The 576,716-nt window shown below is 42.8% G+C and overlaps 2 protein-coding genes and 3 long non-coding RNA genes across 5 annotated transcripts; 3 read left to right on the forward strand and 2 right to left on the reverse strand.

Annotated features, from left to right (window-relative positions):
* Positions 1-105,701: 105,701 nt before the first annotated feature.
* LSAMP (limbic system associated membrane protein) lies at positions 105,702-455,239 on the forward strand (the record flags this gene model as incomplete). Its single annotated transcript, XM_082221195.1, has 8 exons — positions 105,702-105,823; positions 222,089-222,321; positions 298,221-298,346; positions 402,861-402,995; positions 411,200-411,320; positions 412,273-412,421; positions 420,329-420,364; positions 444,223-455,239. The coding sequence occupies 8 exons, from the start codon at positions 105,702-105,704 to the stop codon at positions 444,318-444,320; spliced, it is 1,020 nt and encodes a 339-aa protein (XP_082077321.1). The 3' UTR covers positions 444,321-455,239.
* On the reverse strand, positions 317,900-344,029 carry LOC309531866. The gene is made up of 3 exons (XR_014219496.1): positions 343,853-344,029; positions 319,735-320,199; positions 317,900-318,173 (listed from the first exon to the last, which is right to left on the reverse strand). It is a non-coding gene; the product is annotated as an uncharacterized lncRNA (long non-coding RNA).
* Positions 455,240-471,688: 16,449 nt separating the features above from the next.
* GAP43 (growth associated protein 43) lies at positions 471,689-529,606 on the reverse strand. The gene is made up of 3 exons (XM_082221613.1): positions 529,295-529,606; positions 498,087-498,699; positions 471,689-472,536 (listed from the first exon to the last, which is right to left on the reverse strand). The coding sequence occupies exons 1-3, from the start codon at positions 529,322-529,324 to the stop codon at positions 472,448-472,450; spliced, it is 732 nt and encodes a 243-aa protein (XP_082077739.1). The 5' UTR covers positions 529,325-529,606; the 3' UTR covers positions 471,689-472,447.
* On the forward strand, positions 508,757-511,788 carry LOC309531824. The gene is made up of 3 exons (XR_014219470.1): positions 508,757-508,928; positions 509,450-509,520; positions 510,906-511,788. It is a non-coding gene; the product is annotated as an uncharacterized lncRNA (long non-coding RNA).
* A 37,138-nt stretch (positions 529,607-566,744) lies between the features above and the next one.
* LOC309531857 lies at positions 566,745-570,627 on the forward strand. Its single transcript, XR_014219484.1, has 2 exons — positions 566,745-566,974; positions 570,424-570,627. It is a non-coding gene; the product is annotated as an uncharacterized lncRNA (long non-coding RNA).
* Positions 570,628-576,716: the final 6,089 nt, after the last annotated feature.

Genomic DNA, 576,716 nt, shown 5'->3' on the forward strand with positions numbered 1-576,716 from the left:
AAAGCATCACCTATCATAATGACAACTGGAACTGAAATAACTCTGCAAAGTATGTCTGATGTTCAATCTGTAGCTAAGCCCCAAGACCTGCTAGGCCTGTGCCCTGCATTAAAAATGACAGAGGGGCGTCACCTCGTCAGGTGTTGAGCCATCAGCTCCTTAATTCCAGCTGCTGGCTTTTAGCTACTGCTGTATAAATGCAGGATTGAATAGCAGTTAGAGAAAGGTGCAGAGGCAGCTGTCTTCTTCATGAGAGAAGGATAAAATCATCCAGAAAGATATGGTACAAATTGTGCGATGCAAGGAGCTTTTCTGAAAGCTGGTCTCTTCTGTTTTCACCACTAGGTGTAAAGGAGACATAATTCTTGTTATGTAAGCCCCCATTGGGATAAATGGCATCTGTGCAAACGTACCTGCATAACTATATCCAATTTCCATTCATTTTGTGAAAGTTAATATTCTGGGAAGGTTGTACTTAAAGATAAAAAGAAATCGTTAGTTGCTAGTGGTGGTTGTGTGCACAGAGTTACCTTGTTATCACAATATGTAGATAGTTTAGGGTTTTCCTGTTTATCAACCTGCCTTTTTGTCTATTTACTCAGATACTTTACAGACCTATGTGGCATCCAATAACGTGGCATTTGTATTCTCCCACTGCTCTTGAATTTAAGACCCATATGGAATCATGATTCATATGAATTCTCTGGCCTTTAATGACATTTCCTTCATTCCCCTCCTGCAGGTTGATCTCCTGTTCTGGCCTTAGGCAAAATAACACATGCAGGGGTCCCTCTTAGCTTCCTCTCCACTTCTGGCTGTTAGTGTTGGATACATCCATGAGACAGATGGGCTAACAAAAATGGGTGGGATGATAATAAAATTTTTTAACTTCTCTGTGTTGCTTTTCATCTGTGGTTTCCACATTGGTTATCAAAAGAGGGACCAGTGCACAACTTTGCAAAGAAAATGACATCACTTCTCATAAAGTTTGTGACATTCCAAATTTCTTGCAAGTTCTTTCATAGGCTATACTGCCCCCTGGTTATGAACACACACGTGCATGCAATATTTACTTTCCGGTATCATGGATACCATGTACAAATTAGTGTGCTGGTAGTATTTCAGATGAACTCTACAGCTTTAAGGCCAAGTACTCAGCACCAGCTGTTTCCCTTTCTAGGCTTTATCCATGGCATGCTCTAGGAAGGAGTGGGTGGTGAGGGCAATCAGCCAGGACTTCTGTGTCTGCATGGTAGTGCTGTTCCAGCAAACAGTAGCTATTTAAACATCCAGCAATTCATCAATCAACTTCTCCTCCTGTGATAGGGCATATTGTCATGAGAAAAGGACAAGACAAAGGAAGACTAGTTTTTGCAAGGAAAGTACAACTGTCTGTCTCCCCATAAGAATACCAGATCTAAAATATAATGTCCATTGTGTCCCTGAGCAAGGAAGCATCTTGTCCTCCTGAATGGTTTTAGTGCCCAAGAAAGAGAAATGTTGGCAGAAAGCTCAGAGGAAGTGAAACTAGGCAAATGCTATCTTAGGCCTATCACCTCAGAGATATTATCTGCAACATCTTTATCCCCTTAGGATTACAGAGAAGAAAACCACATGATGTCTGGCTAAGTATTTGGGCTTCATTGCATCTGTGACACCACTAGTGCAGTGTTTCACAATTAACTAATCACTGAGGAACCCCTATTTTTCAAACGCCAAGCCATGGACTTCTACTTATGAATATTTTGAAAACTCTGCAAAGCATTTTTTTTTAACAAAATGTAGGGTAAAGTAAAGGGACCCCTGACCATTAGGTCCAGCCGTGACCGACTCTGGGGTTGTGCGCTCATCTCGCTCTATAGGCCGAGGGAGCCGGCATTTGTCCGCAGACAGCTTCCGGGTCATGTGGCCAGCATGACTAAGCCGCTTCTGGCAAACCAGAGCAGCGCACGGAAACGCCGTTTACCTTCCCACCGAAGCGGTACCTATTTATCTACTTGCACTTTGACGTGCTTTCAAACTGCTATGTTGGCAGCAGCTGGGACTGAGCAATGGGAGCTCACCCCGTCGCGGGGATTCGAACCGCCGACCTTCTGATCGGCAAGTCCTAGGCTCTGTGGTTTAACCCACAGCACCACCCGCATCCCCAAAATGTAGGGTAGTCCCTAATAAATAAAGAATATTAGGTATATTTAAAAAGTCCATAAAATTTGTGATGTTGCCATGCAAAAATTACAAAAATTTAGTAGGGGGGAGGCAAGGGATGCGGCCGCGGACCCCCTGGGTGTGTTCCGTGGACCCCCAGGCATCACCAGACCCCTAACTGGGAACCATTGCACTAGTGCACCATTAGCACAGATCATTAACATGTCTATTAGCATGCCCCAGTTGAATTCACAGGTTGGTAAGCAAATGAACACTTTGAACATTTGTTCAACCATCTTGTATTTGCTAGACTTAAGACCAGTTCATCACAGTAAGAGGACTATTAAAAAGACATAAACAAAACAGGATGAGAAGTGGTCAAAGACCTGGGGGCTGGGGAGCTCAGACAGGACAAAACCTGGGGACTGAGAGAGGCTAAGAATAAGGAAAGGAAGTTGGGGCAGGTTTTGGCTGATGACCACATATTCCCATACATATTCCCATCATTTGGTGAAAGTACACTGGGCAGCCAGTGTCATTGAAAGGTTACAGCCCTCCAGTATGGGCAATGGCTAGATGGGACTTACCGTATTTTTCGCTCTATAACACGCACCCGACCATAACACGCATGTAGTTTTTAGAGGAGGAAAACAAGAAAAAAAATATTCTAAACGAAACAGTGGATGTATGATTTTTGTGGTTCATGCTGTGGCCACAGACATGTGATCTGACGGTGAGTTTGGGGTAGCCCAATGCAAAAATCCTGAGGATCCATGTGGATCCATGCTTTGTAACCACGTTTTTGCACCACTGCTGCCCCAGGCAACAGTGGGTGCATGATTTTTTTAGTGCAAGCTGTAGCCATGGACATGCTATGTGATCTGCTGGTGAATTTGGGGTGACCCGTGTAAGCGGCTCCTCTCCTCTCCCGCTTTGCTCCTTTAAAGCAAGCAGGCTCTCTGTCCCTCTCTCCTCCCCACTCAGCGGCTCTTCTCCCGCTTTGCTGTTTCAAAGCGAGCCACGGAGGAGGGAAGGAAGGGGAACCATGGATCCTCTGCTCACGACTGCTGCAGATCCTCACCACCACCCGTAGGCATTCGCTCCATAACACGCACAGACATTTCCCCTTACTTTCTAGGAGGAAAAAAGTGAGTGTTATGGTGCAAAAAATACGGTATATCCCATAACATCTGTGAGATCAAAGTTTCCCATCCCTGATTTATTGTCATGGTCTGGCTGGATGCAGAGAAGTGGTGGGAGGCACCAGCTGGGGAACCCTCAAGGGAGGAAGACTCAGAGCCAGGGTGGAATGACGTGAGTGGTCAGAGGTAGAAGAGGGAGCAGACTGGGAGGAGGAGGTGTCAGAAGCCGAAGAAGTAACAGGGCTTAGTGAGCAAGATGAGGCAAGCCGATAAAGAAGCCAAGGGGTTTCCTGCTGCAATGGACCCCCTGCAAGGGGTCTCCCAGAAACAGCAAAGCTATGAAGAGGACAGAGCAGAGATAGACAAGGCATCAGAATCTCAGATTGCTTGGGAAGGACCCAGGGGAAGAAGAAGCTTAGAGAACTGTGGGAAGATGAGGACCTTCAGTTCTTGCAATAGCCACATTAGGGGAAGATCTACTTGGAAGAGTTGCCTTAACTTCACTGACATCCTGTGAGTTACTGCTTACCTGCTCCAGACAACCACCCTGACATACTGTATGTAGGCTTAGCAATATCCTCACCATAAATGTTTGCCCCATGCTTTCAAAAGAGAAATGAAGTACTGTAGAAAGAAAAGTTTAGGTAATTTATTATTATTATTTTTTAAATCACTAACTCAGAAAACAGTCAATGTCATTTCTCAAGGGAGACTTTTTTTTTTTGAAAGAGACAAATTCTGGCCCTGAAAAAAATCCAGAACCACCTAGGAAAAATTGTACCATCCTGGACTCAGAACCAGCCTTGAAATTGCAGTGCTGATATCCAAGCAGCAGAGTTGTGGATGTAAACCAGGAAGGATGGGGGAAGTGTTGGAGAGATTGTTGCAGTGGGGGTAAACTGACAGAACCAAGCTGGTAACCAGGCTACCTCTCCCAGCAACCCTCAGTGACTGCACTGCCAAGAAGCTATTGTTGTGGTTCTGCCCTACTGGGTTAGCCGCTTCTGTCTGGGTCACTTCTGAAAATAAAGGAAGGTTTTTAATGCAGCAAGTGATTGATGCTTTCTTAAGGCTATAGAAGGTTTCTCTTCATGGGAAAGAATGAATTGTGGAATCCGTTCTGGATGCAACCCGTTTCTGCCTCTGTCAAATCTTTTCGTAATGTAACATTCCTAATTTCCTTCTACCAAAAGGCCTTGCAATACATGAAGAACTAATATAAACCTGACACCCAACAACATTAATAGAACTTATGTTTTACTATGCCTTTTTCCTTTTGTGCATTTTAATTTTATCTCTTCCTGATCTGACTTTTGCCTGAAGATGTAAGCAAAATAATATCTCTTTTCTCTCTACTGCAAGGATGTCCTCTAGGATGAGTTAGATTTAGAATCAGGAATAGCAGTGGAGTAGGCGTAATGTAAGTCCTGGGGGAACTGAGCAATGGGCAGAACTGTGATGTGCTGTTATAGACCACAGATATGCTGGGAGGGATGGCAGCTGATCCTTAGAGATCTAGAAAGTTGCAGTTTAGGCAGAAAAACAAGAGGCTTTCAGGAACAACAAAACACCTAAATGGATTCAAAGCCCTCACAATTAGATTTGACAACGACGAACAAGCATATCTAATGAGAGTGGCTTAGGGGATCAACATGTCCTGCAATCAGAAGGAAGCTTTTACATTGCAATGAGTCACTTTTCTTACAGTTGTAATGGCTCTTTGAACTTCAGTCATGTTGGCCTTGAGATGCCCCTTTTGGCTGACTGGAGTAATCAACTCACTGGACTAAAATATTGTGTGTGGGGGGGGGCTTTTAATTTATCTATTGTCTTTATGTGCCACTCTTCTCCCAAGAAAGCTGAAGGGTGTGACATGCATGTTCCCTTCTTTATCCTAACAATAATTCTATCAGATAGGATAGGCTAATATTCACCCAGTGGATTTCATAGTTTAGCAGGGATTTGAACTTGGGTCTCCCTGGTCATAGACTGGTACTCGGTAACAGCTACCTCAATGGTTCTCTATAAACTGCTTCCACTGGAGAGAGAGAAATGGATCCTTTTTAAACAGCACAATTTTCTTTTAATAAAAAAATAAATCTCCAGAGTAAGCAGCTTGCATTCAAGTGCTGGAGGTGGTGCTTTAAATCCAAACTGCTTTCTCCGCAGAGGGAGAAATCCTCCATTTTTAGAAGCATGTCCCCCTCTGCAGAGACTAAAAATGGGTTCCCTCTAACTGCCAATCTCAGCTGATTGGCGATTATTATTATTAATTAATTAATTAAACTTATTAGTTGTATCTCACCCAAAGAGATTCTAACTGAGCTACATAGAAAAACAAATATACATAACTAAATTATACCATAGAAAATGGGTGGGGAAAATTATAAAACACTTTAATATTCTATGCAACATAATAGGGGGAAGAAACCACTAGCCCCATAACAGGGATGGAAAACATTGACCACCATGCTAACAATTTAAATACCACCACCTACTAACCATCAGATAAAAATAAAAACTCAACATCAACAGCCCTTCCCTAGCCCAAAGGTTATTCATGTTAGGTAAAGGTAAAGGTACCCCTGCCCGAACGGGCCAGTCTTGACAGACTCTGGGGTTTGTGCGCCCATCTCACATCTATTGGCCGGGGGCCAGCGCTGTCCGCAGACACTTCCGGGTCACGTGGCCAGCGTGACAACACTGCTCTGGCGAGCCAGAGCCGCACACGGAACACCGTTTACCTTCCCGCTGGTAAGCGGTACCTATTTATCTACTTGCCCCCGGGGGTGCTTTCGAACTGCTAGGTGGGCAGGCGCTGGGACCGAGCAGCGGGAGCACACCCCGCCGCGGGGATTCGAACCACCGACCTTTCGATCGGCAAGCCCTAGGCGCTGAGGCTTTTACCCACAGCGCCACTCGCGTCCCTAACCATTAAAACAAAAATCTACCCACTACACCCAACTGTCCAGCATCAAGGTCAACTGCTGCATATCAGTGTGGGGCAGGTCCTCATGGGATGGTCTGGCTTCTCTCCTCTCCTTTCAGGGGAAACAACAGCAAAAGTGGAGCAAGGACATGGCAAAGAGGTTACAGTAAACCTCTTCAAAGTCACACTCCCAGCACCAATCAGCTAATTATCACTGAAAGTTCCTCTTCAAAAGGAGATTGCTACAACCACCCATCAGCAACAACATCAGACCCATCAATCACATTAAGACATCAGGTGACTGACAGATGTGTGGTCTTGCCTGCTCATCAACAACAGGTTGGGGGGGGGGAGATAAGTATACTGCCAGCCAATTGGATCCAGTTCCACTCCCCTGCTTTACATCTAGGCAGGTGCAAAGTGAAGTTGAGCTGAAGATGGGATTGGGACCATATTTGCCCTTATTCCATCTGTGTCCAAAAGAGACTTCAAGAGTCTGGCTGAAAACCTGAGTAAAAAGACTGCCAGGCCCCATCTCTCTCACTTGTCTTGTTGTCTGTTCTCATCCTGTTTCTGAGTTCTGTTTTCTTGTCAGCGTTTCACTCTGGCAGATCAATTCCTCCCTGGCTCATCCAAGAGATTTTTTTTTAAAGCACAGACAGAAACTTCATCTTGGCAAGGAAGAGATAATCAAGTTGAATATTACCCACTCTGAAGTGCAGTGAGACCATAGCCTGAACCAAAGTCAATTTCTTGTCACATGTTGCCTCATACTGATTTATCGCATTCCTTCCTGAAATGGGGTGACCTCCTGCATAGTGGGCAACCCAGCCAAGTTTCAAAGCATTTCCATGCTACTCAGATTCACTGAGCTCTTCTTGGAAGCAACAGAGCACACCGTCCCCACCAAGGAGGAGACAGGGGACTCCCCTGAGAAGGAGGCTTGTTCACCAACACAGGAGCCAGATATATGGAGAAACGTGACTCAAAGAAGTAGGAGGCCCAGGGTCCACTCTGATTGTCTAGAAATACACAATCGCTTTGAGGTCCTCTCCCCTAGCATGGAAGACGAAGAGCAGACTCCATTTGAGGATCTCTCCCCCATTACAGTCGATCAGGTATATGAAGACGAGCAGCAAAGTCAGTCCTCAGGGAATGTGCAGGTGACCTTGGAACGGACAGCTCACGGAAGAACCCCGACCAAACCCAAGAGGAGGCGTGTAGTGGTGATAGGGGATTCCCTACTGAGGGGAACAGAAGCAGTGATCTGTGGGCCTGACAAGATGTCTCGGGAAGTGTGCTGTCTCCCCGGGGCTAAGATCCAAGATGTAACTGAACGACTGCAAGGAATCATAAAACCCACTGACGAATACCCCTTCCTCTTGGTTCATGTGGGAACCAATGACACTGCAAGCAATAGCCTCCAGAAGATCAAAAGAGACTACGAGGCTCTCGGCAGGAAATTGAAGCAACTAAATGCACAAATTGTCATCTCGTCTGTCCTCCCAGTTGAACGACGTGGCCCAGGGAGAGAGGGGAAAATAGTGGAAGTGAACAGCTGGCTTCGCAAATGGTGTAAACAGGAACGGTTTGGATTCTTAGATCACGGACTGCAGTTTCTTGAAGATGGACTTCTGGCAAGCGATGGGCTGCACCTCACAACGGTTGGGAGAAATGTTTTTGCCAAAAATCTCAGAAACCTCATCAGGAGGGCTTTAAACTGACTAATGTGGGGGAGGGAGACAATGCTCCTGAAGGTAGGAGTCTATCAATTAATGAAGATGATCATCCAAATGTCATAGACCAAATGGAGCAAACAGCACACGGACCTAGTGGTGGGAGGAAAAAATCCTTAAATAAGAGACACGGGGGAATGATTAATGGACTTCAATGTCTGTACACTAATGCGCAAAGCATGGGAAATAAACAAGATGAGCTTGAGCTCTTGGTACAGCAAACTAAATATGACATAATAGGCATCACTGAAACCTGGTGGGATAAGTCCCACGATTGGAATGTAATAATGGGGGGATACAATCTATTTCAGAGAAACAGACCAGACAAGAAAGGAGGAGGAGTGGCGTTATATGTCAGGGATGTGTATACCTGTGAAGAGATCCAAGATTTAGAACCTCAAAGCCAAAGTGAGAGCATTTGGGTCAAAATTAAGGGAGAGAAGAATAACAGAGACCTCATTGTGGGAGTTTACTATAGATCCCCAAGCCAAACGGAGGACATAGATGATGCCTTCCTGGAACAGATGGCCAAGCATGCAAAAGGAAGGGAGATAGTAGTAATGGGGGACTTCAATTACCCGGATATTTGTTGGACGTCAAACTCAGCCAAGAGCATAAGGTCAAACAGATTCCTCACTGGCCTTGCAGACAACTTCATTGTCCAGAAAGTGGGAGAAGCAACAAGAGGAACAGCCATTTTAGACCTGGTCCTAACCAATGTTGATGACCTGGTTAGTGGGGTAGATGTGGAAGGATCATTAGGCGCGAGTGATCATGCTCTTCTGAAGTTTACTATACAGCGGACAGTAGCAGCCAAGCATACTAGGACTCAATTTCTTGACTTTAAGAAAGCCGACTTCATAAAACTTAGGGAAGTGCTGGGTGAGATCCCATGGACAGCAATACTTAAAGGAAAGGGAGTTCATGATGGCTGGGAGTTTGTTAAGAGGGAGATAGTAAAAGCACAACGACAGGCAATACCAATGAGACGGAAACATGGAAGGTGCCTAAAGAAGCCAGGGTGGCTATCTAAAGAACTTTTAACTGAATTAAGATTAAAAAAGGATGTGTACAAAAAATGGAAAAGGGGGAAACCACCAAAGAGGAATTCAAACAAATAGCCAGCACGTGTAGACACAAAGTCAGAAAAGCTAAAGCACAGAATGAACTCAGGCTTGCTAGAGTGGTTAAAAGCAACAAAAAAGGCTTTTATGGGTATGTTCGTAGCAAAAGGAAGAACAAAGAAACTGTGGGGTCACTCAGAGGAGAAGATGGTGAAATGCAAACAGGGGACACAGAAAGGGCTGAACTACTCAATGCCTTCTTTGCCTCAGTCTTCTCCGATAAAGAAAACAATGCCCGACCTGAAGAATTTGGAGCAAATGATTCAGCAAAGGAAACACAGCCCAGAATAACTAAGGAGATAGTACAAGAATATTTGGCTAGTTTAGATGTATTCAAGTCTCCAGGGCCAGATGAACTGCATCCAAGAGTATTAAAAGAACTGGCAGATGTGATCTCAGAACCACTGGCAGTCATCTTTGAGAATTCCTGGAGAACAGGCGAAGTCCCGGCAGACTGGAGGAGGGCAAATGTTGTCCCTATTTTCAAAAAGGGGAAAAGAGAGGACCCAAATAATTACCGCCCAGTCAGTCTGACATCAATACCAGGGAAGATTCTGGAGCAGATCATTAAGCAAACAGTCTGTGAGCACCTAGAAAGGAATGCTGTGATCACCAATAGTCAGCATGGATTTCTGAAAAATAAGTCATGTCAGACTAACCTGATCTCGTTTTTTGACAGAATTACAAGCCTGGTAGATGAAGGGAACGCAGTGGATGTAGCCTACCTTGATTTCAGCAAGGCATTTGACAAGGTGCCCCATGATATTCTTGTAAAGAAGCTGGTAAAATGCGGTCTTGACTATGCTACCACTCAGTGGATTTGTAACTGGCTGACTGACCGAACCCAAAGGGTACTCATCAATGGTTCCTCTTCATCCTGGAGAAGAGTGACTAGTGGGGTGCCACAGGGTTCTGTCTTGGGCCCGGTCTTATTCAACATCTTTATCAACGACTTGGATGATGGACTCAAGGGCATCCTGATCAAATTTGCAGATGACACCAACTGGGAGGGGTGGCTAACACCCCAGAGGACAGGATCACACTTCAAAACGTCCTTGACAGATTAGAGAACTGGGCAAAAACAAACAAGATGAATTTTAACAGGGAGAAATGTAAAGTATTGCACTTGGGCAAAAAAAATGAGAGGCACAAATACAAGATGGGTGACACCTGGCTTGAGAGCAGTACATGTGAAAAGGATCTAGGAGTCTTGGTTGACCACAAACTTGACATGAGCCAACAGTGTGACGCGGCAGCTAAAAAAGCCAATGCAATTCTGGGCTGCATCAATAGGAGTATAGCATCTAGATCAAGGGAAGTAATAGTGCCACTGTATTCTGCTCTGGTCAGACCACACCTGGAGTACTGTGTCCAGTTCTGGGCACCACAATTCAAGAGGGACACTGACAAACTGGAACGTGTCCAGAGGAGGGCAACCAAAATGGTCAAAGGCCTGGAAACGATGCCTTATGAGGAACGGCTAAGGGAGCTGGGCATGTTTAGCCTGCAGAAGAGGAGGTTAAGGGGTGATATGATAGCCATGTTCAAATATATAAAAGGATGTCACATAGAGGAGGGAGAAAGGTTGTTTTCTGCTGCTCCAGAGAAGCGGACACGGAGCAATGGATCCAAACTACAAGAAAGAAGATTCCACCTAAACATTAGGAAGAACTTCCTGACAGTAAGAGCTGTTCGACAGTGGAATTTGCTGCCAAGGAGTGTGGTGGAGTCTCCTACTTTAGAGGTCTTTAAGCAGAGGCTTGACAACCATATGTCAGGAGTGCTCTGATGGTGTTTCCTGCTTGGCAGGGGGTTGGACTCGATGGCCCTTGTGGTCTCTTCCAACTCTATGATTCTATGATTCTATGATTCTATGATTCTATGAGGGGAAGAAGAGAAACAGCTGCCCAGTTATAAATCTACAGACCTTGTATATTCTGCTCTGCATTTTATATGGCTCTGGTGGCATCCTCCTTAGGAGCGGAAGGAGAGCTGTGCTGCATCAGACCACAGGCCAACCCACTGTTTTCCACTGTGACCAACCAGATTCATAACATCATAATTGTAGAGTTGGAAGGTACCCCAAAAGGGTCATCTACTCCAACCACCTGCAATGCAGGAATTTCAACTAAAGCATCCATGACAGGTGGCCATCCAACCTCTGCTCAGAAACCTTCAAGAAAGGAGAGTCCACCACCTTCAGAGGAAGTGCACCTTCATTTGGGAAGCTCACAATTAAGACTTAAGGGTTTTCCTGTTTTTGTTCCCCTGTGACTGGTATTCAGAGGTGCCTCTGATCCTGGAGTGCACAGCTGGGCCATCATGGAAAGCTACAGTGCTCAAATTTACGGTAGCTGCTTACATACCTACTAAATATTTTGGAAAGTGCTTTGTCTCAGTGTTAGAAGCTGAGATATGAAAGCTGGGAGCTATATGGCACCTTAAACCCAGGTCAAGGGCACCACAATAGAATGTCTAGGTGCACTTTTTATAACAAGAATACAAAGCTTAAAATAAGTGAACTGCAGCTAAAATATTATGTTCCTTTTTCACATGGTCTAGTCCTCATCTGAAGACTGCAAAAAAAAAACAAAGCCATACGTCCCCTGCCTGCCCCCCTAATATTCTTATGAGGGTCCGTTCTCCAGTCCTCAGAGAGTGACTGGAAGTGGGGAGGCAGAAAAAGGTCCTCCTTTCCTTTCAGCAGTGGCAGTTTTAATCTAAAATCTTAGGTGTAGTACTGCTCCCAGAGCTCAAAAAGTGCTCACATTAATGAAATTCCCTGTCTCAAAACGCACCTAGAACAATGGGAGTTTCGAACACTGTTTTGTCTGTTTGCCAGTTTGTTTATTCTCTGTGCATTAGGATGCCTTTTGAGATAACCATCAAACAATCACCAAACATTGGGGTTCCTGATGTAGAGGTGGCAGATTTATCACCATTTGGACATCAGGCACCATTCTGAATCAAGATGGCAGACCAAAAAGTTACATTGGTATGACTTTGCACTTCTTTGGTGTTGGGTCAGTTGCCTCTCAAAGTATCATTGTCCAACTTGGCGCAGGGATTCCCAAGGTGGGGGTGGTAGACATCAATGCAATTTGGATGCTGGCTGCCATTTTAAATCAATACGACAAATCAAAACATGACTGTGGCATGATTTTACCCATTATTTGCATAGGTTCTGTCTTGGTATTGTCACCAAACTCAGCACGAGGATTCTCAAGTTGGGGTAGGCAGTCTTCATCAATGCTTGTATGCCAAGCACCATGTTGAAACAAGATAATGGACTGAAACATAACTTTGGCGTGATCACTTGATTTTTCGCGTCATGGGTCAAAACACAATAGTACACTATCCATTTAAAAATCGTGTGTGTGTGTGTGTGTGTGTGTGTGTGTATCTAAGATGCCCAGGCACTGCATGCTAGCAACACACACACACACACAAACAAACAAACAAACAAACAAAGAGAGGCTGTTCTTATATCCAAAACTGCATTACAAAAGCTGGAGAAGTCCATAATCCAAATGACAGTGGTGTTCCAATCCATGAGCAAGTTCAGGTATTTTTAATTGGATTGGTCTGCTGTGAAAAACAAACAAACCAGATTTTTAAGCCAGGAGGAGCTTGGGCTAGAATAGAGAATTCTCAGATGTCTCCAAGCGATGATCCTGGAAACTGGAAAGACTTCAAACATTTATACAGTAAGTCAGGCTGGGGCTTTGCCCAGGCAATAGCAGTGTTTCCTGGCAGTGACCCTCATACATAACATGATGGCTATGGTAATCTAAGAGCACACTCAATGGAAGTTTCAGCTCATACTTAGCATTTCTTCCAGTGGAGGTGATGGGGTGACTGTGGGGGAACAACGCTGGCTTCCCACATGTGGGCATGCTGGGGAAAAGTTGAACTCACTAAGCTCTGCCTATTGTGACTTGTGAACATACCAAAGTGTAAAATGTTGTTTCTAGATGAAAGTCAAGGTGGGAAATAGGTAAACAGAGATTGCTCAGAGAAATTAGGCTGAGATATTGCATTCTGCTCTCATGCCAGTACTAGGCAAAAGGAAGGCTGCTTGTGGAAATGAGGCCCTGTGTTTGTGTGTGTCCACGAATATGCACATACGCAATGTATTACCTGTATAGATTTCCTGTTTCCAGTATAATAGTCTCTCTGTTATGAACTCACTGAGGAATCCCCTGCTTCATCCTAAATATATGAGTTCCAGGCCTGATTCTGACAGGAGAGTGTCTCCAGAGGAATATGCAGTGGGATTTGCATGTGCTTTACAGACAAAAACAGAAATAAAGAGAAACCATCTGTGCAACTCAAAAAATGTTCATTATTGTTTTTTGAAAATTGTTTCCTCGTTGCCTCATACTTATGCTTTTCCTCTTTCCTCATCTCCTCTGATTCAATATGTTCTTGAAACAGCTCTTGCATTCCCTACTCCCTTCAACATCAACAATATTGCAACATGAAAAACGTTTCAAGCTTTATAAAGAGCTGTGGAAAATGCCCTTTAAAGCTCACTCTTAAACAGAAAGAAAATTTAATACTGTCTGCTTAATTTCTGCAGTTCCTCCCAGTCAAGTTCTTACTCTCCCCCCCCCCTCCTCTTCTTCATTCTCCAAGAAGGAGCGAAGTGCAGTTCTGAATTGCATAATGCAATTGCAGTGTTGGTATAAGATCTACATTAATGGCTACAAGGTAATCTGCCATTTCCTTTTCTTTAATCACATGAATACAAACACATGTGTGCGCATTGATCCTACACATTTCTACTTGTGAGAAAGTCTTACTGAGTACAGTAGCGCTTACTTCCATGCAAACATCTATGGAATTCCAAAAAAAGCCACTTTAGTCCTGTGAATCCCACACCCCAGATCAGCAGAATCTCTCTGACTTTTTAATCTCCTTGTTTTACTGGTGCGTGGGTATTTTCCTAATAAATGTATAAGCAAACAGGATCACTATAAACATAAATGTTTCTCAGCCAGTTCCTTGTTTTTAGTGCAAGGAGAAAAAGCCTTTTCAAAGATCACGTTCAACATCTAAGGGCTCACATTTCCAGTTGTAGTAGCACTGGATTTGGAGCATGGAAAGCAATGTGAGAACAGCTAATTGAAGTCCTCTTGACATATGCCAGAACTGGAGGACAGTGCAGGACGGTGAAGATAGAAGGTGTTAGCCACAGCCATGGTACACTGTCTTGAGTTGAAGGTACTTTGTACTGTTCTTGGCAGAGCTATCCAGGTGTGCATGAGTGTGCATGCAAGGGAACTGTTTCTACAGTCCTTTATATATACCTGCACATTACTACTCTCTCTCTCAACATCAATCTTAGTAGAGTCATAAAATTCACCTTAGAGAAAATAACTATACTTCAAAAAAGGAAGAATTTACCTTAAAGAATATATATATATCAAAAAATGCAAGCACCTGCTGTGGTTCAGCAACATAGGTTAAGATCTTGATGAAGGACTCATTCCTAAAAAAGAAAAATGTTCTTTCCCAGAGCCAGGTGCTAGCTTCTCCAGTATGGTTGATTTATTGGAAGAGGAGTGATACGTACAACACATTGAAGCAAATGTGAGCTCTGTGACAGGCCTAATCTCTGCTCAGTTCAGTTCTGTGCTGAGATTACCATGTGCATTCATGACTCTTAGAAGATGATGTTTCTTCTGCATCCCTGGCTCAAGCCAGGTGCCGGTTTGCTGGATCCATCCATGACTTGCCCTGCTTTAGTTCTTCTCAAATTCAGGGTTGTCGATGCTCCCGCTGAGTCTCCTTTCATGCATCAGTAAATGTTATCATATTTCAGAGTATAAGACTACAAGTCTTGCAATGAGCTCGCCAGCTAAAGAGCCTAGGGATTCAGATAGATATTTGAATTAGATTTGCTCGTGTGAGATTTGTAGAGGGCCATAGGATTTATTGAGGAGTTTGCATATTGATTGTCTGAATTGTGGCTGCCAGCTACTGCAGTTCAAAGCACTTAATTTAGCATGGGCTTGGACTCTCTGTTCTCCCAGTGCACCATGTCCACCTGTGCCTGCATTTTCTGGCCTGTACTCTCCTCTTGTTCTTAGGTTTCATATTTGCTTTTATTATTCTAATTTATTGAGTTAGTGAGAGCTTTTTGCCAGCATCTAAGCCTTTTACAGGAATTGCAGTTATTGTGTTCCACTGTGCTATATATTGAAGGTTTCTGGTTTAATTTAGTGGAACTTAAAATCCATTGAAAGGGAAATTAAAATATTAACATATTGTAGATGGCTAACTTGATTAAAATACTGGTGGTGCCTATGTTTATTAGAGTACATTGGTGGAAAGAATTATTGAATCAGCTTTTCAGCAGAGTGCTTTGCAAACATTTAGTGAATTAAGCTTCACAGAGCCACCTTGTTGGTTTGTCCACATTCACCTTTGTCATTTATGGATGCGAGAAGGAACTGAGGTATGGTTATTAGGCAACAGAACATTCCAGCCACAAGTGCCATTGCCCAAGCATGGTCACATGTTGCGTTACTAACGATAGTATTGGAGGGAGGCCCAGAGGCAGAGATGAGGCAGGCTGTTGAAGAAGCCAAGCCATGGGGTCTCCTGCTGTGACCAACTCCCCTCCCCCCGGTCTCCCAGAACCTACAGAGGTATGAAGAGGGTGGACCAGAGGTAGCCAAGGCATCAGAGGAAGCAAGATCTACCAGGAAGGGTTGCTGTCACTAGGCCTGGCATCCTGAGCTGTTTTGTTTCTTTGAATAGAGTTAGCTTCACTGGCACCATGCAAGTTATTGCTGACCTGCTCCTGGCACCCACCCTGACACTTGTCTGAACAAAAATGTATTGAGCAAGTATTGAAGGCCTTGCATTTTTGACGCTGCTCTGATACCAAAAGGGAAAGAGGTCCAGAGGGCTTTTGTTGCAGCACCAGAGGTCCTGTTCTGGGTGACCATGGAGTGGACCTCAGGAACATGTGGCAACACTAAAAAGGCCCCTCTGGTCATGAGGACCATAGACTCTCCACAGGGCTCGTCCACACTTCTGCTTGCCCCATTCCTAGAAAGCACAAGTCGGGGTGGTTTTCCCCTTGCCCTTCTCCTTTCCCAGGGAAAATATGCTCTTTAGTACTAAATTGGAGCCAACTTCCATCTGGAGAAAACCTGAATTGCTGTTTGCTCCAGAGCATTAAAGAGCAGCTTTCCATGGGACAAGAGAAAGTGTGAAAGATCCCTTAGTCATCAGTTGTTTAGGACAACTTCCTGTTTAGTAACAGGAAAAACCGTAAACCATGTCCAGGAGCATATTGACACTATTGCAGTTCCTTAGCAGTGGTGTGTTCTGCACCAACTGCAACTTCCAAACCAGTCATAAGGGCAGCAACACACTCCCATTTACTCTGCTTCCAGTGCACTCCCAACACTGCCTAGTAGGTTGGCTTATTCCCTTTTTAAAAACAGAAAACAAAAAACAAGAGCCTAGCCTTTGCCTCATTTGGCAACAATGCACTTTCAAATACGGAAAGGAGTCTTCAGTTGTTTTCTGTCTTCTTGGATCCATTCAGATAAGTTTGGCACAGGGAATACCACTCTGTGAAAGTGAAATTGGAACTACTTAATTTGGTTTTCCTTGTAATACATATTCTGGTTCAGATCTGCGATCTTGGCCTGTTCACAGATTCAGCTGTAGGGAAAGTGGCTCAGATAGTCTGCTTTGCATCAAGGTGGAGCATGCAGGTGAAGGCTGGAACTGGTATACAAATGGCATAGCAAGAAGTTTTAAAGTGTTGGCCCTAGCAAGGGTGTGTATGTTGAAGTGAGGGGTGCAAGTTGGAAGATTCTGGCAGCAAAATGTCTGGGCTGGAACTTAGGACAGCTCATTCCAACATGCTTTGAAAAATAATGTACTTAGAGATTTCTATCCCCTCCCATACTGAGGAATATTAGGGGTAGATGGGAATCAAGCATTCATAAAATATGCCACACATTTTCCAGGCTTCTGTTTATATTTTTCACTCTGCCTTCCCATGTTTTGGACTTCATCTATTTTAGGTGATCCCTGTTACTGCCATTGTCACAGCTTTGATATTGCTTCTCTCTTGATGTGAGAGATACTTTATGGACAAGTTATTATGAAGCAAAATACTGAAAACAGTTGTGAGATCTCCTTTTACATAGACTAAAAATATATCAAGAATTGTCTAGGATGCCCTGATACAAGATACATTAGATGACTTTTGATACACTTTTTCTATTTTCTATTTATGTTTTCTGAAAAACAACAATTCTAGTGCTTTGAAACAGATTTGTATAATAACAGTGTGTCCTTGGGGAAAAAATCTCATTCTTACAAAATCTATTGTTTTTCTGTAAACATGCCTCTTTTTCTCCCTTCCTTTCTCTCTGTGTCCTCAGCACTCCAAAATATTGTACAGGGCCCTTAATTAGACACGTTCCTACTATTTATTACCATTTTAAAGGGTAAGTGGTTAATGGCTTGCGATTGAAAATGCCTTGTAATTAATTATTAACTCAATAGGTCTGACTGCTTCTCTAACCTACCTTGTCTCCAGTACAATCGTACTGTATGTATACGCTAATTCTGAGTAGTTAGATGATAGAGGAAAGGGACCCTGGAGGTAGTTCAGCGAATTAAAACAGGTTGCCACAGAGAGTTGCCGAATGACCACCTTTTATTACAAGACAATGCTGCTTATTTCATATCGGACTTTTAAAAATAAAAACAACGATTAAGATTGGGATGTATCCTAGGTTGTACAAATGGAAGACTGGGACTTAGGGGGCAGGGGATATCACCCAGAATCGGGCAAAGGAATCTTTCAACAACAAAGTAAAATGACAAAAATATGGTGTCAGCGTCTGCAGCAACTGCCCAGTCCTGCACCAAAAATACAAGAACTAGCCCCGTCTTTTGCTTTCCCAGAACAAGTGCAGCAGGGCAGGATGAGTGTGTAGTGGGATATTGCATGAAGTGCTTTGGCAGAAACACCCAATGAAACAGCCTACCATATTTCCAAGCTTCTAGCTGCTATCACCTGTTAGTGAACAACAGGAAACAATTTTAAAATCAGCCCCTGCAGTAGGGGATGATGGGGTGGGGTTGCACCATTAACTTGTTCCACTCACTTCAGCTGTATCACTGCTGCCTACTGGGATAGAGAGGGTGTGAGTCAAGCAGCAGTGAGGTTGGTGTTGTTCAAACACACCAGCAGAGCTAATTCAGCACTCCTGCCAGCATGTTTGCACCTTGCCAACTTCACCACTGCCCTGCTACTCCCTGTTCTGGTATGCAGAAGTGACACAGCTGGAGGCAGGCCAGGTGAGCAGCATAGCTCCACCATGCTGTGAGCTACTGGGCTAGTGACTTTTGCCTGTAGCAGGTTATAATCTGGGGAAGTTTTGACTGTTATTGTAATTGAACTCCGGAGTTTTTGTGCTCATAAAGAGTAAATACAGCTTTGTCTTGAATAAGGAAATTGCACAATAAGTGAATAGAGTCCAACTTTCAGCCCAGAAAAGATGTTATGTTTCAGTAATTTAATCAACTGTTATTTAATTAATTTTAATGAAAAGTTTAAGACAACTACAAGTTTTTCCTCTGTGTTAGCTGTGTTTCCTGATTCATGAACACGGTTTTTCCAAAGCTAGAATCCCAACTTCGGAAATAAGCCTTGGGGACTTGAGACTGCTCTCCAGTTTCAGCCTGTTTAATTTAATTTTTTTTTTAAGGGAAAGCCCTTGTGAGTAATAAAACCTGAACCTGCAGTCTATAAATCAGTCACAAAACCCAGTCCCTTGAACACAATGGGATTACTGGGGAGTAAGCAGCTTCTGGGCTGTGACTCAAATGCCTTCTTTGCAGATGGTCAGCCCTTGATTCTCTCCAACTTGTCAGAACTGATGGATTAGGTTGCAAAGTCACTGGGCTATATAGTTACTGGCAGCCTGATCTAATACATCTAGTTTAGCTGCAGGGTTGCAAATAGTGAATTAAATAAATTAAAGCAGCATCCTATGACTGACAAGCAGAATAGTTCTAGCCAGCTCTGCTTGCTGCCAGTGTAATGTTCCTTCCCTGCTTCCAGAACTTTTAGGGAAGCTGAATGCAGGGCTTTTTTTCAGCCAGAACTCACCAGAATTGAGTTCCTGCACCTCTTTGGTGCATTCCAGCAACTCTGTAGCATTGCAGAACAGCGACACATTGCTAGGGTCTGCATGTCGGAGGCTGTGGGTGGCACGGCGATCAGTGCTGTGTACCCCTAAAAAAAGGTAAAGAAGATCTGGCACCTCTTTTTCTTTTCTTTTTTTAAAAAACCCCCCAGCTGCATGCCTAGGTTCTCTTCATCTCCACCTCAGCAATTTTAATTGTGCAGCAAGCCATAGTGCCATCAAAGTCTCATTTAGTGGGTATCTGAGAAAGCACCTTTTCTGTTGCTGCACTTAGGCATTACAACACTTTGCTCCAGGAGACTCATTTGGATCCCTTTCTGATGGCATTTAGACATTTAGTGAACGTTCTCATATTCAGGCTTTTTGGATTCTGGTCTATTTGGAGTCGTAGCCTGTTATTGACCAAGTCTCTACAGTTTTCAAGCTTGAGACGAAATGCTCATTAAGGAAAACACATCTTAGAGCAGCAGCAGGAGGATCACAGATACTATTTCTCATCAATGCACATTCATTTGAAGCCCACATGCATGCAATTTCATGTATGTAGGGCTCTCTCCACATGCAACTAGCAAAAGGCATGCGGAAGACATGCACACATACATATCTATCTATCGGGTCTATATAGAAGTTCAAAGACCTGCCTAGGACAGAAGGGGGGCTGCTGTTGTGATCTCATGTCCTCCCCTTTGCCCATGAGTGTCCAGTGTGCAGAGAACAGAAGTCTGAAAGTGGCTATGTTGTTACAGGACGACTTGAGAGTGGGAACGAAACGTTTCTTTTAGCTCAAAAGGAAAGCTTTGGTTTAATTAGCACCTTGTCCAACCAAGACAGTGGGCTTTTATTTATGTATGGTGAGATTTGTGCTATATTAACTTAGGCAGTGCGCAGGATTTAAGGGCAACGGGTCAGCTCATGCTGGTGCTACCTTGCAATAATAATTTGAAAAAAGCAAATGCCAATGAATAATTAAAAATGTACGGAGAAAGCTTTGTTCACGCACTGCCTCTACCTCTGGGCCCTGCCTCAATCCCCAGCAGTAATAATCTACTGATTGCAGGAGTTGAACATTTGATCTGATCTTACTGCTCTGTCCTTCCTGGTAGGACCCCATACATCCCTTATCCATGGCTTCTTGCCTCACCTCCTCTGGCTATTGGCTCAGCAGCACTACTTCCCTTTGTTTGGGACCTCTTCGCTGACCCGCAGCATCTGGGCATTCATTTATTGTTTTTGTTTATGACTTCTATTTCCTTCCTGCAAATGGCTGTCGTGAATCAGCATTGTGTCCCCCATGCCAGTCTGATGGATGTGTATGCATCTGGGTCTAGACCCTGGTACAGCAACCAAGTGACTCTTCCTTTGTGTGCTCCATGGCTGTGTGCAAATCATTTCATCCTTCTGTGCCTTAGTCGCTCTGCTCTTCAATGTGAAGGTAGAAATATATTTGCAAAGCTTTTGGGCTGCTAGAAAGTATTATTCCCTCCCCCCTCCCCAAAAAATGTTTCCTTTCTGTTTATTACTTTTTAATCACCCTATTCCGCCTTCTTTCATTTCTCCCCACTGGGGATTACAAGGCTTTGTTGTTTTTGAGGGGGAGAATGTGGTGAGTTGTTGTGTGTGTTTTCTTAAAATCCAAACAGGGGCTTGAAGAAAAGTAGGGAGCTGTGATAACTTGCTGACTGTAATCTTTATGGTAATACTTTAGTGAATTTCTTTTCTTTTCTTTTGCACTCGTCATTGTGGCAGGAGAAAGACTGGTGTGGTGCCGCGATGATCAGGGTGGAGAGAAAAAGAGGGAGTTGCAGAGAGGATTAGAAGGTTAAGATAGGATTAGAGGGTCAGAATTTTTAAAAAGGAGAAGCGTGAAAGAAAGAGGTAAAGAAAAGTGAGAAAATGAAGTGTGGTGTTTATGTCGGTAAATTGAAAATTCGACCGCAGAGTGCTCAAATACAGTAGATTGGGGAAAGCAGCTTTTATTTTCCTAAGACAGGCTGACGGTTTTTCAAGGGATAACCTGCTGGAGTTAACTTACCAGTCCTCTGGATGGTTTTCATGAATAAAATAACACCTGCTTTCTGACACCTCTTGGAAGGATACCTTTTTCTTTCCTTGGTAGGTTCACTTGGGCACAAGTCAAACTGGTTAGTGTGAGGGCTATTCACTGGAAGGTGCTAATTTGTATGGACGGCATGGTCAGATTGGCAGAAAGTACAAGGGATACATGACCAAATAAATCAACTTAATGAAAGCATCAGAATGAATGTAGGCAAGGACAGGAAATGTTGCTAGACTGATGGAGACAGGGAGTGGGACCAGCAATGGTTGGTCATGTGCCATAAGAGCATCTCAGGACACAATGGAGTGCTCTAGTTCATATCACCATATCTCCCACGTTCTGCATCCATAGTTTACTGTGAATAAGCAGTATACGCACCAGTAATCTGCTTCAAAGTTCTGAAGTCTGGCTTCTCGTGTTGTCAGAATCCAGGCTTGTGGTTTGTTCCCCCTTGAGCAAACCATGATTGCTGCTCATAGTTTATCTGGAGGAAAGCAAAGCATGAGCCAAGTTTCAGGTGACATAACAAGCTATATTGTGACTTGATTTGTCTGCAGTGCAGCAGGAGCAGAGGACAAGCATCACAGTTTTTTGTGTGCATGCCGTTCATTCACATTTAACCATTGTTTTTAACTATGGTTTCATGTGATATGTAAACCAGGCCTGCCTCTCCTCACACTTGTCTTTTCAACTCTCACTCCAATTGATTTTATGTTCCTTTTTTCACAGATTAATACTTATGGAGGGATACATATGAAAATTAATTCCCTTGTAGAAATGCAAAACCCATGCAGGATTTTCCAGGAAAAATGAATAAACAGGATACTATGCAACTCCTAGTGTTGCAAAATCTATGTGGGTACTTTGTTCCTGCATAAAGTATTTTAAACCATATTTCAATAGGGGGTGGGAGGTAATTGGCCCTCTGTTTCTAAAATGATTTATATGAATTGTCGGTCTTGGGAAATAAAATTGGTTAGAATCCATGGAAAACAAGAATTTGTGGCTACATGCAGCTTCCAGAGTATGTTCTGTCCAGTAGTTAAAATCTCTAGAGTGGCTTATGGGCTTTGTGTGATTTTCTGTCTGCACCCAGACAGCCAGACTTAATTTTGTTTTATTTGCATTTAATAATAAGCTGCTTTTCCTCCACTTTAAGTCACGAATTATCAGACTATCAAAACCTTCCAGCAAGCTAAATATGTCATTCTGATCAAATCCAGGCCAGCAAATCTGAATGGCTGTCGAGCGTGCCAGTCTCAGGGCAGGGCAAGAATAACTGGAATATACACATGGGTGGGAAACAGTTTGATATATTTCACCAGGGGCCACAGAAGACATTTCTGATATTATGTGAACATTCAGATGAATGCCCAAGCTGCCTTGGCTGTGTATTTGTCTTTAATTATTAAACCAGGACAGGTAATTCATAGCCCTTGAGGTCTTTATTTTATTTTCTGACAGCAAAATTAATGTACGCATGACTGTGTGGTAAGTTAGGTTCCAAGTGTGGAAGAACATAAACAGATGGAAACTGGGTGGAGGGAGATTAAAGCACAAGGGTAAAAGAAACCAGTTTTAAAGGCAGATAAACTGTAAGGGGAGGGGAAACTATTCATTTGGTGTTTGTTTGTAGAACGATATGTTGCAAGGGGAAAAAAATATCCAAAACACCACTAAGAAACCTGATTGATCCAATAGGAATCTTCAACTTTGTGGTCAATCACTTTGTCATTTTCATGGCACTCTGCCACATACGAATCTATATGAGAGTAGTTCCCAAAGAATATTTTTGCACCCTATTCTGAGACATAGAAGAAAGCACAGGAAGCCTTGTGCTGCTTCCCTTCCAGATTATCTTGACTAGGGCAGGAATCAGTGTTGGAGATCAATGGGCAACAATCTATTTTGCTTTTGCTTTTATTTATAGTGTACCTTTCCTCATTGGCTCAGGGCGTGTAACCTCATAGTAAAACACAAGCACCGATTTGTCATTGATCAAGTCTGCATCTTGCCCTGGCATTGCTTATTGATGGGCCCTAAAAGCCAGTTTTAATAAATGTATTTAACTGGTTTTGGAAGATGCCCAGACTTGGATTTTGGTGAGTCTCCAGTTGAAGGGAATTCCACAGTGGAGGGGCTTGTTTCCAAAGAGCACGTTTAAGAATGCATTGAGCAATGCAGCAACACTAAGCAGGGTGTGGTATGGTTTCAAATTGGATAGGGAACCACATGCTAAGATTCCTGCATTGCAGGGATTTGGACTAGATGACCCTTGGAGTCCCTTCCAACTCCACAGTTCTATGATTCTATGGAGTGGTATATCACACCATGGAAACCGTACAAAATCAGTTGCGTAAATATTAGCTATTGCTGGAATTGTAGCACAACTAATGGGTGAATTCTTATATATATATGGTAAATTTGCTATAAAGCAAATTCATTTTGAAAAATGATTGTTATGTCAGTTGAAGAGATACAACTAGGTGGACTATATCATTAGGTCCATTCCTGAAATGAGATACTGACCACACAAAAAGCGCAGTATCGTGATTTTACTATTGCTTGTATTAAGGATTTATTGAAGTATCTGGGAGGGTGGAGGCTTCTTTATGTTTGATCCTTTGTGTATTGTTTTTGATCACTTGCTGGTTTCTTGATGGATTTTGTTAATGTTTTTGTTAATGATTTTGTTATGTTTACATAAGCAAGCAAGCAGTTATATATGTTATGTTCCATGAGGCCCAGCTTTATATTTAAAAGGTGTTTAACCTGTGTGCTCCGTATGAGCTCAGTGTATTCATCCCCATGATAGATGTCCCAGATGGAATCTGCCCTTGTGTATTAATGTTCTATTTGAGAAGGTCCACTATGACATTTTTACAGTGAAAACCATCCTTGCATTTAACTGGCAATAAAATGAAGTGGGCAATGGTTATTCAATTATGTTGCAATTCTGCATGCTGTTTTAGTACACGACTCTGAAATACAGCAGTATTTTGTTGATTATGGGCAAAAATGAAATTACTTACACATTAAAGTCATCTTCCTAGGATGTCGTTTTCATTGTTTGTTGCTGTCATGATGGCATTTTTAAAGCTTTTTACACAGTTATATAACATGGCAAAATATGGAATTTCTTGGGTTTCAACTGAAATTTGCAACTTTTCAGAAATCAATTACGTTGGAAACCCTACAATTTCTGCTGCTCTTCCAATTTTTATCAGTATTTTCTCCTAAGACCCGAGAGTGGAAACATCCAAGTGACACCAAAGTTGTGAAAATTGAGTAATCTTGCACCTTGTTTTGGGGGATTCAGATTTCCAAAGTCCTAAAGGGAAGGAGAGGCACATCAGCCATAACTCAGTGTGTGGCTTAATCTTTCCTTGTTATTTGTGGGTACGTTGTCCACATTTGAGCCCCTGTTGTTTTATTTTCCTTTGAACTGTGTTTCTTTTTTCCTTGACATTCTGGAACTTTATTGACATATTCCTTGTACATATACACACTTCATCTACTCTAGGTTTTTAGATGGGTGTTAGGTCATGCTTTTAAGAAACGGTAAATGTGTGCAGTAGCCCTAGGCACTTAGCTGAAAAGTGAACCTGGATGGATAAGATTTCTAAAATTTGTTCTCATACTTGTTTGAGAGAGTGCAGGAAAAGCATCTATACCAGTAACAGGAAAGGAAGATGAAGTCCAAGTTGGTTATGTTATCAAATCCTAAATACATTTGAGTGCTGGGCATACAAACAGCAAACATTGGGTCTTCCTGCCATGAATAGGGGCTTAGAGGATTGTGTGCATTTTTCTTTTTTAAAAATCAGTGATATCACTGAGGTGGTGGAGGAGACTGTAGATATCAGGAAAGTTAACAAAGGAAATGCTGGAGTACAGATGTGTAGAAGCAGGGAATTAAGTTGGGCCAATTGGTAACGCAACGGGTTTGGGAGGCACATCCTGATATGTTTAGGTGTCCTAATTTTGGAAATGTCTCTATCTATTTACCTACAATCTACTGTTAAGACAACATAACTGCAGCAGCACATTCATAGCTGCAAACTTGGTGAAAGTGAGGGCTGGGGTAAGGGAACATTAGTATTAAAATTTATGTTGAATGTTTTAGTCCCCTTGCAAATTTTTTTTTTAAAGAAAACAGTTGTGAATAGACAGAACTAGTGGTGAAAAGAATAAAATGAAGCTTTCAGCACACTCAGTCCTTTGGTTGTGTCTGCATGGGGGATACAAGGATTGACTTGTATAAAGCTGCTAGGTTGTAATGCCATAGATTCTCTCTAAGGAACCCACAGTTTGAAAGATAAGGTTCTTTTGCTATGGTTAAGCTATGCATGATAGGGTCAGCAGAAGGAAACAGAAACTTTTGCAACTTCATCTACACCAGTGTATAATCAGTGGCTTGATGGTCTAAGCAGGAATGGAGGCATGCACCAAAGACAATGATATGTTATCAACCTCACTATTCACCCTGGTGAGTTCCAACAACTACATTTACATGTAACTAAGGGCAGAACTGATTAAATAGATTGGGCAGGTAAACAAGGGATCCTGCAGCTGCTTAGAGGGTGGCAAAAACAACTGGGTTCAAACTGTAGGTCAGATCATGGTGTTTGCAACTGCATTAGTAGGATTGCATAAGGTCAGAACAAAGTTAGGCTTTCCTTTTCCATAATTTCCCCCTACCCAATCAAGTTTGTGTAGCAATGGTCCCAGAGCTACCTTTGTTTCTAGACTGTTGGCAAGGGTCTTCTGCTACACCTCAGAGTTACACTTTCACAGGCCTGTTCCAATGGGCTGTAGTCCAGTTTCTGTTTCCCCTCATTTCCCTCAGTAAACAGGTTTTACTTTCAAGGAGAGCCACAGCTCAGAGCAAAAGTTTTTGGGAAATCTAGTTTAAAGACTCCACAGTCCTGTCACACATCTTTCTATTTCAGGAATCATGACCCTTCAGATGTTGCTGAAGCTCCCATCCACCCCAACCATTGGCCCCATTGGCTGGGGCTGTGGGAGCCGAGACCTGCAGCATCTGAAGGGATGCAGGTTCTTCGCCCTTGCTTACCTTTCTAGACTTCACTGGCATTCTTAAAGATCTGATTTCACAAAGGGCCATCAGCTCCACAGATTTGGAGAACCCCAATGTGGTCATAGGACAGAAAGAGAACTGACACAGTGTTCCTGTATCATTATACTTGGCAATTGCCAGGTGTGCCTAACCAAAAACAGCCTGTCCATCTGAACTTTGAGTTAAAATCTCTTTATACTGCAGCAACCTTGACATTCATTTTAAACAGGAAGCTTTGGAGGGATTTCAGTTTTAGTGTGTTGTCATTTTCAGAGAACTAGCCAATACTAAAATGAAGACGTTGCAGAGCTATGTTTAGAGTTTTAAAGTGACGGGGGAGGGAGTGTTGCTGTGAAAGGATGGGCAAGCATTTGACACAGTTGGTGGCAGGTAGATATTTAGAGCTGAAGCAGCACAGGGTGTAAGAGCTATCAGCAGAACTGTGAAAAAACAGCCTGTATATCAAATATGTTTATCAATTAGAAAATTGAAACAAAAGTAAAAACAAAAACACCCCATTACTGGCAGTCCATATTATTTAGTCTACTTTATGGAAAAACTGGTTTGTAGTACTCTTTAGAAATCATTCATGGCTTGGGAACACAACTCTCAGCCATGTGGGCCAGCATTCTGGTACTTTGTGTGGTTAGGAGTGAACCTTGGTTTTGGGATTCTGGATCTCCACCAGCCTTTGAATGATATAATGTATGCACTGGGCACAATTTGGTTGATATCCACTCTACTAATGTTCCTTTGAGAGTGGGGGGTGGGTAGGATATCCTAGATATCAGACAAATCATGCAGCACATGTCCCGTCTAGTTCACACATTCATTTATTTGCACTGTGGTAAGCAAGCACATTTTAGGCATGCACAGAATCTTAACATTAGGCCAAATCATCAGAGCCAGCCCTCAGCCATGGATAACAGCTTTGGAATATGCATTTTATTTAATATTTCTGTGTTGCATATTGTTAAAGGCCACCTCAATCTCTGCCGAGTGGTATGAGAACTTAACTAGGGTTTGTGTTTGGAATGAGGCACTGTGGAGACTCTAGTGCCTTTAGAAAATATGGTTTATTTACACATATTTACACCTGAGCTTTTATGGAGGGAGTGCAGAACATTACACTGCAAGAGTGTCTCTTGTTGCTTCTCTCATACCTTGGGTCAAGAGCAGATACCAGCCATACTCCCCAGTCTGTGTGCAGCCTCTCCCATCCAGCTCTGCATGGAGTTCTCCCCCCTTCCTCCAAACCTCTGTTTTCCGGTGTAACATCTCACCCACCATAACCCTGGCACCACCACCCTAAGTTTACATAAACACTGAAATACTAAACTTTGTCTTTGTCTCTGCTCATCATTCCCTCATGGGAGGAGGCGCTTCCTTTCCTTTGCTACCTGGGCAAAGGTAACTGACACAAAGTCACCCATTACTTTCCCTTGTACTACATGATGGTTCTTTTCTCAGGAGATTTCTGATGAAGGAACTGATTTAGCTTGCATTTTTACACTGCTAAGCTATCTAGCACCTGGGTGAAGACTTCAAGCATTTAGTAATCTACATTTACTAACTCTAGAAATTATGGGGGGATATGGTACTTAGGACTTTTAGGGGAATCTTCCCTCTCCGCCCAAAATCATTACATTATCCCCTGTAACAAAGTCACATCTGTTCCAGATGTGCAGAAGAAATACAGAACAGGTATTAAGGCATTTAAAACAAATAAACAAAGGCAAATCATGAAACACAATTACTTTTTTAAACCCAACCCAATATGATAAAAGCTTATTCTCAGTCCATCAAGGTTTCTTCGGGCTTTCTTTCTTTCTGGGTACATATTCCAGTCAAATCTGCATTTCAAAGACAACTTTCACACACAATGATCATCTGAGCAATTCTAACAAAAAGGGGAAAAAATCATTCAGCAGTCTTCACCACCAGAAACATGTAAAGAAGTGTGAATTAACATCATTTCAAGACCATTGCTAACTTGCAGGAAAGATCCTTGCAGAACAAAGTAAACAGTCTCAGAAAACAGATCCAAACCTCTGCCTACCAGGCAACTGCCTGCATGGCTTTTTGTCCTGGGGTTTGCAGGGTTCTTCATCTTGAGTGAATCACACGACCACACAGAGTTCCTTGTGACATTTTCACAAAGTTTTCAGTTCAAGCAAATTAAACAGCCACTTTGGTGCCAAACTCACAGGTTCAGCCTGTGAGAAAATGCAGCAGAAAGTGTGGACTAACACTTGCTTTGATGCTCATTAAATAGTCTCAATGTCATCTAGTCTCCCAGCAAACAAATCAGGACGAACTCTCAAAAAGCAGGTTGTGTGGAAGCACCCTCGGTTGAAAGCTGCACAAAAGCTGTTCTCTGCCATTTGATAGTAGGTTGAAACCCAAGGGCTGCTGCTCTAAAGCAAATTGTGGTAGCGGTAGGGGAGGAGAGCGCGGGAGCGGAGACACCTCTCAAGCTGTACTTGAAAGACTGGCTCCAAATTCACAGACAACCAGGGTTTTAAAGCTCACATCCTTTTAGGCTCCTGTTAGATTTTTTAAAAATGTGTGTGTTGTTTCTCTCCCACCAGAGAATCGACAGAGGGAGAAGAGCTTTCCTTGCTTCTTGTATCCAACTCTCCTCTGCTGGAAGTTTGGCAGTTTTTGGTACGACTACCAGAGAATGCTTGTTTGTAGTTCTCATATCTTCCTCTCTGTGCCATCTGTTCACAGAGCGGATTACAGGGTTGCCAGTTAAAAAGCAGATTGTCTTGGCCCATGGTTGGTATAGCAATGCTACTGGTGGATTTATGGTCTATGATTAGAACTCGCAGCAACTGAACTCTTCTCTGCCTCCTTTCCCCCCACAGCTCCATTTGTCTAGCCTCATGTTACATGCAGAGGTCCGTCTGTCCGCCGGCTTCCTTTATTCTCACTACCTTACTAAGTATTTTTTTTCCCCTTAAGCTCTCACTGTCAGCCTTGATTTACCTTCAAATGACACACTGTGTTCAGATACTTATCAGCATTGCAGCCCTAGCACTCATCTGTGCTGATGGGAAGAACAGCCCTGTCCAAGACACATTGGGGACCTCTTCCAACAGACACCCAGTATGTTTCAACTGTCCTCTTTTCCTAGGTATTACGTGTCAGATACTTGCAAGAAGAGATACATGGGGAGACAAGAAACGCTGCAAATTAAAAGCCTCCTCTACATTCTATCTGATTGGCTGAGCACAGGAGGAGAGAATGGGGAAATTGGCCTGATGCATTATTTCTGAATCCTGTTCTGTGAAGCATGCCTTTCCTTTGGCAAAAAGCTGGTGCTTGTTTTTAGTTAAAAGGGATCACGTAAAAGTTCAGGAGCACCTGCTTTTTCCCCTACCAGATGAGGGCAGATCAATAGTTATCAGAGTAACAAAGCATTTGTGAGACCCACATTTGGCTGTTAAGAAACTGGGTGGGTAGCTGATGTGTGATTATGTTCCTAGCTGCAGTCCTGCTGCCATGTTCACACTCCTTCTTCTAAGAATATATTGTTGTGGGACAGCCATCTGATGACTGTGGTTGTGACAGTGGCATAGCAAGGTCAGGTGGTACCCGGTGCAAAAAATAAATAAAATTGTCATCCCCCCCCCCACATTGAAATTGAAATCTGTCAAAGAGAGCCGTGCAGACGATCCTGATGCATATCCCCCCTTCCCCCTTCCTCCACCCCCCTCTGTCAAAGAGAGCTGTGCAGGTGATCACAATGCAGATCTCGCCTTCCCCCCTTCCTCCCTCCACCCCCCATGAAAGAAAGCCGCTCAGGCGATGCTGTTGCTGGTCCTGATCCCGCCTTGCCTTGTCAGAGACACAGCTCCTTCTCGCCTCCCTCCTCGCCTCTCCACTCCTAAACCAGCACGTGATCTTTCTCTGTCTCTCCCCTCAAACCAGCTGGGCTGCAAAATTCTCCTAGGCACCACTTCTCTCCCCCCCCCCCAAACCAGCGCACCTTAGCCCTTAAATGAAAGGCGAAAGCAGGCAACCGCAGACTCTCTCGCTCGGTTCCACTACACAGGCAGCATTGATTTCAGCCGGCATTTTGTCACCCGCCTCATGATGATACCTGGGGCGCACCACACACCCCACTTCCTATGCCCCTGCTATCTATCTAGCACTCAGGGTTTGTCTTTCAGCAATGTCTGATCACAGTCTGAGATCTGACAGAATAATGCACATATTTTCTTACGGTCCAGGATATCTAGCTGATCTCTCTATATAGGAGCTAATTGTTGGAAGATGGTTCTGGTGACTTTCTGATTCCAAACTTTTCTGTATCAAGAAAGTCATCAGAAGTTTGGCACACCTAAATGGGAGGGGGCAGAGATGTGTATAGGGGTATGTGCATGTGAATAAATAAGTTTGAAAGAGAAGCACAGCATTACGTGAAGGCTACAAACATTATGGAGGGCCAGGTGCCGCTCTCTGGAGATCTGAGGTGAGCCGGTGGATCAGCCTGGCATGAGCTCACATGCCATTTCCCTCCACCTGTGCTTGTGCATTTGTAAATAAATTAAATAGTACAAAAGTACCACAATTCTTCTGTATTTGCTCTTCCAAGGAAGCCCAGCCTAGTTCATTCTGTTCCATCACATAATGTACATAATGTAATTAGTTACTTCTGCATGTACAACTTCCAGTGTGAATCAGCAATTGGCTACTCACTCCTAGGAACCTGTGGGATTAAGTTTCACATAGAGGGTGGGTGGGGAATTCTATTCAGTCCACATTTAAAGGCGATCCTACCTAATTCACACTTTCCAAAATACTGTGTGAACCAAAACATCACCATCTTTCAAAATGCATACTTTCCCAATGTTTACAATGCAATTTTCCAGCCAGGCAATGTGTAGAAGAATGCATATACTAGTGTAATGTGCACAATAATGCATGTATTAGGGAAAGCAGCATACAAAACTGCATTGCATTGCTCTGCAAAAATGCTCATCCTAGGCAAAATTGCATATAGTTGTTAATATTAGGAGAAATGTGCACTGGTGAATTTTCATGAGAAACTTTTTTAAAAAGAAAATAAACTGAAGTGGAAATGTGGAGAACTAAAAAATGAGAGACAATGAAATTGACAGATTCACACATCCCTGTATTTCAAGAAGACCTAAGCTCTCTTCTTTGTAGTAACTAATTTAACAGGGCTTTTTTTACAATCTCAACTTCAGTCATCAGCATTCCAGTGTATAAACAGGGGCCTCTGTTGACCCTTTCTGCTCATTTATCCCTTCATCAAGGAACAGGTGAAGCTCTTAGAAGGAAATGAATCCACACCCTTCTTCATCTCCTTTTCTTTCCCTCTTTCTTTTTGTTCCCTTTGGTTGTACCTGAAGGCTGTTTGCTTTTTGACCCTGTTTCCTTTGCAGGACCTGCACCTCCAATTGTCCTATAATCTCACCATCCCGCCGAGTGCTCAGCTTGTGATGCCTCAATAATTTATCTCTTATATTCCAGCCTGCTTTGATGTGCAGCTTTAAAATGAGGGGGGAAAGAAAGAATAGAACCTCCTGATCACAGTAACTGTGCTGGGCCTTGCTGGATTTAGAAGGCACAATCAGTTGCATAATAAGGTTAAGAGGATTGCCTTACCTTCTCAAACATACGACTCAAATGAAATTCATTGTCTGCATAGGTGGACAGGTGGTGGTGATGTATAAGGAAGGGGGGGTGACTGAAAAATCCTCTGTCACAAGTCACCTTTTGTTGCTTAGCCTTGCTGTTGCTTCCAGAGGCACAATATGGTGATTGACTTCAGTAGGGGAAATAATCCTGCTGACCTGGACTACCCTACCCTTGTCTTGAACTTGGAATATATAAATTTCAAATCCAATTGTGTCTCCTGCTGAAAAGTTGATACCTGAACAACCATGAGAATAGAGAACATACAGTGGTGCCTCGCAAGACGAAATCAATTCGTTCCGTGAGTTTTTTCGTCTAGCGAATTTTTCGTCTTGCGAAGCATGAAATCCCATAGGAATGCATTGAAATCCAATTAATGCGTTCCTATGGTCAAAAAAAAAGTCCAAACAAAGCCAAATTTGGTACAACAAGAGTTTATTAAGTGCTCTTTAAAGTCACACATACTGTAAAGAGCATTTCAAAAATTGAAGGAACAATAAATTAAGTTTCTAAACATGACAGAAAAACATTTAAAAATCAACAAAGTGTACAGTACATTTTCTAAGACTCTGGGGGACAACTCGAAGAAGGTTCCTCTTCCACTCTTTGCTTCTTGCTGAAGAACCCCCTCCTCAACTGTTCCCCCAGCCACCCACCACACAGAAATTCAAATCCAGAATTTTTTAAAAAAAACAGCAGAGTGGCCCAATGGTCACAGAAAATCATAAAAATGCAGAAAAAAACCACACAAGCTTCCAGATTCTTGCAAACCCCTCCCCAACACCAAGTCCTTTAATTCCAAACACCCCCAACCCAAAATCCAAACCCCCCCAAAAAAGTTTTAAAAGTTTAAAAGAAGTTTTGGAAAAGCTTCAAAAATCACCAAAGTCTTCAAAAACCTCAAAAAAGGCTACCACACCGCGTTCTATGAGTTGCTCCTCGAAGTCAAGTCACAACTGTATTAACAGTGTTAAGAAAAAGGAAACAAACTTGCAAGACGTTTTCGTTTTTCGTCTTGCAAAGCAAGCCCAAAGGGAAATTCGTCTTGCGAAGCAGCTCAAAAAATGGAAAACCCTTTCGTCTAGCGAGTTTTCCGTCTTGCGAGGCATTCGTCTTGCGGGGCACCACTGTATGTGGAGCACAGCTGGAGATTGGTGTTCCTAAGGCCATGCAGACAACAACCTGAGTCAGTTTCCATTCTGGAAACAAGGATTGCATTAATTGGGTGAAGAGTTGAGGGAAGCTTTTGGAATTGATGTCGTTGGGAAGTTGTGGAGTGGGGAGTGGAGGTTGAGACAGAGATGGATTTGATAAGAGATAACAGGTACATCACAAAGTGTGTCCCCATTCCTCCATTTCTTGTTCTAATAAATATGCCCTCCAAACTCAGGAACTTCCCTGAAGTACATCCCAGTGTTGTATAGGGCAGTGTTTCCCAAACTTTTTTGGGCAACGGCACACCTGTTTACTGAAAAAAAATCTCGCGGCACACCACCATTAAAGCCCCGCCCCGTGACGTCAGCACGCAGCATCACGCCGGGAGGGACGCACGAAAGTGAAAGTTTTTTCCCTCCCCCTTGCCGGGGAACCTCCAAGCTTTGGGGGTGGGAGGAGGCAGCAGAGCGAGGGACTGAGGGACGGCGGCAACTGAGGCGGCGGCGGCTGTTGTGGTGGTGGCGGCGATAGCGGGCGGAGGAGGGGGCGGCGGCGGGGCTTGAGGAGCCGTCGCCGGGAGTTGCTGCTGCTGTTGTTGCTGCTGCTGCCCGGACATGCCGGCCTCCTCCTCCTCCGCTGTCTCGCGCTCCTCCCTTTTGCACGCGCTGCCCCGCCGCTCGGCACCACCACCGCGGAGCCGCCCCCGGCTCGACGCGGATCCTCGCCGCCGCCGCCTCTCACCGCCCGACTCGCCCGCCTCCCTCCCACGGCACACCAGCCAATGTCTCACGGCACAGTAGTGTGCCGCGGAACACCGGTTGGGAAACACTGGTATAGGGAAACCTGTGGCTCTCCAGATATTGTGGGACTTAATGCCCATCAGCCCCTGCCAGCACAGCATAGCCAATGATCAGGGATGATGGGAGCTGTGGTCCAGGAACATCTGAAGGGCCATATGTTCCCTATTCCTGATCTAGAGAATTGTGTTCCCTGGTGCTCTAAATCCCATACAATAACACTGAACCTTCATGCATCATATTTTAATCCGTGAATATAAGGCTGAGGGAAGCAGTGCCACTTTGAAACGTTGTTCTTCTCCAAATCTGAGCCTGGCTGGTCAAAGGAGGGAGGTGGAGCCCAGTGCTCTCAAATCCACTCCATGTTTTATTTTCTAAATTCTGAGGCTACAAGCCAGAGATGCACACTGTCAAATACAAATTCACTTTTGGATTTATCTGCTCATTTTCTGTTAAGACGCACTCCCTACCAAACCCCAGCTGCTTCTTAACACCCCACCACCCACATGCTAAATTATCTTATGGGATTGAAGCCTGTGATTCATGCTTCCATCCCGCTCCCACATCCATGGCCTCTGCAATAATTCACTCATGGTTGTGGCACTGGTGAGAGAGGCAGGCACACTGCAAAAGAATGGAACTTGTAGGACACATGCACAGCCTTTGCCTCACTTCACAACCGCTGGCAATAGATTAATGAGGTCCTTCCTGAATGAGGCAAATGCATCTGGGCACTTTCTTTGATTTAGGGAAGTGTGTGCTTGCTGCTTTCGCTGGGTTAAGTGGGTTTGGAAGGTAGCTTAAAGGAGGGAGCCCCTAGTTAGAACGGGGCTATTAAAAGCTGATAAGCTAATGAGCCAGCAATGGCATGTAATCAATGTGTGAAAAATGGGTAATTCTCTCTAATACCCTGCTAATGTTCTCATAATGATCTGTCAGGGAAGTCCAGGTAATTATTGTCAGGGCAAATTGGCACAGCAATGCCTGGGATAGCACTAGTTTGGCAGGAGGCGGAGCATGGTCTGAGGAGGCAGCCCCTCACAGCCCTCCCATTCCTTCTCTTCATTCACCCATGTAGGATGTTGCCCCCTCCTCTGTTTGTGTTAAATTAAGTTGATTGATTTGCAGCCTTCTCACACTCTACTTGTAAAGTGCTAATGATTCCTTCTTCTACTGCTTTCCCTCTCATTTCTTGTCAGGATTGGCTCAATGTTTGTTTTTGATGTGTCTTTGTGATAAGTGTTAGGGTGAAAAAGAACCCTTATGCAGATATGCCAAAACTATGTTGCAGTAGCAGAAGAATGTGGAATACATCCTAACATTTAAACCCGTTTTTGGCAGGTTTTTGTTGTTGTTAAGTGTTTCTTCACCTTCTCTGGATTTTCCTCCTTTTCCCTTTAATTTTCATAACAATGCTTTGTAACTCCATTTTGTGTTCCTCGAACACCAGGCTTCTCCTGACAGATTTTTAAATAATAATGTTTTGTAGCTATGGTACCCAGATTCTCAGAGCTTCAGAGATACTCAGGTACTCTTAGCCCCCTGGTTGTAAGGTGTGGGGTTTTTTGGAGGGTGGTGGGCTGCTACCTTGTGCTGGGTTTCACCGTGAACAATTGGTTGGCCAGATCTTATATGTGACTGTTAAGAGTTCAGGCTTGAGTGAACATCTGACAAGTGGGATCACTCAGAGCCCTCTCTGGAGTTGAGGCAATCACGTTTCATTAAAGCTCAGGCATGTGTGAATTTGAGGTTCATTTGAGGTGTAGGGCAAAGCTATGATGCAATGGTAGATCCTGTAGGACATACTTATAAAGAAGTGTGTTTAGGACAGCAGCCAAGCTGCTGATGGAGCTCAAGTACAGGGATTGTTGCTTGAGTGACTCCGGTCTCCGATATTTTCTGCAACCCATTGCCATTTTCAGCACATAAATCTACCGAGCCTTCTGCATTAAGCCAAGATTTCTGGCGCATAATTTTAAATTGTCACATGCAACAGGGGACTTTACCTTTATTTCCATAAATCACACATGTGTGCCTATGCTCATCTTGAAATTCTCCTCAAAATTAATTGGCCTTGCTGTGAGATCATTGCAATTTTTAAAAATCTTATTGTATCGGGCTGCCTTTATGGGTTTGATTTAATTTTCGAGTGCAGTTTTTGGGAGAGAGTGCAGAGCGCAGAGGAAAGAAGTAATATGTGGTGCTCTTGTCAGTGCTGTGCCTTGGAAAGCTTGCCTGCATTAAATCAAAAGCATCGGGCCTGTGTTGCATTTTTAACTCCTTGACAGAGCTCCTTGAAGCTGGGAAGCTGCTGTTATCATAGGGAAAGCAGAGTAGGGAATGATGAATCTGTGTGTAAAACATTCTGAATGCCCAGCTGTACCATATAAGATTCTGTTTGTCGCACAGGTTTATACAGTGTCCCAAGCATTGATGTATCCATTCTGGAAAACCCCAAGATGAAAATATAGCTGTAGAGTTGGTTCGTTTAAAGGCCAAAATATTAATAACAACTGATATTTATGTAGTGCTTCTCCTTCAAGAGGATCCCAAACCACTTTATTCACCATTGAAATACAGCCGCTTCTGGATGGGAATATGGCAGACTCTCTGTCCCTTCTACACAATATTTTTGAGGCAAAATGATGTATAGCTGTAGTGAGGGGAGATTTGGCAAGGCAGAAACGATCTAAACTTTAGGGCTAGGACTACAGCCTCACTGTAAACGCCCCCCCCGGCACACACCCACTCACCCACAAAAGCAACCCAGATTCCCATAAATACACAAACCAAGACATAGTGATGACCTCCAAGTAAAAAAGGTAAAGGACCCCTGACAGTTAAGTTCCGTCATGAACGACTCTGGGGTTGCGGTGCTCATCTTGCTTTACTGGCCAAAGGAGCTGGTGTTTGTCCGCAGACAGTTTTTTCCAGGTCATGTGGCCAGCATGACTAAGCCGCTTCTGGTGAAACCAGAGCAGTGCAAGGAAATGCCATTTACCTTCCCGCAAGAGTAGTACCTATTTATCTACTTGCACTTTGACGTGCTTTTGAACTGCTAGGTTGGCAGGAGCTGGGACAGAGCAACAGGAGCTCACCCCATCGTGGGGATTTGTACCGCTCGGAAAGTCCAAGGCTCAGTGGTTTAGACCACAGCACCACCCACGTCCCTAACCTCCAAGTAGGATAGCTTTAAGGACAAATTCATGTAAGATAATGGTTACTAGGCATGATGGCTGTGCATTCCAGCATCAGAGGCAGTCTGATACTGGCAACAGAGTCCATTCCACTGTTGGACAGCAATAGCTTTCTAATGGTAACTGCTGCTCAACAGTTCAATCTTTCATTTAAATATCTGAAGATGGCTATCATATCCTCTCTCAATCTCCACTTTGTTCAGTGCAGTCCCGTGACCTGATAAGCCAAGGAAAAGTGTGCTGGTAAAAAGTGGGGTGTAGGTCAAACTCTGTTTTAAAGGCTTGTTTTCCCTCTGCCAGGCTTAGGTTGGCTCAGCCAGCAGTTGCCATGCTCCTAAACTGACTTTGGATCTGCTGTACTTTAACCCAGGTTAACTTAAGCCAATGTAAATTATGATGGGTCCCTATACTTAAGTTTGCTCCTTTAATTTGCTCCAGTTTTCATGCAAAAACTATTTTGCTGTTTTATCTAAGACATCATAGAGACAGGACACTGCCTGGTCTTAAGCAGTAGTCAAGACCATGGTTTCCAATATCTTGGAAAAGGGGAGCATTCCAGAAGGCTTGTGAGGAAGACATGAAAGAGGAATGTGTCAAATGATAGTTATGTTCCAGGGCACAAAAATACTTTCATCTGGTACTGACAGAGGAATGCAAGAGTGATGTTCTGCCCTCACCTCCACCCTGCCAGCTCAAGTCCAGCAAGGTGTTGGATGTGGTAGATGTGCCTTTGTAGTTCATCTCCGCTCTCCTTTAGGATTGCAGCCTAAGTGTATCTAAGTGGACTAAAATCAATGCAAAAACCATTGTGTATGACCATAAGTGTGTAATAATAATAATAATAATAATAATAATAATTTATTATTTATACCCCGCCCATCTGGCTGGGCCTCCCCAGCCACTCTGGGCGGCTTCCATAGAAACCAAAAATACAGTAAAATATCACACGTTAAAAACTTCCCTGAACAGGGCTGCCTTAAGATGTCTTCTGAATGTCAGGTAGTTGTTTATCGCTTTGACATCTGCTGGAAGGGCGTTCCACAGGGCGGGCGCCACTACCGAGAAGGCCCTCTGCCTGGTTCCCTGTAGCTTTGCTTCTCGCAATGAGGGAACCTCCAGAAGGCCCTTGGCTCTGGACCTCAGCGTCCGGGCAGAACGATGGGGGTGGAGACGCTCCTTCAGGTATACTGGGCCGAGGCCGTGTACACATTTAAAATATCATTTTAATAGTTTGTGAATCTTGGATGTAGTAAGTATCCAACTAATGAATGGTTTGGTGAATTAGCTTTTGTGGCTTCTGTTCCTTTTTGCAATCCAGAAAGATAATAAAGAAAAATATATTGGGGATGTAAAATTTCCTTTTTTTTCCTCATCATCTAATTAGGTGCCAACTTATGCCTTAACCTGATCTTCAACAGAAGAGAGCACTGTCAAAAGTTCAATGTTTCTCTGTTGCAGTGTGGTGTCAATTTCAAATCTTTCCTTGTCTGTCATTCTCCTTCTCTTTAAGTAAATGGGAGGAAGGGTGCTTCCTTTACGTTTTGGAGTTCACTTCCCATTACATTTCTCACAAGAGAAGATACCAATACAGTGACTATTAACAACTGTAATTGTTTTCTGTGCTGACTCAGCCCAGCTTATGAAAACTACCTTCTTCCTTCAGGCTGCTATGTACTTTTTATTTGACTTTGTACAGCTTTTTTTTTTTTAAAAAAAAAAAGACTGCTGGCATCTGGAATGAAGTACAGATTTTAAGCATACTGCACGCTGGGTAAATTCATCTTAAATACAACTTGGCAATGACCAAAATGTCTGTTCCAGTTGCTGTTTCTTCAGTGAACAAACCAGAATGACAAAGATTCAAACGCATACATCTGTTCTCACTCAAATACATCTTCTCCCTGGACTCACTATGTGGAAATCGCTGGATTTGGGCCAGTGATCCACTTGGCCTCATTTCTTGGGGAAATGTTTTGTTGCAGAAGAAGATACGGTGTCAATCTCACCACTCTAAATGGCTTCCTTGTTATGTTCTGACCCTTTTAGATATTGTTAGTTCAGTGAGCTGTGTTCGTTTGCTGCTTCCAAAGCAAAGGAGAAGACATTATCAGCCTCCTTATGGTATGACTAGGCTGAATGCTGGCACAGAAGAAGGGTGGGGAGGAGGCTACATACAACCCTCACATGGTAAACATTTTACACTACAAGTCTAGCTGTAGTTTAATGACCCACAATGACACCTTCCACGTTTCTGTACCTACTTACATAAAAGGGAGCTTGCTTTGCCATTGCTGCTGAAAATCCACATTGAGCTGCTTTGGGTGACACAGTACTGTGAGCATCTTTATGTGTTCTTTTGCTCCACGGTATTAGCAGTTCATTGCAGAGAGGCAACCTGCCCACTATGTGATCTATAGCATCACACACACAATTTTACAGTGGGCAGGCTAAAATTTTTCTTGTTACTGATGGGAGATGAAATGGAGGAGGTGAGTCACTTATCTAACTAGTGGGTTAGTGGCTGAGCTGAGATTGGAATGTGGGACTTGCTTGCCCTATGACAAAGTCTCTGCAAGCCCTGGTTATCCCCTGGGTGTTCCCAGATTACTCGTTCTGCAGTTTTTTAAATCTTAAGAACACATCCTCCCAGTATTGACCTTAGCATTTCTTTCTTGATACGCAAAGGTTAAACCACCACCACAGTGATTCTTCCCTACCTTCCATCCCCATCGCAGCACACATTTAGCCTCCCGTTCCTTCCCATTAACAGCTGGGAAGTGTCTTCACTATGGCAACAGGCATGGACATTCTGTTTGTCTAGAAGCCCTACCTTGTCCAACATGATGTCACTCTAGGCTTCTTTAGGAAATCTATGCACTATGTGTATTTCTGATGCTGTTCTAGATCTGCTTCAGCCGCCGCCACCACTTGAAGAGGCTGCCTCTCGTGAAGTGAGGGGCCAGTGACATTTTGCTGCTCCTAAATTGCAATGTTAATTTGTCACCTGATAAGGTCAACTTTGCTCCTGATTAGCTTCCTCTATCCGTTTCTTTCTTCATATACCACACTACTGCCATTCTTTGTTCACCTTTCAGGTCCGGGAGCTCTTCTTGTTTCATTTATTGCACAAGTTTCTTGAAAGGTTAGAAAGAAAACATAGCATGCCCATTGGGCAGTCTGGGTAATGGTAGGTTGTGTACTATTGTGGCAAACCTTGTGAACATGCGTGACAAAAGGTCGTGTGATATAGCTCAGCTTAGTCCAAAGTTCAGTTTTGCTCAGTCTAAGCCAGCAGGCAAGCTATTTAAACAGTTGTGTGTATCATGACAATCAGCTGCTGTCAAACTAGAAGATCAGAGAACAAGTATAGTATTTCTGGTCAGGCAGAAACTCAGCTAAGTCACACATACGCAATATTAGGGAAGAGCACGCATGACAAACAGAATTGGAGGTGGAGTAAGGTCCAGAACATCAGTGATCCACATAATTGACAAAATTGCTCAGGACATTAACCTAACTGCAGTCTTGAGTTATGGGAGGCAGAATGTACAGATGGGTGCTGAACAAAAACAAAGTTTTAACAGGTGATCCACTCCCCCTTCCTTCCCTCTACCAGCCACTTAAACATCCAAGAACCACTGACCTGTGAATATGGATTATGTAACAGAATTTTAAAGGAATGGTTTGAAAGTTGTGCATTTGCAGACGAAGGGCTTGCAATATTTACCCTTTTTACATATCTTTAAGGACTATAGGAAACAAAACCAACAAGTTGGATAGCTTTTAAAAAGGATTATATAAATTAATATTAATGGCTGCTAGCCTTGATGGCTATGCTTCGCCACCACAGCTGGAGGCAGCAATGATTCTGAATACCAGTTGCTGGAAACGACAGGCGGCGAGAGTTTTCTTGTGCTGGAATCCTGCTTGCTGCTTTCCCACAGGCAACGTGTTTGGCCACTGTGAGAACAGGATGCTGGACTAGATGGGCAATTGGCCTGTTTTGGCTGTCTTTTCTTGTGTCCTCAACCTGATAAAGATTCTTTGGGTACCCAGCTGCTAACATATTGCTTCTTAAAAAGTGACATATTTTCCATCCTTTTCTGTACCATCCAGGCAGTATCAAATTCACAGCGGTATATTTTAACTCACCCCCCCAAGAACTGTTTGGTTTCATTATTTTAGTTTTGTGATTGATTTTGTCAAAGATACATTTGGAAAAGATAAAGCAGTCGATTAAAAGAAAAAAAATGAATATCTGCAGTTACCAAGTACATGCCCTGTGCAGCAGTTTCACAAATTAAAAGCACATGTATATCCATGTGCATGCATGATGCACACATCCATTCATTAATTTAAAAAGGCCTACCCACCAGTATACTACTAAGTCAGAAATCTTAACCCTTCCAATAACTTGGTATAAACTGTCTAGTTTTCCAAGCCTTTTCCTTTCCTGTCCTCCTTTCAATGGCCGGTTCAGTGAAATTAGACAGAATATGCTGCAGAGATGGATTTATAACTGAATGCTCAAATCTAAATAGAGGCAGTCAAATTAATATTTTTATTATGTCTATCACTGCTGTATTGAAATGATTTTCCATCTCACAATAAAGTTCAAACAGCCTGTAATTTGCTGCTAATACTTCTCCACCAGACGGCATGTTGGATTTGTAAAATGTCTGGTAAAAATCTGGGCTCCCTTCTTTCATCTTCTGCTCATTTCCCCTTCATTGTTGGAGTGAAGCTGATTGATGCTGCTGTTCATTTGGGGAGAATGAAGAAGGAAGTGGCAGGCTTCTTCCATTGTGAGATGAAGGAGAATCTCAAAACAGCCAACACTGGGATGCTCTTGAAGGACAGCAGTTCACTCTGGCCAAAAAGCTTTCCTCCTATCCTATTTCCTATCGCCCTTGAAAGCTCTACAAGAACAAACTCTTTGCCAGAAGCACATGGGAGCCCAATGGCTTTGAGAAGTCTATTGCCAAATCCTGCACAATCAATTGCTTCCTTTTCAGAATACAGAACACACAAACAGAAAATAGTCATTTTAAGGAATCCCCTATTTGTTTTTAATTCCTTTCTTATTTTTTTCCCTGTGTTGGAGGTTCATTTTGTGCTCTCCACAGGAACTTCAGCTAGCTTTTCAAAACACTGGTTTTAAAACATACAGGTCAAGCAGTTTTGAATATGTAAATGTTGGTGTATTTTGCCGTAGGACTTATAAGGCAAATCACAATCATGATCAGATCATGGGTCCTCTTCATAATCCTGAGACTTGCAGATTTCTTTCAAGCATTGTCTGAGGCCAGTAGCACTGCCTCTGTTCAGCTAAAAGAGATGTCCTTTAAACTTGTAAAAAAAATGTTAAATCTAGCCTGGAACAACCAGTGCATGGGGCCCTATACCACATGTTTTAAATACAGTAAAAGAATTATCCCTGGGAGCAACAGGACTTGAGGACTGTAGCCATGCTTCTTCCCTACAATTCCCCCTGAGAGCAATGGAAAGCTATGAAGTCCCATTGTCCCCAGTGGGGACTTGTTCTATTGAATTCAAACCATGCAAGCCCCATATACTACTCCAGGCTGCAGGTGGCTGGATTAACCATTTTTACAAGTTTAAAGGACAGAAACCTCTTTCACAAAACAACGACAGTGCTGCAGTTCTTGGACCACTTCATAATTACTTCTTTTTTTAAAAAAATGTTGCTTCTGCTTGGTTTTTAAATAATTGTTTCTTAAAAATCCACTCAGAAATATGACAGACTTGCTCCCATTCCCCATGCAGAACAAGGGATTCGCTGGACTTTAATGGGTCCTTTGTGTCCTTAAATGTGACCTCTCAAGTGAAGTCTGCAGTGGCAGAGCCTAGACACAGATTTTGCTAGCTCAGTGAAAACTAGACTATAGTCATCCTTCACCACTAGGAACCTCCAGTAGCTTTTTAATTATGTTAACATTCGTCTTAAACAAGAGCCAATTAAATGTGTTCCATTTTAAAATTCCCTCAGTTTAAGCAACAACATAATAAATGGTTATTGGTTTGGTTTGTGATGCCCTAGTGCCCAAATCTTTATAATGTAGTCCCATAACTGGATGGAATGTTTGACCTGTGGTCTATGCAGTTTAATTTCCCTGAATGACTAGGAAATGTTTAAGAAAGGGGGGGATTTAACAGTAAGCAGATAGGTGCTTTGTTTTAATCTGCAAGAGTATCATTAGAAACCACGAGCTCCACTGTACAAGTCCTCTGAAATTGTGATATTGAAGAACAGTGTTGAGCTCTTTCATAACTGTATCTATACATTGAGTCTTACAGAGGTGACGGTCCTGGTGGATTGACCCTAAAGCTTAAGAGTGAAGCTTTATATTTCTCCCCAATAGATGTCATAGCAGTAGTCATAAAAATCTGTGGGGTTCTTTGCATGGTTTCTGTCTCTGTCTATCTCTCTTTCTCTGTTTCTGTCTCTGTCTGTCTGTCTCTGTCTCTCTCTCTTCTGTTCCTGGTGGCTCTCATGAGGTTTCAGGTTCACAATGATTTCCATTTAACAGGCAGAGAATTGAGACTGCCATGATTTGAGCCTAGGTTTTGCAGTTCATCATTCTCTGCCATACAGACGGCAACCATAGATTTCACAAGGCACCAATTTTCCCATCACGTCCTACAAAGCTGTCTTAATGGTGTTAAGACTATTAGTCCATCTAACTGGGTTTGGATTATTCGGGGTGGCAGCCCCAAGAAGCACTATACCTACACTTTGTTATATTTTTCAAGTACTGCTGAGTGAAAAAGAGAGAACAGCATATATAGAATTCCCTCTTCCTCTTCTACATCAATTTCCCTTTAAGTCAGATTTCTTACTTTAGATGTTTCCCAGCACTACGGAAAACAAACTTGTCTGTGTAGAATACATTTAAAAGACAACAGTGAGTAAGAGTGAGAATGACAGAGAGAAGGCTGTCTTGTTACATAAAATCGAATCCCTCAACACCTAAATGACACCTCTCTCACCCACGCATACGAAAAAATATTCTATTAAGTTTGAGCTAAACTACGTTGGTGCTTGTAACCAGCAATGGAATGTTTATTTATTTAAGAAATAATTTCCCTAAGAATAGAGAAAGGTCAAACTATCTCACCTTTACTGAACTGTGGTAGTGGGAGCACAAACAGAAACCCCGAATGTTTAGTCTCACAGTCAAGCTCTTTATTATATCTGCTTGCCGCTTAGTAATTATGTTTGGCTTCTTTGTTTTATTACTGTGCTTACACCTCAAACGACTTATCACTCTCGAGATGGCTCCATCCTATGGGTCTTTCTGGTTGATGATGGCACAAATTTGCAGTTCCTGCTCATTTCCAGTACTGCATTCAGACATAGACCCAAAAGGGAGCCCTCCTTTTGTGTATGAGGGAGGAGAAGGGGGAAATCACATTTTCCCACCTCCCAAAAGCAGCATGTGGGGTATCTAGGGAGCTGTAAGCTTAGTTTCACTGGGTAGCCACTCACTACAGACTGGAATCCCATGTTGGTGCAGCTGCTACAAGGAGAAATTATGGTGAAGGGTGGGTAATCCATTAATAGTAGTAGTAATAGCATTATTATTATTATTATTATTATTATTATTATTATTATTATTATTTATTAGGGTTAGAGCTGCAGCACTGGAAGCTTAACCCATCCACCCAGCACAATTTCCTTGTATTAAATTTACCATGCACACTCCACACTACTACTGGAGGGGGGAAAGGGGTACAATACAGCTGCCTATCATATGTAGCCTTAAGGGTAATAGCAGTGTTGAAGAGTGTTCTAAATTGGAAAAATTGTGTAGGTACAGTAAGTGTTAAACTCGACCTAATTCAAGGAAGTGTGATGCAGTTTTGGACTTTAACTGTTTTTTATTGGGAGCCGCTCAGAGTGGCTGGGGCAACCCAATCAAATAGGCAACATACAAATAAATTATTATTATTATTATTATTATTATTATTAGCAGTAGTAGAAGAAGTAGTGCTACAACCCCAATGCACCTCATAACCACTCCCTCACAAACAGTGCTTTTTCAGAGCTAAAAGAGACATCAGCAAGGCTAGCCATGGATCTCCAATGGCAAATACAGTTTGAAGCTTAATTGAGGCTTGAATTTATTTGTCTAGTAGTGCACCTTTTAGAGGTATTTCTATGCTTCTGTTTTTTAAAAAACAAAACAAACAAAATCGTGTAATATGCCAGGATTTGTAAAGAAAGGACAGGATACAAATCCAGGTTATAAGTACATTTATTATGTGTATATGTTCAATATATTTTTACTCAGATCTGACTTGTGAACTTACTGGGGGTGGGGAAGAAGCCCTAAGGGATATTTAATGATAAGCTGACAAGTGGCTGTGCCCATGTGTTTAGAATTCGTCTGTAAGATGGATCACCATGTTTCCAGCTCTGTTAAGGAAGGTATTGATCTGGATAGATCCAACCCAAGGTTAATCCATCAGGTTTCCAGATAACAGTGTCAAGACAGACAAGTCCTAGATTCTTCAAACACTAACTGAAAGAAGCAGATAGTTAGTGACTTGTCAATGGCACCGCTACAACATCTGGGGCGGTACAAACTAACTTACTGGTGGGATACTGTGGCCATTATTACTTTCTGATATAGGACAGCATAACAACATCGGAGGGAGTGTTCCCCAGTTCACACCACATCTGTTGCTAGTAGTCAGTACAGTAGTTAAAACGGAAGAGGAATTCACAGGAATGACACAACTCAGTAACAGCAGAAAACATTTGATAACCTGAAGCTGAAGGAAAGTTACAATCAGTTGCCAGTTTGCAGGGTCACAACAGAAAGTTGTTTCTGATTGCTTCTGGTTGATTCAAGCAAATACCTCCAAGTGTGGAATGTCACTGTTACCAGAGGTTCACCAGAGATGAACTCTCAGGAGGTGATGGACTCTCCTCCATTGGAGGTTTATAAGCAGAGGTTGGATTTCCATCTGTCATGTATGATGTAGTTGATTTTCCTGCATTGCAGGGGATTGGACTAGATGACCCCTAGGGTCATTTCCAGCTTTACAGTTATGTCTCTGTGTAATCTACTGGCATGCTGGTTGTCTGTAACACATTCTCAAGTTATTACAGTGGTACATCAGGTTATAGACGCTTCAGGTTACAGACTCCGCTAACCCAGAAACAGTACCTTGGGTTAAGAACTTTGCTTCCGGATGAGAACAGAAATCGCACAGCGGCAGCAGGAGGCTCCGTTAGCTAAAGTGGTACCTCAGGTTAAGAACAGTTTCAGGTTAAGAATGGACCTCCAGAACAAATTAAGTTCTTAACCCGAGGTACCACTGTATTAGGACTTTGCCACTTGCTTGTCACCAACTCCTAAACAGGTGCTATTATAAAATTCACGGCATAACTTGGTAGAACTTTATAAATGACAAGCTTATGTAGTGGTCATGTGCACAGCTTGGTAAAATGCCACTTTCTAAATAGAGGTGTGTATTCACCATTCAGTTTCTTCCCAGTGTGCTTTCCCTTGATCAAACCACACTTTGACTGCAGTTTCCTTAAAATGAGTAACATTCAAAATGCATATATCCAAATGTGTGCTGTGAGAAGAGAGAGGTTATAAACATATTGGGTGAAATTCCCTTTTAGAACAAAAGAGAGCATGGACATGGCAAGGTAAAGCTGTGGAACTGAACAGTCATCCAATGGCTGTATGAACAGACTGGTGAAACAACTGATATATAGTGGCAGATCAACTCACCCCCACTGTGGCACATGAACCCAAGCCTAAGGGAAAGTGGTAGGCAATGAAATAACATTCTTCACCTCACTTAATACCTTGAGCTCCATCAGCATTGACAAAGCTGAAAAGGTGCACAGAATGGCAACAAATGGGTTGGAAGATGCTGTGAGTCTTCAGCAAAGAGAGCATGCTAAAAATAAAACATAAGCCTTGGTGGCCTATAGAGAGGGAGGAGATGGAAAGGCCATTAGGAGGGGATTTAATTGAGCATAAAATCCTAAATGGTATAGATAATGCCAGGGCAAGCTGCTACTCATGGGTCAACTCGAAGGAGAGGACAGGTTAGCAACAAGAAAGGAAACAGGTTCAGCTTGGTTTAGCTTCCAAAGCTCGTTCACACACAAATTGCAGGTGTGTGAGACAACTAGTTGGAAAGAAGGGCATAGAACAAAGTATGCAGAAGGGCATCTAGTGGAAGGAGAGAGTTCTACTGGGTGCAGGTTTTGGAAAGGTTTAAATTAATACTCTGATTCAGTGCCAGTGTGATGCCCTGTCAGGTTTGTGAACACATTGACTCAGACCGCTACAAAGAGCTGTCTCAACCACTACAGAAAGAATAATAAGTTGTCACAGTGCTATGACTCTAATGAGAATCCTCTTAACACTTCTTGCATTATTGCAAGAGGAGACTCTCAAATATGTTTAGCTATAGATAGATAGATAGATAGATAGATAGATAGATGCCGGGTGGCATAGTTTTTGTAAATTTGTAGGCCATTGCATTCTGAAAATTCTGCGGATGCTCACAAATGGATGGGAAACCTGAGGTTGCTTCAAAGCTTACAATGCCTGTGTGTTGGAAGTGGTGAGCCCCCTAAAATACAAAGCAGTGGTGTACATTTATAAAGTTGCAAGGGAATCAGGACCTGGTATCTGGAAGCTGTGACAAATTGCAGCTCCCAAGATGTGCTATACTATGACACCCCCATCAAAGTCACATTTGCAAACCTATTTTTATTTCATTTTCTGATATTTATTGTTCCAAAGAATGACATGCCTCAAATGTGGGGGAACCTTTGGCCCTCCAGATATTGAGAAATGTACCTGTGCTGTTTTATTTTTGAAATCAGTCACCAAACATATGCACCAACTCTAGAGGAATGGGGTCCCTCCCCCCCATAATTTTTTCTGGGGGTTTCTTCAGTATTTTTTCTCCCCCCCCCTCCACCTACCTTGGCTGCCTCCCCCCATGCAAGCGCTACCCTCTGTTTCTGGCTTGCCTTCAGGAGGAGCAGGGGGGCTCAGCAGTGGCAATGGGTGCTTGTGAGTGCATGGCTCATGCATGTCTGTTCCCCACCTTTCCTCACTTCTTCACTTGCTCCCTCCATGCCACCCCCCCAAACTACTGCAGTGGCAGCCCAAGCACCAACGAGCAAGCCTGGCATAGGAGAGGCATAGGAGAGATGAGTGCCTGGATAGGAGGAGGCAGCTGACTGAGGGGGGCAGAGCAAGAACCCTGGCCATGCTGCCGACTCCAATGCTGCCGTCAACTGCCTGTGCTTGCTGTACCTTTCTGGGCATGCACTGGCCCAAACCCTGGTTCAGAAGAAGTATGGTGTGGTGGGGGACCAGGCGAGAAGGGCTCACCCCACCCCCAGTGTTTTGTTCAAATTGGTGCCACTGTCACCAAGAAAAGACCATGGCTTAGTGGCAGAGTGTCTTATACGCAAATGTCTGCATTACTGTATAACAGGGGTCAGCAACCTAAGGCCCATAGGCCACAAGTGGCCCACGGGGGTTGTTTAACTGGCCCCCGAGCCACCCCCGAACCGAGCCACCTGCTCGGTGAGTCCCCACGCGTTGTGCTAAATCAGCACACCGCAGCACAGGGACTCACTTCTACGGCTCCGGAAATCACATCTGTGCAGACACAGACACCGGAAATCACTGGCACGCTCACACACATGCATGATCTGACCCATGGAGGGATCTCCAGCCCAGGCAAGGTAAACCTTGCTGACCCCTGGTGTGATATCTGCACCCAGCTCGACCACTCCTTGCTGAGAACTGACTCCTTAAATGAATCACATTTATATTTCCTTGAGCCCTCTCTGTTTGGCATCTCACACAAAGGGGACTAGGCGAACAAGGATTGTAAAACACTTGGCATGGTAGCTCCTCAGGTGTGTGTTTTTTTACTGTTTGCTTAGGACTAGGGCTGCTGATCTGATTCTGGGTCCTTTATGTTTTGTCTGATAGTTCTGCTTCTTCACTAATCTGCTCCTCTGTGGACAGGGCTGCTTGGTCATTAGGCAACATGGGTGCTCTCGGTTCATAACTTCAAGGTCATCACCAGAGTCTGCTGAAATCTATAAACAGTATTGCCTTGGTCTCTGAGACAATGTCTATCTCAATGGAGGAGGCCAGGACAGTCTATAATAGCAGTTAATGTTGTCATTTTATTTTTAGCTCCCCCCCCCCAAGTTTTAAACTAAATTTATTTGTTCAATTCATATACTATATATGATATTAATATCAAAATATCATAGGACAAAAAACATCATTTAAAATTTATAGTAAACAGAGTGGATAATCCACATGATGTCTCACTCAATATTTTTCTTCATTGGAACTCATCCCAACTGTTTATCCCAAATAGTATATATTGTACACAATATGTTTAGCAAATTGCTTTCATGAAAAAAGATGAATTATAAATATAACAATGCAATCGATTCCCTGGCCTGAGATTCTCGACTTCCCTGAGATTCCCAACTCTTTCTTTACATATCAGACTGCACTTTTTAAAAACATCTCTGAATCCCTTACTCTAAATCATAACATAGGATGGTCGACCATTTAAAATGAAACTTTCTCCAGTAAGACACAGATAATTTGAACTATCTAAATGAAACAAATATTGGATAGAAACTTAGGAAGAGGAGGTGATTCGAAAATGCTGAAAAGACACAAATATAAATATACAATGGTCTCTGGGTAAGAGAGCAACTGATGAGCCAGTGCTCTGCTTTGTAGTGCAACTATGCAACGAAGTTGCATTGCCTCATTACAGCTCCCTCTTAACCTGGAAGCAAGCATCATTGAACACAGTGGGACTTACTTCTGAGTAAACACGGATAAGACTTGGCTGCATAATGCATCTATGGCCCTTCTTCTGCATAATAGACCCCTTCCATGCTGCTTGTTTTGCATCCTGTTACGTTTGTCTTCCACTCTGGCACTGCCAAACTATTTCCATTTGAACACTCTGTCTCCCTCCTAGGCTCCAAACATCTGATTTGGCATTCCTTCTGCTCTTGTGAGAGTTTCTTCCACTTCAGAGCAGCTTATTTTATTGATTTATCTGAGTGAAGCAGAAGGCTGGGGTTGGTTTTTTTAATGCTTTACCTTTATGCAATGCTGTTGTAATGCAATAACTGCATATAAACTAATGAATAAAGTCACTCCTGGTTAATAAGAGTTCTTTTCAGTTCCTTCCATTTGATTTGTACTACCTTTGCAACCTGATAAGACTAACTCCATATTTTGAGAGGTGTTCTCCTATGTTGAATTGAAGGGTGGAGTGTGTCTGACAGGCTGGACTGTAGTCCAAGAGGTTTTCTTTCTGCCATTTTGAATGGATCTGTTGTTGGCTTATATATATTATACTGTATACAGTATATATTATACTGAATACAAAATGAAGCCGATTTGTACATTTATTCTTTACAGTACTGATCTTTCCTTCTTTTTGACAAGTTGTTAAATCCTCACTGGAACCAAAATTGAGCTGGTTCTTAACGCAAACTCATCAGCCTCCCTATATAGTTTCACACACACACACACACACACACACACACACACTTAAAACCCAGCAAAGAAAAGCAGTGGCGTAGAGTGGGTTGTCAGCACCCGGGGCAAGGCAAGTAATTTGCGCCCCCTAACCCGTGTATTTGCGCCCCCTAACCCTAACCCCCAGATGGTGCGGCCGGTGCGGCCGCCCCCCCCCTGCACTCCCCACGCTACGCCACTGAAGAAAAGGAATACGACATAAGAGTTAAAACTCTCACACACTCTTTCTCTCACACAAACACATGCAATTATTCCACTTCCTCTAGGAATCAGAAGCTGATTTCTCTCTCATTTTAGCAAGTATTGCTCTGAACTAAGCTTTCAATTTATATTAGAAGTCCAGAGTCAGGAGGATTACAAGCACCTCTTCTTTTGATCTTTAATAAAAAGTGAACATTTACTTCTGAACAGTAGCAGCAAGAAAGGAATTAAACCTGGAGAGAGCCAGCTGACCTTTGCAAAGTGTGGATCCAGAGGGAGCTGCATACTTCTGCACACACAAGAAACCTGTAGTTGTCAATCATAGCTTCCATTATATAAATATTCTAAATGAAAATATACAAATCAGATTGAATAATTATTTTTTTAGAATACGTTATAAAGATTCAATGCAGCATGTTCTGTATCAAGGCTGCAAGCATAAGCCAAAGTACACTCAGGGTTGGCCTGAGACATTTTGCTGTCTGAGTTGGGCAATATGGTGCACACTCCCAGTTCCACATGCAGATGTTGACTGGACTGGCATCTTACATCAACTCTGACGATGGGAGAACATGCTCCTATATGCTTGAAACAGGAGGTCTGGTTAGAGGGCCCAGAAAAGCCGATGAAAAGTCCACAAGGAAATAGCTGAGGACTCAGAAGGAATAGCCAGTGGCTGCTACTGCTGCCCCTGAGTATCTGCACCTTGATACAGTTGTCTCACTCTGCCTAACGGTAGGACTGGCCATAAGTTCATATTTGAAGAGTGATGGTTTCAGTCTAGGTAAAAGTAGAGAATATGATAGGATGCCTACTAACTAGACATCTAGTTAACTAACTAACTAGATTTTTATAACAACCACATTTACGATTACATGCAACTCAGACAACTGAGGAGAGGGAGGGAGGGAGGGAGACCCCGTCGAAGAAGGCAAAAAGCTGTCCTTCCTGTCTGTGCTTTTATTTGTCTCTTTTTATCTGTCTGTGTTTTTATCCCTTAAGTTAAGATCATTACCACCCCATATTCTATCTGTCTTTTTGTTTTAAGATCATCCTTCATATCTCTCTCTCTCTCTCTCTCTCTCTCTCTCTCTCTCTCTCTCTCTCTCTTTCTTGCTCCATCCCTCTTCTGAAGACAGAGAGAAGCAGTGTGGGGTTGTAATCATCTTAATACAATTTTAGAGTGAGAGACAATGTGGGGTGCCTCTGGCCTCATGCACAGCCAACTCTTGCCATACCCCTTACTGACATACATCCACTGAGTTTCTCCAAGAGAAGGCAGCTCTCAACCCTTCTAGGTTTCACCTTGTCCAGAATCCTGTTTTTAACAGTACCCCTCTTGATGCTTCTTGAAAGCCCACAAACAGAGCAGGAAAACAACAGCCCTTCCTTCACCAAGCATCTGGTACTCAGAGGCAGACTGCCCTCCAGAGTCTTACTTACTTCTGAGTAATCCCATGGAATCATGGTGTCCATTGCTCAGTTGTTGTTTTTTGAAGAACCTATGCGTAGGACAAAAAAAATCCCACCCTTCAAGTGTTCTTAAAGGAAAAGATAAAAGGTCCAGTCGTGGACGACTCTGGGGTTGCAGCGCTCATCTTGCTTTACTGGCCGAGGGAGCCAGTGTACAACTTCCGGGTCATGTGGCCAGCATGACTAAGCTGCTTCTGGAGAACCAGAGCAGTGCACGGAAATGCCATTTACCTTCCTGCCGGAGAGGTACCTATTTATCTACCTGCACTTTGACGTGCTTTCAAACTACTAGGTGAGCAGGAGCTCACCCTGTCAAGGGGATTTGAACTGCCAACCTTCTGATCGGCAAGCCCTAGGCTCTGTGGTTTAGACCACAGCACCACCTGCGTCCCTTCAAGTGTTCTTAGAACTGGCTAAACATTTTGAAAGACCTCAAGTGCTTTGAATATAATGTCCATCAATTCTGTCCATAGCATTTTTTATATTATATGGTAGCCAGAAATGACCAGTAACCAGCCTTGGGCAGTGCCCATATGGTGGATACTTCCAAGTATGTGGGGTAGACTTATTTGTAGAAATTTCACATATGTGCTCGCTTTTCATAACCTTCATGATATAATTCAAGCTGTTTTGTTTTGACGTGCAAAGACATCAAAATCTATGTATCTAAGAAAGGCACACTCTCCCCATAAATCCTGTATGCCCTAGCCTGTATGGTGCTCTTGTTTGCTACTTTTTACTATACCATGCCCACTCCAAAAGTTTTATAGGACATTCATCCAGGAAATTTTCAGTGTGTTCATACTACCTCAGCGGTCATTTCCTATTATTGCACTCTACTTAAACGTATGTCTGAATCCTGGCAATACAGCAGTTTCACTTTGTAAACATTGTATAGCCTTTAGTGCAGCCTTGGTCAAATCCTCATGTGCAGCAGGTAGACACAGATATCAATGATCTGACGCTTTCTGAATTTTGAAACACAACATCCCACACTGAAGTGAGACGGACAATGTGTGAAATAGGTTCCTGCAACAAATATGCAAGTGCAGTACAGTGGTACCTCGGGTTACAGACGCTTCAGGTTACAGACTCCACTAACCCAGTAATAGCACCTCAGGTTAAGAATTTTGCTTCAGGATGAGAACAGATGGTGGTGTGGCAGCAGCGGGAGGCCCCATTAGCTAAAGTGGTGCTTCAGGTTAAGAACAGTTTCAGGTTAAGAACGGACCTCTGGAACAAATTAAGTTCTTAACCCAAGGTACCACTGTAATCTAAGCCCCCACCCCCTGTTCTAGATAATGGATCTTGAAATGGATTCTGTGTGTTTGCATTTGAAACCTCCACACCAGTTTTACTTCAGCAAAATTATATTCTCTTAAGTTTACATACAAGTTTGGATGTGCAGGGCCAACCTGCCAGTTAGCTACACTGAGATCTTTGCATCAGATGGCAAATCAGGAAAGGTAGTGGATTTCCATGTTTCCCTTGCCTGCTAGGAGTGCTGCCACTGCAGTAAAGTGGTCAGCAGCATTCCCACAGTGATGTCAGGCATTCAGAGCTGGTGGCACTGGAGAACCCCTGCAATGCTGCTGCTTTACTGCAGCTGCTGTTTGGGACCATCTCACTCACAATGCCTCACTCTGAAGAACGACCCTACATTCCCTAGAGTCCTTTGCCAGAGTGTGGCATTGCCCTTGGGAACCTTGGTACACCCATGCCACAGCAGTAAAAACAGGAGGGGGAAGGAAGAAGTTGGTGTTAGTGGGTGGCATGTGTGGGCAGTGCAGGTGGAAGAAAACCTTGCACCAGCTCAGGGACAAAATAGTGCCTGTAATCAGTGAATTCCATAGTTCTTTGAGGTTTAAAACCTCTTCATTATTGGAGTCCACCACTGAATACAAACAGTGAAGAAAACTTGTTGAAAGGATTTACTTTGTTGATCCCTCTTCCCCAAAATCTAGGGCATATATAACTCAGGTATTTGTGCACATGCTTGGTTAACCTGACAAGGGAGGTGGATTTGAAAAGAGGCATAATTTATGTTGGACAAATGCATTTCTGGAAGTCTGTGTGATTTGATTCACAGTGGCATTTTGGGGAGTTGCGGAAACAAGTCCTTCCATGTATGACATAAGTGGCATTGTCTGCTTCTCCGCAGGGCTAGCTTCATGGGGACCCAAGGCAATAGCTGAGCACACTGACCATATGGAGCACTGGAGACATTATTTGGAGTGTACTTGTACAGACCTACTCAGTTTAACCATATCCGGCATTCAGATTATTCCAGCATTGCTCATGAAGAAGTGGCTGTCTGGGAAGCCGGAAGCCTCCCTTGGCCATTCTATTTGCACATTTTTTATTGATGAAAAGGAGTGGGGGGAGGATATCACACAGAAGAAATAAGAGTGTGGGCAATGGAATTAAGCATGCACTGTAGATCTTGGCACAAATAAGAGAACAGGTTTTGGAACGTTATAACACGTACATTCATTTTTATAAAAATTATTTATTTTTTCACAGAGCATCCAAGAAACAATATATTTCTTTTGCTTTTAGAGAACAACAACTGGGAGACCCAGTGTGTGCAGCCAATATCGCAGTTATAAATTCCAGCAATGGAGAGCGAATGCAAAGTATTTGCCTAGTGAACAGAATGCTTTGCTTAGACTGCAAAGATAGGCAGTGAGTTCAAGTCCCAGTGGGGGTTCTGCTTTTATTAGAAATACTTCATATCTTTTATTCACTGTGTCAAATGGATCGCCACACTTTCAGCACTTAATTATCTTTATCTTCCAAAAAAAATGCACTGTCTTTAATGAAAATAGTTAAATAACTCTCATTGTTCAAGGCAAAGCCATAATAAGAGGAGGCAATCCTGTCAAGAGCTGAGTGCCCTGCACTCCCAGTCAGATGCAAGGCAGCTTAAAACCACCAGCATCCCAGTGGTAAGGTTCAGGATATCCTAGCTATGTTGCAGTGCTGGACTTGGACACTGACAGTCAGCACTACAACCTCTATTTCCCATAGTATTTTCTGCAACTGTAGGCTGGCTGAAAAGGGAAGAGAAGCCAGAGTGTGACCAGAGAATCCTTCTCCCTTCCAGATCCAGATGTGAAAATATTTATCGCCTGGCACCTAAAGATATGAAACAAAGGCATCAAATGAGCCTCCCTGTTAAGTCCACTGCAGGAAGATCAGATTTGCATGAGAATCTGTTCCCTTTTGTACAGATGAAGTGAACCTTTATCCCTGTGTAACCTTTGGCACTTCACATATTGCTGAACTACAACTCCCATCAGAACCCTTGCTCTAAAAGAATGCACATGTAGTCTGGGCATGCTCCTAGATCTAAGCATTAGCATTGGAGGCACAAGTAGCTTCCTCAGTGAGGAGTTCCATTTACCAACTTTGCTCAATGCCCCAACTAAAGTGGAATAACCTGGTTCTCAAGACCCACTTATTTATCCAAGCGTTTGTATGGTTCCTGTTTATCAATCTGTTTTAATGTGTATTTACTGTTTTATCCCCCTCCCCACCCCAGAGTTTATTATGCGCCTGTTTATTTTATTTATTCATTTATTGGATTTTATAAACCAACCTATACTTGGAGTTCTAGTATTTATTTTATTTTTTTATGATTGCAAACCACTCCGGTTATGAGGAGGAGGCTATACATATTTTAAATAAGTTAATTAAAAGTATAGGACTTTTTCATTTGGGGGCATGATAGAGGTGTATAGAATTATGCATCGTGTGAAGAAAGTGTACAGAAATATGGTTTTCACCCCCTCTCAAAATAGCTGAATGGTAAGTGATTCAGAACAGACAAAAAGAGCAGCTTCCTCACAATTTGCTACATTAAGATGTATCCCTGTGCACCAGCTGTTGGGGAAACATGAGATTGACAGTGCTGCTGACCCCATGTCTTGCTTGTGGACTTCCCATAAGTGACTAATTGGCCACTGTGATAACAGAATGGTGGACCAGATGGGCCTTTGTTCTGATTTAGCAGAGGTCTTTCTATGTTCTTAAGATAGTGCTGTTAGTTGGCCTTAAATAGCATAAAGTCAAATAAGTGAGGGCATTTTATCTGAGGTTGGTTGTGTGTTCGAACCTTCACATCACAGCAATGCACATTCATGGAACTCCATCAACTTACTCTCATTCTAGGATGAAAAATATGGGACTCTCAGCAGTCAAAAGCCTATACATCTATTTGTTTCTACAAGTTAATGCCACTGTATTAAGGAAGGATTAATATACAGTTAGGTATAAATGGGTAAGCATATTTCTTAAACATTCTAAGGACTCTATGGAATATTCTATTCTGTTGCAAAGTGGGCATGAATGGAGGAGTAACCCAGTAATGAAAGGGTTTATTGGGTAAATAAAAGAAGAATTATACCTTTTACGCTCCATCTTAAGGATTTTTTATTCAGTCCTGCAATTTTTAGTGTTTCTCTTGCAATGATGGAACAATGGGGGAACCCTCCTGTGACTAATTTAACACCTGTAATTTATCCTAGACAGGAAGCAAAGATTGCATAGTCTAATGGGTGAAGCGTGTGTGCCCTAATCAGTAAGCACAATGAATTCAAATTCTGTTGGCGATCCTTGTCTTTCGCTGCAGTTTCTGCTAATTTGTTTCCATCTGTGAGGTGATAAATTAATTTCTACCAATTTTCTACAGCTAAGGTAGAGGTAAAGAAACTGTATAATTGAAATATTTCATGTCATCTCTAAACTATTACAGATCCAGAGGGGTTCTAGGGAGCTAGATAAGAGAGGCAGTATCCAAAAACTGTTAAAAATGGCCCCATGTAGATTTATGTAATGCATGTTCTTAAGAATCCTGTAGATTAATTTCATTATTAAAGTGACAGAACTTGAGGTTTGGAGCTGTTAGTCATCCACAATTTTTCATTCCACTCTCCATAAAGGTAACTGGGAGAGGCACAACTCTTGAAATTGCTTCACAAGTGCCAATTCTAAGGACAATGAGAGTGTTCTGACAGTCATGGGATAATAATCCTTAATGGTAGCCAATCCAAATATTTGGATGTAATTAACATTTATTTCTGCTAATGCTATTGGAAGAATTACCATTCATGTAAGGTTGATATGGGTAGAAATTAGTGTAGAATGTGACATGTATGACTTCACACACACACACACACACACACACACACACTTAGTATAACACGTCAGTGTTGCAAACATTTTCTAAAAAGAGTTCTTAATTAAGGCAGGATTTTTAATTTAAAAAATTGTGTAACTTCACTAAGTGGATGAGAGAGCTTATGGTAAGAGATAGAACATGTAACATGGAAGCAAAAGAATTGGTGGCTAATTTGAATGTCTAATGTAACCTCGTAGCAAGAAATACCAGTTAGTAGTTTGTTTCCATACTTGCATGAGGCAACAAATTGAACTTTGTCTGTAATGATTGTCGCTGTATTCATAATGTTCGTGACTTTCATCTGTAATTTGGATAAAAACTACTTGGATCTCAGGTTTTCAAATGCCAGAAGGCTGGGAAAGAATATTGACATTTCAGAAGGGGGAAGACTGGAATTCATAAATATCTTGATAAGTTGTAGCTAAGTGGGGTAAATTTTCACCAGAGACAAATGGAGTGTGCTGCATATAGTACAGGAAAGCCAAATTTACAAATATATAGCAGAGGAGCATAGCTGCTGAGAAAGATCAGTCAGTCAGCAGATACGTATAAAGGATCATAAGAAAATACAAGTCAATAGAGTATCTGGTTCAATACTGGAAGTCAGTTTAGAGGAGGAAAGACCGTGAACAGCATTTGAGTATATTAATGAATCAAATGCCTTAGAAATAGTGTATACCATTTGGGTCTCTCAGTCAAGGGCAGTATACTTAGGAAGTTATGATGTTGTCTTTTGTGCTCATTAAGGAGTTGTATAAAGGACTTAAAACACAGAAGAAAAGAATAACTGGAACTACAGGAATCATTATTTAAAAGTTGGGCAGTGGAGGACAAAAGCTATAGTATTCAAACTCTACCTTTATAGCCATGTTGAAAATGAACCTGTACCAGTTATGATTTAAAGTAAGGTGGAATAAAGGTGTTAGTCTAACTCTTGCAGTTTTGGAGGACCTTAAACCATTAGATGCATGTGTTTTCCTCAGTTGACAGGAATATACAGTTGTAAAGAAAAACTAAGGAGAAAGGAGTCGAGTGGCAATGAAATGCAAATGCACAGACTGTGAAAATTCAATTAAATCTGGATCTGAAAACCTATGGCCCATGGGAGGGTGTCTCAGGGGTCATAGGACACATTGACATTCCCTGTACATCACTGGAGAGAGGGTTGTGATGTCAGGGAGTAAGCTCCTTCCTGCCCCTATGGAAACACCCTGGCCCTAGTGATGTCAGTTCTGCAACAGTAGTGAGGTCAAGATTAGGGGGAGGGGTGTTACTGGGGATCTGTCAATGGAGGATCAGGAAACAGCTTGGATCTGAAGTATACAAAGCCATCTCAGCCACCTGACATGCTCCAAAACTGGGGGGAGATTTTGACTAGCTCAGAAGGCAATCTAAGATTCTCACTCTAATTTCCCTTTCATTGTTTGTCTTTAGTCCACTCTCCACCACTTGAGATTGCAAACCTAAATGTGTGCATGTAAAAGAAGTCCAATGACCATTCATAATAGCACCAATTGTTGGTAAAACAATCGCCCTCTTATTGCTAAGTTAGTTGACACATTTTGGCTCATAATTATCTTTCTAGAAAGCATGTCAGAAGAATGTTTTCAACCTGACATAAAATGTCATAAAGGATGATGACATGCTAGTCCTCTGAGACAAGGAATTCCATAATCAGGGCATAGTTAAGGAATATATCCTATTCTGAGCTCCTTCACAGCCAACAGGATTGGGGAACCTATAAAAGAGGCCTATAAATGCATGGAAGTCTGAAGTGGGAACAGTGGGCACAATTGCCTAACCAATGTGTTCAATTAATGTCTCAACAGGAGGGAGTCCAGTGTTTGCCACACAGTGAGAATGTGGCTGGATCCAGGGATAAACTCCTTGTCCTGGATAGATGGGGGAGGGGATGGCCATTTGATGTTGGCCTCCCCTGGCCATGCTGAACCCATTGTTTGGGTGGGCCTTGCCTGCAAGCCTATCAGGGCATGGGGGCTGTGCCCTGCCCACCCTTGGGGACCAATGCAGAATTTACCTCCCACTCACCCAGACTGTTAGGGGCCCCCTCAATGGGGGAGTGGGCAAGTTGATGTAAGAACCTTGCTGTGCTTAATCGGTTGCTGTATTTGGGGCTAGAGAGGAATTATCTCCTGCAAGCAAATTGACCAGTGTAAAGGTTTTTACCTACCTCATAGCAACTGTCACAACTTTGATGGATATTCATCATGCAGGTACCCAGTTAAAGGAATCCAAAAGGCGTGAATCGGTCTGGGAGTCCACACTTGCAGACCAATGGGCCAAAACAGCTCCAAATGGCAGGTCCATATGGGGTTGTGGCAGCTAATCCATTTTTTGGGTGACTCCCTAGCACACAGTTGATCCACTGGGTTCCTATCAGCCAGCATGTAGGCGTTCTGATGCCAGGTACAATTTGGCCAATGACTTAGCCAAACCTACTCTTAAAGTAAAGGTAAAGGTACCCCTGCCCGAACGGGCCAGTCTTGACAGACTCTGGGGTTTGTGCGCCCATCTCACTCTATAGGCCAGGGGCCAGCGCTGTCCGGAGACACTTCCGGGTCACGTGGCCAGCGTGACAAAGCTGCATCTGGCGAGCCAGCGCAGCACACGGAACGCCGTTTACCTTCCCGCTGGTAAGCGGTCCCTATTTATCTACTTGCACCCGGGGGTGCTTTCGAACTGCTAGGTTGGCAGGCGCTGGGACCGAGCAGCGGGAGCGCACCCCGCCGCGGGGATTCGAACCGCCGACCTTTCGATCGGCAAGCCCTAGGCGCTGAGGCTTTTACCCACAGCGCAAACCTACTCTTACATGTAATCAATAAAGGTGTGGCCTAATTCAACCCAATACTGATTCTTGTGTTCATTTCCTCAGTCTTACCCACATCAGCTGCAGACTTCATGCCTGAGGTGGCAAGGAATCACCTGCATGATGTTCTAAATGATTATGAACCAAAAATTCATGTCGCTATGCTTGTGAAATGAAATATCTTTCAGAAATCTGCAGGAAAATCCTTGTATTATTTTGATAAGTGAGTGTTTTAGTGAGTGAAAGTGAGTGAAAGTGTAGCCAGGATTTGTTTAACCAATACCTTTGAGGGTCCTGTATGTGACTCCCAACATTCCATTTTCCAAGACATGGAAACTTTTTCTTTAGCTTCTAATTTTGCATTACAGGAAGGAACAAATCATTGCATCCCAATGGAGGTGGGATGCTGTGTTCCAAAGCTGAAACGACTTAATGAGAACCTCATTAAAGAGAGCCAGTGATGACAGTGGCAGCAGGTTTATATGCACACTTAATAAGTTACCTGGATTTATTATTTCTAAAATGAAGACTATCAGGTGTGTCTGAGAGTCATGCTCAGTGACCTGTAACCCCTTCCCTTATTCTACATGTGATTGCACTTAAGCTACTTCTGTGCTCTGTTCAGCACTTTGTACAAGATGGGTCCTGGGTAAATGCTTTTGCACAAATGCAAACACAAGGTAGGACATTCTGTTATTTTTATTCCTGCTGTTAAATATGAGTGTTTGAAATGAAACCAAGATGTGCCTTGGATTTGCATATATGGAGGACAGAGTCATCAGGCCGGCTAGTACTATGGAAAAAAGGAAGCAGAAGACATTGAAGGGGGAAAGCCTATGAAAAAAGCAACAACCAAGAGCAGTCATGTGGTGGCTTTTTGCCTTATGAATACAGTTCTAGTAGTATACTCTTAAGATATGCTGGGTGACTGTGCTTGTCTGCACAGACAGTCATTTCAGACAACTAATCTGTAGGTAGGGATCTGGCACTAGGATGCTTGGCTTGATTCACAATATGTCCTTGCTGCTGTTATACTCCTGTCTTTCTTGGCCAAGTGTAAGAGAGGCCAAAAGCCATCCCCACTCATAAAACAGAGTTTCTGCTGTGTCTTCATTTCTCCCAGATAGATCAATCCACTCTGTCCTGACCAATTTGCTCTGCTGTCGGATTGCTGCCGCCCATGTCCTTGTTGCTGCTTTGCAGGATTAAAAATTAAACTGTGTTAGATGAGAGCAGCCGAGATTCTTGCTTTGGTTTATTGACAGAGTCTATTGACATCCCTCCTGTCCTTCTGCCTCCTCATCTGAGCCAAGGACAGAATGTAAAAGTAGGTCAGTTCAACGAGAGTCCTGGGCTGTCTTGTCCTTCAGTGACACAGATGTTCTTGGAAGGCTTATTTATCTCCTTGAAATGCACACATTTGTGAATATGTGTCACAATCCATGCATGACTTTATATGTGCAGTAAATGAAGACTTGCAGCCCTTTATGGTTTCCAAGATGCTGAGAACACATAAGCCCAACTAAGAAATACTCTCTATTTGCCTTTGAACAGTTTGACCACTGAACCAACCACAACCAATACAGCAAAGAAACATTGCCAGCAGTTAAGGGTGCTTTAGAAGCTGAATGGGATGGAGGTGATATGCTTAGCATAATCCATTGCACAGCCTTGGTGGCCATATATGTGCATGACGTTGCAATGGAATGTGTGTGGTTTGACAAAATATGGACATGCATCATAAAGCCAAATTGAGCACATCCAGATGTGTCATTAGCACATGTCAAGTGACAGAGCAAAATGATCCTGTGATCATTTCATTATTATAAAGCTATCTTGCTAAAAGTTGCAGCTGAACAGGATATGATGATATAAAATATAAAGCAAAGCTCTGGCACTTTTACAGTCATACCATGAAACCTTTTTAAAAAGTTGTTGGTCTCAAGCTGCTTCAGCAGATGTGAAGATCTATCACTGTGTATTATCACTGCTACAATATCTTTCCATATGTGGCTGGACACAAAGAGGCTGCAGCTTAAGTAAAAGCCACACAACTAATTTTCTGATTCTCATGAAGACATTTCCCTACTTCCTTTTTCAACATTTGGTAGTTTGAGGTGAAATAGGGTCTTGGAAAGGGCTTTGGGTTGGCAGCTACCATGCTTTAAACAAGCCTTGGGAAAACAACTCGTGTGCATTTTGAGTGGGGAACTGAATGCAGAATAGACCCTTTATACTTTTGATTTTTTATTTTAAAAAATTGTATACTGCCCTATACACATAGCTATCAGGGCAGTTCACATCATAAAATTACAGTATTAAAAAACCACACATCATGTGACCATGCTCCATGTAATCAGTGAATTATAGGAAAGTTAGACATGTAACCGACCCCATGGTAAGGAGTTGTTGAACAGCAGCCTAGTGGTGTTATAACAAGGAACATAGCAATGTTCTTATGCCTCAGATGAGTGGTGGGAGAATAGCTGCAACAACAATTGGCTTGGATTGGGCAGCTCAACACTCTGAATTATACACACAAACTCACCCTCACTTCCATGGACAGCTATTGTCTAATTCTTCCATCTGTAATGTGGCTGTTATCAAGCTTAACCAGCCAGTGAACCTCAAATCTGAGTCAAACCACCTGTGTTCTTGTTTTTACTTCGTTTGCCTGCTGTTTTGGCAGAGGTGACAGCAAGTCAGCAAAATGGAATATCAAAATATGCTTACAGGCAATGATGGATACAAATCAATAGAAGTAGGAAAATGAAGGTCACATGCCACTAGCACACATGGTCTTCTTTGGGGCCTGTGCCCCAACCTTTTAATGAATATGAGATGTGCATGTCAAGAACAGCAAGAGATCCAGAGGCATGAGTTTTGGCAGTTTCCAGTTTTGCAACATTTTGGTCCTTTGGCTGTCTTGCTTGTAGATCACCTAATCTGAATGTGTTGTGATGTGGCTATAAAAATACCCCCCTCTCCACCTTCCATGAGTGTTGGAATTTGATGATCTCAAAAAGTCCTTGGTGTGTGTGTGCATGTGTGGTGTGTGTAGGAATAAAGGAGCAGAACAGTTTTGAGTAGATAAAGATGTTTTACATGATTTACAGCCTGACCTTAAGATGTTCTTGGCTGTGCATCTGAAAGAAAGAGAAGCAGAAACTTCCACATGGGCTGAGGTTTTCTTTTTCTTATCAGAAGGGTTAAAATAAATGCTATTTTCCTGCTGCCCTTTTTTCCTCAGCCTCATTGCTGATAAAAGGAAGAAATATTTTTTTCCTATCAGATTGCGCAATAGGGAAGCCTGCAGAGACCAAGCATTCTCTCCTCCAATGCATGCCGTCACATAATAGAGGGCTGCACCTGACGGGGAGGGAAATAGATTGGGGAGCAGGATAGGGTCTGAGTGACCTCCATTGCTTTAATGTCCAAATTGCATTGTAATTGCCCTGGTCCAGCCATGTTGCAGGGTAAATAGGGGCTGGGCGGGGGAGCGTGGATTACATTGCATTCTGGGTGAAAGCTACAGATTTGACTTCCTTGTCCATAAATTATCTCAGGGACAGCCAACATAGTGTCCTTCAGTTGTTACTGGACTTCAACTCCCATCAATGCTATTATTCACAATACTGGCTGGGTCTGATAGGAGCTCAAGAACAACAATATCTGGGTGATCCCCCTAGGTTAGCTGGTGTGGACAAACCAAGTGGATCCTACACAGTTAGGAAAGAAGATTTACTAGGCTGTATGGCCAGTGGTATGTCAGCGCAGCCTATGCAATGTTGCCCCAGGCACTCACACACAGAATAGATGATATCTGTGGTGCTATGTGTGGTTGCCCAGCCCACACATTTACTGGGGGGGGGTTCACTGATCTTGGGACCCAGGCCATATATTTCATTCCTACTTCTGCTACTCCTTCCTTTGTTTTTCAGTAAAGGCATTTTCCCACTCAGGTGACATATCCCTATATAATGTTTAAATATGGAGGCACATATCAGAGCTGCCTGGTGAGTTTCTAAGTCAGGGCACAGAGACTCTGGGTAATAGCAAAAGAAATAAGAAACACAAAAACTGACTACTTTCTTAGTTTTACCTCTAGAGCAGGGGTCAGCAAACTTTTTCAGCAGGGGGCCGGTCCACTGTCCCTCAGACCTTGTGGGGGGCCGGACTATATTTTTTTTGGGGGGGTGAGGGGGATGAACAGATTCCTATGCCCCACAAATAACCCAGAGATGCATTTTAAATAAAAGGACACATTCTACTCATGTAAAAACACGCTGATTCCCAGACCATCCATGGGCCGAATCTAGAAGGCAATTGGTCCGGATCTGGGCCCCGGGCCTTAGTTTGCCTACCCATGCTCTAGAGCAGCGGTTCTCAACCTGTGGGTACCCAGATGTGGTTGGACTACAACTCCCATCATCCCTAGCTAGCAAGGCCAGAGCTCAGGGATGATGGGAGTTGTAGTTCAACCACATTTGGGGACCCACAGGTTGAGAACAGCTATCTAAAGCAAGGGGGGCCAATGTAGTGCCCTCCAGATGTTGCTGGATTTCAATTTCTATCAGCCTTAGCTGGCATGGCCAATGGTCATGAGAGTTGTAGTGCAACACTCTCTGAGGATGCATCATTCTGGTGACCCCTGCTGTTGAGTCTGATCCATATTTTTCATCATATTTTGACTCCAACATTACTGGATCAATTTGCAAGAAGATACAGCAGATCAAGTTTTAAACTTACCATGGTTACTGAAACCAAACATGGGATATGTAATTGGATTCTCCTTTTGTAAATACACATCATTCCTAACAGGCACAGAGAGTTCTAAACTTGATTTGAACAGTGAGACTGTTATGTGGGGCGCTGGATAACTTTTACTAATACAAATTTCACTACCAAATAGGAATTTGGTTCACTTTGCAATTAAAGGTGAACCTATCTGATCTGCACTTTCGAAAAGAATAACCAAACCAAACCACATTAAAATTCACACTGAATTTTGCAATGAAGTTCTCCTGCCATGTATGCAGAAAAATGCACAAGCTTAGATAAGGTGTACACAAAAGTAGCATTCCAAGGTGCATTGCATAAGAAGAAATTACTCTGCACATATGCATAGGCAATTTCACATAGGCAAAGTTGCATACAAATATATGCATATTAGGAGAAAGTCACACTAAAATCCTGCTGCATTTTCATGAATTATTATTATTATATTAATCACAAATGATTTGGAAATGTGGAGAACTGATGGAAGAGAGTAGGAAAATGAGAAACTGTAATTGACAGATTCACCCATCCCTACTCCCAAACTGTTGTTTCGCCAGGCTGGGCACACGTGCAAAGGTGCATCAACTTCAGCTTCATAAAGAGCTACTATAAGCTTCAAGTGATGGCTAAGCACTCCTCTCTAACCTACTATCATTGCTTTTGAGTCCCCACCCTTGTTTCAAAGTAAAATACAAATAGAGAGAGATTCCAAAACAGTGGGAGATCCAAGAACAGATCTCTTGCATTATGTATGGCTTGGCCCTAAGAGTCAAGCTGGGTTCCTTCCTACTTCTTGATCAATAACTAGAATTTAATTAACAATTCTGTAGTTAATTAATCAGGCAGTACAGCTCCAAATCCCTTTCTAGAGAACTGCTGATATATATTTTTTTCAGGGCTAACAAGAACAAAGGATTATGAAAACCAAATTTAGCTGGAAAAATGAGCCAGCTATAACTGGTGTACACAGTGGAGACAGATTGGATGGAGGGGAAAAACATTGTACGCATACACACTTCAACAGTTTGTAATAAAACTGCACTGCAAAGCTGTCGGCTTCCATCATTCTGTTATCTAGAGGGGAAATCAAGCTGAATTCTGCTGTTTGTGAGGCAAAAAACCCAAACCCTGCAGAACAGCTGCCTGGGTGCAAGGGGCAACACAGGAATATTGAAACAGCTTTTGGGTACCAGCACCCAGATGGAGATTGCACACTGTGGAAGGATGGTGGTGAAAGTGCCAGGGGCTGTTTGAAACAGTAAGCTGTGATAGTCTCAGAGTTCCATTTCATGCATTTCTGCCTAGCATTGTTTTCGACCAGTTTTGTAAGGCATTTGTTTCTCTTTGAATTATTTAGGAAGCTCCACCGGCATTTTGATCTTTTGTCTTTCCTACTTCAGTCATGTCCTCTGGGTTGATAACACATGGCCACAGTTCTCCGTCTCTGTCTTTCCCTGTCACCAGAGAATTTCAAATGTCGCCCTTGGGTTTGACACTGAGGAGAATGGCCAGACTTTAAAAATCCTCCACCTCCACACGCTAGTGCAGCCGATAAAAGGGATTTATCAGTCTGCACTTTCCTCAGCTTAGCTCACGTTGATATGTGAGGTAAATTTTTCCCCATCCTTCATGAGCACTGGTTCAATGCTTCCCTGGAGCATTGCGCCACACAACTTTATTTGACTTATAATCTTGGAAAATGTCTCTCAAATGCTTATACACTAAGTGTATAATTCAGTTAGAGTTGGAAAGTGAATAAATTAATTTCCAGTCACAGCCAAAAGCAAAGAGGAAACAAATAAAATGGTTATGAGAAAGAAAGTGTGGAGTAATGAGACTTAAAAGCTGGGTGGAGAACATCTGGCCCTCAGGCTGCATGTGGGACTTCCTCATTCAGCCCACAGCTCCCCCCCCACCCCGTTCTTATACCCTGCTCAGAAATTAGGCTTTTAATATATACCGTAAATATATTTCACTGGTACTAATGGAAGCATGTTTTCAAGTCTAATTGTGGCACAGGGATGATTTGGGGAGGGGGTGTTGCAGCTTCCTGCACACTGTGCTTACCATGAAAATCACAGTCACACAGAAATTTGGCTTAAAAAGCAGTACCATTGTATCAAGTTGTTGTTGTTGTTGTTGTTAGAAAGCCTAATTGCAGCACAAAGGGTCATTTTTGATTGGAGGAATTGCTATTGGGAAGGTAAGGGTTAAGCCTCCTCTCCTCACACATTGCAAACTCTTAACACACCTGCCTGCCCCTCTTTAATGTAGCAAGACTTTAAAAGAAAAACTTACATTGCTGCCAATTGTATGCCTTAAAGCAAAGACAATATTGGATAGTACATTTTAAGGTGAGTTTGTGCATGCTAGGTTGAGCTCTAGGGCAGCCTCTAAAATAGCTGAAACTCTGCCCTTCCACTCATCATGCTGCTGTTAGGCTACAAAGCTGGAGAAGAATTACAGCACTTGGGGGCGAGGATGCAAACAGCATGAACTAATTGTGCTTCTGCTTGCTACTGGGTGCCATATTTTTTGTTTGTTTTGCCCAAAATATATCAAGACAAAGCCAGAGTGAAGGCAGGAAGCATCAGATTGACTTGCTTACATGAACTTGGCATGTAACACCTGAAGCTAAATCAGACATAGGAATAGAGGAAGCTGCCTTATACTGACTCAGATCATTGGTCCATGTAGTTCAGTATTGCCTAAATTGACATGTAGCTCTCCACAGGGTTTCTGGCGGGTTCTTACACTGTCCCACCTGGAGATGCCAGAGGTTGAACTGCATACAAAGCGGATGCTCTTCCACTGAGCTACAGTCCCTTTCTTTATGTCTGAAGCTAAATGAGACTGAGACCAGTCTTTCCTGCCCTAATTCTTTTGATATCTTTATCAGAATACTTGTTCTAGGTGGACTCATCATCTGAGGTATGGTGGGTCTACTCAGTGGTGGTGTACTGGTTGTGAAATGCTCTCTCCAGGGAGCCTTGGGGGCTGGAACCAGGAAGATGGTTGTGATGGTGGGCCACAGCAGCACAGTCCTGCGTCCCTTTGGTCATATGGAACTGCTTCACGCAAGGGTTTTCTCTTCTTGTTCTGGGAGATATGAACAAAAACAGGCCTTGTGAATTGTAGACCTGAAAGCCAGGGTGCTCCAGTATCAGCAGGAGCAAAGGAAGAGAAGGAGGACATCTTCCCCCTGACCTTACCTGATGGACCTTAGGGTAGAATTGAGCTCTGAGAGAAAGAGTTGGCTTCACCCAACCTCTCCCCAGTTCCTAATATGAAAAAGCGGGGTTCCCCCAGCCTTCTACAGTTTTCTACCCTCCAGCTGTTTTAGCAGCCCAGCTTACATGGTGGGGGGCCTGGGATGATAGATGTAGTCCAAAGCATATAGAGAGCACTGAGAAGGCTTATCTAAATAACATGTGTCCTGCTTCTCTCTTTTTTAAAAAAATGCTTTTTATTAATTTTTAACATAAATATACAATTTTGATCCAAATTTTCATAAATTCCATACTTTTGGACTTCCTTCAACTTCTCTGACAATCATCCATATTTAACTCTTGCTTGTGCATTTCTTCTGTTCTCTATTGCCATAAGTCCCCCCTCCAATCATCCATTTTCATTTAACAATATACCTCAGTTTTTACAGTGCTTCTTTAAACCCCACTAGCTTGTTTGTACTTCACATGTACTTTTCAGATATTCCACAAATTTCCCCCAGTCCTCGATGAACTTTTGGTCTCGAAGATATCTAACTTTCCCTGTTACCGGTAACTTGTCCAGTTCTGCATAGTCTGTTAATTTCATCCTCCATTCCTCTTTCGTCGGTATTTCCTCTTGTTTCCACTTCTGGGCCAGTAGAATTCTTGCTGCTGTAACTGCGTATTTAAAAAGTTTATAATCCTTCCTTCTTATTTCCTTTCCTGTAATGCCTAAAAGTAGGGCTTCTGGTTTCTTAACAAATGTATACTTCAACATTTTTTAAATCTCATTATATATCATCTCCCAGAAGCTCTTCACTTTCTTACATTCCCACCACATATGATAAAACATTCCTTCTTTTTCTTTACATTTCCAACATTTATTACAGGTTTTATACATTTTTGCTAATTTTACCGGTGTAATATACCATCTATAAAACATTTTCATGATATTTTCTTTTAACGCCGTACATGCAGTAAATCTTAAGTTTTCCTTCCATAATTTTTCCCAGTCATCAAATTGTATATTATATCCAAAATCTCTGGCCCATTGTATCATTACCGTTTTAAATATATCCTGCTTCTCTAGCATGGGCATAAAGCTTTCTTCCATCTTGTTTATTCCCCACTCTCTCTCTCTCTTCTACTTTATTTAAAAAAAATAATCCCCTTTTTTTAAACAGGCTCTGAAATCAATAAGAGGACAATAACACAGTACAAACAAAACATTTAAATACTGCAAGATAATTAACAACAAAACATGACAAAATATTACCTAAATAAGAAAGCCTTTCTGAAAGGACCAGCCATGCAAAACGAGTAGGGAATTCAAAGGAGCACCACAGAGAAGCAGCCCTATTTTTGTTGAAAACCAATCTTTGGTCAGGCTGTGTGTCAGAGCTGGGCTGTGGGCCCAGAGCACAGAAGGGAAATCCAGAAGGCAGGCCAGTCAAACAAGCCAAGAGCCAGAAATGACAACACAAGTGGTCAGGTAGGTTTTGCTGTCTAATCAAAGCACCACCGAGACAGGAATCACCCTAATGCTCTTTACTGCTCAAGAAGGAGGAAGTTCCCTGAGTTTTTTCAGTGACACTGCTCACCTCATGGGACAATGGCCCCCAGTCCTTAACACTTTACTGAGAAGCTGCAACGGCAAGGCTCATATCATTAGACAGAGGCCAGCAGTTCTTGACACGGTGGAAGCATCTGCCAGAAGTCCTAGTTTCTTGATCTCAGAACCCAGGGAGTTACATATGAAAGAAGCCTCTACCATGACAACATAGATCTTTAATGGTCAAAATAGAACTTTGAGCCCCAAAACTAATTTTATTGAAGTTGTTTTAGCTAAAAATCAAACAGTTACATTTTGGACAGAGCACCTTCAAAGATAATTGCATATCCCTCAACTGTCCTGTCACGACATCCCATTTTGGGGAGCCGTGCTCTTGCACGGATAACGGGACTCACATGGGAGTGCATCCTGGAAAAGGTATCCCCCCCGTTTTCTCCTTGACCTGTTGGAGGGTATATGCAGTGGCACATGCAATAGTCAAACTGAGAAGTTACCAGAGCCAGCAAACAGTAGTTGTGTCCTTATTTTCCAAGAAGGGGTGCAGATGGAGCAACTGATGAAGCTGGTAAAAGGCACTCCTGAAGCGAGAGCGTGCACACACATGTATTCCAGCTACCAAGCCATTAGACAGCTCTTCCTGCTGGACTGGTGTGATCAAAACACACTGGGGACTTGGGTGTCTAAATAATGGTCTTATACACACTACACAGAGCTCAGTAATATATACCGAACCCAACGGCTTCATTTTCCTCTGTTCCTGCTGCATTAATGACTAGCTTGAGGGAGGGAGAGGAGGAATGAAGGATAGCTGAGAGGGGAGCAGCCGACACAACTAACGAATTGCCTTATTAGAGACACTTTCCTAGGGCCTAAGCGGAGCCTTTCTGTCTGAGTCTGCAAGAAGTGGGTCATTTTGTTGGACTGTCAGGCCTTAACATTCACTTGAGATGTGGCTGCAACAAACGCAAGATGCTAGCTTCTCTCTTGCATTTCTTTCAGTAGGAAATTAGACCCCAAAAGAATTTAGGACACATCATAACAGGGAAAGGACTTTAAATGAAGCAATTCTGCAAAGGATAGGTCTGCCTCCCAGCCTACTCCATACCCATTTAGGATTTGTGGCCACTGGCCAGTTCTGTAAAAAGGATTCCTGCACGCATGCCTTGGGCCAGAAACATCCCATGTGTCTGCTTCTGAGAGTGTGCATGGGCACTACAGAATTGTGTGGATACTGTAAACACAGCTGCTGCAATTTGCATAAATGTATCAGGCCTTTTACGCACACCCGCTGCCATATTGCAAATGGCACTAACCATTTGCAGCCTCATATTGAAGTCTTTTGTATTGAAGTCCTGGCTCAGATAAACTCAGCCTCCACCTGATCTTTGTTGCACTATGAACATACATCCCCAATCAGCACCCAAACTCAGAAGGGGTTATGCAGGGGCCACTGGCTGCTAAAGATGGCTTCCTCTGTTCAGTTTGAACTGTTTGAATAGAAGTGAAGAATTTAAAATGGCTAAAGAGGGCTCACCTAAAACTGCTGTCTGTCTGACATGTAATCTAGATTCAGAGACAATGTTAGGGTTGATGTCTCAAGGTAATAGCTCTTGCCTACAGAAACATGAATTCTAGGAGCAGCATAGGTAGCTAGCATAGGTCTGACTAGCATAGGTCGCTTACAGAAGACTGAGTTATACAGAGTATTAATAATACAGTCCCACAGTGGTTAGCTTCTTCTTGTCTATGGTTTTAATATAGTATAGAATACAGTGGTGCCCCGCAAGACGAATGCCTCGCAAGACAAAAAACTCGCTAGACGAAAGGATTTTTCGGTTTTGCGTTGCTTCGCTAGACGAATTTCCCTATGGGCTTGCTTCGCAAGACGAAAACGTGTTGCACTTTTTTTTAAAGCTGCTTGAAGAGGCGCAGTTGCGACGGACCGTGCTTCGCAAGACGAAAAACATCGCAAGACGAAAAGACTCACGGAACGAATTATTTTCGTCTTGCGAGGCACCACTGTACAACCAATGTTTGAAATTGTGGCACTGAAAGAGTTTTCAGCACATTTAACTTGTGGCTACTGATGCAAGCTAAAACCATAGAAGAAAGGTGCAGCCAGCATTTACTCATTGGTGTTTCAAATAGTTATAGTGAAAGAAAGCAGGTTAATTCAACTTTCATTTAAAAATTTGTTGAGTTTCTCCATTGTTTTTTTAATAAAAGCAAAGCCATAATGTTCAAATCTGAAATGTAATAAATGAAAGAAGGTAGTTAAAATTAACTCTGTGTGTTTCATATTAGAACACAATCAGTTATGCAATGCCTTCTATTTTACAAATACTTTACAGCATTCAAGAGTTGGAACATCTAGACCCAGGGCTTCATTTTCTTTTAGTATCTGTGTTGCCTCATATTTCTCTCAAATTTAACCACACCCCCTAATTATTGCTAATAATGTCTCATAGCCAGTTATTCATTAAAATACTAGTCATGTCCTACTGTATATTTTTTAAAAAATAGTGTTTCTCAAATCCTACCAGAGGGTCCTGCAAGACAGCCTCAATCCACTACTCAGTTTATGAGATCTAGTATTAGAGATAGAGGCGAGTACCCTAAACGCCAATCTTTACTTCAGAGCAGCCAGCAAAGTGACATAATATAAACCTCGTGGAAGATTGTGTGCCATAATCTGTCTGTACTGCAAAACTGATGGAAATGAATTCAACCTTCTCCCCCATCCCGAAAGAGCCGTTAAGCAGATTGTGGTCACTGGTAGCTGTTGATATAGCAGAGTCCATTTGCACAACGGAATGATGAATAGTACGTGCCACATGCTTTAAGTTGCTTTATTTACAGTTCATTGTAGAGAAATTACAAACATGCATCTTGCCTCTGCGGGAGCAGAGAAGCAACCGTCCTTCTCCTCGGACTAACGAACACCGAGAGAACTAAGAAAAACAGGAAGCCAGTGTACGTCACATCCAGCTTCCCATTCCCGTGGGAAAACCCAACAGTACTCTGACTGTGGAATGTAAACATTGTCTTGTGACAAGCACTTTGCTGCACAGTGAAGAGAGCAGAAACCAACATCCTCCCCCTTTCTGTGAACATCACTGGGCAGCGTGTTCGTACAATATCAGTACAAACCCAACTTCTGTACATAGGTACAGTGTTGATCCCTTGATACAATCTTGGACAATACATCAGCAGGAATTTCATTACCTGGCATATAGGACACCGTTACGAGTCCCTTCTGAATATGTTCCCTAGCATGTTGCAACTTCAACTGCAAGTGCTTCGTGCTTTGCTTACAACCTTCCGAATTCAGCAAAGCCAAACATGCTTTGTTGTCCTGGTAAACCTGGATTGGACATTTGACAGGAATTTTCATGTCTTTGCACAATTGTAACAACCATTCACAATCCTTAAGTGAATAAGACAGTGCATTCAGTTCAGCTTCACAAGTACTTAAACTAATTGTTGTTTGCTTCTTGCATGACCAATCAAAAAGACCCTGATTGTACATGTAGCAAACTCCAGACGTACTTTTCCTGTCTGTAGTGTCACTTCCAAAACTTGCATCTGCAAAGATCTCAAGACCACCAGACTTCTGATTGTTAAATCTCAGTCTGTAATGCATAGTGCCTTTCAAATAGCGTGCTATGCGTTTCAGAGCTTTCCAATCCTTAACAGTAGGATTGTTAACTTGTCTGCTTAGCAAATTACAGCTAACAGCAATGTCAGGTCTTGAACATCTGGCAATGAAGTTTAGCTTGCCTAGCACACTTCTGTACAGTGTAGTGTCTGAAAATGCTTCTTCAGTGTCTTCTACCTGATAACCTGTTGTCATCGGTGTGTCTACAGGGTTAGCATCCATCAGGTTTAGTTTGCTTAACACATCAGCAATTTTCCGTGACTGGTGTACTAGAATGTTACCACTTTGATCTTTCTCTATTTCCAGAGATAGGTAATTGTTTACCTCACCAAGATCTTTCATGTCAAAGTGCTCTTTCAGTTGAGCTAGGGCATTATTGTACATTGTGACATCTTTCCAAAAGAATAAAATATCATCAACATAAAACAAACAGTACAGTTTCTTTTGCCCCTCCTCTTTGACAAACACACATGGATCAGCTTTCCCTTGCTGAAAACCTAGAGAAAACAATGCTTCAGTGAGTTTTGTGTGCCAACACCGTGCACTTTGTTTGAGACCATAAAGGGACTTCTTTAGAGCACAAACAAATCCCTGTTTTACCTGTACGCCATCAGGTGGATGCATATAAAGTGATTCACCTAGAGATCCGTACAAAAACGCTGTATTCACATTGTGGTGACTAATGTGTAAATTCTCCTCTGCAGCTAGCTTGAGCATGAGTCTTATGCTCTCATACCTCACCGTGGGTGAGTAGGTCTCGTGATAGTCTTCACCTGGTACCTGTGCAAAACCTCTGGCTACCAATCTGGCTTTGTGTCTGACTATCTTGCCATTCTGATCAGTCTTCGCTTTGAAGACCCATTTGCTTCCAAGCAGTTTCATTCCTGGAACTACTGGAACAAGCTCCCAAGTTTTGTTCTTTTCTAAGGAATCAAGCTCAGCCTTCATTGCATTTAACCATGGCTCAGCTTCCTTAGAATCCAAATCCTGGATTTCTTGGAAACTTGAAGGTTCAAATACCTTCTTGGAGCTTTTAACAGCTGCTACTGCTGTCTTAGCATATTCATCAGCAAATCTCTTTGGAGGTCTGCCTTTTGTGGCTCTTTGTGACCTGCGAATCAGCCTTTGGTCTTCAACACTTTCCTCTTCCTTCTTAGGAGAAAAATGACCTATTGTGAACAATGGTTCTTCCAATTCCTGATCAGAGCTTTCAGAGGGTCGCATAGAGGCTTTCGCACTCTTGAAATCCTCTGAATCACCCGAATCAGTTTCAGACTCAGAATCAGAACCTTCATCAGTGGGTGTGGGTTGTTGTTGCTTATCCTCAGTCTCATCACTGTCATCAGGATAACATTGAAAAATTCCCACGTTCTCCCCCCACTTGGCATTGTACTCAACACTTCTTGTGAGCCTAATTGTCTTAGAGTCAGACATCATTATTCTGTAAGAACCTTTCTGATAACCTAGAAAGATACCATGCAAACCACGTTTGCCTAATTTGGAGCTTTGTGGAGAATGAATCCACATATCAGAACCAAAAATTCTCATGTGTTTGATGTATGGTTTCTTGCCAAACATCTTCTCATAGGGGGTACAACCAATCGCTGAAGATAACCTGCGATTGTAACTGTAAAGAAAACACGAGAGAGCTTCGGCCCAATAACTCTCTGGAAGATTGGCATCATGCAGCAAGGTTTTTAACCCTTGAAGCAATGTTTGATTTGCCCTTTCGCAAAGCCCATTCTGCCATGGCGAGCGAGGACTGGACAAATCGTGTTGAATTCCTTTCTCAGTCAGAAAAGCTTCAAACTGCTGAGAAGTGAATTCTCCCCCGCGATCTGTGAAAAGAATTTTTATCTTCTTACCATGCACATTTTCTAACCAAGCACAGAATTCCTTGAACCTTGGAAAAGCCTCTGATTTCTGCTTGAGATTATACACATAAATATACCTGGAAAATGCATCAATGAGAACCATGAAGAACCTATTTTCACCTAAAGAGGGCGATAGTGGACCAACTAAATCAGCATGAACAATCTGGTATGGTTCTGTAGCTTGCCTACTAGACACCTTACCTTTCACAGCCATTTTCACCTTGTTTGCTGCGCATGCCTTGCACTTCATGTGGTACCTGCAGGGTTTAATAGTCATACCTTCAACCAAGGTAGGCATTTTAGATACTGCCTCAAAATGCAAATGACCAAATTTCCTGTGAAAATCATGAATACATCCTGCATGCAAACTTTTGTTAGAACCTGCAATGCAACAAGTCTCATTCTGCACAACATCATCATAATACAAAACAAACAAACGATCAACACATTCAGCATGCAATACATAATCGTCTTTCTTTGTGATGGTGCATTTCTTGTTCTTGATGGAAACGTCAATGTTGCGTTCATTCAGCTGCATCACACTTAGAAGATTGTGTGTGGCATCTGGAACATACAGTACATCATGTATCTCTAAGTCCAAACTGTGAAGAACAACAGTTCCGTAGCCTTGACTGGGGATCGTGTGGTCATCCGCCTGGTGAATCGCACCTTCCTGCGGTGTAAAAGACACGAACAGTCTCTTATCGTTGCACATGTGGTGGGTAGCTGCTGAATCAACAACGAAGAAAGATCTAGACGTCTTCTGGACCTTTGCAACCTTTGGAGCGAAACGTGAGACCATCGCCTTGTGCTGCGTTGTCCTGGACACTGGACCTTTGCCTTTGCTTTGGCCTTTTCCACGCGATGAGCTTTCGCTGCGCTGCTCTGTCTTGGCCCTGGGAGATTTGCATTCCCTCTGCATATGGCCTAGACGTCCACACGAGTAGCATTTCACTGCCTTCAAAGCTTTGGCGCCCTCTGGTGGTTCCACTGCACTCTGGGATGACGTCTGTGAAGACTCCCCCTTACCCATGCAGCTAGCACCCCGGCGATCTGCTTCATTCTGGATCACGGCAGTAACATAGGCTACTGTGAGTTGAGCAGTTGGTTGAACAGCAATCTGAGTGGCAACGGACTCCCAACTTGGTCCCAAAGAATGTAATATCATGAAGGAATACACAGCCTCTGGAAAGTTGAGTCCTCTCTGTTGCAGCTCGTGTCTCAGATTCTGCATCTCCATCAGGTGTTTACGCACATCTCCACCTTCAGCAAGAGCCATACCATGCAGCTTGGCATAGTAATACATTGAGGAACCAGCTTCTGTCCTCAAGTGAGCTTCTCTTAAAGAGTCCCAAATTTCTCTGGCTGTGGTCTTTCCACGCAACAGACAGAGCTCTTCTGGGGATACTATCAATGTAAGCGTTCCCCGTGCTTTGGAATCCTTAGCATTCCATTCAGCTGTAACTGGAGCTGGGGGGTTGTCTGTAATAACATTAAACAGACCTTCTTTCCGCAGAATTGCCTCTGCATACTGCACCCACTCCGTGTAATTTTTCTTATTGAGCTTAGGAATCCCAAAAGCATCAACCAGCTTTGCATTATCCATTTTTTTTGCTTTAAACAAGCTGCGTCACAGTACTGCAGCTTCCAAAAGCACTTGTAAAAAGTACTTTCGCTTTCTCAGCCACCAAGCCTGTGAGCTTGTGCCTTAAACTGTATCGCGGCAAAACGGCTTTAAAAGTTCAAAGTCCAGCCATAAAGCATAAACAAGGAGCTGGCAGGCTGCTCCGGGAGCATGAGCACATACCTTCATCAATCAAACTTGACGCGCAGAGCAGATAACGCCGATCCGTTCCTCTGTTCCTCTGCCGGCATTCCTCAGTTTGATTTACGTCTTTCTGGGCCCGGAACCAAAATGTTGATATAGCAGAGTCCATTTGCACAACGGAATGATGAATAGTACGTGCCACATGCTTTAAGTTGCTTTATTTACAGTTCATTGTAGAGAAATTACAAACATGCATCTTGCCTCTGCGGGAGCAGAGAAGCAACCGTCCTTCTCCTCGGACTAACGAACACCGAGAGAACTAAGAAAAACAGGAAGCCAGTGTACGTCACATCCAGCTTCCCATTCCCGTGGGAAAACCCAACAGTACTCTGACTGTGGAATGTAAACATTGTCTTGTGACAAGCACTTTGCTGCACAGTGAAGAGAGCCCGCTTGTGGTTTTAAAGCCAAGCAGCCAATTGATGAAAATCACATTTAGAGACTTCATTCGGTTTTGCACAATCTGTTTCACTTGGGAGGGAGACTACTAAGGATTGTTAGGGGCCTTCACGCACTGCACCAGGGATGCATACCCACTGACTACCCCAAGATGAGTCATGGGAGCCAGTGGCGTCACAACAGGGGTGTGGGGGGCGGTACGCCCCGAGTTCCATGTCTGCAGGAGTGACAAGAAGTCACCCAACGGGGGCTCGCAGGGGCGTGAACAGCCATCGCACTGCCACAGCCACCTTCGGAGGATCCTCCGCGGCTGCAGCTGCAAACAGAGGATTCTGGCGCCAGCAGCAAACCGCTAAGTATGGTACATGTGCGGCGTCGCATGCATGTGCTGTACGTAGCAACACTGCACATGCTCTGTACAGCGGTTTGCTGCCAGTGCCAGTCCAACGCCATATGGACAGTGCTGGGATCCTTCGTTTGTGGCTGTAACGGCACCGGAGGGATCCCGGCACCATCCGTACGGCGCTGGAGCAGTGCTGGTGGCAAACTGCTATACAGCACATGTGCGGTGTCGCTACGTATGGAGCATGTGTCATACGTAGCAACGCCACACATGCGCCCTACATAGTGACGCCTGCCCTGGCTGTCATGTCGCCTTCCTTCGCCCCTAATGGGAGCAGCTGGAAGAGTCTGGACATCCAGTTCAAGGCAGTGTCACTTATTAATCTTCTACTTTCATGTTTGATGGCAGAGAAGGCTATATCTTCTTTATTTTTCATGTACACACAACATCCTGAAACCATTACTACCAGAAAGACTGCCACTTGTAAATGCATGTTACAGTGCTCACCTATTATTTGATCTGCTCAGTGGTAGATGAAGCATCTGAAGACAAGATCGGCATGCTAGCCTGATGTTTAGGGACGAATCCAGGCTTGAGGGAGTCCTAGGCAATGTGACCTCTGAGTGACACAAGATGGGGGCTTTATAGGAAAGTAAAAAGAAGCCGGATTCAGCTGCCTCAAGTTGCTGTGAGTGCCAGGCTGTAAAAAGTTAGAGGGGGTACAGCCAGGTATCAGCATGGGCCCTGGCAACTGCCCAAGGGTGCCAGGGGCTGACAACAGCCCTGTTGCTGTTACAGACCTGGAACACAAGCATATCATCAAAGGTTTCTACTTGGTATTTCTCATTCAGGTTCTGCATTGTCCAGATGTGTCTCAAAGTGAAACTTCAGCACTATTTTTGGACCTGTGCATACCCTGAAAAGGAAATGAGGTATTGAATTATGGTGTAATGACCTTAGGAGGATGCAGAGAGTGAGCTAAGACATGCATACATGAGAGCATGGGGTGGTTACTGGTAGGCTGTTTTACAGTAATGGGAACTTTGCCAGTAACATTCGTGCCTGAGTCAAGGACTTTCATTTCCCAAAGAAGGCCTGGGGATTAATACAGTATCTGAAGTCCAACCTGCAGAGAGACGTGTGCGCCAAGCAGCTGTGTTCTTTTGTTAGGTGCCCTGGAGTTGCACATCCTTGTACTGTCTGTGAAGATCAATGGAAGTGTGTGCGGTTGCATCCAAAATCTTGAGCAGAAGGCTGGGCACTGACATACCTATCAATATTCTGTAAACCCATGTGATTTGTAAAAGGATAAAGAGCCAGTTCACAAGGAAGTTAAAATTTGGAGACTCGTACATGCTTATAAAGGACTGCACAGACTCATCTGCTGTTGTCTTGTAAGCAACACTTCAAAACGTGGTGCTAGGCACCTCCATGTAAAACGTTTTCATGTAACAGAGCTGAAAAAGACTTTTGCCTGAGACTTTGGAGAGCTGCAGCTTGCTGAACTAGATAGTATAGGAGTGCATGGTCCAGTGGTCCGATTCAGTTTAAGGCTGTTCAATATGTAATATGCTTAATAAAGCTGTCACTTCTTTTTATTGTGTTGATTCGTGGGTGAAAATCCACAGAGTATTTTCACTGCTTAAGTCACAGCGAAGGGTTGCAAGGAAATTCTGACAAAAGTTGGAAAGATGATAGTGTATACAAATGCTGAATTTACAAAACAGCATATGAAGAACAGCACAATCATGTAAGAGGTGGCTGCCAAGTCACACAGTGGTTCCCAACTGCTCTGGCCACCATGATACAAGAAAATGGGTCAGTTCACATAGAACACTAAGCAGAACTATGGCTTAACATGAACAAATGAGTGCGCAGGTTCCTGAAGAGAGGTCATCATCATCATCATATTTTTATTTATAAAGGTAAAGGTAAAGGTACCCCTGCCCAAACGGGCCAGTCTTGCCAGACTCTGGGGTTTGTGCGCCCATCTCACATTTATTGGCCGGGGGCCAGCGCTGTCCGGAGACACTTCCGGGTCACGTGGCCAGCGTGACAACGCTGCTCTGGCGAGCCAGAGCCGCACACGGAACGCCGTTTACCTTCCCGCTGGTAAGCGGTACCTATTTATCTACTTGCCCCCGGGGGTGCTTTCGAACTGCTAGGTTGGCAGGCGCTGGGACCGAGCAGCGGGAGCGCACCCCGCCGCGGGGATTCGAACCGCCGACCTTTCGATCGGCAAGCCCTAGGCGCTGAGGCTTTAGCCCACAGCGCCACCCGCGTCCCCTATTTTTATTTATAGCCCGCCTTTATTAAGGTTGCTTTTGTATAAAAACAAGAATTGCTTAAAACAGGGAAAAAAATTAAATCGTTAAAAACAAATAAACATTAATGGAATTAAAATCTTATATGTATATAAAATATGTTTAAAACCCACAAATAATTGCAATAAAACAGTATAGCACTAGCCCTTTCATTAAAAGCAGTCAATTCTCAAAAGCCTGTTGGAACAAGGCCTTATCCTGTCAGAGGAAGAACAATAAGTAGGGAGCCAGTCTGGCTTCTCCAGGAGTTTGAAAACAGCCACTGAGAAGGCCCTCTCCTCATGTCCCCACCAAGTGTGCCTTTGAGGGTGCAAGGACTGAGAGAACACCTTCCCTGAAGATGTCAAACTTAGCCAGGTCCATATGTTGTGCTGATAAAATTTGCACACTTGAAGGTGCAATTTGCACTGGTACCAGTGAGGGGTTTTCTTCCAAGGCAGCAACCTGATTCAGACATTTGTCAGCATGTTAGAAATGGAGAAATGGAGAAAAGAGTTAAATCTCTCTCCCTGCCTGCTGGGATCCCAAATAGTTATGAGTACCCTCCCTTTAATGGGGTTTAAAAAAAATAAGGCTGTTACATGCTAAGCATGTGACATCACATCTAATTTGACCTTAAATCTTTTGTCAATGACCTTTCATTTCCACTAGCCATTAAACAAGTCTGTTTCTTTCTGAAACATGCAGTTCCCACAGACACAGCTGCTCCATATAACTGTGCCATTGCTCACTGCAAAAAAGCAGCTTTGAGAAACCACCTGGGTTTTACCTAATAACCTTCCATCATTAAGTCCCATGTCTTCCGAGTGACCCCAATGTGTTAATTTCTGGATAATTCAGTTAGTTTTATAGCCCTGTGGGCCTTTGGCCTTTGTACCTCTTGGCATCTTGACCTCATTGCATTTGTTTCCCACACAAGACTTGTTTCAAAACCCATTTTAAGCCTTCTCTGGTTTGATTTAGTGGTGTGCTTGCTGCTCTTTTTTCAAGATGTTTGAGAAGTAACCCAGCACTTTGAGCTATTATTAGGAGTGGACCGAAGCCCTTGGAACATCCATATAGCTTTTTGTCTTTTTTAACCCTGAGATCAATAGATAGTGCTGTCCCCAAGAGAACAACAGCTAAATGGCTGCTGGACTACCACTCTCATTGATATTCCTATGTTTGTCTGCAGCTTTTAGGACTCCTTAAGGCACAAGTAAAGTTTGACTTGAGAGTCAGCTAACCTTAGGGGAGCTCCCTTACAGAACCCCTGATCTTATCAGAACTACTGCTTTGTTGGCAATGTGTTGTCTATGATTTTCAGCATGGATTCATTGGGTCCAAAAAGTGGCCATGTAAAAATTCCACCAACAATTCAAATTGCAGCAGGATGTGCCACCACAAGTATCCTGAACCGGGGTTTTAATGACATTGCATAATAGGAACCTGATGTTACAGACAATATATGCATCCATTATAAGTAAGGAGATTACTACATTCAGAGTGAATGCTCACTAAATAGCTGATAGACGTTGTCTAAACTTGCAAACAAATCAGGATGAATGTTCAATAAACAGGTAATCTGGAAGCTCTCTTTGTTGCCATGGTTAAACAGTTGGGAGTTAAAAATCCTCGCTGACCTTCTTTAAATTACCCAAATATCTACAAGTAGATAATGCTCTACCTTTTGCCCACCTAAATTTACAGTTTCTAAAGATAGTCTGTCCATATTACAATGTTTACTATACCCAATTTCCCTTCCATTCTATAGAGTTTCTAGTGGTTTTCTATTTCCACCACAGATAATAATTAGTAGTACATTTCTTACATTAATTCTCTCTCTCTCTCCTTTTAGACTCAAATGATTCACTGTATGACTTTGGTATCTACTACTTGCTCCTCCGATTGCTGAAAAGTGCAGCAGTTCAGATTCAACCTTGTGGGCAGAGTGAACACATAAATCCCATAGCAATTTTTCTTTCACTGCATGTTGCCCAATTGGACATTTCTTTGAGCCATACCTAAATGCTTGTGCTTTTCAGCTTCCAAAGGCCCTTTGATGCAAATGTTATCTTAAAATTCACTCCGACAGACAATCTCCTTTTAAAACCACATTGATAGACTTGGCATGCACACAAGACCACCAGTAGAACAAGTGGTGGGAAAATCAGCTCTTATTAATTTCAGTGGTGGCTACACAGGAGGCTGTCTATAAGATACCTGTGTGCAAGTATAGGTAAAGGTAAAGGTACCCCTGCCCGAACGGGCCAGTCTTGACAGACTCTGGGGTTTGTGCGCCCATCTCACATCTATAGGCCGGGGGCCAGCGCTGTCCGGAGACACTTCCGGGTCACGTGGCCAGCGTGACAAAGCTGCATCTGGCGAGCCAGCGCAGCACACGGAACGCCGTTTACCTTCCCGCTGGTAAGCGGTACCTATTTATCTACTTGCACCCGGGGGTGCTTTCGAACTGCTAGGTTGGCAGGTATACTGTGCAAGTATACTGACCCATAAATGTTGCATTGTAAACTATACTTGGTGCACAGTAGCAGGACTAAGTGAGTATCCTAGAAAAACAGATGCCGACTTTGTAATTTCAAATCACATCCAATCACAGCAGTCTACAGTAGGAGTGGCCTGACCAGGCAGAAATGGTGATGGCTAACGACAATGTGATTTAGTGGTTACAGTGTCAGCTTAGGACCAGAAAGACCCGGGTTCAGATCCTTAGTTAGATATGAAGCTCATTTGAGCTGGTCACTATCTCCCAACATAACCTACTTGATAGAGTTGTGGTGAAGATAAAATGGGGGAAAGACCTCGGTATGCTGCCTTGAACTCCTTGGATGAAATTGAATATAAATAGATCATGATGATGACAATACCAACAAGGACTAGGCTAGCTGATACCTATGCTGACTACAAAGGCTGACTGTCTACTAATGTATATACATCCCTCTTAATTTCCACCACTCATTCTTTCTAATTTATAAATCTTATTTCCATTTGTTTACCCTATTCCAGTGTGCCTGACTTAGGGAGAAGATTCCTCATTTGGGGAGAGAGTGTGCTTAACAAAAACTCTTAATGTGCTTACCTTGGCTCCATATCCACAGTCACTATGTACCATTCCAGGCAAGAGGATTTAATAAGGAACACTCCTAATCATCAAGTATAGGCATTAAAGTTTTGGACTTCATGTTGTATGGAAACCCCAGCTCTTCTTTAGGAAGGATTGGCACATAATAGCATCCACAGAAGCCATGTCAAAGAGTTAATGCTGTACGAAATTTGCTATAATTTCACAGCTTTATTCTAAAGGGAACCAAGATGATCCCAAGCACTTGTTCTCTTCAGAGGACACACAAGGAGACATTATCTTCATTTATATCAGTCAGTTCAAACCAAAGAGGGATCCCAATTCTCAGAGCGTGTAAATAGACATTACTCTAGAACTGGGGCTGCTACAGAAAATGGAAGGCCCATATCTGGTTCTCCTACCCACAGCAAATTCTTAAGGCCACTTATCCATGTGATTTCTTTGGCCTCCTCCTCATGTGGCAGCCAATTACTTGAAGTGGAGAATAACCCTATGTGGTGACATCACTGCTATGTACAGCAGGTTAGTCCTAATTTTGAACAAAACTGCAGCCATTTTTAAAAACCTTGCTTGGATTGTGTGAACAATCACATGTTTGGGAGGGATTTGTCAAATGTAAATGAAAATTTGGTCCAAATAAAAGCAAAACTCCCCTACCCCTTTTGCAGGGGCAGCAGAGGTACTTGTAGTGAACTATCAGTCTCCCTTTTATCTTGATGGTTTGTCCATTTGTTACCTGGTTAGACTTTTCGGAGATGTTGGATGCTGTTTACCAGCATTTCTGTTCCTGATGAAATTAGACAGTGTGAAGAAGGTTCACTATGGTTCAGGCAGATGCACAGGTTGTAAGGTTGCCTCTTCCAAAGATGAACCATCTTTTGGTGACTTTGATGAGGAAACCCTAGAAGAAAGGAGGGTGAGAAGGAGTGTAATTATTCCAGCATTTTATTTTGCACTTTTTGTTATATGGTTGCTTTTTACTTTGCAGACTTGTTCTGATTAGAACATTCAAAAGTTTACAGAAGGGTAAAAAGTTCAGCCCAAGAAATGAAGAACTGCCAAGGATTGGCTTGGGTAGGGAAACAGTCCAGTTTATTTTAGCAGGGTGATTTTTTGCCCTATGTTACTTCCATTTGGTTCTTAATGGTTGACTTTTCAAACTGTTCAAGAATTTACTAAAACTAAAATAAAAAAATCTTTGCAATAACTTTAAGTGTCTGCCTTTCAAATGCCTTTAGTAAAAGCTAAAGTTGTTTTTTGGAGGGGGAAAAATCTTTAAGGCCTTGTTCTTCACCCCATGCTTAATTATCTGACCACCTTGCCCAGCACAGAGAGTCATCTGGGCCAAATTCCAGAGGTTAAAGGGTCCTTCAGTGGAGGCATCCAGGGAATAAAAATATCCACTTAGTAGTAGTGAGGAATATCAAAGGAGAAGCTGGGTTAGCTACTTCACTTGTCTCCCCTTCTTCCCACAGTGCAGTCTGCAACCTGTGCTGTCACAGAGGGTTCCAGTGTAAGTTTGGTGTTGTTGCTCTTTCAACTGTAATTTTTTGCTTTGTTTTCTTAGCTTTCTCTGTTGAAACACAGAATGTTTCCCCCCCCCCTTTAAGATGAGAGCAACTCCTGCAGGCAAGCTGCTGCCAAACATATTGCTCTTCTTTTCTTTGGACCATTTCAGTGAGGCAAGGAAGGGGGGGTCCTATCATCTGGGCAGCACAGGACCTCCATATACACTGCCCAAACTTGTGCCCCAGGCAGGTCACTTTGGTGCTGCTAACACAGCAGTGCACCCCTGGAGGGGCACTCCATTTTCTCCCAAGACAGACAAATGCCAACAACAACATAATGCTTGAGATAGAAAGCTGCTTGCTATATGACCTAAAACCTGAAGCTATAGAATACACATCTGTTTATAAAGTGAGAAGTTTGGTGAAGGCCTAAGAATCAATGAGATAATGTGTATGGACTTTCTTTTTGTTTATTTTTATGTGCTTGTCAAACTATGATTTATTCTTTATTTGATTTTTTTTCCCTCACACTAAAAGATTGCTGCACCTGTTATGTATATAATTCTTCATTCTCGGAAAGATGCTGTAGAAATCTTGCTTACTAAGTGGTCATGTGCATACTATAGTACTCCTACATGGTAAATAGTTCACTGTGTTCACATTCATTGTGGGAGAAGATAATTTTGTGAAGTTTACTTCCTGTCTTAATAAATTGTCATTGGACTTTCAGAGGCTTGGCTGTGCTCTGATTGTTTATAGTACTGGCAGCCTTATGTATACTCTTGACATGGCTTGCCTTAAGGAAAATAATGGAAATGCTACACTGCTGATGGAGCCGAATATGTTGCAAAAATACACATTCATTCAGAGATTAATAGACTTTATGGCCAGTGTAAGCTGGACCTCCTTGCTTTCGCTTGGGTACAGTACAGAGAATTGACAGGGGTGTGAAACTGAACTCTTGGTGTGATCTCTAGCGGCTGGACTATTGTTTAACAAGGTATTTGTGAGCAAACTAAATTAAGATGCATACTCTAGAATCAGAGGAGAGTCATTTTGGTTCACAGAGGTAGGAGAACACATCATGAGCAAAATACTAAGCAGGTCTATCCCTCATAAATGCACAGAAGACCAACACGCTCATCTGATAAGCCAGCCTCTAGATTGATTATCCTCCCTGGCTCTCCTCTAAATGTATTGCTTCATTCTAAGTATATTGCTACCTACAGAGTCACATCTACCATGAGTCCATCAAAAGTTTTCTAATGGAAACAGTTTTCTTTTTTCAAACAATCATTCCTCCAAATAAAAAATTATGAAAGATTTTCCACCCTGATAAAATTCTTTCTATTTTCTAAAAAAAAAAAAAAGGAAAGCAAGTTTTGATGAATGAAACCAGGGTTTGTTGGTAGCGGTGTGTGTATATCTATTTCTATTGGGAATCTAAAAATTTTGGTTATCAGTTTTTCCTAACCATTAAAAAGAAGAAAAATGAAACATTGAGAATGCAGGCACATTTGAAAGGAAATGAAAGGAAAACATTTATTGTGTTTCTAAAAATGTGCTTTCAAAACCCACTCCCATTTTCAGTTCGCACACTACCTGTTTTTATTAATAGTAGATCACAGATTTCAACATATAGTACATGTGACAGGGAGGGAAACTTCTTATGATCATAGCCCCAGGAAAAGCATGCAGAGAGAGCACATGTGATACACACGAAATAGACAGTACACATGAAAGGAAGCTGGGTGCATGGTAGAACTGAACTGCTTCCCCAAAGCTTCTTTGCAACCATGGAAAATGATTGTATCCACAAAACAATTTGGTTACAATCCTGACATTAGAAGAAGAGGGGTAGGCTATACTGAAATTTCTCCAGTTGAAACTGTTTAGTTTAGCTGATTGATCCCTGTTTTTTCAAAGCAAAAGATAGGGGAAAGAGTCAATGTCAATACAGCAAGAGTATTAAAGTGGGAGATTGGTAGGGTACTTTCTTAGCAACTGTACTATAGTTCAAAATTGAAGGGGGAACTCCCTTCAGCTCTATGGAATCAGTTTGATATTTATGAATTTCTAGGCATGTGTTTGAACAAAGCGCATTTGTTTACTAAGGATTATCTACCAGCTTGTAATGTTGAAGCACACACACTCATATGCTTTTCATTTTACCACTACCCTGCCCCTGGAATTTTAGTTTTAGAACCAGTGATGTTGGCGAGCTGCTTGGAAATCCAACCACCACTGAGGCCTCTCTCAGAAACACAAGAGGGTTTCAGTGCCTTAGAGGAAAACAGCATCCTTGTGTTTGCAGGGGGGAAAATGGAATTGACCCAAGTGGTATCACTGATTCATCTCAGTCATAGTAGTTTTGTTTTGTCTGTTGTTATTTTCAAAGTTTCTCCTTTTGCAGTGGTGGAGCAAATGCTTTGTATTCAGAAGGTCCAACATTTAGTATCTGGTGTCTTCGGGTAGGGAAAGTTCCTGCCTCAAATTCTGGAGTCACTGCCAGTCAGTGAGGCCAATAGCAAATTAGATGGACCAATCCTATAAGGATCCATGTTTCACACATGCATCACAACTAAGTCTTGCACACTTAGCTGGAAGTAAGTCCTATTGACTCAATGAAGCTTACTTATGGGCCCAGGCACAACGGATCTGTGGATAGGATGGGGCAGTCATGATGTTAGTTGTAACTAAAGACAACCATATCGGGATTTCATACAGACCACAACTTTTATTGATTATAGAAGTTAGCAGGTTTTGGCATCAGCATTGCATGCATATCCTGACATCAACCAGCTTGATCGCTGGTGGATGCTAGACATGGTTAAGGGTTGCCCTATGGAGAACATCAAATCAGGGCAACCCCCTCAAGGTCACCACTTGGTGTCCTATAGCCTGTCAGCTTCCATCTGGGCATCAGGATAAAACCACTTCCCCCAGGATCCCATTAAAGGGATATCTTGATCCCAAGGAGCAAGGGGCACCCCCTGTCTGGTTCAATTAAAGATCCAGCCCAATGGATTCACCATAAAGTTGTGACACTTGCCGTGAGGTAGGCAAAACCCCCAGAAAGGCCCAATTTCTCTGAAGGCACATGCCATTGGGTAGCCCACAAGCATAGAGGTATCTGGCTATTAGCAACTCAACAAATTCGTATTTCAAATCAGATAATTAAAACTCCAATGGCATTGCTACAATTTGTCCAAAGTATGATATAGCACCACTGCAGTGTGTGCTACAATGCATAGGTGCCCCCCTGACAACTGAGCAAGTAAAAAAAAAAATGAGGGACGCGGGTGGCGCTGTGAGTAAAAGCCTCAGTGCCTAGGGCTTGCCGATCGAAAGGTCGGCGGTTCGAATCCCCGCGGCGGGGTGCGCTCCCGCTGCTCGGTCCCAGCGCCTGCCAACCTAGCAGTTCGAAAGCACCCCTGGGTGCAAGTAGATAAATAGGTACCGCTTACCAGCGGGAAGGTAAACGGTGTTCCGTGTGCTGCGCTGGCTCGCCAGATGCAGCTTTGTCACGCTGGCCACGTGACCCGGAAGTGTCTCCGGACAGCGCTGGCCCCCGGCCTCTTGAGTGAGATGGGCGCACAAACCCCAGAGTCTGTCAAGACTGGCCCGTTCGGGCAGGGGTACCTTTACCTTTACCTTTATGATATAGCACCACTGCAGTGTGTGCTACAATGCATAGGTGCCCCCCTGACAACTGAGCAAGTAAAAAAAAAAAAAAGCACCAGTGCATGCCTGGTTCAATTTCATATCTAATCCACGAACAGTACTGATCCTGTTACCACGTTGCTGCCTATTCTACTTGTGGCACCCATGTTTCAGGTTTGTCATCTACAATTTATAGTTTTTTCTGGACCTCCTTTTCCAGTCATTTACTACCCTGCATAATGCATGTCTTTTAAAAGAAACCAGGGGGAAAGAAGGGTATTGGGAGGGTGAGATAAGCAACTGTTATAAAACGAATAAAAAATGTGTTTTGTATACTATGCTCAAAGATGCTACACACACCCTTTCTCCAAAAGGATAGACAGTAAAAATAGAAAGAACTAAGAGAAGGGCAATGGGGATGATTAGAGTCTTTAACAGGCTTCCTTATAAAGAGAGATTAAGAAGATTAGTCGTATTTACTTCAGCAGAGACAAATAAGAGGAGACGTGATAGAGGTGTGAAAATAATGAACAGAATCGTGAAGGTCAATCAACAGCTTCTATTTACTTTCCGAGCAGAACACAAAAGAGGAACATCAATTAAATTTAAATATTAAAAATGCAGCTTTGTAAAGGAAGTGTACTTGTACACAGTGCGTAAAGGTGCATCGGTGGAACTCACTGTCAAGAGATGTAATTGAGGCTAAGTGATTAATGAGATTCAAACAGGATTGGAGATTTATTTAGACAGTGATATATCCACTGGTACACCGGGTGAGATGAAAATAGGTACGAGTACTAAAGTTGGCATAAGCCAGGCACAAAATGCCCAAGGTACAGAGGAAGTCTTAACCAATGGACATGTTATTAAATCAGATTGTTATTGGGTGATAATCCATGTCAGGAGCCAGCTCCGCAGCTGCCAGCAGGATTGATGAGCCTTCCGGAAGGGAGGCATCCTCCCGGCACCACAGTCAGAACTGAGGAATGTGCACATGGCTGAAGAATAAAAAAGCAGCTGGCTGCACTTCCCAGGAGAGTCCCAAACTGTGAGAGACAAAGCAGGTAGGGTGATAGCTCTGGAGAGGCCGGAGTCAGAAAGGTGGAGGGTAGAGAAAGGAGATTTTGCAAGAGAAAGAGCCTGGAGGAGCACAGGGACAGAGGGATGAGCTGGAGAGAAGCTTTGCCTCAGAAGGGAAGGAACAAAAGTAGCAGGAGTTGGAAAGGAAGGTCACAGGGCCAAGAAACCCCCAATAGTGGGTTGCAGGGAGTGGAGAAGAAATTCCATAAGGCAGGGAATCTATGCTAAAGGAAGGCTGTGGGAGTGGAACAAGGAGTGCTTACCTGAGAAAATAAAACATGCAGAGGAGCTCAATGATGATAGGAGCACCCAATCCTCAACCCAGAAAGATGCCAAGCTTAATGGTGTCAAAAGCTCCTAAGAGAGCTAGAAGGATTAACAAGATCATACTCTCCCTGTCTTTATCCCAGCATCAGGGCAACCAAAGTGGTTTCAGTGCTGAACCAGATTTCAAAGCAGATTGTTTATAGATCATCAGTCTTATCCAAAAGCATATGATGCTGAATGGCAAATTCCAGCTGGAGCACTCAGTAAGGGGATATCTGTGATCGGACAATTATTGCCCTGGTCACTTTTGTCATATAGAAAAACTCAGGTCCTCCAGATGTTGCTGGACTCTCTTCATCATTGTTTATTTGTCTGCCACCTTTCCAAAGTTAAACCATGCTTGTTAGCTTACAATATCGAAAGATTTGCAGAATTACAAAAATAACATTTAAGTAGTCATAAACAGTAAATAAAAACATGACAATAAGTATGCAATGAAACTAAACAATCCTCACATAATAAGGTCTATAAAGAAAGGTATAAACACACAAAAACCAATAACACCAAAATTTAAATATTTCCAAAATTAAATCTTGATCCCAGCAAAAACTCCCAAACAATACCCCACCCCAACGGTCTCTAGACAGCTTGAGCAGCAGGTCTTGCAGGACTCAAAGCAAGGGTGGTCTCTGGTTCCTTTGGCAGAAGCAGAAGTTTTGCAGCCAGAGTGTACCAGGCCAGATAGGAAAAGGCCAGCCAAGCAGGGAGCAGGTCTTGCAGCAAAGACTATACCTCTCATCACCCCTAACATTTGCCCCATGCTTGCTGAGGCTGATGGGACCTGGAGTCCAACAGCATCTGAAGAGCCACAGTTTCCCTACCCCTGTCACATATGGATCTTAGTTTAATTTTGCTTCCATAGGGAAGGAATCCAATGCTGTGTTGGCATCGCCTGGTGGGTTAGATCATAAGGGATATGCACTTTCTGACACCTGTCAACATAGTAGGTTCCATTGCAGCCCCTGACATCTAAAACAGAACACCCATTTCCATAAAGCAGAACAGTGCTGATAGCTCCTCATTCCATCACTACACTATGAGGCTACCTGTCTACTGTGAAGATGACATTATATGTATTTGTAAATAGTTTTCTTTTCATGTGTAAAAGGTAACAGATGGAATGCAGAAATGTATCAGAAGTCTCTTCTTCCCCTCAGGAGTAGCAAGTTATTACCATTGCTAATTTCCCCCCTTCTGCCTTTTTACTAGTGACCTCTTAAGACCCCTGCCTTCCCTTCTGTTTTTCCTTCAAACTGCCCTATCTTCCACCTATGCCAGGGAGTCTTCACTCCTGGGCTCATATTTCATGCGTTACTGGACCCTGATGAAGTTGTCTGGCTGCCTTCTTTCCATGAGTTCTTTGAAGTCCTCGATATTCCTAAACTATCAGGGTCTGCACAGAATTAATAATTCAACTGCTTTCCCCACCCTCTTTTGTCTCCTCAAGTGTGCTCAAATCATGGAAGCAGCATTAAAGGAATAAAGTGCTTTTGGACAATTATAGACATGCTTCCTCTCTTTGCAACTGCAGCCGATCTCCTGATGTGATTTCCGTACATGATGACACACATGTTCATTTCTCTTTCAGTGTCCCATCTGGCAGGCTTTGTGGCTATTCTTGAGCAAGCTAATTTACAGTTCCCATTAGCCATGCTTCAGCTAAAACCAATTCATTTGTTTGAATAAATGGCTGTGGTTTAAAAGTGCCTCCGGTGATGGATTGGTATCTAGTCATCTTGGGAAATAAAAATAGTTAACCTTTGGGTGACATGTTATATATTTATGCTTTATATTTGGGTGGCTCAGGGCAACGTAGTGTAGAAATTTTGTTTTAAGTTGAATAATTAGATTAAAACACAATGTTCCACTTCCTTTTTCAATGACAGGTTGTAACTAACTAGTCTCTTACATCCCTCTCTAACCATCCCTTACACCTAAACCTTTAAACAGTATATTAAGATCAGTTTGTTTCCATTCTGTGTCACTCTTACATTTTTCTCTCATTTCCACATTAATCGGCTGACTTTTTTAAAAAAAAAACCTGCATGAAAATTTACATCTAAATATGTATTTAAATAAGAAATTTTGAATCCATTTTCTCAATATGTATTTATAAACATGTTTTTCTTTCAAAACACACGTTTTCTAAATGCATTTAATGTCAAAATACTCATTTTAAAAGACATCTTGCTATATAGAGGCAGGAGGTGCATAATAACATTCAGATAAATGCAAAATTTGATAGGCAGAGATATTCTGATTTGCCCATTAGCATGGATCAGATAAATTCATATCAGAATTTGATGGAATTCCTCAAGCATCCGAAAGCAAGTGAGGAAATGGAGAGGGATGTCTCCTTAAGGTGTGAAACATAATTGCCTGGATGTGTCTTTTCCTTATACCTCTGGAACAGATGATCTTTGCAGAAATAGGTAACTGTAGATGATGGCCATGTATGCACATAATGCTAAGTCACAAACCCTTGTTTATTGATCCATACTGTGCACAAGCAGAGTGCTAGTCGATGCAACTCAAGCACTGCCACTTCACTCCTTCCTTTGTACAAGTGGGTAAGCAACCGCAAATGGACTAGCTATGCATTATATCCAAACCTGGGATTGTGGATTGTTTTGCCAAAATGATAATCACTATTAGTTTGCTGGTTTGTTGGGGTAGAAATAAATCACAATCCTAGATTTGGGCATAACATTAAACTAGTCCCATTGTGGTTTGTTTACACACTCGTGCAAAATGAAAAAGTGGGAGTATCCAGGGTAGCTGTGCTATCAAACAATTCACAAACTGTATGGTTTCATAAACCAAGCTTAGTATGCATGTGAATGCAGCCAAATTAAAATTTTACAGAATCATTTAGAAATTTTCAGTAGTAAAAGTAACTTGTGTGACTTTTGAGTCTCTTGCCAATGGAAATGTATTCATGCTTACTGAAAGAAAAGTGTATTTGCTAATGCAGGTAAATTTATCCTGCCCACAAAGGGAGCCATTCAGTCATTCTCAATGAAGTTTCATTCATGGGAGAAATGGAAGTTGTGAAAAAACCCTTTTCCTCTATTAATTAATTTTTTTATTAGCTAACTTTTCTGACACTAACAGATAATGCATTTACAGTAGGATAATCATCCGCTAGAAATTGTAAGAAGGTGCAAATTTAAGTTAGGTAAAGGTAAAGGGACCCCTGACCATTAGGTCCAGTCGTGACCGACTCTAGGGTTGCAGTGCTCATCTTGCTTTATTGGCCGAGGGAGCCGGCGTCCAGCTTCTGGGTCATGTGGCCAGCATAACTAAGCCGCTTCTTAAATTTTGTTAGATATTTACACACACAAACCTGTCTCAGGGCCTTCTACAATTGATTCTGAAGAAAGGTTTGCCTGTTTAGGAATATTAAAGTTCATAGTTAGCCAAGTAGTCACGTAGACATACATGTTATTTACAGAAAAAGAAAAGATAATTGTCAAATCAGGATCCTGTTCTGGAAACAATAGTGTATGAACTTTGTAAAGCTGTGGCACTGCTGTGAATTTTTGACCTTTTGCATCTGAAGCAAGTTCTGTAATCCTATGAGATCATCACAATCTAATGAAAAGCTTCAATTGAACTTAAAGGAATCCAGAACAATATCAATGAACGATGTTTCACTTGGAAAATTCTGAAGACATTTGTGTAGTAAACACTTGATGAAATCAATGGCCTTTTGAGGGATTTTAGAAGCAGGACCTCGGGAAAGGGACAAAGGGGAGGAACTATCTTCCCCCTTTCAATCAGAATCTAGTGGAGCCCTACTGACTTACCAGAGAGAATGAACACTGGTGTATGTGTAAAGCTCATACCTGTTGACCCCACCCAAACCACTGAAAATTAATCTCATTGTCTGTGCAGAAGCTGAACACATATAGGATCTGCCTGCATGATTTGTACGCTGCAGCGAACAGATTCTGCATACAAAGCCTATGCACGTACAGCTTGTAAACACAACACTGTACAGAAAAAGTAGGTGAATACTCAGAAATTGGATTAGGGACAGCAGGCACGAATTTCCCAGGCATCTAGTCTCCCTGTATGTGGAGAGGTCTTGGGAGGAGGCATCGAGTTGGGAACTCTGGAGACATTTACAAAATGTTGAAATATGTAACGTTTGTTATATTGCATAATTCAAGAGATAGAGAGCACCCTATGAAATAAACATAACATAATTTTGAAAAAAAGAATAAAAAACAGCAGATACTAATCACCTTCACAATCAGATGCAACAATAGCACTAATCACCTTCACAATCAGATGCAGTAATAGCACAATCCCTTGCATGTCCACCCAGAGAAGTAAATTTCTTGGAGACATAGTTAACATCACATCTAGGTTTGCTGTTAGTAGAAAAGCTCCAACTGACTTCAGTTTCTCTTATTCATAGTCAAACTACACAAGGCACACTTTGCAGTGTGTCCTTCTCGCAAACTCTCACAACAACCCTGTGAGATGTGTTAGGCTGAGAGATACGTTAAACCCATCCAGTTTGAACTTCATGACCAAGCCAAGCCCAACAACCAAACTATTCTACCATCTTCTCATATAGTTAGTTTATGAGAGCCAGTCTACATCCAGTGGCAGATTTGGGGCTTTAGAATTTCAACAGTGCCTTGTGCGACACCAACATTTGGCACTCCTCACCCCCACCTCTCACTTTCTGTTGTTCGTCATTGTTGCCTCTTGGTGCCCAGTGTAGGTGAACAGGTGGCGTTCCCCTAAATCCACCTCTGCTATAGTGGAGGTGGGGAAGCTGTAGCTCTCTTGCTGGACTCCCATCATCCTTGACTATGCTGGGGTGGTCCTACAAAATCTGGGGAAGCACAGACTCCCAACCACTGTTCTACAGTTGCCATTTCACAGCCAAGTCCATCCTGCAATCTATGGAATGGGCCAAAATCAAAGGAGAGGGCTACATTTGAATGCAGGTGTGATCTTCAGTGCCCCAGCCCCATAGCTAAGTTGTTTTTCATTGGACTATTTGTCCAGCTTTGTAGGGTCTCAGGCAGAGGGAGCTCTTTCATACTACTACTTGATCCTTCCTACCACAGATGATACTGATTGAACTTGAGACCCTCTGCCTGCAGAACATGTGCTCTTCATGTTTTATCTTGCCTTGTCTTTTCAGGTCGCTTTGAGACTTTCCCCTTTGTCTAAAGTGACTTATAAATGTAAAAAATACTACTAACAATAAATATTTAACAATATTACCCTTGAGCTATGATTGGTGCATCTTTCCAAGGGAGCCTGGAATCTGAATCTTCACTTCCAATTATGTTTAATTTCTGCTGTCACATCTCATACAAGCTGTTCCACTGCATGAAAAGCCTGTGTGTTTGAACATAGAGATTTTAGTTTTCTATTGTACCCCACCCCAAATAAAATTTTCCTCTATGGTAACAAGCTTTTTTAAAAAATGTGTTATTCGTGGGGATTCAGTTTTTGCTTATTGCTTTCTGTTCTCTGAGGTCCTTTACATCTGTTTTTTTGTTGAAATTCAAACCTCACCACTCTCTTGGCCTCCCCATTTTTTAATGCTTTGGTAATAGGAAACGTATCAGAGCTTGGTCTTGGTTAGAGACTTGTTGGTTTGGTTTTTGCAAGGAGGAGAGATGACTGTTCATCACAAGCATGCATTAAAATGTGTGGTGGGGTTTTTTTTTTTCCTCGTTGGCAATTGCTTTGAGCGTCTTTCTTTTGCTGTAGCTCTCACCATTCAGTGTTTGCTGCAGGGGATAGAAAAAGCAGGGAGCACACAGAAAATGTCACAGCTGAAAGGTTTTCTGTAATCCTCCAACATATGTTAAACATTAAAGCTCCTTCAGCAAGTCTGATGTGCTCACCGTCATCGTGGGACCAGCAGTTAAAGCGCCCCAGCGCTGCCAGGAAAACGTTATCCCGGCCCTAATTGAGAGCGACTTAACTAATGTTTCATTTCCTAATTAGTCCTTGTCAGCCGCTGGAAGGCCATGGATGCTGCTGGTGGCATGGGGCCCATCGCTGCTGCAGCTGAAGTTGTTCTGACAGTCAGCAGCTCTGGGAAGACCTGCAAAGTAGGTCTGATGGTTTGGGGATGGAATAGACTGCAGAGGGAGGGGGGAGAAAAGGCTGTTCCATAAACAGTCTTGTCCTTAAGTGAGCAAAACTGAATATGAATGTCCAGCATCCATGTGTAACAATACTGTTGGTATGCATGTTATTACGGGATGCTGTTGAAGTTCTCCATTGGCTACCCATCTCTGGAAACTGACTGGAAAAAGCCAGCACAGTGCGACAAAAGATACGACTATGGCAAGCTCCATTCCCAAAGATTATTGGGGTGCTGGCACAGCACTTTAATAAAGTCTTAGATATGGATTGAATAAGAAGTCCAGTCCCAACATTTAGGAAGCAGGAAACCAAAGTTGAGGAATACAGGCAGATGATGTTCATAGCTTTGAATCCTCCTAATTCCTCCAGACTTGTCATACCTCTTCTTACCAATGTGTATCATCTCAGGGAAGATTCAGCAGCCAGGTTACTCACTGGGGCAAGATGGTTTGAGCATATTACACCGATCCTGGCCTGACTACACTGGCTACCAGTTAGTTCTCAGGCCAAATTCAAAGTACTGGATTTGACCTATAAAGCCTTAAATGGCTCCGGACGGCAATACCGCTTCTACGCATATAAGCCTACCAGAATCTGCCAGTGAGGAATATGCTCTGCCCTTGTTTAGAGGAGCCTCTTTTGCACACAGGGAACTTTGCAAGTTGTCTTGGGCAATGGGGTGGCAGAAATGCAGGGGGCAGGAATTGGGGTGAAAGTGAAAATTAGTCACTTTTTACCTAAGTAAATTGATAAAACAAATAAAATGGCAAGGTATTGCAAAATGAAAGGGAAAAAATACTTTTGGTATTGCTTCAGAGTAAGAGAAGCTGCTGGCCATAAATCCCACAAACTACAGCATCTAACAAAGAAAAGTGCTGCCTGTACTATGTTCTAAGGGAAATGACTGTTCCCCAGATTTATTTTCTGCACATTCGATTTCAGGCAAGGTGGCAAAATAAAAGTGGGTCCCGTGTTGCAGGTTGGGTGTTTGAGATGGGTGCTAAGATGAGTTGAAGACTGAGGAATTGTGTCTACCTTTTGTTCTTAGTTTCCACGATATTGTGTGGCACAAATGCTACATTATACTCACCAGCCTTCATGTGTTTCTGTATGCAGACCTCGCTAACTGACATCACACTTTGTATCATTACCCTCATCCTCACTGCAAGCATGGTGATAGGAATGGAACTGAAAGGCCACATTCTTGATGTACTCCTTATTCAGATAATTAATAAGACTTTATATGTACAGCCTAAACATTGTGAAGGTTGCCAGTATGTCACTGTCTTTTCTTGTGCAAGTGGAGTAGCATTTGACACTGTATTCAGAGACAAAACCCACACTTAGAGAGAGAGAAAACTTCCACTGCTGCCATCACCATCTTCATCACCATCTCACATTTGTATCTCAGAGGGTTTCTAAGTGCTTTGCAAAACTACCTCCACGTACACAGATGGTTACATTAATTACACAAATGTCTCCACCTCTGGGGTGAAATCCTGTTTAATTAATAACTGTGCAGCAAGGTTGGAATATTCATTTACCTTCCTTAATTGTGTAGCTAGCTACCCATGTCAGGTGGGCGCTAGCTATGCCACCTTAGTTGCTGCCTAAATTATCACTAGAGTCTTGCAGATACTCCAAAGTGTGTGTTAAGCCTCTCCATAATGTTTAAAGGATTGGGTTTAGAAAGACAGAAACATGGGTGCTCAGAGTGTACCTCTTCATGCAATATGTAGTGTGTTTTCTCCTTGGAAAGCTTGAAACTGAAGTTCTATTTCTTGTACAGTATCTGGCAATATCCTTGCCCAGAGCAAAATACAATAGTAAATCAGCTACCTTATTTCAGGGTGCCCTAAGGTGTTCAGCCTTCTCTTTAATGACTGCAGTATGCTCAAGCCCGCATGTACAGTGGATTATTTTGAATAGATGTCCCTTACATTCTATCCCTGCAACCCCACCTTGAAGGGAAAGGCTGATAGAAAGCAATAATGAAGATATATATTCACTTAAATAATGCAGCAGGAAGAGTAACAAAAGAGGTGTTGACATAGAGTGATGCATGGGAGTAAAAAAAGATTGGGCCAATGAGCAAAGCTGTTTGGTTTGCCTGTGGTTCCATAGGGGCATGAGGCACAGCAGGGCAGCTGCAGACCCTGGTGCATTACCCGCTGATGAGAAATCAGTTTAGCAACTGGCTGCGTGCAATTAATGTATGCCAGTTACAAAAGACTGTCCCATTACTAAGAGTAATTCAGGTCTCCTCCAGATGTCCTATTTATTGAGCATCCTGATTTGCTTACACAAAGCATATGTGCAGGTTAGTCTATATCAGGTCGTTACTGAACATTGGTTCTGATGTTTGCAAAGAGGTTATACAACAATGAGCATCCATCTGGATTTGCTTGCATGGTGTTTGCAGATCTTCCCAGTAATCAGTCATTCATCCTTCACTTTTCTGTGCATTTCTCCAGCACCTACCTAACTGCAAATAGTCCCTTTTTTAATTTGAAAAAGTGGATCTGGTGCACCACAGCGACAGAGCAATTTAATCAACTTTAATTATGCAAACCTACATTTCCTGGTACGTGCTTGAATGCCTCCTGCAAAATACCAACAGTCTGGAGATGGCCTCAGCAGAAGCAGGGATGGGAGGGTGATGGTGTGTTTCTTTCATAGCAGCCCCACACTATCAGCTCTGTGTGGCTCTGCTATGGCAGGCTGAAAAGAAAGACCCCCAAACTGTATCTTATCCTGCTGGGCTCCCACTCACACCTGAGAAAATCCCAATAGTGTCAGTCCTTCCCCTTCTGTGTCCGCCTGTCATGCCAGCGGTTCCGTAGCTTGTCATGTTGATAATTGTTCACTGAATTAAACAGAGTTACTCTCACCCAGAGGGTTCTAAGCAAACATCAGCCTGATTTGGAAGGATGTGGCCCTTATAAATAGTTTGCAGCGCTGTTTGGTTTCTTTTAAAATTTATATTTATATACAAGCAGATCTGTAACAAAATGTTGCAAATGTCTGCTTCTGCTCAAGGTTTCACCCACACCAACACCCTGTTTTTCATTCTCTGCAACAATTTTGAAAGACTTCTTTTCATCATTGGTTGTCCCCCACCCACCCAAATGATCCTCCAAACAGGAAATCTTCCTGTTATGTTTGTTTGTGGTAACATTGTGCCTGAATAAGGATCAGCATGTAGAGAATTAAGACCACTGCTACGTGAGCACACAGGCAGACTTGGATTAGCTAATGGTTGTTAGATACACTTCCAGTGTTATATTTCCCTTCACGTGCTCTGATACAAATTTGCACTGAGTATGCATGCAGGCTAGTTCAGTCATTACAACAATTTAGCCTATTATCCCGACAGAAATCATTTTTACTGGTGTGTTTGTATAAGCCATTTTCAAACACATATATCGGATGGCTTTCTAAGCCATTTCCACTTTACCTGAAAGTCCTCATTTTCAGAGTGGGGAAGAGGGGACTGGCAGGGTTTGGATCTGTGATTTACTTACTGATTCAGAAACAAACCTACCAAGAAGCAGAAACAGGGATTACTGCTGTGCTGGTCTTAGAGCATCCAGATTCTGGGTTTTCATTTGTTTTGTTTTGTTTTTATTAAAAAGTCTGTATCCAGCTCTTTCAAAAAGTGGGGTCTGAAGCAAAATGAGGAGTCAAAACAAAATATGCAGGCAGTAAGCAACTGCTTGGTGAGAAATGAGCTTGTCTATACCTTTCAATGTTCTTAGCTAATGGGTGAAGTCAGAGCTGTGATTGACGAGTGCTATAGAAAAATATTAGTCATACAGGCACCCAAGGAAGAATGCAAAACTGGCTTCATAAAGTCTTCAGGAAGTCTCTTTCCCAGATAATGGAGGACTTCCTGATTCATTTTGAAGCTGTTTTTAGCTCTTCCTCAGTGTGTAGGTGTGCGCCTCTGGATGTTTTTCTCTAGATTAAAGCAAAGAAGAAGAAAGATCTTGGTTCCGTTTGAGAAAATTGAGAAATCCAGGATTTTAGCGTAGCTGTGACTGGAAAAGTAGCATGTCTACCGCAAAACAAAAGATAGCCACAGAGACAGGATTTCATGCTCTTTCTAGTTCAGGTTTAATTGAATGCCCCATCCCTGTGTGTAAACACACCTTTAAAAATGCAAATTCAAATGATCCTCATCAATATGGGTCTTATTCTGAAATCCTACTCAGAGTACACCAGTTGGACATAGTCATGCCCACTGACTTCAACCATTCTCTTGGCATCTTAGGGTTCTTTATGGAAAATGCAGGGAAGGCTATTAAGCTGATATTAGGAGCAACATGGGGGGAGTGGTGATTCATTTTTTCCTCACCCATGGTGTGAAATAGGCAGATTATTGAGAGTTGCTGCTGCTGATATAAACACTTAAAAGGGTATATATTCATGTCAAAGACTCAAATCTCCCTCTTTTGCTAAAGCTGCTCCATCCCCAAAGGGCGACTTCTTGACCTGTGCTGATAACATTGCTATAATTATTACGAAGTATAAATAAATGTCCACAAGAAATGCTTTTAGAATGCACGGCTTGCTGTTTAAAAATTCAGTCTTGAATTTATCCAAGCATGGGCACCTGAACCGTGGTTGCTGTAAATATTAAATCTCTTTTAACACACACAACCTTCTGAAACACTTTGCCTTGTTTTGTACAGAATGTTGTATTGCTTCCTAAGAGCAATTAGTGAAAGTCTAATTAGTTTACAACTGATAATTCCTGAGCTCTTTGCAGGATATAGGATTGGCAATGGAAAAGAGCAAGACACCCTTGCATTTAACAGCTGTGTACAAGACAGACGTTCAACAAGTTAGTCTTCTCTACCATGGAAACATGGAAGAAGAAGAAAGCTTTACTTACTCACATACTATTGGTAAACCCCCTTTTGTTTCTTAGTTTCCAAATGCATGGATGTTGGGGTAGTGTCCTGGTATAAAAGAGAAGACCAACATAACCCTCTCTAAAACTTTGTGGCCTCTCACAAGTAAGGGAGCATCCAGAATATTCTCACACAGTACTCTAAACTGAAAAGAGAAGGGCTCAAGGTAATGTTCATTGCTTGCAATCCTCACATGTGCTTGTTTCTGCATTTTTAAAATTCTGTTTCCCCCTAAGAAATATTGTACAGACCTGTTATCTGAATCCACAGCGTTAAAGACCTTGTTATCTGAATCCAAATTGCTTCCCCTTTGTATCTATGAGTAAATATTATTGCTGTTTGTTCTGGTGTCTGATTAAGTTTAAAACGTCTCCCAAGGCGCTGGATTCAATGAGGCTATTTTGCACTATGTCTAAATATTAAGTCACTTATACTGCCAACTATTAGCTAAGTGCTAACAAGGCAGCAGTGGGAAACTTCCTGCCTGCAGTCCTAATCAAGCCTAGCATTTGATGCGCAAGGCTGTTTTGCCAGGCTGTTACATCCATCCGTCCTACACCTGGTGACGTCTATGTCAGATGTGGGACAGGTAAAGAGAGTGGGACCAGCCAATTAATAGCATATCCACCTGTGAATGGGTGGTGATTTCAAGGCTTATGGACCAGCTGCGCAACTGTTACCCCATGGGAAACTGGGTTGCGTAGCCAACTGCTGCAGAAAGCAGGCTTGAAGTCTCTGTCCATCAGCTGGCCTCAAGCCTGATGATCTGCAACACTTCAGAGCACCATGCAGGGCTCATTGCAAGCCCTCTGTGGTCCTTTGAAGTTCCAAGGATCATCACTTTTTCAGTGTGACATCAGGTGATTGAAAGCTAGACAGCTTTTGCCCTCTTGACAAATTTGCCTATGAGGACTAGGGGAGAAGGATCTGGCCTAGCAGTCAGATCAGGTTCCCCACTCCCCATCCCTGGTTTACACCAATAAAGTAAGCACTTAATAGCTGCCACTGTTAATAATGTCTTCTCTGTTGCAGCTTATTTTATATATTTGACTTTCTTTGACTGGGTGGAAAGCATGCCTTCACATCACTTGTTTGTCAGAAAACACCAGCCTAGGTGTGGCTTTATACCACATGCTGCTGATTCTACAGTCTTCCATCAGTCCCCTGGGTATACTTTCACAGTTGCAAGACTATGGGGTAATGACCTACATTTTTCCAAAAACACATTAAGGAGCTTGATAGACGAATAGGTGTGTTTGTGTGTGCACAAATATGCACACATACATATTTTGTTCTGACTAAATTGTGTGGATGGTACACCTAAAGTGTGCACACTTCTACTATACCATGTGTGGTATTAGAAGTAATGCAGGTATAACATAAATAGGAGAAAGCAAGAGAGATAGTAAGTCACTGTATTTTGTTTCAGTCACCAAACAGTGCATAATAATCTAGAAATATGTACAAAAGATTATAAGTGGAACTAAGGATGGAGGAGAATATTGTTTGATCTGCATTTTTTAGCAAATCGACCTAATTCACACCTCCCAACCAACTTACACGAATTGGAATAAAATTATCACTCAGATTTTGCACTTCCCTTAAATCTTGCAATATAGTTATTGGCTTAAAAATGTACTAAAATGCATAAAAGAATACATATTTTAGGGTAAAGTACATTTAGAAACGTGTACATTGCAATTGAATTGTATTTAAAATACAATTTTTGGACATACTTTTAAAAAAGAAAAAAAGTTTATGCAGAAATGGGATTGAACACATATGAAACTGACAGAAGCTAGAAATAGATTCATCCATTGCCACCTGGAACACACCAACAAACATATTTATGCCACATTACAGGCTCACCAAGGCTTCAGGGTTCTACCCAATGCTGAACACACGGAATTGCACTTGTGCAGCAGCACTGCACTCTCTCTCATCACCCCCCAAAATCTCATCCAGTGTCCTCCCAACCCTCTTGAACAAATTTGAGGATGTATGGAAGGCTGTAGAGAAGAAGAGAGGATGGGGACATTCCATGATGCAGGTGGATATCTACTGCCTAAGAGAAAGAGTAGCTTGGGATACAACCCTCAGTGCCTAGGCCAGGAATATAAATTAGCAATGCAGAAATGCTTTTAAATGTGTGCACAGTGTTTTTAAAGTGCCAGGTACACATGAGAGTATTGTTGTTAATGTTGCTATCTGGTCGTATCTAGTCATGTGGCAAATTTACATTAGAAGTTCTGATACCAATTTTATCTTCCTAAGTCCAATTAATGAACTACAGAGAACCATTCCTGATTCAACCACTCTCATATGTACTACCACACTTCATAGCTTTCTCAATTGTTTGATGTAATCTAGATCCAAAATGTCTCACAAAGAAAGACAGGAAGCTGTCTTAGATCATTGTTCCATGTAGCTTGGTACCGTCTGACACAACTCTGGATGGAGCATTTCCCAGCCCTCCCCGGAGTTTCTGGAGATGGAAGCTTGAACCTTGTGTACACGAAGTAGGCATTCTATCAATCATGGTTGGAGAAGATCATGGATTTTTGTAGTCTTAAATGGCATAGACAGTTTGATCCCGCTCACACATACTGCTCTGCCTTAAGATGTTAAACATTTGCAACCACTAAGCCATTCTCATGCACTGATATTTGGTAATACCACAGAAGGCCATATTGCAGGATTTGGGAAAGAGTTGGTTGCAGACAGTTTTAGACGTATCTCAGCCATTGAAATGGTTTTATGAAAAACAGTTAAAACACTGTGGGAAAGCTCAGTAGATGCATATGGCAACAATGAACATTTCCTGATCAGGATGACTACAGCTGGTGCATCAAAGCACTGCAATGATCTGCATGAATGAATGTAAGAATATTTGAAGCAGGATTTGTTCTAAACTACAATATTTGACCTTCATTCTGCTCCCCTTCTGTTGTTTCAATGACAACTCTATACACATCTGGAATTAGAAAGGTGGGGGGGGGAGTCCAAGTCGGAGGGCATGGTGAGCAGGCGGTTCTGAGACCTAGCAATTCTCAATCTAGAAATGAATAGCTGACCTTTATCCAGAGAGTTATATATTTCCCATCAGATATTTAAGGAAGAAAAGAACTAACCTTCCTTTATAGAGCACTAGGAAATAGCTGCTGCTCGTAACATTCTCCAGTAACGCATCCGTCCTCTTGGTTCCTGCCCAGGTGTTTTCTTCTCCCCCTGCGTCAATGAAGTTGCTTGACCTCCATGGCCTCTTGTAAAAGTTCTGAGAGGAAATGCAGCATAATAAATTCCCATCTCATCATGGTTGCCTGTCAGCTTGAAGCCCCTGCAGTGAGGTGAAGGGGAGAAGAGGGGGCCTGTGTCTCCTTACCAGAGTATGCTGGATCTCTAATGCCCCATTAGCATACCACACACTAGTGTTCTGCTTTTAATTAGTTACGTGGTGTGATAATTAAGTAGTGTTTCTCTACAATTTTCCTCTTGTTGCTGAGAGGAGGGGTGGGAGTTGTTCCGGGAGGGATGGTAGAAGTTGTTTTAACATTCTAAGTAATTGTGACCCTGGAGAGAACCAGCAAGCAAAATTTAAACTCTCTAAGGGAAGGGAGGAGAGCATTTTTGTTAGGCACTTTCCCCCCCACCAGCATGTATTTCAGATTTACTCCCTCCCCTTTGCAAATTCTCAAAGGGCAACAGAAGCCTCCTCTGAAATGGAATGCATACACATTCTTAAATCCTGGTGGGCCGCGGGTGAGGTTGAACTTTGCCTAGATTGACAGCTGACTGGAATAGGATAGAAGTGAGGAAAAGGCTGAAGGAAAGAGGTGTGCTGATAAATAGGCTTCAAGGCATCTCCTCAAAATGTGGTGATGTTAATGACAGAGAAAGAGATACAGGTAAGGAGAGAGAGATTTGGACACAGTTGCGGGTGGCACCATTGACCGGAATAATAGTGGCTGCTGTACTTCATGGTCCCGGGGTTTAGTGTTGGAAGCCTGGACTGCCAAATTCAGGGTAGAGGTGTATTGTTGGAGGTACCAAGCTTACGATAAGAATACTGGGATGGTGAGAAAGCACAAGAGGCTGGAGATGTACTGACAGGAGTATAGACAGAGACAGCATTGCGGGACACCTTCTAAGAACCAGACCTTTTAAAGCTTGCCCTGCCATTAGTGAAAGTGAAGTAAAGTTTTCTGTATGTGGAATTGGGGAGGACATTTTGTCTCTTATGTCAAGCATCAAAGCATCTTGGGCTGGCCTTGAGTCCTCTGCAGGGGGTCGACTGTCAAGAGTCTCCTGGCCCTTGATTCTCCCCACTGCTGTTCCCTGCTCATTTGCCACTTGCTTATTCAGCCATCCTTTCTCTCTGGCCCAGGGAAGGTGGAGAATGTTGACAAGAAGGAGAAGCAGCAGTAGTTGCTTCCTGCTTGCTCACTCATGCACTCACCAGGAAGTGAGCAGGCAACAGCAGTGAGGAGGAGAAGCAATGGCAGCACCTGGTGACAATGGAAGCAAGGAGGAGGGGGCCTCTGGAGAGTGTCTTATCCAAGGACCCTTCAGAACTCAAGAGCAGTCAATGAGTGCAGAAGATGTCTTAGAGAAAGGAAGGTACTTTCCCACCAAAGGCATGCATTACTTTCACTAGATGAAACCATGGATTGCTCTTCTGGATAGCTCAGTTGGTTAGATTGTGGTGCTGAAAACACTATGGTCACTGGTTCGATCCCCGTATGAGACAGCTGCATATTCTTGTATTGCGGGCAGTTGGACTAAATGATCCTCAGAGTCCCTCCCAACTCTGCAATTCTATGATTCTAAGGGTCATGGCTTAGTAGTGGAGCATTTGCTTTGCATACATAAGATTCCAGATTCAATCCCTGGCATCTCCAGCTACAGCAGGGAGAGAAATTCTGTCTGAAACCTTGAAGAGTTGTTGCCAGTCAAGGTAGGCAATACTGAGCTATAGATGGACCAATGATCTCACTCAGAATAAGGTAGCTTCCTATGTTTCTGTGTTCCAGAGGTGCAACCTGCATTTGTCCTGCAACTTGATCCCTAAAAGAAGAATAAGCTGGCAAAGTAGAGCACAGGCCAATAACCTAGCCAGATGTTCAGTAAATATTATGTTCCATGGACAGTTTCATTTATTTAAAGCATTTCTTGCCTGATTTTCATTCTAAACGCAATTCCAAAGTTGGTTACAATGAAAAGAGATAAAACCAGGTATAATGCAATACATTAAACAAAAGAGAGAATTACAGCCAATTTCCTCTACCCCTACATTTTCAGTTGCAAGCTCCCTGTTATTTTTTCCTATATTTATACCCTAATCAAAACCAGTTTATCAATTCAACTAGGTGAAAAGCTATTGCAAAAATAAATATAAATAAACTAAAAGCATGGTGGACTATTGTGCTTCAAAATGCAGACCAGGACTTGCATATTTGAAAAATTTTCCACATTAAAAACTACTCCCTGTGCAACATTTCTTGGCCTGTTGCAGCACCTAGGGAGGCCACCCACAAAAGGTGAAAAGGTGAAAGCATTCCAAGCAAGGCAGTGGTGGTCACACAGTGTAAACCTGCTATCAAATTATTGTGTTATGGCTCTACAGTGTGCAGATCATTGAGACTGGGAAACAGATGGTGATTCTGTCAGCCCTGCACATCCTTGGCACATGTGTGGATTTGAAGAGTTACAATATGGTGGAAGAGGCAGATGCAAGTTTGTTAGGATATAAAATCAAATGCAATTTCCTAATGAACTCGGCAACCACCACTTCCCTTAAATCTGTTCAAAACTGTTTCCATTTAATAGCTCCCCAATTACTGATCAGGAAATCAAGCCAAGAGGAGCCTTAAAATGCTGTGGGCAAATGCTCTGTTTTGGATATGAAGACACAGATGGCAGCCCTGGGAGACTCCTTTCAGAAAGCACCTTAAAGCCCAGGGGGAAATTGTCCATTTGCCAAGGATTTCTATAAATCATTAAATGTGTGCCTCAAACAAATCTGGCCCATTTCATTCTTTCATGTCAACATCAGATTTTCTAAGCTTTCCTACCTTTGTAAGTTTCATAATGGATAGAGAAATAGAGAGAATAATTAATGGATGAATTCCATGATGCACTGAGCTGTGCTAATTATTCTGACCTCAAAATTAAGTTGAGTCTACAACACATTTCCCACCACCATCCTTGTTTTTCTAAGCAGGTGTGCCCATGACAAGTGTAAACAGTTTTATGTTAGGTACTGACAGCCTGTACTTGTTTCGGTTAGGGGTGTCAGTGGTCAAAGTTTTATTCAACACAAAATCATGGAAACAGATCAGATTAGCCAGTAGATTCAAGAAACGAAGGATGTGAAAAGAGAAGAGAAAGAGATACTGGTGATTCTACTCTACCTCAAGCCTGGAAGCACTCAACAAAACTCCAAACCCTTTAATACTACCAAAGAAAGAGTTTTACCCTCAAGTCCTCAACCTGGTGGTCTCCAGAGTATCGTGATTACGATTCCCATCAACCCCTTCCTCCACGAGGCACAAGGTGGAATGGGTCTTCACCACCACCATTTCATCTTCACATGCATCCTGCCAGGGAGGTTAGACAACAGACAGTGACTGACCCACCTCAAAGTCTCAGAAGGGATTTTAATCTGGGTCTCCCTAGTCTTAATCCAACGCTCTAACCACCATACAACTCTGGGTGGCTCCATATTCATGAAACTACAGCAGGGAGGAAAACTACTCTGCTATCCTGTTACCTTTCCTCACTGTATTCCCAGTTTTAGTGACTGGTACAAGCAGTACTGCAAAAGCATATATATAGCTAAAGAGCACACCAAGATCTGAAAGCAGGCAACCCAGGTGACTGCTTCTCACAACCTAGAACTCTTAAAATAATAGGAGTGGTCAAAAAATTAATCAGTTTATCCCATCAATATTATATTATATTCTCATTTCAATTAGAAATAATAGTAGTTTCAAAAAGGCTGCATACACTGCATATATGAATATCCATTTCATGGTGGAACTGCTCCCCTGTATAACCAATTTAATAAATCCTAATGACAGAAATACACTGTCAGCTCCCTTGCTGGAGAATCTACTTACTATGCAAACAGGCTCAGTAAATGTTATGCATGATCCATGAAATGTTGAACTCTGCATTGACATACATGACCAACTACAAAGGTGTAGCAATAAAAGGTTACCTGGGCTTTCAGTGCACTGGTCCCGGGATGATGTTCTGTCAGCAAAGAAAGAGCATTAGGACTGAAATAAAAACCTGCGCAAGTTTCGAATGCGATGACATTTGAATGCTGGTGGCATATATTTACATCAAAATTAATTCTTGGGTGAAAATTGTCAAAATCCAGATTGAGGTAAAAAGTCTCTTAATTGAACTCTGAATGCCAAGAGTTTCAAGGGATGATAATCATTGGGTAATTGCATGTGAAAGCATCATAAAGGTAATTGGCAGCATGTGCTTATCAGTCTTCTGGTCGTTTGGTAATTCAGAGGTTCATGAAATGGCATTGCCCAGACTACAGTTGTAACTCCATTCCTACAAACATGCGACTCTTAATTTCTGCTCCTCTGTGCTTACTTTTGCTTAATGATGTGTATATGTCTTACAAAATTTGTTTCATCTTCAACCCAAAAATACATATCACCACCATGGCCCAAGTTGTTTATACAGTTCCTTCTGTTCTTACGCACTACAACAGCTTGCAGTTCACTCAGAGATTAGCATTTGGGGGCTGGGGGGGGATAAACCTGTGATTACTTTGCTTTCAGACTTTCAAGAGCATATGCTATAACTTGTCCCAAATGATCCTTTGTGAATCAGAACTCAAGAGAGCGTTTCACTGATTCTTCAGGGACACAGCCACAATATAGAAATTGTGAAGGAGATTTCATAATTACAGAAAACACAAAAGCTAGTTTTCTATTATGGGAAACACAAATAAAACCAGAAGGGCCTTCCAAACACTCCTTGTCCTTGCTTTGTGTGACACCTATCATAGAGTCAGAAGGGACCCTGAGGGTCATCTAGTCCAACCCCCCTGCAATGCAGGATTTGTTTTTGTTTTTCCCTTTGTGGGGCTTCAGCCCATGACCCTGAGATTAAGAGCCACATGGTCCACCAACTGAGCTATCCTATTACAGAGGTTTCACATTTTCTGAAGAAGCCTAAAGTGACCTGGTAATACTGCCCTCATTCGCTTTTATAAAGTACAGTGGTACCTTGGGTTAAGAACTTAATTCATTCTGGAGGTCCATTCTTAACCTGAAACTGTACTTAACCTGAGGTACCACTTTAGCTAATGGGGCCTCCTGCTGCTGGCACACAATTTCTGTTCTCATCCTGAAGCAAAGTTCTTAACCCAAGGTACTATTTCTGGGTTAGCGGAGTCTGTAACCTGAAGCATCTGTAACCTGAAGCGTCTGTAACCTGAGGTACCACTGTAACTTTTCCATTGTACACTTTGCACAGGTATTTCAACCTGAACAGAAAAGGAGGCAGAAAAGAAAGCTAGGTCATGCACATGTGTAAGTCAGATGACTGTTAACTACATATAAATTCATGGTGAAATATACACAACTATGTGGGAGGCACAACTGGTCACTGGTCACTGTAGTGACTGACTGGGGATATTTAGACACAACCTTCCTTCTCCATGCCATTGATTTATTACCCATCCTTTGCCCAAATGGCAGGCAACAACAATTTAAAACTTAACATTAGAAACACTTTTAAACAAATAATAGTCACATAAATAGGGTGAGCCTTAAAAATATGCATCTCAGGTGGCAAAGGCCAGGGCATAGAGGTGTGTCTTTAGCATTTGCTGCAAACTGAAATGTGAAGGTGCACCTCTGTGGGGAGGAAGTTTTACAACTTGGGGGCTGTCACAGAGAATGCCCTTTCCCAGGCCACCTCCACCCCAAATTTCTGAGGGAGCATTATCAGATTTACTGACTGGATGCTGTCCCAGCATTTAGTTGCAAGTGCCCGAGAGTTTCTTTACAACTGCCCACCTGAAGAGCAATTCCCCTGAGCATAGCACGTTTGCTGTATGATAAAACTGTTGTAATGTGAGAATCACACAGGTTCACCAGTGGATTCCAGTAGCAAGGTTGTCAGGTGGAGACTCAGCAAAAGCTCATGTCAGAGGAGAAGCATATATCACTAGGCAGCTTTAGCAAAACTAGAGTTATAATACTGTTTTTCCTTCTGGGTACCTTCACAGTGGACAGATGTAGATGAATTGGAGGGAATTCAGAGAACAGCAACAAGGATGATTAAAGGGCTCAAGGGATTGACTTATTAGGGAAGAAGATTAAAGGAACTAAATATGTCTAGGTTGGCTAAATGGTAACTTAAGACGGGACATGAATTATAACTACCTAGATGTGTTTGAAGGATGTAATCAGCAAGGAAAGAGAGATTTTCCAGGGTGGTTCAAAGGAGAAGACATAGCATCTTAGAGAAGCATTTAGCCTGAGCATTAGACAAAAGTGTGATGGAAAAAACTCCATGAGAAAAATGATGCAATTTTGTTGACTATATTTTAATACCTGTACATATTAGTTATGCTTAGGCAAAATATGTGATCATTTGTATATTCAGAGTTACAAGCAGGTCCAACTTTGTATCTGAACTTGCATGGCAAGTGCTGACAAAAACTAGAGCCAAAATTAGGATCACTGTGAAACAACAGAGAGATAGCAGCATCCCTGGGGGAAACCAAATGCACAGAATTTCCCAATGAGGACTGAACATGCTCACAAGTTTTGGAATGTTAGGAAAGTTCTTCCTCTTTGCATGTAGATTTTACTCATGAGCAGAATGCCTGAATAGTCTGAACATCTTGCAGCAATGTGCTTTGGGTGCACAACTGTACAATGGTTACAGTTAAGCAATTGCTGATACAGTTTTTAGGATTTGATTTGGTTTCCATCTGGATGTTTTAGTGATTGGAGTTCTTCAATGCCATTGCCTTCTTCAGAATGGGCCAGTAGACTTGGGCAGCGGAAACACACCTTTGGGCATTAAATTTGGTATTGCTTTAGCTCAGACATGTTGTTGATCTGTGCTGAAGAAAACAGGGATGACAGGAACGTGTCCACAATCAGAAAACCTGCAGAGATGGAGCTATCACTGCAGATAGCATTAGCTGAAGGGTAAGAAGAAGCCACACCAAGGGGCAACAGTTGTATGAAAGGGATGGGAACAGTCAGATTGCTGAGCCTTAGGAGGAAAGCAGAAGTGATTATGAGGCTTTTTGTGTTTTAATATTTTGTTGGAAGCCACCCTGAGTGGCTGGGGCGACCCAGTCAAATGAGAGGCATATAAATAATAAAATAATTATAATTTGGCTAGGCTACAGGGCAAATTATCCAAGCTACCCCTGGAGCAGGTAAGAACAAGCACAACAACATGAAGGCTGTATCAGGAAGTTTTTAATGTTTGACATTTTATTATGTTGTTCTATTTGTTGGAAGCCCCCAGAGTGGCTGGGGAAACCCAGCCAGATGTGTGTGGTATAGATATCATCATCATCCAAAAGGTACTGCGGTGCCAGGTGTGAGGCAGGGCCTGTTTTTATCCCATGGGGGTGGACTTGGGTAGAGTCCTCTGTGGACCCAGTCAGGCCCATCCTCCAGAGTGAGCCCAGAGTGAGTCATTGGCCCAATCTGGCAGGCAGGCTGAATTCAAAACTATCTTACCAGAGGGAGACCCAGGAGCATCTTCCTGTGGTTGCAATTCCCCGGCTGTTGTGGCTGTGAGCTAGCTCTGTCCTGCAAAGCTGCCCACTGCTAAGGTAAGCGGTATTCTGGGATGGGCTGATCTGAACATAACATTTTGCTGCTGCTGCTGCTGTTATTATTATTACTGTTATTACTACATCAGCACGAATACCTTCATGCTAATTTCTTCTTCAGAGTAGCATGCACAGGATTGTGTTTCAAATGGACAAAATCCAAGGACCAAACTCCTTTATGCATCCCACTGATTTCACTGAGAAAGGCTTAAAGTATGTGTTTAAATGCAACAAGCTGTGCTTTGCTGTTGCTGGGTCATGAACAAATAATTAGACTTTAAAAGATGTTGGTACCTATTGGAAGTGTATTTATTAAATATTATTCTTACTGTTGTTAGCGCTAAAATACTAGGTCTTACCTAGTATTAGGCTGCTGCAGTTAATATTGCTAGTGTAATCTTCAGAACTAAATAAACCACTGATTGCCCTGCTAGATCTGTTCTGCTATCCTCCTTAGCATGGCAGTGCAGTAGAGTGGAGATGAAGCTTCAGGAGAGAGCTTCTATTAAGCAATCGATTCCCATGAGCAATTCTCATTAGTGTTTCTTCCTCCCATAAAGAACAATGATCTAGAGCAACTTCCTCCAGGTATCCTGCTAATAAATGTATGATAACCTATGTAGTTTCATCTTGCTAATAGGATAAGCAGTCTTTGATTAAGGAGTGCTGTACTTTCATCCTTTCTTTCCCCGCTTGTAGGATAGTCATTAACAACAGATGCGGGGGTACAATCAATATTCTGGAAATTCGTGGAGCAAGTCCACAAATTACTTTGAGCCACTTTTTTCATTTAGGTGAGTGGTCGCCATGCATAAGCAGCATGATGTGTGAGAGTGAGCAGCTCACAGTTCTCAGTCATACTAACTTCCATTCTCTTTGAAGTTCAAAACTATAACTAAGAGAGGAGATCGCAAAACTGTCATGGCTGGTATCTGTGAAGTATAGGCTCATGTTACAGTGTCACACTCATCAAATGGGTAAGGCAATGGTCAGAGGAAAAGAGAGGAATTTACCCACATTGCGTCTCATTGGTTTGGCCAACACACACATGAATCCAAATGGAGGCTCGCCAACGATGTTATGGTAACACTGTGGAGTGATGGAGCAGACTGTTGGGATTGCCATTTCTTCTCTGGTTAGTGAGGGTGTTAGGTATTGAGCAAGAGCATTCAGTGGTAGTGTAGCAGAACTGGGGGGGAATGGACTAAGTGGACATGTTGCCTGGGTCTGATGTCCTCAAACAAATCTGGGAACCAGGTTGGAAAATGGAATTCACCTAATAACAGGGATGGACAAATCTGCCAGTTTCTCATTTGTCTAACCTTAAATTCAGTTCACCACATATCTGCATCAGTTTGTGATTATTTTTAAAAGCACTAACAAAATTTTATCAGCACTTTAGTGTGTTTTTCTTCTAACATACATGTTTTTACATGCAGTTTTGTGTATATACATATTTTTGCAAGCAATATGCATTTTTGTATGTCATTTTCCCCAATACAGTATATGGATTTCAATGCACATTTTCTTGCAATATATGTATTTGGTGTGGATGTGTAGAATTGCATTGCAATATTCAGGAAAGTGCAAATTTCCAAGGATAGCTGCACACATTGTTTTTGGAAGTAGTGAGTTAGATTAAAATGTGAACAAAACTGAATTTCTTCCACAGCCTTCCCTATTATGGAATAAGGTGTTTAGCTAAATAACCCAAACTAATTTTGTGAGCTTAGTGACACCTACCAGTCCATTTTTGTGAAGTCTTTTGTAAACACCTGTAGATGCTTAGTTTCAGTAAGCAGTATATAATCATTGCTAATTTCCCCTCTAGGTGTAAGTTTTTCCAGTCTGTTGATGTTCAGTCTTGTCTCTGACACCAATGCCTTTGTCTTCGCTTGTTTTTTTCCTTCTTGCCCCATTTCATAAGCACAAATATACTATCTATTTTGTCCAAAGTTTTGGTAATTTTCCAGTGAACCAGTATGACCCTTAAGTGTGACATCTGAAGTTATTTCTCTTTCGCATGAAAGCTGTTTCATCTTACGCAGACTAGGAGTTGCATTTTCAGCATCTAACTAGCATGTTAGCTTACATTTATCTTCCATTTTAGGTGTGGATCTTTCCTCACAGAAAAGCAATATACAACTGGTGGCACAGCTATTTTCAAAATGGCTGAAATATACATACTCTACTAGGAAGATAGTCCATACATTTTAAATACAGGGAAACTGCTATGTTCCAGTTATGTGGAAGAAGGCTGGGTCCAATTTGAACCAACTTGTACAAATGTTCAATTACTTATGCTACACCCATTGTGCATGTGTACAAAGATAGTTTTGAGAAATTACTGGGGTTGTGTGGGGGGGAGAGCGGATTTTGCTAAATGTTTTATAATGTGCCAAGGAACCTTTATCAAACATTTAATCCCAAACCTGGCTTTGAAGCAGGGAGGCATACAATTCTGTAATTAATTTTTTTACCTTCTTTTGCTAATCGCTGATAAAAAGCTTAATTCTATTACAACTCGACTTGACAAATTGCACTGCTCAACAGAAGCATTTAGAAATTAATTACGCATTTTATTGCATTAGATCGGATAAACAGGGGAGTGCCGAGTGAGCAGGCTGAACCAGCAAATGGCCCAGTGCAACCATTTTTGGAGGGTGACCATTTATTTACACATATACCACATTTGCAATTTCTACGGCTGGAGATTGCTGACACAGCTGGGGGTTTTGTTTGCTGGTTGGTTTGTTCTGTTCTTTTTCCTGATTGGAAACATTTCATGTAGGAGAGTTTAATTTTATAAGGGTGGATTGCAAAGCTACAGTGAAAACTAAGCTAAGCACAAATTTGTATGCCAAGCAGCCCTCATGAGGGATAACCAAGCTGTATTTGTGTGTGAAAGAGAAACTAATTAGGGTGTGGACTACATACATCACTTTTTGTATGCAAGCACCCATTCCTGAGAACAAACTGCACTTGAGCAGCACAATTTATGAATTGAATGCATGTGAATAAATTGCATGTTTTCACAGCAAAATACACAAGAGAAGTAGTTTGTAATCAGTTTCTGTTGTTATAAATGTGACCTATCAGTAAAGGTATTCTTTGGTTCAGAATGTTTCAGAGTTCGATCTGTGATGCTATTATTCTTTTCCCCCCTTTTCCTTATTTTTCCATTCTTCATTCTTTCTCTAAATCGCAGTGACATTTATGGTTCATGTGCTGGAAAGATAGCCAGGTTTTATTTAGAGATTTATTCACTTTTTCTTAGATTATAGTTTAGTGTATTTCTTTTTATCTGGTTTTTTTCAGTTATAGAATGAGTTTATTTCCTTTATGTAAAGGAAATTGTAAATATTAATTTATTTGGTTATGGTCAAACACTTAATAAAATTTCTGATGACACAAGTTGTGTGGCCTGGTAAGGTTTGGGTTTGTGTACTTGTATGTGAATTTATACATGTGTGCTGCATTCATAGCCTTCACTGTTTACATGTATTTTATACTCTGGAATATCTTCTGAAGTACAAAATATTCTGGATTAGGTGTCATATCTACATTGCTTAGTGTTCCACCTGAAAAATAAGCAGGGCGTGTGTAAGACAAATGTGTAAAAAATAAATATACCAGGGTTTCACATATACTCATCGGAGCCTTCGAGTAAAGAAGATAAATATATATGGAGGTTGTGGGTTATATTGTAGGCTAGAAAGCTTGTACTGAGATAGCTGTTTGCAATGGAGAGTGGAAGTAATTGTTTTGCCTTCCTCTTCTAAAGTTTTATATCCATGAGTCAAAGCCTATTGATTCACCATGTTTAGGGGTTTCTGGTGCTTTTATTAGGCCACTGATGAAGACTTTGTGTTTAAACACATTGAGCTCATATTGAAATGTAGTGTCGGGGTTTCTACTTATTAAAGATTTACTATTTGAGTGTTATATGATAATTAATTTATTACGAGAGAAAAAAATCTGAATTTTTTAGCACATATTTCCCCTTAATTCTGTTTTCCTTTGTAAAGTGTTATTGTTAAGGATCACTTGTGCCTTGATTGTTTGACTATCACCTCAGAAACAAACAGAGGAGTGGTGGCAGCATACCCCACATTTAAATAATGTGTTGAGACTCAGTTTTCCCTGACTCTTGGCCATTGTACTGTAAATGGACACAATGAGATGGTCCGAGCTTAAGCAAAGGACAGAGAAAAGGACAGGCATCACTGAAACCTGGTGGGATAAGTCCCACGATTGGAATGTAATAATGGAGGGATACAATCTATTTCAGAGAAACAGACCAGACAAGAAAGGAGGAGGAGTGGCGTTATATGTCAGGGGTGTGTATACCTGTGAAGAGATCCAAGATTTAGAACCTCAAAGCCAAAGTGAGAGCATTTGGGTCAAAATTAAGGGAGAGAAGAATAACAGAGACCTCATTGTGGGAGTTTACTATAGATCCCCAAGCCAAACGGAGGACATAGATGATGCCTTCCTGGAACAGATGGCCAAGCATGCAAAAGGAAGGGAGATAGTAGTAATGGGGGACTTCAATTACCCGGATATTTGTTGGACGTCAAACTCAGCCAAGAGCATAAGGTCAAACAGATTCCTCACTGGCCTTGCAGACAACTTCATTGTCCAGAAAGTGGGAGAAGCAACAAGAGGAACAGCCATTTTAGACCTGGTCCTAACCAATGTTGATGACCTGGTTAGTGGGGTAGATGTGGAAGGATCATTAGGCGCGAGTGATCATGCTCTTCTGAAGTTTACTATACAGCGGACAGTAGCAGCCAAGCATACTAGGACTCAATTTCTTGACTTTAAGAAAGCCGACTTCATAAAACTTAGGGAAGTGCTGGGTGAGATCCCATGGACAGCAATACTAAAAGGAAAGGGAGTTCATGATGGCTGGGAGTTTGTTAAGACGGAGATAGTAAAAGCACAACGTCAGGCAATACCAATGAGACGAAAACATGGAAGGTGCCTAAAGAAACCAGGGTGGCTATCTAAAGAACTTTTAACTGAATTAAGATTAAAAAAGGATGTGTACAAAAAATGGAAAAGGGGGGAAACCACCAAAGAGGAATTCAAACAAATAGCCAGCACGTGTAGACACAAAGTCAGAAAAGCTAAAGCACAGAATGAACTCAGGCTTGCTAGAGAGGTTAAAAGCAACAAAAAAGGCTTTTATGGGTATGTTCGTAGCAAAAGGAAGAACAAAGAAACAGTGGGGTCACTCAGAGGAGAAGATGGTGAAATGCAAACAGGGGACACAGAAAGGGCTGAACTCCTCAATGCCTTCTTTGCCTCAGTCTTCTCCGATAAAGAAGACAATGCCCGACCTGAAGAATTTGAAGCAAATGATTCAGCAAAGGAAACACAGCCCAGAATAACTAAGGAGATAGTACAAAAATATTTGGCTAGATTAGATGTATTCAAGTCTCCAGGGCCAGATGAACTGCATCCAAGAGTATTAAAAGAACTGGCAGATGTGATCTCAGAACCACTGGCAGTCATCTTTGAGAATTCCTGGAGAACAGGCGAAGTCCCGGCAGACTGGAGGAGGGCAAATGTTGTCCCTATTTTCAAAAAGGGGAAAAGAGAGGACCCAAATAATTACCGCCCAGTCAGTCTGACATCAATAGCAGGGAGGATTCTGGAGCAGATCATTAAGCAAACAGTCTGTGAGCACCTAGAAAGGAATGCTGTGATCACCAATAGTCAGCATGGATTTCTGAAAAATAAGTCATGTCAGACTAACCTGATCTCGTTTTTTGACAGAATTACAAGCCTGGTAGATGAAGGGAACGCAGTGGATGTAGCCTACCTTGATTTCAGCAAAGCATTTGACAAGGTGCCCCATGATATTCTTGTAAAGAAGCTGGTAAAATGCGGTCTTGACTATGCTACCACTCAGTGGATTTGTAACTGCCTGACTGACCGAACCCAAAGGGTGCTCATCAATGGTTCCTCTTCATCCTGGAGAAGAGTGACTAGTGGGGTGCCACAGGGTTCTGTCTTGGGCCCGGTCTTATTCAACATCTTTATCAACGACTTGGATGATGGACTCAAGGGCATCCTGATCAAATTTGCAGATGACACCAAACTGGGAGGGGTGGCTAACACCCCAGAGGACAGGATCACACTTCAAAACGACCTTGACAGATTAGAGAACTGGGCAAAAACAAACAAGATGAATTTTAACAGGGAGAAATGTAAAGTATTGCACTTGGGCAAAAAAAATGAGAGGCACAAATACAAGATGGGTGACACCTGGCTTGAGAGCAGTACATGTGAAAAGGATCTAGGAGTCTTGGTTGACCACAAACTTGACATGAGCCAACAGTGTGACGCGGCAGCTAAAAAAGCCAATGCAATTCTGGGCTGCATCAATAGGAGTATAGCATCTAGATCAAGGGAAGTAATAGTGCCACTGTATTCTGCTCTGGTCAGACCACACCTGGAGTACTGTGTCCAGTTCTGGGCACCACAATTCAAGAAGGACACTGACAAACTGGAACGTGTCCAGAGGAGGGCAACCAAAATGCTCAAAGGCCTGGAAACGATGCCTTATGAGGAACGGCTAAGGGAGCTGGGCATGTTTAGCTTGGAGAAGCGGAGGTTAAGGGGTGATATGATAGCCATGTTCAAATATATAAAAGGATGTCACATAGAGGAGGGAGAAAGGTTGTTTTCTGCTGCTCCAGAGAAGCGGACACGGAGCAATGGAGCCAAACTACAAGAAAGAAGATTCCACCTAAACATTCGGAAGAACTTCCTGACAGTAAGAGCTGTTCGACAGTGGAATTTGCTGCCAAGGAGTGTGGTGGAGTCTCCTACTTTGGAGGTCTTTAAGCAGAGGCTTGACAACCATATGTCAGGAGTGCTCTGATGGTGTTTCCTGCTTGGCAGGGGGTTGGACTCGATGGCCCTTGTGGTCTCTTCCAACTCTATGATTCTATGATTCTATGATTCTATGAAAACTCTAGAGAATCAGACTCACTTGCAAGTAGCAGCAGAAAGCTATATAAATCATAGCTGACTAGAATGCCCCTTTCAAAAACATTGTCCTCTATATCCCTCTGTGCTTGAAGTAAGTGTGGATTAATTCCACACCAGGAAATAAAGGAATCTAGTGTTTGCTGATACCCTTCTGATATTTAATAAGGTAGAAACTTGAAAGATGATTGTTCACTGAATCCTCTGAGGGTAGGGCAAGAAGCAAGAAGTATTAGAAAACACCTCATTTTATTGTGCTTCACTTTATTTCACTTCACAGATATTGCTCCTTACAAGGGTAGTTGCAGCGGCAGGCAGGTAGGCCACTTCCAGGGAAAGGAAGGACCTCACCACTGCTGCCCCACTTCTGGCCACATAAGTGGAGTTAGCTAGGATTGGAGCCAGGTTTTTCTTCTCCCACCCCTGCAGGCAGGGAGGCCTGGTATAATATAATAAAATACAGTATTGTGTGAGCATAATTTTTATATGCACTAGGAAACCAAAACAAAAGTTGTGTGACTCATTTTATTGCAATATTTGCTCTATTGCGGTGGTCTAGAAATGAACCCACAATATTTCTGAGGTATGCCTGTAGATGAAACAATTTAAGAACAATTGATCTATGGAGTAAGCTATTCAAGGTGAATATATAGTCTCATTCCATGAGGTTTTCAAAAAAATGGGACTGATTCACACATATATGCACTTCACTTGGCTTCTCTATCCTTGATGTTTTGAGGTACACTTGATGGCTGCCAGCTTAATGTGTGAACAGTTGGCATTGAAAGGCATTTGTTTTGGATGAAGTAAAAGCTATAGCTCAGAGGGTCCAGTCACACATTAAAATCATCACTTGCTCCTTTCACGCATCTTCAAAACACATTCACCAAATGTAAAGTGGGAGGGAGATAGGATTGTGCATGCTCAACCTGCCTCTGACCTCCGTATATTTAGCAGAAGGTGTGAACAGAGCTCTGTGAACATACTTTGTGTGTGTGTGTGTGTGTGTGTGAGAGAGAGAGAGAGAGAGAGAGAGAGAGAGAGAGAGAGATTGGGGCTCCTGATCATGAATGGTTCCTGACTACACATACATTTCTATAATGACAGCATGTTTGTCTATAATGATGCATGCATACAGCTCCATGCACACTATTCATGGGATAGAAGAACAGAAGAAAAGACCTGGTGGATCAAACCAATTTAGGTCAGCATTCAGTTCTCATGGTGGCCATCCAGAGGCCTATGGCAACCATTTGGAGATCAAGGACAAGCCAGCTGCTATAATTCTGCCCTTCCCCTCCATGCATTAAAAGAACATGTTTCAATAGTGTGGAAAGTCACCAAATAATGAAGATATCAGATGAAGGTCACAGGCCTGCAGTAGTAAACCTGTGCTTCATCAGATGTTCTTAACCTCTAACTCCCATCAGCTTCAGCCACCATGGCCAATGGGGGCAGTGGGAGTTGTAATCCAACAGTGTTTGAAGGGCCACAGATTCCCTATCCGTGCCATAGAGGGATTTGACAGGAATGCTTTAGGCATAGGACTATGTCTCAGGTTGGTGTGGGTGATCAGTTGGTTCCTTTTCCAGTCCATGGTCCTCTAACAAGGAACAGAAAATACAATATACAGATGGAATAGAATAGCATAGTTATTACAGAAACAGCTATTGGAGTCATCTTAGAAGTCATTGCACTAGGGGAAATAGCAAATGAGAAAGCCGCACTTGTAAATGTGGTTGAAGATATACCATAATAAAAGCCCTGAAGAATACTGTGCGGCTCTGGCCCCCTGATTCGAAACATATTATCTAGAAATAAATCCCATTGATTTCTTACAGAGGCTTAGCACATTTTGTGATTCTGGTAGTAATTTGCTTAAAGCCTCAGTTCCTGCTGTCATTCGATTATTTATTATCACTATCTGTGTGTTTTTAGAAAAGAAAAAGTGAGAGTCCATTTTAGCTCTCATGTAAAGGATAGAATCAAAGGACTGTGTAATCATAAAGTTATGGAGGGGGTCTTGTAAACTATGTAGGGAGTTCACCCCCCTCCTCTTTGCAGGAAATCCAAAGCTAAGGCTTCAAGACCTTGAGCCAAAAAAAGGCCCCAACTCTCCAGGTCATTGGTTCCATGGTCAAACTGCTCTTGACATTAAGAGGGTTCTCCAAGTGTTCAGCTGAAAATTACCCTTCTAGTCCTGAGCTCAGGAGCAGCAGTGAACAAGTGCTTGATTCAGGAACCATCTCCCAGCTAGCCATGGTTCCCAAATCACTCTTGAACCTGGATGCTGCTGCTGCCGCCAAACAGAAAAAGTAGATATCCAGTTCTGATCCTTCCATGGTCTTCCTTAAAAGCACTGAGATCAAAAGGAAAAAGGAGACCCCCTGGTAAGTCATTCCCCCAGACTGTTTCAGTGGGAAAGATAGGGAAGCAGAGTTCATTCAATCAACTTTGCCAAAAGACCAGTGCTATCAGGCACCCCCTACCTCTGAACTATGCCATCTTATAAGAACAACTGCTTAAGAACTGTCCCCTCTTCTCTCCCTGTCCCTTTTCCGTTGCGTATTGTGTTTTTTTCAGATGGTAAGCCTGCGGGCAGGGACTGCCTTGTTTTTATTGATCGCATTTAAGGCACTCTGGGATCCCTTTACACTGAAGAAAGGGGTACAACATGCTTTAAACATACATACATACATACATACATACATAACTGTATTGCCCTTCATGCATTTGAAGAGCACTATTATGCCTTTCCTTTATTCTAAACATGCATAGTTTCTTCAACCTTTCATCCTTTTCCACCCTTTGAACCTTGGATGAAGAGTGATATAGAAATAATAATAATAATAATAATAATAATAATAATAATAATAACAGCAACAACAACAACCACCACCACCACCACCTGAATAATTGCCTGAATGCAGACATTTACATTTGTTTGCTGAATTTCATTTTGTTAGTTAAATCAGGGCACTGGAAACTGCCTTATACTGAGTCAGACAAGAGCTCGCTATTGACTACACTGACTGCCTGTAGTTCTCCACAATTTCAGACTAGGTGTCTTTCCCAGTTACCTGAAGATGCCAAGGACAGACTATGGGACCACCTGTATGCAAGGCAGATGCTCTACCACTCTACCAATGAGTTATAGCCCTTCTTCCTAAAGTAAATAGCACCATCAGAAGAGGGATTTATTTTCCTTAGGACCACAGCAGGCAGGTAAAGGGTTAAACACCCCCTCCATGCCTGCTCTGATCCCATTATTTACACACACACACACACGAGAGAGAGAGAGAGAGAGAGAGAGAGAGAGAGAGAGAGAGAGCGAGCACACTGATGCCATTTACATTTTAATGCAAAGCCGCATTTGATGTCACGTGACTTTTTGGTTCTCAGTTCTTAGTTTCTATTCTACACCTGCTCACAAAGTTACCATTCATGTCTTTTTCAAAAACAGAAATAAAATCCTGCTGAATCCATACCAGAGAGGAGTAGAGAGATCAGGTCCATCTATCTCCATGCAGGAGTATGGGAGGAAATGAATCTCAAGAGATAAAAAGGAAGTGAATAATCATCTCCAAACTGGGCAGAGCTACCTTGGCTTCCCAAGGAGCGGTCAAGAAAAATGTCCTCAGAAGTGCAATCAGCTACTGTCCTTCCTGCATGCTTCCTTTGCTATGCTCTGATGTGGTTGTCACATTCTCTCTTTGTCCACAATCCTCCACCACTTACCACTAGCCGGTGGTCATGATATTGTGCACATAAATAATCAAATTGCTCTGAGTTTCCTTGGTATCTTAAACAAAAAAATGTTAGCATTATCCAGGAGACTCAGGGCATTGTGACAAATGTAAACTGACATGGGTCTCCTGTACACAACCATTCTTGACAGGATTTATTTTAAAAAAAACACCAGAGGTATGCCATCAGTATTTTAAAGTTCTGTGGAGAGATTATAAATAACCAACTGTAATAAGAATTAGCAAATCTCTTAAGGAGATGCATGGGAAGCCTTAATATCCCTGGAAATAGAACCTTATTTGTAAACTAATAGTACTGGCTCTATACCCAATAAGTAAGGGTGTTTATGGTACAATCACAAGTGCCAAACTCCAGGAACTCTATGTAATGTCTAAATGAGTCTGTACTTGTACATCTGTGGCCACACTTGGTGAGACACAGCAGCCAACGGGAGATTGATTGTGGGTAGCCTCATTCACTCCCACCCCTAGAATGTGCCTAATTGGGATTAGCCTGTTGCCTATATAGAGTCACAGTAGGAGTTTTGGGGGTTATATTTCACAATTGACAACTGGGAGTGCCTTTCCCTCTGCCTACAGTGTTTCTTGGGAGAAACTGCAGCAATTTGCCTGATTCAGCAAACTAATGAACTTGGCACAGCTGTCCGCTTCAGTGAGAGAGTTAAACAGATACTCTTGTGGTGAGCATCCCTGATGCACCTTAGTGATAAAGGGATGGTTATCCAACCAAACTCTCACAGCTGACCAGGGCTAGGGGCTACCTTTGGGCCCTGAAGGTCTCATCACATCTAAAGCTGTCCAGTCATGGTGGGATGGAGTGGTCAGGGGCCTCCTAAACACATGGTGAGCAGGTGAGGACAAGCATAAATCAGACAAAAGGCTGATCTGGTGCATGGAGCCAAGGTGCTATAGCCCATGGCAGGGAAACAGGGCAAAGGGTAAGCTCCTAGCTTTCACCTGATCTTCACAAGCGTTGTTAGTCTTTGTTGCTAACATGGTTGGCTTTGTTGCAGAATTTTAAAATTTACTTGAGTAGTTGCTCATTTATCCCAATCAGTGTATTCACCACCACCCCAGTTTGGTATTTGTTAGAGTGGTTGGACTGGAACCACCAGACCCAAGTTCAAATCTCCACTGGGTGACAAAGCTTGCTGGATGACCTTGGACCATTAACTGTCTCTCAGCCTAATCTTGACTGTACAAGGTTATAAGGATAAAATAGAGACAGGGAAGGACTATGTATGCTGGCTTCAGCTCCTTGGAGGAAAGGTGGCATATCAGTGTAGTAAATAAAGTAAAAATAAATAAATTCCTGGTGCTAGTAGTGAAATGTATCTTATACCTTTTGTAGGGTTTACAACCAGTAAAGAATGAGAAGAAATCACCAATTCTGTTTCATTACACAAATATCTGGTTGCAGTAGTGATATAACTTTAAGATGAGACTTCCCTGAGACTGTGTGGTTATTTTAGTATGATTCATCATTGCTATAGCACATGGGTAGGCAAACTAAGGCCTGGGGGCTGGATCCGGCCCAATCGCCTTCTAAATCCGGCCCGCGGACGGTCCGGGAATCAGTGTGTTTTTACATGAGTGGAATGTGTGCTTTTATTTAAAATGCATCTCTGGGTTATTTGTGGGGCATAGGAATTCATTCATTCCCCCACCCCAAAAAATATATATAGTCCAACCCCTCCCCCCCCCAAGGTCTGAGGGACAGTGGACTGGCCCCCTGCTGAAAAAGTTTGCTGACCCCTGCATATAGCACATTTCAAGCAGTAAAATACAATATTATTCCTTGTGTCATTTCAACCTACCACAACTCTTATTAGGTATTTTTGGCAGCATAAATTAGGCGATGGGATTAATTAGCAAATTTGCCAAAGCCAAGGGCATCATACCTGAGTGAGCATTTGAATCTGGATCTCCTAGGAATATCTGCTTCTAACAAGATCACCAAGGTCTAAATCCATATATCCCCCCTCAAAATATGTCATCCTGTTTCCAATGGTAATGAGTTTGTTGCCTCCGCTCTCCTCTCAGACCTAGAGATAGGTAGACAAACAGTTTTGCAACACAATTGTATCCAGCATTTATGCTTATGCAGCCGTCAAACACATTGAAACGCTGGATGGATTTCTTTTCTCCTTTCCAACATTTGGCGTTTAAGCCTCTAAGCTTGATGGAGCGTGGCAGCGTCTGATGGCAAATATAAAAATAACAAGCGAAAAATTTCCATCCTTACACTGCAAGTCTCAGCAAAACACCCCCTGTCTTGCTGGCACTGGTTGTATGAGTTATTGAAAGTGGGTGCTTATACTTTTATATCACATTTTTTCCTGCATGCTGAACATATACAAACACTCCCATTCAATTACTTTCTTCTTCTACAAGACATTAAAAAAAAGCCAACAGCAATAGAAATATGCATACTGTACATACCAAAGGCAGTGTACCACAAAATATTAGCATCTTTGGCACTTTATCTTTCACCTATGGCTGTGATGAGAACATCATTTATGTTCTGGCATTGTGATTACAGTTGGTCAAGGCTTAGAATTTTTCTATTTATTCCGTTTCAATCCGCATCAGTTCATAGCCCCTTGATTTTGGGGTTTAAGCCTTGGATTTCAAGCAGAAAATCCCTGAAAGTGAACAATAGCTGTATCTTTTGGAAAGCAGAACTAAACAACAACAGGATTGTTGTCTATAATCCTAGTTTGCCAATCCTGGTTTGCAGGGAATGTACAATCGATAGTTTCTCAGTTTGGATCTTACTGCAACTTATGATTTGCAAACAAACAGGAGGTAACCAAGTGGAATGCCCAAGGGGAAAGGCCAAGACTCAGCCAAATAACACTGAGCATCGTTTGAAGCCAATGCACATTAGCTTTGGAAAACAAAACGAAAACACCAATATTATCACTTTCTGCCTCCTTGTGATGCTCATGATGCTCACCTCAACTTGTGTTGACATTGCTACTTCTGAGCCTTTATTTTAGCATTTAGGATTTATGAGTTTTGCTACTGCTCTTCATCCAAGGGGCATCAGATGTGTGGTATTACTAATATTGGTGGGAGTAGCGTCATTCCTGTAGAACTAGTTTGGGACACTATTCCCCGCCTTCTTCTGCCCCATTTTTGACCTTACGTTGAATCTATGGGAAGGATTTTTTTTAATCCTTCCATTTTATTCCCATTGACTGAACTGCCATATTAACAAAGGGTACATTAACATTTTTGGGGTGGAGGGGATGCTCTTTTTCAGTGTGTACCTATGCACCTCGGCGTCAATCTGTCAACATTGTTGCAATATATGCTTCTTCCCATAAAGAAGGCTGATCGCCGAAGAATTGATGCTTTTGAATTATGGTGCTGGAGGAGACAAACCTATCTTAAGGAAATCAGCCCTGAGTGCTAACTGGAAGGACAGATCGTGAAGCTGAGGGTCCAATACTTTGGCCACCTCATGAGAAGAGAAAACTCCCTGGAAAAGACCCTGATGTTGGGAAAGATTGAGGGCACAAGGAGAAGGGGACGACAGAGGACAAGATGGTTGGACAGTGTTCTCAAAGATACAAACATGAGTTTGACCAAACTGCGGGAGGCAGTGGAAGACAGGAGTGCCTGGCGTGCTCTGGTCCATGGGGTCACGAAGAGTCGAACACGACTAAATGACTAAACAACAAAAAACAACATGCTACTTCCTTGAATGGTTGCAGGGTGCAGGCTGAACTTCTTGAAAAGGAGAATTTCAGTTCCATACTGCATTCTGCAAAGAGTTCACCTTGCACATCTTGGCTAGGATTGGGGGTTTCTCCATTAGGAACAGCTGGAGCTGGAATCAGAGCTGGAATGAGAATGGACAGTGGTGTTGCATGAAGAAAAGGCAGTCTCACAGTGTGCCCCCCCCCCCAGTGCTTCCCTCAGTTGACTCAGATTGGTAGGAAGTACCCCTAGAACACTGTGGGTTGGGAGGAGAGGAGAGGGGAGATATTTTTGTTTGGCAAGGAGAAAGCTTGACCTGATAGAAAAGTCAACTTCCTCCCTTTAGTTTAATTTTTGTAAGCTGCATCAAGACATATGGTGAAAAGCTGGATATATATTTCTAATATATATTCTATACATATAGAATTAAGCCTCCTTTGGTCACTGGCTCTGCTGTTAGGGCAGTGATCACTTGCAGTGTCCAACTCAATAAGCAGCCGAGTGTACTCAACTAGGATGTTGAGTGTACTGCTGTTGGCCCTCCCTTTCCCCATTGCTCTATTGCTAGCTGACTGGCACTAAAGCCTCAAATTTCATTTACTTGTTACACTCTCGGTAGCAACATCAGCTACTCTTACTGAGGAATCCATTTCTCTTAAAATAGCTTTTTCTCTCATTCTGTCTCTTTTTGGTAAAATTGTATGTGTTTTCCTAAAAGGGGGGGGGGGAGTTGCTCTAACTATTCTCAGTAGTGCCAGTACTGTAAAAACATCCTTTCCTTTCCCCCCACCCCCACCCCAGAAACAAATTTTGATTGCTGCATAAAATTGTAAACTACCACAATTTGCCCAGTTAGTATTTGCATGAGTCAAATGCCCCCCCCCTCTCTCATGATTGGATGGCTTTGTATCTGTCCAATCGTTGAATTCTCTAGATTGCAGCCATTACTGCAGCATTTATAACTGGTGTTTTGTTAAACATTTAATGATGCAAATTGTTACAGCTCTACATATACTGGAAATGCTGCAATAAAAGACCAGTTGCAATAGGCCTGGGAGTTACAGCTGAAGAACTCCCCCCCCCCCGTCACCACACACAAAAAAGACCCAATTTCTCTCCAAATACGTCAGTGGCACATTTGAAATACTGGGATCCATTTTTGGGATTATGAGTTGTTAAACAACTGGCCACTTTTCCATTTTGGTTGAAACTCTGCAAATCAAGCCCCAATAGCTAGTGAATCTAGATGTTCATTTGGGTTTCAAGATTTTACATATTCAACTGAGCTCTGAAGTGATTTAAAAAAACAACAACACCTCCCTTTAATGTTAACACTCAAGTTGATTCCAAGGGAAGAGGCTTCCAATTGGAGACTGATGAAAGGGGATGGTGATTACCTTTTCTTTATAGAGAAACAAATTGGAGGGTAGATTATTATGTGCCTATCTCTTTAAATTTCATTTTCCCCCGAGGTGTGCTGTTTATAGCCCACCATGCACTCTCTCCCAATTTCATGGAAGAATAACATAATTCCAACAGCTGGTCAGAATTTTCAAGTCTACAGCTTCATCTGTATTGGAAATTCTCCCACAGCCTTTACTGCTGGAAATGGGAACTCTACTAAGATCCGGACTTCCAACATAGCACACAACCTGCTTGTTTCATATTCCATACTACTAGATCAGAGAGAGAGAGAGAGAGAGAGAGAGAGAGAGAGAGAGAGAGAGAGCTTGGTAAGAAGGGCTTAGCATGCAAGGCTCAGATGCAAATGTTGTGTTTCTTTATTTGCTTTGTGTTCCTTTCCATTTTTGTCTCTTCCCTCTTCACTCCATTTTCCTTTCTCCTCTTTCTCTCCTCCCACCTCATTCGTCCCATTGAGGCCCTCTAGGGACAAACCTTTGAAGAACAAACTGGGAAGGGGCTGCAGCCTCAAAAATGTCATGCCTCATAACCATTACCACATTCTCTGTACCGTGCCTCCACAGCCCGAGGCAGTAATGCTTCCTAATAATGTGTTATCTTCAGTACAAATGAGGCATAATCACTGTGTTGTATTTCCATAATGTGCGGAGAGGACCACACCCCTAATGCTCTGTTGTTGTTGCTGTTGTTGTTGTTGTTGTTGTTGTACAATGTATATCTCAACAGTGCATCCAGGCTCCTGTTTACATCAGAACTCTTACCTCAGTCTGGTTCTGGAGGGCTGTTTTTTGCTATTTATTTTGTCGTACCATTTATTTATTTATTTACTTACTTGGATTTATATTTTACTTGTGTAGAAGTGATTGGGTGAGCATTTTACTACAGGGTCAGATTGTCACTGGTCACTTTCTGCAGTGGTGTGCTGAGCAATCAGTCCCAGTTGAGCCTTTAGTACAAGCCTGACACAATCACTTTACTATTCTATAAAGAAGGGGCAGGGGTGGTGGTCTACAATTAAATAAATAAAGTAATTGTGAGAATCAGCCTGTGGGTGGCCATTAGCCCCTCCCCTCTTCCTCTGTAGAGTGTATATGGTTGTGTCTCTGCACTGTGAATGCCTTGTACACATTGTGGGCATTTGCCATTTTGTGGGATGCACAAAGGGTTTATTTACTAGGGCGCATTGTGCGCACACTTGCCTGTGTGCCTTGTCTGCATTTGGGTGGTGTGCATTCTTCCTTTGCTTGTGTGAGAATCATGTGCAGGCGCAGCATGTCTAAGTATAGGGCTTGTTAATCCTGTTTACTGCCAGCAGCAAGAGGGTCAGGGAGGCGCTTAACAAGAGCTGACACATGAAGAAATAAGGCTTTTGTCTGTGTTGTACATTAAACAATTCATGAGGTTCGAGGTTGAGTAAGACATTTAATGAACATTGGCCTGTTTAAGCTGCCTACAGCTGGTCGTTTCTCAGCAAGGGCCAAACACTTCAGAAGACGAAGAATAGGAGATGAGTTTTAAGTTAGAATGTGTGTGGTGTATTTTTTTAAAAAAGATAAGCCAACACTGCTGCTTGCTAAAATGGAGAACTTGGTAAATAATAGCAGCTAGACTTACTGAGTTTCCACCACTGCCTCAAACAATGGCACGTTTGTAGATGAAGTGAGAAGAGCACAGCTGAAGAGCTCTGGAGTGACTGCTTTCTATCAGCACCCACATTTATTATCACTGAAGTTACCAGTACTTCCATGTTGAAGAAAGAGCCAGAATGCCTTGAGGGGAATTTGCTAAGTCTTTGCCTAGCTGTCCCACAAGAGCTGATGGAAGAGACAGTAAGCAATCAGAGAACACTTACATGATCAATAATGTGGTGGCAAACAGTGCAGAACAGAATATGGTCTAGTAATCAGTGTGTGTGTGTGTGTGTGTGTGTGTGTGTGTGTGTGTGTGACTCTTGGGCTGGAAGGTGCTTTGCAAAACGCCCCATGCAACTGCATTCCAGGGCAGGGCTTTCCTAAAACTTTTCAGTGAAAAAAGATGGACCAGACCCCTTGGGTCCATGTTGTTAATGTGAAAAGGTACACGCAACTCAGTTTTGTGTGTATGTGAAGTTACCTCATTGCCTGTGAAAGAGGTAGGGAAAAAGAGCACATCTTTTGCAGGGAGGAAAGATTTGTGGATGGGAAAGGACTAGGTTCAGCAAGAGAACCAGTGCTTTTCAGCACTGCCATGGTGCAACAGCATGGATCAAAAGCACAGATCCCTATGGATCCTTATACTTCTTGCAAAGGATCTACTCCCAATCACCATCAAATCATACATATTTTCTTTCTCCGCAGATGTGCTCCATTATTTGCTGGTGGCTTTGTTGTCAACGTATTTTTAAAAAATCATGAGGCACTTTCATGGTGCTGGCAAGCACTGGATTTATGATATTTGCTGTGCAGTATACCAGTGGATGCAGGTGGAGCTGTGGGTTAAACCACAGAGCCTAGGACTTGCTGATCAGAAGGTCGGCGGTTCGAATCCCTGTGACGGGGTGAGCTCCCGTTGCTCGGTCCCTGCTCCTGCAAACCTAGCAGTTCGAAAGCATGTCAAAGTGCAAGTAGATAAATAGGTACCACTCTGGCAGGAAGGTAAATGGCATTTCCGTGCGCTGCTCTGGTTCGCCAGAAGCGGCTTAATCATGCAGGCCACATGACCCGGAAGCTGTACACCGGCTCCCTCGGCCAATAAAGCGAGATGAGCGCCGCAACCCCAGAGTCGGTCACGACTGGACCTAATGGTCAGGGGTCCCTTTACCCTTTATACCAATGGAACTTTTAGATGGGGTGAGTGTGGCATGGAAAATCATGATTAGAGGTAGGGGAAGGGCTGCAGCTCAGTGACAGAGCATCTGCTTTGCATGCAGAAGATCCCAGGTTCTGTCTCAGAGAGTCTTCCCAGGGAGAATACTCCTGTCCAAAACCCTGAAAAGCTACAGGTGGTTAGTGTAGACAATACGGAGTAGGTAGATCAGATGTCTGATTTGGTGTAAGTCTGATTCATATGTTTCAATTCTATGAGAGGGCAGGTGAACAACATGGAGGAACAGCGGTTGTTAGGTGGGGGCATTCTGGAGGTCAGTAATGCAGCCCTTGCTCTGATGTTGGCAGTGTTGACCCTTGATGCTGATCCTTATTGGCGTTTAAGCTTATTTTGGTCAAGGATATGGACTAATGAGCTATCAGCCATTAATTCCCTTTAGCTTAAAAACCATCCCTAATTACTCTCATACTACTAATACCCTGGTTCCCTTCCAAATATCAGTCTATTCTCAAACTTACTGCCTTCCCAGAAAACACTGCTATGAATTCCCTGCCTACCAAACCTCCTTCAACTCCCCTTGCTGGATCCCAGAGGCCTTCTGCTCATTTTTCCATATCACAGCCAGGATCCAGAACCATGTGTCATGCTAGCTGCTCCCAGCACTATTTTTCAGAGGTCTCTGGTGGCTACCCATGTGTGAGATAGCATTTATTTTCAGTAATATGATCACAAATATTGTTCATCTTTTCACCGTTTTGCCTGGGAAGTTTTGCATTCTCTCAAGTTTATGACCAATAAGAAATATTTTCTGTTAGGGGAATGAAATGCTGGATTATGGCTGCATTTGTTGCTGGCTTGAAGCGAAGTGGGGCGGGGAGTTAAAATTTGGCTGAAGTTTTTCTTCCTCTCAAACTAACAGGGGGAGAAATCATACAGGTTGTGCTGTCCTTTGATGACCCCTGGCTTAGATACAAAACTAAGCTGACACCCTCACACAGTTTTGCAAGAAGAGGATTGCAGGCATCCACCTCCACCATGCGTGGTATTGGATCCAGAAATCTTTTCAGTGGAGTTCCACTCATGGAAACCCCTCTGCATGGAATGGAGGTGGAAGGGTGATTTACTGAGATTTCCTCAGTAAAGGCTCTCTGAATATCTGCTATGGATTGTTGGAAGGCCCTCTGGAAATATGTGGGAGGAGGCTCAGGTGTGGGAAGGAGGAACTGACCAACTTGTGTCATCTCTTGCTACCAGGAACAGGGTTGGCAACTGGATTGCCAGCTTTTCTATGAACTGGAGGAGTTGTTAATTTGCAGAAGGGCACCTCTGGCTCCAAGGCCTATGCAAGTCAACCTTCATAGTCACTCAGCTCCTTTTTGTGGCAGATGGTTTTCTGTGCTGTAGCCTATTTGCGTAAGTGTTTATATCCATAGGCCTCCATTCACACTGAAGATTCTGCACAGGGTGGAGAAGGAGGCTTACTTCCTTGCCCCACCACTGCATATAAAACCTCATGCTGGAACTTGGAATCAGACTTCAGTGTCAAACAACTGCTGAGTAGCTGTGACTCCTAAGCCAGGGGAGGTTGCTCAGTAAGTAGAATTATATTTGTCTATAAACTGCCACCAGGGATGCATATACACCCTTAAAAATCAAGCCATTCACTCCTCAGGTAACCAACCACACTCCAACACGCTGCCCTGTCTCTCTAGCATATTTAGCATATTCTATCTCCTCCTGCTTTTCAGCTTCAAGGTTATTGGGAAATTCTGAGGCTGATGTATAGCAGGGTTCTTTATCATACATGTTACAAAAAAAAAACAACCAACAACCTTGTGGATGGCGGCTCTTACAGGAGCAGATGGTACTGTATGCTTGGCACAGGGCTGTGTTGTTTTCTTTTTTCTTTAAAAAGCAAACGGGGGCTGTGCAAACTGGCGTTCACTATGTTCAGTCCTGTTGGCACATACCAGTGCTACAAAATCCTATTTCCTTTTCAGTTATCAGGGAGGGGAAGTAGCTGACAGTATAGTGGGATGGTGATTAGGGTATCCCTTTGGGACAATGGTGTAAACAATTCACCATCGATACCATCTCCTCCCACAAACTAACTTCCACATCATCCAGCACTGGCAAAGTGCTGCTGGGTTAGGTGTCAAGATAGGTGCTTTGTTGGAGCAGGTGAAGTAGCAGCAGCCAGGGTTTCCATCCACCTAGTTTGTCAATGTCTTCTGCAGGGTCAGGGCTTGACAATAATCTGGTACTGAACACAGCTGAAGGATAAGGGAAGATAGTGAGAAAAGACATGACATCAACAGAGAATTGATTGGAGGAAGGTAGAAATTTAGGACTTAAAGGAAGCAGGACAAATTATTGGCTACTGCTAATCTGTGAGTTGCCAGCATCTTGGCTGAGCCATCCTGCTTGGTAGCTGCTGTGTCCTGTATGTGTTGCTGTCAAACAGGAACCTCGTTAATTTCAGCCCACAGAGACACCCCCTCCCAGTTAACACATTACTGATAATTACCATTTTTCAGACCTGTTTTGACTGTTACAAAATGCTGCTTTTTTTTCAAAATAAGCTGATTAAAATAGGCTCCTCATTAGCATAAGCTCCTTGCCGTTCAGCCCTCTTCCTAATTAAAAGCACTCATCTGTGGAGGCCTCGATTCTACCCAGTCCTCCAGGCTAGGTTTTTGGGGACATTTTCCCCCTTGTAGTTTGTTTTGTTTTGCTCTTTCTTTTTGTAGTTTTGAAGCTCTCTCACACAGACACACGCATGCAGACTCCTCAGTTGTTGCTTCATTGGCAACAATCGCCGTGACCACAGGAATATCCAGAACCGCTTCAGACCTCAAGCCAAATCAGGGAAGGTAAATGCATTAATGGCTCATAGATCTGCTTTTTACTCTTTGGGTGTAATGTTCAAAAGATGGTCTCATGCATCTGCTTTCTCTGCTTTGGCCTAATGTCTGAAGCCACTGTCAAGTAGCTTGTAGGGTTTTTGCTTTCATCTCCAAACTTCATCTTAACATTTGTTCAGCAAGTGCATGGTCAGAAGCTTAATTGTATCTTGATACTCCTGCTTGGGGAACATGGTCATTTGAGTGACCAAACGCAAAAAGTGGCAGAACATCTGGTTTGCATGCAGAAGGTCCTGTGTTGAACCCTCAGCACCTTTAGGTAGGGTTGGAAGATAATTCATGACTGCAGCACTGGAGAGCTGTTTTGAGAGTAAACAGTACTTAGCTAAATGGACCCCAGTGGTTGACTCAATTTAAGACAGCTTCCTAGATTCCTATGACAGTTCCTATTTTGCTCAGTGTGGTGTAGTGGCTAAGAGCAGTAGTCTCGTAATCTGGGGAACCGGGTTCGCGTCTCTGCTCCTCCACATGCAGCTGCTGGGTGACCTTGGGCCAGTCACACTTCTTTGAAGTCTCTCAGCTCCACTCACCTCACAGAGTGTTTGTTGTGGGGGAGGAAGGGAAAGGAGAATGTTAGCCACTTTGAGACTCCTGAAGGGGAGTGAAAGGCGGGATATCAAATCCAAACTCTTCTTCTCTTCTTCTATGACAGTGCTCCAGTAGCTCAAGCTACACCTGTTGAACTCTTTTGGCTTCAAACATGCATCAGACCTATTTCCAAGGATCATGTAAGGATAAATGATACAACAACTACAAAGTAGCTTGAACACTTTAGTATAAACTGAATGGAGAAGGTGCTGGAATTGTCTGAGAGCCAAAGGTTTCCTACACCTGGTTGAAACTCCAAATTTCCTCCAGAACCCATGTAACCAAACACGAGCAGGTGTATATTATGCATGCACCGTGGAAGTGGCTGTCGGGAGGTGACTGGGAAGTTACTGATCAGAGAGCAGCATGGGGTAGCACTTCCCTCATTACCTCTCCCCAGTCACTTCCATAATGTGCATGAAGTGTGTGTCAACCTCTCCTCATTTACACGGGCTGTGGAAAAGGTCAGGGGGTTTAAAAACACACTTAGCAGCAACAACAAAAATAACACACACAAAGGTCTAAGTGGCACACATTTGGGTGTGGAGCCGTTTATGTCATATTTTATGTGAATCAACTTGCTTCTCTTTAATAAACCCATTTTAATTCTGAACCACCTTCTCAAGCTGTGGTTTTAATTAGATAAAGGGTTGTTATTCTCTTTGCATTCTAAGCTTGCACGCACGGATTCTGTGCTGCCAAGTACACTTGCAAAAGTGCCAGCATTTCAGTATGGAGGGAGGTTTATTATGATCATCACCATTATAATTACATTCTTTCCCCACCTTTCCTTAAGTGGCTCCTCATCTTCACAACAACCCTGTGCAGTAGAGTTAGGCCAAGAGTCAGTCACTCACTCAATGAGCTTCTTTTTTCAAGTGATTATCTCATTACATATTTATGTGGGGAAGTTTACATTTTCAAAAGAGGTAATTTGTAAATCTATGTGTGTACACCTCTAAGACTGTTCTGTAACATTTGGATAGCTGTGCTAGCCAGCGCATGTCCCCCACCTCAAATAATGCATAAGGAATCCAATCTGCCTAATCTAATTCCCCTGCAATTTCAGAGCTGCATTACAAGAGTGAATACATATGTCCTTGTATATCAGTGTGGAGCTGTTATTAAACAGATGCAATGGGTATAAATCAGAAAAGACATGTGGGATGGAGAGGGTGCATAAGATCCTATCCATAAGGTCCTTCAATCCATCACTTCTGCTGTCTTCCTACATCCTCAATATGTATAGGGTGCTATCTTCTCTCTGTTGCGATTTCATATTTACACGAAGCCCTTGGGAGCGGTCATTAGGAGTATTCAGGGCAAAGTGCCATCAGTATGCTGATGACATCAGCTCTATTTCTCCATAACATCTGAATCGGGAGAGGTCGTGCAGACATTGGGCCATTGCCTGGACACAGTGGTGAAATAAATGAGGAAAAACCAGCTAAGCATGAATCCTGGCAAGACAGAGGCACTGTGGGTAAGTAGCTCCCATGTCTTAGACGTTGGTCAGTTGCCTTCCCTAGATGGGGTTGCACTCCCCCTGAAGGAGCAGGTTTGCAGTTTGGGGGTGCTTCTTAAGCCAGCTCTGTTACTGGAGGCTCAGGCAGCCTTAGTAGCTAGAATTGGCCTTTACCAACTGCAGCTGATTTGACAGCTACGGCCACTCCTGGACCAGGAAAACCTTGCCACAGCAGTTCATACACTTGTTACTTCAAGACTGGACTACTGCAATGCACTCTATGTGGGGCTTCCCTCTCGCTTGATCCAGAAGCTGCAGTTAGTACAGAATGTTGCAGCATGACAGTGAACAGGATTGAAGCCTTGTCATCATATAACACCTGTGCTTAGAGTGCTGCACTGATTGGCAATTTGCTACTGGGCCAAGTTCAGGGTGCTACTACAGTGGTACCTCAGGTTAAGTACTTAATTCATTCTGGAGGTCTGTTCTTAACCTGAAACTGTTCTTAAGCTGAAGCACCACTTTAGCTAATGGGGCCTCCTGCTGCTGCAGTGCCGCCGGAGCACGATTTCTGTTCTCATCTTGAAGCAAAGTTCTTAACCTGAGGTAATATTTCTGGGTTAACAGAGTCTGTAACCTGAAGCATATGTAACCTGAAGCGTATGTAACCCGAGGTACCACTGTATTAGCATACAAATCCATTAACAACTTGGGACCAGTTTACCTATGAGATCGCCTTACGTCACATGTGCCCACTCAACCGCTTCAGTTGACAGAATCAGCACTACTACAGGTAGCACTACAGGTACTACCTATTTCACATTGGAAAGAACTCAGTCATTTATTGTAGCAGCACCTGCACTTTAGAATCCCCTGCCTATTGACATCAAGCAGGCGTCTTCACTGTACGCCTTTTGGTGCCTGCTGAAATATTCTTGTCTAGATTAACCTACCCTGATGTTAAAAAAATTGAGGTAATTTTAATCTATTTCAGAATTTTAACTTTTGCATGCTTTAAAGTATGGTTGTGAATATACACACACACACACACACACACACACACACACACAGCTTTGAGGGTGTGTGTGTGTGTTTTAAAAAAATATCAAGCAGTGTTTTATGAAATAAATAATTAAACATTAAATTTACAATTTACATTGACCAGGAGTGGACTCTTCTCAGATCACAGTATGCCTTCTTTATAAGTGTTTGCTTATAACCCAATGCTCCTGCAAGAGACTTTTCTACACAAGAGCTACCTCTCCAACGCCAGGTGGACTGAGTAGAGGTGATGGCAAGCATGTTTGCAAAGCACATACCAACCACCATTGCATGCAAGAAAGAATGGGGGGGGGAAGCTGTTAAAAAAGACGGACAAAAAAAGACAACAGTGCATGTCCCCACAATATCAAAGAAAAAATATATATTTATGGGATTTCCTTTCGATGCTCATTGAAAAAGCTGTGTGGGGCAATCTTTCTTTGTGCTCCCTTTAAGCATATTCTAATAAACTGAGCTGGAAAAGAAGTTGTCCAAAGGGGTTTTTCCAAGCAGCACTGAAATAGCTTCTCATGATAAAGAGGGTCTGACGGATCTAATCACCTGTGCAACCACAGAGTGCACCTTTCTTTTCAGCTGTCTCTCAACATATTTACTAAAGGTGTCATGGGGAAGAGGGAACATATCCCTCTTTCCAAATTAACTGGGCTAATGTTCTTTTACCCTGATTCAGGAAATAGTCATCCTGTTGAAAGTGATAGAGCATGCTTGGATGGCATCTGCATCTGAATTCACACCTGAATGTGGATGCTATTTTTCTGTATTGCCTTACTTTCATGGGGTGGGCATTAAGATGAGCATCCAAGTGTATCCACCCTCACATTCAGCTTCTAAACATTGGAAAAACCATAGCTGGATTAGGATGAAAGGCTTGTCATATGGCACTGCTGGACGATGAGTCCACCTCTACAGTATGGCAGGATGGAAAGTGTCATCCCCCTTGCCTGGGCAACAACAATGTGTTTCTCCCGTCCTGCCCTCCAGAATGCAAACAATGGGTTTTCTTTGTCCTCAGTGACATCATCCAATATCCAAATCTTATTGGCTGTGTGATGCAACAACATAGCATTCAATATGTAAATCTTTAAAAATGCCTTTCAAGGAAAAATGGTGCAGAAGCTGTTCTGGGGGAATGATTGGTATTAAAAGGCATGAAAATGCATGAAATAGTGGAAGAGATTGTTTCTTCTTCAAGGAGGTCTTGCATTTCCACTTGAAATGGCAGACTGGAAGCTTTCTGCTTTGTGCCTACTGCTGGAGCCCTTCCTTTAATAGGGAACTGGCACCACATCCCTTTGGGCATGTGCTCTCATATACAGTAGATCCACTAGTGGTCACAGTCCCAGCCTGTCGCTTGAAACAGGCCTCTTCCTAGGCAGCCAGTCTGCATCTAATAAAAAACTGTGGCAGCTGGCTGGGAAGGGCCTTATAGGAATAGATCAGCTGGTAGATCTCCAAACCTGCAGATTCAACAGTAGGGAAACCCTGTTGTTTTGTAAGAACAGCTCATTTCCCCACAGTCAAACATGGGCATGGAACACTAAATGGAATGGTGCTTTTGGGGGGCTGATCCGGAGAGTACCAGAGCTCAGAAGCCAACTAGCTATTTGTTGTAAAGGCTACAATGTGTATCTTGTGGCTAATATCTCCTCGGAGGAGGCCTTCAGAAGGGTGGGGGGCATGGCACGTGGCTTGTCTTTGGATCCACTGGACCTAGTTCAAGTGCAGGCCTTGTGCAGCTGCATCTGTTATTAACAATAGATAATTTGTGTTATGTAGACAAGCCCTTGTTTGCTAAGAAATGCCATTCATTGCACAAGGAGAAATGCTGTTTCTGGACAACTCTGGCTGTGTTTAGACAACTCTAACCAAACTGAACAAATGTTTATTGATGATCATGTCCCGTATGACCTGGATTAGTTTAGAGTTAGTACCAGTTTTTGTGACATAGATAGTTTGAATCTATATAATAATATTATGATTGTTCTCATGTCCAGTAACAAATGAATCTAACAGATACCTGAACGTATGAGATGAGAAAAGTACACAGAAGAAGATGGAGTTAAGAAATATACATATGTTTCAGAATGTTCAGCAAATGACTGGAAATCTTAAATTCATTCCCTCCCCTTTTTTACATGTGCTTGTGTTTTCTTAAAATAGCATCTTTTAAACTGGGGATGTGCTTTGCAGCATGCATCCCGTCAGCAAAATCTATTTTATGTGTTCAATGTGTTCAGTTTATGCTGCAGCCGCCAGGCTGTATTTTCCCCCAGATGAACCTGGGAACATCTTTTTCCCTATGTTTGCAATCCCATGGACCTAAGAGCATTTTGGATCCCAGTTGTTGGCCTCAAAGGAATGAAGAGCAGCATATCTCTGACACTTATGTTTCCAGGGGTCAGGTTGATGTAATATGGGAGCTTTGTAGAGATTTAACCCACCTCTGTATATGTTGCATGGCAGCCTGGATCAGTTCTGTATGGCTTGCTAAAAATGATGAACTTATATAATTTGTACGTATTAATTTGTCCAGATTTTTTATTTATTTATTTTTTGCAAAATAACATTTAAGAGTAATGTTGAAGTAAGCTGAACACAAATTGGTCCAAGGTGCAGAGCAGCTTTGGTTCCCATGAAGGTCATTCCTGTCCTTTGTGGTCTTATAGCTGGGCATCATTCAGACATAGCTGCCCACTCCATCACTTACCATCCGCCACACCTCCAAAATGATCCCTGAATGGAGGGGTTGCAGAGTTTGTTGCAGATTGCAGGAATTTTTAGTCTACCACTCCTTTTTAAAAGAACTGAAGCTAGAATTTGGTCAAAGCATGTGTGCTGCTTCAAGTCACAGTTCCTTAGACTTAGCCCTGCAGGAGCTGACACAGCTAAGGAGAATGAGCCAGAGTCAGTTTTACTTCATGCATCAGCAGTAAAACTGCCAGCTATGATCCATCTGCAGAATCTTTATTACTGAGGCTGATGTAAGAAGCAGAAAGAACCAGCTGGATTTTCTGATCCCAAGAGTTGTTTTGTGATGTCGGCTGGTTTGAAACGCTAATTCTTGTCTTATCCCAATGTTATTGCAGTAGGTCCCACAGATCATTGGAGGCCACTTGAACAGGAGTCATAGAAGGAGAAAAGTTCCCTTTTTGTAAATGCTGAAGGCTAATTGCAAGATACCACTTTTGCTCCAAAGAGAAGTACGTATGGAGGGATCAGCTGTTTATGAATGAACACATTCATTTTGCAAAGAAAACAAAAAAAATCAACAGGAACTAAAACAAGGTGTACAGAGAGAGAAAAGTTGTGTTTTTTAGCAGTACAGTACTTGCTTTGTGCATCACAGATTCCAGGCTGAGTCCCTAGCATGTCCAGGTAGAATTAGGAATGTCTCCTGCCTGAAACCCTGTTGAGCATGTGTCAATGCACTCCAAGGATGGGCAGTCTGTTGCCCTTCAGATGTTGGTGGACTGTTATCATTCCAGACCATTAGTGATGCTGACTGGGACTGATGGCTGTTGGGCGTACAGCAACATCTGAAGGGACACAATGTTGTCCTCCTCTGGCATAGACAGCACTGAGCTAGATGTTTGGTGTCTGATTCAATAGCTTCTTGTGTTCCTATGATTCTAGCAAACTATTCATGGGTCATTCCAACAAAGTCTATTGCAGATGTTAATATTGCACACTTTGAAGCTACTGGGTGCATGAAAACTGACTTCTTTTTGGAAAGAAAACTTTGTCAATTCCCTTAAGTTTAATTAAAGCTTGACTTGTAGAACTTTCTTCAAAACAAAACAGAAACATCAAATGTTACAACCAAACAGTTCCATTAGACATGTGCTAGTTCAAGGCTCAGCATCTTACGAAATAGGAAATAATTCCAACAGACCTAGAAGCAGAGGTCTTTCCCTTCTCACAGCCTGCATTCCAGCCTGACCCTGCCTTAGGCTGTTTACCTGGAGAGCTTCATTTACACAGTCACTCTCACAGAGTCTGAGAACTAAGAACTCCAGCCACCACCCTTCCAAGATGGTGAAATTGCAATTCAATACCTCTCATGTGATCCAAAGTTAAAACACCACATCAGGGCTACCTCAAAACAATAACAGCTATTTATCAACTCAGTTAGAGCTTAGAATCCTATTCTTGACTTCAATATAGCTTCCAGTTAACCTATTTCACCAATACACATAGCCATTCTCATTTCAGTGTAAATTAAGCCAATTATAGTTGACAAAGTCCACATGGATTTATCATTCTAATATGAATTAACAATGCCAATGTGCATTTCTCTGTGGCAAAAACTAAATTGTTACTTGGAATAATCACCAACAGTGTTTCAGCTTAGCCTCGTTTCATCCCAATGACCTTTCCCTCTTTCCTATATGGACAAATGGTGAGCATGTTCTTCTTCTTAATCTAGTTTTCCAGACTTTTCTCTTTGATCACCTACACTGTGGAAAGACAGTCTGCAGAATGGGTTATATGCCTCAGGCAAGAGCCTGCTCCCCCTTTTTTCTGACATTATTGTAAATCAGGAGTACTACAGACTTCAGTAGTTTTAATGCCAATATAAAAACCCAGGTGAGACCAGGCCCAAGGTATATGTTCAAACACAATACTGATAATAGAGAGGGATCTGAAAAGTAAAGAACAGTGTTTTAAGGTCTCAAGTGGTTTGCATGTATGTTTTTCCATAGATCTCAGGCAAGACTTGAGTCTAGTTAAAAATCACTGATAGCCTGAATGATGCTATGTGTGTCCTACTAATGTAATAAAGTTCTACCGCTGCACAGGCACTGCTCAGTATATTGTAGTATATTCAGGTGCTCTTTTCTTAAAGCCAGGTCATCTGATTTCTGTCTCCTAATGGCCTTTTCACATGGGAAGTCTACAGTACCAGTAGCTATTCTGAATGTGGACACTATATGAATAATGGCTTACTGTATTCCACCAATGATTCTTGGAAGATATTGGGAGGCTGACAAAAATGGAGGCTGATGCCTGGAAATAGTGAGGGGTCAGGGAGGAGTGCTTGGAAAGGAAATGAACCCAGCATGTTGTGGGTGTAAAACCATGGGCAGAGGGGCGGGAATGCACTTTATTTAATTTCATTATGGAGCAGACCTGATAGTCCGCAGGCCCCACTCAGGTCTGCTCCTAGTGCAGATTGGCTTTCTGAGTCTTGCACATCTCCTAGCCTGTTGTGCGGCTGGAAAGTACGGGAAGCTTCCCCTGCCCATTGGTCCCCTTCGCCACTGCACCAGGCCGCAAATGGCACTCCCGAGTAACTGGGGGAATGGGTATTCTAATATCAATCCCAGTGAATTTTTAGCAGGTTTACTTCAAATTCTCATCAATGTAGGTACGAAGAGAAAACAGTTGAGGATATTGCTTTATCTTAATTTCTTATAACCAAACACTATGCCTGTTTATTGGGATCTACCTTCCAAGTCATAAAGTTATTTCTTAGTAAGCAAATTTAACATTGTGGATGTACAACCACCAGTTACTATGCTTGGGTTTGTCCCCCCCCCCCCACTGAATAGGACTAACTCCCAAGTAAAAGCGCATATAGGTGCATCCATATGGGTGTTTACTGTGTGGTCAGTGCATGCATATTTTTTGCAGTGTCTACATATCACTGGCATCAGAATGCTGGTGCATATTCCTCCCATTTAATCTGCTTTAAATCCAGTGAGTAAAAGTTGTTGTCAATTAGCTGTGTGCGGTATCTGAATGACTCATGTGCAGTATTAAGCCTCCATCTGAAAGAACCCTATGATTTCTGTCTTAGTTTTCAAACAATAACTGAGGTGTTTGAAAAGAAGTAGTGGTGACATTGGTGTCATTCAGGTGTTTTTCCTAGGGCTGAGTTGTAAGGAGAGGGTTATTTCTGGCAATACTTTTATCGGTGTCAAATAGGCAGCATTTCCTCGGTAATTTTTCAGAATTGGCCAAAGGGAACAAAAAGCACACTTGGAAAAGCTTTGGTTGCAGTGAATGGTGTTTGTTATGTGATTCCTGATTAAGATCATTCATGTAATCCATCAGTGATATTGCCTTAATGGTCTAAATTGACTTTGTTTTCTCTCTGTGATGTCAGCCTGATTAGTCCATAGCATTCTGATGTAATCACATTCACTAAATAGTCCCCGATTGACTGAGGTCATCATAAGATGGATGACTAACTAAAATGGTACCAAAGCAGTGGCTGATGGAGGAAATAATTGCAATAAAATAACAGCATATTTAAGGAGGGGGGTGCAACATCTCTGACTCCTTCATCTTTTCAGTCATACCTCAGGTTGTGAGTGTGATCCATGCAGGAGGCACGTTTTCAACCCACAGCACCGTGTCTGCGCAAGCGTGTGATGCGATTCAGCGCTTCTGCACATGCACGTGATGTCATTTTGCACTTTTGTGCATGCGTGAGTGCCAAAAACTGGGAAGTAACCCGTTCCGGAACTTCCGGGTTTGGCGCGGTCCGCAACCCGGAAATGTGCAACCTGCAGCGTTCGCAACCCAAGGTATGATTGTGTTTGCCATTCTTTCTACTTGCCTCTGGGTCCATCCAAGTACTAGAAGAAGAAAACTGTCCAGGTCAGGACTGAGGGTTAAGCAGGGAGAAGAACCATGTTACATACACATCAAAGTTCCTAAAGCAGGAGGTTTGACTTAAACAGTCTGTGTGTTTCCTTTAATGGCCCTGCTCCTTACAATGTGCAGAATCTTTTAGAGCCACTTTCCCCCAAGCTCAAACCGGAAAAATAAAAAGCCCGACATTAGATCTAATTAATAATGATAGAAAAGGCAATTTTTCAGCCCATTACCTCACACAGCCAGGTAAAGGGAAGGGAAAGAAAGAGGGAGTGGCTTCTACAAAGATGGGTGTTTGTGTTAGTGGTCAGCAGTGGCCAAAACAATGGGCACCCATGACTCACAATTTTTCTCTGCCAGTCGATACTTTTAGGCTCCACTAAACCGGAACCTAGCAGAAGAGAAGAAAAGCAGAGGAAGAATCTCCTCAAAGCCGACAGCCTCATTTTGCTTCATTAGCAGGGCCCTGGTGCCTTTCCCCTCATCCGCCCCCAGTTCCTGTGCCTCCCTTTCCATTTCATTCAACTGAAGGCAATTTGTCTCATTTTAATTAATTTTTACTTGCAGCGTTATCACCCCAAGTATAAAGGCAAAAAGTTGTGGTTTTTTTTAATTACAAAGCTAACGGCATTAATTACCAGTACAGTAAATGCATCAACGCACGAGAGCCAAGTGGTGTTCGCAGGCACTGAGGCAGTGAGCAGCTATGACAGCTGCAAAGGTTTTCATTTAACAGCTTTACAATGGAGGAGCTTTTCTTTGGCGAGGGAGCCTGAGAATTTGAAAACAAAGCACAGTGGAAGGCTGCCTGACTCATGTGACATCTGGAAGCCAAGCTGTGTTTGTGTGAAATGGGCATCCCCATTGCATCCACATCCTCATAGGGGCACAGTCCAGTAGGGTGAGTAAATTTAGATACATTACCCTTAAGAACCAAAGACTGAGCGGGCTTTGAATAGGTGAGGGGTATGCTATTTTAAAATAAAATTGGAATTATAGAAGCTGTGGTCCAGATACTTACTCAGATCTGACCTTTGAAGATTCAGCCATTCTCTACAATTTGGTTCTTTGTATAAGAGACTCATTGGCCACTGTTGGAGACAAATCTTCATATGTTACCTAGAAGTGAGGAGAAAAGTAGCGTGAGAGAGAATATGCTTGTTCCCCATTTCTAATGTAAGGCACAAAGTAAGATGATAATTCTCACCTCTGTCATCTTGAGCTCTGTGCAGCTGAGATCAATGAACCCTATTTGACACTTTGCAGCAGTACTGGTGGAATGAAGATCAAAACAGTTCAATTTCTTCATTCCCTGGTAGCATTAGTCACATGGCAGTTGTGCATACAGCGATCCATTTTGGGTAGAATGGGATTATATTGTCAAGTTTTGCCCCCAGACTACAGAGTTCACTTGAAAGTCAGTACAACCCCTACCTGTGTGCAGACTTTACAGCTGCTGGGTTTGTATGTGCACGAGTAGACTCTGTTTTGTGCAGGTCCCCAGGCCATGCACAACAGGACCTACATGAGTACAGCTCATGTACACAACTCCCACCAACCCAAGAAGTACCCTACTGTATCTGACCGAAAGCATTTTGTTCTCACAATCACCAACAGGATGCCTATGAGAAGCCGATAAGCCAGACATGAGCACAGTGATCGCCAGCAACTGGTATTCAGAAAAATACTGTCTCTAATACTGGTGGTAATATGGTCATCATAGCCATTAACAGACTTGTTCTCATGAACTTGCCTTATCCCATTTTAAAGCTATTCAAGTTGCTGACTGTCCCTACATCCTTTGGTAGTAGATCCCATAAGTTTACTTTGTGCTGTGAGAAGAAGTATTCCCTTTTAAGTGAGCGAGATCCCCCCCCATCTATTTTCCCCATGCCATGCTTAATTTTGCAACCCTCTATCACACCCCTGCCCCCTGCCTTACTTACACTCCCTCCCCCCCAAAAAAAAAATCTAAAAGAATGCAAACATCATATAACCTTTCATCATAAGGGAGCTGCTCCAGTCCCTTGGTTGTTTTCCTTGAGGTTTGATTGCAACCAAGTGGTAATATACACCTTGCATTCCAAGTGTGATTGAACCATAGATTTGTATAATGTCTCTGTGTTTTATATTCAGTAACTCTTCCATTCAATCCCCAACGTGGTTATGAACTTGGCTAGGAGGAGGACTGGATGGAGATAGCGGGGGCACACACACTGACCTCCTGTTCCATAGTTACATTATGTAATTTGCTCGCACAGGAGGCAGTGATGTCCACCAACTTGGATGGCTTAAAAAAAAAGATTAGACAAATGCATGGAGGACAAGGCTATCAGGGACTCAGTGGCAATGTTGCACCTCCACCATTAGAGGCATTATCTCTTTGAATACCAGTCGCTGGGAATTGCAGGCAGGCAGAGTGCTGTTTGCTCACATCCAGCTTGCAGGCTTTCCACAGGTAACGGGTTGGCTGGCCACTGTGAGAACAGGATGTTGGACTAGATGGGCTATTGGCCTGATCCAGCAGGCTTGTCATATGATATTAGTGAACCTTCACGCATGGGGGAACAAAACAATGCACTCTATTAAGGAGGTGTCAGGGGTTTAGGAGCAGAGGCAAGGGCAAGGGAGGAAACAGAGAGCGAAGGGGAGGAGGCAGAAGAAAAGATGAGTGATGACGACGACCCGAGATCTCCGAGTCTTTCCAGTGAATCAGAGGATTCACAGAAAGGAGCACCAGTGGCCAGGGCAAGGGGGGAGTCTAGGGGGGCACCCCAGGAAGATAGAGCCAGAGGGGACTCAGAGGAGAGCAGTTGGAAATCGGGACCAGCGTCACCGCCAGAGAGCAGGGAAGAGGAAGGGAGCCAGGGGGCAAGCGCTGGCAGCTCACCACAGGAGGGAGGGCATGAGTCAGGAGTGGCCACACCTCCATCGGGGAGCGAAGAAACGGTTAAGAGGAAAGTGGAAGGTTGGGCGCGCGCGCCAAGTTCAAATGCAGAGGAAGGCGGCGCAGTAAGCAGCCCGGAAAGGGAGCCAGGTCCTAAAGCCCGGCGCAAGGAGGCAGGAGGGTCCGGGTCAGCGTCAGAAGAATCCCGGAAGGAAGAAGCCCCGGGGGGTAGAGGGACCCAGAGGAGGACAGTCAGGCGGAAAAGGTGGAGCAGGGCTAGGATATTAAGTTGGTGCGCACGGGGCGGAGACTCAGACGGAGCTTCGTCGATCTAGCTACTAGACGTAGAGTTGCGCGCAGCAGCGTGAGAATGGAAACTGTAATTCAATAAAGACTTTTACTAAATGATCGCTGGCTAGCGTGATCCTCTGTGAGCTAGGATCTTCAAGCAGCTCTGACAGTAAGCTCCGTCTCTCAATTGTGGGCATCTACAGCCCCGAGGAGGGGAGAGAAACAGGTGCCTACTAGTGAGCTCACGAACAGCAGACGACATGACGGCTGAGCAGCAGATAGAGGAACTCAGAAAAGCAGTGGCACAACTGAATGCCGAGGCTCTCGCATCCAGGAAGAGAGAGGAGGAGGCAGCTGCCGCCTGCAGGGATCTCCAGGTCAGGTTAGACGTGCTGACGAAGCAGACACCCCGGCAGGAGGGAATTGGGTTGGCGAGACGAACAGGCGGGCTGGTCTCTCACTTCGATGGGAACCTGCAACAGTATCCCAACTTTAGAGCAGACGTACTGTGCGCACTGCAACTGCTGCATAAAGACTTTAGAGATGAGCAAGAGAGAGTGGGATTCATCATGGCCCATTTGCATGGGGATGCTAAAGCATGGCTACGCAATTTATGGAGGGATAAGGATCCGGCGCTCCAGAATGCAGATGCCTTTATTAAAGCGATGGATGGGTGTTTTTTATCAAGTATTGACGTGGATCTTGCCCGGAAGGAGGTGCATGGGCTAAGACAAGGGAGGGCCAGCGTCAGACAGTACCATGCCCGCTTTTTTGCCTTGGTCAGTGCCCTGGAATGGGACAGAGATTCAGCCCCTGTAAGAGACCTCTTTTGGGAGGGGTTGCACAGCTTGATTAAAGATGAGATCGCGAGGGGGGAGAGACCCCGAACCACCCAGGAGGTCGTTCAGAGGGCACTGGCAGTGGGGGTGAGGCTGGAAGAACGTCCGTGGAGCAGGGACGAAGGGTGTGGAGGGCGCGAATCAGCCAGGGGCCCCTCCTTCCTTCCCAGAGAAGCAGCGCGGGCACAATCCACGCCTCCGCCAGGAGGAGGAGCCGAACCTATGGAGGTTGGAGGTGCAAGGGCTCAGTCAGCAACCAGAGCCCTAGCACCGGCAGCAGTGAAAGCGAAGCCTCCTAGAGGGAACAGGAAGTGTTACGTCTGTGAGGAGCCAGGGCATATGGCGAAAGAGTGTCCCCAGAGGCTCCACAAGCTCACTGCAGCCTCAGCAATGGTGACTGCAGCAACGCAGCAAGGAGGACCACAGCAGGGAAACGAAGCAGTCTGGCTGGAGGAAGAGGCCCTGGGGCCCAGCCAGACGTGTTAGTGACGCAGTCCCCAGAGATTTTACAGCCCGTGAACCCCCTCCCGCCCAAACCAGTGGTGAGGCTCACCGCATCTCTCCAGCTGCCCAATGGAATCACCATGGACGTGCCAATTACCATCGACTCGGGCAGCAACGCGGACTTTATAGGGCAGGAGTTTGTCGACAAGCACGCTATACAGTTGCTGCCGGCCACACTGCCCCTGCAGGTTGTCACGGTGGATGGCAGGGAGTTGCTAGGGGGGCAAGTGGTGAAGCAGACGCCGCCAATGGCGATGCGACTTGGGAATCACAAAGAAATCATCAGCTTCAATGTCACTCAACTATCAGATACGCCCATTGTATTGGGAATGAGTTGGCTGGACAAGCACAGCCCGGCGCTGGCTTGGTACCAGAGGCAGCTGACCTTCGGCTCTTCCTTTTGTGCTGAACACTGCATCATGCCCCAGCAGGAAGGGGAGCAAGAGGAGTCACAGCTGATGCTCGGCACGCTGCAAGCGATTCCCCACAAGTACGCAGAATTTTTGGAAGTTTTCTGCGAGAAGGAGGCGGACAGGCTACCCCCTCACAGACCATATGACTGCAAAATTGACCTGCTGCCGGGGGCGGCGCTGCCCAAAGGGAAGCTGTATTCCATGTCAGAGGACGAGCTGCAGGAACTCAAAGAGTTCTTAGATCATAATTTGGAGCGCGGTTTCATCCGAGAGTCCAAGGCAGCGGGGGGCAGTCCTGTATTCTTTGTTAAAAAGCGAGACACGCCCCAAAAAAGACTGGTCGTGGACTATCGCATTTTAAACAATGGGACCAAGCCGTCGGACTTCCCCATGCCACGAATCGACGACCTCCTGGCGAAGGTGCGGAAGGGAAAAGTGTTCACCAAGTTAGACCTGCGAGGGGCGTACAACCTCATTCGCATGCGGGAGGGAGATGAGTGGAAGACGGCCATGTTCACGCCACTGGGTACCTACGAATACAGAGTTATGCCTTTTGGATTGCAAAATGGCTCCCACGTTTTTCAAGCTTTCATGCATCACGTGTTGGCGGGACTTCTCTACAAGACGTGCGTCTGTTTCTTAGATGACATCCTGATCTTTTCGGAATCGCAGCAGGAGCATGACAGACACGTCAAGGAAGTGCTGACCAGACTAAAGCAACATAGGCTCTACGCCAAGCTGGAGAAGTGCCAATTTGACGTGACGGAGGTGGATTTTCTGGGCTACAAGTTGTCTGACAAGGGGCTCGCCATGGACAGCGCCAAGGTTCGAGCGGTATTGGATTGGAAGAGTCCACGCAACCGAAAAGAGGTCCAAAGGTTTGTCGGCTTTGCGAACTTCTATCGCAAGTTTATCAAGGGCTTCGCTATGCAGACAGCGGCCATCACAGACACGCTTAGCTCCAAGAAAAAGAAGTTCGTTTGGACAGAGGAGGCGGAGCAGTCCTTTCAGGCACTCAAGCGTCTCTTCGCGTCGGAAGAGCAGCTGCTTCACGTCAACCCCAGCAGGCCGATGAGGGTGGAGACAGACGCCTCGGACAGAGCCGTGGGGGCGGTCCTGCTGCAAAAGGACCAGCAGGGGGTGTGGCGGCCGGGAGCGTTTTACTCCAGGAAGCTCAGCAAGTCCGAGCAGAACTACACCATCTGGGACAGGGAGTTGCTGGCCATTCATGCAGCGTTCAAAGCGTGGAGGCACTTCCTGATCGGCGCCAAGCACACGGTGCAGGTTTGCACGGACCACAAGAATCTGGAGCACTGGCGCACGGCACAGTTCCTAAACCAGAGGCAGATACGTTGGGCTGAGTTTTTTGCGAACTTCGACTTCCGCATAGAGTATGTCCCGGGGGACACTAACATCATGGCGGACGCCCTCTCCCGTAAGCCACAGTATCTGGAGGACGCAACGCCAGCGGCCGCCATGCACATCTTCGCACCAACAGTATGGGCGTGCGCCGCGGCCACCGTGGACCTGGAGGCGGTGCGACGAGCGTTGCAGGATGACTCCTTCGCGCAAGCAAAGATGGCAGAGGTGCAAAGGGGCAAGGCTGCGGCCGACGGTTTCCAGCTACGAGATGGATTGCTCATCCGTAAAGGGGCCATCTACGTGCCGGGAGACGACCTTCGCGCCAAGGTGCTGCAGCAGCTGCACGACGCGCCCACGGCCGGGCACTTTGGCAAGGAGAAGACGGTGGAATTAGTAGCCAGGGATTTCTGGTGGCCTGGAATGAGAGGGGAGGTCGCAGACTACGTGGCGAGGTGTGACACCTGCCAGAGGGCCAAACCAGTGCACAGACCGCCGGCAGGACTGTTGGAACCGCTGCAAACTCCGGTCAAACCTTGGGAAAGGGTGGCTCTGGACTTTGTCACAGATCTGCCCAGCTCGAGGGGCAAGACGGCAGTGCTGGTGGTGGTGGACCTGTTTTCCAAGATGGCACATTTCATTCCGTGTGCGAAGGTGGCCACGGCGGAGCAAACCGCCAAACTGTTCATAGACCACGTGTTCAAGGTTCACGGTCTGCCACGGTCTATTCTGTCCGACCGCGGGCGGCAGTTCATCTCGAATTTCTGGCAGAAGCTGATGGGCTTCCTAAACGTCAAGATCAACCTGGCGTCGGCGAGACACCCGCAGACCAACGGGCAAGCGGAGCGGGTCAATGCCATCATGCAGCAGTACCTGAGATGCTATGCGAATCAACAGCCTGCGACGTGGGTGGATTACCTGCCGCTTGCCGAGTTCGCCTACAACAACACGAAGCACGTGTCCACGGGGGTCACGCCGTTCTTCGCCAACAACGGGAGGCACCCCAGAACCTTCCCGGGACTGGAAAGAATGGGGGAGGGGGAGCCGCAGACAGCAGATGCGTTCGCGTCGGAGCTGCAGGAAGTCCACGATCAGCTGAGGCGCCACCTGGAGCTGGCCAAACACGCATACAAGGTACAAGCGGACAGGCACAGAAGGGTTGGCGAAGAGCTCCACGTGGGAGACTGGGTCTGGTTAGCAGCCCACGCAGTGCCGGCCAGGTCGTTGGCCAAGAAGAAACTAGGGCATAAACAACTGGGACCCTACCAAGTCGAAGAGCAGGTCAACCCGGTAGCTTTCAGACTGGCACTTCCGGAGGGTTCCAGAATGCATCCGGTGTTCCACAGATCGGTGCTCACTCCCTACAAGGCACCGCACAGGTTCCAGGAACCCGGAACGGCGCCGAGTCCAGTCAGAGACAGAACGGGGCACGCGGGAGTGGCACAGAAGGAGCGCATCAATGACGTCACGGAGATTTTGGACTCCAGATGGGGGGAAGAGGGGGTAGAATACTTTCTCGCCAAGGAGGGCACCCTGGCCAGTGCGAACAGCTGGGTGCCGGGCTACGCCTTGGACGAACCTCTACTCAAAGACGAGTTTCATGCCCTCTTCCCACATAGACCTATGCCAGCAGACTTTTTCGACGACTGGCTTTTCACGCCCACGCTTTCGGCCAGCACTTTCCGGGGGTTCGACTCGGACGAGGACCCGACACAAGACGTCCGTTCCCCGGAGGGGTCACCCTCGGGATCTGCATCAGAACCCTCGTATTGGTGGGACGATAGACCAGAGGAGCAGTTCCGCAGAAGGTGGCTGGAAGGCCCAGGACGAGCAACGCCGCCAGGAGGAAGTGAGGGAGAGACGGACATGGACGTTTTCGGGGACGACCCTGGTTTCGAGCACGGCGGCACAGAGATGGAAGCGGAGGTGACCGTCGTCGACGAGAGCAGGGAGGAAGACCCGCGAGACTTCAGATGGAGGCCCGCCACGGGAAGCGAACGATATCCGACGTTCGTCCCTTTGCAACAGCACACCCCAGCTCCAGCACCGGAAGGAGGGGAGGGGGGAATGGGGGGCTTCGAGGGGGGGATGGATGTCAGGGGTTTAGGAGCAGAGGCAAGGGCAAGGGAGGAAACAGAGAGCGAAGGGGAGGAGGCAGAAGAAAAGATGAGTGATGACGACGACCCGAGATCTCCGAGTCTTTCCAGTGAATCAGAGGATTCACAGAAAGGAGCACCAGTGGCCAGGGCAAGGGGGGAGTCTAGGGGGGCACCCCAGGAAGATAGAGCCAGAGGGGACTCAGAGGAGAGCAGTTGGAAATCGGGACCAGCGTCACCGCCAGAGAGCAGGGAAGAGGAAGGGAGCCAGGGGGCAAGCGCTGGCAGCTCACCACAGGAGGGAGGGCATGAGTCAGGAGTGGCCACACCTCCATCGGGGAGCGAAGAAACGGTTAAGAGGAAAGTGGAAGGTTGGGCGCGCGCGCCAAGTTCAAATGCAGAGGAAGGCGGCGCAGTAAGCAGCCCGGAAAGGGAGCCAGGTCCTAAAGCCCGGCGCAAGGAGGCAGGAGGGTCCGGGTCAGCGTCAGAAGAATCCCGGAAGGAAGAAGCCCCGGGGGGTAGAGGGACCCAGAGGAGGACAGTCAGGCGGAAAAGGTGGAGCAGGGCTAGGATATTAAGTTGGTGCGCACGGGGCGGAGACTCAGACGGAGCTTCGTCGATCTAGCTACTAGACGTAGAGTTGCGCGCAGCAGCGTGAGAATGGAAACTGTAATTCAATAAAGACTTTTACTAAATGATCGCTGGCTAGCGTGATCCTCTGTGAGCTAGGATCTTCAAGCAGCTCTGACAGGAGGGCACAAGGAGAAGGGGACGACAGAGGACGAGATGGTTGGATAGTGTTCTCGAAGCTACCAGCATGAGTTTGACTAAACTGCGGGAGGCAGTGGAAGACAGAAGTGCCTGGCGTGCTCTGGTCCATGGGGTCACGAAGAGTCAGACACGACTAAACGACTAAACAACAACAACAAGGCTTCTTTCTTTCCATGTAGGTGGCTGCCCCTATGTGTGGTTGAAATGTGCCCCAGGTTATTTGGAAATGAACTGGAGGGGAAAATAAGAAAATTAAGAGGGGTTGGGGAAGAAGATCAGTAGGTGGGTCACAGGAGGTAGCATCAGACCCCTGATTTAAAATTGAACAGCCAGGAGCAAATGAATTGTTGGGGGGCAGGAAGAGAAAGGGGAAAAAATAGGTTGAAGAGGCAAGCATAGAAGACATGTGAGTTTCTGAAAGCCAAATAAAAATACTTTAAAATTAGACATTCAGTGCAAGCAAGCCTAATGGAACACAACATAAACTCTGCAAGGTCAAGACGTACTGGTGAATGGAAATTAAGAAGAAAGTTTCAGAATAAACAACCTGACATAATACAACCAATGATAGTATTTTTATTTTGTTTAAGTACCAGAAGCCCATGGGAGAGTTAGTAAAACGCACATTTAGAAAAGATAAAGAGACTGTAGGAAGCAAAATGAGTTCTTTGGCTAAGTCATAACCAAAGGGAATAATGGATCAAGATATGGTCTAGGAATTGGAAAGAGAAGCAATGATTTGCTTTTGGAACAAATAAAAATACATAAATATATGAGCCACTAGTAGAGTCCACAAGAAATAAAACTACTATTTACTGGTAAGACTATAACCCCTTCTATCCAAAGGATGATAATACAAGACACATACCACAATAGAGTTCCTTCTCAAAGTAGCCCTGTGCAAATATTACTCCCATGCATTCTGCATGTTTTAAAGGTCCTATGGAGATGGTGTATTTTGGTTTCTGCATGTTCAGTAGCTAGTTGGTTTGTAATAGCTATAGAAGATGTTTCTGTAACCATCATTTTGTGTGTATTGGATGTGGTGTTTGGAATGCTTTACAGATAGGCAGCAGTTTATTTTAGCAGTTTAGCTTCTTAAGGGATAACTCAGTTGGTAGAGCATGAGACTCTTAATCTCAGGGTTGTGGGTTTGAGCCCTACATTGGGTGAAAGGGGGTTAGACTAAGTGGCCCTCAGGTTCCAACTCTGTGATTCAAGCTTCAAGTAACTTACTCAAGCTTCAAAAGGCTGATGAATTGAACATGATCTGAATTGATAGGGCAATGGAACAGTGAGTGGTTTGAATAAAGTTCAGGTATTGGTGAAAGTGAGGAGATTTCACCCTCCCATACCCAAGAATCTCCTGATCATCTCCTGATGGTCTCTGCTGACTCTCCAGAGAAGAGGAGGCGTGTCCTGCCTATCTACTTATTCTGCCCAGCAACATATCTGTGTGTGTCAGAGAGAGTCAGTCAGTCAGTGTATCGGAGAAAGTGAGAGTGTTCGAGATCCTAGAGATAAGATTGCTGCTAAGAGCAGCTGCAGACTCTCAGTGTAGCATTGATTTATGCTTAGAATATTCAGCTCTGTATATAGTTTTGTATCATAGTTGTAGTTATAGAATAAAAGGAAGATATTCTACAGAGCTGCTCTCCGAGTGGTTTATACTCTGCAAGACTCTGCAAAACTCTGCTGCGCAACGATTGTATTATTGAGACAGTGAATCCGGTGCTCTCAGCTCTAAGCTGTGAGTCCACAGCACTGTGACCTGTTCCTGTGAGAAAGGAGGTCTCTGGCGGTGCTACCCAGCTCGCCTAGCCCAGTCGGGGTTGAGGTGCAAGAGTCCAGTTGGTGCACTGGCTCTAGGGAGATGCTGACAGAAAGACTATGAACTGCTTTCTTTAACTGGGCACACATTTTTTTCCTGATCAAATGGCTCGTCAGTCTAATAACAGACCTGATTAAAATGAGACAGGGAACAATGAGGATTTCATGTCTCCAGTTACACTAGAAGGACAATGATAAATATTTTTAGCAGAAATTGGCAGCTTAAAGATTGCAATATCAAAACAGAAACTTATTTTTAGAAAAGTAAAAGCTATTATCGACTATATTAGAAGGTTCAAGTAGAACAGCAAAAGAAACTGGATGGTGTTAACTATGAGGACACAATTAATGCATAAGTTTACTGTGCAAATTGAAAAATTTGAAAATTAAGTAAGGGTGATAAAACAATTTTCTAATCCTAAGCGTCCATGGGAAATAAAGGAGAGAACATTCTTTTTTTAAAAAAACCAATATATTTATTTGACTTCCAAACATTTAAAGCTAGGGTGAATTTTGTGTTTGACTGAAATCTTGTAATACTTACCCAGATAAACATTCCACAGATGTTCTTATAAACATAACGCTAGGTAAAGTTTTAAGGAAATCAATATAGAAAAGCAAAATTTTGGCTATCCTTAATTCATATATTACTCGACTTTTATCCTTAGTCTATAAGAAAGTTTAGGATGCTAAACATGGCCAACTCTAAATTGCAAACTAAAAATAATTTCTTCTATGTCAATATTGTTTTGTCAAGGGTAAGACAGTATGGATTTCTACTTGTGGGGAAGGATATTTATTTTGAGAAAGCAATAAAACTGTTGAAAAATGGTAAAAGTAGAGATGCAGTTTGTTGACATCTTGTATGGCAATTTTGAAAGGTTAGGTTTCTTCTTTGCACTATTATAAATATTTCTAATTTTGTATGGGGTTAATGTTCTCTGAGTCACTGTTTGAATATTATTAGAAGAGCAATTGAGAAATTTCTTAGTCATCCTATTTTGTTTTTACTTTTCATTTCAAAATAACAACATTCCCAAAGTAATAGATCCAAGCTGGAAAGTTGGCTGTTGTTTAAAAGGAACCTGTAAACACACAGTGAGAAGCTTCTCCTCCTGTTCTAAACCGCAGGTCCAAAGGAGGCCTTGTGGGTGTAATGGTTGGGTCTCTCCCACAGAAGCGAAACAACACCGGTAGTAATTAACTCAGGTTTATTGCTCAAAACACACAAATCACTCTGGAGCTCAGTCACTCAGCGTCTGCTTCCAAATTAGCTGTTGCCAAGTCTGAGTTCTGCCCCTTCCTCTTCCCACATTTAAAGCCCCACTTTTGCTTCCTTTCCTGTTCACGCCCCTCATTCATTCTTGCACGCCTACACGTCATGGGATGGGCTATTTCCAGTGGCCCTCCCTCTGAGTCTGAGCTAAAACTGTTGGTCTGTGTCTTCTCCCTTGAACTCCCCCCTTCCTTCTCCTTGTTCTTGGAGCTCAGGCATCTACTGCAACTAGGCTCCTCCCTCGTTCTGCATTCCCGCCTAATTACCTCCTCTTGTCTCTCCATGCTCTCCCCCTCTGTCAGCAATGGGACGCGGCTGACAGTGGGAGTGGTTGGGTGCAGGGATACCAAAGAAGGATGTCGGAAACATCAGAGTGATCAGTTCTAGTGCTTTATTAAAGAAAAGTGTAGATTTACAGCAAATCAGACTGCCAGGTCCCCCAGCCTTTACAGATTTGGGATGAAGACCACAGCAAGGAGATGGCTTGTCCACACTGAAGGAAACATTCATACATTCTTTATATACAAAGCAGGATGTGTCACTTTGGCCAGGGCTTCCAATTGCTTCACCTGACCAGATGATGACATATATGGCAAATACCCAAGTCTTACAAATGGTCAGAGCCCAGCACCCCAAGCCCACAGATAAGGATAGCATCAAAGCTGTATCAAAACAAGTGAATATAAACATATATGAGCTTACATATATGGTTACAACAACTACCAATTAATTGTGGGGTTATCTTGACTACCAAGATGGTGTTTGCAGAGCTTCCAGAACAGTTCACCTTTTGTTCAACACACCTCCCCCTCCTTTACAGATAACCATTACAAAATAGAGTTCCAATGTGAAACCATATGGCATTAACCAGGATAGAGATCAATACAAGAAAAGGTAGAAAAACCACCTTCAAATAATTTTTTTATTATTAATGGTCTGATAGGTTATCCAGGTAGCATAGCAGTTGAGGAAGCAAGAAGAGAGCAGACTATGGGATGGGCTAGAGCAAAGATGGGATTTTCAAGTCAGAGCAGGTAATTATTTCTTGTAGGACACAGGGAGATCCATGAAAACAGTAAGTTAACACTGTCCTAATTTCTGATAGCTTCCTGTCTGAAGGAGGTCTCTTTCTTGCTGATCACACCAAGATACATGGGAGAGACAGAAGCATGCATGAGCAGCAGAATCTGCTCCTTTGTTCACCATCTGACTCTCACACTTCTTGGCATTGAATCTCAAGAGGGAGTAGGTGGGCAGCTTGTTGGTGGACAACTGAACTGAACTGAAAGGGGCATAGTGAACCAGTTTGAGCTTGCAAGCCTTCCTTTGCCCAACACTTCAGGTGGTAGCCAATTAAACAGTCCCAGTAGTGCAATGCATTTCAGCTGCAGAATGGAACTTTCCTGCCCTCTCCTTGCCCAGTCTATGCACTCCCTAAATCTGTTTCCCGGGCCTATTTTCATGGCATGCTTGGAGGTACACAAAGAGATAAGAGGGCAGGGAAGTTCCATTGCACAGCTAAAACTCCTGGCACTAGTGAAACTGTTTCAATGGATACCATCCACCATGCATGTAAAAGATAAAGGTAAAAGATCCCTGACAGTTAAGTCCAGTCGCGAACAACTCTGGGATTGCGGCGCTCATCTCGCTTTACTGGCCGAGGGAGCCGATGTTTGTCCGCAGACAGTTTTTCCGGGTCATGTGGCCAGCTTGACTAAGCCGCTTCTGGCGAAACCAGAGCAGCGCACAGAAACACTGTTTACCTTCCCACCAGAGCAATACCTATTTATCTACTTGCACTTTGACGTGCTTTTGAACTGCTAGGTTGGCATGAGCAGGGACCGAGCAAGGGGAGCTCACCCCGTCGCAGGCATTCAAACTGCCGACATTTCCGATCAGCAAGCCCTAGGCTCAGTGGTTTAGACCACAGTGCCACCCGTGTTCCGTGCATGTACTTCTCTATAAACTATAGGGGTCTTTTGGAATCTTTGCATTCAATGTTTCAAGCCCCCGTGACTTACTCGTCCTCTAAACAGAACATTTATTCTCACTATCTTTACCAGTAGCTGATGTACACTGAATTTGAATCTAATGCTGAAGCTTATACCCTTCCCCCCCTAATGAAATATAATCTTTATTGTAAGGAAATACAGGCTCCCAAATTTGTTAAAGTGTATCGAAATTTGAAGTCCCGAGACTCCAAAGGCTTAATGATGAAAATAGTAATAAAATGTGTAAATTTACGCCATCAAGTCACACTGCTGTCATTGTAAGGAAATAAGGTTTTCAAGAAAAATATTTTAAATAGAAATCCTTCCTAGGGCATATACAAAAGAAGATGAAGGAGTGACTTGCTGGCTTGGCCTATTTTACTACCAGAGTATGCATCCCTATGTGTACGTACTGTATAGATAGTCCAGTTATGTTTCCTGTATCGAGATAGGTGTGGTTGAAGAGAGAAAGATTTGCAAGTTACAAAAAATACAAAAGCATTTGAAACAAGCAGACAAGAAAAACGGACTCCGAATTAATTACATTTTCCCGATTCTCAAGCTTTATGAGTCTCCGTATAGCAAGGTTTTTAAGGGCTGCCTCACATTTTCAACATTAGGGGGTGACAATTTCAAAATAGGAATGTTTAGAACAAGTGCAATATGCCCACCAGCTGTCATCTTGCATTTGTCATGCTCCTGGAGAGAGAGAAAAGGAGGATATGAAAATTATGTTAATTACATGCACCTAAAAGATGGAAATTAGCAGTGGCCCTTTGGCTCAACATATATTTCTAATGGGGCCCGGAGTGCTGAACCGGTTGCTTACCCCTTTATATAAATTTATATCCCTTTTAAATTTTCCACATCTCTCCCCTTCTTTCTTTATTTTTCCAAAGAAGTACATATGCAAATGAAAAGGGGGAAAATGGAACAAAATTTAATTAAAATGTGTCTGTTTCTTTCCCTTTGAGTGCTTTAGGGTGGAATAGCAAATTGTTAAAAAGGAGAGCACTCAGAATCAGGTTAAAGAGCTGAAAAACTGATTACACTCTATTGAAAATGAAAGCAGGGGAGGGGCTGGCTGAGAGGCTGCAAATTTAGGTAGGTAAAGGACTCCAGGAGGCTCTTGCTAGAGACAGGGCATTTTTCACCGCAAGTTGTTACAGCCTGGGTACGTGTTGTTGTACAGGATGTGTGGAAAGTGGAGTCAGCAACTTTGTCCCAGGTGGGGGTTTCAGAGAACTGGGCTCCTGTGAGGCTGCGCTGCAGGTGCAGACTGTGGAGGAGATCTAAAGCAAAGTTAAAGGTGGTTTGTGGCTGGGGCTGCCCTTCTCCCTTTCTCATAACAATCCCCTTAGCTCTACTCTAGGAGAAATCAATGATAACCCAGCAGAGGGCATTCCCTTTATATGGTAGGATTGTATGCAGAGAGCAAATAGGATGATATATGAGAACCGGGGCCGCTCTCGTTATAGGCAAAGTTGACTACTGCCTATGGCAGCAGATTTTGAATGAGCTATTTTTTCCCCTCCAAAGCTATTTTAATTCTGAATGCAACTTCGTAGAAATAAATCTTTGCATCAGCGACTATTGTGCCATGCATGTTGCTGTTGCATACAGTATTCACCTGAGAGAGAGAGAGAGAGAGAGAGGTGAGACAGCTCATGTTAAATTGGAAACGAACATTTTTAATAATATTTTTTTAATGTGCAGATTTGACATTCAGATAATCAGCATGCTCCCTTCCTCTAAGGGGAAGGGCTATACTTCAGTGGTATAGAATCTGCTTTGCAAGCATGAGTTCCTGGTTCACTTTCCAGCACCGCCAGGTAGGGTCAGGAATATCACCTCTCTGGATCCATGGAGAGCCTCTGCCGGTCAGTGTCAGCTATGGTCTGCCTGGGTATAAGAAGCTTCCTATGTTCCTATTCCCAAAATATCCTCTTTTTCACCAGCGCTTGATCCTCTAAACTTCCTCTTCCCTTTAAAGATTCAACCAGCAGTAATGTGCATAGTGAGGTGGGAAAGAGGAAGGTCTGTCTTTTGCCCCTCTCTGGGGCCCTAGCTCATGAAATATAAGTTCTCCCAAGGGCTACTTTTTCAGACTAGGCTTTCGCATTTGGGGAAAATGCAGTATGTAAGAATGAGATGGTGTGACCCGTTAGGTCTGTGAGCAGAATAAGTCTTTCATACATAATTTCTATCAGGGTTTTTTTTTTTGGGGGGGGGGCTCTCCTCCAAGTATACTTCCTGATAGAGTTGGGATTTCAATCTGGTTTTCCCATGATGTAAATATCTGTTTCCCTGCCAGATACACCAAACTGGTTCACATAACATTATTCTTCAGTAGTAAGGTAAAGCCCACAGGTGGAAAAGGAATGAAAAGGGGTGTGTGACTTTTGAGACACAGGCTGACTCCCTGTGCCCCGAACAAATGGTGATGGGTAACCATGTCATGAGACTAAGGCCTGATTCTCAGGATCTCTGCTGCGAAACATACTAACTTCAAAATTCTTCTGCTGCATGTGGAGAAGGTCATGAGTAACCAGTGGTGTGTATTAATCAAATTGCCCAGCAAATCATACACAACAGTGGCATATAGCATGTGTGTGCTCCCATCACTCTTTACACAACCACATGCAATACATAGAAGCTGAAGTCAGTGCAAAGCCACAGGTGCCATGCCTAAAGCTATAAAAGTCTAAATTGAACCATATCTCAGCTCAAAGCTGGAAGGCTAGGCAGATCCTTCCCTCTCCTTCCATTAGTTTGCAAAAGTATAAAATGCGTATTTCACAGCAAGATCCAACTACGGTCCTCACATTCACACAAAAGTTTCTCAGGGACCAATTTTACTTTCTACTTCCTGCGCCTATAATAGGAAAATCCCCTTGCTGTGATCTGGCATAATCTCCCTAGTTTGACGTGCATAGCCTCTCCCCCCCCCCACTCCCCTCATTATCCTTCTGATTTGCCTCTGCTCATATTCATCCTTTCCCTGCTCCTCCTCCTCCTCTGGGGCTTTCTCTATATTCTTTAAAGCTTTCTGCTTACACTGCTGTATATATTGTGACTTAGCCACGTTTGATTTCTGTGCCCTTTCTTTCTTTTTTTGCACTGAGCTGCAAGATGAATTTCATTATTAGCTCTAAAGCCATCTCATCCCACTTTGCTGCTGCAAATTTCTCTGGATCCCTCTGGACACTTGGGGTGCTTAACCCGCCTTCCTCCTCTTAATTCCCCCCCCCCCCCCGCTTTCTGACACCTAGCCCTGACTACTTTCAGGCCTCAGTGCATTTTTCCCATCAATGACTGCTACCATACACATTTCTACATCTTTGAACCCTCTTTATCAGACAAGCTACACGACTCATTTTTTCCCAGGTGTACTAGACTGGAAATAGCCTCTGGCTGTATCACAGCTCTTCAACAGAGTATGTCAAGAAGAAGCAAAATCCTGCCTCCGGGAACATGTTCCTTTCCTTAGCTTTTATTCTGCTTAGTTACAATCCCAATCAGTCATTTTGCAAAAATCAGTCTAGGAACTCATGTCATCGCCTTCATTTGGAATCTGTTGTTTTGTTTTCAGATTTAATCTACTTGCTGTGATGCTTTTGGGCTCCTCTGGAGCGGCTCTCTCAGAATGCTGCTTTGTATTGGGAGTCTGGGGAGGAGGTTTCCAGGAATATGACTTCTTCAGGAAGTCAGCCATGGGACCCAGTCAAGCAGAAAAGAGCCCAAAGAAGTTGTGGCTCCCCAGTGTTCTCCATCCTTGCTTTGTGGCACCTGAGGTGTGAAAAGATAAATATTGTGGGGGGCTGGGAAGTACGAACAACTGACTGGAAGCTTGAGGGGTGAGGGGTGAAGCCATGTGAGTGAGATCTTCGCTAGGGAGCCTGCCTTTCCTTCAAGGGGCTTGTTCTACTTGGTCTACAGTATGTTTCCAAGCACAATTCAAAGTGTTGGTGCTGACCTTTAAAGCCCTAAAGAGCCTCAGTCCAGTATACCTGAAGGAGTGTCTCCACCCCCATCTTTCTGCCTGGACACTAAGGTCCTCCTCCGAGGGCCTTCTGGTGGTTCCCTCCCTGTGAGAAGCCAAGTTACAGGGAACCAGGCAGAGGGCCTTCTCGGTAGTGGCACCCGCCCTGTGGAATGCCCTCCCACCAGATGTCAAAGAGAAGTACAACTACCAGACTTTTAGAAGACATCTGAAGGCAGCCCTGTTTAGGGAAGCTTTTAATGTTTAATAGACTATTGTATTTTAATATTCTGTTGGAAGCTGCCCAGAGTGGCTGGGGAAACCCAGCCAGATGGGTGGGGTATAAATAATCTAGTAGTAGTAGTAGTAGTAGTAGTAGTAGTAGTAGTCTTCTAAATGAAGAAGCAGTGTCAGGAAACTGTGTGCCTTGTCAGTGCCCTCCAGTGCCTTCTTAAACTATGACTCCCACAATCCCTGGCCATTGGCCATGCTGACCAGAACTGCTACGAATTACACTCCAAGAACATCTGGAAAACACCACGTTAACTTGCCCTGGTGTAGTTTCCTTTTATGCCATCAGGTGTTATGCTGACAGCAGAAAATTAAAAGGTAACCATATGTGCCAGCTGTCAGGGAAAGGTAGGTGGGGTTTTGTTTGTTTCAGTGTTTAACGTTTCACAGTGGGTGGGTGTGGGGAGTATGCTTTCTGGTTATTTTGTCAATGATCCCTTTCCCTCCTGCCATAATCAGGAGGAACTCTATGGGCCAATAGGTGCATGCTGCTATACTAAAAGTACTACAAATGAGAAGCACCACTAGAGGGCACCCAAAACACCGTATACTATACTCCACTGGCTGCGTTCACAGCTGTTGTTCCCTGGGGAATCAAACCTGCCAAACATTTCATAGGTAAGATAAGGGAGAGCAGAGAAAATGCCGTGTGGGTGCGCCAGTAGAATTGCTGATCCAAGGACTGCTCCCCATTCCCACTCTCCCAAATACGAAAGGCTGGCAGGTCTGCATATGTAACTTGTTAATCTTCCCTTTTGCATCCCAGTTTGGGAGGCTGTCAGACTGTGCCGTATTATGCAAATTGGTATTAAGCAATTAAGGCGATAATGTTTCCCTTGAAGAGGAAGACAATGCAGAGCGAACATGGGCTGCTTTACAGACAAGACTTTGGTTGCATATTTACTTGAAAACAAAAGGGAGTTAGAGAAAGAGAGCACAGGGGAAGATGTGTATGTACGCACTAGAGGTCTAGGTGAGGCTCAGACCCTTCTTTCTCAGTCTTGCCCATACCATAAGTGACAGCTGGCACTTATGCAGAAACATGCTCAGTTGCAGGCCTGTAGCTGGGACACAGATCAGGTAAGGGCTGCCCATTCTATGACTGACACTTCATGGAGCAAATGATCAGGAAGATTCAGTCATGCAGAGCCAAAGTATCAACAATAATTGGCTTGTAGCTCAGTGGCAGAGCACACAACATGTGTTCTGCATGCAAAAGGTCCAAGTTTCGAAGACAAAATGTGGTGCTCCAAAGTGCAGACATGCTCACAGAGACCCTCCTTGGCACCCACAGGATGTTCTCTCCCACTAATATTAAGCTTGAAAGAAGCATTCTATCATAGCCAACAGAGTAAGCTGCTGTCAGCGAGCCCCTTTGAAGTTGTCACCCAAAGTCATCATTATGTTAGCTGATGCCCACAGGGGTTGGGGAGGAAAAGATCTGGTCTGCTGTGCTGTAAAATATCACCCCCCCCCACCTGCTATATGTATATAGGCCAGTGATGCTGTTCAGCTCCCATCAGCATCAAGCACCGTGGTTAATCGTCAGAGATTATGGAAGTCAGAACCCAACATTTGAAAGGCAACACACTGGCTATCCCTATGCATGGTATCTATCACATTGAGATCTATGTGTTTAAGTCCAGTGTACATAGCAGAATGGAGACTGGGGTGAGGTCTGCACCCTGGGAGATAGTCAACCAAGTTTTACTCCAATAGACCCATTGGCATTAATGGACCTTACAGTCATGGTCATTAATGTCAGTGGGTCTACTCTGAGTAAAACTTAGTTGATGTTGCCAAAGTAAAAGTTAGGAACACTTTCACGAGCCATATTCAGGAAGCGTGAGACAGAACTGCTACAAATAAGGGAGTAGCTGTTCTAATGTTTCTGTGCAGCCTGGAGATAGACAGGGCCTTTTTAGTTGTAGCTTCACATTTTGTAGTTATCTGCCTTGTGAAATACAGACATCTCCCCTGTTGTTTGTTAGGTTTCAAAACGTGTTATTTCATATTGTTTTTAATACAGGGAGTAGAATAGGTCTTATTCTTTGAATCTCTGGTATCTCTCTCTCTCTCTCTTTCTCTCTCTCTCTGGAGTGGCTGGATAATAATAATAAATCCTGTATGATATTATTGTTTCTCCTACTTGTTATTGTATTGGTCACTGTTTTCTTCTTCTTCTTCTTCTTCTTCTTCTTCTTCTTCTTCTTCTTCTTCTTGTTTTTCTAAAGTTTATTTGACTTTTTAAATTACAAAAAGAGAATTTGAGGTTCTAATGGATCAGTCCTATGCATGCATACTCAATAACAATTGATATGGCCTATTAGATTTGCAGCCTAATGCACCAAATTCTTTGCTACAAAACAAAACCATAAGATATACGTAGCCCATGCACATGAGTGGCCACTGACACATCTTGATCGTCCATCTTAGCCTTCATCCTTCTCCATTTTGCTTCCCACTGGAGGTAGGAAAGTCTAGAAAAATGAGCTCCTTCTCCATCTCAATTTGAAATACTAAAGCTAATCTGTTTTGCAAGCAGAAAAGTGGTGCAGTTTTTAAGGCTTTCTGTGCTGTGGCTATCTCCCTTAGGCTTTTGTTGTTATTTTGCCTTATTCCTGCCACTCTCGCTCTCATGATTTGGTTAAATTTAGGGGCGGTTCCATATCAATATACTGTGAAACTGACTCCACTCCTGGCAGTAGTCTCTTCCTTTTCTTATTCTGCTAGCTGTGCATTTGCCTGAGCGCCCTCCCTCTCTCCCTCCCTTTCCCCTCAAGAGATTTTTCTGGACATTCAGACAGCCGTTTTAATGAGCTTGCATTTTTCACAAAAGGCCAGGTCTGATCGTGACTTGAATGGCAGGTGCCAAGCAGGGAGAGGATTTTAAAACTTCAAAATTCAGCACAAAATTGCCTTTTCCTTCCCACTGGACCAACCAAGGTGCACTTGAGGCCGTATCCTGCAAGGTACTGAACACTGCTGTCTCAGTTCATTGGGAATCAGGTGCCTTTTCCATGTCCTCTGATATGCTTAATGTTCAGCTCCTGTGCCTGTGTTTAAATGAGCATCAGTGAGATTAGATGTGCACACTGGGAAGAGAGTGGCTCAGATTTCAATCCCTCAAGGGGTTGTTGTTGTTGTTTCTGCTGGATTGTTAGATTCTCCCCCCCCTCCTCCCCTTTCCTCTTCTTGAGATACTTATTTTACAAGAGTTGCATTTTGTATTTCCCTGCAAAGCATTTCCCATTTTTCTGTATGCCTGCCAGATCTTCCTCATGTAACACACACATGCCACCAGGGACCACAAGGATTTGAAGGGTAAACACAGAGAAGAGCTAGAAATTGTTTAAGGTGGTTCACAAGGCAGCATAATTAGGAGACAGTAGATGTCATGCAGGAAAAAGAAAGGCGGCCAAAAAGTCTGGCTTGACATATACCTGCATCAGGGCTACAGTGGAGTCCCCCCAAAAGGAAGGAGCAGGAGTGCTTTTAAAAATACAACAAAAACAGAATGAATAAGTGAAATCATTGGGGCAGAGATGTGCAATATTACTTATCATGTGGACTTTAGGGCATGATTGCATGCATCTGTTCAAGGGGTGGGCAGGCAGGATGTGCAGTCAGCTTCTAGTGACCCTGCTCTGGCTCACATTCTTTCTTGCTCACCTGCATGCAGTTGAAGGTGGGCAGCACACAAACATCATAATCCAAAGGAGCAAGGCAGTAAGTTGTCAGCAGCATTCTCCCAAGCAACATACCCTTTCAATGCATGGTGTATTTGTATTTGTATCTGTATTGCAAAATAGTCTGATTTGGACAGCATGAAATCATGTCTGTGCAGAAGACCTGATCAATGTATGAAGATAAGAAGAGGGGTGGTGGTATAAGCCTCCCCCCCCACTCCTTCTCATATTTATTATATTACCTATACATCTCATTTCATCTGGATAGGGCTTTTACATCCAGCAGTATCTCCCTCAGTTTCAGCAGACATTTATGTAGTCATTAAGGGTGGCATTTGGTTGAAAGGAGCCGTTATACTATGGCCAATGATTGGAAAAGTATGCTCACTTCAGTTCAGAATCAGGTCAGCAATTATAACCATCCCTGGAATTTTTCCTCCTCCCTCCACCCCCCCCCCCCAATCTATCTATCTGTCGATCAATCTACATGCATCTCTCTTTTCACTGAAGGATTGCAGTTGGATTGAAATATTGGTTGAGCCTTATTGTCTTATCTTTAAAATCCAGCTTTTTGTTGCATATGTTTTGGCTATCTTATGGTGGTTTTAAATAAATAAAGGTGCCCTGTGGGCAGGACCAGAGCTCCTCCCAAGACTTTGGGAAACCACATGTGCAGCCCCCCAACTTGTTTCACAAAGCTCTAGAATTCAAGATTTCCAATCCAAGAACTGCGCAGTGAAAATGAATTTCATTTATACATGTAACACAGGCAAATATATTATTGGCTAAGTAAATTTACGTTCTGAGCCAGGAAATTATGAACTTTGATAATAGCGCTATTTTGGAGCTGGCCCATGAAAGTCCTGGATCCAAATATTACTAGTGTCAGACGAAGAAGAAACCACAGGGAATCAGCTTCCCTGCCACTGCAGGGTGTTTGACAATCATCCCTTATATTAATATGGACTTTATGTTTTGACTTTCAGCTAAGGAGTGGGAAGTGGGGGGGGGACATCTCATTTTAACGAAATATACTTGGAAAACCACATTGTAATGGAATGCAGTGTATGATAAAACTCGGTTTTAGAGCATTCCATAGTGGATGGAAAAAGAGGGAATGGAATTGGTCATTAGGTCACATCGATTTTAGGTCGCTAGTTTGAAAGTGGAGGAAATGTAAAGACAGACACAGAAACTTGTGTGGATGTCTAACCTTCTATGTAGGGATGGGGAAAAAAGTGAACTTTCCTCCATCACACTTTCTGAAACACAGCCATCTTTCAGCATCTGCACTTTGCAGTGCAGTTCTCCAACCAGGTAATGTGTACAAAAAATGCATATGCTAAAGTATAAACTGAATGTATTAGTGCAGGCTTGGGAAACTCGCCCCTCCAGATTTTTTGGGACTACAACTTCCATCATCCCTAGGTAACAGGACCAGTGGTCAGGGACGGTGGAAACTGTAATCTCAAAACAAGTTTGCCTATGCCTGTATTAGTGAAAACAGCATACAAAAACGCAATATTTTAGGGATAACTGCTTTGCAGAAACAAGTACATTGGGGGGGGGGAATGCATACAAAATGTTCATGAGGAGACATTTGCATTAAAATGTTGATGAGGTTTCATGAGAACTTTTTAAAGAATATTCCTAAACTGTCATGGAATGCTGAACTTAAGACTGGAAAAATGAGGAATTTAAGAGAAGCAATAACTGACATACTGACATACACACATAAAGTAGGGTGATAATTGCTCCTCCTTTACCAGTCCTCTATTTGAAAGGCTGACTGGTCCAAGCCCAGTTTAAAGATAAAGAATTCTAAATAAGGAAGGGCAGGGGAAGATTTTAGGTTGCCCATTCACAGTCAGCACCTGGACAGCAGCCTGTGTGGGCCTTCTCCACTATGGTGAGATGAATTATATTTAAATTATGGCAGTGATCTCTAAATTTGCATTTAAAGTAGCATTTGAAAATCTCTTGCCCTTTTGTGTAATACGTAAGTATCCACCCGATGTGCAACTAAAAACAGAGGGCCTCTTCTTCTGGAATGATAAGCCTTGGATAGGACTGCTGAGTAGACTGTGAGAAATATCTCTCTGGAGAAGGCAGAGGAGGTTTCAATTATTAATGCTTGTAAAGTTCTCAAGGAGCTTCGTATGGAAGGCACAGAGGCTGACAGAGCATGGTTATCATCCCATGATCTAGTTCGGCCTCCTAAAGGAACAAGAAGAAAAGGGATGCAGCACAGAAAATCACCCAATCCTGAATACAGTTGCCAAGTATCTGGCATCAAGCAGGTTAGAAAATGGTGGCACAAAATACATGCAGTGGGCAAAAGGAATGGGTGAATTGAGAGGAAATAATCTTGTTTCCAGTTATTAGAAGCAAGGTACACAATCCACCAAATTAATTAAACTGTATGTAAAACAATTGAGGACACTTCAAAATTGTGTCCAAGAGTCGGCCAATGGCACCTTCACGAAAACACCAACTACACAAATGTCTTCTTCTATGCATTTTCTGCTCCTACAAAAGAGAGAGAGAGAGAGAGAGAGAGAGAGAGAGAGAATTACCTGGAACTTTGCAACCATCAAGCCCAAGGCTCGAGTAATTAAATGTGATAATTAAACAATCTTAGAGTTTATAATCACAATTTGCCTTCTTTCTCCTCTTTGGCTAGAAGCAGCCAGGAGATAAAGCCTTCAAGTTATGAGTAATTATGCCCCACTGAGTAAAGTGATGGAGTGCCACACTCCACAGAACTAACCAGGCCCTAGAAAATGTAGAATAAACATGTGTGTGTGTGCAGACGTGCAGATAGTTGTTATTTTCTCTCATACTTAACACAGTGTGCTCCTGGGGGGAGATAAACAAAAAGTGTGCACTTGCATGTTAATGGGAATAAACCACGCCATATTAATTCAGCTTTCCTATCAATGGCTTTCAGATCTTCACACTATGAAGGTAGTGAATATGTGTGCATGCACGAATGTTAGGTTGCGCTAGAAGACAAGTGGAATCTGTAACAAAATATTGCAGCGTATCCTCCATAGCTAGAATGAGTGTTCTGTTTCTTTCCTGTCAGCTGTTCTTTCCTTCAGGATGCTCCAGTTCCTTCCTTTCCCCTCCCAACTGACAGTCAAAATTCCACAACTACCGAGCATTTTCATTCCTCACTGGGCTGGTTTTTTGCCCCTAGGTTTTATTCTATATATAAACAACTGTACTTCTGCAGACTTAGGGGTTCCTGCAAGCATGCCAATTATCTCCATCTTGTTTCTCGGTGGCCATCCATGAGTTTGCTATTGGAGGGAGTGATGGAACAATCAGATTCCCAAATAGATTTTGTTGTCCTCAAAGAAGAACAGCACTCTAGAAACTGTATCCTCCTCTCCGAAACTGGAGACGGAGTTGCTAGAACCAAAAACTAAGGTACTTTCGAGAATGTATAACTTGCTGCTTAAATGGAATACACAGGATGAGACAGTTAAATCTGCTATGATAAAATGGGCACAGGATGTAGGACATAACATAATGTCTGAGTACTGGGAAAGGTTATGGAACACCGGTATGAAATTTACGGCATGTAGTGCCTTGAAAGAAAACATTATGAAAATGGTATACCGGTGGTACATGACCCCAGTCAAGTTGGCTAAAATATACCACCTGTCTGATAACAAATGTTGGAAATGTAAGGAGGCAGAAGGGACATTCTTTCACCTCTGGTGGACCTGCCCGAAAGTAAAGGCCTTCTGGGAAATGATATATAACAAATTGAAAAAGGTATTTAAATATACCTTCCCCAAGAAACCGGAGGCTTTCCTTCTGGGCATGGTGGACCGGAAGGTTTCAAAGAAAGACAGAACTTTGTTTATGTATGCAACCACAGCAGCAAGAATACTTATTGCAAAGCACTGGAAGACACAAGATTTACCCACACTGGAGGACTGGCAGGCGCAGTTGATGGACTATGTGGAGTTGGCAGAAATGACCGGCAGAATTCGAGATCTGAGCGAAGAAACAATTGAGGAGGACTGGAAAAAATTTAAGGACTATTTGCAAAAATATTATAAGTTGTTTGAATGTTAAGATTGTGCACGATTAGGAAACGTTATGCTTCCGCAATTTGATTAGGTAAATGATAAAGTAAGTGATGACAAAAAAAGGAGATAAATTCGAAACAAATATATTATGTTTATTATAAAAGTATTAAAATTAAATTACAAATTTTTGAAATTGGTAACATAATGAATCCAAAGGTATAATAAGTGGTGAAATAAGGTAATAAATTGCTGATATTGTTAGATTAAAGAATGCAATGCTGGGAGGATGTGAGGAGGTCCAATGGAAAGTAACTTCTTGAAAGATGATTTGAAGCATATTTAATTTTCTTTTTTTCTCTATTTTTCTTTATTTTTGAAAACTGTTTCTTGCTTGTTGTTTTGTGACTGAACCTGTGAACCTATGAAAAGAAACGCAATAAAAAATTTTATAAAAAAAAATAGAAACTGTATCCTCCTCTAAGGCTTTGTTTGCATGAGTAGAAAATCTGTACCTTGGTACAGCTGCTTGCTGATCCACAATTGCCCCTTGTGTTCTGTACCAGGCAGGTCAACTGCTAAACATCTGCTGAGCAAAAGGAAGCCTCTAAGATAGGTATTCCATCCTGACATACTTTGGTGGTAAGTGAGTTTGGGTAGTTACTCTTCTAGTCTCTTTCCACAATAGCTCCTTACTGAAGAAGACACAGATTCTCCATATAGGAATAGAAGCTTCATAACCAGGCCCTCAGCACCCGCCCTCTGTGGCTCAGCAGTGGAGAACAGAGATCAATATAATGCAGCTATCTGAATGGAGCAGAACAACTTAATTCATTCCAGGTATATGAAATCCCCTCCTCTGATTCTATGGATAATAGGCTGCCTATGAGTGGATTGATACACCTGCCTGAGGGTTTATTTACCTCCCTAATACTTTTGGATCATATCTCCCACCTTGAGATTTCTTTTGTTCTCATTTGTTTCACCTAGGGTTATAATGAATGCAAACCAGATAAGCCAAACACAGCTAATTCCCATTGATATCAAAAGGACTTAAATACTTAAACTAGGTGCGTAAATCCCAATGGGAATTACACATGTTTACTTTTCTGTGTATTATGATCCAAAAGAATACATGTGAAGAGAGTGTGTGGTGCATTTTAAGTTGGATTTGCAACAGCAAAGACTGCACTAAAATCAGTCACTTCTGGATCTTTATGTTTCCATAGCTGACTGCCAGAGAGACCTATGCACTTGCTCTTGCCGGGATTATACTCAGTGTGTGTGTAGGTTATGTTTTCATTGTTGCATAAACAATGTGACAGGAAATTAGGCATAGGAAAAGAAAGATAAGCTTTGGAAGGGCTGCCAACATTGCTGGACTTCAGTACCTTTGCAAATAAATTTTTGAATGTTTTTTCATTTACACTAGCATAAATAAGATCCCCCCCCCAAAGAAACCCTCATGAATAATAATAAGATAATATGGCAGTCTACTTTAGAGTCTTGATATTTGGTCATATAAAGCTTTCTTTTAACAGGTATAAAATCTAAAAGTATAAAATTTTAGATTTAGCATAAAATCTATAAAAAACAACAACCCTGAATACTAGCCTTAGTTTAATTGACCTTATTTTCAGTAAATACTAGAAGAGGATCCATTGTCATTCTTCTTGGGCCTAGATATTTTTCCAGTGGCCTGTTGACAAATGCTCTGTGGCCAGAAAGAAGCAAATGAGAAAATTTGCATGCTTGTGAGTGTGAGTGTATTTGGGGAGGTGGCAGAAAACAAAAGCAAACCAAACTTCTAATTAAGGAAAAAATAGGTAAAAGATGAAAAGAAATTGTAGAGCTTTACTTCCTTTACATAAAGGCTTCTGTCTATCAGCTGGATTGCCTTAATGTGCCTACTAACAAGACTCTGCCAATATACACAAACACCCCTATTCAGCTTTGGTCTCCTTCTTTGATAAAGTCACATGCTCTTTATTTTTTAGCACACTGCACTTTTTTGGTGCCTTTAAACTCCAAGGATTAAAGAAACCAGCATACACACAAACAAACACACACACACACATATATACCCCCTCCATAAATTAAATTTCATGCGGTTGCTGCTGCCTTTGAACAAGATCATTACTTTACTTTCCAAAATAAAATGAAAGAGGAATGAAGAATTCCCCTGTTTCTATGTTACCTTCTGTTGTGGAAGTAGAACTATATGAGGAGGGGTAACAGGGCTGAACCTACCATTACACCAAGTGACACAGCTGTCTCAGGTGGCAGGTGCTGGGGTATGCAGAGCAGCAGTGAGGTGCTGAAGTGTCAGGTTGACTGCCTTGCACCCCTGAAACGTGCCTGCTGTCCTAAGGTGCAGTGGTGGATGTTGATGTAAAATATAACTGCCATTCTCATTGGCTTCTATATGTGGCATGAAGGGAGACATCTTGTCCTTTGCCTCAGGCAGCAAAATGTCATGGGCCAGCCCTGAGGTTCAATGTCCTATATTATAGGAAGGTGGCAAGATTACAAATGGTTTTTTTCATACTTTTGTTCTCTGTAAATCACCTTTGGGCCAATGTCCTGATACACCCAAGAATATTGTGGCACATTTTGCCTCACAGAAGAACCAAAGGACAGCTATGGCCTACACCTCACCATGAATGGTATTCAGATTCCTTCTATTTGAGCAATGAAAGGGGTATATCAATTATAGCTGGAGAAGGAAGTCAAGTATTATTTTCTAGCAAGCTGAGGAATCTAACCCCACCACAACACTGGAATAATATTATCTGTATTCATCAAAACAGATTTTATCTCTTTGGGTTGAATGAAGTTACATACCAAGAAGTCATGCTTTGTTTAAGTTAACGAACATATGGTTTCAATCCTTTTTTGCTTTTAAGCTATGATTCATTCTACGCATTTTGGCATTTTTGTCAATTTTTAAGGCTGCTTGGTTGAGTTTTGAGTTTTTTTAAAGCAAATATATCATTTTCATAAACTGCCTAAATGCTATGTAACATTTATTTCCTGGCAGAATCCACAAAATGTGGAGAAAATATGGATTTGGACCAGTAGGGTGCCTATTTTAATTGCCTATTCAACAAATGTTATTACAAAACTGAAGGAACAACTCCAGAACAATGTAAAATCTTAATAACTAAACAAAGAACTAGCCCTGAGCTGCTTAAAAAATACAGCCCAGGTACATATAATAGGTTATTCATGCAGCAGAATGCTGGAACAAACCCTGGGTCCGTGCACATTTCCTCCACTATGAGTATACTCTGTAATGAAATTCAAAGCCTACATTCAATGACAGAATCCAGATATATGTCTGTAAACCTCTTTCTCAGTTTTAGGGAAGGGCAGTAGTTCAGTGGTGCTGCTTTGCATCCAAAGTGTCCCAGGTTCCATCCCTGGCATCTCGGGTTGAGCTGCAGGAGACCCCTGCTTGAAATTCTGGAGAGCTGCTGCTACCCACTTTAGACAAGACTGAGCTAGATGGACCAGTGGTCTGACAATAGTATAAGGTAGTCCCCTAAGTTCTTAGGTCATAAAAATTGTATTGGAGCACACATGGACCAAGGTGGGGAGTGCCCAAAGTTGAAGCTTGAAGTACATAGCTAGCAACTAGCTAGCTAGCTAGCTAGATGGAAGGATAGATAACATTTGCAGTTAGGCTTTGGGTTAGGCTTCAGCTCAGGATAGCTAAGATTCCTGACTCTTCTCACTGAAGGCAGACCCACTCAGCTTTCCCACTGCGTGGTGATTTCCCATATTTGGCACCTGTTGAGACCCACATCCCAGCACAAGGCCCAATATGGAGCCAAGCCCTCTGGCCCTGCTGATGCTCCTCCTTGCCATTGCCACATGCTTGCTCACTCTTCTGTCCACTCTCACCCTTTTGCCTTGAGAGAGAGAAGGCAGGAAGCAGGTGACAACAGTGAAGTGGAAAGAAGAGGAAGCCACAAATGATGCTGTCCCTCACCTTGTTTTTCTGCTTTCCTGAACTTTCGCCCATCTGCTTCTTTGGACAGGTGGGCAAAGGAAAAGTAGCAGCCACTGATAAATTGCTTCTCACTCTGGGAGTCAATGGCGATTTAGCCCAGCCTGGATTCAAAATCCCTGCCACTGCTCAGAGGAGAAGAGTGAGGGAAGGAAGGAAGCAGACAGCAGAATGTCTCCTGCTCCTGCTCCTCATCCTCCTTGCACGATCCCCACTTGCTCACTCTCTCCGGAGAGACTGGCAAGTGAGCAAAGCACTGACAGCGGGATGTAAGAAGAGCAGGAGCTACCAATCTGTTCGTTCCCTGCCCATCTCAAGGGCAAGTGTGCAGACAGCAACAGCAGGGGAGAAGAGCAGCAGGAGTCATCACTTTTACCACCTGCTCATTCACACACTCTGGCTCAGAGGAAGAGGCAAGCAAGAAGCCAGGGTTTAGGACAGTGTTTTGCAAGAGGCCCACCCTCCCCAAAGTCAGTAACTTGCATTGGAAAACCTGGGACCCATCCTCTTCTCTTAGCTTTTGAAGCAGGTCCAATTCTAACTCTGCAATCCTCACAAATACACTCAGGCAGGATCTTAATGCATACCGAGCCCTTTTCACAAAGCAGCTGTGCATCTCAAAGTGGGATGTAATAACAAGTCATGAGCAAATCATTCTGCCAATCATGATTTTCAATATCTTTATTAGAGAAGTGGAGAAATGTCTGCAGTAAACTCCGTGTTGGGTGGTGCATAGTTCAGAAAGACTCTATAAAGGGGCTACTGGAAGTGTTAAAGAGGCAGTTGCCATCCTCAGCTGCCCCTCACTTCCCTCAGTGGTGGACCTTGGTGTCTCAAATTTCAGTGGCACCCCGTATGATGCCAAAATTTGGCTCCCCCTTCCTCCGCCTCTCGCTATCCATGGGCTATCATAGTTGTGTTGCCTGCTGCAGCTTCCCTCTACAGCATGTACAGAAACTGCCTTCTTGACCATTGGACTCACTATTGGTCTTGTCTACTCAATCTGCTAGAGCCTGTCTTCACATGCTGGGGAAGTCCCTAACTCACAGATGGCTTAAGACCCATTGGCTACCTTCACCTGGTTTAGCAGGCCTACATCAAAAAGTACACATTGAACAATTTCCTCATAAATCATAAGATCTAAAAGAAAGATTTAAACAAAGCAACAAAAGCAAAAAAAAAACTCCTAGACAATATCCCAACCCAAGAGTCTATTCAGCAGCCTCAGCTTTTGTAGTTGGAGTCAGTCAGGGCCCCAACCTCCCAGGCCAGGTGGGGAAAGACTTGCAAGGTAGGAAGCAGGTCTTCTAGGACTCAGAGCTAGGGTTATTTCTAAGAATAAAGTATTATATTCTCTGAGAATACCAACTTTACTAGGGCTGAACCCAGACTTACGCTGAAATCAAAACCCCTGGCTATCAGTGAATGGGTCTGATGAAATGTCTCAGTCCCAGTACTTGCACTGGCCAGAGGCCCATTTACGGTACCCAATCCCAAGCTGGCATAATGAAGAGTCCAGGATCAGAGTCACATGATGGCAGCAGTGTCTGCACAGGATCCAGCAGATCCTATGTTCCTCCGGCCCCTGAAGCATCCTATTTGGGGTATATTCTGCCTGCCTGCATGCCATTGGGGTGGTTGTTTCCCCATTGAAGACAAAGGGTTGTGGAGCTGATTAGGGCTGGATGGGATACATCTGTTCCACTCAAACTATGGCAATTTGGACTTCTTAATGCAGCATATAATTAACCTATGGAATTCCTGCAGTGGTGGCCACCATCTTGGATGCATTTAAAAGCGGTTTGGACAGTGTCTTCGAGGTTAAGAGGGGAGAGTGCTCTCATCTTCAGGTTGGCCATCGTGAGAGCAGGATGCTAGACTAGATGAGCCAATGTCCTGATCCAGCAGTCTCTTCTTACGTTCTTATCTAAATATTCTTCAGTCCTTGTAAACTTAGATCTTTCTGCTCTGACTGTTTTTTAATTCCTGAACAGTTGATTTCTTTAGGGCACCAAGCAGGGCAGGAGACTAATGCATTCTAAGAGCAAGAAATCATAATGAGAAATTCATACCGTGTATCCATTTTCTCCCCAGAAGACAGGCACAACTGGAAACCATCAACATTTTAATGTGGCACACCCATTGTTAATTAAAAGGCAATACAAGGTCAATAATTATCATAGTCAGATGACACTGTAATCCTTGGGTGAAGGGCAGTATAGAAATTTAATAAATAATAAACTGATTTCATAGAAGCTGCCCAAACTTGTGTCAAGGAGAAGACCTCGTGGTTTGTGCTACCACAATCATTACAGGAATCTTGCAAGACAAACATGTTTTTTCCCCCACCCTCCTGGGCTCACACATGTTATGCAGCTGTTGCCACAGCTACCAACAAAAATATAATTAGGTTAGCATGACCTCCAAAAGTACAGCCTTTTAAGATCAAATTTGTAGTACAAAGCAATCTACGTAAAGGTTGGCATGACAGTTTTCACATTCTGGAGACTTGCTCCTTGCCTTCTTCACCCACAAGCTTGCTTAATTGTTTTCCTGGTACTGGAGATAGAAAGCTTCAGCATTTTGTGTTTTCACGCAAGATAACACAGTGAATATTGTGAAACGTTTGTAAGCAAGCTTTACATTAGCATTCTAGGCAGCTGCAAACAGCATTAAATTAAATATATTATGACTTGTTACTGCAAGAATTATCCTGGTTTGTGAAACATTCATTTTTATGCAAGGCACAGAGACAGTCCACATATCCAGGCATATGAATGTCCTCAGTCAACAATGTTCACCTACCATACATGTTCCTCTTTTGCACTTTCAGTGATGTGAATATGTTGTGATTATGTTTGGAGAGAGGCCATAGCCCAGTGGTAGAATACATGTTGTGAGTATAGAAGACCCCAAGATTAGACCTTGGCCTCTCTAGCTAAAAGTGAAGCTCAAGTACAGAGGGTGGGAAATATCTGTGTCAGTGCCCTTGAAAGCAAGAACCAGTCAAAGAAGGCTAGTGCTGAGCAAAAAATGCCAATGGTCTGACGCTTTTTAAGATGGCTTCATGTGGTCATCTGTGTGATTGGCAGATGGCAGCATTAATTAATATTGAGCTCTGAGTTTGGGCTGTCCCATGTGGAAGGCAAGCTGGCTACTATGTTTTCCTATGTAATAAACAGGAACTGAATTGTGCTTGCCATTTTATAGGTAGCTCTCTGATTTTCTAGGCAAAAAAGGGGGATAAAAACTTTCACTGGGATAGCTAGCAGGGGCCACATTTGTGCCTTGAGGTCTTTCCCTCCCCTTCCTGGAATCGTGACTGCCTCTGTACATAACATCAAACTTCCCCACATATCTTATGCATAAATGTCCCTTTCTCGGTCACTATTCACGTACACACTCATTCCCTGGCATGTAAACTTCAACTTCATCCTGTGTCTTCAATGAGATTCAATAGTATAACAGATAGAGCGGGGGCCTGTTGGAGGCCAGGAATGGGAGGGGTAATGGGACAACATTTGGAGGGCCAAAGACTTCCCATAACTGGACATAGTGATATAGTTGGACTCGGGAGACCTGAGCTTGAGTTCTTCCTCAGTTGTGAAGCTCACTGGGTGACCTTAGAACCATCTCTGCTTCTCAACCTAGCCAACCAGAGATGGTTCTTAAAATACAGTGGTGTAAGCAAATCGGAAGAAGGGTGAAATTTGTTAAATAAAATAGTAGTCTGAAGAACAGGGAACTGGACTTAGGGTTCAGATTATATTATCGCTAGCTCAGATTTCCACTAAAGAATGGAATTGATAGCTACAACTCAAAGATTTGTGAGACACCTGAAGATTAAAAAAGCTATCTGATTAATACAGTATAACAATACCTATTTTGTATGAATAGTTTTGTTGTTTAAGTTGACCGGGCTACTATACAGTGGTACCTTGGGTTACATACGCTTCAGGTTACATGTGCTTCAGGTTACAGACTCCACTAACCCAGAAATAGTGCTTCAGGTTAAGAACTTTGCTTCAGGATAAGAACAGAAATCGTGCTCCGGCGGCGTGGCGGCAGCAGGAGACCCCATTAGCTAAAGTGGTGCTTCAGGTTAAGAACAGTTTCAGGTTAAGAACGGACCTCCAGAACGAATTAAGTACTTAACCCGAGGTACCACTGTGCTTCAGAATTTTCATGCAACTGGCTGAGGCTGGTGTTCCCCTATCAGATGATGCTCTTAAGCTTTCTGAACTTGTAAAGGATGAAAATTAATATGCTCTCTTCATCAGAAAACCCCTTGACATGCCAGAGTTAAGGGCTCCAGTTTGGCTACAACCATCATCCAGAATTTATTTAATAGTTAATGCATTTTTGCAGCCTGCAACAAACTCAAGTGCACAACTCACTGACCCGACTACAAAGAGCCATCAATACACATCCTCTAATCAATATGCATTCACTCACACATATACTAATCCTGACAGCACACTCAACAAACACCTAAGAACAAAAATAAACATTGAAACATCTCAGCTTTGTGAACAGATGTGCTCCTCCCCTTGGATTCATAATGGAACTGCAGCCTTATTTGCAGAAATAGGTAGATCTGGCCCTCCTGCCCTACATACTTTGGTTTGGTTTGTTTTTGTTGAAAAATAAGTTTTTATTAAGATTTTCCATAAGTAATGAATATATTCAGGGTTGTGAATGCATGCACGACACACTCTTACCTACATTGGTATCTGAAGAAGTGTGCATGCACACGAAAGCTCATACCAAGAACTAACTTAGTTGGTCTTTAAGGTGCTACTGGAAGGAATTTTTTTATTTTGACTATGGCAGACCAACACGGCTACCTATCTGTAACTACATTGGTTGGTCATGCATAGTGTTTGTAATAGCTATAGCATCCATAGCTATATTCCTCCATCCATACCAAGATTCCTGAATGCTCTGGGCTAAGTTTGGTAAAGCCTACCCTACAAAGAATTCTGGAAGGCAGAACACCAGTCTGTATGTAACTGCAAGGAAAGGATACTACAATAAACCTCTTCATCTAACAAGTGTAGCCTGAGTCCAGGTTCTTCTTTCCAAGAGTCCCGAGCTTCTGAATACAAAATAATTCATGATTTGAAGGTAGCTGTATTGGATCGTTAGGGCAGGGGATCCCAAAGGGATGACCAGAGCAATGTTTTTATGAAAACATTTGCTTATTTTATTCTTATATCCTTGACATATTTTTATGGACGTGTGGGTTATAAATCCTGAAATAAAAATAAAACTATTAGATAATGCTTCCTGATTTTGCTTCTGTTGAGCCTTTATCTTGTACAAACAGAAATGACTGGGAAGATCTGGGTTTAGTCCCTCACCCAAGTCATGAATCTCTGGGTAATCTTGGGCAGCTCACTACTGACCAGCCTAATCTAGCTCGCAAGCTTCTTGTAAATATGAAATGAGAAAGAGTCATATGCACTGCCTTGAGATCAGTCAAGGAGCAGGGACATAACTGTAGATCACCAAAAATTAATATCCAGCTTTGCTATTATGAAAACGACCACACTTGCTATCTGTTATCTGCCTTCCTAGGAATCTTATGTGCTTCACCTGGTGCTGGAGACAGAATCAAGTACTTGCTAGATTTTATACCTTAAAAAATTTAATGAAAAGTGGGACGATATTACAGTTCATTGCACCAGGAGCCCTTGGTGATTAGCACCTAGCAGAAGTTAATTTAATGAATCTGGCACTACCACCTCCTCTACTTCAGCTGAAGACACTTGCAAACAGCAGAATTTGGGGCCCTGGCAGCATGCCCTACTTTTTCTTCTTTTATTAAACATCCAGTCTGAAGAAGAGTTCGGGAGAACTCAAAAGCTTGCTCACAACATTGACATTTTGTTTGGTCCTAATTAGTGTTGTGCCAAATCCTGTCCCCCAATTTCTCAAAAGTGTTCATCACCTGTGAAACAGACTTCATTTTTTCTGCCTCTTTCACAAGGTACTTTAAGTATCATTTCTTTATACTTAACAGTGGGCATGGAATTGAACTTGCTTTACTATTGTAAAGTGGCTGTGGGTAGCAGTATGTTTTTCTTCCTATTAAAAGTTTCCCCAACACTCACATAGCCTTCTCAGCTGTCTGTGCTTTCCATTTTCAAAGAGCCCTATAGGTGGAGTTACATCATGAAGACTTTCCCTGAGTTTAGATGCAGAGAGGGTTGTGTGGTGGCTACTGAGCTTGCTAATCTTGTTTTTAAGTGCTTCCTTTTAGCATTAAAAAAAAAACTTTCTGCTCTGCTTTCTTTAAAAGTAAAAAGATTTATTTTTTCTTTTATTAGAAAAAAGACAATGAACAGCAGCTAGGCACACAATTGGCAGCATCCATCTCTTCTACACTTACAAGAAAGTCCTGACAAGGATGTCATGAGCTTTTCAGTAAGCATGAGCACTCAGGAAGGCTGCAAACTTCAGAGCTTTGCAGAGATTATTTGCAGAATGAAAGATGGGACACTCTTAAAAACAACCTTTGCCCACCTCAAAAGCAAACTAAGAGCAACACAAACTCTGCACTTTACACCCACCAGCAACCATCTCTCTCTCTCCTTAGATAATTTTTAAATGAAACTTCTCATTAATGGATAGAGAATAGTAAACAAAAACCAAAAAAAGCAGAAAAAATGTTCTGCATAGCACTATTCTTGATCAAGGAATAAAGGAGTGAGACTCATGCATAGTACTGCTTTCTTTAACAATGAGTAAGAACATAGTTCATGCAGGGACGTGGGTGGTGCTGTGGGTTAAACCAAAGAGCCTAGGACTTGCCGATCAGAAGGTCGGCTGTTCGAATCCCCGCGATGGGGTGAGCTCCCATTGCTCAGCCCCTGCTCCTGCCAACCTAGCAGTTCAAAAGGACGTCAAAGTGCAAGTAGATAAATAGGTACCGCTCCAGCGGGAAGGTAAACGGTGTTTCCGTGCGCTGCTCTGGTTCGCCAGAAGTGGCTTAGTCATGCTGGCCACATGACCCGGAAGCTGCACGCCAGCTCCCTCGGCCAATAAAGCGAGATGAGCGCCGCAACTCCAGAGTCGGCCACGACTGGACCTAATGGTCAGGGGTCCCTTTACCTTTACCTTTAAGAACATAGCTGATTGTCACCAATAACTATTAATATGATTGGTTTGCATGGTTCTAACTTCCACGAGGCAGAGATTGCTGGTGTCAATATCTTCATTGTTGCCCATCTTTAAAGCAAGCAAACAGACAAAAAGAACTGCACACACCTTAAGGAGATGCAGAGAGCTGCTCACAGAGGTCATGCTGGAGGGAACAGTGTGAGGAGACTGCTGCCAGAGGAGCACTTTTATGAACTAGTAAAAGCTTGGTAGCTTGCTCATTCATTGGAGGCATCGGGGTGCAGAGCTTTTTACATGCAATGTAAAGAGATTAAAAACTGGTTTAATAAAATTCCAAGGACTGTGACGGCCAGAGGATGATGAAGGAGATGGGGAGGGAGAGACTAAAGAGAGCTCTCTTGGAGGCTTCCATCAGGATTCCTTATTATGGAAGGGCACACTGTCTTATCTGAAGGGCAAAGCTTTATTTCTTCCTCCCATGCTCACAGATTTTGCTCTCCAATTTGAAGTCAAGCTGTCATCCATATTGCTGTGCCCAGTTATCTCTTTTTAAAGGTATTGCAAGAGGCAAAACAAACTAGCACCATACATGGAGGCTGTGAGCAACCCCTTAACTGCTCGCAGACTCACTGGCAGAAAGTTGAGTCTTTGTGCATTTGAAAGCCTGGGACCCACACTGGAAATCAGGATTTTTCAAGGTTGGTTACCCTTGATTGGTTACCCTTGAATCTGAATACATGTGAGAGGAGAACAAAGTATCCCAAAACAAAACAACAAACAAATCATATGTACCCCCCCCCCTTGTCCTCTGTTCCCTGGAAATTCAGTTTCTTGCATCTTTTCCCCATACAGTAGAAAGTAAAAAAAAAACCTGGTTGCATGTCATTAGATTGCATTTCTCTTATTTATTTATTATAATATTTATGGCCCACTATCCTCCAAGGAGCTCTAGGTGGCATGCGTGCGTCTCATCCATAGAAAACCAGATTGTTGTTTGGTCAATTCAGTGGTAAACCACCAGTTTCCCCCAGGGGAAAGCGGCAAGGAAAACAGAGATGTGGACGAGCCTGGTGACTGGCCCATGGTCACCCAGTGGAGTGGGTGGGGATTTGAATTTTGTTCTCCCAGGTTCTAGGCCAGCATTGTAACCACTGCACCATATTGCTTACTACCAGAAATTTACTACTGCTACAAACTGCTAACTTGTTGCTGCTTAATCTATTGCTGTCTATGTATTATTTGTATTAACAAATGGCACCCAGCATGCAAGTTTAGTCCGGGAAATGGCATAGGAAACTCCCTGGGATTCATTTACATGAGGCCTATACAAGTGGTGATTCACCAAGATGAACTCAGCATTCCAGCCCTGTGTTGTAGCTTGCTCAATGCTTGACATCTCTCCTTTTGCAGTCTCTCAGACAGGTTGCAAAGCAAGTGGTTTATTGAACCCCTGGCATAGGTGTGTCATGAGTTACTCAGGCCTGATTTCAATATTTTGTGGGCTTTCCAAACTATATATCCTGCTCCCAGTCATATATTGTGGGCTTTCCAAACTATATATCCTGCTCCCAGTCATGGCAGATTTTTGGATATTTGTTTCTTTTCTAAATCAGTGGATTGTTCTTCTTACTGGGGGATACTCTAAAGATGCTTACATTTTGTCCTTGGGATTCTAATGCTAATATGAATTGCTGTTTGGGGTTTTTTAAAAAAAGAAAAAAAAAAGATGAACAACAGTACAGTGGTACCTCAGGTTACATACGCTTCAGGTTACATACATTTCAGGTTATAGACTCCACTAACCCAGAAATAGTGCTTCAGGTTAAGAACTTTGCTTCAGGATGAGAACAGAAATTGTGCTCTGGCGGCGCAGCAGCAGCGGGAGGCCCCATTAGCTAAAGTGGTGCTTCAGGTTAAGAACAGTTTCAGGTTAAGAACAGACCTCCGGAAGGAATTAAGTACTTAACCCATGGTACCACTGTAGTTCTTAATTTTATTTTTGTGTTCCACATGCAAACATCATCTCAGTTGAAGTGACAATTGTAGGATTCACTGCACTGGCACATACAGCTGGTGCAACATGATGGTGTACATTCACATTACATTTGCATCAATATAAATATGATGAAACACCCCATTATCACAGTATATAATTTTCTTACCAGATATTGCTCAGTCAATATGCTGGGTTGATACAGAGGCCCATTTTATTAGTGCTGTGCCAGATGATTTCTGTTAAAACTTTTCAGAGTGAAAGGTGGGCTTTGGGGGGGGTCGTAGCTCCCCCACATCCTAATTAGTAATTTTTGCTTTCCTGCGTCATTCTTGTTTTCCCTTCTGCTGCTGCACAGCCATCATATACAATTTTGGCAGGGTGTCCTTCTTCCCCTCTGATCCCGGCCAGTCATATCACATAATTAAAATTAAGGACTTTTGTTGCACAGCATTTTTTTTTTTAAATCAGCAATTAATATTAGCATTGGAAGCCCAAGGACAAAAAGACCAAAGTAAATATGTCCACAGCCTTATCCAATCGGGGCCCAATCCCAGCCAACCAGGGCACACATGATTAACATGGTTCTGACATGGTGCCACATGGCCAATCAGATTTGGTTGTGTAGCTGGCAACATTATCTAAAATGTTTGTGGAACTGCCCTCCTCCTTTGATCCAGTTCTTCATTTCGCCATGCATTTTGCCATGTGTCTGATGTGCAGTGCAATTCTGACTGCCAGTTGACACGGTGATACCAGTAACCAGCTTATCAACTGCACTTCAGAAAGGAATTCCTATAGCCATTCATAGTTAGAACTTCAGCTGTTAAAACTTTCCAGCCAAAAATGCCATATAGCTAAAGGACATTTAAAAACCCACCCTGCCCAGTACCAGTCTGTAGATTTTGTTGGCATGAAGTGCTTGTCTTTAGCTTCAAGATATACATAGTCCTCTTCCTTCCAAGTGTAGTGCAGTTTAAAAGGCTGACATCAAACCAGTGATGGAATGCTAGTCACCTGTGCCCCTCCAGCCTCTAGAGGATGCATCCATTTGTCATGTTGCCGTGCAACTCTTTAGCTGCCTCGTATCCTTCAAATATGTCTTGTCACAGCAGACTCCCGGGAGAGCAATGTTAGTGCCTGCCTTTATATCTGTTTGGCTAAAATACCTGATGAACGGATCATGTTGTATCACTCTTCTTTCCAAGTTGCTTCCCCACCAACGTTCTACGACCAGTCTCTCTCTCTCCTGCCCCCTGCTAGATATTGATTGCTGAGAGCAGCCAAACAAGCAGAGGAGACTATTGAGGAGGCATTATGGGGACACGGGATTTGGTGGCCCTAGTCAGGGCACCTAGTCAGGGCAGCGGGGAGATGAAATTCCACCACCTCTTGCCAGAGCAGGAAGGTAAATGTGTTTCAGAGTCAGGGGAGAAGCTAATGACAAAGCATAGGTTGAAGTTAAAAGTTAGCTGCATTTAAAATTAATTTAAGTTAACTAGTTCCACTTTCAGTGAGTTAAAAATATAAGTTAAAAAGAGAATAAAGATGTTAATTCATGAGAAATGTGTGAAACACGAAGAATTGCCTGTTAGTATTATTTTGTCATGCTCAGATGCAATCAGTGTGGTTCCCCCATCACCTCCACCAATAGCCCATGTACAATGGAGCCTGTACATTTAGCAGGAGAAGGCCATTTAGTAAATCAATGATTGAGGTGACATTTGCACCAGAGACATGCTCAGTCTGTTACCAACTCCATCCCACCAACTGCTAGTCACCTACATGTGGGCCATATATTGCACATCCTTAGTACCTTCCGTTGGCTAATATTTTTTATATGATATAGTGCTGGCTGATACTTCCAAGGTGTTCCATCTCTAGAAGACCTGCACACCAGCAGTGTGTGAAGCAAATTCTTTTATATAAAACTTGTAAGACAATTTCAAAATCCCTCGCAATGCAATGATGCTTTGTAAATGAAAGGACTGTAATGATTTTTTATTATTTAATTACAGAGAATGTGCCTGCACCATAGACTGTGGTAATTTATATACTGCAGCCTTCGCAGTCTTAGATACTGAGAAATAATCTTTGGAGAACTAATAAAAAATAAAGAGGCCGGGAGGGGGGGGGGGAGAGAGAGAGTCTTCAGACAGCTAACCTGCTCCTGGAAATAAATGGGAACACTTTGATTTTTACCTGTGACAATGCAGAAAACTGGCATTTTCTGATTCAGAAAAGTTTTCAGTCTGGAAATTAAACTGTCACAGCTGAAAAGTATGGGACACTGAAGTCCAAAAAGGGTTTAATCAAAGTGTTCAGCTCCCCACCCAGCCGCAAAGGGCAGGAGACAGATTGTCCTATAACGACAATCTGCAAAACTCTCCAAAATGTAATTGCAGCATGAAGACGGAGGGAGCAAAAGGGAAAGACAGAACAGCAGGAAGACCTAAGGCAAATTGACCATTGCTCTCCTCCTCCACCACTGCTGTGATCCGATGTCTATTAATGCAGAGGAAGTTCATTTACCTTTAGAAATGAACCCTAAGAACACATTGAAGTTCAACAAGTCTTGGCTATGGTTTGTGGTTGAGAAGGAGAGAGCTTAACCAGGAGCTTGAGTATGGACAACATGCTGAGTAAAACTTAGGCTTTTTAGCTCAGCACATCTTGGCAGATAAATCAGAGTGGTGTAGAGAGGCTGGGCTATTCTCCCCGGGAGTCCACACATTTGCAAGTTCATTCTTAGCTCTAGTTTGGCTTAGTGCTGCCTGGGAACTCAGCCAATGTGTCATTTGTGAATGCTGTTACTGCAAGGTAGAAAGCAATTTAAACATTGCATTTGTTTGTTAGTCCAGAGTTTTCATTGAGTTTAAGCTTCTATGAAATGGGAAATGGATTTAAACTTCACTTTTGAAAATGGTCCTAGCAAGCCCTGATACTAACGTTCTTCCTTCAGTTCCTTCTGAAACCAAGCCTACTATTACCCGTTCTGCTCTGATTCCCAACTCTTTACCTATCTAAATAGGCTTTGCATACCCATTCCGTAATAAGGATGCCTGACCATGCCCCTGAGGAAATGTACACTAATTTTATTGCTAAGTATATGCAATGAGCCAGAAACATTGAGTATTTTTACACTAGCAGGCATTGACCCAGTGGGAAAAATATATCACATCACCTATTTTGCAACCCCATTGTACAATGTATGATTCATGTAGTCAGAAAGGGAAAGGTTTGGCTGTGTAGATTTTAAATAAGCAAGGTAGAGAATTGGGAAACTGGGTTATAAAGGGTATTGGACCAAAGCACTAATGACTAAGGAGAAGAATCAAATGCATTATCAGTTACTATCTTGTGCTTTCATACTATAAATTCATAGAGTCCCTCCTTTCATGCAGCCCACCACATTTGTAAATACATTCACCTTTCTTAAAATGAGTAAATGCTAGATTTGCATGAGTGTACCCTGAACTATGTGGAACGCAGGTGGCGCTGTGGGTTAAACCACAGAGCCTAGAGCTTGCTGATCAGAAGGTCGGTGGTTCGAATCCCCATGACGGGGTGAGCTCCCATTGCTCGGTCCCTACTCCTGCCAATCTGGCTGTTCAAAAGCACGTCAAAGTGCAAGTAGATAAATTGGTACCACTGGTGGGAAGGTAAATGGCGTTTCCGTGCACTGCTCTGGTTCGCCAGAAGCGGCTTAGTCATGCTGGCCACATGACCCGGAAGCTGTACACCGGCTCCCTCGGCCAGTAAAGCGAGATGAGCGCTGCAACCCCAGAGTCGTCTGCAACTGGCCCTAATGGTCAGGGGTCCCTTTTCCTTTACCTTACCCTGAATATGGTTGTTGTGCAGTGGACAAGTTTTATGGCTGCTCTTAGATTCTATGCAATAAACATGTTGACTTTATGCTGAATTACTATCACAGGTTACCCCCAAAGAATCCCAGGAAATGCAATTGAGTAGCAAACATTGCCTAGCTGTCTTCACAGATGTACAGGGTTCCATGGGAGAGGTAATCACAGTTTACATCCCTAGTGTAGTACCACAGTCTCAAAACATGCTGACCTGTGGCCTCTGATGCTGCCTTTGAAATTCATCCTAATTTGAATTTTTTAAAGTGGGTCCCCTTAAAATCATATGCAGAGCAATCCCCAAAGGATTATTTGTTATTTAGTCGTTTAGTCGTGTCTGACTCTTCGTGACCCCATGGACCAGAGCACACCAGGCACTCCTGTCTTCCACTGCCTCCCGCAGTTTGGTCAAACTCATGCTGGTAGCTTCGAGAACACTATCCAACCTTCTCATCCTCTGTCCTCCCCTTCTCCTTGTGCCCTCAATCTTTTCCAACATTAGTGTCTTTTCCAGGGAGTTTTCTCTTCTCATGAGGTGGCCAAAGTATTGGAGCCTCAGCTTCAGGATCTGTCCTTCCAGTGAGCACTCAGGACTGATTTCCTTCAGAATGGATAGGTTTGATCTTCTTGCAGTCCATGGGACTCTCAAGAGTCTCCTCCAGCACCATAATTCAAAAGCATCAATTCTTCGGCGATCAGCCTTCTTTATGGTCCAGCTCTCACTTCCATACATCACTACTGGGAAAACCATAGCTTTAACTATACGGACCTTTGTTGGCAAGGTGATGTCTGTGCTTTTTAAGATGCTGTCTAGGTTTGTCATTGCTTTGCTCCCAAGAAGCAAGCGTCTTTTAATTTTGTGACTGCTGTCACCATCTGCAGCGATCATGGAACCCAAGAAAGTAAAATCTCTCACTGCCTCCATTTCTTCCCCTTCTATTTGCCAGGGATAATCAATATTGTTTCCTGCTCAGTTATGTTGGACTACAATTCCCATAATCCCTGACCATTCACCATTCTGGCTGGATCTGATGGGAGTTGGAGTCTAGCAACACCTGGAAGGTACCAGGTTTGCTACCCTTGGCACAGGTTGTAACACAGCCCTATTTTCTCTTCGCCTCCCTGGTAACCAGTATGAACACACCAGGAAAGCATGAAGGATGCGAAGGCACAGCAGGGAGTATGGGGAGTGGGCAGAAGGAAAAATACTTTATTGGACAAGTGGCTTTGTAGGTGGTTTAGGGTGGTGACATGCCAACAGCTCTCTGAAGTCTGGAGCCAGCCTTACGTTATGCCTGGTCTGGATTGTTGAGCCCACTCTACCACTGAGGCTCCCTCCAGCTTTCAATGTATTAAATGAATGCATGTTTGAAATAGAATGGTGTGTGTTTTTTAAAAGAGGGAGATGTCAGATCTATCTCACGCCGTCAGTTATGGTTGTCATCTTTTTTCTCGAGAAGAGGCAAAAGGATTGTGTATTTGCAATCTTCCTCTTGTTTTTGTTTTATTTGTAAAGTGTTTCCCTCCCTCCCCCCCTTTTTTTCCTGAGCAGTGCAGTGAGGCAGATCTGACATGTAAAGAAGGTGCTATTAGAACCAATTTACAGCCACAGGTAAAGATCACAATGTATCTATCTCAGAATGTCTAGCCGGAGGGCACCTCTTGGGAAGTCTAATGCATGATGGTTTTTAAAGCGAAAAAGCAACAACTAAGAAACGATTTCTTAGCAGAGAGAGGAAGATCACTTCAGAGAAAGCCAAGGGGAGCCAGTTGACCTTTTAGTTAAACCTTTGGAACTGAGGATGGGTGTGGTGGAAGGGGAGAATGGGTTTAATTACCTTTTTGTTTGATTTTTCTTTGTTTTTAAATTCAGACAGCCTAAAAGTGTGCAGAATACACGGTACATATTGTGGCTGGATATGGTCCCAATGATACCACTGTCCAAAGGAGGAGATCAGTCACATACAAATTTAGCAAGGTTTTATTACTTGCTTAGAGACTAATTGCAATAATTCCTGCACAAGCAAATAAACACTTAGGATGTGTTCTACTGACTGTTATGCTAACACAATACCACATATTCTGATGTAATGCTTATGTTCCAGGTAGATGCTTCAGTGCAAATGCCAGCGTTGCACTGTATAACTGTGCAATTGTATTTTTATTCTTCATTTTAATGTGCTTAAGACTGCAATTCTATGTACTCTTGATGTCTGAATAAATCTTATTGAAACCAGTAAGACTTCTTTTGAAGTAAACATTCATAGGCTTGTGGTGTATAGTATGCTATAAAAAGAGTGTTGTATTATTATTATTTAAGTGAAATTAGTCTATAGATATTGTTTAATATAAGCAGAAGTTGTTCCTCTGAGGACTTGCCACAAATAATGTCCTACGTGCATAGTCCTCCCAGGAGCTACATCTTGGGGGCAATTTTCAGCAGGGAGACAACCCAAGGAGAACATATTAAGAAGTCACCCAATCCCTTTGTATTGCAGTCTCAGCAGTTGCATTTTTCAAAACTAAAACACTAGTTCTAAAAAGAACGCTGAAACTGCTACACACAACCTGCAGTCCTGACCCAAAGAATCAGCTGTGGTCCCGTGATGAAGCGGTGCTGATGATACCACTGAAATCATTCAGTTGACTGAAAGAGGAGAAGACCAGGGGAATGAGAACCTAAAATAAAATACTGCTAGAATCAAATTTAAAATAAGCATTAAATATGCTATCAAAGTTAGAAAGCAGTGAGCTAAAATATTTATTTTCCAAACTCACAGTATTTAATTGTATTGTGACTTGAGCTCCCTTGCCTTGCAATTCATACTCCAATTGTAATTAAAATCAGACTATTTTTTATCAGCTAGTGTGCTGACTTCAGTGTCAACAGGGATGCATGAGCATCCGTACACTTGCTCTAAAAGAGACTCAATCTTTTATGAGGATTCTATGCAAGCAATCATAAAACATATTGTGAGTCCCTGTGCTAGGGTTGTTGTTAGGGACTCATTTGCTGGAACTGGATCCTAAATCTCTTGCCCTTTTTGACCTTTTAAAAACTTTGTTGTTTTTTTTTTAAAAAATGCTATAGGGTGACTGTGTACTCTGCAAAGCTCTATGATGGTAAAGAATCGGCAACCAACCACCTTAATTTCCCAGAGCAGACATGCATATTAGATGCACATTTTATGAAAATGTGAGTAATGGGTCTGTTTCATGAGTCTTTGTTTCTTCCATTTTCCTCTGCCTCTCTAGGATCTTGCCTGAAGCAGGAGAGAGGCAGTGTGATATAATAGTTGCTGGACTGGGACCTGGGAGAGCAGAGTGCAAGTCCTCACTTAGCCACAATGGGTGATCTTGAGCCAGTTACCCTGTTTCTCAGCCAAAGCTGCCCCAGAGGGTTATTGTGAGGAGAAAATTGGGAAGGGGAGAACCAGATACACCATTTTCAGTTCATTGGAAGAAAGATGGGATAGAAATGTGATCATAGGCAGTGATGCCAGTGGAAAGTACTCCAGCCTTGGGATGGGTGAATCTGTCTATTTCAGTTTCTTATGTTTCCAGTCTTCACTTTAGTTCTGTGCATTTTCAGATAAGTCTAACATTTAAAGTCCTCATGAAATTTCATAAGTATGTTAGTCTGAAGTTCCACAAATATACACATTTTAATGCAATTTCCCCCACTATAAATTTTTTTTGCATAGCAATTTCTCCTAATATACTGCATTCAATCAATCTTTATTTCGGTCAAAGACCAGACAGCAAAGTTAGCAACAGCAAACATATGCCACATCCGCATCAAGAAGTAGATGTAAATAAAAATTCTCTATAAACTTATTTACATTAAAAATAGCACTCCTTCAGTTAATGTCTGTATTCCAGAGATTTAAAAATATAATGTGTTTTCCCTTGTTAGTTTCACCAATAAAAGCATTTCCATGCACAATTTACCCTACTGTATGCATTTTTGTAAACATTATTTAGAGAACTGCATTACAAAATTCAGACAAGTTCAGAATCCGAATGGTGGTTGTGGCTCACATATTATTTTGTAGAGTGTGAATTTGATAGGTTCCCTTTTAAATGTGAAGTGCATCAAATTGTTATGCTACCTCTGTTTCACAATTACTATCCCTTAGACCTTCCTTTCCTTCTGGAAGCCACAAAACCCAGCCTGACACATAGTAATGCACACTGCCCGAGAAACAGGATTACTCACCACTGCATTTGCTGCCGCCACCTTCCCCATGTGTTGCCTCAGGTAGGTTTTGCAGGCCCTTAAAGGTAGTGGTGATGGGTGCTCTCAAATGCACTCAAAGAACCATAATATCTGGAAGCATATATTTTCAAATGCTCACAACAAGCCTAATGGCTGACATTCTTCACATTACATATCCCAAGCTGGTAGCCATACTTGGTTATGAAATGAATCTGTCCTACACTGCTGAAATTTATTTCACATTTTAAAATGGGAATGCATATAGAGAACAACACTCAAGGTCCTAGGCAATCAAATGGCCCAGGAATGCCATGAACTAGCTGGGTATTCAGGCAGCAGAAGAGGAGATGGTGAGGGAACTGTTTTCACCTGACCTCTACTTGGTTCCATCACTGCTGCTTACTGGGAAGTAAAGAGGAGAGGGCAAGGTCAACATGATGCAAATGTGTCAATGCATTTGTACTGTGCCAACCTCATGACCGCCTTACCTGACCAATATTAGAGTCCCACAATTTCCCTGGAGGTAACTTTGTGCGTGGGTAAAGAGGAGAACGCTCCTGGACCACTTGTGACTACTGGTCACTGCTGTATGCCTCACAATCAGAGGTAGCATGCCTCTGAATGCCAGTTGCTGTGCAACTGTGGGAGAGTTGACATGATGTCTTGCTTGTGAGCTTTCCAGAGACACCTAGCTGGCCATTACTAAAAACAACAGAACATTGGACTAGATGGGCCTTTGGTCTGATGCAGCAGGGCTCTTTCACGTTCTTCTAGCTTGAAGAATAGGTCTAGGAAATATGACACCTTCTCCTACTTCCCAAGTGGCATTGCAAGAACGCACAGGCACAAAACACTGCAAGCCCATTTAGCATACTTAAAAGTGGGTGGGCGAGGGGAGAGCATTGAATGAAGCTAACAATTTGCAACCTAATTACGCTTTGAGCTAAAGGGAATATGCTCATAAGTCCTAAAATGTAAGTTTGGGGCCTATTAAAACAGCTTTATCACCTCAGAAACAGAAGTTTTTGAATGTAAGCCCTTGGCTCTGAAGTTGTGAGCCAGTGCCAAATTTAGGTGTCAAGTTGTAGATTTGGTCCAACTCATTATGGAGACAATGGCTACCTGCAAACACAAGGCTCAGGCGTGAGTCCCCTCGGTGCTGTATTTTGACTTCTTTCCCCAGATTTTAAAAAAGTGCTTGTTTGGTCTTTGGCAAATGCAATTACAAGCTGCATGTGCACCGTGGAGATCTACATAGGAGCTAGGTGGAATTCCAATATTCTTCAGGCACTTCTCAACAGCCCTCCCCTTTTGTCAATGGCGGGGAGAAGGTAGCCGATTTCCTGTGCTGCTCCCATGGGGATGTCTGCACTTCCCTCCAAACATATGCACACAAATGGCACAATGCTATCTTTAGCTCAGCGACTGATTAATCCAGCATTAATCCACCTCCTTAATTGCACTTTGCTGTTTTCTCTTTCTTTATCCTTCAATTGCTCTACTGGGCAGGGGGTCTGGAGGGCAAACATATTCATTATGTTCCCAGCAAACAAGATATGAATCACACTGCAGAGGACAAAATTAAATTTACAGTTTCCCCTTGTACATGTCATAAACTATTGATTTAAAACAAGAGGGGAGAGCAGCGGTAAGAAGGGAGCACCACTGCAGTCTTATGCTGTATTCAGGAGGCCTTCTGGACACTGGCAGCTGAAATGCATGTGGTGCGGAGCAGCTGCAGCTTCTCCTCTCTCTTGAAGAACAGGTACAAATTAGAGAAGCAGAAGCAGGCAGGGCAGTCTCATGGAATGATAATCTACCATGCCATGGGGGCATTGCTTTGAGACAGTCGGTGATAACACTATCTATGTAATCTTCAAGTGAGATCATTTGCTTTTTGCTTTTTCCATATTCCTGGTCATCTCTTTTCTATCATATCCGTGTTCCTCTTTCTTAACCTGCCTCACCTCAGGCCTTTCTCTTTAGGTTTTTAAAGCACTCCTCAAAACTATGGTCAAATGTTTAGCATGACACTGCCTTCCTCTGTGCCCTTGGTCAAGCTATTTCACTTCTGTTTTCTCTCCAGTATTTTCTCTGGGCTGTATGCAGATGGTCCGTTTAGTATTGCATACAATGCAGTGCTAGTCACCAACGGGTCACAAGAGAGGAAACAAGACAGGCAAAGAACATCAAGTGTGCTGATAGGGGGATGGAGGTAGAAACCACAAGTACTTCTGGCCTGGGGACAAACTTTTAAGTGGAAAGGTTGAAGAAGCTGTCTTTGTTTGGAGAAGAGATTATTAAAAGGCTGTATGATAGCCATCTTTAAATTTTTGAAGGGCTACTGAATAGATTATGGAGCAAACTTATTTTCTTTGTCTCTAGAGTATAGGGTTTGAACCAGCAGGCAAAAATAATATGATAGAGGACTTGGACTAAACCACGAGTGGGAGCCTGCATCCCTTTGGATGTTGCTAGACTAAAACTCACATTATCCCAACCATTGGCTATGCTTACCATGGCTGATGGGAGTAGGGGTTACACTTCCTCTGAAGGAGCAGGTTTGGGCTTGGGGGTACTCCTCGATCGTTTGCTGTTGCTCGAGGCTCAGGTAGCATCAGTGGTCCGGAGTGCCTTCCATCAGCTTTGGCTGGCGGCCCAGCTGCACTAATGTCTGGACAGGGATAGCCTAACTATTATGGTCTATGCTCTGGTAACCTCAAGGTTAGATTACTGCAATGTGTAACATGTAGGGATGCCTCTGAAGAAAGTTCAGAAACTTCAGCTAGTGCAGAATTCAGTGGCCAGGTTACTCACCAAAGAATATTACACCGATCTTGGACCAACTGCACTGGCTACCAATTAGTTTCCAGGCTCAGTTCAAAGTGCTGGTTTTGACCTATAAAACCTTAAAATGTCTCAGGACCACAGTACCTCAAGGACCAACTATTTCCTTATGAATCCACCCAGAGGTCTGGAGGATGGCAACATGAGAACGGGCCTTCTCTGCAGTAGCTTCCCATCTGTTGAATGCTCTCTCCAGGGAAGTTTGCCTGGTGCCTTCATTATACACCTTTAGGTGCCAAGCAAAAATGTTCCTTTTTAGCTAGGCCATTGGTTGATCTATGCCAGTGATGGCCAGACTTGGCCTCCCAGCTGTTTTTTGGGACTACAACTCCCATCATCCCTAGCTAACAGGACCAGTGGAACTGTAGTCCTAAAACAGCTGGAGGGCCAAGTTTGGCCATCACTGATCTATGCCCTTTTAAATATGGGGTTTGGGGGGGGTTATTGGGTTGTTATTTTGATTATACATTTTGTGGTTTTATATTTTGATTTTATTCTATGAACCACCCTGAGATATAGGGCGGGGTATAAATTCAATAATATAATATAATAATAATATAATATAATATAATATAATATAATATAATATATTATAATATATTATAATATATTATAATATAATATAATATAATAATATAATATAATATAATGATATAAGGGCTAGATGACCTTTAAGGTCCTCTCTGATTCTATAATACACCAAATTCTTGAGTGGGGATGAGTAGATTATCCATTCATCCTTTGTCATTCAATGAGATACATTTCGGAGTCTGGCAAGTTGTGCCCACGCAGATGCAAGCTTTGCAGCTATCTCAAGGGAATGTGTTTGCTTGAATGCCTTTATGTTTTTTTAGCTGCTGAATCAGTGCCGCTTCCAGTCAAAAACCTGTGTATTGTTGCATTCTTTCCAATTCGTTAGTACTTTCTAGTGCATTTTTCCATTGCTTCCCTTATCGCAAAAATCTGAACTTTCGGGAAGGAGAGCTATTGCACAAGATCTCCCAATCAACTATAATTGCACAACCTCATTTTGCCAGTGTGATATCTCACTTAAAAATGGCACCAGTCTGAAAGCGTCCAGTCTATCTGTATCTGAGCACTGCAATTTAACTTTGACCATAATGTTGGCAATTCCATTCCTCCCGTGCTGCAGATGTGTGTGGGATTGTTACATGTCACATGTCTGTTTACATTCCAGCACTGATTATTGGAGTCTTGTGGGCAGAAAGAGAGATACAGTCATACCTCAGGTTACAGACGCTTCAGGTTGCATTTTTTTGGGTTACGGACCCCCCGAAACCCAGAAGTACCAGAATGGGTTACTTCCGGGTTTTGGCAGTCGTGCATGTGCAGAAGCACCAAATTGCAACCCGTGCATGCGCAGATGCACCACTGTGGGTTGTGAGCGCTGTGAGTTGTGAACATGCATCCCGCATGGATCATGTTCGCAACCCTAGCATCCACTGTACACTGTTTCTTCTCTGTATAGCTTTTGCTTTTGCAGCTCTCTCTTGGAGGAAGAAAGACAGAGAGAGGAACCATGTTTTCTTTCTTCTGTTACATTTGATTTAATTTGCAATAAATTAGACTTAGATGTTACTCCTCAAGGCTTAGCTTCTGTTTTGAACTCTGCTCATCGTGTGCTCATGTCCCTGGATATGGGCCACATCAGTATGACGGGAGACCAGAGTGAAGAATCCTGGCCGACGCTATACCAAGGATGGCAGATGATGGCTGATGCCCACACTTTACCAGTACAATATTGTCCTTGCACCCACAAGTAGTTGCTTAAGAAGTCTAAATTGTAGTATTACAAAATGATGGGCAAGTGAAACTTATTTTGGGCAACAACACAAAACGTGTTCAGAATGTGTTATGAAGCCAACTGTGTTAGTCATAGAGCATTAGATGGTGTATGAATAGCATAGTGTATACACCCAGCCTTCTGTTACACTGTGATGCTGAGAAAACAGAAATTTAAAAATCCAAAATGAATGCCAAAATCACTGCATCTCAATTAAAACTGGAATATATGCATCATTTTGCAATCAGAACAACAATGAAAAGTTTACAAACTATAAAATAGCATCTCATATTAACTTAGAACAACCCTTTGCAAAATTTATTTGTTTTTATATCTGCTTTTATATTGGCATGTTAAATATTTCTGTTAAATATTTCTGAAAACATAGTAGAAGCAAAAATTATAGGATTCCATGAACATTTTATAGAAGTCAAACAGCTGTTCATTTCCCTGAAATTTTGATAATGTATACTGGCAAAAGGAAAAGCTGTAAAGGGTACACAAAAAATGAAGGCAAACAACTGAAAATTGATCTTTAAGGAAAAATCTTTAAACTGCTGTTGTTCCAGTCATTTCTTATCCAAACTTTTTTTTTTAATGGCCATCATGTGGCTCTCAGCTCAGGTTTGTACTGAGTGGGGATTTGAACTCAGTGCTCTCCAGTTGTGCTCCAACTTTCTACCCACTACACTATGCTGGCTCTCAAATAAAAAAAACACACATTCTGTTTGTTCTTTCCATGAACATCCACAGGTGGGCAATCAAATGAACCAAAGTTGCCTTTACAGGACCTCAGATCAATCTGTATTTCCATCACTGCCCTATTTCTTCTGTGGAATGCACTCAGCATAGAGAATTCCTTTAGCATATGGTTGGCCCTGCTCACTTCATAGGTTATCAATCACATTGCAGCAACCTGCTACCCATCCCTTATGCAAGCAGGGAATATCTCAGACCAGCATGTGTCAGATGGACCACTCATCTTTCTGTCTGCAATTGGTATCACAGATGTTGCTAATATGAGGATGTTGTCTCCCAATCAGCTGGCAAGAAATGCATGTAGGAATGAAAGCACACTGTGATCAGCTGAAAGAACAGAGGTTATGAGAATAGGGTAGAAAAGGGGCCTTGTGAACTGAAAAGAGACAGCAAACGCATTGACATTCAGAATTACTCAGCAAATAATCATAATGTTTGGAAAGAAGCAGTTTGATGTTATTTGAAAATATATTAGCCTGGTCAGAGTAGATAACATTATATGTAAAACTACAACTTTCACCTGATTAAAGAAATCATGTGACTTTTAAGCGATCAATGCATTTATAATTTTTGCTTACATTTACATATTGGGGGAGGGGGAGGTTCTGAAGCAAGAGAAATATATCAGATAGCTTCGTCTGGGTGCCACAGGAGAGTACTCAAGCATGCTGTTCTTAAGTGTGGTTACACACAGCCATACCCTACAGAGATCTGGAAGATTTATGTGTACATAGTCCAGCACAGGTCAATAGCATTATAAGATAATCATTTCTCAAACTGCTTCTTTAGGGCTGAAAATGTGTTTCTGCTATATGTCAGTAATGGTGTCAGAACAACTCTGTGTAATCTCTATTGCTGAGCCCAAAGAGTGTAAGTATTATTATTATTATTTGTTTAAAACAATATGGATGCTTTTTCTTTGAATATTTTACTTCCTTGTTTTCAATGAGAGAAAGTTAAGTCTACAGATATGGCTATGTATATTTGCCATCAATAAAAAATGAAGGAATTATTCTGTTATTTTATGAATTAATGTAATTACAGAACATTTGTCCATTACTGAAGTAGAATTTTAATTTAACAGTTTAATTTGAACTTAATTGCAGCTCTTTCGCTTATGTTAGTCCTGCCACTCCAGTGTCTGATGTCCTGACCCTCAGGTACAGTACAAGGGGGTGGAAAGTAAACCTCTTCAGAATTTCTTAAATATATACAGTTCTAATCTTTTGGACCTAATCTTTTTGCATAGGTGCAAATTTGTTCATAGAATACCCTTAGTTTTAAAAAGATTTTTTTTAAAGGTTTGATTTTACTTGCTTGAATTGAAAGGCAAAGATCTAGCTGTACTCAATGGCACTTGCATAAAGTTTCAGTCAGTGTCAGCTGGCTGAAAAGGTTGGCGCCCCTAAAGGGACTATAATAACAGTCCAGAAACTTTTTGCTTTTAAACAGGTCATTTATTCATAAAGGTAAAGAGACCCCTGACCGTTAGGTCCAGTCGCGGACGACTCTGGGGTTGTGGCCCTCATCTTGCTTTATTGGCCGAGGGAACTGGCATACAGTTCCAGGTCATGTGGCCAGCATGACTAAGCCACTTCTGGTGAACCAGAGCAGCACACGGAAATGCCGTTTACCTTCCCGCTGGAGCAGTACCTATTTATCTACTTGCACTTTGACATGCTTTCAAACCGCTAGGTTGGCAGGTGCTGGAACCGAGCAATGTGAGCTCACTCCGTTGTGGGGATTTGAACCGCCAACCTTCTGATCGGCAAGCCCTAGGCTCTGTGGTTTAACCCACAGTGCCAAAAAACCACACACCAAATACCCTGCTTCTGGATATGTAAATCCACAAGAACCCATGATGCCCATGTTCACAATCCTGAATCCATGCCCTAATTTTTAAAAAGCCTTCAGTAGAAATTTACAAAAATTCTATAGCACAAGAGGGTCATCATGTTTCTGTCTAGCAGTAACTAAGAGGCTGAAACTTTGTTCCTTGTATTGTTACTGTGCCATTGTTTCCCTGAGCTTATTATGGAAGAATGATGCTACAGAATAGGAATAATTCTGTCTCCTGTCCTGGTGCAGCTTCATAGTACAGTAGCTGGCTATAGAGAAGGCAGAGGGAATGTGGGAGAGAAGGAGGGAGGGAGACAAAGAATGCAGTTGCCCCAATCTCATGAAAGGCTAGTGATATCTATGGCAATGCATTTCAACTCTTGTCTTTGTCATGCAAATGTACCTTTTCAACCCACCTTCTCCTGTTTTCTGCTAGCCCCTATTTTTCATACTTTCTTGGAGTGAGTTTATGCAAGACAATGCCTTTGAGAAAGAGTTTTTGAAACTCATCAGTGGTACAAGCTCCTTGGTTGGTATCAAAGATCCTTCTTTCTCTTTGAGTGCTCCTTCCACTTTTATTTCAAGATTTAAAAAATGCAATGCAAAAGGCTTAACATCATGCCATCACTCAGAAATGTCTGCTTGTTAAACCTTTTCTCAAACATGTAGCCCAAGGAATTGCTCTGTGTAACTTGAAAGCTCCACCCTGAGAACACTGGTTAGTTGCATGAAATATGTTTTTCTGACTTCATAAATTTTGAATTGGCACAGCCAATTTGGATCATTCCTTTCGGGGATTTGAGTAGACACTGTCCTTTCTTGAGTAGACACTGGTCTGAGGGTGAGGGGAAGCCCAGGCACTTAGCAATAGGACAGAGGTCACATCCCAAAGAGAAAGATCACAGCAAGGAAAATCCAATAGTCCAGCCAGGGTAGCCTTTGTAAGATCACAATCAGGGTTAGGCAGGGCAAAAGACAAATCTTCAGCACCCTATTCACAGCTCAATTTGTGTTATTGCAGGTTTCCCCAAACTTGGGTATCCAGCTGTTTTTGTACAACAGTTCTCATCATCCCTGACCACTGGTGCTGTTAACTAGGGATGATGATGATGTTGTTCAAAAACAGCTGGAGACTCAAGTTTGGGAAACACTGTGTTATAGGTTTGAACTGGGAAGTCATGCATCACCTGACAGAAAGGGTATGTTTACTTCTGATATACTTTCAACACACACACACACCTCCTCATAGAGATGTATAATTCCTCACTTCAGATATTAATTATATGTGTGACTACAGGAAGTGTGACTGACTCACACTTCCTGTAATCACACATTCATTTGTGTCTGAAGCCACTCTGCGATATGCATAAATGGTCTTGATGTAAATTCATACACTACAGTTTTTTATAATTCTGTAAAAGCAGAGTTCTGTCATGTGTCATGATCCTGACTGATCATTAGTAGTTTCACAGGCCTTGGTTGGTTTGTGATAATGTCACAGTTTCGCTTAAAAAAACGTGTCTGTTTTTACTAACCCCAGGCTGTTATTACTAGACATTTGCTTTTCTTTCTTTTTTTTACACTGGTAAGGTGGTAGAGTGATTCCAGTTTACACAAGCATCCTGTCAGTCTTTTCCTCCATAGGTTTATTTACAAAGATGTCCATCAATGTGTCACTTGAACACTAAGAACATCCTACTGCCCTTCTCTGAAAAACACCTCTTGGAGTAATATAAGCAGAAGTGCTTCTTATGTTAGGAAAAATGGATCAAATCCAATTGTGTTGAACCCTTTCACCCTGCAGCTTCCCTAATGCTACCTTCCACCCTGTTCTGGAGAGCTCCTCAATCCTCTTGAGCAAATTTTCAGAGGGATTCAAGCTGAAGTGATAATCAGCAGAGACTGGCCCTTGTCTCTCTTCCATTAGTGGTGGCATACACTGGATCAAAGGTGTGCACTTGTGAAAGAGCACAACTGGATTCAACCCTATGTAAATTTTGAGATGCAAAGAAGTAATAATTTCTGTTCTTGGATTTCTGCATCATGTGCAACAATCTAATTGGAAAGATCATATAGTGGATGAGAAAGCAGGCAGTGGGATGAAAAATGCCAGCTGTGTGTGCCTGATGCTATATCCTTCCATGTGCCATGTTACAATTTGACTGACAGCAGATGGCAGCACTTGGGTGAGCATAGCTGTAAGTCTTCTCCTCTTGAACACTATGGCCTTGCCAACCTTTAGGTGTATATACATCTGGTTACTCTTCCAGACTTCCCCAACACAAGATTTCCTCTCTGTTTTATCTACCACTATCATCCGTGTGTGTGTGTGTGTGTGTGTGTGTGTGTGTGTGTGTGTCGGTACATATACATCCTGTCCAGACAAATTGTTTTGATCCTTGGTAATAGACTGATTGTATATTATTCCTGAAGTACTAACAGTATGTGCTAGCTGCACGGTAAAGATCCTTTGTTTTGAGGAGCTTACAGCAATCTTTGTGCCATGAATACCAGATAGGGAAGCAGTGTTGATCTGAACATGCTGCAGAAATTATGGAAGCTGTTAAATCTGCTGATGCAATTATTATTATTATTATTAGTAGTAGTAGTAACAGGTGCATTTAATGTACTTGGGCGTGATTTATTGTGTACAGAATGACATAGGCATTCACGTGGCATTGCAGGCAGGAATAAAAAGACAAGGTGACTGAGCTTTCAATTGCACATCTGGGCATGATTTGGAGAGGCAATTTACTGACATCATAAATGACGGCTTTTTAGAGCAGCTTGTTTTTGGTGCCTATGAGGGAGGAAGTAACTCTTGATTTAGGGCACTATTCAATAGTACTTACTTTTCCTGCAGAACTACTGGAGTGTCCCTTATGGTAGATGAGAGATGGGACAGAGGTTACAGTGAATAGAAGGAAGTTTTGGCTGATTGGAAGTCTTTTGTAAGGAAGTAAAAAAGATGACGAGGATAGAAAGCAGGCTGGAGATGGTGGGTTTTCCCCCCAGAGAGTTCTAGATAATATATTATAGATAATATATCTATACTGCTTACATGAGGAGAAAATTCCAAGCAGTTTAGAAAAGTAAACACACACACACACACACACACACACACACACACACAATTTAAAGCAAGAAACACAAATAACAGATAATAGGGGGAAAGTATAGTGCTACTGGTCAGAAAAAGCTCAAGGAAACAGATACATTTCTACTAAATGTTGGAAACAATCAACAGTCCCAAATGCTGGGGTAGGGGAGCATCCCAGAGGGTAAGCACTGCACAGAGAAGACCCACTTGCAATCTCTTGACTGCTCCTCCTAAGCCCTGGAGCCAATCCCTCCTTTTAAAGGACAGAGTTATTTATGCTGCAAGGCATATCGGTACTGCAGAGAAGGCTGTCCTAACCCCGGTACTAAAGTAGGATTCAATTACCAATCCAGCCGACTTCTGTGCATGGAATAATGAAGGTGTGCCATCTTGCACTGTGCCTCAGGCAGCAAAATGCCTTGGGCTGGCCTTGCCGCATGCAGACTGACACCAGATGACATGCAGGCAGGTTGTGGCACTATCAGCAAGACCTCGTCTGCTGATCGTAGTGACCTTTATAGGGGAAGGTGGCCCATTAAGCAGCCTGGTCCCAAGTTGTGAAGCGATTTTTATGATGATAAGATGGCTCAGTAGTTAGCAGGTTGCAACACAGGTGCAATATGTACATGGACAAGTTTCCCATTGTCTCTACCCCTAAATCTTTTATCTTACACTCTCTATATTAGTCACCTCTGTTTCCTAGTCTTATCTAAACCATTTGGATGAAGAATTGAACTGGCATTTAGGTCTCCTAAGTCCTTTTCCTAAATAGTTTTTTCCACCATTTTATATCCTCTGCAACTACTCAATGTTCTCTTTGAATAATTTTCATCACCTTACAAAAAAGATGAGATATTTTCTGTTTCACCAAATTGTTGAATAGTGGAAAAGATGGAAGAAGGACACAGCTCTGTTGGACTCACAGCTCTTTATTGCAGCAGTTATAACTGCTCCTGTAATCAGACTGACTGCAACCTAGCTGGCTGCTTTATATAATACTAAGTGACTTGAAACAGTAACAACTCAGAACTAGCGAACCAATCAGGAGCGACAGTTTCCAATCCTTCATTTACATACTGGTGGCCCTGAGTGAGAACTGCCACTAATCTTAATACATAACACAAATAATTTGGCATTTCAAATTCTGCTGAGATGCATGGATTCAAGAGGAAGTGTGTTTTCCATTTCTTATCACTCACTCTTATTTTGCAAAACAAAACAAAACACCAACAAAGATCCTGGGATTTATAAAAGCTGGAAGGCTTCTTTCATACACAGCCCACCTGAATAAAATGAGGATATAACAAATTCATAACAATTAATTAACCAATGCAAGTAAATAAACAATACTGCTAATGAATACAACATGTGGAGAAATATGATAGCAGGCAGGTGTATGGGGGGATGTTGTTTTTCAGAGTTTTAAAAATATGTACCTTAGGTGAATTAATGGAACAGATTAGGAATAAATAGATACATCGATCCTAAGGAGCATCTGGTGCCACATGCAGAGAGCTGCATAATATCCTGTTGATCAGTTATTCAGCAGAAAAGAAGTTAGGGAAAGCCTTTGTGGGTTACTACCTTTATCCCCAGCCATTCACTGCGCCCATCTGCAGATCCTTCTGCCTCCCTGTAGCAAGGGTGGGGAATCTCAGGCCTGACAACCAGTTATGTCCCTCCAAGCCTCTATTTTCTGACCCTCCCCAGGCCATACCTTTCACTGGCCCAGCTGACCGCCTTTTCAAATGCCTTTGATCTAGGTGGCATGTGTCCTTGAGTTGTCACAATGCCTTTTCCTTCCCTGGATGGAGAGATGTGTTCATACAGTATGTGTTTGTAGAAACATCTGGCTTTGGTGTGGTTGTAATGCAGCCTTCTATCCAAAGGTATCCATAAATTGCTCCACCTGCTTTTGCTTCCTGACCACACCCATCTCTGCCAAAGGTTGTCCATGAGGAAATGCAGGCCTTGGGTTGAAAAGAGTTTCCCCATCCCTGCTCTGGATGGAAGCTAGACTGTGTCACCGACTTCCAAGCACTATTACAGGCTGCCACAAATACCTGTACTTATATTGGGTTGCATCCCCCATTTGTTACACTCAGAGCAGAGCAAACCCAATGAAATTGATGGGCACAACTAAACGAAGTCTAATTTCTGTGAGTGTACTGTGAGCAAAATTTAGTTGGGTACAATTCACAGTGTAAGTAAATAAATTAGTAGTCTTTTTTCTGAAAGGGTGGCTTGCACTCAGCTCCAGCTATTGGACTGGAAGGTAGCGGCATGTGCACCACCAGTTTGCACACATTGTTCACACTATGCCCTAGCTCTGTAGTCTTCAACTTTGCAGAATCAGGGCACACCTTTGAGTATAAAATACTTGGGGGTATTTATTTTGTTTTACCATATACAGTGGTACCTCAGGTTACATACGCTTCAGGTTACATTCGCTTCAGGTCACAGACTCCGCTAACCCAGAAATAGTGCTTCAGGTTAAGAACTTTGCTTCAGGATGAGAACAGAAATTGTGCTCCAGCGGCACGGCAGCAGCAGGAGGCCCCATTAGCTAAAGTGGTGCTTCAGGGTAAGAATAGTTTCAGGTTAAGAATAAACCTCCGGAACGAATGAAGTACTTAACCCGAGGTACCACTGTATTTGTATGGTGGTAGTGCTGCTATTGAGCATCACCACTTAGGTCAGGCTGTGAACCAGAAGTTGGTTCTGACCAACCGGATTAAGACCAGTGCCCTAGCTGGATTGGACAACTAGCCTTTTTTAGCCTCCCAAAGAGAGAGAGAAATTACTAGCACGAAGCAAAAGGACACTTAATGGAGGTGTTTAAACCAGTGAAGGGGACTATGAAACGTGATCATTCCATCCTTTTACGTTGCCCCATAATAGTAGAACAAGAGGTCACCATGAGATGCTAATGGTAGCTTAATTTAGCTCATTTGAAAGACTTTTTTCCCCCCACACAGCAGGTCGTGTATGAAATTTACACTCCCTCAGGAAGTCAGGGAGTGGGAGTCACTGTAAAAGGTTTTTTAAAATAAAAAATAAAAAATGGGCTGCTTAATTTTGGGAAGGGGAACATTAGCATTACTTTTCTTGACAGTGCCTCATGGAGTTTCTTATTCTGCTGAACTGCACAAATCCAATAAGAACGCCATGACAAACAGATGAAAGTGGTATCCAAGCATTGGATATACATTCACTCAGGACAGAGATACAATTGTATGCCCTATGCAGCATTTGTGCCTTAACCACACCTGCCTCCTCTTTACCTCCACGGCCTTGTGCCCATATTAAGATGATGGCTCATTTGCATTTATCAGTCCAAAGAGGGAATTTTTTTATACTCAGTTCTTTGAAAGAAAGGTCTCTCTCTCTCTCTCATTCTTTGTATATATAAAGCAGAAGCATTTACTTGATTTTTAGTGAGATAATTCTAGCATGAGCCCAAAAACCTACTGACATAGGTGTACCTTATATATGTACCTTCAGATCTTACCACCAGCTGCTTATCTATCTTGTTTGCCCTTTCTTTATTATTTTTCCTTTTTTGCAGACTGCATTGGTATTCAAAACCATTTAAAACGTCACGGATGTTTTCCACCTCTTGTTATTTCCTCTTGTTGTCTTCTGCTGGCAATCTCACAAACCATCAGTGCCAGGAAGATCCTTCCACAGAAGCCTTTAATTGGCTGGCTGACATGTCAATTTCTCTGTATTTGGGTGGCGTGGGAGAGAGAGATTGCTCATCGACCAGTCAGGCCTGGACATTCTAATGATGTCAAAGCTATACATTCCTGTGCTCTGTATGTACAGTGTCTTTGCACAGCCATTTTCTCCTGGTAGCACTCAAAGGAAACTCCATCTCTTCTCGTCATAATGCTCTCACAGGTTTCACAGTTCTGAACCTTATTCCCAATATGAATTGCAACCCAATTGCAAGTGTCAGGTTCTTCTCTCAATTGTTTAAAGTGAGTAATGTATCACCCTATCCTCCTGGATAGCTATATATACTCTCTTTAGCACCTACAACAATAAGGCCCAACTCAGTGCTTGGGCATACCAATCAATATAAACAAATTATTGAAATAATTAAAGGTTTCTATGAAGAAGAAGAAAATTCCCGTTCACTGATCTGGCCTTGCCTCTTTCCAATCAGGTAATTGTTCGCCAACTCTGCATCAGGTGACAAGCAGATCACTCAGTTATTCCTGGTGCAGAGATGCTGTGGACTTATACACCCCTTAGTGTAGGTTACACTGATCTGAACATGTAAACTTTGTCTGAACGTGTTGTTGCAGTTGGATCCCTCTAGATGCAGGCCGTGGGAGTATGCCAGATTACAGAAAAGGCAGCCTGGCAGTTCTTCCTAGGGCAGCCATCTCGGAGGTTCCCGTGTGCTCCCAGCGGGGAGAGCCTTAAGCCAGTGGTGTCTACTCCAGCATCAATAACCCAACAAGGTGGAAACAAGCAAAAGGGTTTTCTGGTTCTTCTGAAAAAATAAGACTGCATAATATAAAAACTTTTGGTTGTAAGAGGACATGGAGTTATTGCACTCCTATGAACTTGCATATAGGCAAGTACCAAACGCAAACAAGCCCCAAACCAAGGATTCCTTTACTGGGGGAAGAAGAAGAAGAAGAAGAAGAAGAAGAAGAAGAAGAAGAAGAAGAAGAAGAAGAACAGGAGCACCCTTGCCTTGTGCTCTCACACTATTCAAGGCTGGGAGGCTCACAACTCCATGCCTTCCCAGTGCCAGCTATCTGAGGCATCCATTTTTTCTCTCTGCTCGATTGGCAGCTAAAAGCTGTCTCTCTTTTATCAGGATGAGCTACCCTCTTAAGAAGTCTGAGACAGGTTTAGAGGCAAGTAAATGGGGCAGCTAGCATGGTGCACAGCTCTGACATAACTTCTGCATACTTCAAGTGGGTTCTGATGTGCATCACTCTTGAACAAAGTGTATGGATTACCCTTTTTAAATTTATTTTATTTTCCACAATCATATGGAAACATATGGAATTGCCAGATTGGTCCATAGCTTGAAAAGAATGGAAAAACTGGCCTATATTGCACATGTTCCTTAGGCTCAAGTTGGTCTGAGCCAATTGCTATGTTCTGAGCTGACTAGAAAATCAAGGTGATTTCTTCTCAGTAATAAGATTGTACAAGGTTGTTGAAGCACTTAGTTCCTTCCATTGATGAGTATCTCTGCTCTACCATTTTATAATTTCCCAAATCAATACTCAAACCCAACAGAAAACTTCTGTGAACCATAACTCATTAAGCTTTAGTACAATTTAAGACAAGGACCTTGCATGCATGAGGCCATCAGGCACTGATATTGACTCTCCAGGACATTTTTAAGGCTATTTATATCACAATAAAGTCTCTTTATTAGCTTCATCAATCAAGAAAAAGGCCATGTTTTGGCCTGAAAATGACTTTGACTTAGTCTTGGCAAAGGAGAAGAATGAGGAATCCAGGGATCCATTATCTTCAGTCTCATTTGAAACAATCTAATTGCAACCATATGTAAGAATTTTGGGCTGCTAAAATAAGTGGGAGAAACATTGCTAATTGTGGTGTTACCTTTATAATCAGAATGGCCTGTAGGTGCTATGCAAGAAGTTACTGGAGGGAAAGTGCCAACAAGTAGCTCAATCAAGATGGCACCCTTTTGCAATGAAAATAACTGTAATGTGATATATTGATTGACTGAGAAAGCATTGGCTCATTAAAATCTAGGTTCAAATCCTCATCCATTGACAAAGCTCAGTGAGTGGGCTTAGGACAGTAGGACAGTAGGACAAATCCCCAGAGACCACTTGAAAATTGCTGATGGTCTTGGCCAGGGGTCAGCAACCTTTTTCAGCTGTGGGCCAGTCCACCATCCCTCAGACCTTGTGGTGGGCTGGACTATATTTTTTTTGGGGGGGGGAATGAATGAATTCCTATGCCCCACAAATAACCCAGAGATGCATTTTAAATAAAAGCACACATTCTACTCATGTAAAAACACCAGGCAGGCCCCACAAATAACCCAGAGATACATTTTAAATAAAAGGACACCTTCTACATCAGTAAAAACATGCTGATTCCTTAACCGTCCGTGGGCTGGATTGAGAAGGCGATTGGGCTGGATCCAGCCCACGGGCCTTGGGTTGCCTACCCCTGGTCTTGGCTGACCCCTTAATTATTTATCCACTTGTTGTATCAGTTGTAGTGTGCTATGTCAGATGTTGTGTGATTTGTAATTCCATAGAATTCAAATTATGATACAATAACACACCCTCCAACATTTATCAGTAGAAAATTGGGGCACATGTCAGCTGGCTCGCTTGCACAGGACCATGGCACCAAATGATGCACCAGTCAGCTCACTGCCTCCCCTGCTGCAGCCCCTACCTGACAGCTGCTCACTCTCTTCCCTCCTCACTTGCTTGCTTCGCCCGCACTGCACCTCACACCACCATGACTTTGGCAGCAGCAGAGAGAGGCTGGCAAGAGTGTCGTGGGCATTTGTGGCTTCCACTCCGGCAGGGAAATGCTCCCCCCCCCCCAGACACAAGGGTTCTGCTTCACAAAGGTTCCCTTGCTAAGCACAATTGCCTGCTGCAAGTGCCGGCTCATTCTCCTCCCATGCTAGGATTATATAAGGACCCAAAAGGAGCTCTAAGATGCAGCTTTTCAGTTTGGAAAATCACACATGCAGCAATCAATTGCCATAATTTAAAATGCTGGATCAAGAAAGACCTTCATCTTGGGGGCTCGTCTCTGCACTCTATAGCAAATATCACACACACTCACACATAACATCTGCTGTTAATAAGCTTGGTACACGATGACCTGGTGTCCTTTGTTGCCGGTACCATCTGTTTTTAGCACTGCATCCGTCAGCATCTCTGGTGTGCATGCTGTCATTTGTGGATGACTATATTTAGTTTACATACCTTGATTAACAGGTGGTATCAAGCTGGCATTGCCCACTAGTTTCTATCAAGACCAGCAGAATGTACTTATTAGTATTCCAGTCCAGCAGCATCAATTTTCTTCTCTCCTTTTCCACCCTCCTTGCAGATTTCACACCTCAGGCTTTGCTTACCTGGGAGTAAGTTAATAGGAGCAGTTGTTCAGGTAAAGAGACAGCAGGTTGGCATCACTCGCAGGGGCCTCTGAGATTAAGCAATAATGCCAGAGCTTTAAAGTAGTTACAGATATTTGATAACTAATTGGTTGGGAAATCAATTTATTTTAATTACACCAGTTAAATAAAGCAGAGAGATAAAAAGACTTTGAATTCCTGTGGTGCTAAACCACTGTCAAGGGGAAAGTGAGTGTGCGAGAACCCATTATATCACTGCTTTTATGCCACCAGGGGCTTTTAAGTTGCTGAGAAGGCTTCTTATGAACGTAGCTATGCTCTTATCTCCCTGAGGTTTAGAATTAGAAATGCAAAGAGATTATTTCTGTAGCCTGTTGCAAACGTCTGCTGAGGAGTGGGGAGGTGAGACTATTACAACCTTGTGTTAGCCGAGAAGTTCTAATCATTTTTCCACCCTGCTCTAGTCTTTTTTGCTGCTTAGGCCCTAAAATGCAATGAATTTGACAGGCCATCTGTCTGTGTGTTTCAGGGCGTGGGTGGCTGTACACATACATACATACACACAAAAACGTTTTTAAAAAGGTATGAAAATCAGTCTAGTTACAACTTGTAAGCTCTGTTGAAGGTTAAAACAGAAAGCTTCTTATAAAACCTGCAACACAATAAGATACTTGTTTATGGTTATTATTCTTAAGATAGCCATGAATCAGCTTAGTATCAGGCCTCATCCATGTCCCTCTTCGAGAGATCAATTGATCCTTACAGCCTTTGCTTCCTTCTTCCCAAAGATCAGTTATAAATCAGCTCCTAACTTTCATGCTGACAGTAAAAAAGAAAAGAAGAAAAAGTCTTCCATCAAATAAACCCTGCCATTTCTTTTTTCTCTTCTACTTATTTATTTATAACTGCATCTTCCTTTGGAAAGGCTCATTGTGGGTGCAGGGATGAAGGTGAGTTTAGATCAAAGCTCCCAAGAGACCTCATTCCCGGCATTCTTTCTCTCTCGTTTCCTGCCTCAAGCCCTTTTCAAATAATTCCCTCACACAGCCCACAGTGGACAAAAGTGACACATCCGTGACATGCAGAAAACTCAAAGATGCTAGAAGAGGAGAGAAAAAGTTTACTTTAGTTCCCTACTTAATATAAATGGCACAGAATCTCTTACCATACACCTTATATATATATAGTACTAAGAAATATTAATCTCATCCATCTATCTATCTATCATCTATCATCTCCCAAGAGAGAGAGAAATGAAGAAATGGAAGACACTCAAAACCAGATACCTGATGTGGCTACCTCCCTTTGCCTAAAGGCAGAGGTAGCATTGCCCATCCCTTTGTGTTTAGACCTAGACCTTGTATACATTCTTAATTATTTCTTAGATTCTTTCTTTAGACTTGTTAGCATGGCCCCTCCAAACAGGTTCAAGTTTTTGCTTACCCAAACCTACACATACTTAGAAATCTTAAACTTCTTTTCAACTCAGCTCTGTTGCAGCTCTTTCACGCTTCCTGCCCCACTTTATTTGTTAGTTCACAGAAAGAAAAGCAAGCTATCTTCAACTTGCCTGTACTTTCCTGTAAATGAGGCACCCTAAACTGAACAGAGGCATTGTGGATGAGGTTGTGGGTTTGTTTTGTTTTTTGTGTATATGTGTGTGTGGTGATCATTATTGTTAAAATGAATAGAAGCAGAACAGCTGAGAGTGAGTCTGCCACTTGGTGCCTTTCTTGATGAGCATCATTTGCTGATGGTATTTCAGAGCTGGCCTTAGATATGGAAATGAGACTGTGCATATGTGTCTTGCTCAGAAAGCTGTTCTTAGCTTTCAAGTAGGAGCAATATATGGGAAGCAAAGCAGGTAGGTTAAGCACATCAGAAGGTTTGTCAATGCTAGACTTTTCTTTACATTTCCCTGTGCTTCAACAACCAGAGCAGTATGCACATTAAGAACAATGGCAGGGATAAGAAGGCCTCACTTTCCATTTTGTGCATCACATCCAGCACTGTTTCAAACCTGCTGCACTTCATCTTCCATCAAAAAATATGTTATTTGTCTCCCTGCCCACTGGGGTGAAATTATGTTGCCATTACATTCCTCCTCATTAATTTCAGTGCAAAGAAAACATCATGAAAGGGTGTGTGTGTGTGTATCAATTATGTATAGTTTGAGGACTGAAAGCAAGAGCAACTTCAAATACCAATCATATTCACTGGATCGATTTCCATTCCAGACATGGGATTGATAACCGATAACAGGCAATTTCTATTCCTGTTTTTATTTCTGTAGGAATTCTGTGGCCTCCCTAATGGCAAGTGCTTATATCTTCACTACCATGTCAATATCTCTTCCATCTTTGCCTCCTCCAGCACAGCTGCAAAAAAATTATAAAGTCACTGCATTTATAAAAGATATTAGTGGTGACTGGTGAGATGTATTCTGCTAGCAACACATAGAGATGGGCTTATCACCAACTTTTGTGGGATAACCAGCCTCATATAACCAACATGCTTGAGTCTAATTAAAGTATGAAGGAGTTAAAACCATAAGAGTGCCCTGCCAGGCTTAGCTCACCTTGGGAGGGACTAGGTAATCAGCACTTTGTTCCCTTTCATTCCACCTGAGAAGCTCAGTGTGTGAGAAGGCCTGAGCTAGTTGCTGCAACTCAGACCACATGGCTGTTACAAGCCAAGCTGAAGTTCCTATACCAATAATTTAGGAACTTCCACCACTGTAACTATGTTTTACTACCTGTGCAACCTTTTCCTGAATGCTGTATGGAAAAGCATATGAATCTGACCTTTGAAGAATTTGTAAGTAAACCAATGTTTAACTTACCAAATGCGTGGTCTTCTGTGCTGGGGGAAGAGGGAAATTTTGGATCTCACAAGGGCAAATTTTAAAGGTCTAACAACCTATATGTCCATGTTTACCTTTGCTGCATATTTTGTGGTTTTAAATCTGCTGAGGTTCTCTCACCAAAGAGTACTTGCCCCAAATCTTGATCTTTGCATCCAGGATGTGTGTATGTGTGTGTGTACACATGTACACACACACATGTACACACACACACACATACTTGCACCAAGACTTTTTTGATCCTGTGCCTGTGACAGCTGCATGAGAAATAACAGGGCAATGGATGCAGCTTTCTTCATCACTGCATCTCAATGCTGGATACTTCTGAACTTGTTGTGTTGCTATCTGTCATGCATCCTGAAAAGGCCCACATAACATATAGGAAAATATGCAAGGGTGTTTCAGCAGTATAAGCAATATACTGTATGTGCTTATTACTACACAGAGATTAGTTAAAAGTGGGAAATGTGTTCCATATGAAGATGAAACCGCTATAATAACATTGACTGCATGAGAAGCAAACCTATTAATGTTATGGATCAGTTTTTATCATCTCTGACTAATTATTTTTTTATTCTGTGCCTTGCTTTGCTGATGTCTTTCTCCATTGATCATTCCTTTGTTTGTAGAATGGTATTTGGATGTGGGAGAGGCAAGGCAGGAAGCTTTGAAGTTCTCTCTCACACACATTCTTGCTTCTTCTTTCTCTTTTTCACCTGTACAGCGTCTCTGTCTTGCCCTCATTTTCCTCCCCTTATTCTCCATTCCTTTCAGGGTTGGTCTTTACATTACTAAGCTATGACTTTAACTAATTCTTCAGTAGCTACATTGGGTGCCTTGATATTGCTTCTCCCCACCCCTTCTTTCACTGTGATCTATTACTGTTTTGCTCCATCTGTCTGATTGTCATTTTGCATTTGAACTGGGTTTAAGGGCATCAGGTGCTGTAGTTCTCTGATATAACACAGAATGTTTCATATAGCCTAGGCAGGCTTGCTAATTAGCAAGCATTAAGGAGTTCCAGCCAAACTTCCCCTCCTTCTCCCCCCCCCCAATAAATGTCCTTCAAAACAAGCATTCAAATAACTGAGTTGTTGTTGTTTTAAAAAAAACATTTTCATAATTGATCTATTTCAATGTTTAAAAATATTTTCCAGAATTTATCTGTTTCATAAAATACTAAATATTGTTCTATGCATGTCTAAAGGTAAAGGTAAAGGACCCCTGACAGTTAAATCCAGTCATGAACGACTCTGGGGTTGCAGCGCTCATCTCGCTTTACTGGCCAAGGGAGCCGACAGTTTTTCCGGGTCATGTGGCCAGCATGACTAAACCGCTTCTGGCGAAACCAGAGCAGCGCATAGAAACGCCATTTACCTTCCCACCAGAGTGGTACCTATTTATCTACTTGCACTTTGATGTGCTTTCAAACTGCTAGGTTGGCAGGAGCAAGGACCGAGCAACGGGAGCTCACCCCGTCGCGGGGATTCAAACCACCAACCTTCCGATCAGCAAGTCCTAGGCTCAGTGGTTTAGATCACAGCGCCACCCACGTCCTTGAATGTCTACTTCAATGTAAAGCCCACTATGTTCAAAGAAGAAGAAGAAGAAGAGTTTGGATTTGATATCCCGCCTTTCACTCCCTTTAAGGAGTCTTAAAGCGGCTAACATTCTCCTTTCCCTTCCTCCCCCACAACAAACACTCTGTGAGGTGAGTGGGGCTGAGAGACTTCAAAGAAGTGTGACTGGCCCAAGGTCACCCAGCAGCTGCATGCAGAGGAGCGGAGACGCGAACCCGGTTACCCAGATTACGTGACTCTTAACCACTACACCACACTGGCTCTCAAAGGGACTTACTCCCAGGTAAAGGGCATAGGAGTGCAGCCTTGAATTCTGAAGTCATGACCTCATTCACCTTTGCAAATTCTCAATGAGCAAAATGGAACGAAGTTTGTTGGTTGTTAATATTTATAGTATACATTCATACATATGAGGTACCCAAGGTGTTGCAATTATTATTATGAATCTGGTTTCAAGGTTGGGGAATTGTATGTAGGGGAAAGCATTTTTCCCAAAGCTACTCATATGAGCTGATGGCTACTCTAGAATTTTGAACACAGAATTCCTATGTTCAATTTCAATATTCTCTTTACTTGGCCACAATAGAGACTCACATGTGACATTCGTTTTTTGTGCAAGTGAAAGCAAAAAAAATGCAGAGTGTCTATTTTTCCTTGTGTACAGGTTTTTTTTGAGATAAATGGCTTCAAGTTACAAGAAATGAGATTCTGACTAAACATCAGGGCATACTTTCTGACAGTAACAGCTGTTCAACAGTGGAAGCAAATCCCTTGGAAGGTCTGGGGACTCTCCTTCACTGGAGGCTTTTAAGCAGAGGCTGGATGGCCATCTGTCATGGATGCTTTAGCTGAGATCCCTGCATTGCAGGGAGTTGGACTAGTTGAACCATAGGTCCCTCTCAACTCTATGATTCTATGAAAACATGTCTATATGTTGAAAAACTATTAATGGAATTTTCAAACATAATGTATCCATTTTATTAACCCTAACCCTTCAATCCCTCATGGAATCAATCCAGTAAAAATCAGATCAACCGACTCTTCGTGGCCCCATGGACCAGAGCACACCAGGCACTTCTGTCTTCCACTGCCTCCCGCAGTTTAGTCAAACTCATGCTGGTAGCTTCAAGAAAACTGTCCAACTATCTCATCCTCTGTCGTCCCCTTCTCCTTGTGCCCTCCATCTTTCCCAACATCAGGGTCTTTTCCAGGGAGTCTTCTCTTCTCATGAGGTGGCCAAAGTATTGGGAGCCTCAGCTTCAGGATCTGTCCTTCCAGTGAGCACTCAGGGCTGATTTCCTTAAGAATGGAGAGGTTTGATCTTCTTGCAGTCCATGGGACTCTCAAGAGTCTCCTCCAGCACCATAATTCAAAAGCATCAATTCTTCGGTGATCAGCCTTCTTGATGGTCCAGCTCTCATTTCCATACATCACTACTGGGAAAACTATAGCTTTAACTATACGGACCTTTGTTGGCAAGGTCCAAACTACTATCCATAAATTGTATCCAGATTTTAGACATTCATAACTTAGCCCAGGTGTCTTGTTTGGAGGAGCCTTGAGCTCTTAGATAATACAGTGGTACCTCGGGTTAAGTACTTAATTCTTTCCGGAGGTCCGTTCTTAACCTGAAACTGTTCTTAACATGAAGCACCACTTTAGCTAATGGGGCCTCCTGCTGCCACCGCGCCGCCGAAGCATGATTTCTGTTCTCATCCTGAAGCAAAGTTCTTAACCTGAAGCACTATTTCTGGGTTAGTGGAGTCTGTAACCTGAAGCGTATGTAACCTGAAGCATATGTAACCTGAGGCACCACTGTATGTGATAATAGAAGACACGTAGTGCAGCAACATTGCTGAAGGCAAGCAGGTGCAGGTCTGGATATGAGAATCTAGAACTTTGATGCAAAATAGACATGCAGTGGAGGGTAAACACTGTTGCCTCATCTGCTATGTCCTTCCCTGCCATCCCCATACCAGTACAGTGGTACCTCGGGTTACAGACGCTTCAGGTTACAGACGCTTCAGGTTACAGACTCCGCTAACCCAGAAATAGTACCTTGGGTTAAGAACTCTGCTTCAGGATGAGAACAGAAATCGTGTGGCAGCGGCATGGCGGCAGCGGGAGGCCCCATTAGCTAAAGTGGTACCTCAGGTTAAGAACAGTTTCAGGTTAAGAACGGACCTCCAGAGCGAATTAAGTACTTAACCCGAGGTACCACTGTATTCAAAGGAATCCCTTTTACAGAAATAGTAACAATGGACATGTTTTGTATCAATTTTTCATTTTGATTGCGGTGGGGAACCTTTGGCCCTGTAGATGTTCCTGCACTACCTCTCCCATCACCCTGACCACTGGCCATGCTGGCTGGGGCTGATGGGAGTTGTAGTTCAACAACAGCCAGAGGGCTATATGTTCCCCACCCCGATCTTGATAATCACTGTCTTGAATAGAGAGAGGAATGTACTTCATAAACAAAATAGGATTGAATTTTTGCTGTGGTTTTTCTTTGCCATTGTTCCCCCAAATGCATCCCTTTATTTCATGCTCCAAGTCCTCTGGCATTGGTATAATGTTTTATTTGTCTTTTGAAGCCTCAAAGTTGTATTTGTCTTTAGAATCCTTCCACACATTTTTTGCACCATGCTTGCTTCTAATGCAAGGTTAAGTATGAACACAGCCTGGCAAACAGTTTGTTGTTCTTGATCTCAGTAGTATTTGGCCACTCTTGTGCAGCTATTTGCTTGGCTTAAGGAGCCAAAGAGTTCAGGAACCTCCTAGGGAAGTTAAATGTCTGTCATTGGTGGTAGTTGGTGGGTGTAACAGGTCCGCCCATTGTGTATCCATGAAATGTTCTTTGGCTCTACAAGATTCAAACAAACATCTATACATCAGTGCAGAAATCTAACGATCCACTTTATTCCTCTACTATGTACTAATGCAATTCTAGAAACGAGGTTTTCTTTGCAAAGAGAAATAACAATGGCAGGCTAGGATTTTGATGGCAGCCTCATGAGCCATGTTGGAATGGGAAGTTCTGTTTTCAAGAGGGAGTGTTTCTGTCCAAGAAGCACCTGGACAAGCACTTTCCTCCCGTGCCTCCGGTAAAGGAAATTTTCTCAGCCCTCCCTCCCATAGTTTAGAGGCTCCTACGGGGTTAGCTGTGTCTGCTTGGTTAATAGGGCCAGAAATAAATTTTACTGTCATCCTTCTCTTGGGGAGAACTACACAACAATAGAACTCTGAGTCACCCTGGGGAACTGAATGTTGAAAGATTCAAGACTAGCAAAATAAAGTACTTCTGATAGTTAAATTAAGGAATTCTCTCCCGTAAGACGTAGGGGACTTTGGTGCCTTTAAAAGAGGGTTAGACGACTTGATGGAGGGCACAGCTATCAATGGCTACTAGCTATGATGACAATGTTCTGCCTTTGCTGTTGGAGGCAGCAAGCCTCTGACTGCTGATGGCTGAAGGACCACAACCGGGGAAGAATTTTGGCTTGGGGATGGTGAGAGGCCACTGGATGATACCTAGGTCAGCTTTTGTCAACCTGGTGTCTCTCCAGATGTCTTCAACTACAACTCTTATCAGCCCTGGCCAGCACTTTGTTGCTCAATTATATTTCTTTTACATACTTTTTAATGTATTGTGGTATTTTAGGCATTGCGACGTGGCGGCTTATTTGTGCTGATTGTTGTCTAGCGATGTTTTGTTGTAATTGTTGATAGTGATTTTTCTGTTTTATTTTTATCTGCTTGTATTTTGAGTTAATTTTTTGTGTAATATTATATACTAAATGGATTGTGGACTGTTACTTTCTTTGATATAAATTGTTTATTATAAAGTCGTTTTTTAATTACGACTTATTTACAGTGCTTTTTTTCTGGGAGTACTTAAAGGTAGGCAGTACCGGGACATATTTTTTTTCAAATGTCCAAAGTGTGGCACTTACAGTAACAGCTTCCTGGTGACTACCGGCACATTTTTTTTCATTTTCTTTTTTTAAAAAAACCTGCTTATTTGCATTGGATCGGATTGTTGTAGGTTGTGGGATCTTTGTTGTATGATTTTTGTTTCTACAGCTTGTGTTTATAGCAATATAGAAAGGTGGCACCTAAATCAAAAGTGAAATGAAATGGGAAAATAATGTGCCCAGGTCCTGCTGGATGGCTTCAGATTTGCCACTGTGAAAGCAGGATGCTGGGTCCCTGGCCTGATCCAGCAGTACTCTTCTTATGTTCTGATGAAAAGAAACCATCTTTGTTTGCTTTGCTGTGATGTCGTTCCTCCCCTGCCCTGCCCCTTTCTGTATTGTGTCTAACAACAGCATTTGCTTTCCAGGATAACACTTTACAACACTTTAGAGAATTTGCCTGGCTTGTTTACTCTGGCTGCCAGGAGTCGGCATTGCTTTGCATTGAACAAGCAGCATTTGATCTCGTTTTATTTCCCTTCCTGCCATTTTGCTGCTGGCTCTGGAGGTGGCAGGGGGCTAGGATGGGTGGCAAGGGAAGTTGTTAGCTGAATCCTGCAAATTCATGTGAAATGGCAAGATTACAGCTGGCTCGTCAGCACTTGTGGTGGTGTGATCCTTAAGGGAAGGCAGGCTTTGTTTGGAGGCTTTAGCAGGTTGCGGTGCTTTCAGAAAGAGGCAACTTAACACTTGCAGGAGAAAAATGCACTGCACTCTTTCCAAACTATTTTTAAATCCTTTCCTCCTTTGTGCTTTCTTTATGCTAAGATTTCAGGTGTGTCTCCCTGTGTGAGTTTAAATCACTAAGGTATACCCTCCATCTGTATCTATTTATGAAATGCAGGGTCAGTTGGTTATAGAGTAGTGCTGATAATGCCAAGGCTGCAGGTTCGATCCCTGTATGGGACAGCTGAATATTGCATTGCAGGTGATTGGACTTAAATGGTCCTCAAAGTCCCTTCCAACTAAAATTCATTCTATGATTCTATGAACTATTCAGTGTGAGAATCAGATTCTACTGCGTCTTGAAATTTTACCTAAATCATGAACGTATTTGACAATTGTACCTCCTAAAGTGGTGTAATGCTGTCTGTCTTAACTGAGCTGGCCTTTACGACTTTGCTATTGTATACTGAATATGAGTCATACTTAGCACCAAAAGACACACTGGCTTTTGGCACTAATGTGACTGTCATCAATACATGTAGACTGTTCCATTAAAGAACTGAAATATATTTTGGGTCTGAGTGTCTGTAGACATTAAGTCACCCATAAAACACATTTTGTTCAGAAAAAGTAGATATATCGATACAGATTTATGTAAAAGCATTCATACAAAGGCTGGATATCTTCTCCAATAACCTTAAATTATGCTGCCAATTACAGCTGTGTAAAATGTATACTAGGAAATGTTCAGATGTAATTATTGTTATGTTCATTGATCCTTAGTAAACATTTATAGTTGCTTAAAATCAGACGGGTGCTATGCAGTAGCTGTCTGGACATCAACTAACTTGCCAGTTAATATTCTGTTAGTATTGAATTAACACTTATTACCCTCTGTTTGAGCAACTTGATGCAAATCTTTATTAAGGTGTGATCACAGGGCAAAGTGTTACGCAAAATAATGTATATACTTGGAATTTTCACATCTGGCTGTTGATTTCATCCAACCCCAGTTTAAAAGGAAAAAACTATTTTATTGCACAAGCTGATGTTGATTTCATCCAACCACCAGTTTAAAGAAAAAAAACCTATCTTATTGCACAAGCTGCCAAGGAATTAATAAAAACTTTGGAGAAGCTCAGTGATGTCCTCCTCTACCACAACTGTATGCACAAGTGAGGGCTGAATAAGCTCTGTGCATGGACTGTGACTGGTTTTCCATGCAGATTCTCTGGGTGGTGTTTTTTAACTGAGGACAGATGGTCATGTTTCTGCCTTTGGTCAATAGCATGGAGAGTGTGCTATATTGGATATAAACTTGGGTTGAAAATACTGGAGCTTTCTGGGTGAACTTGGGCAAGTCACTATCTCTTGCCAGATTGTTGTGCAGGTGTCTCTTCCCGTGATATTTTCACACCTTTTCGTGATTAGAGATCAGATTTGCATCCAGCAATGCTGAAGAGAGCAAATAGAGACTTGTTTGCCAATGGGGACAACCGGGAAAGGAGGCTGTGAATGTTTTAGCAAAGCAGTGATCTGCGTTCTCAGTATATGGATCAGACCTACATTCGGTTTGAAGAACTCTGTAAATGTCTGACTTTTCCCCCAAGAAACCATTTGAAACCCTACTGCCAAATAGTTTTCTTATCTTTAGGTTCCAATCTTCATTCTTCTGCTCTCAAAATACACTTGTGTGAATAGAGCCGACAAAAGGTGAGAGAACAACAGCCCTGGAGACTGGAGGCTTTTATTTAGTTACAGAACAAGAAATACAGAGCAAGTGAAATGTCTCTTCCTATTCTGTTCATCGTTAAAAATATTGAGAGCAAGTTTTCAAACTAGCCTATGAAACTTAAATCAAGGCACAGAGCAAAATAATCACAATTAATAAAAATAGATATTATATGCCTGGCATTTATGTATATTTGGTTGAATGAGCTGCCTTTTAAAAGACAGAAAACAGAATAGCAGCTATCATAGGAAGGTAGGAGGCTGCCCATTGGTTGAGCAGGCTGGCCACAGCTCTCTGGGCTTTCAGACAACAAATATTAGCCCTTTCTGGAGATACAAGGGATTGGACCTGGGACCTCCTACATGCAGAACAGATGCTCTACCATTGAACTATGACCCTTGATCAGAAAAGGGGTTAAGGACTTGGCTTAAACTCCCCAGAGACAAAGTAGCAAAGGAAAAATATGCATCAAGTGAGATATAGAGGCAAACTGAAGGGTTTTCCTCCAAGCCAGTAGAAGTATCCATTGACCTGGGAAACATCAGGAACAAGCTGCATTGAGTCTCGTTTACCATAAAAAAGGCAGGGCGTAAATGTTGAGAAAAATGCATACATGCATGCCTACAGCTCCTGGTGGCAACAGATACTCCTCTGCATGCCTGTGAGAACATTCAGAACTTTTAAGTATGAGATCTGCAGCAGCAGACATATTTATTCATTTATTATATTTATATCCAGTGCTTTTTTCTTTTAAAAGTTTAGGGGTACTCTCATTTTCCTACTCATATTGAAATGCTGCCCCTTAATGAGGCCAAACTTAGATTCACAGAATGTTCAGGGGTATGTGTACCCCTGCATACCCCTAGAAAAAAGCACTGTTTATATCCCAGGGAGTTTAAGGTGGTATACATCATATTCTACTTCCTGGTTTGTTTGTTTTCTAAATCAATAACCCTGTGAGATGGGTCATATTGAGAAGCAATGACTGCCCCATGGTCACCAAGTGAATGCCAGCACTCCTTTTTCTTGGAGAACCATCAAATCTAGATGCTGCTAGTAAAAATTCAGGCCTGATCCAAATCACACCTAAATTATTATTATTTTCTAGTTGGGCCCAGTCTGAACCAGGTGCATAAAAGTTCACACACCATTGCACTAGGCCACTGCTCTATATAATATGTAGAACTGTTATTCACATGCTTTCTTCAAACTGCATGGTTTCCACACCAACACAACATAATCCTCAGCCTCACCTGGCATCTAATATTGATTGCAAACCTTGTCACTTCTGTAAAGAGCATGTGTTCTGTACATTGCAGTCAGGACTAAATGAAGGTTCAAAATATTTTACCACTGAACTCCAAATTGCATTTATGTGTTTTGAGTACTCAGCATGCTTCTCCTTCAGAGCAATGTGTTAGGTAGTTTGAAGTGCTTCTGTAAACCAAAACACACCATTGTTTCCCATCCGCTTCTCATTTTCCCTCACCTGTGAAAGCAAAGGGCAATGTTAGCGAAATGATAATCTTGCCTGGGAATAATTGATATTAGGTAGTGCATTCAGCGCAAATTTGATGGAGCTCCATAGCAGCAGTTATTCCAGATTAATTGCTCTGGAGGAAAAGGGCTGTGAGATTCTATGTATAGCCTCCTGGGTCAACTTCATCCTCTAGATGCGGCTGGGCCTGACTTTTTGAGAGCTTTGTTATTCTTTTACATAAAAGAACTGAATGACTAATGTAGCCTGCAAGGGCTGTCAGTCCCCCCTCCTGCTAGCAGATACCCCACTGTTATCAACAGCTGCAACTAGGGGCATGCCAGGTGGCAAACCGTACTGTGTTTCTGTCTGCCCTACATCTTCACCCTCCTTCCTCTCACCTCTGCATCACCTGGTTTTTCTAAGGACATTTAGGCAAGCACAATGGAAGGTTGCTAAAAACAGATCAGAATTCTCGTACCGTTTAGGCAGCAAATACACCGTATGAAGATCTGCTGTTGGCTAGGGGGCAGACAGCATCAAGTTTCCAGGAAAAATTAAAATGTCTAGTATAGCAATGGGAAAGAAAGGGGGTAGATAGCACACAGCTCTAATGCCAAAAGGAGCTAGCGGGAGCCAGAACTGGAGAATAAATGCATAATGTAACAGCTGCATTCCTATAACAAACAGAAAGTACAGTTCATAGCCTTGACCTCTCGCTCCTTAAGCTGGCAGGGGGCTGCAGATATTTTGAGTCTGCTCTGCATCCAGCATCTAGGTACATATGGGGGGGGGGACTAAAAAGACTTTCACTTTATGTTCTCACTATTGGCAATGTCAGAGAGAAGCTTGTAGCCTGGAGATAAACAGTGCAGAAAACTTAAGAGTTCTTGAACTCTCTTGAAAAAGCAGGGAGGGGGAGAATAAGGAGGGAAATAGTTATTCACACATTTTTGGGACTGTCCTCGCCATTGCACAAAATAGGTAGTTTTAAAAAGGGTAATATATTGTAAACTTTTGAACCATACAGAGGTTCCTCTGTGGAGAAAGCAGAAGATGGCATGTCATGAATTCAGATTGCTTGAACCAGGGATGAGAAACCTGTAGCCCTCCAGATGTTGTTGGACATAGTATATGGACAGCAAGTGGAACTGAAAGTTTTTTAAAAAGTGGGTTCATATCACATCACTTGTGTGGATGCCTCTCACTGATAAGTTGTTTCCAGTCAGGTTTCTCATCCTGGAAAATGAAATTTTACAGACCTGGACAGATGTGTAGCCCAGTACAAGCATGGTTAAAAATAATAATAAAAAGAATTTAGCTAATTAAAATATACTATAGTAACAATTGTAGTGGATGTTTGTATGGGTGTGTTTGTGCCTCAGGGAGTGTTTGTATGTATGGAGAGTATTATAGGGTCTATATGCAGAAGACTTCTTTTATATCAATATCTCTCTTTTTCATCCCGTGCAGGTGTTTTATAGAAGACAAAAGCTCCAAGGTGGCCTGGTTAAATCGTTCCGGCATCATTTTTGCTGGACAAGACAAGTGGTCTCTGGACCCCCGAGTAGAGCTCCAACAACTTTCTCTTCTGGAATACAGCCTCCGGATTCAGAAAGTGGATGTCTACGATGAGGGATCATACACATGCTCAGTGCAAACACTGCATCATCCCAAGACTTCACAGGTTTATTTGATCGTTCAAGGTAAGAAATCATGGCGGGCGGTCAGTGGTGGACCTACATTTTGGGGGCCCTGGAGCTTGAAATGATATGCGGGCCCCTTTGTAACCCACAATGAGGTCTGGGTAACCACTGTTATCTTCTTCAATGGGGGTTTTCCATGACAGATCACCACATTTTAACAAAACGGCACCTCGGATTTTGATTAAAATTGCTGTACTGGATTATTTCACATGCAAAAGTCACTGGTGTGAATAAAAAATTCATTTGCACCATAGTTTTTGAGTTAATGAGGGGGGTGAAAATTAGGGAAGATTAGGGAAATATTATATACATGCTTGATACACTTTTTAAAGCAGTTTTTAAAAGCATTGTGGACTAAAGTCACTTCCGGGGGCCCTCCAGGATGAGGGGCCCTGAATCTTAAGATTCATTCCTTTCATAGTAGATCCACCCCTGGTGGTGGGGGAGAATTTTTTGAGGGGAGAACTCTAGCCACTAACCATAATACCCAGGATTGCTTTGGTGCTCATGGCTGGATCTAGACACATCCAAGAAGTGATTCAGTTAAGTGCGTTGTAAACTCATACAGGGAAATCCGGAAGGAAAAGATGGGACTCCACAGCGCCATCTGGTGTCACAGTGCTATATTGCATATACCATATTGGCCTGAATATAAGCCTCACTTTTTTCCCTAGTTCTGGCTGTGAAAAGTTAAAATGTGGCTTAAATTTGTGACCTTACAAAAATTGGCTTTTATGATATCACTGCTGAAACAGACATACAGTAAAACGGAACGGGTGTGAGTGCCTGCAGAATTTTAAGGAAGCAACTTATATTCGAGTATTATATTTTTTTCCCCCCTTGAATTTTAAAGATGCAGCTTATATTCGGGTGCGGCTTATATTTGGGCCAATACGGTACAATGCATATAAAACAGTTTTTCTTTACCAATCTAGCTAAGTCCCTTGTTCATCTGACTATCTTCTGAGAATTAATGGTAGTAGATGCTTTGCTTTACTTGTGATCTTATTGGTAATATTTGACTGAAGCCAGGCAGTTTGAATTAGTCACATTAAACAAATACAACCATTCATTTACTTTGATTTTAGATTGCCAGGTGTAAAGTGTATACCAGTCTCAGTGTTAGAAACTGAGATATGAAAGCTAGGAGCTAAATGGCACCTTAAACCTAGGTTATGGGCACAACTGCAGCTAAAATATTATGTTCATTTTTCACATGGTCTAATCCTTCCCCTGCCCATACCCTAATATTCTTAAGAGGGTCTCTTCTCCAGTCTTCAGCGAGTAGCTGGAAGTGGGGAGGCAGAAAAAGTTCCTCCTTTTCTTCCAATCTGCAGCTTTAACCTGAAATCTTAGGCATAGCACCACACCCAGAACTCAGAAACTGCTTTCACTAATGAAATTCCCTGTTCCAAAATGTGCCTAGAACAACAGAGGTTTCGAACACTGATCAGTCTTTAGTCATTCTTAATATCTGATTAAACAAGGGTTCCAAGGGCACCACAGTACCTGCAGTCTTCAGCCCTTGCCCTGCCCAGTTTTTAAAATGAAGTCTAGTGAGGGACAGGGCACATTTAGCAGGTCATAGAATTGTAGAGTTGGAAGCGACCATGAGGGTCATCTAGTCAAGCTACATGCAATGCCGGGATATTTTGCCCAATGTTAAGGTTAAGAGTCTCGTGTTCTACCCATGGAGATGTTTCCAGATTCAAACTGCTGGCTTCTCCAGCCAAATGGATTAGGCAGTAGGGAATTTTAATTAATTAATTAATTAATTCACATCATGAATGGAGATAGGCTTATGACTTGATAAACGCTATCAACTGAATGATTTTGTTTCTGTTTGCACTTCTGGGAAAGCTTGACTGCTAATTCACAGTTTGCCTTCCACAAAACCAAGCAAACGTGTGATAGTTGCAGCTAACATGGCTGATAACCACAGTGGCTGGCCACTGTGAGATCCAGTTGCTGTACTAGATGAGGTACCGGCCTGATCCAGTTGGTTCTTCTGATGTTATTATGGGATAACATAAGAATTAGGCCGTAGTCAAACTGGTGTTTTGTGCTCAAAGCTTCCCGCATTCTTCTTGACTGCCTAGCGCTCCCAGTTCTCTGCTTTTGCCAGATTTATTCACAACTTTATTAAAAGGAAACAATAATTGGCAGCACAAGATATGCTGGGACTGAAGTGCCATAAAAGGGAGATGAATTTGAAACGAGAGAGTGAAAACGAGCGCTTTTCAGCAGGCTTTCAGTCGCACCTCAGCTGCTGAAGCTCTGGCCTACAGAAGCTTTTCACAATCAAAGTTCCCTTTGAACACATGTGAATAATGCCTTTTGTGAAGGTTGCTCTACTAATTGCAGAGATAAAATTACCATCAGCAGAAAATACGATTTTTTTCCCCCTTCCCTGCATGAAGCGTTAGCCAGCCATCTCCATTTGGAGACCTTATGCCCTTGACTCTCTGCAAATCCAACAGGATGCTTAAAGATTACAAATTTTTATATGCTCTTTCTCATGATTCTGTTTAAAAGTATATTTTGACAACCTACAAGCCGCACAAGATACATATGTGCATATATGACATATATAGGACCATTTCGTTGAGAGACAGGTCAGGACATAAATTTAGTAATAAAAATAAAAATAAATTCTTGACTTTTTTCTCAAGTAGGTACTGGCATTAACAAAGTCATGTAAAAACTAGGCAAAGCACATACAAGATCGAAAGCAAATGTCTTAGTCCCTATATTGATTATGAAAACACATTTTTACAGCCACCAAAATCACATCTGTTATTGCTGGCTATGTCTATGATCACTTGTATCACACTTTTGCTTCTCTATGTGAAATATACACGCGCGCGCGCACACACACACACACACACACCACACTGCTATGAATTTTAAAGAACCAGGGTGAGATTCTTATTGGAACATTAAATGTAACCAATTGGTGTAATAACAATAAGACAAAAGTATTAGACTTTTATATTGGATATGTCCCATTCTATTTGTTGATATAAAGTGCATTCTGCTGGAACCGTTATATTCCATTTTGTGCCAAGAATGTATTTCTCATGTGCTTGCTGCCTACATGTGCCACGGTGAGCACCTTTTCAGGTCAACTCCTTTTGAGGTAGACGTGCTGATGTTGCAGGGCTGTGCCACCTCCCACCCCCCAATGTTTAACTTGTCTATGAATGAAATAGGAGAAACAGGAAGCAGCTGCTTAGGCAACTATGTATATAGATAAATATCACCCCACCAGTTACCAGCCCCTCTGTTTCTTCTCCTTCTTAAGAAGAAGAAATAATAATAATAATAATAATAATAATAATAATAATAATAAAAAAAAAAATAAATAAATAAATAATAGGAACAGGAATTGAGGAGAACAGATAACATGGTTGCACACTAATTTGAAAACCTATGTGTACACACACCTATGTGTACAGACCACATGGATAGCAGATGCTCCTTTAGATGATGTGAAGGTGTGTGCAATTGTAAATGACTACGTATAAAAGCACACTGGAAAAAAATAGCCTCTGCACATTTCAAAGGCTATGTCTACACAGCCTTTGTATTTGTTAATCTGGCTTTCTTTCTTTTGGCTTGCTTGTTTCTCTGCATATCTGCTGGTTCCCAATCAATACTACAGCTTTGTCCATTGCCCATCTTTGATCAGTTTTGGCTCTGCCTTGGCCATGTATATCCCATCCATGGCATTTGAATTCTCTTGAAAGTATGGAACTCTACAGTTCTTCTCAGAACATTATTTTCTTACTGAGCTGCATTGTATTTTTCTCAATGTTTAACTAAAAGTTAATTTCATGTAATTGAAACTCATTGCTTCTCCCTTCCCCTCCTCCTCTGTAGATTTGGTGAGCAATCATTCTGTAATTGATTGTTACATTGATCTTTAAATCTCTTGTACTCACATTGATCTCTTCTAATGCTTCTATCTAGAAGGAACGTATATTTTACTTAACATCTCTTATGTCTATCTAGCTCTAAAGTGATGTATTCCTAACAAGCAGTATCATTCTACTAAAAAAATTGCTTGTACAATCCGGATGCCCAAAGCAATTTTCATTTTTGTTGATGCTACATTGTTACTCTGAATCTCTTGTTATTTCTACAGGCAAAACCTCTCACAATGTTTTCCCTCTATATTTACCTCCAAATCATGACAGAATCAGAGTGTACCTTTTTCATCAACAATAGCCAACATTCAATAATTTAAGATGCCTTACTTAATATATGGCACAAATGGAGAAATGATCAGATCTGAAATCTGCAAATGAAATGGCCGACTGATTTTTATTTTTTTTCTGGCTTCACATTATATTCACCCCCAGTTCTTCATCTAAATGTGCCACTGATCCATTAGCCTGGTGAAGTTGTGCTGTTTAGTCTTACCTGTACCAAGATGACCTTTGACTTGTCTTTGGGTTTTCCATAACTTTCAATGCTGTCATATGCCAGAGTGGCTTCTGTTGCTGCTTGGAACATCGCATTAGCTTAACTGAGGACATTCTTTCTTTGTGTATGATTCTAACTAGGCAAATATGACCAGCAACAAAATGTTGCAGCATATTATCACTTCCTAATAAGTCTTAAGAAGCAGAGACATCACCTTGCCAACAAAGGTCCGTATAGTTAAAGCTATGGTTTTCCCAGTAGTGATGTATGGAAGTGAGAGCCGGACCATAAAGAAGGCTGATCACTGAAGAATTGATGCTTTTGAATTATGGTGCTGGAGGACACTCTTGAGAGTCCCATGGACTGCAAGAAGATCAAACCTATCCATTCTGAAGGAAATCAGTCCTGGGTGCTCACTGGAAGGACAGATCCTGAAGCTGAGGCTCCCAATACTTTGGCCACCTCATAAGAAGAGAAGACTCCCTGGAAAAGACCCTGATGTTGGGAAAGATGGAGGGCACAAGGAGAAGGGGACAACAGAGGACGAGATGGTTGGATAGTGTTCTCAAAGCTACCAGCATGAGTTTGACCAAACTGTGGGAGGCAGTGGAAGACAGGAGTGCCTGGCGTGCTCTGGTCCATGGGGTCATGAAGAGTCGGACATGACTAAACGTCTAAACAACAACAATAAGTCTGCTCCAGTGCAGGGTTCCCTACAGCCATGCTCTTCTCGTGTTTTTCTTCTCCCACTGATATTCAACATTCCTTTGCTACTACACATGCTTGGTTTTATATCCTCAAGTTATAAAAAACTGGCTCCAGGATTACCTTCAGACTGTGCTCCTGCTTCTTCAGAAGGAGTGCAACCCCATCCAGAACAGACATTGGCCTATCCTGAACATGGGAACCGCTCACCCACAGAGCTTCCATCTTGCCAGGATTTAAATTCAGTTTATAGCCCCTCATCCAGGCACTGTTCTATAACATGGCTGTTAAGAGTTTGCACTTCTGCAAACCTCAGGCTACCTCTGAGTCTGCTGATCCTTACTTTATGTTTTTCAGTGCCTCTCTTTTGGCTCACTTCTGTTTGTACTTGCCATCTGAGTTTGCTGTTTTAAGGTGTTATGACTTCCAGTATTCATATAGTGAGTTCACAGCTCAAGAATCCTTCTGCATCTGTTGCTTAATAACTTTCATTTGCATCTAATTGCTGTTTACTTGGCTGCCATGATGCATTTTTTTATCAACTTCATTACGAAGTGGTGGCATAAGAGATGCAGGTGGCTTGGGCAAACTGCCCGCAGTTAGCAGAGATGCAGTGACCACTGGGTGTCTGCAGTTCCATCCATGCCAATGGCCATGGGCATTTTGCTGTCCATGACAGCTTACCATCAGCACTGGACAGCTGCTTCTGTATATACTTGAGTTCAAAGGGTGCTTTATGGTTTAAAGCTTGTGGACTATATGGCTGTTGTGAAAGGGAGGCTAAGACAGACTGCAAATGAAGTCCCACTCAGTTCAATGAACTAGAACAAACAGAAAATATGTGTTCCAGAGACTAAAAGGATGCATGTGACAAGTTGAAATGAGCAATACCACTTTACTACTGATATTCCTGATACTTCATATTTTATACATTTCCCTTTATAGAAGGCACTTCTTGAAGGAAGCCTGGAAGTGTAGCAATACCAGATATTTATATTGTGCTAGATGTACAAGAATAAAGCAAGAATAAATATATAATTAATAATAACATGCTGAGAAGTTGCAGATTTCCCCTAAGCATCATGAAGTACAAATATTTGTGTGATTGTGGCACTTAATGATGTACATGTAGGTTTTATATATTCTGCCCTAATCTCTGTCCAATACAAGACATGGGTGTCCAAAAACATTTAATTGTATTTCCTCTTCCTATAATATTATTCACTTTACATCATATCTTGGTGGGGTGGTTTTCTTTAGCTTTCTGCTGCTTACTTGAATTAGATATTTTAATTTATTTCTTCTATTAAATACCGATCTGTTGAAAGATACCACCTTTCTCTCACCCTTGAGCCAACATGATGCCAGCTCCACACACTAGTGTGCAAGAATGAAAATGTTCAATCATTATGTGTTTTGTTCTTAGTTGGAAAATGGCTGTTTTCTGTTCAGTTGGTCACAAGAGGCATAACAGGTCAGCCCAGAAAACAGAAACTTGAGGAGGAAAGAGTGACCTAGTTGCTATGGGAAATAGAGACTTTACTGCCCTTCTGACTGGCCAAGAGGTTGGGAGTTAGAACAGTAAGTATTCAATATTGGATATAAGTTAAACTGGCAAAAGGCAGGAGTGAATAGTTGGAAAATTCATGAGAGAAAAGGCTTGAATTCAAAAGAAACCAGGATGGAGAGTATTGCAAAAGAATCAGACTCCAGCAACAAAAGAAGCAAAGCTGAAAGCTGCATTGACAATGGACTAGGATGAACTGAAATTGATTTATTCTTAGGGCTTAAGAATTCTTAAGTATCTTGCCTTCCTTTTCCAAATTGTTCTTATAGTTAGCTACAAAATTTGTTTTCTAAACAATAGCCCCCACCTCCCAGAAACATAATCATGGTAACTGTTCATTTCATGCTTTTCAAGTTTGTTGTGGGTTAAACTTTGGTCTGATGCCTTGATTTTCACCCTATCACTAATTGCCTTACCATGCTACCCAGGACAGTCAGTTGGCAGAGTCAGTAAGTAAATTATAGAGATTATAGGGCTGCTTTAAGGGATTTCCACCTGGCAGTCTGGATGATCACAGGAATTGAATTAGCTCATGGCTCACCTCCTGTCCTTCTTAAGGTACAGGCTGTGGCCCACGCAACAGTTCACATTTCCAATTTCTTTCCTTCCAAAAGAAGTCAAAGCTTATAGGTGTCTGTTTGCCTGTCCCGAGATATAATAGTTAGATCCGTCTTGGCAGACCTCTTTGGTAAATACTTTCCAATCCTGCCTTATTTGGCTGGAGACTGAAGTAGGTGATACAATGAATCCCTTCAAATTTAATGCGATGCCATTAAAATTGTGTTTGAAATACTTTGGGGGCAAAGTAGTACTTTCAAATCCAGTGCTAGGCATCCCTCATCCCTAATATTTTCAGCTTCATTCTATAGTTGGGTGACTCAGTTTTCAGAAGACTGATAAGCAGAAAACACCAGCGATTAGACAGATGGTATTTTTTTCCTGTGCTCTACAGTACATTGTATGACTTCCAGACTTCCTTCTCCCATAATTTTTCTGCAGCATTGAAACTTATTCCATACAACAATAATAGCTAATGCTTCTTCCCTGCTTACTTCAACATCAGGTAGGGCTAGTTCTTGCAGGTCTTGAATTTACTTTGAGTTGCTTCGCATGCTGCATTAGAGTCTCCCTTCTACCCTATACTTTGCAAGGAGGAGACTCTTGAGAGTCCCATGGACTGCAAGAAGATCAAACCTATCCATTCTGAAGGAAATCAGACCTGAGTGTTCACTGGAAGGACAGATCATGAAGCTGAGGCTCCAGTACTTTGGCCACCTCATGAAAAGAGAAGACTCCCTGGAAAAGACCCTGATGTTGGGAAAGATGGAGGGCACAAGGAGAAGGGGACGACAGAGGACGAGATGGTTGGATAGTGTCTTCGAAGCTACCAGCATGAGTTTGACCAAACTGCGGGAGGCAGTGGAAGACAGAAGTGCCTGGCGTGCTCTGGTCCATGGGGTCACGAAGAGTCGGACACGACTAAACAACTAAACAACAACAACAAATGTGTCTTTCCCTCCCTAAATGCTCTGGTAGCTATGAATAGCTATTCCTGGAATACGTTAACAGAGTTGAATGTGGGTGCATGTTGTAACATGGGAGTCACTTAGAAATGCAACTATCTTGAAACTGGATGGAATTTCAAAACATCCTTTCTGTCTCAGCCTGAAGGGGAAGTGTGGGGTGTTATGTGAGGGAAGAAACTTAAGAAGTGGACAAATTCCATCAGACGGAGAACTGAAATGAGCCAAGGGTGACCTATGCACATGTACACAGCTAATAACTCCACAGTAGGGATGGATGGATCTGTCAATATCAGTTCCTCTTATTTTCTAAAAAATAAATAAATTCAGCCTTAAATTCAATTCTCCACATTTCCACATCAGTTTACAATTTTCTTTAAATTCATCAGCATTTTAGCGTGAAAATTTAACTATTGTAAAATTAAATCTCCATCAATCTTGTAAGTCCAAGTTCTGTACCACACACACACACACACACACACACACACACACACACGATTTAAAGCTCCCGAAAAAAATCTTGGGAACTCTAGTTTGTTAAGGGTGCTTGAAAATGAGTTCCCAGGATTTTCTGGGGGGAGCCATGGACTTTAAATGTATGGTGTGTATGCAACCATAGTCTCTTTGCCACAATGCTATACCAGCTTTTTATCAACTCCCAAATGCCCAATTTGTGGCTTTTATTGTCAAACACATTGTAATAGACACTGTAAGCTTCCCTAAGAGTTTCAGGGAGTGAAGGGTGGGATATTAAATTTAACAAAATAAACAGGTATGAAGTCAAATCTAAGTAATTGTCCTGTTAATGGCTAGTTTGTGGCCAGTTTATAACAGATGAGTAAACAATACAACTGTTCATGTCCCAATGTGATTTCAGCTTTGAAGCATCTGAGAATCACACCTTCTTACTTCACCTACATTTAATAGTCTTCTCACTTGAACAGGTGTACATCTGTTTTTCACTTCTGTAAGTGAGGAAAAAGTCATATTCTAGTGACCTAAGGCTTGCTTGTCACTCTCACATTTAAAGCCCACCAATTGTAAGAAACTCCAGTATAGCATTGCTATAATCCTTTACTCCTTTCTCAAGCCCATGTCCAAAAGTACTGTTATAAACTGTTGCCAACAAAGGTCTGTCACATAGTAGTCTCCTTCCACATTAATGTAAGAAGCATAGTTCTTAATTTCTGTTTGTTCACAAAGTCATTTCAGAATGGAAGTACTGCAATCCCCCATTTTATGGTGGAGGGGGGTTCAGTTCCAAGGGTTCTGTACATACACGAAAATCATAAGATCTTGCAGGAACTTGAATTGTCCTGTGAGATCTCACAAGAGCATCCCAGAGCCACCCCGACCCACTTCTAATTGGTTCTTCCATGTTTAAAAAGGGCATCAAGTACAAGTGAACTATCAGATATCAAACATACAGGCAGAGCTTTCATATCACCATATATCATCTGAAACACAATGCTTTCCAGTTGAGTCATTTCATATATTTGGTGGCCAGCTCAGTTCAGCTGCTCAGTAGCACCCGCTCAATCACCTGTGGGAATAAAGACCCTACAATGCTGCCCTGAAACCCTTTCCCTTGAAACTCTACCTTTCAATAACTTTTCAAGCACAGCTTGTGTAGCAGAAGTTAGTCTAAGCCATAGCCATCTTCTCTGTTGCCCACACATCTAAAGTTTAATGAGTGCTGTGTGTCCGTAAGCTATAAACAAGGCAGATAAAACATTATGTCACAATTCCTCTCCTGTCAACACTGAGTGCTTGAGTCCAGCGATCTCTTGGCAGCTATGGACACAAAAGCTGTGTTTGACTCTATGGGACACTGTTTCTTATATATATGAATTATATGCAGTGGTGGGCAGTTAAATTTCATGAAGGTCTGCAAAGTAACAGCAGGCACTAAGGGCAATGCAAACAGTTATGCTGGCAGAGGGAGCTGGGCTATGTGGCCCAACCAACCAGGGGGAGAGGGTGGAACTTTTCATCAATTAATCTGGGGTGGCCTAAATGTACTACAGTGAAATCCAAGCACTGTTATCACTTGTCCTTTCTCCACTACTTGGCCTCTTTAGAGCAGGCTTTCTGCTTTTAAAGAGCTCACATTTGCTTAAGTTAAAGATGCTCACTTCTGTCAACATTATCAGCAGACTCGTGATTGCAGACTAGTGATTATTATTACCACCTTCTCACAATAACCATGATTGCGTGGATGAGTCCATAATTATGCAAGGGGGGGGGGAGTCCCACCATTTCATGTGAAGCCATTCAGATGCAAGCTGAAACATCTGTAGGAAAGGGGCATGGTTGGAGACCATTCTGTCTTTATCAAGAATGAACCATCAGCTCTCTTGTAGTGCAGATGGTGTGAGGAAAAGCAAATAACTGGCTTCCAAGCTAGCAGGGAGGAAAGTCTTTGTGGGGTACAAACAGCTGGATGGTACTATTTACCCTGGAGGAGGGTCAAATGAGGTAGCCTGCTCTACCATTTTTAGAATCCTTTGTATGTCTAGGGTCTGCAGGCAAAGTCAAAGAGACAAGATGGTTTGGAAGTCTGTTTATATCACAGGTACACTCAGAATTTCCCATTCAGTATTACAGTATTCACATGGAGGATGATCTGTGTTAGAATAATAAGATAGCAACATAGTTCTTCATCATCTTTAGCATCCTCTAATGAGCTGGTGTCTGCCTTCAAAAACAATCATCTCAGGACACCAAGGGAGACAAAACAAGAGAACATGTATAAATCAGATTTTAGTCAGCTACCCAATGAGATGTGAAATAGGTTCCAGGACAGATCATACCCTACAACAAACTTGTTTGCCATGATAATGTATAGACATTCCCGCTGTTATAGAAGTCTCCTTATCACACCTTAAAATTCCTACCTAGTAAAAATGTTTTGTTGTTGCTGCTGCTGCTGCATGTTTAATGGAGGTTAAATTCTTTGGAGCAATCTTACTTAATGTTTTCTCTCATTGCCTCTGAAACAGAGACGTTTCATCTTTTCTTTCAGAGCTCCAGATTACAAAGTTACACCAGTTCATTAGAAGAAGCTAAAGATAATGAAGAACTATGTTGCTTTCTCGTTATTCTAACACAGGTCATCATCCATGATGAATAATGCTGGCTAGGAAATTCTTAGTTTACCTGTTTCACGTGCTCCTCATTCTATTTCTGTGATTTCTCAGAGCTTTGATTGTTACATCTGCTTTTATATTTCTGGTCAACAAGGATTTCTAGTGCCAGCGCTATTGGCTTCTGTCTTTGGTCTTATTTCCTCTCTATTTGGGCTCTGTCTTTCTTTTCTCTTTTGAAATATGGATCTGTTGGGGCAGCTGGAGACTGCTAGCCTGATACTCCCCAAGAACATACTTTAATTTGTTTATCAGAAGAAATTATCTGTTTTTTAATGTAGCATTTCTCACTATGGCAATATCAATGCCTATATCACCAAGTGGTAAATGTTAGTGGAAGTGTAATATCTTCAGGGCCTGCCCTACCATTAGACAAGAGTGAAGGAGCTGCATTTGGTGACATATCCTAAGAGGCGACAGTGAGGTGTTGGAGGACAGGGCTGTGTGTCACATGCCCTGCCCTACATTCTATTAAGCCATGGAAGAAGCTATGGAAGAAGCTGTCCTGTCGCTAGTCCTAGCAGTCGGAGCTTACAACTATCAGGAATAGCAATCCTGAAAGGGTTTGCCGGTTCAGATTAGAGCACAGATCAGAGTAGTAGGCAAAGGGAAGCAATTAAATCAAGAACATAAGAGCCATGTGTGTGGGGAGGGGGGAATTACATAGAATACATATACTGTATATCAACATTTTCAAGATGCAAAATTTAAAACAGGTCAGTAAACAATAAATATACTGTACGTGTGCTCGCATTTCTAAGCGCCCGGCCTCTGGATGAACCGTTAATGGCGGACCATTAATGGCAACACAACATGTACTGCATTCCTTGCTCATCTATCACTTGAGATGGCATAGAATCTTTGATGGCACTGATATCCATCATGTTTTACTTTATAATAGGGGTAGGCCTTTTCCATAGTTATGGAATCTATGCAAAAGGTAGTAACATTTTACAACACTATACAAGTCTTTAAAGAGTACAGTGATGATTCTGTGAAATGTATCACTCCACTCATATAATTTAAAGGTGTCTGATATCTTGTGTCATTGTAACTCTGAACACAGGTTGATTTGTGTAGTGCTAGAACAAATGAGCTAAACTTGGCACAAGACACTCAGAAATGGTGTTGGATGAAGGCAGCCTTGTATTGGGAAGCTTTTAGTGTTTGCTGTTTCATGTGTTATTTTATACTATGTTGGAAGCTGCCCACAGTGGCTGGTGCAACCGAGTCATATGGGCAGGGTATAAGCAATAAATTGTAGTTGTTTTGCTAGACTCCCAACTCTCATCCGTCCCAGCCAGCATTGTCCGTGGTCAGGGATGATGGGAGTTGAAGCTCAGCAACATCTGGAGAGTCACAATATTTCTGTGCCATATATTTTAAGTTCTCCAGCTGTAACATCAAGCAGAGTGCATAGTGCCAAATACCAGTGGCACTTCTCTGTATGTTTCACTTCTGTCCAATGTGCTAAGGAGCTGTGAGATTGCAAAGAATGGTTGCCTACTACCACTCTGAGCTCGAATGAGATCCATTCCCTCTTTGCTGAGTAGTGTTTATTTATGATGGAAAGAGTTGCAGGTGGTTTTTCTTCTGATCTCTAAACCACGCTGCCGAGCTCCCAGTATTTATTCATAGCATGCATCCAACATCCAGCTGCTATGCAGAAGTTCATCAGCACAGCACTGGTAGGGACAGGCAAGATAAAGATTTTCCTTTTCACTCCTGCTATCCAGTTTGTTTTCCCAGACAATCTTGTTTAAATGTTGGGTCCCCTCCCTTCCTATAAATAAGGATACAACATCAAACAAATACAACAATCAAAATTTTAAGCAAGCAGTGAGGTATTTGAAAAAGCACATTGATAACAAATTCTATTGCCCTTCCAAAATGGACTTGAAGGCTGTTTTTTTATTTGTTTGGTGGTGGTGTGTGGAGGGTTATATTCAAATGTGATTAGGACCTGGATGATAACAAAAGTTAAATGCACACAGAAAGCAATAGCATAACATATTTTAGAAAACAAGAGTTGAATACACTGTTACCTCTGTAGCACAGTTCAAACCATTTCTGGATAGAGGTGATTTATATTTCCAGTTCATTTCAGTTTCATTCTGGGTTTGGGGGATAGTCAAGGTGGTATAGGCATTGGTAGCCATGTATACTGAGTTTCATATGGAGATTAACAGGCAAAATGTGACCTCCTGTGGCTTTGACACCATTAATTGTGAGACCCTGTTGAGAGAGCATTGGAATTGCTTTGAGCTTCCAGATTTGGATGTGAATGTGAAACAAGATCAATCTTGTACAAACTTGAAACACATAGTTCCTCTTAGGGGAATAACATCAGAGCTAGTGCAATATATGACTTTGAGCTAAGATTTTTGGCTATGCCCTTGGCAAGTCGTCTCAGTTATGAATTCTCACCATACACTTAAAGCACATGTCTTTTCTCAAAGAATCCTAGGAACCGTAGTTTCTCCCTCACAAAGCTACAGTTCCCAGCACCCTAAGCAAACTACAGTTCCCATGTTTCCATGGAGGAATCCATCCATTTTAAATGTGCTTTCAGAGTCTGTTGTGGATGTGATGTTAGCTGTTTTAGGGAAGCAGCTTTAGCCTCTACCTCCATCTGCAGTATGGGGAATTACCACTGTAATGACTGACTGACTGACAAAAAGGAAATAAAAGATGCAGAAGGGAAATTTGATTTATGTTTGAACTTAGGGGTTTTTTTAACTTAGTGGCCAAACACATATTTTGTATGCAGAAAGTCCCAGGTCCAGTCTCTGGCATCTCTAGTCAAATAAATGAGGGGCAGCAGAAAATGGGAAAGACCTTTCTCTGCCCGAGACCCTGAAGAGCCATTGGCCAGCCACAATAAACAATACAGGACTAGACAGAAAAATAGCCTGACCTGAGAGCAGCTTCCTTTGTTTAATCAGTAACAGCTTTTGTTTATGGTTTGTGCGATTGTCAAGGCGCTTTTGTACTCTAGTTCATCTGTAACTGAAGTCTGCTTCTTTCAGGAGTACATTAGCCTAATAGATTAGACGGCAACATGGAAGCATCTAACCTTATCTAAGCCCCTCCTTCTCCACTACCCAGTTACAACATTAGTGCATAAACATCTCCTCCCTGTTGTCATTCCCCCTGCCTGTTCTCGCCTCCCCAACCACAAGGCCTTTGAGCTCTGCCCCTTCCATTTAAACTGTGTTTCCCTACTTAATGACATACACTAATGTGTGTTAACAGATGTCTGAGGGGAAATTAGCTGCGGTGTCCAGATCAATTAGAGTTGAGTTGCTGTGCAGAAACAATTGCTCAATAGGCTGTGGAGGCTTCGGAAGCGGGTGGGTGGGAGGAGGACCGGTGGCATTTTTTTCCCTTTACAAAGGTGAAATTGTGCTGGCCCAGCTTGAGCCTGCCTGCTCCTGTGAACTCTAGCTCTAAACAACCCTCCTCTTTATTTAATGGATTCTGATCTCTCTACTAGATGGAGACAGCTCCGACTGCTGCAGGCAGCTAGCAGCAGCAGCACAATGGTGAATGCAAGGTAGCTATGCTCTGTCGCAGAGGAACTTTGTAGGGCCAAATTGCACCTTAACATGGGAAACCCATGCAGACACTTTTCTTTTCTTTTACTTTTAAGGCAGCCATGATGGCTTCCAAATCTGATCTGATGTTGGGGAAAGCAGTCTGTAACTCTCTTCCATATAATCTTTTCCCATTCGCAAGTATCCCTCTCTCTTCAAGTTGCAGTTTGGACCCTCTGGAGGGAAATGCAAGAATTGCTCCAGGAAGATTTCTGTGATGGCCCTGTATAGGTTTTGCTACAAGTGTGAAGGAGAGAATTTCAATGTTCTTTTGGGTATTGGTTCTCTTTTCTTTTTTCCTCCACACAGTGGTATTAGAGGCTGCAACCCTGTACACCAGGGATGAGGAACCTGTGAGCCTCCAGATGTTACTGGACCACAGTTCCCAACATCCTTAGCTACTGGCTGGAGCTTATGAAAGTTGTAGTGCAACAACATCCAGTCACTGGTTCTTCATTCCTGTGATCCACTGTAGTGCCCTCCCAATATTATGCAAGTTGGTGCCTTCCACATATCATGTCGGAGTAAAATTTCCATCACCCCTAAACAGAATGGGCAGGCCAGGGGTGATGGCCGTTGTAGCATGACAACATCTAGAGGTCACCATATTGATTACCCCTGCTAATACACTTACCCAGGAGAAAATGCCATTGAACTCAATAGAGATTGCTTCATACACAGAGAGAAAAAACAGTGCCAAATAGTATAGGTACATTTCAGAAAGGTTTAGTTCCTTTTTACAGGGACTGTTCTGAAAACAACCATACAAACATTTTATATATTATGCAATTAATCTTCCAGACATTTTTAGAGTAATTGCTTCATCTAAATTAAATGAGGATGAGGTAATTATGCTAAAAAAAAAATTCTGTTTGAGAATTTGTGTTGTTTTTAAATCAATTTTTTAAAGCGGAAGATTAATTGCTTAATGTATAAAATGTCCGTACGGTGGTTTTTATAATAGTCCCCGAAGAAGACGGAAAGAATTTTCTTTCCAGAATGTGCAGGTATGTTTTCTCTTGATTTTATAATGGTCAGTGTGCCTCTTCTGTGTGGTTCCTTCCTTCTCAATAGACATGCACAGTATTGCAGTACACCTTTCATATGATGACACTGCCTGTACTGAAATACAGATTGCACCAGTTCCATGCTGGAGAAATACCAGCAAATACAGCTGGTGCAGACAAACACTTATGTGCCCAGCTTCTTTTCAAGTATCTGTGGGGAGTGAAATGCCCTTCTAATATTTCTAGTCACCCATTTGGTAAACTAGCACATTTAAATGCTTTTTGAACCAAAATTCCACCAGGTTCTTTATAGTTTTATTGATTTTCTGCACTGAATTGTTGTTGTTGTTGTTGTTGTTGTTGTTGTTAGTTCCAGGCACCCAGTTCAGCAAACCAAGTCCAAAACCAAGTTTAAGTACACAGATGGTTTTGCTGATGTTAACAACCTGATACTTCTACCTGAAGCATCTGTTGCCTTCCACTGCTGGTCTTTTCAATTTTTCTTTCTGCTGATACACTTGTTTCCAGTATATGGTCCAGAGTCCTCAATTATGTGAAACTCATGGGCACTTCTGAGAAGACTGAGCAGGTCAACTGATGCTTATTTGTGCTAAGCATCTAGCCCTCATACTTGTGAAGGGAAGTCATTTAACATTCTGTGATGTTCCAGAGCAGGGGTCTGCAACCTGCGGCTCCGGAGCCGCATGTGGCTCTTTTACACCTTTGCCGCGGCTCCGGGGCAGATACTAGCGAGGGGAGGAGGTGCATTGTGCGCCCCGAGACTCCCCACTGTGGCGGGCGCTGTACTGGCTGTGACGTCGCATGGGGGCGGTGCATGCGTTAGTCACGCACCGTCCCGACGTCACCTTCCCGCCCGCTGTCAGATCGCGGCTCCGGAGATATATTTGTTTTAAATGTCGCAATGGTTTTGCGGCTCCCAGGTTTTTTTCCTTCAGAAACGGGTCCAAGTGGCTCTTTTTGTCTTAAAGGTTGCAGACCCCTGTTCCAGAGTAAAATTATCAAATAGTATGTGCAACATGTCCATCATGATTATGCACATGCATGTGAAAATTATGTTACTTAGCAGTAACTAAATATAAAAATGCCATTCCTGTCATGTTGCCAGTACTAATAAGCTGCCTGTCACTTTTACTAAGTTTAAGATTTCACAAGGATTTCCTGTGTAAGTTTCTTAGTTTTCCAGATTTATATTCCTGAGGAATTAATAACAGTTCATTTTGCAAAGGAGATAGTGGAGAATGTACAGATGAAATGATTCAGCCAAGGTCAATTAAGACAACTGTGTCAAAATTCCAGTCATCCGACAATGTCTATTCTGTTTGCAATTTCAAGGCCATTTCCCACATTACTTTTTAAAGAGATTTGGATATGTAATATTGCAAAAGTAGTGTGAATATTTATTTTTGAAAGTAAGCATAGGAGGTTTCCAGAATTAGTTCTGGAGTTTGCACACTTTCTGTACTTGAATGAACATTACAGATCCTAAATCATATTTTCATGTATGTGGACTCTCAAGAGTACACCAATGTGTTTTAAATGTAATGGAAAGTAGTCTTCTGGCATCTCTCTCTTTCTCTTTCTCGTTTGCGCTCTCTCTCTCTCTCTCTCTCTCTCACACACACAGAGAGAGAGAGAGAGAGAGACACTGCATTATCACACATTTTTCAAGATGCAGCCTATTTTAAATTTCAATGTCAGTGTTCCTAATCTCTCCAGGCACTTCAGTATGAACTTCAGTATAATTTCAAGTAGGTTGTGATTAACATACCACGTCTCTTGGCCCTCTCTGCCCCATCCTCCTTGTCATCACCCCAACTCTACATTGTGTTCCACACCCATTTGTGCACCCATCGGAATGTGGAGAGATGGGGTATGAACATGCAAGCTTAGCACTAGACTCTTGTCAGATCAGCTTCCAAGCCACATTTATCAAAATTACACCACAGTCCTTTGCAGAGGCAGATATTAATAGTGTTCATTTGAAACCAAGAGTGTTACTAATGCTTTTTCCTGTGTGCTAAATCAGAGGAAACAAGAATTATCTAAACAAATGCACCAAGAGAAAGACTGTTGAGATTAGTCAACAAGACAGGTAAAATCTGAGGGTGGTGATTACTTCACCAGGCAAAAAAATATAAAGGAAACATATATTAGGCTTAGTTTCAGAAAAGAGGCAAACTCTCTCTCTCTCTCTCTCTCTCTCTCTCTATATATATATATATATATAGCAGCGTAATTTCTATAGGGCACCCATGATGGCTTTTCTCAACACTGTAGTAATTCCATCAACATAATGGAAAATAAAATGTTGAAAGGAGACGCACCTTAAATTGTGTATTGAAGATTTGATGTTTTGGATGCATTTAATTCAGCAGGACACCTAAGGTTAGTCAGTTAATTGCAATATGATTTTGCACTTTCTTCATGACAACTCCACCTCAAACTATCTCTAGCACCTCTTCCAACAGTGGTATCAACCACCACCCTTGGCCAGCTGCTTACTTGTCAGAAACGAAAGCTTCTTCACTTACTACCAATGTTATCTATAGTGGTGAATTTCCTGCATTGACATGGTGTTGCAATTGATGACCTTTGAGGTCTTTCCAAGTTTAGGATTCTGTGATCTAGCAATGGTACTTTCCTTGCTTCCTACAACAAATATCCCCACATCTACTCCCAGTCTTGCAATCAATATGAATGTAAAGATTTGCCATATGGAGTAAAAAGTAGCCTAAAATATTAATATCATCGTTCACCAAACTTAGACTCCTCTCTCTTGTACTCTCTTGTATAAGGTGATATAGAATCTTTCTTCCATAGCTGCAGTCCTATTGTAGAAGACATAGCCAATCAGCAACTTCCAGCATAGTGCAATGCCCCTGTGATGCTCCCAGCTTTCTTTCATGGACTTGGTTTGCATGACATATGAAGCCATACTTTGGCTTACCAAGACACTGCAGGCAGGCAGACTCCTGGAAAGGAACTTGCAGTCACTTTGTTCCTCCCAGGTCCTTTGTAAACTCACATATGCTGCATGCATGTTAGGGATAAGGAATAGTTGTTATGCAGATGAAGGTATACACTGCATCCTCATTGACGAGAGAGGAAGGGCAGATTCAAAGATTAACTCCAGGTCAGTACTGGATACAGGTGCACATGAGCAAACCAAGTGATGGGGAAATTGATCTGTTGGACCAATCTCAAACCATTTGATGCAAATTCACAGTTCTCAACATACTCTACAGAATGTATGAGGATGCACCTTCCCATCCATCTCTCATTCTGAATGTAAACATGTAATCCGAATATAGTGTTTATTCCACCAGATGTTTCCCTCCCAAACAACCCCAGACACAGTACTAGTCTTGTATAATGTATTTTGTATGTGAGCATCTCTGAATTAGAGTCAAACCCTAATCACTTTTGGTCTGGCCATAGTTCCCTTATTCAACCCTCCCCCAAAAAAGGTTTTTTTAAAAAAGAAATAAGGAGAAATTGCATGTGCATGTGTGAATTTCAACATATTCGATAATTTAACCCAATCACAAAATTTGGATTTTCTCATTGCAGAGTTTGTAGCATTAATACAGAAATCTGATTATGATCTGTAGAGAGGGGTTAGATTTGTGCCTGGGAAGCAGGGATTCAGAAAAGGAGCAGGGATTATTGTAGATAGCATCCTCCACATGAGCTCAAAGTTTAATGATGTGGCAAACTGGGCTAATACGAACACTTTGTGTATAAAAAGGATAGAAAGCAGAATTTATAATGCTTCAGCACACAGCACTGGTGAGCCCACTGTTACAAAACTGCATTCAACCCTAGCAGTCACAAACTTTAAAGTGGGACAGGAGCATGTATGAAAGAATTCATAGAGGGATCAGAACATGCCCTGAGGTGGAGAGCAAGCCTTGTGATGTAAGATTCAAAGTTGGAAAGTCCCTTTATCCCTATACATCAGTGTTTCTCAGACTTGGGTCCCCAGCTGTTGTTGGACTACATCTCCTGTCACCCCTGACCCTGCTGTGGTCCAACAACATCTGGGGACCCAAGTCTCAGAAACACTGCTATACATATACACATAGGCAACATGCCCAATCTTAGGAAGTTGCAGACATAAAAATAACAAGATCCACTGGAAAATAATATTCTAGCTCACAGTTAATGGAATTTGCCATCTACCACAATCCTCAAAATGTACTAAGGTACTAGCTTATGAAGCAAACTATAATGTGCCAAAATGGGGGCTAGGATTCATCACAATACATATGCTATATATCTCTGGTATATTTGAGCATGTGAACTACAGTGTCCAAGAAAAAAATGTGCCAGACTGCACCAGGACAACTGCCCTATTGTGATTTAAAGTTTATGCAAAACCAGTTACTGCATCCAACTCCTTTAGCAATGTCTAGTCAGATCTGGAGGGTAGCTGAGGAACGCTAATTGGAGAGAAGGGGTCTCCCTTGAGTGGAGAGCTGCCTGGAGATAAAGATGGGCAGCCTGCCATCAAGAAAGTCCCCAAAACCTGGCTTCTTATTGATTGTCTCAGGAGAGAAATTTATTTATTCATTAGTCCACTGTGAATGTCCAAGGCTTGAGTACTCTACATCTTTTGCTGATCCCAACCCCCATCTGCCAAACAATATGAAATGACTTGGATCTTCATGTCAGTCCCAATTGTCAGTTAAGCACCAGGAACAGCAGTGATTGAAATGGTATCTGTCACATCTAGTATTCTGAGAGTGACTGCAAATTATAATTTTGTATGCAACATAGTGAGGCAGAATTAACCACATCCCTGAAACCGATTGTAAATCAAGGGTGCTGCCATGACCCATGACCAAGACAGACTCGGACAGCTGCTTTGAGAAGCAGGTGTGTGTGTGTGTGTGTGTGTGTGTGTGTGTGTGTGTGTGTGTTTGTGTTTGTCATCTCTTAGCTATCCTGTAAAACTTGTCACTGGAGAACAAATATCTGCAGAGCCTGAAGAGAGAGCAGAATCACAACCTCACCTCATACTTCTAGAATTGCTTCTCTTGCAGCACTCTCAGATGTGCCAGTGAATGTCCTCAAAATACCCCTCTGGTACCATGCTATTCTTTTTTGCGCTATTTCCAAACTCAGTATTGCTTATGCAGTATCAATTCCCCCTGCTGTTTTCTGGCCTAACTGCATTCAGCTCCCCTGCAATCTGTCTATGGTCCTGAGCTGCTGTTTGAGATTCCAACTTTTGAACCTCCTTTTCAGTTCTCTTTTTCCCCAGTAGATACATTAGTCCATCATCTTCCTTGAATGAAGGTGTGCCTTACAATGCTACCCCAACCTCGCCACAAGTCTTGGCCTTGAATAGACAAATAGAAGAAGAAGAAGAGTTTGGATTTGATATCCCGCCTTTCACTCCCTTTAAGGAGTCTCAAAGTGGCTAATATTCTCCTTTCCCTTCCTCCCCTACAACAAACACTCTGTGAGGTGAGTGGGGCTGAGAGACTTCAAAGAAGTGTGACTGGCCCAAGGTCACCCAGCAGCTGCATGTGGAGGAGCGGAGACGTGAACCCGGTTCCCCAGATTACAAGACTACTGCTCTTAACCACTACACCACACTGGCTCTCATACTGGGAATGGGATAGTTGGGGGTTTACTTATCATACAACCAGGGTTCAAAATTAGCAGGGCGCCCAGGTGCATTTTGCGCCTAAAGACTCTCCATTTGCAAACACCTCAAAAAGGCTGGGTGCCATTTTTTGCACCTGGCTGATACTCAAGGATTATTGGAATGTATGTGCTTTGAAGCTTCAAAGTATATGTTAAGGATAGACAAAATGTTAAGGAGTTTAAACAATAAAGTATGGTACTAATATTTTATTGTAAACACCAAATTAAACACATATTGGCAAATTCTTTTAGAAGTGTGATATTAACAATGTGTCACTTACGTTCCTTGTGTATTGGTTCATGCTTATCAAAATTATAAGTAAAAAGTGTCTGTCCCCCCCCCAACAATGGCGACTAGACATTCTGTTTTGGCACCCACAACCCAGGTAACAGAAGCCATTTGGCTCCTAGCTTTCTAACAGTTTCTAACACCGCATACAACCAAAACTATACATGATACTCTCAATGCATTTGCCATATGCATTTTTTCAATACATGGGAAAAGCTGTGTTCAGGCATTCACCCAAAGAGATAAACTGATATAAGATGCTTAGAAAATGTCCCTGGTAAGCTAATGTTACCACTTACAGGGCATTTTCTAAATACATTGAGTTGAAAACACTGTTGAAAATCTTCAAGATGTTAACACTAATCACGAGTATCTGAAAATTAGCTGGTGTGCCCAAAGACATTGGAGTGAGGCTTGTGTGTAGACCCTTTTCTCCACTCCCAGATTAAACCCTCCATGTGCTCAAGTGAACACATGAGCATGGCACAAGAATGAGTGTTGTTGTGCTTATGTCCTGCTTGTGTATTTCTCACTGGCACATGACTGACCACCGTGAGAGCAGAATGATGGACCTGATGCACCTTTGATCCAGAAGGGTTTTTCTTATGTTTGTATGATTGGCTGTAAAAAGGATGATGTGGCTCAATGACTGTTTTAAGAGGGAAGAGGTGTGAGTTCCACAGCAGGCTATCCTGACACTAACTAGTACATAGGGAAGGCAATAAATCTAGAGTAGCCCATTAAGCAGATTTGGATATAAATTTTCTTATTATTTATAAAACCACCAAGTCCTTTATTTGTCTATTTTTTGAGGGAAGGGAACTCTTATGCAGAAAGAGAAACTTTCAGAGGGAGGAAGTCTTCTGCTAACTCATGTTGTTTCCCCTCTTCTTTTTATTCCTTCCCTCATAAGCAAATCTTCTTTTAGTGACATCTGTCACCTTTACAGTGCTTTGTAGCTTTCAGGTGAGGAGCTGCATAGGCAGGTAAAAAATCTGGTCCAAATTAGCCAGTCTTCTGCATTGTCAAAGAAAATATCCCCACAATGGAAATGCAGACCCTTTCCTCTACAGTTTAGCGATAGACAATGTGGAATACAGATAAAAAGGTAAAGGGACCCCTGACCATTAGGTCCAGTCATGGCCGACTCTGGGGTTGCGGCGCTCATCTCACTTTATTGGCTGAGGAAGCCAACATACAGCTTCTGGGTCATGTGGCCAGCATGACTAAGCTGCTTCTGGCGAACCAGAGCAGCGCACGGAAACACCGTTTACCTTCCCGCCGGAGTGGTACCTATTTATCTACTTATACTTTGACGTGCTTTCGAACTGCTAGGTTGGCAGGAGCAGGGACTGAGCAACAGGAGCTCACCCCTTCGCGGGGATTCGAACTGCTGACCTTCTGATTGGCAAGTCCTAGGCTCTGTGGTTTAACCCACAGCGCCACCCATGTCCAGAATACAGATAGACCATCCCTATTGGGCAATCTGACTGAGGCTCATGTGAGCCTACCAACACCTGGAGGGCACTACGTTGGCTACTACTGCTTTAAAACCACATATAAGCTGTTTGTAGATAGCCTTTTAGAGAGTGAGATCAGGTCCAATGCACGCGTGCGCAGATACACACTGAGCATTTTTTTTGGTGTGTGTATGTGTATAATAGATGATATATATGTCAGGCTTTTAAAAGCTATTATGAACCCTACTGATAGCATAAAGTTTTAAAGCTTAGACTCAACCTTTTGGGAATGTAGTTGTCAATCTGGATCCTGGGGAGTTGCTATTTTAGCACTGATGAAGTGCCTATCCTTTCAGCACAGTGTGCTGTTTCCAATTTATAATATCCTACTTAGGACTCAGCTAGAAATTTCCAGGGGCTATTTTGACCAACCAAACTTGGATGGGGAGAGAGACCAGGAAACTCCCTGCTGAGCAGTTTCTCAGGAGCCGAGAATTTAATTGGAAAGTGAATAGGGAAGGTCATAACGGCAGCAGCTGTGGGCAAGGAGGGCAAGGGTGGTGCTAATAAATATAATGTCCTTCATCTGGGGAGAGAAAATAAATTGCAAAGATAGAGGGCAGGCTGGGGGGCATGACACCAAGCACCCCCCTGCATTACCACTAATAACTTTACTTTGTTTTTTCATTCGCCTGTCCTGCTAAAAAGCTTCAGGGTTGACCAAGTCATTTCAGGTTACTGGTACTGATGCAGGAACTGGACAGCAATTGGCCTTCCAGAAATCCTACTACCAAATGGTCCACACCAACCATATACAGCCTATGGGATGAATCAGTGTGCTTAAAATGCGAAACGAACACACACACATCAAGCAGGGGGAAGCTCCATTTGTGAGATTTCCTAAAATACAGAAGAGTGCAGCTTCAACCGCCATGCTTCCTGTAGAAGCAGCCAGAAATTTCACCCCAAAATTCTTCTTCCGTTCCTAGTACCAGGCATGGATTTGTACTTCTATGGAAACCCAGGCAAGAATTCGTAGGAGTTCTGAGCTATTCTACATTTCCCCCAAGAGCCATTTATGAACCTAAGATAGTAATACTTGGAATTTGTTGAACTGAATGTTCAAATCTCAAAAAAGGGTTTTCTGCATGTGTTGTTCTGTTTATGTTTGCCAGTCAGGAAGCTTCTTCTTTAGGGCAAAATTGTAGGATGAAGACTGAAAGTGATCTGCTTAACGAGACAACCATAGAGGGCTGCTTTGGCCCTCTCTCTCTTCTTTTTCCTGCCACATTGTTTGGATGTCTGCTGCTTCTTTAAGTTGCGCAGCCAGCTGTTTGTGTTTCCCCTGATCTTTCTTTCATTTCTACCACACCATTCCCACGGGTGGGGGAAGCTGGAACTGCAAAAGTTGTGAGGTTCTTTTGCATACAATGTGTGAAATTCAGAGAAAGGTTAAGTGCACCAAAGCCCCATTGAAATCAGCAACAGTTAACTGCTTCATTGTGTATTTGATTTTGATGGAACTTGAACTTTATTTATTTATTTATTTATTTATTTATTTATTTAGCATTGCACTCAAAGCTCTTGCCTTATTTATCATGGAAGTCATGAACAGTTGCTCTGGATTAGGTATGAACTTCTTTTATGATGCAGTGGAAGACATGCAGGACAGAATGTTCTGAAGACCACATTCCACTTGTCCAATCAGAAGGGGGCCAGGCTTGTGCAACCATCTGTTCAAGACACTTATTTCATGCTTTCCCCAAAATTACAGATTGCTGCTTTTCCTTAGCGTGAATCAAACTGAAAGGATTGGATTAAACAACTTGAGTTTGCTTTTCTGTATGCATTCAGGGGCGGTTAGCCTCGGAAATTATATCCTGTGGGAGTTTTGTAAAACCCCTGCATTCTTCTTGTTCCATTTTTGAAGCTAGCTTTGTTTATGAAATGGCTATTATTTCATACAAATACTAGTGAGATTGCGCCAAAGTCTCATTATCTCTATTCCATCTCCATACTAGCAACGGAAGTAAGTCTGTATGCTCAGAAGAAAATATTGATTTGCTTCTGTGACTGCATAGACCCCTTAGCAGCATCTATTGTGGAGGATGCAGATGTTTCTTCTCAGCATCTGTCACCGGTGTGCCTTGGCACTGTCATCCCTCTTCTTCCTTGCTTATATGCAGAAGGGATTGCTTTTCTTCATGATATTTTTCACCAGTTTGGCAGGGTGACAGTATTTTTGCTCCTTCGGATTAGAGATACCTGCACTAAATTGGTCAGTTGCCTGAGGTCCTTGGAGATCACTGGAACCAAACCTTTGACAAGCTGTAGAAGCCTGCTCTATTTACGAAGCTTTCCAAGCCAAATGTCATCAATTTGATGGGCCTCTGGGAGTTTGCAAACTCCACAGCAGGCTCATTTCTGGAGGGAGAGATCTCTGATGTGTCTGCTCCCTGTCCGCTGAGATATAAAATGCTTCCAGAGATGGTTGAGAAGGGACAGTAACAGTCCTCATTTTGTGTGCATCCAGGTAGAACAAAACCATTCATGCAGAATCGTGCCATGTTTTATTCTCCCTTGACCCTCTTTCATTTTTGTTATCTTGTGGCATCAGCTTTAATGTTTACAAGGGATCAGACTTTAGCTTTGTTCACCTCCGTAATAAAAGAGGAAGCTTAGAATTGAAGGAAGAAGGAAAAATAACCAACTTTTTGAGTCGTGCAATGCAAAAGGTAGCTGTAGCTCAGAGTGCAACATGTCTGCAAGGGAATAGTGCAGCGCACTGTGGATGAATGTTGAGAGCTGAAGGGAAGCAATTGAAAAGTGAACTTCTCCCTAGAAATAGACTGGCCACTCAAAACAAATTGCCAACTTGCCTTCGGGTGAGGAAGCACACCTGCCAATCCCACTATAGCCAATTTAATGCTGTAACTTTAACAAGCCACATTCAGTGCCATGGGCTCAACTTCTCTTGGCAAGCTGAAATCAGCAGGTCATTTCCACCTACAGCACATGGTGCTGAAGCAAGAGGAGACAGCTGAGGCTTGTTACTGGAGCAGAAGGCAAATCTCAAATGAATGTCGCTTGTCTAGGGTTATCTATTCTCTTGGATAGACACTAAAAATGTCTGTTGCATTTCCTGTTTCTGTATCACAAACGAAAATTTGCATTGGCTACTGTCCATTTAATTTTAAAGATAGCTCACTTCCAGTTAGGGATGAGGGATAAGTTTGATTTTCTTTGCATTTTAATGAAAAACTATCAAATTCACACTTCTCAGACCAATAGGCAAAGCAAAACACAGTTACCCTTTTTAATTCACACTTCTCTGAATTTTGCAATGCAGTTCTCCGACCATACATTGTGTACAGAAATGCATATATTATGCATTCAAATGCCCGTATTGGTGAAAATAGTATATCAAATGCTTTATAATAGGTTAAATTGCTTTTTAAAATGTTTATGTTAGTCATAACTGCATGCAAAAATGCAAATATTATGATAAATTTGCACTAAAATGCTGATAAATTTTCATGATATTTTTTTTATGTTGCAGAAATGTGGATAATTGAATTTAATATTTAGAAACTGAGAAATCAGAATTGGAAGATTTAACCTCTCCTTCCAGTTTTTAATCTTACATACACAACATTCATGAGTGAAAAATGATACAACAATGGCTTAGACTTGTGGTAGTCAACCTGTGTCTAGGTTGCACCACTTCAGATCTCAAGGGCCTAGCTGGATTGACTCCCCTTATTATGGCAATTAGGAAAGTAGCATATCAAGGAGAAGACAAGGATAGATTATTTATTCCTGACAATTAGTTTTTTGTGGGATAGTAAATGGAGGAATATGCAATCAGGCCCTACCTGACATGATACAGTCTGGACACAGATTTACTCCCTCACTGAACTGGTATGCAAAATCACAATTAACTGTGAAATAAGTGGAAAATTTAATAGCAGGTGATGCAAGGACAACATGCTTGACATATAAACAGTATTTGGTCCACAAGGAGCTGAGATTTTAACATTATTATTATTATAAACATATTTTCAGAGTAGTACCAGTAACATAAAAGACTGAGTTTGAGATTAAATTGTGTAAAATATTTTTGCCTCGCATGTATTGAATCAGAAAGTAACTTTAATAGGACAATTCTCTCCTTCTTGCATCAGTTTCTAAGAAACTAAGAGTAACAAAAAATAATTTGGAGTATTCTTTGTAACATTTAAAATGCAGTGATTAAGCTGATAAATTTGATGTGATTTCTGTGAGTGAGAGAATCTAAATTTGGTTGTTTGGTTGAATCTTTCTAGAATTAAAATTTTACCATGTTTTTGATAACTTCTTTATATGCCTCCCACAAACCAAAAGCATTAATTGTTCATAAAATATATATACATATTTACATTGTGTGTGTGTGTATTTATCCAGACTCTATAAGTTAATTGATGCCAACAGACTTTCCAAGTCAGAACTTAGTAAACATAAGGACTTTAAATTCATTCTTATGAGTTCTAATTTAGCAATATTAATTTGGGTTTGCATCAGCCACAGTTAATCACTTTAATGTTCTATTAACATAAAACATAGTATAAACAAATATGTTACGATTTATTTATTTTAATTGTACAAATAAGTATAAGCGGTTTTAAAAATGCCTTCGGCCATAGTCCCATGGATACTTACTTAGGAGTAAATCCCACTAACTCCAATGAATAGGATTGTGTTATATATTGGTTTGAACCATGCCCCTATTGCCCCACAGGTGCAATTTGTTCACTTGTGAACAAATTGTCAGTCACAAGCTTAACACGGGTTAAACTGGACATGATGGTAACATGGTTAAAGCATGGGACTAGGACTCCTTTCTCGACGATAAAGGTCATTACATTACCTTGAGAGTTACTAAACCAGCCTAAACCAGCCTCCCCCAGCCTGATGCTAGCTGGAGCTGATAGGACTTGCAGAACAAAACATCTGGAAGTTCCTGTTAACTGCAGGAAGAAAGGCAAGCAGTCTAGCCCGCAGGTGTATGGGATGTTAGGAGAGAGAGGGTACATCTGGTAAGGTACATGTCTTGCTCCTTTTGTGGTAGTTTGTCCACCTTTTTCCCCACCCTGCACACAGCTTTCACCTGTGGCTCCTAGAAGCTATCAACAATGGCCACACCTGGGAAATGCCTTCAACTGGCCAGCTAAACCAGTTGAGGGTAGCTGATGGGTCTCAAACCCTCAGCAAGTTAGGGACTTCCCCTGCATGTGAAGACAGGCTCCAATGGATTGAATGGACAAGACCAATAGTGGGTCAAGATGGTAGTTTTTGCATATGCTGTAGGGGGAAGTGATGGGCAGATGGGGCTCGTCAACCTAGGAAGGCAGCCCATCCAGGAGAGGAAAAACTGTGATCCTAAACCTCCACTGCATTGTGGGATATCTTCCAGAGAAGAAAAGGTTAAGGAGTAAATCCTACACAAATCCAGAGTGGAATCCCTAAGATGGTTGGATGGAGCCTTATATGCCTCCTTCCGGCAACTCCTGCAGCCAAACTGGTGCTAAACATACTGCTCTGCTTTGCTTTGGACCACATCATGGAGGCCGAGAGGCAGGTCTTGTCATCTGGGCAGCCCAGGATCTCCATATAGGTACATTGCCCAGGCTTGTGCCCCAGGGATATCACTCTGGTGCTGCTAACACAGTGATTTGACTCCATTGAGACAGACAGATGCCAAGCAAGTCCAGCCCTACCCTCTGTTGTTAATAGCCGCTTTGGAGGGATTTATACTCCAAGCACCATTGTCCTGATTTGAATTTGGTGCCTCTGTGTCCACTTTCAGTAAAAGAAAAAGTCAATGGGAGAGTCAGGCAATGAATATCCTCCATCACTTTAGGTTTTGCCCTGACTTCACTTGTGCAAGTTATAATGTTTGGGCATCCCACCACCTCTCTCATTCAAAACAGGCTAGCTTATGTTGCAGAGTTCTTGCAAGCAGGCATTACTGAAGTTGTGTTCTTGAACATTTTCAACATGCTACAGAGATTGTTAAACATTACTCCTAAGTGCTGTGTCTCAATCGCATAGGGATTTTTTCCCCCTCAAGAGACAGAACAAAAAAGGGACAGAGCAAGCCCAGTGAGTAGCAGGAGCCCATGTGGATTTTGGAGCTACTCTTGAGTTGCTTCTAAGATGAAACAAGGCTTTGCGGGATTTGCTGTAGTAAGTGATTTCCAAGTTTCGCTGCAGCAAGCAACACAAGGGGTCATCACTCTTCGCCCACATGTCGAGTGCAGGATAACACATTAGCTGCAGTGGCACACGCTGCTGTTAATGTTGCCGGAGCTCCATAGCACTGAACTTCCTGTGTTTGAGTGACCTCACTGCCCCCCCCCCACACAAATATTCCAGAGGAACTCAGTTAATGGCAGGCACCACCATTAGGAAATTTGGGGTGCAATAAATAAAGTAAATTAATGTACTCTTTCTCTAATCTCTCCTCATTCATTCGCACATCAGCTCTTGTCAGCCTTTTCCTCCTGTGTGCAATATTTTTATTTGTTTTCCCCTCATAAAAACTAAAAGGCCTCGGAGGAAAAGAAATGAAAGATAAGCTTAGGTGAATACACTGCTGATTGCTTGTAATTGCAACCTGCGGTTTTGTGAGGAACGCACCGAGCGTTGACAACACACAAGAGAAGGATTAGCAACTAATAATAATAATAATAATCCCTCTCCAAACAGGGTTGTTCACATGCAGGGGAAGATTCCAACTATGGCTAAGGGTAGGTTTGGAAATATTCATTGCTATAGTTAAATCAGCCTTCCTCAACCTGGTATGCGTCAAATGTTTTGGACTACAGTTCTCATCATTCTTGACCATTGTCCTTGCTCGCTGGGGCTGGTGGGAATTGGGAGTATGCAGGGTATGAGGCTGTGGAAGGATGAGATTTTTTCGTGCTCAACTGTTGGTTTGGCTCTGCCTTTAATAAAAAGTAGGCGAGTTTGTCATAAACCAAATCTATCTCTGCAACTTAATTTTGGATTATAATTTTACACACACACACACACACACACACACCAGAAAATGATCTTTTTTAAAAAAAAAAATATTATGAGAAAGATATGCTAGTATTAATAAGACTTTGGGTTTTTTTAGTGTATTGCCTTGGTTATTCCCAGGTGAAGAATAGGGAGCTATTCCCTTAGAATGAAAGGATACAGCATTTGGCCCCTTTTCTTTTATAGAAAATGTATAACATTATGCATGGCATTGAGAAAGTGGATATAGAAAAGTTTTTATGCCTCTCTTATAATATGTGGGCATTCAGTGAAGCTGAATTTGGGACAGATGAAAGAAAACACTTCTTCACACAGTGCGTAGTTGATCTATGGAATTTGCTCCTCTTTGCTTCCTTTTCTGTCTTTTGAAGATGCTGTTCTGAAAATGGTGTCAGAGGTTGCTAGATGTGCAATAGCAGTCAAATCTCTGAGTTTAGGGGTGGGTGTATCTCGTCTCTACAGCACATGCATGAGCATGAAGATGTTTGTGAAGTACATTGTATGGTGTTGTTTTGCACACTGCTGAACTACAGGACCATGACCTTAGCACATTTGCAACTAAAAGGACAAATGCCTTCTTGTATTTTAAAAAACAGTTCAGGACAGACTGTTGTTGCACAAAGAAATACAGCAAGAGGGGTTGGATGAGGCGTGTTGATTGTTGCTCCCATTGAAGTCAAATAGCTTTCCATATTGATTTCAGAGGGATCTAAGTTCAACCAATTTGGGGATAAATCCAAACTTAGTCATGCTCAGAGAAGACCTGTTGAAATCACTGTGACTTGAGTTAGTCATGACTAACTTAAGACTCCTTGATTACATTGGGCCTTTTCTGAGCATGACCAAGTCTAGATCCAACCCACAGTATACAGTCTTCAGGAGCATGGTATGGGAAGGGGGGGTGATGTCAGGAAAAGATCTTTGCTATCAGAATGGAGGTAGCAGAAGCATGTCCATATTGTCAGCTGAGAAGTGTTGGAGGGGTGAAACATGTGTTGCCCTTATAGATAGTGAGAAAATAAGTAATAGACTTTGTATGCTAGTGGGAGGCTATGTCTGGAAGGCTGGTTGAAAGTGTGATCTGACAATAGTGTAAATCTCACCTTAGCCATAAAATATTAAGAGGCTTTAGCCAAACTGCTGTTCTCCCATCCATAGCACTCCACCTGCAATAGAGGAGGTTGCCTACATTAAAGGAATTTTGTAGAGATAATTCAGGTGGATTTTTCAAACACTTGAAATATACTCTATAAATCCTAAATCTTATTACCCATAAACACACCACTGATCCGAACCTTAAGGGAAGGGCCATAGCTCGCCTTGTGCCTTAATGACATATATTTAGGTGCCATATCAAAACGTTTCTCTTTAACTAGCCGTTCGGCAGATTAACATTCTATGGCTTTTTAAATGTGGGTGGGGGGTGATAATTGGTTTGTTTTTGCTTTATTATGTATTTTGTGTTCTCGTTTTGTATTTTTACATTGTTAACCGCTATGTGATTTTTCAAATGAATGGCAGCATACAATTTTTAATAATAATAATAATGTAATAATAATTAATAGCGGCTCAGTGGAAGAGTGTCTACCAGAAGCTTTCTGGTTCAGTCCTGGGCATTTCTAGGTAGAGATTCACATTCCCTCTGCCTGAAATGATGAAGAGTCACTCCCAGTCCATGTAAACAATAGTGAGCTAGATGGACCAGTGGTCTGACTCTGTATAAGGCAGCTTCCTATGTTCCTATGTTAAGCTTGCCACTTTGTCATTACAGCACCAATGATTTGCTGACACCACAGGCCAGACAGCAGTTTGCGGCTCTGAGCTACGAGGCAGTGATAGCCTCATTACAACAACTGCACTGTCAGGAATACCATGCCACTGACATGGCATGGTGGTATCATACAAAGGGACAGTGTTGTGTACTGGGAGGACACAAATCCTGAAATTTAACGTATCCTACTTATGCAAGGGATTAAGTATGGGGTTTATTTCAGCATTTTAGTAATGTGTTTTTATTAGTTCCCCCTACACTGTTATATATATATGCTGTATAAGTTATATAAAGGCCTTGTAAAATGCTTATATGGCAGTGTTTGAAAATTGTTGCCTGCTATAAATCAAAATGAATGAATACATAAATAAGGTGTGTATTCTCAGGTGTGCCTAAGGTCCTCTGAGCCATAAGAAATGTCAGTGATTGGTGATGGAACCCCTTGCATTTCGCCCTTACCCCCAGAGTCCTCACCTCATGATTGTGAAACACATAGCACCCAGGAAGAAACTTAACAAAAAAGTCTCCCATTGTGTTTCTGTCACCAGGTTTCAATCCACAGAAGCATTTCCTGGCTTGAATTATCATTTCCAAGCAAGTGTTTACTGACACTGTGTTTTCCCTTTGACCATTATTTTTGCAATTCAGTTCACAAACAATGTGTGCTGATATACATTTAGTACCATGGGCCTGCATCATAAGAACTTAGGGTATTAAATCTGTATCTCCCCACCATAATAAATGCATCTTAATGTCAAAGGGCTTCAGAAAAGAAGGGAAGATTACATTTCTTTGAAACAAGTAATTGGTGCCCCAGCAAGGTAAAGCCGAACAGAGGTTTCCTCAGCGGTTTTGTTCTTCTTATTGTTTTAAATGGTTTGTTGCGTTTCAGCAGGTATACAGGATGTTAAATGTTAAAAGCATAAGTTTCCCCAAGGCAACTTGACTCATATATTACTGTCATGCAAAAAATTGCATATTGCTTATGCCAAGATATCAGATGAAATCAGTCTACATTTGGACATTTGGATTGCCTTGAAAGAAAATAAGGGAAAGTAGATTTTCTGCAACAGTAATTAAATATTTTTGACACACACATTTATTAGATCCAGAACATTTACAGCTGCAAACACATTGTGAATCTCACTTCTAGGACTCACCTCCCCCCTGCCCCAGCATACTCCCAAGAAACATGCAATTATCCCAAAGCGAGAGTGCTGTTTGGTTTAGGGAAATTTCTATATTCTACAAAAAGAATGGGTAAAGAACTTAAGCATATTGTCCATTATATACTTTTTTCATTTCTGACAATTCCAGCTTGCAATACAGTCCAAATATTTTCAGTAATAATGAGGAGAGAAAAGAGTAAAATGCACATGTTGTAGCCGTGATCTAGGAAATCTTGCCTACTGCAATTTAAACTGAAATAATCTTTTCAATACAAATTTAAAGAATGCTGGGATTATCTTCAAATCACACACACCAGGTAGGATTTCTGTTTACATGGTTGTATGCTGGATAGACAGGGCATTCACACACACACTCCCCTTCATGTGTTGAGAGGGTCATAGTGGGGAGGCAAGTATTATCCGAACTGATCCTATGCAACTCTTACACTCATTACACACTCAAGGTATGGCATGCTTTAAATGAGTGCAACACTGTCAGAGTCTTCTCAATTTTAGCTGCACCCTGGGTAGGCTTGCCATACGTCAGGATGACATGTCTTGGTTTTCTAGTGTAAAAATGGCGTCGGGGGAATTTTGTCGAATTGGCAAAATGTCAGGGAAATCCCAGATGTATGGCAATGTGATGGGAAAAGCAGTGAAAACAGCTCTTAAAGCTTAAAATCACTAATTTTGGGGGAGATTTTCCCAAAACAGCTCAACAATATGGGTGTGTTCCCCCCAAAAAGGTATTTTGCTTTTTGAAATATGGCAACCCTAACCCTGGGCCTATATTATTTAAAAACACAAGGAAGACTTGCAAACTTGTATCATGTTTGCTTTCTTCCAGTCTTTCACATTCTCTTCCTCATTTCTCCCTGACTTGTCAGGTATAATTAGTAGTTGTTGAATGAATTGATCAGCTAATTTCCTCCTCACCCTCGGATGCATTTAATCCATTAGCGGATGATTTGTAGAGACTTGGCTCCCCCCCCAAAAAAAAAACCACCACACACACACCATTTCCTTGCCTGCGTTTTAACAATAATTATATTTACTAAATCATCACCATTTCCTGATTGCCCACCTCACTATATTCTTTATTTCCCTTGGAAAAGGCTTTGTGGTATTTTTACCAAGCACTTTTGCATCTCACTTGTTTTAAAAAATCATCTTGAATGTCACCTCTCTTTCATATATTAATGGGCATATCTACTACATAGCAATTTTCTCCTTCTTGATAAAAGCTGTCTAGGACATTAACCCATTCTTACAGTTTATGCAATTATGTATTCCTTGCTTTGCAATTAATTTAGAATACCTTTTTATCCACGTTGACTTGCTTGCCTTATAGATAACTTTGCCCCACATTCAGATCCTCAGAAACCTCCAACTGCAATAAGTGTTGGATAGTGTTGTGTGCTATGTTGTGCAGTGGAGTGATTTAGTCTTCTGCAGAGCTGAAGTCTTCTCTTCGTAAAGATTAATAAAAGGTTTATTTATTTTTAAAGTATCCCGAGCTGCAAGTGGAAGCATAATGATACCAGAATCATATATTGCAGAGTTGGAAGGGACCATGAAGATCATCTAATCCAATCTCTTGCAATGCAGGAATCTTTTGCCCAGCCTGTGGCTCAAACCCACAACCTTAAGATTAAGACTCTCATGCTCTACCCTGTTGAACACAGTAATTCAACTTTTCTTTTCTTTCTTTTTTTTAAAAAAATAATTTTTATTAACCGACCAATCACTTCAAATCAAACCAAATTACATAAATTCCAAATTACAAAGCCAAATTTTAATTTTTTGTTGGAGGTACCCATATTTCGAGTTCTGAAGGGGATCCAATCATCTTCTTGCTGCTGCTTTAATGTCCACAAATCTGTCCATATGATGTTCACAGTGCTATCCAGTCCTTTCTTATTGTTTTCCACATCTCTTCTTGTTATTCTCATATATTTCTCCTTTCTCTTTGTGTCCTCTGATGCTCTCCAAAGCGGGTTAAGACAAATTGTAATCCTGTGTGGATATTTTTATTCATCCAAGAGCCATATGTGAACTTTTCAGGCTGGCATTGGAGACAGCGGTGAAATTTTCATAGGGGAACAGTTAGGGCCAAAGGCACTAGCTTGCGAGGGGCATGGGGGGTCGATGTCATGCATGTGACATTGTGTGACATTGTGACATCCTGGCGTTATGCACGAAAGCATTGTGCTTCCCTCCCTAAGCTGAGCAGAAGTTTCCCGGGCTTTGAGAAGGAGGTACCACAGTTCTGACAGGATGCTGGAGCTCTCCTACCTCCTTCCAAAAGCCGGATGGGCTTTGGGAAGATGGCTGGATTGATCTTGGATCCATCAGAGCCTCTCACTCTCCTCCCTTAGCCAGGCAGAAGCTTACTGGGCTTTGGGAAGGAGGTACCAGGGGAACATTTAGGAGACCAGCTTAGTCCCCTGAGTCCAATGACCGCAAGCCACTGGGAAACATCCACATTGAGGGTTGTGTTCTGTGACTTACCCAAGGCAGGAATATATGACTAGCTGATTTGCGTGTGCTTCTCGCTTTAAGCTCCTCCTTCAGTTTAGTTCCAGTCTTCACTGAAGGCGGGTGTATTTCTCCTACTCTTCTTGCTTTACCTTTTGAATTCAGGTTCCTGTTGGATCTAGATCTACTGCTGGGCAGTTTGGTCTAGATCCCCTTGAAGGGGGCCCACATCTGTTATCAGACATCGTAGCTGATGTGGCAGTTGGGAGATAGGTTCTGCAAGACATCCATCCTCATCTATCCATCCTCAACCATCCCTTGCAGCTATACAATTTTCACCCAGTTTATGTAATTCCCTCTAGGTGGATGTGCCCAGTGCCAACCTGAGAATGGAGCAAAGGGCCTTCTAGGGTAGCATAAGGAGACCCCCATTGTCATACCTTATCACACTTCACTCTTTTTACACTGACCTCCTTGATTATTCACTCAACCCATGCCACTTTGCATAATCTACTCCTTTTTCCTTGTGGTACCTTTTCATTGTTTTCTTCTCGAGATGAAATATCATTTTTGCTTTTGTTTTGTCATGGACAAAATTGAAAGGGGAGTTTAAAGGGAAGAGCTATTCTTGACAAATCACATTGTCTAATGTGCATGTCTCCTGATGCCAACCTGGAAGCCCTGTCTACCATAAGTGATCAATGTTCCTTGCTAGCTTTCTTAAATCATGACGGCACATGAGAATTCTTAAAAGCATCTTCATTCCAAAAATTGTTGTTCAAGTGGCTGAGAAGCCAGTACTCTTGTCTTCTATATCCTACATTGCCTACTGTGCCCCCAACCTCAGCACAGCACAGCACTGCTTGAGCAATCAAGTAGACTGAATAAACAGGAATAGAAATGTATGGGACTATGTGATTTTGTGTGCTGCCATTTCTTAATCTGATATCCTGGCATTTAGAGGGTTAGCTTGGCTTTACTTTACTTTGCAGCACTTCCTATTTACCTTTCCTTCCTATTCATCCAAGGAGATGCAGTGTTTAGAAACTGCAAAATATACATAACATACCTTACCAATGATACTATATATGCCGCAGGACGTATCACTATGTGGCAATATATGTCCACTCAGCCTTCCTACCTGACAGTGCCTATCTGCCTCAACTTCAAAGGGAGGCAAGTAATGGCATGCTTGCGGCCTCTACATTTCTGTTCTTGTGTCTCTTGCTAAGTGGCTTATAATAAACAGTATTCCCCTTGAGAACTGCAAGACATACTTTTCTAAGAGAATTAAATCTTAATGGAAAATTACAGTAATTAGATACGATATCTACGGCTCATGTGGTTTTTTATGTTCCTGAATCAAATTGGAGTACTAATTTACCCTGGAAAATATGCAAATCAGAATTTTGAGGCCATTGAGAACTCGGAATTTAACTTCATTGGTCACTCATGCAGGAAAAATCTGAACTTTGAAAATTAAGGCAGCCATTTTGCCTGAATGGTAGGCTGGACATTGGGAAAGCATAAAGTGTTCTGGTATCTGTCAAAGTATTATCCGAATAACACATGGCTATAGCCACGGCTGGCACCCAAAGGTTCACCACACTGCTCCAATGAATGAAAAGTTCCAGGGGACTAGCATTAAGAAGTAGGTTCCCTGTCGACGAAGGCCAGTGAAATAGTCTGGGAATTTCATAACAACTGTGTTTGAAAATATACAGGCTGGCCATAGGCAGAGGTACAGCTTACAGACTGTAACAGAAAGCTGGATTTCTAGGGAGATAGTCTACACCCTCAGGTGCTTATGGAGCCCAAACTCTTTAGGTTTTCTTCTGTGCCTGATCTATCTGTGCCTGATGTAACTGCAGTCTGTTTTTCTTTTCACAAAACAACACCTTGCCCCTCCCCCTGTGATTTCTGACCATCACCTATCCATGTTAGTTCACATGGAAGCACACCACTTGAACATCATGGACAACAGCATTCCTTTGACAAATCCAGGTATTGCCTCCAGCAACCCACACTATCAGAGTGGTCTGATAGGAAAGAATTCTCATAGGAAATGCCAGAGCTTATTTTCTTGTGCAGTCTGACTATGGGTTGAGATTATTCCCCTCCCAGGGAAGGACCAGTAGACATGTCATATCACATAAACCCAAGCAACTGGGAATCATACTGCGGATGTTGTAAGAGTTCTTGGACTGCTCAAATCTAGCGGAGAGACCTATGTAGCCATTAACTCTCTTCACTGAACACAGGCATTGTGGATATTAATTTGTGTGACTGATATGAGGAAGTAACAATTGGAAATAGAGGTGGAAAGCAAGTATTTGAACACAGTGTTCATTTCCATATACTTTTAAATATGACAGTGCAGCATAAATACATTCTCTCTCTCTCTCTCTCTCTCACACACACACACACACAGAGAGAGAGAGAGAGAGAGAGAGAGAGCGCACACATAATGGCCTCTAGGTTGCAGGGATGTGAATACAGCATCAAGAAGTTCAGGTATATTGCAGTTCTGGAATTGGTAATTGAATTTTTGCTCTCATTGCTATCGCTATTGTTTTTTACATCATACAATCTGAAGAAATCCTGGGTTATTACTGATTTGAATATGCAAATTAATTAGCATAGAAACAATATCAGCGTGCTTTCCAAATTTATGAAATTCTTCAAAGGTCTGGGTTTCTTCTGTGGTTCCTTTTACCAGTCAACTCATGGTTCATTTGAGGAATTTTTGTTTGTTCTCAATTTCAGTGCATATATTAGCAAAGTTGTCCCAAAGTTAACAATTTAACATATCAAACCGTATATTATTCTTCACTACATTTTTTGTTCCTCCAGCTTCCCTTTTTACTCCTTCCCTTGCCTCTCTTTGGTTTTTCTTTCACTCTCTGCCTCTAATAGTCTCCCCAAGTGATAGTTAGCTATCTCAAATTCAAGACAAGCTGTCTCTGCTGACAAACACAGACGTCAGTCACACTGCTCACCAAAGGGGAAAAGACAATTGGTCTCTACAGCACACATCTGATGGCTCCGTTCTTTTCCATGGTAGGGAAGGAATCTGTCTCCCTTCAAACTTTCTTAGTCCATTTGATTTGCATTGATTATGTGGCCTTGGAGGAATGAAAGGTGAAACAGCAGAAGTTGAGCTCCTCCACTTCATGGGGTACCCTAAAACCCAAAGGGCATATTTGTGATTTCATCATAAAGTTGTAGCAGCCTAAGTGAGTTGTACAGTCTAATTCCTTGTGCTAGGTCATCCCCTTGTACACACATACCCAGCGGTACCTCATTTAATCCTGTGTGTCCCTAAACCGCAAATAGATTTGAAGCCTCTGATTTAAAAATAAAAATAAAACCATTATTTCCCTTGCGTAGTTAGGCTTTTTGCTTCTCTTCTCTTATCAAACAAATATTATATATGTTACTCCTCATTTATTCAAACCTCTGCTTCTGGTGTTGCTGTGCTCCCACTTTAAGGCGGAGCAAATGGGTGGATGTGTTACTCCTGTTCTTATCTATATAACTCTTATGAATATGTCATTTAAAACATTATTGAAAATGTTTGGTTGTAAGTCACTTTGGGTTGCCTTTAGCAAGATAAAGCAACTAACAAATTTAATAAATATTAATAACAATAATATTAAAAGAAGCCCTGTGCTTTGGTATATCTCAGTGATGCTCACCAGTATCTGATCTTGTCATGTCCTTGACCTTGCATGGTAGCAAGCCAAGCCAATAGCTGCAGTACCTTTGAAAGCTCCAAATTCGAAGCCTATCTAAGGACTCGATTAAATAATTTTATATCTTCAGGAGCAGATCTCACTCAGAGGCTCTGCACATTCCTTGAGAAGTCCTTAAACAGGCAGTCCTTAGAGCCCAGCGTTCCTTCGCTCTGAAATTTTCTTCCAAGATGATAATGATGATGATGACAATGTATATACAAGCCTTCATCCAAAAAATCTCAGGATGGTTCACAAGATCTCAGGAAAAGATCAGGGGATGTAGGTTGCTTCCTCGGGGGTTTACAAGCTCCAGGAGTACAGACCCTTATCAGCGGTCTCTAGCTCAGGAGCCTCTGATCTGATGCTCTCTGACTCAGGCCTGCTCATGATGGTAAGGGTTAGATCACTTTCCAGTAACTCTGCTGTCATTGGTTCAAAGGATCTGGCCTGGCCCTTCTCATCTGGATCAGAACCTACCCTCCAGATCAGCATTGGGATCCTGACAACCAATTTATCAGAGAAACTAATGTAGGAGATTTTTATCTCCTCTTTCTCCAGACTCATACCTTAGGGGAAACATGTTATTTTGTAAAGAATAGGAACTGAAGCAGACTCTGGTTTGGTTTACACATGCACATACTTCATTTGGTTTATTTGCACTTAATGTTTCTTCCTCAAATTTTCCTTGACATGGTAGTACAACACTAGCTATTCATTACATTCAGTATTAATCAAGAAGGAACATTTAGATTTTTTAGGCCCAAAATTGAGATGAAATATTTACTGGTGGGGAATTCTTTTCTCACTACTGATTCTTGCAACCTTCAGCATGGAAGCTCTTAAGTTTCATCTTTTTTTTTATCTGGTTCATATTGATTCCCTTCAAAGCTTTTACTTTTCTGTTATTTTTTACCGTATTGGCCCAAATATAAGCCGCACCCACAAATAAGCCACACCTTAAAAATCTGGGGGCGGGGAGAAGAAAAGACATTTCCCCATGCTCCTGGGCTGCTTCCTGGAGGGGGCAAAGCGGTGTGGCTTTCTCCCCCAAATGCTGCTTTTCACTCTGGTGATGCGCAGCAGTATAGAGAAGCTAGAGCCAAATTGAAAAAGGGCATTAGGAACGCCAAAGCTATGTACTGCCGGAGGATCGAAAAACATTTTGAGAGCTCCGACCCTCGTCGAGTATGGCAAGGCTTGAGACAAATTACAGGGCAAAATACTAAAAACGAATTGGCTAGCAGCAGTGCGCACCTGGCTGATCAACTGAATCAATTTTTTAGCCGCTTTGAGGAGGGAACTGGAACTACCGTCACTACAGCATTGGCTACCAGCACATTATCAGAAACTACTACTGATAGACAACCACTTTTATTACAGACCTGTGACGTACAACGTGCCTTTCGGAGCATTAACATCAGGAAGGCAGCTGGACCGGATGGAATCATGGGACGGGCTATTAGGGACTGTGCTGCAGAATTAGCCGGCGTATTTACGGACATTTTCAACCTATCCCTGTTGCAGGGTTATGTCCCTACCTGCCTGAAGACATCGATTATAGTGCCAGTCCCCAAGCAGTCAGTGGTGGTATCTCTCAATGATTATAGACCAATAGCCTTAACATCTGTTGTTATGAAATGTTTTGAGAGATTGGTGCTAGATTATATTAAGGCTAGTCTTCCATCCACTTTAGACCCGTTCCAGTTTGCATACAGAAGAAACAGATCTACTGATGATGCTATTTCCATCGCCGTCCATACTGTATTGAGTCATCTAGAACGACAGGGAACCTACGCAAGGCTGTTGTTTGTGGACTACAGTTCTGCCTTCAATACAATTCTGCCAGACAGGTTATTTCTTAAAATGACCAACTTGGGTATACATCAGAAGATCTGTCTGTGGGTAAGGAATTTCCTGACTGATAGGCCGCAGACAGTGAGAATGGGACCTTACTATTCTTCTACTCTAGTATTAAGCACAGGAGCCCCTCAGGGATGCGTGCTAAGTCCCTTTCTCTATTCTCTGTACACATTTGATTGCACCCCACTGTATAAGTCCAACACAATCATCAAATTTGCGGATGATACAACAGTGGTGGGGCTCATCAGTGAGAACGATGAGACTGCTTATAGGAAAGAAGTACAGGGGTTAATTCAATGGTGTAAAGAAAATAATCTTATGCTTAACACCAAAAAAACCAAAGAACTCATAATTGACTTTAGGAGAAAGAAAAGTGTATTGTTACCATTGCACATAAATGGCGAGGAAGTGGAGAGGGTTGGTAGTTTTAAATACCTGGGCATTTATATCTCGGAGGACCTCTCATGGACTGCAAATGTTAATATGGTTGTGAGGAAGGTGCAGGGGAGGTTGTATTTCCTGAGAATGCTCAGGGGACTGAATCTATCCCAGCACCTACTCCTGTCCTATTATCATAGTACCATCGAGAGTGTCCTAACCTATAATATATTATCGTGGTATGGGAGCAGCTCTGAAACGGATAAAAAAGCTTTACAGCGAACAATTAAAATTGCCCAGAACGTTATTGGGCTCCGACTACCAACCCTGGATGAGATCTTCACGTCTCGCATCTTGAAGAAGTCACATAATATTCTGAGAGATCCCACCCACCCTGCTCACAACTTCTTTGAACTATTGCCTTCAGGCAGAAGATATAGGACAATGAAAACACGAACCACACGCCTTCTGAATAGTTTCTATCCAAGAGCTCTGATTGCACTAAATAATGATCTCAGGGCCAGTTGCAAGGTTTAGTAAGTAGGGAGTGGAAGGAATGAGATAGGTTTTAGGTTATGTTATGTTTTTAATAGGTCATGCTATATTCTGGATTATGTTATGTTTTATAGATTATGTCTAAATAGGATGAGAGTTCGGAGATACGTGCAAATGTATATGTGAACCCGGTCTTTGGGTGGGTGTTTGATTTTCGTTGTTGTGTATACTGTGTATATACGGACAATGACAATAAATTTATCCAAATCCAAGAGCAGCCCTGGAGCCGTCAGGGAAAGGAAAGGTCGAAAATATAAGCCACACTTTAAGTTTTCACGGTCAGAATTTGGGGGGAAAGTGTGACATATATTCGGGCCAATACAGTAATTGAAATTACTCTGTGCTTTTCTTTCCTGTTCAGTAACATGGGTTATTCCAACTAATTGGGAATCATGTAATGAAGAGGACGGGTTGCAGGTGGTGCTGTGGGTTAAACCACAGAGCCTAGGACTTGCCGATCAGAAGGTCGGCGGTTCGAATCCCTGCAACGGGGTGAGCTCCCGTTGCTCGGTCCCTGTTCCTGCCAACCTAGCTGTTCGAAAGCACGTCAAAGTGCAAGTAGATAAATAGGTACCACTCCAGCGGGAAGGTAAACAGCGTTTCCGTGCACTGCTCTGGTTCGCCAGAAGTGGCTTAGTCATGCTGGCCACATGACCCAGAAGCTGTACGCTGGTTCCCTTGGCCAGTATAGCGAGATGAGTGCTGCAACCCCAAAGTCGGCCACAACTGAACCTAATGGTCAGGGGTCCCTTTACCTTAATGAAGAGGATGATGTCTCAGTGTCATATAGATTAGACTATATGATGTCATCGCAAAGCCAACTGAGAGTAAGGAACAAGGACTGCATCAGTTCTGTGCATGATCTCAGTTTGTCAGACAACCGATTACCCTCACTACTATGGCTCAATATTTTCTGTTCCATTTGTCACAATCCTTGAAAAAGTGTTAAATGGGAAAGGAGCCACTGCAGATACTCTCAAAAAGTGTCTCCCTCATTTCATTTCAGTTCAGCTTTAGCTCTCTATGCTTCTGATAATGGATTTCTGCAGAAAAATACGTTACATAAATTAAAATTTGGCTGATTCTACTTTTTTTCAGTTGTTCATTATAATTTTATTCCCTTGGCTATTAATGTGCATATATTTTAGTTTAGAATCAAAATGTATCATGTGTTTTCTAGTCTCAAAGCTATAATACAGAATCATGTGTGATTGTGAGTGTGTTTATCACACACACTGCATCACAGTGGTTGTAGTAGGATATACAAACAATATACTAGCCACCTTAATTGGATCCTGATGCAAAAATATTAATTGAATGACCCAGCAAGGTTACAGGAAGTGGTTTGACGCAAATGGTAAAACATTATGAGAATAAAATACTGAGACAATAAAGAATGCTAATTGCTGTGTTAACTGAACTTAGCTGTTGTGTCCTTGGCTAGCATTCAGCGAATTTAATTAAACCAATGCATATTTTGGTAAATTTACTTGAAATTTCTGCCTACTATTGCACTTTGGTGAAATTGGAAATTTCAACCTGAATTAAGTTTTTAGTTAATTTCAACAAGTGACTTTTGTGCAGAAAATTCCATCTCATATTAAGTGGCACTAATTCACTTATTATGTGCTTTAATTTCTTGTAAATCCCATAAAGCAGAATTGCAAAGCACCTACCACTACTAAATCAAACTTTTATTGTCTCAATGAATATAATTTCTGTATGCTGAACAGGAAAGGAAAACCAAGACAGCAGATGCGTTGTCGCCATTGTTACTGGAGTTCCATTTTGTATTTTTGCAAAGCTTTAGCCACATGATTGATGCACTGGTTTTGCTCCATTCAGTTTAGCAATCTATGCAATTTTCTACCATCCTGATTGAGTTTGTACCTTTCCTACAGATGGCATTTTCCTTTCTTAACTGTCTCCTGAATTCCTGAGTTACTGTGATGCATACGTCATTGGGAGCTACCCATGTGCATCTGATGGTTTGATTTCTGCCTTGTGCCTTGAGGCAGATGATAATATTAAAAATGTGCAAACTAAATGGCCAGAATTATTCATACTGATGTTCACAGCAAAGTCTCCTATTAAGGAAATAAGAGCCTCGCTGCATCAAACCGAAGGCCTAATTTTTGTCCAGAATTCAGTTCTTTAAAGTGGCATGCTGGCTCTGATCCTGGAGGTAATATAAACCATTATGGCTAGTAGCCATTCATAGGCTTGTCCTCCATGAATTTGTCTAATACACTTTTAAAGTCATCTAAGTTGGTAGACATTGCCACATCTTGTGGTAGGAAATTCCTTATGTGCTGCAGGAATAAATATTTATTTTTGTGTGTCCTAAATCTTCCAACATTCAGCTTCAGTAGATGACTCTGGGTTTTATGAGGGGCAGAGATAATCTTCACTGTCCCCTTTATTCACACTATATGTATGGCGCTGAACAATAACACAAATGTGCTCCCCATTTTGGGGGGCAAGGTGAACCAGATGGGCAATGAAGAGCATGGAGTCACAAAAGATTGACCTATGAAACAGACACCCAGACGACCATTAACGGGCCTAAAACACCTCTTGTTTCAGGAAATTTCCTTTTTTCATACAGCATCACACCTAAATTGTAAAATGCATTTGGCAGTTGGAATGTAGTCCACCATTTTTCTGCAGCAAAAGGCTTTTTTTCTAAATTTGAGAACCAGTGTGACTTGGTGGATAGTGTCTTGGTTTTCAGTGGCCCTGGTTCATAGCGACACTCAGCCATAAAACTTACTACATGACCTTGGTCACCTGTATTAGTTCTTGTGAGGAGGGGAGAGATGGCCATGTATGGCACCCTGAGCTCTTTGGAGGAGGCAGAATACAAATAAGGATTTTGTCCTTGATACAACTTTCTACAATCTGAAGTTAGAGGACCTTGGGATTTCTGTTGCCAATAAGTTTGAATATTGTTTTTCTGTCCATAAGTTTTTTGTAACTAGTAAAACCTCATAATATCTGACTCCTATGTTGCAGAAAATTTCTGATTTTTCCCCACCTAAAAACCCAGAGTCTGAAAAGAGTAAATAAAGCAAAAGAATCAACAGTTTGCACTATTATTATTTATGTTCATCTTGCTTGACAGCACGAGTAGTCCTCTTTCACTTTGCAAGCTCCACCACTATTTTATCAATTAGCAATACTAAACTCTGTTCATATTTTGCTATTTTTATTTCTAAACATATTAAGGCTATTTGTTTCCACCTGATATCCAATTTGCTAAAAATACATTTTCAGCCAGTTGATTCAAAATCCTAGCAGCTCTTATTTGTTCCATTTTGTCTTGTCTCTAGAGATTAGTTCAAAGCAATAGATCACACCTAACAGTGATGAGGTTGCAGCTTTAGACTCTATGAATGTAGATATATGCTCAGCTGCATATAGCAGAATTTCATGTTATCACCAGTTTTATTCCCTTGATGTTACAGAATAAACTTCATATCCACATGTAAATGAGGGCAAGTTGCATTACATGGCTTTTCCTTGTCATAAGTGCAGTGAAAGTTGAAGATTTGCATATTATAGACTAACACAACTTGATCTAATAAGGAATGCCATTTTATCTCTTTTGTATCATGGAATAGTTATGGCATGAAGTGTTGTGATGGATAGTGTTATAAGATTTTGAGCCCAGCTTTGTAGGCATGAATCATAACACACCAGAGAAAATGCCTAAAAAGAACTTACCGTGCACTTCAGTTGTGTATAGTTTTTGCTCTTCAGATGCAATTTCAATATTTTTATGGGTCACTTCTGTGTTCCAAAGTATTCAAACTTTACATCACATGACTTTTTTTATCTGCCATCCTATATCAAATGTAATCAGGATGCAATCAGATGAGACAATGGTGAAACATTCCATTTGTGCATAGAGTGCCAAAAACGGGGGGAGGGCTATTCTGAAACTGCTTTATCCATAATTTTGGTAATTATTGATATACATAACAATATCATGTGGGAATATTGTGCCTTGCAACCTGAATACTCCAAAATGCTAGATAATAACTTCAAGACTGTCTCTCTTAATACTGCGTACAGTGAATGACAGCATCTCCCATGTTCAGCTGTCAGAATTGTGCAGGAAAAAAATATCCTCCCTGCCCACAGCAAAAACATGAGCATTGGTTATTTCTTGTACCCACTTTCATCATCAGACCTTTTCCTTGTGCCTCTCACACTGACAAGAGTACCAACTTGTACTCATCCTTTTTTCAACTTGTTAGTTTTTTTAACCATATACAGTGGTATCTCAGGTTACAAATGCTTCAGGTTACATACGCTTCAGGTTACAGACTCCGCTAACCCAGAAATAGTACCTCAGGTTAAGAACTTTGCTTCAGGATGAGAACAGAAATTGCGCAGTGGTGGCGCAGCAGCAGCAACGGGAGGCCCCATTAGCTAAAGTGGTGCTTCAGGTTAAGAACAGTTTCAGGTTAAGAACGGACCTCTGGAACGAATTAAGTACTTAACCCGAGGTACCACTGTACATGGAATTGAGATCAACCAGAACCCCTGCAGGAAGGCTACTCTTCCACTTTTGTTCCTGTTTGCCAGGGTGGGGGAATCAAGTTCACAGTAATGACTTAAAGCAGGTATTGGGAAGCTGCAGCCCTTGATATGTTGTTGGACATCTCCCATCAACTCATTCCTGATCATTAGCAATTATGGGTGAGGCTGATGGGTGCTGGGAATCATACAACCTCCAGGGGCTCATAGATCCTCCATGTCTTGACCTAAATGGTGATGGGATTCAGCCTCAAAATGGTTGTAAAATGTCATCCCCAATAAGCCCAGCTGTGTTGTGAATTAGCTCAAAACTGAGCGTTGAAACACATGTTAAACTCAACATAGGGTTGCTGCTGAAAAGAGGCTTATGGTGATGTATTCTCCCTGGTCCAGTCCTATGATATTGAGCTGCTTACTGCATGGATCTCCGCTGTCATCTTGTGAGACTTTACATTCCCTGACACGTGTTTGTGTTGTCCAGCTTCAGTAACGTTTATGGGAAATTTCATATTTCTTAGTTTAATTTAGGTAATGTAGATAAAATACTTGATGATTTAGATGGCTATTAGTTGTCCATTGTCCATCAAATATGCAATGCATCTGTTCTCTCAATGTTAAATATCTAGAAAATATTGTATCTGTACTAAAATTTTGTGTCTAAGGAGCAATTAAGTGAGAAGAGTTGCTTCTTTATATAAAAACCATGGTCTTAGGAAGCTGCCATCTACAGTGATCGGTTATCACTGCTAACATCAAAATCCCATGCCAAATTCTCACAAACACTTTAAATATAAATGCTGCTCCAACACATATATTATTAGGTTTGGTGTTTTTTAAAAAAATACTCTTTACCCTGTTGGATTAGTCAGTATCCCAGGGATTAATCATTTGGATTTAGTGCAGTAAACACTTTGTAGTGTAATTTAAACATGCAGTAAGAATAATGCCTTGCACCATTATTCACAGCATGTCTTTAAAATATAGTAATCAGCAAGCTCTAGCTGGTATCAAATTTGCAGGGTAAATGCATCTAGAGATTATTGCTGGTAACCTTATTTAGTTTTACTTCATTCTGCAAAGAGAGTAAATTTTATTTTATTTTAAACCATAAATTCAAGAACAGAATATATAGAATTATTTGGTCAACTCCTTAAGAGTTCAACCATGGTTATGTTACATAATTTCCTTTTGACAGTTGGCTAAGTTAGCATCATTGTTATATCTGAATGAAGCAGAAGCTAGCTTTATTCTACCTTCATCATTCTTGTTACAGCGGTACCTCAGGTTAAGTACTTCGTTCCGGAGGTCCGTTCTTAACCTGAAACTGTTCTTAACCTGAAGCACCACTTTAGCTAATGGGGCTTCCTGCTGCCACCGCACCGTCGGAGCACAGTTTCTGTTCTCATCCTGAAGCAAAGTTCTTAACCCGAGATACTATTTCTGGGTTAGCAGAGTCTGTAACCGGAAGCGTATGTAACCTGAAGCGTATGTGTCAGGGGTTCAGGAGCAGAGACGCAGAGAAGGGAGGAGACAGAGAGCGAGGGGGAGGAATACGAAGGAAGGATGAGTGGGGATGACGACCCGAGATCACCGAGCCTGTCCAGTGAGTCCGAGGATTCCCAGAAGGGAGCGCCAGCGGTCAGAGCAAGGGGGGAAAGCAGGGGGACACCCCAGGAAGAAGGGTCCAGAGAGGGATCAGAGAGCAGCAGTTGGAGATCGGGACCCACGTGCCCAGCCGGGAGCAGCGGGGAGAAAGGGGACCAGACATCGGGTTCCGGAGGCTTTCAGCAGGAGGGAGGGCATGAGTCAGGAGTAGTCACGCCCACCTCGGGGAGCGACGAAACGATCAAGAGGAAGGTAGAGAGTTGGGCGCGCGCGCCAAGTTCAAATGCAGCGGAAGCTGGCGCAGTAAGCAGCCCGGAGAGTGAGCCAGGTCCCAAAGCCCGCCGCAAGGAGGCGGAAGGGTCAGGGGGGTCCGCGTCAGAAGAGAGTAGGAAAGAAGAGACCCCGGGGGGCAGAAGGACCCAGAGACGGAAGGAAAGGCGCAGGAGGTGGAGCAAGGCTAGGGTATTAAGCTGGTGTGCTAGAGGCGGAGACTCAGACGGGTCTTCGCCGGTCTGACATAGAAGACGTAGGGCTGCACATTGCAGTTTGGAAATGGAACCTGTAACCCAATAAAGACTCTTTTAACGTGAACGCTGGCTAACGTGGTCCTATGTGAGCTGGGACTGGGTAGCAGCCCTGACAGTAAGACCCGTCTCTCATAGCTTCGGACACCTGATACCTCGCAGCGGAGGCAGAAGCAGCGAGAGGAGAAAATTGGTGTTTGGGAGCAAGCTCACAAAGGTTGGCAGAGATGACGGAAGCAGAAAAAATTTCAGCGCTGCAACAGGCAGTGACCCAATTGAACGCAGAGGTACTGGCATCCAAGAAAAGGGAGCAGGATGCTGCGGCCGCCTACAGAGATCTCCACGCCAGGTTTGAAGCGTTGGTTAAGCAAGGGCAACCGGGACCCAGACCGGAGGGGGTTGGGTTGGCACGGAGAGCAGGAGGGCTTGTGGCTCACTTCGATGGGAATTTGCAACAGTACCCCAATTTTCGAGCAGACATAATGTGCGCACTGCAACTGCTGGCAAAAGACTTTAGAGATGAGGAAGAGAAAGTGGGGTTTATACTATCCCATTTGCATGGGGATGCTAAAGCGTGGCTGCGCAATTTGTGGAGGGATAAAGATCCGGCGCTTCAGAGTGCAGATGCCTTTATCAAAGCGATGGATGCGTGCTTTTTATCTACCATTGACGTGGATCTTGCCCGACGGGAGATACATGGACTGAGACAAGGGAGGGCGAGCGTACGGCAGTATCACGCCCGCTTTTTTGCGCTGGTCAGTGCCTTGGAATGGGACCGGGATTCACCTCCAGTCAGAGACCTGTTCTGGGAGGGTCTGAGCAGTGCTGTTAAAGACGAAATTGCGAGGGGGAAGAGGCCCCGGAGCACGCAGGAGGTGGTCCAAAGGGCGCTGACTGTGGGGGTGAGGCTGGAAGAACGTCCATGGTGCAGAGACGAAGGACGTGGAGGGCGCGAAGCAGCGAGAAGTTTCTCTTTCGTTCCCAGGGAAGCTGCGCGTGCGCAATCCACACCTCCGCCAGGAGGGGGAGTGGAACCTATGGAGGTGGGAGGCGCCAGGGCTCAGTCAGCTACCAGAGCCCCTGCACCGGGAGCAGTCAAGACTAAGCCTCCTAGAGGGACCCGGAAGTGTTACATATGCGACAGCCCTCAACACATGGCGAGAGAGTGTCCCCAGAGGAACTCCAAGCACACTGCAGCCTCCGCAACGGTGATAGCAGCCACGCAGCACAGCGAACCCCAGCAGGGAAACGACGATGTCTGGCTGGAGGCAGAGGCACTGGGGCCCAGCCAGACGAATCAGTGAAGCAGTCCCCAGTGATCTTGCAACCCACAGACCCCCTCCCACCCAAACCAGTAGTGCAGCTCACCGCATGTCTCCAGCTACCCGATGGCATCACTATAGACGTGCCACTTTCTGTGGATTCTGGAAGTAACGCAGACTTTATAGCGCAGGATTTTGTGGAGCAGCACGCTATACAGCTACTGCCTGCCACTCTGCCCCTGCAAGTCGTCACAGTGGATGGCAGAGAGTTGCTGGGGGGGCAGATGGTGAAGCAGACGCCGCCAATGGTGATGCGACTTGGTAACCACAGGGAAGTCATCAGTTTTAATGTCACCCGACTGTCGGACACACCCATTGTGTTGGGCATGAGTTGGCTGGACAGGCACAGTCCGACACTGGCTTGGTACCAGCGACAGCTGATCTTCGGCTCTTCTTATTGTGCCGAGCACTGCATCCTGCCCAGACAGGAGGGAGAGGAGGAGGAATCACAGCTGCAGTTGGGAACGTTGCAAGCAGTCCCCCACAAATACGCAGACTTTCTGGAGGTCTTCTGCGAGAAGGAGGCAGACAAGCTACCCCCTCACAGGCAGTATGACTGCAAGATTGACCTCCTACCAGGGGCGACGCTGCCGAAAGGGAAGCTGTACTCCATGTCTGAGGACGAACTACAGGAACTCAAACAGTTCATAGATCACAATTTGGAGCGCGGTTTCATCCGGGAGTCCAAGGCAGTAGGGGGCAGTCCTGTTTTCTTCGTGAAGAAGAAAGACACGCCCCAAAAAAGACTTGTAGTTGATTTTCGCCTCTTGAACAAGATGACCAAGCCCTCTGATTTCCCCATGCCCAGGATTGACGACCTCCTAGCGACGGTGCGCAAGGGACGCGTGTTCACCAAGTTGGACCTGCGAGGGGCGTACAATCTCATCCGCATGAGGGAAGGCGATGAGTGGAAGACAGCCATGTTCACGCCTCTGGGCACCTACGAATACAGAGTAATGCCGTTTGGATTGCAAAACGGTTCTCACTGTTTTCAAGCTTTCATGCATCATGTGTTGGCGGGACTCCTCTACAAGAAGTGCGTCTGCTTCCTGGATGACATCCTGATATTCTCCGAATCGCAGCAAGCACATGACCAAGACGTTCGGGAGGTGCTGAAGAGGCTGCAGCAGCATAGACTGTACGCCAAACTGGAGAAGTGCCAGTTCGACACGACGGAGGTGGATTTCTTGGGCTACAAGTTGTCGGCCAAGGGGCTAGCCATGGACAGTGCCAAGGTTCGCGCGGTGTTGGATTGGAAGAGCCCGCGCAACCGGAAGGAGGTCCAGCGGTTTGTGGGCTTCGCCAACTTCTATCGCAAGTTTATCAAGGGGTTCGCGATGCAGACGGCAGCTATTACGGACACGCTAAGCTCCAAGAAAAAGAAATTCATCTGGACGGAGCAGGCGGAGCAGTCCTTTCAGGCACTCAAGCGTCTCTTCGCGTCGGAAGAGCAACTGCTGCATATCGACCCCAGCAGACCGATGCGGGTAGAGACAGACGCGTCCGATAGAGCCGTGGGAGCTGTCCTGCTGCAGAGAGACCCGCAGGGGGTCTGGAGGCCGGGAGCGTTCTACTCCAGAAAGCTCAGCAAGTCGGAGCAGAACTACACCATCTGGGACAGGGAGTTGCTGGCCATTCATGCAGCGTTCAAAGCGTGGAGGCATTTCCTGATCGGCGCCAAGCACACAGTGCAAGTCTGCACGGACCACAAGAATCTGGAGCACTGGCGCACGGCGCAGTTCCTGAACCAGAGGCAGATACGTTGGGCAGAGTTCTTTGCTGACTTCGATTTCCGAATAGAGTACGTCCCAGGCGACACCAACATCATGGCGGATGCACTGTCCCGAAAACCGCAATACCTCGAAGAGGCGACGCCAGCGGCAGCCATGCACATCTTCGCGCCAACAGCGTGGCCGTGCGCTTCAGCCACAGTAGACCTGGATGCGGTGCGGCGGGCGTTGCAGGACGACTCATTCGCGCAGGCGAAGATGGCCGAGGTGCACAAGGGCACGGCGAAGAGCGACGAGTTCCAGATACGAGACGGCTTGCTCTTACGTAAAGGGGCCATCTACGTGCCGGGAGACGAACTTCGCGCCAAGGTACTGCAACAGTTGCACGACGCACCCACGGCCGGACACTTTGGCACAGAAAAAACGGTGGAATTAGTCGCAAGGGACTTTTGGTGGCCCAGACTGAGAGGGGAAGTCGCGGACTACGTCGCGAGGTGCGGCACCTGCCAGAGGGCCAAGCCGGTGCACAAACCACCGGCGGGACTGCTGGAACCGCTGCAAACGCCGTTTGAACCGTGGGAGAGGGTGGCCCTGGACTTTGTCATGGATCTACCCAGCTCGAGAGGCAAGACAGCTGTACTAGTGGTGGTGGACTTGTTCACCAAGATGGCACATTTCATACCGTGTGCGAAGGTGGCCACGGCGGAACAAACAGCCAAACTGTTCATAGATCACGTGTTCAAAGTGCACGGGCTGCCGCGGTCTATACTGTCCGACCGCGGACGCCAGTTCATCTCGAATTTCTGGCAGAAGCTGATGGGCTTCCTGAACGTCAAGATCAACCTGACATCAGCGAGACACCCGCAGACCAACGGGCAAGCGGAGAGGGTCAATGCCATCATGCAGCAGTACCTGAGATGCTATGCCAATCAACAGCCTGCGACGTGGGTGGAATACCTGCCGCTCGCCGAGTTCGCCTACAACAACACGAAGCACGTGTCCACAGGGGTGACGCCGTTCTTCGCCAACAATGGGAGGAATCCCAGAACCTTCCCGGGACTGGAGAGAGTGGGGGAAGGGGAACCGCAGACGGCGGACGCTTTTGCGTCTGAGTTGCAGGAGGTCCACGATCAACTCCGACGGCAGCTGGAGCTCGCGAAGCACGCATACAAGGTGCAAGCTGACAAGCACAGGCGGGTTGGCGAAGAGATTCGAGTGGGAGACTGGGTCTGGTTGGCAGCCCACGCAGTGCCGACCAGATCGTTAGCCAAGAAGAAGTTGGGGCACAAGCAACTCGGTCCATACCAAGTCGAAGCACAGATCAACCCAGTAGCTTTCCGGCTGGTGCTGCCGGAGGGTTCCAGGATGCATCCGGTGTTCCACAGGTCGGTGCTCACTCCCTACAAGGCACCTCACAGATTCCAGGAACCAGGAACGGCACCGAGTCCGTCTCAGGAGCGGACGGAGGCGGGGAGATTGCCACAGCAGGACCCCATCAACGAAGTCACGGAGATTTTGGACTCCAGATGGGGGGAAGAGGGAGTAGAATACCTCCTAGCCAGAGAGGGCACCCGGGCCAGTGCTAATAGCTGGGTGCCAGACTACGCTTTGGAGGAACCCCTGCTCAAGGACGAGTTTCATGCCCTTTTCCCACACAGACCCATGCCAGCAGGCTTCTTCGACGACTGGTTGTTCACGCCCACACTTTCCTCCAGCACGTTCCATGGATTCGACTCGGACGGGGAGCCCGCACCGGGCACCCGTTCCCCAGAGGGGTCACCGGAGGGTTCGGCGTCAGACACCTCGTATTGGTGGGACGATCGACCAGAGGAGCAGTGGCGCCGGAGGTGGCTGGAGATGCCAGGTCGAGCGACCGACGCAGAGACTGACATGGACGTGTTCGGGGAGGATCTTGGGTTCGAGCACGGCGGCACTGAAATGGAGGCGGAGCAGATCAACGTTGACGAACGCGAGGAGGAAGACTCGGAGGTCTTCAGTTGGCGGCCAGCGACGGGGAGCGAACTGTATCCGGCATTCACTCCCGTGATGATGGAGCACCCAGCACCCACACCTGAAAGCGGGGAGGGGGGAAGGGGGGGCTTCGAGGGGGGGATGGATGTCAGGGGTTCAGGAGCAGAGACGCAGAGAAGGGAGGAGACAGAGAGCGAGGGGGAGGAATACGAAGGAAGGATGAGTGGGGATGACGACCCGAGATCACCGAGCCTGTCCAGTGAGTCCGAGGATTCCCAGAAGGGAGCGCCAGCGGTCAGAGCAAGGGGGGAAAGCAGGGGGACACCCCAGGAAGAAGGGTCCAGAGAGGGATCAGAGAGCAGCAGTTGGAGATCGGGACCCACGTGCCCAGCCGGGAGCAGCGGGGAGAAAGGGGACCAGACATCGGGTTCCGGAGGCTTTCAGCAGGAGGGAGGGCATGAGTCAGGAGTAGTCACGCCCACCTCGGGGAGCGACGAAACGATCAAGAGGAAGGTAGAGAGTTGGGCGCGCGCGCCAAGTTCAAATGCAGCGGAAGCTGGCGCAGCAAGCAGCCCGGAGAGTGAGCCAGGTCCCAAAGCCCGCCGCAAGGAGGCGGAAGGGTCAGGGGGGTCCGCGTCAGAAGAGAGTAGGAAAGAAGAGACCCCGGGGGGCAGAAGGACCCAGAGACGGAAGGAAAGGCGCAGGAGGTGGAGCAAGGCTAGGGTATTAAGCTGGTGTGCTAGAGGCGGAGACTCAGACAGGTCTTCGCCGGTCTGACATAGAAGACGTAGGGCTGCACATTGCAGTTTGGAAATGGAACCTGTAACCCAATAAAGACTCTTTTAACGTGAAAGCTGGCTAACGTGGTCCTATGTGAGCTGGGACTGGGTAGCAGCCCTGACAGTATGTAACCCGAGGTACCACTGTATTGTTGAGCTGGACCTAGACTGAGCTAAAGTCCTAGTTGATGTAGAAGATCCCATTAAAATCAAAGTGAAAAATAGAGTCATGACTAAGTACAATTAATATGACTGGGAACTAAATGCAACTAACCTAGTCTGGATCCAATCTGTAATTGCCATCACCATTATATGATGATGATAATGATCGTAGATACCATACAAAACTGAAAATAACATAGACCCTGCACACATGCTGACAATTAAGAGTATTTTGTTCTTTATGAAAACAGAGAGATTGGAACCAATAATTTTCTATTCTTAAACTAGTATTTTCTATCGTTAAGGTTGGATGAAAGTAAACCTATATCTCATTCCAAACCTGCATAGTTTTCACAATGTAGACCTGAATGATCAGGGTGAGAGTCAAACTAGATATTATTTTAATCATATGGTGAACAACCACACCAGGATATTTTTTTAATTTGTTTTTTAAAAAGTGTGCTCACTCTATCAGCACATATCCTAAAATATGAGGGGGGGTTAATGTAATATAATGCTAATTAATATAATACTAAGTGCACTGGCACTTTAGCATGCATTTATCCAACTGCAGATCCATTTAACTGGAGGTGGTAGGACAGGGGCCTGCCTCTCTCTACAAGTCACACCCGTCAGTGGTCCTGCTCTATGCCCTCCCTCAGTGTTGACATTTCTATTCCACCTTAAGGAACAGGCATGTAGCATGTCACATGTCTGTTTTCATTCCAGCACAGTATGCTGGGAACTTCCATTTGTGTATAGCTTTTGCTGTTCTCTCTGAGAGAGAGGCGACATGTTTCTTTGTTCTGATTTATGCTTAATAAATCTGTAGCTGTAGAATGACTTCACAAGCCTCACGCCTATTCTGTGTGTGCAGTACACTCTGCTAATAGCGTGCCCTGGCTTTTGAAGTCTGGGTCACTGATTTATGTCGGAACACGGGCCGATGGAAGGAGATGGCACAGCTGGGGCTTATCAGCTGGCCTCCCAACCCTCTTCATGTTGGCAACAAGTGCACTTCACCTGGCTTGAATGCGTTGTTGAACTGTGATCATGCTTCTTCTTTACCTGCAGTGGCAGATCTTGGGGTCTCAAATTTTAGTGGCACCCTGTACAACACCAAAATCTAGCACCCCTTCCTCCCACCTCTCGCCTTCCATTGAATGTGACAGTTCTGGAGCTTCAGTACTCCAGAAACTCCGCGCCAGGTGTGACTGCATTAGTTGTGCTCCCCCAGATCTACCTTTGTTACCTGGATGGTGAGATTTGTGTGCAGAAACATCTGACCTTTTCAACACTGGTATAGTATTGTGTTGCATTGTGGAGTTTTTAATTGAATAACTTTTTTAAGGTTGGATACTGCTTTGGGACTGATATGGAAGGTGGTATATAACAGTTTTAAAATATTAATAAATAATCACTCTTAATATGCACACTTTTATTTGGAAGTAAAACAAAAAACAAAAACCCTCCAACATTGTTAGCTGTATGTGCCTCCAACCAAGAAATTCAGAGCCTGAAATCCAGTCAATGAATTCAGAAGAAAAGCAATTTGCCTGTGTGACTGAATGGAAGATTTTGGAATTGTATTTGCAAAGCAAAGATTTTGCTTCTAAACCTAAGCAGCAGCATATTTGAGAGCTGGAAATGTTGGTGGATTCTGATGCATCAGTATTTAGATTGAAATCAGATTTAACATATTTGCAGGTGACAATCACTTCCAAGTTGATGAACTCAGTTGGCTGTGATAAAATAAGGATGTTGGGTTTAGTTCAGAACAGGTGTGTGGTTCTGTGTGTCTATCTGTGCTGCGTTCGTAGTATACAGAATCTTTTCTGCCCTTCTTCTCTGAATGCAAAGCACCCTTAAAAGGATTTTGGTTTATTATGAGATACAGTCCAGTCTTCTTTTCCTCTTCTAATCAGGAAACTAAATGATCTCACTTCAAAGGTGCTCTTTGAAGAATGCCTACTTGATTACTGAGCAAAGGGGGAGGGGGCTAATAAAATATTTACGCAGATAGGTCCGAGCCTAAGATTTGTATCTTCACACACACCCGAAGTTCAAGGTTATTAAGACTGAAAAAGGTTCGGTTTTGCACCTCCCTGTCTCTTCAGAAGTTCCTGTCACATATATCCATGCAGATTAAAAGCCCAATGACTTTATTACAATCTGTGATTCACGCATGCGCTTTAAACCTGGTTGGTCTGGTTGCCAGCTGCCAGTTTCTTGCCTTAAAACACAGGTAAAATGTAAGGAGTGCTGCAAAGACAGCCACTACTTCATTCACCTCTAGCTTTGGGCTCATATTTTGGCATAGTATGGTATATAAAAGTGGCAAGGAATCAAGTGTCCTGATGCATTGCCTTAGCCAGTATGGAGACATTTTCAGTGATAGGTTCTGATGGTCTCCACGTCTGCTTTTTCATTCCATTCTTCTCATTATCCATGATTTTCTATGTCTCCAATTTTTGCTACTAGTATGGCAAGAACATAAGAGGAGCCTGCTGGATCAGGCCGAGGGCCCATCTAGTGCAGCAAACCATTATCACAGTGGGCTGGACAAGGTAACTGTTAGATGGATTGGTAGCTGGTTGACTGAACAAACTCAGAGTGCTCACAAATGGTTCCTCATCAACCTGGAAACAAGTGACAAGTGGGGTGCCACAGGGTTCTGCATGGGCTTGTTGTTGTTCAACATCTTTACAAATGAGCTGGATAAAGGAATTGAGGGGGTGTTCATCAAATCTACAGATGACACCAAACTGGGAGTGTAGCTAACGCCACAGAAGACAGAAACAGGATTCAAGTTTACCTTAACAGATTTGAGAACTAACAAAATGAATTTCGATCGGGGCAAATGTAAGGTTCTACACTGAGGCAGGAATAACCTGCTGCACAAATATAAGGTGAGTGACATCTGACTTGCCAGTAGTACATGTGAAAAGGATCTAGGGATCTTAGTAGACCACAAGCAGGGACGAATGAAGGCTAACCAACACCCGAGGCGGGGCAAACTGCCGTTTGCTCACATGTTGCGCTGCTATGCATGCATAGCGTCACTACATAGGGCACATGTGCAGCGTTGCTACCTACAGCACATGCATGCGACACTGCGCATTTGTTGTACATAGTGGTTTGCCGCCGGCGCCGCTCGAACAACTGTACAGATGATGGTGGGATCCTCTGCAAACGGAGGATCCTCCACATGCGGCTGCAGTGGCGCAATGGCTGCTCACGACGCCGCACCTGGGGGTGGCGGGGCGAGCACCCCGTAGTGTGCCTTCTTGTCACACACACCCCAACATGGCACCTGGGGCATACCACCGCCCCCTTGCCTACTGACCACAGGCTTAATATGAGTCAACAGAGCGATGCGGCAACCCCAAAAAGCTGTGGTTTCCAGCAACTGGTATTCAAAAGTATTACTGCTACCAGTAGTGGAGGCACAAGTATAGTTTTCATGGCTAGTAGCCATGCAACTGAAGCAACCCACTGGCAAAGCTGTATAATTGTTCTCATTATTCTCTTGCTTATTCCATTCCTATTGAAAGCTTTCCCCTCACCCCTCTAAATAAAACTTGTGAAATGGGTAGTTGAGATCTTAGTCATATTGCTACAAAACTTAATGAGTGTTTCTCTTTCTGACATATTTTAAAAGAACCCAGATGTAGTAACTAACTGAATTGACCTTTGATAACTGCCACTCTTGTGTGCCTGTGAGCAGATTTCAACCAAAACAAAAAATTACAGGAAGCTGTTCTTGCTAAATCAAATTGGATGCTTATGTAGCACTTTGTATCTTCAAAGCGATTCGTGGACATTAGCATGCGTCACCCTAAAGGGCTTGGGAATTTGCTTAGATTGTTAGCCTTGTGGACAGAGGCAGCATCACACTGCTTCTTGTTATAGGTGTAAAGAGCAGTGATTAGCCTACAGTGTAGAGGAGAAGAGGAAAATTAGCCACTCACTTCTATTTACCAGTTCTGCCCCCTCTTTAAATCCCCTCTCCTCCTTCCTCACACTCCTCTCATTCACTTTAACTCAACAATGACTAATGAGGCCAATTTGATGCCAATTAGTTGCCATAGGAAAGGACTGCTAATTGTAGCAGTCAAGGTGTCAGCTCTAAAATGCTCAAGGTGTGTATGTGCATGTGATGGCCAGCATGCCCCCCTCCCTTTAATCTTCACCTGGGGGCTGATTAGTTTCTATGTATTTGTTGCAAAATGTTGTTAATTAGGAGCTAGGGACAAGGAAATTACAGCCCTCAAGGCTTAATTGGGAAGCTCCTGTGGAGGCTTTTATGACTATAAACTCCTTTTTTTAAGACGCAGGTTTAATGGTTTGCTCTTCGCCCTTATAGTTGAGGACTACAAAGTGCTAGAGTACTCATTTTCCACACTAAAGGAACAACAGATGTAGAACTTCAAAAAGATGGTGGATCACCAAAATTGAAGACGCATGAGAGAAATTGATTCACAAAAGTGCCCAAGTTTACTGAAGACTAGCACATTTTGGAAATCCAGCTTTCTTCTTAAGAGGCAATCAGGGGAAATGTGCATCTTGAGTCCTGGGCATTTCTGAATCAAACACATTTGAGCAGGGGTAACCAATGTGGTACTCTCAAGAGGTTGTTGAACTACAAACTCCATCAGCCCCATCCAACATGGCCAATGGCCAGGGATAATGTGAGGTGTTGTCCAACCACATCTAGAGGACACCATTTTAGCTACCACATCCCAAAGAAATATCCTAGCTAGAGTCATGAAGCATACTCTCTGGATTGCCTCTGGAGAAGAAAATTGTATTTCCGAAATGCTTTGGGATTGAGTAAGTACAGACACTTTTGAGAAGTGACTCCTCTCTCATTTCTTGACTGAATGGTGCCTTTCATATTTGCTTCCTAGATAACCAAAATCCCAACAAGTGGGGAAAATTGTGTGAAACCCCAGATTTTGGCTTTGCAAGGAGCTTGTTAGAGAAGTATGTACATCTTCTGCTGAGTCACAACTGAATCAAATGTGAAATGACTCACCTGAAAACCACTAGGTTGGAGCTTACAGAAGATAAAAACCTCCACCAAAAGCTCATCAATGAGCTGTATATACAACACAGTCCAAAACCAGAGAATTAGTTTATGTCCAAATATGATCCAGAGACAAAGTCTGGCAGCGGTCCAAAGTCAGTGTTTTTAGCTGTGATTCCTGCATTGCAGGGGTTGAACTAGATCAGGCATAGGGCAAACTTGGCCCTCCAGATGTTTTGGGACTACAACTCCCATCATCCCTAGCTAACAGGACCAGTGGTCAGGGATGATGGGAATTGTAGTCTCAAAACATCTGGAGGGCCGAGTTTACCTATGCCTGAACTAGATGATCTTTTGGGTCCCTTCCAACTCTACAATTTCATGATTCTGATATCACAGGGAGTTCAGACATGGTCCAACACAGCAAAGCAAAGAGACTAGAATGAAAAAATGAGATACCAGGTCAGGGCTAGGCATGACAGCTGGACAAATGCACAAATGAGTATTCTCTGGATACCACAGCTATAAAATGATGACTATCTATATCTATCAATCTGTTTAAATTTCTACACCACCCTTCATCTGAGGATCACAAGACAGTTTACAATATAACATTGTAAAAGAAAAAATTAGTTTAGCACAAAGAAAAAAGTAGGACCACAGAATATGCATGTTTGAATCATCCTGTTCATTACACAAACCAAATACTTGGGTAGTTTTGAGGAGGAGGGTCATCCTTGCCTCTCCTTTCCTTATCTTCATCTCTCCCCCCCCCACCCCCGCCCCCACCTGTGTACAAGATGGTTGACGTCATGAAGACACAAGGGAAATGAAAGAGCAATGGACTTGGATGGGTGTTTGGGTCAGAATGAGGAGACAAGTAGCTTGAGGGAAGCAGAGAGGAGGAATTATCGGAACCAGAAAAATAAGACTAGGAACTTGTATATGAAAACAGAAAGGAGCCAGCAAAGGCACTCACTCACAAACTAGTGCAGTTGTAGTAAACAAGGAAGTATCAAGAGAGCCACTCAGAAGTTACTGCCTTTGTCTAAAAATGATATTTGTCTTCCAGCAGCTGTTTTGCCTGTATGTGTTTTTGAAGATATTCCCTCCCCCCGCATTTGTTACAAGTGCAGTTGGCACTTAAGAGACATGCTAATGTTTTGTGGAAACAAATCACTTGCTTTCATCTTGAGTGCAACCCTGATTGCACTGGGGGATTTTGGTATGTTTTCATGTCTCATTCTTTTTATCATTTACATCAATGTGACTTGTTCCTGTCATGAAAACTAGAGCTTGAAATTCACCAGGGTTAGATATGATGTAGTGGGAAAAGACTGTCTGCCAGCTTCTGTAGAGCCCTGTCAGTGGCCTACCTTATAGCAATGCTATGCACAGTTCCATGCTCATGAATAGCCTGTGGTCCAGCTGTCTCACCATGGGTGTAGCCAGGATTTATCTTGGGAGACAGCAGAACCTCAGTTAGTTAAGTATTTTTATTGGTTTCCTTAATGGGGGCAGCTCCCCCACCCACCTACCCATGCCCATGTGTCCCACCAGAGGAACATAACTATTGGACCCTTTCCCCAATGGAGCATGAAACACTGGGACCAGAGACTGTGAATTAATGCAGTCCTTTTAGGGAGATGAAGTTTTCTTTAGCACATTGTATGCAAGTACTGGGACAATACTGCCAAAATTATGATTCTACACAAAGGCATTTCTTCTATATAATGGCACATTGTTCTTAGGTTGTGCTGAAAGTGGCATAGATCCACAAGTCACATCAGAAAGCCCAGTTGAATTTGGCAAAATGTACAGTGGTACCTCGGGTTAAGTACTTAATTTGTTCCGGAGGTCCGTACTTAACCTGAAACTGTTCTTAACCTGAAGCACAACTTTAGCTAATGGGGCCTCCTGCTGCTGCCGCGCCGCCAAAGCATGATTTCTGTTCTCATCCTGAAGCAAAGTTCTTAACATGAAGCACTATTTCTGGGTTAGCAGAGTCTGTAACCTGAAGCGTATGTAACCCGAGGTACCACTGTATTCTGGATGTTCAAGATTGGCTTCTTTGGCGGTCCAGACTCTCCCCAAGCCACACCGCTCATCTTGACCTGGCTGGGGTTTTTCCTTGCACTGTGATAAGGCCTCTTTTTTTGCCTGGATGGAGGGTGGAGAAATGTGGGAAGAATATAGCCTCCTGTACAAAAATATTTGTTGCTCTGCTCACTTTAGCCTCTAGCCCCAAACACCATGTGGCCCTGAAAGGTTGTCCATGAGGGAATGTCACCCTCAGGCTGAAAAAGGATTCCCAACCTTGACTTAGAGGTAGATTCCACTAGTTCCAATGTATGCTCCCCCTTCATTAAGGAAGCATGTATAAAGTTAGAGTTCACAGACATCTACCCCTAATGTACAACTTAAATATATTACATATGCTCCAGCTGTCTTAGCCACTAGGGACAATACTTATTTAATAATAATAATAATAATAATAATAATAATAATAATAATAATAATAATATATTATTCCATCTAATTGGGTGGCTATATATATTAAATTTCCATACCACCCTTCATCCAAAGATTGCAGGGTGGTTTACAATATAAAAACAAAAATACATACCGCAATGACAAAACAAAAAGAATAATCTGACCATACAGTTTAAAAGGCTTGCTAAATAAAATAAAAGTATTTTTTTTAAAAAAATGAAAGAGTACAAAACAACTTCCCCCATTATTTATTTGATTCCATTCACAAATCGCTCTCCCTAAAATATCTCAAATGAATTTCACAGTAATCACGGAGCACCTAGAGTAGTTCAGGTTTGCTTTAAAAGCTTTACAAATATTTCAAGCTGCTGCTAAGGTCCACAACAACTCTATTAGCGCAGGAGAGCCAAAATTGTCCTTAATGCAGCCAAGACTTCCCAATTTAAAATTGTCCTTTAAAAATTGCATACAAAGCAGGTGGGGAAGAGAGAGAAGCTAGTACAATGCTGCAAATTAAGACGATGCTGCTTTTAACACCTATGATTTCTGACACAGTGGGGGGAAACCCATTAGAGAGGAAGGCTTCAAATGATTTTGGTTTGTTTTAACTAGTGGATGACTCTGAATGTTGACCGTGTAAGATCCAGTCTTGCTTTAGAGGCTGAGTGTATTCTGGGACTGTAATGTTCATCATAGCCCTCCCAAGCAATCAAGGCAGGCTTCCCAAGGGAGTTTGCCAATAGTAAGTGTCAGGGGTTCAGAAGCAGAGAAGCAGAGAAGGGTGGAAACAGAGAGCGAGGGGGAGGAAGCCGAAGGGAGAATGAGTGATGATGACGACCCGAGATCTCCAAGCCTAAGCAGTGAGTCAGAGGACTCCCAAAAGGGAGCCCCAGTGAGCAGAGCAAGGGGGGGATCCGGGGGGACACCCCAGGAGGAAGGGAACAGAGGAGATTCAGAGAGCAGCAGCTGGAAGTCGGGACCCACGCTCAAGACTGAGAGCAGCAGGGAGGAAGGCAGCCAGGCATCGGGTTCCGGAGGCCGTCAGCAGGAGGGAGGGCACGAGTCAGGGGTGGTCACGCCCTCCTCAGAGAGCGAGGCAACGGTCAAGAGGAAAGTAGAGAGTTGGGCGCGCGCGCCAAGTTCAAATGCAGCGGAAGCTGGAGCAGTAAGCAGCCCGGAGAGTGAGCCAGGTCCCAAAGCCCGCCGAAAGGAAGCGGAAGGATCAGGGGGGTCAGCGTCAGAGGAGAGTAGAAGGGAGGAGTCCCAGGGGGGCAGAAGGACCCAGAGACGTAGGGAGAGGCGAAGGAGGTGGAGCAAGGCTAGGGTATTAAGCTGGTGTGCAAGAGGCGGGGACTCAGATGGGTCTTCGCCGACCTAGGGCAGAAGGTGTAGAGCTGCACGCTGCAGTTCGGAAATGAAACCTGTAACTCAATAAAGACTCTTTTAAAGTGGACGCTGTGTGGCGTGGTCCTATGTGAGCTGGGACCTGGTAGCAGCTCTGACAGTAAGACCCATCTCATCAAAGCTTCAGAAACCTGAAACCTCGCAGCGGGAGCAGAAGCCGCTAGGGGAGGAAGAGGGGTGTCTGTAAGCAAGCTCACAAAGGTTAGCAAGATGACGGAAGAACAGAGGATCTCCGCGCTGCAAGAGGCAGTGACCCAGTTGTCCTCAGAGGTATTGGCTTCCAAGAAACGGGAGGAGGAGACTACAGCCGCCTACAGAGACCTACACGCCAGGTTTGAAATGCTTGTTAAGCAAGGGCAACTGGGACCCAGACCGGAGGGCGTGGGATTGGCACGGAGAGCAGGAGGGCTTGTGGCTCATTTCGATGGGACTTTGCAACAGTACCCTAATTTTAGAGCAGACGTAATGTGCGCACTGCAACTGCTGGCAAAAGACTTTAGAGATGAGGAAGAGAAGGTGGGGTTCATATTGTCCCATTTGCATGGGGATGCCAAAGCCTGGCTGCGCAATTTGTGGAGGGATAAAGATCCGGCGCTTCAGAATGCAGATGCCTTTATCAAAGCGATGGATGCGTGTTTTTTGTCTACTATCGATGTGGATCTTGCCAGACGGGAGATTCATGGACTAAAACAAGGGAGGGCGAGCGTCCGGCAGTATCACGCCCGATTTTTTGCGCTGGTCAGTGCTTTAGAATGGGATCGGGATTCGCCCCCTGTCAGAGACCTCTTCTGGGAGGGTCTAAGTTCTGCGGTTAAGGATGAAATTGCAAGGGGGGAGAGGCCCCGAAGCACGCAGGAGGTGGTCCAAAGGGCGCTGACTGTGGGGGTGAGGCTGGAAGAACGTCCATGGTGCAGAGATGAAGGACGTGGAGGGCGCGAAGCAGCGAGAAGTTTCTCTTTCGTTCCGAGGGAAGCAGCGCGTGCGCAATCCACACCTCCGCCAGGAGGGGGAGGGGAACCGATGGAGGTTGGAGGTGCAAGGGCTCAGTCAGCAGCCAGAGCCCTAGCACCAGCAGCAGTGAAAGCGAAGCCTCCTAGAGGGAACAGGAAGTGTTACATCTGCGAGGATCCAGGCCATTTGGCGAAGGAGTGTCCCCGGAGGCTCCACAAGCACACTGCAGCCTCAGCAATGGTGACTGCAGCAACGCAGCAAGGAGAACCACAGCAGGGAAACGACGATGTCTGGCTGGAGACGGAGGCACTGGGGCCCAGCCAGACGCATCTGTGAAGCAGTCCCCAGCGATATTGCAACCCACGGATCCCCTCCCACCCAAACCAGTAGTGCAGCTCACAGCATCTCTCCAGCTACCCGACGGCGTCACTATCGAAGTGCCGCTTTCTGTGGATTCTGGAAGCAACGCAGACTTTATAGCGCAGAGCTTTGTGGAGCAGCACGCTATACAGCTATTGCCTGCCACTCTGCCCCTGCAAGTCGTCACAGTGGATGGCAGAGAGTTGCTAGGGGGGCAGGTGGTGAAGCAGACGCCACCGATGGTGATGCGCCTTGGCAACCACAGGGAAGTCATCGGTTTTAATGTCACCCAACTGTCGGACACGCCCATTGTGTTGGGCATGAGTTGGCTGGACAGGCACAGTCCGACACTGGCTTGGTACCAGAGACAACTGATCTTCGGCTCCTCTTATTGCGCAGAACACTGCATCCTGCCCCGACGGGAGGGAGAGGAGGAGGAATCACAACTGCAGTTGGGAACGTTGCAAGCGGTCCCCCACAAATACGCGAGCTTTTTGGAGGTCTTCTGCGAGAAGGAGGCGGACAAGCTACCCCCTCACCGGCCATATGACTGCAAGATTGACCTCCTACCGGGGGCGACGCTGCCGAAGGGGCGGCTATACTCCATGTCTGAAGATGAAATGCAGGAACTCAAACAGTTCATCGAGCATAATCTGGAGCGTGGCTTCATCAGAGAGTCCAAGGCAGTGGGGGGCAGTCCCGTTTTCTTCGTGAAAAAGAAAGACACGCCCCAAAAAAGACTCGTTGTGGACTACCGCCTTTTGAACCAGATGACCAAACCGTCTGATTACCCCATGCCCAGGATTGACGACCTCCTCGCGACGGTGCGCAAGGGACGCGTGTTCACCAAGTTGGACCTGCGAGGGGCGTACAATCTCATCCGCATGCGGGAGGGCGATGAGTGGAAGACGGCCATGTTCACACCGCTGGGCACCTACGAATACAGAGTTATGCCCTTTGGATTACAAAATGGCTCTCACTGTTTTCAAGCTTTTATGCATCACGTGTTGGAGGGACTCCTCTACAAGACATGCGTCTGCTTCCTGGATGACATCCTGATTTTCTCTGACTCGCAGCAAGCTCACGACCGAGACGTGAGGGAGGTGCTCAGCAGGTTGCAACAACATAGACTGTACGCCAAGCTGGAGAAGTGCCAGTTCGACACGACGGAGGTGGATTTCCTGGGATACAAGTTGTCGGACAAGGGGATAGCCATGGACAGCACCAAGGTTCGTGCGGTATTGGATTGGAAGAGCCCGCGCAACCGGAAGGAGGTCCAGCGGTTTGTCGGCTTCGCCAACTTCTATCGCAAGTTTATCAAGGGGTTCGCGATGCAGACGGCAGCAATTACGGACACGCTCAGCTCCAAAAAAAAGAAATTCATCTGGACGGAGCAGGCGGAACAGTCCTTTCAAGCGCTCAAGCATCTCTTCGCATCGGAGAAGCAACTGCTGCATATCGACCCCAGTAAACCGTTGAGGGTAGAGACAGACGCGTCAGACAGAGCCGTGGGAGCTGTCCTGCTGCAGCGAGACCCGCAGGGGGTGTGGCGGCCGGGAGCGTTCTACTCCAGAAAGCTCAGCAAGTCGGAGCAGAACTACACCATCTGGGACAGGGAGTTGCTGGCCATTCATGCAGCTTTCAAGGCGTGGAGGCACTTCCTAATCGGCGCCAAGCACACGGTGCAGGTCTGCACGGACCACAAGAATCTGGAGCACTGGCGCACGGCTCAGTTCCTGAACCAGAGGCAGATACGTTGGGCGGAGTTCTTTGCTGACTTCAATTTCCGAATAGAGTACGTCCCAGGCGACACCAACATCATGGCGGATGCACTGTCCCGAAAACCGCAATACCTAGAAGAGGTGACGCCAGCGGCGGCCATGCACATCTTCGCACCGACGGCGTGGGCGTGTGCCTCAGCTACAGTAGACCTGGATGCGGTGCGACGTGCATTGCGGGACGACTCATTCGCGCAAGACAAGATGGCGGAACTGCTCAGAGGCACGGCTACCACGGACGAGTTCCAGGTGCGGGACGGCTTGCTCCTACGCAAAGGGGCTGTCTATGTACCAGGAGACGACCTTCGCGCCAAGGTACTGCAACAGTTGCACGACGCACCCACGGCCGGTCACTTTGGCACAGAGAAAACGATGGAATTAGTCGCGAGAGACTTCTGGTGGCCCAGGCTGAGAGGAGAGGTCGCGGACTACGTCGCGAGGTGCGACACCTGCCAGAGGGCCAAGCCGGTACACAGACCACCGGCGGGACTGTTAGAACCGCTGCAAACACCGTTTGAACCGTGGGAGAGGGTGGCCCTGGACTTTGTGACGGATTTACCCAGCTCGAGAGGCAAGACAGCTGTGCTAGTGGTGGTGGACTTGTTCACCAAGATGGCACATTTCATTCCGTGTGCGAAGGTGGCCACGGCGGAACAAACCGCCAAACTGTTCATAGATCACGTGTTCAAAGTGCATGGCCTGCCACGGTCTATCCTGTCCGACCGCGGACGCCAGTTCATCTCGTCTTTCTGGCAGAAGCTGATGGGTTTTCTAAATGTCAAGGTCAATCTGGCATCAGCAAGACACCCGCAGACCAACGGGCAAGCAGAGAGGGTCAATGCCATCATGCAGCAGTACCTGAGATGCTATGCCAATCAACAGCCTGCGACGTGGGTGGATTACCTGCCGCTAGCCGAGTTCGCTTACAACAACACGAAGCACGTGTCCACAGGAGTGACGCCGTTCTTTGCCAACAATGGGAGGAATCCCAGAACCTTCCCGGGACTGGAGAGAGTGGGGGAAGGAGAACCACAGACGGCGGACGCGTTCGCGTCAGAGCTGCAGGCGGTCCACGATCAACTCAGACGGCAGCTGGAGCTAGCTAAGCACGCCTACAAGGTGCAAGCTGACAAGCACAGGCGGGTTGGCGAAGTGATCCAAGTGGGAGACTGGGTCTGGTTGGCAGCCCACGCAGTGCCGACCAGGTCACTTGCCAAGAAGAAGTTGGGGCACAAGCAGATCGGTCCGTACCAAGTCGAAGCGCAGATCAACCCGGTAGCCTTCCGACTGGCGCTGCCGGAGGGTTCCAGAATGCATCCGGTGTTCCACAGGTCGGTGCTCACTCCCTACAAGGCACCTCACAGGTTCCAGGAGCCAGGGACGGCGCCAAGTCCGCTCCGGGAACGGACGGAGACGCGGGAGGTGAAGCACCAGGACCACATCAACGAGGTCACGGAGATTTTGGACTCCAGATGGGGGGAAGAGGGAGTCGAATACCTCTTAGCCAGAGAGGGCACCCGGGCCAGCGCCAATACCTGGGTACCAGACTACGCTTTGGAGGAACCCCTGCTCAAGGACGAGTTTCATGCCCTTTTCCCACACAAACCCATGCCAGCGAGCTTCTTCGACGACTGGTTGTTCACACCCACACTTTCTTCCAGCACGTTCCATGGATTCGACTCAGAAGGGGAACCCGCACGGAGCACCCGTTCCCCAGAAGGTTCACCGGCAGGTTCGGCATCAGGCAACTCGTATTGGTGGGACGATCGACCAGAGGAGCAATGGCGCAGGAAGTGGCTGGAGATGCCAGGTCGAGCGACCGACGCAGAGACTGACATGGACGTGTTCGGGGAGGACCTCGGGTTCGAGCACGGCGGTACAGAGATGGAAGAGCAACAAGTCAACGTCGACGACCGCGAGGGGGGAGACTCGGAGGTCTTCAGTTGGCGGCCACCCACGGGGAGCGACCTGTATCCAGCATTCCCTCCCATGATGATGGAGCACCCAGCACCCACACCTGACAGCGGGGAGGGGGGAAGGGGGGGCTTCGAGGGGGGGATGGATGTCAGGGGTTCAGAAGCAGAGAAGCAGAGAAGGGTGGAAACAGAGAGCGAGGGGGAGGAAGCCGAAGGGAGAATGAGTGATGATGACGACCCGAGATCTCCAAGCCTAAGCAGTGAGTCAGAGGACTCCCAAAAGGGAGCCCCAGTGAGCAGAGCAAGGGGGGGATCCGGGGGGACACCCCAGGAGGAAGGGAACAGAGGAGATTCAGAGAGCAGCAGCTGGAAGTCGGGACCCACGCTCAAGACTGAGAGCAGCAGGGAGGAAGGCAGCCAGGCATCGGGTTCCGGAGGCCGTCAGCAGGAGGGAGGGCACGAGTCAGGGGTGGTCACGCCCTCCTCAGAGAGCGAGGCAACGGTCAAGAGGAAAGTAGAGAGTTGGGCGCGCGCGCCAAGTTCAAATGCAGCGGAAGCTGGAGCAGTAAGCAGCCCGGAGAGTGAGCCAGGTCCCAAAGCCCGCCGAAAGGAAGCGGAAGGATCAGGGGGGTCAGCGTCAGAGGAGAGTAGAAGGGAGGAGTCCCAGGGGGGCAGAAGGACCCAGAGACGTAGGGAGAGGCGAAGGAGGTGGAGCAAGGCTAGGGTATTAAGCTGGTGTGCAAGAGGCGGGGACTCAGATGGGTCTTCGCCGACCTAGGGCAGAAGGTGTAGAGCTGCACGCTGCAGTTCGGAAATGAAACCTGTAACTCAATAAAGACTCTTTTAAAGTGGACGCTGTGTGGCGTGGTCCTATGTGAGCTGGGACCTGGTAGCAGCTCTGACAGTAAGGTTGCCACATGGACAGATTTGTACATTCAGGAGGCATTGGGAAGCAATCAGCCTAAAATATCAGAAATTTGAATTAAAAAAAAGATGAAGAAACTGAACTATGAGGTTGTCTGTACCTCTCTGGGGCTTGCTGAAGCATTTCTTTCATCAGGGGCCCCCAATCATTTGGAGACACATTTAGAAAACCAAGAGTTGTTTTGGGCAACACAAAACACACACATTTCCAAGAACTAAAAGTGGTAATGCTCAAAAGCAGACATCTCCGAACAAATGAAACACAGCCAAAACAAGAAACCAACATGTCACAAAAAACAAGCAACCCCCTCCTGAAATCCCAAAAATTCCCATATAAAATTGGGAAGGGGCCTTGAAAGACACCCAGGAGAATGCCTGATGGTGTTGTGGTGCCCACAGATGCCGGGGGAGGGGCAGCTCCAGTGCTACATAGATGGTGCTGAAAATCACTTGCCAGGGCAAACTAAGGAAGCCGCCTAGGGTGGCAGAATGTTACAGTCCCTAGACCAGGCTCCCATTGCTGTGTCACAGAATTACAGTTTTTTGATTGTTAACTCATTAATTATTTGATAGAGTTTAGATGGAATAATTTATATTCGTTTTATGTAACAATCAAATTTTCAAATGATGTTAAAGGTCTTGTAGCATGCACTTTAACTTCAGAGTTTGATGAGTATAAAACATCAAACAAAATTACAATCTGCGTTCCAACTTTTCTCATTTGTTCAGCTGATATAGGTGAACCGTTTTCAAATGAATCAGTTAGTCTGTAAGGACCTTTCTCTCTCCATTTCTGAATAGCACATTCTTTTCAATCAGTTTTGCCAATCAATCATAGAGTTCAGTCGGTAGAGCATGAGACTCTTAATCTCAGGGACATGGGTTCGAACCCCATGTCAGGCAAAAGATTCCTTCATTACAGGGGGTTGGACTAAGTTACTCTCATGGTCCCTTCCAATTCTATGATTCAATGATTTTCCTGTCATATAAAAAGTGGGTGCAGTACAAAAGGCATCCACAGTGAGTTTGAAGGAGCTAATTTAGGTGCCCACATCTTCCATACTTTCAGATCTACCTAAGCAAATGGCTTTACTATAGAATAAAAAATGTTTTTAATATATGTTTAAAATGGTAATCTTGGTACTCTGTATCAGGGGTGGCCAACTCCTGAGAGACTGTGATCTACTTTTAGAATTAAAATCTGGCAATGATCTACCCCCAACTTTTTTGGGGTTCAGGTCAAAGTTGTTGAGGAGGAAAGCCCCATTTTTATACAAATACTTTCTTGGGAGTGAAGTTCCATTTCGGGGAGGGGGTTAAAGGCAAGGGTCAAAGGGGAAAAGTCACTCACAATAATATTGCTTTGAAGGAAAACAGCAAAAAATGATAGCAAACTTTGTACACTGGGGTAGAAGACCCAGATTACAATTAGCTGTGATCTATCAACAGTCTCAAGGTGTGTGTGTGTGTCTTGCTGTACCTTATTTACAAAGTTATCATGCTGTGGCATGATAACTTTGTAAATGAGGTACAGCTATCATCTTTTGCTACTTAAAAAAAATAATTCTATGTCAGAATACAAATGGGTATAGTCTGAAACAAAACTTTAAAAAAAAATGGTAGAACTATCATTTTCACCTAGGACACTGTTCCCATCCATGATAATGTCTGCCTAGACCAGTTTTTGAAATCGTTCTTAATATTTCTTATTAATGGCAGAAAATTAGCTTTATAACGTTTTTCCCAGGTTTTTGTTATATCAATTCCAAGATATTTAATATATTGTGGGCAGATCATAAAGTCTAGCTTCTTTCTTAATTCATCTTGTAAATCAGTTCAGACACAACAATTCTGGTTTAGTTTTATTAATTGTCAATCTGGTCACTCTGCCAAATGCTTCAGTTTTCTCCAGGCAGTGAAACAGGGAGGGCTGCCCTGCCACTTGCAAATGACAGGTCTTCAACAAAGCCTTGCATTCTGAAACCAGCTCCCAATAGGACTATGTTTTGTTGGTATCTATGCAGTTGGAATAAACCATATAGAAGCTGACTTTCAAAAAGTAGGTTGACTACAGAATATATGCAATACAGTGGTACCTTGGTTTACAAACTTAATCTGTTCCGGAAGTCCGTTCTCAAACCAAAACCGTTCTTAATCTGAGGCACACTTTTCCTAATGAGGCCTCCCGCCACTGGTGCCCTTCCACCATTCAGATTACCTTCTTAGACTGAGGTAAAGTACTCAAATCAAGACACTATTTCCAGTTTTGCGGAGTTTGTAAACCAAATCGTTCTTAAACCAGACTGTTCTTAAACTGAGATACCACTGTATATGAAGAAATGACTCTCAGTGGCTCTCCTGATTTGATTAGGAGATAACCAACCCTTCCCCCAGACTTTCGAAACAGTGTGATGCAAAAGAACTGGCTGATTTGTGTTTCTGATCACAGTATGTGAAATTCAGCCCACACAATCACTCTTTCTGTTGGCTCTCACAGCCTTTTGTTGCTAGTTTCAGCGGCACGCTAAGCTATAATGGACAGAATTCCCATGTACTTCAAGCCTTACAAACCTATGTTGCCTTGGCCTAGTTCTCCAAGCTGCCCATTTCCTTCCATGCAGTCCTAATTTTCAGCTTTCTCCTCATACCTTCTTTTCTTCAGCTTCGTATCAACTCCTGTTGTTTCCCCAGGCCCTTCCTTTTTAGATCTGCTTGAGTTGCTTAAGAACATAATAGGAGCCTGATGGATCAGGTCAATGGCCCATATAGTCCAGCATCCTGTTGTCACATTAGGTGAGCTTGCAAGCTAAACCAACACTCTGCCCATCTGCAATTTCCAGCACCTGCTATTCAGAGACATAATGCCTCCTACAGTTGAGGTAGAACATAGCCATAGTGGCTGTTAGCTGTCAATAGCCTTGTTCTCCTTGAATTTGTCTGAACTTCTTTTAAAGCCATCCAAGTTGGCGACCATCACTTTAGCCACCCTATCTCTTTATTGACTTGAGGGGAAAATTGGCCGCCCCTGCTCGAGGTGGAAACAGCAGCTGAAAGGCTTCCAGTCAGCAAACCAAATGGACAAGAGCACGATTTTCACCTAAGAAGCCACCGCTTAAGGTGACTCAGCCTTGTGGTTATTTTAGCCTCCTTCGTGAATCAAAGCTATTTGATTCCCTCTGTGCTCCTGAGTTCCTGCTTGGTGCTCTGGAAGCTGACTCATGGCTCTAGCAAAATCAAAAGAGCCAAGCAAATATTGTATACATTTTCTTTACTCAGCTGTACTTCCACAGCTAAATATAGCCCTGGCATGACACACTGCATTGGTTTGCACTCAGTTCACATTTCCAGGATTATTTACAGAATCACAAGGACTCTTTGAAGTGAAAGCACAGATTCCGAAGCAAAAATATGCATCGTAGGGGGAATTTCACAGCAAATTCAGCTTCCTGCCATGCCGAAGAAGACACTGCAACCTTACCTTCAAATGGAAACTGTATGCTATACAAAGAGATTAGTAAATCCCCTGAGTAAATGCTTTCTCACATTCAAGGGTACAGGCACTTTTACTTCAGACTTGTTGGGGAGCGCTATGACAGTATATGTTAAAACTGCAGACCCATAGACTTAGAACATGGGTTGAGCTTGGCAGAAGTGAAGGAGTGGGGAAGGTGATTTGGAGGGGTGAATCTGCCTGTCAGAGTGCTGGATCCTGTCCCTGCCTCCTGCTATAAGCCCTTTAGGGAATAGACACAACTCAGTGGTAGAGTGCCTGCTTTACATGCAGATGTTCCCCAGTCCAATCCCCAACATCTCCAAACAGGACTGGGAATGTCTCCTATCTCAAATCCCAAAGAGCTACAGCTTCCTATGCTTCCCCCACCTGACTACAGTGAAGTAAGCTAAAGTGGCTGGCCCAGATGGGCTGCTGCGGAAAAACTGCAGATCTCAGAACCACTGGCAGTCATCTTTGAGAATTCCTGGAGAACAGGCGAAGTCCCGGCAGACTGGAGGAGGGCAAATGTTGTCCCTATTTTCAAAAAGGGGAAAAGAGAGGACCCAAATAATTACCGCCCAGTCAGTCTGACATCAATACCAGGGAAGATTCTGGAACAGATCATTAAGCAAACAGTCTGTGAGCACCTAGAAAGGAATGCTGTGATCACCAATAGTCAGCATGGATTTCTGAAAAATAAGTCATGTCAGACTAACCTGATCTCGTTTTTTGACAGAATTACAAGCCTGGTAGATGAAGGGAACGCAGTGGATGTAGCCTACCTTGATTTCAGCAAGGCATTTGACAAGGTGCCCCATGATATTCTTGTAAAGAAGCTGGTAAAATGCGGTCTTGACTATGCTACCACTCAGTGGATTTGTAACTGGCTGACTGCCCGAACCCAAAGGGTGCTCATCAATGGTTCCTCTTCATCCTGGAGAAGAGTGACTAGTGGGGTGCCACAGGGTTCTGTCTTGGGCCCGGTCTTATTCAACATCTTTATCAACGACTTGGATGATGGACTCAAGGGCATCCTGATCAAATTTGCAGATGACACCAAACTGGGAGGGGTGGCTAACACCCCAGAGGACAGGATCACACTTCAAAACGACCTTGACAGATTAGAGAACTGGGCCAAAACAAACAAGATGAATTTTAACAGGGAGAAATGTAAAGTGTTGCACTTGGGCAAAAAAAATGAGAGGCACAAATACAAGATGGGTGACACCTGGCTTGAGAGCAGTACATGTGAAAAGGATCTAGGAGTCTTGGTTGACCACAAACTTGACATGAGCCAACAGTGTGACGCGGCAGCTAAAAAAGCCAATGCAATTCTGGGCTGCATCAATAGGAGTATAGCATCTAGATCAAGGGAAGTAATAGTGCCACTGTATTCTGCTCTGGTCAGACCACACCTGGAGTACTGTGTCCAGTTCTGGGCACCACAATTCAAGAAGGACACTGACAAACTGGAACGTGTCCAGAGGAGGGCAACCAAAATGGTCAAAGGCCTGGAAACGATGCCTTATGAGGAACGGCTAAGGGAGCTGGGCATGTTTAGCCTGGAGAAGAGGAGGTTAAGGGGTGATATGATAGCCATGTTCAAATATATAAAAGGATGTCACATAGAGGAGGGAGAAAGGTTGTTTTCTGCTGCTCCAGAGAAGCGGACACGGAGCAATGGATCCAAACTACAAGAAAGAAGATTCCACCTAAACATTCGGAAGAACTTCCTGACAGTAAGAGCTGTTCGACAGTGGAATTTGCTGCCAAGGAGTGTGGTGGAGTCTCCTACTTTGGAGGTCTTTAAGCAGAGGCTTGACAACCATATGTCAGGAGTGCTCTGATGGTGTTTCCTGCTTGGCAGGGGGTTGGACTCGATGGCCCTTGTGGTCTCTTCCAACTCTATGATTCTATGATTCTATGATTCTATGATTCTATATTATGAGTCCAGTTTCTCCTGTGCAGTGTATATCCACTTGAGGCAGAGCATTCCTCTCCTTTGCAGATATTTTGTGCTACCTAGGTTTGAAATATGGGCTGCTGCCATAACTTGCAATTTGGCCCTAAGGCTGCACTCCTATGCAGATGCATTAGAAAGCAAACTCCACTGAACACAGTCTTGGTTTATCATTAATGAATACATTAAGTTTTGTTGAAGTATTTCCTGAAGACATCAGTGTCCAAAGCTAAAAAGTGTCAGTTACCTACTCTCTGCCTCTTCCTGTCCCTACTCTGTGGTATTCTGATCACCTGTGTAATGAGTTTTAGTAAATAATTAAAAAAAGCAGTGGGGTTACTCCTGAGTACGGAGAGTTGGGTTGCACAACAGCAATGTATATCAGTGAGAGTAGCACCTGAATATTTGCCTTTAATATGTTATTTTTATTTGACTCTTAGAATGAGGGGATTAGGAAGGGCACACAGTAACCCAACTATAGGGTAGAGCTGCTCTGAAGTTGAAAAGCTGAGCCAAAACCAACCAACCTTTTTGTTTCTGTAGTTCCACCAAAGATCTCCAACATCTCATCAGATGTCACTGTGAATGAAGGCAGTAACGTGACCCTGGTGTGTATGGCAAATGGGCGCCCTGAACCTGTTATCACTTGGAGACACCTCACCCCTACAGGTAGGTAGCCTTGGTCTATATCTATGTGCTTCTTATTGTTTCCTGTTTTGCACACTAGCAGAGGAAGTTTCAGTGTAAAAACAGCCAGGAAAAGGTAAGCTCATTGGATCAACAAAGTGTTGATGGGTGTGTTTTTTCTACATCAGACTGTGCCAGTCAACACTAGGACATTCTGCTTGCTGCTAGCAGCTGTTTTCATCTAATAGATGTGGTCTTTGTCATTGCAAATACAATATAGCAATAAGGGAACCTATCACTAGCTGCAGACAAAGTGAAAAGGCCTTGCCCTTCTAATAATGAGTTCAAAGTGAGCCTTTCAAAATCACAAAATTGGCTTCTAGTATGGTGCCAATAGTCATTTCTTACCTGCAGTCTTAAGTCTCTCTATAGACTATTTTTGCAGATAGGTCATAGAAGAAAACAGGTTGGCTCCCCCCACCCCCACCCCCCGTTTTGTGTTACAAAAGAAGAGATGCTAGTAGGAATTCAATGAGTGAGAAACCAGCCAGGCCCATTGACCATTTAATTGTTCCTTTGATACTTTAATGTTGGTTGTCTTGGAAAGGGCACTGTCATTAGCTTGACCCACAGGGCAATCAGAATAGGGAGGTTGCTTTCTGATTATTTATCCTTTTAGCATTTATCTTAGACAGAAAAAGAACATGCTTATGGCAATACTAAGAGCTTCTTGACACTGAAGCCTTCCAGACTAAGTGCTGCATCACACATCAGTCAGCAACAAAACCAGGTTCATTATCAAATATGCACTCTATGTGAAGGCACAGCCAGTTTCTGACGAATATTTCTGTATGATGCATGTGTTTTCAATCAGCTGTTTTCAGAACGATGCTTAGCAAGACAAAACCTTATGTGCACACCTAAAAATGTAAAGTGTGAAGTGACCCCAAGATGATTCCACAGTGTTTTCATCTATATTATAACACACCCACACACATACATATGGCATATTTTAGCCTTATCATAAAATGGCAATGCAGATTCTAACTGTGCCCAGTGAAATTTTCCACAGATGAGGGATAGGGAACCTATGTTCCTCCAGAAGTTGCTGAACAACAACTCCCATCATCCTCAGCTATTGAACATGGCATGCTGGCTGGGGAGTTGTAGTCCAACAATATCAGGAAGGCCACAGGTTCCTTGCTGAACACCAGTACAATTACTTCTGAATTCTCAGGTAAATGATAGTTATAGATCTGACTCTCCAAAATGTTCTTTTTTGGGGACAGTATGAACCTATTTGTAAATAACTGTCTTTTACATTACAAGGTGTGGTTTTTTCCTTGACCTGTACCAGTAATTTCCTTCCATCTTCAAGGAATGTAATTTTCATACATATTTGCATCCTATTAAGCTTTAGCAAGAAGATTTACAATTTTTCAAAGAATGTAGCAAGACGTGTGCAAATTCAACTTCTGACGGTGCCTACTCTAGCTCCCACATGTTATCAATGCTGATGATCCCAGCAGATGTTGGAGAGAATCAATTTTAATTCAGCAATTACCCCGGACAGACTCACAATTCACTCTTTAGGTGCCATTTCCTTTAGAAATGGATTCCGCTCTTATTCAGATTAGCGAAAAACACAAAATGAAACCCAGACTGTGTCTTCTGACTTCTGTCTTTTTAAGAATAAGAAATTTGACAATATGAGCCAAGGTGTTAGAGGAGATTAATGCTGTCATAGGAGAAATTTACAGAGCAAGAAATACTGTGAAATTAAACAGCAGGCACGGATCGGAAATTAGGAGGGAAATGGATGGGAATGGAAAAGTTGGAGATTAATTTTAGTTTAGTCACCCTTAAATCAGAGAGGGGATTGTCAAATTGTGAGCCAACCTTGCTGTTTATACATAGGACTAAGGTAAACAGGGTTTCTGGGAAAGCCTCTCTGATTTTGCATGGCATGCATGCAGGAAGAAACTGCACCAGCTGTACTTTTGCCTGTCTTGCAACTATTAAAGGGCCCTTTCCACTCTTTAAAAAAAAATCACCCCACCAAAGAAGCAAAGAATGAAGCAAAGATTATTCCATATGAAACATCTTAGAAGAGCAGTTTTTGAAATCAACTAATATATTTACAGTCCTCATGCAGAATGCCCCAGTTTTAATCCCCAACATCTCCAAATAGGGCTCAGAGAGATCCCGACTAAAACCCTGAAGAGTCACTGCCAATCAGTGAAGACAGTACTGAACTAGGTGGAACAGTGGCTTAACTCAAGATAAGGCAGCTACTACCCCTACCAATGCTACTAACATTACTACTACCCCTAAGTAATACTAGTGACAGTGTTACATTTCTATCCCACCTTTTGTTCAAGATTAAGGCATCATGCATGGTATGTTCTGTCCTTTAAACCCTCACAACAACTGTGTGAAGTAGGTTACGCTGAGAGAAAGGGACAGGCTCAAGATCACCCTGTGAATTTCAAGATTCAGTGGTGGTTTGAAACTGGGGTCTCCCCAGCCCTGCTCTGACACGCTAGCCATTCATTACATTACGCTGGCTTTCAGAAGTAGTAGTAGTAGCAGCAGCAGCAAAATGATAATAATCCAAAAGGCCTGGTCCTATCCCATTGAAACAAGCTATATAATAAGCAAGGGAGGGAAATGCTGCCAAGAATAAATGGGGTGGAAGAAGGGAAGCAAGCCAACGAAAGAAATGTGAGCAAAGCAAGGCAGAGAGAATGTTTCCTCCACTGAATTCTGAAGTAACCAGCCGTTCCCGTCTGCCGTTGCCAGTACTAGGTGCAACTGTGCCAGCTCCTGAGGTATGATTGGAAATGTGTTCTGTTTCCCACCCCCCTTAATTAAGTTATATGCTTGCAATCTGCTAACTTCCAAGACCTAATTTTGCTCCAAAGGGCTGCTCTCCCACAGCATTTTATTTTCTTCCTCCTTGGAATATTAGTCTTGCAACATTCAGACATCTCTTCTAATGTTACCGCGGAAGTCATTCCACATTGTGTACGGATCATTGGTGTGTATTACAGGAGTTAAATGGATGCTCATTGCTTTGAAAATCTATCCTGGAGCCTTCATCATTTCTAAAGTTTCCTGCAAAGTAACCCTTTTTTCTACTTGGGTATATTTCTGTATATTTCTGGATGACCACCCCTTCGTATCTGCTAAACTCATTTGCCAATATTTAGTTATTCTATGTTAGCAATGACCTTTATAATTGGTCTGTGAATGAAGCATGTGGCTTATTGCACTGATGTCTAAGGATAATACAAACAAAATAAAAATAACAGGACTATAGTGAATTCCAGTGAGTTTAAGTCCCAGCACCAAATCAGGATCAAACTCTGAATGTCAGATAGTCAGTCCCTTCACAAAACATTCAACTACTTAAAATAAAACCACAGCTGAGGTGCAGGTGTTCATTGCTTCTTTTTAGAATTATAAAGTACAGTTCAACCCTAGATGATTAGGAGACTCCCAGTGCTTCACTTCTATACTAAATGGTGCTTTTATTCTGCCATTAATTGGAAGATAGATAGGAGAAAGTAAAGGCATATTTACATTTTCCCCCCCCCCCGCAACAAAAGTAGGGGGAATTGCTCCCCCCCCTTGTCTTTTCTTTTACCAGATATGCAAAATATACCAGACATATTTTTTTCTCACATCAGCCACCAGTTCCTCTAAGCCCATAAGCTGCCTGTAGCAAGCAGGCTTCCTCCCTGGTGAGATGGTTAAATTGTCACAGTTGCTGTCGACTGTAGCACAGAAGCCTGGGGTAAAGGGAGAGGAGCTGAGGTATGGGGAAAGAAGCCCTTTAATAATTCAGATGGCAAATATCAATGCAAATCAGCTTTAATTCTGGGAGGTATTCTGGTAATGAAAGCTGAAATGCCATTTCTCAGAATGACATCAGCCCCTGATTCATTCTTCATGACTGTTCTGCCACTTTTGTACGGTAAACAGATTGGTTTGGGATGAGCAAGCAGAGAAGAAAAACAACCGCACCTACTCAGCACAGTCATTGCCCTCTTCATATTCTGGGATGGTGAGCTTCAAAGCTTGGATGACCACCTTTTGTAGCACGTTCAGGGATTCCATGTTGGGCACAGTGATTACCAAAGCTAACCAAGCCGTGAATATTTCTGTAGCTCAAACGGCAGAACTTTCCTCTGTGGATCAGTCTTGTAATAAGGGTGGGCAGTAGGCAGCACTTGCCAGGGTTCAGGAGCCGACAAGTTTGAGGAAAGACAACTTCACTGCCAGAAATGTAAAAAAAAATAAAAATACACTGAATGTTGAGAAGATATGGGAGTGAAATTGGAGGCTCCTTTCTAGTGGTTGTTGGGGGTTTGGGGGGGGGGAGAGATAATTAGATGCATCTATCTTCAGTTGAACTTCAGTTTAAAAAAAAACCTGTTTTGCCTGAGGCATTCCTGAATTTCAGGTGTTTAGACTAGATGACCATTGGAGTCCCTTCCAGCTGTACATTTCTATGGGTCAAACAAAAAGTTGTTCTATCATGACCTTAAATCCGTATGAAATTCTTTTAGTTAGCTGTGGGGGAGGAAAGAATAGGCACCATATCCAATTTCTTACTGTGACAGTCAAATTATGGATAGAAGGGGTGCTTTGTCAACAGTAGCCTCATTCTTCCTGTGCACATATTCTAGTGTTACCTCTTTCTAAGTGACTGGATATATATTATGAATATTGTTTAACAGATGGGGTTTCCTCAGCTATTAATTTGCACCTATATTTTCATTATGCGTTTGCATGCTCTGCAACTTATTGACACTTCCATTACAAGTTCCTTATCTTTTTTGTTTTTAAATGGAGTAGTTTCTAAGTTGCTGGGCCGAGATGACATGTTCAGCATTTGCCCCAATTAGCTCCCTGTGTGCTTTCTTGAATCACTATTTGTAGCAGAAAGTCAGCTAAGTAGTTCCACTGCCCTGTGACAGTTAGCCTGGGCCATTCCCATGCTAGGGACCAGATGCTTCTCCTGCATGAGGCAATGGCTTGTGGTGAAAATGCTCATTTGTGCAAAGAAGATACTGTGAGAAAGTGTTCTAAGCAATATATTAAATGTCTAGATAAAGGCCATATCAATATCTACCATGGGAGGCATTCAGGCTCACTAGCATGAGATGTAATGTGAAAATGTCATACATATGCTATGTATGAACCATAACAGAAATCAGAGCCACTCCATATGTTTACCTACAATAAAATAGTTAGCTGGAAGATTCCATTCCCATCATTTACTTTCCCAATTCCATTCCATGCAATACCAGTAATAGGACAAACGCTGTACCCAACTGTCTGGGACAAGCAATTCAGTGCAAATCAAACCTGTCTAACTTGACTTATCAAATATAATTGATCCATCTCTTTTTCAACAGTAATAATTCCCTAATCCCATCTAGATAAAATACATATCCACATAGCAATGCTGGTGTGTGTGTGTGTGTGTGTGTGTGTGTACGCTCAATAAACAATGGACTTAATACAACCTCCCCACAAACTTTGTGCAAATAAATTAGGGTGAATGCTCCATAAACAGATTGTTGGGAAGAAAACCTAAACTTTTACTCAGCATTTATTCTTTTTGGGTCCATTAGGTATTACACTGTAGAAAAAATAAATTCTCCCCTAATGTGGTAAGAGTTATGGTCCAGTCCAGGCCAAATCTCGTATTTGCAGGTAACGAGTCATCTGTAAAAGCAAAGAGAAATTCAGGGCACCTTCATTGAAAAAGGGTTACTCTAGTTATCTAGTTTGAGTTTAGCACAGCATTTGAGTCTGTGAGTGTTCAGAACTCAATATGACACTTCGATTAGGCAATTCAATTCACTGGGACAAAAGTAGCTTGAGGGGGCTTGTCTCTTTTTCTTTTTTGCTCTTGCAGAGGGAAAAAATCAGTTCTTCGACTTTACATTGCATTCAGAGAAAACTAAAAGTTATGCTTTCCCATACCCTGGACTCCCCCATAAGGCTTAGTATTAACCTGAGATGTCCCCAGGCAATGCAAAGGTCCAGCATAGACTACAGAGTTGAAAGAATCCATTTCTGACTTTGTCCAGCTGTTTCAAGTGGTGCTGCTTATCCCTACCTCTTCCTAGTAATTTGATGTAGTTAATTTGCTTCCACATACTTGATGGTGATGCCTTTGCTCAAAGTCCTCTCTTCACAAGCTTTTTAATCGTGGTTGGTAACGAGTTGCCTCTGATGAAGTTGCTTCAACTCATAGAGCTGCTTTTGGGACCAGAGGAAACAGTTAAGTATACCTGAGCCTTAAAAGCTGCCACTGTAATCTGGTGTGCAGTTTTGTAGATATGATACTAATATCCAGTGTGGTGTAGTGGTTAAGAGCAGTTGTCTCGTAATCTGGTGAACTGGGTTCGTGTCTCCGCTCCTCCACATACAGCTGCTGGGTGACCTTGGGCTAGTCACACTTCTTTGAAGTCTCTCAGCCCCACTCACCTCACAGAGTGTTTGTTGTGGGGGAGGAAGGGAAAGGAGAATGTTAGCTGCTTTGAGACTCCTTAGGGTAGTGATAAAGCGGGATATCAAATCCAAACTCTTCTTCATCCCATATTCTGACAGTACTCTGTCAGTCAACCTTCAAAGCATCAGGCAGGGTCTATATGCCCTGTTGGGTAACACACATACAGCATGAGGGATTTTACCAGCAGGCATTAATAAGGAGCATACATAGGTTTTGTTTTTTGTTGCATTGGGTTAGATGCACTTGTATGGTGTACATTTATAGAAGGCAACATTTCCTATATCTTTTGCTTGATGATACATTTCCTATATCTTTTGCTTGATGATACAGTTATATTTGATACCATATTTAAAGATTTTGGAATTTTTAGGCTCTCAGTAAGTGTGGATATTATGATTTTATATTGCTGGTCTTTATCATAGTAGCTAGTGCTTTTCAGATTACATTGATTGTCACATCTTTTGAATTGTTTTTACAAACATTCCCTTGGTAAGGGTATGCATTTGACACCTAGTAGGGAGAGCGGTCTGTGTCAGGGTTGAACCAGAGATCCTATTTGTGCAGAGCATTTGTTCCTAACTAAGTTATGGGTTGTTTAAACCCACTGGTTTCAGTATTGTTTAATAGGACTTAAGACTACAACACACGTGTGTTGTTGTTTTTCTTCTCCTTTTGAGACACTGAATATGCTTGCAAACAGTGTACACCCTTTCCCATCACTAAAGACTAGAAAATCCCTGGTGATACACGTCACATGTATAATATTCATTCAGTTTGAGGACTGATGGTCCATAGGCAACTCCATATATAGCTGATGCGTTGTTAAATGAGTCACACAATATTTAATGAGAACCCTTGTGAAAATCCGGTTCCATTAAAAAAATACTAATTAAAAACAATTTTCTGACCCTTGTGGCTAAACATATGGATCTAAAAAATGCAGGGTGCACATGCAAAAGGCTTCATTATTGGGGTATGGGGCAAAATTAATACACATTATATAGAAATTTAGCACTTCCTCATGTTTTTTTAAACAACAAAGCATGAAGTTTGTGCACTTTTTCAAAAACAAATAAAAATTTCTTAGATAAATGCATAATTTATTTTGAGACGAGATGAATTTATGAAGTAAATTTAAAAGCTTCCATAAATAAGAAAACAGAAGAAAAGAAATGGAGCAAAACATTTAATTACTGCCCTGTCAATGTCTGTTTTTAAAAGCAAATTTCCTATCTTAATTATAATTGCATTCACATAATTGGGATGAGAGATGTCCTTAAAGTTTTTTAAAAGGGTGCAGCCCTCATGCATTCATCACCACTTCTAAATGGTTCCTGAAGATGACCCCCACCCCCTACTCCGTCACAGGGGGGATACTATGTAGCATCTGTGATGGGATTGTACTGTCCATGATTATGTATTTTCATTCTAAAGGTTTTTGTATATTTTTAAAGAGAGAAAACAAGCCTAACTAGTATCCTCAAAACCTCTCTTTACAGTGAAAAAACTTTAGCACCAATAATGGAAATTTGGTTAGCAAGTGCTCAGTCTTCTCCGATACTGATTTTCACTGTAGTTCAAATCTGTGCTGTCAGAAGGTCAGGGCTGCTTGCACAGGCAATTACTCTGGTCTCCTCCTGGTTTTCTTCCTAGCTGCTCTGAATCCTTTCACTTCTGCTCCTGCTGTGCCGGTTGGTTTATCCAGAACCATGTGATTAGAGACAAAAAGCTCTCTCTAGCAATGGATATCTGCCCAGGAAGACATCATTCATTCACCCGAATTGTGGGACTAGCTAACCTTCATGCATGGTACAAAAATACTGGCACTAGATTCTCCAGCAGGGACTTTGAATTACACAGGAAGAACAGCCTTTACAAACTGAGGGACTAGGGACCTTTGAGAACGTGCAACGTGTGACTACTAAATATGCATAGGGGGAGGCAAGAAGCCTAGTTCCTTACTTACACATGTTCAATGTGCTGTCTGTACAAATGCATGTACAAATTATGCACATGTAGGCTCATCTGCCTATTTGGGCGCCCTGCTTAATTTTAGAGGCTCCATGCATGCACATTGCATGTGTATTGGTTCTGAGCAAGCAGAACACTGAATCTTTGTAGGTTGAGCATGGGAACAGCCTCTCCAATTCTACTTACCAAATGCACATATGCATCAACATACACACACGGAGGCTGTGTAAGCACATACTCATTTGTAGTTCAAAAAAGTAGTTTTCTCAACCTCGAATCGTTCATTCATGTCTTCAATATACTGCTTTCAATAAAGATTGATCACAGAGCCTGCTGTCCACAAGGGTGGGTGTGGTTAGTTGTTATGCATTTGAAAACACTCCCCATGTTTCAGTTACTGACAGTGTTTCCCTTCCTGCACACGCCTCAAGTGAAGGAAGAAGGAAGTGGTGATTGTGCTCTTGGTGTATGCATATCCACAACTGGGCAGGTGTTCATACAGCTCCCATTGCTGGGGCCACCTATGTCTGTTTTCTGATGGACACATTGCAGGGTACTGCATAATAAATCTGCAATGAGCTTGTATTTTCAGAATGAAACTAGTTTCTCAGTAAGTGTTTTTGGGGGTAAAAAAAGCGCAATAAATCTAGATTGTGTGTGGACTATGTAGAAAAAGCAAGCACTCATTCTCCATTGATTCTATTATAAAAAGTGTGCATGCAGCCACAAAGGAGTGATAGCATGTACTGAGATGACATCCTCTTCTGCCTGCCAACCGAAGCAATTATAAAGGCATATAAAATATCCACTTCTTCAGCAGTGCTTTGTATATTTAGGGTAACAGATCCTATGCTAGTACCCTCTCTTATGGCCAAGATTTTTTTACAACGAATATAAAACACATTCATATATGCTATATAAAGAAGTAGGGGGCAAATTAAGAAAGGAAAATGTGTCCTCTGTATTTAACTGCTCCAATTTAAGCATAATTCAACGGGCTTCCCATAAAAATGAAATGGAAAGACTTTGTTCCCTCCCATATCCGTAACATGTATCCTCTTCTGCTTGAACCTGGCAGGCTTTCTTTTCTCAGCAGGTAGGGGAAGATGAGTTGTTATAATAAGAAGGAAAAGTTTAGGATAGCAGCCTCAGGCATGCTTTCTTAAAAAGCGAGGTTTTAAAAAAAATATTTCATCTCATTTTTAGTTCATTTTCCCCCTCCTGAGTCTCTGATTCGTTTTCCCTGTATCAAAGCAGGGACTAGTTCTTTCTAGGGTTCCCCCTCCCACACCCATCCCAGGCACCAGAAAAGGCACTTTCAGCCTTGCCCTGTCAAACACCCCTATGCATGCCTTCCTGACGGTACCCAGGAAGTCCTTGAAAGCTTCTGTATGCTTCTCCCCATTACAAGTTCTCCCCATTACCATGAGCAGCAGCACCCTGAGTCGAAAAACGACCCAACATTTGCCTGCTAGGTTCAATGTTGGCTAGAAAACATGCTGGCAGGAAGGTTTTTTGGTGTGGTTTTTTTTTTGGTTGAAACACATACAGGATTCAGAAATAATTGAGCTGGACTCTGAAGTCTCTGAGGTGCAGAAGGAGAGGAAAGACAGAAAGATTAATTCCCTTCCTATTGGAGAACTAAGGCAGTGTTCTGATTTATGACTCACAGGCTTCCCAATCCCTCTCTAAACTGTGCTCTTAAATATGCCCTCATTTCAGGATGCTACAGTCTGTTATATGAAACTAATGAGAAATAGAACTTTATTTGTCACATAGGGCAGCTTGCAGGAGCCCAGAGAGATGAACTGCGCTTTTGTTTCTGTTACTGAGACCTTGATCAGAAAATCACTTCATGCCTGTTCGATTTCGGGCTCATTCGCACAACCTTTTTTACATGGGGCAAAGTCCGTATGAGTTAGCTATTTCAGCAGGTCTGGCTTATTGAATGATTCTGCAAGACTGTTTGGTAAAAGAAATAAAACTGCAGACCCCAGATATGCCAATAAACAATTCTGGAGGCCATTACCATAAAGCATAACATCAACAAATGATGCATTTACAGAAATGGGTCTGGGGTTATGAGGCATATAAATCAGATATATTAGATCACAATCCGGCCCTTGTTGTGGCACATGCTGGGGACAGGCAATGGTTCAGACAGAAGGCACTTGCAGAGCAAGGTAGTATTAGATGACCCAAGCAACTAACCCAAGTAGCATGTTCAGAGGAAATGGGATGCTTTCCATTAATTAATGGGAAATGACAGCGGAGAGATGGAGGAAAGCAGAGAAAGGGATGTAGTTCTTTGAGTGACAGTGCTAGCATGCAATCGAGGAATTTACCAGACTCACATTTTTACTTCCAACTGCAGTGGTTTGGATGGGGGCATAGAAAGAATATATCAGAATCACTTTCAAGTTTCTCTGCTCTTTGAAAATATGTCTATCTGGCAGCAGCAGCACCCAAAGAGGGTTCGCATCAATGTTTGGCCATCTCTGTCCCACCAGTGCTAGATGCTCCTGTTTCTATCAGCTTCCACCAGAGCCGCAAGAAATTCACTTACTTTGGCTCTTCTAGATGTTAGTAGTGACATGCACCTTCTGTGGCTCTGTCCTATGCAGTTCCTCTTGCACAAGGGTGGAGAACATATGACCCTCCAGATATTTGCTGGACCACAATTCCCTAGCCATTGGCCATGCTGCCTGGGGTGGATGGGAGTTAGAGTCCAACACTGGCTGGGTGGTCACTGGTTCCTCACACTTGCTCTAGCTCTGTCCACCTGGTACGGCAAGGGCATCAACCTCCTGCTGAAGGCATATTGAATGATCTCTGCTGTTGCACTTCCAACAAGGGGGTGGGAATGATGGTCTCAATCCCTCCCCTCTCCAGTAAACACCATTTTGTTGTGTGGGCATGCCTTATGTTAAAAGCCTAGTTCTCACTGACATTTAATAATAATAATAATAATAATAATAATAATAATAATAATAATAATAATAATAATAATTATTTATTCCCCAGCCACTCTGGGCGGCTTCCAACAAAACACTAAAATGCAATAACCTATTAAACATTAAAAGCTTCCCTAAACAGGGCTGCCTTCAGATGTCTTCTAAAAGTTTGGTAGTTATTTTTCTCTTTGACTTCTGATGGAAGGGCCTGTACCACTTCAGGCTCTGCATTAAAGAAAAAAGAAAAGAAAACAACTCTCTATTCATATAGAAAACTGGATGTCAAGGATAAGAGTTATAGTCTATGTGGGAGGATTTTTTATTTTTATTTTTTGCATGTGCAGAATTATTTAATCATGTGAAGCCCCTTCTCTAATCTCAAGCTCAGAGACAGATTTGCCACCTCAGAGGATTAAAGGCCAGGAACACGGGAGCTGGAAAAGGTTCATTTTGGCCACAGCATTCATAGGGAGCAGCACACTTAAGATCCGTTGTTAATACAGGTAATGGGGACCTTGGAAAGGCTAATCTATTGATCAAGAGTGATTTCAATTATTCTGCTATTGAGCAGATTCATGGGAGAGTAGTCAGGAAAGGCAAAAGGGTCCTGGAGGCAAGACTCTCACCTCTTCTGTATTTGTTTTTCTGGGCGTTTGACAAAAATCAATTCCTTGTCCTGAGTTTTCTGCCTGGGACACCAGCCAAGGAAAGGCAGGCAAGCTAGAAGTTCAGACAAGAAGGAAGAAAAGCAAACAGATGCATTGGATGATAAGAAAGCTTTGTGTTCAGCACATCACAGTATGTGCCTTGTGCTTATCCCTTATCAAATACTTATGGAGGTCCAGAGCATTGCTGTTGTCTGCCGATGTAAATGCAGACCAGCGCATGGGATTTTCTTTTCTTTTCTTTTGAAAGATGAGGGCATTTTTTGCTTGGATAGTGTTCCTTCCAATCCAACTAGAGAGTCTAAACAGGAGGAATAGTCCTAACTGAAGCCAAAGGCATCTACCCAGAGATAAATGAGATGTAAGATGGATAAAGCAGATGGACATGTCATTTCAAGCCGGTGGGTCAATGCTAGGAAATCCATCTGTACCTGTTGAAGAAAAAAGGTGACGGAGCAGCAAGGATAGGAATAAAGTTCAAGGTGCAAAGAAGATAGTTATTAGGGATAGAGAGATCAGCCTAATTCTGTCCCATTTCATTTTCATTGGCATTCAGCCAACCATCTGCTCCATCCTGTTTTACATGGACTTTTAAAAAGAATATATGAAATTAGCCATATCGATTTGCATGCTGTCATAGGGAGGGTTATGTTGTTGTTTTGTTGGGCTGCGTACGTAGTAAAGGGGAGCCACACCGGGGTGAAGGCATCCTCTTTTGTTTCTCCCCATGCTAATTTTGATTTGTTGGTTAGTTATTCTAGTTGAGAATGTTTCCTATACAGCTTGGTACCAGTGGTCTACGTTCACTCCTGACAGGTCCCTCCAGTGTCTAGTAATGATGCTCCTAGCTGCTGAGAGTAGGTGGCTTATGAATTCTTTGTAGTGTGAATGTACATTGTTGGCTTGTAAAATATATAATAGGACCAGTTCTGGAGTTGCTTCTAACCCCTCCCTCTCTCACACACAAATAAAACTCACTGCCATCAACTGAATGCATCCAGCCATGCCCTGGTCTCCCCAATCTCTCTCAGTGCCAATGAAAACTAATAAAATTATAGATGAGGAACCTATCCATGCAACGCTGACACAAAAGCCCCTCACATACACTATGTAAAAGAATGGAAGTTTACTATCCCCCTTCTTTCTCCCCCGCTCTCTCTCCCCACCTTTCTTCTCCCCCAACCTCATACTGCCTATAACAGTAGTGTCTCACGTTGAATGTAACTGATCTTTAGAAAGAACTCTGTGAATTGAAAACTTTTGTTACTGAAGAAAACCTTTAATAAAAATTATTTTTTTAAAAGAAATTACAAAGCATATATGAAAAATGTAAGCATTATTTGTATTCATGTTTATATACGCTTTCCCAAAATAGATATTTTCCAATGCTTTTCAGTCTGCTTTCCCATAAAATATGTATTTTGTACACATTTAAACCATAAAATCCATATTTCCATGCATCAAAACTGCATTGCAAAATCTGGAGATGTGTGAAATCCTATTGGGAGTTCCAGTATCTTAAGGGCACCAAACAAATTCCTTCTTCATCTCCAACTCTGAGCAAAGGAAAGGTCAATGAATGAGCACAAGAGGTCTTTTGACAACCAGGAGATAAGACTGCATTCATACTGCTTATCCACAGCAATCAGGAAAAAGAAGACCACAGGCCTTTTGTATAGACCAGAGTATAGACCAGAGTATAGACCTTTTGTCTATAGCCAAGATAGCTAAGGAATCCACCCTAGCACTCAGTTTCCACATGCTGTTGGGGAAGCAACTCTCAGGCCAAATCTAGGAGCATACAATCAACAGATCAGAATCTTTGACACAGCCTTCTGTTGCCCACACAACAACCTGGATGCCTAACACAAACTATGTGAACTAGACAGGACATGCAGGAGTGGTGAGGAATCTGAAATGGAAAAAAATATGCATGGCATGGAGAAAATGGATGGAGATTTTTTTCTTCCTCATAATCTGAGGACATCCAATGAAGCTGAATGTTGGAGGATTCAGGACACATAAAAGTATCGTATTGTTCCGTGTATAACATGCTCTCATTTATAAGACGACCCCTATTTTTTGGACCGCAACAAAAAAAAATGGGGTGGGGGGAATTGCACAAAGTAGTTGAACTTTTTTTTGGAGGGGGGGAGATTTCCCAGAGTTGTTGAGCAAATCACATGCAGCAGGCCTTGCCGCAGCGACCAATCACACATTCAATCTCCTGCTGCCTGCTGTCACCAATCATGTATAAGACAATCCACAATTTATGACTATTATTTCTAAGGAAATAATATCGTCCTATACACGATATTGCATAGTTATGTATGGCCCAACAGACTTTCAAAGAGGTTTTGATAAATTCATGGAGGAGAAGGCTATCAAAGTCTACCAGCCATGATGGCTATAATCTGCCTCCACCGTTGAAGGCAGGAATGCTTCTGAATATCAGTTGCTGGAAACCACAGGAGAGGAGAGTGATGTTGCGCTTGAATCCTGCTTGCAGGTTTCCCATGGGCACCTGTGAAAACAGGATGCTGGGTGGGCTATTAGCCTGATCCAGAAAGTCTCTTCTTATGCTCATACTTTTGCAATTGCTTAAATTATTACACACCACCCCAAATTCCGAGCGAGATTCCAGGGCTTGCAGGCGCTTACCCAGGGTTCATGTTTTCTTTTGGGAATGAGGCACAGTGGAGACGGTGCTGGATATGTGGTTTATTTACATATAGACACAACCAGAGCCTACAAAGGACAGGTTCACAGCATTGACACCCCTAAAAGGTCTTGTTTCTGCCATAGCCACAGCCTTGGATTCAAACAGAACTCAGACATTGCACTCAAACGCTGCTCTGACTCTCTCTCTCCAGCTTGCTGCTTTACTTCTAGGTCACATCACAACTTTAAACTCTGGTTTTCTCCTCCTCTCTGCCGTGAATTGCCCACCCATTAGCCATATCCCACAGAGCATCTTGCTTTGTTCTCCTTACACCTCACCAGGAGGTTAGTCTGACTATTCCAAAAATTAGAGGCCTTGATTAAATTCTGACACTTGCTGGATCCAGGGATTAGAGGAGTCTGGCACACAACTTAACACCCCAAATTCATAACAATACAAACAACTGGTTTTAATCTCCAGGGGCCTCTGTTCCCCCAAGACAGAGTTGTAGGAAGCAGATTCTAATAGCTATGAATTTTCTGGTATTCTGAGAAAATAAAATTGCAGCATGGATATATAGGTAAGTGACTCAAAAACTGAAGTACGTTTTGTGATATAATTATAACCTTCTGGTAGAATAACCGCAGCAGTGATGTAGTCATTTAAAAGTTGCTTCACACTGAAGACTGCCTTTCTATTACTGTCTTAGTTTTTTTAAGTGTGGCAATCATACTGAGAGAGAAGAAAATCCCACATCTTTTAGCCTTAAACAAAGTATTATCTATTAAGAAGAGCTACAAAATCATTTTTTTACCTATCCTATATTTGGATATACCATATTTTTTGCTCTATAAGACTCACTCTTTCCCTCCTAAAAAGTAAGGGGAAATGTGTGTGCATCTTATGGAGCAAATGCAGGCTGCGCAGCTATCCCAGAAGCCAGAACAGCAAGAGGGATCACTGCTTTCGCTGTGCAGCAATCCCTCTTGTTGTTCTGGCTTCTGAAATTCAGAATATATTTTTTTCTTGTTTTCCTCCTCCAAAAACTAGGTGCGTCTTATGGTCTGGTACGTTTTATAGAGTGAAAAATACAGTAGGTATTGCTTGGATGAAAATTGGAACACAGGTTTCAATATTCACTGATGCTCTCAAATGCCATTGCAATGAACAGGGTTGGTTTGTCCTACCATTAGCTAGAGTGAAGGCGTTGCCTAAGGCAACAGATTTTGGATCCTGGGTGCACATTACTTAAAACATGGCTAAGTAATTCTTTTTCACAATTGGGATCCAAGCTGGCTTGGGGGGAAAGGCATCAAAATGCAGTAGTGTATTTCATACGAAACAGCAGGATAGATGTGGATTGTGGCTCTTGTCATGTGTACTCTTAATTCCAAAGCTAGTGGTGGGAGGGCACCAGATGTAGAGTAAACAGGACTGTGTGCACAGCCTGGGTGCCATGAAAAGGCAAAAAATTGTTTGCTGTTTTAATTTATTTTTTATTGCTAGGGAGGGGAAGAGACGCTTGTGGAATTTTCTGCTTCGGGAGCCGAAACAACTTGGCCGGCCTTAGGTTCTGTACTCCTTCACTTGAAGCAGCTGCAATTTGCTGCTCTGCCTCAGGCAGGAAAAAAGTATTGGGCTGACTCATGCTACATCTGCTCTGGGACTTGAGCAATTTTAAGAGGACAGTAGACAAGTCACAGATATAGGGAGGAGGTATCTGAACCAAACTGGAAGATCCAAACAGCCTGGGTACAAGACAAATGTAATTAAGGGAAGGAGGGGGGAAATAGTGAGCAGCTATCATCAAGGGAGCTTCTTAATTATCAGTCATAGGAGTTATTTCCCCAAGGGTCAGGGAAGTGAAGAATACAAACAAAAGAGTGTTTTTTTAGGATATGGCTAGGGAATTGGTATTTAATAGAGCCAAACAAATGTATGCAGCATCAAATTCTGAACTTGATATTATATAAGGGTAAAGTGTGATAATGAATGCCTCATACTAACCTTTGCCAGCCTGATGCCAACCACATGTTTTGAATTACAGTCCCAGCTTACACAACTATGCTGGCTGGGAGTTATAGTTCAAAACAGCTGGAAAACATCAGGTTGGCAAAGGCTGTCTTATCCTGTATGTTGCTAGTAGCATTCCTTTTGTATGGTTCTTTCAGGATTGGGGGAGAAAATTCAATTCAAGTCCACATTCAATGGTGAACCCAACCTAATTCGCTCTTTCTGAAACAATAGCCAAACCAAAGCTCAACCATCCTTCAAAATGTGTGCTTCTCCAAATGCCATTATCCAACCAAGTAATATGCACAAAGATGTACATGCTAGGTTAAAGTGCACATAGAAAATTATATATTCATGAATATATATATATATATATATATTTGCTTTCGTAGATTTTCACGGGTATAGGAATGCATATATATATATGCGGCATACAAAACTGTATTATATTAGGGAAAATTGATTTGCAAAAAATGTGTACATAGGGCAAAATGGAATACAAAAATGTGTATATTTGAAGAAATTTGCACTAAAATACTGATGATTTCCATGAGGACTTAAAAAAAAATACCACAAGCTGATTTGAAAATGTGAAGAACTGAATTTAAGATTGGACAAAAAATAAGAAACCGATGGAAACTGAAATTGACAGATTCACCCATCTCTAGGTTCTTTGAGAGACACTCATGGCTCATGAATCAGTTCAGATATCATACTTTGGTTATTTGTGGTTAACTGTTACTTGGTATGCACTTGGTGGTATTAAAGCATAAGAACACACCAAGTGATCTATTGGATCACATTGTGAGCCAGCATTCTGATTCCAACCACATTCCAGGATGGATTGCATCCCAGGATGGATTAAGAACCAGGACTATTGTAGTCCTCTACAAAGCTCTCCACTTTCACATCTGAATATGGCATTTTCTATAGGCTCTATTCTCCACATTAGGTTCTCTGTCATAAGGGCAGATAGGAAAACACTAGTGGAAATGGCAGGGATTAAGCTGAGAAGCCTTGTGTTTGAATGCTACCACAGCCATGATCTCACTTGGTTCCCTTTGGAAGTACTAAAGCCCTATTCACTTGTTACCCCCTCCCACTGCATGCATGTAGTGAATGCGTAACAGAGAATAAAAACATTCATGGAGGAAAATCAATGGAAACAAATCCTGATTGGGTGCTGATCTTTCTTTCACTCACTCTCTCTCTCTCTCTCTCTCACAGACAAACACATGCATACACACGCCAAGGCCAGGTTAATGATTTCCTTGGAGACTTCTGGGATCAATGAATGGAGTTTGTTTTAAAGGAATGAGCTTTGTGCTGGAGGTTTTGCAACTTGTGCTAATGAGAGGCTGTCTATCAAACTTAAGTGGCATCAAGTGACTCAGAACAAGAGCTCTTGGGCGTTAAATGGTTCCTACCAAATACCAAAGCCATTATCGTGATTGGCTGTTATGGCCCTCTAAACAGCAAAAGTGATTAAATTGGTCGTTATGAAACCCTGAAGATGCATAATTATGAAAAATACAGCTTGAGTGCAAGCGTATTTTCATCTCTAGGCTGCTTTCTATCTCAAAGAGGAAGAGATACCAGAATGTTTTATATGCAGAAGTTGTATTATTCAGAGGTTCAAGGACCAGAAAAGCCCCTTGAGCAGCACAGAAGGTTTACCAAGAGGAAGAGAATTCATACATTGAGTGTGCAGTCACAACCACAGTTCATCTACGGCCAGTGATTTCATTATCATACATGTGATCCCCAGGCGGTTACCCATCCAGTCACTGTCCAAACACAGACCAGTGTCTGATTTCGGATGGTGTGGGTGGTTGCCCTGCACAGGACGCTGAGTCAAGGGGGCTAACAACAACTAGTACCTACTGAGAAGATCCATAAAAAGCAACTGAATCAAAAAGAATTATTGTGAAAATAAGAAATATGAGGGGAAGGAAAATTTGTCCTTTCTAAGAGTGCCATATTACCAAAGTCTGTCCCTGCACAGACCACCTTAGCTTCAACATACCATGGGAAGCTGAAATCGCCATATTTTACGCTCCATAAGACACACCAGACCATAAGACGCACCTAGTTTTTGGAGGAGGAAAACAAGAAAAAATATATTCTGCACAGCTATCCCTCTTGCTGTTCTGGCTTCTGGGATAGCTGCACAGCCTGCATTCGCTCCATAAGACGCACACACATTTCCCCTTACTTTTTAGGAGGGAAAAAGTGAGTCTTACAGAGCAAAAAATACGGTACATTTATATCCTGCCTTTCCTGAGGCAGAGTTCCTACCCAGGTTGCTGCATTATGTAAATAACAATTTACAACAGCATCACAAGGTTGCTGTTCTCCCATGTGACTTGATAAAGCTACATTGGGAACAGGTAAGGTGCAGGGTGCATGTTCCAGAAATAAATAAATAAATAAATTCTGCTGCGATGCACTACCACATAGCCTACTGCCATGTACTGCAATATAGCTTGACCACAGTGATTCACACGTTGGCAACGTCACCACTTGAGTACTGTAATGTGTCCTGAAAGCTGCATCTTGTGCAAAACGTAGACGTTAGGTTGCTGGAGCAGTCAACCATGATCATGCATGACCATTACTGAAAGAGTATCACCAGCTATCAATTTACTACCAGACCAAGTTTAAAGTTTTCTGATTGACTTGCAAAATTCTGAACAACTTGGGACCTCATTACCTGAAGAAACACCTTTGCCTATATAGAGCTGTCTAGCTGTCAAGATCTTTGAAGTAGGCCTTTCTGGTTGTCCAAAGCCTGCTGAAGTACATTTGATGGAGGAGGAAAACTTTTTCTGTTGCAGTACCTAGCCTTTGGAATCATATTCCCTGTGAAATAAAGCAGGCACCAATTCTACTGAGTTTTTTAGGTATTTATTCAGCAAGATTTTTGTGGGTTCCTGCTACCAAGACTTGACAGACAGCTTGCCTACTGTAGTTATAGTAGTATTGCAGTATATTTATCCAATGTGATGTGTTTTTACTTATCGTGCGGGGTTTTTTTAAGCTGTGTTTTGTTGTGGTAGGCCACCTTGAGATCTATGGAAAGGGTAATATATAAATATTTTTAAATAAATAAATATCTTCTAACAGAAATAAAATAGACCAGGTCCCTGTTAACTTTCATGTCTGAGTGTCCCATAAATAAGTCCTCCTCCAGGCTCAGCCCATGAAATGCAGTTCTCCCAAGACGGAACACTGAGACTTAATGTGATTTTTGTTGTAGGTCAAATTGTCCCTGGAAGGGTTTTTCCCTATGTGACAAAGAAGAGGAAAAGGTGTTGGTGGATAACAAAGGATCCGTGTCTATAGGATGACTAGAGAGATTGAGATCCTGTGCAAACTTTTAGTGGAAGGTTTTTCTCCATTAGATATGCTAATGGCTGTTGTTGCTGTTGCCATCATGGTCATGAATAATAATTATTCATAAGCATATATTAAGTATCAAACACTTTTCAAGGCAATTTACATTCATATAATAAAAACAGTTTAAAACAGGGTTTAAAACTGTAAAAAAAAAACAACCCACCTCCAATTAAAGATAGATCTAAGAACAAAGAACACCCCAGACCCCAGGCAAAGAGGTACCCCCCTCTGCCCATCCAGCTGAGAAGCTTGTGAAAACAATAACACCTTCACTTTTTTCCTGGAAAATGCAAATAGTGGGCACCTGTTGCATCTCTATTCCTATTCCATGAAATAACTCCTGTTAATGAGTTGACCAGCATTTGTAGTGCTTTAAAGGGAGTGCTGTGCTGCAACTGGATTGTAAGAGAACTAAATTCTGGATGTGCTTTTGGGTGATTTAAGTTATGAATCAAGTCATGAAAAGGCACCTGCATGCCCACAAATCTCACACAAATGTGCAAAGCTGGTGAGAGACACTTCTACTGGAGCTAGCAGGTGTGCATGCAAGGTTCCATGTCATGGTTATCCTTAACATCTAGCCTTTCACAGACAAAATTACAAAAAGGCACTTGGAGGGATACACAAAAGACCATCATAGGTGATCACCTCAGTAACAATGCCTGCTAGATGTATTATTTTTGCACATTCACAGACTTAACATTCTAAAAATACATAAATGATGGGCCCTATTCCTGGTGCATCTACAATCAAATATTTAGTAGGGGGTATAATGACAGCTCCAAAGTGCTACTCTGTGAAATCCAGTAACCACCAACTGTTGGATACCACGTAGAGGAGAGTTGGTGCTATCACATCACCCAAATCCACTACTGACATATATACATTAGTGTATGGAATTATTACGGGGCAGAGAAAATAATGTGAGGCTCAAGGCAGAGAACAATTACAGGGAAACTAAAAAATGCACTAACCTAAAAGTATTCTGGCTGCCAGTGGCGTCAACCATGAAGCCTGATGTAATTGTTGGGGTAATCTGGGGAAACGGGAAATTAAATACTGATGCACCGATGTACTGGCTTCCCACATTTTTGTAGTGCCAACAGACCAAGGAAGACCAAATATCCCAGAGTCACTTGCAATATTTAGGCACATAGCTAGGGCCTGAACTGATACAGTACAGACAGTGATACCATTAATTGGAGCCTACTTGCCAGAATCAGAACACACATACCCTTTCTCGTTGACAGCGTTTCTGCCTTCTCCTACTCATCTGGAATTGCACATTGATCCCTTTTTGTACTTAAAGCAAGAGCTTCTATTTCCATTTCAAAGAGACATGTCTTTTCCCAGAAACCAGTGCTGAAGACTAGTAAAGAAACCCCACTGACATCCACCTGTACACCCATTTGGAAGTTGTGACATCATCATTCCTTATGTTTTCAGACGTTTTCACATTTTGAACTATCATTCCACTTGTGTCTAAAATTGTTCTCTTGGTATCCATGCTGGAAGCTGCCATTCTGCTGCCTCCTGTGTTCAGGATTCCTCTCATTCTGATGTGATTCTTCTGTGAGTTCATTAATTGAAAGGAAATTTCTGCCAGACCAAAGGTGTCAGGAAGCTGAGGGAGACGTGTTCCTCTAAAGTTAGGCTTGATCTGCAGCATCTGCAGCACTGAGAATCTCCCACACTGTGCCTGTGAGGAATTTAACAAGGGTGCCATCAATTTATATCCTTTCAGCACAGCCGAAAATGTCCTTACCCTGGTCTAGGCTGCAGTGAGATGTCAGTGCCCCTTCCCTGACTACTGAGCCACTGCCATTTTTTAATTCCCATATTTTGACCATTTTTTCCCACCCAGGAGTGGTTAATAACAACAATAACCTCAACTGCAAATGATAGGCTGAGACAGTGAGAGGCGATAATGAGGAATTGGACGTGTGAGGTAAAGACAGGAGAATTAAGTGGCAGCCAGCTAAGCAGCAAAGGGAGGATGTGATTTTTTATTATTTTTTTAAGCAGCATCAGTGAAATAGACAGGGAATGACAAGACTGAGTCACATAAAAATAGAATGACAGGAAGAGATAAGTGAGGGAAAAGAGAAAGGCAGAAAACACAATATAGATCCAGCCATTAACTAGAGCATCATAAAGAAAGCAGAGAGCAAAATGCAGAGGAAAATAAAGGGCACAGGGTGGGGAGAGAAACAGATGATGGGGGAGGAAAAAGAAAGGACTGTCTGAGGAAGAATGAGATATGGATCAGCACAAAAGGGGAAGGGGAGAGAAAACTGATTTTCATTTTTCTTTAGCCTACATCAGTAAAAATCAAAATCTGTGGACTCTACCAAGTTGCTACAACCTTCTCTGTTGCTGACCAGCCATGCTGAGGGATCTGAACTCAAACCACCAGTGTGGCTGTTAAAGTCATGCTCCTGAGAGTTGCTTCTGATTCAAGGCAAAGTCAGCAGAAGTCTGCTAAGCATTCTTCTTGCTATTGATTGAGTTATTAAAATGTGTGCATGCTTGCCACCTGTCCTCCAAAGACCTCAAGGCGTCTAGCAAAGTGCAGAAAACTAGAGAATGTGGCAAGAATAAGTATTCAAAACTCCAGAGACAGTTAAAGCTAACACCGTAAAACAGCAAGTTGCAGCCCAAGTAAAATAAGGTTTTACTAACTTGCAAAATGATAATAATAATAAAAATATTATTAATAATAAATTTGTCACTTTTTACATTGAAGTGACTTAAAATGATTTGCATTATACAAACAAAAATAGCAAAGAACATTAAAACCAAATATAAAAACAGCAATAAAAACAAGAGTTGCATATAAAAGGACCAAATCTTACCCATGCCACTTAAAAGGATGAGGACAAAAAGAGGCTATAGGCACAATTAAATTGCCACCCTCTCAGTTAAGAACTAAGGTGTTCTTCCCTGGGGATAGCATTGCACAAGTAGGGAGCCACCACTGAAAAGGCCCATTCTCATGTCACCACTCTGCACATATCCCTCAGATATGGCACACAGGAGAGCCTTAAATGATGAGTGCCAGATTGGTTTATGTGGAGAGACAGTCCCTGAGGTATTGGGGTCCTGAGCTACATAAGGCTTTATACAGCAAAACCAGCACAGTGAATTGAGCCCAGAAACTAATTGGTGTCCACTGCAGTCATCCCAGAATTAAAAAGGAGGATAAATGGACTTTCCACTAAAAATATTATGCTATGTCAATATTTCAACTATGGGAGATGTTGACAGGTCCTTGATTCTAGAAGTATGTATTCGGATGCCATGGACAAATCAGTGCTCATAGTCCCAAAGATCATAAATCTTAGAACTGCTTCCCAGGTACTTTTTGAAGCCGGATGATTGCTCAGCCTATTTCCCAAAGATCTATGCCCTACACACATGTGTTCTAGGAAAGGATTGTTCTTTCTATACTATTGATGTTTATACTGAAAGAAATGCATAACCAGTGTTTCTGCTTAGATGGGGGACAACCCTCAAAGCAGCTTCACATGCCACAATGAAGGAATCACATGCTTCCCCAATGTGTTCACAGGGCAGGGCAATCCTGACATCTTAATGTTTTATCCACATGATTCCTGAGCTGGAAACACTTGTATCTGTCATTTGTAATAATGGGTACATGTGAAATGTTTTGCATTTAGCCTTAAGAAAATGGAATATGTGAAGCAGTATTCAGAGACTGAGAAATAAGCACACAAAGTTAAGGAGAGACATGAATGCTCAAAGTGAAAAATAAAAGGAGCTACAAGATGAAATACTGTGAGGAAAGAAGAAAGAGGCCAACACCTTCCATTAAGTTCTTCAGAGGAGCATGAAGAAACAGGCTTTGAGACATTGAGTTCCTGATGACTCCTGGCTCTCCACGACTTTAGAAGCTCCCCATCATGTATGGAATCTGCTTAGTTTTCTTTGCAGTTTTCTTCTTATAAACAAAAGACTCAACTGGACTTGAAATCATACCATTCTAGGATGCTGGCATATGGTCTCAAGAAAAAAAAATGTATTGTGTATGGCTGGGTATTAGAATTTCAGCTCAGCATCTTATGGAACTGAAGTGAATCAGGTTTGCATTATTCTTTCATCCAGGTAGTTCAGGTGCCGCCCATACTCTGTGTTTGCTGGGTGATTACGTCTTTCTACCTGGGTCTTGTGTTGGAAGTATGTTCCTCTGTGTTAGTAAAGTAGATCAATGTTGGCATCATATGCTATAAGAGAGTTTTCTATCAGTGAAAACAGTCACAACTGCCCTGGGCACTCATCAATAACCAATTATGAGATCATCTGGATTTTCTAGTTTTGTATTTCTACCCTTTCCAAAGGGGGGGGGGAGAAATGGTTATATTATTTATCGCCACAATTTGTCCCCAATTCCAGTCAAAATAGAAAAAGTTGAGCAATAGCAATTTATGAAATATACCTAACATCTTTGAGCAGCAACACCTGTCAGAGTTGCTGATAGCAAGCGTCAGTTTATATACTGATGGATGGATTTCACACTGCATGTAGAAGACCCCAGTTTGGTCTCTAACTTCTCTGGTGAGAAGGAGCCAATGAAACCCTGGTTAGCAACTGCCCTCAGAGCTAGATACATAAATTGTGTTAGCTTATACAAGGCAGGTTCCTGTGCTCTTGTGTCTTTCATATTCATTTCCTGAAATTAACACCTTTGCACATTCACCAGCTCTTCTTTAAATATCTGATGACTTGCTTAAATTCTGTGACTTGGAGTACCCAACAGCAACATTCTGTATTCTTAGTGGGAGACTTATAGCACCTTCAGTCCTATCTCTATCCCTCATTTCACATCCCACAAATATTGGGGTATCTGCTGGTACAGATCAGACCTGTCTTTTAATTGTTTTTTGCCTGTTCTCTGAATCTTTGCCCTGATTATCTACAGTCCTCCCATCTCTAAATTGGAAAAGTGTTACTGAAATGTTTTTTCAAGGAATTGGTTGGCGTTTGTAGACTTGGTTGAAATCATATGTTGTATACTGAAAGTGAAAAAGAGGTGCAGTATTCAGAAAGCAGAATTATGGCAATATAAGAGAACCCAGGTAAGACTTTGATTCCAATAGTATAGGACTGCTCCAGCTCTCGTCTATTGTTCTGCGAATTCCATATAACAACATTGGCCTTGCTGGGTCAGGCCAAAGTCCTATCTGGTCCAGCATACTGTTCTTACAGTGACCAACCAGATGCCAGATGGAAGTCTGCAGCCAAACTACATGCATAATGCCTGTATTTCTTTAAACAGTAACCTTCTGCAAGAACAATTCTCATTGCTTCTGGCACTGATCTCTGGCACCTGTACCATCATGTACAAAATGGTAGTGAAGAAAAGGCATGATGGAAATGCACAGCTTGAAATCCCTGCAGTAGCACCTGAGCCTGAGAAAGTGGCTAAAGCATCTAATGATGATATCCATCATCTTGAATTCTAATCATCATCAAAAGACTTATGGTATACATATAGAAAATTTGCATCTCTGGTTTGGGGATAGTGCATACATTTCTGCAATTTGCTTTTTATTTAAATTGTTTCACACCTTTAACTTATGGTGTGTTACTTTTTGGCTGGTCAGGATAAGTCCCATGGTTACCACTGAGTTCCTGTTTGAATGAGCATTGCATTCTCCCAGTTTGAGAATAGACTCACACGGATATAAACTTTATGTGTGCATACTTGCCAAAATACCGCAATACTTTAAAAAAAAAAGTTCCCATGAACATTTGTGCTAAGAAACATTCCAAGAAAATATATGGGAGGAGTTTAGAAAATGGATTGAAAAGCAACCACAGTTGCTCAAAAATTGAGACATCGCTTTGCAATGTTTGTCCAACTTTCATGAGAACACTCATTGTCCATTCATACTGCTTCCTATGTCCCTCAGTGTTTTCTTAATAAGATCTTGTGGGCTTTAAGAAGGCTGAGAATGATAATATAAGTTCCAAGCCAAGGAAATGAACACTTCTAGTTATTGCAAGCTAGGCTCATGGCTGACATCCTGATGTAAGGATTTGGTTTTCAATGAGACAAATCTCTCCAAAAAACAGGGCAGCAGAAACACATGGGACAATATTGACTAAACAGAAAACAATTCAGTGGCTGACCTTCATTCTCTTGAGTAAACAGCTATGAGAATTCATAGCATGTAGATGGCAATGGATCAGTATTCATTTTTTGCGGATAGTTTTTTGCGAATTGTTACCATTCATTGCCATGGAACAGATGAAAGGCAGTATCCAGCTATATAATATGATTATAAGATAACTAACATATAAAGCCATTATTCCAGAAAGCCAAAGGGTCAACAGGACTAGTGCCTTTGATGAAAATTATTTATTTTTTCTGAAGATTATTGACTTTTCTGTGTAAAATAAAAGAAAAGTAGCAAACAGCTAGAATCACATACTACAGCATTCTGACCAATTTACTCCATGCAACAACAACAAAATGATACAACAAACATGATGATGGTGTATTTTAAAGAGATTAGGTGTAATAACTAAGAGAAAATTAGCTTTGAGCATCCAGGAAAAAGCAGCTGAAAAGGATAGGGAGGGGAGTTTACCAAAATCCATAAGTCCCACCAATGACGTCTCCCTATTTTAGCTAAATCAGATCCTCCCGTTACCTTTATAAAGGGGGCAGGACCCCTCTGCAATTCAAGCATTGCCAGGAAAGTGAAATAGGCAGACAGGCTGAGTAAACAGAGCAATAGAGAGACAGAGACCCAACTGCCCTCCTAGAGTGATGAGTGTGAGGGGGGCATGGGGGGAGTGTTGCATAGAAAAGGGGTGAATAATGCACTCACCAATACTCTGCTAAAACTACATGGTAGAAGCTTCTGGGTCCTTCTTTTCAAGGCACTGCCACAAAATTTATCTTGGAACCATAATGGAAAGCTCACTAGAAATATTGTCTCACCATGCAGTAGAAGGGGTACAATGGGGGGGGGAAGACTTCCAAGGGCCACAGGCACTTAGCTTTCATTTGTTTTAAAAAAGTAAGTCAATAGGACTTTTCTGATGGAAGTTAGAGAAGGAAGCACAGATGTAGCTCTATAATGCTTTGACACTCGGCATGTAGCACCATTGCTCAGGACACTTAATCCCTGTTGCTAAGCAATCAGAGGAAAGGATGTTGATGCCCCCACCTGGGACTCCAGAGGGGGCCCTCCCAGAACAACACAAAAAGCAGGAAAGGCTGAATGAAGGGGGAAACTGAAGTATGTTTGTTAAAGCACCTTCCTCCTATCCACATTATTTCATACACTCAGTGTGCTGCCTTTACAGAATAAAACAATTGGCTGGTTTGGGTGTGTTTTCTCTGGAAGTAAATAATGCCATTGCATGAGCCTTCAAATTCACCTTGAACTTTTCTTTGGATGAAACTTTGGCGGTTTCGCTGATAATTTCCAGTGTTTTCCTTTCCTTTTTAAACTGTAATCTGTAAACTGTAGTATGGTCCACTGTCAAACAGCTTTTAGTGTCCAAAAGAACTTCCAAATGTTTAGTTAGCATCTCCTTTCTTATAATTTGAATCCATTGGTTTGGGTCTTACCCTCTGGAGCAACAGAAAACACTTGCTCCAGTACCCATGTGATATTTGAAAATAACTATCATAAAACGTCTGTCTGCTTTTCTCTAAGTGAAATATACCCACTCCCTCAACTGTTTTTCATCTTGGTTGCCCTCTGCACTCTTTCCAGCTTCTCAATAGCCTTCTTAAACTATGATGCCCATATCTGGACACAGTACTGCAGGTTAGGGCTGACCAAGTGGTACTATTACTTTCCTTGATCTGGACATTATAGTTCTGAGGATGCAGCCTAGAATAGCTTCAGCATCTGCATCACACTGTATCACTCATGTTACGCTTGTGGTTCATTTATTTATTTACTGAATTTGTTAGTCACTTTATCTTGTCCAAGGCAACCCAAAATGTCTTGCATACAAATAGACATCTGCCCTTCCCTTGTGCATGCACATAGATACATTAAAACCAAGAGGGAAAATAAATGCATTAAAAACATCCCACCCACTTCTAAAAGATAGTTAAAGTTCAAAGGTCTGGTTCTAGAGGAAAGGCCTGTTCTCCTGTTGCCACCCTTCAGATCTCTCATGAAGAGGGCACATGAAGAAGAGCCTCAGATGATGATTGCAGGGTCCAGGTCAGTTCATATGGGGAGAAGTGGTCCTTGAGGTATTGTGGCCCTGAACCATCTACTAAAACCCCTAAATGCTTTTTACATGCCAAGCCAGGTGTCCCCCATCCTATATTTGTGCACCTAATTATTCCTGCCTAAGTGTAGAAACTTACATTTGTCCCTGCTGAAATTTATTTTGTTAATTTGGTCCAGTTCTCCAATCTGTTAAGGTCGTCTTGAATTCTGATTCTATCCTCTGAGATACTAGCTACCTCTCCCAGTTTGATATCTACAAATTTGATGGGTACCTCCTCTATTCCTTCATCAAAGTCATTTATAAATATGTTGAATAACACCACGCTCAGGACAAAACCCTATGACAACCCACTTGTCATTTTTTTCAACACCAGTTTGCAATTATTATTAGAATTCCTCCTGAAAATTCATCAGCATTTTAGTGTGAAATTCTTCTATTATGTACACATTTTTTGTGAATTTCCCTGCTATGATGTATTTTCCATGCTGTTTTCACTAATATATGCATTTTTATGCACGCTTTACCATAGCATATTAATTTTGGCTGCATTACTTGGCTGGAAAAGCACTTTACAAAATTCAGAGAAGTGCAATTTTTTTTCAAAAAAAACCCCTGTGTTTCAGTTTGCATATTGTTTTGGAAAGTATGGCTTGTGTTGATTCATCTTCAAATGTGAACTGAATTTAATTCTCTCTCCAGCCCCCGGTTATAATACAAAAAGTTTGGAGAGGAACACTGAGGACACTTTTCTTGGGGAAAGAGTTTCAACAGTTCGTAAAAGCCTCTCTCCCCCTCCATCTTCTGAATAGCAACTGCTTTATCCTTCACCCTAGAGTATACTTTACAGAAATAAATCACCCTGGTGCTGCCACCCAGAGATTGTTAAGTGAAGACTTCAAAAGTGTACAGAGCCATGACAGACTTATTCCTGTGCAGTTCTGAAAACTTGCATTTCTTTCTCTTGCACTATTGCCTTGTTTCCCTTTCTTCTTTTGACCCAAAGACCAATAGTTGAGGGGCCTCCATTACTATTATTTAATTCTTCATCACCATCATGTCTGCTTCAGACTAAAGTAATATTCTACATATAGTTTCCATTACAGTTATTAAGTAGTATTAGAAAAAACATTGTCACATATTTCCACCTGGAACTTTGTGATTGGAAGCACAGAGATGTTTATAAGAACAGTCTGTTGAAATAATCTGTTATTTGTTCGTTCATTTCATTTCATTTATTCCAAAGTGATTAACAAATATTTGTGACTTCTTTCTATGCATATGTGTTTGGGATATCTGGTAGAAAATTCATGACATTTGTAAAGTGGTGATATAAGTTACTTTAAACCAGGTTCCAAGAAAGAAGCATTCAAGAAGTCAGATAAGACCACTGACAGGAAAAAATGTTTTAGGTTTTATATTTTCATATTTCATTTTATGGCTTTGGTATTTTTCAAGCTGTTCAGAGTATGCAGAAAGTCATGAGCTTGCACTCAATCAGTCATTTTAACTCAGTCCAATAGTCCCTGGATTTGCAGGTGGGATTCAATCATATACCAGCAATTTCAGGGTCCACAGTTGGGCACTCTTATGCAACAAACCCTCTTCCCCCCTAAAATTGGACTTTTGCAGCAAGGAAAGTGATGGGGAAATGAATTACCTTTATATAGGATTATAACATTAATGTTGCTGAAGCTAACCCAAAATAATTTACTCCAAAGAACAGAAGATATTATTTTGCAAAAGCTTTTGCAGCACATATAATTTAAGCTCCTGCTGATGTTCTTCCTGTGCTATTGAAACAAGGCCAAATAAAACAGGCAAAGAAATAGAGCAGCTGTATGCTGCAAAGAAAGTTGGACTGAATACTAGACCTTTTCAAGTGGAGTATTTCTTTTCTTTTTCCACTAAAAGAACATCATGGTTATCTTAACTTTACAAATGTTCTGCTATTGTTACAGAAGTTCATAGATTTGCCTGTGAGAAGAAGACATCTCATTCTTTTTCCATATCATCTGAAGAACTGCCCACAACTTATTTATATAGTGCAATTGACCACTCATCCCTTCCCCCTTTTCAATTAATATGAGTGGCCTGTTTTCGTGAACAAGGTGATGTGTTATTTGAGAATGAAAGGAATGGCACATGAGCAAGCTTTCAGGACAGAGTATTTCCCTGACCTTAATGATACATATGCCCCTTATCATCTTGACCAACTGAAACTAATGGCAGAGTAAGGCTGCAATCCATATTCATCTTACCTGGAAGTGAGTCACATTGAAGTCAATAAGGCTTACTTCTGAGTAAGCATGCATATTATTGCACTGCTGATCATTATATTTAGAGGGTCCAGAAGTTCTTGTGTTCTGTAAATGTGTGAGAAATAGACTGCCTCTATAGGTTTCTAGGCTCTTTATTAACAGTAAAAAGTAAAAGATACTGCTCACAAATAAGCCAATAATATAAAGAGCATAAAGTCAATTATGTGTGATTAGATGAACAATGCAGAAAGTGTTTGCTTCATATTCTAAAACCCACCTTTGCTCTTTTCATATCAGGATCTCAGAGGACTTTATAAAAAGATGTGTTTATAATGAGCTATTGTTAGAACCTGAAATCAGGGTGGCCTTTGTCAAACCACTAGACTATATGAGTAATGACTCCTGAGTTTTATTCCCATCTTTGCCTTTGACACACCATCATATTTATTCATCTGTAAAATGGAAATCATACTCCATGGTATTCTAAAGCAGCACATCTTGCATCTAACTCATAACTTTAATTTGCTGACTTGTGCCTTAGCCATTCACCCACTTCTTCGATTCTCTTTGAGCTCATCAACTGGATATAATGCATATGGCACAAATAATACTGTGCAGGTTTCAAGAGCTCGCTGTGAAGTGACTTGGCAAATTCCCAGACACTTGCAACTGGTGAAGAGGGAAGGGCGTGATGGAGAGGAGGGTAAAGGTGTAGGATGTGGCAGGGGTGTTGGTTGAAGATGAACTGGTTTTTCATACAGATGCCTGGGGAAAACCCAGACAAATTAATATTCTGTAGATCAGAAAACAATTCCAGTGTAAAATTTAAATAATGCCAGAGTAATATCGACATCCACTGGAGGACCTGTATGCAAGTGGAACCCCTATAATCTCCCTATTTGCATTTATAAGTGCTTCAAGCAGCAGCCTTCCAACTAGCCCCTGTGGTACCATTCTTATGAAGTGGTTTGTGTTTTCCTATGGCTGAAAGGGTCTCAGCCACTTGGTTGCTCAGACCCAAGTAAAGTAGCAGGAGAAAGAGCCACTTTGCCCAGAATATGGCAAACCTTTGGAAAGTGGAAGAGCATTGCCCATTTTCTCTCTCTCCCACTTTCAAGCCAGGGGTGAGCAACCCATGACTGAGCAGTGGGGTACAAGGGCTGCACACAGCAACAGTGCTTTTTGGAGGGGAAGGTTTTGGGTTTTTTATGAGCAGGAAACAGGGCTCACAAGGAAATTATGGAGAGCCACAAGGGTCCTTTTTTAATTGTATAGAAAGGCAGGAGGGAAGGACACCAGCTGGGCTTGAGAATTCATGATGCTTTTATAAAAGGCAAAGAAAGAAAAAGACAATGTGACGGGGACAAACCTCAGTATCAGAGGACATATTTGGCATGTCTGAAATATATTTCTGAAATACAGAGAGCTGATGCCAATCAGTCTACCCAGTACTGAGCTAGATGGAATCAGTATAATACAACTTCCTATGTTCCTAAACCAATGAGAGCTGTAACCTTTTTAAAAAAACTACAGAACAGGGGGTGGGGAAAATCCTCTTCATAAACTCAATCAAAGTGAGTACAACATCTCAGATGAAAAATTTCAAGGGAATTTCTGCCCCTCAACCAGGCTCCAGAGGCAATTTCTTTTTATTTCCCACCCCATGAATTGCAATAGTTATAACTTAGTATCAACTGCAAACATGAAGTTACCATACATCCAAACACAATTAAGAAAACATCTTAGCATGCTTTGGATACCTGATTGTCCTGGAAGACTGAGATCACTTGGAGGCATTCCATATAAAATATTCAAGATGGAAGGATTTCACAGCCTTACGAAATCATCTTATGGAAAGGGTAGTTATCTAGGTGGCATGTCATTGAAAGGGCCACAACATAGACTATGGCCGGCCCCAGTGTTGGCATTGTGAATAAATGCAATGAAAATTGTGTTTCGGTGTCTGAAAGAAGAGTCTAGTGCTGAGAAAAGAAACCCTGAAAGTTTTTTCAAAGTTGAGTGAGGCACAATGTGAGAATTAAGAGAGTGTTAAATCAAAGCCTCACCATGACATCGAAAGCTGCTGGAGAGATAGAACACCAAAGGAGATGGCATTCTTCCTGGAGACCTTTGAAGCAGAACAATTCCTTTTAATAGTCACCTTGCCTACAGGTTTTAACAATAGTTCAGCGTGCAGCATGCAGTCTGTAAACTTTCTCTGACAAGTGTCACCAGTAACTTTGGCGCATCCATTCCCCCCCCCCCATTGCATTTAAAATCTGGGCCAGCAGATAAGACATTTATTCTTTTTAATGGTTAAGAAATTTGACTATAAAAATAGCTATATTTTCTTTCCTCACTTGCAAGATTTTCTTGCCCTATTGCATGCCTGAGAAAATGAGCATCACTTACTTGATAAATGGGTGACAAGTGACAAGTATTGGACAAGAAAAGGTATCAAATACAGATTCAAAGAGAAGTTGGAATCTCAGCAGGCCATAAAAAGAATAGAGATTCTGTATGGAAATAAAATCCAGTATAGTATATAATTTTGAAGAAAACGTTATCCAGATATATACACTAGTGCTTTATAACACATTTTCACAAAACTGGGAAGGTATATGAAGGTCTGGTCATATGTTCAGACAAATTAATGTTCTTAGATATCCCCAAGAGAAAAGAAAATATAGTGTACAGAACAGACTGTATTTTATGAACCTTCTTGCAGAAGAAACAATACAAAGCAACCTTGAGCACTTGCATGATGTGTTTTTGGTGGCACATTTCCACCAGGAGGTGTATCAGAAAGAGCCACCACGGTGGTCTGAATACAGAACATGGCTGCCAGAGCATGGTCAGGTCTGAATCTGAATAAAGAGGTCACTTTTCTTACCAGCTGACAATTAAACCTGCAAGTAAATTGAGTGGATCCATGAACGTCCCAAAAGCAGTTAACCAAAGTGATGTAAAATGGTCAGATGCCATCCGTGACTAAGGAACCCATTCTTTCAAAGCTTAAGGACCTGCCAACCACCATTAATCCAGTTTTGCCTAGATTAGGACAGTGTGGGTGTGTGTACCACTATTCTGTGCTTTGAATATCTATCATCTCAGTTAGAAACCCAAACAGTGAATGTGGGAGAGAGGAAACATATAGTAATAGAAGTTAGATCAGGATCTCATCCCCTCACAAACTCCATTGTCACATATAACAACCAGGAAAATTCACCTGAGTTCCACCTTATCCACTCTCCTCTGCTACTGAGCTCCTGTTAGAACTGCACACCACCAGTTTTGCCCCAGTCTCCAATTCCAAACCACTTAGAATCATAGAATCATAGAATTATAGAGTTGGAAGAGACCACAAGGGCCATTGAGTCCAACCCCCTGCCAAGCAGGAAACACCATCAGAGCACTCCTGACATATGGTTGTCAAGCCTCTGCTTAAAGACCTCCAAAGAAGGAGACTCCATCACACTCCTTGGCAGCAAATTCCACTGTCGAACAGCTCTTACTGTCAGGAAGTTCTTCCTAATGTTTAGGTGGAATCTTCTTTCTTGTAGTTTGGATCCATTGCTCCGTGTCCGCTTCTCTGGAGCAGCAGAAAACAAACTTCATAAGAATCTTTAAAGTGATAGAAGGTAGCAGGATGGTATCAGCTGTATAAAGAAGAATCTCTGAAAAAATTGAGTCCTTGCTAAGGAGACCATTTTGTGGGTACTTACCATCTTGTTCATTGCAGAGCTCCCTTAAAGGGCTATCCAGCTAAATTTTATTATAAGACAGTGGAGCAGTGGTCATGTCACAAGTGGAGGGTTAAATCAGAATGGTGATAGCTTTACCCATATAAAGAGCTTTATATTTGCACAAAATCTGAAATACAAATCAGAAGAGGTGGGGTGGTATAAGGGTGTATGTCTGCATCTCTTGAGCCAGTTGAGGCTGGTCCATCAAGGTGAATGGGGCACCACCCCACCAATATCAATTTGCCCTTAGCCAGCTCGCACCCGCCCAATTTCACACGACCTGTTGAGGAGGTAGCACAGCATGTCAGCTGTCTTCTCCTTGGCCTCAGTGTTGCCATTGTAGAACTCTGCAGGGAATATGATGGCTCAAAAACTAGAGTTAGTTATCTCTGTCCTTAGCAGTGGCTCAGATTAATAGTGGGCTCCCTGCCTTCTGCCTCAACAGCTGCCACTGGCTTGAGTTTGAATTCTGGTAGGTGAGGAAGCACTGCACACCAGAACGGTGTAATACCCTCATGTTCTTTAACAGTGTTAGAATTAAAGCAATACATCACTGCATTCAGATTTAAAAGCTGCAGTGGCAGCCTTAATTCCTTGGTTAGAAAACAAACCACTTCATTCAGCTTCAGACCTCCATGTGGTCATTCATTCCATTGTCACCTCAAAAACCTGGAATATATGCTGCAGCCTCCAGCTGATACACAATATGCTGATGCACCCCCTGGTGGGAATGTGTCACCAAAAACACATTACAAGTTTGCTGCAAATAGCCTGTAATATCTGCTGCCATCCTTCAGCCATCGCCTGCATATTAGTCCTCATTCTATTATGAGCTGGCAGCCCAGGGAAGCTGTAAATCAGAAGCGAATCGTCCTGCTGACTACTGAGCTCTGGAATCAAGCTGACCACTGAGCAAAGCAGGCCTTTTCCTATGGTAAGACCAAGAGCAGTGAATAACTCTTGCTTTGAAAACTGTGTCATCCCAAACAGCCTTTCGCCATACGTTGAGGTGCACAGATTTACCGTGACACTCACAGATGAATAATTGTTTTCAGTAAAAATAGATTTGAGGAGAACAAGAGCAGGAGACAGATGTTTAGGCAGGCTGAAGTTTGGGAAGTACATACAGGGCTCTTTGCACCTGAGCTCTAAGATAGTTAGCATCATGTACTGACACTGGCATATCTTAGAACATAGGAAGAAGCAGCGTTTGGATTTGATATCCTGCTTTATCACTACCCTAAGGTGTCTCAAAGCAGTTAACATTCTCCTTTCCCTTCCTCCCCCACAACAAACACTCTGTGAGGTGACTGAGGCTGAGAGACTTCAGAGAAGTGTGACTGGCCCAAGGTCACCCAGCAGCTGCATGTGGAGGAACAGGGAATTGAACCTGGTTCACCAGATTACGAGTCCACTGCTCTTAACCACTACATCACACTGGCTCTGTTGGAAGAGGCTGTTGGATCAAATCCAGAATCCTATCCTCACAGTGGCCAACCAGATGCCTGTGGGAATCCTGCCAGCGGGACCTGAGCACAAAAGCATCACCACCCCTTTCCTGTGGTTTCCAGCAACTGGCATTTAGAAGCATTATTGCTTCCAGCTGTGGAGACAGAACATCAGCATCAAGGGTAGTAGGTACTGTGAATAAAGCCAACGCCCTAATATTCCGAACTGAATAAATAGTGAGACTTGAAAAATAATAAATAAAATGATCCAGAGATTGATTTGCTGGAGAATAAAAAGATACATGTTTACCGTGACCTTAACTACCTGTGCTCAAGGAGAATTGTGCCATTAGTTGTTCTTCTCCTATCCCTGTCTATATTTGAGATGCTCTTGTTTAGCAAATATGAGTCTTGGTGTTTGGAAAACCGATACTTCAATCAGCATTTGTGAGTATAAAAAAAAAAAATATGAATCCCAATGTCATTTGATGTCAAAGGATTTAACACACTGCACATTAGACAGTTGTCTAATGAAGGATGTGGTAAAGGAAGTCACAGAGAAACTCATTAAGACTGTCAAGAAACCTCTTGTAAGTTTTGAGTGGTTCAGCACACAAATGGGGATGGTTTGTGGTCTATCAAAATGTATTACAGAAGCCCTGATTTAGTAAGCCAACACACACGAAGGAAGCCTATTTTGGTATCAAGCGGTAATTGGCATAAAATAATATATAAATTAATTAATAAACAAGAGTCCAGGGTCACATCCATGTCCTCCTGCCTTCTCAGGACAGTCACCGCCCCTCTTCCCTGCCAGGGAGAAGAGCACCACAGTGGAATCTGGGTATGGCATCAGCCCACCACTAGGTGTGGGGTAACTGGAGCTTGAAAGGGAGGATACAGCTTGTTTGCCCAGGCTGTACACCCAGGGTATTTCTGAGATGCCTTGAAATGCTTTTGTTCAGACTAATGCAGTTCTCCATCAGACTCACAATAAAGACAGGGCTGAGTCTTACACCGTCTTTATACATTATACAGTGAGGCCTATCTGCAAAGCAAAGCTGTTTTGCTCAGCAGGGGGGTGGTTTGGTGTATTAATTTAGAGGAAATTGCCAGCACTGATTGAGATGGATTTAGAAGAGGATAGACAAATTTAATGATGATGGCTTGAAAAAAAGAAATTGTTTAATGGTTCTAAAGGTGGATACAGATTTAAAGAAAATTGTTCTGTTTTTCCCCTGTGTGCAAAGGTGCTAATTAACATTGTTTTTTTCCCTAAGTGTCTCCTTCCTTTTCCGCAGGAGCCCTGCTAGTTTCATTTTATAGCTCTGTAGCTGTAGAAACAGCAAGAAGTTTGTTTCCAAGTAAACTGATTTTCAGATTCATAGTGTAATTCATGGATATCACATTTCGCAGGAGAAGATTACAAGGTTTTTCTTTTTGTGGTTTATAGTTGGCTGTCCTAGACTTCTAGATCTTCTTTTCAATTAGCTGGGAGTGCAATGTGTTGAGTATTGGAATGACCCAGAACCTTACCCTACATAGAAAGTTTTTTTCTAAGATTAAAATAACATATTGAAAGAGGCATTAAACTAGCAGTTACTACCAGTTTTAAATACCTTCTCAATGTGTTATCATAATCTGAAAAGGTAAAAAATAGTAATCCATAATGGCAGCTATTAGTAATAACTAGTTCTCACAGTCAAAACAGGACTTTTGGCTTAATTGGTTAAGTCAAAGCTTGACAGGAACCAAAACCCTTTCCATTTTGTTGCAGTCTGGAAGCAAAGAGAACCTGTAAACTAAAACAGTGAACATAAGGCTGTTCCAACCTTGCGTGCAAAAACCTAGAGCCAATTAATATGTAGGCTGCACATTAATTCACACAGGAAAGTGGTCTCCATTGAGTTTCGAACATGTAAAATGGCCTCTCCTGTTGGCTTGGAAATTTAAAATACATCCAGCCTTGGGGAAAACAGATCCCAACTGATTTAAATCATACTTTAGAAGCCAGATAGGTCGTGCTATTCTCTGCACTGATATTTGCACCTTGATGTTGCAAACCTTAGAATAATAATGTCATCCAGGTCCAAGCAAACAATTCTATCAGAGGAGCTGTTTCATTTTATTTCATCCCTTTGCATTCACTGCCTGCAACCAAATAATTTTGATTGTACCTGCATAGACACATAGCTGTTCATTGTACCAGTTCCTAGGTTATTGTGTCAAAAAGGAGATAGGATGCATATGTAGACAAACAATTTTCTCACCTGAAACACTGTTTTAAAATAGATTAGGTGGTGGATTTATTAGATATAGTCCTACTGGTGTTCCTATTCAACTTTCCAAGCTTCACAGAGCTATCCTTCAGATGGGTTAATGACATCTTTCACATTCTGCCAGGGTTGGATCTGATAAAAGATTCCTGGTTTTTTTCTTTGTGTTTCCCATTGTTTGGTGCTAACATGATGGATGCTAAATACCTTCTAAAATAGGGCTATATCAAGGCACCTAAACAAGCATATTCTGCAACTGTTGTCAGTTGCAGAAAATGAAGCACTGAATTCCAGCAAGTTTTCCTTGCAATGTTAAGAAAAGAAAAAGCCAAAACACCAGCCAGTGCCTTTTGATGTTGTCAATACAGCTATTGCATAAACAAAGAAGGGTCAACATTATTAATAAGCATAACATTTTCATGGCAAAGGGGCTGTAAGGATGATCATGAAACGAATGATAGAGGATCAGCATTTCCTGAAGAGCATATTTTGAGCTAATCTCATGCATACTTATTAATGAGAGTATTTTAACCAGTGTAACCTATTAGTAGCAAAAGGGCTGTAAGGATGATTATACGATGAATGATGGAGGATCAACATTTCCTGAAGAGCACATTTTGAGCTAATCTCATGCATAATTTACTTCAAAGCAGGGGCAATCTGTAGAAAAGGTGTACAAATCAATGCAAGTATTTGCAGCAGCTTCTTCACAGGGCATGAGTTGGCTGTAATTAAAGATCGGTAGGAGTCTTGCTCCAAATTCTAAGTTTATATTCTGATCATAAATATTTGCTGTTTGTCCAAACTCGTAAAGGCTTTATTCATTTGCTTAAGCTTTCTTGTGTAAGATATATGCATTCAACCTTTCACTTTAACAAACATTCACAAGGCAGCTTTCAGATAACAAAATACAAGTTAACAAAACAATAAAATGCAATAAATGATCAGTTATTGCATATGACACTGCAGAAATTGTAGTTTGCAAAGTTTATTGCGACAACCACTCTAAATATCTGCATGAAAAATGTAAAACAATAAAGAATCTCATTATTATAATTTGGCCAATATCAAACCCTTTCAAGAGCATGTGTTATTTTAAATCCAGGACACTCTGAAGGCATGTCTTTTTAAATTAAAAAAAAACCCAATGTAACACCCTTTCCAATATAAATATAGAAATAAAGTCAAATCTAATGCAAGCAGGTTTCTTTACATCAACTGTTGCACTTGGAGATCCCAAGGATAGCTCTTAGCTCCCATGGCTGGAATTCTAATACTGTATGGAGGTCTGAGGAGCATTTAAAAACCCTTACTATTCATAGAGTTGTCACAAAGGTGATTAATGCATTCTTGAAACAATCCAGGGACATAAGCTATTGTTATTCTCAGTTTACAGATGGATAGCATTGACTTAAGGTTGGAGAGGATCTCAAGGCTACACACTGAGTCCAAGTTTGAACAGTGGTATCAACCCAGATTTTCTCCATAGATACAAGATGAGAGTTTCATACTGTGCATTTCACCAGTTCATAGACAATGACACTCCACTGGCTTCAAAGAGGGCAGTTTTCAACATTACAGAGCAGCTCCTCTGATGCAGAAAGTTAAGACTGACACATGAGAAACCCTACATAAATGTGTCATCATTTTCAGAAGAAACTGGGCTTCTCTACATGTAAACATAAGCCATGTGTCCATGACAGATCTATGTAACTCCTAAATCTACACTGAGGTCACCTTTAGGGTCTCTGCAAATTAGTGCTCCATTGTTACCTTGTCTATCCTGCAAACCTGATCAGCCAGCAGACTTCTCCATTATACTGAATGAGAGTTTGCACCACCAAGACATGGAACTAAGGGAGCACTCTCCAAGCACTGATGGACAATAACTTTGCAATGAGGTCAAACATTCTATTGTGCTTGGTCCTCTTAAACTGAACTCACAAAGGGGGAAAGACCATCATAAATTCCCTCACACTGCCATGGTGGTTATTAACTTTACACTGTGAGAATATATTAAATATGAGAGACATTTTTTGTGCAAAGTGAAGATAAGGAAATATATGCCCTCTATTAAATGGCATGACCCCTTCTTCATTTTTCCCCAGTGCAAAGTAAGAAACTTGGGGGTATGAATAGTTCTGTCCCACTTGCTGCAGTTCATTGAGCTATACCTCTAATCGCTTTGCTCAAAAATAAGGCCAGAAAGGCCAACGTAATTGGCTCTCAACCACATAGATGGGACATTTAAAACAGTCTCCCAGCAGACCCACAGCTCAGTAACGAAGAAGATCCTCTACATACAGAAGGTCCTAGGTTCCATTATTGAAAGTCCCCTGTATGGGAAAGACATCATTTTCAAATTGTGAGGAGTGGCTTTCAGTCAATGTAAACCAGGTGTAGTCAACGTGGTGCCCACGTTGTTGGACTCCCATCAGCTTCAGCCAGCATGGTCAATGATAAGGAATGGTGGCAGTTGTTGGGCAAATTAAAGACATTGTGTCCTTCATTTGTTTAATTTATTTAAATATATTTAATTATTTAACTCTCCCAGGAAGGTATACAAATAAAATAAAATACCACAATAATTTACAGCTGGTAAAAATAGACCATAAGCAACCACCTCCACCTCCCCACACAAAATACCCCAAACACAGCACACAATTACAATAAAAAGCACAAGACAATAAAAAGGAGACGAAACGAGACCCAAAGGCCTACATCTAGATATATTCAAAATTAAATACCCCCAAACACATTGTATTTTAAGGCTGTTGTTGGTGGTTACACAGTGTGGTGTAGTGGTTAAGAGCGGTAGTCACGTAATCTGGGAAACCGGGTTCGTGTCTCCGCTCCTCCACATGCAGCTGCTGGGTGACCTTGGGCCAGTCACACTTCTGTGAAGTCTCTCAGCCCCACTCACCTCACAGAGTGTTTGTTGTGGGGGAGGAAGGGAAAGGAGAATGTTAGCCGCTTTGAGACTCCTGAAGGGGAGTGAAAGGCGGGATATCAAATCCAAACTCTTCTTCTTCTTCTTCTTAAAAAGCTCATAATTATCAGAGGGCATCAGGCATTGGTACTGGTACCCTTGAGAAGCTGCATATGTCAGTATGCATGGCAGTCATTGGAGCATCACTCCCCAGGTAAGCCCAGTGAGGCTCACCAGCATAGGGGCATTTTGCTAAAGGTCACCCTCAGACCCTGGTGCTGGTCTTCTTCAAGAGAAGGGAAAAGGTGCCTTTGAGAAAGAGTTATATGTGATCTGAAATAGGCGCAGCGGGCAGGCATTGCCCACTCTTTAAACTGAATCCCTGCTCAGCCCAGCTGTTCTCTTCCCTCTGTCAGATCATTGGTGAAAGTAGACCTTCAGCAACATTTCCTACCTACCTGACCATGCAGCTGGCCATTTCAAGAGACAGGAGCCCAGAGTCATTGCAGCATGAGGAAACTTGTTTTCCATATATCAGGGTGAAGGTTGCCTCTGCTGCTGGGTGACTGACAGCAGCAAAAGCTTTCAAAACCTCTCTCTGCCACTGCATAAATTAAGAGTCACTTAATGAAATGCACAGCTTCCCACCCCCAGCACCTCATGACCAGATTATTAGTGGCTGCTTCCCCCTACTGCATAGGTTTGTAATCCAGGTCTAGAATAGTAGATGGTGTTGTATGCTAAGAAGTTGAGCAAACCTGTGTGATAAGTAAATCCTGGAGAATTAAATTGCCCACTTAAACATATCAGTCAAAGGAAAGTAACTGTTGGTGAGTGAATGGCAAACTCTACTGTATCTTCCCCCCAGAGAGCCTGTGTTCCACTCCTGTTGCAACTACTTAGTTTGCAACTGTATATAATCTTTTAACCAGATAATGTATTTCCTTCCATTATCACAGATTCCATATCCCATAATGTTTCCATAAACCATATGTCCATGCAGTCTGTGTGTATTCATAGATAGATGTATCTGTTTTCATGCAGCTACACAGGCACACAAGGGGATGTAGATGAGCCCTCTGGGATTTCAAAGAAAGCCTCATAAAATGAACCTGCTCCTCAACGGATGCAAATTGGTGCAGTTCATTCTGCCTTTAGGCCAATCTGACATCTGGCTAGTTCTGTCCCAAGTAATGGGTGATGCTATACTTCATGGGTATACCTCTTTAGCAGCAGAAATGGCTTGGGAAATTTAAAGAGTCCGAATCTTATTACTGTCACTGTGCTGAATCGACACTGCTTTTATATCAAACTCTCCATGTACTTTTCATTATTTCCCAGCTATGCTGAATTAATACAATGATAGGTGTTCAAATTCATACCTGCCTGAGATCATTTAACTGGTTATGCATATGTCTGCATGCATGTGGGCTTTTGTAATTAATAGCATTCAAAACACTCTGCCCATCTTTGCACATAACTAAGCCCTGGTGTGAAAACAATTGCTGGGATGACAGCCATGTTGCAATTTGGCTCAAATTAAGTCTCCTTTTTGTGGAAAATTACAGATTTTGGGTGTAGATGGAGATATGGAGAGGAGCGTCTTCTCTAAGGTTAGGTTGTGGGAGGGATGTTTTGGTTCTAGGGTTTGGCTGTGGGAGATAACTATCACCCACCCAACCTCCTACCCCTTGTGGCTGAAGTAATTTGGGAGGACATTCCCATTTCCCCTAGGATTTGTCAGGATTCGTTCAATGGTGATAGGCAGGGTCAGTATCAGGGATCATCATTAGCAGGCACTTGCTGAGACCTGCACGCTGTGAAGGGCCCAACAATGACGATCCCTGGACTTCCTGGCCCTGGTGTCCTTCCTTTTTGCCACTGCTGCTCGTCCACCTTCCCTCTACAAACAATGAATGGAATGAGATGAAGAAACAATTGTGTGTGTTGTGTGAACTAGGCCCTAAGGGAGAGGGCAAGGAAATGAGCAGCAGACATGGTAATGAGAAGGATGTGGGCCCACTCCCAGAGGGGAACCTTCCAAAGGCATTCTGCCTAAGCCTCCCCAAACCTGAATTGCCTTGCCAAACAAACTGACACAAGAATTTGTGGAGATGCTGATCCAATGGGGAGTGGGGGGTGGGTTAATGACATCACATTCTTACTTGGGAGGCTGGGAAAGACCCCAATTTGCCTGTTTGGCCACACACAGAGCTGATACACTTCTGCCTCGCACTTCACATTTAGCCTTGTTTATAATACAGAAAGGGTGCCCAGTAGATAAGATTTCTGCATGTGTAAGCATCTTGTGCTTTGAATGTCCCTGCCTTCCAAAATAAATCACAGTAAAGCTAGAAAATGTCTGACAATCTCTTTCATTCTAGGTTACAATCTGAAATTTCTTTTTTTAAAAAAAAAAAGTTTGATTTCAGCCATTTTAAAAAGAACGCTGCAGCACCGGAGTTTGGTTTATTTGTTGGAAAAAGCTGAATTAATGGAAAGAATCCTGAAGTGAGTGTACCTGCTGCCAAAAATGTATCAAACTATCTCCACCACCTTCCTTATGATAAAGCACAAAAACAAAACCCCTGCCCCTGGAAATGCTAGTAAGGTCACTGGGTCTCATCGGCTTCTTTTGCAGCTCCATTAGCTAAGCCACAGATACACCAGGGACGGATCTGGCACAATAGTGTGTATCAGTATGACAACCTTACTGAATGGTTTGTGTTCAAACTGTTTGTCTTCAGTCAAAGGGTAAGCTTCCAGAAGAGACTGTGGGACTTGGAACAGGAATGAGCACTGGGGGGGGGGGGGCAGCAGAAGGATCATCCATTATTTTGCTATTTTCCAGTGTTCAGCTCTTTGACTGTTATTCAGCTCCCTTCATCCAAACACCTATTCTGTTTCATATCATTTGATTGTATCTTTATGGCTCTATGGCCACAGAGCTATAATTAATTACTCAGCCCTTCTTCCCTTGTATTCCTCATTTCATTTTTTAAGTATTCTGAGTTCTTAAAATTACATTTTTTCATTATGTTCTAGCCATGTTAATCTGCTGGAGCAAAATGGAAAGAAAAAGGGAATTGTGGCACCCTGTGGCACAATCCTATGCATGTGTATACAGAAGTTATTGTTGTTGATTTTTTAAAAAAAGACTAGACAGCCATTTTAATGATTGCCTTGTACTGCTTTTTGTGTTTTTATTTTGATGTACGCTGGCCTGATATGAGAGCTGCATAAGTAAATAACTACATTTTATAAATAACCACATAAAAATAAATAAATCTCACAGTATTCAATCAGTGTTACTCAGAAGCAGCTGCACATAGAATTGCAGCCTTAGAGACTGAAGGAGCAATCCAAACCAAAGAACTACCAGATGAGCTGCAGATCTCCAGCTCAGCCAGAGATATGCTGGCATAACTCTTTCAGTCTGGGTCAGCCAGGGCTCAGCTGCCTGAGCTAAGACTTGTGAATCTTAGGCTGGCATAAGCCTTGGTGGCAGTAGCCCCTCTCCTGAACAGAATTTGGAGTAGGGGTAATTTATGCCAGCTTTCTATACTTTTATGATTCCTCTGTGATATATTGTAGCTCAAGCTTTAATAGGCATGACCAGTTTCCTATCTACAGTTGAGGGTAGGAGGCAGCTAGCATGAGATCAGCCCACATTGATGAGAAATGTTGCAGGTTCCTTAAGTGTTTGATGTTTGTGACTGCCACCGCATCTAATAGGATGGTGCATAAAATGAGGCATGTCTGAAATATTCAGAGAACAAGGAGTTCAGGTGAATAGAAATGCAGTTGGATGCCCAAGGGGATGCATTTTGTGTCTGAATCACCTCCTTACACATTATAACAATTACTGCATTCAAATTATTAATATGGAGATCTGCATTAATGTTGAATTATAACTCATGGTTTGGTGGGTGCTATATCTTACTTCAGTGAGGCAACATTCTTTTTAAGTAAGCATATACAGTGGTATCTCAGGTTAAGAACTTAATTCATTCCGGAGGTCCGTTCTTAACCTGAAACTTTTCTTAACCTGAGGTACCACTTTAGCTAATGGGGCCTCCCACTGCCACCGCGCCGCCACTGCACAATTTCTGTTCTCATCCTGAAGCAAAGTTCTTAGCCCCAGGTACTATTTCTTGGTTAGCGGAGTCTGTAACCTGAAGCATCTGTAACCTGAAGCATCTGTAACCTGAAGCATCTGTAACCCGAGGTACCACTGTATATAGCTGCCCTGTGAAGAAATAAGTCTGCTTCAAGATGGATTTTATGTGTGTTAGTTCTCTCTCTGTCACCATGGATTTGCTTTGTGTGTGTTCATGCTGAGTGCAGTCTTATTATTAAATTACTGCATCAATATTGTTAGTAGATGAGACACCAGTTTCCTCTGGGCAGATGCAAAGCTCTCCACTACATAAATCATGTTTATGTGCAGAAACAGTGGTACCTACCTCTGCAATGTATTCCTAGCTGGTGTCATCCACTTCTGCCCAACTCAAGGCAGCACTTCTTCGCTGAGAAAAGTGAGTGAAATACCAACCCAGGTAATTTCTGCTGCTGTTGTGGGGAAAGAGACACCCAAAAAACGCCTGATACTAAGACTGACAAATCTACTGCAAAAGGCTGTCTGTCCATCAGTTGTCAAAAGCAGAATGTTCTGTATTCACTGCTTTCAGTGTTGTAAAGAGCTGGGGTAAATGAATTCCATGCTTTCATGGCTAGGCATGTCAACAAATACTTTCTACTGTGTGACATAGCATTTTAATGGTCATGTTGATACTCCTGTCCTTGCAAACGCCTCCTGTAACAAATCTTGTTAGTTTCCCCTTCCCAAGGAAAGCAGGTCAACTTGAAAGGGCTAGCACTGGAACTTGCCTGTTGTTTTTGTCGTTTGCATCCATTTGTCTGAAGAGACACTAGAGTGTGCCTCTGAGGTGTGAAGCCAAATTGCTGCATTAGCAGACAGCAAGACTCCCTTCTCGGCCTCGCCAATATGATCCAAAGGAAAGCAGAGGAATACATATGGCATCGTCTCGGCTACAGGAATTGCTGGACAGAGGCATACAAGGTACCATCCAGCCATCTTAAGGACTCTACTCTGGATTGTTTAGGGTTTACTCCTTTGCCTTTTCTTCCCCCAATTATATCATGGAAAGCAGTGAAGATTCAGGATCAGAGTTTTCCTTCTCCTAGATGGGCTACTTTCCCAAGTTGATGAGCCCATCTGCCCCACTATTGTTCTTGTTTGCTCAATCTACCAGAACCTGTCTTCACATGCAGGGGAAGTCCCTAACTCACCGAGCGTTTGAGAGCCATCGGCTACCCTAATCTGGCTTAGCTGGCCAGTTAAAGCTATTTCCCAGGGTGTGGTCACTGTCACATGCTGATGGCTTCTAGGAGCCACAGGTGAGAGCTGAGTGCAGGGTGGGGACCAAAGGTAGAAAAACTACCCCAGAAGGAGGTTCTATCCTTCCCCTAACACCCCTGTACAGACATGGCAACTAACATATAAAACATGGATTTGGAAGTTCATTTCAATGAGCGTGTAATTCCATGTTCTGCTAGCATGGATGCATCAAAGAATGTATTTTCATATGAGCCACTCAAAAAATTCCTTTAAAAGTTAGGAAATAAGAAATGAAAACTGAAACAATTTTCCAGCTACAGGGGAGTAGATGTTAATGGATTACAGGGCATGCACTTGTTGAACTGTTAGGGGTGGACAAACTGCAGCCCTTGGTGTAATCTGGCCCTTGACTTAATAACATGTGGATGGCAAGAGAGGAGAGAGAGATGGGAGGGAAGGAGAGTCACACACAAAAATGAGACTTTGGCCCTTGCTGCACCCATAAAAAGTATGTGGCCTCCTGAAGGAATGCAGCCTTCCTCATCAATAGAATTCCCTTCCAGTGGAGGCCCGCCTGGCACCAAGTTTCTAATGGTTTCAACACCAGGCAAAGACATACACACACCAAGGATTTGGGCAGCAACCAATGGGTGGTATTTAATTAAGCTTTACTCAGAGTAGATGTGTTGAATCAATGGACCTAACAGCAATGTTCATTATATTCATGGGCCTAGTGAAGGTAAAGGGACCCCTGACCATTAGGTCCAGTCGTGACCGACTCTGGAGCCGGCGTTCAGCTTCCGGGTCATGTCAGCATGACTAAGCTGGCAAACTAGAGCAGCGCACGGAAATGCCATTTACCTTCCCGCTGGAGTGGTATCTATTTATCTACTTGCACTTTGACGTGCTTTCGAACTGCTAGGTTGGCAGGAGCAGGGACCGAGCAACGGGAGCTCACCCCGTTGAGGGATTCAAACCACTGACCTTCTGATCGGCAAGTCCTAGGCTCTGTGGTTTAACCTACAGCGCCAGCTGCATCCATGGGCCTACTTTGAGTTGATTTTAGTTCACTACTATCCAATGTTTGAATGTTTTTACTCTGATTATCTGATGGCATTCCATGCTGGTACAACTCAGAGTAGACGTGTTGAAATTAATAAACATGACTAAGTTTGGTCTATTAGTTTTAAAAGGTCAGCTCTGAGTAGGACTTAGATGAATAGTTTTTAATTATGTATTTTTATTACTGCATTTTCATTTTGTTGTACATTGCTTTAGGAATTATCATTATGATTATTATTTTTGGCCGTGAGAAGTGATTCATAAATTTAATGCTGTTAATCAGTGATGGCCAAACTTGGCCCTCCAGCTATTTTGGGACTATAACTCCTATCATCGCTAGCTAACAGGACCAGTGGTCAGGGATGATGGGAATTGTAGTCCCAAAATAGCTGGAGGGCCAAGTTTGGCCATCACTGCTGTAAATCAACTCAAAAGAAAAACCCTATCCCTGATCTATGTCAAAGCCAACCAGCTAGGAAAATGGTCACCTCTGAGAAATAAATTTTCACTTAAGAGATCACCTTTCATTGATGAAAACACATACCCCTCTTAGACTAATAGTGCTTTTGCCAACCCAAGGACTGTCATGTTGGAGCAGATGCTATTTGCCTTCACTTATATGCAGAGGAAGCTGTATGAGGAATTACATTACATTCTGTAAAGAACTGGAGGTGAACAAGAGTTGTGAATAAGTGGAGAGGGAAGTTGGCAGAAAAGTCTCATGTTCTGCTGTGGAGATTTCTGTGTTTGCCATTGTTCCGAAAAGGTTATTAGCAGGCTGCAGTACAAACTGTCCTGAAGTGTTCGCTATGCCTTTGTCTGACTACAGAGTTTTTACAAGCCCCATTTTCTTTGAGAGCTGACAGCATAATGGTCCTGGACAAAGCCAAATTAACATCTGCATGTTCACTAGGGGATGGGCCAAGCTCTTTTATAGGAGAGAAAAAAGAAAAGCAATTCAGCAGCAGCCGTACAAAGGAGAGAGGGAGAGAGAGATTATTTTATTTCTTTGTGGTCCACAAGAAAGAGGCAGACCCTGTGTTGGGGTTATAACTTGACCACAACTTTATTAACATTTACAAGTATTATGCAAAATTGAGAAAGAGCCTTGTGGCACCTTAAAAACTAAAAGGTTTTAGTTATTAATGAACTAGCATCCTTTTGATATTATCAATAGAAACATTTTTCTTCAAGAAATGGACTGGAGATGTTGTCCAATGCCACACCCCACCCACTGGTGTGAATGAGATTCAGTGCCACATGCTATATATTGGTGAAAAAGTCACAGTTCCAAAATGTGGTATGTACTGTACTGCAGTGTGAAAGGAACTTTAGAAAAACAGAAGTGCTAGCATTATAGTTAGGAAAGCTAGTGCAATATTCCCCACATCTGAATGCACCCAATGTCTCCACTCCCCCAACCTTTCAACACATGCATGCTTCTGCCCGCCCGCCCCCCCCCCCCCGCCCCCACAATTTGCCCATGACAATGGCAGGAAAGAAGTGTATGCAGCACACTGCCCTAAATTTCATCACTTTTCTTTCTCGATTTTCTGGGTTAAAGCAGTTGCAAATGGATTTTTCTCTCGAAACAACACAGAATGAGTGCTAAACTTTCACTAGATTTTCAGAAGTGTCTTTTACAGTGTGAAAGCTCAAAGAGGGAAATATTGGGGAAATGGAATGAAGTTCTGTGTGAGTGCAGCCTTCGAATGACCAGTGGACAGACAGATGGTAGTTGCTCATGTTTAGGCCACACATGAATGGGTATTTTCAGTAGTGCTTTACCTCTCCCCAGGCTGTGGAATGTTCTCCCCAGGGAGACATACCTGGGACTATCCTTCTCAGTCCCTAGGCACCAGGCACCCTGGCAAGAACATTCACCTTGTTTACTCAGGCCTTTGGTAATTCAGTTATCTTCTATGGTGATGTTCATTTTTTAGTGGGTAGGTACAACTCGTCCTTCTGAATATGCTACTAGATTAATATTTTAGGTATTTTGGATTCTACATTGTTTTAATGTTTTCTGGCAACTACTGCTGTGTCGAAATCTGTCCTCCAATTTCTAAAACTATTTTTCCCCGCAAGTGAAATAGACTTTGCATGTGTCTCTCTTTATACTTCTGATGGGTGCAGGACCAATATTAATTTATTACTGTAAAGTAGCTATGAGTGTTGTATGTGTATGTTACAGGCAGGTAGCTGTGTTAATCTGCCGTAGTCGAAACAAAATAAAAAAAAATCCTTCCAGTAGCACCTTAGAGACCAACTAAGTTTGTTATTGGTATGAGCTTTCATGTGCATGTGGCATCTGAAGAAGTGTGCATGCACATGAAAGCTCATACCAATAACAAACTTAGTTGGTCTCTAAGGTGCTACTGGAAGGAATTTTTTAAATTTTGTATGTGTATGTTGTTATCTGCATTAAACATTTCTCCAGTGCCTTCCGACCTGCAGGTGCTTCCAGAACTAAAACAAGGCCCATGGGAGAAGTTACCTCATGAAATCTTCCCCTGGGTTTCAACTGAAATGTGGGGAGCTAGGAGGGGAGCTAGGAGCTCCTGAGATCACTTTCTTTGTTTTTAATTAATTTTTAATTTAATTTTAATTTCTTTTACTTTAAAAGACTTTGGTTCAAATACTTTTCTTTTAAAGTAAAAGCAGGGATTTCCCATAAAACAACAATTAAAAAGACTTAGCTTTAAAACAACAGCAACCAGCAACCAGGTATATGGAAGGCCCTTTGCACTCACCGGAAAGCTGGGTTGAGGAAGGACGTCATTGGGTCAACAAGAAGTGCAGGCACCCAGGAAGGCTGCAGAATGCAAATGCAATTTCTTTTCTCATAAACCTATGAAGAACATTGGGGGGGGATACAGGATAAATATTTGGCACAACAATAATAACTGAGCCAGAATACTGCTTCTCCCACCCATGAAGAGGACCAAATTCAACAAAGGGCCCTGGGGTATGTGGATGGGTGTCAAAAATGTGTTATTGGCCCTTGAAAGTACCGGGGTCCCAGGCTTTCTTCAGTTAAGGACCATGGTTAGGCTGATTGTAGCAACAGGTTGACATATCTTCAAGAAAATCTGTTTTAAAATAGCTACACAGAAGTGTAATGTTTTATTATTTCTATAGCACCATCCATCTCTACTGTGTTGTGTAGAGTTTCTTAAGCAAGGACAGGTTCCTTCCCCTCAAGCATTTTACAATCTAATTATTCAGCTCTGGATGGCATAGAAAATATATTCCCCAAATGTGTTAGTAATAGCTTGTTAATGGCAAAAAAAATGATCTAGATGTTTATATGGTTTAATACAAATGGATATCCATTTCATCCCGATATTTTTTAAAAATGCAGTGTCTTAGTTTGGCTTCTCTGTCGTTTAGGGCAGCCATCCCTTTCAAATCTTGAGTCAATTGCTATTGTGGACTTGGCATGAGGCATCCAGACCAGCAATGGTTTCAAATTCAGTGATTACTAACAATGATGGCTATGTTCCACCTCTATTGCTGGAGATAGCATGCCCTTGAATCCCAGTTGCTGGGTCACAAGTGTGGAGAGTGATGTTGTGCTCAGGTCCTGTTTGTGGGCTTCTCATAGGCATCTGGCTGGCCACTGCGAGAACAAGATGCTGTACAATATGGGTGGTCATTAGCCTGATCCAACAGCCTCTTCTAAGTTCTTAAATTTCTTTGCTTGCTTTCTAGATCTGAAAATTCTTCAGACTTTTATTACTTGACCCCTGCCCTTGTGTCTACAACTTCCTAGGATGTCAGTGTTGGGGGGAGGAGAGAAACATTTTCCCCCCCTAAACTTGTATATAAAAAAATATTAATTTTTTTTTTTTAAAAAAAAAGATTTTCAGACATGGAGCAACGCAGTAGATGATCCTGGCTGCATTCATAACCTGTTTGCCTAACCTGCTTAGGTTCTGGTGAATATTAGCTATTCATTCTTAGGTTCTCTTTATGTCTTCTATTAAATTTTTTCTTTCATAAAGCATTTATCACCTAATATTAATTTGAAACCAAAGAATTAGAGAGCTGGAGCTCTTCTTGGAAGCAACAGAGCACACCGTCTCCACCAAGGAGGAGACAGGGGACTCCCCTGAGAAGGAGTCTAGTTCACCAACACAGGAGCCAGATATATGGAGAAACGTGACTCAAAGAAGTAGGAGGCCCAGGGTTCACTCTGATTGCTTAGAAATACACAATCGCTTTGAGGTCCTCTCCCCTAGCATGGAAGACGAAGAGCAGACTCCATTTGAGGATCTCTCCCTCATTACAGTCGATCAGGTATATGAAGACGAGCAGCAAAGTCAGTCCTCAGGGAATGTGCAGGCGACCTTGGAACGGACAGCTCACGGAAGAACCCCGACCAAACCCAAGAGGAGGCGTGTAGTGGTGATAGGGGATTCCCTACTGAGGGGAACAGAAGCAGTGATCTGTGGGCCTGACAAGATGTCTCGGGAAGTGTGCTGTCTCCCCGGGGCTAAGATCCAAGATGTAACTGAACGACTGCAAGGAATCATAAAACCCACTGACAAATACCCCTTCCTCTTGGTTCATGTGGGAACCAATGACACTGCAAGCAATAGCCTCCAGAAGATCAAAAGAGACTACGAGGCTCTCGGCAGGAAATTGAAGCAACTAAATGCACAAATTGTCATCTCATCTGTCCTCCCAGTTGAACGACATGGCCCAGGGAGAGAGGGGAAAATAGTGGAAGTGAACAGCTGGCTCCGCAAATGGTGTAAACAGGAACGGTTTGGATTCTTAGATCACGGACTGCAGTTTCTTGAAGATGGACTTCTGGCAAGTGATGGGCTGCACCTCACAACGGTTGGGAGAAATGTTTTTGCCAAAAATCTCAGAAACCTCATCAGGAGGGCTTTAAACTGACTAATGTGGGGGAGGGAGACAGTGCTCCTGAAGGTAGGAGTCTATCAATTAATGAAGATGATCATCCAAATGTCATAGACCAAATGGAGCAAACAGCACGCGGACCTAGTGGTGGGAGGAAAAAATCCTTAAATAAGAGACACGGGGGAATGATTAATGGACTTCAATGTCTGTACACTAATGCGCAAAGCATGGGAAATAAACAAGATGAGCTTGAGCTCTTGGTACAGCAAACTAAATATGACATAATAGGCATCACTGAAACCTGGTGGGATAAGTCCCACGATTGGAATGTAATAATGGGGGGATACAATCTATTTCAGAGAAACAGACCAGACAAGAAAGGAGGAGGAGTGGCGTTATATGTCAGGGATGTGTATACCTGTGAAGAGATCCAAGATTTAGATCCTCAAAGCCAAAGTGAGAGCATTTGGGTCAAAATTAAGGGAGAGAAGAATAACAGAGACCTCATTGTGGGAGTTTACTATAGATCCCCAAGCCAAACGGAGGACATAGATGATGCCTTCCTGGAACAGATGGCCAAGCATGCAAAAGGAAGGGAGATAGTAGTAATGGGGGACTTCAATTACCCGGATATTTGTTGGACGTCAAACTCAGCCAAGAGCATAAGGTCAAACAGATTCCTCACTGGCCTTGCAGACAACTTCATTGTCCAGAAAGTGGGAGAAGCAACAAGAGGAACAGCCATTTTAGATCTGGTCCTAACCAATGTTGATGACCTGGTTAGTGGGATAGAAGTGGAAGGATCATTAGGCGCGAGTGATCATGCTCTTCTGAAGTTTACTATACAGCGGAAAGGAGCAGCCAAGCATACTAGGACTCAATTTCTTGACTTTAAGAAAGCCGACTTCATAAAACTTAGGGAAGTGCTGGGTGAGATCCCATGGACAACAATACTAAAAGGAAAGGGAGTTCATGATGGCTGGGAGTTTGTTAAGAGGGAGATACTAAAAGCACAACGTCAGGCAATACCAATGAGACGGAAACATGGAAGGTGCCTAAAGAAGCCAGGGTGGCTATCTAAAGAACTTTTAACTGAATTAAGATTAAAAAAGGATGTGTACAAAAAATGGAAAAGGGGGGAAACCACCAAAGAGGAATTCAAACAAATAGCCAGCACGTGTAGACACAAAGTCAGAAAAGCTAAAGCACAGAATGAACCCAGGCTTGCTAGAGAGGTTAAAAGCAACAAAAAAGGCTTTTATGGGTATGTTCGTAGCAAAAGGAAGAACAAAGAAACAATGGGGTCACTCAGGGGAGAAGATGGTGAAATGCAAACAGGGGACACAGAAAGGGCTGAACTACTCAATGCCTTCTTTGCCTCAGTCTTCTCCGATAAAGAAAACAATGCCCGACCTGAAGAATTTGGAGCAAATGATTCAGCAAAGGAAACACAGCCCAGAATAACTAAGGAGATAGTACAAGAATATTTGGCTAGTTTAGATGTATTCAAGTCTCCAGGGCCAGATGAACTGCATCCAAGAGTATTAAAAGAACTGGCAGATGTGATCTCAGAACCACTGGCAGTCATCTTTGAGAATTCCTGGAGAACAGGCGAAGTCCCGGCAGACTGGAGGAGGGCAAATGTTGTCCCTATTTTCAAAAAGGGGAAAAGAGAGGACCCAAATAATTACCGCCCAGTCAGTCTGACATCAATAGCAGGGAAGATTCTGGAGCAGATCATTAAGCAAACAATCTGTGAGCACCTAGAAAGGAATGCTGTGATCACCAATAGTCAGCATGGATTTCTGAAAAATAAGTCATGTCAGACTAACCTGATCTCGTTTTTTGACAGAATTACAAGCCTGGTAGATGAAGGGAACGCAGTGGATGTAGCCTACCTTGATTTCAGCAAGGCATTTGACAAGGTGCCCCATGATATTCTTGTAAAGAAGCTGGTAAAATGCGGTCTTGACTATGCTACCACTCAGTGGATTTGTAACTGGCTGACTGACCGAACCCAAAGGGTGCTCATCAATGGTTCCTCTTCATCCTGGAGAAGAGTGACTAGTGGGGTGCCACAGGGTTCTGTCTTGGGCCCGGTCTTATTCAACATCTTTATCAACGACTTGGATGATGGACTCAAGGGCATCCTGATCAAATTTGCAGATGACACCAAACTGGGAGGGGTGGCTAACACCCCAGAGGACAGGATTACACTTCAAAACGACCTTGACAGATTAGAGAACTGGGCAAAAATAAACAAGATGAATTTTAACAGGGAGAAATGTAAAGTATTGCACTTGGGCAAAAAAAATGAGAGGCACAAATACAAGATGGGTGACACCTGGCTTGAGAGCAGTACATGTGAAAAGGATCTAGGAGTCTTGGTTGACCACAAACTTGACATGAGCCAACAGTGTGACGCGGCAGCTAAAAAAGCCAATGCAATTCTGGGCTGCATCAATAGGAGTATAGCATCTAGATCAAGGGAAGTAATAGTGCCACTGTATTCTGCTCTGGTCAGACCACACCTGGAGTACTGTGTCCAGTTCTGGGCACCACAATTCAAGAAGGACACTGACAAACTGGAACGTGTCCAGAGGAGGGCAACCAAAATGGTCAAAGGCCTGGAAACGATGCCTTATGAGGAACGGCTAAGGGAGCTGGGCATGTTTAGCCTGGAGAAGAGGAGGTTAAGGGGTGATATGATAGCCATGTTCAAATATATAAAAGGATGTCACATGGAGGAGGGAGAAAGGTTGTTTTCTGCTGCTCCGGAGAAGCGGACACGGAGCAATGGATCCAAACTACAAGAAAGAAGATTCCACCTAAACATTAGGAAGAACTTCCTGACAGTGAGAGCTGTTCGACAGTGGAATTTGCTGCCAAGGAGTGTGGTGGAGTCTCCTACTTTGGAGGTCTTTAAGCAGAGGCTTGACAACCATATGTCAGGAGTGCTCTGATGGTGTTTCCTGCTTGGCAGGGGGTTGGACTCGATGGCCCTTGTGGTCTCTTCCAACTCTATGATTCTATGATTCTATGATTCTATGATTTTCCATGACATAAAATATACAGCCCCTCCTCCCCTCCCCCACATACTGTTGCCCCTTTTGCAACTGTCAGATATCTCCTGGTACCATGCTATCACTTGTTAACGCTGCATTGCTGCTTGTTTTCGCTGCAAAAATAATAGGAGGAGTGTGTGGTACAACTTCAGACAGTCACTACTATCAGGAATCCTGCCCTGACCTCTGGAGACCCCTTTTTGTGAGAGAATCCAATTTGTTGATGCACATGCTTGAGTGCCTCACAGCTTGCCCATAAGTTTGCTTTTGCTAAATCAGTTGCATATGAAGAGCTTATTAAAATGTCATTAATGGCAACCATATAATTATCATTAAGTTAGTTATCTACTAGGCACTGCGTTGGTTCCTGATATGAGCGCAGGCACTGGCATTCTGATTTTAAAGGAACATCGCCTCTGTGCTTCAGGACCTGCTAACTGTGGTGACTTCTGAAGAGCCTGAATATACCAGCCTCAAGAAAAGCTCCCACAGGGGGATTTTCACCTACAAAAATTCTGAGAAAGGGCCATATACCTACTTGCATCAATATCCAGGCTGGACAAGCACCCTAACCCATCTCCAAAATAGGGAGGAAGGGTTTTCTTTCTTCTCATCAGTGTCCCTTGGAAAGACTACAACTCCCAAGAGTTGCTGCTCTGGACGCCCTAATGTGCTGTGGAGTGCATCAGGGTAACAGAGAAAAAAGGAGAAAGAAACGTCATTTTCCTGCTCTTTCCTCACTGCTCCTGCCAGCAAACTCATCCTTAGAAGGGTGACAATACAGGAGGTGTTTGGGGTTTAAGAGTAGCCAGAAAGAAGGCCCAGTTATTCCCCAAGCCCCCCCCCCCATTGCTTTGAGAAGTAGTTTATCAGCTTTTTTTCCAGGGAGAACTAAACCCTTTTACAGGTTAATCTGGTGAGCTCACCTAGCCCTATAGGTAACTTTCCTTCGCATTTGATTTAGGCAGAGGATTGTACTTAAGATATCCATCCAGTTAAATAAATAAATTTAATTCTGATTAACAGAATTTGATTCTTTGCTGGATCTAGTTATGGAGAAAGGGAGTGATTATAGCTCCATCACCCAAAATGTTCAGCTAAGGTTTTTGCAGAACAGGTTTCGGGGGGGGGGGATATCTGCCTGAGATTCAAGAGATGTAATCCTTTGCCAGTCTGGATGGACAGCAATGGGCTCAGTTTCTTCGAAGTGGCTGATAATATATCCATGTGATGCTCATGAGTTAATCAAGTGTCACTGTATTTCATTCCACTCTCCACCCTTATATAATTCCTCCCTGGGTGAGACCCACCTCTGTCTGAGCTCACTATAGTGCAAGGCTTTGCAGTTTTAATGTGGTCTTGTATAATTTCATGGCTAGTATGTGTTGCAATGATTTTATGTTTTGTAAGCTTCCTTTGGCTTATAGTAAAATGGGGTTAAAAAGGGATTGACTGATTGACAGAAAAAATCAAAATGGGTTGCTGATGTAATTGAGTGGAAAGCCACTTTGAAAGGGTAGGGATTAGCGGATCACTGTCAAACAGGGAGGAGTTAGCAGTGCTGTACAGGTTAAACACAGCCTTCCATGCTGTGACATACTTTGCTTCCCTTGCCACTGTTTTGCTGCAGTAAACTTTTGAATGTGTATTAAAAAATCTGGCTGTATCTGTCATAATAGAGACCACTTGATGAAAATGTAGTCCTTAACCATCTTAAATAAGAAATGAGCTCTTCTGCAAACCTGTGTGCCATGTGGCATGATTGGCAGTCTCTGATCCAGCATATAATAGATTATTAAGTTGCAGGTCACAACTGGGGTGCATCATTAGCAAGCGTTGCCATTCAGACAATGGGAGACGCAGAAAAGAGAAGGGGGAAGTTTGTATGTTGCCTGCCCTGGTTTCATTTCGCCATGGGCAGCCATTCTGTTTGAGTAAGACTAAAATATTCCTATTTGCAAATACATATATATTGCATTGACCTGTCACTCAGGATTTACAGAGTTGTCTTTCTTATCAGAACACGAAGACAGGGGAAGACATTTTACGTGGAATGTCATGTGTCAGTCTAGGCTTAGATACCACAATAATGGGCACTGGAGGAATGTCAGAGCAGGGGAGAGAGGAAGACGAAATAAAAGCCAGCTCAGAGATATAGTGGGTATCTAAAATGAAGAGAAGCAGGTACTTAAGTATCCAATCAACTGACAATAAAAGAGGAAGCGTGAAATCGTTTCCAAGGAGCTGCAGCAAAGGCCTGAAGTAGATAAATAACAGTAGGTATAGATAATGGGGACCAGCTTGCAGCTCTGTGGTTAAGTGCACAGTCTGATGCAGCTCTTCCCATGGACTGTGGATATCATGCCTTCCAACATTCCATAGATAAAAAGACAGGCATCTTTGTATCAGCCCTGCTCACATTCCATAGAATATTCTACAAGCCCCGCCCATCTTGAAGGCTCTTCACTACCTGAACTGTATGCTGTATTCATTATTCTGCAATAGACCGGTCCTCCACTGGTATAAACACACATTGGTTGATGGTTCTTTGACCGAATCACATACTTAAAATATATAATTTTACTTCTGTATGTGAACAACAATTTAAAACACACCTCTGCATCTGCAGTGGGTGTTTTGCATTGATGCATATGCCTTTACTAACACTTAATGATGAAAGCACATACCTTTGTCCATCCCAAAAGGGCTGAGCTGCTACCAGCATTGCATACAAATACTTGGAGAGCTTCTACCTCTACCTGCCCTGCAAGCCTTTCCACACACACATAATATACACACACACACACTTTGGGGTAAGGGAAGGCAGAAATCTCAGCTTTGGCATTCCCAGTCTCCAAATGGAACTGGACTGAAACTTGTATCCCTGGCAGGAAAAATCTTGTGCAAAGCATCATTTTCCCATTCAGAATGCTAGAATGTTTAGACCCAAGTCTCATTCCCAATGGGAAACTGAGCCAAATTTTATCCATTCCCCCACACAGTCTTCAGCTATAACCCTATGCATATTTATCTGGGAATGAATTCCAGTCATTTTTTGTTAACACTTATAGCATTATGCTGTTATTTTCCTGGGAAGGGATCTGAACCTTGACAAAAGTTGACTCTAATCATTCTTACTAGCAAATTGAACAAGCCATCCCTCCACAACAACAAACATAGAGGCAAGTTAAGCTCAGCGATTAGTTGAGAAAACAGAGATTGTCCTTAGCAAATAGGAAGAGGTAGAAAATATGAGAGATGTGGCTTGTCTGTGGCCAAGTTCCAGATGTGTTTGTATGTGTGTAAAGCCTCATTATCAAGAAGCCTACTCTCCCTGGAGCTTCTCACTGCCCCATAGTCCCTTCCCAGCTGCTACTGAATCTCTTTACTCTGGAGTCACCTTCTCTGTCTGCTTTGTCAAACTTTTGTTTGGTCTCTTGCTGACAACTCTGCCTTTCAGGGATGTGGGAGGGGGTTATTTTTCCTGTGCCCTCTTCTCTTCATTCACTTTACCTAGCCAACAAACTCCCCACATGCAATGAAGTGCCTGGCACAATTATTCCAAGCAGTGGGGATCTCACAGGGGAACCGCACCAGTTAACATGTTAAACCAAAAGGAAACAGCAGGCCAGAGCGTTCCATGCTCTGGCATAAAAAATGGATGATCTAATATTTTATTCATCAAATTCCCCTCTTCCTTTTTCTTTCATTTTTTTTCCTTCCCACAAGATCACGCTCCAGCTCCTCTCACGCTCCTTTCCCCTTGTTCTTGATAATGATGGCTGTATTATGCAGCTTTCCTTTAAGATGCCTCTCAGCCTCCCCTTTTTAAATGGCAGCACTGAATCTTTAGCTCCTGGGGGATTGTTTCCTAATCTCTGCTGATTCCGGCAGCTCCGCCTCCTTGTGACTGGGCGGGCCATATGCAAATACATTCCCATATGGCATTAGGAACATTAGGAAGCTATAAGCTCTTTGAAACTTTATTCGCTCCCTCAGCAACTCCAGTAGTGCTGCTGCTACATTTGAAGGGGCATAAAAAGATGCTTAGCGTCATAGTAAGTGGGTGCCTACAGTGAAATAAAGGTATTAAAGGTATGCATTCACTTGCCCATGTTCCATCACTAATCTAGCATCATATCTAGGCCGTAATAAGTGGCAAACGTCACACTCTTGGGCCTGAATAAATCAACATTCCTGTGTGTTACTAGTCATGGCTTCAGCTAAAACAAACAAGGAAATGTGTTCCAGTGACAAAGGAACTGCATGTGGAGTTGTCACTTGCTGGTAAAAACTCTGTTCCACAAAGGAATAACGGTCTGTAGCAGCTCAAAAATATATCTTGCCAACATTAATTCTGAAGGGGCCCAGTGGCTGTAAATCTAGTCACCTTCTTGCTGTCTTCTCTGTATGGAACCTGTTGGTTCCTTAATATGGTTCCTGTGCATTCTTCACATTTAGGGGCATTTTACAAGTGCATGCATTTCACTTGACTACTCATTGTTTCATGATGTCCAGATGAATGGGTAAACCAGTTATACTGAAAAGTATTGTGTTTGTAATGATATGAAAGTCCTGTTTGTGGTGTTTTGGTCCACAATGGCCTGTTCACTCAGGCAACCCACCTGTTGATGCTTCTGTCATCAAGTGAAGTGTATGTGTACTGTCAACTGGCCTTTTCACCACCTTGACTTGCTTTTACCAGAAACTTCTACCTGGTGCATTTCTTTGGAACGCATGCCTCCAAAAGTCATCTGCTCCCAACTATGGTACCAATGGTTTGGATTCAGGCTCAGTCAGCTGAATGTAGGTCCCACTGAAATTGATGTGAAAAATTAGTTACAACTAAGTCAAAGGGCCCAGATTTCAATGGGAACTAAGTTAAATTAACTTAGCCTGGTTCCAGCCCAAACTATGTGACATAGTTTGCACCACTTGATGTGGGAGGGTGGCACAAGGCTGCCACAATTCTGTTTAAATAGCCTCCCCCCCCCCCCAAAGCTGCTTTGAATTCACCTAGAGGGAAACCTACTTTCTGACCTCTGGTGATCTGAAACAAGGGAATACTATGAATCTTCCCCACATTTTCTGGCTTGTCTTATAATTTTTGGAGTCCATTTGTTGAACTTCCATGGTTCTTATACATGGGCAGTATAGTGAATGATGTGGCAGCACATTATTTATAGTGCTTAATCATGCACACATTAATTGCCCATACCTGGTTTGATCAAGACTTTAAAATATTATGAATTTATATCATGAATGTTCATTCATGTAACACATGCAAACTCTGAAAACATTCTCATTTCTTCCTGGATGAAATTGTTGGTGTTTCCAGATGACCTGTTTATTGAGCATTCTTCCTGATTTGTTTGCAGGGAAACTAGATGGCATTTGGTATTTAATGAGCAATCACCTTAATTTGTTTGTGGAGATGCTAAATAATATTACAGAAAAATAAATGGTCATCCCACACTTTTCCCTGTGACTTTCCTTATTGCAAGGAGTCCAGTCTTTTGGGGAGGCACAAGAGCTCCAAAATGACTTCAATTGAGCAACCTGAATTTTGCCAGTATGTGATTGTCTGCCGCCCCAAAAGAGTGACAGTCTTGAAGTGCCCTGTGACCTATTTGATGGATTTTGGTAATCCAGACCAACAGTCTGAGCTTTCCTCATATTTTGAAAAAAGTGAGAGACTGCCCTCCCTTATTTCTAATAAAGCCTTTAACAGAGTCTTTTTATCACCTCCTACCCCTATGGAATAATACCCTTCCATTAGCGTTGGCCAAATCCATCCATTTCTCATCAATGTCACTTCTCCTTGCATTCTTCCATAGGCCCATTCCATCCTTCATCTGCATTAATCAACTAAGTTTGATGGATTTTTTTTAAAAAAAACTCTTTAGGAAAAACATACCTGGAGTGGATTTACCTGCTGTGTGATTCTGGTCCTTCATGTCATTCCAGGCAATATTTGTTGTTTTTATAAGCACACATACATCCCAAAACTCATTTCTCTCCCATGCCCTTTGTTCGTATTAGTTATATTTTAATGATATTTTATGGACACATGCTTTCCTTCACCATCTTCTGTGGATGACACCACTGAACTCATATCAGGACCTTTCGAAGTTAGCCACCACTTGTACTAATAGCTGTGGGTATCCTGAGCACACACAGTAATGCAGTCAAAACTTTTTCCTTTTTTTTCTTTTTTGGCCAGTCACAACAAAGATGCTTGTGGAAAACTGGCTAGCAGGAAAGCACTCCCCACCACTGCACTTTCCATTAACTGGTACTTAGAACCATTACTGCTTCTGATCATGGAGGCAGAACACAGCCCTTATGGCTAATAGCCACTGGTAGCCTGATAGGACTGAGAGTACAGAGCAAATTGGGCAAATTCACTGAGAGGCCAATACCCCCTGCAGAAAGGTTCTTCCACATCAAATAGTTGAAATATTGGCAGAGCGGCATTATACTATAGTCATTAGAACTCACATTTAAAAATTAGCAATCCTTCTCTCAGCTAAAACAAAATGCAGGAACAGCAGAATAAGCAAATTAAAAGACAATTTGTCCAGTCATTTGGGCAAGTAGGTTTTTCATGACATCTCAAGTTTTTGTATGCAAAGAAATTGCACAGTTCCAAGTCCTTTCCAAGTCATGCTGTGCAACACTGAAGTCCTGCCTTATAACACCCAATAAATAAAGGTTCTTAGCTTTCAGGTGTTGATACAGGGCCCAGGAATATAAAGCCACGGTGAAATGACAGCCGTGGAGTGCATGTTCTGACATTTGAACATGAGGGTCTTTAAAAAGAAGCACTGTTTAGCATCTCCTCTGTACAGCCACTCTTTGCTCCTTGAACATCTGTAACCCTCACCAGAACTTTCTTTTTAGTCATGTCAAAGAATGTCAGTGTCCTTACATTCACTGAACACCAGCACTGCACTGAACTTGTGGTAGGGTAAACATATATTCACCTGCCTGACAGTTGCTTTTAGTAATCAGAAAAGTCACATGCTGATGCTTGGTTGTCTTTTCTTCCTTCCTTTATTTTTTGAGCATTCATTCAGGCATTGGGTTGGTTTGTTTCCCCACCTTTTGGAAATGGTGTGAAAGAAACACATAGTCCATTTGTACTTTCCCCCTTAGGAATTACTTAACTGGCTTACCATTCTGTTCCCCATTGTCACGGGGGTGTACTGCAGAAACTAATCCTGTTTTTGAGTTTAGAAACATCCCTAGAAAGTGCTGCAGCCAGTTGAAATAGATGGTTCTGGTCTAGGCAGCTCAATGATCTGACTCAGTATACGGGAGCTTAATGGGTTTGAAAGTGCTGTTATATCAGGAGTTTCCCCATTGCCAAGGGCAAGTACTTTTCCTGCACAAGTAATGCGTGGTGTATGGTGGACTTAGTTGCCAATTCCCTCTTTATAACTCATTTCCAGCCATTCCTATCCTGAGCTGAGTAATCTTCTGTATTTTTTTTAAAAAAAATACTTTTGCATATATTTGTACAAAGTAGAATGTGAACCACCCTGAAACTTGAAAGTATAGGGCAGTATATAAATTCAGTAGATGATGATGATGCACAGAGCAAGATGCATGAGGTGCATGATGGGGTGCAGAGACACTGTCATGCACAGCAGTTTGTGTAGAGTTGCAAACAACTCTCAGGGTTGGAGGTTTGTCAAAGATCTTGGCAGATTGCTACCACATTCTAATACAGTGGTGCCTCGCAAGACGAAATTAATTCGTTCCGCGAGTTTTGTCGTCTTGCGATTTTTTTCGTCTTGCGAAGCACGGTGTCGGGAAAGTTTTGGAAAAGCTTCAAAAATCACCAAAGTCTTTAAAAACCTCAAAAAAGGCTACCACACCGCGTGCTATGAGTTGCTCCTCGAAGTCAAGTCGCAACTGTATTAACGGTGTTAAGAAAAAGGAAACAAACTTGCAAGACGTTTCCGTCTTGCGAAGCAAGCCCATAGGGAAAATCGTCTTGCAAAGCAGCTCAAAAAACGGAAAACCCTTTCGTCTAGCGAGTTTTTTGTCTTGCAAGGCATTCATCTTGCGAGGTACCACTGTATTCCACAGAATGCTACTTGTGTTTGTCAATGAGCATATGTCATACTGCATAGTAGCAGAGACATTTGTCTGTATGTTATGTGTCTTTCATCCTTGGATGTTACTCTGTTACTCTGTTTCTCCACCTTTTGACACCTTCTCTGCTGTTGCATGTGATAAGATCTTGCACTGCTGTGCTGAGATTATATTGTCAGGTATAGGGTCAAAACACATTAGTTAATGCACTGTATCTCCCTCTTAAGAATTTATCAATGCAATCATAGGTCTTTAGGCCTTGGAAGGATCTGGCAGTTGCAGGTAAGAACAGATTGGTTCATCACCATTGCAAATTATTACCAAGTTGTATTGCTTTAGAAGATTGCCCCATATACTACAAAGCTGAGGTGACAAATTATGTCAACATTGCTGGTTGGCTTGTATGGGTGGTAAAAACTGAAAGTTGTCTTTGTATACCTAGCATTGGGGGAAAGTACATTTGCGTGACCAGGCAGTGACAGCCCCAGCCCCCAGAGATCATAAGGAAGGAATAAAGACTCTTGACAATGTTATATGGAATTAAAATTAGGCCACAACTTTATTAAACTTCCAAATGTAGGAAGACCTTGGCTTAGGCCTTGGGCGTGTATCCCTCCCAGCCCCCCAGCTGGGGGGAACTGGGACTCATCAGGGTAAATGGGATATGGGGTGTTCTGTGAGATGTAAGTGTAGCAGGCATCCAAGCCCACATCCCCACACGCAGGGTAGTTCACTGACGACCTTTCAGTGTATGGCCAGTGACATCCATATATATAACTCCTTTAATAGGGGGACCCTGGAATCGCTGCCGCAGGGGGATGAGTCATCACTTCATGCCCCCTCCCAATATAGGGAAGAAAAGACTAAAGGATTTCACCCAAGGCCATAACCACCCAAGTTGTGATGAATTGCTATGGGGAAGACAAAACCTGCCAATGCAGGAAAATTTCTTCCCGGTCCTTCAACAACAACCATTCCAAGACCGTAGCAGTGCCAGCTAAACAGGAAGAAAAAGTTAGCCTGCAAACAAGACACATTAAACAAAGGGAGGGTAGGGAGGGTGAATCTCCAGAGCGGACTGCCTGGCTATTGTCAGCTCCAACCCCTATTTATAAATGGGGCTGGCCCCACCTCCCAGCAAGAAACTTGATTACTGAGGCTGGGCGTGAACCTCCAAAAATTAACACTGAGAGGCAAGCCAGGCCCTGTTTGCCAGTAAGTTCCCTGGGAACTGTAGCACCATGCGTGATCCCACAAAGGGCACCCACAATGTAAAGTGTGAGTGCTCATTATGTCACAAGGTGATACGTGATATGAACACCATTTGTTGTCTACACAAAGCACAAGGCGGAACAACTGGTTTTATTGCTAATCCTCCTATTATATCTTGATCGGTTATAATAGTTTAGCTGCCTTGGGGGTCTTTTAAAGACAGAAAGGCAGGGTGTAAATATTTTATTATAACTATGACTGCACTAACAACAACAGGGATGTGATGACCTAGAAACAATTCTGGGCAAAATTCGAGAGTGAACAGAGCTGACACAATAGATAGTGTTACTTGATAATACTTAACGTTATTATAGCAGTTCATATGCTATGTATTGTAGTCCTTACAGCAATTTTGTAAGGTAAGTCAGTATTATTATTCCCCATATTGCAAGTGAATGGGTGGAGAGAGAGAGAGAGAGAGAGAGAGAGAGAGGTGCTTGCCTAACGCCACCAGGTGAGTTCATGGAAGATGTGAGATTTGAATCAGGGGCTTTCTGATTTGTGGTTCAATCTCTCAGCCACTATATTACATGTATGACAATGAGAGTTCCATCTCTCCAAAATTTTATTTCTGCGGTGAGATAGGGATAACTTCTTGAAGGATCCCCAATAGACATCATGCATGAATAGAGAGGGACTACAAACAAGCTTTCTTGGTATCAGCTCCCTAGTTCTGAAATTTAATCCTACATTGGTTTTTTTATTACAGTTGAATTCTGGAGATTATGGGGAAAGTGTGGGAGACAAAAACCCTTCTGAATATTAGGGTGTTCCAGTGAGGGAAGTGGAGTTTCAGGAGGGAGGAATCACTTAGCTTACAATTGCAAGGTGGCCCATTCCCCCCCTCCTTTTTTTTATTCTCTCTCTCTCTTTTAAAAAAGTCAGATAAGTAGCCTGTCTATCAAGAGTATTTTTACTGCAGGAGATTTCAGAGACAAGGCAGAAAAGAGGAAGGATAAGGGCAGCTTTATGAAACCTTTTACAGTGGTACCTCGAGTTACATACGGTTCAGGTTACATACGCTTCAGGTTACAGACTCCGCTAACCCAGAAATAGTGCTTCAGGTTAAGAACTTTGCTTCAGGGTGAGAACAGAAATCGTGCTCCGGCGGCGCAGCGGCAGCAGCAGCAGGAGACCCCATTAGCTAAAGTGGTGCTTCAGGTTAAGAACAGTTTCAGGTTAAGAACGGACCTCCAGAACGAATGAAGTACTTAACCCGAGGTACCACTGTATACAAGTTAGAAACTCCATGTAATATTTCCAAGATCATTAGTCATTATGCTCTCAGATGATGAATCCCAAAGTCAAGGTATTTATTTGGTTTAAAACTAATTTTCCGAGTTAGAGCTTAGAAACATGAATGAGAGACACATGGATTTTGTAAACAACTTTGAGGTTTTTAACAATCAAGCAGTTTATAAATTTTATGAAATAAATCAATACATAAAGATTGCACCCAAAATGTCTAAGCCTGGGGGCCTCACACCCGCTAGAAATGGGAAAAATGTGATTTATAATACTTTTTCTTAAGCCAAACATTTCCCTTTGTCTTCCCTGAGTTGGGTAGAGAAAGGCATTTCAAAAGTGGTCAGAACAGCACCCCAGTGTAAATGTGCATTGCCATTTAGTTAATTTACACCAATTGCAATGTGCTTCTATTCAATGGCATGCATATTCTGGGTGGATGTGTGTATTTCCTCTGTATGTCTTTTAGGATTTTTTTTTTTTAAATCATCATTTTTGTCTGGCAGCATACAGGGCCAATCAATACAGCATATGCCTCCTTCTGTCCTGTATAAAGGGAATATTTACTTTTTAGAGTGATTCTAAGAATCCCTAATAATTAAAAAATACTCTAATGAATGCAGTTAATTTCCTATTCTGAAAATTTGTCGGGAAAGCACTTTTGCCATATTAGCATATTTTGCAAGGTTAATGTAGTGTACTTAATAAGATAAATAAAGCTTGTCATGATATTTCAGGCAAATTTTAACAAGAGAATTCAAAACCATTTTGAAAGCCCTAATCTCTTGGTATTCTTGAAACTTTGCTTGTTCATGCTGAAACTTTAACTCCTGAGCTTCCGCTAGGAATTTAGGTCATTGCCATCATGCTAAAGGCAGCTCCTGTATATGGGAACTGAAGATGCTCACAAGAAAAATTGGTGTCGCTTTTGTGATATGGAAATAATAGAAGCTTAGACGAGTTTGCGCATGAGATGAGTTGAAGCAGATAGAACTGCCATGAGAGAGAATGGGGAGTCAAGGAATTAGGAAGGGGAGAATCAGCCTGTTTCTGTGTCATATCAGTTTCACATAAAAGCTCCTGTAAATCTATCTCATCCATTTCTGCGTTATTCTGGATGTGTGTGTGTCTGTGTATAATATATAATTTGCATGAAAATTGAAACTGAAATTTGTATATTAAATATATTTTCTCTCATAATGCATATTTCTAAACCTAGATTTCCTCAAAATAAGTACTTATAATAAGTGTATTTTGATGAGGTCAGATTTAAAGGTGAACTTGCCCGATTTTCACTTTCCAAAACAGTATGGGAACTGAAATGCAGCCATTCTTTGAAATTTGCACTTTACCTAATTTTGCAGTGCTGTCCTGCAGCCATGTAATATGTGAAAAATGAATATACTGCAGTAAAGTGTGCATAAAACTGCATGTATTGGTGATCATTTAGGGGGAAAATGCATGCAAAAATGTGCATATCAGGAGAAATTTGCACTAAAATGCTAATAAATTTTCATGAGATTGCTGTACAAATGTGGTGAATTGGATTTAAGAATAGCACAGGTGGGCAAACCGTTTCAGCCTGAGGCCCATTTTCCTTGCTGGGCAACTTTCCAAGGAGCCACACATGCATCCCGTTAGCCTCCATCTAGACAACCAAGAGGCATTATTAGAGTTCAAGGACACATTTCAGCCAGGCAAAAACACTTGGGGCGGAGGCAGGGCTAAAGAGGGTGTGGACAGGGGAGAGTCCTGAGAGCCAATTAGACCCTAGGCTTGAGGTCCCCCATCCCAAATTTAACAACTTGCATGAGTATCAGGGCTACCCTGCCATTACCCGCTTCCTCCAAGGAAGGCTGCAAGGAGATCAGAAGCTTCTGCCTGCAACCATCCAGTGATTTACAGTGTCCAAACCTGTACAACATATCACGATGCCATCCATAGTTTAGGGAAACGACTCAACTCCAAACCATGGCTTACAATCCTGTTTCTCTACCAAAACCACAACCAACAGCTACCAGAGCTCTCAGCTTCAATCAAGCATGCAAACTCAGTGCACTAAAACTAGATGTTCTTCCCATGTTTCCCCAATGTTTTCTCCATGCAAGTGAAGCCAACCATTGCTTGCCATTTCTGCATCCCAAGCCTTCCTAAGGAAAAAATAAATAAAAGCTGAATGAATATTTCAACCCCTCTCTGGTATGTACACAGACTCTTCCTATTTCCCTCCTTGGGCTTTTATCACTAGCAGTAGGATGCAAAGCGATATGCATAACAGCAAGAAGAGTGAGGCACAGAAGGAGCCTGCATTAATGCTGCCGGTGTGCTGACTGTGCACCTAACTTGCCTTTAGCTGCTCCCATTCACTACATTACCTCTATTTCCAAGGCCAACAGGCTGGTGCAGAATGAGGCATGGCAGATTACAGGGATCAAAGGAACGCCCAACCGCATCCATTGCCGATGCAGCCCCTGGAAATATTCAGTGCAGATGTGCCCTCCAGCAGTGGAGATATAGCAGACAATTTTAGTAATAAACAATCAGGTGGAGTGGTGCAGCCACAGGGTTTGATGAGAGCTTGCGATGGGTTTTGAAGAATTTCAATTTCACATAGGTACTGAACACATTTTTAAAAATGCCTCATTTGAGCTATTGACTTAATGTTTTATTTTCCTGTAAAAGTCCAAAAGCAGGAAAGCATTTGAAAAATCCTCATGTAAGACACTGAGGGCCATGGGAAGCAATCATAAACTCGCTTCCTGGCTGCCAGCCGTGGGCAAGTCTCAGGTAATCATTAGCAGAGAGCCCTTGTGTTCCTAATGGTTTCTCCGCCTTGCCTTTTGCAGGATGATTGGTTTCTCAGCCTTCTTAATATTATACACTAAAAGCAGCTGCATCAACAGATAAATGAGGCCCCAGCTGGTAAGGTGAGGAAGCGAGAGAACATCCCAGGCAGACAAGAGGGCAGCTCGCTCATTCACAAGGCCCCAAATAGGGCAGCCAGCTCATTATTGCACATACTGATGTGGGCAGGATCGGGGGGGGGCGGGTCAGAGATGGGCAGGCAAACGAGATATTCAGTATAAAAAAATTGCATGGGTAGCTAACCACTACAATAGAAGGATGGGGGAGCCGATCAATGCAAGGAACGGATCGATGTGAGAGGGAGGCAGGTACAATTGAAAGATGGAGCAAAAGATACTGGAGAGGGGTGGAGGAAGAGATAAAGTAGGACAAACTCAGAGTGAAGGGATGGAGAGGCAGATAAGAGAGGCTGAGAAAGAGGGGCGAAGGTGTTAACAGGCCAGCACTGTTGTGAGGCAGGCCATGGGTGGGACGTGTGGGAATGACAGAATAGATTGCTACAGTGGGGAGATTGATTTTGTTGTTAGATATATTGCAGGTCAAACGCAGTCCTCACACCCCATTGCCTTCACATCTGTTTTTTTCTTCCACCTGCCTGTCAGGCCCCTGCTGTGTCCTCAATTTTTATTTCAGACGGAGCCCCTCATGTTTCAATGCAGTACGTCTAGCAACCCTGGAGGTGAGGAAGGGAGGGAAAAGCAATGGGTATATCAGCTCTGTACCCTGCTGTCACAATCATCTTTTACTAGAGGAAAATTTAAAGAGCTTGAAATTACAGGAATTGCTGCTTACCCTCAGCTCACTCATTGTCAAATTCTCAATCAATACTCTGGGTGGTACAGGCCTGTGAGAAGACTATGCCACTTCTGATAGTGAATGTTTGAAATGAGGTAGCAGTAGAACTGCTCGCCACCAGAGTAGATTTCATGAGCTGTCAAATTCTAAATCAGACTGGCATACTTACTATAATGCAGAAAGTTTTTGAAACAAAATAAGAGCCAGGAAGCATGGCAGTCAGTGAACATTTCTTGAGCTTGCCTCAAGAGCCAGTCAGAAGTTTGGAATGGTTCACAATGACCTCCCCTTCCATAGCCCCATATAGCTGATCATCACCACCTCTCTGAGACAGTTGTGTTCATTATCTCATAGGAAAGTCTCTTCTAGCACTTCTTTATACGTAATGGTAAGCCATGTTCTGCTGTTCTATGAATGAGCTGTGACAAACTTTGTACTTGAACACTTGCCTTTCTTCTCTCCTTCTCTAACATGTGCTAGTGGAAGGAATAGGAAGCATCTGATTCTGCTTTTAAACAAACCACAGTTTCCTGTTGCATTTGTCAATAAACCAGGAGAATACACCCTGGTTTGATTTTGGTTTGTTCAGATTAACTAGAGTTTAAAATGGGTGGCTAACCTGTGGCCCTCCACATCTTGCTAAACTACAACTCCTGTAATCTCTGACCATTGGGCAGGCTGAGACTAATGGGATTTGTACTTAGCAATATCTGGGTGGCCACAGGCTAGCCACCCCTGGCCGAAACAAACCAAAATTCTCTCAGTTCAGATGTAGCAGGGAATTGTGATCTATTCAAAAGCGGCAATGAAAGCTTCTGAACTCCCCAACATCCCCAGGGGAGGGAGAAGGCACATGCCACACAAACCTGAGGATCACCAGGGCTCAAGTATGCCATGGGAAAACATGGCTTCCCATTATATTTCAGCTGGCCCTCTCTCATGATTTGCAGCGGCATATGGGTAGTCTGAAAATAGGAAGTCAAAGCCATCTTGAGATTAGTGAGATGGTAGTGCTCACAATACCTGTAGGCATCTCTTCACTCTTCATTTCACAACTTCTGTTTGAACTACTACTGATTCTGTCTGTCACTCTTGCATGCATTTATTTATTCGTGCCTAAGTGTATTTATAAAACGCCAACGCTGAAGAAAAATATTGTGACGGTGTATGCCAAGATGTGTAGCTGTACAGAAAACAAAGCAAGGAGTTAACAAAAAAGCTTACGAGTAAGGCTGAAGCAAGTAGATCAAACATGTTGTGGGTTATGCTTGTGGGCAATGAGTCACACAACATTCACTAGCACTGCAGCTCTGTTTATGATCGCTCAACACACATTCCCACGTTGTTGCTTTTCTGCGGTGAAAGTGGAAGAGGAGAGAAACAGAGGTGAGACAAAGAAATACGCTGGGGGGGTTGAAAGTTCACATCAATACCCATGTTATGTTGTGTTGTTGAGGAAGGATTGTGGTTTCAGCATTTGGAACTAAACATATATATATAACTACTGTTTGTTTTCATGATTATTCCTTCAGATCTGGGGAACTAGAAAGTATATGCAGAAATATACAAAATGTTTGAAAGTGGGGAGTTGTTTGCCAGTATTCCTAAACATGTAGGGATATAGCATGGGTTGCCAGTGGCCAGGGCCACATGGAGGACAAGGTGGGTGGGTGGGTGGAAAATGGACAGAGTCTGCATGTGCATACCAAACAGTACCAAACACTACCAAACAGTGACAGTGTCCACGTCACCCAAAAGATCACTGCTGCAGAGATAAGAAAAGAAGAGTCACTCTGTTGTCTGGAGAAGTCACTTCCTGGTTCGCATGAAGAAGCTGTTTTCAACGGAGCCCAGCAACAGAAGTGTGCAGCTGTACTGAAGCAGCACTGGGTGCAACCACCCCTGTGGCTCTCTGCATGCTACACCACTGGAACACATGTCTTGCATGCAGAAGGTCCTGTCCTTGCTCCAGTGTTTGGTGTATTTGAAATAGCCTCATTGCCTTTCATGGACTGGCATTGTGAGGAAGGATACTTTCCTCCCTGTGGGCCCTTTTAGGGGGAAAGTGGCCACCGCAGGTACTAGCATCTTTAGTTGGGCCTTGTCCCTGTCAGGCAAGCTCCTCACGACTGAGATAGAGTTGTCAACCTCCAGTGTGATGGGAACGTCCTATTAACATGAGGCTCTTGTGCTGTTCAGTACAGCAGCCCATTATTGCCTTGTAGCATCCAATTAAATAACAGAAAAGGAACAAGCCTCTTTCTCCTTCAGAGCTGATTGTTCTCTTGCCTCCTGGGGTGTTTGAAACAAACAACATTTGCAATTTGAAACGTGTTTGCTTTCCAGCACTGGACTCCCCACTTCCTCTCCTGCCTTTCTTTCGTTGCTCAGAAGCCTCTACAGCTGAAAGGGGTACGGGAAGATATTTCTCTGCCAACCTGGGTGGCAGCCAAGCCAGGAAATGTTGCTACAAGCCCCCAGCCCTGATACAGCAGAGATGGGATTTTTATCTGTTTATTGGCAAGGAAAGACTACATAGATGGGTGTTAGCATGTGTGATTGAGGTTTCATGTGAGGGTAGAGCGCCCTCTTCCTGCCACATCTGTCTTCCTTCAGAACTATATTGTGCTTTGGTTTGCTGGGGAAGGGGTGTCTGTTTTGCTGCCAGCCTTCTCCTTTTTCACACTCCTCTGTGCCCTTTTCCTCACTCCCTGATGGTATGTTTTCCTTTTCTCCACTCGCCCCAGTAACACTCAATCATTTCCCTGGTATAGACTCTTCAGACCATAGCAGATGCCTCAGGCAATAAGACAAGGATCTAAAGTGTGTACATCTATTCAAAGAAGTGCTGCTATCAAACCTTGAATCTCCTTGATATTTAGATTCACTAGACCTCACAGCAATACCATTTCAACTTTTGTTGAACTTCCTATGAAGCTTTATATATGTTTGCACACAGGAAAATTGAGGATATCCTTTACTTGAACGAAATACCAGTAGGCTCCCCTCAACTATTGTACTTGCTAAATGAAAATGCAGTAGTAGCTTTAGGAACTCATTATCCTTATGAAGGTCCACAGGTAAAATGAATGAGGCATCCCATAATCTTTGTTCACACAACCAAGTTCTGAACAAGGTGGTTAAAATAAGCCTCTGTCTGTCATTCTGCCCTGCCTTCACTACAAACAGCACTGCAGTTCAGATTCCACCAAATACTACACTATTCACCTCATTATTATTTACACAATTGCATAACAGGTTAATGTCATTATTACCACATCATTCGTTTCAATGCGAAAGGACACACAATTTCAAGAGGGAAATAATCAATCATGCATCATTCAAGAGCAAAAAGAACTCAATGTTTGCTGGATCTCAATCTCAAGAGGCTTTGGGCGTCATAGCTTTGTCCCCACTAGCACATTCTATAGAATAGAAGCATCCAATGGGTTGCTGATTAGAGCTCAACTACTACTCCAGATAGTGGCAAACTTCCAATTTGTTTGTTTAAAAAGAAATGCAACTTGAGGAAACCCTCTGCACCCCCTCACATGTAGGAAACCCTTGTAAAGAAATGTATTGAATCTGCCTTTCCCTCCTTCTAAAGAAACCAGGTTTTGGCTTGCTGTTTGCCAACCTCCAAAGGGGTTGAGAAAACTCAGAAATCACACAGAAAAAGGCCAGGCTGCTCTGTTGTGTACACAGTATATATCAATCTTTTGGAATGTGTCATTTTAATGACTCCACTAGACTTATACCCAGGCTAGCTCTCAATTATCAATACAAGTGTGGGAGTGTGAAAGCGACTCTATTCTGCCTTGTGCACTGTCAATACAAATAATAACTCCATTCCAAGTGGCACAATATTTATTGCTGGGGATGATGGACATGAAGGAAAAAACCACAAGAATAACTAAACAATGCAAAAGATTGTCCATCCCTCCCCCACCCGCATCAGATCACAAGGGACGATTTATGTTGTGTTGTTGCAAAATCGTTACTTAACCTTTAGTTAATGGGCATTTGTGTGTAACCACAGATGTGCTAAGAGTTCTCTCAACATCACTGAACCCAACAAAGTTTAAAATAGAGCTGAGACTGAAATGCCGTCTATGAAGGGCAATTAGAATGTATGAGGATGTAAGTCCCTCCAATGGTACTCACTGAAATTATTCCATGCTGAGAGAAACACATCAGCAGCCTGCCCTGGTCATACCTGCATGTCTTACATAAAGACATCAGTACATTCAGGTGTCATTTTACCCAGGCTTTGCCAACCCATAAAATCAGATCCCGCTTTTGTTTGAATTCCCTGAATTCCTGTTTTGATATGCTTTTATATACTTTCACTTGACTGTAAAAAACAACACAGAAAACCTCTAAGCTGAAAGATGTTTTTTAATGTTTAAATATATTTAAAATATCAAGTCATTTATAACTGTTTTAAAGAAATAAACTTCCAAATAGCCCCATTGAAAATAGCAGGCTGCATGAAAGCAATACTTTGGGCCAGGGGCGCCTTAGGTGCTTCCATTCAAATGTATTTACAAGGCACTGGCAGTGTAAATCAAAGCTCCAGTCCCCTGCTAACAGAATTCAGATGGTGGGGTGGAGTGCTGCCACTCACCTGACCTCTTGTTGGCTGCGTTATTGCTACTTACCAGGTGATAATGGAGTACGGGGAAGTGTTGGAGATGTTGGTGCAGCGCAGAAGCACCAGCAAGATTGGTTCTGCCAATGCATTTGCACCACACTAACCTTACTGCCACCTTGCCCACCCACCCTTCCCAGCAAGCAGCAGTGATGCAGTCAGATGGAGGGCAAGTGAATGGTTGCACCCCACCACAGCATCCACTGCTGCCTGCAAGCTGTATGTTTGGGGAGCAAGCCTTGTTGAAATTGTGCTAGTTCATATGGACTGCAAGGCTCAGTGTGGGAGAGAAGTGCTACCGCCATGCAGATACCACAACAGTAATTCTACCACAGCAACAGGAGCAGCAAGTAGCTCTTTAATGAGATACTTCTTGTTCTTCCTTTTCCCCTTGCTGTCATTACCAATTGGATCGATGTCTGAAAGTGCCCTTATTTTTTTAGTCAGTAAGGTAGGCAATCCAAGCAAGCATATCCACTATAAAGAATTCAAGCTTATTTTGTAAGATGATCTTAAAGCACATACTCTCACTTTGCAGGTTTCTATCTCAATTTACTCAAGAAGCAGAATACAGGAAATAGCTCTTGGGAATTTTCTGGCCATACTGTGGATAATTCAATAATGAATGGCCTTAAAAGATGTTCCGTATGCAGCAATGCACCATTGATCTGAGTGAAGAGCAGTGCATTCAATAAAATACATAAGCGCTCTGGAGTAAACTCCCACTAGAGAATTGGAGGAACTCCTTTAGTGGTGAAACAAAGCTGCTGGGTTATTGAACTCCTGCTTATAAATATCATATAAACCAGTATATGTACTAAATTCTTGTGATCGTTTTCAAAACTATTAGCAAACACATTTGTATATAGATCTGAGGCTTATTTAACTCTCTAGAGAGGTTTTGACCATGCCCAGCAATTTATGCTATTATCTCGGTTTTGTCTTATGGCTGAAAGTAAGTTCTAGTATGCGCTAGTTTACAAAGTTATTTGCACCATTTGCTTCTTGCTATATAAAGACGAAGGTCATCTTGCTTCTGGTAGTTAAATAAACACATAGAAAGAAATCCATTCATCGTTCAACTGTTCTTTCGGTTACAAAGCAATTAAAGCACAAACAAAAATAGAACGAGAGAACGTCCAATATGTAGTCACAGCGAGTATATAAGAACATAAGAAGCACCCTGCTGGATCAGGCCAAAGGCCCATCTGCTCTAACATCCTGTTCTCAAGTGGCCAACCAGATGGCTGTGGGAAGCAGGACCTGAGTACAACAGCCCTCTTCCCACATGCAATTCCCAGCAACTGGTGTTCAGTGGCATGCTAACTCTGACAGTGAAGGTAGAAAGTCACTGTTGCAGCTAGTAGCCTTTGATAACCTCCATGTATATATTTTTTTCATCTTCTTTTAAAACTATCCAAGTTGGTGGCCATTACTGCATCTGTGGAAGCCAGTTCCATGGTTTAACAATGAGCTGTGCAAACAAGTTCTTTAATTTGTCTGCCCTGAATTTTCCAACATTCAGTTTCATTGGATGTCCACAAATTCTAGTATTATAAGAGAGGGGGAGGAAAACCTATCCCTTTTCATTTTCCCCACACCATGCATTATTGTATGCACCTCTGCCATGCCCCCACATAGTCACCATTTTCAAAACTAAAAAGCCACAAATGTTGCAGCTGTACAGGAGTTGCTCCAGCAGCTTGATAAAGTTGCCTTATTCTAGGCTCCTGAAATCTAAATGATATAAAATACGCACATGGAACCTGCAGCCTGAGTGTAATAAGTTAGCATACATATTGTGTATAACATCTGCCAGGTGTTTCATGTCTACTAATCCTATCATGTGCTGCAATAGCTATCCAAGAATGAGCTTAGGGCAGCCATGGCAATTAAAAAGTAAGAGGTGCACTATATATATATATGAACAATTTCTTCCTCTTCTTTAATAGCAACAATCTCCAAGCTGTTATTGGGATAGACCAGTTGTAGCGCTGGGGTTATAAATGCAGGTCCCCTTTCTTCAGTGTATATTGGTGGTGGTTGCCTCTGCCTACGTGATTCTCAAGTGGAGTTAGGAAATTGGACTGTTTAGTCCTCTCCCTTCTTTTTCTGCCTGGCGCACAAATCCCACTGGATATTAAACTTTATGTAGAAATGTTAGATGGATGGCCAGCTATGCAATTTGGGTATATATTAGCATTAAAGCTGTAGTGATTGAAATGAAAGGCTGTTCTGATGCGCATATCAAATCATGTCGGAACTTTTGTGACTTTATGAAAAATGGGACCTGAAAATTGAGTAACATCTAAAAGCAGAATTACAAATACAAATTGCTACCCAGCCAGTTTTAAACCATTCTGATGGGTGTTGAGCCCCATAACCAGTTTTTGCTTTCTGGGTTGGCCTCTATATTGAGCAACAGGCAGATGCAAATGGGCCCATTTGTTAATTTAATTATGTGAGCAAAGCCCATATTTTTTTCTCTGGGAGAAAAGCGTCCTTTCTATCTCTAAGAACCTGTTTCAACTGCACTCTCCTATGAGATGCTAGAAAGAAGGCAGCCTGGTTTTCTCAAGGACAAAAGCCTATACTAATGCACAATTATCTTGGCAGTCAGCAATAATGGTTTCAGAATGTGTCAGTAGACTGAGACTTGTAAAAAATTCAAAGATATTTCTATATCGAGCACTTTTTACCTGAGCCTGGCAGCATGTTAACTCTTTCTGCATATAATTTTTCCTCCCGTTTTGTCATCTGCATTTATTTGTCTTGAGAGCAATGAAAAGAACTCGAAGAGCTTTTGAGATTTGTGACAGCAAGCTGCAAATAGAATTATTTAAAACACTTTCCTTTTACAATACTTAAATATAGAAAAGATTGGTGGGCTATGTGCATGGTGTACAGTGGGGAGGGAATCATTGTTTGGAGAGAAAAGGAAGAATAGCCTCTGCAGGTCTAGATCTTGCAAGTGCTCCTGTACTTAGAATAATAGAATTGTAGAATTGTAGAGTTGGGGGGACCCCAAGGGTCATCCAGTCCAGCCCCCCTGCAGTGCAGGAATAAGTGGCGTGTCCCACATATTCACGCACTGAAATGCATTTCTTACAGATTGACTACTTAATGAGTTGTGGCTGAATGATGGAGGTGATGGGAAAGTTCTGTCTGTGGTGTTTGATTTGTGATGGCTCATTCACACATGCAGTCAACAAGTGATGAGAATGCATATGTGAAACATAATTCTTTTTTAAAAAAAATAAATAACCAGCCATTATTTCTGTTAGTGAAATAATACGATAGGGATTATGATAATGAGGTAAACTGGTGAAAGCCCATATGAGCCCATATATTTGTTAAAAATGCATGCACATAGAAGTTAGCATCACTGGGAGAAAGTTAGGCAAGCACCCTTCATCCTGATTTCTGTGTGCTGGGATTTTGTGTGTCATGTGTTGAGGGATATCTGCATATGCGAGTCTAAGTGGCATAGCTCAGACATTGGTTCATGCCCTACAGTGAGAACATGGTCTATAATATATAGAAACCTGTACATGGTCTGTATCTGACAACCTTTTGACTTGGGGCTGCAGCCTGACACAAGAATGTGGAAGAGGTTTCATAAACTACCAGTCGTCCATAGTCCTTTGCCTACTACAGCTGATACCAAATGGTTTCCATGGAGCTATCTTCAGTTAACATGGAACATTCTGGTTCTAAAGCTTAATGATGATGATGATGATGATGATGATGATGATGATGATGATAATAATAATAATAATAATAATAATTTATTACTTATATCTTGCCCATCTGGCAGGGTTGCAAACGAAATTGCATGTGGAATTCCACTCACACAGTGGTTATATTCAAACGGTACATTAAACCATAGTATAGCATGACAAGCATAAGCTGCAGTGAATTTCGGACTCACACACTTTCTCCTCTCCTCCAGCCCGGCTGAAAGGAGAAGTAGAATCTTTTGCTTCCAGTTTCAAATAACCTCAATCTAGTATGTTGTCCAAACATTAAAGTGTAGCTAAAATTAGCCATGGTTTGTTTAAACAAGAAAACATCATAACCCATGGTTTGAAGCTGGATTGTTTGAAACAAGCCATAGTTAAGATTAACCACAGTCAGGTTCAGATGGCAGGGCAAGCTGTGGTTAAGGTAAGATGAAAGTGAAAACTCATGAATTCCTCCCCGTGGCTGCACTGGAGGAGGGAAGCGCATGCGACCATAAGTATTGCTGTGGCTCATTCTGATCATGCTATGGTTTGGTGTGGCATCCATACTGGGCTAATAAGGCTCCTCCCCCTTCATGCTACAGTTCTTTGTGCTGCCACCGTCACTGCACCAGCAGATTCCAGCTTGGAAGGAATTTGTTGATGATTTTAGTCCTTTTTACAGTCCTGCCTTTCTTCTATCCTGAAACTCTAGGCAGTCTTCCATCCAAGCACTGAGAGACCCAGGTCTGCTTGGTCAGCGCCTGTATTCTTACAAGAGAAGACTCTTGTAAGGCATTGTTTTGATCCAAGTCTGATTCAACTGCAGTCCATTGAAATGCAGTATAACAACGGATTAGGGGAATACTGCATTTCTATAGCTTCTGCCATGCTCCTGGATCTTAACACAAACTAGATAGCTGGGTCAGAAAGACCTGGGTTGCCATGGAGTTTTCACAGAGACATGAAAGTATCCTTAGACAAAAGTGTTTCCGTAGCAGACACTGCATCTGATCAAGCATGGGTAGGGTGGGTGTGTTGTGTGCACATACATTCAGTACCTAGCACTGGCTTGCACAGCTTGTTGCTATCCAAACAGTGCAATATATCAGCTATATATGGCACTGTGCAGCCCTGGTCTAACATAATGAGTTTTGTTGCCATGTTGTGCTCAGTTCTACTTCTGGAATGTGTACATTAAGTCTTCAGTGTCACTTTAGAACTTGAAGAAATGAACTTCTAGAGAGTCGATTTGAAAAAGGCTCAAACCTTAAAAAACAAACAAAAACACACAGACAGTGTGGGCTATTTAAGCTGTCTTTCAGACTACATCCTTCCTGCAGAACTAACCCCCTTTTATCACTTGAGCAAAAAGTGCTCACGTATGCCAGTAGAAATTGGATATGTACAAAATTTTGTTTAACTACCGTTCTGATGTCTGGGTATTCAGTGGAATTAAAAGACAGAGAGGCAGATGCTGTTGCCAAGACGAAACAAAAGGATTGCCTAAACTTAACTCAAACAAGCTGCTTTTTTTTCAATGAATGAAAATGAATGCACAGCAATAAGAGCACAGTGACTTTGTAGCAGGTTGCTGGGCTGCATCCAGGCTGAGACTTGTTTTGTTGGCCCATTGGTTTACTTTTATTTACTTTTTGAATACACAACTCCTGCTGTGTTACTCACAGGGGTGGATAGAACTCTAATATTGCACAGGCTATTCCTGCAATTCCAGGTTACCAGACTGTCAGACTTGAGGAGGTTTAGTTGGAGAGAGCAAGCAGTCTAGGACTGGACCAGGTCTAGGACTATAGTCGCACAAGTGTGGAGCTAGAGACCTTGTTGCTTTTCTGCACTCTGTATCACTACATCTCACAAAGGAGATCACAGAGCTGGGGGGAGATATACTGTATAGAAAAGGACAATGTAAATGCAGCTCCTCTGCTCTTAAGCAGGAATGTTCCAGCCCAGGTGGTCAAACACATCTCCCCTCAACTCACCCTTATAGTGAGTTGGCAATGAAAGGCTTGCATCAGTTTAAGACTGATACTGGGCTTTGAGCCAGGATGGTGTCACGCAGATAAAGAGTTAGGGAGACATTTTAGACAAGTCTGCAGAGAAGTAGGTTGAAGTTCCTGTTGTTTCTGAAGATACTACTAGACTGCAGGCTAACAAAAGTGGATACCTTTTAACGCCACACTATTGTGTGTGTTCCTTCTGCATGTGGGGACAATTATAAAAGGGATGGAATATATTTCCTTTGAGGAAACCAAGTAAATCATTGGAACTTATAGGTTTGGGGTTTGTTTGTTTTTTAAGACACCAAGAGAGGAACATAGTAGAGAGGCTTGTAAAGTTATAAATGGTATAGAGCAATTAGATAGACTGCGTCGTATTAATAGAACTGAAGTATGGGGAGGGTCACCCAAAGAAGCTGATAGGCAGTTTGTTCAGGATAGACAAAAACTAGCATTTATTCAGGCAAAGGCTTTGAATCAGTGGCAGAGCTCCTGCATCACATGCAAAAGATCCCAGATTCAATCCCAGGCATATCAGATAAGTTTGGGGATGGCTTTAATCAGACACGAGGGAGAGCCTCTGTCAGTCACTGTAGATCAAGAATGGGGAAAGGTTGGCCCTTCAGATGTTGCTGAACAACAGCTCCCATCATCCCTGCCCATTGGCCATGCCAGCCTGGGCCGATGGGAATTGGAGTCCATCAACATCAGGACAGCCAAAGATTTCCCATCCCTGCTGAACCAGGTGGACAATACTGTACTAGACAGTACTGAACTAGGTGGAACAATGGTCTAGTATAATGCAACTTTCTATGTTCCACAATGCATCTTATGAAATGCATCACACTAGTTATGGTAATAGCCACTACCTTTTCTTTTCTTTTCTTTTCTTTTCTTTTCTTTTCTTTTCTTTTCTTTTCTTTTAGGATTCATTGTTTGCCACAATAGCTAAATGGGAAGGCTTTATTATAAGGAAGCAGTTTTCATCTTATTTCCGAATGCTGGCTACCTGTGCCTGAACCAGAAAGACAGTTATTGTCTTCTTAATCTCAATTGTTCATAGCTAGTGGGTTAAATAACAATAAAAAAATTAAAAATAACCCACGATGGCAGAAGAGAGAAATTTCCTTGTCAAGAAATGCTACATGTATAGGATGCTTTTCTTAACCAGTAGAATTAAATTCTGCCGCTATTCCATCCACGTCATACCATTCTGTTAATGTAAATGTTTATGAAAAGGCTGGGCAGTGGGGGAGGAAAGCCAAGCTCTTCAGCTGGAAACATTCTGTCAGTATATAAAATATGCCGATGTATCTGAGAGTTAGGCTGACACTGAAACCATAAATCCAAGATAAATAATTTATCTTCTGTGAACACATTTCAGTGTTTTTTACACATCCATTTGTTTCTAGAATGCAGTGGAGTGGGGCTGGCACTCCCTGACAAGTCTCTCAAATGGTGTTTTTTCCTAACACTGGTGTTGACAGCAGTGTTGCAGTTGGAGTAAGGTTTTTCCTCCAAGCATTCACTTCATAAATGGTGAATTAGACCACTGGAATAATAATAATAAAAAGAGCACTTTGGCCAAATCTGGCATTTTGCCCACACCCACCACTCAGCTGCAGATCAAGAAAGCAAGAGCTATTTTTAAATGTTTAATGAAAAAAAATGTGTTATTCATTAACAGGAATAATGTTGTTAGCCTAACCATTCTTCAAAATGCTCCATTTTGCCTCATGGCAGGAAAGGGGAAATAACTGGCATGAAAGGAGTGGGTAAGAGAGAGAAACTTAAATTAAAAAGATTTCTTCTGCTAAAGAAAGTGGGATAGTGGAATTCTTTTGAAATAGTGGCTCCCTATTATAGATGAGTAACAATGGGCTCCTTAAGTCTAACAGCTGTCATCATGTACACAGGAAAGAAAGAAAGCACGGGGAAGAATGACAGCCCGGTCCTAACCATATAGAACAGCACTGTTAGTTTTGTGACTTTAATATGAAGACAATTTACTGTTGCTTCCAAATCTAGAAATAACCCAACTCAGTGCAGATTAATTCACTGCTGGATCTAATTCCTCCCCACTTCCTCAAACCTTCCAACTATGTGATTCTATGAAGTCTGATTGTTTGAAGAACTGACGTCAACTTAAAATGAATTTCACTGTCAGTGACACAAACCCGAAGAGGCTATTTGTTCCCGTTTAGCATGAAAATTGTGTTCTTGTATTTTTCTTTGGTTTAGTGGATCTCTTCTGTCTTTTTATCTCCCAAGCATAATGACCCACGTCTTTGCTGGTGATGTATAGATATTGTTATAAACCAGTTTGTAGGGTAGTTGTGATTCTTTTAAAAAAAACCCACACACACGGCAACAGCCAAATTACGCTCCAAGTAAGATAATCACTTTCCCTCTGCTGTTATATTCATATACTGCTTGTGAGCTTCACCTAGGCATCTGGTTGGCTACTATGAAAACAGGGTGCTGATCTAGGTGGGCCTATGGCCCAATGAAGCAGGGATTTTTATGTGTTCTTAATGCCAGCCTTTTTTATGGATTTGATGTGAAGTGTTAATTTCTAAAACGTTTCAAGTCAGGGTGCTGCACTGTACTGGAAGCAGAAGTCTGGAGTGGGAAGAAGAGAATGGAACAAAAAGATCAGGGCTCTGTACACAACACCGCTTCCCAAACCAGCAGTGGGATCACACTGGATGCAGAGTAACTGAGAGGTTGTACACAGCCAAAGTTTAGGTGAAAAAGAGCAGGTGAAGAAAATTGGAGGGGGGGAGGTTATTTCCCCACAGCTCCTGAAGCCATTCAAAGGGGTCATTTGTAGTCAGGTGTCATCATTACACTGACGATACCCACCTTCCTTTCTATATAACATCTGAATTAGGAGGTGCCTTGCAAACCCTGGATCAGTGTCTGAACTTGGTGGTGGGTTGGATGAAGGCCATTAAACTGACTCTGAATCCTGGCAAGACAGAGGTGCTTTTGATGGGTGGCTCCTGAATCCAGATAATTGGTCAATTGCCTGCTTTGGGTGGGGTCACCCTGCCCCTGAAGAAGCAGGTTCATAGTCTGGTGGTGCTCCTGGATCCATCCCAGTCACTAAAGGCCTGAGTGACCAAAGTAGTTAGAAGTGCCTTCCATCAGCTTTTGTCTAGTAAGACAGCTCTGGCTGTTTCTGGACTGATAGCCTGAGCAGTGTTGTCCCTGCACTGGTAACCTCCAGGCTGGATTACTGCAATGTGCTCTATGTGGGGCGACTCTTGAGGTTGGTCCAGAAGCTGCAGGTGCAAAATGTGGCAGCTTGACTGCTCACTGGGACAGGATATCAGCAACACAACACCCTGCTGCTGAAAGAATTTCACTGGCTATCAGTTAGCTATTAGTCTCAAGTTTGAGGTGCTAGTTTTGGTGTGCAAAGCCCTGTGCAGCTTGGGATCAGGATATCTGTCTCCCCTCTTATATAGCTAATTGATCCCTGTGCTCTGCAGGTGAGGCCCTCCTGCAGATATCATCTTTTCTGATTGATTCTGAACAATGTAGGAATTGGGCCTTAAGTGTTGCAGAACCTACCCTTTAGAATTCTCTCCCCTTGAATGTTGTGCCCAGCTAAAACTCATAAATAGCTGCCATCTGCACATGCCCTAATGTGAGAAAAAGGAAAGGGACGGAAGTGAGAAAGACATCTGAAGGGAGACTAAAGAGTCCAGTATAACAGCAGGAAAAATACTTCAATATTTAGGGTTTCAGCATATAGGCAGGGCAAAACCCGGGGGAACACAATCCAATATTTGTTCAGGTTCCTCAGTTTATGAAATGAATGAAGCAGCAGCAGAGGAATGGATTAAAGCTTACTGTGAATTCTAGTTAATAAAAGGTAAAACGTATCCAGTCTCTTTGAAATGCAATTTCTGGTCTCTAAAATTGAAACAGCTGTAGTTTCCATGTGTGCGTGGGGAGGGCTTTTCTTTTCGATGCTGAAAAGATATGTGTGATTTTGTTTAATTGCTTTTCCCTGCTGAAGGGACCCAGAGAGTTGTGTAATACACAGGTCTGTGATCAGTGTTTTTTGTACAGGTAAAGGAGATGCCTTGGGCCATTTTTTCTTTTAAAGAAGAGCAAGTGCTCAGCTATTAGTCTGAGTCTAACCCTGATTACCTTTCTCCTAGGAGAGATTCCTCAAGAAGTCTGGGCATAGCAACACCATTTCCTAGTAAAGCACATGAGAACAGGTCTACAGCTCCTGGTTTAGTACTGTTGCACAAAACTGGTGGCCTGAATGGTGACCTTGGAAAAGATTTGCCACAGGGAGAACAAGATGCTGGAATAGAGGCACTTTCGCTCTCATCCAGCATAGCTATTCTTATGTTCCTAATATGGCACCTCCTCTCCTCTGAGATCAACCTCTGAGGCCACCCCTTCCCTGACAGTTTTGGTGTCCATGTAGTTTGTCAAGTTTTCTCTCCAGCATGCATGTGGACTGTTCCAGACCCCCATGCTGCAAGGTAACAAGTTTACCAATTAACTGAGAGTAGAAGCACTCACTTTTGTAGACTGCTGTAGGGATTAGATGTGCTGCATGAGTAAAACTATGCTGTGTCGAATGACAAAATAAAACAGCTGCATGAGCATCCACTCCCTAAACTGAGATTGGCCATGTGGACACTTCTGAACAGATCCAATTGATACTTTTCTCTGATGTGATGTGAAGGCAATGGAGAAACACTCAAGAGTTATGATGTTAGGACAGTGAATAAATTGTGCTACGTGTTATTTTGGAGTAGCTGAGAATTTAACTTGGGGATGACATTTTTGGAAACTAGTTTCACACTGAGATGGCATTAAATGATGTCCCTCTTAGATGTTGTAACAGCACCTGAAGACTACAACTATTTTAAAATAATAAATAATGGAATGGAATGTAAAATTAAAACTTTAATTAATACTACAATCCTAAACATTCTTACAGGGAGGTAAGATTTATTGAAGAGTGTTGTACAAATTATACTTTAAAAAGTAGTAATGAGTTGATTTGCAAAGATCAGGGGAGATGGAGGCTGCTTTATTTGGTGTTCATGACAAAGGAGATGTCAGATAATCACACTCAGCAGAGACCAGCCTTCCCACCACACACTAAAGATCATATGGAACATAGCCATAATATTTCATTTAAGGAAGCAGGATCCAAGATAGATTTAGTTTGTGAAATCAAAAGCAGAGAGAGATGATCCAGACACTACTTTGAGTGGTTTTACATTTGCTGAACAAGATCCAGTGAAAAGCTCCAAGCTGCCCAGGTAGGAGGAGAGAGAGTAAAGCACACAAAGATAGTGGCTGCATTCAGAGGCCTTGTGTCAACATCAAGAGGAAGGAACTGGCAAGAAGGGAACTTCCTTCCTAAGCATTATTGTCCATGCATTTGGGGAAGGATCATAGTTGAGTGGTAGAACTTGCTTTGCATGGAGAAGGTCCCAATCTCTGAAGCCTCCAGGTAGAGCCAGAAAATAGCCCTGCCTGAAACATGGAGAGCCACGGCCTGGGATCGTAGACAATGCTGAGCTTGATGGACTAATAGTCTGAATCTGTGTAAGGTAGCTGCCTATGTATTCCTGTACTACTTGGGCCTGTGAATCTTAATACCAACTGGCTCCTTCAGTCCTGAATGAGTTGCCTTCATACATCCTGGAGAGGCAATCTTGAGCCATTACTGCTCCTGTAATAGTCCCTCTTTCCCTTCCAACAGCATATCTCATGCACTTCGCAGAACCTGAGACATAAAACAGATGGGAGATTAGGTGGCTGTCAGATGAAACTTTATCAGAAATATAGGCAGCCTTATTCTTAGCATGTACAGCAGATGGGGGAGTAATTACAGAAGCCCTGGGTTGCCAGTTAGTGTCCAGATTAGTAAAACATTGGATTGGAGCTCTGCTGCCCTTTCATATTCAATTAGTAGACTTCTCCCCCACCCCTAGAGTTTGGGGTTGGTTACAATTCCCAGTTCCAGCAGCTTCCTTGGATCACAGAGGTCATTGGCTCACTTCTCCTCACTTATTGGCTGGCCTTGCTCAACTGCGTGACAACTTGATATGGCAGGGCTTATACCTTAGCCTTCATCCGCCAAAACAGATTAGCACATGAGTGCAGTGGAACTGCAAACAGGTCAGCGAGAGGCAGTTAGAGAGCCCCCCTCTGTGATCCTATCTGTCTCATGCCTCCTGGCAGTCACGCTCTCCTCCCAGCCCCTCAGTGAGAACCAGGGCTTGTACACAGCAGAAGCCTAGAGGGAGAAAATTAGGAGGAAAGTGTGGGGAGTCTGACAGGGATGTACAGAAAAGCTAGGAAGGTATGTTCCCTGCTGTGCAAATATGTATTTTTCAGAGCTGCATGTCTGCTGATGTCTGCTTACTTCCCCCTTCCCCCTCCCCGCTCTAAATAATCAATCTACAAGCTGTCAAACAATTTTGTGGGGTGGATCATACTTAAGACAGAAGTGTCCTAGTATCAGATCTCTCCCTTCCATCCTATTCCCATTTAAGAAGCAGGTAAAGGCAATGGCAGCAATTTCTTACTTGGAGAGGTATCACTAACAAAATATTTGCGCTGATATCAAACTACACATTAAACTACACATTGCAGTGGTACCTCGGGTTACGAACTTAATTCATTCCGAAAGTCCGTTCTTAACCCGAAACCTTTCTTAACCTGAGGCGTGCTTTCACCAATGGGGCCTCCCGCTACCGCAGTGCCACCAGCGCACGATTTCCATTTTCATTCTGAGGCAAAGTTCTCAACCTGAGGTACTACTTCCGGGTTAGCGGAGTTTGTAACCTGAAGTGTTTGTAACCCAAAGCGTTTGTAACCTGAGGTACCACTGTACATATTACAAATGCATGTTTTGTATCTCTATGTCCTTTTTAGTACTTAAAAGTAAGTGTCTGGGGCTGATTTGAATTGGGACCACAGCACATGGGGAGAGGTTATATCCTTCTCTTCCCCATGACAATGACTACAAAACCTGCCCCATGTGCAAAACAGTGTAAAAAGAAAAAAATCTCATTGGCACCAATGGGTACTACTATTTTCTTAGCTATCTGGCATACAGTGGCTTTTTTCTTTTTTCTTTTGGCTTTGCAGTGGAGGAACAGAAGGATTAAGCCTCCCGCCCCCCATATGCTGCAATCCCTAGCAGGATCTGTGAATTTTCCTTTAACTGAAAATAGCAACAACATACAGAGTAGCCATCTATGCATTTAACATAATATATAGTTTGGCCCTTAGTGGCTAAGCATCAAAACATCACTCTTGTCACCAGCCTATAGGTTTACAGTGAGACATTTTTCTGTCTGCAGATCAAATTGCTAATGGTCACAGTGTAGGAACCAAAGATCTATTTCTTTCTGTATCCTCACATTACCATAGCACAAATATCTGTCAGCTGAACCTGCTTTTGGTGAGATTATGTGTTGGTGACAGCTCAGTTATGTTTACCCAGAAGCAAGTCGCATATTAGTAGTGCAATGGGAATTATTTCCCTATGGTTAGGATTGCAGCCTAACAACCCAGCTCTTCCTTATTCAGAAGCAACTGAAATAAAAATACAAAACACCACAATGAAGCAGAGAAGTCTGTGACCAGATGACCTATATGCCTGCTCACTTTGCTAACAAAGTGCTAACTGTTAATGGACAAGTTCTCCCTTCCCATGGTTCTTTATTTTTTAACTTGACTTGGACTGTACAGTCCTTCAGACAGAGGTCTGACCTCTGTAAAGAAGGGCACAAGGCCACCCTAGTTTTCTGGCTGGAAGCCATGACATTTGAAACCAAATGCATTTTGCAGAGGAACACTAATGGTACAAGCCAGTGCAGTTACTTGAAAATAAGTGCAGTTGAAACCAATGAAGCAAGTAAACATAGTTATGTTCTGGCTGAGTGTGCTTAAGACTGGAGCCATACAGCCCAATTCTGTGCATGTTTTCTCAGAAGTAAATCCTGCTAAGTTCAATGCACATTTTCCTGTGTGTGAGCTGCAGTGAGCTCAATAGGACACTTGCATGTATAGAATTGCTGTTCATATTGTATTTTCCTAGCTGATTGGGATGCAAAGTCCTTATAATCATTCCCTCCGTTTTCAAGTTCAGATGTGAAGGGTAGGCCCTTATGTGGCCAAAACAGCATTGACACAAAAGAGGGGAAACTGTGGGAGGGGAAATGAAAGAAAGCATAACAGTGGGGGTCATGGCTGACTGATTGACTGGAGCAACAGACAGGAGCACTCTGTGCTGCAACATTTTCTTGCCGTTCCCACTTATCTATGTATGTCTGTTTATTACTGGCACTCTTTCTGTTGACTTTTTCCTTGTTCTCATGCAGTCTCCTTTCATCATATTTTTCCTCCTCCCCACCACACACACACACACACACACACACACACACACCATATGGCTTTTAGGTTGTTGTCTCTGTTTCTTATTAGCCCTCTGTTTCTCTACCTTTCTTAATCTTTTTTTGTTGTTATTTTCCTTTCCCTCCTTCCAGTTTCCTGGTCTTTTCCACGCTCTTATCTTCCTCACTCACTCTTTCCCCTGACTCGCTGCAGGAGCAAGACTGCATTTGCTAAAAATTGCCTGAGAAACTAGTCTACAAAGCAGAGTGGAAAGATACAATCTGTTGGTAAATTTTTGCCATTTTTAATGTATATAATGCCTCTTGCTCCACCTCTCCTGAAACTGCAAACTGCTGAGATTTATGGCAGAAAATCGCACCAGGATATTGGCATAACCTCTAAGCCAGAAAGTTGTTTTTAATCAAACCCAGCATCCTATTTGGATTTTGGACTCAGAAGCACAAGGCCAGCAGTTTTGACAGCAACTTGGAAATAAGAAATTAAGTGATTGGGGGAAGGGCATTTTTTATAGTTATTTTGGTGTTTGATGAACAGTCAGGAGTACTAATTTTGCTCTCACTTCACTTGCCCGTTTTTTAAAGCTATTTAAGAATGTTAGCCTTGCACTTTTTGGTCAAGTGCTGGCTTGTAAAAGGACACAATTCTGGCTACTGCAACTTCATGGGGACATTTATCCCCACTGAAGAGCAAAGCTCTTGGCCTGTGTAACCTGCCTTACACATAGTAAGTAAGTAAGTAGCCTAAATAAGAATGCCATCAGTTCATCCTCTGGCTCCCCTATTGCAACGGAAGTTCAAGAATGGTATATACATAGTCCGTTTGCAACAATCTGAAGGAGAATTCTCCTTATGGATGCTCCCTAGAAATCAGCAATAGTGAGACACACCAACAATGTCCATTTGGTCAGTAGTCTGCCTATTAGCAGGTAGATTTAGAAGGCCCTCTGAATTGCTAAACTGCACGTGAAGGAGATCGGACTTTAAACTGTAAAAGAGAAAAGATGTTAGGCCTCAAGACGCAACCACCCTGTACCAGATAGAAGCCTTGCCTTACACAAAAGCCCTATCATTTTTCACCCTTTTGACATCTCTGGCATATTTATATATACATCTAAACTTGACTTTGAAAAATATGCATAGCAGGGTGCATAAGATATACAGCGGTACCTCGAGTTACAAATGCCTCAGGTTTCAAACGCTTCAAGTTACAAACTCCGCTAATCTGGAAGAGTTACCTTGAGTTGAGAACTTTGCCCCAGGATGAGAAAGGAAATTGTGTGCCGGCAGCACAGCAGCAGCAAGAGGCCCCATTAGCGAAAGCACGCCTCTAGTTAAGAACAGTTTCAGGTTAAGGATGGACCTCCGGAACGAATTAAGTTCATAACTTAGAGGTACCACTGTACAGATATACAGAGAGAGATCTCAAACACATACAATGTTAACTTCAAAGTTAACCCATAGCCATTATCCCAATGGCATCATCCATGCCCATATGTGTCCTGTCTCTATGAATGAGCAATAGAAGGGCAACATAGCAAATATGTCATTGAAAATGATAGTGGAAAGTTGAATGAGGGGGGAAAGGAAAGTACGGTAGGAAAATTGTTAAATTTCTTCTTATTCCCCTCTCAGTTCGAAAGCAGTGGTTTCCCCCCAAGGTAGTGTTATTTGTCCAGTTGTGCCAGCAGACAAGAAAGTCCTGAATGCACACTGCTTTTATTGTACCATGCTATCCACCATGAAAGATGGCAAAGGGCAAAGATGTATGTCACTCCAGCCCAGGCAGCTAGTGATGAGCTGAAGCTCTGAAGCATGAGGATTTACAGCCTTTGTCATTATTCACTGTCTGAGATAACATATTGATAGATGATTCATTTAATCATATAAACTACAAGGACCTTTGTCCAAGATCATCAGAGAAACAAGTGAGTGTATCAGCCCTACAAATTGAGGCATACTCAGCAGGATCCATCATAGTCAGAGTTGGGAATCTTACATGTATGTTTGTGTGTTGGAAAGCGTGTTGTATCTTGTGGGGTAGGGGTGGGCAGAAGAGTGATCAGGGTTACCTGTATGTGTACTAGGGAGAGTAAAAAGGTAAAGGTAAAGGTACCCCTGCCCGTACGGGCCAGTCTTGACAGACTCTGGGGTTGTGCGCTCATCTCACTCTATAGGCCGGGAGCCAGCACCATCCAAAGACACTTCCGGGTCACGTGGCCAGCATGACGAAGCCACTCTGGCGAGCCAGAGCCGCACACGGAAACGCCGTTTACCTTCCCACTAGTAGGCGGTCCCTATTTATCTACTTGCACCCGGGGGTGCTTTCAAACTGCTAGGTTGGCAGGCGCTGGGACCGAGCAACGGGAGCGCACCCCGCAGCGGGGATTCAAACCACCGACCATGCGATCGGCAAGTCCTAGGCGCTGAGGTTTTACCCACAGCGCCACCCGTGGAGAGTACTGAGACCCAATACATGTATGTATGCTGGAATGAAAGAAGGCTGGCAGAAGAGCCTACAAGAATTGTCTCTCTTTGGGACTCTTCTGCTGTATTTGCTTGAAATCTATCAAAATCCCTTGGGCTTCACTTTCCAATCTTCAAAAGAAAATGGTCTTCCAAGTGAATACAAATGGAAGAGTGCTTAAGATCCACAGTGCTATCCATGGTTTTAAAACAATAGTACAGTTAGCAGGGGACCAAGAATGGGGAATGGGCATTTTCAATTGGTTTTCAGTGCTATTTTCCAAGAAGATACTAGCGATATCTTTTTTACCTTATTGCTACCATTTAAATACTGTGTTTCCCCCCTGAAATTCTTTACCTTGCCTTGCCTTGTATGCTACATCATATATAAGTGACTGGTAAAATTAAACAGTGCTATATAAAGCAGTTTGGAATAAAACAGTGGTATAAAAAATGAAGCATGTAAGTAGAAGTATAACATACTTTATACTATGCATATTAATATGTATTTTTCTTCTAGGTGATATAGTTGCCGCCTTTAGCTGGGACTAGGGATTTAAGAAGGATTTTTTGCCCTCCCACCCTGTATTTCTCACATGCAGCACTGTTTCCATTCTTCTGCAGTTTGTCTTCCCTCCAAACCCAAGATATTTAGCTTGCTTTCCTCTGTGGCAAATTGACATACATTAGGTAATAACATTGTTATTATGTTATTCCACTCTGTTCATTTCAATGCAAAGGAAACGCAATGCAAATGGGAGAAAAAGCACATCTGTTACATATCATTTGTGGATTGAAAGCCACAACAATAGTGACTGCTGGCTGTATTTGCTGGATTGACTTCTGTACCAGACATGGATTGAACAAACCAACATCAGCAATTACCCTCTCCATTTCCATTACTGACAGAATTGTCTGACATCCCTGCCAGGGACACACCTTTTAAGTATCCTAGTGACAAGGGAGGCAAGAAATTTGTGAGGATGCTGCCTCCTGTCTCCTCTCTGGTCCTATCAGCCATCCCCTTCTGTGGCTCCCAGGGTGAAGGTGTGGCCCAGTGACAGCCCCAAGGGCAAGACAGAGGTGCATTAAGGGCTTCACTCAGCTCCTAGTTCTCCACCTTTGGCATGAATACAAAGCTCTCATTCTTTGCATATATCAGTCACCTCTTTCACACACCTGGTCTGCCTCACTGTTTTATCAACTGCCATTAGAGTCCGACCCTTTCCCCATTCATGCACAGATTCCATTTACTATTCTCAAGCAAACCACTACAAGCAAGGGTCCCAGAAGTGAACCGTGTCTCACAAAGGCTTTATGGGACTTTCCACAGAAACTCACATAGCAATTAGAAGGGTAGTTTAAATGCATTTTTAAAACCCTCCTTCCACGCCCACTGGCAGCATGTTTGTTGTCTGTACTTGAGAAGCAGGGACAGGGAGAGAAGCCTGGTAAAAGACAGGCTTTAAAATGAAGTGACTTGTCAAGTGTGTGACTGTGGCAGGGATCTAGAAGGCAGTAAATTTAGCAGCTTTCTCTTCCACTGACAGCCTGTCATGTGCTTGAAACGTAAATAGTGGTGGAGACAAATCGCTGCTGTTTTCCTATTAAGCTTTGGCCCACTGGCCTGCTGGCCTCCTGGCAGCATTTCCACCCACCTTCCTGGCGCGCCTCATTTCGGGGACTGATGTGGGGCCCTCCCATAAGCTCTGGAACAGGAAAGGAGAGAATTATGGTGTCAGTTTTTAAGTGTCCTTGGTTGTTATGGTACTGTTAGTCACATGGAGGAATAGTCTCCTTTTCTGATGTATCTGAATCACATCGTGTGAATAACCTGGAGAAGAGGGGGGGGAGAGGAGCCTACATTTTCCTCCCCAATCCCCATCTGGCCCCAGTCTCCATTCAGTTTGCAAATAAGGGTCATACAAAATACAGGAGATCTGTGGTTAGGATCTCTCTCTCTCTCTCTCTCTCTCTCTCTCTCTCTCGGCTCCTCCATACAAGCTGATTATTGAGCATTTGAATGCACAAAGCTTATATGGATGTCCAGTTTTTGATGAGCATTTGTTCTGATTTGTTTGCCTAAGCTGAAGGACAAGATGTATCATCCTTCCAACCAAGCTTGCAGTTGAATCTTTGCTGATGGGACAGCATTCCGAATTGCACCCGAGAGCAGCAGGCTAGCTTTTAGGGGCACAGGAGCCGACCACATATTCTATACAACTCTGTTGCCAAACATCTTGCCACTGCCTCACACTGCCTAATAGCAGGGCCAGCCCTGCCACAACTACACTACTTGACATGCATATGCATGTAACAAAAGTCTGGTGAGAATGAGACTTTTTTTGAATGGAGAAGCAGCTGGAAGACAGGCATTTTTAATCACAGTAACAAAGCATGAATAGTTATTTTAATTCTTATAGGTTAAGTCTATAGATGTTTGTATTAGACTTAAACAAAAGGAATTTGTTTCCTACTGAACCTACCGTAGTTCCTGCAGGTCTAAATTTCACTCTACCTCCTCTTCTTCAGAAATTTCTACATTCAGCCACATTCTTTTTCTCTTCTTTTCCCAGTGGAAAATGAAGCCATTCTAGGGATGAAGATGACATCCTTCTCTGTTGCTGCGCTTTGTGTTCCCAGCACATTCATTCAACTGCATCTCTTGTAGCATTACAAAATTCTCACACGGACTATGCAACCAAGTCACTTTAATACAATCCACGGCTCCCTTAGGTATGGCAGAGCAAAGGCAGGACAGCAAATTCTGCAACTCTCATGAGTACACCCTGACAAAGTTCCTAACAAAATCCCAACTCCCAGAGTTTCAAGAAGAATAGTGCCTAAAACTAAAGTCCTTTTAACCGTTCTTCTGGGATGGCACTGCTTTGTGTATTCAACAACACTGATAAGTGGTGCATGGCAGAACAGGGTGCTTATCTGCTCACTAGAGACACATGGGTCCCTCTAGCACAACTTCTTTTCTGTCAGTCTTTGGAATCACTTATTTGATTTATTTTCTCTGCTTCGTTCCTCTTTGCTTTATCTCTTTCTGGACTCCCCCGCCCCCCACTGTTCCGTTTTATCTCTTTCCCTCTCTTTCTCCCATTCATTTCTCTTAATCAGCCTTCCAGTCTGCTCTGCATCACCTTTCACTTTACAATTTTCTTCTCTCACACTTCTGTTTTTCTCTTGAATACTCCAATAATTTTCTATGGATTCATTTCTTCTGTGCTTTGCCAATTGCTCTGTTCTTCCACGTCATCTTGGGCCTGCAGACTTTTTTTTATACACCAAAACATGCATATCAACTAGGGAAATTGCCAAATGATGTAGCACAGCAGCACCAAATCCACAGTTCTCTTTTTGTACTGTTAGACCAGATATTATACCACCAGAGCAGAAATGTAAACATGGGTCAGTGTCCAAAGACTCCCCTGTATGCAATCTTCTAATCGCAACTCCTCACACTATGTTGTTGATCACTCCCTTGCTTTGCCCATCCCTTGAAAAATTCTGCCAGTGACAGTGGAAGGACGAATTGTCTGGTCTGCAGTAAGGCAGTTTCGTATCTCTCCATGGGCACAAACAATCCAAAGTCCACAATGCATGTTTGAGCCAAACGAACTCCATAAGTTATGATACCATCCATTCAGCTACTTGCCCAAATATTTGCAGCTCTGGGGGTAGCATAAGTTAACCCTGTGATTTTTACCATTTATACCATTATTTGCAAATGGTATAAACTAAAGTCTGAATACAGATCTTAAGTAGTTTCAAATTTATTTTATAAACTCATCATTGTGCTCAGTTAACTGACCTGGATTTATAAAGACCTTTTTTAAAAAAATTAAAAAACAAAACAAAACTGGGTTGTTGCACCCAAAACCAAGGAGCTTAACTAAAATCTGGGAATCAACAGTTGTTAAGAAACCTTTCAAGCATATCACTGTCATTAGGGACTGCAGCAGGTCTTCAACCCATTTTTTATGCTCCCTTCTACTCCATATTCCCTTTACTATGGTGCATGGATATGGTTCAGCAAGTGCGAACAGTTTGTTCCCAGAGTCATTGGAGAATACGAAGGCTGGCTGGTTGTTCTGCTTTAATTGCCTTTCAAATGCTTGCACGGCAAGCAATATACCCTGGTCCCCCAAGCAACTCTTAGGCTCCATTATGCTGTTGTGCTGAACATAGTCAGTAACAAACCAATTGATTTCCTCTGTCTGTCTTCCCTCCTGCAAAAGAGAACTACCACCCCACACCCTTTTTCCTCCTTCTTTCTGAATGGTTATACCAAGACAAGAAGCAGAGGATCTTATTAAAACAACTGAGAAATCGATCTGCACCACTCAGCACCACTTGGTCAATGCGAACTCTTAGGCATGGATGACAGCATCAGAATTTTTATCTGAGAACTGTGTGCATTATTCTCCTTTTTAAAGCTAAGGATTTCCCAGGTCATCAAATAATACTTCATTTGGGCTGTCTTTGAATGACCTCAAAGTCTTGGATTTTATGATAACTCTTTTAGTGGTAGAGTGCAAAATATCAACTCTGCACATGGATATAATTTTGGCTTGTTGTAAAAACTTTCAATCGCGTTACTTGTATATACTTGGACAACGATTCACAAATGACAAAACAAATATTCCTAGGTGAAAGCATTAAAGGTGAGTCAGAAGGATTCTACAGGGTCAGAGTATCAATGAGGGTTCATAAGTATGTCTTTACCTTTGCACATAGTATGTCTATATCTACTCAATATGTGCTCCAGAGTGTGTGCTCTTTTGTCCATTGAACCTTGGGAAGTGGGCTTTCAATACAAGGTTGCAGGAGAAATATATCAGCTGTGAGAGCTGTGGTAATTTTCTGCCCAGAAGATGTGCATGGAAAAGACATAAACTGGAAAGAACACTAGCAAGTCCAGCTAGAGGGAGTAAGGTGGGCGTGATGGGCCTAGCCCTAGACTATAAGCTCTGAAGCATCACAGCTAATGCTGTGGACTGGGGAAGCTGGCTTGCCAGCCCATAAAAGGGAGCCTTCAAAGAACCAGCCAGAGCCAGACCTCTTTGCCACTCTGCTCATTGCTGGTTATGCATAAGAATGAGATGTCTAAAACCGTTGGTGGCATGGAGCTCGCTTACGCAGCATGCACTCAGCTGTGTCTTATTGCTTTGACAGAACAATTGTTAACACAGCAATTTTTACCCTGTCTGCTTTTGTGCCTAGAGCACTTGATGCTTCTTTGAAACCTGGGACTATTATTCTTTGATTCATTTATTGGGATTTTGTAGCCCGCTCTACCTTCAGAACGAACAGAATAGGTAGCTTCCATTTCCAGTATAAATAATATACAAAGATATATTTTGCTGCCTACACATACAGCAAAAGCATTAACTGTTTTTGAATGTTGAGTGCACAAAGCATACGCTACAAGTGCAAGGGGCTAGGGGAGCCCTGATGCTGTCTGCTGTCTCCAGCCTCACATAGCTTCCTTAGCCCTGCCCTCAAGGTCCCATGCATTGAGATTGGATGTTTGCCAGCTGGATGCCTGTGCACCTTGGTGCAAATAGGCTGCCACTTGAACCAAATCTCTCAAGGGTGCTGACTGTGGACACTGACCTGCACCATAGGGGAATGTGAGTTGCATGATATCTGGAGTGGTGCCAGCAGTGTGTCCTTGTGGACCCTTAAACTCATGGAAAATCATTAAGGTGTAAAGAAAGCAAGAGAGATGTGGTCATTTGGCTGTCAGGCAATGCTTTCTAGCCATAACCTGGTAGTGTTCCTCTTGTATATCTCCTAAAGCAGGAATGCAACAGCACTGAAGCAGTTTTAACCATCTCATGCTCAGTCTCTCAAGCTTCCTTCTTTTTTCAGCTCCATATCCCTACCACTCTCCATCTCTCTTCATTTCTGGCTTGCCTGATCCTCCTTGCGTTTCCTGCCTCCCCAGTCATTCTTGTTTTCCATTTTCCCCATTGCCTGTTGCCTTCCAGCACGTCCAACCCTTTTACTCATTTACCATCTGCCACTCTCTACTGATCTTTGGATGTGTGTGTGTGTAATTTAAAACAAGTCTCTTCAACTAAGGGACAGATAAAAATGCCAAGCTCCTGGAAATCTGTGGTGGGTGAAGAAGAAAAGACTGATAAACAGAGGCTTCAAAGTTGTAAATAGGAGGGGGAGAAAATCCCCAGCTGGAGGTAAAACAAGAAAATGATGCCAAAGGCTCTCTTTGCTATCTTTGTTTTTCTGAAGCACAGTCCTGGGGAATGCAAGGTGGTGAGCTGGGGAAAGAGCTAGGTGAGCTAGACCTTAGACTAAACATGAAAAGTGCGGAAAGAACAAAACAAAACAAAAAAGGACCCTCCATACAGCACTGGAAGCTGCCACAGAAAACTTCAAATGGCATCTTTTGATTGGCACTCTTTTTCATCCCTTTGCATCTTGTTTTAAGCGGAGGGTGCCCAACATGGTCCCACGGCCCCTTCTGCTCTCCACTCCACACATCTACAAAAGGGTGTTTGAAGAAAACAAACAAAGCAGCAGGAATTCTGCTATTTCCCCCACCCCATACATAAACATATACGTAGGTGAGTCTGAATTTTATCTTTGTGTAAATACGCAACAAGGAGAAGAAACAACAAAAAACAAAGAAACATATGTGGGTGGGTGTCAGAGAGAGAGAGAGATGCAAGGTGTGTGTGTGTGTGTGTGTGTGTGTGTGTGTGTGTGTGTGTAAGAGAAGGATGGCAAGGAATTTTGTGCTTGTCTCCTCAACAGAATACATCAGTGAAGTGAACATGAAATGTCTGCTTCTGTCTGTAGTTGATTCTCTTACCTTTAGCTGCCAGTAAGGATGCTACCAATAGATTGCTGTTCTGGTAAAAGCTCTGTTCTTCAGTTCAGGCTTATGGAAGTGCTTTGATGGCCAGCTATGTATACTTAGAACTTTGAAAGATTAATACCCTATAAGGAGTAGCATGGTAGTTAAAGAACATAAATGCCCTATTTTTCATTACTGGACAGATGTTCTAGGTATATGTATAACAGACTCAGGGGATTCTCACATTTGGATCCCCATGCTTCCACCCAAACCTTTGCTGCCTTATTAGAAGAAAAATCCTATGCCTGAAAGCTTGAAGTAGGTGTTTTCCCGATATGAAAATGCCTATGAAACATTACAGATGTAAGAAGTGACCCACTAAAGGAAAGTACAAGAGAGTGTGAAAAATGTGAATACGGCATTAAAGTTGTATATGCCTGCTAGGGCAAAACAATTTGTGATGCTGTGAATAATGTAAACCTTTCTGTATTTGTATTTGTATTTGTGGTTAGGGATATATTTGGGGATGGTTCTTCAAAACAAAAGGTTAAGTACTGTATATATCTTCATGTGCTTCTATGAAGACACCTAAGTGTACCTGCAAGTTCTCACAAGAAAGGTAATGTACAGTGCACATATTTAAGTTTCAGGGGGTCATGTACAGAGAGCAGCTTTCGAGCTCCATGGCTGGACATTGGAACCCACAGCCAGAAATGCAGCAAGAGTCTCTGGGAAAAGGCAGGTGCCTAATATTTCAGTTGGCCCATGGTGCTTACTCTTCTGGTCCTTCTGGTGTGGTTGGTGGTGGGCTGGTAGAGACTGAAGCCCATTGCCTAAATTTAAGGCCATCTGGATTTGCTTGCAAACTGACCTATGAGACATTGCTGAATTGCAATTCCCCTCATGGGCCATGCTTGCTGGGGCTGATGGTGGGAATTGTAGCTTAGCAGCATCCTGGTACCAAAGGTTTCCCACACCTGCTCCTGAGCAACATGCTTTTTATTGACCATGGAGAACCCTCCTTTCCTATATTCTATTAGACAGTAGGAAGATATGGCATGAGTATGGCTTGGCTGGGCAACACCTATGGGAGGGCATGCAAACCATCAATCTAGGAGTCTCTGAAGGGTATATTCCCCAAGGTAAAGAGGTGGGCAAAGTGGTATATAACTTGGATTTATGAGATGTCACTAAGAAAAGGTCAGTTCTGTAAAGGTCAACTGTATTTATATGCTGGCTAGCCTTGCCTTAGGAAAGTGGTGAAGAAACACCCATCACTTGGGATATATATAAAGCTAAACTAAGAAAACATTTGGAGAATACACAGTGGGGAGCCATCTGAAGCTATAACAGTGGAGAATGCCAGCAAGCGGGTGGTATTCCCAACTTGCTTATGAAATGGTGCAAACACAGAGACTTGCGCTGGAAATTGTCCAAAATATCCACCTTCTTCCAGCTCCCTTTGCTGCAGTAAGATAGATAGCAACAAACAAACACCCTGCTGTTTCTCTTCTCCCCCCCCCCCAAGAGCTTGACAATTTAATGCCTCCCTGCAGACAGACTCTGTTCTACTTACTATTCATTTCCGTCTTCCTCAAAGATAGCCTCCAACCTCTTTTAGACATTTAGATTGGAGCTAGCAAGACCCACATCCTATGTTTGGTGAACTGAATTGGTGCAAATAGCGCTCAATCTCGACAAAGAGGTCCAGTTAAAATACCCAGCTGTGTCAGTTTTGTTTTGTATTAGTATGATACGGCATCACAATTCAATGAATTTAAAAATAAAAATAGTTTGCTTTAAGGGCCCACAGATGAAGAAAGAAAGGCTTAAGTATGAGTTGCATTTCATAGCTGTTATACAGTAATGGATCAAACTGTCATCCCGTGAACAAACGCAGTTTAGCTAAAAATATAGCAGCATTTTGCTGTTCATCTCTCCCTGTGTCCTTCTTCCTCTTTCTTTTTCTATCATAGTTTTCTAAGGAACAGGGTGCTGTTTTAAATTGTAAGCATGTACAGCTCCAGGCACACTGCAAGAGTGATAGAAATATACCAGCGCAGCAAATATAGCAACAGTCACTGACACTCAAGGAATAAGGCCACAAAAGTCTTAGCAGGGCTACTAGAAATAGTACATAATTTAGGGAACAGCTGTTATCTCAAATCCCAAGCATCACTGTGCTACAGAAAACACTTAAGACTCCTACTGCATTTTAATACATTGAAGAATAGTTGGGAAAATATTCATACATGTTTATTTACACACATATCTGTTTAGAACCGTTACCAAAGGAGCAAGGATTTTGCTGTACATATTATGGCACCATTGAGGTCTTCCCCTGATGACTATGAAGTCTGTGAAGGGGACACACACACAGTCCCCTTAGTCATGAAGTGGTGAGATGCACATCCTTTTCTCCATTGAAAAGTAGAGAACTGAAGGGGAAAGTTGGAAGTCTGACATTCTTTCCCACTTCCTCTTTCCAGCTTCAGATTAATTCCACTAGATCTGATTTTTAAATAGAGCCCTTGGGAAAGTGAAGTGTGTTCTCTCTCTCTCAGAGGAGGGGAAGAGAAAGAGAATTAACCAAAGTGGGCGTTGCCCATGGTACCCGCTCAAACCTCAAACTGAGCCCATGGATCTGAAAAGTTGATGACCCTGCATGAAGCACATACTTTAAAACATAGGGGCCAACTCCTAGGAGTTGAGGTCCCTTCACCCACCCCCCATAAAACTTTTGAGGGGACTACCGCCCCCCCAGTTTATGGGCATTGCCATTCAAATTGCGTGAGTGTGCCATGTCTTGTGACCGATTATGCGGGACAGGCTTACCTGATACCCCCCCACCCTCAATATTTTATTCAAGTTGGCACCCCTGAAACAGGAGGAGGTTTGTGGAAGACACATAGGCAGAAAAAGAGTGCTGTAAGGTGGTTGAAATCACCTTGAGGATGGAGGCCTAATTTTGAGGTTGCAGGCATTCTGATGTGGAACAATGATGAGCTGCCTTTCTGGCTACACATATGCCTTGCTTGTATATTTGAAAGTAAATAAAATACTTAAAATACACCCAAAGCCAGGGATGTCCTCTGTCACCTTTGTTATTCATACTAGCATTGGAGATACTCTTGCAAAATATTAGGATGGAATAATAGATAAAGGGAGTTGTAATGGGGGGGTGATCCTATAAAGTCAGGGTATTCACGGATGAATTATTAATAACAACACAAGATCCGGAGCATTCCTGTGATGTTGGAATTAATTTAAATATATGGAAAAATTGTAGGTCTAAAAGTAAATTACCAAAAAACTAAAATGTTAACTAAAAATCTAAGTACAGGATAACAGGTCTCGCTGGAGAGACATCCAAATTTGAAAAGGAATTGATTCAAGGTAAAGGAAAACACATCTCATGGATGTATGATTTATTATTACAATGGGAGGTAAAAGAAGAACAAGTTAAAGCAGTAATAGTGAGATGGGCGCAAGACTTGGGTTATAACATTTATATGGAACAATGGGAAAAACTTTGGCAGGAGGATATTAAATTGATGGCTTGTTATAACCTCAGGGAGAATACTATGAAGATGATGTACAGATGGCATCAAACCCTGGCAAAACTTGCCAAAATGTATAAAAACAGATCACCCATGTGTTGGAGATGTAAAAAAAAAGAAAGGGTCCTATCCACACATGTGGTGGAATTGTACAGAAATCCGTGAATTTTGGAATAATATATACGAGGAACTCATAAAACTACTTAAACTTACTTTTTTTAAAAAAGACCAGAAATTTTCCTTCTAAGCATGTTGCCAAAGGAACTTGGAAAATCAAAAAGACCATTGACCATGTATGGGATAACAGCTGCCAGAATATTAGTGGCAAGAAACTGGAAGAGTCAATCAATACCAAGTATAGTGGATTGGCAGACTCTAATGGTAGAATACCTGCAGCTAGCAAAGATGACAGGAAGAGTTAGAGGTCAGACAAAACAGAGAGTCTATAAGGAATAGAGAATATATAAAAAATACTTTAAAAATTATGGTGTAAACAGAAATCTCCTGGCAGAATTAGACTGATCATTGAAATTCATATAAGGTAACGAAGGTATAATGAAAAATCTCAAGAAACAGGTAACTATGTGGTATAATGTACATAACAGATAAAGTACAATGAGAATACTTGGAAGTCTTTTTAAATGTTTGCAGCATTTTTTATATCTAATTGTGTGAATAATCATTGTAATAACAAAATACTTAATGTTGAGAAATTTCAAAATTACGTATGTTTTTTCTCTTCTTTTTTCCTTGATTTTTATACACTTGTCCTTATCTTGCATTTTTCTTTCCTTTCTTCCTTATGTTGTAAGCTTGTAATGGCAAATACTATATGGATGTATTCATTTTAACTCAATAAAAATTGACATAAAAAAACAAAAACAACAAAGCTTCCCTCATCTAAAGAAATCTAAATCCAGTAGCCCTGATTCTGGAATTTCTCAGCTCTCAGGTAAATAGGGAATACATAGCAATATAAAAGGAAAGGAGCTTTGGGCGTTAAAAAAAATATGGCGGGGGATAGTCAGCATTTCATCCTCTTGTCTCACAGTTATTTTGAAAACTGGGCCTGCATATCAGGTGCCCTGTGTCTGTTCCTATCTGCATGTCTATCTCAGCATGCAAAGCAAAGAGGCACCTGTTCATAGTCCAAGAGCCCATACTGAGAAAATTACATTGGAAGGAACAGATTATGTGGCTATTTAAATGTCTTAGGGTGTGAAATCTCCAAAAAGTGCCAGCCTTATCAGCACTTGCTGGGGTATTAAGAGAGCAGCATCCTACCCCGGGGTCCCATATTTATCTCTGAGAGCATAGGCTCTCTCAAGGTTCAAAACAAGCTCTTCTCCCTTCAAAGACACTCTGATTTGTCTACCTCACATGGAACGCCTTTTTCATTACTTCTCCAACAACACATTTTTGAATGGTAACTGAATAATTCCCAGATTATGCTAAGAGGGTTTACTTTGTCTCCAATGAAAGCACTCTGCCACCACAAAGCGGCCATGGGATCCAGGTGTCTGTTGTTCTTTATATCAGTCTTGGCAGATTTTGGAATTGAATGCCCATGTTTATCCAACCTTAGTCTGGAAGAAGATCAGTGAATGTGGATCAAGACCCTTCCAAATGCAGAAGTGTTTCTGCCCAGTTTTGGCTGTCTCTGCTCAGTGACAAAAATGGAAATTATGCTTTAGCTGAGAATGTTTTTTGGGGGGACATTTATTCTTGTTACTGCTAACTCTTAAAAAAAATACCTACCCAATGTTCTGGTCAAAGTTTCATCTGTTCTCTTTATTTAAAAACAAAAAACAAAAAACCGAGCAAAGAAATTTCAACCAGGGTCTTGCCTACATGCTCTGTTGCACTCAGCTAAAGAGAGCTGGCTAATGTACTCTGTACTCTATGTCACAGGAAACCCATGCCAATACTGTAAAATGAATGGAAGGTTCAGAAACATTGGGGACACTGTAGGGAATCCAAAGGGAACAGAAGCTTCTAAGGATGGGCCTTGCTGATATTGCCATTCAGTTGACAGTCATTGGAAAGGAAGCAAATGAACCTCTGTTTTTCGCTTGCTTGCTTGCTTGCTTGCTTGCTTGCTTGCTTTGGATATATTCACATCTGGACCATAGATAAAGATCTCAAGTCTTACTGAAATGCTTCTATGAAGAAAAATGATGACAGATTTAGGACAGACAAAAGTACGTTTTCACACATAGCATAATGAAACTATGGCATTAAACTCAACCATAGAATGTGATTATGGCCACTAATTTAGATGGGCTTAAAAGGGAATTTAAAAACATGTGTATTTTCTCTCAAATTGTGCATTTTAATTAGTGCTGGGCCAAATATTTCCTTCTCCCTCGCTTTTGTGAGTCCATTTGTGATTGCTTCTGGTGGTAAGCAAATTCTGTGAATTTCCCAAGGGGCAGCTTGCTTTTAGCAATGAGGGCTTCCCCAAAGATAGGAATAATATTTGATGGCTTGGTGAAAACTTTAAAAAGTGGATTGGTTTAACATTAAAGATTACATGGCCCAAGTTTTCTCAGTTTTTTCACACACAAAAGATTTGCCACCATTACAAACAGTGGTTATGGGGCCCTCAAAGCAGCCCTTGCTTTAGATTTTGGTTCATCTTCACTGTTAAATAGAGTCAGTGAGTACCATTGGGCAACTGGTTGTGTGAAATTTGAGGGGAATCATTCTTGTCTCATAGGGGTGTACAAGGATTGAAAAAGAGAAACAGCAGCTGTTTGGGTTCCTGTCAGGCTTTAGGATAGGAGTGACATTGCATGCATTAGCACCCTTTACATATGTATTTGCTTCTGTGTCCTGTAATGCCTGGTTAACTTGTATATTGACAAATAAACACAAACATCATCCATTCTCTATAAAGGAAACAGAGAAGAGGGGGTGAAAAAACATCATCATGTGTGCATATATTTGTAGCCATTGCCAGACTGGCTCACTTCAGTACCCAAATACCTTCTACATGAGCTGGCAAGTCAACCCAGTTTTCTTCAGGAGTTCAATTTGAGTCTCTAATTACTGGACGTGAACCTATTTCCCAAAACTCCTTATTTTACAGATCTTTCTTTCATACAAAAAAAAATCCTATTCCATTCAATGGCCTCTTAAGTAATTGAATTATGTATTTTGTCTCCTCTCAGGCAGGGAATTTGAAGGTGAGGAAGAGTTCCTGGAGATTCTGGGGATTACCCGGGAACAGTCGGGCAAGTATGAGTGCAAAGCTGCAAATGAGGTGTCCACAGCAGATGTCAAGCAAGTCCGAGTCACTGTGAATTGTGAGTATCTTTATTACCAGACTGGGGTGTGGAAAGCAACACTTAACTTCACCACATTGTCATGTTGATAACAAGAAGGAAAGTTTGCCTTACCTTTTAACCTTTGTGGGCTTGCTTCGGGGAGGACTTCAGCATAGAAAACTAGTTTGATATCCCTGCTGAGCTATCAATATCCATTACTTTAGCCCAGCGTTGGCCCAAGACATTTTGGTACCACAAAATGGTGCCCCTACAGCCTACTAGGCAAGAAGGGTTGAGTGAAGATCTTAGTCAGGAACAAAGGAAGAAGGAAGGTTGACATCAGGATCTCCTGCCTCTGTGGACCCTTCTGCCTGAGGCTGTTGCTTCACCTTGCCCCATGGATGGGCCAGTCATGTCTCAGCCTCTACTTTATGGGTATCCACGGGGCAGAGGAAATAGCAAGGAGGGACATTATCTTCCATCCTGGGATGGACCACAATCCCCAGATTCACAGCTTTAGTTTTCACTTTTTTAAACAAAAAATAAAGGTTAAGATTCTGGCAAAATGTCCAGGCACTATTCTTCTTGGTTCTTTGTGAGGAACTAGTCTGCTCCCCACTTTGAGTGTTTAAAATTACCCTCTGCACTCCGAAAGAATTGCTATCAATACTTCCCATCTGAAGAATGTAAAACTGTACTTCTCTTTTTCCTTTTCAGTATGATTTATTTATTTATTTTGGAACACATTTCAAAAAAAAAAAGGAGTATCAAAAAGCAAGAACAGGATAGAACAGTACTACAAAGGGAAAAGAAAACTCACTGTTTAATAGACCTTTATTATATCATGTGGGAGGTTGTGTAACAAAGTGAAGCAGCCTAAGGAGAAGCTCACCTTCTATTGAGAAATCTGGATGTGTAAGCTATGTAGCCGAATCATAGGCCAAAAAAATATGCATGTATATTTGATTGGAATAATACACAAATTACTCAACCTATACAAAATCATGGATAACCATGGAATGCAGCGAAGTAGCTTCTGTCATACATCCTAACACAATCTGGATCTTTGTCTACATGAGATTTGTGCTAGTTCACAGTAGAAGAAGTAGTTGAAGAAGAAGAGTTTGGATTTGATATACCGCTTTATCACCACCCTATGGAGTCTCAAAGCGGCTAACATTCTCCTTTCCCTTCCTCCCCCACAACAAACACTCTGTGAGGTGAGTGGGACTGAGAGACTTCAAGGAAGTGTGACTAGCCCAAGGTCACCCAGCAGCTGCAAGTGGAGGAGCGGGGAATCAAACCCAGTTCGCCAGATTACGAGTCTACCGCTCTTAACCACTACACCAAACTAGCACAGTAAAATCAGTGGTGGACTTTGGGCTTTAAAATTTCAGCAGGGCCTTGTTCAACACCAAAATTCAGCACCCCCCACCTCTCACCTTTCGTTGCTTGTCATTGTTGTGCCGTCCTCAGTAGTGCCCTCTTGGCTCAGTGCCCAGTGCAGGCAAACTGGTCCCAGTCCCCTAAATATAGGATATAGGATTGTATCCTAAGGCTGCAGCACACACACTAGAGATGGGCACAGCACTGAGCACAGTAAGATTTACTTCTGAGTAGACTTGTTTAGGATCACACTGCCAGTCATACTTGTGCAATATAATAATCACTATTATTTTCACATATAGAGAATCACTAGTTCTCTGACATTAAAGGAGATTGGAGAGGGTGCAAAAAAAGACCTGACAATAAGTAACTGTAAAATGTGAAATGCTGTAATTACTATCTTCTGAGTGACCACATCTGTATGCAAATGGGTGCCACATTTCTTTATTATTTTCTCCTAATGGCCTTTGTTTGCCATTTTTTCTGAGATGAAGTGCCCTTTCTTATTAAATAGCATCATTCTAATGAGATCGTTATTTAAAAGCCTATCCTACATGTAGGCATGAGATATTTACCCTTCCATTGTGGGATAGATAAAAGCAGCAGGGAATACAGCTTGTTTCCAAGATCAAAACTCCTGGCTTCCATTATATTATCATAACAAAGGGAGCAGCCTAACTCAACTCTTTCTTAACTTCTCTTCAACTTGATAGACATAAAAGCAAAAGAAGAGTCCTTCTAGATCAGAGCAGAGCCCCATCTCATCCAGCATTCTGTTCCTACAGGAGCCAACGAGAAGCCTATGGGAAGCTTATTATTATTATTATTATTATTATTATTATTATTATTATTAATTTATACCCCGCCCTCCCCAGCCAAGGCCAGGCTCAGGGTGGCTAACAAGCAATAATAAAAACAAGTTGAATGAATACAACTTAAAAACAAGATTAAAATACATTAAAATATTGAAACATTAAAATATTAAAATGCAGTCTCATCACAGGAGGAGAAAGGAAAAAAAGAAGGTGTAGGAGTGACTTGCCCAGTGGGCACAATATTCTCCTGCTGGGTTGGGTTGCCACTGTCCTTTGAGTAAATAATTTGAATATAAATTATATTTGCATAAATTTGCATAGGAGTAAACCATAGCAAAAAACAAACAAACACCTGCTTTGTTTTCAGACGATGTGGATGCATCATCTTAGAAGAGGCATTTCCTCACGCATAAAGGAAATGCTTCTTTCGAGTTGCCACTCAAGATGTGCAGGTATAAATATTAGGGGTGTCCAGTGGCCACAAGATTCAGTTCAGATCAAAATTCAACACTTCGGAAAACAGCCTGCCTCAGTCCATAGACTGCCTTATTTGACTTGGGGATTGTCTGCCTTTTCCTCATTCCTTCCCCTCCAAATACACTGCTGGAAAATAATAATAAAAATTAAGCTTTAAAAAGGTGGATGAGATTTGTAGCCATAGCAGCTGCTCTAGGGTGCATAAAACCTGGAAAATTGCAAACAGATTGGTACAGAAACATTTGTCAGGGGCACTTTTAAACTTTGCATTTTTAAAAAAGAAAAAGAAAGAAAATATCTACATTGTTTTTATTTGGGGGAAAAATTGGATTATATTTGTAAGGAAGTTCGTTCCTTCTAAAAGCATGAATTCTGCTGAATTTCAAATGGATAACTGCAGTAGCCATTACAGTTTGTGAGTCTACTTTGTTTCCTTACCTGCACTCATGACTGAAAAACCAAAAAGTGGCTGTAACGTTATTTCTTCTTACAGAAGTAGGTGAAATTTGAAGGCATAGTAGCCAGAATGGATAATGCTGGCCAAATAACAGGCAACATGTCTGGGAGCTTTTGTAGCAGGCATCCTTAAAAGTTGATTTATTTAAGGAAACGCCTATAACTTATTTTATTATTATTTGGGGGCAAAATTGGGGCAGATAGAGTTGAGCTACTCTTGTTTAATTTCTCAGCCCAACTCCTACCTTCTAGTCATATAGAGTATGTTCTTTCTTTCTTTCTTTTTCTTTCTGTTTTCTTTTTTTGCTGTTAATGGCTAGTCTGTACTGGTGTGCTTTCAATAAGCACCTTAAAGCCTGGTTGCTTGTTTATAGCCTTTGGGGAAGTTAATGAGGCCAAAAATATCGCAGTTGGAGATATCTTGCTTAGTGTCTAACTGAGGTTTATGTAAGATTGAGAAAGAGGAAATTTACATTAAAAATAGACTCAAATACACTCAAATTTGACTCTCTCTCTCTAAAGGCTTTTGTTTGTTTGAGCTGTCATTGCACATTTTATTTAGCAGTGGCTCGAATTAAAAATGCACAATCTAAACACAACACTGCAGATTGCAGCTCTAGCACATAGCTGGCTTTTTGTGTTAGGAATAAAGCAAAACCTGGAACGCTATTAATCTATGGGAAAGATGCTGGAAATTATTTTTAATGAGCCATCATTACTTTTACCGGATGTAGTTTGCCAGTTACTAAAAGCAATTCTGTACTATTTTTCCCAGTGCACATCATCACCATTATTTAATATTCCACTGTTCTGTGTGGAATACAAGCAAAGGTGACGGTGTGGTTAGCATGCTGTACTTAGACCAGGGTACCTGAACTGGAATCCCATGAAGTCCCTGACCTTGGCCTAGGCACTCTTTTGCCCACCTCTCCCCCCACAAACTACTTCATGTGAGGATAAACAGAATGCGCTCCATGCAGGCTATTCTGAGAGGAAGGGCGGGATACAAATGTGACAAATAAGTACCGTATTTTTCTGTGTATAACACGCCCCTGTGTATAAGACGGCCCCTATTTGGGGGGACTCAAAATAAGAAAATGGGGGGAGATTGCCCCCGTGTATGATGACCCCCCCTTTTAAAACATTTTTCCCCCTCAAAAAACTAGTCTTATACAAGAAAATGTACGATACTTGAATTTGAACAAAAGCACCAAGTGGGCAGAAAACTTTGATTTCACTTATGCATTTGGGTTCTAAATTTGCTGCTCAGAAAAAGTAACCCTTAGCTCACCCAATGCAGCCACCAGTCTTAGTGTGTTGTAGTAATGAAAACAACAGTTTTAATACCATAAAGAATTTCAAAAAGAGGTTAAAAAATAAAACTCCAATTAATGCCCTTTTATAGAAACCATCATTCCCATGTCATTCAAGTCATAAGAAACAAAGTTACAGATTAAAATTACAGTAAAGGTAAAGGTAAAGGACCCCTGACAGCTAAGTCCTGTCATGAACGACTGTGGGGTTGCGGCGCTCATCTCGTTTTACTGGCCAAGGGAGTTGGTGTTTGTCCACAGACAGCTTCCAGGTCATGTGGCCAGCATGACTAAGCTGCTTCTGGCAAAACCAGAGCAGCGCACAGAAACGCCATTTACCTTCCCGCCAGAGCGGTACCTATTTATCTACTTGCACTTTTTGGGGTGCTTTCGAACTGCTAGGTTGACAGGAGCTGGGACCGAGCAACGGGAGTTCACCCCGTTGCGGGGATTCGAACTGCAGACCTGCTTGGCAAGTCCAAGAGGCTCAGTGGTTTAGACCACAGCGCTACCTGCGTCCCTAAATTACAGTAGCACATCTAAAATCACCCCAAAGAATAAGTAACATATGGCAGAGAAGGGATGGACAGATCAGGCTGTGCCTAAACTGGGGCACTTTAACAGGTGCCCATGCATAAGTGTGTGGTGCCCAGTTTGCACATATTAATATGCAAAACAATAATTAAAAAGAAAGATCTGCACACACAAAATCATACATAAGTAAATCCCTAAATCTCTTACTAATCACAAAATACATACTAAAATATGTGTTTTATTCAATGTATGCATTTCTAAATGTATTTAAACCTACAATGCACATCTTAGTGCATTTTGAACAGACAGCTGTATTGCAAAATTCAGAGAAGAGCAGAAACCTGAGGATAATTACTATCCAAGGGACACATTATTCTGGGACCTGCAGATCAGGTCAGTTCACATTGGATTTTACAGAAAACGACTTCTGCAATCAACCCTGGCACAGAGTAAACAGATGTTTAAATCAATATGTTTATCCTACAGCTAAAAAAGTTGACTTGAATATATTCTTCTTGCGTTTATCTGTTGCAACTACAAATCTGACTACCCTTGTAATAGGGCAATGTTGTTTAGAATATTTTGTATTGAACAGGTGTTGTCTTATTTGCCACCTTTGAGAAAAGGGGGTGTCATTCAGGATCCACTGAGATGCTATAGATGGAAAATTAATATGAGTTTGAGTTTCAACTGCACCCTTCCCATGTATGCTATAACCCCCAAAAGCAAAATCAATGCCTGGATGAGAACAGCTGGTGGAAGCCAGTCCCTTCTCTTCATGCATTAACTATTCCCTGTTTTAGTTGGCCGAGCAGGGCTAAACTCTTTCTTCACAATGCTCTTTTAATATCAGCCTTTGGGGGTATAGGAAGCATAATTTGTATCAGATTATATAGTTGCACGGTTTCTCCACCCTTGGATTATTGTTTAATTTTTGTTTATTACCCCTCCTAAAAGAAAGGATATAGCAGGAAGGGGGGCAAGGATGAAGGGTGATATACAAACTTAAGTAAATATATAAATAAATTTATGATCTAGGTAAGATTCCTATATTGCAGGGGGTTTGAACTAGATGACCCTTGGGGTCACTTCCAACTGGGGTCACTTCCAATTCTTTGATTCTATGATTCTAAGTATGAAAAGGGCAGCAAAAGGACTCTTAGTTTTCTTTCTTTCTTCTTTCAGTCGTTGGAAAGTGATGTCACTCAGTCATTCCCACCTAACACAAGAGGGAAAACAGCTCAGTGTTGGAGCATGTGATTTGCACACAGAACAGGAGTGCCAGCTTGGCCCCGCGACCGTGGGTGTCTGGGGCCATGGGTGCCATGCAGTGTGCATGGTCCTGGCACCAAAATTTGTGGGTGCTTGGCTCCTTCATGGGGAATTTGGTGGGTGCTCGGGCTCCCAGGGCCCCAGGGAGTTGGCACCTATGACATAGAAGGCTTCAGGTTCAACCTCTAGAATCTGTTGGGCTTGGTAGACAAAACAGCATGGCCAGATATGATACTGTGGAACAAATTGAGAAACATCCCGAATCTGTCGGGCTGCCACAGCTAAATCTGCATCCAGATTAGGGAAGTGGAGCAGAGGAATCTCTTTCTGCCATCCTTGTCCTTCACGATCGCTTGCCCTTCATTTAAGGTATCAGCATTCTTAAGAAGTAGCATATATCTTTCATGCAGCCTGTCCTTATGTACGAGTTCTTTGAAGTAAGCCCATGGAGTTCAGCAGAGCTTATTCACAAGTCAGTGTGCATGTAGGATTTTAGTGCTTCGTATCAGATGGTCTACTAAGAGAAACGGAGCTGGGGGTAAAAGTCAGAACAGCAGCTATTTTTGTATTTTAGTCACTTGTTCCTCCTCTAGAAACATAACAACATAAATAAATAGCAAGTAAATACAGGCCTTTTTCAGATCCAGCCAGACTATTTCAACTTCCCTCACAATACCTTCTCAGCAAAGGGGAACTGCTGTTTTTTCTTAGCAACTGAAATCAGTTGGCCTGGAGTCCCTTAGACAGGGCGATGGGCGAACGGGATTAAAGCCAATGGAACTGGCCAAGGGCCTGCCTAGAATGTCTCTCTTAAAGTGTTGTGGAGCGTGGCTAATATGAAGAATGCTGCTGAAAGTGAGAGAGTCAGCTCCTTGGCAGGGAACAGGAATACAAAGCATTGCTAGGCCTGGTGGTGTAGCTTTCAGGTCTGTAGAAAGGTATTTGTTCATTTCATGACTCATCTCGTGTGTGAGGTCCAATGGAGCGGAAATGGTTTGTCTCGCTGCAGATGGCAAAGAGATTTACTGCCGACAAAAATACATTCGCACAGTGAGGTTTTGAAAAAACACCCGGCACTTCTCCTGGTGTTTGCCTTCTTTATCCCTAGGTCTCATAGCAAGGTCGAGTTCTTGAAATAAAGATTTTGTGCTAACTAAACAGGGCATATTATATTCCCCACAACCACCGCTTTTGTGTATAAAAACACATTTCCTTTTTCCAAAGGGATCTGATCCCTTTTCTCTCGAAATCATAACAGCTTATTTCTGCAAACTCAGTAAAAAAACAGGAAAGCTGTGATCCTGACAGCCGCAACCACTCAACCACAGAAATGGTGGTGGTACTGTTGATAACAAAGGAGGAAACACCCTGAAGTAATATCCTACATCAGCCTTTGTCAGACTTGTATCCTTCAGATGTTTTAGATTACTACAACTCCCATCAGCCACAGTCAGCATACAGTATACTGATTGGAGTTGCTGGGAATTGTAGGGGGGGGACTATGGAGGGCACTAGGTTGGCAAAGATAGACCTACACCTATGGCTGGACACTTTGATACTAAAGTAGAAGCACATGAAGCAGTCATTGTAGGTAAGGTGCATGTGTGGCATGCTCCACCAAGGACACAGATGTCAGGATAGCAAGAGGGGCCTCAGAGATGGGCCGGAGTAAACCACACTTGTGATTCCTCAGCTGCTTCAACCAGCAGTTCCAATAATGACCCCCAATCAGCTCAGCTTGTCTGCAACATTCACCCATCTTAATCTTCTCCCTTTAATTTCCATTGCTGCTTTTATCCCCTTGTAACAGGTGAGTGACTCGTAATTGCTTGTTTCCTTCACTTTTGTCATTTTTTGGCAACCTTAATGTCACCTTCCATTCAATGGGTCTTTCTGCTTCATGCAAAAGTGTAGATAAGCTTGGGTATCTACTGCTTTGAACGGCTTTGTTCCTCCCATCATGGCTCCAAAAAGTCTTTCTCTCCTGCAGACCCTCCGACTATCACGGAATCCAAGAGCAATGAATCTGCTACCGGACGACCAGTTTCGCTTAAGTGTGCAGCCTCTGCTGTTCCTACACCTGATTTTGAGTGGTACAGAGATGACACTAGGTAATTATACCGCTTATATATATTTTCATATGTTATCTTTGATGTCTAGTAAAAGGAAGAAAGAAACCTAAGGCCTCTTGTTCTATCTACAATCAGTGTTTTACAACCTACATTTTAAAATGGATTTTGCTTAAGGAGATAGTGCAGTTAATTCACTGAACACAACAAAACACAGTGTTGTGGGAGGGAAATGGGGGATAAAATGGGTGTTTAAGGGCCCTCCCATGACCCTACCCTTTCTGCACGGGATATACCACTCACAACCAAATTTATCAAGGATACACATCGCATTTGAAGACACATGATGGAAGGCAATGTGTAGGTTTACTCAAAGTATACTACAAAGTCTCCTACAACTCTGTCCAAAGTCAGTGGTGATTCAAATAGAAATCCAACTTGCAGTCATCCCATTCTTACTGCTGCGAAATACACAGTCCATACAAGAGCCACACTGTCTGAGTTGATCAACTCTGTGGTGAAGCTGCTTGCCTTTATCTCATTTTTATTCCTTGCTTCCCTTGTCTTCTTCCACTTTTAGCTTTTTCAAAGTTTTTTCTGGTCTTCATGCAAGTATTAATAATTATGATTTGTGAAGAGCTTAAAATACAAACAAGCCAAGCACAAGGCACATAAAATGCAAGTCCTGCTGAAGGGCTTGGAGTCTAATTTAGATAACAAAGTGGCAGAAACAAGAGTAATATTTATTATTTATGAACTACTTAAAAATCTATAACTCCATCCCTCTCCCTTTTCTTTCTAATTCTTTATTCTTATGTCCCCACCCTTATCTCTTGTTCATCTTTGGTCCCAGTTTTCCTCTCTCTCTGTTTATTTACATGTCTGCCTTCTAGTCTCTATATAGTTTCATTCTTTTCTCTTAGCATATGAGGAGCATATGAGGAATGACTTCATACCATTACTGTATTTACCAATTACTTTTCTTGGTTCTCAGGATAAATAATGCCAATGGTCTGGAGATCAGGAGCACAGGGAGCCAATCTTTCCTAACAGTGGCCAACGTCACTGAAGAACATTATGGCAACTACACCTGTGTGGCTACCAACAAACTGGGAATCACAAATGCTAGCCTATTTCTCTACAGTAAGTATGGAAGAGGGAAGAAAAAGTCCAAGTGGGTTTTTTTAAAAAAAATATGCATATATTGCAGTAAGAAAAGGATTCCCAAATAAAGTTTCCTGTACTGTCCTTCTTCCACCCATTTACCCCATGAAAAATCTCTCCAGAGGGCCAGGAGCCCCTCTTGAACAACTTAGGATATGGCGTGGGGAGCTACTAAAGAATCACTCCAAACATGGCAGGCCACTGCCAAACCTGAGGTGATATACTACTCCCTTGGCAGCCTCTCATGCCGTGGTCTACATTGTGTGGGTGTGTGGGCTGATCTTCTGTAGGCCCCTTTCCCAGGGGCACTGGTGGCTGAACTGGAGAGGAGGCATGGAGACTTTTCCTCTGTGAATTTTCTTACCATTACAGTAAAAGACATGGCCACATTCATCCTTGAAATCCAATGCTGTAAGAAAAGGCAACCTGCTCTGTCCTTGTTCAACATAGAACATGGAAAAAAACCACCATCATAATCTATTTAAAGAGAAAACTGGTACCAGACCAACGTGTGGCCAAAACAATGAAAAGGCCTTTTGAACACTTGGTAAGACGATGGAGGTTAGCAACTGGGAGAAAGAAAGGGGAGGCTGGAAAAAGTGCAGAAATGAGAAACTGAAAGGGGAATAAGGTCACAAAGCAGAAACAGAACTGGAAAAAAATGACTTGGAAGGATGTGACTGTTTTCAGAGACTATGAGAACAGATGATACTAAATCTCAGGGCCGGCCCCCATATGTGGCAAGGTGAGGTGACTGCCCTAGGTGGCAGGCTTAACAGGGTCAGCAGATCTTGATGTAGATCTTTATTCCCCCTTGTTCCTAGTGTAGATCACTCACCCCTTCTTCCTTGGCAGGGAGGGGAGGCTACATTTTGTGGATCACCTCAGGTGCCAAAATGTCTTTGGCCAGTCCTGCTGAATATAAGGGAAAGGTGAGGAAGTCTGTGCTAACTAACTATAGCTGAATGTGTTTTTGTACACAAAATTACTAACTGTAGGTCATTCCTAATGTTGAACAGTAGCCCTGCATTTCAACTTTCTATTAGCCCAACATGCAAACCATAAAAATGGCATTTCAGTTGCGTTATAGATAGTCTTAAATCCAATCCATATTTCATGTCTAGAAAAGGCTGTGAGACTATAAGAGATCATTCTGAAAGCAAATTCTGGTTTTAGGTGCAGAATCGTATCTTCCAATTTTATTTTTTAAAAGAGAATAATTAGGCTAAGAAATCAGCTGAATTATTCACTCCCCCCACACACCCTTTGCTGGATTCTATTTTATGAACATTTTTCTTCTCTTAATTCTTTATTAATTTGACTAAAAGAAAAAGGAATCAGCATGATTTCCTAACTAAACATGACCTTGCTTTGCAGTTGTTTCCAGGAAATCTAATCAAACCTTCAGATCAGACCTGACATATCCAAGGTTTACTTCTCTGTAATAAATTTCTAAAGTTCAGTCCATAATCTCCCCTGGACATTATATATGGAGTTGGGGGCTATTATTTCTTTTTCTATCAGCAGTTTCTTTATAAGGTCTTCATTGATTTGAAATATCCCTGAGGGCAAACTCAGTTAACACAAATAATTTGACCTGCTATAGCTCTGACCTACTCACCTGTGATGATATAAGATATTACGGAAAACGAAAAATATAAATGGCTAGGAGATGGATGAATGTTGTTGATACTTTTATTACAGATGGACAAACTGGGGTATGATGCATGATAGGGCCAAGCCCAGGGTTTTATAGGAAGCCAGTAGTATATACCCAAAGAATAAATAAAAGGAAATCCATGGTAATCTAATTTTTTAAATTATTATTTTCTCAGTTTTTTATCTAGGATTAAAAAAAAACAACCAACCTGGAGTATAATTCCCATCACCCACAACCAGCATAGTTAGTGGTCAGGGATTATGAGAATTGTAGTCCAAAATGCCTGAAGTACCCCAGGTTGGGAAAGGCTAATAGAGAGAGACTTTTAGAAGAGCCTTCTAGATCAGTTAGCGCAATGGCACTTTCCTCCATCTGGACAACCCCTATTCCGCTCAGGAGGGTTGAATCAGGAGAATCCCCAGAATGGGGTGTAAGGTTAGGAGAGGGGAGATTGCTCCTTCTGGCAAGGAGAAACGCTTACACTGATAGAATTATCACCTTAGCACAGTCTTGAAAGCCGCCCTGAAGAAGCATCTCCACCCCCATCGTTCTGCCTGGACACCGAGGTCCAGTGCCAAAGGCCTTCTGGCAGTTCCCTTACTGCAAGAAGTGAAGTTACAGGGAACCAGGCAGAGGGCCTTCTGGGTAGTGGTACCTGCCCTGTGGAACACCCTCTCACCAGATGTCAAAGGAAAAAACAACTACCAGACTTTTAGAAGACATCTGAAGGCAGCCCTCTTTAGGGAAGCTTTTAATATCTAAGGACTACTGTATTTTAATATTTTGTTGGAAGCCACCCAGAATGGCTGGGGAAACCCAGTGAGATGAGCAGGGTATAAATAATAAATTATTATAATATTACTACTATTTTACATTTTTAAAAATACTGCCCAGAATGCAGTTTGTAAAGCATACCACAACACCTCTTTGCTTATTTCCTATTCAGCATCTGCTCTCACCACTCTGCTGATTAAGCGGTAAATTTGGTGGGATAGTAAAAAGTGATTTGGGGGTGATGTGGGAAGCTCTTGAAAAGAAATGGCAATGAAAAATTATTGGCGTGGGCATGAATGCAGTAGACCAGTGGACTACTGCACTAGTGGCGGTGCCTCCACATCAAAGTTACCAAATGTGAGCAGCTTAGATGTTATGCTAATGCAAAGAGAGCAGGAAGCTCAGTTGCATCAGTGTGTTGCTTTTCTTCACAAGCTCAAGTTGCAGGTACAGCCATGGTTTCTTTAACAAACCCTAAGTTAATCATGAGTTGTCCCACAATCAAACAAGCCCAGGCTTGATTCTCTCAAAGTTTGGGTGTTTTCCAGCTGCTCTTGCCTCATACCTTTGTAGTTTGGTTGTCTGAGGTAGGGTGTTCAAACAAACCACAGTTAAAGAAAGGTGCTGGGTTCACACAGAACAAGCCATAGTGAAAGCAAACCAACAACAAACCATGACTTCAGATCATGATGTCATAAGACATAGTGCAGTATTATGTGCAAACCACGCCATTAAATATCTACTGAGAGCAACAGGAAGCAGAGGGTACTTGCAATTCCTACTCTCTTTATATCTGTATAACATCCAAAGCCACTCTGCATGCAATTAAATGTGTGTATACGGTACATCTTTGGTTTTTTTAAAAAAATAAAGTAGCTTTTCTCCTGTGACTAAAGATGAACACTTCTCTCTAGCTTTTAGATAAGTTGGGGGGGGAGAAGGACCTGGAACAAATTTCCTATGTAGTCCACGAAGATGAGAAAAACTTCGTATTTCTGTGTTAAAGAAGTGTATAATTGGAGGCCTGGTCGTTTATAATTGGCTATCATTAAGCTTCAGAAAGAAGCAAAAGGAAGCGCAAGGCATTTTGAAATACCCCTCCAAGCCTGCTTGGCCTCACATCCAAGAACAAACTAGAGCAAGTGATACAGCCCTCCCCTTTTGGTGGTTTTCTTTTTCGGAATCAAAGGGATTGAAGCATCAGTAAGAGACTTTTCATGCTTTTTAATAGAGAACAAATTTGTTCAAAGATATCCTCTCCTTTGAGAGGCAGATGGAATGTCAGTGCCAGAAGGTTCTGTAGTGGTTGAAAAATGACAGGAGCCGAGATTGAAACTGCGGAATAGGGGCAAAGTGAAATGTTTGTGGCTTTGCCCATAGCAAAAGGGTGCACGGGGCTTATTGGGTCCTGCAAATTATTTGAAAAATACAGCCTAGGAAGGGACAAAAATAAGTGATGGATGATCCCAGGCAGAGCGTGAAAAAGGCAGAGGTGGGCCTCAATACGCTGCACCACCTAAAGCAAAATGCACTTTGGGAAGTAAGGGACTGGACCCAAAGGAGGTGGGAATATCTGTCATCAGTGGAGATTTATACCTGTCATTCCTATGGCCATTTAGAAATGGGAGGATTTGTCCAACGAAATGAAGCAGAGCTAGGCAGGAGAGGAACAAGATTGAAACACACAGCAACAGGAGTAATAACAAACTGTCGGAGGACAATGCCCTGAAATTGATCAGAAAGGCCCAAGTGCTATCATCACTGCAGAATATAGTGATCAACACATCAGAAGTATCTCCTCTAAATACCAGGTGAAAGAAAGCATTTGCTTTAGACAGCTTCCTGTCTCTTTGAGAGACATTGGCTGTCAATATGTGCAGCAATGTATATAATTCAATCAATTGTTTGACAGCTCGTAGGTTCATTTATCAAATTTTAGTGGCATCAATGGACTGAGAACTGGAAAGCATTGAAGAAAAACAGAGTATTTTTTTTATTAAATCCCCAAACAATGCTGCAATCCTATACACACTGGCATGGGAGTAAGCCCTACTGAATTCAGTAGAACTTAGCTCTGAGTAGTCATGTATAGAACTGCACCATAAGCCACAACCATGCAGAAACTTTGGTGGTGGAAGAAAACCTGGGCAAACATGCATTTCACAAGCCTTACTCTGAATCACAAAAAGAGGTGGGGGAGAATAGAACCAAGGCTCAGGAAACAAGTCCCCCAAATTTTCTGAGAACAGATTGGAATGTGTAGGTTTTGTGTGTCCAGTATATCGAAACCTCTTTTCTTATTTTGAATTAAGTTAATTATTGATAAATAAATTCTGAGATGTCACAGCAGGACTGTGCAGATGTTAAATGTCCCATATACAAATGCAGCCTATGTGCCTCAAACGGAGGGAGGGAGCAAGGCAAGTGGGTGTAATCCTGCCTCCCCATCCACACAACCAACACACTTGCACTCAGTCACCTAATATCAATATAACTTAGCAGTATTCGCTGCAAACGCTGTGGGAAATTCAGGTCATATTTTACCAAGCGGCTTTCCTTTGAAGAGAGCCCTGGAGATTTATGATAGCTGCGTAATATAATCCTGGTGCAAATGTACAGGCTGAGCAGGCGGTATGAGGTCTCGGGAACAAGCACACGCTCCGTTGCATCGCTATTTTAGAACCACATGATAACACAGCCTTTCCTGTACATGCACACACTGACCACAGAAAGCATTGTTTACAACCCGCTAGCTTCATATGAACATCGGATAGGTACATAAGCCATCTTGAAGGAGTTGCGCTACAAAACGTGGCCTATAAATACTTCAAAATGATAATTGATTGGCAGCATAAAAACTGGAGCACATATCATAATTGATTGGCAGCAGAAAAACTAGAGCACAGTTTTCAGTCGCACGGGTGGAAAGGCACTCGACAAAGTATCTGCCATCACATGGTAGCTATCTGTGCACAGCAAGTTTTCAGAGGGGTGTAAGTCATCCAGTGAACCAGGTTGTTTTCTCAAAACTTCTACAAAATGTGGCATGGATAATTCCCCCCCCCTGCTCCTTTTGCTGCATAAGTTTCACTGGCCCACAGACACAGAGGCCACATGGGGCAATTTCATGCAGCCTTTTCTTTGTGGTTGTAACATGTGGACCAGCTCTCAGTTGTGATTTAATGAACGGACTGTGCAGCAGACCAGTGGCTAGCGTGCTTTTCATTTTATGCTTGCCTTAAGCATTTTACTCAAGAGCTATAGTATCACAGAGAGTAACAAGGCAAGGTGGAATTATTAGGGCAGGAATGGGGTGGAGTAAGAAGGGTGTTGCACAGCAGGCCAGGGAAAGGCACTGCCGTTTTGTACAAAGCAATGTAATAATGAGGCCAGAATGCTTCAGAATAACCACTTGTGAAGAAGTGTCTTGCCAACTGTGCGAGGGAAAGGTAATGGGCTTATGTTATTTAAGCGCACTAAATAACAAGGAAATCCTGTCACTGAAGCTGACTGTTTTCCCCGAACAATAGGCCCCCATTGCTACATAAACACTAAGTTCCAGCCTGGCTGTGTATTTTTCCAAGCCAAAAGACAATATCTTCCAGCACCTGCTGTGACATCAAACACTCCCATTAAGGCAGTTAGTGCAGGGAGATCTGTCATTAGTCACAGGGATGTGCTTGACCTGCTGTAGCCTGATTGGCTTATAGAGCTTCCACAACAAGTCGGGTTGTAATAGCACGGTGTGCTCTGCCTAAGGAGCATTGCGCCGTTGGTGCCTGAAAAGGTTTATAAGCAAATAATGACTGGCTGACTTCTTGAGAGATCCGCCAGGAAATGCTTTAACCTGTGATGAGCTTCATGAAGCTCCCATAAGCTCAGAGGGGACATCCAGCATATATTGTCATTCCTAGCTATGCGTCTGCCTAGAGCTTGCAGTTTTTGTACAGCCACCTGGTTATGAATGCACTCCCCACAGAGATGTGCCTGCCATCTTCTCTGTGCAGTTTTTGGTGAATGCTTTTAACCTTGGACTTTGACAACTGTGATGTGAGTTTTCAGGACCCAGCCTATTCCTGTGACCGTGATTTGTTTTAGCTAATTTAATTTAATTTTAAATTGTTGTAACCTGGCCTGGGACCTGCTGGTGAAGGGCAAGTAAATACTGTTAATTAATAACAAAAACAATACAAGGGCAGAATGTTAGGTCCTTCTGTTCAAATAGCCATGCCCCAATACCATCAAAGCTTAGTCCTAGATCCTTTTAAATTTGGGTGTGGCTCATATTGGAGTTTGCTGCTGAGGTCTAACCCCCACAACCTCTTCCCTTTGCCCGAACATATTTGGCAGTGGTGAGACAGCAGTGACAGGCACCAGTCAAACAGCTACATAGCCTTTATGGAGGTTTCTGTGCCAGGCATCCCTCCCTGGCACCAAGAATGCTGGTGGGGACTGGATTCTGTTGTACTACCAATGGCATCACTGGGAATTTGAGATGCTTCATAGGAAAGGATTAATAAATGGAATGAAATAAATAAATTTAGTACATAAATAATTCAAAGCCCTATATTGAGATAGATTACACATATCCTTCAGTCTTGTGGCCAGCCTCTGGTTAGTTCACCCTGGCTCTGCCACTGATTTCTGGACAATAATTTCTTTCTCTCCCCTCTTCTTATCTCAGTTTCCCTGTCTGTAAAAGCCTGAATGAAGACGTAAAACAAGCTTCTCCAGATTGTACCCAAACATACTATGTTCCTGGGAGTCATTTGCCTAATAGACTCTTTGGTGGTGACATTTGTCATTTAATCAAGATCTTTCCTTTTAAGAGAGAGAGGGTGGTCCCTTAAGCTATTTATTTTGAAAACTGACTGAGAGATGCTGCAACATTGTCCGTGAAATCCACAGTTTTCACTGGTACTTTGGAGATTCTGCCATGAGACAAAAGGGTTTAAAGATAAATCAAGACATATAATGCAACTGAGTTTGTACGAAGGAGATGCCATCATTGATTCTTGAACATGGCCTGTATGTACAGAGTAGAAAGTGTCTAGAATGTCTTTGCTGCTTGCAGTTCAGCATAGTTAACCAAACATATTAACAATACAAATTTAACAGCAAAGCAAAATAGGCAAAAAATTACTAGGTCAAAGAACTGTGTGTTGGGATCTTGTGGTGATATTTGGATAGTGAAATCATGGCACTCAAGTTCCCTCACAGAAGGTATCATAATTCCCTTTATATTCTGTATATTGCTTATTTAGTTTGTGTCTCCTTCAGATGGTTCCTCCCTGCCTCATCACACACTTAGGTGCTTTGGGAAGAGCAAATGTTCTTTTGAATCAAAGCAATTTCAGGTTGGGAAGCACTCCAGGTTTGTAACTGTTGCTTGCTGAATGTCGGAAGTGCATGTTGCTTATTGTTTTGTTTTGTTGTTTTTCTCACTCCTTAGAGAAAATATTACCCACACTCCCCAATCCTTTTCCAGGTCAGTATATGTTTTGTGTCACAGTAGCTCTTAAGCTGGGTCATTCTCCATCAATTCAATAAGTAGGATGAAGCAGGGAAGAGGAAATAGTTTATTTGTTGTGTAAAAATAAGACATCGTGTCTACATTCTGGTTGCTCCTGTCCTTATATCTACGCGCCCCATTGCTGGCAAACTCAGCTGTTCAACTCTTAAGCCATTGGTCTTTTAAACTTAGGTCCTCTGAATCTTTTAACAATTCAGCACATTAGAGATTTTTCCTTTGTTCTTCAGTCTTCAATTACTATCTAACAGAAAACCTATATAGACCCATATAGTATAGCTCCTCACAGACAAGTATCACCTCAGAATGCATATGGGAGATGGTTGATCTGAAAGTTGAAAAAAGTCATCATCAAAACACCCAGTTACAAGCTCACTTCGCATGGAAAGCTAACTTGCCAGTGAGGAGGCTTCTAGACTAACCTTCTATACCCAACATTGTAAATATTTCTCATGAAGGAAGAGACTGAGTTGAGGTCTTTTTAAAAGGACTGACCCCAATGTGTATTCTGAGCTGGTATGAGCCAGTGAGAAGACTATGTCATCTTGAATCCACCAGCTCAAAACTAAAGTGAAGAAGCCAACTTGGGATGATTACCCACCCCCCCACCCCAAATAGTAACAATTTGTTTGAATGCTCTGGTGTATGATGGACAGGTAGTCCACTACATCCCTTTACCATTACACAGAGTGAGGTGGTTGTCCAGGCAGCAATGCAGAGGAGTAATGGTCTCAGGGAGTGACAGCAAGGTGCTGGAGACTATGATTTCCTCTGCTCTCCCTAAGTTGGTCTGCTGCCTTCAGGCACAGTAGAAGACACTGTCCCACTGGCAATGTTAAGGTACAGTTTGTCTGCCTGTTCACTTGAATTCTGCATGTGGAATATGCTCTCTTGCAATGAGGATGGTCTTTCTTGGGCCTGCCCTACATGCCGAATGAATAGCAGGAGATGTTGAAATGAAATCTCACCCCTTGTATGTGATATGTTGGCACATTCAATCACCAATCAAAAAAAATACCAGCCTCCAGTAATTTCAACTGCTCTGCTGTTCACTCAGCTTCTTGGTGATCCAGGTGCAAGTAGGTCTTTGAAAAAGCACCCGCTGGCTCCCACACAGCACTGGTGTGTGCTTTTATTATTGGAAAACACCCAGTGGCAATGGTATCCAATAGGCTTAATAGAAATGGAAGCACTTATTTCCACTCTCTGCACCATTGATATTTATTAATTTTTTGAATTTGTGTCCCACCCTTCATCCATAGATCTCAGGGCAGTTCGCAACATAATTTTTGAGAGTCGCTGGTCTGCAAGGGCAACTTGATTCCAGAAAAACAACAACAAACCCTCACAGACGATACAGCAGGTGTGGAAGACCCTTTTGGTCTAGTAGGCAGGCCAACTTTGACATATGACTAGGAACACCCACCTGCTAATCATCTGGTAGCATAATGATGTTTCCCACATCTGCAGTGCAGCAGCAGCACTGGTTATTAATCAAGAGGATGAGGGCATACAACCTGTTGGTATTGTCACTTGCTTGCTATCATGTGTTCAAAGGGAATCCACACATTTTCATGGGGAAACTAAAATGGTTAGAACATTGTAGCCACTGGCTACAACTGGTGGGTAAACAGAGGCAAATCTACAAATACAATTAAAGGAAAACAGATACAAAAACAATGTACCATTAAATTAAATCCTGTATATTTATTTGCCATAAAGCTGAAGAAAATCAATAAAGTAGGCCATTTGCAAACAAGCAGTCTAAAAATAAATCAAATAAATATGATTATCATATGAATCAGGAATGAAAATGTGCACAGATACAAGAATAACAGCTTTAAAGGGCTGCTTTGGTTTGTGTTTAGCATCTCTAAATTAATTAAATTTAGGTTTTATTGAAAACAAAGAGTTGTATTTAAATTAATCACCCACATTGTGTGTGCCTTAAAAACATGCATGCACAACACATATAAGGAATGCTTTACTCATAGTTATCATTTGGTTGTGTTTGTTTGCATCCAGATATATGTATGTATTCACTCAAAGTAGCTTCAAGTTTAAAAGCTAAATAAATACAATTACTAACAATAAAAAACTTACCTGAAATAATTACCTCACAGCAGGACAAGTTGAATATTAAAATTTCCTTGCTGAAAAAGCAATAGAACGTATCTGAGAAGCAGTTTAGATGCCACCACTGAGAAGGCCTTGCACCTTGTTAAATATCCATCTGATAATGAGACACAGAACTGAGCCCCCAAAGCTGACCTTAAAGCTTTGGCAATTAACCCAGATTTATTTATTTTTTTAGGTTTGTGGTTTTATCAGGTAAATAATATATTGGTCTCGCTTCATTCTTGCCTAAGGATAAAGCTACAGTCCTAATCACACTTACCAGGGAGTAAATCCTATACTTCAAGGGCACACTCTTACTTTAAAACATATTGAACACTGGGACTTAGAAGTAACATGTGTAGGATTCTCTGGACTGAGGCATTGCAGGTAATTGGACTAGATGACTATATTTGGGCCCCTTACCGTTCTAAAATTCTACGGTTCTGAATGAAAATATCAGCAGAGAAATATATATTTGTACCCACATGATCAAAACTTTAACCTGTAAAGTTTTAATAGCACTTTATCTTGCATGTATAATGTGTCAGTGTGATTTATTCCATGCTTGAATTAATGCTCAAGCATTCGATTTTGATTCACATAAGCTACATCCTAGTCTACCTTCAGTGCATCCTGGATTACTGAGCAAATCTATAATTTTAATATGTAGAACCTTATTTCTCTGCCAAATGTTCCCAGCAGTTTCTTTGCCATGGGCAATTAGCACAGGTATTGGTGCTTTACTAACTGTTCGCTCTGCCTTTACAATTCACCTCTTGATAGAGCCTCAGGAAAAATATTATCGAATCCCTAAACTGTGTAGACATGGCTCCTTTTCTCAGACATGAATGCGCTCCTCTAAGATTTTGATCATATCACCCTTGCTCTTAAAGCCTTAGGCTGTAGCGCTTGTTTTGTTGTGTTTAATATGAATTAGCATTTCCTGACCACATGGGCGTTACAAGGACACATTTGAATCATTTCTGATTTTTTAAACTTTATTAGTATGGGTCTTTGCTGTTAAAGGCAAACCATTCTCATTGTAAAGCAGCATTTTCATAAAATATCCTGTGCAGTGATTTACTATTTTGTCACCATTAGCCTGTTAGCGTAGTCACCACAGGCAACAGTAGCCAGATAGGTATAGAAAAGGCTGTCACTATTGCATTGCCTGGGATGCAAGCCACTGCGGATTACCTAACAAAAACTTGTTTACTGTCTAATAAAGCTATTTTGATCTTTTTAGATGCCAAAGCAAAGGTATTTTTAGAGTGCACATTCTTCTGCTAAAAGTGCTGTGGGTTTCAATGTGCTTCTATAGATAAGTTCCCCATGCCCACCATTTCAGTTCTAAACCAAAATCTTGGGCAAACATCGCCCCACACAAGGCAGAACGATAGTGGAGGCACCACAAGTCTCAAGTTCTACCAGGTTCACCAGCTTCCTAAACCAAGCTGTCCCTCGTGTCTTGTATCCACTTCTAGCTTAAAGTTCAACCCCTTTCACCCTCCTTGTTCTCCAGCTGCCATTGCCCCTTGTGCTTTCTGAAGATACAATAGCAAAGTGGTGGTAATGCTGAATTTAATCAGCCACTTTTTTCACATACCTAAACCAGACACATGGTTACAGTAAGTGAGTCCAAGTAGACGAGGTTGGTGGTGGTGGGAGAATAACAGTTCCCTTTATGTAAAGCAGACGCTGATTGGAGAATGGCCCTGCACTGACTGTAGATTGTAGCTAGTTTCCTCTTAGATGTAGATATTCTAGCTTGTACTAACACTTTCATTTGGAGGATGGGTATAATGGTGGGCTATAGGCTATAGTGAGAAAGGGGTTGGTTGGAGGGATCCAAGGCAAAAATAGGAGCTTCTTCAAAAAGGTATGACCAGTTTTCTGTTTGATGGATTTATATTTTTAACAAGGGTTTCTGTTGTCCAGGAGTCCCCCAGTAAATGGGATCACTCTGTCCTAGCAACAAACTCACTCTCTCTGGATGGCTTTCTGTGTGCAAGAAATGTGATAACAACTTTCTTCCCTTGATCTAACCAAGTCAAATCAAGTGATGGGGACGTGTTCTGCTGATCCATCTTTTAAAATGATCTCATAATGCTCAAAAGGCATACTTAGGACTAGCTTTGTATAAGGCTGTGCATATTAATCAGATTTGAATCTAACATGAGTGTAAGAGTAACATTCCATATATGGATAGATTTACAAAATTCAGAGAAGTGCAAATGTCACAGGAGAGCTGTGTTTTGGTTTGCACATTGCTTGGAGAAGTGAGAATGTGGGTGGTTCTGTGAACTAAATTATACCTCATCTCTACTTCTGTTTATGCTGGATAATTGAGGGGACCCACTCAGCATGAGCAGGAAAGTCCTAATCCTGCCAAGCTTCATGGTGTATTCTGATGATGCTGTTGGCATATGCAAGAGCCTACATACCTACAAGTCCAGGCTTCAAACCATTTTGGACCTTCAACAGATTCTTCTAAGCTCCAAAGCAGATATGAGGTGTGCCAGAGAGCCAATCTAACCTTGGTGATCCTCAGTTTTGGTGGCTTCCTGCATTACAGTCATTTAGCTGCTCACCCCTTATTTTTCATATGCAAACATATACTGGAGACCCAGTGAAGTGTTAAGGGGAGAGTGCTTATGATTGACTGAATAGACCAGGGTTCAAAATCCCACTTGGATATGAAGCTGTTTGGGTAACAACATAACTTGCTTTAAAGATAAAAATGAGACAACCAGAACAGGGATCATGTAAAAAGTAAACTCACTGTTCAGAGTTCAGTCAAATGATGGAAGACAATGACTGATTTGGAATAAACTGAGGGTGGGGGAGAGGTTTCCAAAAGATGAATATACTGAGTATCAGTGTTATAAGCAGGACAAAACAATTCCAAGAATGAGATAGCCAAACATTTGCTTAGAACTTTAAATGTAGAGAATCACACATGCACATACAGCCCCATCTATGCCAACCTGAACTCCTTGAGAAAAGGGTATGATAAAAATGTATATAAATTTGGATTGCAACCAAAATTAAGAATGAATCATATGCATTTGGGTCAACTGATGTACGCTGTGTTTAAATTCACATAAATTTTGTCTATATATTCCACAAACGTTTTTGAAGAAAGAAGAGTATTTTTTTTGTTTTTAGATGATTCCCTAATAATACATATCACCATTCTGGAAGAAGAAAGAAACCTGCTTTAAGATTATGCTTGCCTTCTGTTTTTATAGGCACTTGTATTTTAAAAAAAAAACAATTTTGTTTGAAAGAAAAAAGTCTGCTGCCCCATTAATAGTTGGTATCCTCTTAGGCTTTAATAAGCAGAGAGCCTGAACGTGTATAAGTAAGGCAACTTCTTTTGCTTTCTTCTCTGTCCATTCCACTTGTCACTAAGTTCCCATTCAAATAACAGTCTCTGGTTCTGTAATGGTAAATGGGAATTTAAAAGGATGACAACGGGAGTGGAGTGGGGTGGCATGTCTCACTTTAACCTCAAATTATTCTCTCTTAAGGCAGCAGCAGCCAAACAGCAAACAGCTTCCCCTTTTACCATTTCCACACATCACAGGCCATCAAAGGATTTGCCTGACAAATTGGCTTCCCATATGGTTATTTTCCCCAGTGAGCAGTCTTTCCATTCACTAACCCATGTTAGTAAAGTCATTTTGGGAAGTGTTGGTTTTATCTTCTGGACTCAGGCACTGGGGCTGAGCCTGTTGGTGACACTGTTCCCATTCAGCATTGGCAATAATAAAAAAGCACATTACACATGACTGGGCTTGCATGATTTAATACCACTGCATATGCTAGCTTATGCTAACAACAAAAACAGCAAGTCCTTTCCAAAGAACCTGGTCTTGTAGAAAAGCAGAGAATGGTTTCCAAATGGATGGGCTTCCAAGGGAAGAAAACGTGGGGAAAACATTCCAGTCCTATCCATCCCCATGTTGCCTGTGTTTGTAGAAATGTAAAATATATTCCCATAATCAGGAAAGTACAGCATGAAGATAGGGGCAGTCATGGAGGGCATAGCTAAATGTTATATAATTGTTGTTGTTATATTATTATTATTATTATTATTATTATTATTATTATTATTATAAAAAACAAACTACATGGGGCTGCTCCAAAATGATAGCTTGGCATCAGTTTCCTCCTTTGTCCTCCATAATGTAAAGTCCATCCTACCTGTGTACTCTTCTTATCATGCTGAACATTTATCTACCCTTTGAGATCATTAGTTCAAAATTCAGCTCTCAAAAGAAAAACTAAACAAAAGACGTCCAAGTCAATGGAATCTTCTTTGTGCACAAGTTATTAGCATGGCTATAGTACAGGGATGAGGAGCCTGTGGCTTCCAACTGTTGTTGGATGTTGGATGCCAGCCCTGTTCATCAGCTAAAATAGCTGTGACTGGTAAGAGTTGGAGGGCAACAACATCTGGAGGGCTACAAATTCCCCATCCTTGTTACAGTGGCAAATGAGATCATGTTCTAGGCAGGACATTGGTGGCAAATGTGATTTAAACTGCAGTTGTGGGGAGACACTTCAGTGGGAGATTACTTATTCTGAAGTTGTGCAGTGCCCTGCCTTGCACTCGAGGGAAGTTCAAGTAGTCTCAGCACTGCTTGAAAATATCCTCCCACTCGGGGAATTGCCACAGTACAAGTTGTTCTTGTAGAGTGGAGGGATTTCATCAGTCTTAAAAGTTCTGTCATGCTCTTTGAGCAAATGCAATGTGATCTTAGTGTGAGAGAGAAGCAATGGCAAGACAAATTTCTTCAGAAGAAAATTACAGAATGCCGCCCACAAACGGTCAAGTGACCAGAACACAGTGTGACAGGGTGATACAATAGCATTCACAAAAGTGAAAATGCAGAAGTGTTCTCTGTCAATCTCTCCATGTGGGCCATTGGGTAGCTAATTAGCGAGAACACATCGTACCCTTTGAAAAGTGTAGTTTGGTTTAATGGACCACTGATATCTTCAGCTGTTTACTACTATCAATATGTTGCTTATGCAGCAACACTGAGACCTACTGTCTAAGACTGTTCCTCCATATGACTCCACAAAGTTGAATGCTTTTTGAGCCTGAAGTGTGAATGGAACTTTAGATCAGGGGTAGGCGCTGTGATGCATTCTGACATGGTTTGACTACAGCTCCCACCATCCCTGACCATTGGTCATACTGGTGGGGCTAATGGGAGTTTGAGTGCAGTAACTTCTGGAGGAAACTACACGGGCTTCCCCTGCCAACAAGTAAGATCAAGCCGAAAATGAAGCACAGTGGTTCCTCGCAAGATGAAATTAATTCGTTCCGCAAGTCTCTTCGTCTTGCGAGTTTTTTGTCTTGCGATGCACGGTTTCCCATAGGAATGCATTGAAAATCAATTAATGCGTTCCTAGGGAAACCGCCTTCAGGCCAGGTCCGGGGACAGTCTGTCCCCGGACCTCTTCTGAAGGCTGGGGGGGGGACAAGGGCTTTTCTTCCCACCCCCAGCATTTTAAAAAACCCCGGGACAGCGGAGGACTTCTCCGCTGTCCGGGCGATCTTAAAATGTTGGCGGGCGGCATTTTAAAATCGCCCCGGGACAGCGGAGGACTTCTCCGCTGTCCGGGGCGATTTAAAAGCCCCTGGGAAGGCAGGCAGGGGGGACAAAGACTTTCACCCCCCGCCTGCCTTCAGAAGGTGCTGCCGCCCCGCTGCCCGGCTTCGGAGCAGCGTTCCGAAGCCGGTTGGCGGGGGCAGGTGATCCTGCCCCCCCACCCGGCTTCGGAGCAGCGTTCCGAAGCCGGGCGGTGGGGGCAGGTGTTCCCGCCCCTCCACCCGGCTTCGGAGCAGCGTTCCGAAGCCGGGCGGTGGGGGCAGGTGTTCCCGCCCCACCGCCCGGCTTCGGAGCAGCGTTACGAAGCCTGGCGGCGGCAGGAGGAGGTGCTTCCCCGCTGTCCCGGATATTTCCCTATGGGCTGTCGTCTTGTGAAGCAAGCCCATAGGGAAATTCGTTTTGCGAAGCGCCTCCAAAACGGAAAACCCTTTCGTCTAGCGGGTTTTCCGTCTTGCGAGGCGTTCGTCTTGCGAGGTACCACTGTATGCTTGGTTTTTATTTGCAAATTTAATAATGAGAAAAGGAAAAGGAAAGAATTGTGAAAATTAATAATATGAAAGCAAAAGAAGAATACTAATAATTACCACCAGCGCACATTAAAGATAGAATAAACATCAGTACATCCATCTTAAGTTAAACATACAGGTTGATATAAGCCCTCCAGATGTCCAAATAGGTATCCACATGACATTGATATCTATAAAGAAATATGTTGAAATGAAGCCAAGGCAGTTAGGTCCTCAGATCATTGCACTGCATGACATTGGGTCTATTGAAGTATAAATCCCTTGATGATCATAAGGGCTTGCAAAATCCTCTTTTGTTCTTCCTGTCATTAATCCCTGTATGATGGGAATTTAATTTAAAAGTGCCTGCGCATCTGCAAATATCAAGGATTTTGCCAATGCAAAATTGATACAGCAGCAACTTCATACCAAAAAGAATATATCACTGTACAAGCCCACACTATATGCCTCAATGAGACATTTTCAGCACCACATCTCAAACTCTATCTGTAATGGGCAGTACCTTCCTATGTTGTGGAGTCCAGTGTGCCTGACAATATTTATTTTGCTGGATTGATCTCAATTTCAAATCCAAAGGAACATTCCATATAAAACATTCTAATTCCCTCTTCCACATATATCTAAGTTCCTGAACTACTCTCTTGCAAAGATCCATAAGCATTTATAAACAACAGTTATGGGTTCAACTTTCTGTAAGGAAAAACCTGATTTCTGCAGAAAAGCTGATTAACGTTTGCTCCAATTCAGCAGCAGAGAATGGGTTTTCCCAGAGGAAAGCAACAGGACAAGCGGAAGTGTGGGCAAGCCCTTAGAATGAGAATAGGATGCAAATAGAGCATTATGAACTTGATGCTTCTAGCAGTGAAACTGGGGATATTTTTCCCTGTACAGCAGAGAAGCAGGAGGAAAAATCCCTAAGTGTAGCCTACTAAGTACCAGCTGCAAATCCCCAAAGCCTTGGAACTGAGTACAGAGCCTTGGAAGAAAGAAATTAATAACTTTCAAAGCATGACCTTGAAAATGGAATTAACAGTATTCCCCCCCTTTTAAGCCTCCCTGATAATAAAGATTTCATCTTCAGAAACCCTGGCAAACAGAGTCAGCAGACTAGAAAAATGACTTCTAGCTGAGGTGCTGGCATGTGTAAAACCCCAAGCTCTCCAGGCCTCAAGGGGGGAGACGAAATATGTCCCTTCCTCTGTGTTCTTGCTCCAGCTGCACAACTTGTTTCTCTTTACCTACTTCTGCTTTGTTCCCAAGACACATCAAGGAATACAGTAGGCAGAAGCATTATTGCACACAATAGCCTTTATGAACCTGGTGTCTTCCCGATGTTGTGGACTACAACTCCTAACAGCATGTGCTGGCTGGCGCTGGTGGGAGTTGTAGTCCAAAACTACTGGAGCACAACAATGCAAGAGTCCACGTTCAGATCTCCCTGGTGTTTCCAGTCTTCATTGTAAGAACCTAAGAAGAGCCTGCCAGATAAGGCAGCATCCTGCTCTCACAGTGGCCAACAAGATGCCCATGGGAAGCCTAAAAGCAGGATCTGAGCACAACTACAGCCTCTCCACTTGTAATTCCCACATCCATTCGGAGGCATATTTGCCAGGGCATTTTTTAAACATATAAAGTGTGGTGGGGATTCTCCCCCTCAGTCCTCATGAATTCCCTACCCCCACCCTGTGAACTCAAAAGCCTCTCCCTCAGTTGTGCCCTTTTAATTCTGCTTGGCCCTGGGTTATATTTAAGGAAAACAAAATTCAGATGTAGAAGTTGCTCATGTTTTCCTCTAGGGTTTCCCAAACTTGGGTCTCTAGCTGTTGTTGGACTACAACTCCCATCATCCCTAGCTAGCAGGACCAGAGCTCAGGGATGATGGGAATTGTAGTCCAAAAAGCAGCTAGAGACCCGAGTTTGGGAGACCCTGCTCTAGACTCTGTGATTTAGGATTTGCCATTGTATTTTAAGCAAAACCTGGGCCTATGCAAGTTGTGTGGCTTAATTAGGCCTGTTAACTTTTCGGAGATTCGAGGCTAAGCTGGGCACTGGCTTTTAACTTTACTTCAAGGAGGGAGAGGTTACCACCCTCACTACTTCATGACCAAGGAGATGGTGAGTGGGGAGGTTCAGAGGCTTTGTGGGCACCAGGTGAAGACCTTAAGGATGTCACTGTGCCCACAGATGGTACATTGGTGGCTCCAGGCTTAAGCAATACACAAACTTCCTGTTCGATTCTCATTGTTCTCATTGTTTCCAATTTTAGAAGATGTGTCATTTCTTAATAAGTTCTCATTACATATGAGACTTATAGATCAGATAAAGAGATTTGTTGCTCTTTAACTGCTGAACTATTAACAGATTAGTTCTTAAATGCTTGCCAGTTCCTTATTTGTGCCAATTCTCCACCTTGTGGCAAAAGAATAGATTCTTGCTAAAGTACAGAGACATAATGCAGGTGTGCCACTAGATGGCAGGCAACACCCACTTTTGCAAAAGGAGTGAAAATCAGAGCGCTTGAAGCAATGTGTACTTTTTAGCAAAGCCCTGTGTATTATTATTTTAAGACAGAATCAACCTCTCTGAATATCATGTAAATGCACCCTTACCCTGCCACATGTAAGTAAATATAAATCAGATTTATACACCTAATTACTAACACTTCTCATGGATTCCAGCCCCTATTTCTTTTTAAAACAGAACCTTTCCTACTGCATGTGAAGTGTGATATTGTGTTTAGAGCCCAGTATTGCCACCTACAGATTTGCTAATCAACACTCCATTGCCCCAGGAGATTCATAACTTCTTCCTGGTAGCACTGAGCTCAATTCTCACTTCGGGATCCTTTTTCTTGCCTTTGCCAGACTTCCAGTGTCAAGAAACATTTTTTTAAAAGTGAATTTGCCACTACACCAAACCGGAACTCTTTTGTAACAACATACAAAACATGCAAGCATTTCGTACCGCAAATGGTGAAAAGGCTGTCTTTGGAATAGAATATACCCATTTCCGCAGGCAAATGAAAATTGAGAATGTGTGATTTGCATTAGGGTCATGCAATAATGATTTAAACCGTCATTCATTGCACTGTTTGCTCATTAAAATTGATTCCATTTTGTTATCCATTCAGTTGAATTTCACTGTAACCACTGGCAGCGCGGGAGAGGGGAGACTGAATCTCCCTCCCCAACTCGCAACTGCCATTGCTGCACAAAGAGAGAGAAAGCCTACATTTTTAATTGCAGGCTTCATTCTCACTCTTCTCAGGGCAACACAAAGTAGAAAAATAAGCTTCTTTCCTCCCCTTCATTCTCCCCACCCGAAGAGAGAGAAGGAAGACTGCCCCCCCTCTGTGTTTATTTTATTATTATTATTTTATAAAAAATTTATTGGTTTTACACGTTTAAGACAAACATACAAACATACAAAGACAAAGACACACACGTATAATCTCATATCCTTAATTTCTTAACCTCTATCCCTGACCTCCCCACCCCTCCCCTTCTTGTATCCCCATTCCAATAGTTAATTCAGCAAGTTCATTATTTCCACTTTAACCTTATCAATATTTTACTTAATTCGTCTTAATAGCCACATTTATCTTATATATCTAACTTAAACCATAATATAAATCCTTACACCCTTTTCTAAGGTCGACCCAAATTCCCTTCCACAAACCCCCGCTCCGTGTTTACCTCCTGCCTGCCTGTGGTAGCAGTAATACAAACACAAGAAAGTTTGCAAAGCTCATTCCATGCCGATCCTTTCCACCTTGATGTCCCACCTGTCTCCCTTGATCCACCTCATTCCGTCTCACCCACCCTTGGTCTCACTCACTTACAGGCTCAGCCAAGCTACACCCTTCCCCTTCCACTTTAGCCAAACCATAGCCCAGACAAGCCACAGAAGAATAGACAGGACAGACTGGGGCAGCTCCCCAGGAACTCTTCTGTTCTGCTGCTACTTCTCTTCTCCCTGACCTCCTATATCACTGAGGCAGAAATGATGGCATCAGTGTGAGGTATGTACTGACAGCCATAATGGTTGCTAGAGAGCTACCCCCAATTTATCCTACCTGTTCCTCTGTTGCTTGGCTGAGCTGCCCTCCCACTTCCTTACTTGCCTACCTGGGCCACCCACCTGCTATTCTGTTGTCATGCTACAGTTTGCTCAACCACCTGTTGGCAGCCATGCAAACTGCAGCGTGATGACATCCTTCCAATTCTATTATGTAGCAAGATAAGTTTTGCATTTGCTTTGGATGAATCCTGAATCCAAATTGGACTCTTCAGAGAGGGATATGACTTATCCAAAGACAGTGTCCTTCAAGGGTGCCCAAAGCAAATCAGTCTCTCCCTGAAGCTTCAGGAACAATTTGAAGGAGCACAAAGGCACAGACACTGTGTCTCTGAAAATGGATCCATTTCCCCAAAAGTAAAATGCCAGCAATGTAAGTGAGGGGAGTATAAGTGTTTGTTTGTTTTTAACCTAAATGGAATAACTTTAATATGTCTCTCCTTCTTTCCAATTGTAATGCTTTTTGAAATGATTGTAGAAGGAGTACTGATATCTTCTTACTGAACTTTTTAACTGTGTGTCTGTGGCAACAGAGAAAGTTGCAGTGATTAGGGCATCCAAGAATGGCTTGAGAGGCAGCACTAACTGGGAGGTGCCTGGTGTCCTACTGCTGCCTGCTCTGTGGGTGGCTGCTGGCACCAGCTCCCCAACCAGGTATGTGAAGTTCCATTGAATTCCGAGAATGTAAGTCAAACTCACCCAGCACTTACATACTGGTCATCTGGTAGAGTGAATGGCAGAGCACCACTTTCTTGCTAAAGCAGGGGTTGGGAACTGGAACTGGTCAGCAGGCTAGATCCTGACCTTTCCCAACCACCACAGACCACTCTGACCAGTGGGATCAGTCACCATGGTAAATATTTTTTTTTCCCTTCATGGTTTGCAAGCAAAGGAAATGGAGTTTGCTGCCATCACGAATCAACTGAAAACAAACCATACGGGGAAAGGAAGTATTTCTACCTAAGGCTTCCAACCAGCTGGTTGGTGCTTAGCGCAATTCCTACTTTGGATAGAGATTGACTGAACTACAGTGTTCCTGATTGGGAACTCTGCAGTGCAGCTGATTCCAGCCTCACTAGCCCAGAAACAATACACCTTAAGGCTCTCAGTTGTTCCTTGGCAGTCACATCTTGAGCTGTACCACACCTAATGTTACATATTATATGTGCAATGGGATGTTTTCCCCTGCTGCTGCTCCTGCTGCACACCTTCTGAATCTGTTAGAAGGGTTCCCACAGCCCCCTGGAGAGATTTGGGGAGGCTACAGAAAATGTACAGAGGGAAAAGAGTGGGGGACGTCCTGTTATGCAGGTAGAAATTCTTACACTGATGGGACTGATTTTCACCCAAATGGTAGCAAACAAGCAAATAATGAACAAACAAAACGCCTAAAAATGCCCACACTCCCTAACCTCTACACATATCCATCTGAATTTTTCCCGGTTACGTACCTAGAGACATGGCTACAACATGTGCCAATTTATACAAATCCCACCCACCCCGAATCCCAAGGGGTAAGTGAATCTTTGTCTCCCAAACTTTAAAAACTCACATTGCACAAAAAATATATCTGCACCCATCTGTCTGTATATTGGTAGGCTTCATTCTCTCAGGAGCAACAGCTATGTCTGCAAATTCGGTCCGATTTCAAAAACCAAAGTATTATATGCAATGATACTTTTTAAAAACAAAAAACAAAACTCAAAATGTAAAGGCTAATTGCGTGTGTGCATGCAAATGTGTGTGTGTGCGCACACAAGCCCAGCACCTATTTGTCTGAAATTGCCTGGCACCATCCATAGGGACACCTATGCCTACAATTTTCATCAAATCATCATGTGCCTGTTTGTTGCTCTCCCCATTATTGCAATGGGACTACGCAAAGTGTTGTATTTTCTAAAGAGATGTTTTGATTTGAATCCAATACATAGTGTGTTTCCTCCAAAGCAGTCCAAGCTGAATCATCTCACTTTCTGAAGTGCCAAAGTGGGATCAGAATTGAATCTTGTCTTGTATATGCCCCTAGTGATTTACTAATTCCACAACCTCTCTACACAGCCTATTCCACCTACTTTTTATTAACCTGCAAGTTCCTTACTGAATGCTAAGATCTATATCTCTTTACCTTACAACAGAGTATTCTTGAAACCAAGAATGCTAAGCTATTTGAAGCCCTTTCTTCATTTCCTTTCCTTTCCTTTCCTTTCCATTCACATTTCATCAAGTCAAATAAAATTCTCAGTGGTAAAAAATTAAAAACAACAATTCAAACAATGCTTGAAATGTGAATTGTTAGGTTTGAAAAACATTAGGATTGAGCAGGTTTGTAAGGAAAGAGCAGGGAAATTCGGCATGCTGTGTCTTTGGGTTTGAAATGAATTAGCAAGAATTAAAGTGATCATTTGGCTGTGAGCATTTGGAGATGTCAAGGTTTGTAAAGGATCAGAGGACAGGGAATTAGTTTTCCCAAAACCTGCTCACATCACGATTCTAGAAATGGCAAATGCTGCCCAGTAGCAACAGATAGTTTCTTTAAAATGCAACATTTTCCAGTCTTGCTCAAAGGGCTTTTCTCGCTGTATTTATTAGCCTTGCTGCAGTGAGAGACAGCATGCAGCAGGTGGCACCAAAGCCTACAAGATAAGCTGTCAGCACTTCCCCTCTCTTCTCCTCTCACTCACTTTCTCCCTCCCCCGTTTTGAAAAAGAGTTCTAATGGTATAAAGAAGAAAACACCATTCAACATTTTGCTGATAAAAGCGTGCATGCCCACACATGGGCATAGCCAGGAGTTTTGCTGGGCGGGCAGGCTCTTGTTAGGAGGGGACAGGCTTTTGTTACAGGGGCAGAGCCTCAGATTTGTATTATGTTTTGTAGATTTTGATTGATTGGAGGGGGCAGCTGCCCCCTGTCCCCCCCTTTGCTATGCCCATGTGCCCACACATTCACACTCTGCAGCATTAGTGGACCACGTAAGAATCTCCTACCATGCTGAATCCATTACCTGCCTTTTTCTCTGTCTCAGTACAAGGCACAGATCACCACACACCATCCTAGTTTTCCCAAGAGATCCCTGGAATACATTGTTTAATCACAGTTAGCATCAGTGACCACTCACTTCAAAATGATAATGAATCCAAAATTTTGGACGCTTGATAAAAAGCCATATCTGGTCCATGGATCTTCATAACTGCTGCATGCAGTGCCATAGCGAAATGGCAGAGCAGCTGCTTTGCATGCAGACGGTCCTAGGTACGAACAGACAGGTCCCAAACAGACTGCCTTGTGTGAAATTCTGGAGAGCTATTGCCAGCTGGTGTAGAAAATATCCAGCTAAACAGACCCATAGGGTCTGTCTTTTCCTAATCCCCAACCCTTTCCACCTTCCTCCAAGCACTGTCTCCACAATCTTCTACCTACCAATTCTTCCTCTGCCGCCAATCTAAACCATCCATGTACTATATTTGCACTAGTCCAGAGGTCTCCAGACTAAGGCCCATGGGCCGGATAAGGCCCGATGGACTCATTTATCCGGCCTGCAGCAATCCCTGCTGCTGCACGCTCTTACCAGCGCTGTGCAGCACGGCTACCCACTTCTGGGTCAGAGGAGCACCGGAAATAGCTTGTGCGCATGCACAAGCATTATTTCCAGTGCACATCCAGGTCCGAGGAGGCCCGTGCACATGTGCACAAGCTATTTCCGGTGCTCCTCCAACCTGGAAGTGCACTGGAAATAGTGTGTGCGCACGCGTATGGGCATGCGCTTCCCCGCCCTCCGGCCCGTCGCACGATCGGTGCTGGAGCCACCGGCCCAAGGCGCAGTAAGTTTGCTGACACCTGACTAGTCTTTCATCATGCAGTCCCCACTGGAGGATTTGTAGTGCCACAAATATGAATTTGCATAAAGTCAGAGTGCAGCTCTCATGGGAGGTTTTGAGGTGCCTCATGTCAACCCAGAATTTCCATGAAGTCAGGGGCTGGAGCAAAAGAGAAGGGTTGCACAACAGCAGTGGCTGTGGCATAGGAGCAAGAAGGGGGGAACACTGAGAGGGGGAAAGTGGTGGTTCAAAACAGCGGGAGAAGCCTGGATAGATGGGGAAGGGATACGGCTGCCATACATCTGGGAAACAGAGTCTGGAAGGAAATTCCCTTCTCACTATAATACAGTGGTACCTCTGGTTGCGAACGGGGTCCGTTCTGGAGGCCCGTTCACAACATGAAAAGAGCGCAACCTGCCGTGGCGTGTCTGCGCACACGTGGGTTGCGATTAGGTGCTTCTGTGCATGCGCGTGACGTCATTTTGCGCGTCTGCGCATGAGCGAGTGGCGAAACCCAGAAGTAACCCTTTCCGGCACTTCCAGGTCGCCGCAGGACGTAACCTGAAAGAACGTAACATGAAGCAAACGTAACATGACGAATGACTGTAGTTTTAAACCACCACTATTTTCCTTTCAGTGTTCGCCCCTGCTTGTTCTACTCAAACCTTTGTCATTGTTTAAAACCACCACTCTTTTCCTCCCAGTGCTCTTTCATTTCTGCCATTGTTTGAAACAGCCACTATTCCTTCTCAGTGTCGCTGCTTGTCGCTGCTTTACTCAAACCTTTTCACTCCTGGTACAATCAGCGGCGGAGGAAGCCGCTCAGGGACCCATAGGGATGGGGTGACACCCCACAGGGGTGGGGCGCACCACAGGGCCTCCAGAGTATGCCTGACTCCTCCCACTCAGCCGCCCTACAGCTGGGGGGGGCAGTGGGTGGACCATTTTGGCAGCGCTGAGCCTGCGTGTGCCCAAGCCACTGCGTCTCTCCCAGGAGACGTGTGGCTCAGGCATGCTGCAGGCCCCGCGGTGAGTGCCGCCTGGCATTTTGTCACTCCCCTCAGTGATGACACCCAGGGTGGCCCCCTTACCCACCGCAAGCCCCTTCCTCCGACCCTCTGCACAGTGTGCTGTCTTTACATGAAGTTCCTGATTCAATTTTATCATTAGAACATGTATATACATCCAATATCCGTCATTTAATCTTCTCTAATTGAGCAGGCTAACAGATGGGCTTGTTCTTAAGAGTCTATTCATCTTAAAAATACAGAGACATATAGCTACAGAATTAGGAGGGCTGTAGAATAGGGAAGGGCATGGAAATGGGGTGGTCGCTGTGCAAGAGGGAGGTTTAAAAAAAGGAGGCAGGAAAAGCATGGTGAAGATGAAAATGTGGTGTCTTGGCAAAGGAGCTGTAAAATAGAGAGGAGAAGGCAAGGCAGTGGGAGTGGTTTGTGTGCAATAGGTAGCTGAGAAAAGAAGGGAGGAGGAAAGAGAAAGAAGGAGTGAACAGGGAATACAAATCAGGGTTGTAAACAAGGAGGGAAGGAAGTATGGGAATTGGGTGAAGATGAAATGAGGGGGTATGAAATGGGCTGCAGAATAGGAGGTGTGGCTTCATATTTGGGCAGAAGGTGAAAAGGGTGCTTAGTAGTTACAATGTGTGGTAGGGGGAGATGCAGGAGGTTACTATGGGTTGCAGAACAGGAGGTGGGAGAAGAAGGCACAGACATGGTAAAAATGGGTGAAATGGGGCTGTAGAATAGAAGAGAGAAAGCTGGGGTGATTTCTTGTTTGGTCAGACAAGTAAATTGCATTGTGGAGGGTTTGGTGCGGGGTTGACAAGTGGAGTGGACAGGGTGGGAAATCCCCATACACACACATAACGTATGGCAGCATTGCCATAACTGTATTACAGTATAAGATACCAAAGACTTGCAAGATGGTAGGCTCTGTCCTGGGTAGCTTGCATTGGAGTTGTGTTTCTTATTTCAAAATTCTATTTGAAGCAGAGCTGGCTATTGACGGAAATTTGAACAGATGCTGACATAATTTCTAGGAAGCCTCGCAGAACTATTCATGCATCCATTCTGGGACACTGATTCATGCTGCTCCTATAGAAACTGTATTTCATGCTGTTGCTTTTTGTTTTCCACACAGTTTCTTAAGCTTTTTGCTATTTCTCCTTCAAGAAGATATGACTCATGTTAAGTACAAGAGCTATGGGTTCAGAGCTAAAGCTGTGTGAGTGGAAGACTTACATTTGAAAACTAATAGCTTGATTTCTTGTAATATTTTATGGTAAAGTAGGGCTTAAATCAGATTTGGGTTAATTATTAGACCACTGGAATGATGACTGACTGCTAGGGCAGCTTATTGTAGACTTAGGCCCCATCTGCATTATACATTCCCAGGGCAGTTTAACAATCAAGCCCTCTTACCATGGAACTCTGGGAAATGTAGTTCTGTGAAGGGAATAGGGGTCTCCCTAACAAACCAGGATTCTTTGGTGGAAGCCATGACTGTTTAATGTAGTATAATACTGCTTTAAAGGTATAACGCAGATGGGATTTCCGTGCTGCTCAGGTATGCAAGTACTCAGTTGATGTATTCAGCATCAAAATAACACTCCATATTATTTTCCCATTTAATCCAGATGTACCATTTCCAAACAAAAATGTGGTAAATTAAAAAACAACAACACAGAAACAATAACTCCAGATTAAACAGGGGGTTTGGAGAGAATGAGATGACATTTTGACGAGGATGGTGTCATGTGGATGTTGGGGGGGGAGTTGCATTTATAAGTAGCATCCACAGTTCTGCCCCACGGAAATGCCCTAAATCTTCTTGACTCAGTACTAACTCCAATAAGCCATGAAAGCATTGGAAAGCAAAAGTGCACTTAAAGAAAGTGAGCAGTCAGAGAGAGAGAGAAATATCCATTCTATACATTTTGTATATTTCTTGAATATTCAAATAGATTTCCTAACGTTTATCTTAAGGATGCCAGCTCAGTTGGTGGCATGCTCAATAATGTCGAAATAATGTTAATAATCTCAGCATGTGTACACTTGCAATATATACTGTTTGAAAATTGTTCATACTGTTTTAGTCTTGCAGGACAAATAGGTCCAAGAATTCAGAGCCTGCTTGTATCATATTGAATGTAGAAAGGGGCTACTTAAGCAGACCACAAGGGAATTGGTTGTTACGTGTTTACTTGTGGGAGGGGAAGTATCATAACCTGCAGCACTATCCCATTCATCACCAGTTTACGTGTATAATTCAGAAGTGGTCATGCTTGCATCTGTGACTCAGAAGTGGTCGGTGTAGCAGCAAGGGTATGGCAGCATCGCTCAGCTGAGTTCTAAACATTGAATGTTGTTGATGGTGCTTGAGATGGGGAGCAGCGAGACACTGGAACTTAGTGCAATGGGGGTATACTGCAAGCATGGTGGCAGTTATGCTGGATAGGCTCCACGGCCATGCAACACCACTCTGAGCTCCTAATTGCCTCCCACTCTGAGGAACTAGCAGCGATGCTCAGTGTTTGGAGAACTGGTGAGCAACGCTGCTCTACCTGCACTGTCCCACCAACTGCTGCTGCTGTGACTTTAGCATCTCAGAAGAAAATTTAGTTTGCCCTGTTCCTAAGCATAGTGTGGAGGCCCTCACTCTCCACATGAAGATGGCAGAAAAGATACGAAATACTAAGCAGCCGTGTCAGGAAATATATATATATATATATATATATATATATATATATATATATATATATATATTCAAAAGCTAGTGTAGGATAATACATTAACACTGTAAAATCATCTCAAGGCATTTCTGATTCATAGGATCTTTGATACCATATTTTGTTGAAGATGCCAAAATGGACAAAGCATATAGAAAGATCCCTGCAGGATCAGACCAATGGCCTGTCTAATCCAGCATCCTATTCTCACAGTGGCACCGTAAACAGAAGTGTGTTGATCCCAAGGCATAGTCTAAGGGCACATTGCCAAAGCTCAGCAGTTTTGAGCTTGGTCAGTGTCTATATGGGAGACCTCCTAGAAACATCTTGTATACCCCACTGAGTTCTATGATGGCTAATGAAATTTAAATGTGCATACACACAGTCTGCTATTCAGCAAATACTATATTATTAATAATGTTAATTTGAGGACTGATGACACCATACAATATCCACCACACAACAAATACTAGCATACGTGTCAACTGCCCCAGAAAAAATGGGACATGCCATTTTTTTCCTGTGAAAGCACAGCAGCCATTGGGGGTTACTTCCCCTAGCACAATTTTGGGACAAGATTCCACCTCCAAAAAATGTTTCTTTTCAGGTCTGTGGCCTTGCGTGGTGCCCTTTGAATGCCATGCCTGAAAAAAACCCTTTTCTGAGTCTGTTATCTCTCTACAATACCAGAAGTCCAATTCCTACCTTGTGTAGAATAGACCTCCTGATAAGACTATATCTGTAGGAGGGCCTCACCTGCAGAACTCAGACATCAATTAGGTATATAAGGGATGAGGCAATATTTCACGTATCCTAGTCCCAAACTGTAAAGGGCCTTATGCACCAAAACCAGCTTCTTGACCTTAGCCTGATAGCTAATTGGAAGGTGGTGCGGTGGCGTTGCATTTTTTCAGTCATCCTCTCCTGCGAAAAAAGGGAGTGGGGCAATTTGCTGTGTTGAGTTGTCACTGTTGTCAAGGTGTAGCAGCATTCCCTGTCCAACAGTAGAATTCTCTGTAGTAGAATTCACATAACTAGGATTTTGATCCACATGTATATGTGTACAGCAGCTAAGACATTGCTCCTATCCTTGTGAGTTTATCAGCAATCTTACTGATCAGCTGTTTTGTGAGGAGAGGGCAGTCCTCTGCTCCTCCACCCAAATACTTGATCAATAACAAATATCATTTTTTTCTGAGCAGGGCTTCTTGCATACAGTCTTGGAAGTTAGACCAGGGAAGAGCACTTCATAGAGCATTTGTTTGGCCCCACATTTCTCTAGCTAGCAAGAGAGTCTTCAGAATAGCTGAGGTTCAGGTTGGAGCAAAGGATTCTATTGGATTTGCATAATGCAAAATGCAATGTCAACTGATTCACAGGCATATATTGCAGGTGTACAGAACTGCCACTACAGGGAATACCAAACGGAATCTCTGCCTGGAGATCATTCCAGGCAGGAGAGTAGCAAATGGGAAGCTGAAATGAAAGGACGTCCGTCGTGTTAGCAGTTAATAGCCCTGTTGCGATTCTGCATTATTTGTTGCTGCGGCAGTGAGCGCCTTCCGTTTCCCCCACCCTTGTAAAAATCAAAGCTTTGCTGGCATTCCTGTTGCTCCTCCCCATAGGGCTTGCCCTGCAGGAGCACAAACGTTACACTGAAATAATTCCCCCTCCCGATTACCAGATAAATAATTACGCAACCTCCCCTGGGACTGAAGGCATTTGCTGATTGGTTCCATGTTTTATTGATTAGAGTGCTGTGATGAATCTGCCCCGGAGGAGCCAGCGTCTGGCTGTAAGCAGACGGTCGTCAATGTGCAGAATTATAACGAGTCCTGGCATTCAAGGGCCACCACACACGGGGAGAGCAAACAGGTGGACCACACTGCATCCCAAGGAAAGGAGGAGGGAACAAAAGCTCAAAGAGAGAGGCACTGCTCAGTGTCTCTCCCTCTGCCCCCCACATGACTTTCTGACAGGAAATGGGGACCAGTCCTTAAAGGAAGGCTGATAACATTTCCAGTAGCTTGTGATCCATTCCTTAGTGGGAGAAACAGTCAGTTACCAGCAGAAACAGATATCAATCCCAACTCCACCTTCTTCAACTCAGTGTGATGCGGGAGGCAGATTGCTGTTTGTTCCAATTCCACAGTAAAGAGTGTGCTTTCCAGCAGAAAGCTGTGAGGCAAACTGATCATAGATGTGCTTTCTAACCACAAGCAAGACAAAATGAAGTGTGGATGAACCCTAATTTGCATGATAATGAAACTTATATGAGGAAAACATTTTCATCTATAAATCCTTTGAATAGCTTGCATCCTACATACTGCAATGACCCCCTACTCTCCTGTGCTTCGGATCAGGGCCTTAACCACACCATCCATGACTTACGGGGAGTTGAGGGATTTCTTAGTAGCTGTCACACAACACTGACTGAGTACAAACAAATGAATCTGAGGTTTGCCCTCCCATCTCAAAGTAACTTGGTTGTGTCTATCTTCTAGGTTGTGTGTATCATATTTGGCATATAAGATAGATAGATGGATGATAGATAGATAGATAGATAGATAGATAGATAGATAGATAGATAGATAGATAGATAGATGATAGATAGATAGATAGATAGATATAGATAGATAGATGATAGATAGATAGATAGATAGATAGATAGATAGATAGATAGATGATAGATAGATGATAGATAGATAGATAGATAGATAGATAGATAGATAGATAGATGATAGATAGATAGATGATAGATAGATAGATAGATAGATAGATAGATAGATAGATAGATAGATAGATATAGATAGATAGATGATAGATAGATAGATAGATAGATAGATAGATAGATAGAGATAGATAGATAGATAGATAGATAGATAGATAGATAGATAGATAGATGATAGATAGAGATAGATGATAGATAGATAGATAGATAGATGATAGATAGATAGATAGATAGATAGATAGATAGAGATAGTAGGTGGGTAGATTAGATAGCCTTATGCTTTAAAAAGCAACATATTGTTGTACTTTTCCTAAAATCCTTGCCAGTCAGGCTATTCTGTGTGTGTGTGTGTGTGTGTGTGTGTGTGTGTGTACAGTGGTACCTCAGTTTTCAAACGTCTCCATTGACAAACATTTCGTTTTTTGAAAGCCATAAACCTGGAAGTAAATGCTTCAGTTTTCAAACATGCTTCGGAAGTCGAACATGCCACTCAGCTTCCATGTTGAGTTTTCCGTATTGAGTATTCCGTATTGAGTTTTTGGTTTTCAAATGTTTCATAACTCAAACGGTCTTCTGGAATGGATTACATTCGAAAACTGAGGTACCACTGTATATATGTGGATACAAATCTGAACTCAAAATATTGAGGGGTTGGACTCCAAAAGGAGATAATGGACAGGATTCACTTAACAAGCCCCGTTGGCAGAAGCCCTGCGCAAGGACTTCCGTTTTTGTGATGCAGTTCTCCAGTCCCCAGTTGGTCTGAGAACCCCTGGAACATTATGTGTGGGAAGAAGAGGGGGGTTGTTCTGTCTGGCAAGCGACAATGCTTATGCAAATGGAATATTTGTCATGTCAAATTCCATCCAACGGCATTTCTCTCTCCTTCGTATATCTACTCATCTCTGGAATTGGTTATAAGGCATTTTTGGGTTGCCTTGGGTAAGTTAAAGCGACTAACAAATTTAATAAACAATAATAAATAATAAGAGCAACACATCTTAACTACTCCCATTCTGATTTCTTCTGGCAGGAGACACAAAAAATACAGGGACAGGGGAGACGGACCTTATCTGCTAGAGTGTGGTTTTTCCTTTGTATTTATCTTCTTGTATAGTTTGTATGTAATCCCCCACCCCCTATTTTTTGTCTTCTTTCTCTCGTCCCATAGGACCTGGTACAGGGATAGCAGGCAATGGATCAATGTGTCTGGCCGTACCACTGTGGCTCTTGGCAGCTTCCGTGCTCTGCCTACTCAGCAAATGTTAATAACATCCGAATTTTAAAAAAAGGAAAAAAAATATAAAAAACCCAGCAACAACAAGAACAACAACACACAAAGCAAAACAAAAATATGTGTCATACAGGAGACAGAGCAAGAGAGAGAGCGAGAGAGAGAAAGAGAACGGGGGAAGGACAGTTTCTTTCACAATTTTATGTGTGTACCGCAACAAGGGGGGGAGATTTCAGTGAAGAAGATTCAGCAACATTTATTCCAACAAACTGTCAAGTCACTGACCACCCAGGAGTAAGGAAGCCTAGATGGATCACTCTATGGAGACTGGATCCTGCCAAGGATGCCAAGATGCTGTAAAAAAGAAATATCAACAATGAAATTATTGTTATTCTCTCCATTCCCTCATATCATTTCCTTCCTTCCTTCCTTCCTTCCTTCCTTCCTTCCTTCCTTCCTTCCTGGAAAGAGATGGCCTTTGCTTTGGTGTTGATAGTCACAACATTTTGATTGGCATGCTCATTTCTTAAACTGATACTTAACCTTTTCAGATTTCCAGCAAACAGTGATGCAAATTTCTGTAGCATACTGGTGTCCCATGAAGAAACTCCATGTGGTCCTTTGTTTGCTGCTTCCCCTATTAAGCTCTCCCATATTTTCCTTTGTACCGTAAGCCCACAATGTTTTGATTATGCCGAAACATACCAACATTACTCATCTGCCCTCTTGTTCTTAACAGGCCTCGCTTTCTCTCATAAGTGTGTGTGTGTTCACAGATGGGCAGGCATGGGTGTATCTGTGTGCGTGTCTCTCTCTCAAAAGCATGCAAAGGGGTCAGCCCCTGTGTACATAAGCTCATCATGCTGTAGATAATGACTTGCTGTGTACATGAGTTCAAACATTAGTTTGGTGTGAACGCAGGGGAGCAAGGACATGAGCAAAGTCTTCCCCAGCAAAATTTTGCCTCAACTTCTTTTTGTGATCCCAGTTTTGAGGAGCTGATCCTTAGCCTTCTCCTGTTCTCCAGCTGAATTCATCATGGTAGCTTTCAAATGGAACGCATATATTGTCCCTGTTTAACTCTTCAGTTTCTTTTATCAGAGCAGGACTGGCGAGCCTCCAAGGCCATAGATCGCCAAGTCCCAAAGAGGCTGCTGAATGAATTATATGAAGATTTGAGGGTGTCAAAGTCTGGAATGAGAGAAGGTTGAATGAGATTAGATCTATTACATCTCACAAATGTTTGGTACAAATGTTTGGTAAATTTCTTGTAATTGCACAGCCCATTGTCCCAAAGGCTTGTTCTGTCCACTGCCCTCAGGCAAGGCAGCATCAGGATCTGAGCTGAGTGGCTTGGTTAAGGCCAAGCAGGCTCTGTGCATAAAAGACCAGTGGTCTGGAGTCAAAGAAATGAGGGAAATCAACAGAAGCCAGGAGGTTCATCAGAAGGTCCAGGAAGCCAGAGAGATTAACTTCAGGACAAAGAGAAGAGTTCCTGAAGAAAGACTGCTGCAACCTGCAGATCAGAGTTTCCCAAATTTGGGTCTCCAGCTGCTGTTGGACTACAACTCCCATTATCCCTAGCTAGCAGAACCAGTGGTCAGGGTAGATGGGAACTGTAGTCTGAAAACAGCTAGAGATCCAAGTTTGGGAAACCCTGCTGTAGATAGTCAACAAACGATTTTGCACCAGCCACTGCTACTTACAGCATGTGTAGCTTGGCTACACAATGCCCTAGCATTGCTCTATCCCTTGGTCTTTATCCTCCAGCCTTTTTGCTACGCTTAATTTGCACTGGTGGGCATCTTTTCTGTGTGTGAACTGAAATAGACGGGGTCAAAGTCAGGTGACTGACCCTGGAACTGGGAGATCTCAGACTTCATAGGATGACTAGAGGAAAGCAAAAAACCAATAGAGTGACCCCCTCTCCATTAGGGATTTTATCTCACAATGGTTCTAAAATTATTAATTTTGTGGTTAGTAACCATTATGACCCCTGATCCTGATCAGCTTTCCATTCTTTTTCCCCTCTGATTAGAAATCTCAGGAGGGTGCTCTGTACTCAACACTCAGCAATACATAGCCATTCTATAAAGCCAACTTTCTTATGACTATGGTAAAAACAAATAGAAATCTGCCAGAAAGAACAAAGTATTTCTAGCACTACCATCATTTTGACTTTATACCCTTCAAATAACCAGAAATACACTTAGAAAGTTTCTATGGTTTGGAACTTAGGAAAGCCATCTCCCAAAACCTGAGCAGAGGTCTCCTTGCAAAAGGAAGTTTAAAAAAGGTTTGACAGGCAACTACTATCCACTTGATTTTTTTAGTGTAAACTTTTTCTCTTTTATTTTTTACTGTGCTTGGCTCTTGGCATTCCTACCACAGAAGTAATCCAAGTGCAGGAGATTAATTGGACACTCATTATAAATTGCAGATGGAGATGGAGAAGAGATTGTGTGTCTCAAGCCAGGTCACTAAGAGGGGTCTGTGCATCCCTGGTGTGAGTTGGAACCTTATCTTTCAGTAATTGAGTCACCTTTGTTTATTTCAGTACTTTAATTGCACTGGTTTGTCATTGAAAATTGGGCAGATATGAAACTAACAGTTGCCTGTAATTCCCATTCCTGATGCCAAATATCTTAGAAAGGGCAAGCTTAACTACTTATGAATTCCTGGCCCAAAGAGGCTGCCTGTAATTTTTAGAAATTGCAAGTGTAACTGGCAGCAAGAATATAACATGAACATAATATGCCCATGTCGTGTGTTGATTAAAGGAAAACAAGTGCCCTTCATAGCTTATTGTCAAACCCATGGTAAAAGTACCAGCCTTTTGCCCCAGCCACAGATTTGGTTAGACCTCACAAGTGCAATCCAATTGCATGGTCTCAGTTTATCCATAAGAGGGGTGGGTTCTGAAAAACAACAGTAAGATTGATATAAATGCTTCTTTCTCTTTGGGGAATTGTAGATTCCTCATCTACAAGGATGCAGTGGGAGGGATGCAGGAACTGCATAAGGGAAATCTACTCTTCTAAATTGCCCAGTTCCACATCCATAGTTTTCATTCCACTGAATTGCTAAGCAACAAATATCTCCTTTTCTCAATCATTTCAATACAGTATAACTAAACTGTGCCATCAGCAATTGTAGAAGCTGAGTGGTTCTAACCTGTAATGCAATTCCTGTATTAGCAAAAGTGGTCATTTACGGTTTGGAAATACAGATGTAAAGTGTGTGTGTGTGTGTGTGTGTGTGTGTGTGTGTACATGTGTGTATGCATGCTCTCACACATGCATTAAGTCCTTCCTTTTACTATAATGAGTACCAGCCGTTTACAAAAAGCTCCCTGTAGCTCCATGCCCACACAGCAAGACAGCTCTCACCTTGATCAACAGCATGGCAGAATCCCCTCCTGCTGCTTTAGCGATTTATTTTCGCTGAGGTCTGCAGTTTGGAGCAGACTCAGGCAGTCAATTAAGCAGCCATCCAGGCTTCTCAGTACCATCCTTCCAAGACTTGCAATTTACTGTTAGACAGTTAGTATTCTGTAAAGGTAGGAAGCAGAACAGAGAAGTAAGGGGTGGTTGGAGGGTGAGATACAGACAGGAGAGAGCATTGAGCTCTTGGGGAATACCCAACACTGAATTTTGCTACAGTGGCATGGGTCTGACGAGAAATAAATTTACAAAGCAATCCTTCCCACATGCACACATTGTGTGCCTTGCAAAAAGGCAAAAACTGCTGCTGCTGCTCAGATAGAATGAATCTCCAAACCACAGTTTAGTTTCAGAGAGAGCGAGAGAGCACTTCCTCGTCGCTCACATAGAAAATTGCTCCTCATCCTTTTGTTTCGCAAGTAAGGCTGAAAGCCTATGGTCCCTAGGAGGGCATCAAAGAGGACAATTCAGAGTGGGATGAGCCTCCCTCTCTGACAGCAGCAGCTCCTTCAGTGCTCTGACCCGACTGATATCAGAGCTCCAGTGTTGAAAGGGCCAATAGGGGTTGTGCTGAGAAGCAGTCGGGCTCCGAAAGATCCTGAGCCCTCCCAGTCAACTTCCAAAAGTCTCTAAACCTCTCTCTCCACTTTCTCTCCCTTTGGAAACAGTGGGAAGAAATGTTAAACTAACACGCAAACAAACAAACCTGAGGTCTGGAAACGGAGCAATATAAAAGGTGCCTCTTCCCTCACTTCCATCCTTCTGGCAAAGCCTGGTAGGGCATTGGCTGAAGTAGTTAAACCACATTTTGTTACACACACACACACACACACACACACCCTTAGGGTTGCGACCTAAGTGTCCCAGACCACTACTGCAGGAAGCTACCATGTGGTCACCAAACTGGATCATCCCAAATGGAATCCTCCACATAAGTTCTGCTTTCTGAAAACTGTCTGAACAAAAGTACTGCTAGTGATTTGGCCAACACTTCAAAAAAGGTGTGCTGGTTGTGTGTGTGTGTGTGTGTGTGTGTGTGTGTGTGAGAGAGAGAGAGAGAGAGAGAGAGAGAGAGAGAGAGAGAGAGAGAGGGAAGCTGTTTGGGTGAAAAAAATCCACTGTGACTTGGGCTGGTTTTAATTGCGCCAGCAAAAACCCATGGCTTCTGGTAGTATGCTGTTTACAGAACTGGCATAAATATCTAGTAGCAAGGGATAAGGTTTATTTGCCAGGCTTATACATATAAATTCATGCAATGAAATCCTGCCATGATCATGAGTGTAAAAACACATGTGTAACTGCATAGGAGGAAATGACTCCGGCGATGTGATTTTAAGTGGGAAAGTGATGGATAAGGAAAGTGTTGAGTACCCCACTGGTTCTCTACTCCAAATTGCTGCTTCTGAATCTGTTTTTTTTTTTCCCATACAAGAAGCAGCTGCTGGGATTTTATTGCACATTTGCATATAAAATGCCCCTCTACCCTGAGCTTTAAAGATAAATTTGTCAATGTTCCTGAGTTTTATTTTCAGACCTGAAACAACTTACCCTTCCCAACACTACTGGTATTGAAACTTGCCAGAAGTCAGATATATGATTCCCTATATAATTAATTGGTTCATTAAGAAATTAATTGCCTTATACAAAAAGTCTCAATGAAATAAATAATGCACACAAAATATGAAATATACAAATATTTAAAATGCAATAGCAGGAACCCACTACAACTGATAGAATTGTATCTGTAATTTGTATTTTAGTTATTGTGCATTGCCTTCTAAAATTTTGTGAAAGGTGATGAATAAGCGAAATAAATAAAACAAATAATAGTAGTATAGGGATTCAGTAGCTGAAAATAGGAGTCAGGAAGGATTCATTTCATAATAACAAAGGAAGTCCAGAATACCAGGAACTTGAGACAAAATAGTTGGGGATGGGGGTAGATTTCTCTCTGGGTTTCAAGTGAGAAATATATTATTGTTCTGTTTTAACCCCTTGCTCATTCCAGCTGGAAATGTAGGATGGGGGGGGGGGGAGATCCAAACACACACACACACACACACACACACACACTTACTTCCCTTCTTTCTGAGAAACATCCATCACAATGAAGGAAAATTCTGGGACAAAGCACCCTAAATAGAAGGTTTCTTTAATAATATTTTTTTAAAAAAAGAAACTGCAAGCTCCTTCACTGTCCTCCCTTTTCTCAAATTGAGCTTCTCCACTGAGGTACTTGCCATTGAGAAAGGGAGAAGTAGCGATGTTGAACTCTTGAGGTCCGTCCCCCTCAAATTAAGCAGTTGTCTTCCTGACAGTTCCAGATAGGTTCTTTCAGTGGATTTCAGACCTCATACACAGAGTCCTACATCACCCTCAGTTTATATGCTCATCAAATAAGATTATCCCTCGACAATCCAATTATAATATCTTTATTTTATTTTATTTTATTTGTAGCAACATTGGAAAAGTGAGGGAAAATTTTACCTAGGAACAGGGTGGTAGGGGGGGAAAGGAAGAGAAAGGGGTGCTTGGATGTACTTGTCTACCACGGATACAAATTCCATTTCCTCATCCCTAGTGGCTGGTTTGCAATCCATTTTTTTATGCAGAAAAGTTGTCAGAAGATCACTTTTCCCCTTCACTTTGCCATAGCGAAGTGGTCCTTCTGTAATATGGCCTTCTGAAATAAGCCCACAATTTACTTTTAGCATTTTTCAGAATCTGGATAATTTTACTGTGAAAAGATGCTATTTTACCAGCCCCAAAATGAAGGGAAAATTCACTTTCTGGTGACTTTTGCAACTCAAGAGCACCCATGGCTCTTTTCCCTGTGATTTAAAGCTCCATCCCTAGTAACTGTTGTTTAAAATGATGAGTCCTGGGAGCAACCAGGGCTGGTAAATGTGCTATAAGGACAGCCTTGGAGTCCTCATAGGAGTCCCAGTCTCCACTCATGGTGAATTCTACAGCTGTGTTCCAACACGAGGCAGAGAGGACAGGCAGATAAGTAGGCCATGCCAGCTTCCCTGCCACCCCCTACTAAACAATGATATTAAGAGAGGTATTTGGATACCAAGAAACTATTTGCGGACAAAAGAAATTTCAGCTAGGAAGGGAGATAGCTTAGGAACTGAAAAGAGCATCTTGTGATGTATCTGTTCCCTCCAACACCAGTCAGATATTAAGAAAGTCAAGGTGAAGGACAACTGGAATAATGGATAATTCAGTGATATCTGGATTGCATATCAGAACCACCAGTGCATTTGCAGAAATACCTGGAGGTATTGACTGAAAACCATGATGAGCAAGCAAGACTTAGGTCTCTGTGTGACTTGGTGACTGCAAGCCATACATCTGCTCCTGAAATGGAGTTAAGCTTCTGCTTTGGTGATTCTCATAATTGTTGGCTCTTCTCATCCCTTTGTCAGGACTTTTGGGATGTGAGCACACCAACCCAGTAGAACTTCTGGTCTACTGGGCAAGAAGCTAAACCACATTCATCCCCCCGCCCCCAAAGTGCAGAATCCCTCATCACTAACATTGTTCTGTGTCAATGCCATATCTGCTCTTTAGCTTTGCTTTGGTTGGGTCATTCACATAAGTGTTGGGCTGAATGCACTGTTTGGTTATTGTAGAGTTGCTGATAAACACTGTGCTACTGGCAGCAATGTGTGTTTTTTTAGGAAAAGAAGACTCAAATCTTATGTTTTTTAAAGTATACTTGTAAAATAACAAAAAAACAAAAACACAGGGTTTTCCTTAGAAAGGAGAAGATGGGCTGAAGCAGGAAACAGGAGAAAACCGTCAGACTTCATGGCTGGAACAAAGGAGTAGGAATCAAAATCCCCCAGGCCCTCTGCCCCTGACTCATTATGGCACCTTGGCCAACACTTTAATCTGTTCTATGCCCAAGCTTCTCCTCTGTGTAATATGAAAGTATTCAGAGGCACTTTCAAAGAAAGCTTGCATGGGAGTCACAAAGCTTTTAGCATTCTCTAGTTAATGAGAGAATGGCGGGTGGTACTTGTTTTGGAGGAATAAGAATTATTTTGTTTTTTGTCCCTACTCTGGAAACTCAAATGTTGCTTTTGTGCTTCCTGAGAGGAACTGAACATCCTCAGTTCTCACTGTACCCTGAACACTTCTGTTTTGTTTTCCATTAAGGCCACTAGGTGTTCCCGGGAGTCAGAAAGAGCAAGTAACTTTATGGTGGGGCATTATGGTGTTTCCACTCTTTCCTCTCGTGTGGTCCCTGCTTCCCTGTTTCCTTCCCCCCCCCCCTCACAGCCCTAAAAAAAAAAAAAAGCTACAGCCTGTCACCGTGCCTGCGTGGTGATTCAGAAGGGGACACCAGTTCCTCAAGACTGTAGGTGTAATCGTGTTTGATTGATGGAAGTTTAACATTTAGTGTTATAAAAACAAAAATACAAAAAAAAAGATTGTATTTCTTCTACAAGTTTGTAAATATACGAGAGTGACATGAAATGTCCTGTAACATCCATGCAAAGGAAGAAACACTTAGGTATTAAGATGACCCATTACTTGCTAGCAGATTTCTAACCTTTCCCCAAGTGACTGAGGCTTAAAAGGAGTGGGAGGCTTGCCTCTTCCACAGCATACCGAGAGAGCATGGAGGCAGCCATCTTGGAACATGCGAACTCCAAGCATGATTGGAGCGCACCATCATTTGTATGTGTCTTGCTATGCAGCAAAAGAGTCAGCTACATATGCCTTTAAACTACCAAGGAGGTAGGTCTGAGGGTCACTGTGTACCTTGACAGCTTGATTATTTCCAGCCCACAGCCTTGGAGTTCGTAGATCACAAATCAAAAGCTCTCTCCCCAACATGTTGTGTGCATATTTGATCCTTTTAAGTGGTACCACTTCTGAAAGTCAAGGATACAGTTTTGACACCAATGAAGGCAATGGGAGTTTGGTCAATGACTTCAGTGGAAGTTAAGTTTTTATGCCTTTAATTCAGTATTAACTAAGCAAATGTCATCGTTTTCATCATGCCTCTAGATCACTAAAAAAAAGACATATAATATTTGAGGCCACACCAGCGTTTTCAGGGGATTAACGGACATTGAATAACGGGGGCAGAGACAGGCTGAGATGCCTTTGCTTTCAGCCACACCAAAGGAGACCTCCACACATCATCATGTACTGTAATTCCTTTACACCTTCTCATGAAAGATTCCAAGTGAATGGAAAGGACATAACTCCTTCTGTACACTTGCTAGTACAATCTGCTGCAACAGTTCTAACTCCATCGAGTGCCACAGTTGACGTCCTCATTGCACCTGATATCACACCAAACTACAAACATCCAGATGTCCTGTGAATGTAAATTTCTGGGTTGTTCCTTGTGGGATGCGAGATACGGACGCTTTCAGTCTCCCTTTTGAGAGGGAATATATATTTCACTCTTGCTTCAAATTCACAGAAACATGGAAATAAATCTTTCACAGGAATGATGATCAGAAAGGTTTTTGAAGTGGAAAGCATGTGGTTTCTGGAGAATAAAATTTTGGTCAGGTGTTCAGTGACTTTCAAAAAAAACTATGCAAGACTGTAACCCTTGCATGCATATGCATTAACAAAAGGTGATTGAAGAGGGGAGAGGGAAAGGAAATACCTAAGTTTTTGTTTGTTTGTTTATAGAGATATATAAGGATGCCATCTGTTCATGGGCTACATAGAGAATTTCCCCCTCTTGTGAATGACAAGTATGTGTATTTCAGAGAGGCTGAATTTATCTGTCCCTTTAAAGATCTGAAGACATACAGTGATCCTGATGGGAAAGTGTGATATCTTTAAATGCTTAGTTATTACTGTGGATGTTAATCTTAGCAAATAAACCAGAATCTGTGAAAGGCATCTTCCTCTCTTGAGAAGTAATTAGCCAGTGGTGGTAGAGAAGGAAGGTCACATGTTAGAAGGACAAGAATGACTTGAGCCAGTCCAAGGCAAGGTTGTCCACCAAGCACGTCAACGGAACCAGTCAATGCAGAACTTATTTCCCCTAAGTGATGTGGTGCCATCAGTTAATGGAGATGCCATCCTCCAAGCACCACAAAAGAAACCTTCACAAGTTATGCTACAGAATGCATCCCATCCTACAGAAAGATTTTTTTTTTTAAATGTAGATGACATGGTAAACAAAAAGCCATTTTTAATTCAGATGCTAGTTCCAGGAAATAAAGGTATATAATTAAGTGTGTGAAACAATTGGCCTTGTGAATTAACCATGCACACTGCCCTGTTCATGTATGCCAGGTACAATAGATACCACCCTGAGTTCTTTGACTAAAGGGTGAAATGAAAATGTAAAATAAAATATAAAATGCCGCTCAATGCGATATCTTGATAGGCTTGCAGGAAATTCAAAAAAGTATCGAGCATCTCCTGTGAAAGTGACTTGTGGGGTTAGAAATATGTCCTCTGCCTTGGTTGCTTCTGCAATTCCTAGTAGCTCAATTAACTCCTAAGGGTTGGATCCAGAGTGTTAGATCCCACTGAAATTAATGGGACTTCTGTTGAGTCATGGTTTAACTTGTCCCATTCATTTTAATGGGACCTAAGGACAACAAATGTCATCTAGATCCAACCCTATGTGAAACAACCATAACCTACATGGAACAACAATATGCAAGGAACATGGCCACCTACTTTTCACTGAAAGCCTATCTCAAACTAGAGTGTTTTCCTTCTTCTGAAGTTGCTTCATTTGCTCCCCACTTTGGTCAAAGGCAGACATGCACTTGCATGGCGACACATGCAGATCCCACCACCACAACCCCTTCTGCTTCCTGAACTACGACCACCCCATTACCTCGCCCACCTTCTCCACCTTCCCCCATGGCACATGCAACCTGATACAGACTTGCTGGACGTGCTGTATAATAAAAGTCATAAGCTTTGTGGCTTGTGGTGAGCTCCTGCTAACAAGAAAAGGGTTATGCAGACCAGGGCAGGGAGAGGGTGGTAAAGTTGTCTCCAGCAACTACCGGCCTTTTCCATTCCCCCATCTGCAGCCAAATTTTTCCTTTGGGTCTCGGGGAGAATATTCAGTCCCTTCTTGCTGCACTGCTGGGCAGTTAGAATTCTCCTCATTAACAGTGTTATATACATATAAATATATATATATATCTATATCTTTATATATATTTTTCCCCAGCACCGTAGACATGATCTGAACTTCTCTTTAATGAAAATGAAAACACGGCCATTCTATTATATTTTGTTTTGTTTTATTTCTGTCAGTTTTTCAACAAACAAACAAACCTAGGTCTGTGGAAGAAAATTTTTAAAAGCGCAGTGTGTGTGTAAAAACAAAAAAATGACAAAAGCTTTTTTTCTTTTTTTCTTTTCTCAATGTATTTAACTTCTGTTTTTGTGTCTCTGTTTATTTACATCTATGAATGCTCTGCTCTTTCTGTGGTCTTAAAAAAACCCACAAAAAAACAAAAACGAAATAAACGTGAAAAGGAGGAGCTGAGTCTTCATTTCTTGTCATGTCTATGTTTATGGGGAGGGGCTGTGTCACAAAATGGAATGGGCAGGAATGGGGAAGAGAGCAAATTCACCCATCCCCCATACTGTTGCTACTGTTTACTGTTTATAAAGCTATTATATGAAGTACTATACATCTCAATTGCACCATATTCACGAATAAAAGAAAATGACATTTTATTGTTTCATTAACTAACATCTATTTACAAGAATATCCTTCCACCTTGTTTCTGCTTCAAAGAAACTGGGAAGCCTGAATGTCTGTGATCACAGTCCAGAGAATGGTATGACTAAATCAGATTGAAATCCATCTGAGTTGCTCATTAAGGTAAAGGTAAAGGACCCCTGACAGTTAAGTCCAGTCATGAACGACTCTGGGGTGCAGCGCTCATGTCGCTTTACTGGCCGAGGGAGCCAACGTTTGTCTGCAGACAGTTTTTCTGGGTCTTGTGGCCAGCATGACTAAGCTGCTTCTGGCGAAACCAGAGCAGCACACGGAAACACCGTTTACCTTCCCGCTGAAGCGGTACCTTTTTATCTACTTGTACTTTGACTTGCTTTCGAACTGCTAGGTTGGCAGGAGCTGGGACTGAGCAATGGGAGCTCACCCCATTGCGAGGATTCGAACTGCCGACCTTCCGATAGGCTCAGTGGTTTAGACCACAGCGCCACCCACGTCCCTGAGTTGCTCATAGGCAAGTGCTTATTTCAGTTGGGACCAAGACACTCCTGATTCTTGACTCCTCAGTTTGCGAAGCTAATCCATTGATTTCATGTCATCCCAACACAGAATTCAGGTTATTTTGTAATGGTGAAATAAGTCTGGATGATTATGTTTGATTGTGAATGTACAGGAAAGATACAACACTTTTGCTTCTATAAACCCACAGACACAAACAAAAACTTTGAGCTTTCTACACTACATTGACTATTTTCAGTGGGAAGGTATCATCGTTTCTTTTTACCATCAAAAATATGTTACCAAACATGCATTACAGCAGCTGTTCACTCCCCAGTGAAAAGAAAAAACACTTTCATGGATCCAGACAGCAATTAAGACAAGCTCCATCCATTGGGCATGATTATGCAGTTGGCTAAAGCCATGGATTCTGGGAAGTGCAAAGTGGCAGAAAGCTATTGGAGGACAGCCTGCCCTTCACTCCCTAAGCTAGCCTAGTACTGCCCTCAGGGGTGATTGATGATACTGTCACATAGGGATGGGGAGGAATTTGATAAACTCACCTTCCAAGGCTGGATCACCCAATATGCACTGCTTGGATCAGATGTTGGTCCACCTCAGAATCCTCAGTTCTGCCAGATTCCATGATGAAATGGGCTGAGGGTTGAGTATCTCCTTTCCCCTTTCCCCTTTCCCCTTTCCATTCCTTTTCTATTACTGCCAGCCACCTAGAGGTGTAGCTAGTGTGCAGGACACCTACTACCATGCATATTGAAATGGCCCCTGGGAGTGATGGGACCTGATGACATGCTGTTTGTCATGAACCGGAAGAACAATGTGGAGGAGGAAGAGGAGGGAAAGGATCCCTGCAAGGGGTGTAGCTGGGACTGGGACTGCGACACACCAGGGCAAGCTGAGGATTGGGACAGAGAGTTTGGTGTAGTAAGTACTCATAGGGTGACAGAGAATGACGAGGGGATAGGGCAGCGGTTCTCAACCTGTGGGTCCCTAGATGTTGTTGGACTACAACTCCCATCATCCCTGAGCTCTGGCCTTGCTAGCTAGGGGTGATAGGAGTTGTAGTTCAACAACATCTGAGGACCCACAGGTTGAGAAAGGCTGGGATAGGGGATCAGTGCACAGGAACCAGAACAGCAGGACCCATCACCAGAGCTAGAGGAACCCCTGTCTCCACAAGCATGGTGGACTCTGAGGCATAAGGAGCAGAGGGTGAGGCAGGCAAGGGCACATAGTCCAGCTCCCTAGCTGGCCAGGTGGAGGTCGTTAGCTCTGGGAGGAGGTGTGGGATTTCTTAGCTGAAGTAGGCTTGGAACAGGTGAAGATCACATCAAGCCCAGATGATGCAAACAGCATGCAGAATATAAAAGGGCAACAGAGTTGAGGTGCTGTGTCAGCTCAGCTGCCCATTCTGATGGACCTTTACCTGGATGCTCCTGGACTTCCACAGGACTGTGCTTTGGTTTAGACACGTGGATTGACCCTGGCCTGGGGACTTGACACCATGATTTGCCACCAGTTAGGCCAGGGGTTCAGGATACTCTTGCTCTCAGGGAGATTCTATGCACACACCATAGGAGCAGTCATGTTTATTCCCTGTAGAATTTCCCTGAGAGTGACAGCATGGCTTCAGGTCTCATCGCTCCCAGAGGTTACTGCAAAAGTGTTTTGGAGATGCTCAGCAGCAGAATCCTATGGACTAGCTAGTCCTTTAGGCCAGAGGTGAGCAAAAGGTAGGTCAGGATGTACTGAAAGATCTATGGATAATTTGAAGTAGATCAGCAAGGATTTCTGACTCCTAATAGTGTAACAAGGGCAACAACAAAACACCTCCCCATCCCAGTGTGTGAGTGTGCGCATGTGCGTGTGCTTTGCATGCAAATGATCCCAGGTTTAATTCCTGGTGACTCCAGGTAGGGCTGGGGAAGACTATATCTTAAATCCTTAACTCGTCGTTGGTTTTGCTCACTTGCTGTCATGGGCCAGTCACCAGGGACTCAGCTATACAGCTTCAAATATAATGTTTAAGTGTGTTTTAAGTGCATTATGCAAGTGCAACACTAGATGGCGATGGTGAGCTTATGGCAAATTCAAAATGCTTTTTTGAACAGCATTGTTGTTTTTTATATGTGTCTAGATTCTACCCAGCTCTCAGCCTAACCTGCCTCACATGGTGTCCAAATAACATACAATCACAGCTCTCACTTCACTCAATGGCTAAAAACCACTGGTAGTTGGGTGCAGCCAAGTGGCTCATCTCACATAAATCACTTAGAAAGGTGCCTGCACATTCTCCTTCATAAATTTATTTCCATGAGGCCTGGAGAGAGAAACTGTACATAGCTACCCCTGCACCTGCCTCTCAGCTGTCCTGGAACCAGGCCCTATGTTTCAACTTGGATTCCAACTTCACACAGGCTATAATCCTCAGGAAACTTGCCATTCTTAAGAATCTGAGCTGATGACTATTACTCCAGAAACAAAGGATGTATTTGGAATGCCATGGGTCATTAGCCATGGGTCAGGTCCTGGGTGCCCTGCATTTACTCTCAGTCTCACCTTCCTAATGCACTGGATCACCAAAAGGCGAAAGTCAGTCTCATTGCAGCAGACTGATAGCAGAGCTAACAGAGCAAGACATGCTTAGGAACCTGGCAGAAAGAAGAATAGAAGGGAGGGAGCATTTATGACCCTAATGTTCACCAGCACAAGGCATTTGAAGGAAAATTAACAGAAGGCAGACAAATGGAAGTGCATTTCAGGAAGCACTGAGTTAGAAAGAAAAAAAAAGGGCACTGAGCACTCAGGAGATTAACTTCAAAGTAATGAAATGCTGGAAAATAGATTCTTCAAGGAAGATAGTCCTGCCTACATTCTCCCTGCATTTCTCTAGAAGTTTCTTCTCTCTTGTTCACTCCAGTGTCATTCTACCAACAAGTGCTAAAGATTCTGGGCTGCAAATCTTCCCATTTTTATTGTTGGCCCAAAAATAGTAATTGAGGAGAAGGGTTTAGAAATATCTTCCTGAAATTGGTTTAATAGTAAAAATATTCCCCTTTTTCTATCCTCCTGGGTGCCACTGGCTTCACTAGATGTCATTTGCATCTTTGGTTCTGCTTCTATTTCCTATGTGGATTGGTCATATGGATGCTCCCAACCAATCAGATATTCCTTAGTGAACAGGAATATGTTTTTATGGCAGGGGCAAACTTTGATAATGAGGAACCCTGAGTAAGCCCAAAATTTGGCACCCCCAAATGGATCTTCTCAGTTATGGATCCTCTCAGTTTTGCACCCCATCTGATCAGCATCCTAAATCCCTATATCCGGTGCTCTGTGCAGGAAAAGGGAGCAGTGTTAATGCAACTTTCCTCCATCAAGAAGAAGAAAGGCATCGGATTTCAAACCTCCTTCTATATGATTTGAAAATATAAGCCACAATCAATTGGCAGTTAAACTGAGGTGTGCATATTTGAAAAGGCTATTGCACTATGGTCAGATGGCTTTGTGAATAGGCGTTCAAGGGTAGTGTTGCAGGTGTGAGGAACCAAACAGGTAATGCACATTGGGTGCTGATATACTCTCCCCCCCCTCTCCTCCTCTCTGGAAGGCTTTTGAGGTGGCAGTCTCTACCACTCCTCATCTGCGCAGTCCCTGACGATGGTATAGGAAAAGATCAGTTGTGATCTAAACATCTTTGGTGTAGGAAACATGCTGCCTTCCTTCACACACACACACACATACACACACACACACACACACACACACACACACACTATAGTTACTGGGTGACATTGTGAGAACATCTATGGGGAAAACACTGCAAGACAATTTACCTACCCTTGAAAAATAAGTGGTCTTTTTCACACATTCAAGAATGGCATTGGTGCTCTGTGACCCAATTATGGCTCAAGTGTAGGGAAACCTGCGCATTACTAATTTTCAGAGTTTATTTTCTTCTCAGAGAGAGCATCTGAGGACATGGTTCATGACCACACTCCCACATTCCTCTCTATTTCTATTATAAATCTCCTTCTGCTTTGCAAGCCTGCTCCATTAAATAAATAAAAAAACCATAGCAGAGGCATTGAATGCTTGATTATCTGAGCTGAATGGCAACAGGCTGAAAACCTGTAGACTTATTCACTGACACACCATGCAGATCTGCGTTGGAGGAGCATGTGGGCGGAAATGAATACCTGGTAATTAGGATGATTCTGGGCATGTCAATAATGAATTTTATGAATATACTGCAAATTCTAGGGCAAACACTTCCATAAACATTCTCCTCCCAGAGCGGGTATGTGTAGGGGAAGCATGATTAATGCATGCAGCTCAAGCACAATTTGAAGCAGCTTTCTACAGCCTGGTGCCCTACAAACCTTTTCAACTAAATCTCCCATCAGGCCAGCATGCATGATGGGACTGGTCAAGGATAATGGAAGTTGTAGTCCAACGCTATTTAGGAAGCACAAGATTGGAAAAGGCTGATTTACAAGAATGTATATAGTGTGTTGCATATATGGAAAGAGAGAGTGTTGAAGGCAACTGGTAACAGAAGTGATATTTTTGGCAATACAGTGGTACCTCGGGTTAAGAACTTAATTCGTTCTGGAGGTCCGTTCTTAACCTGAAACTCTTCTTAACCTGAGGTACCATTTTAGCTAATGGGGCCTCCTGTTGCCACTGCACCGCTGCACGATTTCTGTTCTCATCCTGAAGCAAAGTTCTTAACCTGAAGTACTATTTCTGGGTTAGCGGAGTCTATAACCTGAAGTGTCTGTAACCCGAGGTACCACTGTATGCCATATAGAGTGGAGAGAGTTCACTTGTGCTAGCAGTAATGGACTTTGGGCTCTCGCATTTCAGCAGCTCCCTGTACGACGCTAAAATTTGGCACATTCTTCCCGCCTTTCACACTCTGTTCCACAGTATTGTTTGGGCGTCCCCTTCAGGGCAGTGGTGTGGCAAGCATTTGGAGTAGAAGTGTTCAAAATACACAAGGAGCCTCTCTTCAAGGCCTGTGGGCAAAACCATGGAAGGTGCAACCCACCTTGGCTTCTGCCTCAACTCTACTTAGATCCCACCTCTGACTCCCCGTTTTAATGCACCCTGAAAACAGAAAAATAGGAGCTAACAGAGCAAAGAGTGTTCGAGTTGGACAACGGAATTCCCAGATCTGGACTCTTGTGCAGAAATGAATTCTCTTCACCACAAGAATGAGTTTTATAGATTTAATTGCAGAACAATCTTAAACATTGGATACAATGGATAAACGTTACAGAATAACAAAGAATGTAACAAGGCAAGAACCAGCAATGGTTCCATTTCATAAAGTTTCTTCTTCTGGTCCAAGAAAGAACTTAAGCAAATCTTTCCTTTCCCAGCATGCCAGCATCTCACAGCTTCTGTGTCTGTATTGCAAGTAACATCATTTGCATATATACACTCAGGTTTTGAATCTCCTGCTGAATGGAGAGACCTAAAACTGCCACAAGACAGCTTACTGCACCCAAGTGGAAAATCACCACCTCTGTCCCAATACAAAAAAACTTATAATGCACTTAAACACAACATTTTATGTACATTAAACTTTAACAGGGCCAGAATCTTTCTCAAGTATAGATTTGGTGTTTTTATTATCATTTTCTAGGGGTTTAAAAAAAATGTGGAGGAACATTAAAACATGTGGCTCACTCCCCCAAAATGTGAGATGGTACAAAGTATTATACCACTTCAGGAGTTGTCCATCTCAGTCTACTTCATATGTAAACCAGATCCTAGTTGTTGGTATATATTGAATCCACACTGACTGCTAGCACGTATCTCCAAATCTATCTACCTGGGGAAATACTTGTTTTCTTACTAGCCTTCCTAAGTTGTGTCATTCTGATAAATTACAGTATTTAGGAGCTCAAAAATATGGTTGTATATATAGTACAGAAATTGAATAAACAGTTCTCAAGGTGATAGGGAAATACAAATTTTCAAATGCGAGTTTTTCAGAATTGTGTAATGGAGGCATCCCTGCACATGCCACAAATGGATCTGTCAAAACAGTTTGATTATGCTCCTTTGCTTTTTACCCCCCTGTGATGAGATGCTCTCTTACATAACTCATGTATTTATATTTAACCTGGAAAAGGATGTAGGACATGCAGACCCCCACTTCTCTTGTACTACAGCTACTTCAGGGCCATTTGCTGGGCCAATGTCAGTTCTGCTGGGTAGCATCTGAGAGGCAAGTGCAGGGTGGAGTATGGCCAGTTCAATTCGTGACCAAGTGAGCTGTCTCTGGTGCTCTCCCAGCAGAGTTTCCTCTCTCCTCTTCCAATCTCGGGCATCCCATTAAGACAAGGGGGAGGGGGAGTAAATGAATCACACACCACTAAAGCCCCATGAATATTTCAAAGACCAGAGTCTTTGTAAAATCCTGTTCCCGTTCCATAAATGATCAGAGAAGCTCCAGCACAATTAAGAACATTTTAGAACTACAAATGACGTGATAAGACACCGGCTGGAAGATTCCCAGGATTTCACCATATGGAATTCAAATATTTAAAACAACTTACCCAGAACTGAGGCTGTTGGTACATTGCATACAGTCAACTGGTCAAATCTGATGTGAGCGTACAGAAGGAAGTTCAATGGGTCTTACTCCCAAGGATGTCTACGTAGCATTGAAGTCTTTGGCTAAGCACACACTAACCCATTTGCAGCACTAATGTGTATTCTTCTCAATCTGGAATCATTTGTGCTCATCCTCAAGATGCTGCTTTCAATCTAGATTGATTCCAGATATTCTGGTCCACAAGGATGGATGTGGTTACCTGATACATGTTTTAAAGCATTCCCCTTGATTTTGTTATCTATGGCTTTTCCTCTGTGCGCATGCCCCAGATGAATGAAGAAAGAAGTGGTGATTGTTATCTTGGTTTTTGCCCACCCATACACCCCATATGGGATGTTAGGAGAGTGGTAGTACCTCTGGTGGGGGGTCATGCTCCTTCTGGGGTAGTTTTTCCAACTTTGGTCTCCACCCTGCACTTAGTTATCACCTGTGGCTCCTATAAGCTGTCAGCATGTGACAGTGGCCACACCATCTTTGACTGGCTGGTTAAACCAGGTGAGGCTAGCCAATGAGTCTCAAACCCTTAGTGAGTTAGGGTCTTCCACTGCATGGGAAGACAGATTCTGGTGGATTGAGCGGATGACACTAATCCAAAAACCACCCCCTGCTGGCATGGTTCTGCAGAGCAGCAGAGCCCTAATCTAGAGGTTTCCAGCTGACCTCATCCAGCAAGGATTCTGACCACAGGCCTCCTCACCACCTCCTCACCATTGGCAATTAGTGAGAGGTCAACTGAGTGATGTCTCCATCTAATTCGACCCAGTCCAACATTAGGGTGGTTTGGATTGTTCCGTAGCAGTTTAATCCTATACATATCTACTCATAAGTGAGTCCTGCTGTTTTCAAGTGGGTATTGCAGCCTAAGAGTCATTAGAATATCCTTGCTAAAATTCCACACCCCTGTCGTAGGGGGTGGAGATCCGGGGTGAGTAAAGAGGGCAGATTAACCAAGTGATTACCATAGCATACATTTAAGCAGCTGTTAAGCCACTTTTTCTGGCATTCTTCAGAGTAGTAATAAGGTATAGTTGACATACGTCTGGAATTTCCTGGACATGTTCAGGATTTAACCAGAGAAAGTAGCATCCAGGGGGAATTTCAGGAAATCAGGAAAATGTCTGAGATTTTGAGGACATTAAAAAAAGTTTTGAGATTCATTTCCCCCAAAAAAGCTCAACTTCTAGAAATATGGCCATCCTAAATAAGGAGAAATTTTATTTGTCTCTATTTCTCTAGATTTCTCATTGAGAGTAGATGTTTGGCCAAACATATTTGTTTAAAAGATCATCTTTGCCTTCAGCGAAGCTTCCAGGACACGTTACAAAACAAGACCATAAGCATACTCTCTCTCCTTCTCTCCCTCCCTTCAACCATCCAACTTACCTCACTGGGACACCTGGAAGATGACCTCCTTATGGATAACTGATTTTCCAAGTGGCTATATGCACAGAGGGGGAAACAACTACTTGGTAAATGGTTTCCTGTATTTATTCACCCGATGCCAGAATCCCTTTCATACATTGATTTCAGACTAGGCACCATTCCTGCTCTCTCTGTTGAGGCACAGGCTTTCAGCTTTAACCCCAACTCTGATTCAGTCCCCACCCCCATTCTCACTCACTATCCTCCCCCAGAGTCTCCCAGCCTTCTTTAGTGTACAAGGATGGTGGTGTTGGCTTTGAGACAAGAACAGCAGGCAGTACTTGCCAGACTCATATGTTTCAGCAGACATAGTTCCTCCCTCTAATGGGCCCAGAGGGGCATAGATTTCAAAAGATGCAGCATGCAGTGACAGGCTAGAAAGCATTATTAATGACCTCTCTACCAGTGAGGATTACAGAGGCTAAGACTGCAAACAGGCCAGGCTGCTGCCGCCTAATGACTAGGGACCAGCAGCCCCTCTGCCTTGGTAGGCCGGGCTTTGTTTTAAGTATACATAAAAGCACACACCAATAAACTGCATGAAAATATGCTCCCCCCATTCTTCTATATCACCGACCTGGTGCTTTCCAGGTTATTTTTGTATCACACTGGATAGATGGGTTTTCACCAAGTTGGTGAATGGTGTTCTACATGTTTGTTTCTTTATAGATTTCTTATTCTCTTTATTCTGCCTGGACATGTGAAACTCTTATTTTGAGGAAACCAAGCTGGTAGGAGAAATTGTGACCACTGTGCAGTCCTGGACCCATTTGCTGGTACACCTGCTTCAGGCCTCTTTCCTTCCCGCCCCCTTTGGCTTTAAGTAGCCCATGGTGGTGGGCCTCACTGATACTTTAATTTCTCACAGTGCCCCAGATGTAGAGTCAATCTGGAACATGAGGGGGAGGGTGGTCCTCAGTCATTTGAATCTGTTGCCACCAATGAAGGTGAATATTAGAAGATTCAGGACTTCCAAAGTACTTCTTTACACAGCACTTTGATAAACTATGGGATTCACCACCACCACCATCACCACCACCCTCAATGCGGTGGCCAGTGTGGAGGGAGAATGAGGATATCAGTGGCTACTAGCCATGATGACTATGTCCAGTGTTAGTATGTGCACCGCTGCCAGTTACATCTGCCAGTGCTGACTGGATGCCATAATTGAATACCACCCTACTTGTTCACAGAAATTGATGCTTTGATTTTTTTTGCCCTGGGCAAAAAATTGTGGTGAATAGAGGAGAAAATGCACGAGTAACTGAAATACTAGCCCTATTCAGCCATTAGCATTAGTCAAATGAAAAGCACATAGCTGGCTCTGGATCATGCCCTGTTTGTGTGCACAGATTCTGTATAGCGGTTCTGATGAACACGTGGTAAAGAGAAACAACCCAGCAGACAAGAGCCCAGCCTTGTAATGTGCTCATTCCAACTACATATTTGTCTGCACTGAGATTCTATAATTGCCTGCAGGGTGCAAATTAAATGGAAGAGGCATCTTGTCATTCCTACCTACGTAGATAGACTACAGTGTTTTCAGTAACACTAGAGAACCATTTCCTTTGACAATATGATCTTGATCTTCAATGTCTATATGTTAAAAGGAATTTCAGTTCATCTTTGAAAGAGCAACATGCTTTACTAGTTTGTCTGCCAGCAGAACCAGTTTATTTGCAAGCAAATCACAGAATTTGAAACACGTAATAAATAAGACGATGGTGCTGTTTTGTACTACATCATAGAAATTTTCAGCACACACAAATGATGAACTGATCAAAGGCTGGGTTGCCCTTAGTTTTCACTGGTTAACCAAAGCCTGGCAAATCTTTATAGGGTAGAAGATGGCCTTCAAAATCCTTTGGGTGCTACAAGCAGTTATGAGTTGCTGATACACTAGATGGCACCCCTCTCTCTGTGCTAATATTTTCAAACTGTCAAATATGAAAGTACCTTGGTTCCCAAAATATAAATCTTGTGCTACTTTGCTCACAGCATTCTGTGAAAATGATCTCCAAGACTGCTGCCATACGCTGAAGTGAACTATGTAGAAGAACCCTGGGGACGAGTCACTTGAATTTTGTAAATTTGCTAACTAATATTAGAGCTTGGCAATGATTTGTATGAGGATGAGGTTTATTTATTTTCTACAAATGTTAACTAGCTGGATTTTTATTTATTGCAAGATTTGTCAAATTTTAGCTTGACCTCGTCAAGTATGAGGAAGAATTGTTACTCAGTGGTAGGGCACATTTATGCATGCAGTAGATAGGTGACACCGCCAGGTAGAGGAAAAACTCCTGACAGAAACCTTGGCGAGCCACAGGCAAACCACAATCCTGAGCCAAGTGGATGGATGGTCTGGTTTGATATAAAACATCTTCCTACCTAATAATGCTTTTCTCACTGATCTGGGTACTACAATACTGACCCAATGCTGACATCCCATCATTAGCCCTGCATTTTTAGAAGGTATCTCAAAGCAGGTCTGGAGGTAGAGCTGATTTTGGGTGTTGCAAGGGTGAGGAAAAAATCTTGCCCAGGTGGAATCATTGCCCCTGCACTGGTGAGCTTGCCAGCCAGGTGGGTCCGCTGTGGGGAGATTAGCACTGTCCCAAAGTGCTATCTGGGGGCCATCTGGCTGATCCCAACCAAGCCAGCAAGATTACCACCAGTTCATGCTCCATTGCTGAACTACAGACCTTCACTAAGGATCATGGTGTAAAATGAGAGCTAGCATTAAGGACTGAGAGGGGAAGAAGAGGGACACAGTGTGTTTAGGATCATGGTGGAATAAATGGAATCTGCGACTAGGAGGAAGAGGAAACAATTGGGCTAAAGTTCTGGGTAAATGTCTTACTTGTCTATTAGAAGATGGGGTCTTGGCTTACCTGGTCTTCTGGAATCCTGTGTGGTATCAAGGTCTTTCCATTGTAAAGTGTTCACAGTTTGAAATCCCTGATCTAAGCAGTAGCACTAAACCTTGTTCTTCTAGGTTTTTTTAATTTTTTTTAATAAAGGATCAAAAGCTGGTTAATATATTAGGGCCTGTATTCATCTTTGCCTTTGCAGTGCCAACCTGTTAACAGTGTTCCTCTTGAAACTTGTTATGCCTTGTTAAACAGCGGCTATGTTTCAGAGGTGGCTGGAGATTCCAGACCCAAGGGCTTTAAAAAGCCTAGCAATGAATGGTGTGAAGCATAAATGTACAATTTCATTGTTTCAGAAAAGCTTTCAAGTCAGTGATGGTTATTAGACAGAGCTACCTTGCCTGACTTCTAAAGCAGCCCTTGTTTCCTTTCTCTTGGCATTTGTGCTAATCGGCAGTGTTCTCAAAAGTTAATAGTCATTTGTAAAAAAAAAATATTCAAAAGTTAGTGAAGATTTATTGTTGTTTACTCAATGGGTTTGCTCAGGGTTTGCCCTGAGGAGAAAATGACAGAACTATGTATGCCACCTTAGAGGAAAGGCAGGATAAAAATGTTGTCATTATTGTCATCCATCTGTCTTGAGGGACAATGAAGTGTGCCTCCAGGGGTGAAGGCAAACTGCTGTTAGCAACACCGAAGTGATCTCCACGGGGTACAAACCTAAGCAGTGTGTATGGAGGTCCTGCGCTGCCCAGATGACAAGACCCTCCTTTTGGCCTCGCTGATGTGGTCCAAAGGAAAGCAGAGCAAACATTTTGGCAACTGCTTGGCTTCAGGAATTGCTGGAAGGAAGCGTACAAGCTGCCAGCCAACTGTCTTAGGGACTCCACTCTGGATTTGTGTAGAGTTTACTCCTTAGCCCTTTCTTCTCCCAAAGATATCCCACAAGGCAGCGGAGGTTCAGGATCAGTTTTCTTTCTCCTAGATGAGCTGCCTTCCCAGGTTGAGGAGCGCCATCTATCCCTCACTTCCCTCTACCACTTGCAGAGAAACAGCTTTCTTGAACGTTGAACCCACTATTCGTCTTATCCACTCAATTCGCTGGAGCCTATCTTTGCATACAGGGAAAGTTCTTAACTCACAGAGGGTTTGAGACCCATTGACTACCCTCACCTGGTTTAGCTGGCCAGGTGAAGCTGTTTGTGGGGTGTCTCATGCTGACAGCTTCTGGGTGAGAGCTGAGTGGACAAACTACCCCAGAAGGTTAGTTCTGCCACCAGAAATACTACCCCTCCCTAAATAAAAAATCTGCAGTGGAAGCATATTAGTTTCTTAGGAGAATTCACATAGTTAGTTTAAATTCCATCTGCCACACTGTACTCATTCACCTTACAGAGGAAGCTGCCTTATACACAGGCATCTACAAAGCTATTAAAAAACAATCTGAAAATGATATTTAAAAAACTGTTTTCTAGCTCAAAGTTGTAACATTTCATAGAGTTCCCATTACAGCTCTACAGCGCCATCTGGTGTCACAGGGTTACAGAGCATTTGTAAAACGTTTGTCTGTTTGTTTGTTTGTTTGTTTGTTTGTTTACTAATGTAGCTGAGTCCTTAGTCAGACTATTGGTCCATCTAACTCAGTATTGTAGGCAGCAGCTTTCCAGTTCCTAGGCTGGCATCTTTTTCAGCTCTGTATGGAGATGCCAGGGATTTAACCCGGGGCGTTTTGCATGCAAGCAGATGCTCTACCCTTCCTTAAGGCCCCAGAGTTTGCCATACACTCTGCTTCCCTTTCCCCTTTCCCCTTTCCCCCTCTTCCCTCTTCCCTCTTCCCCCTTCCCTTCCCTTCTTTCCTAACATTCTCATTTTTAACTAGGATTCTATTCAAACACACTGTTCCAAACAAATTACAGCCATACCTCGTGTTATGCTTGCTTCAGGTTACATGTTTTCGGATTGCAGACCATGGGAAACCCGGAAGTACCAGAATGGGTTACTTCCAGGTTTCGCCGCTTGTGCATGTGCAGCAGTGCTAAATTGTGCTTCGCACATGTGCAGAAACACCAAATCGCACCAGCACCTGCGCAGACACGGCACTTCAGCTTGCAAACGCTGCGGGTTGTGGATGTGCCTCCGTCACGGATTATGCCTGCAACCTGAGGTTCCACTGTCTTTGGTGACTAGAGATGAAAGTGTTTCCAAAACATATCTTGGATTAATTCTGAAAAGTACTGAGATCATCCAGGGGAGGAGGACAGAATGGGGAAACCTCATTGTACCAGTCAATCTGAGAGCCTGGAAGAAATGTCCCTGTGTCCACCAGCAGTCAGTGTTTCCTAAAGCCCAGCCCCACTCCCCACTCTCCCCTCATCCCCTTTCCTTCCTGCGCAACAGCACAACAGGACTCTAAGCCCAGAGTACCATGGGAGATCACATTTGCCCAAGGGCTGTTGGTACTCCTTTGAGGGAGGCTTTTGACTTGTGCCCAAGATCAGAGAACTTCAGCATCATCTCTGGACACAATGTCCTTTTGGGTGTTTCAGCTGTGGGGCTAGTGGGTTTATCAAGCATGTGCTATTGTATAACACTATTGCTAAGGGTCACTGCGGCTATTGTTTCCAGCCTTCACTGAGAAGAAAGTCATATTAAAAAGAGGCTCACAGACAATATAGAGACATTAATCAGGGCAGTGAGAGGGCATCACCTGCAGGATTTATGATTATCTTAAGAGCTTTTTTACAGAAGGATCCTTTAAAAAATGGTTTTCCCGTAATACAATTAAACTGTTTGCTCTCACAGCTAATAAAGAGAACAGCAGAGGCAGACAGCTATACATGCCTTGAGCTATTGAGGCTGTCAGGTCTCATCAGATAAGGGAAACTGGTCCTAGTGTATATTCAGATAGTGAACACTAGCAAAATTGTGGGGTTTTGTAGGAAGCACTTCTCCACTGACTCAAAACAGGTGGTCCTCAGCTAGCTTGTTTGGGATGCTGTCTCAAAAATGAGCTATTCAAGTTCCAGTAAGACCAGGGAGGCCTGCTATTTAAACATATCACAAAGTACTTTGGAAATAATTCAGGTAGGAGGCACTGAGATGGTCTGCAGGATCTCTGATTTGATCAGAGGCTTATATTGTCTTTCACTTTACTCCTAAAGCTAACCTGTACACAACTGGGATACTGAGCTACTCATTCACAACACCTACAAGCATTATAGAAGACATATGTTTGCGTCAAATAGTGGGAATTTGCTAATGGCTAAGTCAGATTTCTAGACTATATAGACCCACCTGTTTCATCAACTATAGTAGTCCCTGTTACAGATGGGTAGCCGTGTTGGTCTGCCATAGTCAAAATAAAAAAATTCCTTCCTGTAGCACCTTAAAGACCAACTAAGTTAGTAGTCCCTGTAACTTCTACGGTGCTTTCCTTCTACCACTGCCTAATAAACATTTCCCTCTTTTGCAAATTAGCAGCTAACCAGCAGAGGGCACTGTAAAGCTACAGGAAGTTGAGACTGAAGTTGCATAGAGCAGGGATGGTCAGAAGGTAGATCGCTGGACAATTTGCAGTTTAACAATAGTGACAACAAAGTCTTTCTTTCTTTCTAAATTATGCTGTTAGGATCCCTGATTTGAAACAAATCGGCTGTAGAACTGTACTTGTCCAAGGGGGCATATAGCTCATGGGATGCAGTAGGTAATTGGGTCTGCCTTCCCCCAGGGACTATTTGCCACTGGCTACAGTTGCTGGTTCTTGGGGTTTCCTGAAGCCTGAAGTCTGCTCATGCTAGAGATGGACAAAACTGTCATTTTCAGTTTCTTGTTTTTCTAATAATCCATTCTGTTATCCCCATTTCCACATCAGTGGGAGATTTCCCCTCCCCCCAAAAAAGAAATCCTTGTGAAAATTCATCAGCATTTTAGGGTGCCTTTCTCCTCATATTTTGTATGCAGTGCCCACACTTTTGCAGCCAACTTCTCCCAATACAATGCATTTGATATGCCATTTTCATAAATATATGCATTTTAGGCATGCTTCCCCCAAATCTACATGTTCTCTTATGCATCATTTGGTTGGAGAATTGCATCACAGAAATTGGAGAAGTGCAAATTTCAAAAGAAGAAGCAGCAGCTGTATTTTGGCATTCATTTTCAGGAAGCCTTCAGAGATTAATGGGGTGGTGACCCAGAAAAGGGGGTTCTCTGTGGCAGCCCCTAAATTGTGGAATCCCTACTCCACAGAGCTTTGTCTCACACCTTCATTGCACCTTAATTTGACTATCTATCTAAACTCTAATTGTGATTGTAATATTGTTTTAATCTGTTTTAATGGTGTGTTTTGTATTGCTGTAACCTGCCCTAGGACCTTCTGATGATTTCTCCTCCCTCCCTAGCTAACACCTGACATACAATATTGGCATCTGTCAGACATTCATTTTTACTGAAAGTGTACAAGGAACGACTAGGTGATCCTGAATTATCCATCCTCTGTGACTGCAGATGGAACAGAAAAACTGTGCAGTATGTGATGCTACATGTATCTGGTTATGTCAGAACGGATGAACCTATGTGCCGTAGGAATTTCAGTCTACTATGTGCATCAAAAATCTGATCCTTAATTGGTGTATGTAAGACTGAAAATTGCACTTCTGTGGCCATTCTTACATATGCTGCTCCTTAGAAAAGTTATCCGCATAAAAATTGAAGCATGTCTGGTATACTGATAACCACCCGAATGAATTTCTATCCACAAAACACACAAGATCCACTGAAATATAATGTGCTACAGAAATGCATCACAGTGATACCATCATAAATATTCTCCTTTATTGTCATTCTGCAGTTTGAAAAAGGAGCCGGGAGTCACAAGTAACGCTAATTGGCACATTTGCTTTATTTTATTTTATTATTTTTTAAAAACAAACCGGGGTTGTATTCTCATTCTGTGTTTTCCTTTTCCTTTTTTTCCTTTTTTTCCTTTTTTCTTTTTTGCTTTGTTTGTTTTGCCTCCTTTAGTTCATTCCACCATCACCATCATCATCACCACATTGAAAAGGGGAGAAAAGAAAAGAAAAATGTTCATTCTCTTTTTTGTTTTTGTTTTTTTCCTTTCCTTAACTCACTCAATAGGTTTGGACTCCTCAGATGAACGTAACATTGCGCACACACTTGGAACAGAGAGGGGGGGGAGAAGGAGAAAGAGAGAGAGAGAGAGCGCACTCGTGGTGGGCAGACAAACACACGCACGCGCAGATCAAACAATTCTGATACAGTGCAAGAATTTTCCCAAAATGATTGGATCATCATTACCAAAAAACTCGCCATAACAACACCAAGAAACAAAATGTTTAAGCCACACTGTTTGACTGGGATTTTTCCTGCTTTTTTTTTTCTTTAAATGTTTGCCACACAGAGAGAAAAAGGGTTAAGGGGGGGCGCGGAGGGGACAAGGAAGACAGACAGACTCAGCCCAAGGGCGAGCGGGAGAGGGTGAGATTGGAACAAGGGAGGGAGGGGAGATACGGGGAAAGAGGAGGGGAGCACAGGGCAACAGGGAGTCATTTCTTAGTGTTCAGGCATTTTCTTGGTCCGCCTTGCTCTCGTCTTCTTTCGCTTCTTCCTGCTGGGCACTTTCAGAAGGTTTGGTTTCTTCTACAGCATCTGAAAGGTATACAAATGCAAAGTTGTAAATTCCCCCTCGATTCACACATTGACACTTGTGGGAAAATTAGCTTGAGCGCCATATTTGGGTGTTCAAGTGAATGACCATGAAGCTAGGAAGAGGTTTAGCGGAATGCCCCCCATGCCCCCTCCCCATTCGAAGGCTCCATTTCAGACCTGAGCAGGGAAAGTTCCAAAGATGGCTTCTAAGCACATTTGGCTGAACATGTGCTATCAGGGTTCTAAGCATATTGAGCCCCCTCTTCTGATTGCATGGAGGACTCCAGTTGAGCTCTGCAACTCTGGAAATGGGGCTTTCATGTGCACCTCATCCCCTCTCCACTTTAAGCCTCTACGTGTTCACTTGAATGGCTGACTGAGGCACACATTACTTGTTCTTGTTATAAAGGAACTTCAATACACTAATTCTATGCAGCTTAGAAAGCTCCTGGGCCTAGCTGTTCTGTGTTTGTGTGTGTATGGATTTAGAAATTGTGTAGACCAATAGTCTTAGAAATTGGCAATGCAGACCTAGCTCTGTACACACGAATTGGCAACGCAGAATCCTTTTGCTTTGTAACGTGACGTGGCACCAGTTTCTGAATTTATAGGAAGTGAGCAAGACCAAGTGCCATATTATTATTATTTGTTAAATTTGTCTACCGCCCTTCACCCGAAGATCGCAAAATGGTTCACAACATAAAAATGCAAAATGAGAACACAAAATACATAATAAAAACAGACCAATAACCCCCCCTCCATAAACACATTTAAAAGGCCACAGTATTTTTTTAAAAAAAACATTTCCCATTCTTGCAGAGGTGGGAAGAGCCAACGGCAAAATAAATAAATAAATGGGTGGAGCAATGCATCTAAATGTTATCTTTGTACAGCAGGCTAGTTTCTATGCACATATACACACCTGTCTCTTTCTTCTGCATCCAGGCACGCAAGAGGTATTATTAGAGTTCCATGACACATTCAAAGAGGTGTGTGAAGCAGAGCCAGTCAGTGGCGTAGCGTGGGGGGTGCAGGGGGGGCCGGCCGCACCGGGCGCAACATCTGGGGGTTAGGTTAGGGGGCGCAAATCCACGGGTTAGGGGCGCAAATCCACGGGTTAGGGGGTGTAAATCCACGGGTTAGGGGGCGCAAATCCACGGGTTAGGGGGCACGAATTACTTGCCTTGCCCCGGGTGCTGACAACCCACGCTACGCCACTGGAGCCAGTGAAGAGGGTGGCTTGGGAAGAACCCCACTTTGGCGCCCCTGTATCTCCTACACTTCCTAGTCTCGTGCCTTGCTGAATTCCTTATCCTTTCTAGGCATAGTTATGGGAGAAATGGAGATTCCAACAGAAGCTGATGACTGTATGAAACTGGGAGTGATAGTTACGCTGAACTAATTAATTACACTGAGCCAAATTAAATAGAGCAGGGGAGGGGGCATGGCAGGAGGGATTGGATACAGAGGGCATACACAGTATAATAGAAAAATTAAGCTATTACTATTGGGTCACCTCTAAAGACCAAAATAATAATGGAAGCAACTGTAGATAAAACAAACTAGAAAGTCATCTGGGTGACAGAAACATCTAGTCAGAAGGGATCTAGTTTGTAAGATTGAAGTGAGAAAAAGCCAGGTTTCCCTGAACCAAAGCAAAGGCGCATTACTTGCACTGGTGCCATTGACAGCTCTTACAAAGTAACTTTGGCCTTTGGGAAATCCCTTCATTTTGGCATGCAGGACTTTTTCATGTCAGTTCACCTGGGAACATGGGACCTTTAATAGAAAAGAACTTATGGGATTTTTGTTGAAAATGCATAGAATTACAATTTGGTGGGCAAATGTCCTTGCACATTCAGGGAAAATGGACTTCCTCCTCTCTCTGTCTGCCTCTAATAGCCCTTCCACGGACTTCCTCTTTGTCACTGTTGGAAACAGCACGCTGCAATACATGGACCATTGTCTGATCCAGGAGAGTTCATCTTATTCCTTTGTGGTTTAATAACACTGCTTCCCAAACCATAGTTTGTGGAAGAATTGTAAATGCCTTATGACGGGCACTCTGCATTAGCTTTCACTCCCAACAATGCAGTAATCTACATTTACTTTCAATACCCACTTCTGCCTCCCCACCCATTCCCAGTTCGAGCAATGTCAACATTTTCTCTCTGCACCAAGGAACAACTTGATAGGTGATTAACACAGAGTTTACTTTTTCTAGTGCATGGAGATTCCAATAACCAATGCTCTTCCTTCACCTGGGAATCACCAGCACTCTTCTGTCTCATACTACAGTAAACAAAGAGGCCTTCAGCAGATAAGGCAAAATCCTGCTGGCACAGCTTCTTAAGAACCTTGCTTCCTGGTGCACTTTGTAGTTCCTTGAAAGGACAAGGATGATGTGCACATTCATTTATCAGGAAATGAATGAGTGCTGTGAATAAATACAAACTTGGTTGCTATAAAACTGAGTCAGGCGGGGGGGGGCACCAGTTCCAACTGAGGGCAGCATTCCCAGCTGTCTCCATCTCCACTATGTGCTAATGGCCTGTAGGCTGAGCGCCAAGTCCTTCTGCTGCCCTACATTGGTGAAATTAGGTTGAGTGGATTTCTGGGTAAAAGACAGTCTCTTGGGATCTGCCCAGCCCTCTTTGACTTGCCAGGATTAATTAAATTGAAGCAGACAACAGCACATTGCCACTGATCTTACTTTCTTTTTGTGGCTGGTGGCTTATGGTTTTGTTTTTATATCTGTGGGATCTTTAAATGATCAACCACAGTGCCAGTAGAAATAAATCATATCAGCACTCTAGATTCCTTCCAACAGCCTCAGAGGATTTGTCCTTCATGGTTTTCATATTTATTGTTGACACTGCTCACTCGGAAACAGCCATTACAATTCCCTTGGCACTCAACATCAACCACTTGATTGGCTTGCATCCACCTTGACCTTTGCTCTGACCATTAGGAAAGTAGAACAGTGCTTTTATCCCTGGATCTAAGGCACAGCAACTTGGAAGTCAATTGAACTTCACTTTCCTAGAGGCAAGATTTCCATTAGAAAATCTGTGGGCCAAATCTAGCCACATTTCATCAGGTGAGCATTCATCTGTTCCTAGCCTTGTATTTGCCTAGGACTAGTAAAGCTAATGGCTACATTCACATGTAACGTTAAACTATGGTTTAGCATCATGTTGATGAACCTCCCAAGAGCCCAAGTGAAGTGTCAGGCAGGTGTATTCCCCCTTCCCATCCCATCCCGTGCATCCAGGAAGACTTCTCCTAGTTTAGTTTAACTTTCCAAGAGCCAACTTAGCAGGAATCCTGATTTGCTTTTTAAAAAAATGGCTAGTTAAATAAGGCAGCTTTATAACCCATGGTTTGAAAAATATTTGCTTCTAGGAACTATCTTTTGTTTGGTGAATTACGACTGCAGGACATCTAGAAAAGAAGTGGGAAAGCCAAGGCCTTGGAAAGAACCTTAGCCAATGATATTTCTCTCATAACCTAATATGATTTGTTTCTCATGGTAATTAAGAACATACAGGCTAATGGCTCTGCCAAGTTCAATGGAGCTGCATTAACTAAACACTACATTCTTAAATGGCCACTGGATATCTGCTTGTGTATACCAAAGACTACAGAAATAATAATGGTGAGATTTTGTAATGAAAAGCAAGGATGTTTTATGGCATCAACATATTAGATGATTTTTTTCCCCTTTAAGAATTGATTAAAATTGGAACTTAATGCTATATGTATGTGTTTTTAGCTGTTTTTTATTCTGGTTTTATTCTTCATCACCTTTAAATTATATAGCAGGCTACTAATAAATTAATGTCAATAATATATTCATTTTATTTATAAAAACATTTATATGCCAACATATAATAAAATAGTGGGGGTGGGGTACTCCATCAAGAAAGGAAAGCTTTTTCTCCATCAGGAGATATAGCATCTTAGAAAAGTGAAATATTACTGCTCAATAATGGGGTTTGGCACACAGATGTCTTAGGTGCAATCCCAGGATATCTAGTTAAAGGGTCTCAAATAGTGCTCTACAAATTTATTAAATGGCTTCCTCCACTTTTTTCATGCATGGCGCTTTGTGGGGCAGCAATTTTGCATGGCATCGTGCCTGAAAAGAAAACGCTTTTTCTGGAACCTTGATCTCGCACAGGTCACGTGACTCATGTGGAACTGCAGACCCAGAAGATGGTGCCCCAGTTTTGGGCTAGGTCATGTTGGAGGGTATGTCTTCCAGTGTAGCCCAATGTAGCAGATTATAAGAATTGACATGTGAAGTTATTGGAGCATGCAGCCCTGTGGTCCAAGAATGACAAAAAATGGAAATAGGCCCTGCTTGCCACAAATGCTACCTGGGCCTCCAGTGACAGAGATGGATCTAGGAGCAACCACAGATTACCTACTTGCTCATTTAAGAAGAGTGTGTTTCCTTCCAGAACAAGCGAAACACCCAATTTCTGGACATACAAGCAGAACCTCCATCTTGTCAGGATTCAGCTTTAATGTTTTTAATGGGGTAACTGTGCCCCTGAAGGACCAGGTGTGCAGCCTGGGAGTCATTTTGGACTCACAGCTGTCCATGGAGGCACAGGTTAAATCCGTGTCCAGGGCAGCTGTGTACCAGCTCCATCTGGTACGCAGGCTGAGACCCTATCTGCCTGCGGACTGCCTCGCCAGAGTGGTGCATGCTCTGGTTATCTCCCGCTTGGACTACTGCAATGCGCTCTACGTGGGGCTACCTTTGAAGGTGACCCGGAAACTACAACTAATCCAGAATGCAGCACCCAGACTGGTGACTGGGAGCGGCCGCCGAGACCATATAACACCGGTCTTGAAAGACCTACATTGGCTCCCAGTACGTTTCACAATTCAAAGTGTTGGTGCTGACCTTTAAAGCCCTAAACGGCCTCGGTCCAGTATACCTGAAGGAGCGTCTCCACCTCCATCGTTCTACCCGGACACTGAGGTCCAGCACCGAGGGCCTTCTGGCGGTTCCCTCACTGCGAGAAGCCAAGTTACAGGGAACCAGGCAGAGGGCCTTCTTGGTAGTGGCGCCCTCCCTGTGGAACGCCCTCCCACCAGATGTCAAAGAGAACAACAACTACCAGACTTTTAGAAGACACCTGAAGGCAGCCCTGTTTAGGGAAGCTTTTAGTGTTTGATGTATCACAGTATTTTAATATTCTTTTGGAAGCCGCCCAGAGTGGCTGGGGAAACCCAGCCAGATGGGCGGGGTATAAATGATAAATTATTATTATATTATTATTATTATTTTTAGGCCTTACCCAGCCCGTTACCACCTGCAGGCACTAGTTCAGCACCGACACAGCTACATCTCTTTCAAATGGAATGGGGATTTGGGCAGAAGGGGCTCTTCAGGTGTGGTGGAGCTGTAACACTAGCTTTCTGGCAGCTGGGTCACTGTTAAGTAAAGCCTGCAATAATGTTTTTGATCTGGAAGCACAGCAGAGCCAACATGGCTACTTGCTTGTTGGGAGCAAGGGGAGGGGCAGGAAGGTCAGTGTGGTGCAAATGCACCAGTGGAGCCAATCCATGATTCCTGCGGATGTGTCTGCACTGCACAAATTTCGCACCCAGCTCCCTCCTCGAAAGCAGCAGTGGCGCACGTACTAGGAAGGTAGCATTTTGGCTGCACCCCACCCAGAAAGCCATTTCTGGATTTAGCTTCTCCTCTCCAGGAAACATCTCCGGAAAGCCCATCTCACCTGATCCTTCTATAGCTTTTGTTGTGGTCCTATGCACACTTTAGGTGCAATAAGTCCTATGAAACCCCACAGGACTTACTTCAGAGTAGGCATGTATAGGATTGTGTTGTTCATTCTGCAACCAGTATGAAAGAACTGTTGTCTGAATTTGCTTCCTCTAACCTCCCAACTCTGTATCATGTCTCTTTGATTAGAAGCTATGGTTATAAAATGCAAACCACCTTGGCAGAAAGGGGGAATAAAAATATATTTAAATGTAAAGCAAATAAAGAGCTGAAAATAACAGATTCAATAAAACAGGTTGATTGTCGCAGAAGAAATGCATCATCTTGGGCTAACTGTACTCCAGGTGACCAGTATTTTAGGAATTACCTTGTATGCTCCCCAAAAAATGTGTATTATACACGCTTTATTCCTTCCTGCCCCGCCCCCCACACAAAAGTGTTCTCTAATGTACCTATTTTCCTCAACCTAACAGAATAGCAGAAGGGAGGTAGGGAGCTCTTTGTGTTATCCTGATAGATGCTTGCTGTTTCCTGACCCAATTAAGCACTCTCCAAATCCATCGAAGCAACATCCTCCTGACTTCATTAATCTGAGTAGATGGAGGCTCTGTTTGGTGTTCTTGCACCATCCTTTCCTCTTACTAAAGATTGTGGAATAGAAACACCATCGTGTGTGTGTGTGTGTGTGTGTGTGTGTGTGTGTAGTAAATGGGGAGGAGGGAGGAGGCAACACAGGGCGTGTGCTTTTGTATGTATGGGTTGAGAAGGGAAGCGAGAGCACCACAGCTCCATTGCAAGGCATCTCTCACTGTGTCTAGACACCAGCTGCCTGGTCGTCATGGAAACCCTCCAACTTTGGCTGATGGGCAAAAGCAGTAATGTCTCTCCAGAGAAATCACTCAAGGGGGCTGGTGGTGGTGGTGGGAGGGAGGTGAGAGAGAGAGAGAGGGAGTGATGCTCTTTGTGAATGTGATGCCTCAACCCTGTTACGACTGCATTCACAGGAGGAAAGACGAGCTCACCCATTCCTCTCTCCACAGCTACCTTCAGCAGAGAGAGAGAGAGAGAGAGAGAGAGAGAGAGAGAGAGAGAATATCCCAGGCAGCAGAACAAAATGCCTGAGATACGCCTTGCTGCTCATTTCTCCATCCTTCCCAACTCTCATTCTCTCTCCCCCCCCTCTTTCTCTCATGCTCACACAGTAACATCAGAGCTTCCTCCACCAGCACAGAATCCTTAATTGTACCTAAAGAAACACCCCAGAGAGGGGATGGCAGACTGTCAGGTACATTTAGGGCTATTTGGAGGGGAAGGTCTCCCTGTTGAATGCTTGCCTCCCCCTCCCACCACTCACTCTCTCCGGCTCCAGAGGAACTAACACAGCACTCCGCCAACAGCAGTTCTATCATCCTGAAGACACATTTCATCAGCGTGCTTGTTTTATTTCAGTCAGCCGGTAAGGGAGTGCATGGAAGTGCAGGGAGCTGCAAAGAGGTAGTGCAGTATGTGGAGATGGCTCATGGATGAAACCCAAAGATTCACTCACATTCAGGACTTGTAGGTAAAGAATCTCCATTTGGAAGCCACTGAGCCAAATCTGGCCAGCTGTGTAGCTCTGAGGGCAGCTCAGAGGTAAAAGAGAAGAAGTGGTGACTTGGGGGAATGGACAGTGCTCTGGCCCACCATCTCCCTTGAGTGTTTCTACCTAATTGCTGACAATAGGAGTTGGATGGTACTTTGGAGATTGTCTAGTCCAGTGTTTCCCAAACTTGGGTCTCCAGCTGTTTTTGGACTGTTATTCCCATGATCCCTAGCTAGCAAGACTAGTGGTCAGGGATGATGAGCTTGTTCAATGCAAGATCTATAAGGCTAGATGGAATGACCATGTCCCTGACAGGTGGCCATCCAGCTTATGCTTAAAAACTTTCAGCTAAGGCAAGTCCACCACTTTCAGAGGCAGCCTGCTCCACTGATAGGCATGTTTTCCTAATGTTTGACATGCCTGATCCTGATGCCGAGTCCTTGATGGATAAATCGGACACTCCACAGGTCAAGGGCAGGTTGTGGATTCCCTTGAGGAGCCCTTCAGTGTGGGACCAGCTGAGGAGCCCTTGGAGCTGTCAGAGGAGGTGGAGTTATCCCATGGTCCATGAAAACACAAGTAACAAAAGGCCCTGGCATAAAGAGAGACATCACAGCATGCGTCTATGGATCCCAAGTCATCATGTGGTTTGTGAGTAAGGGGTTCTACACATGAGTAAACTACCCCTGAAATTCCTTTACCACTAGCAGCTGGGGATTAGCAGTAGTGGTCTAGGAAGCAATATATCTCTCTAACTCTGGTTGCTTATTTGACTGTGGAGTCTCCTCACCTTTGCTTCTGGTACATTGTGTGAACCTTGACCAGAGGTGGTTTTAGAGTAACACAACCAGTGCAGTCACACTAGGCACCATGCTAAAGGGGGTGCCACAACAATGCTGTAGAACATTGCATGAGAGGCAGGGGGTTCCACATTTTAGCATTGCACAGGTCACAGCTAAAATTTGAGATCCGATTCCCTGTGCTAGATCTTGGCTTGTTAAGACCATGGTACACCCCAAACACTATTCTTTGGGCCTTTTACCTTAAAAAAAAAGCTCTGATAGACTGTGGTAATGTGTCATCATCAACAACAAAAAAGAGGGAGGAATCCAGAATGCAGCAGAACAACATTCACTGAAAAGTTCAGTCAGAAAAGTTCAGAGGCAAATGGTATAATTGTTTCAAGAACAGTTTGGTTGTCGAAGCATGTGAATTCTAATGAGCATGCCGTCACCCTTCAGTATGTGGTTCACCTTCTGTGGTACAGTCACTTGAGGCATATGTTGTTTTGAGTGTGTCCACAGAGTGCAGGAAACATTAGGGATCTGAAATCTGCCAAGATGGAAATGATTCAAAAAAGGCTTTCTGTGCTAAGTGCTTTTATGTGTGCGGGTAGGTTGGGTTATAGACTTCCGAAGATCCGTTCTCCCAGACAGAAGCACCTGCATGATATTCCTACCAAGTATGGATTCTGACTTTACCATAACTACAGCTGTGAAGTGTTTTTCACAGCTTGAATTTGCAGGCATGGATATGTTTCCAGCTGTGGGTTGACATCTGGCAGCTGGCAAGGAGATGTTGCATGTACAAGTGTTTAAAAAGCTATTTCTACCCCATGTGGTTGCTCTGCAAAGATTTTTTTCCCCTAGCCCTTTGGAGTGCTTATTTTTAAACTCTCAAATTTGTTCTGAGAGATGTATGTGAAGACTGGTACTAATGTGAATGCAGAGTCAAGTGCTGTACTCCATGAAGGACTGGTCAATGTTTTTACACAGCTGAATTGGACACAAGTTTACCAAAATGAGACAAAAAGAAATCTTCAATAGCTGTGGGATGCTTCCTACAATATACATTTTATGGGTGTGTGCATGTATTTCAGATTTTTTAAAAGTCGTTAATAGTCAGCAGAAGATGATTAAAGATGGACCACCTAAACTTCATGGGACAAGGTATTGCGTTCAGCCAATTAAGAAGCCCTATTACCACAGCCAACTGTGCTTCTATGGGACACAAATAAGGGCCTCACTACTAGATTTTAGGTAGCAGGAAGGCATACCCTCCAACATTTCTCTGATGAAAATAGGGACTTTGTTGTTGTTGTTATTCCCCACCCATCTAGCTGGGTTGCCCTAGTCCAGGCATGACCAAACTTGGCCCTCCAGATGTTTTGGGACTACAACTCCCATCATCCCTAGCTAACAGGACCGGTGGGTCATGGATGATGGGAATTGTAGTCCCAAAACATCTGGAGGGCCAAGTTTGGCCATGCCTGCCCTAGTCACTCTGGGTGGCTTCCAACATATAAAATCATAATTAAACATAAAAAAAACCGCACTATACAGGGCTGCCTTCAGATGTCTTCTAAAGGTTGTATAGCTACTTATCTCCTTAGCTCAGGATGAGAATAGGGATGCCCTAAGGAAAAGAGGGACATTCTGGGATCAAATCAGAAACCAGGATGGCTTCTGTAAATTTGGACTTGTCCTTGGAAAACAGGGACACTTAGAGGGTCTGAGAAGGCCGATACAAAAGGAGGCAGTCCTTTATGAATGCTGGACCCAAACAAATAGTTATGACCTTGCCCCGAAATACCACTTCAGTTGTAGTCTTCCAGCTCCATAGTCAAAAAGCAGCATGCCATTTATGAGTCACCTAAGTATGTGTGGCACTCCTTCAGTAGGCCTTAAAATCCTGACTGCTAGGCATTGCCATGGAAACAAGAGGTGGGGAAGGATTCATGCTATGAGATGGTATTGATCCCTACAAGAGAAAATGACAAAATTGGGATGGGTGTTAAAATGACATCCAGAATCCATTTTTCCATTTTCTGTACAAAAGAGAGAGAGACTGTGCCATTGTTACCATTTTAATGTAATTATTAGAGTTCCATTTTGTCTCCTGAATCAAAGATTGCTAGTATAATACTCAATCTAAAGGCAGAAAGCATAGGGTACAGGCAGCCCTGTAAGTGGAAGTTTTTAATGTTTAACGTTTTGTTATGTTTTCATATGTGTTGGAAGCCACCCAGAGTGGCTAGGGCAATCCAGCCAGATGTGTGGGGTATAAATATAATAATAGTAAATTATTAATTATTATTATTATTATTATTGACTCTCACCTGCCTTCCTGGTGAAATATATCAATAATGACTATGGCAATATTAAAATGATAATATTAAGACCATGTGGGCTGCAGACTGCATGTGCTTATTTACACATCAATTCTTTAAAGTGGTTTCAATGCAAGAGATTAACATGGCTACACCTCTGGGAAAAAATCTCACAATTTGTAACTTACAAGAGGAAAGTTCAGCACCCTGTATTTTTCTAAATGCTATACAAAGCACATGGTCATAAGGAGCAGGTGCTTTTCCACTGCAACCTTTTTTTCCTTTTCCTTTTGTGTACAAGATTTCTATAATAAAAATTACTTGATTAATGAATTCAGTTTGAACATGAGAACTGTTGAAGGCCTCAATGAATGGAGCAATAGATGCAGTTCCTTAATTATCAGCAGATGGCACTGTTGCTATTTTCTCACTAAATACTGTGCAATAGGTGCCTAAAATGTTGCTCCAAGGAGCATACCAGAACATCTGGTTTCTGATGTTCTGGGTAACCTATAGCTCTGAGGCTTTTCAAAAGACGGTGCTCCATCACCAACCTATACCTCTCATATAAAGGAGGTGGCCAAGATGACTTTGCCTGTCTCTGCAAATTGCCCAACAATCCAAGTGATAGGCTTGCTTGACCTCCTTTCACAACAAGTATCAGGAAGAGAAGAGTCAACTGGACCAATCTATTTGAGGTTGTTTTCATAGTTGAGAGGAATAAGGAGGGAGGATAAACAGAGAGATCTCCTTCTGATATAAGGACAAGCTTAATTAAGGGGAGCCCTTGCTAGTTAAAGGTAATGGGACCCCTGTTAAGTCCAGTCGCAGATGACTATGGGGTTGCGGCGCTCATCTCGCTTTACTGGTCGAGGGAGGTGGCGTTTGCCACATGACAGCTTCCGGGTCATGTGGCCAGCATGACTAAGCCGCTTCTGGTGAACCAGAGCAGCACACGGAAATGCCGTTTACCTTCCCGACGGAGCGGTACCTATTTATCTACTTGCACTTTGACGTGCTTTCGAACTGCTAGGTGGGCAGGAGCTGGGACCAAACAATGGGAGCTCACCCTGTCGCAGGGATTCAAACTGCCAACCTTCTGATCAGCAACCGCTAGGCTCTGTGGTTTAGTTACTCCTATGTAAAAAGAGCAGGGAATCCCAACCCAATGGTCCAATACCTTGTCATACAAACTTGCTTTTATTTATACAAAACCTCCACCCATCCACAAAATCTTTTCACTGCAGGGGGGAAATGATGTGAAATCAGTACAGTAGTGTTATATCTTCATTTAACTCCCTGTGGTCCAGAAAATTGAAACAAGTGCACAAGATGTTCACAGAATCAAGTTTTCCAAGCATCACTCTAGCAATCTCAGCATGAACTAATAGGTGACTGTGTCAATATGTGCCTGTTTCTTCATTCAAAGACTTGTCCCACTACCTGCTCAAATATTGTATACTGCTGTTTTCCAGACTTTATTCTAGTATTGGTAGCAGTGACTAAACGGATTCTGATAGACCTTTGAAACTGAATGGAATGGAATCAGAAAATGTACAGACACACACCACATGCAGCGATAGGTCTACATTACTTTGGTGCAATCCACTGCTATTGAGCACTGTGTATTGCTACCATAAAGAATAGGCCAGTCATTTGGCTCTTCCACCCCAATACTGCACTGATCTAGAGAAGATGACCCACACAATCAACCATGCCCACATGGCTGGGATATCCACATGCTTCTGGAGAATGGGGAAATGACTTCCGTATCTCAGCTGTGTATAAAGGGAACTACCTTAACATAGGTATGAACAGTCAGAAGTTCCCTTAGAACTACCAAAATGTTAATGTCAAACCAACACAGTGCTCAGTAACAGAGCCAAAAGCATAGTGTGCAATGCTTTGGGAATACTGTGCTCTGCCATGTCTCTTACTGCTCTTGAATGACCAACTCTGGCCAAGAAAGTAACCAAGAATTCATGGCTGTTCCCTACCCTCCCTCCATGAAGTTTTCAGTAATGCCAGTGAAGAAATCACACAACATTTGTGTATCACCAGAGAGACAGATTGACTATAAGTATCACTCGTTATTAACATAATCAAATCAAAATCCAGTTAGTCGCTGTGTCCCATAGTTTCTAGTTTAACATATTGCAATTGTATCACTTTGGTAGGATGTGTCAGTTAAGGACCATACAACAGATACACCAGACCAGACCTGTGACATGAAGTTAGGAATATTTGTGCAAGCATATTAGTTTGTCAAGGATGCAAAGCATTATCACTGACTGACATAATTGCTTATGAGGACACAGCATCAGCTACCTCCTCACTAATTACCAGCACTTGCAGTTAAGATGGCAGAGGTCAAAATCAGTTGCTTCAGCTCTCAGAGTTATTTGACTTCTGCCATGCAAATGGGTTAAAATATGTTTTCTTTTAGCAGTTAATTCTGTGTCAGTGTGCCTTAGTAATAAATAAATAAAAATGCCATACTTTAAGACTGAAATCTGCTACCCATCCAGAAACAGATTGCTCCCTACAGGGTCCTGACATTAAACCTCCAGTAGGACCTCAGTGGAAGACAGAAGTGCCTGGCCTGCTCTGGTCCATGGGGTCACGAAGAGTCGGACACGACTAAACGACTAAACAACAACAACAACAACAAGGACCTCAGTACAGTGGTGCCTCACAAGACGAAAAGAATTCGTTCTGCGAGTATTTTCGTCTTGCGATGTTTTTCGTCTTGCGAAGCACGGTCCGTCGCAACTGCGCCTCTTCAAGCGGCTTTAAAAAAAAGCGCAAGACATTTTCATCTTACGAAGCAAGCCCATAGGGAAATTCATCTAGCGAAGCAACGCAAAAACGGAAAACCCTTTCGTCTAGCGAGTTTTTCGTCTTGCGAGGCATTCATCTTGCGGGGCACTACTGTAGTACATGCAAACTGTAAGTTTCCTCAGAGAAAAAAAGTGGTAGTGATGGTAGTTGTAATGGTTTGAGCACCAATCCTTTACAGTTAGTGAGAAAGTCCATTCAAATATATTTTTACCGTTCTTCTGCTCTTGGTGCTCCAGCTGCCAACCCTGGTTGGTTTAAAATTACTCCCTAGTTCAGGCTCTCACAACTTGAGGTCCTCCAGATCTTTTGGACTACAACTCCCATCATCCCTGACAACTTGCTATGCTGGCAGGGGCTGATGGGAAATGGAGTCCAGAACATCTGGTGGGTACTCAGTTGAAGAAAGCTGCTCTAGTGGCACTTAGTCTTAAGCATGACTACTCAGACCCTTTCATGATGACACTTACTCCCTTCAATGCTACTATTAGCTCAAGAAGTGCACCTGTCCCTCCTACTTCAACACCCATTGAGTTCACTATCGTTTACTCCTAAGTAAGAGGTAATAAGATTGCGGCTTTAACCAGAACACAACACAATGAGCACACTTTGTTTAAAATCGACACAGACAAAATGCACCCACTCTAACTTCAACAAAATCAAATGATTCACATAGCTCAGCTACCAAGGGCATATCCCAGAAAACCCACCACTGCCCTCAGACACTGCAATAAGCACTTATGGAAATACACAATGGCACAAGAGGTTTAATCCTCTTACCCACCATGATCATTTCCTGCATCTGATAATTCTCAAAGGGAAACAACATGTCCTTCAAGAAGAAAAAGCAAAATCGTGAAAGGTGTAAGGAATTTGAAATGAATGAATTTGCACTGTCTCTTGTTGAGCCAAACATGGAAAAACAGGAAGGCATGTTCAGCTCTGATGAACATCCCATGGAGGAAATTACAAGACTGGGCCCAAGTTAGGTTGGCCTGGTTAAAGCTCTTTTACTTTAAATAGCTGTACAGAAGAGGGAATTTCAGCAGGTGTAAGTTTCAGTCTTCTTCCCAACTAGTAAATGTACACAAGCACTGTCCTCTTTTTCACCTGGTCACCCTAGACCTGGCCCCTAAAACACAAACTGAGTTCTGTGAATGATGTGGAAGGATAGTGATCCATAAGACAACCTTAATTAGATTGTTTTCCCTCTGTGAATAACTCCCACATGCCCAGCCACAAAGGCAGTGGTTTTAATGCTAGCATCTGATGGCCTTATACACCCACTCTGCCAGACATATTAATTGCTACCCCCAAAAGCCCAGAGAGGGAATAGTGAGCTCTTGTGCTGAGTCATTGAAGCCCAGGTGTGAAAATGTCATGGTAATTACTTCTGAGTCATGTTAACAGGTGCATTTAATTAGTTCTGGCCCCTCTTGAGAAGAGGGAGGGCAGAGAATTGAGGGATACATCAAAAGAGGCTCTAGTGAGAAAATATAGGTATAGGCAACAACTTTTTGGTTGCAAGGTTTCTGCAGAAATTCAGTGGACCATTGGTCCATCTAACTCAACATTGTTTATACTCATTGGCAGCTACTCTCCAGGGTTTCTGCCTGAAAATGCTGGGGACCTAGGACTTTCTACATGCAAATCAGATGTTCTGTAGAAGTGCTACAGCATTTCTCCTGTAAAACAATCTATTTTTAAAATCTAGTTAGCATGGAATTCACACTATTCTATTCTTATGAGATTCATAAGGTACTTCAAGTATCCCATTTACTGAGGGAAGGTCTTGGGGCCATATTTAAAAAAGACTAACAGTGGAATCCTATGCATGCCTATTCAAAAGTATTGCCCACTCTGTTCAGCTAAGTATATATAAGGTTGTAAAGTTAGTCCACATTCTTCAGGAGCAGTGTAAAAGGTTTACAGAGAAAGCAGCTACTTCTGTTAACAGTATACTAGTCTTACATGATGCGGCAAGAGCCAGCTGAGTGGACAATGCAACTCACACCCCAAAGCCATTCATCAGTTTTTCCCATGGGCATTTGTATGTCCCAGTATCTTCTTAAATGAATCTCAAAATCTGTTATGAAACCATTTTTCAGCACATGAAAGACCCTAATGGAGCTTAGAAGTCCTGTAATGTACTAAAAAATGAGACCATATTTTCAGTCACCTGTCTCCTAGAGTAGCTTTGCTGAAATCTGATGTTATGGTGCCCCTCTGATAAGGTGGGTTTTTGCTTTAACAAAATAAAGGGATAACTGGGACTTACTCATCTTGTATTGAAAGTTGATACAATACAATACAACAAAGGACTACATGTGCCTCTCTTGTTTCCGTATTCATGGAAAGACTATATCTAACCTTATGGAGCTGCTGTAGATGTTTGGAATAACTGCTGGCCAGTATCTGGTTTGTTTGTTTGTTTGTTTGTTTGTTTGTTTGTTTGTTTACTCTTCTGACCCTGTCATTCACAAATTGGAAGGCACTTGTGAATTATTCCATAAACAGATGTTCTTAGCCCAGATGCACTTAGCAGGGATGTTCCGCTATGGATCTTTATGCTGTGAAACAGGTGGAAATGCACATTACAAAGTGTAGCCTATATAACCTTGACTGTTTTCTAATGGATTTGTTCCTTTGAGCACAAAATCCCAAAAGATATTCTAGCAGCTTTTGGTTTTCATCTGAAATGTTTAGCCTATTAGATGCTGGTATTAAGGGATTGTGTTACTGCTGTAAACTGCATTGCCATTTCTCAACTGTACACAACAGGCTCTCGGGTCTGTACAATGCATTATATCTCCTGCCTTCTCAAAGCTTAATTCTGTGCTTTTAAGAGCTGGGTGTGTGGGTTATTTTGTGGTGGTGGGGCCAAACCTCTCCAGGTATATAGTTATCAGAAGCTAGCTTGAAATGTAGGTGTTGGTAATCTTATTGCTGATATTATAACAGGTCTGATGTTATTTAATTGGTCTTATTGTTTCAAATTTTGAATTATGGTGCTGGATGAGACTCTTGAGAGTCCCATGGACTGCAAGAAGATCAAACCTATCCATTCTTAAGGAAATCAGCCCTGAGTGCTCACTGGAAGGACAGATCGTGAAGCTGAGGCTCCAATACTTTGGCCACCTCATGAGAAGAGAAGACTCCCTGGAAAAGACCCTGATGTTGGGAAAGATGGAGGGCACAAGGAGAAGGGGACGACAGAGGATGAGATGGTTGGACAGTGTTCTCGAAGCTACCAGCATGAGTTTGACCAAACTGTGGGAGGCAGTGGAAGACAGGAGTGCCTGGCGTGCTCTGGTCCATGGGGTCACGAAGAGTTGGACACGACTAAACAATTAAACAACAACAACATTGTTTCAAAAATCTCTCCCTTCTGATGCTAGAAATACCTGTTCTGATTGGCCCATCACCTCAATTGTGATGGGCCAACCAGGGCACCCTACTCATACGCTGACACAAACAAATCCAGTTGCATTCTGACACTTTCTGGCAGATATACAGCTTAATCAACTTATACATGTCTACTCAGAATTATCCATTATTTCAAGGCAAATATTCCCATAGTCTCTTACCTTGTATATTCTCTATCAACAGTTTGGTTAAACTGTGAAATGCAGATTGATCTTGAATATCTAACATGCAAAGACTAGCATGCAAGTGGTGTTCAACTTGGAACAAAGCCACTTCATTGTGGCATAGACAATTTTAGGCAGGGGTAGTCAAAAAACAAGGAGGGGTATGTGCATGTGTGTAGAAACTAGCCAACTGTACAAAGTGGAGGGATTACATTCATTGCTCTGACCACTTTTCCTTCTGGCCCCACCCTGCTCACTGGCGTGTGGCCCCTGAAAGGCTGCACAGAAGGACACGTGGCCCTAAGTGTGAAAAAGTTTCCCCACCACTGCTAGAAATGCAGAAACTCTCGCCTATAGGTCAATTAACAAAGCAACATGAGTTTCAAGGTGTAGAGAGCCTGGCCTCACTTGCCAATTTCTAAGTCTACCAGTTTACCAGACTCCCATAGGTTTTTCTCACTAGCCTAGCCAAGCAGTACGTCACCCATACAGAGCAAACTGAGCTTGTAGACAACCACCCAGATCCCAATGCAGACTTAATTAAGCAAGACCTTACTATTTTCAGTTAACATGTTCAAGGGAAAGTAGATTTGGAGTATAATCAAGAAATAAAATGAAATGTCGACTCTTAAGAGAGGGCATGCTCTGGGTAGACAAAAGGCAAAAGTTATCTTATGTTATAAGATATTTCCAGATGATTCCTGAAGTTAAAAATCAATTCCCCTTTCCGCTTCCCTGGAAGAGATTTTGATTAACATGGCAGCATGTTCATTCCACCAATAACACAAGCCAGTATCAGGACCTGGGGTAGCACAGATCCCCTTTAGGACACAGAGCATAAACAGCAGTAGAGAGAATGATTTCTGAACTTCTGAACTATCCTTATTTAGAAGTTGTGGGACAACATTTCTATGGGTCCAGCCAGTCTACAGGCTCTTCTGCATTAAAAGAGTACCTAGATTCCCAATCCCTAGCTCTCAAAAACTTTGATTGAGCTGATCAGAGACAAGCATGTTTGAAGCTATTTCCTCACCGGGATGCAATTAATATGCAGGTTCCTAGGAGGAAATTAGAAAATAATCTCTATCTTGCTATCAGTCTAGCTCCTGGCCAGTGATGTGAAAGCTAGAGACATTGACTGGTTGTTGTTGTTGTCGTAGTTTTTAAAGCAGAATCCATCTTTGTGCTGAAGTCTGTTTTGCTGCTCAGGTTACCTGGGGAAGAAAAGGGAGCCCTTTGCAATAGATGAGAGCTGGCTTTGAAGCAGAGGATGAGAAAACCCCTTTGGAACAAAAGGGCTACATAATGAGAGTTGCTTTCTCTAAGGGTGATCTTGGTGATGAGAGATGAGATTTTTACAGTGAAGCATACTTTACTTATGGTAACTAACTCTGCAATCCCAACCTCACTTACCTGTGAGTAAGCCCCATTTCATTCAATAGGACTTACTTTTGAACAGACATGGGATCGTGCTGCAATAACATATTCTAAAAATATTCATTCATTCAGACAGTCAAGGCTTTTATATGGTACCCATAATATTTATCCCAGGGCAGTTTACATTGTACAATAAAACTGAGTAACAACAACAATATAATATATACAATTAAACAATTAAAATCAGCAAAATTTGAGATGATTAAATGCCAATTAGATGTGAAAGCAACAGCTAACATAGCATCCTTCCAATATTTAACATACTTCCAATTAAAATGGCTGAGAGAGTAAATGTGTCTCAACCTGATTCCTAAAAGTTAACAGAATGGGTGCCTGGCAACTCTCAAATAAGCTGGAATAAGACATGGGCTGAGTGACATCATTTGGTACTCTACTTCAGGCAGAAAACTGACTTAGGAAAGCCTAAATGGTACTGTGTCTCCTTATTAAGAGACATAATTTAAAAGGGGACCGAGGAGGAAGCATGTGACTTCCTTGGGAACAGTCAGCAAATCACCAGGAAAGCCCTTCTGCCAAATGTCCAAAGCCATGACTAGGGAACCTGTGAACCTCCTTATGCTGTTTAATTATTCTGGGTAAAATTCAAGGTAGCACTGTGGCGGTCGTTCCGTCTGTACAAGCGTTGCAGCTTGCCAGATGGAACAGTCATCCATGTGCGGTTCTGGGGGCGGGGTTCTTAACCCCACTCCTGAGCCAATTATGGGGAGTGAATGGGAGGAGGAGAGTGGGGAGCCCCATTGCAGAAGCCACTGACAATGTGCAGGACTTTCGCTGACACAGTTTGTTAAGTGAATCCCATCCTTAAGTAATGTATAGTCCCCTTTTCAGAAAATTTATTACAAGGTGATGACAAATGTTGTTCAGTTAAACAATAACAGTATTATAAAAATGCTGCAGTAATACACAGAAAATAATACAAAGTATTCATAAATAAAACAAACCATCTCCCCTCAGCCAGCATGGTTAGGGATCATGGCAGCTGGAAGTCCAGCAACATCACAGGTTGCCCAGCAATAGTTGTAATACCAGAATATGGGGAAAGCACTTATCACTCCTTAGTATTAAAAGTGGAAATGCAATCTATGAGAGGGAAGGAGTATTTGCAAAACATTCATAATTAGCAATAAAGCCAATAAACATTACTGACCAGAAACAAACAGGGAAGAACAAGGAGTTTGTGGAAACCACACTGGATTTCATTGCACAGGAGAATGCAAGGTTGCATATGATTTCAAGTTTAGACATACATGTGGCCCTTGTTATACAGAGCTTGCGAAGAAGGAAATTACACATTGCATAGCTAGATTGAACATTATAGTTAATCCTTCCATTGCCATCACAGGGGAGCCAGTGTGTTTGCTCACTTAATAGAAATCAGTGCATAGATCTCTGGATTAATGCAAGTGAAATTGGAACAGGCACTAAATTTGCTCAGTGTGATAGCAGCTACAAAGCACGGTGTTTCAAATACTCAGATAAAATGGTCACATTAGAACTAGATTTCTTCATACATTTTATATTACAACTGACATTTCCCCGACTCAATCCTGTATGCACAAGTGATACCCAAAGTAGCTGAAATGTGTCTCTTTACCACTATCCTGTATAAAATAAAATAGAGCTTTTCAAACATTTTGAAAACCATCTACAGAGATCCATGTCCACCAGGAAACTGAAAGTAGAATGGAATAGTTATCCATAGGTTCTTGAGATATAAAGACCCCTAAAACAACCTGAGAATGTGGGGAGACAGAGAAAGCCTTAATGTAAAACAATGCAGCAAAGATACAGTGCCACATTAAAAGAGAGAGATTTTGCCAGCTTTACATGCATAATTTGACTTTCCTGAGTACAGAGGCATACTTTCTTCTTCAGATAGCTACGTAACCCTTGAGATCATTGTCACATGATAATCTGGCCTTTTCCAGCCAGGTGATCTACCACAAATTGTCTTTTTATTGCTTTAGAGTAATATATGGTATATATGTGATAACTTTGCAGTGACTTTCAGAACAATCGTATCTTCAAATTATGCCCAGCCAGCAGGATAGGATCACCTCCTGATCTGGCAGAGGACATCACTGTGCCACTGTAAAAATCTTTATGCCAGCACAGAGATACTTGGGCCTTGGAAGGACATTGATCCTGGTAGAGCATGAAGTGTGAGGTGGCAAGAGAGGAACCAAGTTAGAATCCTATGCTCCCTCAAGGCTCCATCCCACCCCTTGAGATAGTGCAAGTTATGTGCACAAACAAGGTAGCCTGGTGGCTCACAAGTTGACAGCGAGATAGCATCAGTAGCATAATGGAACTCAGAATAAACTGAGCTGTTTTCTGAACCTCAGGGGGAAGCAGTTGCATTTTCCAAGTTCAACAGTGATCCTTATATGAGAAAGGTTGAGTAAATTCCAAATGTAGGGACTATCCTTACAGGATAGAAGAGAGGGAACCTGGACTTCCTATACCATGCACCTCCAAACTCGGCCCTCCAGATGTTTTGGGACCACAACTCCCATCATCCCTAGCTAACAGGACCAGTGGTCAGGGATGATGGGAACTGTAGCCCCAAAACATCTGGAGGGCTGAGTTTGGGGATGCCTGTCCTATACAATATCAGTTTTAAGCAAGCATTTTTGTAAAAGATCAGTGCATGTCCACATCTCTACAAGAATAAGTTGCATGTTTCAATCGCTTCAATGGATCCCGCACAAGAGACATTCCAGCTCAGTTGTGCCAGATGTTAAGAAATAAAAATGATTATTATAATTGTAAATCCTGAAATATCTTGATTATTGCAGTTACTTGATGCACTAGGCAATTCCTGCATAGTGCTCGATTTCAGATGACATCATGGTTTCCCAAACATAGGACAAATAAAGGGAAGGGTATGTCTACTGTCAATGTCACCCATGAGATCATGTCCTTGAATTAGAAGATTGAGGCAGTAACTATAGGAAAATTTATTCCAGATGAACACCACTGCAAAAATGTGGGCTGACCTGCATTTACTCTTTTGTAATAGTGGGAGCCAAGTGTGCCTTGGAAATTAGCCAGCCAATGATACCATCTTGTAGCCAACTAGATTTATTTATTTGTTGGCAGCCTTCCACTACCAATTACAGTACCAGCCTTTGCTCACTGAAATAATAATGCCAACGATTTTTAGAGCAAGTGTCAGGCATCTCTATGAAGACTCAGGAAATTCCTGCGAAAGTTCAGGTCCACCTTACACACTCCAAGCCAGCTGTCATTGGCCCCTTTAGAGAGTAATGCATGGTGTATACCATAGAGCACCCTCAGATCATTAAGGGGAGAGAAGGAAAGGATCTACTTTGTGGGAAGTGGATTAAAGGTAGGCATCTGACTGTGGAGACAGTAGGGTGGAGCATTTATGAGGTGAGCAAGCACCTTTTCATGTTGTGCCATGAAAGCAGTTAAGTGGCCCCGCTCGCCTTTCAATTATAGTTTAAAGGGAAAGTGAATATTCACTCACCCAATCTATTTTAATTCCACCTTGTATACAAGAGGGCCCACAAAATGGCATCATCAGTAGACACACACATTTTTATTCCTGTCTTCATTTCACAATTTTATGAAATGTTTGGACAATGTTAATTTAGAGCCAATTAAGCTAAGCAAACATTGATTTTTGCTCAGCTTAATTCCAAGCAAAAAAAAACCCCCAATCAATTTTCCACTAATAGCTCAATCAGCTCAATCAATTTCTCACTACTATCCTACAATTCATTCTAATATAATCAATCCTATCACTTTTTGTATTGGCTTTGCAATGGTTTTGCTACCATGAGCCAAAGGGTAGAGGAAAGCCCTCAAACTTCTTACTTGTTCAAGGAAAGATAGGTTTTCTTGCAGAATTCATGGTTTAGTTTTAATAAGTTGAGTCAGCTATGTGAACTGGAGCATGAACTCCAGGCTGGCATGTGAACTGTTCAAAGAGCCTGGAATTCAAGTATAGTGTTAAATCCTAGATGGAACCTTGGAAATTCCTCTTGAAATACCCGAAGATGTTTTGCCTGCCCAGGAGCATCCAAATTTGCCCCTATTTCTGTCAAATATTTGTTTTGTTGTTTATTGGATTTCTAACCCACCCTTCACTGTAAGGTCCCAGGGCAGGTTACAGCAATACAATTAAAACAATATAAAAGAAGTAAACAATTTATATGCAATTATAAAGGCAAGTAAAACAATCTGAAGCAAAAGCAGTGCTATATAGTTTAACCCAAATATAGAAGACATGGGTCCCACAAAAATACCTGAATTCTCAGAGTCCAAGACAAAGAGGTATGTCTTCAGCATATGGCTGAAACTGTATAATGAAGATGCAAGATGCATATCTATGAAGAGGGTGTTCCACAATGTAGGGGCTGCCACAGAGAAAGCCTGGGCTGCATTTCCTGCACTTCTGAGGGTGACAGAACTACCAAGAGAGCTCCTCTCCTGAGTCTAATACCCAAGAGAGGCTGTAGGGATGGAGGCAATCTTTCAGCTATTTAGGGCGTAAGATGCTGAATAGTTTGGCTGAACCAGTTCTACCTAGCGATGTTGCCATTTTACTGGGGTGTTGAATCTAAGTTTTTTATTTTGTCATTGTTCCTCTCCTCCCACCCCTTGCTATCTTTCTGATGAAAAACTTCACTGGAGGGAGAAGTTCAGTGACAACTTTACAGCCAAGCCATGGGCAACCTAAGGCTTCTTGGCCTCCTCACAGTGAGTTACACTGGCATTATTGTAACACAATGCATACATGGCACTGTGCTTTCATAATACAATCAAAACTGATACATGGCATTACCAAGCTTCTATGCTTGCCTTGCGTATGGCGCCACTGTAATTGTTACAAGACAAACCTCTCTCTGCCTATTGGTTGATTCAGAAAATGAAAGAATTGAATATTTAAATCAGAACCCAGTGGAAGATTGTGTAAGGTTTGCCATAGTTGAGGAAGGGCCATCTGCACCCAGTGTCTCTTCACAGACCATATTCCACTGCCCATTTGCTCTGGCACAGTTCCACGGAGATTAATTGGACTACATGGGAGCAAATGAGCTTTGCAGCCTCTTTCAACATGCCTATTGACTGAAAATGCCCCTAAGCACCTTCTTTGCCACCCCTTCCCCCACCTCTTTCTTCTCCCTGGCCCCAGCAAGAAAAGCTCAGTTCCTGCTGAAAATAATTTACCCTTGTCAACCAGAATTGTGAAGTTTATTATACACATAACCTATGTGTCCTTGCTTATTCAGTTCATCCCACTCAAAGTTTTAGATTACTAGCTTTATGGTACTGGAGACATTGCTTTCCCATGAGATTTACAGATCAATTTGGCAGAAACTGTGATTCAAAATCATCTCTGGCCCATCTCCATTGAAGTCATTTGGAATCAAGCCATATGAAAACATGACCCAAGGAGAATGGATACATTTCAGTTTGGCTGCTCTTTCTGCCTGATACGCTGTACATTTTACTATTTGCTTATTGCTGTTTGGAGAATAAGGCTATTAATAGTTACTAGCCATAACTGCTGTGTGGCATGCCCCTAAATAATAATTGTTGAGAATCACAAGTGGGGTGAATGTTGTTTTGCTCAGGGTCTGCTGGCCGGCTTCCCAAAAACTGCTGGTTGGCCACTCTGAGAGCAGGATGCTTGAGCTAGATGGGGAGAGGGAAACACTAGTAGTTTAAGTCTCTAGTATAGAGCCCACCTGTACAATTCCTATGCTGGTTTCAGATTTTGCAGTTATAAGCCACCTTTTCTGGGTTATCACACCAAAGCCTATTGTCTCCCCCTTACCACCCTTGCACCACAAACCTCCAGCTGACCTTACCACTATCATTTTGCCATTTGTGTCCATTCGTCTTATCCTGCATGTGCCCACTCAATAGCTTCGATTGGTGGAATTGGCACTACTACAAGTGCCACACAATACCCATTCCACATTAGTAAGAATTCAATCATTTAGTGTGGCAGCACCCGCACTTTGGAACTCTGTGACTCTTGAGATCAAGCAGACACCTCCACTGTACTCTTTTAAGCAAAGGTAAAGGGACCCCTGACCATTAGGTCCAGTCGTGACCGACTCTGGGGTTGCAGCGCTCATCTTGCTTTATTGGCCGAGGGAGCTGGCGTACAGCTTCCGGGTCATGTGGCCAGCATGACTAAGCTGCTTCTGGCAAACCAGAGCAGCACATGGAAACGCTGTTTACGTTTCCACAACTGCTAAAAACAAGCCTACCCAGATGCTTAGAAAGTTGAGGTGCTTTTAATTTGTTTTCAGTATTTTAACTTCTGTAGGTTTAAAAGTATGGTTGTGAAGTTTTCTGATTTTACTGTTTTATCTTTTGTAAACCATTTTGAGGGTGGTTGTTGTTGATTTACAATCAATCGGTGTATGCATTTTATGAAATAAATGAAATAAACTAAAAAAAAATCAACCTGTGCTGGCCCAAGGCAGTTTGCTGCCTGGGGTGGAACAGTAAATTGCACTACTCAACCCCACACTCCATCCCACTGCCCAGTCATGACACACAGTACCCAAAGCTGGTCAAGTTATTCTGGCACCTGAACACCTCTCCCCACCTTTTGGATGTATAAATACAGCAATAAAGTAAATTGCTAACCATTTACTGCTCTCTCATCACCCCTCAAATCAGCTGCCCTGGGTTGTGGATTTATCAGGCAATGCAGTACTCATGGACAGAAATGGCCAGACATTATGGCAACTTTATTATAAATGGTATAATCTGGTCGCTGGGGGGATGTTATGACACCCAACCCAACCCTATTGTGGTGGACAAGGCTCAAAATCTTTTGAGCGCCCAGTTTTTGAAACTTCTCTCTTGAACACTTAAAATGTATCTCTCATAATGTTTGAAAATAGGTTTGGTTTCCTTATGGGTGAAATCTCCTTATGAGGTTTGCAGGGGAGAGCGAGGGAGATAAATCTCTTGCTGGTCACGTCAAAGCCCAAGGACTGTAAATTGGGCTCCTCTATCATGGAGCAGTACCACAGAGCCAGTCAACTGCCAACTTTCATTTAGGATAGATGGCTGCCTGCGTTAAAGCTACACCTGCCCTGTTCTCATGAAGGACCACTGGTGGCTTAATCCTAATGTTAATCCCCAATTCCTAGCTCACACATCACCACTCTATCTCCATTCCAAAACAGCTTTCCTTCCTTGCTGTTGTTAGCGTACCTGTCTTCTCTTCGGTTTGGCTACTCTCCGCTGTGTCTGTTTGGGGTTGCGCTGTTGCCTTGGCAGTAGCATCCTCTGCAGCAGTGGGGGTAACGGCAGTAGTGACAGTGGCAGGCACTTCGGCTTGTTTAGGTTCCTCCTTGACTTGGGCTTCGTCGGCCTTCAAGGATGGTGAATTATCGGTAGAAGCTTTAGTGGCACTTTCCGTTTCAGCGGCAACAGCAGCGGACTTTTCCTCCGACGGAGCAGCGGGAGTAGTGGCCTTTGTGGCAGGTTGTTCTGAACCAGTGTCAGCTGTGCCCTCCCCCTGCTTCTCATCTGCTGGAGTGCTTCCTCCTTTGCTGCCATCGGCAGGCAGGGCATTTTCAGTTGGAGCAGCTTCTGTAATAGCAGCTTTGCCATCCGCCAAGCCATTGGCGAGGAATTCCTCCTTCTTCTCACCAGCTTCAACATCAGTAGTTTGGGAATCTCCCTTCTTCTCCCCCTTGAGCTTTTTCCTTGTTATGTGTCCACGGAAGCTAGCCTGAATTTTGGTGGCTGCCTTATGAGCTTTATCTTCTGGTTTGATGCCATCTTGTTCAATCTTTTGGTCAATGTCATCATTTTTTTCAACCTTTTGTGGGGAGAAGAAAAGAGAGGGGAGGTTTGATTAGAAATCTCTCGAGCAAATACATTCCGTGAAAGTTAGTTAGGGTGTTTGGGCAAGCATATTGCAGAACACACATAGCAAACATAAAGCAATTACAGGTGGCTTTCATTTTCCTCATTCCTGGTAAAATGGTTCCTCACTGCAGTAAAAAGCAAAGTTCATAGTAGAAAAACATGTTACTACTAATATGCAGCATTAAAGAATGAAAATCCAGCATGTGGCTTCCATTCCATATTCAACATGCTAAGCCAATCCCATATTTATTATAATTTGAACTCTTAAGAGAGACACTTTATACTTATTAGGGAAGATAGGTGAGCGGCTTGTCACTCAACACCAGTACACCGTTCCCATAGCAACTGCCACTCTACAATGATGTTCTGTGCTGACCACACCAATATGTTCAGCCCATGCTCTGCAACATTCAAGGAGACTTTGAAAACACTCTTTCCATAGCTTTTAGGAGCTGCAGGCTTGAACTGCCACTTTCCTTCCATGGTCAGCACAGAACTGTGGCAACCACTGCAGAGGACCCGTCCCCAGAGCTTCAGGATTTTGGCAATGCCTCTGAAGAAAGCATGCATGGGAAAAGCCATATACTTGTCACAGGGCTTGCAGGTCATGCCAGATAGATAGATAGATAGATAGATAGATAGATAGATAGATAGGATCTGTATATGCATCAACTAAACATCTCATTTAGAATTTTGAAATGTGCTGTTCAACAGTAAGAGCAAAATGCAGCAGCCGGGCCAAATATATGCAACACATCTCAGTGATCCATTTCCAGGTACAATTCAAAGTATTGGTTCTGACCTACAAAATCCTAAGTGGCTCGGCACCAGGTTCTTTGAAGGGGCATCTATTCTCATATGAACATTTATGGGTGCAAAAAGTCTCGCCACCTTAGGAACACAAGAAGCTGCCATATACCAAGTCAGACCATTGTCTTGCCTAGCTCACTCCTGACTAACAACAACTTTCCAAGGTTCTAGAAGGGAGTTCGTCTCAGCTTTGACTGGAGATACCAGAGACCCTACCTTGCAGGGGCAAACTCTGGTTTTTCAAATTTCAGTGGCACCCTGCGTGAGGCCAAAATTTGGCACCCCAGCTCCTGCATATCACCTTCTGTTATGCTCAATTCATTACATCATAGTGGCAGCGTCCTACAGTGCCCCTCCTAGGCTTGGTGCCCAGTGTGGCGAAACCAGTTGTGCTGCCCTAAATCCACCTCCTGGACTTTCTGCCCACAAAGCATGTGCTCATTCATGAAGCAACAGCCCTTCCCAACATATCTTCTGAGATGAGGTGGTGACAGCAAGACAAGGGGCCTCTTCTGTTGTGGCACCAATTCTCTGGAATCCCCTCTACCAACAGAGGTACCTGGCATTAGCCTTGTTTTCTTTTCTGTGCCAGGTAAAAACCTTTTTATTTGCCCAGGTTTTTAAGTGCTTGATGAGATTTACTGTTACTGTTTTATCTTAATTTATTGCTCCTCTGTGTCTTGTTTTATTGAGATGTTTATGACTCATTGTATTGCATTGTGGTTTGATTATTTTATTGCAAGCTGCCACTCTGAGAGCATTGCTGAAGAGTGCCCTATAAATACTCTAGATAAATAAATAAAACAACCTGAACATATTTATCATGAAATACTATCCTTTTGTTTCCAAAACAAGGGGCACATTTATCAGATGGTTTCTTTTAAGTGTGGTTTTAAATGACCTGACCTACAGTGCACACTGGCAGCCTCTATCTAGTGCAAACATAAGCACTAAGTTGCTTTAAATGTTTCCTAAAGAAGTATTAAATGATGGATAGCTCTGTTTTGACTTCTACCCATGAGTAAATGCCATCTTTTAGGTCTCTTTTTATGTACATATTTGTTTTCTCTTAGTAATTCACCAGCCTTGAGTACAGCAGACTGATGAGAGGCTGACCTCATCAGACCTCTATAGCTCAGTTGGTAAAGCATCAGACTCTTAATCTCAGGGTCCGGGTTTGAGCCCCATGTTGGTCAAAAGATTCCTGCATTGCAGGGAATTGGCCTAGATGACACCCGTGGTCACTTCCAACTCTACAATTCCATGATACTATGGTCAGGTAATTGGCAAAGTGTTTGTGGGAAAGCAGAGGCAAAATTTAAATGGGCTGGGCAGGGTAGGGCATAGCTGAGTGGCACAGCACATGCTTTGCCATGCAGCAAGTCTCAGGTTCAAGTCTCAGGTTCAATCCTCAGCATCTCTGTTGAAAAGGATCATGTAGCAGACAGTGGGGAAAGTCTCTGCCCAAGACCCCAAAGAGCTTCTGCCCATTAGAATACACAATGCTGGGGTAGATAAAAGGCAATTTCCAGAGGGTATCTAGAGTATCTGTGTTGCAGTACAAAAACAACAACAACAGTTGTGGCAAATAACAAATTATGAACAAATAAGCTTTTGTGAGCTAGAATCTACCAGATGCATAGTGTAATTCACAGTATACAGCCACACGGGAAGAACTTTAAGCAGTGAAATCAAACATGCTTTGTTCTCCTTGCCCATAGTTGGTGAGCCAGTCTTTGGTTACATACATCTCCCTCATCTGAAACAGCTACTCACCAGCAACAATAGCCCACACAACCTGTGGAACCGCAGCTTTCAGCTGACCCAGATGCCAACTCTGTCCTCCCAACACACCCAATCAAGCGACACAATTGCAGGAACCAAAAATGTCAGCCACATCATCAAGGGTTGATTTACTTGTTCATCTTCATCATATACATTACTATCATCTGTCAGAAATGCCCTTCCACATTCTACACAGGGCAAACAGCCTCGTCCAGGTAGAAAAGAATCATACGGGCACAACATCGGAAACGGTAGCGTTCAGAAACCTGTGGGAAAACATTTCATTCTACAAGGATGCTCTGCTATTGATCTTGAAGAGGCCAAATGTGAATAAAGGAATTCCAAGGGATGGGTTCCAATGTGAAACTCCTGGATTATATTTAATCAAGAATTTCAGTTCTATTCATTTGGATCTGAGTAGAGACAATGGTTTCATATCCTGCTACAGGTGTTAATTCACTCAGCATTACCATCTTGATTGTTTTATCACCTATCACTACACTTGTTTTGTATACATTATAGCTCCAATTGAATTGTCATTGTCACTGTTTCTTGCATTTCATTTCCCTCCGACTTCACTGCTTACACACACACACCCCACTAATATAATATGATTTAAATATATATTTGAAACTGAGTATGCATCTTCATACATTTTGTGAAGTGGGCTCCAGTCTATGAAACTTATAGCATGATAGTAGTCATTAGGGGGCTACAGCACTCTTGTTGTTTTTGATGTTCATAAAGTAATGGGAAAGTCCTTCTTCCGCTCAGGACCCAGGGGAGCTGCTGCCAGTAAGAGTCAACAATGCTAGGTTGGATGAATCTGATGGCCTCTCCATTTTCAACATCCATCCTGAAATTTCCAGTAGGGCTCCCAAAGGTAATGTTCTGTACATACACATTTGTTCTTTCAAATGGGCATCTTGGAATGCATTAAGAACCCATTTGCAAGCTCGTCGCCTGGAGATCTTTCACAGCCCCAGGGAAATCCTGCAGGATGAAAAGCGCAGCACAGCTATCAGAAGCTCTGTTTGAATGCACTGGGGGAGAAAGCCACACTTGAAATAGCTTTTCAATCTCCTTCTGTAGGAGTTACAGGTAGGTAGCCGTGTTGGTCTGCCGTAGTTGAAACCAAATAAAAAAATTCATTTCAGTAGCACCTGAGAGACCAACTAAGTTTGTTATTGGTATGAGCTTTCGTGTGCATGCACACTTCTTCAGATTTCGTGTGCAGATATGCACACGAAAGCTCATACCAATAAAAAACTTAGTTGGTCTCTAAGGTGCTACTGGAAGGATTTTTTGTATTTTGTTTCTTCTTTAGGAGGACAAGCAGAGGAGTGGGGTTGTCCCCACAAAATATGGTGGCTCTTAGAATCCAGGTGGTGGTCAGGAAGCAATACACAGCCTGAAAGCTGAGAGCTCTGAAGGCAAGAGATGTTCAAAAGCCAACAGCCCTATAGGCAGTGGAGACCTCTCCTTTAGTGCAAATGGAACACTGCCCCACCAATCACAATCTGACTTCAGTCTCCACCACCGGATGGTGCCGCCTATAAGTTTCATCCTTCTCAGTCTCAGTGTTGCCCTTGTAGAACTCAGCAAAAAGGAGGAAGGGAACTAAACTAAAATTAATTGGCTCTGCCTGTCATTGGCTATGGTTGTGCCTGTCATTGGTCCCTTGCCTTATGCCCCACCAGGTCCAATGGACACCAGTCACCACTGCCTGCAGCATGGGAAAGCAGATGCAACATGGTCAAGAGGTTTGTCCAGCATGACACAAACTGTTCCAGGCTAAGGAGCTAAACACAGGGACAGGTTCCCACAAAGGCAATTTAGTGTGGTTCCCACTTAGAGGCAGGCTTACCAATGCAGCTAAGCAAACCCTCACAAGCAAGCATGCTTCTGCATATGTATCACTTTACGGCACAAGTCTGATACACATTCAAAAGCACAGCAGAATGCTTGTTGGCGCCATCTGTCTTCACTGATCACTTTCAATGAGATATGCAAATGCACATCCCCACCCACAAACAAGAACCAATGAGTCAGATGTGGACAGCGGTGCTGGGTGAGCTGCAGCAGATAGGACTCCGCTACCACTGCAGTGCAAGTGACTCAGGAAAGCCAAGGAGGCCTTGCCTGCACCAGCAGCAACCGAGGAAGGTGTTAGGTCAGATACCCAGCTGCTAAGTGGCCAGGGGGGTCCTGTGCAGCCTGGATCCATGCTGATGGTGTGTCACTTTCCTGCTTGGTGCTGACTTTCCTGCCTGCCTCATTATGCCCTGCTAGCATTAGCAGGAAGAAAATGCTGCTATGGGTTGATGGGACAGACATTAAGCTGGTGAGTGCCTACAGAGTATTAGGGTGATGGGATGGCTGACTAAGAAAAGGTGAGTAGTGACCCATGAGTGTTGGCTTCTCTGAGACTCAAATATTTTTCCAAGCAGTCTCCCCAGTGACCCTCCTGGTCCATTGGAGCTCTACAGATCTGACATTGCTGATCTCAGTATCTTACATTCTAGTAATTTAAGAAAAGCTGGTTCAGCATTGTCATGAACACAGGTCACTTCTGGAAACCTGCTTATTCATTCTGATTCATTTGCACTAAGTTTCTGCGGAAGTTGTATGATGTCCATTGTTCATTGAGGATTCACACCCTGATCTGTTTGTGTCAAGGTTACATGGCTTTCCACCAATCTAATGTCATCCCACATTTTCCCATAACTTTCCTTACAGCAAAAAGTCTATTTTGTGTTGTGTTTGAAAGTGGGTTTGTTGTGTCTGAGAGTCAGAACACTTTAATCCACTTTAACTTCACAAACCTCAATTTGCCAGTATTTAAATGAATACTGGCAGTCTGGAGGCATCTATCTAGCAGCAATTCACCTGAAATGTGGGGGAAAGTGTATTGTGTAGGCAGTCTGCATATGTTACATGGTTAGTACAGCAAAGGATGGCTTTAAAATTATAAGTCACGCTTCCAAAATAACAAGCTGACGTTAAAGAATAATAATTCATTTAGAAGCATTTTAAAATAAGCTTTCACTTTCTAAAACTTGAAGACTATTTTAAATTTTAGGAGCTTGAGGTACAGAAAAAAACACTAAGATGGCAAGACCTGTGATTTCATAAACAGAATGCTGGTAGCCCTGAGAAAATTCACTATTGATCTAACTTCTTTGGACAAAAAAAGAAAGAAAGATAGTCCTCATTACATGTATTCCTCAGAGTCCTTTCTGTCATATATTGGAAGAAGGGAACACCCTGTTCTTCTTTCATGCCCCCAAACCTCCTCCAAGGAATCTCTTGTCAAAATGACTTCTACTAGTTGCCCAAAGGACTGTATTCAGGCTTGTTAACCTCATTCTCCAATCCACATTATCAAACCTACAATCTTCATAATATTTCTACCTCTTTTTCATGAAATACGTAGATCCATGACTCACTATCTAAGATTCCCAGTTCAGGATAGGATGCAGTCATTATTTTGGCATCATTCTCGCTACCTCACCCTCTACTGTTGTGTGTGTTTCTCCAACAGTTCCATATACTGGAATGCAGCAATCATTTCCCATTTGTTCTTCCACTGTCTTCCTGGATTACAATAAGAAGGTACAGGACACTGGAGCATCACTGCTTCTGATGGGTAGTTCATGTTAATACAGGGCTGATAGGGGGAAGAATTAATGTGTTTCAGCAACAAGGACTACCAGAGGGACTATCAGAGCCATCTTCCCCCATTGATCCCATAGCAGGTAGCACACCAACAACAAAGGCATCATTCCTCCCATGGAAGAGAAGAACACTTTCATCTCCTCCCTCTAGGAGGAAGATGCAGCAGAAATGCACAGATAGATGCTCTTTCACCAGGTGAAAAAAGTGAAGTGATTCACTTTTTCTGTGTGGCCACAATCAACCACTCTTTGTTTCTGGAGGACCTACATTCAAGTGCATGGATCCAATCGTTTGGCTTTATGAAGCATAAAGTGATGGGGTGAGGGACACGTGACTTGAAATGGGGTAAATGAAGAATGTGGAGGCGTCAAACACCTTGGAAGAGCACTGGTCATAAATGATAGATTTCGTAATCTTGTAAAGAAGTAAGAGAGACTAAACAAGAAGATTTGGGGAGAAAAATCTTAGGAAGCAAAGTCCCCTGGCAGGGGGTGGGGGTGGAGTTCCAGTGAAATAAACGGAGAAGACATTTATAAGAATCGGTTTGGGCATTGCAAGAGAAGCTTGGTTTGTAAGCTTGTAAGCAAGCAAACCTTGCGCTTCTGATGCAATATCCAAAACCAATACTCAGAAGACCTCCCGCTCATCCAGCCATGGAACAAGGGCAGCTCGTAAAGAATTTCGTCTCTTTCTAATTCTATGCAGATTCCTAGGTTCAGATGAACAATGAAGCAGGACCAGTGGTTGAGAATATGCCTTGTATGTAGAGGGTCCAATGATCAACCACTGGCATCTCCAGCCATTGCCGTTTCAGGGCAGCGACTACAAAATGCCAGGCAAGATAAACAAGGAGTTGTGATCCGATATAAGGCAGCTCCCTATGTAATTAATGACTAGGGGTGGGGAAACAGAATTGTCACATGCAAAATGTACCTTTCCCCATTATTCAGGCTGATTGCTAATGGAGTAGCAGGATTCACAGAGGGATAATCCCCTTTTCTAGTTGGTAGGTCTATCCCCCTCGAGAAACAGAGACAATCTAGGATTCCTACGTTGTAAAACTTGGGAGTGGAGGCAACTAGCCACCTTTTCTCATTTTCATTATTTTATTAATTTAAAAAGTATGTACACACACATAATCAAATACACCCACACATGCAGTGGCTCAGGGATGCAAATACTAATTAAAGCAACTACAAAAATTTTCAGCCTTATCCAAAGGATCCCCCGTATAGCTGTTTTGACAGACAGAACGAAAGGGATCATGTTATAAAAATCAAAGATGACTGATATCTAATAGCTGAGAATGAAGTGCAGAGGGAAAAGATTTGCCAACTGTATCTACTAAAATAGCGAAACATGGGCACAGGAGGCAGGAAAAAACCTTTCACGCTTTCTGAGGTGTGGAAGCAATTTAGCACCAAGGACAGTGGCGCTTAACCCAGCTAAATAGTGCGAAGGCACCAGGATAGAAGACTGCGGCTTCTGCCTCCTCCGCCCTGCAGCTCTCTTAGCAGGATTCTTCTATGCCAGGGCAGATGTTGTTACTATGGTCAGAGCATCCACAAGTGATGAAAAAGGGCAGTTTTCCTGATCCTATCCCCCAAAGGTACAAGAAACAGCTGCATCTGTAGGAGATGGAACTTTGATTTCTGCCTCCAATAGTTTACAGCAGGCAAAGGCAAACTCGGCCCTCCAGATGTTTTGGGACTACAACTCCCATCATCCCTAGCTAACAGGACCAGTGGTTCAGGATGATGGGAATTGTAGTTCCAAAATATCTGGACAGCCGAGTTTGCCTATGCCTGGTTTACAGCCTTGGTTAAGCAGTTCCAACAAAGGGAGCTAATAAAAAAGCTCAAGGACATCAAACAACCGACCCTATTTAATAAATCAGGCAGCCAAAGCCTTCTGCAAGGAAGAGGAAAGAGGCCCATATTACAAGTTTACACCAGATGTGCCCAGAGAAATGATGCTTGGGTACCAGTTCTTCTTGGGATGCTTGAACATTGAACATTGCTTTATACGGGTGGAGCATCAGCTACTGTTGCTGATGGCAAAGTTCACTCCATCCACTGAACAGAAGGGTGCCAAGTTCAATAAAGTATCCTCCCTGCTCTTGTTTTGCTTGTGCTCTGTTTGGGGTGGTAGTGTTTTTAATTTGTGTCACTGGAAATAGGAGCAATTAACATTCTGAGGTGGTGTTTATGGGTTCGTTAAATCAAACAAACATCCCAAGCAATTAGAGGAAAGGGGAGGCAGGTGAATTCCCAACAGCTGGGGAAGCAGGTAGCTTGGCGGACGGGTTCGGGATGTGCAGTTGGATCTTTGTTCCTGACACCTGGCAGCAACCACAAGCTGAAAGGAAGTTCCACCCTTTCAGCACAAACATAAGCAACAGGTGCCACGCCTTTCCTCCCCCCTGCCTGCAAAAGCCACCCTGGATTGACTGGGATTGAGAAGTCAATGAGAAGGATGGGAGGGAAATGGTTGAAGGAAAGAATATGTGCTACAAGACCTTGAGGAGAAGAAAGGAAGGAAGATGAACAAGAGCAAAAGGCAAAACAGTACAGACAATGACAAAGAGAAAGAATCAAAGGGGTGATGCAGGAGGGATGCACACAGACAAGCGATACTGAAGCAGGAAATTGGAGACAAACCTGTCCAAGCTTGATACAAGGGCATTTTTCCCTAGCAAACCATGCAGCTTTGCGGCGATTCCTACACACCAGCTGTGTTAGTCCCAGGACTGCCATGGTCCCAGGCACCTCCACATCTGCATTTCCCCCGGACCGGCACGGCTTTCCCTTACAGCATGGCTGGCGGCAGCATGTCTCTGTGGAATTAGTCCTGTCAGGGAAGATATTGATTTGGATGCTGATGTGTTAATACGTGGCTGCTTTCAGCAAAGCTTCCTTCCTTCCTCCATCCCAGACAATAGACTGGAGGACTAACCTGCCACTAATCACACAGGAGGTGTGTCTATGGCCAGACGTGTTATGCAAGGGGATGAGGCAGCCTGCAGAGAACACGGAGCGTCTATTGTGCTCCTTACATGTCCTAAGCCTATCCCAAGATCCTTTTAAAACCACAGCATTGGTGACTACGGATATGAACATTCTTTATGTGCACAGCAGCTATCAACTCAGACACGGCCTCAAAATATTTGCACGTTAACTGAGAAGTCAGAGCAAAGATGAAGAATAAAATACTGATTACAGTATTGCTTTTTTGCGGGCTCAGAAAAGTTATTTGGTTTCTTGTCCAGCCTTTCAGAAATTTGTTTTTGACCTATGTTACAGTCATAGCATGCGTTGTCTACAAGATAGAATAGAAAAGCAAATAATTTATTTATTTATTTCTTAAAAGTTATTTGTTTTTGACCTTTGTGGGGATATATTCTTAAACAGTTTCATTTGTCTTCTATCAGACTAGCGACATGCCAAGTTGTCCATGGGCAGGATCTCAAGGTACTTAGCACTGGAATTGAATAAACTTGGTTTAGGTCTTTAAGCATAACTGCCTGACTGCTAAAATGTTGAAAAATATACAGGGCCCAATATATGCCCCCCAAAGTACAGAGAGAGAGAGAGAGAGACCCCCAAATACTTCTCTTGAGGGTTCTTAGCTGGCTTCAAGTGTATTGAAATGAGTCCGTGTTTACATTCTGAATCAATGTCCGTGTTTACATTCTGACTGAATCAAGCCTTCTGAATTCCATGGGAAGGGAGAGAACAGTAGCGCATGAGTAAGAATGTAGTTGGAAATGTCAATTAGGACACAGCTAGCTCCTGCTCAGGTTCCAGCACAAAGAAAAGCCCGAGGGCACTTCTGACAGAGAAACTGCCAGGGGGAGCAAAGCACTGTACATGTTCCATTAACAGCTGCCCCAGGGCCACATTACAGGTAAGCGGAAGTTGTGAGCAAGTGCAACTAATGCTGGATAAAGCTAAGAAGGAGAGGGGTCTGGAGGGAAGGGCTTTCCCCCAGGAAAATGGTTCAAGAGTTGGTCTTGGTTTTTTTGCAAGAGATCCATCAGTGGGTGCCCGTAAACTGGGGAGGGACAGAGAGGGACAGGGTGTGTGAAATGAAAGGGTTGTTTTGCATTATCTCTCAGCATTCTCACAGGGTTCACCTGCATTCTTTTCTTCAACACTCTCCTCCAAGAAAGGGGGGGGGGAGAACCCTGAACCAGCAGATTCCAGAAAAGTGCAGCCCCTCACTTTGTGATGGTATGCAAGGATATTAGAACAAGTACAAGTCACTCTCATGCGGCTGTAACTTTCTTGGGCTAACCTTCCACATGAAGTCCTCCCACCACTGCAAAGTGCTTTGAAGCAGAGGTAGCATGAGGGAAATGTATGTGCTTAACTCTTCCCTTGACAGTCACCCTCCTCCAAGTGACTTTTCTTCTGCTGTTGTTGTAGGCCCATGTTCACTTCACAAATGCTGGACTGGAACTATACAGTGCTAAAAGCAGCTGGGATGGATTATCTGGGTAATTCTCCTTTTCTCTGTATCTTCTGTAAACCTCTTACAGATTGAAAATATGTTTCTTTAAGCAGTAACCACAGTAGAAGAAAACAGCATAGATAGGTAGCGTAGTTTGCAGATGACATCAAGTATTTAGAATGGTGTATAAGTGGACTGAAGAGAAAAAGATCTCTTCAGACTGGGTGAATGAGCAACAAAATTATACATGGAATTTGTCGGGGGGGGGAGCCAAACTAGGTGCAACTTTAATTGTATGGATGCAGTTAACACGCACATTTTTGTTTCCCTGTCACAAACTTGACAAAATTGGCTTTCCAAAGCTGCCATTTGCATTTCAAGCAGCAATGTTCCCTAGGGAGGCTTCCCCTTGAAAGGCTTCTCTGAAGCTGCTTTTTTGTGGTTTTAGTTCAGAATGTGGCAGGAAAAGAACAAGTTCTCTACCCTCCCGTATGGTCCTGAAGCTGCTCTGGGGCCCCTGCAGCTGCTATTGATGTAATTAACACGTGTGTGCTAATTGCGTTCTCACAATGGCATATTTAGTTTGACCCCCAGCATAAAGTGACCAAGATTGAGGCAAAAGCAAAAAAGAAAATGGGCTAATCAGGAAAGGGACACTGGTGGCAGCACCGTCACATTGACTCCAAAGGTCATATTCAGTGTAGAGCTATATAGCTGTCAACTTTCAGATTTGAAAATAAAGGATCAGCAGCCTCGAAAATAAGGGATCAGCAACCTCACCTGTCCTGGGGATAGTCTACGGGATATCTAACAATCTGGGATAGCAGCGGGAAACGGCGCTGAAATAAGGGAATTTCCCGCAAAAAAGGGAAGGTTGACAGCAATGTAGAGCTATATCCTTGAACAAGAGGAATAACTTTCCTCCTCTCCCAGCTCATGCCCTAAATCTGTCCTCTGGGTTTCCTCAACTTTCCAGAGCAGATTTGGGAATGGTACGGGGCGTATGCAGGGAGAAGAGAAGAGGGCAGTCCTGCTGTGCAAGCAGAAGTCATTCTGCTCACCCAACTGTTTAGTTCAATAATACCACCCATATCTAGCATTGGGAGGGAGGGCACATGTTAGAGTATATTAGGAGGAAAATACAAAGGCAATTATTCAGGACAGACAAAAGGAAACATTTCTTCACACATAGATAAAACCATGGAATTCAAGCCATAGGATGCAGAGATGGCCACCAACATGGTTTGAAAAGGGTGTTTGACGTATTCATGGAGAAGGCTATCGATGACCATGTATTGCCTCCAGTATCCCAGTGACCTACTGAAAAGTGCCCCAGGCCCACTTTATCATATAGCTTCATGTCACCATATTTCTCACTGGGATTTATGTGTCAGTCTGATTATGCTCCCTCCCCTTAATTTGTCTTCACAGATCCTATTTTGATCATCGAAGCCGTATTTGCTCTACAGAAATGAATGAACAATCACCCCAGCAGAAGGAGCTAATGATACACAGGATGCTTACAGCAAGGATAATTAGGCATGTTGCTAACTTGTTCGGAATAAACATGTGTGCAGCAGAGCAAACCACACACACGAAAAAGGGAACAGGAAGTGGATGAGCATAAGGCCAGAGCAGAAAGAAAGTGGCAGACATTTAGAAGCAGATACGTTAAATTGTAGTCATAATGGAAGGAAATGTTTTAAAGCCTACTGGACCAGTACTGGACCAATCCTGCATTTAGATGACAGTCTGCCCAAAGGGGCATCAGGAACATAATTTCAAAAAACAGCAGAGAAGGCAAAACTTCTCTATGCAAGGTTTCTCTTGGAAGAGGAGAAAGCTGTGTTTCTCTCCAAATCTGTCTATACTAGCATAACTCAGCCCTTTCCCTAGAGTCTGGGATTGGGTATGGGGAACCTTTGGCCCTTTGGTTGTTGCTAAACTACTGACCGTTGCTGATCATTGTTCCTGATCTAGAAGGTTATTCAAATAGATTCCAAAGAATGCATGGGAGGAGTCATATCATGGCTCCACCCCAAACCATGCGAACGAAGATTACAACAAAGAAGAATAAGCCTCTGTCTTTATATTCAGGGACACCTGAAAGCACAGGGTTCTTGGGCATGCATAAAAGCCCTCGGCACATATAACGGTACATGCAGGCCTCTGTGTAGTTATAGTAAACATATGTAAGTCAGGAATGGAGGCTGGCATGCAGTTAACCTGCCCCCACCCACCATGCACATTCTAGGAGTAAGGACATTGTGGTGTCCTCTAGATATGTTGGACTATATCTCCCATCATTCCTAACCATTGGCTTGGGCCAATGGGAGTTGTAGTTCACAGAATCTGGACGACACCACATTAGCTGCTGCTATTCTGCTAGAATGAAGATCTGAATATAGTGACTGTGACTGCAGCCTCCTTAATAATTAAATTAGCATCTATTCAGTGAGGAATGTTTCCTATGAAAATTGTAAAAAATAGAGAGAGAATAATCTGTGACAGACACAATTCTTCACTTTTTATTCTGATTCTAGAATACTGAGCAGTTTCTATTTGAACTCCTGTTCAGTTGTCATATGTTCCATGCATCCACACAATTTGATGTTCCAAAGAACTGTAACTCACATCAGCAATACTGTGTCTAGTATTGTGGACACCACTCCTTTCTTGGTGTTGCTCTTTGTATATGATCTGTGCCCAGTCACTACATTTAAAAGATAGGGTAGTTATCCAATGTAGGTACAATGGACAGTACCACTGAGACAAAACAAAGTATCAGAGGCCATAGTCAACATTTCGGTCTGTTACAATTTCTTGTCATAAATTTGGCAATATATGTTTCTTTTTTTTTATAATCATATTTATTAAAATTTTCAATAATAACAGAGTAGAAAAAATAGAAAAGATAGAGAAAGGAAAAAAAAAGAAAGACCAATTTTAAACCCTTATTTTCGTAACCTTCTTTCTGGGACTCCCTCCTTCCCCTCCCGACTGTATTCCCCTTTCCCTACGTTGGTTCCACAAGTTCTCATTCCCAATTTAAACCTAATATGTTGTACCTATTAGCCAATTTAAATTACAATCTTAACATCACTCCTCATCTTTAACAAAATAAAACAAAGATTTTTCCCCCAAGATCTACCCCGTTTCCTTCCACGAATTCCCCTTTTTTTCCAAAACATGTCAAATCAAAATACCAAAGTTATATAGAAAGATAAAAGATAGAAGATAGAAGAAGATTCCAAAAGTTGGTTACATAGCCTTTGGATTCTAGAATTCCCCCTCCCTTCCCCGGTTTGGATTCCCCATGTCCATCAGTCTGTATGTTGTCGGCCTGGAGGTCTCAAGTCCACAACCAAATTTTTCTCAATCCATCTTGCCGGTTTTCTTTAAATTTGCTTGTTTTGATAATGTTTAATTTCAAAAATCCAGTCTAATAGAGGCCTTTAATTTCCCTTGGTCATTTTTGCTCCTCCCATTGTTCTTTCCGTGGCGTAATTGGTCCTTTGTTCTTTTGTTTCTCACTTTCTCAGGTTTCTATCTTGTTCAGCTGCAAAACCATTCTTATTCTGAAATCTAGTATCTCTACAGAGGTTTGTTATTCAGGAACAAAAACTTACGTCCAGTTCCTACCTTGCTTCAATAGAAAGATTCTATTGTGTTGTCACCTCTGTAGACAAAACAATATTTCAGTTTTGCTACTTTCCCAGGAGCTAAGACCAGTACACATCCCAGAGTAGTTTTCCACATACGCCACTTGTAATGTCCCAAAGCCCCTCTAGGGGGGTTGCAATAACTTTGTGTCCTCTAATCCAAAAGTCAAGTTGTTGTTTCTTTTTTCCCCCGACATTTTGTATCCATATTTATGTCCAATTGTATCAAAATTAACCAGCAAAATACTTGTAACAAAGTCCTCTTTGTATTCTCAAGATTTGACAGCTACTTTGACAGCTGTCAAACTCTCCATCTCTCTCCGCCAGGTTCTCCGAATCGCCCCGGTTCCCGGGGGGGGGGTTGCCTTTTCCCTCTCACCCTCGACTTTTCTCCTCCAGCACAATTCTTGTAGTATCCCATCGTGGAGTTGATATTTTTGTCAGCAATAAACTTCTGAATCGATCTTGGTTTCTCAGTCCTTGTTTTAGCATGTTTACAATCAGGGAGGGGACTGACTTCCTTTTTAATTCCCCCCCACTCGTGCCGAATCCGAAAAAAAATTCCTTTTTTTTCTCCTTTTATACCCGGTTACCCAATTACTCACGGGTTGTTGTTAAATGTCCGAATTTCAAATGGAAGAAGCCAGCGCTCTCCGATGAATGGCATGCGGCTGCGCTCGGCAGGGGAAGCGATAGACTCACAGTACCACGCCGCTCCCCGGCACCCGATCCGTAGCCTTTAAAAAGGCTCCTTCACGAGTCGGGAGGGCGCTGACGGTACCAGCCGAGTCCCCATGTCCACGGGCTCCGTGCCCGTGGTTTTTAAGGGTCCCCGCGTCGCCGGCGCGGTAGGACCCAGCCCCTGCCGAGCAGACTCCCTCCGGAGCTCGGAGGGAGTCCGCCATTCGGCGATGGCGCCAACCCGGAAGTCTCAGCAATATATGTTTCTGAGCAGTGAGTGGGTTTTTTAGGTTATCCAGCTATCTATGTGCCAGCAAAGGTCAGCTGCTTGTGACTTCTTTGCTCTCCCCAGCAGATCACTCTTGACAACAGTTTGTAGTTTCATTGTGATGCATTACAACACCCTCAACTGTGAGCTGTAGGCAAAAAGCAGTGTTCTATCTTGTCGCTTGTGTTATTTCTGTTGAAGCAGTTGTATTCTGGGAACTGACCTGGTCCTTGAAATCTGGTACTCAACCGTGTTGCCATGGTATTTAAGAAAGCGGAGATCAAATTGCTCAATTTGTTGTCGCTTACTAGTTTGTATAGCGATCTGAATCTATTAAAAGGCATCATTCTGGAGCAGATGCATTGAAATCCATTCAAATCTCATTCTGCCTTCCACCATTCTCTCACAAATTTAGAAGGGGTCAATATATAAAAATTGGTTTGATTTGCACTCATTTCAGTAAATTACCATGTTTATGCAGCTATATAAATGCCAATTCTCACCAAGAACTTAATTTAGTGTTTGTTTGTTTGTTTAATTTCTATCTCACCCTTACTGGCCAAGGGAGCCCATGGCAGCAAGCACCAAAGCAACAAAACACAATTAAAAGTAAAATAAAAAGCATACTTAAAACATTTAAAAACAATAGGACCATCCGAAAACATTTAAGAACATCTAAAAAGATGTAGAATGTTAGAATATTTAAAAGCGTAGCTAATAATTTAATTTGAACGTTGCCAAGAATAGCATCTTTTAACCAACAAATGCCTGGCTTAACAGGAATGTTTGAGAACTCCTCCTAAGAGAGATCAACACAGCTCACCAAGGTAGCATTCCACAAGTGGAGAACCACCACCAAGAAGGCCCTGTCACAGGTGAGTGCCAAACAGATAGCACCCAGTGGCAGCACCCAGTGGCAACACCCAGTAACGTGAGATTGGTAAAGTGGGGGAGAGGGAACCTACAAAAGGAGAGAGAGATCATGGCAATGCAAGTTCAGTTATTCTGCCGGAACTAGCAAGCAACCATCTCAAGGAGATGGCTGTGGTCAGTCTCTCTGCGCTACAGTGGGCCTTCCCAAGCTGAGCTCCAGGGAGGAGCTCCGGGGAGAACTGCTTCTATTTCAGCTCCTCTGCTCCTGTTCCAGTGCCTGGCTCAGGAAAAGAACTACTATGGCACCTGTCCTTGGAGGATGTTCTGTGAAGCCCATTTCAGGAAGAGACCCAAGTGTTCTGCTGTACCTTCCTTGCCAGGGAAGAGGGGTAGTAAGTGGAAACTGTTCAGCTCCTGCAGTGACTGCTTCTCCGGCCCTGAGAAGTTGTACAATGCAGGAACTTGTTTATTCTGCTTCCGCTTCACTATGTTTGTGTGGGGAAGTTTGGGGCTGTGGAAACTGGGATCAGGGTACTTCAAATCTCCCCCCAGTCCCAGATACCATAAGATTCGGCAGGCTTCCTCACTGCTAAGACTTAGGGACCTACTGAATACTTTTCTTGTGCCAACAGGCCTATTGAATTGATTTCCAATAATAATAATAATAATAATAATAATAATAATAATAATAATAATAATAATAATTTATTATTTATACCCCGCCCATCTGGCTGGGCCTCCCCAGCCAGTCTGGGCGGCTTCTATAAAAACCAAAAATACAGTAAAATATCACACGTTAAAAACTTCCCTGAACAGGGCTGCCTTAAGATGTCTTCTGAATGTCAGGTAGTTGTTTATCGCTTTGACATCTGCTGGAAGGGCGTTCTACAGGGCGGGCGCCACTACCGAGAAGGCCCTCTGCCTGGTTCCCTGTAGCTTTGCTTCTCGCAATGAGGGAACCGCCAGAAGGCCCTCGGCGCTGGACCTCAGCATCCGGGCAGAATGATGGGGGTGGAGATGCTCCTTCAGGTATACTGGACCGAGGCCGTTTAGGGCTTTAAAGGTCAGCACCAACACCAGCACTCCCTCAACCATTCCTCATAAGGCTTGGATTTCAGGCCCTTGATCATCTCATTCACATTCCAGATTGTCAATATCCTTCTTAAATTGTGGCACCCAGAACTGGACACAGTACCCCAGGTGTGGGCTGACCAAGGTAGTATAGAGTGGTACTATTCTTCCTTTCACTAGGACCCTATACTGTTGTTGATGTGGCCTAGAATAGCATTAGCTTTTTTGCAGTAGGGGAGACCTACCCCAAAAGGGTAGGTGATGGGCTTGAGTGCAACCATGCACAGGTTGTCAACTGGAGCTTTCTACCTACTAGGAGCTCAATTGGCTTGATCATACGTCAACCAAGGGAATTCCCACACCCTCATCTTTCCCATGCCTTTTCCCCAAGACACACGCAGCAGCTGGAAGAGGGCTGATTAGGTTTAGGGGAGTGAGGTCTAAGGGTAGTTGGAGAGGACTGTAGAAAGGTTAAGTGTCCAGAGCAGCCAGACAGCTCAGAAGGCAAGGGACGTGAGTGGATGGGTGTACATTGACAGGAGATTATTTGGTCTGTTATGTGGTCTGACTTTCAAATTGTTTAGGAAGGAGCTATAAATATAAGCAAATAAATATTAATAAATAACAGGGCCATCAACAGACAATAGCAAATTTCTCTATTGGTTATTGCTTCAAATGAAGGGAAGCTAATTTTCCTTTATGAACGCTATAATGTGTATTAGTGCCCCTAGATTATCAGTTGATTAGAACAAATAGCATGGTGTAATGGTCTCAGGTTCCATTTGCATTGCCAATTTGCAAATTCAGACAATACAAAATGGGAGTGGAGGGGGATATTAGGTGAGCCAAACAGGACCTATAGTGACATTAACATTTCCATTACAAAATGGAAACTCTGGAACTGTTATGATAAAGGCTGTCTCTACTAAGTCCAATTTGTGTGCCAAGTCAGAGTTGGGAGCAGAATGCCTGACCAGATGGCCCTTTATTCTGATCCAGCAAGACAGCTCTTACATTCTTAGGATGCTACAGATATATAGCAACATTCAGGAAAAGTATGTGGTGCAATCCTCTTAGGGCAATACATTTGTCCTCCCACAAGCATCAGTGCCGGAAAGGTGATACCCATTACATTCATAGTGCAGCTTTTGATAGTGGTTCAGATCAACTAGGATATTTTCCACAGTAGGGGGAAAGATTGACTTGGGGGGAAAATGTGACAGGGTCCGGAAACTAAATCCTGATAAGTTAGAGGCCTTGTGGGTGAATCGTTTACTGCTTGAGATCCCAGAATTCTAGAGTTGGAAGGGACCCCGAGGGTTATCTCATCCAACCTCCTGCAATGTGTATGTCAGTTACCTGTTGTGGACAGGGTTGCGCTCCCTCTGAAGAAACAGGCACCTAGCTTGGGAGTACTCCTGGATCCATCATTGTCACTGGAGACTCAAATGGCCTTAGTGGTTAGGAGTCCTTTTTACCAGCTTCAGCATTAGCTGCAGCCATTCCTGGACTCGAATACCAAGGGCTAAAGGGGGCCATGCACTGATAACCTTACAAATGGATTATTGCAATACACTTTATGTGGATTTTAATGCAATGACAGCCACAAGTATAGACAGGTGAAACTCTTGTGTAGAGTTCAAAGGCCATGCTGGTGGTCAACTAAGTTCTGCTTAGTAGGTTCACAATTACGTAACCATCTGGCATGATAGTAAGGCATGGGGTGAGATCTCCAAACCAACTGAGGTGGTTGCAGAATAAAAAGACAAGAAGATGAAGGCCAGGGTAACAAAACAAATTAGCAATAGTCTTCTGAATGCTCACACTGTAAGAATAAGAAGAGTCTGCTGCTGGATCAGGCTAGTGGCCCATCTAGTCCATCAGTCTGTTCTCACAGTGGCCAACTAGATGCCCTTAGGAAGCCCAGAAGCAAGATCTGAACACAACAGCATGCACCCCTCTTGCAGTTTCCAGCAACAGGTATTGAGAAGCATGCTGAGGCAGAATGTATCCATCAGGGTTAGCAGCCATTGATAGCCTTATCCTCCACTAATTTGTCTAATCCAACTTGGTGGTCATCTTTGCCTCTTGTGGGAATGAATACCATAGTTCAGCTATTCACTGTGTGAATTAACAAAGCAGCCTTTGCCAACCAAGTGCTCTCCAGACATTTTGGACTACAACTCCCATCAGCCGTAACCACCGTAGCGAAGGCTAGAGTAAAAGGGTAATTTAGGGCAGGCATAAGCAAAACAGATGTTTTGGGACTACAATTCCCATCATCCCTGACCACTGGTCCTGTTAGCTAGGGATCATGGGAGTTGTAGTCCCAAAACATCTGGAGGGCCAAGCTTGTCTATGCCTGATTTATGATGAAAAGAAGAAGCCAGTGCCATTATCACCAGTGCCATATTTCTTAGCTTCCTGTGAGAATCTGCCTGGCTACTGTTGTTGGGGAACAGAAATACAGGGCTAGATGGCCCTTTGTTCTTATTCGGCAGGACAGTTCTCATACATTCTGGGGTGTGTGCTACAAATTATAATATGATGTTTAGAAAAAAGCATGTGCTATGGTCCTCCTTCAGCATGTAAGAATGTAACAAGCACATTACCGGCTGCTCAAAACAAAATGCTAGGATAACACAGTAAGTCCTAAGATGAGCAGGAACCAATTCCACCAGAGTATCCATATCCAAATATTCCAAGAGTGGCTTCAGAGTATGCATTGAGCATGATCAGCCAGCAATCTCATCAGAGGGCCACTTTTGTGCAGCATTAGTGCAGGCACAGGTATACCGCTGGTATAGGGCAGTATACAAATTTATTACTACTAATAATAATAATAATAATGGTAGAAATTATTATGAAAAGGACTGGAAAATTAAACAATCTGTCTCATAATCTTCATTTAGAGCAACACATGCAGTTCTGGACAATGTTCACCTCCTTTTTCATAATAAACAAAGATGTAGAAACACTGGAAGGGGTCTTTTTTTAATAGTAATAAAAAAGAATGTAAAATGAAACAGACAGGGCTTCTTAGCTTAGGAGAAAAATGAAGACCGAGAGAGGACAAGGGGTAGGTTTTAGAGAAACATGATTGATGTGAAGAGAGTAAATAAAGGGCAACAATCTCAAAATAAAAAAGGTCCAAGGCCATCCACAGCAGATGTAAGACAAACAGAAGAAATTACTCTCTCACACAACATATAATTAACCTATGGAACTCATTTTCACAGGACATTATTGCCTTCAGCAGATAAAATAAGCGCACAGAGGATAGGTCAATTGATGGCTATAGCAAGCCATAATACCCAAATTGCAACTTCCATGTTCAGAGACATCACTTCTCTGGCTATCAGATGCTGAGGATTAATGACAGTGGGTGGGTATTGCCATCACGCTGTGCTTGTCAACCATCATGCTGTGCTTATATCTGCCACTGTCAGCCGAGAGAATGCTGGCCTAGAACACTGGCCTGTCGCAGCATAGCAAGCCCTCACCCTTGACCAGCCTAGCCACCCTAGAGATGACCATTTCAAACTTTCTTGGGAGGCGCAGTGTCTGATAGTTATGGTGCTGCCCACAGTTGAAGTGACGTATTTCCTCCAGTTGGAGGGCATAAATTCATGTAGCTTGCAACACAGAAAACAAAAACCCACAGGCTCCGTGGAAGGTTTGCAGGTGTAATCACCTCCATCGTTTTAGTATCAAGCAGAACGAAGATGGGTTGTTCAAAGAAACTGGCCACAAGAGAAACAAAGGCAGAAGAAAAAAGACAGGTCAGATAAAAGGGCTAAGTATGCACAAGGTCCACAGCAGGGATTAGCAACCTGGAAACATGAATCACACAAGAGAGGAAAAACAATCAGAAGCAGAACAGATGGGTGTGCAAAAGGAAATGAAGAGCTGCAGGAGACAGTGCTATTAACTTTATTCAAGAAGAACAAAACCTTTATTGCACCAAAGACAGTTAAATCAATATTTTCCCAATGCTATTTTTCCACAGAAGCAAATGGGTGTGTTTTCCCACAGGGATGCTACATTACCATGAACAGGAAGGATGGGTTGTCTACATAATGGCAAGAAAGGGGAGAGATGCTGTCTATGAGGCAGAGTCTAACAATGTGGAAATTGCTTTGTAAATTGTAAGCGGAAAGCTCTAGGGCACGGAAGAGTACCAGTAACACAGCTGCAGCACCTATCTTCATGAAAAAGTAAGTGATGCTGCGTAGGACAAAGCCTTGTGCCATCAGGTTCCTCACAGGGCAGGACATCACTGGGCAAGACAGGACATCATCCACTCTCACATAGTGACATGAGGATATCACATTTTGGTTTTCATTTGGTTTGGGCAGAAGCGCATGGAATTGCAGATCCATAGTAGAACTGACTCATACGTCCCATGCATATGCATCATCACTGAACACCTCATACCACAAAGAGTCTGCTATTACTCTGGCCTGGGTTATTCCAAAAATCTCTGTCCATGAGAACAAGATTGATGACATCAGCCAATGATTTTCAAAGAAGTAAAATAAACGTGTATAGCACCATATAAACACCACAGGATTATTTTGCTGCAACAACACAAAATAAATAAACAACAACAATTTGTACCCAAGAATACTAAGTAGAACTTAGTTGGATACAACCCAATAAAGAGAATTATCATAATCTATCAAAATCAGATTCCCTTTGTTCAGCAAAAACCATGAACCATCTGTGGCCCAGAGACTCTGGAACCAATCCTACAAATGCAGTAACTCTTACTCCCTCCCTGCTTTCTCATTGAATTTTCTTTTTAAAGCTTCCTTTGCACTCAAAGCTCTACCTTTTGCCCATCTCTTCCCCATGAGATCCAGCCAGGACAGCACTTGTCTGGTAATAAGCTATATCCAGTAATTAATGTTTTCACAAATTACCGAGAAGCGAAATTGTGGGCTTTTTTCCCCCTACACAAAAGACTCTCGGTGAAAACATGTGTGACCTTGCATCTAGGAATTCAAAACAGTTATGCAAATGTTGTCTAAATTAAAACGCAGAGTCCCCATGCGAAGTATTAGCTCAGAGTCATAGAAAGAGAGATTGGCATGCAGGGAGAAACATGCTCAGCAGAAATCCAGCAGGAGAAAAGTAGAACCAGATTGTGCATCTTTGGGTTGCCAGACATGGGAAAGAAAAGCTCAACCACCTTTCTGACTGGATTTTCACTTTTTGAAATATGGCAACCCTAATCTAGATGTCTCAATGGTTAACAAAATGGTGGGCATAGCTCAGTAATCTCTGTTGATCTGAGTTAAAACACAGTGTAAAAAACAGGACCAATACTAATACCATTTTCCACTCAAATACAAGTATCACAAAGTGCAAGAACTCCCTCTCCATCTTCACAGTATTAGGCACTGCATTTCTGATATGCGTGCATTTTAGTCATTTGGGAATTATCAAACCTATCAGCAATGAGTTCCAGAGGTCAGCTGTCCACTTCAAGATCTTCACACACAGTAGCAGTGGCATAGGGCCTGCTTCCCCATGAAGCAGTTCCATGCATCTGATTATGCACATGGGGAGAGCCTATCACATCACACAAGTCTTTCCCACCTGACTGGTACCTAGACAGGAGGGGAAGTCCATGGGAAAGGGGCCTGACCATGGGGTTGCATCATCCACATGGAGTTAAACAGGCCCTGGGATTGCATCACAGAAAAGGGGCTCTCACACCACTATGTGTGAAGCAAGGGGGGGGGAATACTTTCTGTAGACCTGCAGCAAATTTCTGTATATTACAGTTTCATTGCTCTAGAATTATGTGAAACTGTTTCCTTCTCCCTTAGTCCAAAACTACACATTATTTTAAACACAGCAATCATTTTCAGATTATAAAATGGAGCTCCATGCGGAGACCCAAAGACCTTAAAAGGGAAGGTATGAAATGTATACCTTCCCAACCTCTACTAGTGTGTGGCAGCAATGTGAGAGTCAGTGTGCTATGGTGGTTAGAGTCCTGGACTAGGACCTAGAATCATAGAATCATAGAGTTGGAAGAGACCACAAGGGCCATCAAGTCCAACCCCCTGCCAAGCAGGAAACACCGTCAGAGCACTCCTGACATATGGTTGTCAAGCCTCTGCTTAAAGACCTCCAAAGTAGGAGACTCCACCACACTCCTTGGCAGCAAATTCCACTGTCGAACAGCTCTTACTGTCAGGAAGTTCTTCCTAATGTTTAGGTGGAATCTTCTTTCTTGTAGTTTGGATCCATTGCTCCGTGTCCGCTTCTCCGGAGCAGCAGAAAACAACCTTTCTCCCTCCTCTATGTGACATCCTTTTATATATTTGAAAATGGCTATCATATCACCCCTTAACCTCCTCTTCTCCAGGCTAAACATGCCCAGCTCCCTTAGCCGTTCCTCATAAGGCATCGTTTCCAGGCCTTTGACCATTTTGGTTGCCCTCCTCTGGACAGTTTGTCAGTGTCCTTCTTGAACTGTGGTGCCCAGAACTGGACACAGTACTCTAGGTGAGGTCTGACCAGAGCAGAATACAGTGGCACTATTACTTCCCTTGATCTAGATGCTATACTCCTATTGATGCAGCCCAGAATTGCATTGCCTTTTTTAGCTGCCGCGTCACACTGTTGGCTCATGTCAAGTTTGTGGTCAACCAAGACTCCTAGATCCTTTTCACAAGGACCTGGGAGACCAGGGTTCCAATCTCCACTCTGCCATGAAGCTCGTTGGGTGACCTTGGGCCAGTTATTCACTCTCAGCGTAACCTACCTCACAGGGTTGTTGTGATGATAAAATGAGGAGGAGAACTATGTGTGCAACCTTGAACTCCTTAATGGAAAGTACGGATATAAATGTAATGTGACATAATTCTTAATAGATATGCATAAGATTAGTCTGCCTATCTCAGCTGGGCCAGAAGCTTTTCCAAACGAATTTGGATTCCTGTGTAAACCCACCCACCTGATGCCACTGACCCATATGCTCCTTTCCTTTTAGCAAACCATGTTTTCGTTTCACCCCAGGCCTCCTTCACATGTGCACAATTGCATAGAGGTTGCTCCGCTGCATTGTTATCCAGTACAACTACAGCTTGTGTATGAATACTATAATCACATGAGAAAGGGCTAGTGGTCAGGTGAGGAAGACCCAGAAAATTATTACAGTCCCATCAGGCATGGTGGTGATTGAGAAGTGAAAGGCCCATTGAATTGGCCCCAATCATGTTGCTTGGGAAAACACACATTCCATAGCAAGATGAGTCAACAACATGTTGAAATGATTCAGTATGATTAGGTACAGGCATACCATTCAATATGGAAGAGTACATTTCCCATGTTTGTTGCTTTTTACTTGTGTGAACACTGTTGACTAGCGTGATTCTGAATCTTCCAGTTTTTTTAGTATTGTAACTTGCTAACATCTGTTGCTCTGTTTCTCAACCTAACTGGATGTTAACTCAGGAAATTGTTGTTGTTTAGTTGCATCCGACTCTTTGTGACCCCATTGACCAGAGCACGCCAGGCACTAACTCAGGAAATAGTTCTCATCTTTATCCAACATTTCTATAAGCAAAAACACAAAGCAAAACACCCTTCTTGCATAGGAGGCTGCTTACGTTCTATTGCCTTTCAAGTACCTTGTCAAGTTCCTCAGTGTGGTTTCTGACACATCTTGTAACACATGAAGCTTTCAGGTCATGGGGAATGTGGCCTATCATCAGACATCCCTGAAAGTCACTCCCTTTAGGTATTAGCAACTGTTTTCATGCTCTGACAAATGTGGTCTCTGGCTGCTTCATCCATTTGCTGATTGTTGCCTGTGGAAACCCATTCCACAGCGAGTGAGTTAGGCCCCATTCTGGCATGGTTCTCTGTAGCCTCATGAGCCCCTCCAAGATTGTTCTTGAGTAGTTGGTCTGCACAGTGCAGCAGTAAGATATACAAGCGCTGAATCATATGGCACTTTCTGGTGGTGCTATTCCTTTCCACACTAACACCATGCCTTCATTGGAGCCCTTGGTGCAGACATGGGATGTAACCAGGTGAGGAAGTAACTCACATGACCCATATGCTGTGACTCTTGCAGACTACAGGCAAGACAAAATGGAGTACCGTAGTTTTTTTCTGGTGGCAACCATTGGTGTGAACCAAATCCTTTCCCTTTGCATTAAACCCCCTTCTACCAGAATTCAGTCACTTGGTACCATTGCAAAGAGCAGTCATGACACTTACTTCTGATTGCTCAGAAGTTATAAATAGATGGCAGTCCTGAAAACTAGGCCTCTATGGGAGTGAGGCATGGGCAAGTTCTATATACAATGCAATGTCCTTTTTTTGAAAAACTTTGCACCCTGAAGGTATATGAACCCATTCAAAATGGGATGTCAAAAACTCTCAGTTGACACACAGCAGCAAGAAGGAGCCTGCAGGTTATAAACTCAAAGATCATGGGAGAAGCTGAGCCCTTTGATAATGTATGCCTCTGTGGTGTGGGACAAAACAAAGCTCAGGAATTGTGCATAAAATCACGCCATGGGGCAGGAAGAGACTACCCAGGCTGCAAACATCCTCTCAGTGTGAGCCACTTGGAACCTGCAGTTTATATGCTCCCTGTGTGACTGAGAAAGTCAATCATTTATAGATACACATATTAAGAACAGAACAAGCAGAGGTTTTGGACCATCCACACCCTTCAGCACAGTGAAAGGCAAAGCACTCGAGGCAGCCTCTGACCCACAGAGCCATGCCCCCCACAGCATGGGATAACTGTCTTACAAACTAATCACAGAAAGAGAGGGTCAAAGGTCTTAGTATTTTACACACCTAATGTGAAAAAGATAGGCACAGCATAAAAGAGCTGCAGACAAGGGGGTGTATTCTGAATTCATATAATCTGTGGACATTGCCTTTGCCACAGTCGCATCATCTTGCCCTCACACAGGAAGACAGCCTCAGGTTATACATATTACCTAAATGTGGTGTTGACTGAAGAAGTGGCTGGGAGAATTCTAAGTTCTGAAAACCTTTCCAACATGGAAAGACGATCTCCATTTGAAAAACTGCTTTCTTTTGCTCAGCTAAAGAAAGAAAGCCCTACACCATATATCTTCTCTAGAAACAGCTCAAAATCATGACTGTGGGTGTGGTTATGGACAGATGTGCTGGCATAGCCATGTTTACAAGATGTTTCTTGGGAAGGACTTTATTTCCCTTATGAAATATGCTTTAAAAACTCTTATGTCAGAACTCTGTAACTCAATACAATTCAATACAAATTCAAAGAAACGCCCCTTTAGTTCTGACATGTGGCTATGAATGCTGATGGGAAAGTTGTACCGACAAGGAAAGGATGACATCTTCCACTAACCATCTTGGTTCCCTTTTACTTTATGGAAGAACTGCTTTCAATTAAACCTCTTGGGAAGCTCATCTATGCAATGGGGGATGGGTTACATTAAGTGATTTATGAAAAATCCATTTCTATAATAACCAAGGAGTTCAGAAATTGGATGGGAGGGGGGAGGGGAGGGAGAGAGGAGGAAGAGAACTGAGACTGAATATTTCCATGCAGATGCTTGATTTATAAAAAATCTTCAAAGACAATAGTCATGGATGGAACGTAAGATCCTCAAAAGCCTCCAGCCACAAAAAAAGCACTCAAGCTAAAATTAAAAGTTTTGAGAAGCCGCATGTCATGTCTGTCTGCAAGATAAGCTCTAGCCATGATCTACAGCCAGTGCCAAGTGATATAGTTCTGTGGGCTTTATTTGATGATATTGCTGTAGCCCATTATATCAGGGGGGGAAATCAGCTGCAGATGCTTGAGTTTCCCTCCCACAAAGAAGGGAGATGGCTTCACCTCCTCCCTGCCTCAGTATTTAAAGGTACATATCACCCCTTGCATGTTTGCAACCTCTGCATTATGCAGCATAAGTAAGGGGGGTTTTGTATTTTAAAAAAATGGGACAGATGATACCCTGAAGAAATAAAACCTCCTATCTGGTGCTTACTCCTGTCTTTCTTTCCATCTTCCCCTGTACCTTTCTGCCTTCCTGGTGTTTTAAAAGGCACTACAATATCCAACACTAATTGCTGAAACAGTTGCCTAACCTTTGATTGCTCTACAGTTGCATTAAACAGGGTCCAGATAGATAGATAGATAGATAGATCCTAGCTTGTCCATGCTACTCCTGTGGAAGAGGGAAGAAATGCAGGCTCTCCCTTCTTCTTCTTCTTCTTCCACCTCCTCCTTGTACCCCTCCCCTTCCTTTGATTTCATGGGTGTGGCAGGGTTCAAACCTCTCTTTCTCTCAAACACAAGTGTATTGCATCAGGGAAGCAATGAATAAGGCAGGGATCATCTCACCTACAAGTGGGAAATGCTAGCTCTCATTTAATCACCCATTCCATCCATTACTGAGCACTTTACCCACATAGCATTTGTCTGTTCCAATATATAGTAGAAAACAGGAGCAGCACAGCCATTGGTTAATGGAACATATATATAAGGCACATTTCCAAGCACAGACTACAACATAAACTTTAGGATTTTATCTTTGAAATACACCCAAACATAATCTCCAATTCTTCTTCTGCATCACCTTTCAGCATTTTAATGGTGGTGGGGGTTTTTTAAAGGCATACAGTTGCCAATGTGTTAAAAATCTAGGTAGTGCCTCTGCAAGGCCAGTTAGGTATAATGTTTCGTTCTGTGCATTCCGGTTACAGGCACAAACAAACTATAGGCATAGATTTTGAAGGGGGGAGGCTAAAATTGGATATATGTGCTTCTACATCTATCCTTCTAGAATACCACATATACATTCAAATACATATGATCCACATAGATGCATGGTAACAGATATGTACTTCAGAGTCCACCCACACCCAACTCACAGCCCCCAAAAGGATTCTGCTATTTGTCCTTTTGCAAGCAAAAATACAGGAGGGGATTCCCCAGGAAGCAAATAAACCTCCCTTAAATTTGGAAACACCCACTTCAGATCACGGTCGTCTGTTATCTGGCTTTCCTTTCCTGAATAGTTGAAAGAAAGAGCAGGAAGGGGGTCAAGGATGGAAAGAGAGGGGTTCCTTCATTGGTTTATAAGGTATGGGTTTGAACTTCCATGTGTTTTATGAGCATGATCTGTGTGTGCGCGCAAGCAGTATAACTCTCAGGGTAGAACGGAGATGCATGTGTGGGTGTGTCTGAATAGAGGTTTGCACCTGTGTGCAGTTATGTCTATGTGTGTATGAATGAGTGGGTATGTGCATGGGTGTGTCTCTTTGTGTCTGCAAAAGTATGTGCACTGAATTGTATATTGATAGGTATATTTAGATGTGTGGGAAAATGCTCTATGCATGGTTGCATCCATGGAAATGCACTCAGGGGTGTGTAAAGGGGTGTGGCTGGTGTCTGAAAGAGTGCCTTTTTCTTTTCTTTTTTAATCCAGCACAGATTTATAAATGTGCATGAAAACTAGGAAGCATAAAAACCCACCCACATACATAGAAAAAGTGTAAAAGCATAACCATGAGGTGGGTAGGATATTAGCCATGTGCTCCCCTTTGAAAAGATGGTGACTGTTCCTCTCATGAGCCTATCACTTCCAAAAGCTTCAGAGGCTGCTGCTACCTTATTTTAAAATGTGTTAAGCCTCTCCACTCACTGCTGTGTCATTTTTGCCTTCCTCCTGCTGCCTTTTCATCCCACATATGGCTATTGAATATGCTCTGCTGGCTGACTGCAACATGTTCTATGTCCACTCTGCTTCAGGATTTAGTGAATGTACCACCAACTGGAGTGTGTCTGAAACACACACACACACATTAGGAAATAGATGCAATTGCAAGTGGAAGTTCCCATTCACCAACCCCACCCTAGAGATCTTCCAGACCACCTTTCTAACATATATGTTGGCTCGGAAAGGCATGCCACTTTTCAAAATCCAGATATTCAGTAGTCACAAATAACCATTTCAATCACCACAGTTTCCACCCACCCAACACCCTAGATGCTGCATTATGGAACAAGCTGATATACTGGAAGGAAGCTGCCAGATGCAAGATTTTTTTTATTTAAAAAACCCAACCTACTGAGATTTCTCTTTTAAAACCTATACATATACAAAATCCTTTTTCCACACATCAAAGCCACCAAAATCCTGGCCCAGTTTGAATAAATCAGAAGTTAGACCATATGATGAATAAGATAAATTGCTCTCCACAAAGAAGGATTTGGAGCAGACTTGACCATTGACCAGCAGTGGAGTTTAAAGGTGTGTGGAGGGGAGGGGCAGAAGGCTGTCTGAGGGCGTCTTTACAATTTTATCATTAATTGCTGGAAATGAAATGCCTTCTCAGTCTTTCCACAAAACCCCACTTGCCCCCCAAAAAAACCTTATGGGCCAACAAGAAATTAACCAGTTTCCACCAAGTTCGTATACTGTTCCATCTTCCCATCCCACCGTTGCTGAGAGCTAACAGAGGCGTGGTCCTCTGTCTCTTTTACCAGCTGGTGCACAGTTGTCCAAGTGTCCCCGGCATGAAAGGAATTGCAGAGGGAACCCCAGCCCACACCCCTAATCTCTCCTAGCAGCTCATTTGCTTCCCCCACCCCTAAGAAAAAAAAATTAAAAGGCAATGGGAGGAATGGTAGAGCTATTCTTCAAGTTGCTTAAAGAAAAAGAGGAGAAGGAAAACCCACGCCCATCTTCCAAGCTCCTTCTAATCTCTATCAGTACAATCACAGACAGAAAGCATCTCTCAGCTAAGATTCACATGGTATCTCGGAAGGGGGGTGTATGAAAGGGAATTGCCTCAACGCTCCCCCTCTCCATTTTCCTCTCTCCTTCCTCCCATCCATATCCACACACCCTCGACAAATCCGAAATAGACAATCCTATGCCACGTACATTCCCACGACCCCCCTCCCCCAGGTGTGTCTAACAAGGATATCCCCCTTATTGCTCCCCAGTTCTGATCATTAGGCAGCCTTCCCCCCACCCACCCACCCGCCAACTCCACGGGAGGCAGAGAAAGAGAGAAAAAACCACCCCTCCGTTGCATAAATGGAAGGGGTGTGATCTGAGCCTTTCGTGGGAAGATGCTAAAGAACTGCAAAGGAAGCAGTTTCCTATATTAAGGAAAAAAAGAATCGTTCTTTCTCTCCTGCACGCAGATCCAACGCACATTAAGCCCACAAGTCTTAGGAATTTCTCGACGGAAAAGAGGTATAAAATCTTCAGCTCTACCTGTTTTGTTCTTCTCATACAGCACAGCATGGTTGTATTGTCCCCTTTCTTCCTTGTTGTTCCTTCCTTCTCCTCTCTCCTTTTTCCTCCTCTCTCTCTCTCTCTCTTATCTCTCCCCCCACCCTCTCCACTCCCTCCCCTCCCTCTTTCTCGCTCCTCGCACACACTCACACACACGCACACCCTCACTCTCACAAACACGCCAGGGCAGTTAGCGGCAACTGTAAGGTCCACAGCTATTGCTCATCACACATGCTCTCTCGCTCGTTCGCTCTCCCCCTCGCTCCCTCCCTCCCTTCCTCTTTCCCAGAATTGTTCACTGGCAGCTCTCAGTGACTAGTCACTTCCCCACCCCCAGCCCCCTACCACCACCACCAACACCACCACTATCAAGGCAGCCACCCCCTCGCAAGTCCTCTGCCAGCCTCATGAATATTTAAACCTATCCAATCTGGACCCAATTACCCGGCGACTTTCCCACTGTACAAAAATTGCGGGGTGGGCGTGGGGGGAGAGAGAGAGAACATTGCAGACTGCTCAGGGGGGTGTGGCAACGTATGGTTGTCAAAAGGCAGCTGTGTTTCGTAGTGGGTCGTTTAAAAAAAAAGGTGCAGAACTCATTCATACCGTAGTGGTTAGAGAAAGGAGCAAGCAGGGGCCACAGAGGTGTGTCTGTGTAAAAGAAAAGTAGTAAGTCAATGGCTAATGCATGCAGTGTGTTACCAGCGTGACGTGATGTGGCATAGTATAGACTGGAAGACAGCCCTGAGGGTGGGCTGCACCCTTCAGCCATATATAACAGAAGTACAGGCAGATTTCACAAACACGTTGGCAACCAGGAAGCGACATGCAATTGCACGGACGGCAGAATCACTTGTCTTTAAGATGGGAAGGATCCTGTTATGTGCTTACCCGAGGGGTCGCTTGCAGAGATTCAGGCACATTTTGACATGTTCAGGTTGCACCGTGACAGTGCGGCATAGTGGTTAGAGGGTTGGGATTAGGTAACCGGGCAACCGGGGTTCAGATCCTTACTTCAGCCATGAAACCCACTTGGGTTACTTTGGGCCATTCACAGTCTCTCAGCCAAATCTACCTCACTGGGGTGTTATGAGGATGAAAAGGAAGAGGAAGGGAAGCATTTACACCACCTTTAACTCCTTGGAGGAAAGTGGAATGGAAGTGCGAGCCCACTTCCCCCAAATGGGGACTTTTTGTGAGAAGGAAAGTGATGGCGAAATGGGCTAAGCTTTGCTTCGATGCCACGTTGTGCAGCCTCCCTGCAAGCAAGTCAGGTTGAATGTCCATCATCTGGAAGCAGCCTCAGTGGGACTTTCTTCTGAGTCAACATGCACTGAAAAACTATAAAGTGGGGCTGGGGAACCTGTGGCTCTTCGGAAGATAAAGGGCTCTGCACCTTGAACCCAGCCTAGTAGCAAATTGGCAGCCGATGTAATTCTTTCAGCATCATATGATGGCGATATTCCGCCCTAGTGAGCAACCAAGCCACCACATTGTGCACTAGCTGCAGCTTCCAGGGCAGCCTCAAAGGCAGCTTCACATAGAGTGCATATATGTGTAGGCATGCATGAAAACATTCACATATGCATCATGCATATATTAGCATTGGAACGTCCAGAGAAATAATCACAGCACACATTTACGTGTGCCTTCTGAGAATCTGAGGCAGGATGACTAACTGCCAAATGTGGAAATTCATGGATCTGAGCCATTTCAGAGTTACTGAAATGAAAACTCAAATAAAATCAATCCCTTTCCCCCCAGTTGACATATTTCTTGAACTTTCCTGTTCATCAGGATCTGTCACTGAGATCTTCCCACACAGCCACATGTTTATTATTTTTAACTCTCATGGTCTTTGTGCCAAAGTTGAAACTCAATTAACCAGCCTACCTGTAATCCAATGCAGGGTTATGTACACAAAATGCTCTTGAAATAAATGGACAACATAACCTGAACAGTGTCTTAAGAGTGTGGCCTCTTTAATAGGAGAAAGGTGCATCTAGAATTAGACTGGATTTAACAACCATAACCCCCCCTAACAAAATCAGGAATGGGCAAACAGCCCTCACTTCACCTAAAAAACAAATCTGGGGTTTTTCCAATCTAATTCACAAGCAGTGATCGCAAAACCCAGATGGTAGAACTGTCTCCCATCCTGCCAGTTCTCTCCACCCAACCCCCACCCCACCCTTGCCAGTTCTCTCCCTGCCCCCACCAGCAAAAAAGAACATTTTTGAAATTAAGGAGTAAAAGGCAACAGAAAGGAGCACCAACACGCTGCCTCAGGCAGGTGACTGGCCTGCCAAGCTCCAGAAGTTGAAATAACACTCCTGAGCATGTTCCGAAGTGTCATTTGCCACTCCTGGATAGAGCAACTAGCCCTACAGCTGGTCTAGCAGTGAGCCAGACTCCCTCCTGCCATTGTTTACCTCAGATGCAGAACCTCAGTCCCAGGATCCAAATGCAACTCGCCAGGCCTCTCTGTCTGGTCCTTGGGGCTCTTTCCAGGCCAGGCCCCTGCCCCGGGCCATAAGAGCATAAGAAGAAGCTGCTGGATCAAGCCAATGGCTTCCAGCATCCTGACTTCGCAGTGGCCAACCAGATGCCTATGGGAAGACTACAAGCATGACCCACGCACAAGAGCACTCTCTCCTTCTGTGGTATTCATAAGCATTACCTCTTCCAGCCGTGGAGACAGGGCACGGCAAGGCAATTGTTGTGAGTAGCCGTTGCAGCCCTGTTCTATACTCAGTTTGTGTTTTAGCCTGACTGCTCTACATACCCAGCTCCTTCAACCATTCCTCATAAGGCTTGGTTTCCACAACACTATATCATCTTGGTTGCCCTCCTCTGCACATATTCCAGCTTGTCAATATCCTTCTTAACCTGTGGTGCCCAGAATTGGACACAGTACTCCAAATGGAGTCTGACCAAGGCTGTACCTTCTGAAATCATCTTGGATCAGCATACGGGTGACTCCGCATTTATGCGTTCCATTCCAGAGCGCAGCATGCATATGCAAAATCACAAGTAATGCGGAGCACCCTAGGGAGTCCTCGTGGCTCATGAGGAGACCTACCCCAAAGCCCAAAGAGGACCTCTTCAGACGCCGGGGAGGGTCTCCTCGTGAGCCGGAGAGGCAGCGGGGCTTTGTGGAGCTGCTCAGCATCACTGCCTAACAGCTGACATGTGGGGTAGTGTGCAGCAGCAGCAGCTTCTGTGTGTGTCAGCTGAAGAAGCCTTGCTGCCCCTCCAGAACATCCTCTTCAGGCTCTGGGGACAGTCTCCTCATGAGCCAGAGCCTTGTTGAGGCTGCTCAGCTGAGGCATGGGGAGCCTTTCCTGTCCATCAGCTGGGCGGCTTAATTAAGCCCGCCCCCGCCTCTCTGTCTTCCATGAGCCAGAGTGACTTGGGGGTTGCTCAGCAGAGTCGAGGGGAGGCTTCTACCTTGTGCCTCAACTCTGCCCATCAAGGAAGCCGCCCTGTCTCTCAGGCTCGCATGCACACAAGCTGGAGGGACAGGGCGGCTTCCAGAGCTGATGTGCGGGGAAGCACCTGCGGCTGCTGCTCTACCCTGCACACCAGCTGTTTGGTGGGAAGCCTCAGCAAAGTCCCACTGTTCCTCTGGCTCGCAAGGAAGTCCTCCCCAGAGCCTGAAAGGGCTTCCTCTTCAGGCTCTGGGAAGGGTCTCCTTGCAAGCCACGAGGATTCCCAGAGGACTCCCCATTTCTGGGACCCCCTTCCAGGATCCCGGCACCGTGCATGTGTGCAGCTGTGCACAAATAGGGGAGTTGCCTGTACTTAAAATGTTCAGACACCTGAACTTTTATTCGAATCGTGTATTCAATTTTATTTTGGGGGAGGGGAGGAAAGTGGAATGAATACTTGCTGTTTGAAAGGCTTTGTCAAGCCACATAAGTTCTCTTCATTTTTCAGTAGTAAAACATTTCTTTGAATCATTCCAGGGTTGCCTAGCTACGTCCTATGAATCTTTACATTACATGGGTTTGCTTATCCTCCCTTCCCCTCCGCACACAAGTGCACTCTTCCCCAATGTTATGAAGCAAAGAGCCTCCATAACCCTGGTTGGCACAGGGCCTCTTCTCAAATCTGAAGGGCTTGCTGGTATTGCCTTTTCCATCTTCTAACTATACCTTCTGTCTCCCCAGACAATGATGCACAAAAGCTGAATAAGAAGCGCTAAGACCATCAATATGTTTTATGGTTTGCCATGAAGCAAAGGTGGGGAACCTTTTTCAGCCCAAGCCCACACCCCTTGGGCAACTTTCTTGGGGCCACATACCAGTGGTGGGCATGACCAGAGGCGCAAATGGGTACAGCAAACACACAACTCTTATCTTTGTACTATGAGCTACATTCAGCCACGCAAAAGTCAGAGGTTTCTACACACACATGCCTATCTCTCCATCCTCTAGTCAGGCAAGCAAGAGGCATCATAGCTATCCAAGGGCACATTTCACCCACATAGAAACACTCCAGGAGGCTGCAGAACAAGAAGGGTGAGGGATGTGGCCTTGGGAGAGGGGTGTGTGGATCAAGGGGAGCTCTGAGGTCAGACAGAAAGTCCTGAGGGCTGCAGTCAGCTGTAAGGCCAGAGGTTTCCCCAGCCCTGCCATAAAACATCACCATTAATACCATTAAAAGGGTAAAAAAAAAAATTAATTAATAATGGATTTCCCCCTCGTATGCATGCTTGTATTATTATTATTATTATTATTATTATTATTATTATTATTATTATTATTATATTTTTATACCCCACCCATCTGGCTGCACCTCCCCAGCCACTCTGGGCAGCTTCCAACAAAATATTAAAATACAGTAATCCGTCAAACATTAAAAGCTTCCCTAAAAAGGGCTGCTTTCAGATGTCTTCTAAAAATCTGGTAGTTGTTGTTCTCATTGACATCTGGTGGGAGGGTGTTCCACAGGGTGGGTGCCAGTACCAAGAAGGCCCTCTGCCTGGTTCCCTGTAACTTGGCTGGACCTCAGTGTCTGGGCAGAACGATGGGGGTGGAGACGCTTCTTCAGGTATACTGGACCGAGGCCGTTTAGGGCTTTAAAGGTCAGCACCAACACTTTGAATTGTGCTTTGAAACATACTGGGAGCCAATGTAGGTCTTTCAAGACCGGTGGTATGTGGTCTCAGTGGCCGCTCCCAGTCACCAGTCAACTGCCACATTCGGGATTAGTTGTAGTTTCCAGGTCATCTTCAAAGGTGAAGAGATAGAGAATGCACATAGAGTGCATTGCAGTAGTCCAAGCAAGAGATAACCAGAGCATGCACCACTCTGGCGAGTGTTTGCTTCATGCTTCCTTCCTTTCTCTCTCTTTCTCTCTTGTGCATTGGGATTCCCTGCCTCATTTCCTCAATCACTGGCTGGCCTTGAATTGGGCAATGAATAGTTACCATAGTCTCCAACTGCCCCCAAAATACTGGGACAGCCACAAAAACCCTTAAGCCATCATGGCTTCTCACTTTGTTATGCAGAGCCCCCAATTCCTATCTTTGTTGAGATACGCTAACTGGAAATGACATTGCATTGGGGGAAGCTGTGGAGAGGAGTTGCCAACCAAGCCACCTTCTCTCCTCCACCAACGTCACCTCCTTTGCTGCCACTCCTGGGAGTCAGAGAAGGCGGGGTGCAGGGAAAAGGGTCTTGCGCAGGGTCCAAGGAAGGGAAGCCAGCCACCCAACAGGCTGGCCAGTAGAGTAGCAGGAGCAGTATCAGGAATAGGAGGAGGAGGAAGGGGGAGTGAGGCAATGGGGACGATGCCACCATCACCATCCCCGCCATGGGAAGCTGAGACTCTCTGGCCTGGTGGGCCCCCAGCCAGCCAGCCATGCTAAACAAAAACAAGAAGGATAAAGTGAGCTAAGTCAGGACTGAAGAGAAGGCTGGAGGAGACCCTGGGCAGGAGAAATCCCTGGGGGTGATGAGGTAGTGGCAAAGGCTGTAGCTAGTGGGGTGGAAGTGGGCCTGTCGGGGGCTTGAATTTGAGGGGTGGGGGCAAGGAAGTTATGGGGCTTGAGGGTGGTCACTGGAGCTAGCTAGGCTTCATGGGGGGTGTCTGTATAATGGAAAACTTTAATTGAAATCTTAATGTGCAATCTGGCAGCGGCTGCTGCAGTGATACTGCTGAAGAATAGAATGTCCCTATTTTCATCTGAGGATTGTTGGAGGGTTTGATGTTACTACAAACCAGTGCTGGAAACTCGGTTTTGAAATGGTGGGTTCCCCACTTTGGATATCATGGCAAAGGTGAGGTATGATGAACCAGTAAATGAGGGAGAGAATCAGAGCTCGCAAGTGGTGCTGTGGGGGAGAAAATGTGATTGTAGGTGTGGTTGTGGCATCTGTACTAAGCCAACGTCAGTCACTCCATTGGTTTGCCATTTGTAAAATGAGAATAGTCATGGACCATCTCAGAGATTGTTGGGCACATCAATGAATAAACACTTTGCAAGATCAATGACTTTGTAGAAACTGTTACAAACTAGCAGACTCATATCTGGCATTTTTCAGGAATTCTGAGAAAAATCAGCACAGCTTTGAAATCAGTGGTTAAAATTAACACAGCATTGAAAGGTTCTGTCTACCATCTCAATTCAAAATGGAAACCAATTATATCCAAACACAGATGAAAACCTGCTACTTGATCTCAGGAACTACAATGCAAAATTTGGTTACAATATTTTAAGAGGCGTCTCAATGCACAGCAAGCAAACAACTTTCCGAACTATGTAGTAGATGACTAGACAGGATTCTACAGAAATATTTTAACCTCTACTTTCCCTTCCAACAAACCCAGATTCTCCCTCAAAAGAACCTTGTGGCAGTTATTTTAACTCTTACTCAGACAATTCCTGTCATTTCAAATCTAAGATATGTGAATGATAAAATAATAATAATAATAATTAATAACTGGTCCAAATCCAGTCATGCTGTCCTCTTCTTTTGAGAAAGCAATTCATTCTGGAATGAAAATATCCAGTTGCTATAGCTAAAAAATAACATGATTTTAAAAGGCCTTTTGTATGGAGGCTATCACTACACATTCTCTCTCTCTCACACACACACACACACACACACAGAGAGAGAGAGAGAGAGAGAGAGAGAGAGAGAGAGAGAAGGGAGTTCCAGCAGTGACAGAATCACCTAGATTAAAATCAACCAGTAGCAGAAAGAAATATTAATTGAATGAAACAACAAAGTGCAAAGGTGTTGTGTATCAGGTTGAAGATTTCAAAAAAAGTGAGCTGAATAGCCCTAGCTCAGTGGCAGGGGGACGTGCTTGGCATCCTGAAGATCACAAGTTACATTTTAAGCATCTCCAGTTAACAGTATATTTGGCAGCAGGAACAGAAGAAATATTTGCCTGAGACTTTGAATGCAGTCTATCACAACGCCCATCATCCTTGTTCCACTGGCCACGCTGGCTGTGGATTATGAGAGCTGGATTCCAACATCTTGGAGGGTCACCTGTTTAAATCCCATTTGATATGCCTGAATAGGGCTTAAATATAATTTGTCCCCAACCTGCACTTCTGGAGAAGTTTTGGACAGCATCTCCCATCAGGCCCAGCCAACATGTGTTAATTGGGATGGTGGCAACTGTGGTCCAGAGGGTCTGGAGAGCTTGAACTGCCCAATTCCTGAGCTTCCCCTTTCAGATATTGTGTTTGGCAATTGAATTAAAGTAGGTCAGAGGAAAAGCAAATGCTTGTGGCAGCATTAAAGTGGTGTGTGCGTTAATCACAAACTCTAATTCTGGCACAGGCCTCCTAGTTCTAATTATGGGATTTTCAGTGAAACATATCCCAGATTCTCAAAATCTTCAGTTAGCACAATTTAATATACTTATGGCTCCATTGACATATAATCTGTACTTTTCAGAAGGCCCTGAATTTCAATGTCATACAGACCAGGGATGGCTAACCTATGTCCTCCAGATACTGGTGGACAACAGTTCCCATTATCCATCTAGGGCTGATGGAAGATGTAGTCTGACAACATACGAAGAGCCAAAGGCTATCCATTCCTGACACAGACACACACTAATCTGTATAAGAAGAGAAAAGGTAGTTGCCCATTCTCTTCCCACTCACTTAAACCTCACTTGCACAGTTTTACAGTATGTTCCAATCCTCCCCATCACAAGTCCATTATGGGGCCTTTTATAGTCTGACCCAAAGCAGGTGGTAGAATCAACGGTGGCTCACTGTGACTTGTTTGCAAAGCATTTTGAGAATAACATTGCTTGCACCCTCCAGAACCTTAATTCCACCGTCATAGCAGATGGGTCTCATCAAGCATCCAGAACACTGTCTAGTCCTGTTGTGTTGGATGAATTTCAGTTAGTAAGCTGCATTGGTCACCCTGTATGATGACCTCTGCTGGGTGTGGGGGTGTGGGGGTGTGGGGGTGTGTTCCTGTTAATTCTCCTTGATCTCTCAATAGCTTTCAGTATCATTGACCATGATATCTTCTGGAGCAACTGTCCAAAATGAGGGTGGGTGGTACTGCAGTGGTTGCAGTCCTACTTGGATAGTTATTTTCAGAGGGCACCTCTTATGGAATATTGTTCAATCCATGAAGACTTCAGTGTGGGATTCAACAGGGTTCAGGTTTACCCCCATGCTGTTTAACATCTACATGAAACCAGAGTGGGGCCATCCAGAGTTTTGGAGAATGTTGACAGCAATACACTAAGCTCGTAACATGACAGGATTTATGTCCCAGCAGCTTCCCTGCAAAGCACAATTGTGATTGCTCATACCTTTCCTTTCTTTTGAGGATTTGGTTGCCATTTGGTCCTTCTGGGAAAGGGCCATAGCTCAGTGACAGAGCACCTGTTTTGCATGTAGAAGATCTCCAGTTCAATCTCTGGCATTTTCAAGTAGGGCTAGGGGAGACCCCTGTATAAAACCCTGGTGATCTGTATGGACAATACTGAGCTAGATGGACCAATGGACCAATTTGGTATCATTCTATTGGGCAAGGGCTGTAGCTCAGTGGTAGAGCATCTGTTCTGAATGCAAAAGGTCCCAGGTGCAACCCCTGGCATTCCTAGGTAGAGTTGGGAATGTCCCATGCCTGGTGCCCTGAACATCCACTGCCAACAGTACTGAGTTACATGGACCAAAGGCCTGTCTCAGTATAAGGCAGCTTCCAATGTTCCATTGCTCAGCCAAAGGCTTCTGCCATTTCCTCTGAATGACTTCTAATCTGCTCCTTCCTCAGTCTTCCACCCCCTTTAAAACCTTCTCCTACTAAAAAGAAAGTTCTATGTCTCCTTCCCCCACTTCTCGTACTATAGCAGTAATACCTTTCTGCACAGGTCATTCTAAAGATGTTCCTTAAATGACAAGCAAGGGGGAAAGTGACTGTGAGGAAGTCAGTGAGGAGACAAAAAGAGCAGTTGGGGAAATATTTGCACAACATTTATTTGAAAGGGCAGATTCCTGAATCATTGGGGCCTTCCAATGCAAAGCATGCTTCATAAATATTAGATTGAAATTATTATCGTTCTAGAATCAGCTAGCCTGGTTGGTGATGAGGTATGTATATGTCACACTGTCTTACTGTATAAGGATTTGCTGTGTACATCTGTTTTGTTTATACAGCATTGTTCATGGCTTAATCTTAATTTAATGGCCTCTGGGCCATTTCTTCTACTGCCAAGCCTGTTTTGCCTTAACAGAAGAAATGAGGGTTTTTCTCCCCTTCTCACTCACTGCTCTATTCTTATCCTGCCAGCATATTTATTTATTGATCTGCTTTTGTTCGTTAAGAAAATTTGTATCCTGCCTTTCCACTGAAAAAAAACCCTAAACCAAAATCACCCAAGACAGCCAACAACATCAAAAATCCAATAAAACAGCAATAATCAATTAAAACAATTAGAAAAAGACAGTGTTTCAGGCAATGAAAGCCCGGTTCATACCCCACTTATCTGCAAGGAGGTAAGTGAGTTAGGGTTGCAGGTTAAATCATCACAGTCAACAGGAAAGTTTTTTTTGAAAAGCCCAGTTTTAAAAAAGAAATTATGCATTTTTACAATGAAGGATGGACAACATGGGATGAAATGGGTTCTTGGCACTGGATTTGCTGGTGCAAAAGACCACAACTCAGGCATGTTTTCAGTCATCTTCGCAGCAGGACTTCTACCACTTACATGCTAGCCATTGCCTGGCCTGTTTCATTGCATCTAGCTCACTGGTATGCCAGGGAATGTTCCGCATTACCAGAGAGGGCACTCAGGCATGATCATACCTATGGCCCTCTGCATCTCACTGCTCCATAGCAAGGCAAGGGCCTTGGCGGGATTGACAGTTCTAGTTGCATGAGAGCCAGTGTGGTGTAGTGGTTAAGAGTGGTAGACTCGTAATCTGGTGAACCGGGTTCGCGTCTCCGCTCCTCCACATGCAGCTGCTGGGTGACCTTGGGCTAGTCACACTTCTCTGAAGTCTCTCAGCCCCACTCACTTCACAGAGTGTTTGTTGTGGGGGGGGGGAGGGAATGGAGAATGTTAGCCGCTTTGAGACCCTTTGGGTAGTGATAAAGAGGGATATCAAATCCAAACTCTTCTTCTTGCATTGTTAGGAAATCCCTCATTGGCCCTAAAGGGGGAATTCCACCCTAAAGTAAATTCCAAGCAAATTCAGAAATGAGAGGTTTTTTCCTGAGAATCAAAGTATATGATGAAATGGTTTAATTCCCTCCTGCATGCCTGGTGAGTTCCCAGTAATTATCACCCTTCTCCCCCAAAATAAGCAAAAGACACATTTTGCATTTTAAAAATTCTGCATCCTAATAGCAAAGGCACATTCAACAGCCTGTCTAGTAAACAAGGTTGCAGGTTCCACAGTAATAAAGTCTGCCAATAATTTCCCCCCAGTCTTTTCTGACTTCAGCTCCAGGCAGCTTACCTGCCTGCACTCTGTTGCTGTAGTCAGACATCAAGGGAGATCAGGTGACTATAGCTGTGCGCCGCTCTCCCTGCAGGCATGTAGACCTTTCCTTCCCAGGGAAAACTTGGTGAACAAGCTTGTGACACATCCACTTTCAAAGGACGGCTCACAGAATAAGTTTCTGGTTATTCTCCATAACAGTCTGTTGTTCTTTTTAAAAGAATGCTTCTGATTTACTCAGATTTTTTTTCCTCGATGTAGCTAAAATACTGAGGATGCTGAGCCCCAGAACAATGCTCTACAAAAGTGATTACATTTTTTTAAAAAAAGAAATCTTCTCACGTTGCAGGTTTCAATTTGTCACAGTTAATCCTTTAATTGGCCTTTCTGATGGAGGAGAATTTCATGGCTGGTATTAGCACCGAATGGCCAAAAATCTGAGTTAATTTTGCTGTGACTACTTTGTGCTCATTTGGCAAAACAAAAATCCTAGAAAATGTCCTCTAAAACCTTCCTAAAGGGCTTTTCCAAGCTTTCTGATGTCAGCAAAAGCCAGTGGAGAGAAAATGGACTCTGATTAACTAGGGAGCTTTCATTCCTTCTATCTATGGCTGCAAGTGGCCACAATGTGCCATAGGAACTGTATGTTCCTCTTCAAGTGTAGCTCCCAGGAAGTTCAGGTATTAAAATTGCCCTTTATTGTATTTCAGCCATAGATGAAGTGTGGAACTGGGATAAGCAATGTATGTGAGAAACTCTGGTGGATGTTAGAGTAGAAGGTGTGCATAATATGCAGAGGAAAGGAGTGCATAAGAACATAGGAAGAGCCTGCGGAATCAGGCCAGCAGTCCATGTAGCCCAGCATTTTGCTCTCAGTTGACAACCAAATGTCTGTGAGGAACCTGAAAGCAGGATCCCAGCACAAGAGCCCTCTCCCCTCCAGCAACTGGTATCTAAAAGCATTCCTGACCCATCGCAGAAGCAACAACAGAGAACTGGAAGTTCTTTGTACTTGACTCGTTGGCTGATAAACTTTTGCCGTCTTTGATGGGCATCAAATGGTTGCATGTTTGGCCTGGATTATAAATGGTGTACACAAGAAAACAGTCACATGACAGAGATGCAAAAACTACAAAGAGCCTTGTGGCACCGTAATGACTAACAGATTTATTATGGGGAAAGCTTTCATGGACCACAGTCCACTTCATCAGAGGCATGAAGTATAAAGTTTCAGCTCTTTGTTTAGCATTGCTTGGTGTGGGAAGGGGGAGATATTATTGGTAGTGATTTCTCCTTGATCATCAGAGTATTGGAAGCAAGAATTAAAGAAGCTGAATGTTATTTCAAATGAAAGGAATTCCTCTTTTTCAAATACTCTTTCACCCTGCAGATCAATTATGGAGCTTCTTTTTCCCTACCCTCCATCTCCTAACACTTTCTGGTGCAGGAGCCACAACGTTGTGAAGTCCCTTTACTGGGCAACTTTCTCCATCTTACTCTCCTTTTTCCCAAAACAAAACCAAACTGGTGTCTTGAGAAAAGATATTCTCATGTGGTGAAGGAATTGTATGATTAGCTGAGGATTCACAGTTAGCTCTCTGCTGCTGCTGTACGCAAGTGAGTGGAACAAAATTTTGCTGAAGCCCTTTTCAGAGGTTCTGAGGTCCCAGGGTGAACCTATGTAGAAGTGGAGAGCAGGATCATGGCCTTCTTCACCCCTGGTTGTTCACCAGACTATCTATACTGCCCTGGGTCAAATATAAGCTCTGCATAGATTGACTTAACCAAGCAGTTGTGTGAATGAGGCCACATTTCTACTGTTTCCACTCATAAGTATGACTGGATAGAGAACATATGTAGGCTCACATCTTTGTTTGTTTGTTTGTTTATCTCCCACCAGGAGCACAGAGCAGCTAACAATATAGTATCACATACACGGCAGTACACAATAGTAAAAGATCATTCAAAAACATCACAATATAACCAAAAATGAAAGCAGAATAGAAATGGCAGTAGGAAGGAAGACAAGAATAGTAGAGTCAACAAAGAAAGCTGGTTGCATTCCATAGGCCTGGGCGGTGGTGAAGCTGCATGCTCTGCTACCGGGGGTGGGGAGAGAACAGGTGGGGGCGTGGCTGGCATCTGGGGGGCGTGGTATGCCACCCATGAGGGCATGGTGCGCTGCCCGCAGGGGCGTGGTGCACGTTCTGGGGGCGTGGCACGCTGCCTGCAGGGGCGTGGCGCCTGACGCATGAAGGGGTGCATGGCACGTGTCTGGGGGGGCACCGCAATGGCATGCTACCAGAATAGTGGTGCTGGGGGTGATCCACTCCCTCCGCACCCCTGTTCCTCCACCAGTGGGCTTGAGCAGGGCAAGGGGCTGTCTTCATGATCCCGCAGGCAGGAGCATACTTGTCAAAGCAAGCTAGGAGAAGGGCTGTAGTTCAGTGGTAGAGCATCTGGCTTTGCACCAGAAGGCCCCACGTTCAATCCCCATCTCCAGGTAGGATATGGAAAGAACCTATGGACAGTCACTGCCAATCTGCATAGGCAATACTGAGATGGATGGACCAATGGCCTGATCCAGTACAGGTGTCTCCCCACTTATACGTCATCAGCACGCACACTCCCACTGACGTGCACACCAAAAACGGCTCTGATAGGGGGCGGGGCGGGGGAATCCCCACTAGCACACATCCCAGTGACACCCCCCACATAAGTGGAGATTCCCCTGTATAAGACAAATTCCTGTGCTTCTGCGCAAGTTTTCTGCAGCCTGGGAACTGTCCTGGGTTCTGCAGCCCTTGTCCTCCAGTGTGTTCTTTCCCCCTCCTCATCTGCGCCAGGCCATATGTTAGATGCAATGCCTGTTGAGTGGACTGCTCTGGCACACAGGCTCCTAATCCCTCACTGGTGAACTGTGTCTGATTTACTAGCACTGAACAGAGGAGTTCTTGCATTCAAAACACGTTCTAGCTTTCCGGTTTTACTGAGCTGTAATGTACACGTGATGTTGAAGGTCCAAAGTTTAAACAGTACACATGCTTTAGTCTTGAGTTCAGCAAGGCTCATATTTTAGTAATTTAGGTTGTCAAAATTTGGCTCTAACAGTCTCTAGCATGAATTATTTGGAGACCTAGGGTAATGTGGAGGTTAAGAGGCTGAGCTATGAACCTTCAATCCGTACTTAAAGTCTCCCTTCTTTGCCGTAACTCAGTTGGCAGACTTGGACAAAACATTATTTTCACTGTGGCCCCTGTTTTCAGTTTGGGAGAAAAGATATTTACTGGGTTATTGTATGTAAAGGTCCCTGGATATCTGACACACCTGAATACAGCACTGTATAAATGCCTGAGTGTCATTATTATGTGGTGGTGATGTAATGACTGAGCTCTGTACGTCTTAAGACCCAGTGTCCTGATGGTAAGGGTGATGAAAATTAATCAAATTAACACTTATCTGGCTAAAAATAAAAATGCCACTTCTTCTGTCTCATTTAATAGATGCAGAGAGGAGGGGCTGGCAAAGCTGTGTGCCCATTGTGATTGCCACAGCACACCCACGCCAGCATCTCCACGGAGACACAGCATATTTAGGTGAAGCATCACCAACCTGTTGCCAAGGAAACAGGAGATGCAAAAAATCTCAATGACATTCCATTTTGAAGCAGTCAAGAAACCTCGGAAAGGGATTTTAGAAAGTGCCTGGGAAGGAAGCGGAAATTGGGCTTCTAATTACAGATTCTCAGCCAGCTCTGCTTTATTCCCTGGTTATTCTCTCTGCTCACATCACTGTCTTCCTGCCATTCTATGTCTGCCGAGGCACAAACACCAGACACCAGTGAAAACAAAACTTCCTTGGGCTGAGAAGAGAAAGTGGGAGGAGGTTTGTGGGTTTTTTTAAAAAAGACAGAATTAAGGTACTACTTGCATGAAAAACATAGGGAGACATAATATGGAAAGTGGGGTGCGGCGGGTGTGTCAACAGCTCAGGGCAAATGTTGAGATAAGAAGGGTCTCTTTGAGCACACCCAAATGTATGCATCACCCAGAGGATTTAGTTGATGGCACAGAGCCTAGGACTTGCCGATCAGAAGGTCAGCGGTTCGAATCCCCATGACGGGGTGAGCTCCCGTCGCTCGGTCCCTGCTCCTGCCAACCTAGGAGTTGGAAAGCACGTCAAAGTGCAAGTAGATAAATAGGTACCGCTCCGGCGGGAAGGTAAACAGCGTTTCCATGCGCTGCTCTGGTTTGCCAGAAGCGGCTTAGTCATGCTGGCCACATGACTGGGAAGCTATCTGCGGACAAACACTGGCTCCCTCAGCCAATAAAGCGAGGTGAGCACCGTAACCCCAGAGTCGGTCACGACTGGACCTAATGGTCAGGGGTCCCTTTACCTTTATAGACATGTAGCAAATTAATTAATCCCCTCTGCAGGAGTGTCTGTGCCTATATACTTGCACACAAGTCTGTGTATAAGTTTACCCTCTGAAATAATTTTAAAAATTCATTATATCTCTCTTTTATACACAGAGAGATAGACAAACACACACACACACACACATTCAAATCCTGTCCAAAGGAAATACAAATCCTGACTGTAGGAAGCCTTTAGATGCAGTCTAACAAACATAGCTGTCAACCTTCCCTTTTTTTTGCAGGAAATTCCCTTATTGTGTGGACAGGCGGAGTCCCCAGATCCTGCACGGTCCCCCCGTCATGTGGAATAACGACTCAAGACAACGTGCTATGGGATTAAATTGGCCACAACTTTATTAAATGTGGCCAATTTAAATTGGCCACAACTTTATTAAATGTGGCCAAATGTGGGTAGACCTTGGCTCAGGCATTGGGCGTTCTCCCTCCCCGGTCCCCAGCCGGGGACCTAGGGAGCATCAGGGTTATCCAGTGTGGGGGGGGATGGGCCGGCTCTGGAGAACATATGTTCAAGCAGAGATGGCCGCCCCCGTAACGCCACCGCCGCAGGAGAGAGCAATGACGACCTTTCGGTGTACGGCCAAAGCCTCCCTTCAGAAAACCCCTTTAACGGGGAACCCTGGTATCGCCGCCGCAAGAGGAAGATGGACAAAAGGATTTCGCCCAAGGCCTGATACCGCCAAAGTTGTGACGTTTTGCTACGGGAAAGGCGAAACCTGCCAATGCAGGGAAATTCCTTTCCGGCCCTTTAACAGCGACCTTAACGTAGCAGCGCCCACATACCTGTGAAGAAAAGTTAACCTGCAAAACCTGTGAAGAAAAGTTAACCTGCAAAATAAGACATTAACTGAGGGTGGGTAGGGTGGGAGAAGCTCTGGAGCCAAGTGAGGATTCCTAGGTAAGATCCTCCCTCTATTGTGTGGGCAGGTAATCCCTCCCCTACCTGGCCTGGTCTCCTTGGCAACGCTTCCCCCAGGTGGGATTGGACAACTGACTGAGGTAGGCGGAGACCTCCAGGTATCCCACCTGAGGGAAGGCAAAGCCAAGCCTATGCTGTTGGGGCCGCTCCAGATCTAGGGGCTGCACGCGTCCACGCAAAGGCCGCCCCCCGTTTTAAGCGGGGAGCGGTCATTCCAGCGCCATTTCCCGCTGCTTCCCACTGCTATCCCAGATTGTTAGATATCCCGTAGACTGTCCCAGGGACAGGTGAGGCTGCTGATCCCTTATTTTCGAGGCTGCTGATCCCTTATTTTCAAATCTGAAAGTTGACAGCTATGCTAACAAACCCAAGGCACTTTAAAGTCCTGCTGGAGTATTTAGGACTTGAGAGCTTAATTGTGCACTTAAGTGCCATCAGCATAGATGAGATTTAGATGCGCTTAGCTTCCTTTCACTTGCACAGCACACTGTGAGACAAATATTATGCAGATGAAATGGTACCCCCTTTCAAAACGACAAGATTCAGTCTGCAAATTTGTCATAATATTGTGGAATTTGGGAGTGGAAATCAGAGGCTTACTTGCCTGCGCTTAAAGCACAAGCCGAATGAGCTGATTTGGAAGTATGTCTGACTAAGGATGTAGACACCTCAGTAGCTTAAAATATAGAGAGAACATCCCTCCCACCAGCATTTCAAGCTGAATTTGCACACCGTTGTTCACATCAAAGTAGGGGCAAGGATGCCTGCACCTGACACACATGATCTTTTTGGTTTCCTTGCCTATTCTCAATGTGTCCATAGGCACATGTGTGATGGCTGGTCCAAATGTTCCACATCCAGCTTCTCGTCAGACTAAAACTGGTTTGGAAGAAATGCATCGAGCAGTGTTTTGTCAAGAAACTACAGGATCAATATGGATTGTGGCCAACATTGTGTGAATGCCGCTTCAAAAAATTAGCAGTGGGAACACGCTAGTTGCAGAGTAAACGTTAATGTGAACATGTTCTTAGTCTTTAGGGAGTTTCCATGAGAAGGAACTAGTCATGACATGGTGGGGGTTGAGGATGGTGGCAGCGGCAGGTGCAGACACCAGGCCCAATGTTTTTCTTTTATTAACAGAGTTGGGCATAGTTCGCCCTCCACAGAGTTAAAATTCCCAGCAACTCTTAACAACTACAGTACCCAGAATTCTTTGAGGGGGGAAATGTGCTTCAAACATGCATGGAAGGTATAGTGCATACACAGCCTTATATTAGGCATATTTTGAATAATACGCTTTACTTTTGTGGTCACAAACCACTGCAGGAACACAGCTCAGGACTCATAATCCAATCCTTATGTGTCTTGTGAGCACAGAGGCAGGCTTACAGAGAGCGGCGCTGGGTTACATGCAAGGCAAGAATTTCCTGTTAACTCTAGAACAGATACAAATGATATGTTTTCTCAAGTCTTTTGCCCACGGCAACAGAAATTTATTGATGCAAGTTTGGGGCTCTGGTTCATGAGACTGGCACATATAAGCTTCCAGATCATGTTTTCTGTGCATATTTAGTGCAGTCATGCAAGTGGATAAATATTTCCTGTTATCATTGCACCGCATTACTAAATTGCCAGGATTTTTTAAAATAAGTAAAGCATTGGCAAATGTCCTTTCGGTTTTCTGTGTCTGTTGGTACTGATGTTAAAGTCTTTTCTCTCTATCTCCCTCAAATGATGCGGAGGCAGACATAGAAATGCGCTGAAGATTCTCTGTCTACAATTAGCTGCACCAAGCCCCCAGCTGGAAAGCATGATGTGGCAATAGGCCAGTGAGCCACTCATGCATGCAGAAGTTAATTAGTGCTAAATTACAGTAGAAATCCTCCAGAATGACATTGGGATAGCCACATTAATGCCAAAGGAGTTCCATCCAAGCAGAATTTTGACTGAATTAATGATTTCTGGCTTTGAGATTTGGAATGCTTCCCGCCTGGAACTGAACTGACTACTTCAGAAGTGAAAAGATGGCTGTTTCTCCCATTCCGCCCCTTTGATGAATGACTGGCTCCATCAAAGAATCCAAAAACCTTCTGAGTGGGATAGATTTTGCCACTGCATTGTCTGATAGAGGGAGGTACATGCTTTTTTAAAAAATAAAAAACACAGTGTTTTGTTTTCCCAGCATGCTTTGTTAGAAGATGATGCCTCATGTTTCTTTGGCTACATAACATTTCATTCCCGGCCTGTAAATGTCCCATAGGGAGCGCTTACTGGAATGATATCAGAGAAATGGAAACAAGAATGGGATGGCTATTGTTGCAGAAAGCAAAAGATTAGATCCAGGCACTGGGCAATAAGATACACATGAATATGTAGTTTGCAACCTTCCATATCAGCTTTACTTGGGGTCAAAACACACAGGCCTCCCTTGGAGCCTGGCTTCGCTCTCACACAATACACATACAGAAAAGGGGGGGGGTAGTGAGATTAAGGGAATGAAAGATGCAGCCAAACCCAGATATTGGCTCAGTTCTCACAAACATAATGTTTACAGCAGCATATCAGGAGAGCTGCATAAAGAAATGTAAAGGGTTTTTTACCTGCTTCCAAAAAGAAAGAGTAGCAATGCATACTTAGCACCCGGGTTCTGATTCAATAAATCAGGTCTGAGGAGGGTATTGTGATGATTATATGAATACCTCTAGTACGACTTCTTAGAAAATGGAACTATGAAGCATTTTTACATCTCTCATTATATCCAGGAAGACGCAATATCAGCTTTGATGATTTGATTCTATCTCTGGCATGCGCTCTTTCAAATTTCACATCCTTGCAATCTCTCCTGTGACAGACATTCTTCCTTATAGAACACATCCACACAAGTTTTTGAAATCCGCACTTCAATATATTTCCGTCTCTAGCAAAGATGCCATCAATAGATGAATACTTTGCTCAACGCTTTATGCAGCAGGCTAGCCATAAAAAGAGCTGCCTCCAAGTTTGGCACTATATTCTGGCAAGCACATTGCCAGGTGTTTTGACTCTGTTTTGTGAACACTTGAAAATGCAAACAAAATTTCAGCATGTACTAGTTTCCTTTTCTTTTTTTAAGAAATGTGGTTAAAATCAGAACGTATTATATATGGCTATATTGGCACTTTCAAAGGCTGCAGTCCAAAGTCCCAGCCAGCAGGGGTTGTTGAGCAGGGTAGCCACCTCTATATAAATAATAAATTTAACAACAACAACAATTTCATAGTCCCATTACTCACATTGCCCATGGCAGAAGGTGGGGGATGGGGGGGGGTCTCTGTGCTGTGGTGGTGGTGGACTTTGAACTGTTTTGTCAACTACTGGCAAGGCTACTTCAGCATATCCTCTGAAAATGGAGATACAGTGGTACCTCAGGTTACAGGCGCTTCAGGTTACAGACTCCGCTAACCCAGAAATAGTACCTCAGTTTAAGAACTTTGCTTCAGGATGAGAACAGAAATTGTGTGGCCGGGGCGGCACGGTGGCAGCAGGAGGCCCCATTAGCTAAAGTGGTACCTCAGGTTAAGAACAGTTTCAGGTTAAGAATGGACCTCCAGAACGAATTAAGTTCTTAACCTGAGGTACCACTGTATTCATATTTTTTTCAGCAAGTAAAAAACAGCTATGAGAATTCTCCTGAATCCACACCTCTGAGTTTTATCTTCACTACTGTAGAACAGATCTGTGGCCAAGCATTATGATACCCAATGGCATTTTGCTTCCAGCATTTAATTGTTTTGAATTGTACTTAATGTGCACAATTGCACCATGGCACGATCTGGTGCAATGGTCAGTGCGTCTGGCTGTTAACCAAAAGGTTGGTGGTTCGAGCCCATGCAGGGACAGCTGTGGGCAGGATTTCTGCATTGTAGGGGGTTGGAGTAGATGACCCTTGGGGTCCCTTCTAGCTCTATGATTCTGTGGTTCTCTTTAGCTAACTTAACTTTTGCCATTATACAAAGTACAGTCAAACCTTGGTTCTCAAACAGCTCTGCTTTTTAACATTTAGGCTCTCGAATGCTGAAAACCCGGAAGTAAACGCTCCAGTTTTAAAATATTTTTCGGAAGCTGAATGTCCGACGCAGCCAGTGCGGTGTAGTGGTTAAGAGCAGTAGTCCCGTAATCTGGGGAGCCGGGTTCGCATCTCCGCTCCTCCACATGCAGCTGCTGGGTGACCTTGGGCCAGTCACACTTCTCTGAAGTCTCTCAGCCCCACTCACCTCACAGAGTGTTTGTTGTGGGGGAGGAAGGGAAAGGAGCATGTTAGCCGCTTTGAGACTCCTTCGGGTAGTGATAAAGTGGGATATCAAATCCAAACTACTCTACTTCACTCGGTTGTTGAACGTTTCGGAAGTCGAACAGTCTTCCAGAATGGACTACGTTTCACAACCAAGGTTTGACTGCACCTCTATTCCTCTTTTTTTGCATTTGTCTGTGTAACAAGGGGCCTTTTGAACAGTATTGCATACAGTGGTGCCCCGCAAGACGAATGCCTCGCAAGACGGAAAACCCGCTAGACGAAAGGGTTTTCCGTTTTGGAGGTGCTTCGCAAAACAAATCTCCTATGGGCTTGCTTCGCAAGACGACAATGTATTGCGAGTTCCTGCTGGTTTTTTTTCCTCCCCCCCCCTTTTTTCTAAGCCGCTAAGCCGCTTATCAGCTGATCCGATCAGCAGATAAGCCGCTAAAAGCCGCTAATAGCGCTAATAGCGCTAATCCGCTAATCCGTCAATGGGCTTGCTTCGCAAGACGAAAAAACCGCTAGACGAAGAGAATCACAGAACGGATTCTTTTCGTCTTGCGAGGCACCACTGTACTTCTAGAAGTACTTAACACAGCATGCTTTTCTCCAGGCAAATCGGTTCTTCGGTATGCAGAATTCTTCTGCGTAGGGGAAGTTTATCCCAATGCTCAAAGCAAAAGGCAACCATCTCAATTGGTATTTTAAGTAACATGTTTGAGCACTGTATTCACTGTCTTGAACTGTTCCTGCTATTACCAAGAATCTATCTCATGATAAAACAGCGAGAAACTCAAATGATGTGGGGGTTTTTAAAAAATAGATTAATGGTTACATTATTAGCATTGTCAAACATTTTACTGGCACATTCAAATATGAGCAAATCATAATGTATAGTTACACTGCTATCTTCTGAGAGATAATAAGCCCTGTCTAAATCCAGAAGAAAAGAAAATGAAAAGACATGCATATGGTAGGACTAAGCTTTTCATAAGGCAATATTGTCACTTCCCATTGTTTCAACTGGCGATTGAGTTTGAAGGTAATTCTGTAAGGACTTTTGTTTACTGTCTTGTAAGTAATGTCGTTCTGCACATAACATGTTGATGTTGCTGCCCCGGGGTCCTTTGGAAGGAAAGGCAGGATATATATTTAATGAATTAAACAAAGAGAGAAATGTAAGGAGAGCCAGATATTTTATGGCAGTGATGGGAAACCAGAGGCCATCCAGATATTGGCCTGCCCCCCAAATCACACCTTTTCCTCCAATGAGTTCTAGATGGCATACATGGTCCTCCCACTCCTCAATTAATCTCCACAATAACCCTGTGAGGTCGTGTCAGGGACATGGCTGAACTGAACGCCTGGGAAGAGTCAGACTCTGGAGATGAAGGAATGCCAGTACAGAGAGAGCCAGAGACTGACTCTTGAGATGAGGGAATGCAGTCACAGACAGAGCAGGAGTGGGTTAGTCCGGCCTCCCTTCATCAAGAGTTCCCAGACTCAGATAGAGCAGCTGACTTGGAAAGTTCACAGGCAGAGAGGAGAGGAGATAGACGGCATTGAGGGAGTTGCTATGCAACCCGGAGGGAGGCAGCGTTTAGAGGGCTCCTCTTTTGAGAGCAGGAAGGGAGTTCACCCACCTTCTCCCCAAATCAGAAGAGCTGAAAGGGTTGTTGGATGGGACCAGAGACAAAAGTGGGTGGAGCAATGAAGAATGGTTCTACACATACTCACACACCCCTCTCTTTCCACCATCCAGGCAAGGAAGAGTCATTTTCAGAGTTCACAGACATATTCTAGCAGGTCAAAACACTTGCGTGTAAAGCAGGACCAGTTAGGGGTGCAACCTAGGAAGAGTTCCAAGGGCCAGATATAGAGGTCTTGAGGGCCACATTTGTCCGGTATGCTGAGGTTGAACCACTGATCCCTATTGAGTCCCATACTATTAAATAGACATATATAGGCAATGGTCATTCACAGAGCTGTGAAAATATTCAGAGTATGTTCTCTGTTGCTTCATAGAATAACCACAGTAACATTTTTTTAAGCATATTTTTTCCACATCAAAATCATATGCACATACTTCCACTGAATTACCCATGCATGTTTCATTTCAGTGTTCCATGTTTCTCTTAAGTGTCCAGTTATTGATTTGCTCTACAACTTTGTGCCACAACAGGGAGTTATGGCTACAGTGCTGACCACTGGGGGCTGGAAAAAGCCCAATTAAACATTTCCATATGCCTTCAACTCTGTACTGGATAGACTTCTTTTCACATCATTTTTCTGTATTTTTAACTTTCTGATACTGGTTTTACAAGTGAATGCTGTGTTACTTATTATTATTTATTGCATTTATATCCTATCCTGACTCCAAAGAGCTCCAGGTGTCATGCATAATTCATCCCCACTTTATCCTCACAACACTCTCCTGTGTGGCATGTTCAGCTCAGAGAAAGTCACCCAGTGAGTTTCATTACAGAGTGAGGATTTGAACCTAGGTTAAAAAGATGAGGGTCATTGGGGTCCCTAAAAGCAGATTTGGCATTAGGGGGGGACCCAGAGGATCAGCAAAAAAACACAAATTATTACACACACAAACATCTGGCAAATTTTGAGGGTCTTGGAGATCCACAAAAACGTTGTTTCATCTAATCTTGCACTGGCCATTTTTTGGTATTGAAAACGTTTTGTCGCCTCAAGTAGTGCATGGTTGGTGTCATTGAATAATAAAGGCATGTGACAAGACGACAATCTTCCTGAGTGCTCCTGGCAATGAAGTGATTAACTCTTAATCCACAGTGAGAAAGGTCCATCACTCACAAAAGATCTTAAGAAAGCCCTATGTTGTGTGAGTTTCTTTGCCTCCGCCTTTTCCCATAAATTGTTACAGAAGCAGGATCCAGATTCTTGCATAAATGATATATCACCACTACTCAAAAGCTGCAGGATGGGAGAGAAAGTTATGATGGACCTGACTCATCTTTGCAGTTATTTCTTAGGTACAACCTGGGTTGGCATTACTAAACTACAGAATTAAAGGTCATACCTCCATTTTGGCATCCCCTCATAAATCCATCAGATCTAAGGGCTAGGCGTCTTTCATTTTCTGGAACTTGTCAATGACTGGAAGGAACTGATCAGACCATTTGAGAAAAGTATTAAACAGCAATTCCTGGAATTCGTAGTACAAATATTTATAGGTGGTGTTACTATGCAGAATGTAGCAGCCAGGGATAGTACACAACACCATAACCTTGCCCAGACCTGGGCTTTGTTTGTTTATTTAAGACAGGGCCCCAAACACTGCCAACCCTCAATGCCCTCAGCAAAATTTGATGCCCCCTCCTCCAGCCGTCTCACTGGCTTCCCAAAGGTGGGTAAGTGAGGCACTGGGCTTTGGGAAGGAGATGTGAGGGCTCTGATAGTGTCCTCAATTCCTCGTGCATCCTTCCCAAAGCCTAGTTAGCACTTTTCCAGCTTTAATGGTGGCAGTTTTGTAGGAATAGTCCTTACTAACAGAATACATTTATAACAAAGCTTGAGCTGAGCATTTTACTCCTGTGCCAATAAACCCAGGAGCTTAAAGCAGTAAAAAGAAGGGGGCGAGGAAGTGTGTGTAAAAAAGAAGAAGTTACACCTGTCACCAGGTGGGCCCTGCAATCTTTATTAAAGACAGCAGGCTGCTCTGGATTAATATGTGTATTTCACTAAACCGTTAGTCTCTGACTTATTACCTTTTCTTTATGTCCCACAAAGTAGTGACAGCACAGCAGATTCTTTCTTATACCTTCACAGATTCTTTTTTACATCCTCATAGCATGACCCTTTATTTATCTCCTCAGCTATTGTCCCCTCAAGATTCTGCAGAGGGGTTGCTTTGTCTGTCTCTCCTCTCACAACCACAGCTTCCCCACCTCTATAGAAGGCTTTTTCAAGCTGAATTGTGGCGTGAGGAGGTACAGTTGGAGTGGTGTGTAATTCTCCCCTCGCAACCCCTCCCCTCACCATGTGAAAATATCCTTCCATAGCATTTTAGGACTGTTAAAAAAGAAGAAGTCCTTCCAGTGGCTATTTTGAAATCTGATTGTTGTGGGCAAAATTCAGAGGTAGGGCTTAACTCTCACTCCCCAACTGTAATCCTCAGTAACACCAACATCCTCTGTGGCAATTAGCTTTCAAAAAAGTAAAAAATACTTTTTAAAAACATAATTGCTGTGGGGGAAGTGTGTGTGTGTTTCGTATGTATATGCTATATGTATACTTTAAGGACCTTCTGAGGTAATCAAGTATATCCCAGCTTGATAGACAAAAAAGATCTCCCGCTTGATACACTACAGTCTAACATGTGGGGCCGGGCCGGGCCTATACACAGAGGGTGGTCAACTACTTTTGAAATATAGAGTAACCAAGAGGTGGTCATCTGTGATCTTGTCAATGCATTCATATGCATCCATATTGGTTTTCTTATCACTGTGGCCAATGATCGAATCCATTCATTTTGACTGAATCCATTCTAATTTATTCATTTCTGGTCAGCCAAATACTAAGCAGAAGACTTGACATGCAGCTGTCTCTTCTCCATCCTTATCGAGGATCTATCCGATTTCCTATAACTTGTGAGATTTGGCTACATCATCATAAGAAAACCTACATTTGAGTACTTTGTGAAAACATTCTGTTTGGATTTTAGTCTGCAGCTATTCCACTGTTAGCTCTAACGAGATTGACCCATGGCTGCTTTTGCACTGAGCATTCAGAGCAAAGCTACTTATCACAGTGACAGGAACATATTATTCGTTTTTGTCCACATTCCCCATCTTCTTAAACTTTTTTATTTGATTTTCCACATATCTGTTCTCTTTTGTTCTAGCAACAATGAGGAAAAAGAAAACACAGCCGTTCTCTCTTGGTTGGGGTGAAGAAGAAATCCTTGGGATCGTTGCAGGTTGCTTGTTTGAGTGCAAGCAGAAGTTTATAAGCAACTCGACAAGCAAAAGCAAATGCATATAGCTCTAAAATTAGCCCTTTTATTTTATTATTACATTTACTTTATTTATTTATTTATTTATTTATTTATTTATTTATTTATTTATTTATTTCATACACACACACACTTCTTTCTTCTTTCTTTGGCGATCACTCGTAGCCGAGTAAGATTGTCTTCCATAAACACGGTTTTAACAATGAGTCCCTAAGTGACTGTGGAGGCCAATTCTGGATCCACACGCCCTTCCACAGTGGGGACATTGGTTTCTGGGCAGGAGTTGATCACTGTGTGGATTTGCCAAGCATGCCCTCCTCTTAGCACGTTTCTCCCTTGCGTCCTGAGTTCAAGTGTCTTCAAAGCCCATGACACCTTTGGTAAAGGCTGTTCTCCAACTGGAGTGCTCGCAGGCAAGTGTTTCCCAGTTGTCAGTGCTTATACTACATTTTTTTAGATTTGCCTTGAGACAGTCTTTAAACCTCTTTTGTTGACCACCAGCATTACGCTTTCCATTTGTAAGTTCAGAATAGAGTAGTTGCTTTGGAATACGATCATCAGGCATCCGTACAACATGACCAGTCCAACGAAGTTGATGTTGAAGAATCATTGCTTCAACACTGGTGATCTTTGCTTCTCCCAGTACACTGATATTAGTTCACCTGTCTTCCCAAGTGATGTGTAAAAATTTTCGGAGACACTGTTGGTGGAATCTTTCGAAGAGTTGGAGATGGCGTTTATAAGTGGTCCATGTTTCACAAGCTTATAGTAAGGTTGATAGTACAATACCTTTGTAAACAAGCATTTGGGTTTCCCTGCGAATGTTGGGCACACACCCAGTTTGATTGTAGTAAAAAAAACTCAAATCAGTTTACAAGAAAGAGGAAACAAAAAAAGTGTCACAAAAAAATTGCAACTGTAATTTTCAACATACTGAAGATTTATATCCTATTCTTCCTTTCAAAGGAGGTAATGTAAACTCTTTTTGTGCTTTAAGACATGAAAACTTAAGTGACTTCCTAAGGGACTACAACAGAGAGTCTTGTGGCACTTTGAAGAGAAACAGATTTAATAGCTTTTTTATGTTTGTGCTAAATGTATACATATGAGCATGTTTGTGGTGTGTGGGTGTGGGTGTGTGGGTGTACTTTGTGCAGGGATGGCCACATTAACACACAACATTGACCGCCAACTGCTGTAAGGGCACTCAGAGGGCACTCAGACCGGTCACTGCCTCTCAGCCTAACCTAGCTCACCGGGTTCTTGCGGCGATTAAATGAGGAGGAGGTAGAACCATGTACACCACCTGGAGCTCCTTGGAGGAAAAGGTAGGATAGAAATGCAATCCATAAACCAATAAAGTTCCTATGCAGAGACTCCACACTTTCTCAGACGGACTATTTTGCTGAACCATATTTATATTATTTTTTGCAATGCGTCTCTTACATGCTTGTGCATTGTAAGTTGGACGTGAAATGGAAGTTGGAAATGAACATTCTCCTGTGTACTGAATCCCAGAATGAACAGCAAGCATTTATCATAATTCCCCGAAATACATGCCCATGGGATAAGGAAGCAGAGAGGATCTGTACCTACTAACATTCTCTCACTCAGTCTCCAGCTAACCATTTTTGGCCATATGCAGTATCACACTGGAATACTGTAGAAGTATACTTTAAAAATAGAGCCACTGATCAATTACAGTTTGGTAATTTGATTAAACAAATTAATCCTAAAAAGATTACTTATCAGAGATATTTATGGCCATGTCTGGATTTGGCTACGTAGTCAAAAGCTTCAGTAATTAAATTCGTAAGGCTGCCATGAGTACAATAATTTGTTATTATCTAACATTTCTAATCCAGAGGGGGAACTTCATTTTCCAGCCGTATTCAACAAGATTTTTCAGAGTCCTTTTCCTGAATCCTCCTAATGATTCCCTTAACACTGATTTATAGTTTAATGTCTCAGGTGCGGAGGCAGAAGAGTTGATAGCCTCATTATCCAACAGTAAACCCCTGAATAAGACAGCATTCCTAGTGAACCCTTTAAATCCGATTCAGAAACATAGGTATGAACCACCTGACAAGTTTTAATATTATTCATACCTAAGTTCTCCCTTCAGTGTTGAAGGCAGTGTGCTTGAGAGCTTCCCATAGCCATCTGGTTGGCCACTATGAGAAGGCGGTGCTGGACTAGGTGGGCTTTGACCCAATCCAGCAGGGCTCACTGATCAGGTGAAATTTAGCAACAATTTTTAAAAATGCCATTTACAAAATTAAGCCAAGGTTTGTTCCATTCCTGACTCATCAGTGGAGGCTTTTGAGCGTGCTCAGAACCTGCATTGATGCATTTGGGAAATGAATTTGGTGTTTTATTCCACTTGACTCATTTAACAGGAGAAATAAGAATCTACAGTTCCCAGAATTGGAGATCTGAGCCAGCTCAGAAGCTCCCCGTTCGGACAAATCGAAACATAGGCATAGGGTAGAGTTTTAGCTAAATATAAATTCCAACATTTTTTCTTCCACCACAGTTTTGTAAATGTTGTTGTTGTTGTTGTTGTTAATTTATACCCCACCCATCTGGCTGGGTTTCCCCAGCCACTCTGAGTGGCTGTAAGTTTCCAAAATAAACACTAGCAGGTAGGAGGGCTGGCTAAACAGGAGCGCAGGGGGAGGTTCTGGTTTTTCCTGTTGTTGTTGTTTAGTCATTTAGTCGTATCCGACTCTTCGTGACCCCATGGACCAGAGAACGCCAGGCACTTCTGTCTTCCACTGCCTCCCGCAGTTTGATCAAACTCATGCTGGTAGCTTCGAGAACACTATCCAACCATCTCGTCCTCTGTCGTCCCCTTCTCCTTGTGCCCGCCATCTTTCCCAACATCAGGGTCTTTTCCAGGGAGTCTTCTCTTCTCATGAGGTGGCCAAAGTGTTGGAGCCTCAGCTTCACGATGTGTCCTTCCAGTGAGCACTCACGGCTGATTTCCTTAAGAATGGATAGGTTTGATCTTCTTGCAGTCCATGGGACTCTCAAGAATCTCCCCCAACACCATAATTCAAAAGCATCAATTCTTCGACAATCAGCCTTCTTTATGGTCCAGCTGTCACTTCCATACACCACTACTGGGAAAACCATAGCTTTTACTATGCGGACCTTTGTTGGCAAGGTTTTTCCTGACAATTCTCCAAAAGGCATGAAAAGATCCAGCCCGTTCTGAGATGAGATGAGATGAGTAGGTTTCGAGCAAATCAAAAACCATTTGACAAAGCCCAGGGTCCACCATCATTTCCAGCACCCATATCTGTTCTGTTCCTTGCTCAGTTCTCTTCTGCACAGCAGGGAGATGAATTCCTGTCTTGGGAACAACAGGTTCTAAATCTAGAGAACTGCTTACTACATTTCCATTCTTCATCCCCATGTGATTTAAATGGGCCCATTAACTACAGACAAAAGCAAATTAGTGTAGCACTAAGACAATGCTTGCAAAAAGGTTACAGCCATTTTAAAAATATTCCTTTTATATCTAGTCCCTCAGCTGAAACCAGCAGAAGTCTATGCGACAAAGTTATTATCAAAACATGTTTTACTCATTTCCACACCACCACACACACGACCGATGTATTTATTACTAATATTTGTGTACCACCCAGTAACTAATGTTCTCTATACTGTGAACAACATACAAGAAAAGCCTTTTTTTTTTAAGCAGCAAAACTCAAGATATATAATCACAATAAAAATTTGAAAGATACAGAATATAGCTCAGTCTGTAGAGCACGAGGCTCTTAATATCAAAGTCCCCACATTGGGCAAAAGATCCCTGCATTGCAGGGGGTTGGACTAGATGACCCTGATGGTCCCTTCCAATTCTATGATTAAGCAGAAAAGTCGTGAAATTAGCAGCAACATCCCATATGAACAGCAGGCATAAGTACTTAAAAAATCTCAAGAATGTGAAACACATGGGAAAATAAAAAAAAGATCATCAATTGGCACCAAAAGAATTATAATGTACCAGGTGAGACTCTCTGGGGAAAATACACTATAACAGGGGTGCCCCACCTCATTTGATGTGGGCACTCAGAGAAAGGTGAGTGCAGGATCCAAGTAGGAATATATGAGAAGAGGAGAGCCTTCATGTAATCAGGTCCCAAGCCACAGACAGTGCAGACAGAAAAGCACAATCATAATACGGTTGCATTGGACAGTCCTTTGCACTAATCCAAGCAGGAGGTTACCTACGCTTGGATACATGAAGCAAGATTACAGGGAAGTGGCTATAACCATATTGCTGTGTAGGTTCTGTTCCAAACTTAAGAACATAAGAAGAGCCTGCTGGAGCAGGCCAATGGCCCATGTAGTCCAGTGTCCTGCTCTCGTAGTGTCCAGCCAGATGCCTGTGGGACACCCACAAGCCGAAACTCAGGGCAACAGCACTCTTCCCTTCTGTGGTTTCCAGCAACTGATATTCAGAAGTATTACAGTGGTACCTTGGGTTACAGACGCTTCAGGTTACAGACTCCGCTAACCCAGAAATAGTACCTCGGGTTAAGAACTTTGTTTCTGAATGAGAACAGAAATCGCGCAGCGGTGGCGTGGCAGCAGCGGGAGGCCCCATTAGCTAAAGTGGTGTCTCAGGTTAAGAACAATTTCAGGTTGAGAACGGACCTCCAGCATGAATTAAGTTCTTAACCTGAGGTACCACTGCACTGCCTCCAAATCTGAAGCCAGAGCACAGCCAAAACTGGTGGCTGAAACAGCCCAGCTTGTTGCTCTTCATGGCTTTGCGCCATCCTTATTTATTCTCCCTTAAAATACATACATATATACATACTGTTAGGGAACTGACATCGGAGCCAGAGGCGGAGGGAAGGCTCTCAAGTGATGCTGGAGAGGGACCCAGCAGGGAGAGAGGCAGCTCATCAGCTGGGGAAGGAAATCAGCGCAACACCAGGGATAAAGGGGGGCAGATGGGGGAATCAGCGAGAGGGCTCCAGGACTCTTCGCAGGACACCAGCGGGGAGAGCATGGGTCCTCCGCTACCCACGCCCACCCTGCGCAGAAGACTTCCGCGCAGGGAGAGTAGGAGGAGACTTGGCGTCAAACAGCTTTTATGCTGGAAAAGGTTTAAGAAACGCCCACTGACGGATTCTGCTAGCAACTGAGGCAGCCACGAAGTGAAGGGCTGTCCAGACAGAAAAGGTTAACAAGCCAACTTAGCCAGGAGTGGCGGCAACTTACGCACGAGCAACCCCTATATTCATCACACATACCCATAGAAATTAGGACCAGGGATGCTACATATAATCCCAGTCTTCTTCTCCACCCATTGGCTACATGGGGATATCACAGTAAATTATATTTTAATGAGGCATTAATGAGCCTAGCCTCCTCCTGGACTGCATGCTCCACTCCCCACCATGGCCACCACTTTTGATTCCACTTTGCTAGACAGTAGCCCACTCTAAATATATTAAAATGTGTTGTTAGGACTTTGGAGCTGGGCAACGTTTCATAGTGCCTGAGGTGAGCTTTTAACATTTCCTCTTCAGCTCCACACCATAACAAAATTACAGTTATCAATAAAATTTAGCACATACATTTTACCAGCGTTGCATTTCCCTGGGTGTTCAGTCCCAGAAGTCCAACGGCTGAGCTCCATTGGGCTCACCCTGTAAAAAGTGTGCTTAGTACTGCAGACATGCAATCTAATCTTCTGAACGCTTAAAAGGTAAAGGTAAAGGGACCCCTGACCATTAGGTCCAGTCATGACCGTCTCTGGGGTTGTGGCGCACATCTCGTTTTACTGGCTGAGGGAGCCAGCATACAGCTTCCAGGTCATGTGGCCAGCATGACTAAGCCGCTTCTGGCTTCACTTTTGATTGGACTTAATCGTCCAGGGGCCCTTACCGTTACCTTGTGACAATGCACTGCCCCCTTGCAATTCCCAACAACTGGTATTCAGAGGCAATTTCTCTAAACTAAAAGCCCTGCATGTTGTAACCTTTTCTCATAGGAAATGTGGCATTCTGTGTGCCACCAAAGTTAATATTTACCTGACTCAGAATACACATTTGCTCAACTGGTCATGCTTAAGTGTCATTTCCTCCAGAGGTTCGTCTCCAGTTCAGAATGTAAAATCAGACTATGCATTCAGCAGACCATACATCCAACATTTGCTCAAATTCTCATTGACTGCTATGAAAAAGGTGCACTATAAAGCCAGCTGACCTGTAGGTGTGTGGACAGAAGTTCTTTGCTTTGAACTACAAAGCTGACCAAGCAGCCTTTTGTTTGAAGAGTATCTGTGGGGAAAACACGGCAGGAGATAGACTGAGATGACCCTCATGGTTCCTTCCAACTCTACAATTCTAATATTCTCCATTAAGGGTTGCTTCTCTCCATTTTTTCCTGGAAATGTTGGTGTGGTTGTTGTGGCACAGCCAAAACTTAAAGGAAAGAAAGAAAAAAAAATTCTTTTTCCTGGGTGTGGTTTTTTTGGGGGGGAGGAGGGGTTTGACTGAATTTCTCCAGCATGGCCGGTGCTGTGAACTATAATTTCCCAATAGAAAAATATCAAGTTTCCCCCAAAAAAAACATTAGGATTTTTTCAGGAAATTATTTAGAAGCTGCACATGTCCATTGCAAAATAATTTTCAAATGTATTAAGGAATGCATCAGATTTCCTCTTCCCAAGCATAGTACTGGGAAAGGCAATTGCTAAAAAGAAAAATGGATGGGCAGTAACTGTAGCATCAGAGTCTTGCTCATACAGTTCTGTTAAGTGGATTACAGATGAGCTCATTCCCAGATGTGGGTCACATTCCATTAAAGGCAGGCTGGGTGCCAAGTGAGAGTGGTGCACAAATGGCAGGCAATGATTGAAGCCATGCACTGTCACTTACCATTGCAGCTGGTGATCTAACCATTTCCTTATATCCCACAATATTTTTCACCCCACCCTATCAGCCTATGGCAGTCACATCAGTCAGTTCAGCGTAATTCCCCTACTGAGAAAATCAAGGGCAGCAGCAAGATGCAACACGTGGAACGTAACATGCTGCCCTTATCTACCATTGCAGAATAAACTTGATTTTGTGAAATCCTTACTCATTCTGGGCTGACACATAGTGGCCAAAAGGGTGAAGAATTAATAATAATACCTTTATTGTCAATGTACAACCTGTGTACAATGAAATTAACCGAAATTACAGAGTAGAGAGGGATGCTACCAGGGTTAGAGGTGTTCATGTATTTATATAATCTGGGTGGAGGGCTGTGTTTGATGAGGAATATGAAATAGAGGCAAAGAGTGGCACTCAGTCTCTCAGCTTACATTTTGCTAGTATTTTTACTAAGTGCTCCATTGTGTTTTGCTCTTGATGCCTTTCATCAAATAGGCAGCCTGATCCACAACCTGTAGTTCTAGCAAAAGTAGCTGGAAAGGAAGAAGATTCAAGTTATATTCACACAAATATTTGCATGAGCTTAGCAGAATCATAGCACACTCAAACCCCTGTTCCTAGTCTGAAGAGGTAAGACATAATGAGAGAGAGAGAAGAGCATGTGATCTTAGGTAGGTAGGTAAGTAAGCAGGCAGCTATTCCTATCAGCCACTGGCCTTTATGCAGGAGTTTGTATCCTATTCCTGTAAATATGTTTTAAATCTTTTTACGGAAGTTTTTCTCTTTGATTATAAGCCTCTCATTGAGTTGTTATTCAGCAGCATTACAGGTTTCTAAAACAAATATGGTACTGGAGTGGAACCTTCTCCAGCAAGTTTACTCTGCTATTATGGAGCAAATTACTATGTTCTAGCTTGAAAGCAAACTAGAAAAGAATTCTGGGATATCCTTGCATGGTTTCGCTGAACACAATGCACCTTACAGAATTGATCGGTGGAACTTCTTACAGAACTGAAGTGTTGATTAGGCTTGCCATACGTCAGAAAAATTCCTGACATGTCCTGGTTTTGGGGTGTAAAAATGGTGTCAGTGGGAATTCTGCTGAACCAGCAAAATGTCAGGGGAAAGCCAACACGATGGAAAAAGCTGTGGAAACAGCTCAAAAACCTTAAAATCCCTACTTTTGAGGTAGGTTTCCCCCAAAAAAGCTTAAGAATTTTGGGGTCTTCCTAAAAGAAGCTCAACAACTTTGCGGGTGTCAGGAATTCCACTTTTTGAAATATGACAACCCTATTGAGATGCTGTTATTCTGTTCTTTTTGAATGAACCATTGCTATTGGTTTGTTTTCTATATTGCAAGTCTCTTTCATGTAAGCAGCATAAAAATTAAAACCTAAAACTCATTCAGCAAAAGTGGGGACTGGTACATAAAAACTGTGTGATCAGGAACTCCCTCAATAACACCTGCAGTACAAAAATGTATATACACTGTTTTCAACATCACCTTAGTCCTATTGACAAAAATGTCACTTAAATGGCTTAAAATCAAGTCTTTCAATTTAACTGACATTAGGCTTCAGTCTTTATGGGGTATTTCTCATATGCATAACTAATGTTGTCCAATCTGAGACCTGGAACAGTGCTAGCTGCAAATCTATGAAGGTAAACAATTAGAAACTATTCATAGTGGCTGGAATGTTGTCAAGCAAACAGGTGAAGTAGCCTGTAATTGTGGTCCCCTCATTTCTCCAAAGATGAGAAGGGTCAAGGGGTGCAGCATTTAACACACAGGTCTGATTCCTTTTGGAAGGAGGTCACTGGAGGCTTATTAGCATTTTGAATGCCGTGGAGTGATTACCATAAGTTGTGCCTCTTCCTAACAAACAGACAAAGTCCATTGCTCTTACATCAAGTCTCCAAGCCCCCATCCGCAAATAATGTTGTCAGCCTACTGAACCTAAAGCTCAGCTCCCTGTGTGTTTCTTGGTTTCACTCCGAAGGTAATCTGCTGTTTTTTTCACACACAAGATACCTTGCCCCCTCCTTCTACCAATGTGGTGGAATCTAAATAAGACATCTCCACCCATTGCACATCCTCCTTGGATCCCTCTCTGACTGGCCTTGCATAATATTCACCTTGAATAGGAAGGGGGCTTTTCTTTTCCACAGCAAAATGTCTTGGTCTTGCCCTGAGATGCATTCTGATAGGACCTGATTTTCATTAGACACAAAAACAACTTGTTGGCTGGCTCTCTAATCTGGGCACCACCTTGTCTTCCAGTTGAATGGCACAGACCTAGACAGGATGTGCTAGTGCCAGTCTCCAGGGTTATAAGAACTTACTATGTCAAGGCTCTCCTGCTTAAATGCTTACCTGCCTCTCTGACTCCAGCATTATCAAAATAAGAGAGTTGGTTTTAAAAATGCCCTGCATGTCATGATATCCTGTCTAGGCCACCTGATTACTCTTTCTCCTGCTCAGGCATAGCAAAATGATACAGAGTGCACTTGCATTCCCAGCTCATGGGTTATCAACAATGACAACATCATTCCACCTGATTCACTGAGTTTACCAGAGAATTTAGTTTATGAGTAAAAAGCCCCTGTTTTATAATGTGCCAAGGCAAATGGCAACAGGGCAAATCAATCCACTTCTTTTGAAACAAACTAGAATTATAAAAGGAAATCAGTCTGATCTTGACCAATTTCACTTGGCTTTTTATAAGCACAGCTTTATTCATCCAAATGGGCAGTCAACAAAAAAACAAAAAAAGATCTGGCATGCTGTGAAATAGGTTGAAGAAGCAGACACATTTTCCTGAAATATTCAAGCAGCAGGGGCTTAATACCATCTGGTGTTTCAGTGTGCAGTGTCTCTCTCAGGCTCAAACTTCATGTTACACAGAGTTCTGTGGGGGGTTTCTCCCCCACTTCACATATTTCTATTTTAACCAAAGCAGCCTGAGCAAATAGATTCTCATTGAAAAGTGAGACACATTGCTCCTTCCCCTCTTGCAGAATGTCAGCTCAAAATGTGAGTTCAGCACATGCTTTACATCAGGAGTGTGAAACCTCCAGCCCATGGATCACCCTAGGTCCTCCAGGCATCCCCATTCTGCCCACCAGGCCATTTGGGGGTGATCACCAGGTGGTAGGGTGGGTAAGGGCGGAGCTTCACAGAAAGAATCAGGAGGTTAAACTGAGCTCCTAGTTGTTCCTTTGCTGAAGCAAAGCATGCTCTCACCCACTCTAGACTCCATCAGGCCTTGTCAGCCTCACCAATGGTTAGAGTCATAGGTATCAACTCCTATGAGTCAAGGTCCATTCACCCCCACACAAAAAATTGTTGAGGGGGCCACACACACACCCAAGTTGGTGGGCACTGCTATTCAAATGGCGTACGTGCACCTCATCTTGTGATTGATTATGTGGGATGGGCCTTACCTGCCCCCTCCAATGTTTTATTCAAATTGGCACCCTGGTTAGAGTGGATGGGATTCAGAGTCCAGCACCATCTGGAGGGCAACAGGTTCCCCACGCAAAAGTCTCCCCACCTTGCTGAAGCTCCTTTAAAAGAGAGTACTATTTTCTTCCTTATGGTTCTCTCTTTCTCCCTCCTTCAATCTGCCGTCAGATTGCATTTTATTCGGTAAAGCATTCTAGGTCATAGCATATGAAAGACCTTTTGTGAAATATATGTCAGTGTTACTTCACAGTTAACTTCAGATGAACAGGGACAACAAAAAAGGTTGTCAGAGTACAGAAAGCAAAGCTCACATCTTACATTTAATTACACTGAGGGTTAATTGAATCTGCTGGACTCTCTTATTCTTTGCAACTGGAGCTCCTTTCCAGGGCATTACATTGTACCACTTCTTTCTCCCTCTTCCTTCAAATCCCTGCTCAAAATCTAGCTTTCCCCCCATAAAGCCTTTGGTTTAAACCATTCAGTTTTCACCCCTTACAGAAACTAAACCTAAGAAGTACATATCTGTTCCCTCCCTGCTACCCGTGCCTCTGTGATATTCATTGGGACAGAAACCTAGCTCGTTTATGTTACTCTGTAAAGCACTGTGCACATTAGTACTTGTAATGTATCAATAGAATTACTCTCTGAAGTGGTAACTACGTAGTACTCTATTTTAATGCTCAAATTTACTGGATCTTGAATAACTCACAGTACCTCCAGACTGTTACTGTTCTGCAGGAGGGATTTCAAGCACATTCCAGAACTTTGGGTTTGTGCAATTAAAATAGATTTAAGTGCTCTGTTGGCCTACTGCAACGAATTCACTTCAAAAGCAACAACAGACTTTTTGTGGTTTGGAAAATGATGGGGAAATGTATTGGATAGTGTGGGATGAAGAAATGATTAAGAGAGGGATGTGTAAACACCCTGCAAGCAAATCAGAATGGAACGCTCATTATCATAAGTAACCACCGTGTAAACAAATCAGAATTAATTCTTCATAAAGACAGGAGACGATCTAACCTCCATGTAAGCTTTGTGCAAGCAAAACAGGATGAAACCTCAATAAACAGATTGTCTGGAGCAGCCCTTATTTTCAAGCAATACTCAGACACAGGGGTATTTGACATCAAGAGGGAGAAGAAAAATGGAAGCTTCTAGAAATAACCTGGTTCAGCATGACATGACACTCTGTAAGGATTTGTGCAGGGGGTGTTTTGTGTGCGCATCTATCCATCTCTCTGAATTTTATTCTGGGATTTGTGGGACCGAAATAACATGGCAGCATCATTGGCAGGGCTCATAGCGAACTTTGTCTCTCTCTTTCCTTCTCTCTTCTTCCTCCCTCTTCCCCTCACCCACTTTCATTCATTCACATGCAGAGAACACCCCCGCCCTCTCACTCCTGTCCTCCCACAGCTCCCACAACCGCCACCACCTTTACATCATGCTCGAGTCACCATGGAAACCATAACACAAGCAGCTGGCTGCTGTGCTGAGGATGCCAAGAATTCTCAGAGAAAAGTCATTGGCAGTAAGGCAGCAACAGCAGCAGCAGCAAAAGGGCTTGAGACCTTCCTGGAAGAGGACTTATTTTCTACCCTTTCAGAGATGCTGCTGGATTTAAAGAGGCGACGTGAGTGAGCAAGGAAAAGCAAAGTTCAGATGAGTGATACCCAAACCTTCTCCAGTATATGAGGATTACATTGAACGGCTCTCCATCTCTTGGTGAAAAAGAGTTTTTTATAATAGGGCTGCCACATTTTAGGGGGTTCCCAGGTGGGATCTTGATATTGCAAGTAGGTCATTCAGACAACAGCAGCTAGTCTGGTTGAGGAGAGCCACAGCCATAGCCTACTGCCAGGAGCATCACTACAGCTAACCAACAAGATGAGGGCAAGGGGACAGTATGCAATGTACAGCCCCAGCCTCACCCCTCGCCAGCTTCACTGCCCCAGTAAGCATCAGTGAAGTTGGCAAGGGGCTATTGTGGCAGCCCTACCCCACTGTGCAAGCTGCTCCTGCATTTAATCGTTACAAACAGATTGTTGGCAACAGGTTGTTTTGTTTTAAACTTATTTCAGTGTTCCTGGAAAGGGTACATCCAGTTAAACTGGGGGGTGGGGTGCAATACAAGGTAGCATTTTGATGCCAATGACATCATGTGGCTGCTGCAAAAAATAATTGCATGCACGAGGAGCAGCCATCCCACACTAAACACCTCTCTAGAAGTACCTTTTATTTCACCAGCATCTATTCTTAGAGGCCTCCTTCTGTGTCTGGACAGTCCAACTTTTCATACCAACATAGAACCTACAGGTGACACGTTGCCTTGTCACACACAAGGGGGGAGGAAAGCCAAAATTTGATGCTGCCTCCAGCCATCATGCTGCCTTCCCAAAGCTGGCTAAGCAAGGTGCCAGGCTTTAGGAAGGAGGCACAAGGCTCCTAGATCCGCCCCACCTCCTTCCCAAAGATGGGAAAGTGCTAACTAGGCTTTGAGAAGGAGGCACAAGGGCTCCAAAACCCTGTCAGAACCCTCACGCCCCTTTCCCAAAGTTGAGTTCAAGGCCTCCTTACTCGGCTTTGGAAAGGCAGTGCAAGGGCTTGGGAGGGGTATCAAATGTTGATGAAGGCCTCCCAAAAAAGGCCTTAAGGGTTGTATGTGTCCCTTGGACCACGCGCTGGACCGCCTTGCTCTATGGGTTTGATATGACAGTTTACTATATCCAGCACAATTGCTGTTACTGGTTGTTGACTTTCTAAACTGTAACAGTGAGTCTGAACTCTTGCCAGACAACAACTACCAGTAATACAAGTCAGCCATAGGAAAGCTCCTTTACTTAACCACAACAAGCAAACCAAAGAGTTGTTAGCTACTCAAAGGGAACCAAGAACTATATTCTTAAACTGCCAGCCAACAGCCATCCAAAACTACTAGGTTACATAGATGCTGCCTGGGAATAGACCACTAAAGCAAATAGAAGGAGTGTCAGAGTCAAGAAAAGTCTATTCTTGTGGGGATTAGTAGGTTTCCTGTGCTAGAACCCAAAATCAAGTTTAATTTTGCTACCTGAGCTTAACCACTTGTGTTCAAATCCTACCTCAAAATAACAACAGTCAGGAAGGACTCTCTCTTTCGAAAGTTTTTGCTTAACCCCACTATTTTGAGAACTTTTATACTTTAATATTTAAGTAGTTACTCTTCATAGGCTGCATGTTCCTCCTCCCTTGTGATGAATCAATTCAAAGGAGAATATCATAGCAGCATGTCTGTTACCCATCCCTGTTCAGTGGAAAGATCCCAGACATTGTGGGCTGTTGGGAGTGTTGTGATAATGCAGTAGGCGTGGCACACTTTTTGCTCATGCAGAATTATGTTTATGGCTCACCTCAGTCAGCTTTCTGCATGACCATCCCCTAATGCACAGATATGTGGATTTTGCTTTTGCTGCTGCTGCCCGACGTCACTTCCCAAATGTCTCTCACTCATTGCCATTAGTTAATTAGAAGATTTCATGCAATCTAATAAGAGTGGCTGTTAGGCAAAGCACGTCTCAAAACTGCCTCAGATAGAAAATGTCAGGTGTTGCCTTGCCAGCTCTGTACTGTATAAAACTCTTGCATTCTGTTCATTCTGCTTGTGGTATGCTCTTAATATACAAAGTTAAAAAATCAAATATTCTGACAAGAGCATCTTGCCCACCCATCAGACGCTTATTCACAGCACATTTGCATTTAAATGTTAATTTTTTTAATTCAAACAATTTATAAAATCAAGCTGTGCTGCACAGTGTTTGACTGTGTCCTCTAAGATCACCATTCTCCTTGAAGGTCTGAAGTCACATCACAATGATGCCACTCTCTTTACTGGTCCTTATTGTCATTCAAGCTGCTGCAGATGACCCTCTTGATTTTGGCTGATCAGGAAACCAAGCCATTCTCTGTCCAAACAGGACTTTGGCATAACAGTGAAACACACATTTGTGATTTCCAGGAATGCATATGCTCATCTGCAAAACCACTAATTATCTCAGAGTGCAATGCTACTCCTGAGCATGGCATACTTTTGAGAGGCAAGTCCACCTTTTCCCCCTCTGTCTGCAAGGGTTCTCACTCCTATTAGATGCTTTAGTGGCCTCCCTCCCCTTTTTCTGGGACCACCTATAAGAATTATGTTAATTAGAAAGCATAGATTAGGCAGTTGTGATTGCTGGAGAATGAAGTGACCATAATGGTTGAACTATATTCTGGAAGTCATTACAATGAATATATTACTTATCCCCTACGAGAATGTAATTAAAGGCCTTTCAGCTTGCTTTCTGATAAAGCAGAGAGAGGCATAAGGAGACAGCGTGGATTTAATTAATATTGGGCTTTATAGTAAATCACTATTTTCAACTTAATTAATGAGTATTGTGAATACAGTATGGCTGACAATCAAACAAGAGGTACTGTATACAGTTAATCAGCACCTTTCACACACGTGCACACACTCCACTTTTATTTGCCCATTTTGTGCACTTGTGGCACAACTCAGATCATAGCTGGCCTCTCTCTGTGGTCTATTGGGGTGACTTTTGATGAAACCGCTGAGACCGAGGTCAGAGAGGGAAGCAACCAAGTGTGACTGCAAAAAGCTTGATGTGTAGCCCTGCACAACCTCACCATGCCAGAACCAAAACACTACATGTGAAGCATGTACCCTACCACTCCACCCCACCCCACAAGGTGTTGTTTTTGAGGATTGCTGCACAAAGTGAAACTAATGCAAAGATACCCTTCTAAGATCTGCAAATCCTGTTCATACTAGCTACAATTAAAAGCTCCTCCCGCCCCCTCTCTCTTTGCCCCTATTGGGTAACTGGCTTCTTATTAAATTAGTGTTAAATGAGTGAACAGGGGTTACTGTGTTTGCAAGGTCCCTGCCTAGACACTGAATTCACACTTTTAAATGCTCTGAGTGACTAAATAAGCTTGGAGAAACAGGACCTTTTGTACTTATGCCAATCTTCTTTTCCATCCTACACACACAGTCTGAAGCTAGCAGGATCCTAATTTTAAAACAATTTTGTTCCATATTTAGGGGATTCAGTTATCTGTGTAAGCATTAGTAACAAAAAAAAATCTCGATATCTATGTAATTAAAATACTGTCTTAATATTTCATTAACATAGGCAAGATTATGTCCCTTCCTGCTTCCTCGCTCTGCAATTTTCCATAGACAGAAGTAGCTGGAATATTGCATGGTACCATGTCTATTCAGAAGAAACACTGTGACCTACACATCTGCCCCTGACCTTTAGTTGGATCAATAAAACTACAAATTGGTCTTTTCTTATCCTTGGCACTTTAGTAATAAAATCCCCACTGAAATGAAATGAGGCTCTGAACTTTATCTCTTTGTGTTGTTGTGAAGATACCTGGGAGGTGGGGAAGGAGACTGACGGTGATTCAGGCAGTAAGCGGAAGGGTCCTCCCCTACTCACAGCAACTCCGCAGTTTATATTTGGTCCCTATAGGACATCATTATCAGCTTTGTATCCACACAGCTTGCCAGCACTTCCAGAACTGAAAGGGGGTGGGAGAGATGTAGCTCAGCTCCTTTCTACAGCATTGTCTTCATTCTCTTTAATCCTCTTTTCTGAGGTTTTTTTGTCCCTGTTGGGGCAACAAGATTGAGACTATTTTGAAAACCGAGTTCTATTTTCTCCATAAAGAGGCTGCAGAGCTCTAACATCATCATAAATAAAAATGAAAAATACTGTTAGTATTTTTGGTATGCCATGATGATGGTGGTGGTGATGATATTTATTACCTATATCCCACCCATCTGACTGGGTTGCCCCAACCATACTGGGCAGTTTCCAACATAATATAAAAACTCAGTGAGACATCAAACATTAAAAACGTCCGAATACCAGGCTGCCTTCAGGTGTAGTTGTTTATCTGTTTGATGTGTGGTGGGAGGTCATTCCACAAGGCACATACCACTATTTTGGACTATGGTGTCAATCTACTTTTTGCATTTTTATGCTGCCTTTTCTTCAAGGAGCTCAGTGGTTCTTCCCCCACCTTCATCCTCGTAACAACCTTATGAGGTCGGGTGTCGGGTTATGCCTGGCCCAAGGTCACCAAACCATTCAAGGCCATATTCTTATCTCATATACTTTTTCCAGCAGAAGATAATCTTGCTTTTTTTCAAATCAATTGGCTTATTAATGTTTTTATTGGCAATGATGTTCATCTATTAAATGCATCCAACAAAGAGGGGCCTTACCCATAAAAAAAGGTAAAGGTAAAGGTACCCCTGCCCGTACGGGCCAGTCTTGCCAGACTCTAGGGTTGTGCGCCCATCTCACTCAAGAGGCCGGGGGCCAGCGCTGTCCGAAGACACTTCCGGGTCACGTGGCCAGCGTGACATCGCTGCTCTGGCGAACCAGAGCCACACACGGAACGCCGTTTACCTTCCCGCTGGTAAGCGGTCCCTATTTATCTACTTGCACCCGGGGGTGCATTCGAACTGCTAGGTTGGCAGGCGCTGGGACTGAACGACGGGAGCGCACCCCGCCGCAGGGATTCGAACCGCCGACCTTTCGATCGGCAAGCCCTAGGTGCTGAGGCTTTTACCCACAGCGCCACCTGCGTCCCTTTACCCATAAAAGCTAGTCATAAAAGCAAATGCAACGGTATCTTTGTTATGCCAACTTTCCTGAGTCTAGTGCCTGCCTGATGCTGTTGCGTTCTAACTCCTGTCAGCCCCGGGCAACACAGCCAATGGTCAGAGGTGATGGGGGTTGTACTCCAGCAACATCTGGGGAAAGCAGACTTCCTCCTTCAGATGTTACAAGAATCTTCCTGTTCTACAATAGCTAGTGCAGCCCCACTAGAATCTGATGTCAAATTAATTTGACTTCACTCCCTAGCAAAAACAAAATCTGAAACCTGCAAAATAAAAAGAGCTCTGCTGCCGAAGATGTTCACCCTCATGAAATATGGAGGGTGAAGAACCCAGAGAATCTGTGGAAAGTATTCAAGCCATAGGCTCTGATATGTGGTGGACAGGGGTGGAACTGAAAGGTAGTGAAAAGAGGAAATGGAAGATGGAGATGACATTGACTGTGGCAAATGACATATCAAAATGATCAGAGTTGAAGGACAATGCTTAGTTGTGCACAACCCTGCAAGTGGACCCAAGATTGGATTTTTCTATCATGAACCAATGGGGAGACTCAAAGGCAAGGGAAGATGAGGGGGTTGATTGACCGAGCAAGGAAAATGTTAGCAAACCTTTTTGTTTGTATTAAGAATTGCTGAGGATTTGCTAGCATCTGCCTGAGTGCTCTGAGTATCTGCTGACTTCACTGAGTGGTGAGGTCACTCCATGCTTTGCAGGATGACAAACTTGTAGACTGGAAAAGGTATTAAGATGCAAATGATTTTTGTGTTTGTGGGAGAAGACCACACAGACTATGCAGGCAAGGAAGAAGAGTTAATTGAGTGTGGGAGAAGCAAGATATATAGAATTTAGTATATATGTGCACAAGAGTGTGTAAGTGAGGGAATAACACTGCAAAAATTGAAGCAATAAATCATACCTGAGACCTCCCTGGAGGTCTATAAATAGGAAACCCAAAGCATTTCCTTCTATTTATTTTATAAGTGCAATAAACTTTATCAGCTTTTAGTATTGGAAACTCCTGCAATATTGATGTGCTCTTTACTTTAGAAGTTATTTGGAGGTTGGCATCTAGAGGCTAATGAAAAAAATGGAATTGGGGACAGGGGAAAGAGGGCTTTTTCCTCTTTAGTAATAAAAAAAATACAGCCTTGCAGTGATGCTCTTTCCAGGATTTCCTGTAACCTGATCGAACCAGACCCTTCATAGAATGCTAGGTATACTACTCAGGAATACTTACTTCTGAGAAGCCCCTCATGTTCATTACCTAAGACTGCAATCTTAACTAAGCACAGATACTAGGGAATAAATTCCACTGAACTCAGTTGGACTTACTTCTGAGTAGCATAAGTAGGGTTGCATTGTGAGCAAATAACATACACATTTTTCAGTCTCCATAAGGAAGTGTTTGCAAAGCTAATGGATGCCCAGCATTCCTGTTCCTGTTATATATATATTGTCTTTCAATTATTTGACCAGAGCAAATCTTTACAAGGTTTTTACACATGCCACAGTCTGTTATAAGCCTGCAGTGGAACTGAGCTAGCTTTGGCCAATGTAATAGCAAGTAAAGATGGATCAGCTAGTTTAGATATATTAAAGACACTTCCAGTACTGAAGCTACCCTTTGAGGCCAGCGTGATCTTTAATTTCCGCATGAAGAATGTCAAATATTCTTCAGGAGAGATGCAATAATGTACCCTTGAGGTATTATCTCATAGCCATCAAATAGAACCTCTGGATCATGAGTAAAGAATTGCAAGTTTTTGACACTGTGCAGATTTAGTCCCTGGTCAGAAAATGCTAGTAGTCACTTGTAAAATAAATTAAAATTTAATTAGCACCCCCTAGATTTGCCAAAGTATTTTAAAAGTAGAACTTGGGTTAAATTTAGCACAATAATATATCTCTGAATATTTTAGCAGGAAAGGTAGACATGAACAAGCAAAAATGGTTTTAGGAAACTCAGTGTATTGGCACTATTCAGTGCCGTATGGTGGCAGTTGGAAGGTAATAAAGAACTGGAGCTTAGTGGTAGATACAGTGGTACCTCGGGTTACATACGTTTCAGGTTACATATGCTTCAGGTTACAGACTCCGCTAACCCAGAAATAGTACCTCAGGTTAAGAACTTTACTTCAGGATGAGAACAGAAATCGCACTGCGGCGGCACGGCAGCAGCAGGAGGCCCCATTAGCTAAAGTGGTGCTTCAGGTTAAGAACAGTTTCAGGTTAAGAACGGGCCTCCAGAACAAATTAAGTACTTAAACCGAGGTACCACTGTAATGTGCTTTTAAAGCCAAAGATACCTGGTAGGGTTGAGGGTGACTCCCATCTGAAGTCCTGAAGACTGCTGCCAGTCAGTGTGGACGATACTGAGTTAGATGGACAAAGTCTCTGACTCATTATGAATCAGCCTCCTGTTTTGCTTTTTTAAAAAAAGTCATCTGTTATCTTTTTAAAAGAAATAGAGCTGATGTAAAGGAAATTAACTATTTGGTATTTTACTATGCTGTTTTGAACTAATAATAATAATAATAATTTATTATTTATACCCCGCCCATCTGGCTGGGTTTCCCCAGCCACTCTGGGCAGCTTCCAAGTGAATATTAAAAACAATACAGCATCAAACATTAAAAACTTCCCTAAAGAGGGCTGCCTTCAGTTGTCTTTTAAAAGTAAAATAGTTGTTTATTGCTTTGACATCTGCTGGGAGTGCGTTCCACAGGGCAGGCGCCACCACTGAAAAGGCCCTCTGCCTGGTTCCCTGTAACCTTACTTCTCGCAATGAGGGAACCGCCAGGAGGCCCTCGGCGCTGGATCTCAGTGTCCGGGCTGAACGATGGGGGTGGAGACGCTCCTTCAGGTATACAGGACTGAGGCCGTTTAGGGCTTTAAAGGTCAGCACCAACACTTTGAATTGTGCTTGAAAACTAGTTAGAAATGTAAAAATCAGTTATAAATATTGACCCCATAATCACCCCATAATCACTCAAAAGTTTGTTTGGAGGTTATGGGGCTAACTTGGATCCATCAGAACCTCTCAGATGGGCACCATTGCCATTATAAGAGAACAAGGGAGACCACCATAGTGAGTTCCAGCACCTCTTTTTTCTAGAAAAAATAACACTGGATATAGGCATCTTCTGAGCAGACCCGGTAATCTGTAGATAAAAGGCAGAATTAGCCATTCAACCTTCACAAAGCATTGCAATGCAAAGAAAATTGATCTCCTGGATCAGTTTCAATCTAGCTTCTGCTGAGAAATATAGGCCTGGAAATGAACAAGGGGCACCCATCCCTCCTGATTCCCCTGTGTTTCTTGCCTTCTGAACTGCCTTGTTGGGCGGGCACTGTGCTCTTGGTGGCAGTGCAGAGGAACGGCTGACTTCAGCATGTGGCATGCAAAAAGGGTCCATATTATTTTCTCCTTCATGTTACTCAAAATCAGGGCTTTTTCTGGGGGGGGGGGGTAATGTGTCTCAGGAGCTCCATTCTGGCACCTCTCAGGTGGGCACTATTGCCATCCTAAGAGAATGAGGGAGGTGGTCATGGTGAGTTCCAGCACCTCTTTTTCTAGAAAACAGCATTGCTCGAAACCTACTTGAAACCACTGGGTGAGCTCATCCAGAGATTTGGGTGATGATGTCATCATCTTCCAAACCCTAAGAACTAGGATGAGGACAACAGATGCATTGCTACCATTTCTTTTCAAGCCAACATTTTGTTCTTTGCTCTCTGCCCTTCAAGGAGTCTTTGCCCAGGGTATAGATCTTTCTCCATGGAATGCAGAAGAGCACACAGTCTGGGCAGCGTAAGATCACAGCTTCCAATCCTGCCTTTCCATCTTTGCAAAAGATTCTCAGTGCTCCCCCACCCCTATAAGTCTCCAATGAGATGCTGAAGGCGTCTCCTAATTAAAGCATGTGCGATTCCCGGTTGACACGGTGGCGCCAAGGCTCAAAACTGTCCCATTTCCACATCCTCCAGGGACGGAATTGGCAGGTTCAGACACCTAGAAGCTTCTTCTGTGACAGACCTTCCCATGTGCGCTTCAGCGCCTTTATTATTTGTGTTTTCGCCTGTGTTAATTTCCCCTTTCAAGACTGCAGGCAAAAGAGTGGGGGTTGAGGCAGGGGAGGTCATTCTGCAGCTGAAGTGAAGATGCCCTAGAGGAATGGAAACGCATAAAGCTGCTGGAGGAGGGGGGAGTGCCAACAAGTTCTGAGACCAGGATATGCAGAGTCCCAGGGGGCACAAAGGCATATTTCCGTTTGACTTGTGCTTGTCACTCATGGAAACTAAGTATGCTGCGCCACACACACATGCACCTATGCATCCTGCACTCAGCACTGCTCATAAGCCTCTGTCAACAGCACAGAGGGCATTTTTCTCCCACACAGGCCCATTTCATGCACAAACACCCTTGTGTTTCAGAGCCCATCCAAATGCTAGTCCTGATTAGGCTTCACTGCCTGAAACACAATCCTTTGTCTCTTTAGGAAATTCACGGTTGGCAAGCTTTCCCCTTATTCATAAGGTAAAGGTAAAGGGACCCCTGACCATTAGGTCCAGTCGTGGCCGACTCTGGGGTTGCGGCCCTCATCTCGCTTTATTGGCTGAGGGAGCCGGCGTACAGCTTCCGGGTCATGTGGCCAGCATGACTAAGCCACTTCTGGCGAACCAGAGCAGCGCACGGAAACGCCGTTTACCTTCCCACCGGAGCAGTACCTATTTATCTACTTGCACTTTAATGTGCTTTTGAACTGCTAGGCTGGCAGGAGCAGGGAT

Source organism: Podarcis vaucheri (genome assembly GCF_965113315.1).
Source record: "Podarcis vaucheri genome assembly, chromosome: 4".
In the NCBI taxonomy this organism is placed as follows: Eukaryota; Metazoa; Chordata; class Lepidosauria; order Squamata; family Lacertidae; genus Podarcis; species Podarcis vaucheri.

Bases quoted from the DNA above. Each gene is read 5' to 3' on its own strand.
- GAP43 (XM_082221613.1), bottom strand. From the start codon at position 529,324: ATGCTGTGCTGTATGAGAAGAACAAAACAG. The intron at 498,700-529,294 runs GTAGAGCTGAAG...TCCCCACAAAAG, and splicing joins GTATGAGAAGAACAAAACAG to GTTGAAAAAAATGATGACAT. The intron at 472,537-498,086 runs GTACGCTAACAA...TATACCTTTCAG, and splicing joins CCAAACCGAAGAGAAGACAG to ATGCTGTAGAAGAAACCAAA.